This window comes from Canis lupus, chromosome 9 (assembly GCF_003254725.2).
Source record: "Canis lupus dingo isolate Sandy chromosome 9, ASM325472v2, whole genome shotgun sequence".
Lineage (NCBI taxonomy): Eukaryota > Metazoa > Chordata > Mammalia > Carnivora > Canidae > Canis > Canis lupus.
Window position 1 is genome coordinate 32,253,752 of NC_064251.1, and position 571,271 is coordinate 32,825,022.

General features: G+C 42.9%; 3 protein-coding genes, 2 long non-coding RNA genes and 1 pseudogene across 11 annotated transcripts; 3 read left to right on the forward strand and 3 right to left on the reverse strand.

Annotated features, from left to right (window-relative positions):
• Positions 1 to 19,571: 19,571 nt before the first annotated feature.
• On the reverse strand, positions 19,572 to 19,850 carry LOC112655682 (60S ribosomal protein L37a-like). The gene has a single exon (XM_025440903.2). The coding sequence runs from the start codon at positions 19,848 to 19,850 to the stop codon at positions 19,572 to 19,574; it is 279 nt and encodes a 92-aa protein (XP_025296688.1).
• Positions 19,851 to 29,723: 9,873 nt separating this feature from the next.
• Positions 29,724 to 328,473, forward strand: ANKFN1 (ankyrin repeat and fibronectin type III domain containing 1). 2 transcript variants are annotated; one of them, XM_035720842.2, is made up of 20 exons: positions 29,724 to 29,892; positions 86,555 to 86,595; positions 173,508 to 173,642; positions 188,366 to 188,567; positions 191,716 to 191,926; positions 204,942 to 205,136; positions 207,311 to 207,424; positions 251,018 to 251,115; positions 253,471 to 253,561; positions 261,063 to 261,170; positions 268,409 to 268,508; positions 268,931 to 269,063; positions 269,542 to 269,658; positions 276,318 to 276,533; positions 285,742 to 285,908; positions 288,620 to 288,770; positions 290,298 to 290,466; positions 299,787 to 299,953; positions 306,261 to 306,474; positions 321,853 to 328,473. In XM_035720842.2, exons 1-20 carry the CDS (start codon positions 29,872 to 29,874, stop codon positions 322,647 to 322,649), a joined length of 3,447 nt encoding a protein of 1,148 aa, XP_035576735.2. In that variant the 5' UTR covers positions 29,724 to 29,871; the 3' UTR covers positions 322,650 to 328,473. The 2 variants fall into 2 exon arrangements, with proteins under 2 accessions (XP_035576735.2, XP_035576734.1); XM_035720841.2 differs by lacking the exon at positions 321,853 to 328,473 and adding an exon at positions 310,088 to 310,261 and having other exon boundaries at positions 29,731 to 29,892.
• Positions 220,104 to 286,014, reverse strand: LOC125755741 (uncharacterized; annotated as a pseudogene).
• Positions 299,738 to 322,195, reverse strand: LOC118355717 (uncharacterized). 6 transcript variants are annotated; one of them, XR_004818756.2, is made up of 7 exons: positions 321,963 to 322,195; positions 320,723 to 320,803; positions 319,687 to 319,802; positions 318,467 to 318,580; positions 313,294 to 313,507; positions 300,541 to 300,704; positions 299,738 to 299,970 (listed from the first exon to the last, which is right to left on the reverse strand). It is a non-coding gene; the product is annotated as an uncharacterized LOC118355717 (long non-coding RNA). The 6 variants fall into 6 exon arrangements; XR_004818758.1 differs by lacking the exon at positions 321,963 to 322,195 and adding an exon at positions 321,788 to 321,956 and having other exon boundaries at positions 320,723 to 320,807; XR_004818755.2 differs by lacking the exon at positions 320,723 to 320,803 and having other exon boundaries at positions 299,738 to 299,912; positions 321,963 to 322,193.
• Positions 328,474 to 390,856: 62,383 nt separating the features above from the next.
• On the forward strand, positions 390,857 to 392,052 carry NOG (noggin). The gene is given in 2 exon segments (XM_025440587.3): positions 390,857 to 391,448; positions 391,450 to 392,052. Coding segments are annotated over 2 exon segments (717 nt in total). The 5' UTR covers positions 390,857 to 391,172; the 3' UTR covers positions 391,891 to 392,052.
• An 84,486-nt stretch (positions 392,053 to 476,538) lies between these two features.
• LOC125755742 (uncharacterized) lies at positions 476,539 to 482,946 on the forward strand. The gene is made up of 2 exons (XR_007412954.1): positions 476,539 to 476,915; positions 481,663 to 482,946. It is a non-coding gene; the product is annotated as an uncharacterized LOC125755742 (long non-coding RNA).
• The last annotated feature ends 88,325 nt before the right edge of the window (positions 482,947 to 571,271 follow it).

Consider the following 571,271-nt stretch of genomic DNA (forward strand, 5'->3'; position numbering starts at 1 on the left):
TCCTGGACACAATTGCCTGGAGGAAGAGTTTTAAAAAGTGATATGAGAAGACCTTCTAGGACTGCACCTTGAGGAACTTCAACATTAAAGGCAAAATAAAGAGAGATGAGACAGCAAAGAAGCAGCCAAATAAGTAAGAAGAATACCAGGAGTTTGTAAGGTTTCTGAAGCCAAAGGAAGAGTGCATTTCAAGGATGGGAGCAGGCAGTCAGCAGTTTTGAATGTCACTCAGAGGTCAAAGAGGGTGAAGTCGCTTTGGATTGAGAGTCTTGGTGGTCATTGGTGACCTTCCAGAAAGCTCTGTGGTGCAGTGGTGTGGGGAAGTGCACTAGGCCAGTGGAAAATAATGGAACGGAGGCAGAAGGGTTCAACTCTTTTGAGAAACTTAGTAGAGAAGAGTCCAGAGGTAGGGCATTAACCAGCTGGGGAAGGACATGTAGGATGTGTTTTTTAGTCTTTGACGGAGAACGTTAAAGCCTATTTGAGAGACGTTGATGTGAATTCAGTAAAATACAAGAGTAAGGACTTAATGCTCTAAGTTCAGCCACACTTTATGCTTAAAGGGTGTGGGCTAAGTTATTAGATTTGAACAAATGAGCATTTCACTAAACATGGAGGAACAGAAAAACCTGAACTACATCCAGACCTGTGACTTAGAGTTGAGTTTTTTCATTGCTTTCAGCTTCAGTGTCCTCATCTTCCTTTTCAAGATTATTGCAATGATGAAAACTAAGAGATGAAAAGGCATCATCAAAAAAAAAAAAAAAAAAAAAAAAGGCATCATCATCACACTTGGCAGTTAGCTCCCGATAAATGGTAGCATTTCCTATGTCACTGCACACAGCTGAGCAGTTTGTAGTAGTCAGATCCTTCTTCATCATGTCTTCACTGCTGGAAGGGATGTTGTGACCATGAGCTGACACTTCAAATAGCCACCTAGGTTTCCTGTGCCCAAGCCTAATGTGCAAATAATGCTGCATCCTTCCATCAACAACACACATTCATTCTTGCAACACAGGTTTACCATTTCTATCCCCTTTCTCACCTGTGTTTATTATCACCTACAGTTGTCATCATTGCCATTATCATTCATAAAAAGGAATTCTCCAGCATCAGCGTGCCATTCACAGATGGCCTTGGGCTTACACCACTCGATTTAATCTGTTTCTATGTCTCCCTCTATTCTGCTCTTCCACAAAGTCAGACTTTCTCCACCCTCTTTTTTTTTTTTTTTTTACTTGATTCATGGCATTTTCTTCCTGGTGTTGACCTTGATTCCTATCAGAGTGTTTCTAATGGCCTTTGACAGTCTTGAGATCTGCCATTTACAATTGAATCCAATCCTTGAGACCACCCCTTGCCAACTCAGGAAATACTTCCACTTGCTTATCCCAGCCCTGTCAGGTAACACTTGGTCAAGCATGAAAATAAAATCGGAAGTCTAATTTATAAAATTAATAATTTACTCTGATAGGCAACTTTCTAGAATGTACTACTTGTTTCATAATTCTAGCTGTCTTCTTGATGCCTCCATAGGGAATTGTACCATTACGTGGAATTCAGGAGATTTGTGTATTAACTTGCCATTAGCAGCCTCCCTTTCGTGAATGTCCTGTCCCTCCTCGTGTGCTATTTATTCTTCAGGTCCCTCACACTCAAATATATAGTATTTTCTTTATTCCTCCAACCCTTGCCCCACTTGCTCCCTCTACTATAATCTATTTGGTCATCCATCACACTTACTCTAACTTTTTCATGCTTTTCGAATGTATCTCTTTCTTTCCTAATCCCCTAACATTTTAACCTGTATCCCTGCCTCTCTGGTTCCTTTGTCATAACATTAAGTGATTATTCTTCTAGAACTGCACTATGACTTGTCCAGCTAAAATTTTCTGTGACTCCATATTACTTGCAAATGAACATCCAGACCCACAACCCCACCAGATCCCTCCACTTTTCCCATTTCTCCCTCCTTCCTTTAGGAAGATCTTATTCCAAACTGTTCTATTCCCTTTTCCTCAGTGCTACCCTTTCTCTCCTTTGCTGATGTAGTTGTTCCCACTTGTAACTACCTTCCTCTGCTCCTCTTCAAGACTTTCAAATTAAACATCCTCCAAAGAATCAGCACTTTAGCTGTTAACGATCTCTACTCCCATGAGCTGAGGGCACTTAGTAGCCTAATCCTGAACTGGACATTTGTCTTGTAATGTCTTACGTTTGTCTTTGTCTTTGGTATCTTAGAATTATATGTGATAAGCCTCTTGGAGATGACACTATCTATGGCTATATAGCCAGAGGTAAAGTATACATTGCAAGGGCAGTGGGACTTCTCCATTCTGTATGGTTCAGCCTTCACCAAGAATGTCACCCCAAGGAGGGATAGTAGCCAATTGGAACACATTCAGGTGGAAAGTGACAAGAAAGAGGAATATTCAGTTACTAAGTTAGACGGTTATCTCCAAACATTTATAGAAAGATATTTAGGTTTAATACATTTGGCCCAGAGAATAATGATATTACAGGGATGATGTGAAAATACTGGTAATCAGTTTAGTGCAAGCAAGGACCAGTCAGAGGGATATTAGCTGTAGGGCCCTCCTAAAGCCCTAGAGGACCTCCTTGCTGTACTAGGCATCAAGCCTTTGGTTTCTGGATCATGGGAAGGTTAAGGAAATTTGGGGGAAGATACCAAGATATTGGGGTCATAGTGGAGACTCAAGGAGGCTTTAAGTTGAGCAGTGGTTGTCCATCACTGATAAAAAAACTGCACTAACAACTGACACAGCCTTTCTGGACCCTGCCAGCTGAAGATCAGGCCTGGACATTTAACACACTGGCTTTCTGCAAATTGGCATAGAAGGCATCCACCATTAGGAGAATTGGCCACTCTGAGTACTGGCTGAGAATTGGCCAACTTTCAGAAATAATACCAATGTGAGGAGGTTACAGGGAGATAGAGTTTCAACAAAATATAAATATGATTATGAGCTATTTCTTGATAGTGAGAGCCCTGTCTCTGGAGGTGTGTCAGATTCTGATAGGCCATTATTTTATGAAAGAAAATAATTTTGGCACAGAAGACCACCATTGTTCCTTTCAACCTTGGAAGTCTGTTATTGTACTATAGTTGAAATTCTTCATTTGATGCATGAAGGAACAAACTCCGAGAGGAAATGTGAATGAGATCTGCTTTATTATTGCGGTTTTACTTCCATATCATCGATTTGGTTTTCTGTGTATATTTGTTGTCATCCCCAAATGTACCTTGCTTCTTCTACCCCCTACCATGACTAGAAGCATACTGTGCATGCAGCAGGGGTTTAATAAACATGTGATGTGTGCATGGATAATTGCTCATCCCTATCCGCATTTCAAACTCAGGATCCCAAAGAGAAAACTTAATTCATCCTCTGCTCCTTTCTCCTGCTTCAGACTATTGGAACTGACCACTGCTTCTTCCTTCCCTGACCAAATGCTAATGGAGGTGCTAATGAGGCCCTCTGGCCATCAGAAAGAAAGAGAAAGAAAATCAAATAGTCTAATTAATCCACAAATTATAGTTGCTGAAAAAAAGTGGTCATATTTCCTATAGAAAGCCAGACGAGGACTAATGGGCACTAAAGCATTGGTCTTGGCTCCTTTGGGTGTGTAGTTTGGAGGTTACCTGTTGTTTTTTCAGGGATTATGAGGCACCACTTGGCTTCCATTTGGGTGGAGCTCACCAGAACTCTGTTCCAAGTCTGAGCTGTCTGTTTGCTTATTAAATGGGAAAAGGAGGGCAGAGAGTAACCTCTTTGTATAAGGTGAGCCTAATATTAATAGCAAACATTTATGGAGTACTCATTATGTGCCAGGAACTATACTAAGCATTTTACATGGATGATATCATTGAATCATGTACAATTATTCCCCCACTTTATACACAAGGAAACTGAGGCTTGGGTAGGCTAAGTAACTTACTCAAGGTCACACAGTAAGTGGCTACATATGTGGTCCAAGACCTTTTAGCTTGTACTAAATCTGCCAGCAGCATTCTATAGCCCATGTTTTAATTCTTTCAACCTATCCTGTATGGCTTGGGGGGACTGCCCCTTCAGTCAATGAACTCTGGGAATGTAGCACAGGGAGTTTGGAGCCAATACTACACAAAATGGGATTTTAATGGATTGGTTTGAGGATTATGGTATGGGGGGAGGGGTGTGAGGCCATGATATGCCAGAACCACCTGGTGGGCCAGAGCTGAAAAGGGGGAGGAGGATGTCCGGTGACCTGTTTTCTTCTGGTTTAGAGCAAAGCCTCTCCCAGGCTTCCCAACAGGACACAGAGGATTTTCACTGTAGCAGGAAGTATGGGCCTTTATCCAGTGAGAATCAAGACAGCCGTGTTTAATAGCTACCAGTACAGTGAGTGGAAAGCAAATTTATAAGTGTGAAATTGCAAGGTGTGCTAGGTTGGAAACCAAAGGAATGAGGCAAGAAGCGAGGAGTAATTAGGCATAAAGAGAGAGACCTCACTGCTCATGGATTAACAAATTCATGTTTGGCTTTTCCAGAAAGCTTGGTGCGCATAATGTGTGAGCGTGCGTGTCGCATGGGGCACTGTGCGAATCACTCTGAATCTACAAGAATTTATGAGAGGTATTCCCTGGCGGGGTCGTCCCCACTCAGACCTTTAACCAGTAAGAACCCCTCTGGAAACATCTCTACTGCCCTGAATCTAGGCTGCAATTAGTCACATCTAGTGACCAGCAGCCCAGGAATCCACAGAGCCATGAAAACAACAGCAGGCATGCCCACTTGGAGCATCTACCTTAGTCATCTATTCTTGTCATCTGATGTTTAACAATCTCTGAGGGATGTGTGAATCACCTGGGGGTCCAGTTAAAATTCAGATTCTGACTCAGCAGTTCTGGAATGGGACCTGAGACTCTGCATTTCTAACAGGTTCCCAATTGATGTCAGTATGGCTGGTCTGTGAACCACACTCTCAACTCTTTACATAGTCCTCTCTTTTGACCCTGATGTATTATGTATGAATTGCCACATTTGACGAAATGAAAGCAACACAGCTGAGAATACTGAATGATTTGCTCAGGCACAGAGCTAATGAGCTCAGTCCAGGTCTGATGATTCCAAAAATCCATGCTTCTGTTATACACCACTATAATCCACACACACATTCAAGCTGCAGCTTCCCTGAGACTTAACATGGTAGCCTACAAATCCGACCCTAGCACCAGGGCACAGTAGAGGGCCAGGCATCCCTGCCTGCAAGGAGCTAGTTTACTCAGCCCACTACTTCCAGGGTTCCTGGGATGCATTCTGAGTGTAGAGTTCTAAGCCCACCCTACCTGTCTTGTCCAAAACCTCTGCCAGCTTCTGACCCAGGGTGGAGCCCACCTTCTCTTTCAAGCAGAAGCTCAGGAAAACTCTCTTCACTTCTGTTGAAGTGAGTAGATTAGCACTCAAGAATATGTCCTTACTGTGCCCCTTGGATTGGACTACATGTGTTAGAACACCACCTGGAATGTTCTAGAGTACCAAATCTCCCACTGAGATTAATGGGTTGCCCTTCCCAGTCCCATCCTCCAGGAGCTATCCCTTTTCTTCTCATCTTGTCAGGTCTCCCTAGCATTTACCCCATGCTACTCTCGTTTCCCTTTCCCAACCTATGACTTCTTAACATGCCTAATGGCAAGGTGGCGCAGTTTCTGGAATAGTTTCTGGTTTCTTGGGACTAACACCGTACTTGGAGTGACAGATGCGAATAATCACTTGTCTCACTACTTTTGCCCTTCCCTACCTCCTTCCCCTTCTTTAAACATTCAAAGCCTGAAGGATCCACTGCAAACACCATCTTTTCCATAAAGCATTTCCTGATCACCTCAACTTACAATTGACTTCACTTTCCTCCATACCCCTCCCTAACCAAAGGCATCCTTTTTTGCATGTGCCTCATAGCACTCAGCACTTTCAACCTCACACCAAAGTCAGCCTTGGCCATGATATCCCTTGTATCATTGTCTCCTTGGAAGGACATCCTGTGTTTGGTCAATCGTTGTATCTCTAGCAATGTGCTGTGCACATTACATTGTGTGTGTTTCATAAATGGCTACTAACTGAATGAAATTATTTCAAGTCGGACTAATAAATAGTGTAATAAAGGAATGAAAACCTAGGAGATAGAACAATTGAATAAAAGGAGACTGGAAAGGGAAACTCCCTGGGGGGGTTCATGGAGGAAATGAGGTTGATGTGTCTCTTGAACAGTGAGTGGGATTTCCATAGTGGGGTTAATAATAATTATAATAATAACTGAAGGTTACACAGTGCTTTGTGTACTGTGCCAGATATTGGCTGAATCATCTGCTCATTTTATCCTCAATAGTCCTATAAAGCGAGTTGGTCCTGTATAGTGTTCATTTTACATATGAAGAAACACACCGGGAGGTACTAGGAGGCCAGTTCACTTTATCCAGAACATATAGGTGGTAAATAATGAAGTCAGGGTTTGAATCCATCACTTGAACTCCACAGCACATGTTTTAAAATCAATGCAATTGGTAGAGATAGGGAAGCGGCAGATAGAGGTGATCGCACAGCAGAAGTGAAAGCAGGACAAGGGGGCAAGCATCACTTAATCCCACATGACAGGGGCAGAATGAGCCCACAGTGGGGCCACTACAGTGTCAGACAAGGCTGGGAAGGTGGTCTGGGGACAGACTGGGGTCATGTTTTCCCTCCATGAGCATGAAGAGTACGAGCCATGGAGAAGAAATACCGAGTCAAACTTGCACTGAGAAGCATTATTTATGTGCTGTCTCTGGCCTGGCCCCCGCGGCTGCTGTTGCGAGGGGAGTGAGGAGCCGAGCCAGCGCCCCTGGACAGCTCTGTGGGCCATGGAGCTCACTGCAAAGTCACACTTTGGAGAATAAAGCCGCTGGTGATGCCCAGAGTGGCCCAAATAAAAGTCAAATACCACATTCAGTCCTCCAGGGGTGTTTTTGCTATTAAATTAAGTCTGGAAAATAAATAATTGTCTTTGGATTTGATTTGAAAGATTTTTGGTAGTTGAACACTCAAGTCAGGGAAAAAAAGAAAAGCTATTTCTTGAAAGATTCTTTGACTGGCTCCCCCTGCCAGAGGACAGCAGATCACAATGAAGGCTTGCTGTCTGCAAAGAGCTGCTTCCCCCCATCCCTTGACACAATTATCCCAGAAAAATAGAGGGGGGGAGGGGAGGCTCTGTCATATGTTCCAATTTTTATTGCCACATTCCTTGGATGGCTCCATATGTTTACCTTTAGCTGACTTTAGACTTGGTGTTCTCTGTGGCTGCTGGCGTCAGCCACAGAATTCTTTCATGTCTATTACTTTATTAAGGAATGTAAAAGCCACATACAGACCGGCTGGGGGACACAACAGTATGAGACACAAATAACCCTGAATGCGCTTGCAAAGAGCCTAAGGACGCTTCACACCTAATTCTCCCAGATGGGCGTAAGGCTTTCAAGGACCAAAAGGGGGCACTCTTAGCACTCGCTCCCAAGGCCAGTCAATAATACCATTCTGATGAATAAATAGTGCAGAAACAGTGCAGGGCTTTAAGATCGGTCTTGATGGCAGCAGAATGGAGTGAAAGAAACCACTCTCATCACCAGGGATTTATTTTTTTTAAATCTTTGACTTTCATTACTAGAAATGGAATCTCCAAATCTTAGGGAGGTTGTTAAGATTAAATAGGATAAACGAACAAAAAAAAAAACCCTGCTTTGCACAAAGCCTTGGCACATCTATTATAAATACTCAGAAAGACCAGCTACTATTTAAGCATATGCTCAGGGATTTCTCTACCTATTTCTACCTAGGTCTAGACTGGCTCAGAGCACTGGAGTGTAATTGTAGAATGAGTCTCTGTATTGGGCAGCATTAGACAGGGGGGTGAGGGATAACCATTATTTACTCAGCTGCTCCTGTGTGCTGGGTGCTTTACATGCACTATCTTGTTATCATGACTTTATAGATAAGGAACTTGAGGCTCAGGGAGGCCAGTTATACTGCCCTGGTATGTGGCAGAGGCAGGATTTGAACCTGCGTCTGTCTGATTGATTCTAAATCTGAGCCTTTTCCACTAGACAAGGGAACATAACTCAAGACCAACTTATCACAGTATTTTCTCATGTAGTCTCAGACTCCCGCAAACACTTTATGAAAACTTGAAGCCCAGCATTGAAGACTTCCAGTCACCTATAGATATAATTCCAATCTTAAAGACACCAAGTAAAATTCTTAGAAATTTCAGCAAAATGTGTTTGTGGAGAGATGCAGAGGCACTACTGAGGAACTAGATAATGGAGATCATTCCCATGCCACCAGCCCTCAAGCATATCTGTTGGTACCTGCAGGATCCATATTTATTCTCCCTGGGTCTCTCCAGGCTCGTACACCAACCTTCAAGCCAGCAGACTTCACAGAACCGAGTCTGGAGCTTCTTTGAACACCACTGTTCTTCCATTTCCCCTTCCAGGATCTTCACTCAATGTGCTGATTTCTGTTTTCATAGGAGTTTGTAGTCTGGGTTCTAGCCACTCAGTATACCGGGACGTGAACAGAGAGAGAGCTCTTGCTCAGAAGAGCAATCCTCATACATCAAGCCAGGCTGTGAGGATGGTCTGAGCTAGAAAGACTGTGTGGAATGAGGTGTCTTTTAACCTCCCTCATGAAGGCTTATTGACCATCCACCTGCTCCTTCCTCATAGGTTCTTAGTGATCAAAGAGTAGAAATGCTTTAATTTAACATGGAAAAGAAAGATTCTTTGCTGGGATGATGAAGCATGTTTGCCTTGTGACTTTCCTGCAGAACCTGGAGTGGGTGAGTGGATTGCAGCTGAAGGGTGTTTTGATTATCAAAAGAATAATTCCTTAGCCAAACCAGGAAAGCCCTTGGCCCCACTTAGGATTAGGTGTTCTCTAGTTGAATTTAGAGAGTTCTGTCCTTTTACTGGCAGGACAGATTTGCTGGAGACTATCCCTCAGCCCACCAGGTCCTTCAGGGAGTCTTCAGAATCGACATCTCTTTTCATCTCTCTGCATCATTGGGAAACTTTTTGTAACACTGGATACTCTTTCCAATGAGGACTGGCTATGTGTACCTAACGTTTACACTGAGCCAGTATTTCCCAAGGCGGCAGTAAAGGCTCTGAGAAGTCCTGTAGTAAAGAAACCTATGTCACTTTACTTAATCCAGAGATTCTCATATATATCTGACCACAGAACCTCTTTAGCATAACATCTATTACTATCCCATGGAACCAATTTAGGTATAAACACATAAGCTCTTGAAACTGCTTAGACAGGATAACCTCAACTTATTGATGGGTTTGGATAGACTATTTAAAGCAGAACTATTGGTCACATATTTGGGATAAAATCTGAAGCTGCCTTAGCGGTCTGTCTGGATTATTTTTAGATCTGTGTAAGTATGTGTGCGTGTGTTTATATATACTACATATAAATATGCATTTTAACTGTGAGGTTAGAAGATGAGGGGAGGAAAAAAAGAAAGAATATTACCTTTTATAAAAAAGCAGTTGGTGTCCTGCAAGACAAGGGGAAGGTCTGTAAATTCGAAAGCATTATTGCCATCTCCTTATGCTGGCAGTGTCTGTTCACAGCTTTCTGTAATGGTGGAAACACCTGGGCTCCTCTTCTCACTGAACACCCTGATGATTAGAGAGGACACCCCTTCTCAGAACCCTCCCAGCGCCCAGCCAATCCAACACCCAAAACACTTCTTCCCCAGTCATTGATACCCATTAGCTGTGCTCATGTACATCCTTTCGGATGATGGATTAGTTCAAAAATTAATGGTTTTTTTTTTCCTGTGTTGTGATTTAATTTTCATTTGCAGAGCGTCTTTGAAGCCTTCTAAAGAAAATTCTCAGAAAACAGCTTCGTAAAAAATCGTTCAATTATATACATTTTAATTGTTGCAAAGTTACCGGGGTTGTTTTTAAATTATTTTAAATAAAATATAAACGTCGTTTTCTGAAATAGAACTTCAGCCGTGGTTTTTTTTTTTTTTTTTCTTTTTTAATTGTCACATATAGGGTGATTTTAAAGTAAATAAGAGCACAAGGTTCATATTATTTTAAATGTATATTGTATTTGTCTTCTCAACGCTGTGGTTTTTAGGTCTGTGAATAGCATCATAGTATGGAGCCAGTCTATTAAGCAGCCTGTTTGGGTAAGGAAACCCTTTAGACCAGCACAATGTTGTATTACTCACTGTGTCCTTCCAATATGGTTAGAATCCCACAACCTAAATGATCATTTGTTGAACAAATTCATGCTTTTATTAGTCAAAATACAGAGAAAACAGAGCCTCCCTGTTTCAAGATATTTGCTAATGCATGGTTAATTATCACATATAGCTTACTATAATTCATTTTACAGGGGAGACCTCCTGCAGGTAACATACTAGCAGTTTATGAACCGAAATAACCCCACTATAGATTAGAGCTGTTCCAGGGCCGGTCAGACAGTTGGTGCTTCTAGACCTTCTCACTTCACATTGCTAATTCGAACAAGGCTTTATTTTTATATTTGTCAGCAGCAAGACTGTAGGATGGTTGTTAAACTTCTCCCAGGCCTAATTAGAGCGGCAATGCTCGCATTCATAATGAAGCTCGTGTCTTGCTCCGGAGTTAGTGAGCAGGACTGTTACAGTAGCTTCCTGGCAGGCCGTAGCTGGCAGTTTTAAGGTAGCTAGTGGCTGCAATATTAAGTGACTGTTGAAATTCATTGACTCCACCACGGCTAATGTGTCTAGATGACAACAAGTTTACACGGTTCTTTTATAGTTACAGCAAATGGGTCCATTTAAATATTTATTAGGTGATTATGGTGATGTGAAATGAAGAAAAAAAAAAGGCAAAGTGCGATCTCACAAGTATGGCTGTTTTTAACTGTTTATGTGGGGCCAAGATCATGGTATCACTCAAAATCGCCGCATCTTTCCCTTATAAATATTTATACTAGATCAGCAGCGATGAATGCTAATTTATTTGCATTTTGTTTCTTTATTGACTTCTCTCTGGGCAGAGGATAGCTGTGAAAAAGGTGTGCAGCCTTACTGGGTTGGAGGATATTTCAGTCAGCCAAGCAAGTGGCATTTTGATTAGCTGGGGAAAAGTTCATTTCACCAAAACTGAAGAGGTCTGTTTGCTCTTGGAGATGCAGCCTGAGTGAGTCTGTAGGCAGCTGGTGTTCTGTCCTCTTCCAAAGTGGATGTGCGTGCTGGCAAGCAGTGTCGCCTCCCAAAGACTGCTTTTCTGTACAGCGACTTGTCAAACCTTGGATTGAATCGGGTGAGCCTGGCCGATCTGGGTGTTTGTCAGACTTTTAACTCCATTTTTTTTTTTCTTATTCTGTGAGCCACTTAGAGGACTGCATATTCACAGAAGCAGGAAGGCATCTATCTGAAATTGAAATTGAATGTAGCATCTGAGATGGGGGGCAGTTTAAAACGAATCCAGCTCTGTTCTCTAAAGGTTAAATCTACACAGTACCAGAGAACTCAAGGAACCAGAGGGAACTGTCAAAAAATTCAGACAGGTAAAGGACAGAAGGAAGTTTTCACTTTGCATTTGACTATTTTGACTGTGTACATAGCTTAGAGCATAAGATACTGATTCCCAATTCATCATCCACAATGCTATTTGTTAGTTTGTTCCCCCTGTCTTGAAATAAGCAGCATCTGCATGGACTTGGCATGTAGAATTTTCAGGAGGTTTCTAGAAGTATCTTTTGAAATAGTCCATTACTACATTTAGGATGCCCTGGAGGTCTGAGGACTGTCCAAATAAAAATTTGCATGGAACACATAGGCCCCTGAATCAGAAGTCTCCTCTCAAGTTATTATAGTTGCTTCAGTTAGTAAAAAAACAAAACAAAACAAAACAAAAAGCCCTCAATCTCTGACTCTAGCTGTCTATCTCCCCTCCCCAACCTGTTATAAAATGCACTAGTGTCTCTTTAGAACTAGACCTGTTTCAGTGGATTCTAGTCTTGGACCTGTCTCAAGGGCATTAGTTACTAAAGAGTTTAGAACTGCCTCATTATATGATCAATAATATGTTCCTCTAGGACAGGGATATAAGAAGAGTCAACGACAGTAGTGGTTCTACAAATGCAGGTGATTTAGAGATAGAAAGTTAGGTGGGAAACTCTGTTAAGGAAATGCTATGTGAAGTTTCCTCTGATACAAATTATTATACTCAAATCTACTGATCTGTATTCTAACTTTTAGGAATCTAAGTATGTGATTCCTCAGACTCAAAATGTAACCGTGGATCCATGTTGACGCAGATCTGTGTCTTCATTTACCATCCATAGTCAGAGCTCTTTGCAGGAGACCCATAATGGGTAGTTTGTCATTACTTTTTAGTTTGAGTCTTCTGAGCTGTGGGGATAGTGTGCAAGAAGTTGCTCATTCTCTGTAAACGAAAACCTGTATCTCTGTCCAGTCTTGTTTTGCCCAGTTAATTAAAAGATATATTTTAATCCTCTCACCTCAGTGGGAAAACATTTGCTCTCCCCATTTGATGAATCAGAAAACATGGAATTAGAGAAACTTTAGGGTTTTCTGGAGATCTCAGGGTGGGCTACCACCCTCTGCCACTCCATACTGAGGTCTTGCTGAGGATGTGTCCTGGCAATGGGGGATGCTCTTCTGCAGGGTCCTCTGTGGCCCTGCACTCAAGGGTACACCTCTGACAACCAGAAAAGCTCCACTGTAATGAGTTTCCTAGTGCACTTCATAAAAGATTCAGTCAATCAATATTTACTCAGAAGTTTTCAATTTTATGAAGCAATTTTATAAAGCAAGGCCCCCCTCTAATGGGGTTTCCTAAAATCAGAATACATCAATATACCATAGGTGGAGGAGGTCACTGGGAAAGGTAATATTTGTGGCAATATTTGTTCTCGGCCCTGATGCTATTTTGGATATGTACACCTTTGTGTGTGTGTGTGTGTGTGTGTGTACGGGTGTATGCACACACATATCTGCGTTGCCTCCTTTGTGTTCACAGATTTGGGCTCTGGGTTCCATTGCATTGCTATGTATCCTAACGTAACGTACCTCTACCCATCAATGATCTTCTCTCTTGACTCTCAAGCTTTGTCAGTGTGGATGGTGATTAAATCTACAGTCCTGGCTGAATTGTGTAATAGAAAAAATTGTAGGTAGAAAAATCAATTAATTAATAAGTGCTGGTATGGCTTTCCAGAGTTCTAAGCTGAACATATATTAGGTTCTACTTCAAGTTATTCTATACCCTATTATAAAATACTAGAGTATCAAATTGTACACCCTAGTGTAAAATATCCTAGTGTAAGGAAATGTCAACTCCTCCTACCCCCACCTCAGTCAACTGTTATGTAAGGTGTGTCTTGCCTAGGTATTAGTGTTACTGTTTTGTCTTCTAATATGTTGTCTGGATGCACTTGTAGGGTAAGTAGTGAGCTGAAAAGTGGATAGGGGTGCTTTGCTACCTGAAGAGTGAATCTTCCTGGTATCATTCTTTAGGGAAAGAGGTGGAGCCTTGGGCCAGAAGCAAAACTTTCTGGAGGAAGGCCAGGGAGTCTCATCATTCCTATTTCATATAATGGGGAATTTCTCAAACAGCTTGAATGATTTGCTCAATTTCATATAGCCAGCTCTGCTACAAAAATTAGAGTCTAGGATTGTTCATTCTAGCTTGTTCCTTTTTTATAAGGGTTCCAGGATGCCATGCTAACTTCAAAATGCAATGATAATTACCTAAAGTGTAATATTTGTGGAGCAGTATGTGGTTTGCAAAACATGTATGTATTTATACATGTATACATACATGTATGTATGTGTGCATACCTGACCTCTACAAATACCCAGTGAAAAGCAGGAACTGTTTTCTACATCAGTTTAATAGATCAGGAAACAAGATTCAGAGTTCAGATGAATGGCCTAAAACCACACAATGATGGAGTTTGAATTAGAACCCAGTTCTCTGGATTCCTTGCCTAGTTTTTTTTCTATATCACAAAGCTATTATTAGGCTTCTGAGATCTCAGTATCATCTACTGGGAAGGTAGCTGGAGATTCTCAAATAAATAGGTTATTTTTAAGAGAAAATAAATGAGCAGGAGATTAACTTGTTTTAGTTAGCAAGACTTGAAAGCGGTTGTTCCCTGCGACCCACAGATGCTTTTGTTCTGGAGTCTGGGAAGTGACTCACACTGATTAGAAGAATATTTTGACCTTCTGAATCTATTTTGTGTTTCTCTTTCCCTAAGGTTATTGATGAAGAGTTCTATTTGCTCTATTTTCAAGCTTCAGTGATTGCTGAAAGTGAAGGAAAAAGTTTGGGGATCACTTTGTTACATTCCAGTTTATTAAACAAGGGACATAATAGAAAGTACAAAAATAATTCAGGAAGAAAGCAACCAGGTAGAAAAATAAGCTGAGTTTATGAATGGAAATAGGTGTCAAAGTTATATGAATGAGAAGAAAAGGGGAACCCCCCCAAAGAGATTCTTGTGGTGAAGCATGCTATAAGACATTCTGATAAAGAGGCATTACCTTACACTGGCTCTAAGAGCAATGCAGGAGATTTGTAGGAACCATTGCATAGAAGAACCCTATTACTACCCTCAGAAGAAATGATCTGTCAGGTAAAGTTTGGACTTTGCCCTTTAGAGGCACCTACAGCTGGTCAAGAGACCACAGTGGAGAGCATAAGCCACTCTTGAACCCCATTGTCCTCTTCTCCTGGCTCCTATAAGAATTAATGGCACCCAGGGGATGCCTGGGTGGCTCAGCGGTTGAGAGTCTGCCTTTGGCTCAGGGCGTGATCCCATGGTCCAGGGATTGAGTCCCACATCGGGCTCCCTGCATGGAGCCTACTTCTCCCTCTGCCTATGTCTCTGCCTGCCTCTCTCTGTGTGTGTGTCTCTCATGAGTAAGTAAATAAAATTAAAAAAAAAAAAAAAAGAATGAGTGGTCAGATGGGTCCCTAGAGACACTCAGGGATTTGGATAAAGAATCATAGAGGGACTCTCAAGACACAAGTGATGCTTTCATCTCTTCTTCCAGCTGGAGGTCTTTGGAAAAAGAAAGATGAATAAGGAATGTGAAGGCCAAAGATGGTGTGGAAGAGATGTTAGTTTCCTGGGCTGTGGCCTGTAATACTAGAAAAAAGGACCTGGCTAGATTCTGGGTATACTGCACAGAGACTCGGAAGTATGTATTTGGCACAATTCTAAGCTGACCAACAGAGTTGAAATAGGATTTTTGTTAGACAGAGGAAAAGAAAGTGCAAATAAACTGCAAAACAGATTATATGGACAATGTCATGTCTGACATGGCAAGAAACAACAGAACAAGGAGACGGGCCCCTAGTATTTCTTAGGTGATGACAAGTGGCATTTATATGCCAAATCTACAGTAGCAGGAACAAGCAGTTCAATCTAAGATGCTAAGAGATACAAAAGGCATATATCCAATTTCCTAGATATTTATTTACTTGCATAGTGAAGCCTATGGATAGATTGAACAATAAATTAACCTTTGGAGAAAGGCAAAATAACAATATTAACCCTATCTGATTGTCAGATCCTTATGACCAGAATTCTTGCCCTGGTTAAAGCACCAAATATTATCATTCTGTTGCTCTGAAAGAGTAGCATCACTCTTGATAAGTCCAGACACCTTTACCGGGCATCTCCCACAACTGTGCCCACAAAAGAAACCAGACCATTTATTCAAGAAGCATCAATAATGTGGTGGGTGATGGAACTATATAGATAAATCAGGCACAGTCTGCCCTCTAAGAGGTTACAGTCTGATGGGGAAGACAGATATAAAAATTAAATATTTAAGATCCAGCCAGCTGGATATATCTGTAGGTATCGTGGAGGTAAAAAAAGAAAATCTGGGGGGACCCCTGGGTGGCTCAATGGGTTGAGTGTCCAACTCCTGGTTTTAGCTCAGGTCATGATCTCAGGGTCATGAGATTCAAGCTCTGCATTGGGCTCTGAGCTCAGTGGCAATTCTGCTTGAGGTGGCAATTCCCTTTCCTTCTACCTGCAGCCCCACCCCCGTAAAATCAATAAATATTAAAAAAAAAAATTCTGGAGCGTTGAGAAGGGAGTGGGTTTCGTAGCAGAAGAAATGGCCCTCTCTTTGAATACATAGCATAGAGGTTTGTGGCTGGATTTATTCCTTTAGGGGATTGGGCTCTAGAAGACACAATACCTTAAGAACATAGGTGGCTGTATGCAGAATCCATTTCAGCACTGTGGAAGTTCCTTGTTAGGCAAATGCCTTTCCAGAGCTTGTCTTCTGTTACTACAGCTGTGATGAGCACTTGCAGAAACCTCCTATCTATCCATTTCAAGCTTTTCTTGCTTGATGCTGGCTTGTAGTTAGTTTCACCTACATGTTGTGAGTCTTTTTTTTTTTTTTTTTTAATTCTGACTAGAGGAAATGGGTGGCATGTTGCCTTCAAGGGTAGGAAAAGGAGAGGAATTTATGCCTGTATATAGTGGAGTTACAGGCTTGTACAAAAACTTACAGATTTGAGAGGGGAAGTAAAGTAAAAAGCATTTCAGTTGCGATAAAGGAAAAGAATCCAAAGTTCTATTTTGGTGCCATTATACTATAGGCTAGCTAGCCAGATAGTGTTTGAAGATGATATTTTCTTAATACAGATTATATTAAACATTATTTTCTAAAAAAGAACTGTAACAAAGAGTACAGAAGTGATCTCAGTACAATGAGGGACTTTATCTCCTCATAAATTCACTGGAAGTCTGATTCTATTAAAACTAGAATATCTCATAATCCTTTACCTCATTGACTATATCATTTTTTAGAAAGTAGAAGGAAAAAGATAATATTGCCGTTCTACTTCATATTGGCCTTCAAAGTGATGTTGAATTAGCAGGAATTTTGAGAGAACTGTCTCAGAAAGGTTAAAGGTACAATGAGGGTTTCTGGACATGTACCCAAGGCTTCAAGAAATTAAGAAAATTAATAGAAATAACTCTGTATTTAGAGGATTCCTAAAGTGAAGGGGGATTTCTAAGTTTGAGGAATGCCAGTAGTTGACATTTGTGATTCAGTTTGGAATGATCCCAATGAAAACAAAAGAGGATGAGCAGCTCATAAAACCTGTGTGGATCCATGGGGAGGGAGGGAGAAGTTTCAGTGGTTAGGGGGGCTTTTTGCATTTGGATCTCCAAAGATTCAATTCAGAAAATGGATTTGGATCAGAAGATGCATTATTAGTACCATTTACTTTCTGATTGCTGGGAAAGCTGAAAACCAGAATGGAGTAAGTCTTGGATAAGATCTTCACGTCACCAAAGCCTGCCATAGAAGCCATACAGAGTAGGCATTTAACAGTTGTCAAAATGAACCACAGTGCTGGGTAACAGAAAAGGAAAACCTCCCAACTCGTATTAGGTATTCAGATTTTCTAGCAAGAATTATCTTCACATCAAAAAGAACAGATTAAACAGTATAAAGAAGGGAATTCAGGCCAGGATTGAGAGAGAATTATTAGGCATCTGTAAGTTCAAGTTCAAGTTTTCAGGCCTTGAGAAGTTTTATTTTGCAAAGTTTTTTTATTTTGCTGAAAATACAAATCCACATATCCTCTTAGCAATCTTATTGTTTACCTGTGAGATGCTATATAATGAATGAGAGTGTCCTCAGAAGAGTAGTGATCAGAAGATATCCAAGTTCACCAAAACTTAATTCCTTAAACTTATATCTTTATTAAAATTCTTGGCAAAATTCTGGAAAAGATGATTAAATTGTAGGTACCAACACTTTGAAAAAATAAAGTGATCACCAAAACCCCACATTTATTCATCAAGAACAAATCACAACATGGTAACTTCATTCACCTTTAAGCTAAAATTTACTGTGTTGGCAAGTTAAGACCACTCCCAAACAGAGTACTTACTAATTTCAGCCAGACATTCAACAGTCTCCATAGTGGATTCACAATGGGTTAAAAACTGTGCTCAAAGACTGTGACATCCTGGAGGAAATTTTGTACCATGAGAAACCAGGGCTCTACCCTTGGCTATGACCTGCTCTATTCACTGCCAACTTTGTGTTTATCAGCAGAGCCTTTGAATTTGAGTCCATGCCATCTTCTTCTCATTATGCTGTGTTGCTGAGGATGAAAGGTTTAAAATCATCCTGTATCAGGAAATGTTGACAGAACAGGCAACACTCAGCCCAGAGAAGGAAGAAACGGACCACCCCATTTATACTGGCTGCTCAGAAGTCACCATGTTTTTTTTTTCTTGTCTCACTCTCCATTCTCCATTACCTCATCGCAACATTACACATTACTATCGCCTCTCTTACGATGTTCTTCTCTTGATTTCCACAGTGGTAACTTTTGTAACTTTCTTCTTTAATCCTCTTTATCCATTTCATTATTAATTAATTCGTTTCCTCCAGCAACTAGATTGGGACAAAGTTCAGTCCTTCACTTCTGCTCTTGTATTCTTCCCTTGGAGTACTTTTATGCACCCATCTCTGCATTAATGGTTCCTTGGTTGATAAACGCAAGCCTGACCACTTTCCTAAGCTCAAGTCCCACTTGAGCAATTGCTCAATAGATGCATGTGTTTAGGAATCCTGCAATCATCTCAAAACAAAATGTCTAAAACATAACTGGTCTTTTAAACCCCAAGCTTCATCTCGACTTCCTTATTCTATTAATGGTACCATCATTTTTTAGGTTAACATTTGAGAGAATTCTTTGACTTCCCACGTTTTTTTTCTCATATCTACTTGATTATCAATTTGTGTTAATTCATCATTTATAGATTCTTTTTAATTCATCCATTCATTTCCATTTTTCACAGCCACAACTAAGCCAGGTATTGACCAAATCATTGCACTTTCAGTTTATTTCTAAGCCTCCTTTTCTAACATCTCCTGCATTTTACTGTAAGACCAACCATCCCAGAGTGAGGAAGATGAATCTTTCATCATACCACTCCCTTCCTGGAATGGCCTGCCATTTCCATCCAACAGGAAGGCCTTCTTAACTTCTTGCTTTCCTAACCTACTTCAAAGTCCAATCTAAGTTCTTTTTCCTCCTGTGATGGAGGTTTTGAATCCCAGCTCTGCTACTTACTAGCTGTATGACCTTGGGGAAGCAACTTAACTTTTCTGTGCTGGTTTCCTCATCTAAAAAGAGAATGCTAATAGTATTTACATCATGGGACAACGAAGGAGGATTAAATGAGTTAGTATCATTCAAGCACTCAGAACTAATAAATGCTATACACAACAATAAATAAATTAAAATTTGTATTTTCTCTAGCTATTCCATTTTGGAAATGATCTCTTCCCTTATTCTCATCATTAATATATTACAATTATATATATACATATATATATAGACAATTATAACCCTTTATCTGCCCTATTTTTAAAATTTTTATTATATAAATTAACCCATTTATTATAGGCTAGCAATGTCTCAAATGGTAGAGCTTCTACTGGTCTTTCAACTCCTTCAATCTTCTGATGGCCGACTTTACTGTGACAGCAGAAGTGGTGTTGTAGGTCCAGGTGCCACCGGTTATGGTCTTCATGCAGGAGCCACAGTGACAGATGCCCACTGCTTGCCTTTTCATCTTGGTTTTGCCACAGAAGGAGCAGGTGTACTTGACATGCTGGCTAATCTCAATCTTCTTCACCATCTTCCTGAGGGAGGCCCCATAATGGGTCCCATATTTACCCACGATTCTGACCTTCTTGGTGCATTTGGCCATGTCCCCACCAACCAGGTCCAAGCCCAGAGAGCTCTGCCCTATTTTTAAACCATATTTTCACTTTATGATCCTCCATATGATGTCCGTTAGCTCCCCACATCAACTGAAAGTTTGAGGGCAAAGGCCACATAATATATCTTTTCATATCTCCACAATCCCTAGTATTAGCTTACCTGTTGTGTTTTGTGCAAGTAATGATCACAGACTGATATGCCCCTGATTTTCCAAAGTGATCCTCTTGATTCTCCAATTCTCAATCCATCTTTGCTTTATTTCTAGATCTGGCCTCACTGATCTTCTCCAGAGTTCTGGTTTGAATGGTACAATCTACCTCTCTTGTAGGCCATCTCTGAGTGCTACATTTATCAGGGACATTGGGGCTTGGCAGGCAGACAAGAAACACAATCTGTAGACAGAGCTACCGCAAGCCAAACTTGCCAGTACAATTCCTGCAGTTTGCTGACAGTTGTGTGGTTGTTTTCCAAGCCTCTAATATGGAATACCATAGGGTCTTTAAGGAGGAATAGTTGAAGATTGGGGCTGCTGGCTATTTTATCTCCACTTTTTTTCTTTGGGAGATCATATGCCTGATGTTTTACTCTAAAATGACCTGGGATGCCAAGGCTATCACAGAAAGAATGGTCCAGCAAAAGAGTGAAGTTTTGGATTGAATTGGTGTGAATGCTTCAGCAAATCTTCTGAAGACCATCCAAAGCCACACATAAATAATGAGCTTGGAATGGCAACAAGAATGCATGGGATGTGGCCTCCTGAGTCAGCCATATAGTGTTCTTGGAGTGGTGGGCTATTTCGGATAAAGGACCATTTGAAAAACATTTATCAGGGTGTGGTGGGGAAAAGCTTTCTTTCAGTAAATACTTCCAATGCACTTTGTGTTTCTACATCATGTCCCCACTGCTGTGCTGTGATAATCATTTAAGCACAGTACTTGAGGGTAGAGGTAGTTAATGTCCACAGATTCATGAACTGCTTCATACCAAAGAAAGCTCTGATATCCTTATCCAAAAAGCATTACCAATCCCATGTCTTCCCACTTCTTTATAACCAGGGTGCTGCTGGGTCTAATTTCATGGTACAGGCAATTTAATAGGAATTAAAAAAAAAAAAGCTACACAGATGCAGCTCTGATAATTCCATTGACTGGATGGAAATGACATGTTGAAAATATCCTTACCAGGTTTCCCCTTATAGCTTACATCAAAGGTTAACTGTTGACCAAGTTCACTCTGTGAAGAGTAAATCATTCCTCTGGCCAGATGGGAGGTGCTTTTGGAAGCACATAACCTTTATAAACCAGTAATGGACTCAAAGGACACTGCATAAGAACCCTACTCATTTCTGCCTTATGTCTGAAAGCTGAATCCACCTGCAGACAGCTTTCCAGAATAAAATTCACACCCTGGAAAACTTTGCCTTTAATGACAGCCAGCCACACCTCAGGAAGGCTCTCTGTCCTTCTGGTTTTCCATTTGTCCATCCATCCTTACCTATTTTTCTGATACTGACATCTTAACTCCTTGTGAGTCAAAATGGTCCCCAAACAGCACATTCTTCCTGGTTTTCACCAATGGACAAGAGATGTTTGATTTTGACATACTTTATTCAGTTTGTGTTTCACTGTAGCACATCTGCTTTCTCAGACTCTCTGTGATCTGTCTCCTGCCTATCTCTCCAGCATGAAGCCACTTCCCCTCCACCCTGCTCATACTCCACATACCCCATTCATACAAACTCCGCATGACTCCCCATTCCCACCATCTCTTCTGTTTGATCAGCCTGCCCAGAGGCAGGCTGTGATCACCTACCCTGGAATGCATCTAGGTGTTTAAACAGACGACACCCACCAACGAGTATGAATGAATGTTTACTTAGTACAACAATCTGGGATTCCCAGGAAGAGAATAAGACACACAAGAGTCTGAAGATGAGAAGGAGAGCAAAAGAGGCTAAGGCAGAGGTGGCTTTGGGCTGTTGTTTTTCTGTGTGTTGTTTGGTTGTGGGGCCAAAATGAGGAGCTCTCTGCATGGTGGTCTAGAGGCTGTACTATTTGAAATTACAGCCAATGCACCTCTGCACGCTGATCTTCCTTATTGGGTCACATAGATAGTGATGGAGAGGAGGGATAAGCAGCAAAGGGATTCGAGGAGCCCACTGACATTCAAATGTCAAACATAGGGTCACCTTCATGACACTTTGAAACCTCCAAGGCTTCACACAAGTAGGTCTTCCGGTAGGTAGATTCCAACCTATCCTTGAAACTCCCCTTGGGAATCACCTCCTCCAGAAAGTCTCCCTGATGCCCCCTACAGCTGCATTAGACCATGATACTTTCTGTTGTAGTCATAGCCCATGCTTGTCTCTATATTTATAGCACTTATCACATAGGATCTTTGTAGCAAATTGAAGTGCATCCCCCAAAATATATGGTTAAGTCCTAACTCCCAGCACTTATGAACATGACTTTATTTGGAAATAGGGTCTTTGCAGATGTAATTTAGTGAAGGATCTCAGGATGAGGTCATCCTGGTTTTAGAGTGGGCCCCAAATCCAGTGGATTTAGAAAGGAGAGGAAACATGACACAGAGATGCATCAGGAGGGCCATGTGAAGATGCAGACAGAGAATGGAGCTCTGCAGCTACGAACTGAGGACCATCACACATTTCCAGTGGCCACCAGAAGCTAGGAGAAGGGCAAGGGATGGATGCTTCTTCAAAGCCCTGCAAGAAACCAACTTTATTGCCACCTACCTTTCAGACTTCTGGCCTCCAGAACCGTGAGAAAAAAATTCTGTTGTTTTAAATACCCCGTTTCTGATAATTTGCTATAATAACCCTAGGAAACTATTATTTTAATAATTGTATATCTGGGTTTTTTATCTTCATTATAAGAGCTGTGAGCTGGAGGGCAGAGGTTGTGTTTTGTGCATCTTTAGAACCCTGCAGCCTGGCACAGTGTCTGGCACAAATAGAGGAACACCTAAAATGTTTTCTGGGGAAATAAAAAACTACTGAGCTTACACCAAATGAATGCAAGAGGAAAAGAGCCCTTGAAATTAGCTCTAAGCAGGAATATCTCCACTGAATCTGCTAGCTATGGAGAAATCACAAGGGTCTCAATCTTTATGTCCAGTCAAGGATGCGGTATTGTTTCCCCTTTAGGTTAGACTGTTTCTTTATGTTTTGCCTGCAGGTGGATTTCTAGAATTACTGGGTGGTGGTGAGAGTCCCCGAGCCAATCTGTATAGGCACTAAAGTGCTCTGGCACACATCCCAGCTTTTTCTCCAGGTCCATGTCAACCAGGTTCATCTAGAAGATGGACAAGTAGCCCGGACACTCTGAATTAAACCACATGCCCTCCCGGGAGTCCCTGGAATGAGGGTTCCAATGGTGCAAATAATCTGCTGTTTGGTTTGGGTGCTTTCTTCTCTAGCTGAGCAAAGAGTTGATTTTTTTTCCTCAGGAGGAGGTGAGTGAGGATGAAAATATTTACTTAGAGACCACCTAGGCCAGGTCTGAAAACTCCTGAGCCAGGTGGGAACTTCAGCCCAGTGAGAATTCTCTGTTTTTGTTAAAGAAAAAGAAATTGCAGATGGGCAGCCCGGGAGCATTGGAGCAGACGTCTGAGGCACGAATCCCTGAAGCAGACCCAGTGACCACTGCCCTTCCGTGCTTTTCCATCGCCTCATTTTACAGATGACAAACAGCCCGGCCACTTGTTTAAAGCTCAGCGTTTTCTTTTTCCTCCTTCTCCTTTCTTACTCTCTCTTTTTTTTTTTTTCTAAAAGCCACAAGGGTGTTAGGTGATTTTTCCCTCCCTGCCTGGAGAACATTTATTACAGATGCTTAATCTTTCCTCTCTCCTTGGGGCAGCTCAGGCCTTCAGACCTAGAAGCTGAATCTTTGCCTTGGCAGGAGTGCTGCCGACACATAAGGGGTAGGTGGTTTTATGTGAGCATGGTCTACAAGGCAGGCATGGGTGAGGAACAAGCCCTAACTGGACAGTGAGCAGGCAACAGAATTAAATTAGAAACCATGGAATGGGTGCAAAAGAAGTAGAAGATTCCTCCCTACTTTTGAGGAGCTTCCAGACAGACACACACACAAGGTTGACAACAAATACCTTTTCAGCCAACAGATGTGTAAAACTTGTGTTTTTCACTTTTCAAAGAATCTTCAGATCTGTGACATTATTTCATCTTTATGAAATTCCTGGGATATAAGGCAAATGGTATGACTTTCATTTTATATATATGGAAACAGAGAGGTTATATGAATGGACCAAAATCATATATTTTGGTCAAGATAGGACCCAAATGCCATCCTGCTTGTTTACACTTCTGGTAGTTTCCACCTTAATAAGAACAGCTAACCTCTTTTGGATGTCTTCTCTTGGTTAGGTCCTCTTCTGAACATTGTCTCATTAAATCTTTATAAGATCCTCTAAAGGAAGGACAATTATTTCTGTCTTAACAGAAAAAGAAACTGAGACTTATCCTGGTAACAGAGCTAGCTAATAGTAAAACCAGAATTAAAAAACAAGTCTGTCTCACTCAAAAACTCATCTTTGTAACTATACAAATTTTAAGATTCCATTTGCTGAGAGGATACAGCAAAAGCAGTAAGCATCAGAAGGACTTGATCAAGGGAATTTCTTAAAGGATGTGAACATTGGGTCTATTCAAGAGAATAAGAAGAATTATATCTCAAACAGTTAAAATAGGTGAGGACCTTTGGAAGAGCTATTCATGTCATTAGCTCCCAACACAGACAGCATGGTTCTCCTAATCTTAGGGGTAAAGGACTGAGGCTTGGAGAGATCAGGTATTCTGCTCACGGTTCCACAGCTAGGACCTTGACAGAGTCAGGATTCACATTCTGGTTTGTCTGACCCCCAATGACTTGCAGGTATCCCCTGTGCTTAATGGCACTGTGAAGGCAGGTGGCGACCACAGGCCATGCACACCGCATGTGGAATCCATAAGGTTGGGTACAATCCATTTGTTTCCAGGGGACCCACAGGGGCTTTCCTGGACGGAAGCCACATATTTGTGTTAGAGAACGTAGGAGATGTAGCAAGGATGTTCAGGGCACAAAATTCCTGGGACTTAGTGGCACTAGCTTTCCGTTTTCCTTCTTGATAGTTTTTTTTTTTTTAATTGTCTTCTGCACTATACAGAGCTGTATGCATTTCCATTATTTATTTAGTTCAATTCACATTCTTTTAACATATCTGTCATCTTTCTGACAGATGCAAATACCCTCCTACTTTCCCTCTCTAATTCCCTCTATTATTCGTGGAGAATAATACTAATGGTCTCTACCATTTTTTAACTCCATATACAAGAGATAGCCTACGTTAGCTTATATAATTCTCACAACTGTGCAAGGTAGGTATTGTTTATTCCGATTTTGAGATGAGGAAACTGAAGGCAGGAGAGTTTACATAATTTGTTCAGATCCCACAGGGAGCAAAGCCAGAATGTGAACTTGGGTCTGTGTGATTCCAAAATTCATGCTCTTTCCATTGCCTGAAGGTAATTGGATAGGCTCTACGTGGAGGCAGTGGGGGAAAAGTCTTTTAAGGTCATGTTTGTGTATTTTAATTTAAGATAATAAATAATAGGGAAGGGGATGACATGATGGAAATGATGCTTAGGGCAGGTGAGGGGAGTTGGAGGCAAGAAAAACCTTCCTCAGAAGCCATGAATAGCAACAGGAGTTTGGAATGTTGAGCAGCACCTGGATAAGGTTGCTGGCCAAAGAAATAGGAGATGGTATCTCAGGACCAGCAGACTTTATAGAAAAATAATTGGTGAGATTTGAATCATAACCAAAGGGAAGGGAAGAGCTAAAATGGATACAGAAGGCAAATTTTTGAGAAGGAGGGGCATGTTATTATGGCCCTGAGAAAGAAGACTGGTGGTGATGTAAAAGGATTTGAAGTGCAGGAGTGGTTTCCTCCTCAAGGTTAAGCAGAAGGAACAAGAAGCAGGGCAGCCATTGTAAATAATTGGACCACATGGTCATACCAGTGCCTCTACAGGTATTCAAAGGTGAAGAAAGATCTTCCCAAAGAGGGGGATCTCCCCATTGCCAGACTCTCCCCAGATGTGATGCCTTGAGTTTATGCTGGCTAAGAGCTGGAAAAAGGATGCTTAAGGCCAGTGAGAAAAAGGACTTGCATTGAGCCATGCATATGTCTACACCTGGCATGGCATTCTGTTTGCCACAATGATACACATACACCCCCACCCTTTTTCCACCGATGTGTGAGCCTAGCCTTCCTGGGCCATGGGAAGACTGGGGAGGACCACCTCTGGAGCTGTCCAGCTCCCAGAGTTGGATGGGAGTGCTAACTAATCCCATCGCCACTTCAAACAAAGCCACAACTCCTGAGAAAGAGGTAGGTTTTCCATGATTTTATCTCACTATTTTATATCCAATCATGGTAGTACCCTCTACTTCATGAAGTATCATGTTGAAATCATTTATGTCTCTACCTTATTACCTCCTGGATGTTTTCACATTAGTTTTGTGATCTGGATTATTGACAATAACTATCCATCCCTGACGCCTGTACTTAACTCTGGCAAGTTCCATATAGGGCAAACAAAGGTCACAAAGTGGCAGCACACGAGCCAGATATATTTTGTTTGTCCTACACAGTGTTTGTTAACATTTTGAATCAACATTTTTAAATTAGGAAATTTCACATATTTTCCCATTTTCAGCTTTTCTTTAAGAAGTGAAAAACTCTGGCAATCCTGGGCTGTAATCCTTCCCGTTAGGAAGTGGCTGGAGTTACTATTGCTCCCTTTACATATAGCATTTGGTCTCTGTTTTACCACAATCTCCACCACTCCCTATTATCTGACACAAAGCCCACTGCCCTCATTTACCTCACTTACTTGGCCCCTGGAGGCATTTAACTTTGAGATTATACTGTAAGATAATGGTATTAGTTCAAACAGAAGTTAGTTGGTGAGCAGACACTATGAATGCACTTGAGTGGTAAGCACGGCTGAATTCTAATTCCTTCCCCCCTCCATCTCCTTCCTCCACTCTCTCCCCAAAATGCACAGCACCTCATGATGAGTGCTGAGTATAAGACACTGCTCCTTTCTCCTGGTGAATCATAGCATAATTCCAAGTGAGCATCCTTCCACCAAAACCCTCCTTCCATGGCACCTTACTCACAGCTCCCTGGCACAGGCAGAGAGGTCTGGCAAGTTGATTTGGGGGTGCCATCTGTGACATTGCCTTTGGTTGCATTACATTTCCAGCAGACTAAAATGCAAGAGAAATAATGTGGTGAAAGGAGACGACCTGAGTATTTCAGAGAAGATGTAAGACACTGGGTGAGGGAGTGGAGTCTCTGAGGCAGAGCTGGGAAGGGCAGATGACAGAAAGCTTGAGATACTGGACTTGGTCAGAGGGCAGTGGATAGATGCAGCAGCATCTTATGCTGAAGAGTGACATGACCCAAAAGGAGGGTCAGGGTGGGAGGCATGCTGCCTGCAGGAGGGGCCCTGAGGTCAGAGGCCACTTGAAGAGATGTGAGGGGGTATTTCCAGGCATGGAGTCAAGTCCAACCTCTCCTCACTCAGTATGTAACTCTGGACCTCAGTCTTCATCTGTGATCTTCAGATGACCTGAAAGCATTTAGTCTTTTTGGCAGAGATCTGGCACCTAACACTTTCTACCTGCTGTTTCCATCATAAAGGTGCAATGAGGACAGGACCCTGATCCCTTTGGCTGGAATCTTCCTCTGGTTGATAATGTAGTGCTGTTAGCTATGCAAAATATGCCTTGTGTCAGTGTCCCCTAGAGAAGATGAAAGGGAAATATGGTTCCCAGATATCTCACCCGATAAGAAGGTCCAGAATGCTATTCTCTTCTGGCTATGCATGAATTGGAACTTGTGTATTTTGGTAGTAGGTTTTGGTAGTAGGTTTTTATCTTTTTGTAAAGGAGAAGTAACATCATAGAATACAGAAAGTGCCATGATGGAGCTATCTTCAGCCCTTCTACTAGGTCATCTGCTTTACCCAGGGTTTCTTTGAGCTGGCAGGCTGAAAAAGCCAAGGGTATTGACAAGAAGAAAGAAGCATGGACTCTGAAAGCCTAACTGGGCCTGTTGCAGCCCAAGCGCTCCTGGGATTTTATAGCCACAGCCTGACAGACAAAACCACCGAGAGAGCTGGTTTTCATCCATTATATAAATGCATTACTTCTATTACTCTCAGCTATACTTACTGCAATCGGCTTAAGTAATATTTAAGGACCACGTCCTTCATTTTACATAAATCTTAAATTTCACAGGCAGATACTATACCGTCAACATCTTTTGAGTCCTCCCTGGGGCCTAATGTAGTTGACACTCAATAAAACATTCACAAATGGACTCCTTGCTCTTCAGTTCTTGAGTATATATGTCATGCACCTGCTATGCAATAGGCATATTACTAGAATTTAAGAGGCAAAAAAAAAAAAAAAAAGGAGGAGGAGGAATGAAGCACAGTGCTTTCCTTCAGAGAGATTATATTTTGGTAGGGGAAGTCCCTATGATCATATACACAGCACCAATGAGTACATCAGTATGGTAAGTATTATGAGGAGAATCTTTAAAAAGTGCTACGGAAGCTGAGCTTGGGGTTAGTGATGGAAAGTTCCCAGAATAACTGTTGCCAGAGCTGAGACTTAGAAAATGAGTAATATAAGACTCTGACCATCTTGCAGGGAAACATGTATATGCATATGTTGTATGTGCACGTGTGTGTGTGTGTGTGTGTGTGTGTGTATAAATTTTTCTTGGTACTTCATTGTAGCTCAGTGTGAATAACTTCACCCCATGTTCAGCTCAGATCAGATGCAGAGGTATTCAGTTTCTGTTTTTCTTTATTCATTTGCCTTTTTTGCTTAAAGTTATTCAGCAACATTTGGATAGAGAATTCCTTCAAGTTCTCTATTAAAAAAAAAAAAGGCAATTACACATCATGATCAGAGGTAATGGGCCCTCAGTCTGAGTCTCTCCCCTACTACCATTCATTCGTGGGTCCTCAGGTAAGCCACATCCTTGAGCCTTGGCTGCTCCATGTGGTAAGAATTCATCCTCCTACCTTGCTAGAAAGACAAGGTGCTGGAAAGTTGTCCTTCAACGACTATTCAGGCAGCTGATGTTTTATTGAGCACCTGCCCTGTGCCACGCACTAGGACTTCTATTTGAGGTCGATCCAAACTTTCCAAACTACTGTTAAGTCTAGTCTTCCCTTTGACAAATGGGTTTCAAAATAAGCATGTACAAAATGTTCCTCCTTTGGCATCTTTCCTAAGAGTATTCTGAAAAGGAAAGCCAACCCTGGTCCCTAAAATGCAGGGCAAGTAAGAATGTGCTTCACCATCAAAATGACACTACTGTCTCCAGGCCAGGCCCCATCAGGCTTCTAGAAAATGGGCAGATAGCGCCTCCGACCAACCCAGGAGCCAAAATAATCCAGCCCAAAGCTTCAGCTAAACGTTTTAACGAATAAATTGTGTATCTGATCAATGTTCGGCATCTGCCAAAGTAGACTGGGATATACCCTTTGCAACCTTCCCGTCCCTGTCTCCCTGTCTCTGTCCTACCTACCCTGTCTCCTCTTTGATACAATTTTGAATCCTTCTTTTAGGGGTACAAAAGCCAACTCAAATGTGATCACAGAGCTATAGATAAACTTACTCCCTCCCACCGGGTGCCTCCTAAAACCATATTTTCGCCATTTCTTTCATTCTTTGAAAGTGCTTTGTGAGAAGTATGTGCAGGACTTCCCCTCCCTCTGCTCTTGACCCTGTGCAGCGATTTGGCCACTCCTGGAGCCAGGCCGTGGGAGAGGCAGCCATTCTTAGCCTCCCCGACAAAGAGGGTTCCCTTGGCAACGGGAACTGTGTGGAGGTTCGAGAAGGGGTTTCCCTCCACCCCACAGGTTCTCTTTCAACTCAAGAGCTCACCCCGGGTCTCTCATGGAGGCGTCTCTAACCAGGGTAGGAAAACAGCAATTTTGAATATCAGTAATTGGCGTTTGGAGACAATTGCTTTGCATGCAACAGGCAGGAAAATGTGGGGAGAGTGGGTGAGTGAACTCGGCGGGCGGGGGAGCATCCTGGGTCAGACGGAGGGAAAGCTGGTTTCATTTCTGTACGCTGGCAAGTCTTGATCCCAAGTAGTTTGGGGCTGTAATAATCTCTTTATCTTTTGGGAGGCGGGAGAATGGGGAAGGATGGGAGGAGGGAAGCTTCTAGAGGAAAGTATGTACCTTGGTCTCTGGTTTCTCTTTTATCTTTGGCTTTTTATTTACATAAACACAAGGCAATCAGGAATGGTGCGTTCCCATGTCAACGTCAACTCTTGCCCATTATTTCTGCCAGTGCACTTGTGGCTCGCCCTCCCCACCCCTCCCGCCCCTGCTTTTCATTCTCTTTGGACTTTATTGTTAGGGTGACGGAGAAGAAAGATTTGTTCTAAAGTCAAGGGTGAATTTTTCTCATAGAAAGTCATCTCTGAACCTGAACGGCTGGGCCGGGGATTGGCACAGTTAAGACTCCCTGCTCTAAAGTCCCCCCTACTGATCTTGCAGGTTGTATGAATACTTGAATCCCTGTCACCAACCCATGTTGTTTCAGAAGACCTCGAATGTGTCATTGATTGAAGGAGGGAATGTCAGTTATTGACTGGGTTAATAGTAAGCAAAAGTTTCTTCACTCTCTTATCAAAAGTTGCTACAATAATGTAGAAGTCTGGGCTGAGGGCTGGGTAGAAGACACTGAGTGGGAGAAATAATTCAGCTCTTCCGTGTACTCCAGGACTTCATAGTGGGTGAGAACCGTGCTCAAAGAACTTCTGGAGAGTGAGCCCCCCCCACACACACACCCAGCTTAAGGTCTTTGAGAGAAGCAGAGATATGCCTAAGTGAGGGATCGAAGGAAGCAGGCAGAGCACCATTCAACCTTCCTTTCCTTTCCTTTTCCCTTCCTCCTGTCCCTTCTCTCTCTCACTGTCTTTCCCTTCCCCCCCTCCCTCCCTACCTCCCTCCCTCTCTCTTGCTCTCTTTTTAAAAATCATATGAGGCCTAAGCATAACTGTTTGAGGAAGCTCTGGAAGGTTTTCAAGACACATTAGAGGTCTTCTGGAACAACATGGGTTGGTGACAGGGATTCAAGTCCTATTTCTTTCATTCTGTGTTCAAACTTCCAGTAAACTCTTTTGAGACAGGGACTCTACTGTTTTCATTGTTGCCCTCCAGATTCTAACAATTATAAGACCAGCCACATTTTGGATGCTCAATCATTGAATGGATTCTTGAATGAGCAACCTGGGATCTGGTTGGTTGTTTACTTCTACCATTTGGCATGGAGTGTGGAGCAAGGGCCAGTCTCCTGATCAAGAAACACAGCCTATAGACTCGCATGTGACATTAATAAGCAGTAGGACCGTGGTCAAGCTATTTCAGTTCTCTAACTCTTGGTTTCTCCATCCATCAAGTGATGGTGTTTGGGTAAGAATAGTGTTTTTCCACCAAAAGTAATTAGCTGAAGTTTTCCAACTGCCCTCCTGCCTGTGGAGAAGAGGATTTGTCAGAGAGGGCAATTCTGGTCAGGGATAGCTCCTGCAGAAAAGAATGGTTAAGACAGTGGAGGAGGTAGAGCAACAAGTGGCTCAGAGGTTGGTGGCCAGAAAACTCTGGGCCCTAGATAATCTCTGACATTCAGTTATGAGACTAATCTTTCCCAGTTTTGCAGCACGTCTCTTGCATTAGATACTTTCCAAAGATGAGTTGAAGTAGTACCCTGATTTTTTTCTGGTAAAGGCAAGCAACCCATCCTTCCTACAGGGGACCTAGGGGACAAGGTTTCACATGGCTGATAGGTTTGAATCATTGCCTCCAGTTAGTGATCAACTAGTCCTGAACCAGTCACATTCTTTTTCCTCATTCCAATATATTCTCTCATTTATTCAACAATCAACAGATAGTCATTGAAAGCCTATGAGACTAGACACCATTTATCAATGAACAAGAGAGAATAATAAGAAAAAAGATTCATGTGATTATTGCCTCTGTGCCACAAAAAAACCAAAAACAATGTCTGGAGACAGAGTGATGGGTGGTATTTGTAGGGGTAGAGTGGTCAAGAAAGTTCTCTTTGAGGTGACATTTAATGGTGAAAATCTTGATGTGGGAGTCTGTTCAACATGTGTAAGGCAAAGCAAAGTGTCTGGGACTAGAACAGAGGAAGTGAAGCAGAGAAGAGACATCAGAGGGGTAGAGTGAGATCACAGAGACTATAGGTGCCCCAAAAGCCGTCAAAAGGATTTGGGATCTTCGCCATTCTGCCCACTTAATTGGAATGGTTTTATTCTATCCAAAGTGCAATGGTAAGCCACTGGGCAGATTTTCACATGGAAGTGACAATATCTGATCACTCCAGCAATTGTGGTGAGCATAGTATATCAGAGACAGTATCTGAAAAAATGGTTAGAGTGAAGGGATTGAAAACTAAACAGCCTACATAGGAGGCCACATGATGGATCAGAAATTTGGGTGTAGCTGGATGGACCTGGATTTGAATCCTGACCTTGTTGTAACTTAGTCGCCCTGCCATTTGGCCAAGTTGTTTAACATCCCTGGTTTCTGTTTCTTCATCTATTAAAGAGGGATCATATTACTTACTTTGATGAGCTGAGACGATGAAAGGAGAGTCTGTATTTGTTATCTCATAGCAGATGCTCAAAATGAGAGCCATTACTGTAACCTTTGCTTTGTTAGCTGTCAACAACTCCATGGATGAGCAGGACAACTGAAGATGTCAGGTTCATGGCCAGTCTCACAAGTTACCCTCTCTACTCCATGCTTCCTTTGGGAGGAATGAGAGGTGAGAAAGGAAGTGACCTGCCTAAAGTCATGCAGCTGGGTAAGGTCAGGGCTGTGACAGGGCCAGGTCTTTATTCCCATGTAGTATTCTTTCTTCTATGCCAGGGTTCATCAAACTAAGGTCCCATAGGCTGGATCCAACTCGTCCCATTTTTATAAAGAACATTTAATTGGAACACAGCCATACTCATTCCTTTATGTACTGACTATGGCTGTTTTAGCACCAGGACAGCAGACATAAGTAGTTGCAGCAAAGCCCACATGGTCTACAAAGGCTAAAATATTTACTTACTGGCTCTTTATAAAGTTTGTCCATTCCCATTCTACACTATTCTGTTCCCTTAATTGAAATGGCTTTATTGTAGTAGCTTATGTATTATCAACTAGAAAGGGAACACCTTCTCCAGGTCTTCAAAACAGCATGACTGAGAGATTTTCTTGGGGAAGGCGTGGTCCTGGTGGAGTACACAGCAAGTGATGTTGGGCCCCTAGGAGCCGGAAAAGGAGCACTGGTCACCTAGGGAGGGTGGCAAAGGGAAAGGATGAGGACTCTGGCCAAAGGGGCATGGGTGAGGAGATAAGGCACACTAAATCCTTGCTCTTAGCAATTTCAGACCAAAAAGGCCGCTCTCTATACCAGAGGTAAGAGGAAGCTTGAAGGCTCAGGAAATAGGCTGATGCAGCAGATTTATTTGACCACCTCAGCATCAATGTACACAGATCTGGGCCTGTCTGGGAGACGTATTTGTGGACCTCAGGGCACATCCCCTTATACCACAGATGACCATCACTAGCATTGAAAGCTGTGCTTGCTTATTCTCAGATACCACAGCTCAGAATCTTATGGGCCTACGTGGAGAGTCCTCTTTTCTTCTCAAGACTTTAGGACTATGTAGGGACTATGTTGTCTTGTCAGGGACTCATTCCTTGCCTGGCCCTCAGGAAAGCCATAGATTGGCTTCATTCTCTTTGGCCTCCATGTTTCCACTGATGCACTTAGTTAGGTAGACCTTTCTGCTATGACTCTGCATTCAATCCCAACACGTGATTATTTACTCACTCCAAGGTAGGTACCCTCTGTTTGAGGGTACATTTATAGGTGTGGACCTATTGGTCAGAAAGCATTGATGGCTTCACTTGGTTAGATGTGTGGAATCCAAGTTTGACCTTCATCCTTAGGGATTCCTCTTGACTCCTGGTTTCAGACTTCAGCTGTTGCCGTAAGCAGTGGAAACTGAGTTACACAGTTCTTCAACTTCAGGTAATATAAATACAGTACCATGTATTTCTTGGCACTTTAAACTTTCCAACCAGCCTACATGGAGAACACCCCAGCTTTTTGGAATGCTAAATAATTCACCAGACCCATCGGGCATGGTGTTTCAGAACTCAGTAGGCTCCTTCCACTGATCCAATGAGCAGATGTGCTCATTTTTTTGCTTGCTCAAAATGCGTCAGTCGTTTGAACATCATGGACTCAGGACTTAGACCAGCCATGCAGTGCCTTGACATCCTCACTAATTCACTGACCGAGCAACTCCCCTCACATACACCTCAAGGGCATTCTTACCTAAATCCTAGAAGCAGGTCAATAGTTATGAGAGATCAAGTGGCATGATGGCTCAGTTCCAGCATGGGCCCTCCCCATCCAAGACCTTTTAAAAAGAAGAGGAAGAAAGAAAACTTTGTTGGGTTCAATCAACTATTCCCTTCCTGGGTCTTCTTCCACCCTGGTGCTTACATGAGGTTAGGGTCATCGTAGAAATGGTTAACAACACCTCAGATTTCCCCAGCTATCAGAAAGCACAGCATTCCCACACAATCTTTTGTGAGCCTAAGTGGCATAAACCAAAGAAGCAAATACAATTCACTTATAGGGGAAAATTTTTGCACATTCCCAGGCCCCCCAAATAATTTTTCTTAAGCTTTTCTGATACCTTGGGGCACATCTTGCTAACAGATTACAACCAAACAAATGGGAGTAAAGCACAGATGCTCACAGACACAGTTCAAAGCTATGGCACTTGATGTTGCGATGCTGAGTGTAGTTCTCAGGGAAGGAACTGGGGAACTGGGCAGTGCTGCTCCCCGGCTGCCCCAGGGTGTGTGCAGCCTCCAGGATGGCTTGCAGCAAAACAAATGCTAAGTGCTATTTTTGCTTTTCAGCATTTTTTTGGTAAAGGCAAAATTCCTTTTTGGATTTCCTTAGTTAGTGAAACAGGTACTAATGTAGATCTTTGGTAAAAGGGAACTTGTGTAACACAAACTTTGGAAAAGTGGCTGGTGGCTGTATAACACAAAGTCCAGCAAATCCAGAACCCTGTAGGCTGTTAGCAGAGCTGGTAGCCTTCCCGAAGCCCCCGGGGGCTCCCTGCGAAGCAGGTGAGACTGGAACAGCCCCTACGTTCTTGGGGCTTGCCATCAAAATGAGAAACTGCCGAAATGACATGAGCAGGCCAATTCAAGGGGGGTGAAGACAGACAACTAAACGGTATGTAGAAAGGAAGTGAATGCTACAGAAGGAGCCCACGCTAAAAATAAATGATTTTTTACAAGCGTGGTTAGCTTTACTGAGACTTAAAATTACGAAACACAGCATGCATTTTCCCCCTAAAATAAAAGCTTTGAGAAAGTTTGATCTGCTTCACATAAAAAGCTACTGAAAAAGGAAAGTATCTGTGAAAGCTTTTAAAATTATGACCATATTTCAAGTATGATAATCACCAAGAATATGTAATGCTATCAGAATTAGATCGACGTGGAATCACTTTGTTTGAACCAATTTAGTCATTTGTGTTACCCCACTGAAAAGACTCCCTAGCACTCTTATTTATGGAAAATATCTATCTACCATCATCTAGGAGCAGTCCAGGCCAGGAAAAAAAAAAGAAAAAGAAAAAAGAAAAGAAAAGAAGAAAAAATGGGCCAGTTTCATTGAATTCTATCTAGTGTGACAATTTTCCTGTCTCCCAAGTGAAAGTAATCATTCATTTTGTATTTAATCTGTAGCCAGAAGAATGATATTCAATGCTAAGCATGACATTTTGTGTTGTGTTTAGTTGGGACTGGACCCATCTGATTGACTGAACCAGTTAAGATGGTGCCCTTATGAATCAGCCTGTGCAGTGTAACCACCTAATGTCCATAATTTGGAACTGGGCATCTATCACACAGCCCTGCCCTGTCTTTAGTTCATTTTTTATTTCAGTGCATCACCGTTGGCCTGAGCGGATGGTGCTTCTGTGAGTTTTCAGCCTTTCTCCAGCAACACGAGATTTATAGCGTTATCTTTGTCCAGCCAGCATTTATTTCCCCAGATTTAATTGTGTTCCCGTTTTATATGATGTTGACAAGTAGTAACTGCTGAGTGTTTCAGTGCCATGTGATTAAAGCTAGTAGTGCGTGAGAGTGTCCTCCGGCCTGAGTTCTCTCTAATCCTCCTCTTTCCAAGACACACACATTAATAATTCTTTAGCACTGGTAGTTACAGTTTTTCTTGAACATTGTCGGTTTTGCAATCTGATGAAAAGCTTTTGTGTTTGAGGTTTGGGTTGTATTTGTGTTTATTGTACAGAAAGGTGGAAGGGCGGAGAGAAATGGGGGATTGTCAACTCTGCAAGTTGTCAGTGCGGGGATGTTAATGGAAAGAGAATTTTTAAATTATGGGATATCAAGTGGGGACCAGAGGGGAGGAGTAATTAGAGGACTTGGCCAGCGGAGGTGGGGGCGGGGCGGAGGGCAGGGCAAGGAAATGGGAGGGGTAGGCCATCTGGTGTTAATCTCCTGCTGTGTGTTTGCAGGGCAAAATAGTCAGGGTACTTTGTCAAGGTACAGTCTGCTTTTGCAGACACAGATGGAGCAAAAGGGAGATTAATACATGTGGTTCTAACCACCTTTCATATCTTTACAGCTAAACATTATTTATAGAAATCAATTAGTCCTCTGTCTCTGCAATTTTATTATGAGGCTCTGTCCAAGTTTCTGGCAAGCTCTTTAAGAGGATGATTGATGGTAAACTTTCAGAATGAATAAAAAATGAACCCTCCCTTAGGAATTGGTGTAGTGGAGAGAAAGGTAAATGATAAAAATTATAAACTCTGCAAGTCACTAGAAAACTGATGTAGGATCAGTGTGGTCCTTGTTATATGATTTTTGTCCTTATAGGTTTCATTTTATTTCTTTTTTCTTTTCTTTTTTCTTTTCTTTTCTTTTCTCTTTTCTTTTCTCTTATCTTTTCTTTTCTCTTTTCTTTTCTTTTCCTTTCCTTTCCTTTCCTTTCCTTTCCTTTCCTTTCCTTTCCTTTCCTTTCCTTTCCTTTCCTTTCCTTTCCATTCCTTCCCTTCCTCTTTCTCTTCCTCTCTCCCTCTTTTCTCTTCTTCCTCTTTCTTTTTTTTTTTCTCTTTCTCTCTCGCTCTTTCTTGAGCGCTCTCTCTCTCTCTCTTTCTTTACACACTCAACTGACTAACTGCTATGGAAACTTTAGGAGAGCCTAATGCCTACAACTGAGCTTGTGGGAAAGTAAAGATTTATTCATTTGCCAAGCTAGTAAATGCCACTTTGATTACTGATGCTCATATAAGATAAAGAATCCCAGGAAAAAATGGACTTGAGCTTTCATGTTTTGTCTTCTGGAAACTTTTACAAGTGATGGGAGCTGCCAATTGGCCTCTGTTAAATGAGTCTAGGAGCCAAGTAATGATAAATATAAAATCCCATCGCAGTGAATTCCATAGAAGATGCATGCTGATATATTTTGAAATTCTAGTCTTGGTAGTCTGCTACTATAGCTTACACCTCCAAGCTTAGAAATGAACTTGGGGCAAAGCTCATATCCCCAGGGTTTAGACCTGAAATAGTTGTGATGGCCTGGATGTGAGGATGGAATTATTAAATAAAACAAAGTTCTGAATCCAGGAGAGAACAGGAGACAGTGGCAAGGTTGTACAGGTTCTAACTCCAGCTCCTTGAATGTTGGGGTGGTAAATTGTTCTGTTTTGTTAACTATTTTAAGAGGAAAAAGGGGGATGTCTGGGTGGCTCAGTGGTTGAACGTCTGCTTTTGGCTCAGGCAGGGCGTGATCCCGGAGTCCCGGATCAAGATCAAGCAGGATCAAGTCCTACATCAGATTTCCTGCATGGAGCTTGCTTCTCCCTCTGCCTATGTCTCTGCCTTTCTCTCTCTGTGTGTGTCTCATGAATAAAAAAAAAAAAAGGATTCCTTTGGCCTCTAGAATTAGAGATTTGTGTGCAATTTAAAAAATTACAAATGATGCAAGGAGGCTTCAAGCATTTATTCTGTTTCTGTCTCTGTGAAATGGGATGATAATAGTACCTACCTCACAGGTTTGCTATGAATATTAAATGAAATCAGACATTAAAATATGTAACATGATGTAAACCCAACAAATTCTCCCATGGTAGTGTTATCAGAGGATTCAGATTGACTTTTTTCATTTTTTCATAAGGTTTGGTGTTTAATATAGAACTTGTTCCTATTTGTTAATGATAAATGTATCTGAGGAGGCCCCAGTAAGTGCCTTTAGGGTGGACAACCTTTACCCTTTCTTTTATACCCCACCCTGTATTACTTGATATGGATCTTTGTATACAGTAGGTGCTAACCTCTTTCTGATATAAGATTCCCTAAGTTTATTTTTTTATTTTTTTTAATAAATTTATTTTTTATTGGTGTTCAATTTACCAACATACAGAATAACACCCAGTGCTCATCCCGTCAAGTGACCCCCTCAGTGCCCGTCACCCATTCTCCCCCACCCCCCACTCTCCTCCCCTTCCACCACCCCCAGTTCGTTTCCCAGAGTTAGGAGTCTTTATGTTCTGTCTCCCTTTCTGATATTTCCCACACATTTCTTCTCCCTTCCCCTATATTCCCTTTCACTATTATTTATATTCCCCAAATTAATGAGAACATACAATGTCCTTCTCCGATTGACTTGCTTCACTCAGCATAATACCCTCCAGTTCCATCCACGCTGAAGCAAATGGTGGGTATTTGTCGTTTCTAATGGCTGAGTAATATTCCATTGTATACATAAACCACATCTTCTTTATCCATTCATCTTTCGATGGACACCGAGGATCCTTCCACAGTTTGGCTATTGTGGACATTGCTGCTATAAACATCGGGGTGCAGGTGTCCCGGTGTTTCATTGCATCTGAGATCCCCTAAGCTTAGATGGGGTTTTCCACCTCTGCAATTTAAGCTGTTGATAAAAATGTATACAGGCTCCGCATAAGTGCAGTTTCAAAATATGTAAAATATCTAACTTCTAAATATTTGATGATACCCCACATCATACAGAATATTTTCTAGCTCCCAGTTTGATGAAAACACCTAAGGCAATATCTGCCACATAATATGTGCTTGGCAAACCATTTATGAGATGATGAATGAATGCATGAAACCTACATAGGAGAATAAAAGAGAACCACGTGTGGAAAGGGTTTTAAGTAAATTAGATTTCAATAAAAAAAATGGCACAAACTAAAATAATTGCTTGTAAGCTATGAAAAATATGTCTTTGTAATCTAGGATAAAACAATTTATTAGAACATTTGGAGCAGCTCTTAGAATCCATGAGACTGCCGTATAGCCATGCTTATAGGAAAACCAGGATGCTGGCAACAACATGATTTGTGGAGCCGACACTATTTAGCAGGCTGTTGGCAGCGCCACGAATAAGCCCCTGTCATTATTTTCATCCTGATTTCTTGTAAGAGTCAACGTCCCAGGAGAGTCTTATTGGCCTAACGTGGGTCACATGTCTACCCTATCCCCAAATGTCTTATTTATACTCCCATCAAAAATGCATAAAATGAGGAGAGGTGATTCTCCTAAAAGAGTGCTGCAGCCAAATTAAAAAGGAACAGATGGCAAAAAATAAACGTTCATAATATAAACTTACTAATATCTAGATAGAATAAATATGCATGTTGAATTAAGTTTCCTAGGGCTGCTATAATGGAGCACCATAGACTGGCTGGCATCAACAAACAGAAATTTATTGTCTCTCAGTTCTGGAAGCTGGAAGTCCAAGATGTAGGCAGGGTTGGTTCCTTCTGAAGGCCATGGGGGAAGCTGCTGTTCCAGGTCTGTCTCCTTGGCTTCTAGATAGTCATCTTCCCCAATGTCTTCACATTGTCTTCCCTCTGTACATGTCTATATCCAAATTTCCTCTTCTTATAAGGATACCAGTCCTATTGGATTAGGGCCCGCCCTAGTGACTTCATTTTAATTACCTCTTTAAAGACCCTATCTCCAAATCCAATTACATTCTAAAGTACGGGGGTTAGGGAGTTAAGACTTTATCACTTGAATTTGGTGGAGTGGGGATGGGGTGACTAATTCAGCCCATAACTGCATGCTATTAAACACACTAATTTATTGAATTAAATGAATGGATATGTCTGTGGACAAACACCCATTGTGTTGTCTGTAGCAATTTTTAGTGAAAATGGAGTAATGGTTTAGCAAAGTCTACAAAGATCTTTGATGTTCTGGATTTTCTGACTGAGCTAATTAGAACAGAGATAAATAGTTTTATCCCATCCATTATTTTTCTTTTAAAAACATATTTGATCCTCAACTACAGAGTTGCTATTGAGCACTACTATAATGGGGGAGGGGGTATTGGGAAAGAATTGAAGAATTATTTATGTGGGAAAGAAATAAAAGTAGTAATAATAAAGCTTAGCTTTCTGACCTTGAAAAAATTAAAATTGAAATAAAGACACTTTTGAATCTTGAAAACAAGAACTGGTAACCACTTTATATCTGAGATGCCAATTTTGCCTATAAAATTTTTCAGAGATTTTTCTGAGAGCAGAGCCAAGCAGAAATGACTCATATTACCTCCACTACACATACAGATTTTCTCTTCGACTCTGGCCACTGTTCAGACTTGACTCTGTCCAGCCTGGAGCAATACATCAAGTAAACAATATTCATGTAGCGATGCAGAAAGCCCTGGCTGGATCCTGGGCTATTTAACTTGCTTCCTAAAACTCCCAGCTCTCAGAGTTTATGGTCCTGTGATTCATATTTTCTCAACACCCGCATTTGTGGTCTTCTCCCATGACCAATGTCTACTTTTTCTAGACCCCTCATCCTCCATACCCATATTTCCTTGGAAAGATGTACTCCATTAATCCAGGAACTGAGAGATGGAACTAAAAGTTTAGAGGTGGTTTGTATTATTTATGTCTGTGTAGGGGTGAGGTGGCATCTGAGTGCCATCAGGACTTGGACCTCAATAGGACTTTGTCCAGTGAACTTTGCCAGATAGTGTCTACCTTCCTCCTCCTTCACTTCTAGGGTCTGTGAATAGTAGTTCACTGGATTTAGATGGCAAGCCAAATAAGCTATGTAATTGAAAGTTCCAACTCCATCTCTGAGGAAGAGATCATCTAGAAACTTAAAACAGCTCTGTTTATTATTGTCCTTCAGCATATTGGCATAATGGGATATATTTTGTGGAATGTATGTGTATTGGTGTTTATACCCATAATCACAGAATTTGGGTGTAATTCACCAGCAGTAGCTGGGATGACTTTGGTATAAAAAGTACCCCCGTGTATATTAAACAGTAAACATTTGAACTCTGAGGCCTCATAATTTGTCCCACACACACATCATTTTATTCTCCTTAGTTATGGGTACACATTCCGTTTACCATGCTTTCCCACCCTTCTGCTGGCAAAGACCTCCATCATGTCTCATGCACTTCTAATCCTGATAACTTCTGAAGGCCTTTTACATCCCAGCCCAAACAGTAGATCCTCTGGGAATCCTTCCCTCCCCACTTCCCTGCTTCTTCATCTCAGTCAGATGTCCCTCCTCAACATCTCATAGCACATTCTCCATATACTTATCTGTTCTCATCCTGTATCATGTAACACATTGTTATTGTGTCTGTTTCTACCCAAATTGCAAGCTTCATGAGGTGGGGACTGTGTAGACTTCTTAATCTCCATCCCTTAGCACTGTCCCTGGTGCTCAATAAATGCTTAATGGGTAGACAAATGAATGAATGAATAAATGAACAAATTAATTAAAATGAAAAAATAAATGAACAATTGGAGAGACAACTTTCTTAACATCAACAATCTGGACTTTCTGAAAGCATCTTTATTTGAAAGTAATACCAAACTTCCTTTAATATGGACTCGGGGGGCAGCCCCGGTGGTGCAGCGGTTTGGTGCTGCCTGCAGCCCGGGTGGAGATCCAGGATCCAGTCCCACGTCAGGTTCCCTGCGTGGAGCCTGCTTCTCTCTCTGCCTGTGTCTCTGCCTCTTTCTCTCTCTCTGTGTCTCAATAAATAAATAAAAAATTAAAAAAAATAATAATAATATGAACTAGTGTCCCTCAGATTCCAAGTTGAAAATAGCCTGTGATCCCCACATTATTCTTGGGGCATTATGTTACAGAGTTCAGCCCATTTCTCAGGATAATGCATAAATTTGTTTCTCAATAGAAATCTGTTCTGTCAGTTAAAAATACTCAGTGGTGGTAACTATTGCACAAGCCACAGTGGAAAATAAAACCCAGTATGGACTGCCAAAATTATAGCCTGCTAAGAAGAAATGGTAATATACATAATATGTTCATTATTATGCTGTAGTGAAAAGTACACTGGATTTCGAGCCAAAAGGCATAGACTCAAGCCTGGTCCTCGGCATTTGCTAGTTGGGTGGCACTGGGCAAAGTCTGTTCGTGTTTCAAGGCCCACCTAACTTGATTTTCATCAAATGAAATGGGGTTCACTTGAATTGTCTTATGAAGTTTAAATTCTCTGTCAATGGAATGGAATGAAAATTTATATTGCTTAAGTACCTACTGTGTTCCTGTCACCTTGTTAAGCATTTTAAAGATGAATAAATGCAAATACAGATTTTCCTCCAAGTCGGATGGGATCTGTTTCTTTCTGTTCCATCACAGAGCTTAACAGTTACAAATATATTTTTTTAAGATTTTACTTATTTATTGAGACACACACAGAGAGAGAAAGAGAGGCAGAGACACAGGCAGAGGGAGAAGCAGGCTCCACGCAGAGAACCCGACATGGGACTCGATCCCGGATCTCCAGGATCACACCCCGGGCTGCAAGCGGCACCAAACTGCTGCGCCACCGGGGCTGCCCTATTTTTTAGAAAATATTTCAAAATTACCCAGAGAGTGAGCATTCAAATACAAATGCCGTTGTAATTTGTATCTTCTAGACTATTGTCTTGTAGTATATAGGCCAATATTATATAGACCACTCTCACTAAGCAGGAGTTTATTGGCATGAGATCGGGTATTCCCTATGTCTCATCTCCTTGTCAAGTGAAGTAGATCTGCCAAGAAAATACAAATGAGTGCTGTCTGGATAATGTGTTCTACATACCCAAACTTTTCAGAGTCCTAGTGGAATCTATAAAATGCCCGTGCCAGCAGTCAGCACCACATGCCCTCCTGTTGCCTCTGAATCAGCTGTGTGGGACGCTTGGCGTCATATAGCCCAAACATTCAGATGTTGGACTCATTTTTTTAATTTCATATGGGTATTTGGCACTCAGAGAAACAGCTCACTTCAGCCTGGAATACAACATCCAAGGATTGTTTAAACATGGGATTAGTCTGGGCTTTCTCGGGGGAAATGTCCTTTTCAACATCACTTTCTAGAACAGTGACCTGATCCTGTTTATGAACAGCATTGTCAGCATTGTTAATACCAACGAGAATTCTTTCTCCTCTGTTATAATCACACTCCTCCATCCTTTTTCCTTTCCATTGCCCTAATTCAGGTGTGTTTACAGGACTCCTTATTCCACCCTGGAACTCACCTAACCCTTTCCCTGCCACTGCCTTCCACATATGCCTCTGCATGGTACACTCTCACTCTCATTTCAGTGCAATCTACCTGCTGAAAAACATGCAGAGCCTCCCTTTCACCTACATAATAGTTAAATGCATTAAGGTCTTCCAGAATCTGATGCCTAGTGTGGAGAAGAAAAAAGCACAAGGGAAGAAATCAGGTGGTCTTTGTTTCAGTCCCAGCTGTGCCACAGTGGAGTCTTGTGACGTTGGAAGGGCTTTCCCTCTTAGATCATATTTCCTTTGACGATGAAATCAAGTGATTGGACAAGAACCGAGATGCTTTATGAGTGGCACTCAGGAACCATTCCTTTCCTATAGTGCCCTTGGAATTCATGTTCCTCAGTCCTTGGCTTTTTCCCACTGAGCCCCAGGGAGCTTCAGAATCATCCATGTAGTCACACTTAGCAGACCAGAGTTAACTCTTAAGATCAGAACCCTTTGACCTCCCTGAAGGCTTTGATCTCTGAGGTTGCTTCCTGTGCTAACTTTCCACAGTCCTACCCCCTTCTTTTGATCTCATCCATCCACTGCCAAAATGCAGAGCCTACACCATGACCAACAGCACTCTGAACATTTCCTCTGAATGTGTTTGCAGCATTTAGGTCACTGGAAAGCCCTTGATTTCAAGTCACAGTCCTTAGTCAGAATCTTACCCATTCTACAAAGCTCAGGTGAGCCTCATGAAAACTTTGTTAGTAACCCCAGCTGGGAGTGATCATGCCCTCCATACCTGAGTCCCCACAGTAGGTTTTCACTTGATCATGAGAACACTATACCACCTCACTGGCCTTCTTGAGTACCATATTTAATGATACTTATGTAGCTTTCTTGGCCCTCTACTAGAAATAAACTCATTTTAAGATAAGCTGTGTTTATTTTTATTTATTTATTCATAAGAGACACAGAGAGAGAGGCAGAGACATAGGCAGATAGGCAGAGAGAGAAGCAGGCTCCCTGTAGGGAACCTGATGTGGGACTCGATCCCAGGACTCCAGTATCACGACTTGAACCGAAGGCAGATGCTCAACCACTGAGCCACCCAGGTGCTCCTAGATAAGCTGTGTTTAAATTCTAGTTCTTTCTATTAGTTGCAAGTCCACACACAAGTCATTGAATCTAATTCTTGGATAGCATCTACTGGACATCCAGCAACTAACAGATTGCTAGGTCATCCTACAAAATCAATAATTATTTGCTTAGCAGGAGGAAGAGACAGAAATTTACTAAGACCTACCTGATGAGCTTAGTGTAAGGGTTAAATGAGAAAAAAAAAAGAAATATATATATATGTATATATATATGCATATATATATACACACACACACATATATATGTTTCAAAACCTTGGTTCAAATATTAAACACATATAAAAACATACAAGCTATCATTAACAATAATGAAAACATATATTGAGTGCCAATTTTGTGACAAGAACTATACATAATTTAGAAGCTGGCATGGTGTGGGTAGAGCAGTATAAGCTTCGGAACCAACTAAGCCTGTTTTCTCATAGCCCTGTTTTTCTACTTTGGATAACTTAGAGTGAGTTATCTAACTCCTCTATACCTTCATTTTTCTATATTAGGGTACACTGTCTGTGAGGACTAACTATCCTGCACTGTGATTCAGTTGACACCTCCAGAATCTCTCCATGGTAGTACCTGACAAAAGTGTCTCACTCGTGCTACACATTCATTGCAGACAAATGGGAGGCTGTGCTTCTGCTAGTTATTCAGAGACTTGGGGGTGGAAGCTGGCTTCTGCATCTTACGACTGTGTCAGCCTGGACATGTGGAACTCCAGGTGTTGTAGCAGTGGAGGAGAGGGGAAGTTTTCACACCAGCAATTAATGCCCAGCACAGAAGTAACCTACGTGACTTCTAGTCACAGAGTCAACCTCAGTGGGCCTTGGAAGTACAGCCTTTCATGAACTCAGAAGGAGAAGTGAACCAGACACTGATGACCATTAGAAATGTCTGGTGAGGATAATAATGACTACTATGTGGGCCTCTTGGGAGAATTAAATGTAATGACCTCACCAAGTGGGTCCAGGTCTCCAGCAACTGTTGGCGCCTTTCCTCTTTTCCTCCTGATGAACTGGGACGAGTTGTATATATGTTTGTATTCCTTTTCTGTTTCTAACTCAAGTCTTTGCACATAGTGCTCAAGAAATATTTACTAAATCACTTTAATAAGCAATTTGAAGTTATTTTTCATAAGCTATCTTAAATTCATAGGAAATGTGGTTTGTGGTTATAGAGTGATAATTACAAGACTCATTTAACATTTTGAATGATTGTTATATCTAGAATATCCATAAACATAAAAGCACTTGCCTTTGTTTTTTTTTTTAACAAACACTTTCAGAATTCACATAACTTCCTCCTAAGTCTATGTTTCATTATTATTATAAGGCATTTTGTTAGCATGACAACACTGGTGTCATACGGGTGCCAATTTCCCCTCTTCTTCCTTTTCAACAAAATCCAGACTTGATTCAGGTCTCCTCCTAACCATATTACAGCCAGGTGCCGGGGCAGATAGGCCCAACCCCAGCTTCCAAGGAGGGCCTGAGTGACTTAAACGTGCTTCCTTTTCTCTGACTAGCTCGGGAAGGAGGTTGTGCCCCAATTTGCCGTATAAAAACAAGAGAGGTAGTGTGCTGGATGGCTTGTGGGGAAAGTTTTCTCACTCATGAGACAGAGGGTTGGGGGGCAGAGAGAGAGGGAGAAACTGCCTCTTTCTCCTATGGTTGGGTTGGATGGGACCCTGAAAACTGCCACACACCAACCTGGGGCTGAGGCTGAGGTCCACAGAGCAGAAAGATGCAGGGATGAATCAGTCAGGCCCAGAACTTGCTCTCCCTGTTAGGTGAGGTGATAAACTGTTTATTTTTTTAAGCTAATTGGAAACAAGGTTTTCCATTACTTCCAGCTGAAAATATCCTAATTGAAACTAATACTATTGTATATTCAGACTTATTCATTAAATAAGTAAGAGCCCACTGGGTTGGGTGTTTGGGAAATAGTGGTAAATATATGAGAAACAGCAGCCACCTTCACAGAGTTTATGGTACTGAAGGGACAGAATCATGTGCCGTCTGTCGTCAGCCTCGTCTTAGTAAGAGGCAGCATCGTCTTCCATTTGAGCTGCCTAGAAACCCTGGAGTGATCGTGGACTCCTCTTTTTCTTACATTATGTATTGAGTCTTTCAATACCTGCATTTTGCCACACTCTCAAAATTTATTCAGACTTAATCCGCTTCACATGTCTCATACTGTAACTCATCCTGGTGCTAGTTTCCATCATTCTCCAGTGGTTAACTGCAGACTGCTTTTCTGTTTGTGTAGAAATGACTCTTACTTGCCACAGTAGCCAGAGTTGCTGCTTTCAGGGGATGGAGGACTATCTGCAGAAGTTGAGGAGTGAATGGATAAGTGGACACAGCAGGCTTTAGAGAACTGTTTCTAGAATTTTTACTATGAAGAAAAATAAAGGTAGACCTTCCACTCTACTAGAGTAGTGGTCTCAAGGGAGGTGTCTTGTTTTGTTTTTTGTCTTAATAGGGTGATAAAAGAACCTCTTTGAATATGGGGAATGTTATCCAGGAGAAAGGGATGGGGGTTCTGGAGATGCAAGAGAAAGTGGAAACAAAGTAATGATTCCTGAAGACAGGCAAAGGGAGGACATCCAGAATCTATGTGGGGGACCAGCTATGCTCTCCTCTGGAACTAAAAGAAAGGAGCAGAAGAAGAGTACAGAGGTCAGGAGTTGTGGGACCCTCTGTCAGTTCCTAATTTCTTTTTGAAGTGTGAGGCGGGGTATCCACAAAGAGTAAGAAGGAAAACAAGGGGGAGATTGTAGGGTGAACGAGAGATGAGAGGAGAGCAGACAGGTAAAATAATCATTAGCTGGAGTTGCAGAGCAGGCTTCTCCTGGAGGTTCCTGGGGACGATGCCAAGCCATGCTGAGGGCATAGCTTGAAGGTAATGATAACAAATCAACAGCTGCCCTGTTGTCCCTGCTGCAGTGGTGAGTGTGCCCTGCTGGCAGCCTTGGTGGTGATTCCTGAAGATGCTTAAGCTGGGAGGCAGCAGGGGAGGTAGCCCAGGATAATTCTGATGGTGTCACTCACTGATTTTTGGCCCATCTAATGATCTATCAGGAAGCTTAGACTGCAGGGATTGTGTTAATAAGGAGAGAGGGCCCAATCAGACCAATCTGGAAAATCCACATACATCAGTGTCAGCCATTCAGAGGTGAAGAAACTTTTCAGGTCCCCATTCTGGGTTCCGAGAGTTTGCTTCTGTTCTAAGACTCAGGGATTACATAAAATAAAAAATAAAAATGGAAGTATCTTCAAAAAATGATCTTGTAGATCAAAGGAAATAATGACTAGTGAAAGCACCCATCCATTCATTCAGCTGACATCTGTAGAGCTCCTCCTATATCCTAGGTGCCGCCAGGTATTCAAACCCTGTCCTATAGGGTTACCTACGCAGAGTGGGAGATAGATACCTAAGCAAATAGCCACCAAAGCAAATACAGGAATAGTTGTAAGAGTTATAAGAACCTAGAGAAGCAAGTGACAAAATCTGCAGGAGGCTGATAGGAGTGTGTGTGAGTGGGTAGGTCATTGGGAGGTACAAGGATTGTACAAGGCCAGTCTCATGAAATGTCCTCCAGTCGTCATAACATCCCCTTATTTATGTCTCTTCTTACCTGCCCCTACTACCACCACACATGTCTCTGTTTTTCCATTTGTTATAAGTCCCTTTGGAAATAACAATCACTTCTAAACTTACCTTCTGCACCTGGAAGGAAATGGAGAGCAGGAGGAGTTCCTGAGAACCAAGCAGTATAGGGTCTGGACCCCAAGGAAGAGATTGACAGAAGTGAGAAACTCAGTCAGAGTCCCTGAAGGAAGCAGGACTGGCACTAGGAAACCCACTAGATGGGGAACGGGCTCCGGGGCCTCCCTGTGGGACCTCCACTGGAAAGTAGAAATAGCCCAAGACATTGTCTTATGTCCTCCCCAGGCCTTTGTACTTGTTCTCTCCTTTGGCGGAGGTGAGGGACTGGAACTGGAGAGTCTGGAGTGAGTGGTTCTGCTCTGTGCCAGGGAAGGAGCCATGTGCAGACAGGAATCCTGTCTCCAACATTAATTAGCCCAGTGGACGGGCCAGGAGCCTGTTTTTCCCTCTGACCTAAGCAGCACCTTCTACCCCAGGAGGTTCTCTACAAACCAGAGTTTGCAGCAATGGTTATAACAGCAGTGTGATGAGCATCCAGGGCATTCCAGGAAGTTGTGTTGTTTATCCCCAAACTACCTCTCCATTTGTGTGTAAATGAGTCGCATGATTCATTTTCCATAAACAGGGTGGGTGAACAGAAGGGGGAAAAAATCTGAAGGCTAGGGACTGGCATTTCACTTTGTGGAAACTGGCAAGGAAAAGTTATTTTCTTCATTTTGGCAACCTTCTGAAAAGAGGGCAAGTCTTTGAAACAAGAGGTTGTCCCCAGCTGGGTCACATCACTCCCAGTCTGGGTCTTCACACGGACCTATTAAGACTGTCCAGGCACACAGATGTCCTCGCAGAGGAGAAGACAGGAAACAGCAGGGGAACATGTGATTGAAATGCAGACTCGACCCAGTCCAGCACTGAGGTCCTGAGGAGGACACATGGAGGAAGCAGAGCTAGCAGAGGAACGGACGGGGGAGGGTCTTTGCCTGGCTTTGTTTTTTATCATCCTAAAATTGAATCTCCTTGATCAAGACCTTCCAGAATTTGACCCCCCAGCATCCTTTTATACTAGTTAGTACCAGGAATAATCATAACAGTTGTCTTAGTCCGTCTGGACTGCTGGAACAAAGTACAACAGATGAGTGACTTACAAACAACAGAAATTTATTTCTCACAGTTCTGGAGGGTGGGGAAGTCTGAGATCAAGGACTTGGCAGATTTGGCGTTTGGTGAGGACCCCTTCTGGGTTCATAGACAGCTGTCTTTTCGCTGTGTCCTCACAGGGCAGAAGGGGGTGGCCAGAGAGCTCCCTGGGTCCTCCTTTATAAGGGCACTAATTTAAAAAAAAAATTAAAAAATAAAAAAAATAAAAATAAATAAAAAAAAGGCACTAATTCCATTCATGAGGGCTCCGCCCTTATGACCAAATCACCCCTCAATTCTCAGTCTCCAAACACTGTCACACTGGGTGTGTTAGGGTTTAACAGACAAAGTTCGGGAGAAGCTGAACATTCAGTCTATGGCAGTAACAAAATTAAAATGACTCTGGTTTTAATTGCATGCTTACTGTGTTCTTGTCAAATCCATGGTATTTTATATTGATTATCTATTTTATCTCCACTATTCTAAAAAAGTGAACATCATTATCCTTATTTTACAAGTGAGAAGAATAACTAAATGTGATTAAGTACCTCTTAGCTCCTGAGCAGATACCTCAACAGAGCAGAACTGGGATTCAAAACCATGTCGATCTGACTTGAAAGAACGGATGCTGCCGAAGATGTCACAATACACCATTCCTTTATTTACTTTTTAACTTTAGGGAGAGTGGTGTACTCCTCACTCCCCCAAAACTCCTCCAGCTTTCTTCCTCTGCATCCTTGATAGTAAGCAGTATCTTCCGCCCACCTTTCACTTACCTGAGTCTTAGTTATCATGCCAAATGAAATGTCAAGATATCACACTGGGAAGAACTGTATCCAGCAGGTTCTGGTCCAGGAAGCAACAACCAGGTGACCAGCTTGGTCAGATACAAAGCGTAGGGCCGTGGAAGCCTCCAAGGTCGGTGCTAGGAGGTGGTAGTGAGAACCCAAGAGCAGGACATGGCAGGTGCCAACTGAGAGTCCAGAATCCAAGCCCGGAATTAGGAACCAGGGGAGCTGCCACAGAATTAGAGGCAGGACCGTATGGGCATATTTGCTGGAAAAATTAGCCAGGCTGGTCCATCTGGGGTTTCGGGAGAGTAAGTGAGAGGGAGCATTTTCTCCACTGGCCCCTGTCCTGTGCTATCTTACCGGCACCACCTGACACCTGATACTACTGGTCAGGCAAGGCCCATTTCAGGAAGTGGTCTATAGCCAGGCCAACCAAGAGGGACACGTCCTTCCTCTCTCTGAGCGCTCATAGCATCTGTTGTCTGTACCACACATTTAGCTCTTGACCAACAGGGTGCTGCGTGGTTAGTTTTCAGCCCCTGCCACTATGATAAAAGGTCCTAGAGGGCAGGAGCTGCCTCACTGGGGTTTCTATAACCAGCATCTAGCCCATAGCCTAGAATTCCAATTACAAATGTTGATCAGCTTACTCCACCAATTTCCCAAGGCCTCTGTCCAACCACGAATAAAATCAGTGAAACTGGATTCTTAAACAGGCTGGGAATTCGTCAATGTTTTATCAGCTACTCTCAGAATCCCAGTTTTAGAATAGTTTCTTCAGAAGTCCCTGTGCCAGTGAATCTGGCGCTGTGCTACCTCCGGGTTCCCACCTGTGACCCTCCTTGGGGCTCCTGGGCCCTGCCATATTGTCACCTGGCTGTGACTCATGCATGCTCCTGCCTTCATTCAGCCTTTGCTCTGCTTGTTCCCTCTGCACAGAATGTATTTCCCCCAGATGCTGGCATGGCTCATTTTCTCACCATTTTCAAGTCTCTGCTTAACTGTCACCTTGTCAATGAGGCTTTCCATGACTTCCTACCACCCTATTTTATGCTGCACGGATATCTGCACTTCCTGCCACTTTGTAATTCCCTGTGGAACTCAGCCCGTTCCATCTTGCCACACACTTCACTGTCTCCCCCACTAGAATGTCAATCCCAGGAGGGCAATCTTTGTCTGTTTTCCTTACTGCTGTATCTCAGGCACCTAGAACGATGCCTAGGAGAAAGTACTCAAGCAATATTTAGTGAATGAACAAATATACAAAAATCAACTGGGGCTTGTAGAAATAACAGATTTCTGGGACCCACTATAGAGATTCTCATCCTGAAGATGAATTACCTGTCTGACACCCTCCACAAACTGTCTGAATGCTTCTTCTTGGTCACAGTGGACTCCCCCCCTCTTTTCTCTTGGTATGCCTGAGTCTGGGGGAAGAGGAGGTGAGCTGCTATCTCTCGGTGCTGCCTGCTAGGTTCCTCCATGCTTGCATTCCAAGAATCCTTGGGTCCTTCTGACATTGTGGGCGGTGCATTTGGGAGGGAAGCGACTGCATTCTTTTCCTGGACACTGTCATCTCTGCCCTCCCTCGTTCATTTCCGGGGCTGGCCAGAAAAGGCAGAAGCTCACAGGGCAGCCACCCCTTGCCAGCACTATTTCAAAGGCGTGCGTGCCCCCTTGGCCCTCTAGTGACATTTGTCTGAAATCTTCTGGAGCTCAGCCAGGGACGCTGGAGCTGACAGTGCTTGGAATGCCCAGCAAGTGTACAGTGCAGTCATGTTCTGGGACAGCTGGATTAGAGGAGGGAGGAGAGACTGAGTTTGGCTTGCCTCCCTAGTAAGTGATCTTTTTAGTGAATTACTTGAAGCCTCTTTGGCTAGACCTGATACAATTATTTGCATTACCCCTAGTGGTCTTTCTGTGCCCTTGGGCAGCCTTTACCCCTTCTCACCATCATCTTTGGTGATTCATGGTTGATTTCTACCCTTCTGATCTGCTGTTCGTTCCTGGTAAGGGCCCTGTAATTAGACAAAACACAAGACTTGCAGCTCCTTGCTTGTGTTTTGCCCAAAGAAGCCTCCAGAAACACTCAGACCCCTGCCTACCCCCTCTCAAATGTATTCATTTATCCCAAATGAGAGAACAAAGATGAACAAAGATTGATCTCCCCCATCAACACCCCCTACTTCATCCTTCCCCTCCCTCAAACTGAATGTCTATGTTCGAAAGACAAGCTTAACCTTGGGGACTTAAGTATGTTGGTAGCATGGGTGGGTTTTACCCAGGTCAGAATGAGTCTATAAAGCACATACACTTAAATGGATTTTCTTCATTTTTTTAGTAAGTGGGATGGAGTCCATTACCTCTTTCTGTGCCATTATTTCTTCTCTTGTACCCTGATCACCCGCCTCCATCCAGATTTCAAGGTGAAAAGTAATAAGAGAAAGCAAATCCATATAAAAGTTATTTTCCAATTTTGACACCCAGGCTACATTCTACTGCTATTCTCTTAGGAAAAACTGGGGTCTTCTGATGTCTGCAGGATTATAGCCAGATATCAAAATACGAATATTCTATCATTTTTTGCCCTTTGTGTTGTCATTTTTAGTCTAGAAAAAAGGTGGTGAAGATATGACAGGCTAGAAACTCTGCGCTCCAGTCAATTAAGACTTTTTATAAGGAGAGACTTAAGAAAAAAAACCCTGGTTATAACTTGTCGGGTGTTAAGACACTGCCTCTTGCAGCTATTAGTACATTTAAATTCCCTGCTGAGGGGCAGCCCAAGTGGCTCAGCCGTTAAGCGCTGCCTTCAGCCCAGGGCGTGATCCTAGAGACCCAGGATGGAGTCCCACATCGGGCTCCCTGCATGCAGCCTGCTTCTCCCTCTGCCTATGTCTCTGCCTCTCTCTCTCTCTCTCTCTGTCTCTCTCTCTGTCTCTCATGAATAAGTAAATAAAATCTTAAAAATAAATAGATTCCCTGCTGAAACTTTATGGTGTCAAGAAGATAATGCTTCTGTGACATTGGTGCTGAGCACTCAGGAGTTGAGCTGTTTGGGGAATTTGCTACACATGTTGCAGAGCGACGTGGCTGTCATCAGGGACAGGCAACTCAGCTCATGACACCAGAGCCAGCCAGGCTGGTAGGCAAGAGTGAAACAGTGAAGCCCAGACCCCCGCCTACTCTCACTGGATAAAACACTCTGTCAGCGTCCATTTCCACCTTTCCCCACCCTTCAGGCACCAGCCCCAAACTCTCCCTCCCTCCCTCTGATCCCTCAGCTATGCCTGCTCCGCAGCCCCAGCTGTACAAGTTTCCAGCTCATGCATTCAGTTATCAATCAATGCAGATCTCAGCTGCAGTTGGGCTGGAGCGCACAAACCAGCCTTTCTTTATGCCAACAGGGAATGCTTGAAATAACTAGACACACATCTCTGATTGATGCAGCCACGGTTTACACACCACACTTTAGACAGTCTAAAATGGCTGGAATTAATAGCCTATTATTAGATGGTGTGGGGGGGAGGGGAAGGAGAGACAAGAAAATATCTTTTTATGATCTCATTTAAATCTATGTATTTGATTTTGCGGAGTGTGAAGTGACGTGTGTGTGTGTGTGTGTGTGTGTGTGTGCGTGTGCAAGAAGGGGTGTTCTTACCACCCTGCTGCATCCCCTGAGGGACTTCAGCCAGCCTGGCACCAACTCACCCACTGCATTTTTTTTGCAAATGATGCAAATCCGTGTGGCTGAGCAGGGAGGGGTTAAAGAGACCAGGGAGTCCTGGACTAAGGAAAGGAGAGTGAGGGTTGCTTGGATCACTTGCTTTCATGCCAGGCTCTGCTAGCCAGCTGCAGAGAGGGGAAATGGAGTTTAAAACCCCTGGTAAGAAATTTTTCCTTGGTCTGAACATTGTTTAAATTCCTGAAGTGGGTGATCCCTGTAATAAATACCTTGGACTTTGTAAGACAGATATATTTACTCAAGTTTAAAGTTTGGATTTTGATGGATATGCGCTTGGGAATGCATGGGACTGGAGTGTTTGTTATATGTTGGAACCCGTTCAATGCGCACAAGGAGTTAAGAGAACTCCATTTATAGCAAAGCAGAATGTCTTAACCATTCCTTGTGGTTACTGTGTCAAAGTCTGTGCTTCATCGCATATTTTGAACATCGTTGGCCTTCACAAAACATTGGATGACAGGGATGAAGGGGGACATTTGGGTACTTTGTGCCCGAAGTACTTTCTCAAAACTTGCATGTAAATGGAGCCTTGAACTACATCACCTGCCCGATTTGCTGGAAAATCTTCCCTGAGGAGAGAGAAGGAGCTCTACAGTAAAGAGCAGAGGCAGGAATAGAGCTGGGAAAATCTGTGTGCTCAAACTCATGTCCTATTTTCCTGTAAGGTTACCAGCTTGGCTGTGATTATATATCGTAGGAGAAAAGATTCATCTTATTGCTTGACATATGGTTCTCTCAGGACACAATCACTATTGCCCAAGTCAGAACACTTCATGTTCCCCTACATACTACCACCCCAACCCTCCCCTACCTTGAGCAAAACAAGCAAGCCAGGTAATTCCAAGAAGGCTCTATTAGAATTTCCAGGAACTCAGGCCACCCTTGTCTTCTTTGTAGAAAAGGCCACATTTCCTCTCAGCCCCCAGGTGACATGCCCCGCATGCCCCTCTCTCCTTGGTGAATAACAGCGTTATTCCAGACTGACTGGCAGAAGGAACAGCTGACTGGCCATCACGAATCCCACTTTAATGGTTTGGTCTGGTTTTCCTGAGGAGGTCCCCATCCAACCACAAACCTGTGCTGGAGCTCCATGACCTTTTCAAACATGGGCCCATATTCAAGGGGGCATGACCATGAGCCACCGTTTGCACACTCTGCTGCTGTTGTTCCACAATGCAGCTGGAGTTTTGGTTTCCCAGCATGAGAATGAGCTCCCATCTTTTCATGATGGTATGTGTAATGTGGAAAACCATCCCACCTTGGGCTTGACTAGCTGCTTAGTAGCATAAGCCAAGAGTAAGTTGGAGACTCCTGGCCCATCTTCCCTGGAAAAGGAGATTGCAGGAGGGTTTCTTTCGTAATCCACCTACAATTAATTTCTCTCTTTTGGCTGATGCTCAAGCCCATGATGGGCGACTCCAATATTCTGTCTGGACCTATTTGCTACAATCAGAAACTGCCTCAAAAGATAAAAGACCAATATAACATTTGTTTAAGAAAACAAATGCCTTTTATAGGCTGCAGCACATGATGTTTATAACAACAGGAATAAAGTTGTGAAAATACTATTTTCTATGATGTTGGTGTTATTTTTTTTTAAACTGTCTAAGCTCCTAATTTTACCAGGGCTGCCAGCACAGGTTTTGTTTTTGGTTTCAAGCTGCTGGGAATTTTTTTTTAGCACATTATTAATATTAAAGTTCCAAGGCAGTATTTTCCAGTTAAGTTCATGATTTAGTTGGGATTTCATTGTTGCTTAGGGGAAATCACAACAGAATTGATTGTAAACAATAGAACAACTACTAAAGAAATTCCTGTTTACAGACTTTTTTCCTATATGTTAATGTAACCAGGCCTTGACATTAGTTGATAACTGGTCTCTTGGGGGTGGCCAGATGACATTCACTGGTCCTTGCAGGTCCTCACCAACTTTTTGTAACCAAGTAAAAAGATCCGAAAAAGTTATGAGAGTCTTCAAAGGGAAAGATGAAGACTTAAGTAAAGTAGGCTTGGGATACATTCTCATGAGACCCAGGACCATCTGACCCAGTAGTTTGCACTTTGGGGCTGCTTCCAATATTATTAAGGGCATGGAGAGAACCAGCAGAACTTCTTCAAAATTTTTAAACATGTCCCACTATATATAAAGTTATCAATATAAATAATTGACAACATAAGCTAAGTTTGCTGGTGTGAACACATTTCAGCCCCTGGATTCCTGAATAGAGTGCAAAACTAGATTGAAATTTGAGGTTTTGTCTGTGAATTCAGTGGTTGGTTCTTAGAATTACCTACAGAGTTGTTTAAAATATGTATTTTAGAAGGTGCTTAAAATTCTCTGGACTTCTCCCAAATCAGGCTTGCTGAGGGGGGCGCTGCAAAACTATATATTTTTCAAATCCAGCCTTGGAGGATGAGTAGGGTTTTTATCCTCAGAACCGAGAGGAAGGGCATTCCAAGGAGCATAATGGTTTTGTTGCAAGGCATGGCCTAAAGAAAGAGAATGTGTTTTGTTTGTTTGCTTGCTGCAGAACTTCTCAGAATCTTTTATATGCTGATGAGCATCCTGAATCATCACAGTAGTATAACATACCCAAACCTGTTTGAATTATGTTCCTCGGTCATAAAACAAGTGTCCCTTCAAACATAGTTTAGGAAACTCTAAGCTATGGAAATGAGAAGCTGAAATGGAGAGATTTCTCTGTTAACACTTTAGCTCTTAGTAGTATAGGGGAATGGAAAGCAAACCCCCAGTGTTTCCTTACCCAGAAGCAACAGGCCAGACATATGCCAGGTCACCCTTGTTCCCTGGGTGCTGAATGAGGAGTCCCTGGCCTATGTGAAATGCTGCATTTTCAGTGGTCCTGACAACTTTATGAAGAGAATACATTTTCCAAATTGCCAAGAAAAAAGCAAAAATTGGGGCAAGAGCCATTTATTGGGATAATAGAACGGGCTTTGGGTTTTTCTGCCACTAGACCAGCCTGGGAAAACACAGAGACCTGGAGGCTGACTCTTAAGACGAAAGGCCATCTGAGACTCCGATCTGTTCTGTTTCACACAAGCTGTGCGATCTTTGGCAAGTCACTTTGCCACTCTAAATCTCAAAATTGAGTTACCTACCTACACAAGGAGTCTCTGAGGGGAGAAAAAAAATGAAATCATGTTTGTAAGGTACCCAGTTCAGAGCTCAGGGCTTAGTAGAGACAGACTTAGCAGAATAAAACATTCCTTCCTCCTTCCTGCAGATCTGAAGATGAAAGCAACTTCCTTTCACCTGATTTCAATTCAAGAAGCATTCCTTGTGTACTCCAACATATGAAAGCCAGTAGACTGAGCTCAGCCCGTGGCATGATACCTGACCAGAGAAGGTGTTCAATAAATATTTTTGTGTGACCGAATAGTTGTGTGTGAATGAAAAAATAAAGAACCATAGATCCACAGAGGAAGAAGTGATTAACAGGTAGTCCTCTATTTTTCTCATACATGGAGTGTCGGTGGAAATTCTTTTGGTCTTTCCAACTCTTAATTGATCTTCCCCAAGAAGGATAGTCCCTCTAATAGTTTTCTGGATAACATTTTTGTAGAGGGCAGTCACTCCCCACCTCCGACCATCTGAGAACAGACAGAGCTGACTTCAGCAACTGCCATTCTGTGTACTGCCTGCGAGTAGGTGAGGGAGCTTGCCTGTGGTCCTCTCCGTGCTTTCAAGTGGGTAAAGAGGAATCAGAGTCTCCTCTGTAACCCCACTCATATCTTTCACATCACCCAAATGTGCAGATCCCATGATTCAGGGTCAAAAGCTTGATCTCAGACCCAGACCTACACCTGCAACTAAGTACTTAAAGAGAACTTTACTACAGAGATGAGACTTTTGAAAATAGCCAGAGAAAAGTAGTTAGCATCTAATTTATGAAATGAAATCATAGGTTCTCCTCATATTTGGTGTTTTCGTTGGTAAAACAATTATACTGTTTTCAATCCTTATTAACTCTCCTACAGGCAACATTTATCGGTATCCCCCATGACAACATAATTAGTATTCTAAGGATATTTTTCACCAGCTGCTTATGTCTTCAAGTTAAAAGTCAACAGCTAAATATATAGCATGGCAAGAGCATAAACAGTGAAATTGATTTTAGTACTCAAAACGACTTGATTATCTATATTTATAGCTGTAATTAGAGAAAGGCTTAATGCCTTATATAATCGGTTCTTTATTGAAAGTTTCACGACAGAGGACTTGATGCTAATTTACCTTGTAGCATCAAGGAACGAGCACTGATTTTAAGCAACACCATTGGCTTTAGCTTCTGGGTTCATTAACTACAAAATATGTTGCCCTACATTATATATAGTACATTAAGGGCTCTTTATTGAGCAGCTTTCAAAGGAGTTTCTATTCCAATTTGCTAACATAATATATGCCTTTTCCCATTGCCTGGTTGGCTATTTTAGTCTAGGGAATGAGTGACGCTTTTTTATATTATTAGAAAAATAATGCTAATTCTGTATAATGTCGATAGCATCTCTAGCATAACACAGCAAGGAATTTTCATCTTTTCTACGTAAATGTCTTTTTATCTGGAAGGTTTTAGAACCATACTACCCATCTTTATAGTATCTTTTTTTGTATCCTGGTCTCTGAAATTGGAGAATTTTTCCCCCAAAGTTTTATGTTAAAAAAGTAAAATTTCATAGTAATAATACTAGCCAGGAGTTACTGAGCACTTACTGTGTGCCAGACTTTTTACAAAATATACATATTATGTGATCTCATCTTTGTAAAAAACCTAATGAGGCCACCCAATTATATATTTCCCAGATGATGAAATTGAGATGGGTGCAGTGACTTACCCAGGATGACACAGCCATAAGTGGTAGCTCAGGCAGCCAGCCTTCTGATAATGAATTCCTAACCATCTATTTCAGCCACACACTAGGCAAAGTGAACTTCCAGTGCTTGGACCATTGCCTGTTCCTTTCCCATGGTTTTCTTTCTCTTCTTAGCTTCAACAAACACATATTATATATATATATGTGTGTGTGTGTGTCATAGGTATGCATGTCTATAGTTATATGCATTCATATACACTACATGGAAAGAACGTAACAGTAAATTTGATTTAGCTATTTGAAACTACTTCATTAGATTTTTCATAATCCTCTATACTTCAGTGGCATTTTAGATACTTTCATACACATTTTCATATAACTCATTGTTCTCATGATCTCATTTGATCCGTAGATCCTTAGATCGATCAGTCCTGAGAGATTGACAGATCCTGTGTTGTTTGGTTTAGGTTAGCAATGAAGTGACTGATCCCAAGTGAGTTCACTACTTGCAGCAGAACTCAAACTAGAACCTCACTCCAGCTGTTAAGAATATCAAGGTGCTTTGATGCCTTTCATAGACCATCAGACAAACATTAGCTCTCTGGACTATGCAGAAGCTTAACAGATGGAAATAAAATAACAACCTGTGAGTCAGAAATGCAACATGAATCTCAGGCACAGTGTTTGTAGAGTTTCACTCTAGTGAGGAATCTACCATCATTGTTTTCCTCAATTTCTGACCATGTTGCTAACTATGTCTCCTTGGCACCTGGCCAAAATTCTAAACCCAATTGTCACCCCAGAGGGCTGCATGGCACATGTATATTGATGTCATTTCCCCCACCATTAGATTATAAATTTGCCTCCATAATGCAGTGTTCAGCACAGAGCCTGGCAATAGAAGGTACTCAAATATTTATCCATTCATTTATTTGTTTTACGTAAATGTTTGCTGAATTTGTCTTTAGAATTGGAAAAGATATAGAGAAAGACAAAGACGGAAGAAATTGGAGACATAAATGCCAATTTTAATTACCTTTCCATAGGACAAGGTCTCCATGACCTTTCTGATCCCCCTGCCTAAAATACCAAACTTTGGAAAAATTCCTAGGACTTCTACCTTCCAAGAACAGGCCAGGGCAGGGCTGGTAGTCCCAGAAATGCCCTACAAAAAACTTCTTTGGGGACTTAATGTGCCCTCCAGGACAGTGAAGCCTATAAAACTTATAGGAGGGAGTTCTAGGGAGGAGACCAGTGTGGCAAAGCAAACTGCTTCTTCTCACCGCAGAGTTAAAAAACAATATCCAGCCTTTAGGTTGTGGGAAAGAGAATGGTGAAATCATTCTCTGTCTGGCACAGTTGCAGACTATTAAGTCGTTTGGGAAATGTGGACTTGTACCAATCTACAAGATTGGCCATGGCCATTTTAATATGTTTTTGAAAATCAGCGAGTGCTTAAAAACTTGTAGTAAAAGCCCTAATAAACTAAATTAGACCGGGACTCTGCCAGAATTGTATTTACCTCTTGAAGTGGAAGGTTAGGAAACCAAGTTAAAAATTAAAGTGAAAAGAGAGAGAGAGAGAGAGAGAGAGAAGAAAGAGCAATAGATCCATGTTTTTAGGGAGTCGCTTAGTTAAAAGAATGAACTGTCCACTATCAAAAGCAGCTCATTTGCAAAGTGACAGGTGAGTGCTTTCAATGACACACAGTTCTCATGAATGATGCCACCCGCCATGCCCCTTTTTTGCTTTTGTTTTGTTTTATGAGTCTTATTTGTTTTTACAAGGGTAAATTTGGAGGGAGAGGGGCGTAGTTATTGCAGCCAGAAGAAGAATAAATGCTTTGTGCATTGTGTATACCCATGTAGTATACTGAACAAGTACTAATAAGAATAAAATTATTGGAGCAAATAAAATCACATATGCTTTTTAGTCACCTGGGAGAGGGGCTGTGCCAGCCCTTTTGAGCACATAAAAATAATAATTCTTCACATCTGAATAGCATTATAGAATTTATAAAGCTCTTTCACATGTATTATCACGCTTGATCCTCAATGGCCCAGTGAGTCAGGAATGATCTGTGTGATTATACCATTTTACAGTTCAGGAGAGGTTAAGTGGTTTGTCCAAATCATGGAGCTACTAGGAATCAGTCAACACTTCCAACAGTGTTGTGGCTCTGGAGCATTCTACTTTGTCCACTCTCACACACACAGGCAGAGCTATGAATCTGAGCAAAGATCTATGAGGTTACTTTCTGTAGAAGAAAAATAATTGACACAGGAGATGGGCATATCATCTGTCTCCCTAGACCATGAAGAAATAGTCTACAGCAGGAGAAAAGCATGGAACTAAGGTTTCATACAACCCAGTTCTGACATAGGCCAGCTGTGTGTCCCCTTAAGACACACATGCACAGCATGACCTTCTACTTCCAGAGTGTGTCATTAAACATCACATGAAACCAATGTAAATTTTTCTATCTGTTGAAACTTCCCAAGAACCTACTGGCTTTGAGGCCACTTTTCTGTCCATATTCATGAGGAGCCTGGTGTATTAGTTTCGTATTATGGCTGTCACATAATACCACAGACTTAGTGATTTAAAACAGCACACGTTTATTCTGTTATAGTTCTGAAGGTCATAAGTCTAAACTCAAGGTGTCAGGCAGGGCTGCATTCCTTCTGGGGGCTTATCTTTTTCAGCTTCTAGAGGTACCAGCATGAGGCTTGTGGCCTCTTCCTCATCCCATTATCACATCTCCTACCGTACCTTCCTGCGTCCCTCTGACAAGGACCCTTATGATCACATAGGACCCACTTGCACAATACAGCATAATCAAGCCATCTCAAGCTCCTTAAGTTAATCCCATCTGCAGAGTCCCTTTTACCATGTATGGGAATACATTCACAGGTTCCAGGGATTAGAGCCTGGACATGTTTGGGAAGCCATTACTCAGCCTACCACAGCTGGGGCTAACAACATTTGAGACTGGATCTGTATCTTATAGATATCATTCTGTCATTCATGAATAGAATGATAAAGCTCAGCAGTATAAACTAGTCGTCCTTCCCCCTCTTCCCCACTGTCCACCTTTGTCCTCTGTGAACAAGCATCATGCAGACAGTGGAAGACATTTCACAATGAGAAAGAGGGAAGAGACAGACGGCAGCTTGGAAGCTGAGGAGAAGTTGCATAAACTGCATCACTTAGCCTCTCCTGTTGTACAGGAAAGAATATTTCATCAGCACGTATTGACAGCTCACCCTGAGGGTGCTAATATTCCCTTGGCCTCCAAACTCTGCCCCCTAGATTGGTATCTTCCTCGGCTCTCCTGGGAAGTTGAATGCCCTCTCCCGTGCTTCTGGGTGCTTGGAACACAGCATTGATTTGTAATCTGGAAATCGCATGCTTCTCTTTCTTTGGCCTCTGTGCTTTTTGAAGGCTGTGTCTAGTTTATCTCTGTGTATTCAAGGATCTACCTAGCTCCTGGAGGTCAGCGCTTGATAAGCCTTTGTGGGATGAGTTGTTTTAGAGAATTTTATTGCACATAGTCAAGGTACCAGAGGAGAAACTCAGCTCCTCCCTGACCGCCCCCTCCAACCTCCCCTTTCCTAGACTTCATCTCCAGGTCCCTCACTTTTGCTGTGCCATTATCTATGATGCTTGTCTCTTGTCAAACACCCAGTCTTTACTTAATCAACTAGTTCTGTATGAAAACCCAGGACCAAGAGGAAGCAGATGCTTCTGCGCTCAAAGCAAAAAAGGATAATTCTGAGCCAATTTCTTTCTTCTGAAGTAGACTATAGGGTCTGTGGCAGAGCCAGACTCAGAGAGAGTGACCCACTCAGCATACTATTCTCTTTGCTTTGTGAGTGCCTGTAGCTTGATCACCTCCCATTCAGTAATGGGGCATATGTCTCCATTCCTATGGATCTTTCCATGCATATCTTACTAAAATGAAGAGAAGAAACAAATGCATGAACATTACCTACCAATAGTATGTAGATATATCATATTAGATTTTAATTAGTTCCACCTTCACTATTTTAACACTACCTCTTATTAAAATAAAAGTGGATACTTAACAGAAAGTCTATGGTATTGAGTAGGGAATTCAAAATTTGTAATTATGACTCCATTTGGAGAGCATGTAAATGCAAGAAATGATTATTTCCTCTCTATATCCACTCAAGGAATTGCACTAGGGAGTGAAGTGTGGGATCTTAAGGTTTAATCAAAATCAGATCCAGTCAGACTGGATCAAGTGCCTTTCAACCCTGAGGTGGAGATCCCTGATGCCTGTTTTCTTTTTGAGCCACCAAGAGCTATTCTGGTGCCTAGTAGAATATTAAATATTTAGAGAAAAAGTTGTGGTTAATCAGCAGGGCCATGAACATTGTGTCATACAAATTTCTCTTTCTCACCTGACAGCTGGACATTATTTTGGGAGCAGGTCAAAGTGTGGCTTGATTAGAATTGTATTGGTGGAAGTTATGCAAGTTGCCGGCCAGCAATTCATACTTCTCCCACCCAACTTTACTGCTGGGTATTTCCTAGTACTCCATAAAAAACACTTGTGTGTGTTTGTTCAAATGAAAGAAGATTTGTCTCCCAGGAAAACCATTTAAACATGGAGAGACTGCAATCTCATTTTCAAATATTAGCTTTCATTTTATGACAGATCATGCTGTTTCGTACAGCATATCTATATTAAAAAGCATGAACAAGTCTGCCTTGTTCTGTCCCATTCCTGTCCCTCTCTAATGTGCATTTATAAAAACACAGACATATCTGATTCCACACACACTGTACAATATTTTATCGATTACAGTGAAACGTAGTTATATCATATTTCCAGAGACTGAGAAAAGAAAACATAGAAAGTGGGAAACACTGAATTTGATTATGCTAGGCAGGGAGTTTAAAAGACCTGAATTGTGGGGAGGTCTTGTATGTGGGAATAATAAAAATAGGTTTTACTTAAAAAACTGCCCCTTTATGGACCATCTGACATATCCCCAGCATAGTCCTTTGTGTCTAGATGTATAGTACACCAGGGCAGGCTACTTTTCATTTCCATATCCTTCTGGTCTCTTTCCCTACTGCCAACCTTGAGTCCTGAAGTCTCTGGTCCAGATTACTCCAGTGGTTTTCTAATTTGCTTTCAGGTACCCCTTTTCTCTGCAATCAGCACACACTCTGCAAAGGACAAATCTACATTTAAAAAAACCGTGAAGTCTCCTGATTGGCTGGATTTACGTAGTATTCACTGTCCCTTAAACCACATGGAAAATAATTTAAGCCCCAAGAACAGATAAATATTTGCCCTTATTTTCTTCTGTTTGGTTGAGTTTTCACATCTAACTGTTTAGTGCATCTTGCAATTTGTTTTTCCTATGATATGAAAAAAAAATAGTTTTTTGCCAAATAGATATCCAACTCTCTAGCACCCTGTCTATATCAATCCTTCTTTTACCCTTCTAATCTGTGTTTTCTCTCATGGTGTGTAAATAAGTGTTTTAGACACTGAGGTATCTTTTCTGGGCTCTCAGCTCTACTCTGTTGTCTTCTCTGTTTCTTTCTTCCCAAACACAATTCTGATGGAAGGAAAGTAGTTTTTGCAGTGTTTTAATGTCAGGTAGATTTAGCAATCCCCTTCATTAATACCTTCTCTTAAATTTTTTCTAGCTGCTTTTATTAGTTTTTTCTTCCAAGTAAATGTTAAAATCATTTTTGATGATTATGTATATATCCTGCAGAGATCTTAGTTATAATTTCACTAAAAATAAACTTTGAGAAAATTTACATTGTTCCAATATTTGGTCTTTTCGTGTAGAAATATGGCATGATTCCTCAGACTTTAATCTCCTTTTATGTCTCTGATAGTGTTAAATTTGTTTTTCATGTAAACCCAACACCTTTCATGGTTTTGTAGTTTATTCACAGTTGCTTTATATTTTTGAGGGTTTTCCAGATGCAATCTTTTCCCATTATATTTTCTAACTGGTTATTTCTGTTACAAAAGAAAACTACTGACTTTCTAATGTTTATTTCATACTTAATGACCTTACTGAACTCCCCTCTATTCCAGTATTTTTTTGGCTGATTCTCATGGGTTTCTTAAGAGGATATTTCTGAAAATAGCGATATTTTTTTTCCAATAGGCAAAGGTCATACACCTCACTTCTGTTCTGGTTCTCATTACATTGGCTTGATCTTCCAGAACAATGTGAAATCACAAACTCAACTTTGATCCCCCAACTTTGGTGCACTCTCTCCCCACCTCTACCCTCAGATATCCTCACTTTTTCTGGCATTTTCATTTGACTCTCCTTAGTGAATTTCAACATCCCTTGATGTCTTGGTAACTTTCCCATGCTGACCCCATGGAACTTCATCTACTAGTCAGCTCAGCTGCTCTACCTAAGATGGCCAAATAAAACACAGACACTCAGTTAAATTTGAATTTTAGATAAACAACAAATACAGTTTTAGTGTAAGCACATCCCATGCAATATATGGGATAACTTATAGTAAGAAAATTACTTGTTATTTATCTGAAATTCAGATTTAACTGGAAGTCCTGTGTTTTTATTTGGTAAATATGGAAACCCTAGTGCCAGTTTCAGTTGCTCAGCCAATTAAGCCAAGTTCACCTCTGTGATCCCATGGCTCTGGGCTCATATGTGTAGGTGTCTATGATCATTTCTTTAATATCCTACTATAACGATATGCTCACGTGGTACTTCATATCCCTAGAACCTAGTAGTAGCTCACATATCCTAGCATTTAATGTATGTTTGTTAAATGAGTTTTAAAAATGTATGAATGATGATAAGCAGATCATTCAAACATTTAGTGAGCTTACTGGAACATGTGGAGTATAAAAAGTTTTAATTTTAGAGGAACAAACAGGTGTGAGGTTCTACTCAGTGTCAAAGAATCCAAGGAAGAGAAAAAAGTACAGCCACTTTTCCGTATTTCCAGAACTGAATTTTTTTTTTTTTTTTTGTGAGAGAGAGAGTGAGAGAAAGAGAAAGTGTGTATGAGTGCAAGCAGGGGTTGAGGGAAAGAGGGCTAGGAAGAAAGAATCCTAAGGAGGCTCTATGCCTAGTGCAGAGCCTGATGAGGGGCTGGATCTCCTGACCCTGAGATCATGACCTGAGCTGATATCAAGAGTTGGATGCTCAGCTGACTCAGCCCCCCAGGTTCCCCTGGAATTTTTTTAATCCAGAAGATAAGTAAATATATCACTTTCCTTTTGATATCAGAAAGAGCCTATGAGCACTGGCATAGAGTCAGGAGATTCTGGATCTAATTATGACCCTACCACAAATTGACTATTTGACCACAGGCAAGTCACTTCACTTTCCTGGGCCTCAGTTTCTCTATTCTAAGAATAAAAGAATAGAAATGACTATCAGATTATTTATTTAGTGGTGAAGTCACTTAAAAATGAAATAATACACAGAACTCCAATATCTGATGCAAGTAAAGGTTGTATTAGATATTGAGGTTCAACTCTTCTGGTTGAAGACATAGCTGGTCCAGTATCTTCAGTTCAACTCCTCTTGCCCTTCTGAGTAGTCTTGTGAGCAACTCTATTACTGGATACCATTGGGTTGGAGAGACTTGGAGGCCAGCATACCATCCTGCTCTAATGTATGTATATGTTACTATAGTATAGTATCCAAGTACCTGAGAATGAATAAGTATACATATATATGGATAGTAATATAGAAAGTAACCAATGGTTGATTTCTATATTCTTTGATGAAAAGAAGGAATACTACAAGTCTGAAGGCATCCCAATTTTCTATAGTTATACTCTTATCTAGTGAGGATAGTTATAATGGTGATCTGAGATCATAAGAAGATTCTGATGCATTGCAAAAAGATTAACTTCTGTTGTATATGCTGTCCTTCCCCTTGTGTCTCTCCAGCGTAGCCCCCAGTCTGTGGGAGGGGCTGCTGCAATCACCTGATAATGGGTCTGTTTATCCACTGTGGGATCCCATAAATTAACTTCTCTGCGTCCTCCAGAATGACCTTTCCTAAATGTACCCAGGTCGTGTCACACTCATTACAGCCTTTCCATCACTACTGTTGCCTAAATGCCTTCAATAACTTGACTCTCCATTGCTCTTAAAGTATATAGTCCTCAATGAAATCTACCATGTCCTGCATCCCTTTCAGCACTTTCTCTGCTCCTCAAACCCACATCCCCTCTACCATAAGGCCTTTACATATGTTGTTCCTTTGCCTAGAAAACTGTCCTCTTCTTTTTGTAGTCAACACATGCTCATCCTTCAAAGCTCTGCTTCCTGATCTTTGAAGAAAGCATCCTACCATAAGCTGGCATAAGGTTCCATATCCTCTCCATAGCTTGTTTGTGTACTTATGTGATCAGTGTCTGCCCTCCCTAGCAAACTGTAAACTCCATGAAAAGTCGGCACAGTGTCTGACATGTAATATACCTTTAATAAATATTTGTTGATTAACTTACAAATGAGCTAGGAAAAATTATTCATACCTTTTACAAAGATGTGCCCCAAGCATTAAGAGTTAATGAGTGCTTTGGTTAGTCAAAAGTTATTTGTGAAAAACAAAAATTTAGCTAACCAGAATATCTAATTCTCTATTCATCTCTGGTAGTTGTGACTTAATGTTTTATTCGTACCAGCCAAGAGTAGGGAAAAACCAGTCTAGGATTTTTAACACAGGGAATTTAATCGAGGGGATTGGTCTCACAGGGATAAAACTGCTGAAATTAGTACTAGTCATATGACCTCATTCATTCACAAAGGAGCCAAGAAAGCCAATTCTCAAAGTGCTTAGAAGGTGGAGAGTTAGAAATACTTGGCAAAGTGTATGAATGAGTACTGTGGGACACAACAAAAGCTATTGGGTAAAATAAATAATAAAGTTAAATATATTGGTTTAGAATATAAGACAGACACAATCTATCCAGGTATATCTATTTTTTTAAGTGGAACTATATAACTTGCAAAGATATAAGATATGAGATATAAATTGGGAGGGAGGGGAGCAAGAAATGGATGAGCTTTCAGCCTATGCCTGATTTCTCCTCTGAAATGATACCTAAGTTATCCCTCTCAGAAAACCAGGCACTGTTTATGATCATCCATAACTTTTTGGAAACCACTGTCATGACATAGACGTTTCAAAGCCCCTGTCTAATACCTCCTGTGAGTTTTGTCCCTCTCTTGCCTTCCTACTCACAATCCCAACACCACTAGTTTTGACATTTAATATTACACCCTTTCTGGCTCCATTCTCTTGGACAAAGATGTTTTTGGCTGCAGAAGGAGGCTCACAGACCACTGTATTTTCATGACAGAGTGAAGAGTTTATTTCTCCAACATACAAAGAGGTGATTACCCAGAGACTTGTCCCCAAAAGCACTCTTAAGATCAAAGACTAGCTGAGCTACTGAAGTGTTAATTGGCCAAATACAATTGTCAAAAATTTGTTTCTATGTGAACCAATTAAAACAAGATAATTGGGAGTTGTCAGCACTTCTAAATATTTATACCAGTTGATGCAAATATTTATTTACATATCATCTGTTTGCAATTTTTATCACTTCTGCTCTCTGCAAAGCTGCTCATAAACCATTAGATCATGTCCCTTGATGCTTAAATTAAAATCTAAACTTATTCTAGTCAACTGACAGAAAGCTAAAATATTTTTGTTCAAATTCTTTTGACAATGTGTATTTTTGACAATGTGTTTATATTCCTCATTTGTAATGGAAAGTGATACTGTAGCCATCCTTTCAAAGGGAGATTTCTAATTTTTTTCATAGCCAATTCATTCTGTTTTCCCATGTGGAATTCATTAAAGCAATTCCTAACTTTGTTGATTTTCATTATTATCTACAGTGTTAAAACTTTCCTTCACACTTCGGCAGTCCGTTAGCAATATCACCCCAGCTTTTGGACTTTTTTTTTTAAATGACTGTATATCAAATATATGCTAGTCCTAAAATGTCAAGAATAACCTATTAGAGGAGTATTCCTCCTCCCCGCCAACCTCGCCATAAATCCTTTCTCTAGTCACATGCCTTTCAACCACCTCAAAGCACATCTTCACTCACACCTTCCTTATCATTTTGAAATTTATTTACTTATCTTCTTCGCTTGTCTTAAAAAATAAATAAATAAATAAAGTTCCCAGGGCACCTGGGTGGCTCAGTCAGTTAAGCATCTCCCTTCTGTTCAGGTCATGGTCTCGAGATCCTGGGATCGAGCACTGTATCTGGTATCTGCTCAATGGGTAGTCTCCTTTTCCCTATCCCTCTGCCCCTACATGCCCCACTTATGTTCGTGTGTGCTCTCTCTCAAATAAATAAATCTTAAGAAAAAAAATAAAGTTCTCTGTGACTTTCTAAGGCTAGCACTGGCATTAAAATACTTAAAATTGATAAAGTTTATTATTACTGTTATATGTGACACTCAAATGAATATAATGAAAAACTTTAAAAAGAAAAAAAAGAAAAAAAAAGAAAAACTTTGAAAAAAAATCCTACCGCTTAAGAATGGTTTCAGTATGCTTTCTGATATAGTTTCATCTAGTTTCCTCAGTGAATAGTATGTTATTTGCTTTCATGTGTTCATATAATTATGATATTATATATTCAATTCTGTTATTATATTATAATAATTCTGTTATTATATTATATGATATTTTATTTATTGTTATACCATAAATATTTCCTTGATGCAGTTATAAGTCTTCATGAAGTTGGAGTGTTTTTGTTGATGGTACATGATAGTCTCTTACTAGACAGATATATTCTGGTTTAATTGAACCATCAATTAGAGAAGCTTAGGAATGAGCTTGATGCCTGAATCTGATTATTTGGTCCCTCTTCCTGCAGAAAGAAAATATGCACAGAGAGCAATGGGATACAAAGTACAGGATCCACATTGTGGTTATCAGCCGTGGATCATAGCAGAATGCTAAGTGTTATCTAGGGAGAAGGGTTTGCAGAAAAGTTTGGAGAAAAAGGAAATGTTTCTGGTTTCAGCTTTGTAAGAATGCCCATCTAGCATTCATGACCTGGGAGCATAAACAGTTGAGTATAGAAATTTTGTGCCAAGAGATGGGAAGAAATTCTTTGTAACAAACACCGTGCTTCTTGTGTCCTTGGAGGCAAGGAAAGAGAAGGACTCTGCTTATATACCCTGTTTCCTCTCTCAGAGGCATTTGAGACACTCCTATAATCATAAAATCAACAAATTACAGTGATGGCCCTCATCTCCAGGTCTTCTTGTGTCTCTCTTCTATGGTGTGTGTCCTTTTAATTTTCAGTCTGTGTTTGAGCCCCACACTTGGCCCTTCTCCCCATTGCTGAATACTGGGTGGGCTCCTTAGAATGACTCAGCATCTTCTCCCTCATGGAACAAGGTGTTTAAACAAGGGCTAATGCCTTCCCCAGGACCTCAATGTTTTGTTCTACTTTTTGTATTTCTCCCTCTTTGCAGGAACCCAGGAAGCAGTGTCTGCTGTCTTTGCTTCCTACACTGGAATTCTGTACACCACTGGTTATCTAAATGTGGCAGCATCGGTGCATCACTTAGGAGCTTCTTAGAAATGAAGATTCTCAAGCTCCACCCAGATCTGTTATATCAGCATTTCTGGGAGTGGGACACAGAAATCTGGTTTTGACAAGCTCTCCAGGTGATTCTAATGCATGCCAGGTTTAAGAACCACTGCTGCTGACCTATCTCTGAATGATACAGCTTTCTTGCTTGCCTATTTCTCTTAGTAGGCACTTATCCTCAATAGTTCTCCTAAGACTTGATGATACAGCTGCAGTTTGCATGCTCAAGTGGGAAGCACATCTTTTACCATGTGCTCTTCCCCCAAAACTTGCTTTTTCTTAATTTTTAAACCTCCAGACTTTGAGTGATTTATGCTACTTCGTTGGTAACAAGAACATTCATCTCTGTCACCTTATGCCTCTTGCAGTAGCAAATGCTTCTAATGTTTCATTTGCCTTTCTCTTTCTCCACTCTTTTCAAACAAACTCAGCTGTTTTAAAAAGAGTAATATGCTTCCTAACTTGGCTTCCTACCTTTTCCATATGTGGTACTAATACCCTTGGCTGGAGCACGGCGCCTTCCCTCCATTCTCCTTCTGTACGCTTTCAGCCCCATTAATTTGTTTTCTTCATGATATTATTCTAGATTTTGCCCTTTGAGATCCTCCTTAATAAGAGATGTGAAGTCAGTGATTTCAGAAGCTGCCAAAACATCCATAGTTCAAACAAATCTTGTTCGTGGCTAGTTCTCCAAGTTGGATAATTCTTCCCATTGGCCCAACATCTGACACCATCCAGACTCAAATGTTGTAGCCCAGCCTGGCTTTCTTTAAGGCAGTTTCTCAATCTCAGCTCTACTGAAGCTTTGGACAGGGTAGTTCTTTGCTATGGGGGCTGTTCTGTGTATTGTAAGAAGTCTAGTGGCCGGTAGCTCCTCCTCCCCAAATCATGATAATCAAAAATATCTCCAGGCATTGCCAGATGTTTCCCTGGAGGTCAGGGTTCAGTTCCCTTAAGGCTGGATCTCTCCTTCTCCCTAAACCATCCATTAAGGACTGATGCACTCTATTTCTAATGGCAATCCACTGTACTTGCTTCATCACTTCAACAACTGTGTTAACTTGGCAATACTGAAATAATCCCTACAGGATTCCATCCTGCTGATCCTAGTCATCTCTCATAGTCCTGTACAGATGGCATGTAACCACATCTAGCATGGCTCGCCCATCCTTCCATTCAAGCAGCTTCTAATAGTCCTCCACATCTGGATATCTTCTGGGGCATTTGTCCTCCTTTGTTCTCTTTCTTTAATTTTTTGTTGGATTTTTAAAGCTTCAGTCCTACCGCTTTTCTAACTTCCAATTTTAAGAGCATTTAGAATGTTTTAGGTTCATATTTGTCCAACCCAGCCTCTAAAATCTCTTATTTTCCCCTAAAGAAATAAGTCTTTTCCTTCCACTCAGTCATTGCATCTTCCTTCATTTTCTTTCATTTCCAGCAGCTTGTGTTCTGAATGCAAGATCAAAGCCTGTACTTTAACCCAATTCCATTCTTCCTTACACCTCATCTATCCCAGACACAGATGGTTCAAGAAAAAGTTTAAATAACTTTCTAGGGATGCCTGGGTTGCTCAGTGGTTGAACACCTCCCTTCGGCCCAGGGTGTGATTCTGGAGTCCTGGGATCGAGTCCCCCATTGGGCTCCCTGCATGGAGCCTGCTTCTCTCTCTGCCTGTGTCTCTGCCTCTCTCTCTCTCTGTATGTCTTTCATGAATAAATAAATTTTTTTTAATCTTTTAAAAAATTAAAAATAAATGAATAAACTTTCTAGCCAGATACCTGGAAAAATGAACCAGGGGCCATACACTTTTAACCATCATCTGGGCCTAGGTCTTTTAAATCCATATCACAGTCAGGTATGGATTTAAGAAATCATATCTTGTTTAAGACATAAGCTTTATGGGAAAAAAAATTCAATTTGAGACCATTGGTAGAGAGTTGTAGGAGGCTGTGGACAAACTATATAAATCAGGAAACCAGTCTTTCCGTGGTCCCCCCTTGGGCCTGTGCAATTCCAAACAAGATAAAAAGGATAAAAAGGATTCATTCACCTGAGCAGTCTTCCTAGTATCTGGCACTAAACCTGAAAGCCAGAGCACACGCTCTCATTCTCTCTACCCTGGATGGAATCTAGCTGGATTTATTTTTATTTTATTTTATTCTATTTGTTTAGTTTTGGATACTTAAAGTCTAAATCATCCAATATTGGCCTCAGCAGCAATTTACTGCAAGCCAGTGCCACCAAAACAAGTCAGAAACAAAGGCTGGAACTGCCCATTCATACAGCCTACCACAATAGCTGTACCAAGATCTATAGTCTCGTGTCTAAGCCCTTTGCTCTCTAGATGTTTGTATTTCATCTTTTGGTTTCCAGATAGTGCACTAATGTGCTAGGGGTCAGGATTCTAGCCCTTTGCTTCCTCTTTCTCACTAAATGAGTATCAAAGTATCACCTTCATTGAGAGTTGGGTAATATCCAATAAATCTAAAATAGGGCAAGTAGAAAACTTTACTGGAGAAGCCAAACCATGGCTTCCCACTATCCTTCACTGAACTGAAGAGATTGGCACCCAGTGTCAGATTTATGTAATTCACCTGTCCAGTCATAGCTGGCCCTGAGAGAGCACACATCTGCCTTGCAGCGTTAACGGAGGACCCCAGAACTCTGTGTATACATGGCCTGTAGACTTCTAGCTTCCCGCTGTCTAATAAGTCAACCTGTCCCTCACAGAGAAGAAAGAGAGTGAAGAGAAACTAGATGTGCTTACTCCAATATCTGTCACTTATGGATATGGGGATAGAAGTCTCCTCTAGGAGAACATGGAGGGTCAGAATAGACATTTCTCCTTCTCCACATTGACTAGTCTGTCTAGACTAATCATCTGATTTAAGAAACCTTTACTATGTGTCAGGTGCTATTTTAAGTATTTTCCAGATAGGAACACATTTAATCTTAGGGAAAGGCTAATACAATTTCTGGTTAATTTTTTTTTAAGATTTTATTTATTTATTCATGAGAGACTCAGAGAGAGAGAAAGAGAGAGAGAGGCAGAGACATAGGCAGAGGGAGAAGCAGGCTCCCTGCAGGGAGCCCGAGGTGGGACTCAATCCAGGGACTCCAGGATCACGCTCTGGGCCAAAGGCAGATGCTCAGCTGCTGAGCCACCCGGGCATCCCGATTTCTGGTTTATAGAGAAAAAAAATTGAGGCTGAAGTAAATAATTTGGAATTTGAACCCAGGTAATCCATCTCACCCTGTTCTTATGTGGCTTTCTTTTAGGTCCTCAAACAAGACATGCCGTTTTCTACCTCAAGACCTTTGTATAAGCAGTGCCCTGCCTACAATGATCTTCCATTTCCTCCCCCTCAATAAACAGCTCCATCCCAACTTCCAGATTTCAACTTCAATAGACCTTCCTAACAGCCCTAATCTGGCACCCCAGATGAGATCAACATCCTCTATTTTTGTAGACAAGACTTATCACAACTCTTACACTTGCAATTTTTTATGCATAGAAAAGACTGGTGTTGAGGGATTCTAAAATTCTAACAGGGAATGCCTTTGAATGATAGAACTGTGGTTGTTTTTTATTTGGTTGATTGGTTTTGATATTATTTGTTTTTCCTTTTTACATTCTGTATTTTTCAAGTTATCCTGTGATTAGCACAGACATCTTACAAGCAAAGTAGTTCCAGGTAATAATGAAGTTTGAGATATGCCAGTGAGTACCTGGAAAGATCAGCAGCCTTGTGGAATTCATTAAACTCAGGTCAGGGAGCCAGGTGGGGCATTCATGAACACCTTACAAACACTGAGGAAGGTGGGAAGCAAGGGAAAGCTGGGGATCCATGTTGGAGTCTGGGCTACACAGAAATGAGACATGGGGAGCAGCCAAGGTAAAGGGCAGGATGGGAAAGCAGAGTGTAAGCAGTTATATAGAGCAAGAGAAGCATAACACATGGTCTGGAAGAGCCACTAGACCCCAAGGGCAGATAGAAAAAAATTTGCTTTGGAAGTAGAAGCAACAGTGGCCCCTATTGAAGGCGAGTGTGGAGGTGGGAAAACCTAGTCTCCACTCGGGGGCAGATGGACGGAGAAAGCAAAGACAGAAGTGGGTTTTCTCACCTTACAATAGACCTCCAGGAAAGGGATAAGATAGGGAGGGTAGAGGGCATAGGCCCGAAAGAGGGGTCTGACAGGATAGAAGAGGCTCAGAAGCTCAAGTGCAGGTTTTTACTTGGCCTGGGAGGTACGATTACAGGTATGGAGGCATCAGAGAGCCAAGAAGCTGGTTGGGCTTAGACTGGACCAGGTCCATGGGCCCGCACCTGCTACAGTAGCACAGAGCCTCATGCTTAGCATAGTGCCCCCTCACCACTGTCTTGAAGTCCTTAATCATTTTAAAATAAGGAGCCCCACCTTTTCGTTTTGGCACTGAGCCCCACACATAATGGAACTTGTCCTGGGCACAGGTTTGGGAGACAGAGGCAGCGTGGGTGTGAGAGACTGCTTGGTCAGACAGGGAAAAGCCTGGCGGGGAAAGCCTGGGGGTTTATCCCTTTAACCACTAACTACTGAAGAACCACCGTGTGTCAAATATTCTGCTAGACACTGTATAGGATAAAAAGATGAATAAGAAATTGCTTGGGTTCGTGCTCCAGTTCACAGGAATTTGAGCCCTGGCTCTCCTGTTGGAAGAGTTTTATTTAGATCAATATCAATTGAGGTCACTTTTATAAGAAAGAACTTCAGAGTGATTTTTAGATTTTATGTGTGTGGACTTCACAATGTTTTGTAAGTGACTTCAAAGAAAATGTTTCATTATAATTGATGACTAGATATGTAAACACTGGCCATTGATCAGCTTTCATATTCTCTACGGCAGGTTTGAAAGATATTTCATTCCTCACCAAGAAATCATCTCTTTGACATTTGAATAATTAATCCTTAGAAATTCATTATATGATTATGAGGTTGTACAGTAGCCTATGAGACATGAAAGGGCTCTATGAGTCTGTATTGTCAGCTGGCAGAAAATCAAAATTTGAGAAGAAATGTTTAGAAGTAGAAAATATTCCAAGCCAGATAATATTTTAATGATGTCATGGAGAAAAGATCTGAGTGTAACTGGAATTTTAAGACATTCTTGGAGTGAAATAGCTTGTTTTCTGCTTTTTTATTCTGGCAGGTTTATTACCTTGAAGTCACCAGCACAGAAATCGGGGACCTTTCTAGAGACTAGTGTCAGCTAATCAAAGAGAAATGACTTCTTAGACAGTGTGCTCTGCTGGAAAAAGAAGAACCAAGAGCCAAAAGATCTAAGTTAGCTCTGTTCCTAAAAACAAAATACTGCAGCCCTCCAGACCTCAGTTTACCCATTCTGTAAAGAGAGATACCAGGCAAGAGGATCTCTATGCTGACCTCTATGCAGTCCAGCCTGCCTGGTCTAGCTGCCTGCACTTAAGGAATCCAGCATCCTACATGGAAATTAAGCTCACTGGTAATTCCAGTCAAAGAAATTAACCTCAAAGAGTGGAAGATTTTGCTGTAGCATGTGGTGAAAGAAGAGGAGGGAAAAAAGGAAAATATAAGAAGAAAGGGTAGGAGGTAACAATGTGAGGACAGTGATGTAAGGCCAATGCTGTAAATATCTGCTATGCTCTGGGAGAGGACATTCACAGAGCCACATCTGGCTTGGGGTCCCACTTGAAGACTTTGGGACAGTGGAGGAATCTCACACCCCTGCAGAACAGGGACTAGTTTAGGACTGAGTAGTAAGCATCCCTGTCACTCAAGGTCCTCCGTCTTCCTAGCCTGCAGGAATTTCTCACTGTTGTCTTTTCTGTAAATCAGCCCCCCTGCAGCTTCACAAGGTGCCCTCATTTCACTTAGGAATTCCGTTCTCCTCCCTTTCTTCTATAGCAGAGTGTAACTACTACACCATCTACTCAGGATCTAGGCCAGCTTTGCATTTGCAAACTCAGTAATATATTCTGTGGAACAAAAGACCGGCTCCCCTGGGTTTCGCCCTCCAGGGGCATAAAGGATTTAGAAGAGTTCTTCCAAACTCTGCCACATTGCATCAAAGGAAGAACAGAGAACAGTGCTTCTCGCCTGGGAGGCAGAGGGATGGAGAGGGATCGCAGCCCTGTCCTGTGGGGCCCTGTGCCAATGTTTGCAGAGGTTTCTGTTGTCACAACCAGGGGAAAGAAGTGCCAGCATCTAGTGGGTGGAGACCAGGGACACTGCTAAACAAACATGCTGTAATGCACAGGACAGTTACCACAACAATTATATGACCGTAAATGTTAATAGTACCAACGTTGAGAAACCCTGAAATAGAGATTTATTTTTCTACCATATGAGCAAGTTCACCCCCTTATTGAAGGCAGAAGCAGCTGGTCAGTTGGGGTTTAAAAAAATTTTGACCATATTTTTGTTTAAAAACAATTCATACCTATCTTTTTGCAATTGAGGAGTTTGAGGTATAGAACTCCTAAATGAGATCTGTGTTTCCCAAGGAATAATTACTTGACCTGTGGGTTTCTAACATCTCTATCTCTAATAGATTTACCTCTTAGGATCTTAACAGTTACATGTGCCAATGGCTTTTCAGTTTCAACACGTCTAAATATTGGTGACAGCTTTGGCTCAGGCCTTGGTCCACCTGAATTCGACCTCCTGGTGAGTCAGTAGGTTCAGTCCAAACCTGTTCTTCCTCCGATATTCCCCATCTCTGTATGACTGTATCACCCACTCAGTTCCCCAGAAGTCCCCTGACCCTTACCTGCTATTCACCAGACATCCTACTGGCCACCGGGTCCTGCAGATACTGCTTCCTTAAAGCCCCTCTTCTCCCTCCCTCTCTGCCTCCCTTCCTTCCTATTTATCCATCCACCTGTCTATCTATCCATCTTTCTCCCCTACCTCATTCTCTCAACACTGACATGTGGGTTAGTTCAAGAACTCCTTGACTCTTTTTTTCCTTTCTCCAGACTGACTTCGCTGGAGTATACAGCTATCATGCTACCAGAGTGATGGTTTTGACAAAGCAAATCCATTCATACTTCTCCCCTGTGTCCAAACTTTTAAATACATCTTTTGCTTTCAGGATAAAGTTCTACCCTTTACCTGGATGGAATGATCTGGCTGACTCTTGTTTATCTCCCTACCCACTTTGAGTCACTTTTTCTTTTTTTTTTTTTTTTAAGATTTTATTTATTTATTCATAGACACAGAGAGAGAGGCAGAGACACAGACAGAGGGAGAAGCAGGCTCCATGCAGGGAGCCCGACGTAGGACTCAATCCCTTGTCTCCAGGATCACACACCAGGCTGCAGGCTGCGCCAAACCGCTGCAGCCACCAGGGCTGCCCCAAGTCACTTTTTCATATAAAATTCTTTGGCTTAGCTATTTTGAGCTACTTAGTGTTACACGGCCCATACCCTGTCTCTGAGCCTTTGTACAGGCTGTTCTTCTGCCAAAAGTGACCTTTCTGGCCTCTCTGGCTCACACCAGCTCATCTTGGAGTCTCAACTCTAACCTTCCTCCTCTTGGAAGATTCCCTTGGATCACCTAAGCCAAGTGTGTCCCTCAGAATGCTTGGAAGAAGGGTTCTTTAGCCCCTATACTGTTGGGACATTGCCACTACCTGGAATTTATAATAAATATTTATTAAAGGCCATGAAAAAGACCACATCAGAAAGACATACTTAATTATCTTTAACCCAGTGTTTTCCAAACTTAATTAACATTTAACTTTATCACAAGCCCCTTTCGACGCTTCTTTGGAAAAATCTGCCTTAATCTGACTTAGAAAGAATCTCCTTTGCTCATATTGTACCCCAGGCCTAGGTCTATCATAGTAGTTACCCCATGTCACTATAATTATAGAGTCATTTTCTGATAGGTCTTTCATGTAACAGACTGTGAATGGCTTGGTGATAAAATAATCACTTTGTTTTATCAGTGTTTTATATCTAATACCTAGAATACATTTTAAATCATCTGGTATATATTTGATAAACAAGTACATTGTTAACTAAAAACAGGACCACCTACTTTATTGCTATTGATAATTAACATATATTATTTTAATCGTGCATGTAATACAATTATTTTGCCAAAATATGCCCATATGCAAGACAAACTATAATTCATAATATTATTGGCATGCTTTCTGCAAGTACCATGTTTATATGAGTCTCTTAATGTCCTTATACTAAAGATGAAAGTGTGCACTTGGTCTGACGTGTCAACTTGGCTTCAATATAGAAATTTCTTTATTATTTGGAAGTCATTTTTTGATTTATTATTGTTGCTTTGTGTTTTGTTTTTCAAGAAGACCATAACTAAAGATTACATCAATTGTACATAACTTGAAGAAAACTTTTTTCTTTTTTTTTAATCGTTTGAGAGAGAGAGAGAGAGCAAGAGTGTGAGCAAGGTGAGGGGTCAGAGGGAGAGGGACTAGTGGGCTCTCCACTGAGCAGGGAGCTTGCCGCAGGGCTCAATCCCAGGACCCTGGGGTCATGACCCAAGCTGAAGGCAGATGCCTAACCACCTGAGCCACACAGGCACCCCTTGAAGAGAACTCTTACATTCTCTATTTGCCAGAAGGATCTTGAGGACTCAGAGATCTCCCCATACCGCTCAGCCGAGGGGTCCTAACCTACCACCTGTTCACCAAGATTCTTCCTTAACCTGCTACCACTTGCAGAGCCTCTACTACTTAGGAGACCCCCCACAGTTTACCTGCATGTGTGCTGAGGGCCCTCTTCCCTTATGGGTCAGAAGGCCTGGGTGTGCAGACAAGTAGCAGATCTTGTGGGGTTGAGAAAATATGCAAAACATTAAAAGTGACTCAGCATTTGAAGGGGAAAAGAACAACATAATCAGAATAGGTAGCTCTCTGTGAGGTGTCCTTAAAAGAAGAAATAAGAACTCTAAAAGACAGTAATGTAAATTCCTAGGGAGACTAGGGAAATTATTACAAAGGAGCAATCTGAGAAAAAGAAAGAGTTCTTGGAACTCAAAAACGTTGCTGAAAATGGAATTAAGTATCTTGAAGCTCAGATGGAAAAATTACCACGTGGAGAAGAAAAACTCAAAGAAATAGAAATTAAGAGTGCAAAGTGAAAGATATGTATGATGGATACATCTTATTGTTGGTACAGGGTGAATAAGTTCAACCTTCTTGAAAAGTAATCTGGGATTTTCCATCTAATATCAAGCTGCATATACCCTATTATAAAGTACTTACAGTTCTAAGAACTACCCTACGGTATCAGAGTATGAACCTAAAAACCAATGTTCAAAATATTTTCTCATTGCAAGCTCATCGTCACTGCAAAAATCACAAGAAATCTAGGTGTTCATCTGTCACTATGTGATCGGTTAAATAAGTTAGGGCATGTCCATAAACGGATTCCTATTTAGCCACTAAAAAAATGAGATCTATGTATACTGATTGGGAATATTATCTCCACAAAAATACTAGTGAGAGAACCAAAAGGATAGTATAAAGAGTTACACAGCATGACCTTGCTTTGTTGAAAACATTTTAACAACATGTGTGTATAAAGATTTATGTGTGTATGCTTTCATAAGCCTAAAAAACAGTTTAGAATGATACCCTTACACACTACTGACAGTAATTATCTCTGGGAAATGGGGCTGGAGAGTCAGGCATGATGTTCACTTCTTTCTGTACTGCATAATAAATATGTGAGGTTGTGAACTCTTTCACTTCATTTTAGTAATCTTGTGTATTTTCCAAATTTTCTGAAATAAAAATTGCTTCTCTAAATTTTTTAACTGTTGAAAAGCTAGAAAAAAATCAAAACACCAGAAGCCATTTGTAAGTAAATACAGCAAGCCTGTGGAAGAGTTTGCTGAGGTCTTGGCAAAGGCAGAATCAAGACTAGAAACAGAAAAAAAAAAAAAAAATTCCACAACCAGTGGAATTCCAATACTATAAGAGAGACAGAAATGTTTACAAAATTCTTAAAACACTAGTGGGAAAAAAATTTTAAAACTGCTGTTAGCAAAGTTACAAAGAATCATGAAAACTGGGGCATTTGGATGGCTTAGTTGGTTAAGCGTTCAATTCTTAATTTTGGATCAGGTCATGATCTTGGGATCATGAGATCGAGCCCCACATCAGGCTCCATGTTCAGTAGGGAGTCTGCTTGAGATTCTCTCTCCCTCTTCTTCCACTGCTCCCCACCACACACTCTCTCTTTCAAATAAATAAATAAATCTTTTAAAAAAAAAGAATCATAAAAAAACAACTATGATGTTTTATTTATTTATTTATTTATAAAAGTTTTATTTATTTGTGAGAGACACAGACTGAGAGGCAGAGACACAGCAGAGGGAGAAGCAGGCTTCCTGTGGGGAGCCTGATATGGGACTCGATCCTGGGACCCTGAGATCACCCCTGAGCTGAAGGTAGAAGCTTAACTGCTGAGCCACCCAGGGATCCCAACTATGACGTTTTAAAGAGAAGCCCACTTTAAGTCCGACAAAAGTTGGAGGTGACATGATCTTATAAACCATTTAAGGAAAGAGTACAGAATATTTTAATCCAGATGGAAAGTGCAATTCTTGGTACTGTAATTTTTCAATTTGGACTCAATAAAGATAATCATAACTGTCATATGTGAAACAGTTAACATGGGCAAAATCTCTGCCAAGTACATTATATGAATATTCCTCTAAAAAGCACACCAATCTCAGAGGAGGTGCAGGTGCTACTTTATTTGCATTTTGTAGACAAAAGCATTGAGATACACAAACGTTGGTGTTTGTATATGTGCTTTATAAGCCTAAGAAACGTAACATTAAGTCACTGGCTGCATGTCACTGGAAATCAGTGGAAGAACCAAGACTCTAACTCATGGCCATCTGATACCATTGCCTCCACCTCCAGAGTGGCAGCCATGGGCAGAGGCTCTCAACCTCAGCATCAGATCCCTGTGCTATATATATGTATATGCTATAGCATATAGTCTCAAATTTTAAAGAACATTTGATCAAAGTGAGGAGGAGATCCACTGTTTATATTATTATTACCTGATAATTGGTATATACAAGCTTACATAAAACCTGCATCAGTTCATTCCTTTTTTTTTTTTTTGCACTATTACAATATCATTGACTACATTCCCCAAGCTGTAACATTTATCCTCACGACTTACTTATTCTGTAACTAGAAGCCTGTACCTCCTGCTCCCCTTCACCCATTTTGTCTGTCCCCCCAAACCCTCTCCCCTCTAGCAACCATCAGAATGTTCTGTGTATTTAAGGGTCTCTTTCTAGTTTTTTATTTTGTTCATTTCTTTTCTTTTTTAGATTCCACATATAAATGAAATCATATGGTATTTGTTTTTCTCTGACTTATTTCACTTAGCATAATACCCCTAGGTCCATCTATGTTGTTGCAAATGGCAAGACTGCATCTTTTTTATGGCTGAGTAATATTCCTGTGTGTGTGTATGTGTGTGTGCCACTTCTCTATCCATTCATCTGCTGATGGATACTTTCTCTGACTTATTACATGTACTGTAGTGCCCTTAAGGTCTTACTCAGTCCATGTTGTCACAAATCACAAGTAGTAGGATTTCCTTCTTTCTCAGGCTAAAAAATGTTTATAAATATATTGTGTGTGTATATATACACACACACATATATATATACACACATACATATATATCTATATATATACACATCTATATTTATTTATAAACATATATATACACATATCTATATAAAGATGTGTATATATAGATATATGTGTGTATATATGTTTATAAATATATTGTATACAATATACAATATATACAATACACAATACAATATATACAATATACAATATATTGTATATACACATGTAGGGTCCATATATCTTTTTGAACTAGTATTTTTGTTTTCTTTGGTAAATACCCCATCGTTGAATTATGGGCTTTTTATGATCATGTGGTATTTCTATTTTTCATTTTTTGAGGATCCTCCATACTGTTTTCCACAATGGCCATACCAATTTACATTCCCAAGAACAGCACACGAGGGTCCCTTTTTCTCTACATCCTTGCCAACACTTGGCAAATAAGAAATAGATAACTATTTCTTATCTTTTTGATTCTAGGTATTCTGACAAATGTAAGGTAATATCTCCTTGTTTTGATTTGCATTACCCTGATGATGAGTGGTGTTGAACATTGTTTCATGTGTTTGTTGGCCAACACTATGTCTTCTTGGGAAAAATATCTCTTCAGGGCTGCTACCCATTATTTAATCAGGTTATTTGTTTTTTTGGTGTCAAGTTGTATAAGTTCTTTATATATTTTGGGTATGAACTGCTTATCAGATATTCATTTGCAAGTGTCTTCTCCCATTCAGTAGATTGCCTTTTCATTTTGTTGACGATTTCTTTTGTTGTGCAAAAGCTTTTTATTTTGATGCAGTTCCAATAATTTAATTTTACTCTTATTTCCCTTGCCCAAGAAAACATATTTATAAGAATGTTGGTACTGGTATCTGTTCATTCTTAAATGAACTTCCCAGATAATTTTTAAAAATATTGGTTCCCAGCACTCCTGGGAATGTGAAATAGAGAATAGGTATTCCTACCTTAGCAATAAGCAAATAGGAAAAATTAACATAAAATAGAATTTGCTCAATATCAGAATAACAAAGTGGTAGCCACTTCATCTCAATTTATATAATCTTGGACATGTAGGAACTATTTTATTTTTATCATGCATTATAGAGAGAAATAGATATATAGGAGATTTAATTCTATATGTTATATTATTTAAAAAGTTATACTTGCATTGATGTAATTTTTGGCTTGTAAAAACTTTAAATAACAGGCAACTCAAACCAGATTCTTCAATCGGCATAGAATATTCTGAAATTACTACATAGTCTGTTTTTTAGTAAAGTGTCAGTTGTAGGTTACAAATCATAACCAGATGGGATCAGCCACAGGAACCAGGGTAAGAAGTTGAATCCCTTGGTTGAACACTTTGGCCTAGAGATTAGTTGCTCCAAGACCATCAGTTGACAGATTTCAGTGATCATCAGAGCCTAGGAATCTAGATTCCTAACAAGGGGGTCCAAGAGCTTTGGACAAGGTCCCTTCCATGTGGACTTGACTACTGAATCAGTAGTGTGACCCAGGGATGCTGGCCTAGCACTATGTGGGTGTGGTTCAGTGCAGAGAGCCCAGATGGACCTTGCATCTCCCTGAGGTGGGAGCACAGAAGCAAGGTTTCTGTGATTTAAGTTATCTGGTATTGCTATCAAAAGAACCCCATCTATGATTCTTTAAGGACTCCTACATGGTAGAAGAATGGATTTTGCTAAAGAGTGTGCAAAATAAGGCAAATGGTGTTGTTGGTCTGCCAATCCTTCAAGGGAGCCAATTTATCCGGTCCAGGGCCTGTGCCCTTAATGAAGTCTCTCAGGCTGGTGTGCTCCACAACCCCCATCGGGGTTTTTAACTCTTACAGTGAGGTGGGACTAGTTCCTTCCTAGGGTGGTTAGGAGTAACAGATGAATCAGAAACACCTAGGACAATTCCTGACCAAGACTCAGTGATGTTAGCAGTTTTTATTTTTATTAAATATGAATTTTTCTTCAGATATTATCCCGACACTCCCCCAGTTAGACTTCCCTGATTTCTCTTTCTGGACTGGATCATCAAAGACCACCTCCTCTCCTGGCCGACCACTCTGTAATTTTGCATTACATCATCATGCAGCCCCTCCAAAATGTCTAGTTGTCTCCCCTACCAGGCAGGCATTATTGTAATGGTGGGCAGTGTATTCTTAGAGCTGGCACAGTGTGCTGCATATACCCAGGCACTGATACACACTTAGCAAATGAGATAATTAACAATTTTAAGGGCTCTCTTTCTTCTTAAGAATTCAGGTTTTTCTTTTTCTAATGTGGAAATAAGCTTGGAAAAGCTAAAGCAAGTTTTTGTGTTCCTTACCACCACCCACACTGTTCTTGACGGCTTTATTTATTTTGTACCCCAAGAAAACTGATCAGTACCATTGCATTAGATAGCTTCATAATATAATCTCAAGGACAGCTCTGAATAGTTTTCAAAGTAATCAATGATATCGCTGTGAAATTGTTGCCCAAATGAAGAGCTCTTCTCCAATGAACAGTGAAGTAACAGACAGTTTTCTTTGTTAATACTTCTGTGCCTAAAGAAGAACCTGTTATCTGAAGCAGTAGTAAAAACTTTTCTCAGCAGGTGAGAGCTGTCTAAATTTGTTTCCTAGCAACAAGTTCCTCAAAGGAACTGAAGGGCACACAATTTCAGGAGAATTTTCAGTACACTTTTTCGTTTGGAGGAGAGGTAAGGGTGGGTGTTACATGTCAGAGCAGTGTTCCTAACTTCTGGCAGTCAGTGACACATAGCACATCTTGTTGAGTCACACTATGGGATCTATCTAAAAACGTCAACTCAATAAAAATGCATCAAGCCCCTATCTTGTATAAAGAACTGTGAAACAAGAATTATGCCAAATCTTTCTGGGCCCAGTAGTTCAATAATTTAACAATGTGTCACTCTAAGACCATCACCCCCAACCATCTCCATGAACAGGAAATAAGGGATTAGGTGGCTCACCAGGAACATTTAGGGATTTTCCAGTGTGGATGTTGATCTAACTTGCATTGTACTCAGCAGTTGGAGAAGTGAAGAGTGGAGGGAGACAATGTGAGAGAGAGCTATGGGGCAATGGTATGGTGCAGATTACCAAGAGAGGAGACATTTTACCCAAGCAAAACTCTCTCCATAGCCACCTTTCTAGCTCCAATTCCATGGACTAATTATATCTTCTTACTCTGGTTTTCCAAAATGGACTTCTGTTAATAACAATACCCGTAAAACACTAGATAGGCCAGCCTTATGTTACTATTTTACATGTATTACCTTATTTAATTCTTACAACAACCCTTTGAATTAGCCACATTATTATTTCTATCAATCCCGGAGCATTGAGTCAATTTGCCAAAGTCACACTATTACTAAAAAATGGCAGAGCTTGGAAAAATATTTCTCAAGAAAGTGAGTAATCTGACTTATCCAGATCCATGTGGGTGGCATGGCAAGATCTTTCTGTAGGTCTGAGGACACCATAACTTGACTGTTCAGTCTTAGAGATGACCCAGAATCATGTGAATCTCAGCATGTAAATTGTTCATATCAATCACCAGGACTTACGTGCCATTCCCAATTAAATCTACTACCCTGAAAAGGACTTCTTTGGATATAACCACAATACATCCCCTCCCCCCCAAAAAAAAAAAACCCAAAAAAGGATTTGGAAGCAAGCTGAATTGTCTGGTGGGCTGCCACACTGAACAAATTGCCTGCACAATTGGCACACTCCTTCCCAGCATAGGCACAGTCTAATTGTTTCTTCTTTTACAGCCATCTTGAATAAGGAAAAACCTGGCACTGATTTCAAGTCCCCCACCCCAATACTCCCCAGAAAAGCTTTTTACTTCTTGGAAAAGAAAACTTATCCACTTACCCAAATAAGCACGAATTGAGAAGATCATAGTTTTTAGGAGGAGTTTAATTTAATGGAACAATGTGTCAGAACTGGGCCTACGAGAATGAGGTGCAGTGTCAGTATGAACCAGAAGCAAGAGAATGATGAGTCTCAGCCATTGACCTAGGTGACTAGACCCCTCATATTTCTCTGTCCCCAGGATCAGGCACAGAATACCAAGAGAGCATCAAGACCCACAAAACTCTAGGACGTCCTGGGGCCGATTGCTGATCATGCAGTGAGAGGTGGCAGTTGACTTCCATGTTTGATTTGTGGGCTACTTCTCCCCAGACCTCCAAGAAGCATGTCCCAATAACAGTGTTTTCAGTCACCTGGCTGTACCTTCAAAGGCAATCTCAATGCCTTTCTCAGTGGGAACAGGTCACTCTACATTTCTTTAACACACTTGTTTTGTTCTCTTTGTTTCAGAGGCTGCCCTTTAAAGACAGGCATTTTACTTGCAGCAAAATGTAAGTACATTTCCTCCTTGAAATGGTATCTATTTCTCAGCTGTGATTTCTAAAACCTCCTCATATTTACGGCTCCCATCTCACATTACTGCCTTTTTAAAGTCTGGCTCAGCAAATGAATCTGCCATTTCACACACTGCTGGGTTGTCTAGCATCGTGCAGCATTTCACCAATCGTTTCGGTGCATCCCGATCAGGGCTGCTACTCCATTGCATCTGAAAAGCTAGAAAAAAAGAAGTGAGGAGGAGAAATGAGATAGTCTTCTAGATGGGACGATCATGTGGCACCAAACATTTGAATATTCAGCTTCTCTCACATGACTAATTTATTACTCTTTGCCCAGTTGTTCTTCACAGTCACAGACTGTTTCACATTTAATAGTGTGGTAGTTATCTTAATAATGCCTTCCTGTGTGTACTGCGTTGCAGCCCCTCTGTAAACTCGGGTTCTTTTTAAAATGAATCTCCCATGTATTATGTTTCTTCACTCTTGGTACTTTTAGTGTCCACAGCCAAATTACAGACCCCCCTCTCGTTTAAAAGACCAAATAAAATTACACCAGGTCCGAACCGGGAGTTCAAGATAGGAATGTTCCATCTGTCTCTGAAATAATTTGGTAATACCTGAGTTCGAAAAAACGGGATAGATGTGAATTCAATATAAAAGTAGTTCAAAAGAAAAAAAAAAAAGTAGTTCAAAAGTATTTGAACTACTAGCTATTCAAAAGTCGTTTATATGGTAGTGAGTTGCTTGACACTGCAGGTAAGTAAGCAGGAGATCAACAACCATAAAGTAGAAGGTCAAGCCAGAATTAGACAGTCTTGGGCCCAGAAAAATCTAAAGGTTTCACACTAATTACACATATTATATGGGCTCTGATAAATTCTCTTTTGAATCATTCAGTCCCTAAGAAAACTATGTATTGCAGCTGAACTGCAAGAAAAACTTACTTTTTTGCTGATTTCCCTGGATGATCTCTTTTGTTTGCTCTCTAGAATAAATTGATCCCATTGCTATATACCAAATACTCAAACACCAGCACAAGCAACATTCACCCTTAAAACTGTTCAGATTTCATGTTGAAGTATTTATTATGCATTCACTGGAATTTTTTAAAATGTCAATTTCTGGATTATATTGCTTTGGTCTTTATTGCATTATCAAGACACCTGCATGTTATGAATGTTTTAAGCAGCTCTTACCTATAAAGTCATGTTAGATTTTATGAGCTGTCTCCCTTTTCATGTGCTATCCTGAGGATTTTATTTATACAAATGTTAACTTTTGACTGTATTCTTTCTGCTGAACATACCAATTGTTTGGGAGAACAGTCTGTATTTACCTTCTTGCATATTCATATTCAGGAGCTCTTTCTCACAACTGTATCTGTCCATTTAGGTTTATCACTGATTTTAAAATGATTTAATGTTGTATACTAAAAGATATTCGGTTTCTATTCATGGTGAAAATTGGATGAAAGGCAATTCAAGATAGCGTTTTCAGTCATTAACTGCAAGTATGCAACTATAAACACATACGTGACTATTACTTTCAGATCTCTTTATCAAGATGTTGCTTGAGAGCACCATGTATCTCCCATGTGAGGGGGAAAATGGATAGCGGTTTCATGTTAGGAGGTTAATTTGTGATTGCTTTAGTTTCACAATTTTTTTTCTCTCAAGGACAAAGTTCTTGGTGACCTATTTTATTAAATACTCTGAGAAGTAACCTTGCCCTGGGTTTAACACCATCCAGACAAAAAGAGGTCTCCACACCTCTCCATGTCATCTCTGAGCAACTGGTGGAAAGTTGGTCTGACCCACGGAGTCATGGAAACGCATTAAAATCACTAAGCAATTGTGACTTGGGTTCGTTTTGGCAGCCAGGCTCGCATCAGCCCCTCTGGAGTTGGCATTGCGTCCTAATGATGATTGTATTATACAACCAATACAAACGTAAAACGACCTAATCAGCACACATTCAGACAAGGCTTGATCTGTAGTGAATGGCAGGAGGCTTTCCAAGTCAAGGGCCTGGAAATGTGTATGGGCCACATAAAATCCCAGCTCTGCTGAAGGAGGGCAACCGTAGCCAAGTTGGGAAGATTTGCCCCATGGAGAAAGGGGGTGGGTGATGGAAGGAACTCAGGACAAAAACTCAGAAGGTTTATGTCTGAGTCCCACATCACTCCCTTAGAAGTGGTACGATTTTGAGAATGTTAGTTAGCCCCTTAGTTTCTAAATATCTTTATTATGAGTAGGAGAAAGAAAAAGGAAAGCCCTTTTTTTCTACCTCTGTCAAAGGATTGTTGGGATAAGCACATAAAGTAACATTTCAGAGTCTGTCATCTAAAAATGCTTTGTATCTTTAAGGGATTGTTGTTCTGTCCTTACTGGAGGCCCTCTTTGTCTCAGTGGGAATCCCAGGGATTCTGGGGGGGGGGGGGGGCACACTTTGGGCCTTAAAATCAATACCACACAATAGAATAAAATAGAACCATATTGGGCCGAAACAGGCCACTGGAAAGGCTTGCACCCACATTTTTTGTTTCTTTTTAACTACAAATATTCTTTGGGACCACTGCCTCTGGTGGAAGAGAATTGTCTTCTGGGTGGTATGGGTGAGAAAGTTGCCAAACAAACCTGAATTATCCAGAGGCCTGTAAAATGCGCAATTGCTTTTTAAGAGGCATGGTGATATTGTGTGTTCCTTTCGATTTTTGGCAGTAACGATTTTCTGCAATTTGTGGTTTTGCAATTTCTCTTTACACAGACAACACTCTGGCTCTCATTCAATGCCCCACTGGTTGGGGGGAAGGGGGAGGGGAGAGAGAGAAAGAGATTCCCTGGGGCTCTGACCACTCCAGAAAAAGAAGGGAAATGTTAATGAAATAAGTCAGAAAGAATGCTCGAGACTAGTGGAAGCTGGTTGGTTAGCAGGGAAGAAACAACTTTTACTAAATTGCATGGTGTAGTTGGGATTTTATCTGAGGCTTTTGTCGGCTGGGCACAGGTCTGTTCCCTTTAACTCTTCTTGACTCTCCACTGAGCCTTGTCTGATTGCAATCTCAGCCTCTTCTCTTTGTTTCCTGTATTCTACTAGCCTGGAACAGGCCCTTCTACGGGTTCCCTTTGGCTTCCCCTGTCCTTGGTGGGATTCACTTGAAATACTCCATCCCTAGGTGTCCTAGATGTTATTAATTGCATTAATAACTTGGTCTGTGTAAATTACCTGAAGATCCATGCGCCAGGATTTTTGCCCTCATTCCAATTGCATTTTCTTCTTCTTCCCCAAGGCTGAAACACTCTTCACAGAGAATGGTCTGTGGCCCACACTGCAGACGCAGCATGCATAGGTAGCGTTTATCTAGACCAGAGGGCTATGTTCTATTTCTGTTCATCACCTGTGGAAAGGCTTTGCTGACTTTGCTTTTTTATGACTGCTAGGCTCTGTGCTGAAGGATTTAGAGCTGCATCCAGTAAACCTCCCATTCCTTCTCTGTTCACTTTGTATCAAACCAGCCCCCCCACCGCTGCTTCCCCCCAAGCAGATTCTCTGGGCTTCTGCTCCTAGTTCCCAGGCTTTCTCTGCACAGAGGCAATTGCACAGGCCATCTATTTCCTCTCTCTTCATGACCCTAATGTCACCACTTCTTTTGCTCCTAGAAGGAATATAAAGATAATTGCTACTCATATGTTAATTGTGGTTTTCGTGTATTTGGGGGAAAAGATGATTTTCCCGTGTATGTATTCTAAAAATTTAGGGAATTGTTTGTGCTGTGCCATTATAAATATAGGGATTTTCATTTTGAAAGATGGTTCAACAGGATGCAGTTCAACAGCCCACCACAAGCCATCCCCCAGGACATCCTTTCTAGGACCCCACTCCCTAGCCCATGGAAGTCCAGCCCATTTTTAATAGCTCGACGCTTCCAACTTTCTTTTACTAACCTGAGATAACCTTCAGGTGGTTTGTGCTAGTTTTGCCTTCTGGAGCAGCTCAGAAGTTGACTCCTTCTTCCACATGACAACCCTCCAAATATTTTGGAATCTGATCCCATATACTTTCTGAGCCTTCCTTGTCCAGGCTAAACATCCCCAGTTGCTTCAGCCATCCTTCATATGACTTGGTTTAGTTACCCTTTCCATTTGCCCTAGTCACATTTTTCAATGTCCCTCTTCAAATGTTACAGCCTGAAATAAAAAAAAAAAAAAAAAAAATACTGCCAAGATGGCTGCCCATTGCAGAGCTCCAAGAAAATAAAAGTTCTCGTTCTGAACATGTTATTCCTATTATTATAACCTAAGAGTACATCACAAATTTTAATAGCACTTTAGTCCTGAGGTTAATCCTGAAGCCTCTAGATGTGCTATATAAAAGCTGCCATAAAAACAGATTTTTTCCAGTCCTATATTTATGCACTCGGTTTTGAATACTACACAAACCTGTACATTTATTCTTTTGACACTAGTTTCAGAATACTAGTGGAAACTGTTAGGGGCCTTTTGAATTTAAATTATTTAAACCTAACTGTTTCAGTTTTGGGACATACTAGATTTGCCTCTTGACTTCATTCCAGAGATTGATAAAAACAGTGACTATCTGGGTTTTAAGCTTTTCAGAGATGGAATCATGTTTTATTCATCTTCATCTTCGTCTCTCCTGAAATGTCTGTGACATTCTGTTAAACAACCAGATGCTCAATAAATGCTTTAATGAAATCACTCAACAAAATCTGATGCAGGCAGCTTTCCAACATCCTGACATAGAGCTATCTTTAGATTGATATCAGTGCCCTTTGAAAACTAAGAATAAGATAAATTTTACATTACTTTGCTAATGTTGGGTAATCTTGTAGCATTATATAGTTCACTAACAGTATGATCTTCAGGGCTAGATTGCCTAGATTCTAATCTTACTAGATTTTGCTAGCTATGTGCTTTGGAGCAAGTTACTCTACCTTTCCAGGTCTGTGTCCTGATATGTAAAATGATGATATTAAATTATTTGTATCTGCCTCATAAGGCTATTGTGATGTTTAAGCAAATCAATCCATATAAAGAATGTAGAACAGCTATCAGTAATATAAAACAATAATTAGTGGTAGTAATAGTTGTATTGTTACTTTTATTGTTATTGTCAAGCTATGCTAGTATAATTACACTATCATAAGAGGAACAAAGGCAACTTGACATGATTTAGTGAACCCATATTGACTCCAAATAATAATTTTATGATCAAAATGTTTATGTAACCTAAATATAACTCAACTGCTTCATGGCCCTCTAAGTTTAGGTATATATTTAAAGGAAACACAAAAATCTAAACAAATGAAGACAATGTAAATTTTTATTAAAGTCCCTCAAAGGGGAATTGTATTACATTCCACAGTGAAATATTCTAAAGACCTTTAGCCAAATTTCTCGTAGTAGCTGCTCAAAAGTCTTGCTTTTTTCTCTCCTTTCTGCTCTTTATAACAAAATGCTGGCAGGATACCTTGCTGGCTCAGTTGGAAGATCATGTGACTCTTGACCTCAGGGTCATGAGTTTGAGCCCACATTGAGTGTAGGGATTACTTAAATAAATAAAACTTGAAAAAAAATTTTAATCCTTTGCTCGTGTTGCTTCTTTCCTCTTACATCTCTCTTTCAAATATGCCCAGTTCCCAGGATTAATAAATTGCTAGTCTATTTTCTGTCTCTAACAATTCCATCTTTTTTTTTTTTAAGATTCTACTTATTTATTCATGAGAGAAACAGAAAGAGGGGCAGAGACACAGGCAGAGGGAGAAGCAAGCTCCATGCAGGGAGCCCAATGCAGGACTCGATCCCGGGACTCTAGGATTACGCCCTGGGCTGAAGGCAGGTGCTAAACCGCTGAGCCACCCAGGGATCCCCGAGTTTGTACTTTTTGATTCCCTTTCCCTTTTCCCCCCACCAGCCCCAGTCCCTGTCTCTGTATCTATGAATGCTTTGTTGGTTTCTGTTTGTTTGGGGTTTTTTTATTCAACAAGTTTCTGAGGTTTTTTTTTTTCCACATGTAAATATGATCATACAGTATTTGTCTCTCTGTCTGGCTTATTTCACTTAGCATAATGCTTTCAGGTCCCATCTATGTTGTTACAAATGACAAGACTTCATATTTTTTCATGGCTGAGTAATATTCCAGATAGATAGATAGATAGATAGATAGATAGATAGATAGATGATAGATAGACATCTTACATGTTCTTTATCCATCCATCAGTGGACACTTAGGTTGTTTTCATATGTTGGCTATTATAAATAATGCTGCAATGAATGTGAGGATACATATATCTTTTCAAGTTAGATCTTTATTTTCTTTGAATAAATACCCTGAAGTAGAATTACTGGGTCATGTGGTGGTTCTATTTTTTAATTTTCTAAAGAACCTCCATACTGTTTTACACAATGGCTACACCCATTTACATTCCCACTAATAGTGCACTGTGGTTTCAATGTGCATTTCCCTGATATTTAGTGATGTTGAGTAGCTTGTCATGTACCTGTTAGCCATCAGACATAGAAAAATGTCTATTCAGATCCTCTGCCCATTTTTCCATTATTTGGGGTTTTTTGTTTATTGTTGCTGTTGAGTTGCAGGAGTTCTTTGTATATTTTGGATATTAACCCCTTTTCAGTCATATGATTTGCAACTATTTTCTCCCATTCAGTAAGTTGCCTTTTTATTTTGTTGGTGGTTTCCTTTGCTGTGCAGAAGCTTACTAGTTTGATGTATTACCTTTGTTTTAATACAAATTATTTTATTATAAGTTTTTATAATTCAGTTTTTAAGAATGGTGATGTTTAACAAATAGCTCACAAATTCCTCAAAGTCTAACTGCCACTTGTAAACTGGTACAAGCCATTTCTAATACACTGGCCCTTTCTCTTTAGACAGAAGTGGGAGGTAGGAAATGACAGAAATGATGAGGTATAGTTGTGAATATTGACAGGTAAAATTTTTCCCAACTGATAAATTATTCTTTTTTAAAAAATCTATTTCAGAGTTTTACCAAAGATCAGAAATTGTTTCCTATGTATTCAGAAGTCACTTTCTAGGGATGCCTGGTTGGTTCAGCAGTTGAGCTTCTGCATTTGGCTCAGGACATGATTCCGGGATCCAGGATTGAGTCCCACATCAGGCTCCCTCCAAGGAACCTGCTTCTCCCTCTGCCTGTGCCTCTGCCTCTCTTTCTCTGTGTCTCTCATGAATAAAGAAATAAAAATCTTAAAAAAAAAAAAAAAAAAAGAAGTCACTTTCTACCTCCCTCACCATTAAAATATGTTTTCGCCTTTAGTATTGATTATTGACTTCAAGATTCTATTATTCTGGCTTTTCTAAACAATTTTTGTAGACTACAAATCAGAAGCTAAAGTTAAAAGTGAGTAAGGAGGAGATAATTGTCGGAAGATAGATATTTAATGAAATCCACAAACAGAAAACAAAGTTTAATTGGACTTTACACTAACTTGAATTGGAGAGGTCCATAAAAAATGAAGAGCTATCAAGAGCCAAGGCTTCTTTTCATGGTATTGCTTACTTCTGTATACCATGTTCATTTTACTCCTCAGATTGGCATATGGCCCAAAATGGCAGGCACAGATATCAAAGAGAGGACGTTTTAGCTCTGCTTCCCACTCGGAAATCCACATCAATTCCAAACATCAAGAAATCTATGTGGTTCAGATCTTTGTTCCTCGGTAGGCCACTGGCCAGCATAAATGGGATTTGTCAGTTGAAAACATCTCTAGTTCCTTTAGCGATGGCTCCAGCAGGGTTGTGAGAAGGAACAGGGTAAGATAAGGAGTATGGGCAAGGATAGCACCCACAGCATAAAGCTATGAACAGACAGACACAGTTGGCATTTTTAGTGAAATATCTATAAATCCCTTCATTAAAAAGAGAAAGTGGTATTTCAAACAAATAGGAAATAAATGTAAGGACCATCCTCATACTATCTCTCACATTTAATTAATTTTAACATTTTCCAATATTTGGTCCTGGTTTTTATGGATATCATTACATTTTCATATACCCCCCTTTCTTGATCCTATTATGGTCTATCATTCTTCAGAAAAAAAAAACACAATCCTGGGTATTTATCCATGTTTTGTTTATTGATGAGTGATATCCACAGTCTTTTAAGTTTTCATAAATGATGTGCCATTCTGCACATTTTTTCCAGTCAACATTATGCTTTTGAGTTTTATCCAAGTGGACACATGGCTCCAATTAGTTGCTCAAACACTAGATAATATTCCATTGTATAATTATAATACTACTTGTTAATTCATTCTCCTATTGATAAACAATTAGGTTGTTGCCAATTTTTGCTATTAAAAAAGTGCTTCAGTGATTATGCTGGTAGCCCTTAGACACCTGAGTAGATTTTTCTCCAGGGTACCTAGAAATGAAATTGTTGGGTTATAAGGTATGTACCTCATAAACATTGCTAGATAATGCCAAGTTGCTCTCCTAATGGTTTGCATTCATATGAACAGTTTCTGTGAGTTTCTGCTTCCCAAATCTTTGCAAACATGTTATTTTCAAACTTCATATTTTTCCAATCTGATAGGTATAAAATGATGTCTAATTTTTCTAATATTCAATTTCTTAATTTCTAGTGAAGCTAAATATATTTCATTCAGTTATCCTCTTTTATGAATTGCCTGTTCACATCCTTCATTATTTTTAAGCTAGTTGCTATTCTATTTTTATGGATTTGTAGAAATTATTTATTCTGATGGTAAATTTTGGGGTGTTATATATAAATGTCTTTCCCAAGCACTGGCCTATCTTTTTACTTATGTGTACTAATTTTTATTATGGAGATATTTATATTTTAATGGCATCTAAATTATTGAACATTTCACTTAGGGTTTATTTCCTCCCTATTGTAACATTGTACACATATTCTTCTGCATTTTGCTTTAAAAGTTATAAAAATTTATGTTTTTGATTCATATGGAATTTATATTATATATGGTTTGAGGTGGGGATCTAAATTCAAATTTTTCTCTATGGAAAACCAGTTTTACTCTCATAAATAGTCCTGATTTTCCCCCATTGAATTGTTATACCATCTCTGTCATAAACTTGGTTTCCATGTATATCTAGATCTGTTTCTGGGAAATCCAACTCTGCCCAGTAGTCCATTGATCTAACCTTGCACCTAAGACACATTATCTTAAATACTCCAGCTTTCTGTTAACTTTTAGTATCTGATAGGGCAAGATTTTATACCTTCATCTTTTTCTTCAATATTATGTAGCCTAGGGCAGCCCCGGTGGTGCAGCGGGTTAGCGTCGCCTTCAGCCTGGGGTGTGATCCTGGAGACCCAGGGTCAAGTCCCACCTTGGGCTCCCTGCATGGAGCCTGCTTCTCCCTCTGCCTGTGTCTCTGCCTCTCTCTCTCTGTGTCTCTCATGAATAAATAAATAAAACTTTTAAAAAAATATATCATGTAGTCTATTTTTTGCCTTTTACTTTTTTAAGTGATTTTTTAGTTCACTTTATCAGTTTCCCCAAAAATTTCTATAAGAAGTTTTATTGCCAGGCAGCCCGGGTGGCTCAGCGGTTTAGCGCCACCTTCAGCCCAGGGCGTGATCATGGAGACCCAGAATCGAGTCCCACGTCAGGCTCCCTGCATGGAGCCTGCTTCTCCCTCTGCCTGTGTCTCTGTCTCTGTCTCTCTCTCTCATGAATAAATAAATAAAATCTTAAAAAAAAAAAAAAGAAATGTTGCATGCTTTAAAAAAAAAGTTTTATTGCAGTTGCATTGAATTTATGAATTAATCAGGAAAGTTGACATCTTTGTTATTATTACCATATTTTCCCATCCATGAGTATGATATAATGTGCAGAATATTTGATGTTTTTATGAGCCTCAAAAATATTTTGTTTTTCCTATAAAATGTTTACATATCTTTTGGTATACTTATTACTAAAGTTCATTTCTGTGTGACTTATCTTTTTTCTATTTTATTTTAATGCTTTGTTTTTAATCCAGCAACCCTACTAATCTCTCCAAAAGTTGTAATGATACCTCTGTGGATTATCCAAGGATTTTCTACAAAGACAATCATATACTCTTCAAATAAGAGTAATTTGGTATCATTCTTTCCAAATTTTGTGTATTTGATTTTTTGTTTGTTTGTTTTATCTTATTTTTGTGGGCTTCCAATTATGTTGAATACCAAGGATGTTTCCCATCCTTGGCTTGTTTCTGACCTTAATTAGAAAATATTTGAAATTATACTATTAAGAAAAATATTTGCTATATGTTTTGGCTAGATGATTTCTATTAGGTTAAGAAAGACCTTTTTCCCATCCTGTTTACAAAAAAAGAAAAGTTGAAATTTATCAAGTATTTTCCAGCATCTATTGAAATAGCAATATAGTTTTTTTCCTTTTAATTGATTCATGTGTTATGTTATATTCATAGATTTTCTGATGTTCAACTATCATTGCATTCCAGGCATATTCTACTCAGTAGTGGTCTTTAAAAATATATGGATATGCAATTTAGAAGTGTTCTATTTGAATATTTTCATTTAAAAATAAATAAATATTTTCATTTATGTTCACTCATGAGAATGCCTATAGTTTTGTTTCCTTCCTTCCTTTCGTTGTTATTTACATTTACCTAGCATTTCGTTTCTTTGTGCTTTGGAAATGTTATATATATCTTACTTTTCTTAAGACTTTCCTCTCTCTCCCTTCCTCCATCCTATATTCCTCACTCCTTCTTGTCTAAAAGTTTTGCTGTTATCTCTACTCAGCCCCCACTCAGGACCCCCAGTCCAAATAAATCTTTAATAGATGTTTATGCTCCTACCCCATGGTGATACTGGGGATATCCAAGACCCAAGCCCCCAAACTAGTAAAATTTGGCTCAGTTATTGTTTATAAAGCTGAGTCTATGTTATACAACCTCCCTAGGCCTCCAGTCCCAAGCAACAGGAGACATCAACCTTTTTCTTTCTCCTTTGACAAATAGGGAAGACCTACATTACCTCCTGGTTTCAGGCAGTAAGCCTAGCTCTAGATTCCCACTTGACATCAAGCATTTGTAAATCCCAGTAAACTATAGGTACTGAGTTCCTAGTCCTCCCTGATTTTAGTCCTTCCTCCTCCTGATCCCAGATTGAAGCTCAGCCAGAGAACTTCACTCCTGTACTTGTTTTTTCATTTTTCTATTTTGTTATCTACAGAGTTATTGATTTTGCTTGTGAACCAGGCTATATCTTTTTACTTTTTACTTTGATTTACTTCATTAAACTGAGTCCCATAAACTTATATAGTTTTCTGGGGGGAGGGAGTGGAATGAATTGAGATAATTATGATTTTTTTAAGTGCAAAGGATAATAGCAGTAATAGGAAACAGTAGTGTAAAACTGGTGCATGGTCTCTGCCTGGAAAAGCCTGTCTTTTCCTTTTTGCCTACCTAAATCTGAATCATCTTTCCCTGGTTACTTATTCTAAATTCTGTATTATATTACTTTAATGTAATCCCATAAACATTTATTGGGTGCTGTAATATATTAGGCATTATATTAGCACTAAGAATGCGGTAATAAAGGATATGGGCATGTCCCTGTCTTCATGGAACTTATATCTAGTATGGAAATAAAAATTTACAATATAGTACAATAAGAATACTAATGCTATAGTACTTACAATTAGAGCATCCTTTTTAACAATTGACTACATACTGATTTTTATTCTATTATATGTGGGTTAATCATGTTTTTTTGGTCTGAAAGACCAATGAAGATACCGAATATATAGTCTATATTTCTCTTATTTCTGTCCATGATTTCACACACAGAAGCAGAGATCCGCCAGTGGAGTTACAGCAGATTTCAAGGCACCAAAGACCATAGAGAGGTTGTTTTAAGTTTAGTTATTATTGCTTTTCATCAGTGGGCATTATAGAAGTTACAGAACAATTTGTTGATGCAGTATAATCTTAAAGTCTGAGAGTTAGAAAATGGCTTGGAATAAAACTGTTTATTCTAGTTAACTTCCAAAAACAGTCACCACATTATCATGTCTCCATGTTAAGTTAATTTGATGGCTAAAGTAACTTCATTACTTATTTATAAAGCACTTTATCTTTTAAAAGGAAAGAGACAGACCATAGAGAATCTCAATGCTACATCTTAAGACATTGTAAAATCTAGCAACCCAGATCATGAATAGATACCAGTTTAAAGTAACTCCAAGGAACTTCTAGCATATAATCTAGATTTTACTAACATAAGCTAACATTCAACAAATAGTTATAGTAGGAGACAGAAAACACCAAGGGCTGGTGAGGAATTAAAACAACTGGCAGTTCTCATACACTGCTGGTAGATGAGGCATTTGGTACAACCACTGTGGAAAATTGGCATTATCTTCTAAAGATGGACATATGCATACCCTATAATTTTTTTAAGATTTATTTATTTATTTATTTATTTATTTATTTATTTATTATAGACATAGAGAGAGAGAGAGGCAGAGACACAGGAGGAGGGAGAAGTAGGCTCTATGCCGGAGACCGACGTGGGACTCGATCCTGGGACTCCAGGATCGCGCCCTGGGCCAAAGGCAGGCGCTAAACTGCTGAGCCACCCAGGGATCCCTGTATACCCTATAATTTAATGATTCCATCCTGACATATAAATCCAACAGAAATGCATTGTGGCATATTAATACAGTGAAATACTGTATAGCAATGAGAATATACAGTCTACTGCTACATCCAACTACATGAATAAATCTCACAAATAATGTTAAATGAGAGAAGCCAAACAATGGAAAGTGCTAATGTAATTGTTAGTCATTATGAGCTCATAATGGGAGTTTTGCAGATAGACCTAATCTAAATTTCATAGATTTTTGCCTACTTGAAACTTGTCCATTTTATCTTTTCTTCCCCCAAATGCTACCATGTCAGCACCAGATGGGCGCAGTTTCAAGTGACCATCTTACAGAATCTAAGTGATTGGAAAGACTATAAGATAGAGATTCAAAGCTGAGAGGTTTATGAGCTAGGACAGGACATGAATGCCAAATGTTCAATGAATGAGGCCAAGTCTTAGCCAGATACTTTGTGCCAATGGGAATGAGTCAAACAAGAAGTAAAGCTTGAGCAAAGACGCTAAGGGCCTATAAGAAAATCCAAATCAGAAGGGATCCTACAGCAAGTTAATGTCATCATTTGAATACTCAACCAACCAAAGACAGGAAAGAAAGATCATTTCATACTTGTGAGAAGGACCACAACAGTGGCAAAATAGGGGCAACATCTAGATCTGAAGCCAAACATTAGAAGATGTGGTGTTATAGGGAACCAAAAATGGAACTAGCTTACATAAAACTCTACAGATAGCCCAAGAAACTCTCAGGTAGATATACTGGCTATTATATTTAAGGAATTAGGATGGTCATGAACCACCTTCTCACCATGAGAACCAACTCATGAGAAATGTTTAAAGGGCTGCATCTATTAGAATTGTACATAAATATATGCACCTTAAACCTGGAATTAGACTTTCAACCTCCAATTACATTAAGGGTATTTGAAGAATGTTTCTTATATTACAATTTAAAACATAATTATCATGTTCTGTAATTCTTGTCTTTGAATACATTTCCAGTTAAATGAAACTTCATTGTACCATGGCAGAGAAGCCAGTTAGTCTCTAAGTTCAGCCATAGATCATTCCGAAATATCAGGGATCATAAGCAGAAGGGGGAGCGAGATGCTGCTTGGAGGGAAGTTCTGAGTGGCATACCTAGAATGTGGCAGTGAGACAAGAAGGGGGAGTTGACTTAAAACAGTGGTGATGGGCTCTTCTCTACTCATAACCTGTAAAATTTAACACGTTAATTTTTAAAACGTTAATCAAGTATGTACTATTTAGCAGACACTGTGCTAGGTATGCTAAGTGAAGATATGATATATGAATAAAGACAGTACCTGTGTGTTAGGATCTTATATTCTATTGGAGACATCAAAGTGAAGATAGAGCAGAATGACTCTAAAGGACTAGCTTCTTCTACAACATTTGCCCCAAATGGAGGAGAGACCACTTTTTATCATTTTTCCTGAACTGATAGGATTCAAGATTCCTTAGTAGACTCCTTCCCTGTGTAACTGGTACCCAAAGTCACTTGCCCAGAATCAACTCTCTCAGTTACTCATAAGTTACTGTATTACAGTAGATCCTGAACCTCAGCCTTCAGAGTTCAGCCGCCTAAGGGCAAGCTCTGAGAGGCTTTCTCAATACCAGGTCATGAGAAAGCTGGAGGAGTGAGTGATATTACCACTTATCTTTAATGTGTTTTGAATTTGTATGCCTGAAGTTAGATACCGACTCCTTTCATGAATGCAGGCAGACTACATGCAGCCAGCAGCATTGGGCTAAGCATGGCTGGATCTAGAGGACCTTAGCAGAATGGTTATACCTGTGATTCTAACATGAGTATTGGGGTGAGGAGAGGGCTAATAAAGAGATCAAATTTCCTAGGATCCCCACCTTGTCCCTCTGAAGCTTTTCCCAACTTATTCCTCGGTACAAGAAACATTTAAGCCACAGCTTTGCTTTGGGGAAGGTTTTTTATTTAGAGAAGGATCAAATAGCTAACTTTTTATTCCATTAAAATTCCAATATACTTCCTTAGTCATAACAATTACAGTTTTTCTAATTACAATTTTTTTTAAAAAAAGGCTTTAATAATATGAATATTTGAATTACCAAACACTTGCTGATTGTTTACTTGTCAGAGCCTCTTAAAATTTGCTGGATAGAGTTCCAAATGTCCCTATTTATATTTTAAATTTTGATATTCAATGGTCCCTTTTTTTGGTAATCTGCAAATTTAACTACATAATATTTATCACAAAGAAAAAGATTAAGAACACTTGAATTGAGTGAGAAATGTTGTCTAGCCTCCAGGAAACTTGGTGGCCCTTTGCCAGGCACAAGTCTTAGTGAAGATTTCACCAAATGGAGAGTGATTCTAGTATTTCAAGATGCTTTTTTAAAAAAACATCTTGGCATCTCAACACAAGATAACAACTTGACCTGGTGCCCAAGAGTGGTGTTTCCTGCTGCACTGGACTTATTGAAGGATGGTCCCATGGTGTAGTTTATGGGTGACCATAAATTTTCACTGGTAACTTTGACAGTTGGCAGCTTTTACATGTCAATTTTAAAATCCAAATCCCACATGTCCTGTGACTCCACTGTGATTCTTAAATTTTATCAGTTAACATTTTAAAGCTGATATCAAATCCTTAAAGTAACACTAATTTATCTATATATGAGAGAGAATTTTACTTAGCAATGTTTTAAAGGAGAACACATTCAAGTACCTTTTAATTATATCATTAAAATGAAGACTAAATAGAAGTGGGGGTGAAGGGACACTATCAAGAGAAAAACAATGCTCTTAGGAAACTGAGGGACCCTACTTTTATTCTGAAATTTCAACACAAAACTGCAGGAGCTGTGCTAGTAATTGATTTCTGTAGTTTTGCTATAGCACTAAGTCATGTTTTATGGATTCTTTGAATAGGTGAGCTGTGTTGCAATTTATTAAGAGAAGACAGGCAGCACAAACCTACTAAAAGGTCAGAGAGAAAAAAAGCAGATGGTTATTTCCTCCCCAGAATCAGGTTAAAATGGTCCTGCCTATCAAGATAGCATCTCTTTGCAGAAGAATATATTATTCAGCCAAAAAGACGCATCTATAATCAGCGTTACTCTTTTTCTATATTCTACACTGCCACCACCTTCTCTAATCAGATAAGGGAAAAAGCCACTAGTGGTTGCAAGGTGATTTCAAATTTCACTGGTAATATAACTTGAGATATAGACTGACTACCCAGATAGGGGTCTGCTTCCTAATGTGTATATTTGGAGCAAACGTACCACATTCATAGCATCATGGGCAGAGGCTTCAGTGAGGACTGAACCAAGACTTTTTATCTGTTCTGTCTCCAAGAAACCAATCTCAACAAGATTAAGTCCCTCCAGAGACATACCATCTGTCAGCCTCTGACCCATCTCTGTAGCTCGATGGCTGCAGCTCAAGTTACAAAAACACACAGCTATGTTTGTTGGATCCATTTGGTTTCCATCCTTTTCTATTATTTTCTTTATAAGCCTCTTTCATATTTGTTCCCTAATAAAGCTTGTGCTTTGAAGAACTTAGCCTACTAAACAAATAATTAATAATAAATGTTGCCATTTTTATGAATCAAAATGGGAAATTGCCAGTCCGAACTTTGATTTAGTTGACACAATCAGTGTTACTGTATGAGTTGTTAAAATTTCATAAGGAAACAAAAACTTCCCATTTTCCATTAGACTTTTTAGAAATATAGGCTGTTTCCTATTGGTATATATCACTAAAAATTATGCTAAAGTCTAATATATGAGTGTTAAGGGATAGCCATGCATTTTATAAGGGAGCTTCCATTCAGAGAACTTAAAGGATATTTAAAATCCCTACCTCTATCTTCCCATTTAGGTACAAGCTTCAAGCATCGGTTACTTATTCTAGAGTTGTGTTTAATTTTCTTCACCTTAAAACACACAGTTAATCTGCTTAAGTCAATAGAACATCAAACCAAAGTTAAAGGTCTGCTGTTTCAGGATGTAGAATGGTTCCCTTCTTAAATCTATGCTTATCACTAAAATCGTATCTATCATTTTCCCATTTTCCATTCATGTTTATAAAATAATAAGAGAAAATACAATAAACCACTCAGACAACTGACAAATGTTGCTTTGCAGACCATGATGGCATTGCAGCAGACACCAGGCAAGCAGTACCACACAAAGAAAATTTGACGTGTCTCTTTGACGAACTGAAGTACAAGTGTGAATTTGCTACAGGGAAGACATTTAAGAATTTTTAAATGTATGATACACAAAAATGCAGGTCATTTGAAAGTTTAATTTGTAAAAGTTAAGCATGGCAGGTATTGGAAGACACAGGTTTCCCACAAATATTCCATATGGTAGACCAGCAACCATAGGTAAGAAAACACTAAACTAAGTATTTCAGAGTTAAACACCACAATTATTACCACTTACTCTGACTGAGCTTTCATTATGTGCCAGGTACCAACAGAGTATTTTATACATGTAAGGCTGTTTTCCCTAATTACCTGATTTAATCCTGTTAATGCAAAATGGGATTGTATCAGCATTTCACTGAAGAAACTGAAGGTCAGATATGAAGTATTCTACTCAAGGTCACATGTAACTAGAAAATGGCAGAACTAGAATTAAAATTAAGTCCACATGATTCTAAAACCCATGATATTTTTATCGCTCTTAATTGTTCTATTCTTTTTTTTTTAATTTTTTTATTTATTTGTGATAGTCACAGAGAGAGAGAGAGAGGCAGAGACACAGGCAGAGGGAGAAGCAGGCTCCATGCACCGGGAGCCCAACATGGGATTCGATCCCGGGTCTCCAGGATCGCACCCTGGGCCAAAGGCAGGCGCCAAACCGCTGCGCCACCCAGGGATCCCTTAATTGTTCTATTCTTAAGGTTGCTCACTAAGGCTGAATAAAGTCATTACATTCCTCTTTGCCTTCCAACTTGGGCTCAGTATGTTTTCTCTCAAGCTGCATTCTAGAAAACTCCATAGATTATGGATGACAGGGTCCTGTTTGTTGCCTATAGTAAATGTATAGAAAGCAATATTCTGTTTTAACTGCTGTTAAGTTTGGAGAGTTGGACAGAACAGTGTCCACTGATTGAACTTGTTGGAATGCCTTTGGATGTGACATGTTATGTCAGGAGAAGGTGATGCCATGTATTCCATAGGCAGCAACTAGGAGATCTTTGTAAAGAGAGATTAAGAAGCATACGCTTGCGGATGGCCTGACCTTTATGTCCATTTTCTCATTGGTTCCGCATCATGGCTTTTTAGGTATACTATGCATCATGATCCCCATTGCAGAGACCCAGGGAAGTTTACAAGGGCATTCAGCTAATACACTGGGTATTTGAACCCTAGTCTATGTGCCTTCAGTGGTTCACCCAATGATACAGAGCGTAAGGAGCCCTGGTGTATAATACCTATGAAAGATTCAGGCCCCTACTATCAAATATCACTGTTTGTCACAAGCTCAAAATTTGCTTTGCCATTCAGTTGTCAGGGTACAGCAATAACCACAGTTTCCATTAACTGTACACGCAGTCTGTGCCAGCTACTTAAGTATGCTCCTTCCATAAGTTATGCCTGAAGAAATATTTGTTGAATGTATGTAAGATTTAATAATCAGAACAGTATTATGAGACCTAAGTTACTATTTTCGTGTAGCTGAAAGACAGAGGTTTATTGAGGCCATACAGTAAAAAAATTAAGAAGCTGAAATTCAACCAACTGTCAGGTCCCAAAGCTCATGCTCTTCCCCTAAATGACTCTATCAGGAGCTTATCATGGGTGGTGTTTTGGGGGGATTTGCTTTTTGGGGTGGTTTTTGTTTGTTTCTTCTTTAGGTTCCAAGAATTAGATTTTATTACATTTGGCATGGAAATGTATTTAATACTTGTCAAGGATTCCCCAGAAGCAGACCCTGAGGCAAGGATGCAAATACATGGTTATCAGGAGGCAATTGCAGGAAACATGAGTAACAGAGATGAGGAAGTAAGTCACAGAAGGGAAGGCAAAAAGGTGCCTTCAAGCAGGTTAATGCTGTGGACAATGGGAACTTAAACCCACTGGGGAGATAAGGACCAAGAGAGAAAGGCTGACAGTGCGTAGAGCATGCCCATGTGGGAACAACATGGAATGGGGCTGAAAATTCCCAAGTCATGTTCCAGTCTTGCTAGAATGGCTCAGGGTATCATTAAGCAAGTAACTTACCTATAGCTAAAATCATCCTAACCTTTGAGATTTTCATAAGCAAAAGTTGTTGGAAGACATAAGATTAGATCTGATAAATGGTCAGATATATAATGTTCATGCACGGAAAGCCTCAACTTTATAAAAATGTAAAATTATAAAGATGTAAATTCTCTTCTGATTTGTAAATCCAAAAGAAATCTGATCAAAATACCGACAAAATTATTCACAGAACTTGATGAATTGATTCTAAATTCTGTATAGAAGAACAATAGCCCCAGAATATGCAAGACAATTCTAGAAAGGGACAAATGTTAAGCAAACTTGTCATGAATGGATAGCTAGACTTCTAAAGTTGTAGTCATTAAGATAGTATGTATTGTCATAGGGATAGACAAATAGATACTAGAATAGAATAGACGCAGGGGGTGGGAGTGAATGGGTGACGGGCACTGGGGGTTATTCTGTATGTTAGTAAATTGAACACCAATAAAAATAAATTAAAAAAAAAAAGAATAGACATCCCCCCACAAAGGACTTATAGAAGGCCCTGATCAATAAAAAAAAAAAAAAAAGAGATCATGAAACATCAGTGGAGAAGGGTAGACTGTTTAGTAAGTGCTGTGGGTCTGTTGGCTTTCATATGGGAATAAATTAGAAGAGGAATTTTACTTTTTTCCATATGGAAAGCCAATAGTCCCATAGCACTTTTTGAGATTTAATCACTGGGGCAGCTTCCAGTGCTTCTGGATTTTGTGCTACACCATTGTTAGCATTTTTTCTAAGGAGAAAAAAGCTTCTGTGAAATAGTTTTATTGTATACATTTATACAGTGGTTGAAACAAAGTTAGGACATTGGAGCCCCACTTGCTTGGCATCCCCTCAACAATCCCCACTCTCAATCTCAGCACCTCCACAATAACAGGAGGCTCAGTTTCTCATTAAAAAAAAAAAATGGAGCAGAAAAGACAACATAACCCAAGGATCCTCCATTCTCTGCTTCCTTTGAAAATTTAGGGTTCAAAAACCCCAGTTTTACTCTTTATTTAGAATCCTAGGCAGTGCTGTGATATACCCATTTACAACATTTCATAATTCTCTCATGTATTTTGCCTGCTTCAATATGCAAGGCAAATAAGTTTCGTCTTTCAGTGAAGTACAGTCTATTGAAACTGTCGTTCCAGTGGTCTTCATCTAAGTCCCAACTCATAAGAAATAATGGCAAAGTTGATTAGTAATGTCTGCCAAGGGCACAATATAGGATAATGATAACATGCTGACAAAAAAAATGTATCATTATTTAACATGTTTCTACCCAGAAATATAAACAAAATTTTTATATCATTAAACTAAGGAGCTTGGCATTATTATTCAAATAAATAAATACCAATTCTGACCACAAAATATTTTTTCTTAAAGCATCTGGTTGGGATATGCCACACAAACTAGATCTATGCATCATATTTTACAGCTCTTTTGAAGGGAAAGGGGAAGGCATACTGTCAAGAGTTAAGTTACTTGGCTTCATTAAGCCAGCAATTGATTAGGGAATATGGTATGCAGCCAGGGTTTCCCTCCTAAATACAATAGATAATTATATCTGATCATGTATCTAAAATAGTATAGCATTACTTGAAACCTTATTACTTTAAAAACAAACAAACCTTACTACTTTTGAACAATTTTAACAAACTTTCTCATGCAGGGAGGTTGGAGGGCAAGCTAAACCCAATGCATCATTTTCTATACTGAATGTATTTATACTTCACTTCTTTCCAAAAAATTCTTGAAGCTGCCTAAAACAAGAGCCATATACAATCATGCTAATAAAAACAAATAGTCTTGTTAATGAAACCGAAACAATTAGTCATTTTTTTCCCAAAGAAATCCAGATACTTAGTATTTTTTCATTGGTCTCCTTTAACATGGGACCTTTGGTTAACTGCAATGGTGTGAGATAATGTTTCAATTGTAATGTAGAAGAGGTGCTCCCCAAAGCATGATCTGTGATTCAGGGATAAAGTAATAAATGGAATCTCATGAAAGTGTGTGTGGTGGTGTGTAAAAAATGAAGTTTCTGTTTCTAGAGCAGTTTTCATCCTAATTAAGCCAGAATTTGACTTAGTTGCATTTATATCAGGAAAGACTTTTGTAATGGAATTAGCAGAGTATAAATCTCCTCCTGCCCAAAATCTCTTCTGAGGTCCAAATTTTCAGATGAGACATCCATCCCACTACCACACAGTTCATTTCCACTTACTGTTTCGATGCTAAAGACCACCCACTTGACCTCATCTCACTTGTTTTGACTCCCACCCCAGATGAAGCTTGAACATGAACATGAAAATGTATGTTTCATCAGGAGAATTAAAAGGGGGAAAAAGAAAGAAAGTAACCAGGACTCCTAACTTCTGTAGGAAGAGATCTGTGAGTCCATACAAAAAGTTCCTGAAATATGAGCATTAAGAGACTAAAAAGAGAAAAATGAAGCAAAGGGTGAGGGTAGCTTCTAAAATGAATGCCAGGAAGTCCTGTTCAGATGCTGGATTAGAGTTATAAACCTTTTTCTGAATCAGTAGTCTGTATTTTTTTGTATGGAGCTGCGGACCCCTTTGAAGATGTGATAAAGAATCTGAAGCATTCCCTCAGAAACAAAAAAAGAATGATTTATCAAAAAGCTGCTATCAGTAAAAATAACGGATGATTTTACACCATAACATTTCCATAACAACTTAATTTTAATTATAATAACACAAGTTAATAGATGTTTAGGTGCTGATTAGGAAAAAATAACTAAATAAATTTCTTTCCAAGGTATCTACATGGTTACCAACAATGGGTCATTGATTAATGTTGAAGTTCCTAGCCGCAGTTCATGGTAGGCATCAGGTAAAAACAATCTAAATCTGAAAAGATTACAGACCCAGTGATTCCAACTATATCACATTCTGGAAAAGGCAAAGAGGTGGAGACAGTATAAAGATCAGTGGTTTCAAGGAGCTAGGAAAAATGGAAGGGTTTCAACTATTGTTGAAGCACAGAGGGTTTAGGGTAGTAAAAGTACTTTGTATGATAGTATAATGATGGATACATGTCACTATACATTTGTCCAAACCCAGGAAATGTACTCTACCAAGAAGGAATCTAATATAAATTGTGGACTTTTGGTGATGGTGATGTGTCAGTCCATGTAGGTTCACTGATTGTAACCAGTGTACCACTCTGCTGGGGGATGTTGGTAATGGGGGAGTGTAGATACATATTGGGGGCAGGGTAGTATGGGAAATCTCTGGCACTCCCTCTCAATTTTGCAAAGAACCTAAAGCTATTCTTTTTTTAAAAGATTTATTTATTTATTTTTGAGAGACAGAGTGTGTGTGTACAGGTGGGGAGGGGCAGAGAGAGAAAGAGTCTCAAGCAGACCGCTCTGAGCATGGAGCCCAATGTGGAGCTCGACCTCAGGACCTTGAGATTATGACTTGAGCCAAAACCAAGATTTAGAGGCTTAACAGACTATGCCACCTAGGTGCTCCAAACCTTATAATAGTTTTATTAAAATAAAAAAAAATCTAGATTCTCAGGAGAAACACCACTGCTTTTGGCCTTGAGGCCTCAGTGACATTTCTCCTGTGGGTTCTCAGAAAATGCACCTGCCTCTATCAATTCAATGGTAAATTTCAACAGGCTGATTCTTGAACCATGCTTCATAGAGGCCAGGAGAAATACAATGCCCAGGACAGTGGAAGCATCTGGATAAGACACAAGAATGCTGCAGCCTGGCCATGTAGATCATGGAGGGTCTGGCTTCATCCAGGGATAGTACTTAGAGCACCTAGAAGGACAGAAGTTCACCTTGCTTGGTTCCCACTAAGTGCCCAGACTATTCTGGCATTTATGTGCTATCTTCAGCTCTTCTGGCAAACCCTATGGAATATTATTTCTTAAAACTGAATTTTTAATAAGGATTGAGCAATGGAACATTCAAGGTTGGAAAGGTCAAATTTTCTGTCAAGTACTTGGAGAATAGATGTTCACAGTTGCTGATAATTTTTCTCATGCTGAACCAGTAGTCTTCTACGAAAACTAAAGCATTTCACTAGAACATGTACCAAAAGATGTCCAGGGGAATGAAAACAAAACAAAACAATTTTCAGCATATTGGGATTCCTGAACCACTGCCTCATCTCCATCATGAGCACAGGTAATTAGTAATTTATTAGTGTTTAAAGCATTCTAGAACCTGAGAGAATGCAAGGTACAAATGTTTTCACTAATCTCAAAGTTAAGGCTGTGAGACAACACTATGTGACCTGAGCATCAACAGACCAAAGTTAGTGTTTTTATCAAATGAAAATTAAACCAAAGTTTCTCTCACTACATTCTATATGTACCAGTATGCTAAGGGTAGTTAGTTGAGCCTGTTACTTTGCTCACATGAGTGACTATACTCCTTCTCCATAGCCAGAACTCTTAGGTAATTCTTTTACCTCGGTTATAGCTCTAAAATCTGCTTTCCTCTAGGTTGCATGCCTGGTTTTCTCCACAGCAGAGCTTTTCCACCCCTGCTACACATCAGAATTGCCAGGGGAGCTCTGAAAACGCCCCACATCCAGGCTGAACCCCAAACCACCGATCTCAGAGCCTCTGGGGTAGAACCCACATAAGACAGAGATAAAGAGGGTACAGTGAGAACATGAGCCCTGGATCCTGGGTATTCAGGAAGTGGGGAGAAGAGGTGGTGAGGAAGGAGGCCAATAAAGGAGCTGGGGACCTGTGCTCTGGTTGGGAGGGGGTCCAATTCTGTGGCTCTGGCTGCAAATGTCTGGTATCTCTTAGATGCAAAGGACCCTGCTCCATTACCACTTTCTGGACATGTTGCCACCAGACTTGAAATCCACTAACATTAAGGCTGAAGTGACCACTGTCTGAGAGGGCCAAGGAGAGGAGGAACGAACAGTAAAAGGCAGTGAACACTTAGAGGAGGGTGTGAAAATAGGGAAGAAAGGCAGTAAGGAAAGTGACTCCTGGGTTCTAACCTATCTTTGACTATGGCCATTTGATTCAATGATTGTCTTCTGTGCCAAACCCTCACTGATGTTGTTTTACTGGAGACAGCTGGTTATAGCTGATAGTTTGTGTCACCTAAATTCTTGAGATTGGAGCTATGGATCATACTAGGAAGAGCATTTGTGCCTTGGGTACAGAGAGGGTAGAGAAGGTAGGAATCAAATCCAGCTGTTCTCAGACTTCCTGCTTTGGGGTCACAGCACAGCTCCAAACTCCTGGGATGTAGCATTCAGCTCTCTCTGCCAGTGCTGTCAACCAGACATAGATATTAGCCCCAGAAAAAGACACACACTGTGCCCTTTAGGTTCAGGCAGTGTGGAAGGGGATACTCCTTTTGACTTGTAAAAAGAAAAGAGTACATTTCCACCATTTCCTTGGTCCCCCAAAGAAGTCAAAACTAATCATATAAATTTAGAAGTGGCTAATTTGTAATGGAAACATAATCTCTATGTTATCCCAGTGAAAAAGTAGTCTGTTTACAAACCAAAAAGGTCAGTGTGGTAAGTGTAACCCAATCATGATTTGTAATGGGTCAACTTTTCACTGGACTGTTGTATATCACATAGCTTTTACGCAAGCTTGTTAAATGTTAGACATTCAAGACAATGAAGTCTAAAATATTTGAGTACTTTGGTTATATGTTCTCATTACTGGTTAAGCCACTATGCTCTAATAATAGGAATCTATGTAAGAACTGTAAATTCACTATGGAGAAAAATTAGGAGATGATAATTCTGCCTGAAGAAAGAATGTGTCATGAGCTGAGACCTGCCCAAAGAGTAGCTATTCCCATCCTGAATTCCTTCATTGTCCAGCTATGTAAATCACCAGAGCCAGGGTTAGTCTGGGAACATCCTGGTAGGGCTTAGAAAAGATTAATGAAAGCATTTCCAAAGACTCAAATCAAGCCATTTTATTGGGGAGCAGAGAAGTATTGATTTTAATCCGTTATTTGTGAGTTGAAAAGAAATACTATTTGCAAATGACAAAATAAGAAAAATGTGCTATTTCTCTTAGTCTCTCAAAATCTGGGCATTTTTCTATTAGCAGACTCAAGCCTTTCCTCCCTATAGTTCTCTCACCTTATTAAAGGTGAGTTTAATGAGGTTTGCTTTTTCATGGTGGAGAGGCATTTGTGGCTGAGAACTTGGAGTTAAAAGTAGAAGCCAAGGAAGTGCACTTTCTGAAGGTTTAAGAATGGTAGGAAGAAGAGAGCAGAAAATGCAGCCAGCCTCCCTTGACTGCCACTTGCCCACACTTTGCTTTTCTTGATGGATAGTTTTAGGTGACATGCAATTATCAATTAATATAAACATTGTAATTGTTTAAAAATAATATGTAACACATATCAAGGATCAACTATGAATCAGACACATTATATATTATACATAAAAACTTGAATAATAACTCTACAGAGTATTTGATATCATCCCTACTTTACAGATACAAAATTAAGCTCAAAGACATAATTAGCTACCTAAGACCACATGTGTAGAAAGTGACAAATCAAGGATTCAATCCTAAAACTAGTTCTTTTGCCAAACCAATATTTTCTTCTAAGATTATGAAGAGTCACTAAAGTGAGTCAAGTCAGAATGTGTTTTTGTAATCATTTGTTCACTCACTCACTCACTCATTCATTCATTCATTCATTCATTCAAGTGAGGCCCATATTACCCAACCACATACTGATTAACATTGTAGACTTTGAGGTCAAGTACCAGATATGCCACTTGCTATCTTGGTGGCTTGGTCAACTCACTTAACCTTGGGTTCCTGATTTATGAATAGGAGATTGTGATGGGTTATTCAAAGGGCTCTTGTAGGTTGAATAACTTCCAGCCCTTGGTTTGGTGCCTGCATATTTTAAACACCCACTAGCTTTATGTTGATGGATGGTAATGATGAGGATGATGATAATGTGGTGGTTCTGGAGGTAGAGATGCCATTTCTGTGCTAGGGACAGTTGACACTAAAAGGCTGTGATAAGCCCTTTGAGTCCTGGAGCAAATAAAGACCTTCAGGATTCATCTGTTCCCTCCTTCTGGCTGCAGATGGAGCTGCAAACCCCAGGGCTATATTAATATGACATGCTACACAACTAATTTATTCACTGGCCCTTAAACATTAACAGTTTGTCTCTTGTTCATGACTCTGGAAAAAGAGGGTAAATCCCACAGCTCAGGGCCTGCAGACACCCAGATGACATGGTGGGAGCATTTTCCAACAGTGTGTAAAACCCTCCACTTCGACTCTGAGCTTCTCTCCCGAGAAGCATTCATCTGATGCCCTCTTGAGAAATCTTGCCAATTACTCACAGTCACCAACCCTCCAGGCCATAAGCAAATGAGGACATGAGGACTATCCAGGGGACTCCCTCCCTACCAACCTTCATCCAGATGTTTGGCACTGTGGAAACAGACACAGCCACAGTTTCCTTTAGACAATTTAAGGAATTAATATTGAAGGATGTGTCACCCTGGACCTAGAAAACAGGTTGCCATAGGTTTTCTCAGGCAGCATTTGGAGCTCCAGGAGAGGACTTTGGAATCAAAAGGGAAAGAAACATGTACAGGTTATCCCACCTGTCTTTTTGCCTCCCAACACACCCCCACCCCTTCCAAGACCACTTTGTCAGCTGCTTGCCCTGTCCCTCTTCTAATGCCATCCTGGAAAACTCACCACAATTCCTGAACCTAAGATGTGAGAAAATCTTGACACTACCACCAGCTTCTGTAGCACATTGATGCTGCTGCTGCTAAAGTTCTCTTCTGGAAGTCTAGAATTTTAGCCAGAGTAAGAAGAGCCATGGGAGGGCTTACAAATTTAACTCTTTCTTGCCTCTGTATTCATTTGGGCATGATGATTTTATTAAAAATGATACAGTGTGTTTATTTTCCATGAAACCTGCAACTCACAGTTCAAATGGGATTTAGATGGCTTTATCTGACAGGTGAACTTTGAGGAACTTTCATGACCCATGGTCCAAACTAGAAACAATAATGCCCTTCTATGGCTTAAATATATTTTAAAGATAATATTAGGCTGTAGACATTAAAATAATAACATTAATAAATGATTATCATCATGCTATTTTTCCCCTCTAAATTGGCTCCATTTTGCTTTCACATTCCCACAGCGTGTAAGGATTTTGTTTAGAGTTCCATGTCAAGAAGAACCCCATGTGCTTTCTATGTGGAGCCTGCCCACCATGGGGCAGAATCTGGAATAAACAGCTGGTGGAGAGAGAGGACCTCAGAATGTACACAAATGATCTGGTCCACCACAGCTACTACTGGTCTCTTTATTCATAAAATGGTAGGCACGTTCCTTTGCCTGATGAAAGTTCCAAAGTATTAGAGATACGGTCACTGCACAGAGAAGTAGAAAGAATATCATCTATGATTTGTTGGGCGCTTATTAAATCTAGACACAATTATGTGGAGTTTCTTATGTAAGCTTCCACGACAGCTCTGTAGTGTCATTTCTATTATCACCCACCATTTCTGAGGGGATAAAGATACAGCCAGGTTCAGAAACAGGCCTAAAATCCCCACTCCCGAGTGGTGGAGTCAGTATCCTGATGCACATCACGGAGCCTCATTTTTAATCACTGTTGAGCCACAGCGGGACTCGAGGAGTCAGATGTTTTCTATCCTTGTTCCAGTTCTGCCACCAACTCTTGGACTTTTGTTTCTTCCTCTGTTAAATGAGAAGGTTGAGTAAGTAAGTATTCCCAGTATAATTTATACCATTGAGAAGGCTGCAGTAAGTATTCCAGGTATAATTTATACCATTGAGATTCAGGGAAGGAAGACAAAAAGGATTAAAAAAAAAAAAAGAGTGAAGTCCCCTGACATCTGTTATTATAGACAAGAGAGAAAAAGAGATGGTAATAATTTGCCCCTCTAGTTTGTCAATGAGCATGATGACACTGGTTCAATGACCTTAACTAGACTTTAAGTCGGACTAGCTAAAGAAGACTGTATCCTGTGTGTTCCTGGTTAATGCTTGTGGCAGATACATACACTGTTTGATTCTCTCCTTTTTCTCAGCTTGTGAATCCTTTTTTAGTGCCATCCTGCCAGGTATACTTATAAAGATCCAAAAGATTTGTGTGTGCTCACATACATACACACACACACACCGTTCAAATTACTTAAAGGAAGTAACTTACTCACAGATGCAATTTAGCTGATTATGTGCAATTATGAGCATACATCTGCCATCCAAACAGAGCACTGCACTGGGTTTTGTGTGAGGATTGCCAAAAATAGATTCGTCTAAACCATGGTGGCCCAAGAATTATCATACCAAATTTTAACTTTTGAGTATTCAACTTCCCCAGTGTGACTTCCTGTTTTGCAGAAAAGAGCTTGAAGAAATAATTTTAAGAGAAGGTTCATACTCATTTCTGTTCACCAAGTGGCTCGTTCAAAACAACATTTTAATGATTTAAGTGTAAATGAATCAGAAGCATATGGATTAGATTTCCCTTAAAATACACAAGGATTTTTAAATGAGGGAGAGTGGAATGAAGAAATTTCCCCAAATTTAGTGCTCTTTGGAATTGCCTTTTCTAATGTTATTAAAAATTGGTGGTGGTGGTGGTAGGGTGGGGCTAGGGTGCTGATTCACTTTGAACTACATTTGGCAAATGCAGGGGGTGGGGTGGGGGGAAGGTTCCTAACATCCTCTTTAAAAGGGGACCATACTTCTCCTTGGGCATGGACTAATTCATCCCAACCAGCATTTTTGATGAGTTAAGTGTAAATGAATCAGTAACATACGGATTGCATTTGAAATACACATGGGATTAAAAAACGAAGGAAAAAGTGCTTGGTAAAGTATGTCTGGGGTTTTGCCAAACCCATAATGTTTAAAAAAAAGAAATAAGTTTGAAACAATTGATGAATCCCTCCCAGGCTTTGCCAACCTCACCGGGAGAAGTCGGTGCAGGACTGTTTGTATGACTTCTCCAGCCCCCTCCCTCCTAAACAATACTATGGAATAGCCAAGATCCAGCCTCACCTGTCTGGTGCCTGGGTCACTTCCTAATTGTAAGCCTCCATCCTAAAGAGGATTTCTCCCTGAGTAGGAGAGAAAGCAAACTCATTCCCTTCTTGTGAGAGCATGCGGATACAGTACATTTGGCTCTTCAGAGAATATGTACATTTGGCTTTCCTAGGTAAACATAAAAGATAATTGGACAGATATTGGAATCCGTCCCTAACTGGGATCTGCATTTTGTGTTTACTTTTCGGCACCTGAATAAATGTGGTGACCTGGTACTCCGTATCCTGCACAGAGCCCCCCTAAACCAGTGCTTCCCCGCTTTTCACCTCCAGGGAACTTGTAATCTTCTTCCCTCCCAGATTCCGTATTTTGAATGATAAGGTCTATATACCGGATACAATTATTGAGAAATAACTTTCTTCTTCTGTTATTAAACAAAAACTGCCATTGTAAGAAAACCAACATAAACATATTGAGCTGATAGAATTTGAGTTAAAAGAAATACATTTTAGTTCTCCCTTGCGTCCAAACCCAGTTAGCTCTACAACTCCAGTGAGTGTTTCCAACATGTTGGGAATATCTCAGAGAAGCTCATTTCTCTCCCTGTTTGGGTTGCCAAGGGACCAGGATCCAAGATAGGGAATTATTAGTCTAATGAATCTGACAGGCATTTCAAGGTGGTGAGATTTCCAAAACAGCTCCAGTGGAACACTCTAGATCTAAGTCCTCCCAAGAACCCTACTATTATATTAATACATCTTTCCCTAATACTAGGCAGGTCAAAAGACTTGGTAGTTCTGAGAATTGCTTCAGAGAGAGGCTGATGAGGTCTGGTGGAGCCACTGTCTCCCCAACAGAGTTTGATTTCTTAGGGTGGCCACAAGCCTCTCCCCTTTGCTCTGGAGGCATTCTGCTCCTCATTTGGGGCCTGAAGTCATCCGGCCGGCCCCATTTAAGACCTCTGCAGAGACTGCAATGGTTTCAGTATGTCGAAGCCACCCAAACACCTATTTTATTTTCAAAAAAATTAAGTGTGTGTCGTCAGCGATCGTTGAAGAGCTTAAGGGAAAATTGATTTTATTATTTCCCTGCTCTGTTTTTGAGGGTGGGATGGGGGAGTAGAGTGGGAGGGAGTGATTATTTGAAGATCTATGTAAAAATTCAAAAGTTAAATCTTTTCTCTTCGGGACTTGGGCAAACATATTCCTGCGTTGTTTTTATTGGAGTAGGTGGGAAGGCAGTTCTTTTTTGTAACATTTGAAATTAAGCTTGATCTCCCGATTCCCATGAAGCAGACATAGCCTTGGCAGATGCCTCAGGAGACCAATCATCTTGAGACAGCCGTGGAAACAGTTTGACATTAATGAAAATGTGCAAATGAGATCATAAGCTAGGATGGAAGAACCATTTCAAAACAACCTGCGACCTTTTTTGTTTTCTTCCTGACACACCCCCACATGGAACAGTAACACAGATTGTTCAGAGAAAGGAGCTGCCATGGATTAGCTGTTGTAGGAAAAAGGAGATTGCCCCCTTTTGCCCAGGATTCTTTCCTGTTGTCAAGCACCAGAGTTAAGGTGCCGTTGTAACAATAAGCTGCTCTAAGAAATGAATCATATCTGTGCTTATGTACATTTAGTGCTCAAATGACCAAACCTCAGCAGAAAGGCCGAGTCATGGGAACACGCACATATACTTAATTTTATTTCAGGAAAGCAATCAAAGCCAGCACTGAGGCCTCACAGTGGGGCCCACTCAGAAACAAGACGGACAGGTTCACAGGCCATTGCCCAGGAGCCTCTGAAGGGCTGACATAAGATCGATTGGCCATCCTGGGCCATTTACCAAACAGTTTACATAGACGGCCCAGGCAGTGGATTTAAATTAAATGAAAACTATTGGGAGAATTCCCTATAAAGTGGACTTGATCTATATTAGGGAACAGGCTAATTATAGGGATTGGCATATATGGAATCAAAGTGAAACACTATATGGGACTAGAGAGTGGTGGTCTTTTATACCAGGGTGGTCTGAAACCGGGATTTAATGTATGTACAATATACAAACATTTTTGACAGACCATTAACACCTATAATCTTGTAAATATTTGCAATTTTCTAGATCATAAATATAGCTGCATAAGCAGTTCTTTCAGAACATCATTTATACACCATTAAAGGTTAATTTACAAGTTAGTACCTTATAGAAAGAAGATATGTGGGCTTTATGCTAACTTTCTGTAAAGGGAGACTGGTGTCTCCAAAAGCAATTTGTAGCTCTCCTGTGGGTCTGACTGGGGTCCTATTCAAAGCACTATTTGAATTCTTTTCATCAGCTCATGTTCACAGCAAACTTAATCTTCTGTTTTGGGGGGAAAAAAAACAGAGGGGAGAGAAAGATCTGAGGTCTTCAGGCTGTACTTCCAAGCATCCAACTGTTTATTTGAATAGTCTCTCTTGACACCATTCTCATTTGTCACAGTCCCTCTGATACCTGCTGTTGTACCTTAGCCTCCATCCTGAAGGGCTGCCAGCGGTTCTAAACTTAAAGACTCCTCGGTGGGACCAACCAACAATGCAAGTCTGACCTCTGAGGCTGCCATTGTGTGACATTTCACTTTGTCAAAAGATCAAAGAGGAGAGAAGGAAGAAAGGAGGAGGGGAAATGGTTTGTGAGGACTTCCCCGACCCTGCATCCAGCCCAGGCAATACTGGAGTCTCACTAAAGATGGTGAGAGGGACCTAGGCTCCTCCAGGAGCGAGCCACAAATTATAGCAATGGAAAGAGGCCAGGGCACGCCAGGAGAAGAGCATCTCCTCTGTGGGAGGGTTGGTACATGTAGGTCAGATCCATGAGGAGAAAGCCACAGAGTGAGGTCAAGTGACCACAGTGGATTTGTGTTGTCTGTAAGGAAGCTGAGCTGTGTAACTTATTCAGTGTGTGGAAACTCTTTCCCTCTGCAGAAGGATTCCATCGGTATCACTGCCCTTTTCCTGAAACTTGAATAGCTGGGGCTGCTGGCTGCACACCTGCCTGGCCTGGCTCAGGTATTTTTCAGAGCCTCTTCTGCCCCTCAGACCTCCCAAATTTAGAGGAATCTTGGTATTTTCCTATAACTCTGGTTGTCAGGAGCACATTAAGACACCAGAAGTAAATTTTTAAAGTTTTCAGTCTAGGGGTATCTGGGCAGCTCAGTCTGTTAAGCATCCGACTCTTGGTTTTGGCTCAGGTTGTGATCTCGGGGCTGTGAGACCAATCCCTGAGTCTGGCTCCATGCTTAATGGGAAGTTGATATTCTTTCCCCCTCCCCCTCTGCCCTTCCACTCCTGCACTCAATCTCTCTCTCTCTCTCTTTCTCAAATACATTTTTTAAATAAATAAAAAATAAAAGTTTACAGTCTACATACACACTCCTCCATTCTTTTTCTGTTGATTTGGGGAAATTTCCCAAGCATGTCCAATCTCTCTTGCATGCTCCTGCCACAATGAAGTCAACCCATTGTCAAGATAGCAAGACAGCTCTCTCCCACACTTGCAACCCTCAGCATAGTGTGACAAAAAGAACTTGGGACTGGGTGTCTCAAGGTTCAGACCCTAATCTTTGCCATGCCACTCTCTGACCTTAGAGAAATGACAGTCCACTTGGGCTTCAGTTGTCTCATTTGTAAGTGACTACACTGGGCACGTAACGAGATAGCCTCAAAATTCCTTTCCATGACTCAGAGTCTGTTTTCGTGGTTCCTCTTGTTTGGAACCCGTCAAATGTACTTAGTACCCTCCTCTCCCCACTGCAAAGACATTGTCTCTAGGAGTAAACAGCATTGCCTTCCTCAGAGCCCTCCCTCTAGTCTTCAAGCTCTGGCCTTCTCATCAAGTACTTCTGAGCACTTTTTCTATGATGCTCCCATCAAACTGTAGGTGCTCTGAGCAGCTTCTTTTGCCTCTTTCTCTGCTCTGCATCTACATTTCCATGCTAGTTTAATATTACCTTAAAAAAAAAAAGGATTTATTTATTTGAGGGGGGGAAGGGCAGCAAGAGAGGGAGAATCCCAAGCAGACTCCCTTCTGAGCATGGAGCCCAATACAGGCCTCAACCTTACACCACAGAGATCATGACCTGAGCCAAAACCAAGAGTCAGAAGCTCAACCAAGTGAGCCACCCAGGCTAGGCACTCCTAATATTATTTTTTTAATAATAAATGTTGATGTAGCTCATGGGTTTTATGGGAATTAAATATTTCCTGAAATTTTTAGAAGAAACCTAAGATTTGAGCAAATGGAGCAAATGGTGCAATACGTAATAAAGTGGGAGGTTTTAAAGGCTGTGGCCAGGGGTTTAGAGAACCTGACTTAGGACCATCACAGCCTGGAGGCCAAATGTAGGACTGTATACAAAAAGTAACCAATCAAAGTACATAGTATGTGATGAGGGAGGGACACTCAAAAATAGGTGTGACCATGAGGAGTGTCAAGTTATTGGCTTTTCTCTATGGAACCCTTAAAATCAGTAATTTGGTTTTCTTGACATTTTTCAGTTGTGCTTGAGGCATTTGTAAATAACACTAGTTATCTGAGTGTTGGGGTTCTCTTCCATTTGGAAGTATAATAATTTTGAACCTCGGACTATGTATTCCTTCAGTTTTTGATTTGGGGCTTCAGAGCTAGGTCTCATTATACCAGCACTATCTTAGGCCATCTACTCTGGGAGAATTTTACCCACATTTGAATCTAATTCTGTGGTCTCTAAAGTACCTGCTTGCTGATCATCATGAGTCTGAAAGCTTCTTTCACCTGAGCACTCCCCACCCCATCTTCAAAATAGCCCTGCTCTATGTAGATACCTTCCAATCAGAACCCAATTCTCAACTTTCTCCATTAGTTAACTAAGCCAATAATCTACTCTGTGCACACTGGTGGCATCCATTGGATTGATTTGTTAGCTGCTCTATCCATATCCTAAAGCCCTATCTATCCCGTATGAATTGAGATCACTAAGTAATGTATCAGACTGCATGCCCTTGGTTCACTGTAGATATTCCTACAAACAACTGATTATCCTTGGTTTTTGTTGAATGTTAATAGAAGAAATGGCCGTATGGGGGATAATCCTGCATCTTTGGCAAATTTGCTGTTGAAGACCATCCATTATGTTATTCAATACTCCCTATATAAAGAGCTGTGTGATGAATTTGTTCTGAGATTTCAGTACTAAAAAAAAAAATTTTTCTGTGCCCCTCCCAGTTAACTATTTTGCTTGCATTTTAGAGGTAATTAAAGCCATGAAACTCAAGAGTATTAGAGGGATGTTCCTTAATTTAGGAAAGGGATTCATGATTCCCTCTACTTTCTGCTTTGCTTATAAAGGAGTTCAGAGGCTTGCCTTCCATGAAGTTGTCATCACTTCCCTTGTCCTGGTTTCTGAGCTGGTCCAACACTCTCCTTTTCCTCTCCTCTTTTCAACACCCAGTTCTTGGTCTCCTAGCCATGTAGTCCTTGCTCTGGTCACCTCTATCTCCAATGCTTTGTGGAAGGAAGAGAGGTTAAAATAATATGTTACTTTCTCCAAACAATATGTTGCTTTGCAGGGGACCTCTGGAGAAAGGACACTTTAACCCAAGGCCTATCGAAAAATGTTCTTATAAGAGTCTCCTCCAAACAAAAGAAAACAAAACAAAGAGTTCTTTGAACCAAAAGGTTAAGAAATATTATATGCTCTGACTGCCTCTTGGGGGTCCTCAAAGAATATTAGCAGAATTAAATCTGAAAAGTCCTAAAGTAAAGAAAATAAATATATTTGAATACACAGTCTATTTACATGTGGAACTCAAAAGAACACATTTTAAGAACAATTCACTTAATCTAAAGAGTGGATTCTGCTGATGGATCTTTTAGGGACTGGGGCCAGTGAGTAGAGGTGATATGGGGTCAACTGGAGGGATGACTTGTTCTGCTTCCTGGAGAAGACCAGAGATAACTGCCCACTCTCCTTCATGACTCAGTACCCAAGCCTAGCCTCCTTCCCAGATACTGAGGCCTTTCAAACACCACTGGCTTCCACAAATGATCCACTTATCTCCATCAACCCACATAGCTTCCCCACCCAATGTTCACAGACCTTTAGAGCTCCTTACCAGCTGTATTCAACTTTTTTGAATAAAAGCAACAGGAACCCTTTTGGAGAAAAAGAATTTATTGGCTCCTGTAACTGGAAGTCCAAAGGTAGACATAAAGCATGGCTGAATCCAGGGACTTCAATTAAGTCACCATGTCTGCTTCTTTCTCCTTCTCTTGGCTCTTCTCATGACTGCTCATTGACATCATTCTTAGTATCTCTCCACATGCTGGGAAAGAAAGCCGCTGACCACTCCAAGTGTGAGGGCTGTGAACTAACAATCCAAAAAGAAAAGAGATCTCCTCTCGCTATTGTTCATATACCAATCTGCATGGAAATGCTGTGGCTGGCCCCATGTTCATGGCCCCATTCTCATCCCTGTAGCGAGGACTGAAGTCAGAGGGTTGCCATGAAGCAACTGCCTATCTTGAGTTATGGGCCCACTTACAGGAGGGCATAACCACAGAGAAAAACTGCCTGTTTACTACGTGAATACCAACATTTTATGTCTTGCTTGTTTTACGGGCATGAATTATTTTGTTTAAAAATATCTTTTGCTTAAGAAAAAGAACCCCCATTTCACTCTTCTTACAATTACTTACACTGCATCCCTTTGCTCTCACTTGTAGTGTTTCAAGGTTTTTTCATGGACACCTTGTCTCCCCAGCTGGCCTCTAAGCTCCTCCAGGACAGAAGTCAGGCTTTCTTTTGGTTTCCTCCTTCTCCTACCTAGTCCTCTTTCCTCATTCTTCACAATTCCATTGAATGTCTATTACACACCGGGAACTGTACTAAGCCCTAGAAATTAAAATTAAATAAAAATGCAAGAAACTCAGAAAATACTTCATGAATAACTAAACCCCATTTCTTATGACATCCTCACTGCTAAGATGGACCTTATTTTCTTGACCACTGGCATCGTAGCATTTTTGATGAGGTAATTATGTGACCTTGGGCAAATCATTTCCCCCTTTCTGCTTCAGATTCCTCTTGTGAAACAAACAGATAGCAAGGTGCTCTCCAAGCTCTAAAATTCTAGGGTTCTAAGCCATAGATAGCCATAGAACAGGGGCAGGAAGAGACACTGCTTTTGAGCTCATCCCTAATTGTCTCATTCCAGCTTAGATTGCATCCCAACCCACCCTTAGCACAAAAGATAGGGGAACACATGTTTGTTTCACTGACCCTCTGCCAAATATCACTTCCAGATAAATTGGATGTACCGTTTTATTTTTTTATTTTTTATTTTTTTGGATGTACCGTTTTAGACCATTTCACAACCTTCTGGCACATTGACTGTAACTAGCTGTTGTATTGATATGCACTCTGCAATTTAGGCAGCCCTCCCAAACAGGTCTTGTAGGCAGATAAGGTGTTGCCCCCATTTTATAGCTTTGAGAAAGCTAAGGTTGAGATATAACTACCATCTTGTTTGAGGTCATGGAGTTGGTATGGGTTTCTAAATGATGCCAAGACAGTGCCCTCTCTCTTCTATGCAAGACCGTGGCACAGTGTAAAACAGAGTTAGTTCTTGCCATCCAAAGCCTGGATCCCATGAGAACAATGTCTGTGAACTTCTTAAGACATTTAAGTCAAAAAGGCTTTGGTGAAGCATAGTTTTAACCCACAACATAATAAGGCCTTTGGCAAGGAGACAAGGAACACCAGGAACATAGTGTCTGCAAGGAAAATGCAGCAGAATGCCACATATATCAAGCAGCTCTCACAGCCTGGGATAAAAAAAATTAGAACAGGGGGAAATCTGACCATGTTTGAGGTCCTCTATTCTGTGAAGTTCTCATTCAGGTCCTTGAAAAGTCAGATGTACTTCTGACATTCTCCTAAACCCTGCCTTTCATTTTTAAACCAAGGTGCCTGCTTAGAGAAATCCAATGCACATGTTTCTGATTCATTTAGAGTTATCAAGCTCTATTATGAAAGAGCTATCTGGTGTCCAGAAGTCTTTCTCTCTCTTTTTAATAAGTCATTGAAAGCTTCTGGTAAGCTGTTGGGCCATGCTCGAGTTGGGCACATGTAAATGACAAAGGGAGCCCAAAGAGCCCAGTGGGCATGCAGGTGCCTGTCTGCTTAGAGACCAAGATGAACAACACTAGTGAGCAGAATCTCCCAGGCTCCATAGAAATTGGACTCCACTAAGAGAGCCCAGAGAAGCTAAAAGCAGGGCTATTTGCCTAGAGCCAGGCCCAGGTAGTTGCCATGAGGACCAGCAACAGGGCTATAGACTTGGGGTAGAAGGTTTTCCTGTCCTGTCCATTCTCCAGAGATAGAAGGACAGAAGAACTACAGAATTGCTAGCTCAGGAGGAGATGGTCACTCCAGGGAAAGAGAGTCCAGTTCACCAAGCACGCAGTCCTAGCCCATCATCCCTTCCCTAGATGACTTCCCCAACAGCCTCCTGGCTCATGGCTCTGCTTCTACTCCTGACCCTGTACAGCTCAGATTTTACCCCGGAGAAACCAAAGTAATCATTTAAAATAGAAAATCAGAGCTCACCCCTATTTGGTTTAGAAATTTCAGATGGCTTCCTGGAGCCCTTTGAATACAATCCAGATTCCTTGCCATACCCAGAATATTCCTCAGGACCAGCTTCACCTGCCCCCCAACCTCAGTCCCTACCCTTTCGTCCTCATTCACTCCATTCCAGCCAAATGGTTGCTGTTCTCCAACTTGAACATGTGAGGCTCATTTCAACCCCAGGATCTTTGCATTTGCTGTTCCCTAGCCTGGGTGGTTCTTTCTTCAGGTCATCATACCACTGGTTCCGTCTCATTGTTTGTCTCTTCTTTTAGTCCTCTCTTCACTCATCACTCCCGCTGCAGTGATGCTTCCACCTTAGCTTGCTCTTTAATGTTTCATTTTTTTCATTGTACTTACCACCACCCAAAATTGTCTTAATTGCATCTTTGTTTATATGATTAGTCCTGCTGACTCCCACCAGAGTGTAAGCTCTGGACCAGAGATCATTCTTCCTAACTCACATAGGGTAGTATCTCAATAATTATTTGTTGAATGAATGAATGCTCTTAACAAATATTTTAACTCAGAGTCACATATAACCTCAAGAATCCTCCCAGTCCCTGAGCAGCAGAAGGAAGCTCTTGGAGGAAGGACCTACAAGAGCCTTGCCTCTCTTGGATAAGGTGGTATCAATCCATTGCTCTTGGGATGCCTGGATGGCTCAGCGATTAAGCTCTGCTTTCTGCTCAGGGCGTGATCCTGGAATTCAGGGATCAAATCCCACATCGGACTCCCTTAAGGGAGCCTGCTTCTCCCTCTGCCTATGTCTCTGCCTCTCTCTGTGTGTATCTCTCATGAATAAATAAATAAACTCTTTAAAAAATATTTATTGCTCTCAGACAAATACCCTGGGGAAAATGCTATGACAGTGACCAGGAAAGGCAGCAGAGCCTAAAATAGATGACCATAGGAGCAACTGCTGGCTCAAACCTCTAGAGTGTTGTTGGAAGGCTTGATGCTGTAGAGACCAAGTTGAACCCTGGTATCTGCAAGAGACCTGAGCAGCTCATGGAGATGCAGCCAGAACAGATGAAGCACAGCTAAGATCCCACCACTGACATTCATGGCCAAAAGTCTTTGGGCAGGTATTTACCCTTTTTGAGCCCGTTTCCTCTTTTGAAAAACTAGGGTAATATCTAACTCAGAGACTCCTGTTTTACATAAAATATATAAAGTAACAACACTGAATTTGGTATTAAAAGCCTATTCAAGACGTGGTAGTAGTTAAATGGAGGAGCAGAAGTAAAAGAGTTCCTATGATGAACTAGAGAAGCATGGTTTTGTTATGATATTAGGACAGGTGCTTCTCCAGACTGGAGTGACCTGGGGAATGTTTCCACCCACCAACCCAACAGCTACATTTCTAACTGGAGGCTGAAGGAGGGAAATGCCAGGCCTGAGTGCAGTATCTTGCAGAAAGGATCCTGATTCCACATTTAACTCCCAACTGTCTGGGAAAATGTTCTTTGGTTTGTTTCCTTTAAATCCCTGCCAGGAAAAACTGATAGATGATGCCTGGATTGGGCCCCTGGTTTAACAAATATTTTTTTCTAGATATAGCTGTTAATGTATCTTACCAGCCTGAGTTGTCACTTTCACACAAAAGACAGCAAGTTCTAACTCCTACAGAACATGGTGCACAAGTTTGGCACTCTGAATCTCTCTGACGAATTCCTTGGTATTCTCCTTCATTTTTTCCTCATATGATACAATACACATAAAATATTTTACGTGACTGAATTCTTAGTATGTGTATATTTCAGTATCCCTTTTTCGTTTAATACTATAACATGTTCAGTCACCTTGTTATGAACAACTCTCTGTAAATATATTTATTTAATGGGTATGTGATATTCATTTCTATGACTGGCTCATACCTTTCTGAGACTTTCCTCTGTTGTTCAGTGTTTAGGCTTTTCCTTTCAGTTTTTCACTATCATTTATAATATTGTGATACATAAATTTTTACCTGAATTTTATGTAGTTCTCATAAGAGTGGCAGAAATGAATTTTTTGATCAAAAACAATGGACATTTTAAGGGCTTTTATAGTATTGCTAAATTGATTTCAAGAATACAACTAAGGGTGCCATTGGTTAGGTGTTAGATTCTTGATTTCAGTTCAGGGCATGATCTGAGGGTCATGAGATAGAGCGCCACCCTTCCCTCCCGCAGGCTCTGCCCTCAGTGGGAAGTCTGCTTGAGATTCTTTCTCTCCCTCTCTGCCCCTCTCCCCACACTCACATGCATGTCTCTCTCTCTCTCTGAAATAAATAAATCTTTTTTTAAAAAAAAGAATACAATTATATACTATACCCAAATATATGTTATTTTCATTCACATATGTGATTGATTATAAGTTAGACTGGGTTGTTTCATGTTTGTTAGCTGGAACTAGATTGATAAATAAAGAATATTACTAAAATCTGAAGGAAGTCAAAAAATATATAAAGGAAAAAACTAAAAGTATAAAAATAATTAAGTTCCCAAAGTATAGGCTTAGACTCAGAAAAATTAAAGTACCTAATATTGTATATTTAACATGTATCAGAAACTTTGTTGTTTATGTGAAACTATCTTTTATCCTCATGACAAATGTATAGTATGGTTAGAACATTTTCCAACTATAATACCCCAAGCAACTGACTCATTTAACTGAAAAACACTGATAAGTCTGGCTTTGGGTAGAGCCTAATTCAAGGTCCCAAATGATGCTTTTTCTATTTGTTACTCTGACTTCTTCTGTGTCTGCTACATTCTTAGCAATGAATGGTTCCCAAGAGCTGGGGCCAAAGTCTTACTGCATTTCACTGACTCTCACCAGGTCACATTTCTAGAACTGTGGTGATGCAACTTCTTATTGGGCAGATTTTACTCACACATAGTAGCATCTAAAACACATGAGCTATGAATAGGGTAGTGGGCCACACCATAAAGAAAACTGGGGACTCTGGTCAGGAGAAGTGTCAGTGGACATTGTGCAGCAAGTAACTCTACTACAGGCACAGACTCTTACTAAACACAGTTTTATAGATAACAAATTGAGGCTAGGAGAGCTTATTTGGCTGCTCCAAGATCACACAGTTAGTATGCCATCAAGAGTGATCCAAATGCACTCTCCCATTTATCTGACCCAAGGAGAAACACTGAAGAGCTTGACAGAGCCCCCAAGTCTCTGACCCAAACATAACCTCATTCTAGTCCTTTTAGGGCTGGTAGTTTGCCTGGATTCCTCCTTCAGCTCTGGGTCTCCACATAATTGCATTCATTCAGACTGAGTGCATTTATTCATTCAGCCCCAAGAGGAGACTTCCACTCATTCTAGCTTCTGGTTTAATGAAGTCACAGTTATTATTATAGGATTTGAAGGGCAGACAGGCTTGAGTTCAATCTTGTCTCTGAAAAATGTACCTTGAGAATATTTACATGGAGTAAATAATAGTCCCTACTTCATGTGATGGTTGTGAGAATTAAGTGCACTCATGCATGCAAAGCTGTTGAGAGACATGTCTGCTCCTCATTGGTACCCATCGACGATTGGCCATTTTGGGGCATGAAAGGCATTGTCACCACCTCCTTCTGTGCTATTACTACCCATCCTCAGGAAAGATCACTTACAATTTCAAATCCATCATCTAAAGTTGAGTGTAATGCATGATAGAGAGAAAACTAAACCAAGGATCATTCTTTCATAGCAGAGGATTTAATCCCTCCTTCAGATTGAAATTTTTCTGATTAACAAAGAGGTGAATGTTATGAAGGGGAGTCTATACTTATTTCTTGACTCATGAAATTTTTATTCCACTTATTCTTAATAGCTTATCTCCCCACTCTGAATTCTTTCTTACTCATTAGATATTTTGACTTACCAGAGGCTATATTTACATGCTTTAGATGAACACATTTTTTTGCTAACAGAGCCCCCAGCTTCACTCACATTTTTCTTGAATCATAGTGAGTTCATTTTCAAGTTTATTTGAGGGGAAGGAGGCTACTCTGTGCACCATGCCAGTAATGTTTGTGGGTTACTCCTAGTGCTAGTCAGGGTTCTGTAGAGAAATAAAACTAATGGGATGGAAAGAGAGATTGAAAGAAGTATGAGGAGTGACTCTCATGACTATGAAGGCTGAGAAGTCCCACAATCTGCTGTCTTCAAGCAGGAGGCCAAGGAAAGCTGGTGATACACTTTTTTTTAATAATAAATTTATTTTTTATTGGTGTTCAATTTGCCAACATACAGAATAACACCCAGTGCTCATCCCGTCAAGTGCCCCCCTCAGTGCCCGCCACCCAGTCACCCCCACCCCCCGCCCACCTCCCCTTCCACCCCCCCCAGTTCGTTTCCCAGAGTTACGAGTTTCTCGTGTTCTGTCTCCCTTTCTGATATTTCCTACTCATTTTTCTCCTTTCCCCTTTATTCCCTTTCACTATTTTTTATATTCACCAAATGAATGAGACTATATAATGTTTGTCCTTCTCCGATTGACTTATTTCACTCAGCATAATACCCTCCAGTTCCATCCACGTCGAAGCAAATGGTGGGTATTTGTCATTTCTAGTGGCTGAGTAATATTCCATTGTATACATAAACCACATCTTCTTTATCCATTCATCTTTCGATGGACACCGAGGCTCCTTCCACAGTTTGGCTATTGTGGCCATTGTTGCTATAAACATCGGGGTGCAGGTGAGCCGGCGTTTCATTGCATCTGTATCTTTGGGGTAAATCCCCAGCAGTGCAATTGCTGGGTCGTAGGGCAGGTCTATTTTTAACTCTTTGAGGAACCTCCACACAGTTTTCCAGAGTGGCTGCACCAGTTCACATTCCCACCAACAGTGTAAGAGGGTTCCCTTTTCTCCGCATCCTCTCCAACATTTGTGGTTTCCTGCCTTGTTAATTTTCCCCATTCTCACTGGTGTGAGGTGGTATCTCATTGTGGTTTTGATTTGTATTTCCCTGATGGCAAGTGGTGCAGAGCATTTTCTCATGTGCATGTTGGCCATGTCTATGTCCTCCTCTGTGAGATTTCTCTTCATGTCTTTTGCCCATTTCATGATTGGATTGTTTGTTTCTTTGGTGTTGAGTTTAAGAAGTTCTTTATAGATCTTGGAAACTAGCCCTTTATCTGATATGTCATTTGCAAATATCTTCTCCCATTCTGTAGGTTGTCTTTGAGTTTTGTTGACTGTATCCTTTGCTGTGCAAAAGCTTCTTATCTTGATGAAGTCCCAATAGTTCATTTTTGCTTTTGTTTCTTTTGCCTTCGTGGATTTATCTTGCAAGAAGTTACTGTGGTCGAGTTCAAAAAGGGTGTTGCCTGTGTTGTCCTCTAGGATTTTGATGGAATCTTGTCTCACATTTAGATCTTTCATCCATTTTGAGTTTATCTTTGTGTATGGTGCAAGAGAGTGGTCTAGTTTCATTCTTCTGCATGTGGATGTCCAGTTTTCCCAGCACCATTTACTGAAGAGACTGTCTTTCTTCCAGTGGATAGTCTTTCCTCTTTTATCGAATATTAGTTGACCATAAAGTTCAGGGTCCACTTCTGGGTTCTCTATTCTGTTCCATTGATCTATGTGTCTGTTTTTGTGCCAGTACCACACTGTCTTGATGACCACAGCTTTGTAGTACAACCTGAAATCTGGCATTGTGATGCCCCCAGCTATGGTTTTCTTTTTTAAAATTCCCCTGGCTATTCGGGGTCTTTTCTGATTCCACACAAATCTTAAAATAATTTGTTCTAACTCTCTGAAGAAAGTCCATGGTATTTTGATAGGGATTGCATTAAACGTGTAAATTGCCCTGGGTAATATTGACATTTTCACAATATTAATTCTGCCAATCCATGAGCATGGAATATTTTTCCATCTCTTTGTGTCTTCCTCAATTTCTTTCAGAAGTGTTCTATAGTTTTTAGGGTATAGATCCTTTACCTCTTTGGTTAGGCTCATTCCTAGGTATCTTATGCTTTTGGGTGCAACTGTGATACACTTTAATCCAAAACAGAAGGCCTGAAAACCAGGGGAGCCAACGGCGGTGTAATTCCCAGTCTGAGTCCAAAGATCCAAGAACCAGGAATGTCAGTGTCCTAGGGTAGGAGAAGATAAACGTTCCAGCTAAAGCAGAGAGCAAATTCACTCTGCTTCCCTCTTTCTGTTCTATTCAAACCCTCAAAAATTGGATGATGCCCACCCACACTGGTAAGGATGATCTTCCTTACTCAGTCTGCTATTTCAAATGCTAAATCTCTTCCAAAAGCATGCTCACAGACACACTCAGAAATAATGTTCTACCAGCAATCTGGGCACTCCTTAAGGCCCAAATAAATTGACATGTAAAATGAACCATCACACCTGAACTCCTGAAATCCCAGCTGTAGAAATAATCTAGAATATAAGAGCCATCCAGGTCAGTCTCCACTGCTACATAAGGGAATGACCACCAACTGGTAGCTGTTTGATATGTCCACTTTTTATTTAAATATTTGTTTATAAACAGCCATCCGTTCTCTTATTGAAATTCTCCAGGAACAAATCTGAATTCAGGAGTCAATTCCAGGAATTTTTTTTTATTCTTAAAAATCAAAAGGTCATATTCTTTTACTTAATTGATTACTGATTGTCACACAGTGTTGAATTGCATACTGTCATACAATATTCAGTAATAAAATGCCTATTCGAGTATTAATCATTAAAGTAATTTTCATTTTATTCTTAAGTGATAACGAAGCACTTTGTAGACACACTTTGGTGATGAAAAATATAGGAATTTACAATTCCAAACTTTACAGATTTGACTTGTAAGATGTCAATCTTGTAAATCCTTTGTTTTTACTAAAGATCATTTCTTTGTCGGGGCACCTGGGTGGCTCAGTCAGTTAAGCATCTGACTCTTGATTTCAGCTCAGGTAATGATCTCAGGGTCATAAGATCAAGCCCTGCATCAGGCTTTGTGCTCACCAGGGAGTCTACTTGAGATTCTTCTCTCTTTCCCTCTCTCTCTGCCCCTCTGCCCCCCACACTTGCACAAGTATGTGCATGCTCTCTCTCATTCTCTCTCACTCAAAAATAACCTTTTTTTAAGACCATTTTTTTCATTTATTGACTTACAGAGTTATCCTGTGGTAGTATAATAATCATGGTGATTATAATGATGATATACTAGTAATAGTAGTAGTTCTTGTGTATTGAAGACCTACTATGTGCCAGGCACTGTCCTGTGTGTTACACATAATTTCCTTATGCAATCCTCACAGTAACCCTGAGAATTAAGTATTCATATCTCCATTTTACAGAGGGTAACAGCAGATTTCAAAGAATTGTGTTCAGAGTCTTATGATAGTAAGTAACAGTACCAGAATTAAAACCAAATATGGCTAACTCCAAAGCCTAGCTGTTTTAGAACTGAGTTTGCAATCCTTCAGAGTTTGAGTTTTAGAAATCTGGCTCTGTGCCATAGAATCGTATTTTTTAGCCTGAATGGTAGATCCAAGGAAGTGACAGAGTGATTTGATTAAAGCCTGAAAGCTAGCAATGTAGGTAATTTTTTATGGAAGACAACACTGAGTCATGTGATCTGCAGTTTCCAGTAACTGAGACAATGGTGTTGCTATCATGATAATCCTCACACGCTTCAGTATACCACTCTGCCAGCAAGAGCAAAGGACGATACCCACTCTGTGTGTCAGCATGTCTGATAAGATGTGTTTGAAAACTTGCTCCCTTAAGAAAGTAATCATTTATCAAGGAAACATCAAGAGATAAACCAGTCTTTTATTACTGATCAATGACTTTTTAAAAGCAACTCCCTACAAAAACCACTTTGGATTACCCATCCATCGCAGTATCAAAATGATCAAAGCAGCTTATGTCTCATGCTAAAGCCTTTTCTTATCTAAATGTTTCTTTGCCAACCTCTCTAGAATTCTCAAAGGCAATAGCAGTAGAATACAATCTGGGTCCTCGCAAGATGGCTCCCAAGGAACTTTTCCTTCCCTGCCATCCCATCCCCCTTCCTTGCTCCCCCTTCCCTCAGTCATCCCCTTGGATCTAAGTTTTCTAAAATCCCCAAATTAGGTATTAAGTACATGTTTATTCCATCACAATTTTCTCCTCTAATCTGGGAGATAAAAATAACGGAAAGAAATGTCTGTTTGTAGTCTCATTTTATCCTCTACCGTCCCCAAAGTAAACTTCAGAATGCTGCTGGTCTCATGCCTCCTCTTTCTTCCTTGGGCCCAGTCCAAACAGGACAGCTTCGAGGGCGGACCCCACATATAGCTCCAGTTTAGAAAAATTACTATCACTTCAGGAATATGCAGACTGATTCTTTTTTTTTATTTTTTTTATGCAGACTGATTCTGAATGCACTTCTGGCATATCACCAGTATTTTTTTTAACCACTTCTATTTTAAAAACTAGAGAATGAAAAAAAAAACAAAACAAAAACAAAAACAAACAAACAAAAAAACAAACAAAAAAACTAAAGAATGGGTTATTTATTGGCAAAAGTAATTCTGAGAATCGATGACCAACAGGCAGCTTGAGAGACAGCTTGAAAGATGCCTTCTGACAAAATGCAAATAATCACAAACAACCTATAAGAGCCCAGAATTCCTCACTGAATAGGTACACTAGAACTGCCTTCATTTGTCTTGAACTGCCTCGAAATGAGGAAAACTGTGGAATTGTGACATTTGTTTTAAAAGATGTTCAACATGAAACTCAAAGGTGAAAGATCCATTTAGGGTGGATTGTTTTAAGCTTTGGAATGAGCAGTGTCTGATTGTTAAGTCATTCTGTAGGACTTTGGTTAGAGATGTAATGTGGGTCTTAGTTTTTCCTTCCTTAGGAAGGTGGTTCCGTGTAACATTCAATGACCACCCTCTATGTGCCATGCCCTATGCTAATGAGAGAAAACCAAGTAAGACAAGCATGGCTTCTGTCTTCAAGGAGCTTAAAAAAACTTTATGCTGGAGAAAGTGGCACTACAGATTCTAATATACTCAAATTAAAGAACTCATGATTGCATACAATCAGTTTTTCTATTGTCCTGTCATTTTTCCTTTCCAAAGAGAAGGATGTTGAATCCCGGAGAGAGAGAATAAATATGCATGCTGAGCAATGTTCTTTTTCCTGTGATGTTTAAAAGCAATTTTCTTTAAATGAAATTTAGATAGAAATTGCTAATATTGAAGCTAGTAATATTATCAGATATTCTGTGTTTTTACCCAAGAAGCATAAGAACTTCAAGCTTCATAGTGTTTCTTCAAATAGTCTTTTGTTTTTATAGCTTGAACCTTGACAACATGAAGACAGCTATTGACTTGGTATCCAGGGGTAGAATAACACACCTGGTCCCAATGCATATGTTATTTCTTTCAATCTTCCCCCTCTCTCTATTCCTTCTCTTTGTGACTTCCCAGAGGAAATTCATATTTAGAATTTAGCTCAGTAAGACACAAAGAGCTAGATAACATTCTCTGCTGGCAAGAAAGTGGCAGCTATTTCACTGGGTTGGGAGCTACAGTGGTGGGTGTTTTTGTAAGATTGACATCAATTTTTATAGTGTGCATCCATACAATGTTGTATGAAGAACAGCAGGTTTAGAGTGAGTCAGTTTGTAAGTTTTGTAAATTCAGACAACTCATTTATAACTTCTGAGCCTCAATTTCCACATCTATAAATGTGGTACTAAACTAGTGGTTCCCAAACTTTGCTATACATTAGAATCATCAGGAGAGCTTTTAAAAATCCTGATAACCAGGTTGCACATCAGACCAATTAAATCAGAATATCTCAGGGTGGGAGCATATGTGTGTGGTTCAAAGATCTCCAGGTGGTTCTAGTGTAGAGCAAAGTTAAAGAACCACTACAGAAAACTGTGATTTATCCAGTCTTTTCCAACTCTAATATTCTAAATTCCATGACTCTCTGAGCTTTAGTTTTTTCATCTCTATCATGAGGCTCAGGTTACTAGCAACTTACCTATAGCTTCAATAAGTCATAATCAAAATCTCAGTGGACTATTTTTTTGGAATTTGGCAAACATTCTAAAATTTTTATGGAAATGCAAAGTATCTAAAATAGTCAAGGAAATCTTGCAAAAAAATAATTGAGGGCTCAAGATTGTCAAACTATAGTAATTCAGACATGTGGTATTAGTGTGAGGATAGACAAATAGATCAATAGAACAGAATAGAAGATCCAACACTTGACCCTCACTTACACCATCAATTGATTTTCAACAAAGGTGCCAAAAAGGAAAAGAAATTTTTTCAATGCATAGCACTGCAATGACCAGATAATAATTTGTAAAAGAAATGAATCTCAATCCCTACCTCACATCAAATATAAATATAAATTTTACATGAATCACAGACCTAAATGTACAAGCTAAAACTACAGTATAAAGTTTCTAAAAATATATATAAAATAAAATATTTGTGTTGAGATGCCTGGGTGGCTCAGTAGTGGAGTGTCTGCCTTTGGCTCAGGTCATGATCCTGGGATCCAGGATCAAGTCCCGAATCAGGCTCCCCACAGGGAACCTGCTTCTCCCTCTGCCTGTGTCTCTGCCTCTCTCTCTCTGTGTCTCTCATGAATAAGTAAATTTTAAAAATATTTTTTAAAAAATTTGTGAAGACTTCCTAAACAGGACAACAAAAGTACTTGCCATTAAAAATGATAAATTAGGAGCATCTGGGTGGTTCAGTTGGTTGAGTGGCTGATTCTTGATCGTGGCTCAAGTTATGGGATTGAGCCCTGCCCCTACCCTGTCAGGCTCCACACCCAGTGGAGAGTCTGCTTGAGGATTTGCTCTCTCCTTGTCCTTCTGACCCTCTCCCCACTCACGTGCACTCACCCACTGTTTCTCCAAAATAACAAATATTTTTTAAATGATAAATTAAAAATTCAGAAGATTCTATTAAAAAATATGAATAGACAAGCCACAGACTGGGAAAAAATACTCACATTAAGTAGGACTTAAATTCAGAATATACAAAGAGTTCTAAAACTCAATAACAAAAAGGAAAACAACCCAATTTAAAAATGGGCAAAATACATGAATAGAATAAACACTTTACAAAAGACATAAAAATAACCATTAAGCACATAGAAAAACATACAAACTCATTAGACATCAAGATGATGCAAATGGAACTTAGAAGGAAATTGAAATGGAAACTCCTTGTATACATTAGAATGACTAAAATTAGAAACTGACAATGCCAAATGTTGCCAAGGATGTAAACTCAAATTCACATATATTGGTCATAGGAAAGTAAAATGGTATAATTACATTGGAAAATTGGTGATTGCCTATAAGGTTAAGCATATGTCTACTCTTTGACCCAACAATCCCATCTCCTGTTAACCTAAGAGAAATGAAAGTAGATGGCCATACAAAAACTTTTACATGAATGTTCATAGGATCATTATTCATAATAGCCCCAAACTGCAGATGACACAAATGTCCACCAAAAGGATGCTTGGATAAACAAATTGTTTCTATTCATACTCAGCATGTAAAGTAGTAAAGAATAAACTACTTATACAAAAGCAGCATGGATGAATCTCAAAACTTCATTGAGTGAAAGAAGCCAGAGACAAAAGAATATACACAGTATAATTGCATTTTTTAAAGATTTTATTTATTTATTTATTCATTCATTCATTCATTCATTCATTCATTCATTATTTTAGAGAGAAAGCACACCCATGAGTAAGGAGAGGGGCAGAGGGAGAGGGAGAGGCAGAGGGAGAGAGAGAGAGAGAAAGACTCAACACTGAGCACAGAGCCTGACATGGGGCTCGATCTCAGGACCCTGAGATCATAACCTAAGCCAAAACCAAGAGTCAGAGGCTTAACCAGCTAAGCCACCCAGGCGGCCCATGATTACATTTATATAACAATAAAATAAAAATAGTGGTTGTCTTTATGTGTGTGAGGAGGGAGGGTATGCAATAGACTCGAATTCTCTGGAGTTTTGGAAATGTTATATCTTGATTGCAGCATGGGTTACATGGGTATATATGTTTGTCAAACATTTACTAAAACTCATCAGACCGTATACCTAAGATCTATATGTAAATTATACCTCAAAAATTAAAATAAAAGAAAATCACTTTTGTAAACTATAAACTGTTTTACAAGTACTAGGAAGAGTTTTAATTTTTAAAAATTTCAAGAAAAAGAGGAGTTTGAGATGGTTTGAGTGACAAACAGATGCTCAACAATCATATGATACAGCGTATCCTATTTTCATCTGGATATTTGATGTGATTTGCTCCAATATGATGAGTGTGATTTATAACTTAGAAAATGAGTGCAGTGCCTTCTAACCACTCTTACTATCAATTAAAAAAAAAAAAGGGACCTAGTAACAAGTACCATAAATGTATACAGTCTTGAAGCTTGAAAGAGTGTTGGCACATTCACTTAGATATTGCAATTGCTGGTAATTTTAGTGATTTATTTAGTGAATTTTTATAGATTTAATAATTTTACCTTTACATTGAAGTAAAAAAAAAAAAAAGAAGTTTAAGACATGTGACACTAGAAATCACATTATCTAAAGCGAGTTCTATTGATAACCAAACCACAAAATGAAAGTATGTGCATGATGCTAAAAGTTGAAAACTGATTAATATTTTATAGCAAAATCTCAACTGAGAAATTTCCAAGAGCAAAGCCCCCTCACCTCATTTTTAAACACTGACACATACCCCTATACACCTTCCATAAAGCACCAGGAGTGGCATTCATCTCTAGACAGGTCCCAAGAGCAGTGGGAACACTGAACCACAAGGACAGGTACCCAGGACAAAACCCCTCACTGCCCTCCTTCTTCCTAAGCATCTGTATATTCAGGTATAAAGAGCTGTTCCAGACAACGTTGTGAAGCTGACAGGGCTTGCTCTGATACCAGCCTTCTTTAGGAGCTTTAAAAATAGGTGAAGATCTCCCCTATGCAAGATGTTAGGCCTAGAGTGCTTCCCACATGCTCCTTCCCATCCCCAAAATCATTCTGTCAGGAAAGGCCCAACCTAGCATCATGTCAGCCATTAGATGGTCTGATACACAAAACAAGGAGCCTCTCATTCAAAGCTTTTAACTTGGCATAAAGGTGCATCTCTTGGTAGAGGGGAAGCTCATTAAGGGCTTTGCTCACTATTAATTACAGTACCTAAAATATAGTAGGTGCCATATGCATTTTGTAGACCATGCATCTTAATGAATGAATGCTGATCTCATGCCCCCATTGTAACGAATCAATGAAGTTATATATTTGAAGTGTTAGCTGAGCACCTGACACATAGGTTGAATTTCTATTCCTTTTCCCCTTTCTCTTTATAAAGATTTTTCCTCCTTAAAGGAACTCTTTCCTCTTATTTGATGACTAGATCTTATTCATTTTAACCACCACAACCCAACTCTTTGAAAAACAGGAAGTAATTATTTACAGCTATCAAAAGATTGGTGACATCTTACCATGACTATGTTATGGTTTCTGTTTCCTCACCCAGCAGTAGACTTTTAGACACTGATTGAGAAACTAAACACCCTAAACTCTGATATTTGACAAAAGTCCCCAGAGAAATCTGGAAATGTTGTGTGTGTTTTTCTGTGTGGGGGGTGATTGAATGTACATGCGTGTGTTTGTGTATGAGAGAGAGGACTGATTTGTGAAACTCTAGCAGTGGACTTAAATGGTATAAACTACCCCAGAATACAAAAAAAATTATAAAATTTCCAATTATAATTCACCTTTTAAATTTGTCTTAGAAAGTATAATGTCAAAAATACTCATAAGATCCTTTATTTTCCCTTTTTCTTCACAAATAAACACACTGTCCATCTTCTTAAGTCTAAAAAGAATCCAGTTAGGGGGTGTCTGGGTGGCTTAGTCAGCTAAGCGTCTTGACTCTTGGTTTCAGCTCAGGTCATGATCTCGCAGTCATCGGATCAAGCCCCACATTGGGCTCTGTGCACAGTGTGCAGTTTGCTTCAGATTCTTTCTCCCTCCTCATTTTCCCCTCCCCACTCGCATGCTCTCTCTCCATCTCTCTAATAAATAAAAAGCTTAAAAAAATAAAATAAAAATAAAAGGAATCCAATCAGGGCTAATGATTTCCCATTTAACTTGATCCGAGTTTCACTTCATCTTATGGAATAGCCCAGCATAGGAAAGCACACCTCAGAACAGAAAGGGATGGAATCCAGCAGAGTATAAAAAGCAGGATACTTTGGGAGGATTAACATTTTGTGAGATTTTTGTTTCAGTTTTATATACGCAATGTGTGTGTGTGTTTACAATGTCACAGTGTAAAAAAAGTTTTTCCTTAAGAGTCTTTTTTTTTAAAGATTTTATTTATTTATTCATGAGAGATACAGAGAAAGAGGCAGAGACATAGGCAGAGAGAGAAGCAGGCTCCCTCTGGGGAGCCTGATGTGGGACTTGATCCCAGGATCCTGGGATCATGACCTAAGCCAAAGGCAGACACTGAGCCACTGAGCCACCCAGTCGTCCCTAAAAAAAGTGTTTCTTAATGGAAGTCACAGTCAAAGAAATTTGAAGGCCACTGCTCTGGGTTAACAGCATAGAGTGAGGCAACAACCAAGATGAGAGAGTCCAAATCTGGTAAAAGAACAGGATTTAGGTGTGCCAATGTATAGAAGTGCAAGAGGTTCCAACACAAACAGGGAACTTCCAGGCAACCTAAAGACAGACTTTGTTTAGTTCATTGAGACAAGCTTAGCGAGGTGAGTGAAGAGAGGCAGGCAAATTCCTCTCAACTTCCCAAAAGAGGAACAATTGCCATAATTGTCAGAAACATGTCAGAAAGAACCCAAATTACCTAGAATGAGCTATGTAAAGTATGAAGCACAAGTCAGGATTCTGTTTATTCTGTGACTATATAAATATTGCACTATTTTTTGATAGAAAGGAATCTGTGACTACTTCAGTAAGTCATCTCATGGAGAAATCTACAACTACGATGTCCTTATAATCTGTTCCCTTCTCACAAAATTTTAATTGAGCCATGCCAGTGTCATTTAGGGTGACAGCAGGGGTGTGGTTGGGGACTGTGTGTGGTCTTTCCCTTGCAAACAAATTCCTATTCTTTAGAGTATGAGGCAGAGACTGGACAGGCTGCTAAAGGCTTATTCTTTCGAGCTGCTGGGCTGAAGGTGGCATCCCATCCTCACCAAAGTCTGTAGGATCTTCTGGTCAGAAGCTACCAGCATCCCAGCCCAAGTCTGCCCCAAAACATCCTTCCTCCAGAACCTTCTTCTGCCTCCTTCCTTATTGCCCTGTCTTTTCTCCCTCCACTTGCATGCGCACACTCTGGATGACTCCTGTATGCCTCTCCCTCTGTCTTTAGTCCATCTAGCATTAGGAGTTTCTCAAAACAAAATGAATAGATGAAATTCACCCTCTTGGTTAAGAGAGGTCTCAGAGTTGGAGCAGTACAATGCTGGTATGTTTTTCTTCCTAGCTTTTCCATCATTAAGACTGAGTCTCGGGGCACCTGGGTGGCTCAGTCAGTTAAGCGTCTGCCTTCAGCTCAGGTCCTGAAATGGAACCCCAAGTTGGTCTCCCTGCTCAGCGGGGAGTCTGCTACTCCCCCTGCCCTTCCTTCTCCCACCCTGTCCACCCCACTCATGCACATGCACTATCTCTCAAATAAATAAAATCTTTCCAAAAAAAAAAAAAAGACTGGGCCTCTCTCTCCCCACTCAGGGAAAAAAGATTGGGCCTCTCTCTCCTCACTCCCCATTTGGGTCCCCACTCAGGACCCAAATCCTGCCTCTGCACCTGGCCTTATGACTTGGCATATAACTGCTGCAAACAGAGACTTCCAGTCCAGGTCATAAAACTGTTCTTTCTAAACCTCCCCTTGCTGTGGTCAACCAGCTGATTACAACCCTCGTCACCTCCTACCGATTGGCTGGTGTCACACTAATCTCTAAGTCCAGTGTGTCTAGGACATCCCCACCCACAGCTGGTGATCCAGGGAAACTTAGTAACACCTTCTTTCATTTTCAAAAGCATTTCAGTGTGGAAAGTCACTTACCTAACCCTGTGCTGGGCCTGCTAGGTTAGCTGTCTTTCCTTGGCTACCCTTGGTCCATCCCTTCAGTCTACAGTTACAGGTTGGCCCAAATGACATCTCCTGACTCCCAGCATGATCTTGAACTCCCAGAAAGGAAAGCTCCCCTAGCCAGATAGAGAAAACTGCAATGTTATCTTGGGGTCTCTGCGATCCTATTTTAACATTTCCAAATCCTTTCCTGCTTAACAACCTTCTCCAACTTAGTGACTTAAAACAATAATTATCATTTATTACCCCTCATGGTTTCTATGGTTCAAGAATTCAGATGTACATATTTTGGGCAGATTGTCTCTGCTCCATCATGTCTGGGGCCTCAACTGGCACGTTCAGAGGTTGAGGGCTGAAATTATCCAGAGGCACATTCATTCACTCATTGATGCCGGCTGTCATTTGAGGCCAAGTAGTGTCTGTTGTCTGGAATACCACCCATGGCCTCTCCATGGGACCAGGGCTTCCGCCCCACATAGTGGCAGGGTTGAAGAACAAGTACCTGAGCCAGGTGGAAGCTGATCCTTATTATGATATAGGCTCACTTAACATCAATTCACATGGCATCCCTCCACTGTGCTCCACTGATCAAGGAGGTTGCAAACCACTGCCAAGATTCAAAGGAAAAGGACTTTAGACCCCCACTCTTCTTAGCAGGATAAATGTAGTCACATTGTAAGAAAATCATCTGGATGGCAGATGATGGATGGATGGATGGATGGATGGATAGGTAGGTAGGTAGGCAGGTAGAGATAGATAGATGAGAGAGAGAGAGAGAGAGAGAGAGATCTAACTTTGGAAAGTAACCAACCACTTCATCCAAGCACCTCACCAACCATAGGCAAAATGTCACCATCTTTGTTAACTCTCTTCAACCAAAAACTTCCAAGGATAAGTCCTTTGATATTATGATATGGGGTGATAATTTCCTCAGCAGGAATACTATTCAAATCCCTTATACTTGTGAGGCTTGTTACAGTTTCCCAAGACTTTCCATCTGCTCTTCACAGCCCTGTGAGGCAGAGAAGGCAGGGCTCACACTCCCCACTTTTCAAGCAAGAAGGGAAGCCAGGTAGATAATTTGCCCAGGGTCATAGCTGGGTCTCAGTGCAATCAGTCTAATGTGGAATTCTATTCCTTTCCAATACCAACTCTAATATCTGCTAATGAGAAAGCAGCAGAGCCCTGGGGTCTGAAACTGGGCTTTACACCAGATGAGCCTGAATTGGAATCCCGGTTCTACACATTGGTGGCTTAGAACAAAGAGCTTACCCACTCTGAGTTTCCATTTTCCTACCCTTTGAATGAAGGCAGTATGATCACCTCATGTGTTTAGTTCCTGCTGTGGAACTAAACGATGTTTGTAAAGCACCTAGGACAGTGCCCCACACTTCTTTGGCTGTAGAAGAGAAGTTAATTTTAACAACAATGTCTGACATAACCTATTTAGAGCCCGCCCTCAGGGAAGTAAGCACCAATCTTGGCCACGACAGACAGGAGATGCTCTACATCTGAGTGTAGATGGGACACCATCCTGAAATCACTCCTGTAAAAACAGTTTTATAGCCATTGGAAGAAGAAAACTTACAGAGGGCAACCATGCAAATATTACCAAACAGGATAGAGGCTAATAATGAAATCTCCAGCTCAAATGGCTACTGAGGACAGGGAGAGTTGCTTTGTCATGCAGAGCAAGTGGCTGGTAGATAACCCTGAACAGCCAACCTCCAGTCGCTGAGCACAGGGTGAACACAGTGGAGAGGCTGTCAGCAAAGTAACCTTTGGCTGTTGTTGCCATGTAACTCTGTATCATATCCACGTCTGTGAAGGTGGACCCTAAGCCATTAAAAGGCCCTGAGTTTCGCTCTTACTGTTTCAAGAGGACAGTGTTCTACTGGCAAAAGTTCCCATATAGTTGTCATTAATGGGAGACAAGGACCAAATTCATCAGCCTTTACAGTACTGAGATTTACACCATACAGGCAGGGGACAGTCCTAGAAGATGCCTCAGAGACCCGCAGGAAAAGGCATTCTGTTAGAGCTCAGAAGTAGTTTTTCTGTCTCTTCCATCCCACCACTTGGGCCTGGCTTTGAGGCCTTAGTTCTTCTTTCGGAGCCAACAGGACACAGACTGGCTTATCAGTAAGCTCAGGGGATCCTTAGAAATTACGAGCCAGTCCTCAGCTCCTTACTGTGTATAGTTCTCATTCCTGTCAGTGGGAAGCCTGTCTATAGGGCAGAGCATCTCAATCGAGTTCTTTCTCTGCTTCACTGGTTCCCCATCAAACTTGCCCTGTGGCTGCTTTAAGTGTTGATGTCTTGGCATCAGAAAGCAGAGAGACAGCTCCATTTCTTCTGGCGCCTGAAGCACGGACTCCAGGGCAGCTCACCCTCCTCCCTGTGGGGTTGCTTTGGAATCCTCACTGTTTATGAAGGAAGCCCACACTGGCCCCGTTGTCACTCAGTAGCAATGGGGAGTTGAAACGTCTTACGTGACCCTCCAGGGTAACCAAACCCCTGAATTCCCTACTGGAGTAACTGACTTTCTGCCACTGTGCCACCTTGGAGTTGAACAGGACTCTGTTTTCCAAAGCTCCTTCATGTGCTTGGTCTCCTGTGGTCTGACAGACCCTGTGAGGTAGACACCGCAGAGGTAGCTGGTGCCATTTCACAGACGAGAAGACTGAGATGCAGATAGTTCCATCATGCAGCCAGTGAGTTGCGGGGCTGGGACCTAAACTCCCCACCCTTTGCACAGCCTTCCCAGGATGGCTGAGTGTTTTCCTTTCCCTCTTGCCCCCTTTTCTGCTTATTTCCCCCTCTCACTCCCTCTTCCTTTCCCACTCCCTTCGTCCCCCTCTCTCAGTCTGTCAACCTCCTTCCTCAACAAAGATTTCAGGCAGGATGATGAACGCTGTAGAATTTTAGCAGCAATGTCCCTGGTAGCCTCACAATTGAAACAGGCACTTGTAAGATTTCAGGAGAAATCGCTTTGCCTCCCTGGGACTCCTTTTCTCTGCCTGTGAAATCGGAGGCTATATGGATAACTACAAGATGACAGAGTTGAAAAGGTTCTTAAAAGCCAGAAGAGCCCGAATGAATATTGATGTAGTAGCCACACACCACTAGTATCTCTTTTGATCAAATTCGTGTACACCTCTATGTAGCGCTTTTTACTTGCTCTTTTTAGAATTATGTTTGATTGGCACATTTGAGTTTCAGTCAGACCTGGAGCTCTCTCCCCACACCACCCTCTCTTCTTGGGGAGACATGCAAACCACGTATTCCAAAGGTGCAGGGGAGAGTTGAGTCTATCTGGTCCTCTAAATAAGGATATCTCAGCAATTCAAAGCAGAAGTATGAGATGGTCTCTCTGCAGTCCAGCCTAGGCAGATGGTGTAGTCTCATTAGTCATTGCACCAGTGCCCCCAGTAGCCTCTCTCATCCTCAGTCTCTATCAATTTGGAGATGTTTGGAGGAATATCTGATCAAAATTCCTCTCTGAATGGTGTCTGATCTCATTTCCTCCCTCCTGTGAAAAGTAATGACATGAAAACAAGCTTTCATGAGTGCCTATCTCCAGTGTCCAAACTATAAGGTCTACAATGCTTGGAGAACACTGACTTAATAGAAAGACTTAAATACCTCCAACCTAATTAGAGAGGCAAAGAAAGGTCATTTTTCAAAACTGTGCCCCTGCCTCTTAAAAGCAGTATTTCCAGTTTGCAAATATGAGTCTGGGTCATTTCAGACCATCCCATCCTAAGAAATAACCAGAACCAAGAAATCAGTATTGAGACTGTCAATAATTTCTGAGGGGAAAAATGTCTCTAGAAGAATGTCACTGGAGCATCTCAAGGATCGGTGTGTAATTTGGTCCCATGTATGTCTCTTCAGAATCTGTTCTTGGTCTTCCTAAACTGCTTGTCTGATTTTCCCTCTCTAAAGGGCCTTGGATGGATGTTTTAACTCATTAATTGACTGAACATATGGGATTCTCCTATTTTGAGTGTATTCATTCTCACAACACCAGAGGAAACTCCTATGATTGGGGAGTGTCTGCTTGACATGACCAGTAATGTCCAAGTAAGGCAGATCAATTCAGGTCAAGACCATGTCAATGGACATGGGCTATCCTACTGTATAGAACTGACCTCCTGATGCCTGGATATGTACTAGTCCAAAGCACATTCTCCCCAAAGCCTGATGTTATTCCAGCTAACTGAAGCTTGGCTTCATCTAGCTGGGCTGACCTGGACATTGGACAGCTGCCTGTTACAGTGGCCTTGGGTAGCCTTCTTGCCCAACTTGGCCTATAATCCTTTGCTGCAGGGCTTGGAACTCAATAGCAGGGCCAGCAGACAGCCTTGCCACCCAGCATGCTACTGGCTCTTCCCGCAGACCATCCAGAAGTTCTCCAGTGCTCTTTCGAAGCAAGCATGGGCTATAGCTTCTGACTCTTGGTTCAGAGGCAATGGTTGAACTTTGCTAGCCTGTTTACCTATTTCTCTGAAATGTCTTTTAGTGCCAAATACTTGCCTTGAAAATTAATTGGCAAATGATCCTAATTTAACAAAGAATTAGCAGGAAATTGGCTTAAGAGAAGGGCACTTAATCCACTAAACTACTGGAATTCTCCTACAGTGTGTGACAAATTCTTTATCTCCTTTAGAGCTGCTGCCAGTACTTTTTGCTTCATTTCACTAGGATGCAGGAGAGCCAACCAGGTGGCATCTCAGAAGGAGCGTGTTGCGGAGAACGTACGTTGCTAAGTAGTGGGCATCATTTGTACCTCCCTGGTTTTCCTTTTCATCACTGGCATGGAAATCACAGTGCCTTCCAAAGAGGCAGAGGCTGAGTCAGATTCCTGCAAGGACAAAGTAAAACTTGGTTTCCTGGGGAGTACAGCTGAACTGACTCAGAGGCTGAGGATCTAATAATCACAGGAGGAAAAACAAACCAAATTTCAGTACTCTTGATCTTGTACCATCTTAGGGCTGCCTTCCAGGGAACAGAGGTAATGTGATCAAAAGCAACATGTGGTCTCATCTATATAGAGTGTGGCTCTGAGAAGCTAAGGACCATGCCTGGGGGAAATAGACTTGCTCTGCCAGGGTGTGCCAGGTTCAGAAGGAGATCTTTCTGGGAGAAGTGGAGTGGCCACTTTTATTCTGTGTTTCCAGTGGGTTGCTAGGTGGTCCTGGGGAGGACAAGGGTGCAGACATCAGTATGTGCTGTTTATGTTTTCCAGACCTTTCTTTTCCCTGTTCACCAAACCAGACAGTTTCTTGGTTAGCATCTGTAACCATTTCTAGCTAACATCCATATTCCCTTAAGCAACTGGAAAGCAAACCAAATAAATGTGGAATCTCTAAGCAAAGCAGAGTTTGATTAAAAAACAAAACAGAACAAAACAAAATCTCACCTAGCTAACCCTAGCGTGTTAGAAGAGACCACAGGAGGAAGGCACACTGCCTGGCCTGCTGAGTCAACCGTAGGAAAGAGCTTCTCATGCTGAGAAGGCACCAACAGCCCCATTAAACAGGGTCATACTTTTCTCACCTACTCACTATAACTGTGATGGCCTCCAGGAGCAGCAGAATGACTGTCCCTAGGGAAGCATCACTCCTTGGTTTGTACCTTCATTCATGCATATGCCACCACCAGATGCAAAAACAAACCCAACAACGTTTTAGGTTTGAGATGTGTGGATTTGCGTGTGTGATTATTTTGGGGGGGGGGGGGTAAGTGGGCTTTAGGTGGGCAGGCAAGGGTCAGTGAGTTCTACAGTATTCTTCCAAGTAGACATTGGTCTTGTATGGGCAGGTAACAATAAGGTAGGTAACAAATTCAGTATAGCACAGAGTGAGCCTCTGAGCCATGGTGACCGGGGAGCAGTGGGACAAGCAGCCACAAAGTGGTAGCCTCCCACCCCAAGGCGAGGTCAGAGGTCAGACGGCAATCTGCCAAGGACAGCACAGAAGAGATGCTCCCACCCAGAAGACTTCTGATCCCTTATCTTGAGTCTCTCCCTACTCTGAGATTTCATTACCATAACTACCTCCCTGGCACATTCTCAATGTTTAGTAAGTACTCAGCAGATGAATGAGTGAATTTGTTGGACCTTGAGCTCCTTGAGGGTAAGAGCTGGGCCTTATTCACCCCTTGTAGTCCTAGGGCCTTCAGCCGTCTCCAGGGCTCCAGGAAACAATCTGAAAGCCTTTGTACTGGAAGCCCCCAAGCTCCCTTTTTAACATTCCAGGCAAAAACATCTTTTGGTGGTTTAGCCACCCAGCAGGTTCTCTCAGCAAGGGGAGCATCATAGGCGTACTCAGTTGTCTTTTTCTTAAACTCTGGGCTTTGTTTTCTTCTTTAATTAGCAAATTGCTGGTCCTCCTCCCCACCATGAGACCTTATGTACTCAGGGAACAAAAATTTGTTTTGTTATCAGCTCAAAAGGCAAAATAGCTGTATAGAGAAACCAAATAATGCCTTCCCAAAGCAAACAGAAGAATTGGCTTCTGGGTCAGCTGTGTTTGGGGTTATCTGTGGCTGTTTCCCTTCCTCTGGTGGCACCCATAATCATAAAGAGAATGCCTGATTGCCTCTGGAAACCGAGTGATTGATCTACAGCACTGTGGGCCAGACACCACTGCCTGAAGGGAGGCTAGAGACAGGGGAAGCCAGAAGCCGACTTCAAGATTCTTGGGCCACAGGCCACACCGTAATTCAGGTCATCACACTTTGCCAAGGAAGCTTATCAAAGAAGAAAGCAGGCTGACATTTTCTGGCCCTCTGGTCTGCTCACAGAATGTGAGGTTGGAAGTTAGCCTGGCTTTCTCCATCCTAGGGAGAGATAGAAGAAGTCTGAGAATTTGATTCTTTGACAGTACAGAATATGCAGCCTAGTACAGCATTATGTATGCTGTTTTGCTAAAGCAAGACACAAAGCAAGACCCAAAGAATTGCAAACTGGAGCGAGGGCCTGACATGGTTATATTATGACTGTGTCATTCAGGGACAGCCCAAGTCTGGCAGAAATATTCGGCCACAGAGCTCAACCCATTAATTTAAATGAAAATATTACTGAGCGAACACTGATTCTAAACTCCCTCTACTCCAATATGCTAAGAAACTTCCGGAAGCAGTGCACACTGCACAAGCCTGAGCCATCAGGGGGCTGGGTAATTTTTCACAGGGCATTTTGGTGGGTGAATCTGGGAAAGCAATCACAGTTTTAGCAAGGGCATATAATCTTTCCAGCCGCAGGAGTGAAGCCCAATTCCTAGGACGGCTGCAGAAAATGACTAAGCTTGTTTGCAACTATCTCTAAAATTACATCAAATAACAAAGAAGCCAATATCTCTTCCTGTTATTGATAGAGAGGAGATGATCGGAAAACATCGGACTTCCTCTGGCTTTTATCTGTTAACGAACAATCACCCCTGGGACTTCAAATGCCACAGCCATTCCTTGGGAAACCCCCCTGTGTCATGATACGGAAGACCCAGTTTGAAATGGGCCCGTTCTCCAGGTGACCTTTTCTCTGGTCACATCACCAATCCATCATTTCAGCAGAAAGGCAGCATGGCATGGAATTCTCTTTACAATAACATGGCAGAGGCTTCTCTCTCCGTAGGGTAAAGCTGTGGCAGAGCCTCTTCCCCAGCTGTGTTCAGAGCCGCTCCCAGACCGGCAGTATCACCATCACCTGGGATGGGTCAGTAGCTCCAGTAGTTCCAGACTACTTGCTCCTTGTTAGAAATGCAGATCCTTGCCCCTACCCAGAATTCCTGACCTGAAAGCTGGGGTAGGGACCTGGTGGTCTGTTTTAACAAATGCTTCATTCCAATGCAGACTGGAATGCTCTACTCTATGCTCCATTAAGAAATGTGGGTCCCACCATGATATAAAGAAATCTCTCCTTATATATTTAGTATTATATATACACATTATATATTTAAGTAATGTCTATATAGTAACATATCCATATATATTTAGTAATATATACACATATTTTGTATATTTAGTTGTATGTATACATATATGTGTATAAGTATATATGTGTGTATATTAGTACTTAGTACCCCCCCCCACACACACACACACACATTTAAAATCAGTACTTAAATTATGGATTTTAAAAATTCCATTTAATAGGATAGAAACTTTTATTGAAACCTCTGGCTAATTGATGTGATAACTCAGAGTGACTCATGGACTCCCTCCATGTGCTTGTGATCTCAGTACTATGGGTGATAAAACAATAACCCAGGAAATCGGGGTTTTCTTTTGGCTGATTTAAAATAAGCTATTATGGATCTGCTACCCTGGAAGATTCTCTAAAAAACGTGAAATGTTTGGTCTTCTTTGGCAGTTCTGTGAATCTGATGAAGACAAGTTTAAATAAATATGAGATATCTTTCTAAAAGAAGCTGATTAGAGCAGTGATAAAGAACAGGCTTTGGAATCCAATAGATTTGGGTTTAAGTCCACCTCCATCCCTATTCACTAAGTGACATTGGGCAAGTGGTTTAACCTCTCTGATCCTCCATTTCTTTCTTCATTGGTAAAATGGGAAGAGTATAGTGCTGAACTCCTAGGGCCAATGTGAGGATTAGATAATGCAATATCTCTAGCATGTTTGGCAAATATCACTGTTCAAGGAACATTTGATCTCATTATTACTATTATTTTACTGCATTCACCCCCAGTGAAGAGTACCAAAGTGCCCAGAGAGTCCTCACTAAGAAACGTAGCCTCACTGGATCTGTTTAAAATTCTTCTTCAGGGACAGTCTAAGACGATGAATGAGCACAAGAACCTCAATTTCTGTGAATGTTTGGGGAAAGTTCCGGGACGAGAAGCAAGGCGCAGGCATGGGGTGAGGGGAATTTGTTGGCAGGGTGGAGGCTGCAGTGGATCATTGGCCTCTGAAGCTGTGTGGTGGCCGCAGTTTTCCTTTCTCATTGTTATGGCGTCTGGGCAGAGAGGAGCTCCGGAGCCAGACCTCTGAGGCTGTGTGTGGTGAGCCTGCAGGGGCTGGCAGTCGCTAAGGGTGGAAACCACTGTTTGGGAGCTGCTGGCGGTTTAACTGTTTCTGTTGCTCATTGCTGAGGATGAGAAAAAGGCAGGAGGGCCAGAGCATTCCACATTATGATGCTGTTCATGCTTAGAGCCTAGAGTGTCCATCAGAGGTTTCTTTGGAACCATGAGCTTATCAAGCAGGTTCTGGAATTAGATTTTTAGCTGGTTGCATATCAGACATCAGTCTCATGGACTCCTGTCTCGGTTCTCCTCTCCTCCTAAGAGCCATTTGGCCGATCTCAGATGTCAGTGATAACTGCCTTATGAGAAGCATGGCTTCCCAAGGCTTATGAGGTCCTTGCTGCACACCTGAATTGACTTACTGAGGACGTTCCTTTCAGTGGTGTGGGCAGTATGATCCTCTAAAACCCAAAGGAACGTTAGGACTGTAAATGGTTCCTTTTTGTCTCACAGCCTTAGATGTGCTCCCATCTAAGTGTCAAAGCTAGAAGTACATCTTACTCACCTTAGCATTGTTTTCTTAAAAATATGACACCCTCCAATCGGTGGGTATGGGAGGAACTGTTCAACAACGGGGCATGGTTGATAAATCATGTAATAAAATATTATGCAGCCCTGAGAAAATATATTTTCCAATAACTGTAATTAATACTACTGATGGAATAAGAAGTGATCAAAACCTCACAGAGTTGTGGATCCCAGAGTGTGGTGCTGGGTTTAGAGTAGCAGCACCTTTAAACTTGGTAGAGATGCATATTCCCGGGCCCCACCCAGATCTGCTGAATCAGAGACTCAGGAATTAAGCCCACAGCAATGCATGTTTTAAAAGCCAGATGACTCTGGTATAAGTTAAAGTTTGAGAATCACTGATACAGAGCAGGAATTCACATAAATATGTAAAATATACACATGTGGAAGAAAACACATAAAAAGATAGAAAGGTTTTCTCTGTGATAGGATTATGGATGCTTTTTGCTTTTCCTTCTTTATCTGTTGTTTTTCATATATTCTACTTTTTCTAAAATGAGCCTATCTTGCTTTTGCATTTAGAGAAGAAAGTAGGAGTGAAGTTATCAGATATTTGTCATACGTGTATCATGTCAACTCACATCATATTAACATTTTCTTGAAGACTTACCTATTCATGTACTTTCATGATTTCTTATTCTGACAAATCAACCTCCTGTATTTTCTCTGATAAATCTCCTCAGCCCTGCTACTTGTTACTGCCTTTCCCGCCCTTTAAATCTTGAAGCTCCTGCTATTAATAATAAACAGCATTTTGCAAACTGTCAAAAGTCTCTATGCTTGGTTTGTCATAAGTGAGCAAATAGTTTTTTAAGCAGGATGTTTCTTCTCTATATTTAGAGGTTAATGTATTTTCATGCATTAGTAACAATTTTAGTTCTACATATATTTGTATGCACAGTTTACATTTTTTTTAACAACTTGACCCTTCTAATCTCAGGGGTTCATTTAGAATTTACAAAGGAAGCAGATACAGTGGATTTGCACTTATAGTGGGGGGTTTAAGTTCTAAAATCAGCAAATAAAATAAATATCACGTATGGCCAAAGTTGCTCCATCTCGTTAACACCAGCATAGACTGTTACTCCTCTAGCCCTAGAACTAGCTAATTACCTGAGTACTAGCTAAGATGGTTAGGGTCTGTGTTATGCAAAACTGTGCACCTTTCGTCTCTAAAATCCCTTTGCACTGTGAGATGCTCACATCATGAGAGGTTTTTAGAGTCAGAACTAACTGGAATAACAGGCTCCTCCTACCTTATACTCAGTTTCTAGGCAATGGTAGATGAAATGGCATGAGCAATCTATTTGGGAGAGTTTGTTTGCTTTTGTTTCAGTTGATTGTTCATGACTGCACTTGCCTGAGTCGAGGGTGCATTTGGCATGATTTCCATGCATCTCTGCAATGCCTCCTGTTGTGCCTGAGGCTTCCTTCTCTCATCCCTGTCTCTCTCAGATGTGCTCCAGACAGGAATGACTGACCTCTCCCCTGGTATTCCTATCTTTCCCAGCCTTTGAAATCTTATGCAAAAGCTGCCTTCTACACAAAGCTTTCCTAATCTCAGTAGAAAGTAATCCCTCCATGCTCTGAGCATCTCTGGGACATTTATCACTCTTTATTATGTTTACATTCAAATATGTCTTAGCTTGCCCAGGAGACTCTAGGGTTCTTGAAGGCAGAATCCAAGTGTCTTTAACACCAATCTTGGCTTTGCATCCTAGATCTGCCCTTTCTAGCCAGTCTTAGGTAAATTACTAAATCCCTCTGTGCCTCCCTCCTCCTCTGTAAAATGGAGATAGTCATAGTACTGACCTCTGAAAGTTCAAGTGAGCATGAAGTGAGGCACTGCTCGGTGAGTGACTATCACAGTATCAAGCATAGTGTAAACCCCAATACATGTTAGCTGCTTTTTATTTCTGTTCTCCATTGTGATCGCAAAAGTACATTTGTGTTCCATAAGCATGTTTATTGAATATATGAGCATGTGAATACTATACAAATCCATACACATCCTTCTGAATTCTCAGTGTTCCACTGGGAGTTTATACTTGCCATCTGTCTATAAATCCATTATAGAACTTAATGAACCAATGATTCTCTTTTATTCTCAAGGCAGGTGTAGGGTGTTTATGGGTAAATTTTGTCTTCAGAAAGCTGCCACCAACCATCTCGTTTAAACCCCATGGAGCTCTGTGTTTTCATCCATGAAATGGGAATTATAATGCTGATCTGTGATTTTGCCTGGATATAAGGAGAACCCGAGGAGGACTAGGCCTTTAGGGAGAAATTTTATAAACAGGGACTGTTTTGGGTAATTTGAAGAATCAGAGCATGAGTTTGTAAATTAGCATATTTCAGTTACAGAGCTTCCAATCACATGGGACTCTAGATGTCGCTCAATGAGGGCATAGGGCAAACCCAGCTGCTTTTTGGGTTTGTCAAGCATCTCAAGTTATTTCTCAGGAGTTGGGGTTTGGCAAAGCCTGAAATCCACATTGCCAAGTCCTTCTTTCCCCCTTAATTTTTAAGCCCATGTGTATTTTAAGGGAAATTTAATCCGTATGTTTCTGTTTCCTTTACACTTAACTCATAAAAATGGTTTGTCAGAGCAATTTGATGTCCCAAAAATCTTTGGAGCCTTTATAATGATATTTTTTAACCTTTCCCCCCTCCTTAGACACAGGAAATTGCGTTTTTTAAAAGAAAATGAATCAAACTGAAAGTCTCAGGGTCAGTATTGATGGGTCAGACACAAGCTCAAGGAGCTATGCGTTTGCAAAAATGGCATCTTCTCTTCTGCTTCTCTTGCTGCTCCTGCAGGGCTCAGAGGGCGAGAGAAAGATCAGTTTCAGAGGCAGATGCCAATATTGGCAGTGCATTGTGATAGAGTCCTCAGATATTTGATTGTTTGCCTGTCAGGCTGAGCGTCTCTCACTTAGCTGTACTCCTGAATTGGGAGGTCTGCTCCTTCGAATTTGGGTCCCTCCATCTGAGTCAAACCCCAGAGTTCAGCACCAGAAGTTCATGCACACAAGCAGTCTGAAAGAATTGAAACCACTAATCCTAAAACATGGTAATTGTTTTCTAATCTAGTTTTCTGCATCATCCCTAGAGAGAGAAAACAGGAGTCGGCATGTGTTAACAGCTATAGGAAGTGTTCTCACAAAGCTTTGTTGGGATGGCATTCCTCCAGAGCTACTGAGTTTGCTGTCTTGGAGAAGGTTCACATAATCGCCAGATATCCACAACTCAGGCAGAAATTGGTGCTGCACCTTAGCCGTAAGAGGGACTATCTAGAGTTGTTTGACCTGCATCAGATCCAACTCTGTAGACATGCCACCTCTTCTACCATCAGTTGGAGTTAACCCTGGTCAGGCTCCTTTCTGGCAGCTGAATTGAATTGCCTCTTTCTAAATACTAGGAATCACAGAATCTCACCATGCATGGCATATAATAGTATAGGACAGACCAACCATAATGGCTCAGTTTAATTCAAAATGCCCTAAAATGCTGGCTTATCCCATCCCGCTTTCACTATGTGGCATTAGAATTTGGTAATATAATGGCCCAAGTAGAGGCTTTCTTAAGTGGACTTTTCCCATCTCTCAAAACAAAGTTACAGATAAGAAGTCCCATCTGAGAATGCCCTGGTGGTTCTGCCATTTTTAAATGGGGATAGATAGGGGCACCTGGGTGGCTCAGTGGTTGAGCATCTACTTTTAGTTCAGGGAGTGATGCCAGGGTCCTAGGATTGAGTCCTGCATCAGTCTCCCCGTGAGGATCCTTTTTCTCCCTCTGCCTATGTCTCTGCCTCTCATGAATAAATATATTAAATATTAGATAAACAAACAAGCAAGCAAGTAAATAAATAAATAAGGTCAAGTGCAGAAGCTGAACTCCTTAGATGATGAAGATTCAGAGCTTTGAAGGACCATTCTCTACACTAAACTAGCTTATGATAGAGGTGGAACAGTGAAATTCCAGCCCTGGGGGGGCTAAATGGAGGGCATGGCTACAGAACACCAACAGCAAACCAGGGTATTGAAACTAGATGTTGCTTTTATTTTGGACTTTGGATGAGAATAGGAAACAACTGACAGGAAATGGCCAGTCGTAGAAATTCAGTGAGTCAGTGGGGACCGATGACTCTGAAGGTTTTATGTGATCAATTGAGAAATTGTAGGCAAGTGTGAGAGTCAGAAATCTAGCACTCTCCCACAGCCTAGGCAGTGGCAAATGCGTATAAATGTACTCTATAAACTGACTGCTTTGAGCCAGGCCCCAGGTCAAATGTTTATTTTACTCCATTGAATTTGCATGATAACTTTATAAGCAGCAGTATCATTATTCCCATTTTACAGATGAGGAAACCGGGCTCCTAAATGTACTTAGGGGAGGGATTAAGTAAGTTGTCCAAATTTGTGATCAATAGAAGTGCTGAGTTTCAAACAAAAATCCATCATATTCCAAAGACATGCTCCTTCTTTGAAAGAAAAACACCTTGTCTGATTACAAAAGTTATTGACATTAATAATAACCTGTTCACACATATAGAAAGAGAACAGAGTTAAAGTCCCTTATAATCCTACTTTCTCCCAAGATGACCATGTTAATAGCACAGAACATATATTTTTTCTATTTTTATGTATATATTACCAAACATATTTTCTATACACACACAAAAAAATAGAACTGTTCTAGAACTTGGTTCTAAATTTTTTTCTCGAATATCTTTCTGTGCCAACATACATTCTACAAGATCCTGTTTAATAGTTGCATAGTATTCCATTATAAGGATCATTATGGTACATTTAAATCTGTTGAATATTTTTATTCTGACTGTCGGCAAACAGAAGCACTACTGCAAGGAGGTGTGCACTGCTCACTATGTGATTGCGCATTTGCAGACTGGTAACTGTAGGATGTCTCAAGAATGGATTTGTTGTTGGGCAGCCCAGGTGGCTCAGTGGTCTAGCACCACCTTCAGCCCAGGGCGTGATCCTGGAGACCCGGGATCGAGTCCCACATCAGGCTCCCTGCATGGAGCCTGCTTCTCCCTCTGCCTGTCTCTGCCTCTCTCTTTCTCTGTCTGTGTCTCTCATGAATAAATAAATAAAATCTTTAAGAAAAAAAAAAGAATGGATTTCTTGGGTGAAAGAATTCACAACCCATACTCTGTCTACTATACAAGGCAACTTCTGGGATGCCTGGGTGGCTCAGCGATTGAGCATCTGCCTTTGGCTCAGGGCGTGATCCTGGAGTCCTCTCGCATCAGGGTCTCTCCATGGAGCCTGCTTCTCTGCCCCCTTCCTATGTCTCTGCCTCTCTGTGTGTGTCTCTCATGAATAAATAAATAAAATCTTTTTTTTTTTTAAAGGCCACTTCCTTTGCTTTCTAGGTCCTTTGATTTCTGAGCAAGTTGGATACCAAATTTTCAGACAAGTAACTTTATATTCCCCTTGTATTTCATTGCTGGGGAATCTGAGAGCCAACAATTCCATTAGATTTGAGGAAACATCAACACAGTCCGACTCTGAGGTGAAATAGTTAGCAGATCTCTGCAAGTGTCCTCTTCTCCAGTATTACATTCAGGAGATTGATTTTTAATTTTGTGCAGAGCCCTGCACTAGATCCTGGTGAAGCAGTAAATCAGGTAGCATGCCCTCAGGCCACTATAAAACTGGCTTGTACAAAATCTGTCTGCTGCCCTGTACCAGATTGCTGCCATGCAGGTAGACCTAGCCATGGTGTGACCAGAACCACTCCTCCGGGCTCACTTCCACTTCCATGCCACGGAATCACTAAGGGAGGCACTCTGAAAGGAGATTAAAGACCAGGCTACCAAATGAGGCAGGCTATTTTCACAGTTGATCAACTTTTTTAAAAAATTTTTTAAAGACTTTATTTTATTGAGACACACACAGAGAGAGAGGCAGAGACACAGGCAGAGAGAGAAGCAGGCACCATGCAGAGAGCCTGACATGGGACTCGATCCAGGGTCTCCAGGATCATGCCCTGGGCTGCAGGCGGCGCTGAACCGGGTAATTAATTAATTTTTAATTAATTTTTATTAATTGTAATTAATTTAATTAATTTTAATTAATTTTTAATTAATTAATTTTAATTCAATTCCCACTACCAAAATCCCAGCAAGACTTTTTGTAGATATAGAAAAGATTTTTCTAAAATATAGGTAGGAGGCGAAGGAGCTCGGTTACCTCAACTTTTTAATTAGACTTTTAATTTTGAAATAACTGTAGATTCAAATGCTGTTATAAGAAATACCAGAATGAGATTCCATGTGCCCTTCACCCAGTTTCCCCCGATGATTCATCTTGTAACAAGAGTATCAACACCAGGTTATTGATACTAATACAGTACAGAAACAGAACATTTCTGTCACCACAAAGATCCTTCCTGTTGTCCTTTTGCAACCACACCCACTCCTTCCTTAACCCCTGACAACTGCTAATCTCTTCTCCATTTTTTATATTTTTGCATATAAATGGAATAATACATTATGTAACCAAAAGATTGACTTTCTTACTTAGCAAAAAATTCCCTAGAAATTTATCCATGTCATTGTGTGTATCCGGAGTCTGTTCTGTATTATTGCTGAGTAGCATTCCATGTTGTGGATGTTTGTTTAACCATTCATCCATTGAAGGATATCTAGTTTGTTCCCAGTTTGGGGCTATTATAAATGAAGCTGCTATTAACATTCAAGTACATGGGCCAAGACTTGTTTCTCTGAGATGAATGTCTCATGGTGCAATTGCTGGAACATAGGCCAGTTGCATGTTGTTTTTTAAGAAACTCCCAGTTTTCCAGAGTGACTACTATTTTATATTCCCACTGGCAATATGAGTTACCACTTTCGATGCATCCTCATCAGTACTCAATGTTGTCACTGTTTTTTTAGCCATTCTGGTAGGTTCATAGTGACATCTCATTGTGGTTTTAATATGCATGCCCCTGATGGCTAATGATGGTGAATATAATTTCATGTGCTTATGGCATATTTGCCATCTGTCTATCCTCTTTGGTTAAATCTCTCTTTCTAATCTCTTGCCCGTTTGAGAATTCTCTGTATACTTTAGATACCAGTTCTTTGTCAGATGTACAGTTTGCAAATATCTTTCCCCATTCTTCAGCTTGTCTTTTTATCCTTTCGCAAAGCAAAAGTTCATTTTGATGAAGTCCAGCTTATCAATTTTTCATTTCATGGAATGTGCTTTTGGCATTAAGTCTGAGAACTCTTGGCCTAGTCCTAGATCCTGAAGACTTTCTCCTGTGTGTTTTCTAGAAATGTTATAGTTTTTCATTTTACATTTAAGTTTATGATTCATTTTGAATTCATGTTTGTATCAGACGTGAGGCTTAAGATGTTTCTTTTCTTCTTTTTCTTTTTTGCTTATGGATGTTTAATTGCTTCAGCACTATTTGTTGAAAGGCTGTCTTTCCTCCATTGGATTATTTTCCACCTTTGTCAAAGGAATCCAGTTGGGCATATTTGTGTGGGTTAATTTCTAAATAATTTATTCTGTCCCATCAGTGTTTCTCTCCCTGTGCCAATTCCACATGGTGTGATCACTGCAGCTATATGATGAGTCTTGAAATAGAGTAGACTGGTCCTTCTACCTTAGTTTTCTTTTTCAGAATTGGAGGTAACCGAGCTCCTTTGCCTCCTACCTATATTTTAGAAAAATCTTTTCTATATCTACAAAAAGTCTTGCTGGGATTTTGGTAGTGGGAATTGAATTAAAACTAGATGTCCAGGGGGGATCCCTCGGTGGCTCAGCGGTTTAGTGCCTGCCTTTGGCCCAGGGCGTGATCCTGGAGTCCCGGGATCGAGTCCCACATCAGGCTCCCTGCATGGAGCCTGCTTCTCTCTCTGCCTGAGTCTCTGCCTCTCTCTGTGTGTCTCTCATGAATAAATAAATAAAATCTTTAAAAAAAAAAAAACAACTAGATGTCCATTTGGGGAGAACTGACATCTTTACTATGTTGCATCTTCTAATCCATGAACACAGTATGTCTCTCCATTTCTTAAGGGCTTTGATTTTTATAATCAATGTTTTATATAGTCAGCATACAAATCTTATGCATGTTTTTTAGACTTATATCTAAGATTTCATTTTTGGAGCAAATTGTAAATGGTATTGCATTTTTAATTGCTAGTATACAGAAATACAATTAACTTTTGTAACTTCATTTTGTTTCCTGTGTCCTTGTTGAATTCACTTATGTGTGCTAGGAGTCTTCTGTAGATTCCTTGGTATTTTCTGTGTAGAAAATCATTTTGTCTGTGAAAAGGGACAGTTTCAGTTCGTCCTTGCATCTGTATCTTTTATTTCCTTTCCTTGCTCTACTATACTATAAGAACTCCCAGTACTGTGATGAATAAGAGTGGTGAGAGTTGACATCCATGACTTACCCTGATCTTAGGAGGAAAGCTTTCAGTCTTTCAACATTTACTACAATGTTAGACACAGATCTCTTGGTAGATGTTCTTTATCAACCTAATGATTCCCTCTTACTATCTTTCTGAGAGTCATTATCATGAATGAGTGTTGAATTTTGTCTAATATTTTTCCTCTAATCAATTGATATGATCACATGAAGCTTTTTTCCTTTAGTCTGTTAATATGATGAATTAAATTAATTGACTTTCAAATATTGAACTAGCCTTACATGTATTGAATAAATGCCACTTGGTCATGGTGTATAATTCTTTTATATATTGTTGGTTTCTATTGCTGATATTTGCTTAATGATTTTTACACCAGTATTCATGAGGAGTTGTGCTATGTGGTTTTATTTTTTGGTACTGTCTTTGTCTGGTTTTGTTATCGGCGTAATATTAGTTTCATAAGATGAATTGGAATGTGTTCTTCCCTCTTCTGTCTTCTACAAGAGATTGTGTAAAATTGGTATTAATCCTTCTTTAAACATTTGATACAGCTCTCCAGTGAAGATACAGAAATCTCCATCTGGGCCTGGAGATTTCTTTTTTGTATGTTTTAAAATTATGAATTTAATTTCTCTAATAGTTAAAAGACTATTCAAGTGATCTGTTTCATATTGGCTGAGTTGTGGTAGTCTGTGTTTTTTGAAAAAGGGGTCTACTTCATCTAAGGTGTCAAATTTATGTTTATAGAATTATTTGTCGTATTTCCTTATTATCCTTTTAATATTTGTAATGATAGCCCCACCCTTAGTTCCTTCTATGACCTACACAAGTTACAGGAAGTGTCAGAGGAAATATTAAAAGGCCACTCAATACATTTACATTCAAAATTGAATTTAGATTTATGCAAAATTAACTTGTAGAAAGAGCTAAATCCTCAGAAAAATGATTCTGCAAGAAGCATCAGCCAGAGGTGTACTGAAAGGGGTATTTCAAAATTATCAAAAATTTATCTAATTATTACTATTACATGTAAAATACTCTTAGGTCCAATAATAATTGCATCAACAGAAAGATCCTTTGAAAATTAAAAATTATCAGAAAGTATCTATGATTTTGCATTTTCCAAGAATAATTAAGTAACTGGTTTGCTTTCAACTATATTAGCTGAGAATGAATTTACTAAAATTATAAATTCTGATGACCAAAAAAAAAAAAAAAAATGAATTTCCAGAGAAGCAAGCTAGAAAAATGTTAAGGCCAATCAAGATCACATTAGTAAAATGTTATTATATTAGATAAGAATTTGCTACCAAAATATTGTATTTTTGCACATTGATGTTGTCACACATTCTTGGTATCTTACTCCTAATCCCAACTGCCCTAGCTGCCAGGTCTCCGGCCTCCTGTGGCCCTCTCTGGACCTTTGTTGTATAGCTTTTGCTACCTGATCTTTTACTGGGAAATCACTAGCTTTCAACTTCATACCTCCCCAGATTTCTATCTAATTTTGTTACTTAACAAACATTTGTAGAGCACCTGCTCTGTGCTCAGCACTATGCTACCTTGGGGTATAATGGTGAACAAGAGGTAGACTCCCTGCCCTATGGAACTCATAGTCTAGATGGAAGAGACTGATAAAGACCCCATAAGGAAATATTAAATGCAGATTATTACTGCTTGTAGCACAACAGGTGTTGAGATAGAGATTCATGGGGATGAGGGCAGCATATTACCTCCATGAGGAAATGGCATTCATATCAAGATCTGAAGGATAAAAGAAAGCCAGTCCTGTGAAAACAGGGACAAATGTTTTGGGCAGATGGAATAGTATGTATGAATTGAAGAGAGCCCTCATGTAGAGCTATGAAGGTTGCTCCTGGCACAAACAAGCCTGACCCAAAGGGTAAGAAATTGGTAATATTCAGCCAGTCTCTGCTCCCTAGGCAGTGTCCCACAGTGAGGGGAAGGGAAGAGGTTTACTCTTCTTATTCTCACAAAGGTACCACATGGGCCAGTAGCAGTCCTGGCCTTCAGGTAGAAAAAGGATGGTTCTTAGTCTTTGGGCTGCAGCCTGGGTTCACATCCTGGGATCTGTACTCGGCTTCCAGATGCATATCTCTATATGCCTGCCCATAACCCAGCCTGTGTTTGGTTTTATCTATCAAATGACAACAATGCAGATTTACATGGCATTTTCCATTTGCTTTGTTTCTCATTGTTTTCCAACATCTCTATAAGGGAGCTAGAGCAGACTTTTTTTTCCTTTAAATTTACATACAATAAAATGAGTATATATTAAGTGTTTGGTTAGATATGTTTTAATAATTGAATACATTCACCTAACACCTCAATCAAATATAGAACATTTCCAATGTGCCTGGTGGTTTTCTTCTACCACTGTCCAATCAGATATCCCCACACCCTAGTCCTAGGCAACCACTGTTTTGATTTCTATCCCTATTGTGATCAGTTTGCCAAGTTTCTTCATAGAAATGCAATCATGTAGTAAGTATTCTATTGTGTCTGGCTTCTTTTGCTCAATGTAATGTCATGTGGTGGTGGTTGTTTTTGAGATTCATTCAATCACAGTGTTATGTGGCTACATAGTTCATTCCTTTTTTTAAAAGATTTTATTTATTTATTTATTCATGAGAGACACAGAGAGAGACGCAGAGGCACAGGCAGAGGGAGAAGCAGGCTCCCTGAGGGGAGCCCTTTGAGGAACTTGATCCCAGAATTCTGAGATCATGACATGAACTGAAGGCAGATGCTCAACCACTGAGCCTTCCAGGTGCCCCTCTTCCTTTTTATTATCAAGTAATATTCCATGTGACTACACTACAATTTGCCAATCTGTTATCCTATTGATGACATTTGAATTGTTTCCAGATTGACTATTTTGAACAAAGCTGCTATAAATATTCTTACCAGTCTTTTTGTGGGTATTTATTTTCCTCTCTTTTGGGTAAAACCTAAGGAAGAATTGCTAAATCATAAGGTACATTATATTGAATTGTATAAAAAAGTGCCAAGCCATTCTCTAAAGTTATTATACCATTTCACACTCCCAGGCATTCCAATTGTTCCACATCCTCACCAACATTTGATGTTAGACATTCCAGTGGGCGTACACTGGTATCTCATTGTGGTTTTCTTTTGCAATTCTCTGATGACTAATTAAGTTCAGCACCTTTTCATGTGCTTATTGGGCCTTTTATTTTATTTTATTTTATTTATTTGAGAGAGAGAGAGAGAGAGAGATCACAAGCAGGGGAGAAGAGAAGAGGGAGAAGCACACTCCCTGCTCAGCAGGGGGCCCAATGAGAGGCTTGATCCCAGGACTCTGGGATCATGACCTGTGCCAAAGGCAGACACTTAACTGACTGAGCCACCCAGGTGCCCCTATTGGGACCATTTTGCAATCTTCTGTTGTAATGTATCTATTTAGGTCTTTGGCAGGGGTGACTACTTTTTTTTTTAATATTTTATTTATTTATTCATGAGAGAGAGAGAGGCAGAGATGCAGAGATGCAGGCAGAGGGAGAAGCAGGCTCCATGCAGGGAACCTGACATGGGACTCGATCCCGGGTCTCCAGGACCAGGCCCTGGGTTGAAGGCGGCGCTAAACCGCTGAGCCACCTGGGCTGCCCAGGCAGGGTGACTACTATTAATTCCATTATATAGATGAGAAAATTGAGACACAGAAGTCAAGTGCCTGCCAAAGACTCCACCACTAACAAATGGCAAACCCAAGCCTATTATACACATCTCCTGACCCTAATTGGCATTTCATTGCCAATATCCTAGACTTTTTCCTACAGTGGATCCCAGACCAAAGGGATTCACTAAGAAGGGGTCCTAAAAAGGAATTCAGGTTCTGGGACAGAGTGAAGAAAAGTAGTAGGATGGAAAAGTGGAGCAAAAGAACATGTAGGTGTGAAGAAGGGAAGAGGTGAATGGTTCTAAGGTAGCTGAAAGTGGCTATGGCTCTTTTCAAACAGAACTCAGAATCCTCTCACTGTAAGCCTGGGGTCTTTGTGTGACACCTAATGCCATCTCAGGCAGAAATCTACTCCATATCAACTGCACAGTGCTGCCGAGCTCAAAATAAACTCTTCTTGTTCCAGGGCAACTGTGTTTCACTAGGCTACACATAACTCTCCTCAGCCTACGTGGTTTTGATTTAATCAGTTTAAATAGCCACAATTTCTCCTGCCCATATGTCACATTGCACTAAATTAATATTTGGTCGATGAAGTGTAAATGCTTCTAAACACTTGATTTTCTCACTTACAAATCTGGAGAAGATGGTGAATCTGTAGTGTGTGTGTGTGTGTGTGTGTGTGTGTGTGTTTTAATTTGAGAAGGAAATGTATTTTGGAGTTGGACTCTCAGGGAAATCCCTACTTTCCTTGATGTTTCAGGTAAATCACTTAGGAATAACTAGATCTGGCTGTATTTGATACACTGAATTTGAATTTTGAGTAATGAAGAAATAAGTGAGACTCTGTGACCGCCTTTCAAACCAAAAGGAGTCTGACCTAGCTAGATTGGCAGCCCTGATGGAAGGCGCCTGTTGTAGTCCTTTTAATCCTCTCTGAGCCAAGTCTTGGATTTTCCCTCAAGTAATGAATGAAGTGAATGAGCCATTGAGCCTTTAATTCCATTCAGTGCCTTGCTCTCCTGCGAGGTGCATCCGGTAGGTCTGACAATGCCATAGAAGAGTTACTTTGAGTACTTGGCATATGCAGTCCTTGAAAAAGCTCCACTGAGCAATCTTACAAAGTGGCCAGAGCACCCCATTCAACTGCTCATGGGTCTGCTCTCATGGGGGTTCAGATTCTGGTACAGAGGCTGAAGACAGAAGAACTAGGCCGGAAATAAAGGGGCTGCGCCAATGTCTATAAGGTGCAGCCCCTTATTGGCTGGAACAAGAAAGATAAGGCTAAAAGTTAACCAGATGAATTTTTAAAGCTTTCTTTAAAACACAACTATGACCTCTTTAACTTTCCTTTTATTGCTTTCTCTGTTTTTCTTTTTTCTCCAATCATTAAATGCCTTTTTTGGTGCTGTGTGCTTTAGGTCAGATGCTCCTGATACTTGTATGGCAAACCTGACCTGGCATTTTTAGGAGAAAGAGGAAGAAGTTTTCCCTTTCAGCAGAGAGCAATTCGAATAGGTAAAGTGGCATTTGCAGTCCAGTTTTTAAGTGTAGACTCCCTTTATAATTGCTGGGTCTTATCACACAGGAAGACCACAGGTCTTCCTACGGTATGTTTGGAGGTACAAATAAGATGAATGTCCTCACTTCTTTACCTCAGCATTTTTAATTCTCTCTGTGATTAATTACAAAGAATTCTCTCTTCTCTACTAAGATTTGGTGTCATGAATTCGTGGACATAAACCATTTGTCAAATGGGTGAGGTATTTCTTGTGGAGATGGGCAGGTAAGCAGATTGGCAGGATCCTAAGCCAGCCACACAGGGCTTATCTGAGGGACTCTCAGGCTGCAAAGTAAATAGAGAAGAAAAATCTGAAAAAGAGGGAAGACCTCTTGAGATTTATTTATTAGTTAACCAAGGGTCAGGGGACCCTCTCTGAAATTTGAGCATAGGGATCTAGAATACAACTTAAACCTGGACTTATCTCCAAGCAGAAGTATCCCCAAATTTTTGGAAACCCATTGTGATTGGTGCTCAGGAGACAAAAAAAATGAGGGTGAAGAAAGGAGAATTTGCTCTGTGGCTTTCCTCACTCACCACCAAAACTACCCAGGTTACTCATGCAAATCACTACCCACTGCATGGGGCCACCTAAGGTAATCAAAGGATATCCAATGCTCCTGTGTAATATGGTAAGCACTTAAAGAGCACCATCCCCTCCAACATAGACATCTTGTTGGTTTTATCCAAAGAAAACATGAATAGATGCAGTGTTCTATTAATGAGTGAGATACATTACATTCTTTTTCATTTTTAAAGCAAGCATTCCTGATAAATAACACATGCTTAAAGTGGATTTCACTGCACTATAGGGAAAGAAAGTTCATGTCTGTTGATTCTGAAGTACCAGAACTATTTCCTGTACAAACCAGCCGTCACTGGGTAGAAATAAAGCATTTTGTCTTTGTGGCAAATATTCTTTTATGTGCTAAGTGCTCTAGTAGCCTCTTAATATCAGAGCATGTTAGAGCTGGGAGTTGCTTTGAAGTCATCTAGTTTAACCTACTTAATTAGGAGAGGAGAAAACTTCAGGTTGTTTGACTTTTGTTTTTGGGTTTTTGTGGGTTTTTTGGGCTTGGGGTTTAAAAAAAAAAAAGAATCCTTGAGAAGATTCCAGTTGATGTCAAAAGATATTACCTATCAACCTGCTCAAGCAGACCTTTCTACAGAAAGGAACAACTCAGCCTGCCCCCATCTTTGACTCACAAGAGAGGTGTAAATCCCACCCACGTAGTTAAAGCTTTCTTGCTGGACTGCTGTTTATTTTGAGGTTAACAAAGACTAAGGAAGCCCATTGTGAAATGTTTGTTTGGAAGACCAGAATCTAAACTTACACTCCTTGTCATGGTCATTTTTTTAAAGAAGATGACAGATTGGAGCCACAGGAAGAGAGTGACTCCAGCCATGCCAGGAATAAGAGGATGCTCTCTGTGGTTTGTTGCTGTTATTGTTTTCCATGTGCTTCTAGGGATATCAGGTTTATTACCATGGCTGGGGACAGAGCTGAGAATGTGGTGGACAATATGACAACTATTTCCTTCCCGGTGTGTCCCTGAATGGCCAGCACAGTCAACATGTAATCAGACAATCTACGGCTGCACTGTTGCTGCTGACAACTTCATTAGCCTGTGATATTCAGCTGGGTAATTCATTTCCCGAGCATGGCAATAGCTCCTGATACACCTAATGGGTTGAATGTAATTTTGTAAGCTTTTGAAGATGAATGTCTCCCCTTGTGCTTAGCTATGCCCTAATATGGGAAACAATGATAGCTACCATTAGGAAACAGCATTGTAGTGTTGGGCTTTTCAGTGCAGGTTGGGTCTCTAAACCACAAAAGCAGGAAACATTAGCGATTAGAATGATCCACTAGATGTGGGTCACTTAACATACCTTGTGAGGGCTTTTTTTGCCTATCTTTGCATTTAATCTTCATGAGGCCAGGGCATCCTACAAAATAAGGTAGTCTTGCCAGGGATATAAAATTAGTTAATTAATGGTTCCAGGGGGTGGGGTGGGCTTTGGCATGATACTCCTATGGTCACTTACCAATGCTATCCTAAAATGGGAGAACCATATGACAAACAAGAAATGTGACCCATGTATAGTTTCCAAAACCCAAGCTGTAATTTTTCTTTAAACCTATGGACAGAAGTGTAAAATACATTCATATAGATTCTCCTTAATTCAGTTCAACTAGATATACATGCGTTGAACTTCATCTACCATACACAGGGTCCAAGTCCTTGAGCTGAGAGGCAATTGAAAAGTTAGAGAGGCCTGGATTCTGCTGTCCTGGAGATCTTAGTCCAGTAAGGGCAGTGGGGCCCCAAGTAACTAACTCGAGCAAAGGTAGACTGTGCACAGCAGGCTAACATAATTATGAATGCTTACAGAGGGAGGAGAGAAAGACACTCATTCCGTTTGGGAACATAAAAGAGAAGTTAATATGCCATCTGTGAAGACTACCACCTTCATCCACCAGCCAATCTGAACTCTTTTGAGAGAATTTGGTCTCCTGAAAATCTTACTTGAGTCAAGTTCGTAATTTTTAAGAGTCAGGACTCCTCATCTTACCTAATTTCTTAGTGCTTCTTGGTCGTCGTTTATGACCATCAGTTCCAGGTATCCAAAATGAAAATGGGGAAGTCAACATAAAAATAGGTCTAAGAGGGGTGCCTGGGTGGCTCAGCAGTTGAGTGTCTGTCTTCAGCTCAAGGCATGATCCTGGAGTCCCAGGATGGAGTCCCACATTGGGCTCCCTGCATGGAGTCTGCTTCTCCCTCTGCCTGCGTCTCTGCGTCTCTCTTATTTATTTATTTATGAATAAATAAATAAAATCTTTTTTTAAAAAATAGGCCTAAGAATCTCTCAGCTTATCCTATTATTGACCACTGTACCTGTTTTCTTGACTTTGTAAAACCAAATCCTACCAGGCAGACTCTTATTAGCAGTTGGAAAATAGAGACAGATTCTATGCTACTACTTTTAACTAAAGATGATATGAAGATTTCCCTTACAGAAAAAAGAGAAGAAAGAATAAGAGGATATGTAGGAATAGGAGGAAGAGGAAGAGTCTGCCTGAAACCCAGTAATCATTTAGGCTTTGGTACTCTAACTCATCAACTTGACCACTTTGACTTGTGCATTGAGCACTTACTTTATAGACTCTGGTTTTCATACATCCTGGTGAAGATTCATATGGTTTGACAGGTAGGTGTACACGTACATAGGTTTTGAAACCTTGTCGAAACTATGAGGTCTGCCAGTTGCTTTATTGTCCTTATCTGAGCAAACTTTCTTTGAATTATGAACATCTGAATTACCAAATCCTAGTGCATTAATAATTTCATTTTTAAATTACTCAAAAATTCGGCATAACATTCTTAAAGTAAATGAAGACACACAAATCATCTTTGGCTTCCAGTTGCAGATAAAAGACCTCCCCCAAAGAAATGGCCAAAATGAATGTTGTGAATGGAGAGGGGTCCCAAAGTCTCTGTGATGGCACATTGCCCTCCCAGACAACTCACTACAGTCCAGATCTCACTCTCCAAAGGCATGATGAAGATCCTGTTAACAGCCCAATTATTGTAAATGCTATTCTTTATGATAAAATCCAGTGTATCAAAGAATGCAGATGGCCTTGGGGATGGTTGTAAAGAGAAGTGACCTGTGCTAATTCCTCTTGGAAAGATTTGGGTGAATACTGCCACCTATTGATAGGTGAACCATATGCCACAAATTCCTACTCTGACCTGACACGGTGCTAATACTTATCACAACAGATCTCGTTATTCAGTTGGCCAAAACCTTTTAGCAGTCCTAAGTTCAAAATCCTTCACGTATTTGTGATGAAAAATAGCTGTGTTATACTAATTTAAAGCGATTCACAAATTGCATTTCTGGTGAGAGGCAAAGGAGCCAGGTACAAATGCCATGAGCTTTGCAGTCAGAGATCTGGGTTTGAGTCTCCCCTCAGCCCCTGAATGCACAGAAACAAGTTAATTAATCTCTCTGAGCCATAGTTTCCTCACCAATAAAAAGTGGATAATCCTCTTTACAGTGTGAGAATTCAGTGATGTTGCTGCAGGCCACACGGAAGGTGTTTGATAAATGGCAGCGTTTGTTACTCTGTTTCCACAACACTATTAAAATTAAGTATTGGTGATGCAATGATTGCAATATGACAAACCACGTCACGCATTAGACTCTGGTGAACTCTCCTGTGAGGTTCAATTATCCTTTGGCAATGCTACTTGTCTCGTGTAGTATCTTTGACATTCAAAATTAGGACAGTGTGAACATAAATATTAGAACTTTAAGTGTGCCAATTGAGAAAATGAGGATAAATGGGCTTCATTACCAAACGTCTCCTGACTGCCCGAGAGGATATATGGGGCTGAGCAGATAAAGAATTATGATAAAACTTTGGAGCTGAGTATCAATGGGGCTTTGTGACCTGCTGGACAGGGTTGAGGCTTAGGACCAGACCTAGGAGGTTCACATTCCTTCCTCGGCATGGTGTGGGGGATCCCGGGCTCACACAGACAATAGGGGATTCATAGTTTAAGAATTCTTATGATGACTGAGAGGAGGGTGGCTGCCAGAACAAGAAGACTTTTCAGAAGCTCGGACTCTGATTATCACATCGGTGCTACAGCCCGGCGAGAGGCTGCTGAGAGGCGGCATGAAGCCATTCTTGGAAAGCTTTCAGTGAAGTGTTTGTAACCTCCTTAAGAGAATCCCATTTCTCAAAAATGCAACCATGGAAAATCTCAATTGATTAGTTCAGATAAACACTCTGTCATCAAATCACAGCAGAAGTCACACAGCCCATCTCTTTTTGAAGAGTCTTTCTGAATGTCATAGAGTCTAGTCTCTCCAAGACTTGGGTGGGGGAACCCCAAGAGAGAGTTTCTCAGGATATTTTGGGACCTTTACTTTTAGTCTGAAAGGTCAGCTGGTGCTTAAAACAAAATAATCAAGAAATAGCTTGCCTATGAACAGGCTGCACCTTTAGAAAAGGTCTGCTTTGGACTGAATAGCCACTGCCCTCCCCCACCCCGTTTCCTTTTTTCTTTGGGGCTTAGTAATTGAGAGGGAGGAGGAGGAAGAGTTTTACATTCATTACTAACAACTTCGCACATAATAAGCATGTTCAGATACACCCTGGGGTGTTAGTTTTCTTTTCCTATTTTTTTGTCTCCTTTTTAGCAGCTTTTGATAAGTAGCACATTTTATTTTTGAAAAAAGAATTGGAGCCGTTACTGAGTGGCCGCGCCCTGAGGAAGGTCAGGAGATTAGGGAGCGGAAGTAGGCTGGCCAGACTCTTTGCTGACCACAGTAAGGGACTGCTGCTTTCTTCCCATAATTTAATTTGAGACTCTGATGAAAAGGCACCCCTAAAAAAATCTTTGCTGAAAAAAAGAGTGAAAAATTGTTAGAAAAAGGTCATCAAAAAGTGATCAATTTAAATTTATGTCTTACAAACAAACCACATGGAACTAACCACAAGGCAGACATGCATTTGCAGTGATATATGGACATTCTCAAAATATAGGCATGATTTCGCAGGAGAGGGTGGATGTTGCTAGCCTCTGATGTTGGTGGGCTTTGGCCTAGTTTCACAAGTATTCTGAAATTCTCAACGTGGCACTTCACAAGTCAGAGAAGAGTATACTAAAACAGACCTTTGAAGTTAACTGGCTCTCCTCCCTCACTTGCCAAGTGGGGGAGCTCAGAGCCGGTAGGCAGAAAGTAACTTGCCCAAGGTCACTTAGCCAGGGGGAGTCCATCTCATCCCCAGCTGGACTCCCCTCTACCAAGCTCAACAGCTGTGAGATGGGAAGCACGTCACCTGGAAGTCCTCTTCCCGGGGTGACTCTGCCCCCACACCCCTGCCAGTGGCCCTGTGTGTTGCCAGGGTGGTTCATCCGCCACCACCTGAACTGACCTCTTTCACAGCTGTTGAATGGCTTCTTCAGAGCAGCCCAGGCGCATTCCACATGGCTGCAAGGACTCAGCCTCCTGCTCTTTTCTCTGCCTTCATGGCATGTGATGATCGATGGATGCTGCCATCATCTGCCATCACAGAGGTTCAAAGTCATCTTAGGCTTCTTCCTCCCACTCATGTCTTCACTCACTCACAGGTGCGCCATGGACAGGTCCTCCTCCGGAGTGTGCCCCACCTTCAGCTCCTGATTTCCATTTCCACAGGCCCTCGCCATCGTCATCTTCCTGCTTCCCGGCTCTCAGGCTCTCACTGCCTCAGTTCACAGGCTACAGTGGCTAAACCAGAGGGATCTTAATGCACGGCCCTGCCATTGTCCTGCCCAAATCCCTGTCACCTTCAGGAACAAGTTCAAACCCTAACAGGGCATCCACGCACATCTCAATCCCACCCCAGCCTATTTCTGTAGCCTGAATTCCATTAGATCTTCCGTCCACGTTCACTCCAGCCCAGCTGGATTATTTGTCATTCCCTAAACATTCTAGGAATTCTGTGCATCGACCCATTTCCTTCTCTTCTGTTCAACCTCAAGAGATCTTCACACTTGCAGATCCAGTGCAACTGCAGACTTCCCTGTGAATCTTGCCTAAGCATTCTGGAAGAGAGTACTAGTTCTCTCTCCCTACAAAGAGCCCTTTTATCTCTGAAAAGATACCTCCTCATCTTTGTTCCCCTCCCCACATCACGCTAGTGCTTTATCCACCACTTTGCATAAATAAGATGTTTTTCTTTCTTAATACTGATTTAATAACTTAACTATTTCAAGACACCAGGCCTGGCCAGAGCAGGGGCTGGAGAAGGAAGATACAAATTAACTAAAATGTAATCCCTGTCTTCAAAGGAGCTTGAAGCAGTGAGACATGTTCACAAATAACCTAAGCAAGTGAGCTAACTGTGGGGGTGGAATTGGGTGGAGGGGAAGTGCTGAGTATGGAACAAACATTCTCAGTGTTCCAGATGAGAACATGGGTGTTATGATATGGGAGTGGGGGGAGGGAAAGAAAGCGCAGAGCTGTTTTTAAGTTCTATCTCTGTGCTGTGGTCATTGTTAGAGTCCTGTCTAGGTCTGGCCAATGCAATACATCCTTCCCCCAATACAGAGTAATCTTCCTAAAGCAAGTAACTCCCTGCTCAAATGTTTGTTATTGAATGAATCAAGCATCAAATAATTATAGGCTTATGCTAGGCGTTATGGAGAATACTAGTCTGTAGAGAGGAAGCAAAGTCTTAGGAAAGAGCTGGAGAACAAAAAGCAGGAACATCCTGTAAAAGTGCCGGGGGACGGGGGACAAAGTAAGTGTGTGATTACTCTGGGCTGAGATTAATGGAGAAGGAATAATCCGAGGAGGTGAGACCTCAGTGGATGGCCACTTGGCAAGAAAAATTAGATATAGTAACTTAACTTTAGGGTTCCTTTTCATTCTCAGACCCCTATTATTCTTTGAAATGCTTTATTTATTCACTCAACACATACATGCTATGCACTTCAACAAAACATTCACTAAATATTTATTGATTGCCTTCTATGTGCCAGGAATTATGCTAGACTGGAAATTGAGGAGTGAATAGATGTCTTTGCCATTAAACTCATAGCAAAATAGGGATGGCTGATGTAAAACAAGTAAGTGTAAGAAAATGTGATGGATGTCACAAAGGGCAAGGTGAAGGTGCTCTAGACTGCGGAGTGGGGACCCTAACAGGGCTAGAAAAGGATCTCAGAGAGATGATGCTTAAGCCAAGACTCTAGCGCTGCACGTGAGTTCACCAGACAACAGGGACCGAGTGTAGGGGCAGAAGAATATAATCTGCAGGATTCTGGAATTGAGAGGCAGTATGGCATGTCCAAGGAACTGAAAGATGTTTTAAAGGCTGCAGCATGAAGGGAAAGTAGGAAGAGGGCAAGAAATGAGACCACAGAGGTAGGCAGAGCTGGATTACAGAGAATTTTGCTGAGGTATGTGAAGGAGTTTATAACTTCATTGATAAGCTTTTTGGTAACATTAAAGTATTTGGCACAATGTGGCACACCAACTAAGGACTTAATAAATTTAAATCCTATTTGTTAAGAGCAGATTAAAGAATGAGTAGATTAATGAATGAATGCAATGGACAGAGGATGCATGACATGACTGAGTCTTAGGCATTTGCTCCTGGAAGCGATGCCACTATTACTAAGACTTCATCCCCTTAGGTTTGCACAGCAGATTGAATCATGACCCCTCGGAGGTGGCCCCTAACCTTAGTAGAATGACTCAGTCACCTGGCTATCCCCAGCAGATGGAATTTAAGTAAATCTGTGTTAAAGTCAAAGTTTGTTTAGAGATAAGGGTAAAGTTTTACCTGGCAATCGTTTAGGCTTAAGCTGCAAAAGGGTAGCTTGACTCTTTCTTAATCCTTGATGAAAAAAATAGCCTTCTGAACCTCAAGGGCACGAATATTGCCAAATTAGATTATTCATGCAATGCTTCCATGGACAAATAAGTCTAAGGAGAGGGAGAGGGGAAAAAATATTCCAAAGAGAGATTTTGCCTTTTGAACGAGAAAAGAAAAAGTCAGACAATTGTTTAAAGCTAACCTACGCCCCTCCTTTGGAAGGTTTTATGAGTCATTGAGCCTCGCCTCAGATCCCAACTCCAGAGTAGTCACTTGTCAGGGACGAGTCAGCCACCACAGTGAAATGTTCTCTAGAAAGGAGGAGAGTTTCAGGAACACAAGATGCCATTCCCAGGATTCTAATTAATTACCAGGCCAAAGAATAACACTCTGCCCTCTTGTTTATAACCAAGAGACTTTCTCCTGATTTGCTGCAGAGTCACATTCAAAATTTGGGAGTTGATTTGGCTCCAGGTATAAATAACACACCAGAGTCAGTACCTAGTAGAAAGGTCCAAAACTATTTCTGAAGTCATCATAGCAGCTAAGCTTTCATTTGGCAGAGAGAGAATCTGAAGAGATCTTTAGAAAGATTCTTAATGCTGTTGCTAGGGACGTCTGTGTGTATGTGTGTGTGTGTGTGTATCTGTGTGCTGGGGGGAGGGGGTGGCGCAGGGTTTAACACGTGCTCTCAATCAACAATGTCTCCTTAACATAAAGCAGCCTATGAAGGTCATTTGCCATTTTATTTTAGAGAGAAACATGAAAAATGCCTAAATAAGCGGCTTTCTAGGAAATTTATTCTGTGTGTTTCATTAGTCATGTAAAGCGTAACGTCATGAAAGGAGCCAGGTGCACCCATACAGAGCCGGCATGAAAGAAGCACTGGAATCTTCCTCCTAAGATCGAGCCTCTTGGTGTCCTAAGTCCCAGATCCACTGACTACTTCCCCAGAACCTGCTCAGACAAAAACTCCAGCAATGCCTGAGCAGCCCTGACTGGATTGGAGCTTTCTTTGCTCTTGTTGGGAGCTTGTAAAGGATTGCACAGGTGCCTTAGGTGAGGGGATGTGGTGGCCACCTGTGTGCTTCTCATCCCCGTGAGCTGTGGGAGTAAGGGGGTGTCTGGTCCCAGGAGAGCTGTAGATCACTTGCAGTCACAGATTTCTGGATGGGCTCTTGCATGCCAGACGATATTCCTTTGCCTGCAGTTGATATAGTGCAAAGCTAACTGGCTGCCTTGCTGCCCCTTTGCTCATCCTTGAATGACAGCCCGTTCTGATTCAGGCTTGTTTGCCATGAAGCTTGTTGTCCCTGCATGCCGTTCCTAATGGACCTCACAGATACAAAAGGCTAAAGACACACTGAAGTCATGGCATCCCTTTACTACAGCGCACAAGAGAAATCGAGCCTTTTCAGGGCTATAGTCCTGAGAATACACCTAGATTCTGAGCCAAGCTGTTTCCCTCTCCCCTTCTCTCCCTGTGCATCATTTGCTCTTTTATTTTGCATTAAGAGTAGCTTAGTGATCATGGACTTCAGCTCTTGCCTGTAGTGATCCTGTTCGCATTTTATTCTTTACACAGAATAGGAAGGAGGTTCGCTTGCTTTGCGCAGAGGCTGAGCCACAGGAGAAAGCAAAGCCAGTGTGATTTATTGAATGAGAGCACTGGACAATTACCAACAACTTGTTCCTCTGCTGCCTCGAACAACCTGAACTGGTAAGTAAAATTCATTGTTGTCTTTCTTCATATGAATGTGGGGCTTTCTAATTCACTGATTATTTTTTAAATGTGTATGTGTTGCTGCAGTTTAAATGATACCAAAAAATCTGCATCTTCCAAAGTTAGCTGCAGGCAGCCCATGAAGGATGCACACCAGCACATATAGAGTGGTCTGCAGTAGCATGTAGGCGTCCATGTGGGGAGTCAAGAGTGGGGGCGGGGAAGCCCCCATGTCCGATAATTAGACATTTTGTTTGTAGCAAGCCTGAGGACATTATGTGCTTGCCTAACTGATTAGCAATAGCTATGAAAAAGTAAAATATTCTTTTGTTGTATAAGATCATTTTCTAATCCGGTTCCTGAGTACCTATAAGATACCTGTTGGATTAGATAAAGATGGATCCCATCATGCTGATAATCCTAAATATAAACCCAGACATATTGCCTTTAATCCAGCTGGACATGCAGGGTGGGATACCAGTATTCTGTGCATCCTGGGTGAGCATGCCCATAAATAGCATCATGACTGTGATATCAAGGATAGCTGCTAAGGGCACACAGTAGACATCCATGTAAACTCTTGCTTGATCCAGTGCTACTTTTGTACCCATATGCCTTATATCCTTTTCTTATTCTGTGAAGATATATGGTTGGTAGGGAATATTAGGTTCAAAGTGGAACACTCTAAGCGTCTTGTTACCCATGCTGGTCTTGGGCCCCGCCAAGGCCACTGGAAGTACCATTGATAATCCAGTCTGATTTTGCTTCTATGCTGGAACACAAAATCCCTGTACTTACTTGATTTCTTCATTTCCTAATAAAATGCAAGCCAGCCTCTGCAGAGGGGGAACGTGAATGGCAAAAGCGATTGCTTTTCCAACCACTGCTACCACTACCATGTCTTCTTGGTCTTTTCTTTGCCTGGTTACTGCAAGGCTTTATGGCAGCACCAAATCCTTTTCTAGTTGGTTCAGAATCCATATAAAGGTCATACAGAGTTTACTATCTTTGTTGCACACTATCTGCAACGTATCACTGGCCATTCAGATGGAGTTGTGGCCTTGGGTGCTGACAAAGATGGATGATGGCAGAAGAGTGAGCAGCATGCTTCCCTAAATCAAAACCGAAGTTAGGAAATCTGAGAGATGGGCAAAGTTTTGCAGAGTGGAAAGTATCCCAGGCCACTCAATCACAAGAGCAGCATCATTCTCCCATGTGATTTGACTCTTTCAGAACTGATGGCATTCTAATAGGAAGGAGATGGAATTGACTAATGATTAGAGATATCAGGATAGTAGGGCACTTTTGCTCATTCCCAGACTATGTGTCTTTAGGAAATTCCCTCACTCTACCTGGATCTCCATTCTTCCTTTTTTTTTTTTTTTCTATTCCTGATTATTTTAAAGAAGACATGCTAAGCTCAACTAATCTATCCATGAGATACTACTTAAAGCTTTCCAATTAAAGATGCAGTAGGTAATCAAGGTTGTTGTTTACGTTAATCCAGAGACCATGCATCAGAAACCTATGGATGAGGGTTTATGTGGGAATGAGGAGATATATACACCTTCCCCATCAAAGGGATACAGGGTACTCTAAAGGAAGCATGATCACACTCAGGGGACTAGAAGGGGAGAATAGAGTGGAAAATGGCATTTTAAAAGCACAACTTTAAATAAATAGATCATGTAAATAATTTTTATCAATATTAATCAGTAATAAGTGACTTCCCTATACTTATGATGCTGAGATACTGAAGATCTTAAATGTTTTGAAATGAACATTTTGGAGGAGTTAGTTCAAGGATGAGTAGAACCCATTATAGAATTTACATTCAAATTACCCCCATACCCATGCACATGGAATTCACAGCTGTAAATGTACTGTGATTTATTTAAGGAGTTCTAGAAAACTCATCTGCCAAAAGAATTATCCCGTCTCTAGGATTAAGGTACCTGAAATTCTTTCATCAGAGATTCAATTAAATATTGCTGTCTTTTACAAAAGAAATCTTCTTAGGGGGAATAATAAATTGAGACCCTCATAGCTTATCATAAATGAATGTATTCAGTATTTTCTTCCTCACGGGAAACCCAAAGGATGTTGCATTAATACTGTATTAATTCTTCTGCTTTCTATCTATTTCACACCTATCTCCAAGAACTTCTCTTGTAATAATCATTTCACTCTTTTTTTTTTTTAAGATTTACTTATTTATTTGAGAGAGAGTGTGCATGTGCAAGCCAGAGGGCAGAGGGAGGGGCAGAGGGAGAGAAAGAGACTCTCAAGCAGATCCCCACTGAGTGCAGAGCCTGTGGAGCCTGATCTCACCACCCTGAGATCATGACCTGAGCTGAAACCAATAGTTGGATGCTTAACCAACCAACCCTTTATCACTTAACTCTTAATCAGAAAGCTAAGTAGGCTTTAGGACAAGCCATTTCCTTCTTTTTATGGGATGTTTGGATTAAAAGATACCATCTATTTTTCCTCTAGGCCATTGAAAGTCACATGTGGAAAGCTGAACTCACTACCTTTCCCCTTTTAAATCCAGTTTTCCTCTTACATTCCTCTCTTTTTAAAAAAATTATTGGTAAGCCATTCTGCACCTAGTCAACCAAGCAGAGCTAACAAAAGTTATCCTCAGGTTCCTAACTCCTGAAGTCCCTCCATCTAATCACTAACTACATTTGGTCCATCTTCCTTCCTCTCTCTTTTTAATCTGCCCAGCCTTCTCCATCCCCATTGTGACATCTTGGAGTGGAAGTCACCAGCTCTCATTGTGATTTTCAACAGCCTTATACTTGGCTGTCCCCTGCCACTGGTCCCACTATAGCCCTCTTCCCTTCAAACCACCCTCTGGATACTACCAGAGTGATTCTCTAAAAATGCAAATCTCAGGCTTTCTCTAGTGCTTCTCCATTGTGAAAAGTGAAATCTATTGTCACTCATCATGGTATGCAAAGCCCTTGCTGGTCTGGTCCTGCTATCTCTCAAGGCTCCTTTCCAAAGGTCTTTGTGTGGCAGATGAAAGGCCCTTTGGAAATGTCAGAGCCCAGAAGAATTCTATTAGGGCACCTGTGGGCACTGACCAACCAGCAACACTATCACATGTCCTAACCTGAGTTATTATACCTGGAATGCCCTTTCCTTTCCTTCCTGCTGGTTGATTCTTCATTCACTGTTCAAAATCTTGCTCGGTCATCACCATTTCTAACCCATTCTCCCATACCCTCTTCTCCCATGACACCTACTGTCACTCACTCCTCTATGCTATTTCTTGCCTTAAACATTTGAGAGCAGTGTTGAGAGGCTTAGCTCTCAGATCAACTCTCAGATCCATATTGCCTGTGTTTGAATCCCAGATCTGCCCCCTTAGTAGTACCTCAATTCCTTTCTATGTAAAATGGGGATAATAGTCCTTACTTCACAAGACTGTTATGGGATACAGAGAGCTGATACACATAAAGGCATTATTCTAAATAGTGCCTGACTTAGAAAGTGCTATAGAAGTAAAAGCCATTATCACTATTTCATAATTTCACGTATCACACTATTTCATACAAACACACACTTGCATAACTGTCTTCTTCATTAGCCTATCACCATGTTGGGGTACAGGTAGGGTAATCAACTTGTTTCAATTTGCCTGGGACTTCCCTAGTTTTAGCACTGAAAGTCCTGCCTCCCAGGAATCCGCTTAGTCCTAGGCAAACTAATACTGTCAGTCACCTTCTGAGGGTGTCTTATTCACCTTTGAATTCCCAGGATCTATCACAGCATATATAGACTACCAAAGTAGGTCACCCAAAGGGTTTATTAAACTATAGAATCAAAATTAATTGTCTTTTCACCTGCTTCCTCATAAACATCCTTTTAAACTTCAAAAATCAATCTTCTTCCTGCTGTGAAGTAACCACTGACTTTTCAAAACTTATCACTGAATAACTGAAAATATGTTTTTAGATGCACAGGAACTTGAAAGGTTGCTTCCATACCGTTATATATTATCAGTGTAATAGAATTGGCCACTCTTTAGCAATCAGAGACATACCTGTCATGGTAACAGCAGGTGGGGAATAGGAGAAGGGTCACACTTTCTTTTCTGTCTAGTGACAGGCAGGTTGAAGTGTGAAGGTCCCTAGTTCACATCACAGCCTGAAGAGCAATCTTGTCCCAGTCAGAAATGTTCCCTTCACTGAATGTATCTGTCTACCCAGCTGTCAAGAATGGCTAGAGTTCCTGTTTCTAATATGCTTTGTCTTACAACTGCTCCTCATCCAAACTGGCTCAGGTCTTTTTTCACAGTACAAATATGATGAGAAAGTCCCAGAAGCAAGCTCCTGTGAATCAGGGACTCTGGACGTGCCAGAACTCATAACGAGGTCAAGATCTTCTCTTTAGAATCAAGGTCTAGAAAGAAGCTGACAGGCAGCCAGACCAAGCTCCCTCAGGCAGAATAATAGTAGATTTGCTAAGACCATGGACTTTGGAGTCAGAATAAATCCTGCCTCCTCCATTTACTGGTTATTTGGATCTTGGAGAAGTTACCCAAATTCTATGGGCCTCAGTTTCTTTGTTTGCAAAATAATAATATAATAATGGTGCCAACTTTCTCCGAAGGCTATTATTACATTTTTTCTTACCCTGTGAAAGCAAAACCTGAGGCAAAACCAATCATGAATGTTCTGTTGGGTATTGGGAGACACAGCCTCAGGACACCAAGAGTCAAGCCATCAAGGAAAAAGGGAACTGAGTCAAGGAGGAAACATGAAAATAGATCATTTGTTACTGAACTAGCCATGGCTTCACAAGAAAACACATCTAGTGGTTTGTGTGTGATTGCTTCCAAGAAGCCCTCAAAACAGTCCACAAGGGAAGAACGGAGAAGAAATTATCTGAGAGCTCCTTCCAATCTCCTACCTCTCATTGGTCCAGTTTCTCACATTTCCAGATAGTGTGACCCAGTCCCTTGGGGTGGCCATGAGTAAAATTGGAGCCTCCCTCTGTGAGTCTGACTGGGTCAGAGCTGCTGCAGCCAATGCCACAGCAAGCACAGTGGGGGCCATGCCAGACCCGCCCTTCACTTGACACAGCTGGTATTTGGGGACAGGATGAAGGTGGCAGCCAGAGCTCTCTACGGGAGCAAGCAGCCAGAACCCAGGGAACAGGTGGTTTTAAAGTAAACCTGGGGAAACTCCTCTCTCTCTCTCCACAGACTGTTTTTGCCATTTTGGATATGGATTCTCCAGGAAACTTTCACTCTTTCCTTAAAGCTTGCCTCCAGGTGTATTAAAAGTGTAGCTGGTATTAGGGTGTAATAAAGAGCAGAAGTTTTTAATTTTCATAAAGTGCAATTCATCAATTTATTTTATGGTTTCTGCTCTCAGTGCCTCTTTTAATAAATCATTTTCTTATTCAAGTTCACAAAGATTTTCTCCTATGTTTTCTTCTAGAAGAAGTTGTATAGTGTGAGCTTTTGCAGTTAGGTCTATATTTCAATTCCAGTTAATTTTTTATATAGGAGATGAAGTAGTGGCTGAGGTTTTATTTTTGCATATGGACATCTCATTGTTCTGATGCTCTCTGTTGGAAAATTTCAGTTTTCCAAAAATCAGTTGTCAAAAATCAGTTGATCATATATGAGCATGCTATTTCTGGGCTCTCTGTTTGGTTTCATTAAATCTATGTACCTATCTTTATGTCACAGTCTTTATCTGAAGAGCTGTCCTGATACCAATACCACAGATCATGATTACTATGACTTTATAGCAGGTCTTTAAATCAGGTAGTGTAAGCCTTCCAACTTTGTTCTTTCTCAAAGTTGTTTTGGCTATTTTAGATCCTTTCCATTTTTATAAAAATTTCAGAATCAGCTTTTTGATTTCTAAAAAAACAAAAACAAAAACAAAAAAACCACCCTGCATTGAATCTAGAGTTCAGTTTGGAAGAATTGACATCTTAATAATATCAGTTCTGATTTGATCCATGAAGAAAGTATACATCTCTATTTATTTAGGTTTTCTTTAATTTTACTCATTAGTGTCATGGAGTTCCGAGTATACAAGTTTTGCATACATTTCGTTACATTTATTGCTGAGTAGATTTTTGTAGATTTATTAGACCGTTCTACAAAATGTTCATGTTATCTGCAAAAGAAGACTGTTATGCTTCTTTCCTTCCAGTCTTTATACCTTTTCTTGCCTTGCTACACTAGCTAGAATGTCCGGTATAATAGGAGAGAGAGGAATGGACATCCATGCATTGCTTCTGATCCTAGGAGGAAGCATTTGGTCTTTAACCATTAAGTATAAGTCTATAGATTTTTGTAGATTCTCTTCATCTGGTTGACAAGTTCCCTTATATTCCTGAAAGGTTTTTTTTGTTTTGTTTTGTTTCATTTTGTTCTTGTTTTTGGTTCAGTAAACAGATATCGAATCATGTCAAATTCTTCTTATTCTGCATCTATGAAGATGACCATATGATTTTTCTTCTTTTATTCTGTTAATGAAGTGAATTACATTGATGAGTGGTTGAATGTTATACTAACCCTGCTTTCCTGGAATAAACCCTACCTGATCATGAAACATCATGTATCCTTTATGTATATTGCTGGATCTTACTTGCTAACACTTTGCTGAGCTTTTTTGTGTCTATGTTTGTGAGAGACATTGAGCAATAGCTTTGTTTTCTTGTAATGCCTGTTTTCTGGTTTTCGTATCAGGGCAATGTTAGCCTTAAAATGAAACCAAAGTTTTGGAAGAGTTTTGTATAGAATTGGTATTTTTTTCCCTTAAATATCTGGCAGGCTGTAACATTTAACATAACCTTTATTAAATATTGTGGGAGAAAAGAAACTATTAGGATGGAAAACAAAAGTATAAAACTAGAGACTAGCTTTCCCATATAGCGTGTCTTCCTATCTCCTAAATTCTGGTCCTATAGCTGTGTTGCAGAGACCAGCCCAACTTCAATCAACAGATCTGTTTGCCCTTCTCTTTGCCTCTCAGGGCCCCTAGAGCCTCTTTGAAGGAAGAAAACAAAAGATATATTTATTTTCTTAGAGAAACTCTCAAGAGTTTTTTCTTATTAAAATGATGGCTAAAATTTTATTAATAGTGGTTATACCCATCCAACATAATACTACTCAGCAATAAAAAGTGAAGAACTACTTACTGATAGATATAACAATGTGGGTGAATCTCAAAATAATTAAGCTGAGTTAAAGAAGGCAGATTTTTAAAAAGTGCATAGTGATTATTCCATTTGTATGAAATTCAGAAAGGAAACCTAATCTGTAGTGTCAAAAAACAGCCCAGTAGTTGCCTGAGAACAGTAGGCCTGAAATGAATTTTTTTTTGAACATCTATTTATTTCAGGCACTCTGCTAAACATTTAAAACTCTACTATTCGGGATCCCTGGGTGGCGCAGCGGTTTGGCGCCTGCCTTTGGCCCAGGGCGCGATTCTGGAGACCCGGGATCGAATCCCACATCGGGCTCCCGGTGCATGGAGCCTGCTTCTCCCTCTGCCTGTGTCTCTGCCTCTCTCTCTCTGTGACTATCATAAATATATATATAAAAAAAAAAACTCTACTATTCTTTTTAGACATGACTTTTATAATTCAGATACAGAATACTGTTAAGGAAATTGAAGCTTAGGGATGGTAAATAATTTGCCCAATGTCATGCAGTTAATAGGTAGAAGAGCCAGATCCAAAGTTAGATCAGACTTGACATCAAAGCCCCTACCTTTTTAAAAGATTTATTTATTTATCTGAGAGAAAAAGAGATTGAGAACATAAGCAAGAGGGGCAGAGGGAGAGGAAGAAAGACTCTCAAGAAGACTTCATGCTGAGTGCAGAGCTTGACTTGTGGTTCGATTTCATGACCCTGAGATCATGACCTGAGTTGAGATCATGACCTGACTCAAAAATCAAGAGTCACTGGCCCAATCATATGAGCCACCCAAGCACCCCAAAGTCCCTACTTTTAATACTGTGCTTAAAACCAAAATGATTATCTTGAAGTTGAAGAATGGAATAAAACAGAGCTATAGATCTCATTCTGTTTCAGTAAAAATGGCTAACAAGGAATCCCCTCTAAAGAGTAATATTCCAGATGTAACATAATGAAAATAATTTCCTTACTAGTTCTCCTCTTAGGATTCTGTATCTATTTTACCCATCAGATATTTCATTCAACAAGTGAGTCTCTTTTTTTCTCCCAGGTCAATTTAATACAAAAATGCAGAGAGTACTGTTGTCATTTTTAAGACACTTTTCTGGACGCTCTAGGGATTACACAATATGTTAGTAAAGTCCCCAAAAGGAATCATATAGCACAGGAAAACAGGAACTGAGGAAAGGTTAATATATTTTGTACTTCTTTTGTTAAATTTATTCCTCAGGATTTAAATCTTTTTAATGTCATGCTATAATAAATAGAATTGTTTTAATTTCATTTTCATTTCATTGTCTTAAATCAGAAAGGAGAATAAAAGGGTTATAAACAAAAGATAGACTTATATTGTTTTATATTACCTTTTATGTTTACCTTCATGGTTTCCTTACCAATGTTCTTTCTTTCCTTGTGTGGATTTGAGTCACTGTCTAGTATCCTTTCATTTCAGCCTGAAGGATTCCCTTTAATATTTCTCTTTTTTAAAAACGTTTTATTTATATATATTTTAGAGAGGAGAAGAGGGGCAGAGGGAGAAAGAGAATCTCAAGCAGACTCTCTGCTGATCAGGGAGCCCAACATAGGACTTGATCTCACAATTGTGAGATCATGACCTGAGCTGAAATCAAGAATTGGACACTTAACTGACAGAGCCACCCATGCGTCCTTCCCTTTAATATTTTTGTAAGGAAGGCCTGCTGTCAAATTCTCTTAGTATTTGTTTATCCCTGAATGTCTTAATATCATCTTCATTTTTGAAGAGTTGTTTTACTGTATAGAGAAATTCTTATTTGACGATCTTTCTTTGGCATTTTGAATATGTCATCCCACTTCCCTCTGGCCTCTATGGTTTTCTGGTGAAAAATCAGCTGTAAATCTTCCTAAGGATTCCTTGTATGTAATTAGTTATTTCTTGTTTCCAGGATTTTCTCTTTGTTTTTAGCCTTTAGTGGCTTAATTATGATGTTATGTAGGTGTGAATCTCTTTGAGTGTATTCTATTGGTGTTCATTGAGCTTCTTGAATGTGTAGGTTAATGCTTCTCATCAATTTGGGGAAGTTTTTGACCATTATTTCTTCAAATATTCTCTCTCCCCCTCCTCCCTCTCTTTCTTAGACTCCTATTATGTGTATGGTACACTTGGTGGTGTTTGACACTTGTCTGAGACTCTGCTCATTTTTCTTCACATTTTTCTCTTTTTGCTCCTAAAACTGGATAATCCCAATTGACCTATCATAAAGTTTCATGATTCTTCCTTCTTCCTGTTCAGATCTAATGCTGAGCACCTCTAGTGAATTTTTCATTTATTATGTATTTCAACTTCACAATATCTATTTGGTTCTGGATTTGTTTTATAAGTTGTCTTTATTGATATTCTCTATTTTGTGAGATATTCTCACAATTTTCTTTATTTCTTTAGATATGGTTTCCTTAAGTTCCTTGAACATATTTAAGATAATCATATTTAAAGTTTTTGTCAAAAAAAATAAAAAAAATAAAGTTTTTGTCTAATAAGTAACATATTCAGGGCAATGTTTATTGACTGCTTTATTTCCTATGACTGAGACATATTTTTGTTTGTTTGTTTTGTGCATGGCTCATATTTTTCTTGTTAAAAACTAGGAATCTTGGGGCACCTGGATGGCTCAGCAGTTGAGCATCTGCCTTCAGCTCAGGTCATGATCCTGGAGTCCTGGGATCGAGTCCTGCATCAGGCTCCTCATGGGGAGCCTGCTTCTCCCTCTGCCTCTCTCTGTGTCTCTCATGAATAAGTAAATAAAATCCTAAAAAAAATAAAAATAAAATAAAAATAAAAATAAAAATAAAAATAAAAAAAACTAGACATCTGAATATAATGTGGCAACTCTACAAATCAAATTATCCCACTCTCTCAGGGTTTATTGTTTAGCAACTTTTCAGAATTAAGTCTGTAAAGTCTGTATTCTTTGTCAATTCCTTATCATTTTGATGGCCACTGAAGTCTCTGCTTGGTTAGCTTAATTTCCTTAAATGCCTGAAACCAGTGGGTCTTCTGATCTTTACAGAAGGGCTCTGTGCACATGTTGAGGCACACATTCCATGCTATCCAACCAGGCATTTGTCAGCTCTGCCTTACCCTTCACTTCCTGCTTTTCATGTAGCCTTAACATTAGACAGAGACAAGAGCTTAGGACCTTCTCAGGTATTTTATGAGAATGCTCCCAGCATACATGTGGTCAGCTAGATCCTGACACTGTGTCAGAGCTTTTCAAAGTCCTCTATGGGCATCTCATATCCCTTTTAAGCTTTTTGATTAGTCTATTGTTAGTCTACTTTTATCTAGCACCTCAGGCAGCTGTGATGATTAAACAATTGCTGATGTTTGTTTTTGACAAGATGCCTTAAGGGAAAAGGTTATTTGCACTTTGTGAACTCTGAGGTCAGCATCAAATAAAGAAAAATCTTATGGGTGGGGTCTTCCAGGGAACCACCAGCCAGGTCAAATGATGATGATTCTCTCAAAATGGGATTGTGAAGGAGCTCTGTCACCATTCTGCACCATTCAGTGGCTGCCAGATTATTGTTTTTTTAATCATGAATATATACATTGATGGTCTTCAAGGCTACCATAGAGCTGGGAAAGATAGGAACTGAGCAAGTTAAAAATGCCACAAAGCTCACTGATCTTACCAAATTAGCCACTTGTCTCAAATAGAAATGGATTCTGCAAAACTTTGGTTAATTTCCAGAGTTCTGAGAAAATTAATTCTGATAATTCCTGCTAGTATCCTTATTGCTTTTATGAAAGAGAAGATTTTTGGAAGTCATTACTTTGCCATTCCCGCTGTCATACTATTATTTTTAATCTTTCTGTGAAACGTTTATTTAGGTGCACCACTTATAATCTCAGAGGGGTTCCTGGATGGCTCAGTCAGTTAAGTGTCCAACTCTTGATTTCAGCTCAGGTCTTGATCTCAGGGTTGTGAGTTCAAGCCCCATGTTGGGCTCCATGCTGGGCCTGAAGCCTACTTTGGAAAAAAAAATCTCAGTTGGAAAGTTTTGTCTTTTATTAGGAAATTAAACCATTTGGGTATATTGTGCTCACAGGTATATTAAATCTTAGCCTTACTACTTCATTTTACATTTCTATTTATTTTATTTATTTTATTTTTTAATTTTTCTATAGACTTATCTTTATTCCTCTCTTTCCACTGTTTGAAGTTCAACTTTCTGTTTTACTGTTACTGTAAACATCCATATAAAAATATATACTTATATTTTTCTATCAAAATCAAGCTAAATAGTATAATAAGTACATAAAGTCATGTTTTAAAACAATGTTTAAAACTAATAAGAAAACTATGTAAATTATTACAATGTACTTTGGTGTCTCTGATTTGAGAAGAAGATTGATGTAATCTTAATAATTGCTGCTATTTATTGAGTGGCTGTAGTAAGCATTAAATAGGATGCATGCTTTCATTTGTTAATTCATTTAATCTTCACAACTCTATAAGAATTCTCTTTATATACGGTGAAACAAACTCTGAGAATTTAAATAAAGTTCCTAGAGTCACATATAGATAACAACAAGCTTGGGTCTGCCAAATTCCAGAGCCAAAAAGCAACACTATTTCTCAAAGGCTTGCCCCTTTCTATAAGGGTAAAAATTTAAGAGTACAGTTATTTGGGAGGGGTGTGCATGTTTATGAGAACAAATAATACAAAGCGCCTTTTTCAATGTCTTTCATCAGACAAAATTTTAAATATGGTGGGGGGAGAAAATATAATGATAGATGAAATCTAGAAGAATAGAAACATGCTGAATGATGGCCAGGAAGGAAGGGACAGCTGGGGCAGTATGAGAAGGAAGTCAGACAGGGAAAGTCAACCTATTTTGACTGAAGGGAACAGATGGGAGATGAGCAAAGACAAAGGGGGCCATGTGGGTAGGTGTCATCAGTTAGAGGGCAAGTAACTGGAATTTGATCAATCGACAAGAATTTATTTACTGGACTCCTGGGCACTGTGTGAGATACAAAAGAATGTAAAGTTATTTTGGGAATGATAATGATGTAGACAAGACAGATGGCTTGAACTGGGGCATTAGCGCTGAAGGAAAAGTCTAGAGACAGAAGGCAGAAAGAAAGAGGTTAAGGCAATCTCCATGTGAGCCAGCTTGCTATCAATCTGGAATTTTCGTGGGAACAGCAAGATATAGAGGAAACGCTTAATTGCTACTGAAGCAAAGTTAAAGGATCTGTAGATAGAATGAGAAAGATGCCAAATCACCTACTTTTTCTATTTTTGCTTTTGCGTAAGTGAAAAGATTATTAAAGATGAAAACACACCCGTATGTACATACACACTACAAATAGTGCTTTAAATCATCCTCCCAAATGTAAATATGACCATTTAGCTAAGATTGGGTGGGCCCGATACAAGTGACTAAAACTGAATAGGTCTGACCAAATTGAAAGGCATTAGGAAGTCTTTTTTTGTGTTGCAAGAAATTGTAAGCAAGACTTAAAAGGTGCCTAACAACATTCAGCAATGTAACCAGGATAGCTCTCCATTTGTTAAAGTACAAGTAAGTCAATGTCAGTTGGTGCCAGTGGACATGGAACCCAATTCAGAAGCATGAGGAAGAAATGAGCTTTCTGAGTAGTTCCTTAATATATTACTTGTCATAGACTCTCATGTGAGCATTCATTTATTCTAAAGTATTTACTGAACATCTTCTATAACAAGATGATAAGTGTTATGAGTTTTCCTATATTCTAAGCTCTTTATGTGCATTATCTCATCAAATCCTTATAACTGTAATGTGATATTAAGTATTATCCCTATTTTATAAATGAGAAAAATAAGATTTAGATATTTAAGTAACTCACCTGATGTCACATAGTCAGTAGCTGGAATAGGCTTCCTAATCTGAACTATGTTTCTTGTACTTCGAGGCAGGCATATTTTAGGTATAAAAATTAGTACTTGGCAGTCTTTGTTCTTGAGAAGCATACAGACCAGCTAGGAGACAGCCAAATAGCTGTAATATAATAAAATATTTTCTGTAAGAGGCATATCCTAAGTAAATCAGTAAAGAAATACACAAATTTACCTGGGGCTGTCAGAGACCACTTGAGCATAGACTTTAAGGATCAGCAGTCATTTCCTAGGTGATGAAGGCATAGATGGAGTTCCAGTACAGGCAAAAGCAGTGCAAACAAGCTTTATTTAAATAAAGTTCCTAGAGTCACATAGATTATAGATAACAATACCATGATCCAAGCTTGGGTCTGCCAAATTCCAGAGCCAAAGCAACACTATTTCAGAGGTAGAAAAGAGCTTGAACTATTTCAGAAACTCTAAGGAGATCAGAAAGACTGAAACATAAAACATAGAAGAACAGTATGAATGAGGCTGGAGAGGCAAACACTTGTGTGTGAGGCAAAAGAACTTAGAATTTATCCTATAGAAATGGAGAAGCTCTGAAGTCAGTCCTATGAAGAGTGGGGTTAGCAAAAGAGATTCTCCATGATACTTATATCACGGGATCCATAAGACTATGAAAATTCAAGGACAGGAGATGACCTCTGAGAGCCGCAGCTTAGCAGCGATGGCAGCATTACAAATGGAAGACTCCACTGGAGATTGGGAACTGACCAATCTCTATGTGGTGGGAAGGTAACCACATGCTCCAGAGAGACCTGGTCCCAGTGTAGCAGAGGCTCCCCTGGGGTGGAACACTTGGCACATAACTGCCTCGGCCAGTTATTTCATTTGTGCATTTGCTTATCCAATACACAGATGCATGCCAGGCAGCCAGAGCCTCAGTAGCATCAATATTTAAGTAGCAATACCCAGCTTAATGGTGGATGGCTTTTGAAATGGCAAGGCTGATTTCCTGGAAACTGACTGCAAGCATGACATTGGTGAGGACCTGTTTAGAGATTTGTGGAACAGCAGTCAAGCACAACTTGGAGAATGGCAGTAGTGACAGCCCTGGAGGATACTCTCTGGGGTATCTGGGGTGAGCAGGGATGGACCTATGCATACAAATCCCCCAAACTTCTGGGCACTGAGGTAACTCACCAAGGCTTAGACAAGAGGCACAATTTAACACCTCAAGGAAAGGGGTATCTGCAGGGAACATCCACACCCAACAGAGGGCAGCATCTAAAAGGAGGTAGGTAGAAAGATCCCAATTACATATACCCAAGAGGAACTGAACAGAACCCCTGGGTTATAGATTTGAGACACTTCCTCCCAGTGGGATAGAGACCAAAAGGCTTGAGACTCAAGTCATACATATGTTTGTATGTAAATGTGTATGTTTAAATGGTAAATAGATGTTGTCATATCATTCTTGCCCCCAATTAGCTATGTGGCTGTGGGTTTCAGCTTTCTAGTCTATAACATGAAAAAACTGGGCCTCCTCTCCAAGGTCCCTTCCAGCTACAGCATTTTATTAGGATTCCAGATGGTTACTGGTGATAAAATTCTTTGTCAACTTATAATTATCTTGTGTAAATGATACCACATCAGATTTTCCTCCTCTTAGGAACTGCTGTGTGAAAATGACCCAACAAATGCAGAATCTACATCTTTCTCAGTCAAAGAAACACAGTGCCCCATCGTCTCCCAATGCCGCCAAACGCCTGTACAGAAACCTCTCTGAGAAACTGAAGGGGAGCCACTCTTCCTTCGACGAGGCCTATTTTCGAACAAGAACAGAACGACTGAGCCTCAGAAAGACCTCAGTGGTAATAACACTCTTTATTCTTTTCTCTGCTTAATTTGTGCAGCCATGTTTGGGTTGAAGGAGATTCTAAGATGCTCTACATGTACTTCTGCACCTGCATTTGCAGTTTTACAAATGCTGAGAATCAGGTAAGGCAGGAATGGCACACATCTGTACTGTGAGCCGGAGCTTCAGTGGGAGAGTTTCCCTTTCATTTTCATAATGTCTTGCCCTTTCTTTTCTCTTAGTTTTTCTTTCTCTAATGAATCAAAGAAACAACAACAACAAAATGGCAGTTTGACAAATACAGAGCATGAATTAAATAGCCTTTCTGAGAGCTCCAGTGTTCATTCAGATAGCAAATGAACAATGAACATTTCATTTATTTATTTATAATGTATGGCCCATACGCTTTTCCAAGGTATTCAAAACCAAATCTAGGCCAAAAATATGTATGTATTATATAATGGGAAATAAATAAAGTGATAGAAAGAGAAAGAGAGTGAGTGGGGAAGGGAGGGAGGAAGGAGTGAAAAAGAAAAAGCTAGAAAATAATGGGGATGGAAAGAGAAATAAATATACTAAAATCTCAGATAAATATAGTATCTAAAGTTTGCCGTGACATTTCTCTCTGAGTTCCCAGTCAGTCAAAGCAGAAAATGAAGCCCGGTTGGGTATAGCATCCAATTAGCTGATAACTGAAAGTATTTTAGTCTATCAGAAGAAACTAATGTTTTCCTGTTGCTGAGTCCCCTGGCCTAATTTATAAGATGCCACAGTGAATTATGTGATAGGAAAAGGAAGGTCAATGTTGGTGACATTACAGACATCATAGAGCAGTTTCTTTTTTTTTTTTTTTCAAGTTTTTATTTATTTATTCATGAGAGACACACAGGGAGAGGCAGAGACTTGGGCAGAGAGAGAAGCAGGCTCCTTGCAGGGAGCTCAATGTGGGATTCAATGCCCGGACCCAGGATCACGACCTGAGCCCAAGGCAGGCACTCAACTACTGAGCCACTCAGGTGTCCCAGAGAGCAGTTTCTGATAACCCTCAGTAAAAGCAGAGGGCATGATATTACCATGCTCGGCAAGGGCATTTCTGCAGGGGGTAATGGCACCACTTTGAGTTTAACACAGAAATGATCCCTCGCCTTCCCAGAGAGAAGCATGCTAGGGTTTGCCAACAAAAGCATGGAGGAGGAAATGACTCAAGAGTAAGAGCAAATATGGCGCATGAGAAATTAGGCATACGAGGAATCACAGACAAATACACAACTGCGGACAGGGCAGCATGCTAACATTGTTCTTTCTCTTTTGTCATCTAGTGTCTCATTTCAAGCTCATCTTCTGGGAGGGCTCGGTGGTGGCCAAGTTATGGCCTCAGCGGCAGAGGCTCTTCGGTTTGGCAGACTGTAGACAAAACACTTCTCCATTCAACAGCCAGTCCTGAAGCAAAGAGAGCTGAATACCAAAAATAGTTGTATCCCTTGGGACCCCATTGTCAAAACATATATTTGCATAATAGCGTTGTATTTCCCTCAATTTCAATCATGCATCATGTGCTCAGTTACACTGACCTACAGCCTTTGATGGAGAGAATTGATTTTTGATGATACTAAAAATAAACCCTGCCAAGCTAAATATTTGGTCACTGAAGATCAGTTTAATCAGGAAAACGCTGTGCTCTGTCAGGACCAATGGTATTTCAACATTTTTAAAGAGCAGACAACTCCTGGAGAAGATACCAGATAGATGTATAAATAGCATATGTGTTACTCTTCTCCCATTAGCTGCAGAAATATATATTTGAGAGAATTCAGAGCTTTACTCCTTTACTATTAACCTCTGATAGAACTTTTCAATGTAACCCTATTGTCATCAGCTATTATTTTTCTATAGGTGACTTGTATCCTCTGAATATTCAACTTTTGGCCCATTTAGCACAGTTGGCCACCCAGCCACTGAAACCCTCCTTGAACACCACCTCTTCAGCTCTTCCCTTGAGGACTCAGAAATGCCAGGTGCTTAGTGGCTGGGGCTTTGGGTCGAGAAGGTGCTAAGGTTAGTTCAGAGGAGTCTAGGAGCTGGGGAGTTGGCCTGCAGGCAGTGAGAGCTATTCAAGAGTTGTAGAAAGGAAGGGATATGTAACATCATCAACTTTAGACAGATTATTCTTGTGTCAGTACGGAGCACGGAATGTCAGTGGAGGACACTAGGACCAGCAATGGGCAGGTCACTGCCATCGTCCAGGTGAGGGATGGCAATGGTCTGGGTCTGAGTGATAGTAGGGACATGGGGATGGGGAAGGAGGGGATGAGAGGGAGGAAAAGTGTGATCTTAATTCCAAGCCAGTTGTCATTTCAGCGACCTATGCTGCATTATCTATGCCAGACTTTCCCAAACTGTGTTCTATAGAATACTATTCCAGGGGCAGTTAAAACAAATGCAATTAAAAAAAAATGTTCTCTGAACAAATATTTAACACAGGTCATATTTCCCATCTATTGGAGAGTCATAACTGCGTGTTAGAATTATTAAAGGCTCTGAGAGGTCTTTTTTTTTTTTTTCTGAGAGGTCTTACAGTAAAATAATGCAATAACCCAACTTAATCCAGTATGCACCAAATTTATATGACTGCATGCTACATTCCTCATAAGACACCTAGAAACGGCCTATCAGACAGTATTGCAGAGAAGACTGGTTTGAGGAAAGCTGGTATTTGCTCTTATCTATAGACCAGCCATGCCATACGACGTGGTCTCAGTGCATCTAAATGTCCAGATCCAATCAGTGCCCATTAGAAAGATGGAGGGAGGGTCCAACTGTGTTTAACAAGTTGTGTGGGGCAGCCCGGTGGCTCAGCAGTTTAGCGCCACCTTCAGCTTAGGGCGTGATCCTGGAGACCCAGCATCGAGTCCCACATGAGGCTCCCTGCATGAAGCCTGCTTCCCCCTCTGCCTGTGTCTCTGCCTCTGTGTGTGTGTGTGTGTGTGTGTGTGTGTGTGTGTGTGTGTCTTTCATGAATAAATAAATAAAATCTTAAAAAAAAAACATCGTGTATGTTGGGATAAATTGAATGTGGATACAGTCACTGACATCAAAGCAGCTAAGCTGCCAAGGCAAGCCAGTGTGTGAAAGTGTGCTAACCTCCCAGTATTCTTGCTCCCCAGAACTTCCAGGGCAATGAAGCAATGTTCGAGGCAGTTGAACAACAGGACATGGATGCTGTGCAGATCCTCCTGTATCAGTACACACCAGAAGAACTAGATCTCAACACACCTAACAGTGAGGGGTTGACACCTCTGGATATTGCCATCATGACCAACAATGTGCCCATTGCTCGGATTCTTCTGAGGACAGGGGCCCGAGAAAGTCCACACTGTAAGTAAACTTCAGAATAAAAATAAAAACATGTACTGTTAAGGCTAGACCCAGCTTCATGCCACCAAAGTGGCCATTGCTGACATTTAGAGCAGGAACAGTTGAAAAAGGATAGGCCCCGAATTCCTTTACATGTTTTCATGGACTTTCACGCAAATAGCAATAGTGGTTTAACCAGTCTAGGCATCAAGTTACACCCTAAATGGAATATACTGAGTGGAATTGAAAAGGAACCTGGAAAGAACTTCCTCCTAAAAATTTAACCCAAGTTTTAAAATATGTGAAGAACACCAAGTGAAGCTATAAAATAGGAAGGGAAGTATACATAGAAAAAGTTGTTCATGTGTTAGTGTCTTGTGTCCACAGTCATGTGGTGGTTTCATTCAGTCACTCATTCATTCAACAAACACTGAGGATAGGGCACCAGGAATGCCATGGTGAGCAAGATAAAATTCCTATTGTCATAGAACTTACATGATAGTGGAGGAGACTTCCAATAGACAACTAAACAGATCAATTAAGTTGTAAACTCAAATAGTGATGAATGCTATGAAGAAAATAAAATAAGTGAGTGGCTAGAGATTGATGGAGTGGGGACTATTCCCAATAGGTTTGGGCAAGAAAAGCCTCCCTGATGCGGTGATATTTGAGCCTGGTCCTACATGGTACCAGGGAATGAGCCATGATGAGATGTGGGGTCAAATTCTAGGCTGTGAGCAGCACACAGAAAGGTGTGGAGGCAGACAGAAATGAGACTGTGTTTGAAAAAACCAGCCCAGTGTGGCCATAACACATAAATCGGGGGGGACAGTGATCACCAAGGAAGATTGTTCGGGCTCTTGCAGGCCTTGGTAAGATGCTCACTTTGATTATAAATGTGATGGGGAGACAGGAGAGCAGTTAAAGCAGATGAATGACATATTTTGCTTTACATTTGAAGAGATCACTACCGTGCTCCACAGGGAATAGACAATGGTGGGACAACTGTGGAATTAGGAAGACCAGTTAGGAGGCTGTTTTAGGGGTTCAGGAGACAGATGCAGTGGCTTGGACTGGCATAGTAGTGACATTGATGGTGAGCAGGGGTGGAATTCTGGATGTATCTTTGAACAGCTTTATTGAGATATAATTCCCTGTACACCCATTTCACGTGTACAGTTCGATGGTTTTTGGTATATGCACCATGTGCAACCATGACCACAATCAGTTTTAGACCATTTTCATCATTCATACCCTCTCACTCTCCAACACCCCTCCACTCTTCCTGCCCTAGGCAGACACTAATCTACTTCCTCTTTCTATAGATTTGCCCATTCAGGACAATCAGTGGAATCATACAATGTGTAGTCTTTCAGGACTGGCTTCCTTCTGGATGTATTCTGAAGTAGAGCTGATAATACTTGCCAAAGGGAGCTGCCCTGGGGCCAGCAGCAGAGCTGACCCAGGAGAGGACAGGACAAAGTCGCATAGCCCTCAGCACATGCTGGGCACTATTCTGAGCACTTTACATGCATTCACTCCTTTAAGCCTCACGGCAACATTCTGAGGTAGGCACTCGCATTCCCCTTGGTGCAAACTCTCTGACCCAATGACCACAGTGGCTTTCAGCCATAGTTTTTATGTTTCCTAAAAGAAAAAAGTAAACTCATCAAACTGTTACTTTCACTAATACTGATTCTCTTACTTCCAAGTGGTGAGACCCAGAAGGCTGAAAGAGAAGCAAGCAAATATATAATTAGAGGCCACATCTCTGTTCCTAAATTTCATAAACCCCCACCACCCAAAGACTAGGTACAGAGGCAGCTCCTTGTATCAGAAAACTCTTTCTTTTAAAAATGCTGAGTTCACCACATCCATGTCAGACAGAGTGAGGATTTGGGTTCATAGAGTTGGGGCTTTTCAGTAAGCGTTCCGTCGTCAAAGTGCCGCTGCTCTCTAGTGGAATGGGAGGCGCAAAGGAGTGGGCAAATATGGATGGAAGAAATCGAACAGTCGTCTTTGCTACCTTCCAACTTCCGTTGCAAATAACGTCTGTTCCAAAGATCCAGTGAGAGAGGTGGAGCGAGAATCAGAGGGTCTGAACACAGAGAATGCAGACTGAGCCCCATTCTATAGGAACAAGGAAACCATTCATCCAGATGTTGCCTGCACTGGGCTGGATGAAACATTAGTCCCACTTACCTGAGACGCTACAAAAAATTCTGCATTTTCTGTGAAACCAATGAGACTCCCAATCTCCCCAAGTCCCCTCGTGCATAATTAAATCTCCACAAAAGAGCCCAGATACTAAATATCTCGTTAAACCAAAAGCAAACTCATTCCAAACGTCCCTGGTTTTTCTCATTCCCTCTGGGATAATAACGAGAATCATCATCACAAAGTTGTGAAGGAAGGTGAGAGATAAACCCAGGTTTCAGCCTCCAGGGACTAGGATACCGAAGTCACCTTGGCCACCCAAGAAGTCAGAGATTGTACCCGGTACCGACTCCCACTTGTGTAAAGGTGGCAAAGGAATATTGATTGAGTAGCTGTGAAGACTTATCTCTGATTTTCACAGTAGCATAGATTCTGAAAGGTTAAGTGACTGACCAAAAGTCACACATCTGGTGAGTGAATAGGGATGTCAAGGACTCAAACCCAGGTCTGTGGGACACCCATGCCTGTGATCCTTCTATGCAAACTTACTGCTTCTCCAAATAATCACTATAGAGGGCTGTGGCTGCTGGGCCCCTGCATCTTTCCCTTTGTGCCATTTGCTAAAATTCCTATGGTAGATTTCTTCGTTCTGTTCTATACTCTCAGGTGCCATTCCTATTAAAGAGAGGCTTGATAGAAAAGCACAATCTGTTTTCAGGGATTTTTAATTCATTTGATATATCAAGTACAAAAGGAATAGAATTGCTTCTGTGCATGAGTGTGAGCCAGCCTGTGAGAAAAACCATGGTCCACCAGCCAGAAGCAGATAAGCAAACACCTGCTGCAAATTGTTCCCCAGAAGCTGCAGAGGCAGGATATAACAGAAGAAAAATAACAATGGGGTCTTAGGTTCTTAGAGTGTTTCACACATTGTAAAAATCCTTTCACCTGCGTCACCTCATTGGGTCCTCAAACTGGCTTGTGAGATGGGAGTTCATTTCCTCATTTTGATCAATGAGGAAACTGGAATAAGGAAATTCAAATAATTCACCCAATGCTACAAAGCCAGTAAGTGGTAGAACTATGATTTGAACCCAGATCCTCTATATTAATTAAATACTTTGGTAATTGTGTAAAAAGCATTAGCACACTCACTGTCACACTCCAATTCTTTCCTTCCCTGACTCTCCTTCCCTTCTTCTTCTAATGCCCATCAAGTATTTCAAAGCAGAGTGCAGAGTTTCTAATAGGGTTTATTTTCTGTCTTTCCCTCTCCTGTGTGTTCCCTTCTGAAAAGCAGCCCAATACTTTTTCCACTCTGCCAACCAAGAATCCCAGCACAACTCAGAAGCAAGTCCTCTGTGAATTGCCCTGGTTCATTGCAGGAATCACAAAGGCACAAGATGAGTTTCAGGACTTAACTCTCAACCATTGGTCAGCAGTGTCTTCCAGTCTTTAGCCTCTGAACCATGATGCTATATCAAGGTGTTCTTTAATAACATGGCTTGAAACTCAACCATGTACTCATTCCTTATTCATAGGGAAAGTCCCAGAAGTGGTCACTCGAACTTGCACACTGCCCCAAGGTTAAATACACATAGAACCCCGCCTGCTCATTAGATCAATCTGCTATCGTTATCCAGGGACTTTTTTCTGTTCTTGCCACCTTAGGCAAGCAGCAAAGTATCTCATTCCTTCTAGAAGACAGCATTAGCCATTATGAAAGTAGAATCCCAAGTACTTCCACTTGGACTGGTATGCTGAGCTCAAGAAGCCTGCACAGACTCCAAAAGGACAAGAGCTAAGACAGCTAATGTAGACAGGCACCTCGGGACACCCAGGGGCTCTGCCTTTGAATGTTCCATCCATTCAGTATCCCAGTTGCCATGGCTCCTGCTCAATTGAACAAATGCTATCTGAGAAAGAGTTATCTCCGTTGGTGAATGCCCCCAGTTATAAACCCTTCCCTTACTCTGACTGATTCATATCCTGCCCCTTCCCCTCAAATCCCGGTTCAGCAGTCTCTGGGAAGAATTGCTGAATCATCAGTAAGCTCCTTGCCTTTCTGAGACTGCTGTTTATTTGGCATCATCTAGGGTCTATAAACAGTGATCATAAAGAAACTAGTTCTTTTGTATACTTATCATGTGCAAATCTGGTCACTTACATGGATTTTGTCTGTCTCTTTGACCACAGTACCTGACATACAGTAGGTGTTCAGAAATTTTCAGTGGAAATTTTGAACCCCCTGTCTTAGGCTGCTGGGAATTAAAGGTGTTGAATTTAGACACATAGACACACACATGAGTCATATATGCAGTACATACACAATGTATGGGAAATACCTGTAAACCTTTCAGTAATTTATACCTGGGAGTACCTTTTGCTATTGTTGCGTTGTTATTTTCCAGGTACTGTTGTAGAACTTGGTTGTGGATGTAGCCAGTTTTCAGTTTTACACTGTTGGATAATGTGGACCAGTGAGAATGGTGGACTGCTCCTCATCTTTAGTCTCTCTGCCCTTCTCTACAGCTGTGTCCTCCCTTCTCTACAGACCCTCTCTGCTTTTCTCTGTGAACTCACTTCCTTTCTCTCAGATATTGCCTCTGGAACTAGATGTCACCCAGAATTAGTTATGTGCAGTTACTTCATAAAATGCAATTGCCGAGTGGCTGTCATGTGTGTGTGGTGCAGACACCGGTGTTACAATTTTGGCAGACTTGTCAGGATGCACCGCTGGTTTCTGCAGTAGTCCAGGGATTGTGTTGGTGCTGGGACCGGTTCAGGGCACGTCTAAGAGGTGTGACTATAAACTAATGAGGCTGGCTTTATGTAAACAAACACACCAGAAAGTCTACAATCCAAACAAATGTTATCCTTTAACATGGTCCTCATGGGAGACCCCACACTTGCTCCAACAGAGCTGCCATTGCTCTAAACACTTTTGGATTTGTCCTCTGAGTCAGTTTATGAGAAAATCTGACTCGTTGCTTAGAGTCACACCTGATTTTTGTTCCAAAACAGCATTGCCCAGCGTCATCACCCTGCATGTTACCAGACTTGGCTTCAAATGATTTAGAGAGGTTTCCTGAAATCAAATCCACCCTCAAAGGACAAAGATTTGCAACCATTAAGAATATGTAAAGAACAAGTTTGAGGCAGGTCTCTAGAATGAGTCCCTGGGTGTTTTTATTTGCTTCATTAAAATAGGTGTACAAATCCTTACCCTGACTTACAGACCTGCTACTCGTGCCTCATCTCATAGTGTTCACCCCTCATCCATGGTACACCAGCCCCACCGACCTCCCTCCCATCTCCTGAACACTCTGCACTTTCCTCCCAGAGGGCTTCTGCCCTAGCTATTCCCGCTGCAGGTAGTGCTTGAATGCTTTTGGTTATGATAATTACCCGGCCAACTCCTTCCTAACATTTCTACTTAGATGTCATATCTTCACATGAAGCTTTCTTTGGCCACCAAGTCCAAAGTCAAAAGTCACTTTCTAATCACATTACTTTATTTTAATTTTCTATGTAGTACTTATCACTACATGTTTTTTTCTTTTTATTTGCTTATTCTCTGTCTCTCCTGTATTAGAATGTAAACTCCACTGAGCAGAACCTTTCTTATTCATTATGGTATACCCAGCAAACTGTGAGCCCTCAATAAATATTTGTTGAATTGAACTGAATGAATCCTAAGGTTACTTCTTTTGAAGGGTGGGAATACATTATTTATTTTGAAGGGACTGATTTTACTAAATGCTGAGTGAATTGATCTTTTTTTATATTTCCAGATAGTTATTTAGACTCAGGCCGACACAGCCTAAGTTCTATTCACCTCATCTCCAAGAGTTAATTGTCCTTTCATTCTCTTGTTTTTAATTTTTAAATAGTCTTGCAACACAAAATACACTCTCCTTGTAAAACATGAAAACATTATAGGTAAAGTTAAAAGATACCTCTGACAACTCACTCAACCCTTCTGTATGCATATGCTCACAGTCTACACCCCATCCCTAAATTCCCCAAACATAACTGTTGCTATCAGTTATGCCTGAGCTGGGGGATCCACTTCCAACTTTACTCAGAGTGACCATTGGCAAGAAACTTACATTCCTTCCTGCATGGGCCTCTCTATAGCTCTACGCCCTGACATGACAGTTAGCTTCCCCAGTGCAAATGATATGAGAGAGAGAAACCAAGGTAGAAGCAACAGTGTCTTTTATGACCTAATCTCAGGAATGACATATTATCATTTCCTGCTGAATGTTGTTGATCACACAGACCAACTCTGGTACAGTGTAGCATGGTGTGAATACTAGGAGACAGAGATCATTGGGAGCCTTCTTGGAGGCTGGCTGCCCCACTATCTATCTGGAGTTGTTGAGGATTAAGTGTAATAACAGCTTTAAACTATTTCCCTGGAACACTGTACATGATAAAAAAAAAATTGCTAGCCAATATAAATATCAAAAACAGTATAAAACAATCCAGGAGTTTCCAGTAAAAAATCTAAATATTTTGCCCATCTGTTGTATAGTTTGTATTTTGAAAAACACTGCACAATACGAGCACTTTTTAATGTTTGTGGAGTTTTATGTTCTACAACTACACTGTTCCAACCCAGGAGCCACCAGCCACATATGACAACTGAGTATTTGAAATGCATTTAGTCCAAATTAAAATGTGTTCTTAATGTAAAATTTATACTGAATTTTAAGGCTTAAGTACAATAAAATATATTTTATTATATATATTACATGTATTTATTTGTATATATTTATTATACATATAAATGATATGCTATCTCATTTATAATTTTATATTGATTACATGTTGAGATAATAATATTTGGGATCTACCTAGTTAACTAAAATAGATTATTAAAGTTAATATCACTTTTTTTAACTTTTTTATTTTACTTTATTTTATTTTCAATTTTTATTTATATTCTAGTTAGTTAAACAGACTATAATGTTGGTTTCAGGAGTAGAGTTTAGTGATCCATTACTTACATATAGCACCCAGTTATCAACACAACAAGCGCCCTCCCTAATACCCGTCACCTGTTTAACCCATCCTCATCTACTCCCCTCAACCCACCTCCCTCCAACAATGCTCAGTACTTTTTTTTCTTTTTTAATGCCACTGCTAGGAAATTATAAATGATGTGGCTTACACTATATTTCTATTAGACAGCAATGAAAGTATCAGCAGAAGATATGGTTATCTTCTTTCATACTGAAACTGTGACATCATTCAATGATCTGCTTTGGATTTTCTAAATAATTTCATCAAGCGTTTTGTTTGCTTGTTTGTTTGTTTGTTTGTTTGTTTTTATGCTTGTTTTAGAGATATCCATTTGCCCTTTGGAGTTTGGGAGGCTTAGGTTGGAAGTCTCCCCCTGTGTCATTGGCTCTGGCTTCCTAGAGAACCACAATTACAACTTAAACTATATAATATGGGCTTTCTGAATCCACATTCTGCTGGAAAATAGCAGGGAAGAACATTCCAGAGCCTTATGTCCAGGGTGTAATGAGTTCTAGGAGGAGAAAGCTCCACAGTAATTAAAATGAAACATTTAATCTCCAAATCTCTAAAACTCTTTGGAACCACATTCTCAAAGTCCTTCGGAAAATCTAAAACTAAGACAACAGGTTGAGACCTGAATGAAGCCAAAGTGAATTCTGACTCCCGAATCTCAGTGGGACAGGTAAATTAAAACTGAGGTTTTGAGTTTTTCTGGTATGAGAGTTTTTGAATTAAAAAATATTTAATTTTTGGACTCCTCTATAGTATTTCCTTTAATATTCCTACCTGCAAACAAGTCAGTTGTGAGGTTGTTAGAAGGTTGTCACTTATGATCAGCAAAGATAAAATTTATTTACTGCTATTCTTGGTTGCCCTGAAGACATTGGCTTACAATTCAAGATTTATACCTAAGTGACCCTGTTTTCTCTTTGAAATAACAGATAAAGTTGAAATGGACACCATTTAGTATCTAATATATTTCTGAATGGTAGTTGGAACAGAAAATTTTTATCTGCAACAAGAGGTTTCTTTTTTGTTTGTTTTTGTGTTTTGTTGTTTTGTTTTGTTTTTGATGGAAGAACATAGAGCTATTTTAGAAAACAAGTATTTATTTTTGTGTGCCCCTAAAACTATAACACAGACCAATGAGTGTGATAATGATAATACAAAACTCCATTGAGAGTCATTTATGTAAAGATTATCAATTACTTATTGCAGCTTATGAGACAGCTTATTATGCCACTTTACAAAGGAGACACTTGGGCTCAAGATGGCAGCATAACTGGTGAGGATCACACATTCATAACAGGCAGTGCTTAACCTAGATCGATCACCTACAGTCCTTTACCACTTTGCCTCCAGTTTGGAAATAATAGGAAAGCGGATTTCAGCTCAGGATAAGCAAACTCTTTAAAATTAAATTAAACTCTTGAAAATTAAAACTGATAGAATGGACAGGGCCAACTTGGTGAGCAGCAAGTTCCTCTCCTGCAGAAAATCACACAGGGCCAAGGGTGTCATAAGAAGAGTCATCTAGTGCTGGTTCTAAGGCTCCTTCAGACATTGAGACTAAATGATTGTCTTGTGTCTCCTTTTCTCATCAAAAGAGAGAGAGAGAAATGCTAGTAACAACAGCAAAGTTGTTGCTAAGTTGCAAAATGCCATATCATTAGTAATAGGCAAATATGTTTATTTTTTTCAGGCAAATCAAATAAATTATTCCCTAAAGCTTTCAGTTAAGAATTAAAATTAGTTAACATTTTACCCTAGTTATATTTTCAGTCTCTAAGCAATTATCGACCAGGCCTAAACTCATCATTTGCAGGGCAAGACGAAATTAAGAAATAGTATATAGTAGGCAATCCATAGGTTAGAGTCTGATGGTGAGGGAAAAACATTCAGTGTGATCATTATTTATCTCAGGATTTAAACAGTAACTGTAATTGTATTCTTTGAACACCAAGTTCCCACCCCACCCCCACCCCCACCTCGTAGTTAATTAGCTGGGCAGGTCTTAGAACAAATACCCACTCAGACACTGGGTGGTAGAAATGCTGTTGATAATTAAACACCACAATAGCATGGGGCCTATTTCAGGAGCAGCCGAGTGGTCTTGCCCCAGCCGGACGGCTCACCACACACTCACAGACCCTCTATTGTGCTGGCTATGGCTGCTCAGAGGGATAGTTGCTTGGCTGGAGAAGGAACCAAATGCAATAAGAGAGAGAAGACCAAACCTCGCAAACAGATCGGGAATTCTGCACTGGAGAGGAAAATACCCAGAGTGTGGAAGTAAAGGGGAAAGGATCCAAGAAAAAGAGATGTGGATGGGCAGGAGAAACAATCATACAACAGATGTAGCCTTTCTAGTTTCTATGTCCAACCAGCCACCCAAAATAAGCTCACCAGCCTCATGCCAAATCGATAGCAATTAGAAAATTGCAATACATAAACACTAGGTTAATTTGCATTCCATTTGGTTTAGAGGAAGTTCACTTTATTTAAGGTTATTAAGAAAATCTTGGATCTTAGATAATCATCTCACCTGGGTGGGTCTCGGTTTCTTCATCTTTAAAACAGAGGAGTTAAAAAAATAATAAAATAAGGGGGTTAAAATGTTCTCATTCTGGGGTGGCAAAAATAGGAAAGCGGCTCTCAGAATAGTTTGTAAGGTGTTGAAAAGCCTAAACTTCACACCATTACTCAGGATAAAACTACACAGTCTAATATAATTATCATATTGCTTCTGCTTAAAATATATTCACCCACTTTGCTAGATTGATTATCTCATACTGAACAGATGCTTCTATTGGCAGTTATATAGGTCATTAATAATAGGGAGAAAAATTATTACTTTCTAAGTCAGCTGATTTGGTACTCAATACAGAAAATCTTTCAGAAGAGAACATTTTAATAAGCTATTACAAAATCCATAGGAAAAAAAATAATAAAAGTTTTATCGGGTGGAATGGTTGGAAACCACTGGCTCAGCTACTGCCTCTTCTACTCGTCCATGGAATTACCTCTAACAACAGAGGCAAGTGAGTGTGTCCTCAGGGGTACCTGGGGACTTAGCCTGGAAAAAAAAAGGGGAGTGGAGAGATTTCTATACAGTTCCTGTTTAAAAATACAACAACAACTTTCAATTTGGGGGAAATTTTTCCATTCTCCTCCAGAAGTGTTTGGTTTGATTTCTAAATAATACGCTTTCACCAAAATCTGTATGGAGAAACTGATGCCCCAGGAAGATGCACATATTCATCTTGTGGCTCCAGAGATACCCACTGCACCCCCCCCTAACACCACCACCTTACTGTGTCAGTGTTTAGGTATCTTAATTTGAGAAGCACAGTGATCTAGATGATCTTGTAAAATTTACCTGGCTATAAAATTAAATGGGTTTCCCTTTAGCCTATGAAGAGGCAAAAATGCTCTACCTTAAAGATATAGAATCCCTTCACCATTACAACTCAAATAGTGTCAAGGCCACAGCCTAGGAGGAAAGGGAAAGTGTAGAAACAAAGTGTGTTGTGCTAAGAAAAGCAGGAAAAATTTCAGGGGGAGCCAAGCATAGCTCAAGAGAAGCTGTCCATCTGAAATGCCACCTGGAATTCACACCAGTAATAACTGTTGTGGATATAAAAATTAATAGGGGGGATTTCATAGTATTAGAAAAATTTATTTTTATAAATCATGTGTCTATCACCCAAGTGTTGACGCATGCATGCAATTCAAACATCAGGCTTACAATAAAAAGCTCACTGAATGACTTAGCAAGGACAATTCCCCCATTTTCTCTATAATTTGGAGTGGAAGAAGGAGGGGGCCGTGGGTAGAGGGTGCAGTTACTGGGTCAATTAATCAACCTGAAAACTGTGACACAAACCCTGACGCCTAACCTATGTCTAAAAATACACAAATGTATACGAATTTGTTTTAAACTGTCAATGCCTATATTTAGGACCTTCCCAGCAAGGCTATAATGAGACTGTGTTTGAGGCCTCCAGTCATAGCAGACTCTACCATTAATCTGAAGTTAGTTAAATTAACAGCATTTAGTACTGACTTGTCAATCTCACTGCTCCAGGAAATTGCACCTTGAGGCTACTAATATTGCCAATTTTTCCACTGGAGTATGCGCCCGCGTGTGTGGATGTGTATTTTTTTTCTCCAGAGCCTCCGCGTTCATACACCATCATTGCTTCCCTACGTCCACAGCACTTATATTATCATTTATTCTGGCCTCCTTTAGCCTTCCCGGGGGATTCTGCATAGTGTAGCTGCTCAGTGAAAGAGTTTTTTAGCTTTATATTTATTTGTTTATTTTTCTGTCATGGCTCATGACTGAGGCTTTAAAAAAAGTGTGACGGTATTCAGAGTACATGATTGACTGCTACAGCAACATTCATTAACCATGAGAAATCTGCAGCAAAACACAGTCCTGAGTGTTCTAAACAGCAACTTTAAAAAGAAAGAAGAAAGAAAGAAAAAGAAAAAATAAGACTCGACTAATTTTTCATTGACCTCATCTGTAAATAAATCTAGACTGATGGTGAGCAGGGGCAATAATAAATTAGTATTCATTTCCTGTAATTAATACAAACATGCCTATGAACACAGAGAATATGAATATATAACCACCTAATTTCCATTTCAAAATACACCTAACAAATTTTCACTTGAGTTATCTTCATAATATTTTCCCCCCTTAATTAGAAGAATGAAGTGTTTGGATTTCTTTCCCTCCCACCAGGGGGAAATATTGTTTTGGTCACACACAGTGTCAAACATATGTTGGCGACGAGCAGCAGAGCCTAATACTGGCCTGTTTCGTTCTCTGCATGGTTCCCTTCCACACACCCATGCTGAGGCTGTCGCCTCCATACCACTAACCAGGGAGGGCTCCTCCCAAGTGACTGAGGGACTGCCAAGGCATGGGAAACCCCAAGAAGCAGCTTCCCAACTTGACACAAGAATGTGAAGCGTTCTGTCGCTGTCACCAATGTTCATTCACTCAAGGGAGGGTCGGGTGAACGGCATAATGTGAATTTTGTGGAGATAACATGTATTGAGTAAAACAGAAATATCGAACTGTATCATCTTTCAGCAAGAAGAGTAGTAGAGCTTGCTGTCAAGCCTGGCATCTCAGGAGACCATTCCCTCCCTGAGATCACGATCAGAGATGGAATTGATAGAAGATCATTGTCTAATCACACCCAAGAATCGTCACAACTCAATAGCGCTACTGTGGCAGTGGTAGTGTAGCGGAACACTTTGTTAGCAATAAATAAATTGGTTAATAACAGAATTACGCCACTAAGACGTAGATACAAAAATGTCTATGAGCTGGACAGAATGGGATAAGAACAGAACATTCGAATCAGGTTCTACCAAAAAAAAAAAAAAAAAAAAAGACCAAACAACTTTCACAGAATGCAGCTTGCCTCGTGGCTTTTCCAAGGACCTTCCTAGCCCTGTAGAGTTTTTTGGTCCTGAGTGTTTGTCTTTGTAAAGATCATGGAAGCAATTATGTGCCATCTGGGTTAGAAGTGGTCCTCATGGGTACTTGATAGTGGAATTCTAATGAACTGTGCTAGGCAGCTATTCGAGGTGCATGTGACAAGAGGGCCACAGGGCAATGAGAATATCTTAAATTGATGGACTTGCCATTGAATCTAGTTGTAAATGTCACTACTTACACTTTGTTGGGATAATTCAGGTGATAAGGAACATAGATCCCACTTACCCCAGGGCATTTTTTCAAACTCCTAGTCAACTCTAATTCTCCTGCCAACAAAGCAGCATTCCCCCAGAAAGAGAAAGGAGTCACCCATGTCTTTCCCTTCAGTTGTCAGCCTGGAAAGCCGAGCAATGCACCTCGCTTCACTGGTACAGGAAGCCCAGCAGAGGGTGAGTGAGCTGTCTGCCCAGGTGGAAAATGAAGGACCCGGTCTGGACAACACAGAGAAAGAGAAACAGCTGAAAGCTTGGGAGTGGAGGTGTCGGCTCTATAGACGCATGAGAACGGGCTTCGAGCATGCCAGTGAGTATAAGCAGAGGACTTCTGTGTTTAACTAGAAACCAGGTTGGTTGGAGACAGCCAGGCCTTCTTTCACTGAATTTTTTTTTTTTTTTTTTTTTTTTGCCACTCTGCTACAGGGTCATGGATGGCCGTTGTCAGCCTATTTGGAGCGAGGGCTCTGGGAGGCTGTAAAAGGATCTTTTGTCTTGCTTGATTTTCTGGCTCCTGATAGGTTCTCTGACCACAGCCATGAGGCTTCAGTGCTGCTGGCCTCTCTCCACCATGTCACACTCATCTAGCACTTTCCACCCGATACGCCTTAATGCCTAATAACCTGGATGGTCTGATACCCTAAGTGGCTATATTTTGGGATGTGGAGGTGGAAAATATTTGTTTGCCTATTTGTCCAGTTTCTGCCTCCAACCCAAGTTTAAGTTGTTTTCAACTCTTTACTGCATTTTTTATAAAGCACTTACACAAACCGACCTTCGGTTAATACAGGCCACAGAGGATAGTCAGCTCCTGAATTATGTTTTGTCTGCACTTCCATTCTCTTCATCAGTTCTTTTTGTTAGTTTTAAGAAAAGCCTTTTTTCTGGATAATGCTCATTAGCACTGGAAGGTACTGCTTATAGCAGCCCATAATATAAGAAAAATCAAAATTCAAACACTTAAGAAATACTAAAATCTTGTTTCAAAAGTAGATCTTAACAACAATATAACAAATGAGACTTGAGAATTGAAATGTAAGGGAAAAATGAGCTCATCAGTTTGGAAATATGTGCCACTGGTTTGTGCTATAGATAAAGACCAAAGGCAGTGAAAATCTTGTTCTCTAAAGTAGTACTGTGTACTAAGGACTGAATCTAAGCCTAATCCTTTCTCTTAAAGCAAACAGCTTAAGCAACATCAATGAAAGTGTGCTTTCAAAATTAACAATCTGGGACACCTGGGTGGCTCATTTGGTTGAGCATCTGCCTTCGGCTCAGGGTGTGATCCTAGAGTCCTAGGCTTGAGTCCCGCATTGGGCTCCCTGTAAGGAGCCTGCTTTTCCCTTCTGCCTGTGTCTCTGCCTCTCTCTGTGTCTCTCATGAATAAATAAAATCTTAAAAAAAAAAAAATCTCAGCAATGCTGAAACGTTTTAAAATTTATTTTATTTATTTTTAAAGATTTTATTTATTCATAAGAGACAGAGAGAGAGACAAAGAAGCAGAGACACAGGCAGAGGGAAAAGCTGGCTCCATGCAGGGAGCCCAATGTGGGACTCGATTCCGGGACTCCAGGATCACGCCGTAGGCCGAAGGCAGCGCTAAATCGCTGAGCCACCCAGGGTTGCCCCTGTTTTTTTATTTTTTATTTTTTTTAAAAGAGAGACAATCAGCCATTGTTTTAATAAATGCATTTGCTGTTGTGCCTCATTTAGGACAGATTACTATTAGAAGCAGTCATAGTTTTAAACTTATTGCCATTTGGGGGGTAATTTTCTAACTCACAAAACATCTTCTGGGTATTAAGAAACACCTGAAACTATCGAGAGTCCTCTGAAACCCGAGGTTAACAGGCAGGACTCCCATCCATGAATTCTTTCTCAGAAAGTGTTACTTGATGTCACAGGAGGCAGCATGAGAGCAAGGCAGGTTGGCTCTTCCTGGGAAGAGCCCAGAATCCGGCATCTGAAGCCATGGGTTTTCGTCCTGTGTGTCTTTGCTGTGTCCTTGAATGAGTAGTGTGGCCTCTCTGGGCTGCAGGTTTATCATCCTAAACAGGCACATGCTTTACTTGCCTTTTCTACCCCAGAGGGTTGCACAAAGGCTCCAATGAAATGATTTATAGGAAGATACTTTATGAAATGTAACAGTCTCTATCTATCAATAGCCAGTTCGTGCTAACGCTTTCTGGCCTCCTTTCCACTGGTCCAGGCCAAACTCCTGTTGTGTTTCCAGGATACTTTGGGAAGGCTTAACTGGTATTATTTACCCCTTCAGAAGATGTTCTAATGCTCAAATAAGACCACGATGGCAACAAATAAAGGCCATTGAGACTTCTAATGAAAATGTTCAAAAGCAAAAGCTATTAGGCTCTACAAACAAATGTTTCCATAGTGTGTGTTTCAGGGTATCCTTTGAAGAGGCAGGAACATTGTTTAAAAAGGATTTGTGATGTTAAGATCCTTATGTTTTTCCTTCTGTCTTAGGAGCCCCCGAGGTGCCAACCAATGCCTGTCTCATGGTAACCAGCAGTACATCACTCACTGTCAGCTTTCAAGAGCCTCTTAGCGTCAACGCAGCTGTAGTAACCAGATATAAAGGTATTGGACTCTTGATTTTTTTTTTCATTGCTTCTTCCTAAAAAACAATCTATTGTTTGGGGATCAGTTGTGCATTTTGTATGTTTGCTTTTCCTGCTGATAGGATTTTTTTTTATACCATGTACTTTTTGAGTTGAAATATTTCCATAGGCACTCATGTACAAAGCGAAAGGTGAATGAGAATAAGCCACAGACTCTGCCTCTCTGTGTCTCAAATAAATAAATAAATAAATAAATAAATAATAATAAAAATAGAAAAAGTCACAGGGTGAACTATAGGCTCAGGCTGTCATTATTCCAAGCCCCTCCAAAATATCAATAATTCCATTCTTATTTGCAGAGGGCCTATTTCATGCATAGCATAGGGTTGGAGACAGGACTACACAGAAGAATTGGCCTCAATCCCAGGAGCGCAGAGGGTGAAATACGGAACACACTAAGAGAGTATAGGAATTGATACCTGTAATAGCAGGTATCTAGAGTTGAGGATTAAAACACAGGACACAAAGGACATTGGGGGTCAGAAAAGAAAGAGGGAGGTAACATGATAGGATCAGAAAAGCCCCAAGGTGCAAGTGGTATTTGGCTTTCAAGAATGGTTAGGATTTGGACTAGAAGACACTGGGGGGAAGTAACCTCCAAGTGGAGAGAAGGGTGAGCACAAGCTTACACCTGCAAAGCAAGGACAGGCCAAAGAGGGGGAGGGGACAAGTCGTGGCTCCAGGGGAGATGAGGTTCATGAGAAGCCTCAGTGAAATGTAAGAGAAAAGAGACTAGGGCAGAGGGCAGGGGCAGGGGTACACTGAGACTCAAATTCAGGATTCAGGAGTTTCAACATTATGTGATGCACTCTGCAGAACACCAAGTAAGATGGGGACAGGATCGGAAGTAGCTAGCAAGATTTGGGGCACAGTACTGTGTATGATGTACTGGAAGAGGTGTGGACCTGGAACAGGGAAGTGAGTTAGGCAGATCTCTGGGAGAAATCACAACAGCCTGACGTGGCTGCTGGAGCAGTGCTGCCAAAGGAGAGAGGGAGCCCGGAGCAGACAGCAGAGAGACACTGTGATGGGAACAGCCAAGGCTACACAGAACCTACTATATACCAAGGCACAGTGTAAAGCTATCACATGTCCTAACTCCATGTGATCTTCCCAACAACTTTAGCGGTGGGCGGGCACAGTTAAGATATCCACTTTGCAGACTGGAAGACTGAGACACTGAGATTGAAGAATTTGCCTAAAGACACAAAGCAGAGCCAGAAGTATCACATTATGTGGATTCTTGAATATGGTGGACAAAAGAGAGAGAAATCTATTTTCCTGACTCAGGACGACACATGGAAATAGCCTGACCAGTCCTAAAGCCTGATAAAGTCCTCTATGCATGTATTCCAAGATGCCAGCCCACAAGGCAAAATTCCTATGTCCAAGCATATATGTGCCTCCTCTCTCCTTCCTGGGGCCCATTCCCAGGAGGATCCTCAAGGTCTACAAAAATTACTTGCCTACACCCTGTAGCTTTTGTGGTACTTGGGATTTTCCAGATAACTCCACTCTCTTCATACTATCTTAGGGAAGACAGCATAGAACTGGTTACCACTCTGGGTTTTCTGTCTTAAAGAGAAGGCAGCCTGGGGGTACTAGTGACAAAAGACAAGTGAAGCCACCCAGGATGGCCTCCCACAGCCATCCTGTGATACAGTCCTGATACTTTCTCCTGGTTGTCTGCTCTGCCAAGACTTCCTGAAATTCAGAGCCAGTGTTTGCAGGCAGTGTCAGACTCGGACATTCTCCTCTCTCTACATCTCTCCAGCTCAGTGTTTCATCAGTGCTGCCAAACTTGACATTTTTCTCCCTACATTTGATTAGTGAGCTATCGGGAGCTAATTTATCCAGACCCTCAGCTATTTAATACTTGACCAGAATGCCAGCAAATTCTATCAGCATCCACATATGAACACGTCTCATCTCAGGAGACTTATGTTTGGGTGAAGTTGAAATGAAAGCCACAAGTGGGTTCTGGTAATGACTGGAGGGGATTAATTAAGCATTATAAATAGAATTGTCTGTTGCATTATGGAGTAGGTTTCCTTGTGTTAATTTATAAGGTCATAAATTGAGTCCTTAACCTGACCACTCTCAAGGGTTATTTAAAACAGCTGGCAGCTTACTGTACCCAGAGAGCAGGACAGTTTTTAATTCAGAGCTGAAGTAATTATTTAATTATGGAAATATTAGCAAAATTACTCTGAAACAAGGCTAATTATTTTGTTTGCTTTAAAAAAGAAGAAACAATCAAAAAATCCACAGAATGAAATGTCAATTATCTAATTGCTTAGAGGAAAGGCTTAACTCTACAGTTAGGGCTTTGGAAAACATCTCATACTGCTCTCCAGAATTTCTGGGTTCACAAAACCTCAAGCCTATTTTGACAACTGGATGTTCTCCCCCTTCACACTGAGGCCTGTGTTTGACAGAAAATCTGAATCTATCTTTGTCACGTGTGTACACTCAACTCATCAACATGTTCCAGTATTTTTTTTTTTAAGAGTTTGTTGATATCCGGAAATTTTTTAAAGAGCATCTCTTTATAAGCCCTCTTCAGGCCCAGGGGCCATGCACCAGGCTGATTGCCATCACAGCTTGGACATTAAAAGCATACATTTCACTTTAAAACCCAGAAACAGTTTTGAGTAAGACTCACTGGAGTTTTCTGTTTGCATCTCCCCTAAATGTGGGAAAACGAGGCTAAGAGAGCAACTGTCTGATTCTAGGTGTTTCCTCCTTTGATTCAAAGAGCACTTGTGTCTTTTGGTCCCATTTCATCAATTTCCATGGCTTACAGAACCAAACCAGACTTATTTCAAGTGCTTTGATGCTTTGGACAATTGCCAGAATTTTATTCCGCATTTTCTCCTCCCCGCCTTGGGTAACCTGCCTGAAGCACCCATGTTGCAGAGGATGTTATTTCTCTGCAGTCCTAAAGCAGAGAACATTTTCAAAAGTGATTTTGCTGCTCTTTTCCAGGCTGAGAATGGAAAGGAAAATGTCCTCTGACAGATGCAGTGCAGCATCCATTTTCCATCCACACAGTGGATTCTTTTCTTTTTTTAAAAAAGCAGGGCTTGACATCATCATCTTTTGGTTTGCCAATGATGAGATGATATAGTAGCTGCTCCAGAGGGTGTGGGCAGTATGCTGGTTTGGATGGTGCCTTCCCCATCTCTTCTCACCTTGTTCTCTAACAGATTAGAAACCATCACCCTAATTCCTTCCTAGAAAGGCTTGTAATAGCAAACTAACTGCTCATTTGATGGCATTCTCAAAAAAAAAAAAAAAAATCGAAAAGCATTTCTTTGCCAGGACCTTTCATCAGGAGCTGGTAGTGTATCTGCTCCTGCAAAGGCCAGGCGGTACTTCTGCCAACCACCACCTCCAACTTCTTTCCCAGAAAGAAAGGAAGCCAAAGAATTCCAGAGAGATGTCAGGGGGCACCACAGCTTCTAGGAAGGAGAGTCCACTATTTGTCCATGAAAACCCTCGGGGTTGATAACTGACAATAATAATAGTGTAAACTTGACCATGACTTGATAATTTGGACCAGCTTTTCACAAGACTTAAGAAAACTTGACTTCATGGGGCTTGGTGCACACTGCTTCATATTGATATTACTTTTTTCCTTCCTACACCTTATAATTGGAAAGAGAAAAAAGTACATTGCATTAGAAACTATAATTATTTTCCATGTTTAATTAATTGAAGAATTAGTATGATCCTATAAGCATGTGGTAGCTACCTTCATCACTAAATTGAAGTTATTCAATTTCATAAAACAGAAGGATTTATAACTTTAGTTAGCTTGTTTGAGCAGGAGTGAAGCCAGAAATTTACAGATGAGAAGCAACTAGGAGAGGCAGAAGATATGTCCAGGGGACAGGAAACTCAGTGGATTAACATTTTTTGCCTGCAAGTAAAAATAAAAATATGGAAATAAGTTCAGCAGCTAAATATATTATGAGGAAAAACAGCAGGTCCAGTGAGAGCAAGAGAATGGCAACACTACTCGTGTTCTTTCTTCTAAGCTGCCACAGGCTTTATAGATAAATCCATTCTCAATTCCTCCACTGGTTGCTGAGCTGTCAGGATCCAGCCAGTTTACTCTTTTACCATCTTATGAACCACCTCTAAACCTTTCTCCAGTACAGTATGTTGTAAGTCAGAGCCTTTTTGCATTTTCTTCATTTAGGAAGTTTTTTAACTCTCAAATGATACAGTACAGGTTATATAAAAGACAAAGATTTACCCTTCCCCCAATATCCCATCCCTGTCACTAAGTTAATCTGTTATGTGTTCAATGTATGTTCTTACAAATCCTTTCCTGATGCATGTATCCACATGTATAAGCACACAGATGTATAGGTTTGTGTACTCCACTATAAAACTTTCACACTGCCTAATCCTACAACTAGATTTATTTTTAATTCAGCAATATATCGGATAAATCAAATGTATCTATGTCAGTATGTTTGGATCGTCTTTCTTTTTAATAGCTGTACAGTATTCCTATTACCTAGCTAGAGGTGCCATAATTTATCTAACTGTTCTCCCACTGATAGACATAGGTTGTCTCCATTTTTTTGCCTATTGTTTAATATTGCAATCCTTGTATGTGTCTCTGTTTTACTTGGGACAGTATTTTCTTTTGACATTGTTAACTAGAAGTGGAAAAATTTATGCCTTCCCATTTCTTTGTCTCACCTGTCTACATCCAATGTTAACCTTAAATATAAAACCACCAAAAAAATAGCAAAGAACCCTTACTAGTGAAATGACTAGTAAAAATGAGTTTATTTAACAACAGTAGAGAGCTGCAAATTGGAATAAGCAAGCTACAAGTCCAGAGAACAAAGAACACCTTTCACAGAGGAAAGGGGGGCAATTGGGTGGGGCTATTACAAACAAAAGTCCACTGGAGGAAACTGGGAGTTTGAAGTGTAGTGGTTTTTCATTGGCTGAGTTGTGACATCTCTGATTGGCTGCGCTGTTGCTGAGGCAAGAGAAAAACCTTCCTTCTGCTGGGGTAGGAAAGTAGCTCAAGTACTATGGACTTTCAAGGTAAATCTCTTCGTGGGGGGCAGTGTGTGTGTGTGTGTGTGTGTGTGTGTGTGCGCGCGCGCGCGCGCGCGCGCGCGCCCGCTCACAATATTGACAAGGAATGATAGGGTGTAAGAGCTCCCCCTGCTGGCCTCCCCAATCCATATTAAATGGTGTTTTCTTTTATTAATTTTCACACCATATAGTACCTCTATAGTATATATATATTTTTTTAAGATTTGCTTAGATTATTTTTTTAATTTTTATTTATTTATTTTATATTTATATAGTGAGAGAGAGAGAGAGAGAGAGAGAGAGAGAGAGGCAGAGACATAGGCAGAGGGAGAAGCAGGCTCCATGCACCGGGAGCCCGATGTGGGATTCGATCCCGGGTCTCCAGGATCGCGCCCTGGGCCAAAGGCAGGCGCTAAACCGCTGTGCCACCCAGGGTTCCCTTTATAGTATATTTTAACATCTGGTAGGGCAAGTCCCTCCCAATGGTAATCTTTTTCAAAATGTCTCAGTTGTTTGCACACATGTTCTCTTCCAAGTGAATTTTAGAATGGGTTTGTCAAGTAATTTTCAAAGGTGTATTAGTGCATCAAATTCCTAAATAAATTTGGAGAACCTTTCCATCCAAGACATGTCTTCCTTTTTTTTTTTTGTTTTTTTATTTTTATTTTTTTTTATTTTTTTATTTTTTTTAATTTATTTTTTATTGGTGTTCAATTTACTAACATACAGAATAACCCCCAGTGCCCGTCACCCATTCACTCCCACCCCCCACCCTCCTCCCCTTCTACCACCCCTAGTTCGTTTCCCAGAGTTAGCAGTCTTTACGTTCTGTCTCCCTTTCTGATATTTCCCACACATTTCTTCTCCCTTCTCTTATATTCCCTTTCACTATTATTTATATTCCCCAAATGAATGAGAACATATAATGTTTGTCCTTCTCCGACTGACTTACTTCACTCAGCATAATACCCTCCAGTTCCATCCACGTTGAAGCAAATGGTGGGTATTTGTCATTTCTAATAGCTGAGTAATATTCCATTGTATACATAAACCACATCTTCTTTATCCATTCATCTTTCGTTGGACACCGAGGCTCCTTCCACAGTTTGGCTATCGTGGCCATTGCTGCTAGAAACATCGGGGTGCAGGTGTCCCGGCGTTTCATTGCATTTGTATCTTTGGGGTAAATCCCCAACAGTGCAATTGCTGGGTCGTAGGGCAGGTATATTTTTAACTGTTTGAGGAACCTCCACACAGTTTTCCAGAGTGGCTGCACCAGTTCACATTCCCACCAACAGTGTATGAGGGTTCCCTTTTCTCCGCATCCTCTCCAACATTTGTTGTTTCCTGCCTTGTTAATTTGCCCCATTCTCACTGGTGTGAGGTGGTATCTCATTGTGGTTTTGATTTGTATTTCCCTGATGGCAAGTGATGCAGAGCATTTTCTCATATGCATGTTGGCCATGTCTATGTCTTCCTCTGTGAGATTTCTGTTCATGTCTTTTGCCCATTTCATGATTGGATTGTTTGTTTCTTTGGTGTTGAGTTTAATAAGTTCTTTATAGATCTTGGAAACTAGCCCTTTATCTGATATGTCATTTGCAAATATCTTCTCCCATTCTGTAGGTTGTCTTTGAGTTTTGTTGACTGTATCCTTTGCTGTGCAAAAGCTTCTTATCTTGATGAAGTCCCAATAGTTCATTTTTGCTTTTGTTTCTTTTGCCTTCGTGGATGTATCTTGCAAGAAGTTACTATGGCCGAGTTCAAAAAGGGTGTTGCCTGTGTTCTTCTCTAGGATTTTGATGGAATCTTGTCTCACATTTAGATCTTTCATCCATTTTGAGTTTATCTTTGTGTATGGTGAAAGAGAGAAGACATGTCTTCCTAATCAACTTGAATCTTATGTATTCAGGAAAGTTTCATAATTTTCTCTATGTGGGTCTTCTACATCTACTGATAAGTTTCATGTGAGATATATTTTACAAGTTTTATGGCTATCATGAATGAACTCTCATGTGGATTATGACAAATTATATAGCATTGAACATAGTTTTTAAATCTCCGGTGACCTTGGTCCCTTTAGTATTTCAAAAGCCATGTTATTCGTGCCCTTTTAGCATTGTTGAACATTTGTCTATTTTACTGGTTTGTTTGAAGAATTAACTTTTTTCATTCATAAAACCTACTTCCTGTGTATCTTCTATTTTATTGATTTCTAGCTTTAGCGTTGCCAATTCCTGCTACTTTCTGTTGGTTTACTTTACTCTTTCTTTCCCAGTTTTTTTTAACTTGAAAACTTACGTTTTTATTCCTTTATTTTTCTTGTTTTCTAATCCATATATTTAAGGCTATAAATTTTTCCCTATCATTTTGTCCATATCCAAAAAGTCTAAAGCAAGATGCTATAATCATTGTTTATTTATAAATTATTTATCATTTCCACTTTAAATGGAGTTTTTAGGCAAGCCATTTTAAATTTCTGACCATATTTTTAATGTTATTTTCTAATTTTACCATAGTAAAAAAAAAATTTAATGTACTTTGTATGCTGTTGAGCCATTTTAAAACTCTTATTTGTAGCTAACCAGTAAATCAGTGTATAGGTACCATCGTTAGTGTTTGAAAAGAATGTGTAAACTCCACTGAGTATAAAGTGTGAATGTGTATGTGTTGTTTAAATCCCTGCCTTTTACTATAGTGTTTGTCCCTTTGATCTTTGATCTCTGAGAAGCTGCTTTATTTGTCTTGCTTAATGCTGTTTCCTTCAACTTCTATTTTGTCTGTAATCAACAGTACCTTCTTGGTTTTCATTTGCCTGTTGCCTTTCTATCTTCCTATTTGCATCCTTCCCATGATATTTGAGACACATCTCTTATGAAGAGTATATAGTAAACTTACACTGCACGTGTCTTTTTTATATACACCTTTTATTTTTATTTTTGTCCAAAGTGATCTAAGAATGGGATTAAAAAACAAATTTGTACCAAAGGCTTATAATAAAAAAAAATTATTTGCTCCATTCTTCCCACTCTTCTCTTCAGAGCCAGCCGGTTTTAATTCCTCTAGTTCTTATAATTACCGGTCTACTATAATTAATATGCTTCTATGGCTCTTTCTTGATACAGCAATTGTAGGTCTTAGGTATGCAATTATAGCAAAAAAGAATTCAATTCTCTCATAATATGACACTCATCTGCAGTTCCTTATTCTCTCTACATAATTATTTCCATTTTTAGTTAAGTCAACAATGTTTATATTATTATGTGTATACATTTCTAGTTGTTGTTGTTATTGTTAACTAAAATCCTTACTTTATTCAAATAACCTTGGTTTGTACCTGATGTCTTTTTTATAAGATGTTATTTATTTATTTGAGAAGGAGCATGATAGAGTGTGTGTATGAGCAGAGGGGCAGAAGGGGAGAGAGAGAGACAATGACCCAAGCCGAAATCAAGAGTTGGATATTCAACTGACTGAGCCATCCAGGTGCCCCTAATGTCTTTTTTGTCTCAGGACCCCATCCAAAACCCCACATGACATTTAGTTACTATGTCTCCTTGGGTTCTTCTGGCTGACAGTTTCTCAGACTTTCCTTGTTTTTGATGACCCTGACAATTTTGAAGGAAGACTATGCAGCTATTTGTAGAGTGTCCCTCTATTGGGTGTGACTGATGTTTTTCTTCATGATCACACTGGGGGGGACAGAAGACACAAAACTTTACACAGACGTAAAATTTTAGCCATTTCCATCCCATCATATCAAGAGTACATCTTCCCAAAATGACTCATCACTGTTGATATTGACCTTGTTCACCTAGCTGAGGTGGGTTTGTCTGGTTTCTCCACTGTGAAGCTATGCTTTAACCCCTTCCTTCCTATATTCTTTGGGAGGAGTCATTATGTGTGGCCACTGTGTGTCTTCCTAATCAACTTGAATCTTAGTTCTGAGTGAAAATGCCAATCCATAAAGGCTACATAGCATATTATTCCATTTACATAACACTCCCAAAATAACAAAATTATAGAACTAGAGAACAGATTAGTGGCTGCTAGGGATTAAGGAGCAAATGAGAAGGAAAATGGGTATATATCGCTCACTTTTTTGTTTTCTCGCTATACTGAGTGTATAAGTTCTGACATTATAAAGTCAAATAGTATACTATGATTGCATCTTCTTACCTATATACTTTCCTCAAATCTGATTGCCTCTTTTTTCTACCCTACTTGCCCTTAACATAGTCAAACTTTGTTTCAAATAATCCTTTTAGAGTAGTACCTATTTTTCCAAGAGTAGTACCTAACTTTTCTCAACTACTATCTACTCATGTTCCACTATATAATAATAACTCACCGGGTTTGCATTAAGCAAATGTAAATTAAAACCACAATGAAAGAGGTGCCTAGATGGCTCAGTTAAGCCTCTGATTCTTGGTTTCAGTTCAGGTCATGGGATTGAGCCCTGAGTTGGACTCCTTGCTCAGTGGGGACTCTGCTTGAGATTTTGTCTCTCCCTCTCCCTCTGCCTCTCCCTACTCTTTCCTCTCTCTCTCTAAAATAAAGAAGTCTTTTAAAAACACACACACACACAATGAAATATTGCTACATGCCTATCAGAGTAGCAAAAAAACTGAAAATAGTGACAATACCAAAAGGAAAGGATGCAGACACATCAGATCACTCATACATTGCTGGTGGGACCGGCACTCTGAAAAACAGTTTAACAATTTATTTTAAAAAGAAACATGCAAGAACCATATGTCCTACCAACTGGTGGGCATTTATCCCAGAAAAATGAAAACTCATGTTCATATAAAAATCTGTTCAAAACTGTTTATAGCAGCTTTATCTATTACTAACCAAAAACTGGAAACAAGTCAGGTGACCTCCAATTTGGTGAATGGTTAAGCCAACTGTAATATATTCATACCATGGAATAATACTCAGCAATGAAAAGGAAAACTTATCAATACACACAACAGCCTGGATGAATCTCTAAAGAATTATGCTGAGTGAAAATGCCAATCCATAAAGGCTACATAGCATATTATTCCATTTATATAACACTCCTGAAATAACTAAATTATAGAAATAGAGAACAGATTAGTGGTTGCTAGGGATTAAGGAGCAAATGAGAAGGAAAATGGGTATATATATATATGGCTCACTTTTTTGTTTTCTTGATAATAGATATATTTTTAAACACTATACTTTGTTTTCCTTTTAAAGGATTTGGAGAGAAAAATGGTAGACAGGCATGTCTGTCAGTTTGGCATTTTAATTCAATATCCAAGTCACTTCTCCCTTCCTACCCAGCCTGAATGCTCAGTAAACATGACCTAATACTAATATTACCCCAAGCCAACATACTTATGAAAGCATTTATGCTGTTTCAAAAAGTTATGTATGTTACCTAGGGACAAACATGAAACTGGGTTTTTATATCAGCTAGTGAAGGATTATTACTGACAGTGATTTCTTCTTCCTGTTATATTTGGAAAATCATAGATCCATAGAGTAATAGAGGAGTTTTTGGAATATGTGAGTTTTTCCGTAAGGTACAAGTTCTTGAAGGCAAAAATGTTGTCTTTTTTTTTTTTTTTTTTTTTTTTTTTTGCTTCACCTCCTACATTGCAGTAGCATTAACCACCTTTCTCTTCTAAAAGCATTGATCCCATCACAGAACCTTTGAACATGCTGATCCCTCTGCCTAGAACACTGCACCTCCTATTCTCTGTCCATTGATCAGTTCTTTATTAAAAGTCATTTCTTCAGAGAAGCATTTCTAAGTACTTAATATAAATAATGCCTAATAATTTCTATCATGCCTTTCCAAAAACTATTCACAAATTACAAACATCTATTTTTGTGGTATATTTTTAAAATATGTTTATTATAGAACTTGGAGTTTATTATAACTTTTTAGTCTCTAATATATCTAGTAAATTATTTTCTAAGTTTTATTTGACTCTCATTGCATGTTTCATGGGAATAATGTTTAATGGAATCATGAGCATATTTAGAATTCTCAAAGCTGATCACTAGAATCACCTTTAGGATCCCTGCCAGGGCCCCTTCCAAGGCCAACAAATCTGAGTCTTTGTATGGTAGAGACCCAACCATAGATAATTTTCAAGAGCTGCTAGCCCATTCTTACTTGCAGCTAGGCTGTGAATGTGTGGTCATGTTTTTAATATGGGTCCCTCCCATCAGACTGTAAACCTTATGTGAGCAGGGATGTTTTGTTCATCTCTGTAGCCCTGGAACTTGGAAAAGTGCTATATATATGTGTGTATATATGTGTATATATAAATAAATATATATTTATAAATATATAAACATATATATGTTTATATATTTATATATTTATATATGTATGTTTAAGTATTCAGTGAATTCATTTTGAGTCACATGAACACATAAACACAGACCCTCTTTTTATGAGGCTTAGAAGTTATGGAGGAAAGAGGGCTCACCAACATAAGAATTCACTTCAGAGTATAAAGAGAGTAAAACCCAAAGTGTTAAAAAAAAAAAAAAAAAAAAGACCCAAAGTGTTGAGGCTTTGTCCAACATCATCTTTTACTGAGCCTCACCTCTCATCCCTTTCCTTTATAAGTTATCCATGGTTCTCTTCTTGGATCCACACCCCCCCTGCCCCAACCCCCACCTTCAGTTTCATCCTTCTGTACCCTGCTGGCCCCCGCAAGCTCACTGTCTTCAACATACTTGCCATTGGAAAGTTTCTACAAAGGTGATCACATCAGTACTGAGTAGGGTGGCTTATTTCTCCTCCTCCCCTTCACACACCCCTCTGGAACTTTGGAGCCACGAAGCTTCTTGGCGAAGAAGGAGGCCCACCAGGCAGCTCTTTATTGCCATGCAACTGTGAGATTCCTCCCCACACTTTCTCCTGGGGAAAGTCAGCCTGCCAATCGAGATTTAACAGTGGAGCAGTGCATGGTGACGAGCCAAGCCCCCTTCCCAACCCCCCCAACCAGCCCCATCACCACCTCGTGCTGCCATCCACACCCCCGGACTGAACAAACTGTATCACTTACCCCCTGGGAGCCTGGCAGTTGCTGAGCCCAGACGCCACAGGGGCTGGTGAGTTTCCAGTGGCCACAGAGGCAGGTCTTTACTCAAGGCACAGCTCTGTCCATGACTGCTCAACTGGGAGCACAGCTGGCACTGCAGGTGATGAGCCACTTCCGGGCCACCTTCTCCCCTTGGAGATTTTCCTCTTGATTCCTTTTTGGCCAGATCCCTTTGCAGCATTATAGTTTGTCAATAGCCCGCGACTGCTTTCTAGAATTTCTCTCTAAGAGAAAGTGTGTTTTTCTAAGAAATAGGTGTTCTAGCCTGAAGCCTAATTTCATGTGAGGGCTGAAAAATGAAACAAAAATAATCACCCTCAAGTCTGGAAGCTAAGGGGCCTCTCCACTCCGTGAGGAGTACTTCCTTTTGGGAGGTAGGAGGAGGGGTGGCCATTTGTGCTTCTTAAATGAAGTTTCCCCAATTATAAAAATAATGTGTGCTTCTTGTACCAGCCGGAGTCCTGGCAGGAAAAAAAAAAAAAAAAAGGATACTCAGCTTGAATTTTGAAGCAATGTTAATGAAGGGATTATTTACAGAGAGGTGAGCAGGGTTCATGAATGGACAAGGGATAGCAAGGCACCCAAGGCTAGCTAAAATGGAAAGCTCTTATCACCCCTACACTTGAAGGGAGAGAGGTAAAAGCTGGGGTGGGGGCACTGGTCAGGAGTTGCTATGTGAAAGGATACACCCATCACCAGCTCCAGGCACTGGCTGAACTCCACTAGAAGGCCATGGGCTAGAGGTCCTGGGTAATGCAGTCCATAGGGATCAGTCTCCTGGAGACACAGAGCAGGTCAGTAATGGTCAAAGTTTTTACTGGTGAAAAGAGGGTGAGGGGCAAATGGAAAGGACATATAATAATTATAGGACATTGCAAAGAAAAGAAATTATAAATAAAGAAACAAATCACTCACCCTCAACCCTGGAGCCCAAAGAAATCTAGTCTTCAAAGGAACTTTTGGTATTTTTTGACCCCATAATAAGTTGAGACCATATATTTAATAACAGTGAACATATGTCAAGCCCATAGCACATGCCAGGCTTTGGGTCAAGGCTTTACAAGTATTGTTTCTTCTAAACCTCACACAGCTCTTTGGAATAGGTACAGTTTATCCTCTCCTCATGAATGAGGAACTGAAGGTAAACAGAGGAACTTGCTGAGGTCCTCCAGCCATGCAAAAGTCCAATTTAACCTCAGGCAGCATCCTGGAGCCCCTACTCATAGTGACTATGCTGTACTGCCATCTCTTCTACTTCACATCCCCGTTATGACCTTTGCTTTGAAGTGTTGTTTTAATCCATTCATGTTGCATGGAATACGTCAGTATGCATTTTACCTTTTTTTTTTTTTTTTTTTTTTTTTGCCTATTCAAGTTGCTCCCAGTTGTTTCACTGTTGTAAATACTGCTTCTATGAACATCTCTGTATTTAGGGCATTTCCTGCATTCTGGAATGTTTCTTTAAAGGAGAGTTCTACTAAATTCCAACCCCGACCCCGTTTTAAAACCAGTATTGACTGTTCTATCATTTCCAGTCACATAGTTGTAAATAGCTAAATGTGGACATGGAAAATAATGTCAAAATTCTCCAATTCTATCACTCCACTCATCCCCAAATTAAAGAAAAATAAAATTGAGGGGAAGCATAATGAGTCAATGAGTCAAGGTACCCTAATTTTAATGAGAAACAGCACTTAAGTGAGTTAAGACCAATCACCCCTAACTAATTCCGCTGTCCTAGGTGTTAAATGGGGACACACCCATGAACTGTGAGCACGTAACACCCAGGAAGTACTGACTGCATACACATTAACCAAATCTAAACACATGGGGTTGTAGCTCTTCTAATCAGCCACTTCTACATCTTTTATTTATTTATTTACTTATTTATTTTCACAAACCAATCTAAGTTATTTATAAGCCATCTCCTGCCACAAGCAAAGGGATGGAAAATCAGCATACTGGTCACCAGTATGATACAAGTAAGGAAGGCGAGCTTAAGTTCCTATATACTTTTCTGGTCTGTGTGCAGAGTCAAGGTCCAAACCTGTGCTATGATCTCCACTGGGTAGTGGTCCAGACTCTCTTTATTCATTTTCATAGCTGGTTGGAAGTGGATTCACATGAGAGCTATGGAATAAACTATGATTATCATCTCCCCAGGGAAAGGGCTTGAACCTGATGTGGAAATAGGGGTAAGCAATGAACTTGATGTTCTCCATGATGTGACTTCAGAAAGACGTTCAGCATGCTCACTCCCACGCCAGGACGTGCTATGAAGTAGGTGAGGGCCTTCCACATGCGAGCTGAGCCCTCCTTGCTGTGGACACCACTCGACATGGACCATCCCAGCTGTGTCCCACACCAACCTAGCAGCCCAGACAGCTGGGACACAGCCAGTGCTACCATTTTCCATGTGGACCAATCACTTCTACTTCTGACATGTGTGCTGAGGATTACACTGGTGGATAGAAACAATTTATCGAAAGAACTTAGGTCAAACCGTTCATTGCCAAAGAAAAGTTGCCCTTTGACAAAGAGAATTTAGGCTATCCTACAAAGTAGTTTAAATTCTAAAAATGTGCTCTCAGTTTAGGCCAGTTCAGCTTATTCTTCAGTACAATAACTGATGAACCACTCAAGAAAAATTAAACTATTTTCTAGAAAATACTTAGATTCATTGGAAGTGTCTGTCAAATCTTGATTTGTCTGTTCAATGCAGTGTGCTGATTATGGCATGGTCTAAACTAAGTCAAAGTGCTACAGTCTTCTGGGAGTCTGTGACTTATGAAGAGTGGTATCACTGCAAACTTTGGTAGTAGAGTATGGGTCTGCATTAAGAGGACATTTATTTATACAGTGGAAGGAGCCCTAGCCAGAAAATCAGGAGGTTGTTATCCTTTGGTTCTGCTCTAACTAGCTAGGTGACCTTTTTGGGTAAGTCACATCTCCTCTTTGAACCTCAGTTCTATTCTCTGAAGAAATGAGGGAATAGGACAGGATCATTGATTTTCAAACTGATCCATGGAATCTTAGAGGTCTCCACAGACATGCTGCAGGGACCGCATGGCAGGCTGGAGTTGGGGGTATAGAGAGCAATGGGAAGTTTCCCAGACTCTGAAGACAAAATAATTATATCTTCCTGTTGCATTCTTTCAGAGCACCATGTATGTTTCCCTTATAAGTCGTTTTCCTAGTTTGTAATTACATCTTTACCCATAAATTACTTGCTTGGTGTCTGTTTCTCTTTCTAGACTATATTTTCCATGAAGGCAGGGACCATGCCTATTTGGTTCACCATCATAAACCCAATGACAAGCATAGTGCCTGACACATGGCACATAATTATTTGTTGAATGAATTGAATGGATGAATGAATTCAGTCTCATTTCTGGCCCTGGAGGTACTTATAAACATAGAGATGATTCGTTTCAGTAAAGTACATATAACATTTCCCTCTTTCTCTTCGTTATTAAACCATATGGGAAGAACTATCTTTGAGTTCTGACTTAGCCCTGATTTCTTAGAAACTGTATAATCTTGGACACAAAGGTCACAACTTCTCTGAGCTTTGGAGTTTTTTGTTTTTTGGGTTTGTTTGTTTTTTTGTTTTCCATAAGATGACTAGGCTAGTCTATGATCTCTCTCGGGTCTACTTCTGCTCTGGCATTCTATGATTTCATAATTTTGTCCCTTCCTTAATCCACAGAAGGTTAGATGAAGCTGAAGGTCCTGCATAGGACTTAGAACTCTGTAGCACAGAGATAATCTCTGGGAATGAATGAGCTCTCTGAGTAAGAAACATTCAGAGAATATCTTAGACATTCTGAAAAGCAGAATCCTGGATTAGGAAAGACAGAAGAGGCAAGTCATCACTCTGCCACCTACTAGTTTTGTTGGTGATCTTGGGCAAACAGTTCATCTCCCCTGGGCTTCAGATGTTGGGCAAACACTTCATATCCTCTGGGCTCTATGTATGAAATGAGGACAGAAGTACCAGTCTCAGCTGCTGCATGTGACATCATAGGGATCAAAACAAATGAGGTAGTGTAAGTGAAAATGCTTTGTAAATTACAGTGTGCTATATATATATTTAAGATGATGCTATCACCATTATTACTAGGTCACCATAAAGGTCATGATCCTAATATATTATAAAGCCAGAATAACTCAACAGTGCCATACTGGTACATGATAAGCCAATGGATTAGAAGGGAAGCTTCTACTATAGGTAGCTGTAAATGCAGGAATTTAGTGTAAGATAAAAGTAGTATCACATATAAGCAGGGGAAAGATGTAAAGTTCAATAAGAAGACTACTGGACAGGAAAAGAAAATGTAATTGGACTCACGTCTCATGGTTTACTGCAACACAAATTATAAAGGGATCAGATTTCAATGTAAAAATGAAATAATAAAAGTTCTGGAAAAAAACTGGAAGAAATCCTTTCTGACTAGAGTAGGAAAGGCCTTCATCACAATTCAAGAACTAGAGTAAATTCAACTTCATTTGTAAAAGCATCTTCAGCAGAAACAACCATAAGCAACATAAAAAAGACACCATTTTATACAATAGGCATAGACTCATCTTTCTAATATATAAATAGCTTTTGAAATCTATAAGAAAAAAAATGAGGGAAGGATGGTTCTTAAAGAAACAGATGGCTCCTAAGCATATAAAGAGAAGTTCAAATTCTCCCATTATAAAAGAATGCAACTTAAAACAAACCTGAGATATCAATCTTGACCTTTCAGAAGGGCAAAAATTCAAAAGTTTTAATATACACTCTGTAGATTAGAGTTGAGGACACTGTTACTTTCATATAATGCTGATAGAAGAAAACATTTTTAGGATCATTATGGAAAGCAGTTTGGCAGTATCTATCATAAATACAAATGCAAATAACCTTTGACCCAGCAATTCTTATTAGGAGTATTTATCCTACAGATATGCTTAGGGATTTATAAAATGAATTATTATGCACAAGGTTATTCATACCAGCATAGTTTGTCAGAGTAAACTGCATCACATGAGGTTTATAAGGGCAAAATACAGAAAATCTATCAATAGAAGACTGGTTAAATAAATTATCACACACATCCATATACAGAAGCCAGAGGACAGAACGTGGAATCTTATTATGTATTTATATGGAAAGATCTCCAAGATAAAGTAAGTTTTAAAAAAACATTTGGGGGGCAGCCCCGGTGGCACAGCAGTTTAGCGCCGCCTGCGGCCCCGGGTTGTGATCCTGGAGACCCGGGATCGAGTCCCACGTCGGGCTCCCTGCATGGAGCCTGCTTCTCCCTCTGCCTGTGTCTCTGCCTCTCTCTCGCTCTCTCTGAATGAATAAATAAATAAATCTTAAAAAAAAAACATTTGGAAGAGTACATATAATGTGCTTCCTGTTATGTAAAATGGTGTGTGTGGGGGGGCCTATATTCATGTCTGATTGCGTGTGAATAAAGAAACCTGGAAAGATACATAAAACACCAAGAACAGTGGATGCCTGGTGGGGGGAGCAAATCTGGGAACTGGGAACACACAGAGGGGCCTGAGAGAGATTTACTGCTGAATCACCGATTATACCTTTTGATTTTTGAACCATGTGGACCTATTCAAAACATTAAATTTAATAACAAGATCAAAATAAAAAATACAAATTTCATGGGATACAGGGAGAACAGAATGGGTCAAGAGAAGAAAAAGCAAAGGAAAGAGACTTGTAAGAAGAGTCCTTAGGAAGGAATGCTCTTTATAGAAACAGGCCAGGTCGAGAGACACTTTGTATCCCATGTGCAGGAGTAGAGAGATTCAAGAATACACCTAAGAGAAAGAGAACAGAATTTTTCTGTCAATGTCCACAGTGGTTTTTCCAATATTGACAAATAGGAGAGAATAATGCAGTCAGCCAAAGTGGGAAAATTACTTCAGATCTTTCAGGGAGCCAGAAAAAAATATCTTTGGCCATCATTTCTGTGACCATAGTGGGTGAATTTCATGCAGCAGGCTCCCAAACTCCATGAAATAAATTTCTCCAAAGGAGTCTTTTGTAGTGCTTATTTAAGCTATCAGGAAAGTAAGGAGTCTTATATGACAAGAGTGTTTACATATTTAATTTTTGTGTAACATTAGAACCAGAAAAGCTCTCTCTTTAAGATGGGGAATATGTGACACATGCAGTTAATTTCCACATTAAATTACTGAATGAAAAATACACACATTATCCATTGTGACTCCAGGATTAGGTCAGGTCAAATTTTATTGCTTTTGGCCAATGGCTTTTGTAAGACTTACAAGGCTAAGAGCAGGTACAGTGTGATCTTTGGTATAAGTTATAGAGGTAAAATGAGGTTCTGAGTGAGAAAATACTTAGCATTTCAGAGGTAAGTTCATGAAAGTCATCATGAGACTAGCACATCCCCATGTTGATTTAGCTAGAACTTTATAAGATCACTTTAGCTCTGGTTTCTGAAACTGCCAAGGTTCATGTATCCGCCTAACAATAAATAACCAACCTTTTCTAGATTGATCTGTAATGGATGCTAATTTGAATTACCCCCAAGAAGTTTGCATAAAACCAAATAAACATGGCAAGGGAAAAAAAGGGGGGAGGAAATGTGGATGATTCCCTAGCTATGGTTCCAAAAATAAACATTTGTTGGATTAAAAGTGTCTAATAGTATCTGCCTTTAAATCTGGTCATGGGCTTGAAATCTAGAACGGGTTTAATTATTCTATTAGAGTAATAAAAATTTGTATCTGATAAAAACAATCTACCAAACATGACATTTTGAACAAAGTGCTATTCTTAGATTGGTTTATGTGAGAAATGTAGTAAAAGAGGTAGCAAAGTAACAATTGGAAATATTTATTGAGCTCTTACTATGGCCAAGCTAGTGTATGTTTATATGCATTATCCCATTTAATGCTTTCAACAATCTTATGAGGCAGGATCGATCCATTTCATTTTTTAGAATTTATTTTTTTAATTTTTTATTTATTTATGATAGTCACACAGAGAGAGAGAGAGAATGGCAGAGACACAGGCAGAGGGAGAAGCAGGCTCCATGCACCGGGGGCCGACGTGGGACTCGATCCAGGGTCTCCAGGATCACGCGCTGGGCCAAAGGCAGGCACTAAACCGCTGTGCCACCCAGGGATCCCCACTTCATTTTTTAGATGAGGAAAATTAAGAAGTGGCCCAAGCTAGTCAGTGATGAAGCCAGGATACATATTCCTCTAAAGGCATACCCATAACATCATTACTAAACTTCCATTTATATTAACACATGTTCAGGCTTTTATCGTCCTAGTCATGGGTCAGAGCTTGCTTATGATCAATAGATCCTTTGTATTTGATGGTGGCTTCTAAACCATAAACTTGACTTAAGGAGAATCCAGTCTGTCGCAGTTCAGAACTGCCAAAGTATCAGAGGACTAAATGTAAAACAGGAAATAATACAGAACACTCTTATGAAAAACTATTGGCTATAGTAACTGTAAACCATTTTGACTCCCTGTGCCTGTATCAGACATAATTTAGGCTGGAATAATCTTCAAGCCAGAGTTCAGCAAAATATCCAGATGCTTTCCTCAGTGACTGTGATGAGAGTTACTATTTTCAATATGAACTTTCTAGAAGAGCATTTTATAAAGCGTAAATAGTACATAATTTAAATTCCACATATTGGTTGGCCCATTGCAACATTCTGGATGTCTTTCTGAAAATTATCGTAACATTTTTATGAGTTTTATCTCCCCACGCATGTATGTTTGTTAACTATATTCCCTCCATTTATTTTCTTCAAGACATCTGGTTAAACCTGGGTTCCTATTATGCATTATCATAGATGTAAATTGCTAGTGGATTAGATAAAGGCACCTGTGAAAATTATGGGAGCCTTTATGTGGACCCATCAGGAATACTCTCATATTTTCCTAGTGGTGGAAGAAGACAGCAATCAATCAAATTCTTTATCTCCAAAACTACATTCAACTCACAGATCTTATGAAAAAGAAACAGAAGAGAGGATCAGAGATACCAAGGCTAGATTACTGGGTTAGCAAAAGGTTTCATTTCTGTTATCTACTTCAAAAATACTTATACCAGGGAAAAATAAAGAGGGAGCTAAATTTTGAGGTAGTGTATCATATTGGCAACCTTCCTGGTTATAAAAGTAACCAGGCCCTGAATGATCAGCATAGTGGATTCTGTGGAGTCCTCGCCTTTCAGACTGGGTTTGACCACAGGCATGAAAAATGACTAATAGCTGGGGGATGGGAGGAAGTCATGAGATCATGTTACTTAGAAATACAAAAAGGTAAACGCTCTTGGTAAACGCTCTTAAGAGGTTTTTTTTTTAAGTCCACATCTTAGAATTTGTGTCTCCATCCTATGAGATTCTAGAGAAACAGCTGGATTTCAATAATCTTAAAATCTCACTCAGAGACACAAGAATTTATAAGATGGAAGAGATCTAACTTTCCCTATTCTTCCCATTAAAAACAGCTAAAAACACTGGAGTGATTTTTCTGAAAAGCCAGCTCAAACAGACATTTTAAAAGACAGAACGGGTCTCATAAAATATGAAAATGTCCGGCTTTCAGTTGAAAATCATTCACAAGAGCAAGAACCAGGATAGTCTCAAACTGGGTGAAAGAAGACAATCAGCAGAGGCCAACCATAGGGAAAGAGGTGTTAGAATTTTCTGACCCAGTCAACAGACATGATAAAGACATTTCAACAGGCAATTTTACATGCAAGCTTGGAACACATGAAGAAATAAAATGCCTAAGCAAAGTAACGAAGTCATAGCAAGGAGAGAGAAAGCATGAAGAAAAACTAAATGTAAATGGTACGACTGAAAAACACAATAGCTGAAACACCAAGTCTCAGTGGATATGTCTAACAGTGGCATGGAGGGGGGAGAGGGGAGAAAATCAGTGAGCTAGAAGACAGAACAGTAAAAATTACCCAGTGTGAATAATAGAGAGAAAACAGGCTTAAAAAAAAAAAATATATATATATATATATATATATATATATATATCGAGCATTAAGGACAAGAGGGATGATAACAAAAGATCTAACATTCCTGTCAGAGGAGTAGCAGGATGAGAGGAGGAAAAGGGTGGTACTGGAAAAGTACTTAAAGAAATGATGGCTGAAAAACGTCCCGATTGTTGAAAATGGCAGAAACCAATAGATTCAAATAGCTAGGCAAACCCCAAACAGGATCAACCAAAAGAACACCAAAACACAAAATCATCAAATGTGTAAAAACTAAAGACAAAGAAAAAAATTTTGGAATGCAACAAGAGAAAAACAACACCTGACCCACAGAAGAAAAACAATTCAAATGATAGCAGATTTCTCATCAGAAACTGTGGAGTTCAGCCAAAGTGGCACAATATTTTCCAAGAGTTGAAAGAAGAGAATTGTCAGCCCAGAATGCTACAGCCTGCAAAGTAACCTATCAAAGTGCAAGCATGATTTTTTTGTAGACATAGACAAGGCTTTTTTGAGTGTATATTGAAAGGCAAAGGAATTAAAACAGCTATAGTAATTCTAAAAAAGCAGAATATGGTGGAGGGAATTGGTCTACCCAATTCCAAGACTTTATTGCAGAGCTGTGATAATCAAGACCGTGTGGTATTGATGGAAGGATAGACACAAAGATCAGTGCAACAGGAGAGATCCCAGAATTTGAGCCACACAAATATGTCCAACTGATTTTTGACAAAAGCAATCCAGTTGCCAACACCTTTTTAACAAATGGTGTTGCAGCAATCAGATATATAGAGGCTAAACAAAACAAAACAAAACAAAAAAAAAACCTTTACCCTAAGTTTCAAAACTTATATAAAAATTGATACAAAGTGGATCATGGACTTAACTGTGGAAGGGAAAAGAAAAAATAAAAAAATATTTAATTTGTTAGTATTGGTGATCACTAGCAAGTTTCTCATTTTTTGTCTCTTAGTGTTATGTTCCTTATTTTAAAAACAAATATTTTCTTCAAATTTATGCAAAAAGCTTTATCCCTTTTATATGGGATGATTTCCATAAGTAATTATTATAAAACTACTGTGGGAATGTTGAAAATTTTAGAGGTTTCCATGGGGAAGAATAATTCATTTTTAAAAATATTTTTTTAATTCCAGTATAGTTACCATACAGTGTTATATTAGTTTCAGATGTACAATATAGTGATTCAACACTTCATACATCACCTGGTGCTCATCTCCAAAAGTGCACTCCTTCATCCCCATCCCCTATCTCCCCCAACTCGCCACCCACCTCCCCTATGGTAATCATCAGTGTGTTCCCTATAGTTGAGACTATTTCTTGCTTGGTCTCTCTTGTTTTTTTTTTTTCTTTTGCTCATTTGTTTTGTTTAGAATTCATTTTAAAGTCTTATGTACTTAAAAGCTTTTTCCTCATGGCATCTGAATAAATCCTGATCACTAACTGCTCCATGATGAGGAGAGCCTTACACAAGTTCATCAGCATCTCTTTTAAAAATGAAACTCACATAAGCCTTCATGACCCTGTTCCTCCTTGTTAAGCCAAGTTATCCCCACTTAACAAAATCATGACATTATTATGCCTATTTTTTTTCTAAAACTTGAGTTTAACAAGGGAAGAAAAGAACTATTTTTGAAATGCAAGCAATCACAATTCCCTTCCTCATTCATTTGAATTTTTTCACACGTCCCTCTACTTGTTAGCTGTGTGAACTTGAGCAAGTACTTACCCCCTGTGGCCTCAGTTTCTTCCTAAAATAGGAAGACAGTGTTTCTGCTGTTTTCAGAGTCATAAAATGGAGCCACAGTTACTTAAATAATATATAATTTAAAAATAAGAACGGACAGTACAATAAGCAGGAGAAAAGCCAGCCCAGTTTTGAGAGTTGAAGCCCCAAATGACAGACTTCCCATTTTCTTTGCCCTGAGAATAACATCTTCTTGTTATTACAGGGAATCTACTAGAATTCTCCAAAGTCTATATTATTTTCTTTCTCCAAGAAGTAGATCTTAACATGGTTTTGTTCCTGTAGGAGAAAGAGAACTTCATGGAGACTTCATCTTTCCTAGTGACTATTTCTGTGAATCGGAGTCTGTTCTTTTTGCTTTGTCAAAAGTTGGGAAGAGGGACTCTCATTTCTTTCAAATTCTATTTGAGTTGTTTTCACTTGGATAGTTCTAGCTACTTAACAGAAACAGTTTGCCAAAGCTTCCCCAGAATTTCCAAGTGAATTTATTTGGTTATTATTAAATGGTTTCTAGCAGTATCGTTTTAAATCTACCTTCTTTCCTGATCATTTTATTCTTCCATCTTTAAATAGTTAAATCTATTTGACACTGTGGTGGTAAATTCTTTGTTATTTGGTAAGGAATTAACGAAGATAAAGAATGTGTTTGTGTTGGTTTGATGTTCTTTGAGATCAGAGGATAAAGGTTTGGTTTTATGGATCTTTTGGTCATGTTGTCCAAGGAAAAGCATAGTTCATCTGGCCCAACCTATTCTTCTAGAACTGAAGAAACTGAGTCCCAGAAAGTTAAATGGACTTGCTCAAGGTCACAGAGCCAAGATGAAAATCCTAGGTTCACTATTAGTTCACTATTATATCCCCAGTAGCATATACTCCCCCAAGCAACACTCACCAGACAGACCTAAAGCCCAGGGAGGGGATTTCACAGGTTAATGAGTCTAGCCCATTATCTGAGCAATTTATAGAACTATGGTTCTATGATATAACTATGAGGGAATATAATATGAGGAGCCCTAGAAAACCCTGCCATCTTAAAGTAGCTCTAGCTCCCATTCAGCAACTGAACATTCAGCCTCTGCTGTGTGAGTGGCCTCACACCAGTGCTCAGAGGGAGAAGCAGGCTCCATGCAGGGAGCCTGACATGGGACTCGATCCCGGGTCTCCAGGATCAGGCCATGGGCTGAAGGCGGCGCTAAACCACTGAGCCACCCGGGCTGCCCCAGTATCTTTCATTTTTTTTTTTTTTTTTTTTAGTATCTTTAATTTTTAATTAGAAGTTCAGCTCTCCCTAATTTTGAGTTTTGGTAATGGGAGAATGGAGGGGGCAATTTTAGAAGGCTGACATTGTGGGGCAAGTGAGTAGGTTTATTTAGAGGAATGGGATGGCTCATTAAGAGCATGTAGACAGTGCTCCGGGGTGAAGGCCATAACAGGAGAGAGAACCAAACAGAGACAGTTAGAAAGCCTGCAGGACAACTGTATTGCTTCACAATCTTTATCCTCTCCTTCATGTGATGCATGTTCAATGAATAGGGCACAACACCGAGAAAATGGCACTCGGGCTCTAGAATGCTGGTCCTAAACCGCTTTGGTATCATTCTCCTTTTGAAAAGTTTGTAGCCACAGTGGCTCTGCCTGCCCAAGGAAAACACAAGTTTAAATTTCAAGGTCTTTGTAAACACTGTGAAGCTAAGCCTTAGATTTTGCAGAGGTCCGTGAACTCCAGGTTAAGGATCCCACGGTCAGTTAATATTAGCAGACCCTTCTAAAGTCTGCAAAGTATTTTCCATGTCGTAGTTTTAACGAACCAATTAGCTAGGTACTCTCTCATTTTACCCATGAAGAAACAGAATGTCCTCCTGGGAGGTCAGAGTATATTCTCTATTTTGTCCATATGGAAAATATCTGGAAGAAGAGTCAAAAACAGGTATCAGTAGTGGCCTGTGGGAAGCAAGCTAAGAGGGACTATAACCTTTTAAAGGATTAGATTTTTTTTTTTCCATGCTGTAATGCCACTTGTTTTTTTTAAAAGAAAGGTATTAGATGTGCTACATTTTTTTTCTTTTTAAGATTTTATTTATTTATTCATTAGAAACACAGAGAGAGAGAGAGAGAGAGAGAGAGACATAGGTAGAGGGAGAAGCAGGCTCCCCCCAGGGAACCTGATGCAGGACTCAATCCGAGGATCTCAGGATCACGCCCTGAGACGAAGTAAGATGCTCAACCACTGAGCCACCCAGGCATCCCCAGATCTGCTACTTTCAAACACATTTTTTCCATCCCTTTATATGGGTGAAATGACTGGTACATGTAGAAAAGTCAGAGATTTCCAATGTCTTCCGAAAAGGAAATCTTTTTATGCATATTTCTAGGTCAGTTATCTCCTAATACTAGTCAGATAATTTATGGATAAATTATACATTTTAAACATAAGTTTTGGGATGCCTGGGTGGCTCAGTGGTTTGGCACCTGCCTTCCGCCCAGGGCGTGATCCCAGAGTTCCGGGATCGAGTCTCACATCGGGCTCCCTGTGTGGAGCCTGCTTCTCCCTCTGCCTGTGTCTCTGGCTCTCTCTCTCTGTGTCTGTGTCTCTCATGAATAAATAAATAAAATCTTTTTTAAAAAGTAAGTTTTGGGGGGCACCTGGGTTCTCAGTTAGTTAAGCAACCCACTCTTGATTTTGGTTAGAGTCGTAATTTCAGATCATGGGATCGAGCCCCACCTCATCTCTCTCACCCCCTCCCCCACACTCATTCTTTCTCTTGCTCTCTCTAAAAATAAACATATCAATCTTTTAAAAAAATAATAATACTGAAATAAACTTTCACGTCTCAATTTCCAGTGCCAGGCAGCATTTAGCCTCTTCCCTGACATACACACACATTTTCAACATCTTGTATGAGACTAAAATTTTTAGGTAATTACCTAATCAGTATCTAACATTTACAAATGCTTTTTTAAAAAACTGAAGTATAATTAACACACAGTGTAAGTAAGATTAATTTCAGGGGCACATAGTTTCAGTGATCCAATGATCCTATACATTTCTCAGTGTTCATCACCAGAAGTGTGCTCTTTATCCCCTTCACCCACTTCCCCCATCCCCCATCCACCTCCCCACTGGCAACCATCAGCTTGTTCTCTGTAGTTAGGAGTCTGTTTTTTATTTGTCTCCTTTTTATTTTGTTTGTTTTAAAAATCAAAACCCTGAAGCCTGAGGTGTGCTCATCACTTTTCTATTTTGAGGCTTAATGAAATAAAAAAAATGGTAAGGGCATTTATAAACAGGTGAAGCTGATACACCTTGATGTGAGAACTTAACCATTCAAAATAATTTGAAATCAGTTACTGAGTAGTGACCCCTGAGATGCTAGAAACCCTCCATTTCAGCCATGACCACCTCCAGTAGGTTTTTTTTTTTAGTTTCTGTTATAAATGGAAGAATCTATTTCCATAAGAGGGTCAGCCAAAGCCTGTAATTATTTTTAGCTTCTGCCTGAACTCTAGCTTTTGCTTTCATTTACTGCCGGAGCTCAGTGGCATGTCTGGTGTTACAAAAATGAACTTCAAAGCAGAGCCCTCCACCAGGTTTTCTGCGATGGAAGAGACTGTGCTCTGGGTCTGGAACTTCAGCTGACGGGTCCCCAAAGTCCCGGATCTGACCTAGCAGGGTGGAAGCCACAGTGGCTCATGTGGCACAGCTCTGAGGGTCTGCTGTCAGCATGGCTGCTGTCCGATGATGAGATTCAAGGATTTGTCAACACTATCTAGCAATTACTCTGAGGAGATTCATCTTGATAACTGAGTTGAAGTTAAAAAAGAAGAAAGAATCATGTGGAAAGGTCACTGTTCTCAGGTATGGCAGACCTACACAGGAAATCTAAGTTACTATGTACAATGTTGGTGGTGAATGAGCTGGGCAGACCACCCCAGATATTATAAAATCATAGGCTCTATAGAAAACAAAAAGGTTTAGGGCCATTTGTCACACAGGCATGTGGTATCTATAGGAATGGAAGTCCAAAATTGCACAGGTGGGTTGTGATACCTGTGCCTACCAGCCATCAGGAAGTCACCAGAACACTTTAAAGAATCAGCTCCCTTACTTGAAATAGAAGAGTAAGAACTAACCTAACAGAGCTTGTAAGGTTTAAATGTTTTTCGTGACCTTTCTTACATCAACACTGGTCACAGATTAAATCATGAAGTGATCGTGTCATTCTTCTGCTCATGAATCTTCACTGGATCCCATGAGATAAAAACCAATTCTCAGCACTGCATTAAAGACTTTCACATGTGAAAGTGAGGCCCATCCCTCAGCCCCTGGGGGCATGCCACGTTCCTCTGCTTCAAACCATCCCTTCTTTACCCTATCATGCCCACTCTCTCAACCCTCAGTCTCCCTCCCTGGAATGCTCTCCTCACTGTGGTAAAATCCTACCCAATCTTTGAAACCCAGACCAGGGGCACCTGGGTGGCTCAGTGATTGAGCATCTGCCTTTGGCTCAGGTCATGATCCTGGGGGTCCCATGATTGAGTCCTGCACTGGGTTCTCGGCATGGAGTCTGCTTCTCCCTCTGCCTGTGTCTCTCATGAGTAAATAAATAAAATCTTTAAAAAAAAAAAAGAAAAAAAAAATGAAACCCAGACCAGACATCACCTTCCCTTGTCCTATCCCTTTCCCAATTGTGTTAGTCCTTAGAGCCTGAATACCACCTTGCTCACCTGCCTGTGACAGGGAGCATCTTGTCCTACTATAACCACCTATATCTTTATCCATTTGCCTGAGGGTCTGAGTCCCAATGCAGGGAAGATGTCTTATTCATGCTCACATACCTGTCACCCACCAGCATATGCCTTCCAGTCTTAAAGATGCACAGAAAAGTGTTGGCTCCTGTGTGGAAATGTGACTGCATGAAGGTGTTTTGAAGTTGTAAAGTGTCACTAAAGTGCAGTATGCTCATGAAGGTCAAGAACCTGAGCCACCTAAGAAATGGTCCCAGAGATTTGCACTTGAAGGAGTATCAAAACCCTTCAAAATCTAAATGCTACATGTTTTTCCAGGGCCCTACAGGGAAGTGGGTGAGTGTGCTGGGGGCGAGCCCCTTGGAGTGCCAAAGGCACAATGCCCTACCTCTAACTGTGGAATGAAGCTAGTCTGTGGAACTGTACCTTCATCTGACAGCTAACTGAAGATTCAGAAGGATCACCTGTCAGACTTTCTCAAAATCCAAACTTAGGAACTGGGGCACCTCTGTAATTCCTTCTTGGCAGCCACTGTTTTCCTTACCTTGCGGACATGTGGAAACACTGAACTGGGAGGGAAAAAGGCACTGGATTTTGAGCCCAGACAGACCTGGATTCAAAATGTCCCCCTCCCCTTCATTCTTAGTGTGTGGCCTTGGATAGGACACGCAACCTTGCAGAGCTGATGACCTGGTCTCTACAAGGAGAAAAATGTGAAGGAAAGTATCGCAAACTGAGAATGCTATGAAACTATAAGATGTTCTTCCTGTGATGAGAAGTAGACAAGTACCAGCCACAACTGACTTTCCTGTGTTCCTTCTTCCTCTCTTTCTCTCACCTGGACTCCTCAGAGAGGAACACCATGTGAACAAACATCTCACTGGGCTTGGGTCTGATTTTGCGTAGAAGAGTGTTTGCTCCAGTCACTAATAAGGCTGACTGAAGGGACACCTTTGTGGGGGAAAAGCAGCCCCTGTGGTAATAGCATTTCTTTGATCTCTTGCCACCAAGTGTTGTTTTGAAAGTTATTTAAGGATGAAAGCCTCCTCCCAAAAATCTACTGTCAGAGGGGATTCCTGCTCATCTCAAAACCAATCGACTCTGTTTTGCATGTGTAAACTGAGATGATGACCGCTTCATAAATACAAAATGAGCAATGAGAGGTCAGTGTTTTTATTACTGTTTGCAGTGGAGCTCTGAGTAAAGCTGAGACCAGTTACATACACCTGCCAAGGGAACATGATTTCTGATATGTCCATGATATTTGATTTGGACATTTAAAAATATACACTGTTGTTAATAGCTCTTAGTTAAAAATAGCTGAACTCCAGTATTCATGATTCCTATAAGAGCTGGAGATGCCAAGTCTTTGGGTTTACATAAAAATTTAGCTCACAGATGCCTCAATGAATAGGAAAAGGTGTCTCTTGGTGGCTAACAGGAAGTCAAGCAGTTTCTTCCTCTTCACAAAGCATGAAAATAGCACCAACCCTGAGCTGGCATTCCATTTACATGGATCATGGCATGATCCATGGCATAATCTTTCTGGTCTTCCTAGTTATAGCCTTACCCACTCCAGTTTTTCTCCCACAGGCTACAAGAATGATCTTTCTAAAATGCTTTCTATCCATGGCTCCACAATACCTTCAAGATATGTTAGTATGATGAGTTCTTGCCTCTCTGTCAAATCTCTTCTCTGATTAAGGTCACAATCCTCTCCCACTTCACCTCTTCTCCTGTTCCCTGTAATTGCCCTGCAATCCCCTGACCACACTATGAATCTGTGCCTTTGCTCACACTGCAACCTCTACCTGGAATGCCTCTGACCACTCTCTTCCCTCGGCAGACCTATACTCTCAGGAGCCAGCTTGTCCAGTAAGCCGTCCCTAGCCACCCTGTCCCCAGATTGCCGAGGGAGATCCCACTCTGAGCCTGCCTCTCTCCTAATACTCATCACATTGCATTAGAACCTTGTAGTGACTCATGCATCACTCCCATTGGAATGCCACTGCCTTAAGGGCTAGGATCAAACTTTACTCATAATCCCATCCCCATTACTTTACATCAGCTGGTTCCTACTAGGGAGTCAGTAAAAGTGTGATAAATGAATCCACCAAACAGCACTAAATGAAAAGTTGGATTTGATTTCATATCTCAAATATGCCAGCAATGAGCTTGGTGTTGGATACTGGGCCAACAGATAGAAAATGCAATAAATTCAGCTATATTTACTAAACCCTACTATGTGTATTTTACTCTAGTGAGTCTACATAATTCTTTTTCTCAGTTTATGGGCCAGTACCTTGCTCCTAAGATTTAAATATTGCCAGTGACTTCCCTGCCCCATCTTGTTACCTTAGAATAAGAAAAAAGACTTTTCAAAATCTGAAACTCTAAGAACTCCTTACTTTCATCTTCCCCACAGTGGATGACCTCTGTTGAATGTTTGCAAAATAGCTGTCTTGTTCTTCCTTTGTAACTGTGAATGTGACAAGAGTCTTCTTTATTAAATCAATTATTGCATTTATTCATTTAAGACATCTTTATTAGGAATCTACTATGTGCCAGTTGCTCCCGTGGACCAAGATAAAAGGCATGGGTAAATCTCCCCAATATACAGATGAGCTGGAAAATATTCAACAGTATACATTTTAGGTTCAGACTACTGACTCAAATATGTTTTGTAAATGCTAAAAATTTAGGTATGTCCCATATAAGTAGAAATGTAGAACCAAAACGCAACATACAAAACTAAGACAACTATAGAACTACCCCCAAGAAAAGTAATTAGGCCCTTTAAATAGCTCAAGCTAGGATATACATTGTGCATAATGATATGTAATGTTTTCATAGGGATCTTGGGAGAAAAATAGATCTATGTTGCTTACAATATGAAGGGTTTTCTTTGACTCCCTGAAGCCCATTTGGAATTCCTGGTCCCCAAGTAAAGAACCCCCAAATGAGCATACTGAAGTTTGTACCCTCAACATCAGCCATTCTGGTCATCTACACAGAAAGAGAAGCTGAGAATGGGAATGGAATACAGGGCTCTTTGTCTCTCTGGGAAACTCTGGAAGGCTTATGACTGGCTTGATGGGGAAAAAAAAATCTAATGATTGGATTTTTCAGGGTCAATAAGACACCTTGTTGAGTAATCTACTGTAGAATGTCAAAACAAATACAGAAGTGAAGCACCCCAAACAGTACATTCCCCTTGGTGAGACAAAGGGAGGAAGACTGTGGCTGACTGTTCCCAAGGTGGTCTTGTCCATTCTTATTTATTTCTGTTCTCCCACAAATTCCTTTGGATCCTGGAGAACCACTCCTGTTCTGCATTTGATTTGTTCCAAGGTCATCCATCTTCTCTCTCACCTTGGCCTAAGTGTCTCTAGCCAGAAGAGAAGCAGGATTGGGGTGGGCGGAAAAGGCTAACATAGAGAAGAGATGGAGGAAGATTTGGCACCAGTGAAGTTAAATAACATGAACCAGGCTCAAATTATATGCCAGCAATTTATATGGGTCTTCTGAGACTGTTTACGCTGCTGTTGGCGTGTGTGTATGTGTGTGTGTGTGTGTTTTAATCAGTACCTATCTTGGCCACCACAGCCACATGTAACTGACATGAAAATACAGAACACCTTCATGAGATTCACAATCCCCAGCCTCAGTATAATCCTGTTCTGCTCAGTGGTTACTGGCCCCAACTCTCTCGCCCCCTTGAAACCACAACAAGGAAATCAGAGTATGAGAGACAATGCTGGCCCTTGGGAAAAGGAAACACAGGCACCAACCAGGAGCCTGTCTCAGGTTCCTTCAATAGAAGTCAAATATTCCAAATACTTTCTGCAAGCTTTTCACAGTTGGTACTTTCTCTTGCCGAAAAGACCTCAACATAGCTGTTAGTCCATTCATCCCTTTGTCTTATGGGCTTGGGAAGCAGACAAGACAGGGTGTTCAAGTCCAGACTCTGCACTGACAAGTTGTGTGGTCCTGAGCCAGTTGTTTAAAAGTTCAAGTTCCTCAGCTGTACAATGAGAAAATCATTACCTACCATGTGGGATAGCTAAGAGGATAAAGTGAAATATTTAGGAGTGAAGCACAGTTCCCCAATAGATATTAACAGATGGTCTTCACAGGATCCTCTAAAGATCCCTAAGCTTTAGCTTCCTATAAACCATTACCTGTTTTTGTTTAATTCAGGATTTCCTTCTTATCTTTTTTGGGGTCACATTTTACACACACCATATTTTAAAGGTAACCTATTACCTTAAAAAAATAATAGTAATTAGGCAATTTTCTTAGGAAAAACTGCCAGCCTCACTCTTGGTCAATGGTTCTTTCCCATCATCAGAAAACACCTACCCTAACTCTGCATCAGCTGAAAACATCCTCTCCTGGACACTTGATATAATTATAGCCTGAGGAATATTCTGGAATCCACGGCCCCTCCTTAAAATGTGCTATCAAACAGTGCAGTGTGGATGAAGTGAAAAAGATGCTACACATGTTTTATTGTTTCTTGGGGTCCTGCTGACAGCAAGTGTTTTGTCACTTCATCCCAGGAGGAAGAGAAAGTGACTGGCATTTTATTCGGTCAGTAGCTATTTTTGGAACTGTTACTCCATACAAGGCACAAAGTGGGCCACTGTGGGGGATGCAGAAATGAGTCAGACACAGTGTCTTCCTTGAAGAATTTACAGGGAAGATAAAATGTTCATTTCACATTTTTTTTTGGGGGGGGCAATGCCTACAATGTGCATATCCTTTTGTAGGCCCAGGGGATACGGTGAGGAAAAGCCGACCAGCTTATGTAGCTCACATTTTCTTGGGTAAGCAGGTAAGCTAATAAATACTTTCAAATTAAGATAATGTGATAAATGCTAAAACCAAAAGAACAGAGGATAATGTATGAGAGTGAGGTGCAGGATGAACTTGGTAGAAATAACTTGGGAAGAGTGTGTGGACTAAGGAAAATGTATAAAATAACAGGTCAGGGAGTTTCACAGAAGCTGACAGGAGTCAGATCATGACTCTTGTGGACTAGCGGTCTGTACATTCTTCCTACAAAGTGTCAGAGCAGTAAACATGTTAGGCTTTATGGGCCACGTGGTCTGTATTGCAACTGTTCAATTCTACCATTGAGACGATATGCAAAATAATGAGTTGGGGTGTGTTCCAATACACTTTTATTTATGGTCAGTAAGACATGAATTTCACATTATTTTCAAGTTACAAAATATTTCAATTTTTTTTTTTCTCAGCACAGAAACTATTCTTAGGTCACAGGCTGTACAGAAACAGGCAGGAGACTGGATTTGGCCTGCAGGTCTGTTTGCCCATCCCTGTTACAGATTCCATTAAGGAGTTAGGATTTTATTCCAAGTGCACTTATGATGTTCAAGTGAAGCAAAGTATTGTGATATGTTCATGCTTTGAAAAGACTGTTCTGGCTTCCGTGGATTAATAAGGGGTATGCACAGAGACAGAGAAACCAGTTGAGCTCTCAAACTGTCTCAAACAGAGTGCCAATGTGACAAGAGTTCCAATATTGGAGTTAAAAGAAATTAAAAGGCCAACTTGAAATATGTTGTACAGGCAGAGTTGAAAATACATGAAATCATTATAATACAAAATAGAGAGTATTCATGCCAGGAAGAATGATAGATACAATTACTGTTGGAAATCAGACAGAGTGAGCTCATGTTGAAGGAGCCTGAGCCTCTCACTTGGGTAGTTTTTTGACAAGAGGAGATGGGAGAGACATCAGGCTGGAAAGATGACTTTGTTTCCTGAGAGAGCATGGTGATGGGAAAGGAACTTTGGTCTGAGACAGACCCAAACACTCCAAACCTCCTGTCTTCATCTGTAAACTCATTTTAAATAGTAAACTCCGGGATCCCTGGGTGGCGCAGCGGTTTGGCGCCTGCCTTTGGCCCAGGGCGCGATCCTGGAGACCCGGGATCGAATCCCACATCGGGCTCCCGGTGCATGGAGCCTGCTTCTCCCTCTGCCTGTGTCTCTGTGCCTCTCTCTCTCTCTGTGACTATCATAAATAAATAAAAATTAAAAAAAAAAAAATAAAATAAATAGTAAACTCCTTGAGGCCAGGGACCATGTCACTTACCTCTCCGTATCCCTGTAACCTAGCTGGTCCGTAATCTAACATGGATTCAGTAAGTATGTACTGTCCTACACTATACTACAATATATGCTGGCTGTTTATATACACAATTAATGTCCTCCTCGAGCCAACAGTATCAAAGATAATAGCACTAATAGTGCTCCACAGGGACAGTGTTTGGTGGTGCAAGAGATGAAACAGAGACTTCATGTTACCTTGGGATCAGAGAAGGCTTACACACAGGAGTGACATTTATACTGATTTGCTCAGGGTAAAGGAAGGGATAATGAATGCAATCAAAGTCAGAAAGAAGGAAGAACATTTCCGGCAAAATTAAGTCTGTGTGAGAGGAAGAAGCCTGACATGTTTGAGGATCCAAAAATCAGAGAGGAGAGAAGTGGGCGTGATGGAGCCGGCGCTGGAAGATGGAGAAGACTCAGGCCCCCAGGACCTTGCTGGCAAGGGTGAGGGCAGGGGTCTGACCACAGGTACAAGAGGAAGCTGTAGGTGAGCTCAAGATTCACACAGACTGGCTTTAATACCTAGCTCTGCCACTAGTTAAATTGATAGAACGTTTCAATGAGTGACTTAGTCTATCTCAGAGGACTATTATAAGAAAGAAATGATGAAATTATCTGTAAAACAATGTGGTAGATTTTCATTAAGTGTTAGTTTTCCTTCCTTGGAGCACAAGGCAAATGCAGGGAGTAGTGCAAAGGAAAAACACTCAGAAATTAGGTTAAATGCCCAGTGAAGGAGTCTGTATTTTGTAGTTCACAGGAACCAAATGGAACTACAAGGACTGTCCACAACCTATCAGTGTCCACACAGAAGTCAAACCTGCTTCATCTGAGCTCCTACTCCATGCTTATACAAGAGAATGGAGTGGGTGTCCAGAGATCAATATGGCATGATAAAGAGGAACATGGGATGGTGAAATGGGCACAGCCAGAAAATGAAAGAACAGCCAAATAGCTAAGAGTACCAATCTCTGAATAAAGACTCCTTGCCTGGTGGGAGAGTTGGAATGTTGTTGCTTTTGCCCCTATGGATGGTTATTTTAATTCCATGGGAGCCCAGAAGGATTCAGAAAGCTGTGAACTGGCCACATGTCTTGGACCTTTTTTTTTTTTTTTTTTACATTTCCTTTTTTTTTTTTATTGGTGTTGAATTTACCAACATACAGAATAACCCCCAGTGCCCGTCACCCAATCACTCCCACCCTCCGCCCTCCTCCCCTTCTACCACCCCTAGTTCGTTTCCCAGAGTTAGCAGTCTTTACGTTATGTCTCCCTTTCTGATATTTCCCACACATTTCTTCTTGGACCTTATGTGTGTAAATCAGACAGCTGATGCTGCACTTCCCTTTGTGCCCTTGAGAAACATAAAGTAGCTTGCCAGAGCCCTCCCTGCAGGTGAGAAGGGCAGCTCTCTGCTGGGAACACAACAAACAAAACTCGCAGAATCCTAGGAAGCTCATCCAGGAGAAGGGCTCTTCCCAGGTGGAAGAGGTTCCTGTTCTCAGAGGAAGGCTGGAGGGGCTACAGTCCGGGCCTTCAGCTCTCTGCCACTTGGTTTTGAGTCCTTGCTAACATTCAGTTGTATCTGCTACCATCAGTTGTATCTGCTAACAATCAGTTGTATCTGAAACCTTTGAAAGGCTTATGCTTCTTTAATAAACAAAGATTTATTATCTGGACAATTTCTATGAAAAAGTAGTTTAAAACCAGTGAAAATCTGGACTTCCTATAACTCAAGAATATGGCACTATGCCAGGAAAAAAAGAAAGAGTCAAAAGTCTGTCTCAATTAATGACCTGTGTGCCTATTTTCCATCCATAGTGCCTCAAAAGTACCCATACATAGAGTCCAGGTAACCATGAAATAAAATATAATGCTAATGTATAATAATATAATAATAGTGAAGCTAAGATAATCTGGTTGAGGAATGGAGCTCTTCCACACCATCAGAAGTACTGGACTGGTATGTCTTGTCAAACCTACTGTTGACATGCAGGTTTCTGCTGGGCAGTCCCTAAATCCACCACCCTGGTTGCAGTCAAGTCCAAGGATGTGGACTGTGCCAGTTTCTGGGGCAGCCCTGGCTTGGGCTGGAAGAACTGACACAGGAAGCCCGGACACCTGCACTGCCCAGCGCCTGACGCCTGGCCACTGGGCAGACCTTCCAGATGATGACTGCTTGGTAACTAAACTTTTGCCCCAGATTCCCTCATTGTGCCACTCCTGCCTCCTAAAGGGGTTTGCACACTTCATTCTTGCCTCCTGGTAAAAATGTTACCTAAATTATGCCTAAGAAATCTACTCCCCCTGACATTATACCCTGCTAGTCAGGATATATCCACCCTTAAGAGTCTTTCCGAGCAATCATTTATCATTTATTCAGTGGTAGGAATGGTAAATGTTTAACAACTGGCTCTCAGTGGGGGTGGGGGTGGGGGAGCTATCTCTGTGTATACTTACATTAAGTCTACTATAAATTTTACTGATAGGATATGTGGTATACAATTTATAAATCGTAATAATAAAATATACAATACCCTTTTTTGTAAGTTTCTTATATATAACCTGTTGAATCACCCAAAATGCTTTCATTTATTTTTATCAAACTCTTGCATCTGTGAGCCAACCTGTAGCTGCAGTTAATGGGTGAGTATAGATGCCATTTAAGTGTTGGTTGATGTTTTCATTTACTTTAAGGAGGTAAAACAAGGAGAAATAACCAAGGCTTATGGTGGAACCCCACTCATTCATCAATGGGACAAAGCAACTTCTTTGTCCAATCAAGTAATTTTTGAGTACTGAAAGAATATTTCCTCAGGTTTTTTGTGCTAAATCATAATGAAACAGCCAGAGAAACTTTTAACCTGCATTACTGACATTTTCTTGATCACTTTCTTAAGTCTAAACTGATGATCAGCATATTTCTCCTGTTAAGGACCTAAATATTATTAGGCTTTTTGGGCCATATATGGTCTCTGTCACATATTCTTGTGTGTGTGTGTGTGTGTGTGTGTTATGTTTCACAATCCTTTAGAAGTGTAGAAACTAAAACTATCCCTTAGTCCCTGGGCCATACAATACCAGACCTAGGCTGGATTTTGCTCATGAACTATAGTTTGCCAATACCTGATCTAGACAGTTCACAAAATAAAAAAATCAAGACCTGATTTCTGATTTTTTTATGGTGTAAATACTCTAAGCCACAACGTAATGTCACTAAAATGATTGGGAAGAGATGTGCACCATCATCTATTATTTCCACTATTCAGATACAACAGATATCAATAACCACCAGAGCATAAATAATAGCAAAATGTGGTAAAACAGGGAATAATGGGTTTTAAATATTTACTGTGATTTTGTGATCGAACTCCAATAAAAAAATATCAAAAAAAAATCTGACCATAAATAAATGAATATAGCCCTCTGATTACAACCTTGCTTTTAATCTTCCAGAAGTTGTGGGTGCAGGAAGGCTTTACTAGTGTCAAAAAAAAAAAAAAAAAAAAAAAGCCTTTTGCCCTTAATTTAAATCATTGTTTTTCTAGGGAAATTTAATTTGGGGGAAAAAAAATGTTTTTCTAATTAACTGGAAGACTGTGTGCTATGCAAACAATAAAGATTCTTGTTTGAAAGTAATGCATGCCCCTGCTCCTAGGACTACCAAGGGAATTAAAAATAAAAAATGCAAGCAGCTCCGACCTCGTATTTTGCCAGAGCTAAACAGAATTCCCAGATCCAGAGTTTTTCACGTCAGTTCCCAATTTAAAACCCACAAGTGTTGAGCGGGTTCATGCTTCGGCAAGACACATCTTCTCATCTCTAGCAAAGACTGTATTTGATCTCCTTCTGGGTTTCTCGGCACGTCCCTCATTCCCTCTTTCTTCCTCTTGTGCTATGGTTGGCCTCAAAGGTTAGAAACTACACAATTAGATGGATCGGGGAGGATTTCATAATGCTCTGGTACTGGGCTGGGCAGTCTAGCCAAATTCCGTTCATTAGCTAAGGCGCCGGGGTGAGTGTGGCCAGTAAGAATGCCGTTTTGGTTCCACTGAAGTGCTGATAGGGAACAGGAAATAAGCTTTTTTTTTTTTTTTTTTTTTTTTTTTTTGGTTCCTGAGTGGCAGTATGGACAAGTGAAGAGTCTGAGATGCTGGGAATCTGGAGGCCAGGAATTAATCTCCATCTCAACCACTTGCTGCGCAGCTCAAGCAACTTCTGTTCTCTTTCTCTCTTCTATTCTGACACTGTTTTCTTATTCTTTATATACCAGCATCAGATTTCTGTCTACCTTAGACTTTAAGCATTCCATAGTTAAGAATCAAGTAATCAATTCATGCACCATTTACTGAGTACCTATGCTATGGTAGGTGCCAAGATAGGTGCTTTGTAAACTGATCAAATCCAACATAGTCCCTGATCTCAGAACTCATTCATGACCGAGGAGGCAGATCTCTTAGAAAACAAATACAAAACAATAAAGTGTAGTGTGACCAATATATTAAAGTTGCTATGGGAAAATTGGCCAAGGAGCTTCCCTTAGAGAGCCAGGGCAAGCTGTGGAAAGGAAGGGACTTTGAACCACTCCTGTTTGAATGAAGGGGAAGATAATTTGGGGGAAGAGGAGAGCATACCAAAAGAGAAAAAACAATAGGTCTGAGGTCAAGTGACATAAGGCTAAAAGTGGAAGGTTTGAGCAGGGCAAAAAGCAAGAGTACACTTCTTACAGTATGCTTCTCCTGACATGTGCACAGAATAAAGCAGGTCTAGGTTTTGAGAGAGAACTTGGATACTAGCAGGTTTTAGATGTTTTTTTATCAACTAAGTAGAAATTAGACATTGCTATAATGTTATCTCTCTTTTAAAGGATTTTATTTATTTAAAGAGAAAGAGAGCATGAGTTGGGAGAGGGAGAGGGAGAGAAAGAATCTTAAGCATACTCCACACTCTTCACGAAGCCCAACATGGGGCTCGATCTCAGGACCCTGAGAGATCAATGACCTGAGCTAAAATCAAGAGTCAGACATTTATCTGACTGAGTCACCCAGGAACCCCTGTTATCTCTTTACGCTTTTTTTTTTTTTTTTTTTTTTTGCAGAGTCTTTACCTCTCAAGAAACTGGCCTGAAAACTTACAAGTATTATTGGCCAAAGCAGCGTTTCACACAATTCATACCATGAGGCTGAAAATTTACCTAAGTGTAGACTTTGTCCTGCTTGTGCATCCTAATGCTTCCAGTCATGAATTTTCTATTCTAGCACTGATTCTGTGACTTTTCTTCTCACATAATAGGCTTCAGGTGACAAAGCTAGACTTTCAGGAGCTCTTTGTCTTCTTAAGCTTTTGGCCTATGTTTTTTTTACATAGCTGCCATCCAGTAAATAGAGGTGTTCAGCTAGAACTCTCCCTCCCAAAAGACTCTACTTGCTAAAGCTTAGATAAAATCGAAATATTTGTTAAAATAATAATGCGTCATATTTAAAATATTCATAGTTATTTGATATAAATATAGTGAATCACAGCTTGAGCCAGAGCCAAATTTTAAGAAATACTAACACCTAGGTTTTGTCTGGTCTCTTTCTCACTAATGTTCAACTGCTATAAGCCATTGCATGATTAAACCCTGCTTCGATTTCCCAGACCTAAGTAGAAACAGTTGCCCTGATCTTTATCTTAAAATTATAAGTCTTATATAGTTTTAAACTTCATATACATGGCTCCAGTCCTTCAGGGATTTAGAGCAGGCTTATAAGTGATTTTCTCATGGCTTTAATATTAAGTCTTTAAACTACCTACACATAACTTTCCAGAGAGACCATGCTAAGTTGCTTCTTAGAATTCCCAGTGGGCTCTCAAAGTGATTCCTGCTCACTGTTTCCCTCCCTCAGTTTTTAAATGACCAGAAGCTCCTTTCCTCATGTCAAAAGAGTCCACCAACCCAATGAAGTACATAGAGGGAAAAGACCGTTGTTGCCCCAGAACAGCTTGTCCATTCCAACATGGAGGATTTTTTCCTTCCACGTGAATGTTCTCTTTCACATTACGAGATCTAATTAAATACTTAAAACTTTTTATTAACTTCCAAAGCAGAACCGTATCTCCTTACAAAGCCACTTATTTGTTTTTTGTTTTGTTTTTCAAGAAGCTAGGTCCCGGGATCCCTGGGTGGCGCAGCGGTTTAGCGCCTGCCTTTGGCCCAGGGCACGATCCTGGAGACTCAGGATCGAATCCCACGTCGGGCTCCTGGTGCATGGAGCCTGCTTCTCCCTCTGCCTGTGTCTCTGCCTCTCTCTCTCTCTCTGTGACTATCATAAATAAATAAAAAATTAAAAAAAAAAAAGAAGCTAGGTCCCCTTTTCCACCTGAAACATGTTTTGTAAAACATTGCCATAGAACATGAACAGTTGTTACTCAAAAATAAATCGTTCCTTTCAAATTTTAAAGATTGTATCTGTGAGGAACTTGTCATTAACCATTTGGAGGTATTCCTAGCAATCTCTAGCTCTTCTTTTAGGAAATCACCTTGAATCCTTGGCCTGGAATCAGAAACTATGGATTCTGAGCTCCTCTTGGGAGCTCCTCAACATTAGCCAATTACATATGTCTCTGTGGCAACCAAGGATATTTCTGTTTCCAGAATTTTTCTGTATCCCTTGTTTTCTATATATCCTTTCAAATTTGCTACTGATTTTCATTTTGTTTTGTTTGTGATAATTTCTTCAGTGATCGCCTTTTTCTTTAGCTAGTTATATGCAACATTACAAACCCTCTCCAAGTCGACTTCCAGAGACTTGGCTTCTTCAGAGCTAGTAGCTCATGAGCATAATAAAACATTTTGGAAAAAAATACATACATAGATCTATATATATAACATATATATTAAATGTTTTAGAATACATATTTGTAAGGAAGTGTAGGCCTGCTTTAAGATTCAACATATAATCTTAATCATTTGATTCAAATTACATTTTACAACATGCCTGAGAGCTTCAAAGGGCAAGGGACTAGAGAAGGAGAAGATTCACAGGAAGAAAAATATCTCCTTGCTGGAAAAAAAAGTCTATTCTGAGCATGTGTATGTGCCCGCACACATATGCATGTGTGTATATCTATGCATATAATCAAATTGTATATATTTTATTTGTAAAATATTTAGGAAGCACATTCTATGCACCAGAGGCATAAATCCATGTACTAGAGAGGAAGAAGGGAAGGGTACTTCTCCTATTCTCAAATTTGTCACAATCTAACAAGAAAAAGAGATACATGCAATAAAGCATAATATATATGTAATAAATCTTGTTTTCATATGAATAAAGGGCTTTGGGAACACAGAAACAGGTGTATTTAATTATTGCTGAGGAATTTAGAGTTAACTTTGCTAGGTCTTAATGGATTAGTAGAGTTTTACCAAGCAGCAGTTGGAAGATGAGCAAAAGACACAGAGGCAAAAAAGTATACAGAATAACCAGGTAACAGAGACTTACAGAGCAAGGACTTTACTGTGAGACATGGCAGGAGATGAGACTAGTAGAGTAAGGCTGTGGGACCAGATTATGAAGGTCCTTGAATGCCTTGTTAACATTTAAGTTTTTACTTATTTATTTGAGAGAGAGTGCACAAGCAGGGGGCAGAGGCAGAGGGAGAGGGAGAAGCAGGCTCCCCACTGAGCAGGAAGCCTGATGTGGAGCTCAATCCCAGGACCCTAAAATCACCTGAGCTGAAGGCAGGCACTTATGCAACTAAGCCCCCAAGGTGCCCCAACATTTCATTTTATTTTGAAAGCAACTGGACAGTATGAAAAGATTTTAAGCAGAGATCTGCATTTTTAAACTATAATTCAGGCTGTCATAAAAAGATCATGTATAAGGATAAAATAAACAGAAAAAATCAGTTGGAAGAGTTCATCAGTTAATTAATCAGGCCTACACCTCCTTGCACACACACACACACACACACAAAAAAAAAAAAAAAAAAAAAAACAACTGCAGACTGATGCACATGATTATAAAGTTTTGCTCTAGAATAAGTTCAGTATAGGAGGGAGAGGAAAACTTGTGAGAGACATTTTAAAGCAGAACCTACTGGGTTTAGTAATCAACTGATCATGAGGAATTGGGGAAAATGAAGAGGCAGGGATGCTCTGGGATTTGGGGTTGGGTGATTGGGTATATGGCAATGCCATGACATAAAGCTGAGAAAACAAGAAGAGAAACCTATTTTGGCAAAGAGAAGTACTATCAGGCACTCATGTGGAGACTTGCAGGACAAAGTTAGAATCCTAAGAGAGGTGGACCTAGAACTACAGTTTTGAGAGCCATTGTTGGAGCCATATCAGTGAATAAGGTCACCACTTATTCAAGCATGGGACAAACATGTGAAGCGAGAAAAGAGCCAAAAGCAAACCCACAAGGCACATCATAGCAAAGGGAGAAGGAAAGGAGGAACCAGGAAGAGCCCAGAAAGAGGGGTCATGATGGGGGTAGGAAGAAAGGGTGCAATCAAAACTGAGGGGAAAGAAGGCTGCAAAAAGTAGGGGAGGCGGCCAGAATGGCAGGCTTTCCCAGGAAGAGGCTATTGTAGACAATCAGAGCACTAGGAACTTTAGGAAAATAATTTCTAGAGAATGAGAATGAGCTACATTCCTAAGAACATAGGGAGGAGCTGAGGTTACAGGAGCAGCAGCCCTAAAGCAGGGGGACTGTGTGACTCAAAAGAAACAGAAGGCTATAGGGATGGTTTGCCTTAATTCTGAAGTACTCAAGTATCCTAGGGAATATAACTTAAATCTTAAAACCTATACAGCTTGTCATCATGAGGCTTAGAATGTGCAAGACTTATCTTCCATATGCCTTGAGCTCCTGCTTCATTCAGGATTGCCTTAAACCCTGCTATGAGTAAACTGTCACTTAAAACGCTTTATACTGATGAGGCACACTTTATCTTTCCTCAGCACAGTTTTTTCAACCAGTGGAAAATGTTATGAAAGAAAATGGCCTCACAGTAAAGTGTGGGGCATTAGAATTTGGGTATTAGGTTGAATTGTGAATGAACACCCATTTCAGGGATGTCAGGTGTGGGGGGAGCAGTAAAGAGGACAGCCACAAACCCTAAATCCTCAGGCTGAAGGGAAGCCAATGAAAAAGCCTGGAAGACAAGACCAGGGAGGAGGAGGAGAACCTGGGGAGCAGCGTGTTGGGCCACTACAAGAAAAGAATGCTTCCAGAAGAAGAAGGTGTTCAATGACACAGAAAGAAATAAAAGGAGACTTCTTTATTTGGAAAAAAAAATGTCCCTGAGACCTTGAAATAGCACTTTCAGTAGCATGGTGAAGCCCAAACCAGACTTGGGCAGCTAACAGAAGGGAATGTCCTTCACTTCTTTCATGCAATTAATAACCTACCTTCTACACACAATGAACTGTTATATATAATGTGTCTGAGCACGTGTATGTCTATATACATATGTACACAGATACATACACATATGTATATTTAAGGTATATTAATCACCGTTCAATGATTAAATATTTTTCTCTCACTTAAAAAAAATAATTGCAAACTTAGAAACTGACTTGTTATCCCAAGGAAAATTGTGAGATGTGCCAATACAGGGAAAAGAAGGCAAACTTAACAGTTTTTGAGAGACACTTTTGTTAGAGTTTCTGAGATGCTTCATTCATTCTCTGAGTGAATTTCATTCTTTGTCTTTCTCTCCTTGCAGTGGAATGGAGCATATCTAAAGACTTTTGTCCTTTGGCTGGAGAAATCATCATGGAAAACCTGCAGACCCTGAGATGCACAATCATGGGACTTAAAACGGTAAAGGCCAAATGTTCCCATTAGGCTTCCCATTTCCCTGCCCCTGATGTTTGTGCTGGGATTTGGGTAGCAAATGCCTACTCTGGAAGCAACTGCCAACACCCAGTCCTCTGGCAACAACTGCCACTCGTTAAGTGTGATATGTCTGGTATCCATAATCTGAACCCCACAAAGGGGTAAGCAGACAGCATGAACCACTTTGTAAGTTGCCATGTTCTACAGACATCAGAAAAAAACTGGCCTCATACAAGCCTTGAAAGCTGCTGCTTTCTGGATCACAGTCTAATCTTCAGGGGGGATCAAAGGCTCTGAGAGATCCAATTTTGACTCTCTGTCTGATGGTAAAAATAACAGCCTCCACTAACCCTCACCCCCATAGTCTCAGTTGAGATCAGTCATCTATTGGAGTCATACAATTTCCTGAGAGAAATCCTTTTCCCTTGATTAAAAAAAAAAATCTGTCTAAATCTGCTTTCACAGAAAAGAAACTATATATGGTGGCACTACATTTCTCAGTAATCTGAACCAATTTAAACTGTGAATGAAAAACTGGAAGAAACTGTGTTTATTTGTTTAACAAATTTAAACTCAAACATTAATTATTTATAGAACTATAAACCATATGAGCATATGAAATGTAAAAAATAAAAACAGCTAGCAAATCAGTTCATCCTGGAACAAATCCTGTATCTCCTCAAATAATTAAAATGCAACAAAACAATCATCAAAATCTTTTTAATAAAAACTGTTTAAGGTATACTTAAATCTGTATTTTTTTGCTCCAATTTAAATAATATCTGAGGACCTTTCTATTTAAAAGTGAGAATTTTCTTGCTTTTGCTGTCATTCTTCTAAAAGATTTGACCTTTAAAATGGTTATCTGCAAAGTGTGATCCTGAAACCTAGCATTAAAAAGCTGCATTAGGTTGCATCTCTTCAAGTCTGAACCAGCTTATTCTAATAGAAGTCTTGGTGATTGGGTCACCACCACGGAATCTGGACTTTTAGTCCTAATCACATGTCTACACCAGGGGCCAACAGTGTGGATTACCAGAGCAAACAAACCCCTGAGTGGGTGGCCCCCAGAGATGCTATCGGCAGGAGACTGCTTCCCAACCCTATAGCTCACATGATGGAAGAGGGCCAGAAGAGAACCCTAGGGAATTTCCTTTGCTTAAAAGAAAAAGTGATATTGTGATAAAAATGGAAAACTCTCCACAGAGAGTTTCTCTAATATTTGAACTAATTTTTATAGGGATTAGTTTTTCCACTTGGTCATCCAATGAGAGCAATTCAGACACTATCCTAATCACATAAAAGCCTAGAAGTAGACTGACACTTATGCAGAATCGCCATAACCCTGAAGTCCAAGGAAACCTATTTCTAATGTTAAAAAAATTAGCTTTATAATATGGTAAGGCCAAAATTATTAAAACTTCTAGCAAAAAAAAGGCACTATAAAGATGCGGTGATTTTATTTTTTGTTTTCTGAGGTTTTTTTGTTTTGTTTTTTTTACTTCAAACGCTGTTTTACAATTTTCACAAGCAATGTTTTATCAAATGCTGGCTTCAAAAATGCCTCTTTGGGTTCACTGGGGGAAAAAATGAGCTTCTCAAAGCAAAAATATAAAACCATATAAAACATTTAAAAGATTATAAGTAAGCAAACAACTCGTAAATTTTTAGTGTCATAAGACATTAAAGAATATAAGCCATTGTTTTAAAAGATGGTTTTAAAACTGAAGTGAAATCAAAGAATTTTAAAGTTTTAATAGCTAAGTAAATATATTTATTGTAGCATTATTTATTGTGGCATAAAATGTGGAAACAATCTGAATGTTCACCAGTGGGGGGTATTGGTTAAATAAATGACAGTATTTGCCCACAGTGAAGTACTATGCAGACACTAAATGAATGAACCAGATCTTTGATTTACTAATCTGAAAAGATATTCATTGTAACTTGTTAATTTTAAAAGAAGTCGATCAGCTAATAAAAGTGATGGTGACTGCCTCTAGGGAGGGGTAAACAAGGAGAAGGAGGTGAGAAATTGCTGTTTTGGGTAAACCTTGCAGAATTGTGTGTGACTTTTAATAATTAGTATATAATTCAGGGGAAGGAAAAAAGTAATTATGACATTCCAATTTTGAAAAAAGAAAGCTCACAGAAACTGAGGGCACCCCAAAGATATGTATTAACTACACATAAACGTAATAGGAAAAGCTAGAGAGCTAAAGCATGGCTAGTGGATTTCCCAATGGATCAATGAGTTAATAAGACACAGGAATCTGCTTCTAAAGTAAAACTGATTCAATACAATCCCTAATGCATACATTCTATTTCGATACTTTTCAGGGCCAACGGTATTTTGTTCAAGTCTCGGCTTATAACATGAAAGGATGGGGACCTGCTCAGACCACAGTACCAGCATGTGCCTCGCCTTCTAGTAGGTGGTGAACTCTCTCAAGCCTGGCCACAGGCTCCAACTCCCCCTTCATCCATCCTCAGGATACCATTGACATTCCCTCTCCCCACTGCTTGGGACTACTAACAAGACCTCCTCAGAGTAGCAACTGGTTCACATAATGAATGATTCCTCTACAGAAATGTTCCCCTTGGGAGGCAACTAGATAGAATGAAAAGAGAGGGAATTTGGAACCAGCAAGATTGAATTCAATACCCATGATACCATTTATTCGCTGCGTGGCCTTCAAAAGTTCCTTAAACTCTCTGCATCTATAGAATCCAATCCTACCTTTCCCAAGGCTTTCATGGGGATGTGGTGAATCACACGGAGTGGCTGGCCCATTCTAGCTCTCCTCTCTCCTCCTGACCTCCTTACCCCCATCAAATTGATAAGAGAATGAGATACAGCAAATCTTAATTACCTGACATTCCATCAGAAGAAAAAGCTTTTAACAGGCACTCTGCTATACTCTGCTTTAAATATATGACATTTGTAATGGTGGCTGAAAACCCCCAGCAAAAGCCTCTTCTAATCACTTGAAGATTAATAATTTATGTATAGTATTTTGGTAGCTACTAACCACAAAATTTAATTAACCAGAAGAAATGTCTCTAGATATACCATGATAGATTTTTCTGTATAATTGAGCCTATTACTCTGAATTTGTTTTCATTTTTAAAAAACCTTCACGACTGTGATAGTTCAAAATGATATCATATGCTTCTTGTAAGAGTGCAAACTTCTACTTCCTTTGTGTGACAATTTGCCACAATAAGAACAGCCATTTCTTGTACCCCATAATTATTTATCTAGGAATCTAGAGTAAAGTAACAAACGTAGACAAACAATTATGAACAAATATGCACACTACAGCAGTGTATCAATATAGTGAGATACCGTGTATGGTAGGGAGAACAAATATCCAATATTAATTCAGTGGTTAAATAAAGTATGATATATACATATCCACATTATAGAACAAAATACAACCACTAAAAATGGTGTTTAAAAAAATCATTGTGTAGAAAACTCCTACTTTATAAGTTTTATGTAAAAACATAACACAAAAATATTTTTAACATATTTAAGCTGTGAGTTTGATTATTATTAGGTAGGCCTGTATGCACATAACTATCAATATTTGACAGTGGATATTTGGGTTATAAGATCATGGGCTCTTTAATTGTCTTTTTTATATATTTACGTACTTTTCATGTTTTGTAACAACTCTTTACCTAAGATCAACCAAGAATCAGGTGGCATGTTATGGGCTTTCATCAGTGTCTCACTGAATCCTCACCCAAGTCCTTCATCATGTTTCTGTTTTGTGGATAAGTACCATCATCTTCATCATCTGCATCACTCTGAACATCAGAGCCAACTTCTATATGTTGTAAGACTTCTTATATGCTGGGCATTAATCTAAGAACTTTACATGGATCAACTCATTTAATCTCCATAACAGACCTATTAAGGTGGTTTTTTAAAAAAAAAAAGATTTTTTTTTATTATTTATTCATGAGAGACACACAGAGAGAGAGAGAGAGAGAGAGAGGCAGAGACACAGGCAGAGGGGAAGCAGGGTTCATGCAGGGAGCCTAACATGGGACTAGATCCTGGGTCTCCAGGATCAAACCCTGGACTGAAGGCGGCGCTAAACCGCTGAGCCACCCAGGCTGCCCTAAGGTGGTTTTTATTAATAGTCCCAGTTTACTGGTAAGGGAACTATTTACATAGAGGCACATGCATACATAGAGCCCAACATCACAAAATTAACAAGCACTGAAGTCAGGCCCAAACCCTATGGCCCTTGTTCTTAACCACTATGCTGTCCTCCACTATTAAAAAGGAAATTGGGGCTCAGAGAGGATGCTGCTTTGCCCAAAGTCACAACTCTTGTATGTGGCTGAGCCAGGATTCAAGCCTGAACTGATCAAGCCCATTCCATGTCTCCTCTGCTGTGGGAACTAGTGCCCTGCTATCAGGCAGACAAGGAGACTAAGAGCCAGCCAGCCAACCATTCCTGACTACTGTTTCTAGTGGATTCACATACCTACACCAGGTGATACAGGGCTTTAAACCACAGACACCAGAGATCTTGAAGGCCCCTGAGTCCGATAGGCATTGAATGATTTAATTATTCCAGTCTTGTTTGGACATCTTTCTTATTAAAGACACCAGAAACACAAACTGAAAATAGTGCAAGATTAAGATACTAAGGGGAAAAATCTAGAATTCTTGGCGGGGGTGGGGGTGGGGGTGGAGAAGAGTATATATTATTGTAGATGAAGGGATAGAAGGGACAGAAAAAAGAAAAAAAAAGTGTCAGTTGACCTGAGAGTGGGACAGGGGAAAACTACCCACTCCAAATGCAAATTCTGATCTGCATATGGATACATTTACTTATAAGCATCAGACATTCTATAAACTTCAAATTCTTTTTTTTTTAATTTATTTTTTATTGGTGTTCAATTTACTAACATACAGAATAACACCCAGTGCCCGTCACCCATTCACTCCCACCCCCCGCCCTCCTCCCCTTCTACCACCCCTAGTTCGTTTCCCAGAGTTAGCAGTCTTTACGTTCTGTCTCCCTTTCTGATATTTCCCACACATTTCTTCTCCCTTCTCTTATATTCCCTTTCACTATTATTTATATTCCCCAAATGAATGAGAACATATAATGTTTGTCCTTCTCCGACTGACTTACTTCACTCAGCATAATACCCTCCAGTTCCATCCACGTTGAAGCAAATGGTGGGTATTTGTCATTTCTAATAGCTGAGTAATATTCCATTGTATACATAAACCACATCTTCTTTATCCGTTCATCTTTCGTTGGACACCGAGGCTCCTTCCACAGTTTGGCTATCGTGGCCATCGCTGCTATAAACATCGGGGTGCAGGTGTCCCGGCGTTTCATTGCATTTGTATCTTTGGGGTAAATCCCCAACAGTGCAATTGCTGGGTCGTAGGGCAGGTCTATTTTTAACTGTTTGAGGAACCTCCACACAGTTTTCCAGAGTGGCTGCACCAGTTCACATTCCCACCAACAGTGTAAGAGGGTTCCCTTTTCTCCGCATCCTCTCCAACATTTGTTGTTTCCTGCCTTGTTAATTTTCCCCATTCTCACTGGTGTGAGGTGGTATCTCATTGTAGTTTTGATTTGTATTTCCCTGATGGCAAGTGATGCAGAGCATTTTCTCATATGCATGTTGGCCATGTCTATGTCTTCCTCTGTGAGATTTCTGTTCATGTCTTTTGCCCATTTCATGATTGGATTGTTTGTTTCTTTGGTGTTGAGTTTAATAAGTTCTTTATAGATCTTGGAAACTAGCCCTTTATCTGATATGTCATTTGCAAATATCTTCTCCCATTCTGTAGGTTGTCTTTGAGTTTTGTTGACTGTATCCTTTGCTGTGCAAAAGCTTCTTATCTTGATGAAGTCCCAATAGTTCATTTTTGCTTTTGTTTCTTTTGCCTTCGTGGATGTATCTTGCAAGAAGTTACTATGGCCGAGTTCAAAAAGGGTGTTGCCTGTGTTCTTCTCTAGGATTTTGATGGAATCTTGTCTCACATTTAGATCTTTCATCCATTTTGAGTTTATCTTTGTGTATGGTGAAAGAGAGTGGTCTAGTTTCATTCTTCTGCATGTGGATGTCCAATTTTCCCAGCACCATTTATTGAAGAGACTGTCTTTCTTCCAATGGATAGTCTTTCCTCCTTTATCGAATATTAGTTGCCCATAAAGTTCAGGGTCCACTTCTGGATTCTCTATTCTGTTCCACTGATCTATGTGTCTGTTTTTGTGCCAGTACCACACTGTCTTGATGACCACAGCTTTGTAGTACAACCTGAAATCTGGCATTGTGATGCCCCCAGATATGGTTTTCTTTTTTAAAATTCCCCTGGCTATTCAGGGTCTTTTCTGATTCCACACAAATCTTAAAATAATTTGTTCTAACTCTCTGAAGAAAGTCCATGGTATTTTGATAGGGATTGCATTAAACGTGTATATTGCCCTGGGTAACATTGACATTTTCACAATATTAATTCTGCCAATCCATGAGCATGGAATATTTTTCCATCTCTTTGTGTCTTCCTCAATTTCTTTCAGAAGTGTTCTATTAAACTTCAAATTCTAATCAGACACTCTCCTTCACAGCCTATTTGAAAGGGCTTTCTCCAGAATGACAAGAATAGTTGTCCAGGACTGGGAAGAGTCACTTATTACTTGCTAATTAACAGAGCAAATGGCAATGCTTTCTAAAATGGCCCATTTGACTAGTAGGGATGTCTGGCAAAGCACTAAAATCCAAATGTCATTATAGGTGCTGCAGACATGCCATATCACTTGGAAAAGAACAATATAAAAACACTCTGGCTCTATTTATAAACAGAGTATGACATTGTGATGCAACATATATCAGTATTCAGATATTTACTAGAGGACAATGTATTCTAACATGACAGAGTAATTGGAAATTTGGTAATATGTTCCAGTAAGCTATAAAACTTTTTTTTAATATTTTTTACAAAAGGCCTTAATGTGTTTTTATAGACTTATGTTATATGGTATGGTACATAATAAGAGAAAAGGACCCAGACAGGCTTGTCTGAGTTACGATCAGGAAAGCCCTGATATCGCCAGTGAATGTGAGCTCTGCATTGTGTTGCAATTGAAGTGTCTCATTACCAGAACAGTGAACTGTATTATGTGGCACAATCTGCTCTTTTCCTACCACACTAAGTTTATTCCTGTCAGGTTCCTGATTTCTTAATATATTTTCAATTTTCTCCCTCATCCCTAAAGTCTCCTATTTTATGTAGTCGTCAGAACCTTCCAAACATCTATGAGAAAAACTCATTCTTTCCAAAAACCTTGGCATCATGTCCAGTGCTCACTTGGGCTGCAATTTAGCATTAGTAATTTTCAAATGTATCATAAAGTCATCAGCTTGAGCTTGCCTCTGATGTAATAGGGCTTAGCCTGCAAGAGCCAGCTCCATTTCACCTCCCCTTGCATTGATGGCAGTATTAACACTCATTAGAATGTATTAGCATGTGCAGGGCCACATAATAACTCAGCCACCCAGAAGTCTTATTCAAGCAAACGTATCTCCTTTTATCATGAGCACTAAAGATGCACTCACCCAACTGAGGGAACAAAACCATAATGGCCTTTGGGACTCCATACTAGCAGCATTTATGATCACTGTGCCCAGATACCAGGGAAACTGCAGGTAAGACCAAGGGTCACTTGGAGTTTGATTCCTCAGACATTTCCAAATTTCCTGGTAAAAGCACCTTTCCTAGCCCAGTTTACCTGAACACCACCCTTCTATTCACAATGCCTCACCAACATTTAATGAGTGTCCCTGCTGTGCCCAGAATGGTGCTTTACTTACACTATTTTTTTAAACTTCAAATCACCTTAAAAAAAAAAGATTTATTTATTCATAAGAGACACAAAAAGAGAGGCAGAGACATAGCAGAGGCAGAAGCAGAAGCAGACTCCCTGCGGGGAGTCCAATGTGGGACTCCATCCTAGGACCCTGAGATCACGCCTTGAGCTGAAGGCAGACGCTCAACCACTGAGCCACCCAGGCATCCCTTAAACAACCTTTTAAAAAATACTTGAAAACTCACTTTACAAAGAAGAAACCTGAGGCAAAGAGAAATTAAGTCACGGTTTCTGCCCACAAGGAACAGAGTCTACAGAAGGCACCTATGCCAATTCTCTGTCTCCAGAGTTGACCACAACTAAGCCACACCACCACACTCCAACCAAGCTCTGACCCTCCTTCCCAAAAGAAACAAAAAAAAAAAAAAAAAAAAAAACCCAAAACAAAACAAACGTGTTCACGGTATAAGGAAATGAGCGCTATATGGGGGAAGGGGGGGCATGAGACTACATTATGGTCCTGGCTCTGCCTTAGACAAGCTAAGTAACATAGAACTGGAATGGTTCTCTCTGGGCCTCAGTCTTCTGAGAGGTAAAATGGAGCCGGGTAACTGGATGAGGGTAGAAAGGAGGAAGGGTTCGAAAATCTCTGAGGCCTCCTCCTTCATAGGGAATCATCTGACAGGGTAAGAAATGTTTCCATACTCACTACACTACACTCTTCATCAGTGAATTCCCTCCTTTTTTAACTTATGATTTACATCATGCCATATACAGGCATTGCGCTGGATATCTAATAAACCTCTCATTTAATCCTCACAAAAAATCCTGCAAGGTAGATACTGTGTTCAGTTTTCAGAGTACAGAGCAAAGGCCCCATCAGCATAAGTTTAGTGCCTTACAGACACTGAGCCAGGATTCACACCCAGGCTTATCTGACTCCTGAACCTGTGTTCTTTCTAACTGTGCCATACTATTAGGCATTGGATGGACCCATGAGTGATGTTTTTACCTAACTTTCACCATCAGGACAGCTGCATTAAGTTTCTGAACAACGGAGACTCCATATATTAAAATAAATCTGTGGGGAGGGAATGTGAAACTGCTTCAATTAGAATTTAAGCCTCATATATACTCATGAACTAACCAGCTTTACTAGAAAAGAATGACTAGCATTTTTAGAGAAAGCATTTCAACCAAGAAGCACTTTTAAAAGGTTCAGAGAGTAAAAGTGAGGTAGGGGCAGATAGAAGAAAGGATGGACTATGAAGTGACAGATCCACTGAAAAAAAATAACCCAGAGTTGGAGACAGCAGAATTACCATCTTGACATTAGTCCCATATGGGTTATTACTCTTGATATCATTATAGCCAAATGGAATGAAAATAGAAGGGGGAGAAAAATCTCAGTGGGTATTGCAATTTAAATTTGCCATGTAAGCTAATACTGTATATTTAGAGACTGAGCAGACAGGGTGGTTGGTGGCTCGGAGTATGTGCAGGGGTTGCTGTGCCAGCTAACCAAAGCAGACATTCATTAGAGCAAAATGTAGATTTCCATTTCTTGGCATCTGACGTGGGCTCTTTCCTTGGAAAGAAATGTCAATTTGGCCAAAAGTGTGAAACCTACAATAAAAGCATTGGGACTGTGGATTTCATCTAGTCTGCACATTCCCACCCCTTTCTTTCCTACTGTGGAAATCCAGTTGTGATTTGGGGTGCTCAGTGGAGAGGTAGCAGGGGAGATGATTAGGACCTGGGATGCTGAAAAGGAGGCTAAGGAGCTGAGGAGGGGAAACGACTCCCAGAGTCCCTGATTTCTTTTGGCCTTCAGTTACCACTTTCTCTTCCCCTAAAACTGCCCAACACAAAAAAACCAACCATAATTGCTGTTTTGCACAGGGCCCTGAACTATGGCAGCCCCAAACCTTTGGCACTGCCTGCCAGCCGTGCAAGTGCTGGGTGCTTATCTGGAGTCCAAGGGAGTGTGAGTAGAACCCAGCTCCTGATGCAGTGCCTCAGGGGAGAGGCCTCTTCCCACATTAAAATTTCACTGTTTGTTTCTTTTGTTCATAGACTGGAAAGACTATGACGACAGAGAGCCCAGACACAGGGGACAGAGTGAAGTTTTGGAAGGTCTGCTGCAGCAGGTCCGAGCCCTTCATCAGCATTATAGCTGCCGGGGTAAGGATAAAAATCTGTGCTGGGCCATGGACTGAGGTCTCCGTGGCGCCGGTAATGTTAGCAGTTTCCTAACTGGGTCATACCTTCTCATTCATCAGGGAAAGAGAGATATTAATATTTGTACATCTGGAATCACTTTACAGCACTATCTTGCTTTAACCCTTCAGAAGAGACTTCCCTCTCCTTCATTCCCTTGGTCTCTTATTCTCTCACACCCTCTCTCCACACAAACAGTTTGAAAAAAAGCTCAAGAAAAACAGCAGCTGCTATTATTCCCTTCCCTTTGAATTTTCCCTTCATAAAACTCTCACAAAACTCAGTGTGCTGGGTCTTTGGGATATTCACCCTCAAACTTTTCAGCCCCAAAGAAAACTCCATGAGCATCCCTGAGGAAGTTTAGCCAATTTTAACCACAAGAAACCTTCATGCATATTTGCAATAAAGTTTGCAATGCAATTTGACACCCACTATCTCTTTCTCATCTTTGTTTTGGCAACTAATGCTAAAGCTAAGTGACTTGACCAAGGTCACAAAGCCAGGAAAAGACAGAATCAGGATCACTGTCTCTAAGTGCAGTCTCCCGCCCTTAACATAAGGACTGGGCACTAGATATGGATCTCACCCTGAATTTTAACCTGCCCTGTACTACTGCTTAGGAGAAAGTGGAGCACACATCTCTAGACCTAGCCAACTATACCCAGAGAATCTCTGAGAAGCTTTTAAAAACTTCCTTTCTATTTGGGCTATTCAAATGGGACAGGGTCAGGTTTCTGATCTGTGTAATGATTCGTGGAACAGGCACTTAGTTTTATTTGGAGAATGAAAGCCTCCATAAAGTTTTCGTTTTCCATGCTCCTTCACCCATCAGATCCCAACTGCATTGCACTCTCTAGATTCAGGGCACAGCTGGGCCAGCTAGGTAAGAAATCCATGGCTGAAACCTAAGAGATGCTAACTGAGTCTGAACCAGGTATAAAAAATCATACTTGGCATTAGCAAACAGTTGGTCCCAATTACTGTATAGCTATAACAACAGGGCTCTTCAGAAATATTGGCCATAGCTAGAAATGAGGACAAGAGTTTGCAAGAAAATAATATTCTTTTAATGAGTGGCTCATTAGAAAATGTAAATGTGCATGGAAGAAGCTGAGAAGGAAATCCAAGTGGGTTTTATTCACAAATCTGTAAAAAACTTTACCCAGACCATGGCCTTAACGATTCCACACTGACCAAAGTACACCCAAGTTCTCTGTTACCAGGACTCCTTTAACCAGGCCAGTCATTATTGAGGCTCTGTTCTCTCCACTACCTCTCCATCATCCCCCTGCCAGTTGGTTCTTATATGGCAGGGAAAGGTAATAAAGCAAATGACTAGATGATTCCTTGCAATTCACAAGCCACTTCACTTCATGCTTGGTCCTTACCAGAGGAAGAAAGCTAAAACTACTCATGAAAATGAGGGGTTTTCATATTATCTGAGGATTTAGATACTCTCCCCATTACTACTAGGTTACTATCTAATAAACAAGAAACAATTATCTAGAGAGCCCAATTATTTCAATAGCTCCCATTCAACTTTTATCATGTATATGCTATTCACTGACAGAGATGTAAATATGCAATGTCAGAAAATATTTAAGTAAGGCATAAGTAGAACTTCCCAAAAAGGAAAATTATTTTTTATACTGAAATGTACTCTGGACACATAAACAAGTACCCAAAATGTTTTTTTGATTTTTAAAATGCCCAGCTGAAAAAAGGGTCTCTGGTCAGTAAGTTTGGAAAATTTGGCATTATATATCCCTTTCCTAGAAATTTAAAATCAGCATTACAATATTAAAGAGTCTAATAAAGAAACATTTTGACTTTGGTTAACCAAGCATTTTCCAAATTTATTTGTAAAGCCATTGTAAAACTTTTTTCACAGAGTTAGTGTTCCCAGGTACAGACTTTGGGAAATGCTGACCTGTAATATGCCAACTTAAAGGAAATGACCTCATATCAAAAAAAAAAAAAAAAAGAACAACTTTAAGATAATTTAACATTACATTACTCTAAGTCTAAAATGATAAATCAAGGATAATTAAGTATTACATACAGAAAAACCACAAAATTGATATTTGAAATACTCAACTACAAGAGGGAGGCAAACCAGAAAATAGACTCTTACCTACAGAGAACAAACTGAGGGTTACTGGTGGGAGAGGAGGAGGGGCTAGATGGGGGTGCGGAGGGCGGGATGGATATTAAGGAGGGCATGTGTTGTGAGAAGCACTCGGTGTTGCATGTTAAGAATCACTGATTTCTACTCCTGAAACCAATATTACACTGTACTGATAAATCCTAGAATTAAAGTGTAATCATTGACTCCATTGTAATGAGCCTGGAGTGCTCAGTAAATACACAGCATATTCCAAATGCAGAAATAATAATAAAACAGCCCTTCTACTACCAAAGCCCTACATGGGAGATAACAAAACCGACATTAATTTCTGTATTTTGGCTAAAGAAGTGGCCACAGTTAACCTGCATGTTCAGTACTGGGATACAAATTCAACGGAGATGTGGAGCAGCCTTTATTATTCAGTTTATGCCCTGACATGCATAATGAGTAATAAAGAAGCCAGTTGTGTTCATCATGGCAGTGCCCTGTGGGAATGAATTTCAATTATCATCCAATTTTTCAGCTGGCAAACATTAACTGAAACACAGCCTACTATGTGTCAGGTGCTAAACATATCAATATGAATAAAATAAACTCTGTATGTGCCAAGCACTTAAAAGCTAAAGAATTACTGCATTCGGAGTCCAGAAAACCGACCACTGTTCCAGAGCCCTGAGCTACATAGAGACATAAGTCAGAAGCCACTGTATCAATGGCTCAGTGTGTCAGTATAGACCTTGAATCAGTCAAGATGAGCTATATATCATGCTGCAGTAACCAAATGACTCCTTAAATATTTATTTCTTCCACAAGCTATAGGTCTACCACTGTCAGCTGAAAGCTGTCCTTTTGTGTTATCATCCTTTCTCTAGAAATATTTATCAGCACTCATGGAAGAAGGAAAAGAAACTCTTGAATATCTCATATGGACATTCAAAATTCATTGGCCAGAACTGGGCACATGGCTACACCCAACCACAGGGTTTCAAAAAATGAAATTCTTTCATGTGCCCAGAATGGAGAAGACTCAGAATATTTAACATTTACACGGGCCCCTTTCCCAGCTAGTAGTAGTATTTCTCAATTTTCTTTTTTTTTTTCAGTTTAATCTTTAATTGATGTTATATATGATTATAATGTGAGAGTTGTCTTAGCATAAGCAGCTAAGATCATAGATTAGCTGGGTTCAAATTCAGACTGGACATTTACTAGCTGTGTGACCTTGTGCAATTACCTACTCTGGCTATAACTCAGTTTTGCTCACCTGTAAAATGCAGAGCAGAGTCTGCTTCAGATTTTCTCTCCCTTTTCCTCCCACTTGTGATGTCTCTCTCTCTCTCTCTCGAAATCTTTAAAAAAAAATTATACTTATCAGCCATTCTTTAAGGACTGAGTGACTTTAAATAAGTAAAGCACTTAAGAGCTTTATTATTTAGAAAAAGCAATTCCTCCCATTCTCCATTTTTTATTTCCCAAAGACAATCAATTCTTTTAGCCAATTCTTTTGATATTTTACTCATCTCTCTAAATAACATGTTTCTACTGCTAATCTTTCATTTTTTTAAAATTTGAGGCATTACAATCACTAAGATGATTTTTCCCCTCTGCTCTCTTAACTTGCACAATCCCTACCCTTTGTCCTCCTAATAATGTATTTGTATCATAATTTTAGTAAGATCAATATTTATTGCTTACATTATAATGGTCACTTAATTCTATGATTATTTTCCTTTCCTGGATAACTTTTTGTTCTCCCTGTATTTAAAAATCATATTTTATTGTATGTTTTATTGTTTTTCTATGTGGTTATAACTAATTCATCCCCACACTATTCTGCAATTCTGTCAATCTTCTCTCAATCAATCAAATATAATAGTACTGTTTCAACTGCATCTTCTTGAAGAAACCTCTCCAAGCCCTGTGACCTGCTCCAACCTAGACTGGTTGCTGGCTGCCTGTGTCTGGTGCACAGCTGGCATCTTAGGACTACTCTGGCACCCTCCAACACTGGATTGTTTATTTTTGTATTATAGGTCTTACTTTTTTTGGTTAGTCCTTCATTGTGGTGGAATCCTTACTCTAGTCATTTCCTGAGAGGATTCTTAGGAGCTAACTTTTGGATACACTGTCCAAAAATGCATTTGTTCTACCTACCATTTATTTAAGGTTTCAGATAAGTACAGAATCCTTGGTTGAAATAATTGTCAGGTTTTGAAGGAGTTGCTTTGTTCTTTTCTAGCATTCAGTGCTGAGAAGTCTGATGTCATTCTGATTCCAGAGGTTTTATAGGATACCTTTTTTTTTCGTTCTCTGGAAGGTTTTTAAGTTTCTTTTTAATTAACATCAATACTCTAAACTCTGCTTTGATATTTTCTTCATGTCGCTGAATAACATGTTTTATTGCTAATTCTTGATTTTTTTTTTAAGTTTGAGGCATTATCTAAGGAAGGATGATTTTCCTTTTTTCCCCTCCCCCCCCCTTACATGCACATTACCATTCCAACCCCTTATCCTCTTAATATATTGAATAATACAAAAAAAGGAATGCCGTAGTGTGGGTGTATTGTTTGTTGTGCTAAGGACCTGGCAAACCCTTTCAATATGGGAAGCTATACCCTTCAACTATGGGATATATTCCTGTATGTTAATTATTTAAGTATGTCTCTCCCTCTTTTTTCTATGCTCTCTCCTACCAGATCTCATAGTTTGATGTGGAACCTCCTAGATTAGCCAGTTAATTTCTCTTCTATTTTCCATCCCTATGTCCTTATGCTCTCTCTCAGAGATTTCTGCAACCTTATTTTCTAAGCTTTCTACTGAGTTTTTCAGTTTTTGATACTATATTTTTTAATTTCCAGTACTCTCTTTTATTCTCTGAGTATTTCTCTTAGATTTCTATTCTTTTTACAAGGATACAGTGCCTTTGTTTCTCTCTCAGGCTATTAATGATAGGCTTCATTTCTTTTTATAGTTTCTTCTCTCAGCATTGTCTCCTCTCTAAATTGCTCTTTTATTTTTTATTTTGGCCTCTGTCTTTCCTATTAGATGCTTTTCACATCTGCCTGGTGATCTTTGGATGTTCACTGAGAATTAAGAAAGAGAGTCAATAGCTGTTGGGGAGCTCTGGGTACATGGATAGGGCTCTTTATCTATATAGATATAGCCTATCACTGTAAGCATGATCTGGCATGGCCTTTTCTTTAAGAAACCAAGGAAAGCAATGTCAGAAGCTTTGGGTGAATTCTCTTAGTCTAGTCAGAGTCTCCAGAAAGGTTTTTTCCAATGTCCTTAATGGAGGGTGTAAGTTTGAGTATCAATGTTCTGAGAGCCTGGTGGGGAAATAACCTATAGTGGAAATTTTCATTTAATCCACCTGTTTTGGGTACAGTACTACCATCCCACCCCCACTTTTAACTGTACTCCATGTCTGCCACTCTAGAAACCCATTTTTATGTTTTTCAGAGAATAAGCCACTAGAGCTTTTTTTCTAGAGTGGAGAAGGGGCATTTGTTCAGCTATACAGGTTAGAGGAGAAGATCCAGAAGTCCAACTGCTTTTTAAACATCCCTCTTATTTTAGCTCCATACTCATCCCCCACTTTCAGCAGTATGTGGTACCCAAGGGGTGAATCGGGTTACTTCTCAGTCTTCTCCACCGCTGGCTTAGGATTCATCTTTCTCAAGTCTGCTAAATCCATCTGTTCATCTGCTTTCCAACTACCAAAGTTCACTTGCTTTTGTTTCCTTTCCCATCTCTTTGTCTTTATAGATTTATGTAGTTTCCTTCTTTTTTTTAAATTCTTTTTACTCTGGTTTGAGTGAGATTTAGGAAGTATGTAATAGAATATGTTCAATATGCTGCCTTTAACCGGAAGTCTCAGCAGCATCATTTTCAAGCACAGTATGACCAGCCAAATTCATGTTCAAGTCAGAAAAAAATGTTTTTGTTTTGTTCTGCCAGGAATAACCATTCCCAGCACTAGCTTGAAGCTGGCATGAAAGTTTGTGTCAGCTTATTCCCAACTGGTCCTATAGGATCATAGGCAGAGCCATACTAGGCCTCAGCCACAGGCTATTGCCCAGCTTTCCACACCAAAAAGCAGTGACACAAACCATATTCTCACCCCAGTGACATCTGTCTGAAGTTTGGTGATGACCCCCAACAACCTCAGCTTCTCTTGATTATACAGAATATGAGAATTGAAATCAGTGATCATTTAGCTCAGCTCCATGGAGTACTATTTTAAAAACTATCTGGGGAAGCCTGCAAGTTTTATCAGTGAAATCTCTAGGTTGTAAATAGAAGGGATAAACAGAAGCAATGAATGATCTGCTCACCAATGTAGCCACCGAACCTTGCACATAGTAGTGTACAGAAAAATATTTGTTTAGCAAACTAATGTCTCCATTTTTCTGGTACTGGCTTTTTATTCTTGAGCAATCCATTTTAACCTCTCAATCTCAGTTTCTTCTTCTGAATAATAACAATCATACCTATGCGTACAACTATTTTTGTAAGCCAACATATACACTGGAAAAAATTGCCCCAGAATGCTAGCAGCAGTTGAACTAAAGTGGCAAGATGATATGGGTGGAGTTTTGTTCTTTTTATCTATTTTCCAGACTTTCTGTAATGTGCCTATATCAACTGTATAATGAAAAAAAAATTAATGGAATATGTAGACAAACGAGAAGAGCTTTGCCAGCACTGAGAAATGTGTGAATATTAAAGGCAATGGGAGGAGGGCAAAGATTTTATTCCATTTCTTTTTATCCTACATTATAATAAATCACTCATCTGGAAAATATAAACAAAATGCCTAAGTAGTTTCCCTTGGAGTTATAAATGTTACTAATCTCCAACATTTTTGAGGAACTGATCATTAATTGAAGTAACCACTGGCAACTCAAGAGATGAACTTTTTGTAGTAATGAATGAGCTGAAATCCTACATGAACTGAGGATAAGTGACACCAATGGCATGGGGAAGAGGAAGGCAGGAAGGTGGGAAGAAGGTACTAGGAGTGTTATACTGCCAATGGAATTTACACTGTATTTTTTTTTCTGTGTTTCAGAAACTTCAAAATTACAAACCACAGGCCGCAAGCAGTCAGTCTCAAGGAGCCTGAAACACCTATTCCATTCCTCAAATAAGTTTGTGAAGACTTTAAAACGGTGGGTCCTATGAAGCTTTTCCAGTAGGTCTTCATTTCTCAGGAATCAGCTGGTTTGGATTCTTAGTAGAAAGTTGGTGACTGGGTGATGATGGGCACTGAGGGGGGCACTTGACGGGATGAGCACTGGGTGTTATGCTATATGTTGGCAAATTGAACTCCAATAAAAAAAAAATACCAAAAAAAAAAAAAAAAGAAAGTTGGTACAAATTTTTCCTTTTTGTTATTAAAAGAGTAGAAATTCACTTTTCTCTGAGAATTTGGGCAAGATAATAATTTCACTGAGTTCTAGCCTGTGAACATGTGGCTCATAGGTATATTTTAAATGATCTTTTATCATCACCAAAAATATATTTTTCCATGATTCAAGCTTGGCAGAGGTGACACATGGAGACAATTTTTTATTTTACTTTTGTTTTTTAGGGGACTCTACATAGCCGTTATATTTTATTACAAAGACAATATGTTAGTCACCAACGAAGATCAAATACCGATTGTTGAAATTGATGACTCTCACACCAGTTCCATTACACAAGATTTTCTGTGGTTCACAAAGGTATACTACTCGGTTCTGATTTCATTTTCCCCCAGTTTGCACCAATGTTTCTTTGCATAAATCTCAGAAACCTTTGTTGAGGAGTCTTCAGTGATCAAAGTATTGGGGTGGGAGTAAATTATCTCAAAGGTCTTCTTTCAGCCCTGATATGCCCTGTGCCATAAAAAAAATGCCAAAGTAGCATCTACACTACATTTTCAAAGCAAAGAAGCTTGCGCCCTGTCAGATTGTGTCTCCACTATTCTGAGTTATGGGATCATTTGGCAAAGACTAAAATGTGGATCTGACTATTTCATTAACATTCAGATCTTTTTCCAATTGGATAGAGATCAAAAAGTTGTTTTGCATGTATCTGAAAATGGACTGGAGAACAAACATCAGGGGTCAGGTTTCCTTTTCCCTGCTTTTTGCTTTGATGCCACAACCTAAATCATGTACTGGCTTGGATGATGATATGACCTCGTGACTTTTTTTGCAGCTGTCTTGTATGTGGGAAGATATAAGGTGGTTAAGACAAAGCGTACCTATTTCCATGTCCTCATCCACAGTGCTGCAAACTCGGCAGAAGATGCTCACAGCAACAGCCCAGCTACAGGTGAGGGGCCAGGCTTCAATCCAGATTCCCACAGAAATCTTAAAAAGCTTGGTCAGCTTGGTTACCAAGTCCACCTGGAAAGGAAAAGGATGGTCTTCCTTCTCTTTCAGATCCCTAAGAATATAAAGGCTTCTTAGGCAGTCTGAGCTGCACATCTGTTCACGTAGGGAAACTGTGCCTTTGGCAATTTCCTGGACAAGGAGCAAGGGTCTCTCTTCAAGAGTCTAGGAGTGACCCCCTAAACAAGAGGTGAGACTTGAGTTCTGGATTTGATATTAATCAGTCAACTCATTTCTCATTTCTGGGCCTCAGTTTCATCACTTGTAAAATAAGAGGAGTTTGACTCAATCACAGGACAAACCCTTGCTGCTCTGGTATCCTGTGCATCTATGAGCACATAGAGATGGAAAGAGAGACCAGCAGATATTTTGAATAATTTCTTCACTTGATCTTTTGTTAAAGCACAGGAATTCGCATATATTTTTGCTTACTTTATGGAAAAAAAGAAAAGGAAAAGAAAAGAAGACAAATGGCAAAAAAAAAAAAAAAGACAAGCTAGCTCTTAGAAGCTTACCTTTAATCCCAAATTTATTCATCCTTCCTTCTATATTATTAACCTAATCAGATCAGGTTCCCAAGTCCAACAAGAACATTTGTAGGTTACAAAGCCCCTCTCATAAATGACACTGAATTTTAACCAAGTTCTTCTGGGTTTTCCTTTCACTGTTTTCTATTATCTGAATTTGTGGTTCTAGCTATACAGAATTGGAAGTTTTTAAGAGATCACTGAACTTTTATCAGTGATGGGTATTTACCTACAAAGCTGTCAGTTACATAAACCCCAGAAATACACATAACAGGAATCTATGTAAGCTATGTTTGGCCAGGCCATACCAGCCAAGGCATAAAAATAGGATCATAACAAAAAAAAAAAAAAAATTCTGTGGCTCCACCCCCACCAGCAATTACAGGAACTTCATTTCTTGACCCACACAATAATAACAATTCAACCACCTGAAATAGTAACAATTATTGTGCTGCTATTATAATTCTGAAAGGCAACTCTTACTCCTTCTGTGCTACACTTCATTGCATAAACAGGTTACTGCCTGTGTGCTGAGCTGCCTCAGAGATTTTAGCAAACAGTGGGCTCTATTTCAACTCACTCTTGGCTACAAAATTTTCTTCAACTCAAGGAAAAGTTCTTGGAGCTGGGCCATGATGACTGTACTGAATTCAAAGTGTCCCTTCCTTTCATCACTAATCAGCCTTAGGTGGAAAAAGCCACTGCACCTCAAACTGCTCTTTCCCTAGGATAAAGCCACCTCATTCTCAGGAGGCTCTTTGGTACCTTAGATAAGTTCTTTCTCAAGAGACTCAGGCACCTTAGCGGATTCTTCATTAACCCACCATAGAGCCCAGACATGCTTGGATCACACTGAACAAGCTTAGAATTTCAAATGGGCCTCTTTATTTCTAGAACACATCCATTTCATATCAGTAACATGAGAAGGGTCTGGCTGTCATAGCCAGTGAAGCTAGATGCTGAGGTGGTAGAGAGAAGTCATGATGGTCAGTATCCCCCTACTCAACTACTCCCATTGCAATAGTTCTTGGATTTCCCTGGCCCCCAATGTATTGACCCCACCACTTTTCATAATTTATCAACCCCCTTCTGATGCCATTTCCTTCTTTGTCCAGCTTAGATTCCTTGGCCCATTCTAATCACTCCCTTGAAAATATTCTAAATGTCTGGCTGCTGTCTCCCCCCATATTATTAAAGAAAAATTCCAAGCCTGGATGAATCCAACATGTCTACACTGGATTATTTGCACACTACTGCATAAAAGTCACCAAAAAAGGAGGCTGGTTTTGTTGTTGTTGTTGTTGTTGTTGTTAAATTTATGGCTATAATTCTCACATATGTTACCTAGTGATCACATTCCATCTCTCTACTAACTTCACTTTCCCAAACTATAAGGCAACTATTTAAAACTTTCTCTTACACCTCTATCCCTTCCCCACACTCTCCATCCCCATATCAGGTGATGACTTCACTGTATAATTCATTAAGAAAATAAATTGGAATTCTTTTCCCATTACCAACTTACAAAGCCTCCTGGCATTGATCTTTCTCTTTCATTGCTCTTATTACAATAGTATTCGTTGGATAAATCAATCTATTTGTCCAACCCCTGCACCCTAAAGATCACACTTGGGGGTACTCTTATTAAAAAAAAAAAAGGATCACAGAAATGTACCCTCATGCCATAGTCACCACCTGAATAGTTCACCAGCCCTGCATGGTGACCAGCACCTCACAGTGCTCAGTAAATAGTTACCCTTTACAGTGCCCATCAAAGGCCAGAGCACTGCTATGCATTCCCTTCCCTACTTCACATTTCTGTTCACCTGCTTAAATAACAGGAGTCAAAAAAAAAAAAAATAACAGGAGTCATTGTCAAATTTATTTATTTATTTATTTATTTATTTATTTATTTATTTATTTATTTATATCCTATTGCCCAAACTATTTGCTGATCTTTAGGATGAAAATGTCTGAAAATTGTGAACCCACCTTTGATGTTTAGGTAGTGAGAGGGAAATAAATGACAAGGCACAGAAACACACCTCACAAGAGGAAGAAAACTGAATTTGGGAAAATTGCTACTTAATATTTCAGGTCTCTTTGCTAAACTAACATTTTTTACAATGTTATGAGGAAAATAAAAGTGCATTCTTAAATAGCTTGATTAGCATCAGCCATACATAAATCCTGTGGACCTACCTCTGGTATATTTCACTGTACTGTCCTCTCCTTTCCAGTATCACTACCACTGCCTGATTACCCCAATTACATCAAAAGCCTCCAAAGTCATGCTCCTGCTTCCAGTATTCTATATATTGTGTATATACACACACACACACACACACACACACACACACACACTCTAATCCATTCTCCACACTTCTGCCAGAGTAGCCAAAAAAGATTCTGACCACATCATGCCCTGACTCATGCTCTTTCAAGAGCGGCTCTTTATCCCCACCATCACCATCTTTCTCCTCCTCCTGTTTCCACAGCACACTGACTTGCCTTCATTACAGTGCATACCAACCACTGAGCACCAGGTGCCTTATATTCCAATTTCTGCTCTGTAGTGAAGTCCTTTAATACATAATAATAAGTAATAATTACAAAACAACTTTTATTTCACAGAATACATTCCAGGCACTGTGATAAGTGCTTTACAAACTATATCTCACTTAATCTCCACCCACTACACCCTAATGAGAAATTTTTTTTAAAGATTTTATTTATTTATTCATGAGAGACACAGAGAACAAAAGAGAGAGAGAGAGAGAGGCAGAGATACAGGCAGAGACGCAGGCAGAGGGAGAAGCAGGCTCTATGCAGGGAGCCCGATGCAGGACTCCCATCTCGGGGCTCCAGGATCACGCCCTGGGCTGAAGGCAGGCACTAAACTGCTGAGGCACCCAGGGATCCCCAGGAAGTAGTATTATTGATAATCATTTAACAAATGGTAAAACTGAGGACTAGAAAGGTTATATAATTTGCCCAAGGTCATATTAATAGGAAGTAGCACAATCTGGATACAAATCAAGATCTATATAACTCTAAAGCCTACATTCTTTCCAATACTTTTATCATCTTATTATGTGTTCATTTACAAAAAGCATACAAAAAATTTAAATAGAAGAAATTATCCACATAGTTTGAAAAGTCAAAATAGTCTATCCTGAATCATTTGAAGCTGATTTACGAGAAGTGGACTTAGATTTATTTGAAAGAAAGTAAAGTATGAATTAATTAATTGATTAATATGACCTAAGGAGGAAGAAAAACAATTATCTGCCATCATTTGGATTAAAAATAATAAGATGAGAAAACCTGTACCCCACACTGTTTTTTCCACCCTTAGGAAAATGACAGAGTCCCCAACGGGCAGAAGTGTACACTGCTTTCACATTGAGGGTTATCTGAAATACTTATCCTCAAAATAAGTAATTATCTCACACTGAGGATTGGTTACATTAAACTTTCTTTCTCCATTACCTTCAGAAATTAGTGCTAGTGAGTAAAATCCAGGTAACAACTTATGAATACCATGTCTTTTTCATTTTTCAGAAGAGGGATAAAGGTTTCCCCATAATTTAACTGTCCTTTTCTAGGCCTTAATATCTCTACTCTGGATTTCCTTCAACTTCCCATGTCCCCCAAGCTGCTTAAATAGTGTGCTTATCTGTCTAAGGCTTATTGATAGTCCTGTGATTTGTTCTGATTACAACTTAGATGCATTCCTGTGAGCCATCAGGTAGCTTTTATTCTTCTTTAACTTGTAGGATCCTCGGGGTTCCCAGATTTCCCAATCTTGATTGCATAGCATGACAGGCATCAAGATGGTTTGGTTTTCCTTTAGGTCCTAAAGAATCTCAAATTTGCCCTCTTGGAACATGGTTGCAGTTTATTTTCACAAGGATATTCTGCTTTGAAATTGGACTCTGTCCAGAGCTAGCTATCCAACCCAATTTGATGTCAATAAAGAATTTCAGGGAGACTTTTAGTGCCTTCTTATTCAAACTATTGGTCAACATATCCAAAGCTGATGGTGAACCACTGATGAAAACTCTGCTTAAATGAAATGACCACCACATTCAATGTCTCCTCATCAGCTTTGGTCCAAAATAAATCATATTTTCCAATGTCCTAATGATAAAATGTTAATTCAGTCAACAAAGACTTATTGAGCTATTAATATGTGCCAGGCACTATGCAAGTAACCCAGAGACACAGAAATAAAACAACCATGAGCTCATGACATGTACATCAATCTGCAGGAAAGCCAGATATAAATTTGTACAGGGAGCAATTCTGGACAAAAGAAGGGATGGTAAATTCTGAGAGAGTTGGGAAAGTCTTCCCAGAAAGGATGAAACCTAGGCGGAGTCTTGAAAAGGAGCAAGTGTAAGCCAAGGTGGGATTCCAATTAGAATATGCAGAAAGGCCATACCCCAGTTATGTGAAGCTTGAGAGTTTACAAAATACTTTCTCAAGCATTGTTTCACTGAATCTCCCAAACACTCTGTAACGTAAGGATTACATAAGGGCTGACCCCTTAATTTTAGATGATGAAACTCAGGGCTAGAAAGGGTAAATGATTTTTCAGAAGTCTAAGAGTTAATGAACAGCAGCCCGTCCTGAAACTCAACACCAGTATAACTAAAGGCTCAGCATCAGTGGTGTGCTGGCGCCAACTTGTACTGACTCAGGAGAGCCAACTATTAAATACTCAGGAATTTTGAAAGCCTGTTGTCAAACTCTTGGTACCTTGGTAGCTTTAAATCAGCCAGCATAAGTGGGAGCATTTACACCACAGAAATTGGCCTATGTTCTAAAGCAGGTCTTCTTTTCTTTGATAGCCAGTTTACTTATCAGTATTTATCAGTATTACTTGGCAGCAAACTGCCTTTAGTTAAAACTGTCTTACTACAGAGGGCTGGATGAAAAGCTTTACTCAATTAACTTCTCTATGGTTTAGAAGTCAATTATTGAAAAGGAATAATCTGACTGAATAATTAAATTATTTTTAAAAATAATGATCCCACCAAATGTTTATATGTCAATAATTATTTATGAAATAAATTTCTTACTTATGTGTCCAGTGCTAATGAGGAAAAATAAAAGATATAAGACACAGTCTCTACCACGAAGGAACATTCCAGTGTTTTCATAGCTGCAGATATGACCAGCTGGTGCATTCATTTTTAGGTCATCCATGTCACTTTTCCAAGTTCCAGTTCTACTTTCGCTCTCCTGCTAACAGGTCATCAACATTTACCTGAGCTCACAAATGGCAACTGAGATGATTTATGTGATTTTTGAAAAATCACAGATATTCAAAGTAAAAGGGTATTTTATCCTATTCGTCCAGTGTTCTAGGTTAGAAATCTTCAAACCCTGCATATTTTTAAAACTCTATTTTAGAACATCTGCCTGACCCCCTCCACATTTGATGTGGTGTCTTTCTCCTCCTATCTTACTAAAAGTATTGTCTGCCTCAATTGACCTAGCTCACAAACAATTTTAATGTAATTTTAAATAAATAGAACCCCCTGAAATGCAGATAAGTCAAACCAGGCCAATCTCCCAATTAAAGTATCTTGAAAGGAATGTGCTCATTTAGGGACCTGTACAATGTGCTACATTGTCAATTCACTTCTTCATTTTAAACAACCCCAGTTCATACCAGCTTACTGTAGATCTCTTGAAAACTCCACAAGTGGCATACTTGAAATATCAGGCATTTTTCTTTAAAACATCTGGGATTCTCTTCAAGTGCTGGTAACTGAGGTCTATGTACTGGTGTGTCTATGTGGGTAAGAGATATTTACAGATATTGAATTTGCTTAAAAAAACATAATTTTGTGCCTCTTGCTATAATCTTTGCAGGCTTATGGTGAAGAGATTTTCTTTGAGCCTCTGTTAAGTACATTTCTGCGGTGCCACATATTCTAGGTTTAAGTTTGCTTGAAAAAAAACTTTTCAGAAATATCAGTTAATTATGCAGTGTCTTTTGTTGCAATTATGTTACTTTGTACAATATCATCCCAGCTACCAGAAATCTATTTGTTTCTAGAATTTACTTGGAACACACAACTTGGGAAGAGTTTACTATGAACCCATTAAAGACCGGCATGGAAACATCCTCATAGTCACCATCAGAGAAGTGGAGATGCTCTATTCATTTTTTAATGGCAAATGGATGCAGATCTCAAAGCTACAAAGCCAGAGGAAGTCTTTGTCAACACCTGAGGAGCCAACAGCCTTAGACATTTTACTGATAACCATCCAGGTATGTAGTCTTTTCAGTTTTCTAATACTGTATATTTAAAGTTTCAAACACACTTATTGAGGCTCTAGTGAAATATACCAAGAGCCATTTACAAATGTAGTGATGGAGTCGAGAGGGCCCAGAGGTATTTCATTGCTTGTATTCCACACATAGGAAAGATTCAGAAGCTTATTTTTTATTTATCACTCTCCAGATCTGGAATTCATCAAGCAGTACAAGTACAAGTGGTGAGCATTCTGAAAATACCCCTGGCCAATGAACCAATGAGAAACATTGAGACAAATGTTTGAGTAGGGGTCTACAGGTAATATAATCAAAACATTAAACCAATATCTGAAGGAACTATAATAATAATAATACATTTCTGGACTCTGTATGTGTGTATGTATGTGTATAAAACATTCTGAATAAAAACACTCTTTAACACATATTTACTCATTTGTTCCTTATAATGCTCCCCTGGGTCAGACAGGCATGATGAAGTGCATTTTAGGAAATGAAATGACTGAGATTCAGAGATTGTATGACATATGGCCACAGAAAGAGGCAGAGTTAGTGAAGCTAATGAAGCTCCAGCACATTCAGCTCTTCACTTGCACAAGCCCCTTCCAATGCCCTGGCAGAGACCTTTACAATTTTGTATTCTTCTCCTTAAAGAAGGCTCCCAAAATTGTATTCACTTCAGTTCCTGCAAAACTTGCATTTGTCCCGGGGCACACACCTAGACAATGACAGAGCTGAAACCTAAATTCAGTTCTTCTGACTGGAATCATGCTTCTTTCTGCCATGTCACATCACATTTCCAGGCAGGAGTTAGGATTTCAGTCATGAGGGATTGAAATGAAATAAATGATGGAAGACTCATATGAGAACAGAACAGCGACCAAAATTCAAAATTTAGCCAGCTTAGATCAAGATTCAGGCAGGCTGGCATAACCAGGATACAAAGTATATCTTCTGTTCCTGAGTCCAGCACTTTCTCCACACAACACCCCTCACATGTTCTTATGGGAATTCTTTTTCTTTCTTTCATTCTTTTTCTTTCACACGGTTTCTTTTTCTTTCTTTCATTCTTTTTTTATTTTATTTTTATTTTTTTAAAGATTTTATTTATTTATTCATGAGACACAGAGAGAGAGAGAGAGAGAGAGAGAGAGAGAATGGCAGAGACACAGGCAGAGGGAGAAGCAGGCTCCATGCAGGGAGCCTGACGTGGGACTCGATCCCAGATCTCCAGGACCACGCCCTGGGCTGAAGGCGGCACTAAACCTCTGAGCCACCTGGGCTGCCTTCATTATTTTTTTAAACCCAGTCATGGGGATGAGTTCTATAGTACTCTCCAGTTAGATGGTAAAGCTGGCAGAAACACCTACCTTGATGGAGCCCTGTGCAACCAATGGAATATATGTACAAGACAGCCAGTCCAGAGTAATGGGAAAGAAAGGGCTCTGTCCCATATAAATAAGTCAAACCCGAGCCTTGGTGCCTGTGGCCTTTCATGATCACCCTAAAAAGCTAAGCCACCAGCCCACTGTCTTATTTTCATTCCCCACTGAGGAGTTATTGATATAATAGTCTCACCTTTCCAACCTTTGCACTAGCCCAAACCAGAATAGAGTCCAGTGTTGCAAAGGTAAGCTAATTGGTCAAAGCCAATACCTCTGGCTTTGATTTTATGGAATCTGGGTTCATATGAAATTGATAGGGGGTGCGTGTGTAGGAGGTGGGGGCAGGGAACACAGACACATTCGTGGCTCCCCTCTTCACCCTTTATAAGCAAGTGCTAAAAGAAACATTTAAAAAATCATAATAAATTGAGCTTTTACAGGGTGACTAATACACTAATCCCCTATAGGGATAAACTGGGGTCTGGGCTACCTTTGCTCCTAGAAACACAGCACAGGCCCCAGCATGATATAATACCTGGTTTCTCCTAGACTTATTACATTAAAAATGTGTTACAGGTGCAGAAAAATTCCAATCTGGCGAAAGGTTGTTAGAGAAGGGGACCAAAAATAGAGGCAAGATCAGGTTTCCACACAGATTCAAGTGGAAAATTTACCCCCTCTGACTGGCATATTTCTGCTTGATGTCATTCCCACCAACCCCCACTCTCCTTCTTCTCCTCCTATTTCTTCTCTCTCCCCTCCTTCCTACAGGTCTTATACTGGAGAGGAAATGGGGGATAAAACTACTGGGGCTGGTATCCAATCACTCCTGGACTTTAATTATGTCAGGAGTTGGCCCCACCAACTCAACATGGAAGTTGTCACAAGTCTTGGTCTTTGCCCAAAGCAGGCTGGGTAACTTCCCACAATTCTAGGCCACAAACCACTCTCGTCTCTCATGGTCAGTAAAGTGATGACCATCGGGCCTTCAGACTGGAAGCTTAGACTTCTTCCTGCCATATCGCAACACATACTGAGGCACCACTTTGGAATCCGACTGACTGGATATGATTCCTGACTCCACCTTGTCTAGTTATGAGAGTTGGGCAATTTACTTAATTTCTGATCCCTCATATTTCCTCTTCTGCAAGAAACTCTACTTCATAGGGTTCTAACAATACATAAAGCATTGTAAGAGTAGCATAAAGTGAGCACTCAATAAGTATTAGTGATTATTATTTCTCTACTCAGAAAAATCCAAATAATGCTTGGTCATCCTCAGAGCATACCTAGGCCATCTCCTCTCATCCCTACCTTCCCAAAGACCCTGGAATTGCCTTAATCATCCCTTGGGGTATTGCACCACTCCCTCTACCTTTCCATAAGAGCGAAGGAAAAGATGTATAAAATTGTATGGTTTGCAATGGGGTTTTCAAAACAGAAAAGGGCTCTAACAAAATCTGAGCTCCAGGGAAGCTCCATGGTCTAACCCTCTCAAATTCCTGACCCTCTCAAGTCCCAGACCTTCATTACTGCCCTTTCTCATATCTAGAAGAAAGAAATTCTTCCCATACTTGCCTGGGAAGGAGAAGAGAATTATTATGAACAAATTATAGTCCCTCTGAGCAAACTAATTAGCAATGAGAATATTTCCAATAGGGATGCTCCTCTCAGTGCTGAATTACTCAGTGATCTTCAGAGTCACCTTAATAACGGGAAACTTCACAGGTGAACTCTGAAGATTAATCTTTCACATTCATACTCTATTTTCAAGTTTATAACATGCTGTCACATCTATAATATCATCTGATTTTTATGAAAACCCAGTGAGATTGGGTGGGCAATTTTATTATGTCCTGTTCACAGATGAAACTATAGATTTCAGAGAAATAACTCTTCAAGGTCATTATCAGCCAAAAAGCAGTATAAGAGAAACTAGGACCCAAATCTCCTGACTCCTAGCCAAATCCCCCTCCCATTCTGCTAAGCCACTTTACAGCCCTCCCCCTCCTTTTCTCTGAATACTTGGGAAAAAAAAGTGTCATCCTAGAGAGAAGCCCGTGAAACTTGCCTTCTGTCCCCTCCCAGCTCTGTTCTTCTCCTTAGGCATTCCTTGTCACCCAGTGTCCCCTTACACCTGCAATGTCTGGGACCTACTATCTCTTCTGCCCTTTCCTGTTTTTTTTTTTCTAGCATAATCCTGCTCTTTCTACCTTCAAACAGCCCCTAACATGGGGATCAAAAACTACAGGAATCAGGAAGATGAATGAAAATGAGCCCATCTAGCTGGACATGAGAAACAATTGGATTCACACAAAAACTCATTTAGCAATGTTCAAAGCAGAATTATTCAAGTAGCCAAAGAGTGGAAACAACCAAATGTCCAACAACTAATGAATGGATAAACAAAAATGGTATATCCATATAATGGAATATTATTCAGCCATAAAAATTAGTGAAGTACTGATCCATGCTTCAAAGTAGATGAACCTTTAGAACATTATGCTAAATGAAAGAAGCCAGGCACAAAATGCCACAAATTATACAATTCCATTTATACAAAATATCCAGACTATGCAAATCCACGGAGATGAGTAGTTCCAGGGGCAGAGGGAGGAGGGACTGGGGCATGACAGCTAATAAATACAAGGTTTCTTTGCAGAGTGATGAAGATGATCTGGAATTAGGTAGTGCTGATAGTCACACAAGCTTATGAACACAGGGGAAAAAAACCCACAGAATTTCACACTTTAAAAGGGTGAATATTATAGTATGTGAATTATATCTCAATTTAAAAAAAAAAAAAGAAAAGAAATAAGCAGAAGCAACAGAGACTAGAGTAATCCAGAGGGCCCTTGTCTCATCTAAAGAACAGCCCATTCAGCCTCATCTAACTGCAGTGGAAGAAAGTGGTCCTAATGTTGAAATGTTCCCCAATTTAATTTAAAGAGAAGTTGGAAATCTAGAGTTTTAAATTAAATCTCTTTATTTTTAAAGGTTAGAAAATAATTTAGAAAACTTAAATTCTTTGTAGTGAATATCATCTTGGGCCCACAAAGACTTTTGCTCTCCCTGGACAATTCAGTTTCCGTCCCCTCTGCAACAAAACAAAAGCCCTGTAGTTACTAGAAAAGCATCTATCATTCCTCTAGCAAGCTCTTAGGGATACCTGATCAATGGAGATTGGTTGGATATACCCTTCCTGGTCACTGCACCAGCATAGCAATTCTCTCCTAGAGGCCCAGCCCGACTCCACTACCTCTGGGCCTCTCACTTCATATTTAATAAACATTTTTTTCAGCACCAACTAGGTGCCAGGAACTCTTCTAGGTGCTATAGGAAAAACAAATGAATAAGTCAAGGTCCCTGCTCTCAAGGAGTTCAGTCAAGGGAGGGAGACAGACTTGTAAACAAATCAAGGTAATACAAGGCAGAATTAAACCAGAGCCTGATAGCAGTACAAACAGTGTACTATGGGAACACAGACAAAGCAGCTATTAATTCTCCCTGGAAATATCAGGGAAGGCGTTGTAGAAGAGGTGACATTTGGCTGAGCCATGAAGGGTAAATTAAGTTCACCAGGTGGAGAAAAAAGAGGGAGAAAGAGAGTGTAGAGAAGGAGGAGGAGAGAGGGAAGGAAGGAGAAAAGAGAAAGGAGAAGAGAAGGAGGGAGGGAGAAGGAGATGGAGAAAGAGAGGGAAAAAGAGAGGAAGGAAGTGAAGGAAGGAAGGAATTAAAGAGAATTAAATTAAATAGAGGGCATGGTAAAGTAACGAGGCATAAGGTGGAAAAGTAGATCTAACCCTCCTTTGGGTCCACAATGGACCTTACATAATCCTTATTACAGAGTTAGAAAAACTTGCTACATGTGTCTCTCACACACACTGAAATTTCAGTTCCATGAAAGGGAGGATCACATCTCATTCATCTTGATGTCATTAATATTTTAGCATGACACTTGATACATAGTAGGTGCCCAGTAAAAGTTAGTAGAATCAATGAATTCAAGACCAACAAAGAACTAAAGAAGAGATTAGGACATGTCTGAAGAAGGAAAAAGCATCCATTTCAGCTGGAGATGAGACACAAAAGGACAATAATGGAAATAAAAGCTAGAAAAACAGATCAGAAGTCCAATCAGGCAATATATAAGCCCACAGACACTGGATTTGGTTTAGGAGGCCTTCCTAGTATACCCTAGATTAGGTGAATGGGACAGTGTCTTTCTCTTCCCATACATTTCTCAGGCTCCAAAAACATTCTAGTGAAGGATAAATGACTATTAAAGGCAGGAAAACACAGGCAGATGCTGAGAGTCTTTAAAAAAAAAAAAAATGAATGAAAGAGTAAATTACTCCATCTAAGAATGGTGTTGGTTTTTACATAACCACAGTGTGTTCCTAACTCTCATTCTATTTGTGGTTAGTTCTAACCCCCACATGTTTTTCTCTTAATCCCATCCTATACTTGTATTCCTGGATTTGGGTCTTTATAAACACATTTTCTTACTAAGTTTCAACTCTAAATATGATAGGTTTATTTTTCTAATGCATAAGATCATACAGAGCTTTATTACTATTTTCTAGAAAATCAAAACCACAACAAATTGGGGACCCGCAATTTTGATACACACATTCTTCATTTCTTTGTCTGGAACATCAATAAATAAGCTAAAGAGACAGGCCCTCAGGACAAGTCCCTACTGGGCCATCACTCAATATGTCAACTGTTCCCACACCATCTCCATTATCCACAAATCTTCCAGATAGTCAGCTTATTAAAGTAATGTGGTCAAGATTCTACTTTTCCTAGATTATCTAGTGAAACAGATCTCACTGGAGATTTCTCTCTGGTCTATGGATTCTGATCTTTTGCTATTGGAAATTAAAGCTGTCTGTATGATTTGCCCTTAAAAAAACCATTTTGACTCCTATTTAGTGTCTCAGGATTCCTAGGTGACTGCAAATTGATTATTTGATGGTTCTTTCTCATTTTCCCCAAAGATCAATAAGTTGGTGGTCTTTAATTACTAGGGTCATCCTGTGTTTCTCCCCTTCCTGTTTCAAAGATAGGCATATTTGCCCTTTTCTAGTCTCTTGGGACTTTTCCAGCTCCCCATCACTTCTCAAAAATAATGACCCTTGGGTTTGTGGCCGCATCTGCTTGTACAGCAAGTACCCCTTGGGTGCATATCATCCAATTCTGCTGATCTGAATACTTCTATTTTCCCCTCTCTCATTAACTTCTCTCATTTCCTTCTCTCATTTGTTTCTCTTGTATTACCTGTTCATTTCTATAATTTTCACATTTTTAAAGTTTTTTTTAAAGATTTTGAGAGAGAGAGAGAGCAAAAGGGAACATGAGCTGAAGGAGAGGCAGAGGGAGAGGCAGGCTCCCTGCAGAGCAGGGCTAGATCCCAGCACTCTAGGATCATGACTGGAGTCGAAGGCAGATGCTAACCAACTGAGCCACCCAGGCACCCCTCAAAATTTCACTTTGACAGAACTTCCTCTAGTCTGTTATTTACCTGTGATCTTTTCTAAAGAGATAAGACAGAAGATATCAGAAAGTTCTGCCTTATCCATCTCCTGACATTAATAAGAATTCCTTCCTTCTTCATCACAAAATCCAATTTTTTTCTAGGTTTATTTGTTTTGCCAAATAGCACAAAAGTTATTTAGCCTTGCTTTTCTGTACCTGCTAGTTGCGCCTTCCTCCCAATTGTGACATTCTTATTTTGTCCCTCTCATGCTATTCTCCTATGTTCTGGCTAGGGGAGCTGTTCTGAATTCCACATGTTGTGTATCTATCATATACAGAAATAGCCCTGGTTACTAAGGACATAAAGCAATAGAAAACACAGTGCTGCCATTAATTTCATAGTCTGGTTCAAGAAAAGAATATAAAAGAGGAAAAATAATAAGTACTCTTTCTTCTGTATGCCTCCATTGCCTCTATTGTAAAACAAATCTCAGAATATTGTGGTCATTTGTTTACTCATCTGTCTTTCTCAACCTCTTCAAAAGTAAGCATCATATCATGTCCAACTGAAAACCCAGTGTCTCCTGTAGTGCCTGGAACTCAGTATGTTTGATAAAGGATGGAACAGAGGAGATGATACACAAGCATATGTTAGATGCTGCAGATGATGAATTCTACAAAGGAGGGATCACTCCTTCAGAGTATACAGGTCAAGGAAGGCTTCATATCTCTCTGTTCCATAGAGAATTCTGTACAAGTATAAATGTTTGGTTTTCTCTTCTTTTTTAATCTTCTCTGCATTTCAGGGTAGGGTTGTTTCCTTCTTTTCACTCCCTGGAAAAAGCAGGCTACATTCTGGCCTATAGGAATTTCTCCCTGACTCATCACTCCTAACTCTGTGTTTCAGTTCCCCCACTGCCCAAATGTGGGCATTACCTACTGACACATATTTCTAATTATTCATTATCTGAGTTCCTGCAGTTGTACAGGAAGGCAAAAGGCACAACCGAAGTAGTTCACTAGAGAGCTGACCACATATAAAACAAGACTCCACTCAAACATCCTTCTGTGCTTAACTTAGGTTGGCACTTCCTGTTGCACCAATAACTTCATTCAGTTTCTGCTGCCTATGGAATATTATAATGTGAAAATACAATGCAAATTCAGGGCAAATCTATTACAAAGCAAATTTTAAAATCTTATAAAAGATACAGAATTTCATGAAGCTGATGAAAATGATGTGGAGACCTAATCAAATCATAGGCAAAGCTATTGACAATTAAGAATCTAGCAGTGGAAGGCCAGTTAACAACTGAAGAACACAAAATGAACAAGAATCTTAAGAGAATGACTTGAATATCAACATTTTTTAAAACCCAGGGGAAAAAATATGAAGATTTCAATTACTCCTTCAAAAATATCCTCTTCAGGCAACCCCGGTGGCTGAGCAGTTTAGCGCCGCCTTCAGCCCAGGGCGTGATCCTGGAGACCCAGAATCGAGTCCCACGTCAGGCTCCCTGCATGGAGCCTGCTTCTCCCTCTGCCTGTGTCTGCCTCTCTCTCTCTCATTCTGTGTCTCTCATGAATAAATAAATAAAATCTTTAAAAACAAAAACAAAAATATCCTCTTCATGATCACACTGTGAAAGTTAAATGTGAGGAACAGCATTTCAGCTATCATACAATTTAGTCTGAAAAAGGCCAGAAAAAAAAAAGGAATCAATACTTGATTCTTTCTTCATCCTCAGAATTAATGAATAACTACAACTCAAATGTTAATAATGAAAGATAAATAAATCTATTGCTATTACTGTTTCATTTTTCAAGATAAAGAATCAACCACAACTTCATTTTTCCACTTACTATAAAATTTTGATCCAATTTTAAATGATATCATTTAAAATAAGACTTTCCTACATACCAATTATTCTGAAATAATGAGGCTTCTTGTACTGCTTTGTCAGCTTTTACACTTGCAAATTTCTGTTTCCCCGCAGCTAAACAATAAGCCTTGCAAGGACAGAAATCATAAATTCTAGTTTTCTACTTTCCTGTTCCAATCACAACCCACACACCTCCCCCCAGCTCTAAAAACTGAGGGAAACAGGATATATGGAGGCTATATTAATGACTGATTACCTGACTTGGAGGATAATTCTCCTGAAGGTAAGACTGGCCGTACCACCAACACATCCCCAGCATTCATGGTGGTATCCAAGGCTTCTCACCTAACTACTTAGCTACAACTCCTTTATGACATGGTGTACCCAAGAAAGGAAAAGATTTTGAGATTACTTTTTCAAGGTGTTTTATGTGTTGTTTTGTTTTTCACCCTACAGGATATTCTCTCTTACCACAAAAGGAGTTATCAGCGTCTCTCTCCTGGATTATATCTGGGTTACTTAAAGCTATGCAGCTCTGTGGATCAGATCAAAGTTCTAGTTACCCAAAAGTTGCCAAACATTCTCTGCCACGTGAAGATCCGTGAAAACAATAACATTTCCAAGTAAGTTATGAGGAGTCCAGATTTTCCTTGTGATGAAACAATGGCTCAAGTGACGGTTTGATGTGTCAGAAGAAAACTGACATGGCATAGTTTCTGTGGTGAAATGTCCCCCAAGTGCCAGCACAGCAGGACAGAGGCTTAGCTGCATTTTAACATTAGGATTTGTAGTGTTGGTTGGTGGAGGGAATGAGCCCATGAAGGAGGGGCATGCTCCTTCCATTTTCCTCTCTATGATATTCATGGTACAACCACTGATACTCAACTGGTTAATGCATAGATGCCCTTTTCTTTCAACATTTCTATTTTCAGTATCTTTTTCTTCACAACTTAGTAAGTCATTTAATATATATATGCCATATATATATATACTTATGCTATAAGTATATATATATATATTATATATATTATATATATATAATCATTTGTGGAAATGGGTTTTGGTAGAGCAATTGATTTCCCCTTAAAGAATCCCCCTACTCTCATTCTCCCCATCCCTAACCCTCCGGCCTGAGGACTTTGTATGTTTCCTGTACTCTTTATGGTTCTCTAAAGAAGAAAAGAAGTAACCAGGCCTGTGCTTCTGGAAACTGCTCTATGGTTTGGCATTATGGTGAATTATCCTGTTAGCTTAGGGAAAGTTGCCCAATCTTGGTAATCTGGCTCAGGTTTACAACTAGCCCTCTAGCAGGCCTCTGAAAGTCTACGACAGTGAACTGAATTGTGCTCAACCTGAGAAAAAAAAGTCAGAATGCTAAGAAAAAGAACTCTCCAGGCTTCACCAGGCTTTAGAGTACAAATTAGATCCCCAAACTCTAGTTAAACCTACGGATTTACCTAACCAAAAGAGATTCTGACTTGGTAGTTTAAAATTTGGTCCATAAAGTGCAAGAGCTTATTAATTATAGTGTCTCACAATGTTTATTAAATACTATTTGATGACAACAAAGGAAATGATGATGGTCTCTTCCAAGAACTCACTAGCTGCCATATTCTCATCTTCCACTAATCAACTACACCTAGACCTTAAGTCTGCCATCTGGTGGTCACTTCTACAATCAACTTTGGTTATCTTATCAATCCTTCCCAAGAGGTTAGGTTACATGGCTCATTTGTGGGTTGACTTAGCAATGGTTACTTTCATCCATTTTCTAGATTTGTGTCTTAAAGGTTTAGACTCTTTCAGTGGTTATACCAACTAATTTCCCCTTGACAAGGATCCAAGTTTCATTTTTTACAAAAGACTCCAGTAACCTTCATTCTTGCCAGTTCCATCTCCCTCATCCTTATAGACTAAACTGCTTAGTTAGTGGTAGATGTTTCACTGTATTCCTACTAGTAATTTATTCTCTAATTCAATTACAGATGCTATTTTAGCAATGTACTCCTTTAGGTTTTGTGAATGCTTGTGCTAATCAGAACCCCCTCATTTAGTTCAACATCAGTGGTGGGAGAATAGAAATTATCGCTAAGCAGGTTCTCAAAGGTTTCAATTATTTGTGAAGCCAACAACATGCCCAGATTGAAATAGGATTTAATTTTTATTTTGTTTCTCATTGGGACAATAGAATAGATTTTCCATAGTATTTTCCAGTGTGGGAACTGAAAGCAAACAGATATCTTGAACACAGAAACTTTTCTAAGAGGGTAGTTGGTTAAAAGAGATTGTTTTCTGGTGAAAAGCTCATGTCACAATTGATTTCATTTTCTGACACACAGACTGGAGCCCAGGCTGGTATATCCCACTGGGGAGAGCCCTCAGAGGGTTTTTACACCAGTGGGAACATATGTTAGCACCTCCTCTCTTTCTGTGCCCAGAGAGGAAGGCTTTCTTCTTCCCTCTCTAGCCTGCTCCTGAAAGCATATTGCTGCTCCCTGCAGAGTTGGAAAGAGGAGAAACTGAGCCAAAGTAATGTATTTAGAGACTTATGCTAGCATACCTGTGGAAACAATGTTCCCAAGAGGCATTTACCTTGATCTTTTCAAGCTCCTTTTGAAGAGTGGCCTATGGGGGACAAACCAGATGTGTTTTCTCCCACCATCATTCTTTTCCCCTCCCTTCTGCATGACATTTGGAAAAGTTCATCAGGAAGGATTACAGAGCACGCAGAATAAAGACACAGATGATTGGTTAGAAAGGAGGATGGAAGCAGTGATGTGTGTCCCCTGGTTCCTTTTATTGGAATTGCCTGGTGTTCCTGTTTGTGATTCTCCTCAAGCTCTTGGAAGGGGAAAGAAACCAAAATAGTCCCCACGATTACAACAGGCCAGGGTTGAAATGTGCCATGTGGTTTGTTGCCTGAGTTGGACCAGAGTCCTGTGGTTACCCAACTGCTGAATTAACCAGCAGATGCCCCTGTGGTAAAATGTAGGGTCCTAGAACTTACAGAGGATCTTCAGGGAAGAAAAATGAAGACAGTTAGGAAATTTCTACCAAGTATTTCAAAGCTCCAATCTCAGAAACTGATTGATACAAATTAGACCTGCTGTTCTGAGGTATATGTGGTTTGATAGGTGAACTAAGCTTAAATTAGCAAAAGCCCATTTTAAACTCCATTTGGGTGGCAAAAAGTTCAAATTTCATGAATTGTATTTGTTTTTTTTAACCACTAAAAAACTGGTTATCCAGGTTCTGGACATATACACTAAAAATGTTCTGAGCTGTGTTCTGAACTTTTGTTATATTTCTAATTTTAACTTGACTCAACATACAGAGAGGAATGGGAATGGGTCCAAAAGCTTTCTGGCTCTGAATCTATGGAAAGTGTGGATCATACTCCTGACTGCCCCATGCAATTGTTCTTCTACGAGCTCCAGATGGCAGTGAAAGCTCTCCTTAAGCAGATCAATATACCTCTACACCAGGTACTAGTCTTTACCATTTTTATCTTCTTTTTATGGCTAATGGAAACTGCATTGTGCATAAAACTTAAGAGGTAAAAAAAAATAGATATGAGTTTATTTTCATTGATTTAAATACCACTTTGCAAATGCTACACACTTTGAATTTGACACCTACAAGTGAACACAGACTGCCCTTTTGCCCCTTTTCTGTATCTCCTCCATGTTGACCTCCTCCAAGGCTCCTGGACCTGGCTTTATTGTGGTATGATCAAGCAAGGAAATATTACTGGCTAGCCCACCTTTAAAAGACACTAAGTCTCAGCTGCAGGATAGCACAAATCAAGGAGAATAAATAACTTAAGTGTATAATTAGATGTACAAATGACTTATCTAAGAACAGCAGACTACTGGTAGTATAATCTATATCAATGGCAAGATTATGCCATGCCATCTTTTCACAAACAGAATTTACTGTCAAAATTATTGTCTTATCTAAATCAAAATGTGCAAATCTAACCTCTGCTAATAAGCAACTTCAAGAAAAACTATTGGCACAGAAGAGAACAGTAAAAGTTTATTAGGCTCTGTCTAGTAAGTTAACATGATGTAGCATTAGGTTGAATTCTTTTTTTTTCTTTTTGGCCTAGGTTCACCATCTCCTCCAACCCAGCACACATATGCATGCACATGCACAAAATCAACAAAGTTTAGCCTATAAAAGAGGAAGACCATCACAGATCACAGGAGTGACTGGCTCTCTTAAATAAGAGAGCAACAACCCAGAACTGGCCCCTGACCCATGGACACAGGGACATATATTAAGAGACTCCAAGAGTGTTCTTCCCCTGGGATACTGCTCCAATTATAAGTCAGTACTGCAAGATTAGTACAAAACAACCAACACTGATGAAGAATAAATTACATAAAATGGCATAAAGGCACTAGGGGAGCAACTGGATTATTCCAAGGGTGGCCGTGTACTCAGGAGGAGAAAAAAACATACCAGCTCTACTTGTGACAGTAGATACTATTAAAGGGTTTCTTGAGCTTAGCAGGTTTGAAGCAGCTCATATTTCATTGGTGACTCTTGGGCTACATACACATGTTGGGAGAGGGCTGCCTAACTGCCTAAGAGTGCATACAACTTTTTTTTTGGATACTTGTAAAATTTTTTCAGTCCTTGGCCAGAAACTACATTTTTCCCCCTTAACCAACTTAAATTGAAACTAGTAGATTTTTAATTCAATCCATTTTTGTTGCTTCATGTAATTATATTCATCATTTTGAAAAAGCCACAGAATGCAATCATTTTCTGCTTTTATAAGAAGCATAAATGTTGTTTTCAGAGTTTATGTGGAACATTACTGCCTTAAATCTTGATTTTATATAGCATTATTAAATGGACTGAACCCTAATATTTATGTTGTATAAAAATTCCAAGCTTGAAGTCGTGTAATTTTGTTAGATGTTTTATGCCAGTTTGGTGTTGTTTATGTAAGTGCCATGTTGTAACTCTCCTATTTTTCCTCCGCGCGTGTCCCTCTGCAGGCAAGGAACTTCCGCCTCTACACACAGGAGGTGTTGGAAATGGGTCACAATGTGTCCTTTCTTCTCCTGCTCCCTGCCTCAGACGACGTCTGTACAGCCCCAGGACAGAATAATCCTTACACCCCACACTCAGGGTTTCTTAACCTCCCTCTTCAGATGTTTGAACTTGGTATAGTAGCTTGTTTCACCTAGAAATATTAACCCAGCCTCCTTATAATAAAATCACAAAGTTATATCTGTTCCCCCTTGTCCCAGTGGAGGGTCAATAAATCACATGATGGCTTTGGCAACAACCCTTCCTAGAACTGTGTACAAGTCCGAGAGAAAGCAAAGCTCCAAGACTATGTGCCTGAGCAATAATTATTGAAACCTAGCTAAGGTCCAATGGAGAGGAGGGAATTCTAAACAGAGTGTTCAGTTATCAGGCTGCAGTTCTTGCCTTCTCTTTGCTTTCTTAAAACATAAATACAAGAACTGATGTTTTCATGAAAAGCACTGCCCCTTCCTTCTCTTTCTTTTTTCTCTCCCTCACCTCCAAATGGGAAAAAAAAAATAGTGAAATTAAAATGTAAAGTATGTATCACTATGGGAGGAAAAAAGTCAATGAGTAGTGATTTATAAAATACTCTAATATTAAATAGGCTCTAAATTTCTAGCAGACCATTTGAGAAAATTGACAGGGTCTCCCAGGACGCAATATTGTGATTATAATGTGGAATTCTGAATGGTGGAAGATCTTGTCCTGGCTTTCAAAAATGAATAGCCTGGGCCCCAGTTTCTCTATTTCTGCAGAGACCCCTGCTGCCCACTGAGAATGTGAATAGGGAAGCTTTGTCTCTTCCCCATGCTTCGTCTTATAACAGGCCAATAAGAGGCAATTAGCAAGAGTTCAAATGAATTGTAGGATTTGTGGGAGGGTGAGTGCTGGATGGAATGAAGGCAGAGTCTCTTTGGATTGCTCCCCAGCCACCAGATTTAGAAGCAGACAAGGCAAATGCCATTTTGAGACCTGGGCATCTGAATCTGAATTTATCCCATGAGGATAAATGGATTAAGCCTTTCAGTTTCCCTTGCTCCGAGCAGGTCAGATGCCAAAAAGCAAAGAATAGCAATTATCATTTTCCAAAAGAGGAAGAGTTATTAAGAGAAGCCTGAATCAGACCTGCAGACTAGGTCTTGAGAGTCCTGGGTCCCCTATTGTGTCACACCGGCAATCACTTAACCTTTGTACACCTTTTCTGTGTCAAATGATTAATAACTTTGGCCATACCACTCCCAAGGCCTGGATGTGAATATGACCCCATCCAATGAGTTCCTCATCCAAAAAACATTATTAGTCCATGATATGACTGCATGGCTATTACAAAATATAGTTTGGGTCATGGTATTTCATTTAAAGTCAATAAATATATATCAGATATCTACTGTGGAGATTCAGAGATAAGTAAGACAAAGGCTCTGCTTGTAAGGGGCTTTCAGTATAGCAGCAGGAGTAAAATAAGGATACAAATTATTAAATGAGGTAGTTTTTTGCCAAAATCAAAGTATTAAGTGATATTGAAAAAAGAAAAGGAAACACATTTTTCTCAAAGAAGACTCCAGAAAGCCACCTTGAAGGAAAGGGTATTTGATGTGGATATTAAAGAATGGACAAGATGTTAATAAACATGAATGATAAGAAAAGCTTTCTTGTCAGGGGGAGCAGAATGAGCAAAGACATGGAACAGGAGATCTCAGAAAGAATCAGGAAAAGAACAAGTGGTACAGTTTGGCTAGATCTGAGAAATGATAGAGGAAATAGTGGACAAAAAAGGGTATGGACAAGTCATGGCCATAGTGGGCAGTATCTTAAAAGTCAGGCTGAGGGATCTATTTAAGATGGATTGAGAGCATGGTTCAGGGGTTATTATAATAGACCAGTATTAGGGCAGAAACAAAACCCCCCAAACAGATGTAAGGAACATTGGGAGTAATATGCAAGATTGAGCAACTATTTGAATGAGAAAAGGTAAAGTCTAGACACGTCTACAGTACTCCTATGGTTTTCAGCCTCAAAGACTGTGAGGGTATTGCTGCCATTTCCAAAAGTAAGGAAATCACAAAGGAATATGGCTTAGGGAAGAAAATGATACTTTTAGTTCTATATTGAAGCTAAAGGTGAAAATTCAACATCCAAGCTGACATGTCCATTTGGCAGTAGAAATACAGGAAAGAAAGTTGGGTACTAAACACAGAAATTTAGTCAATATCCCTTAATAAGAGCTGAAGCCATGAATGTGAATGATTTCCCAAGGGTAGATAACTGACAGGGAAAAGAATTAAGGAAAATACTTCATTAGAGAGAGCTACCCAGGAGTCCATTCTGTGTGAAATGGTCATTACTGTTCCATGATTATAGACAAAAATACATGAAGTTCATTTCTCCATGTCTCAGTGGTCTTCATGGTAACAATAAATGATTTGGGATCAATCATGATAGTGTAGGACTCCAAAGGCCCTGGAAAACCAAGCTCTACAAGTGTCCTCTCTATCCTGCTTTCTGGGAGGCTCATGAACTTTTCCTGGGTAGCCATACTTTGTCTTACTGTTGTTACTCTGTATCTACAATTCCTCCCTCCACTCATTTGTTCATTAATTCAATAAATATTTATTAAGTAACCTATTATATGTCGGTCACTAGTCTAGGTACTAAAGAATCTGTAATGCACGAACTCCTCACGAAGCTTATATTCTTAGGTGGGGAGACAGTAAAATAATCAACAAAAAATACTGTTGAGTGTCAGACAGTAGTGAAGACTGTGATGAAAAATAAATTAGGGTAAGGAACTGAAGTGAAGTAACAGGAGCTGCAATTTTATATAGGATGACCTGGGAAGGTCTCTCTAAAGAATAAACATGTCAGCAGAGACTTGAGATTTCCATGCAGTGAGAATGACAAGTGCAAAAGCTTTAAAGCAAGAGTGTGCTTGGTTAAAAGACCAGTGTAGGTGAGGTGTAGTAAGCAAGAGCAACAAAGATAGGAAATGAGATCAGAGTCAATGGCCAGATCATGTAGGGCCTCACAGGCCAATATAAGGACTCTGGATTTTACTTTAAGCATGTTGGGAGTCCAAAAGAAAATTTTGAGCAGCAGAGTAACATATTAAGAAGATCTGCAAAATCTGGTACCCCCCCCACACACACACACACAGAAAAATAAAAACTAAGAAGTTTAACTTTATATAACCCAGCATTTTCAGAATTCACTTGACCATAACTGGAAGCATTTTTGATGTGGCACTTACTAAAAAAATAAGAAAAAACATTTTAGGAGATGAGACGATGCCCTAGAACACTGCTTCCCAAACTTTAATGTGCATTAAGAATCACTTGGAGAGCATGCTAAAAAGAGACTCTGGAGCCCCACCCCAGAGATGCTGAGTTAGCAGGTCTGGGATAGGGACTGGAGAATTTGCTTAGCTCTCAGATGATACTGTGCTGTCAATCCATGGACCACATTTGAAGTAGTACTGCCTAGAACACAGAGAAAAAGACATTTTAGGAACTTAAAAAACTAGGGATATAGTAGTTATCATAGTAATAGAATCCAACAGTGCCTGTCTCTTTGACCCATCTTACCTCTTCTTAATATTAAAAGCAATATAAGACTGTCAGATACTATCCTTCATCTATGAAAGTCAACCCATAGCAAAGCCCAGGTCTTAATAGTTTCTGACCTTGAGATGTTTTTTTCTTAGAATAAAATATACATTCATATTCTGATTCTCCTTCATTACCATATTACAGGTGATCCAACTGATTAATCAGAACCATGTTAAGGTTTCAGAAAAGATCACCTGATTGGGCTTGGTTCCAATGACATACACAATTCTATTAGTCTTTTCTAGAGATCAGGAGGAAATGTTACCAGTAGGAGGAAATTAGTACACTCTAGTACAATGTTTATTATAGTTCAGCACCACCAGCAACAATTTTTAAAATACTGCTGGGCCTTAGTAAGAATCATAACAGACTCTACCTGATCCATAAGCAATCAGAGCTTTTTCCAAGAAGCAGACTTTCATACTGATGATTATACTTCTTCCATTAGGCTTCAGCTCACTAAGCATTTAATAACAATTTCCATAGGAACTTCAAAGAGCTTACTATAGTGGGTCTAAGCCCCTCAAGAAAGATGCTAAGCAATTTTTACTAGTTTTTGTAACTAGGGACTTCTGTCTTCCATAGACAGGTCCATAGTAAAAGGCCAACAGATACCCTAAGCATTTCTGAGAAAGAAAACATTACTGGAAATTCAATCACAACTTAGAAAATCGTGAGAACACAGGAATTTTCATGAAACTTGAAAAGGTCCAAATTATGGGAACATGTAAATTATAAAAAGTTTACAGTATATTTCGATTTGACTTGTACAAGTCATCCCCATCCTAATGAAAGGATTTGAGACTTGGCAAACTGACCATGTTCCTGCCAGTGGCCTGAGTGATCATAAATAACTTGCTAACTAGCGATGGAAAACTGCATCTGTGCCTATTCTAGTACTAAATAGATCTAGCAAGGACAAAATGATAAAGGAGCTTAGCCCTCTATCTCCTGGAGTAAAGAGTAGGCTGGGGCAAACCCACAGGCTATTCCCTCACAGGATTACTTACAGGGGAGAGGACTACAATATAGATGTGAGATCTCCATGAGCAGGGTTGAGTTGAGGCAAAGTGGTGCAATTTCAAACCCACTCCCCCTTCATAGCCTGAGGGCTAATACTCCCCCTACCCCATCCTTTGGATAGGAGCAGGACAGTATTCCACTGCAGTAATACTTCAAGCATGTGCCTGGGGACCGACAAGGGTCACTATTTAAACTGTTCCCAGAAACAAAAAGAAAAGCAGTATCATGAGCCTTTAGAAACTCTGTCCAGTGATACGGCCTCTTGAGGATTTGCCTAGCCTGCACTAAGGGGCTGCCCTGTCCTGATCCTAAGGGCAGTAACAGTTGACAGTAGGCCTATGATAAGAAAAGTTGATTCTACGGATTTCCTTGGCTCTATGTTTCATAGTGATTGGAGAAGCAAAGATTTTAAAACTGGGGGATTTTTTAAAAACAATTTGAAGCCTGGTATATATTTTATACTTAAGCGTTTGGCTGCATATTTCATTCAACAAACATTTGCTGAATTGCCACTGTATGCCAAGTACTGTGCTAGGGCTGGACATACAGATGTTAAGAAGACAAAATCTGCCCACCAGAAGCCTAGAATCCATCAGAGGATATAGAAATCTATACCAAAAGTCTCAATATAATGAAAGCCTTGCTGTAATAGGTAGGCTGTTGAATTTCAAAGGAAAGACACCCAACCCTTCCTTAAAGAGCTAATATTGGGGCTAGATCTTGATTAGAAACTTTCAGAAAAGGAAAGAAAAGACAGAGCTAAAAAGGAAAATCACTTTAAGCGAAGGAACAGCATGCACAAAGGCTTGGAGACCTGAGGAACTGCAGCCCAATTAAGCATGCTCATAGTAGCTCATTGTTACAGATGCTTAAGGTATCTGAGAAAAGCGACAGAAAAGAGAAGATGATAAGAATTGGATCCAAGACTGCCACCATAGGGGTGTAGAAGAGAAAGCACAGGCAAGAGCAACTGAGGAGTTAAAATCAATATGACTTTGTAATGGATTTAATGTGGTTGAAGAGCAAGGAGGAGGAGCCAGACAGTCTGAATAGGGTGCTGAGATGGATAATGTTGCCATCTACCAAAAGAGGAAGGATGAGGGGAGGAACAGGTTTGGGGGAGGGGAGAGATGATGAGTTCAGTTTGACAAATGATGAGTTTTGAGGTGCCTGTGGGATATCCAGGCATTGAGCCTAATGGAATCCAGGCCACAGGCTTACAAGAAATGGCACAGTCTCAACTCTCATTCCTCAGGCCCATTTTTCATGATTTAGGATACCACTCCTGAATTCCAACTGTCAACTCATTCACTACCAGGAATCTTTAGAGGGGCATCTTTTGCCCAGGTTCTTTCTGACACACTAGCAAAGAATCCTGCTACCAAACTGGCCACAGGGGGTGACCTTATTGATATTTTTAGCTTTCAAACTAGGCTCCATGACCCAGACTGATTAGGATTTATTGAGTTAAAGATCTTAGTCTGAATACTCTAATCTCAACCCTGTTCCAATTTCCTAACTCTAAATGCCTCATTCTTTCTGAGGGATTGGAGTAAGGGTGTGAAAAAAAAATGGTATTTTGTTTCTGATAGAGGCTACATGCTGTGCTGGGCACTGTATATATATGATTTAATCCTAAATAGGCATTACTATTCATCTTAGATGTGGGAAAATTGAGGTCCCAGAGGTTATATGCCCAGTGCCACACAGGTAGTAACTGGCAGAACTATGATTCAAACCCAATTCTGTCTGACCTAAACCCAAATACTTTCTACTCTACTCTACTCCTAATCCAATTTCTAGTGTTGGCCAAATGCATTTCGGTCTGTCACTATCTTATATTGAAAAAAGAGGGAGGAAAAAACACTGCAGAAAATTAGCCTTAGTATGTAAATTACTAACAAATCATGTGGTTCAGATAATGCATTGTTGTACCCTTATACCATTTTGTCTGTTAAATGCATGTGATTCACATTAGAAAAAAATTAGAAGCTTCCAGTCTATCCTCCCCTCCTCTGTGATGGCTACCAAATGTATCATTGCTAAACCACAAAAGACTATGTTAAAGTAACATTTGTTAAAGTAACATTAAAGGCTCTGGATAAAAACCACTAGCATGGGAAAGTGAAGCGCTGTAGTTGAAAGGTCCTTCTAGCTCACTGTGGTGAGTGGCACGGGGGGTGTGGGCACTGTGAGACCACCCACTGATCCAAGGCTCCTACCACAAGGAGACACAACAAGAGAAAGTTGTGGACACCCAGGCGTTTTAGAATTCAGATGGGAATGATAGAGTTTCTTTTTAAGAAACTCTTTAGTGCCTCTTCCTAATCTCTCTTCATATTTTAGAAAGAAATAAAAAGGCTAATTTTTTTCTTTTCTCTCTTTCATTCTTTCTTTCTTTCTTTTCCCTCAACTTGGTTTGTAAAGGCAGACTGTAAGACACTTCACTCTCCTCACTCTCCAGCCAAGAGAGGACATCTGTCAAGTGCTAACAGGATATAATCCCTCCTTGAAAGGCATAAAGACACATTCAGGGAGTTACAAGGGTCAAGAGTAAGCTACAAAGTAATGGTGACTCTTTCCTGTAGAGCTGCCAGTAAATATCACAGACCTGAAATACACCTTTCAAAACAGGAAAATCAAGAGCACAGAGAGAAAAGAGAGAACGAAGGGAAAGAGGAGACTTTGAAGAAGGATCTGCCTTCTTCAGACCCGGGCATGCATTTTTGTTTGTTTGTTTGGTCAATAAACATTAACTTAGAAGCTATAATGATCCAGGTTTTTAGGAAATAAAAATAGGAGACATGGTTCTTGCCCTTAGAGAAATCACAGCCTAATACTAAGGTAGTCAAACAAACTCGTAATTATAATAAAGCAGAGTTAAGTGTCCTTATACATTTAGAAACAAGTGCTCTGGGAGCACAAAAGAGAGAGAAACTAATTCTGCCTGCAGAGGAAGAGGTGTCAGTGAAGATTTCACTGAGAAAGCAGCAGTTAAGCTGAATCTTCAAGTATCAAAAGAAGCTAACCTGAAGACATTGGTGGACCTGAAGATATTGGTAGAGAAGGGTGTTTGAGGACAAGAAAAAGGCAGGTGTAAAGGCATGAAAGTGTAACATGACTTATAATAAGATCAGCCTGACCAAAGTTTAGGATTAATTTGAGTGGAGGGTGAAGGGTGGTTGCATGATGGATGATATGATTGAAGATATATTCAAATTCTAAATCACAAGACACTTTCTTTATGGTGATAAGAGGTTTGACTTTGTCCTGAAGTCAAGAAGTTTTGTAGAGGTCTTTAAGCAGGAAAACAGCATGCAAAGTAGATGGTTTGGGAGGCACTTAATAGTTTGTTGTTTACTGAGAGGCTATATGAAATCACTTCTTCTGCGTGTCAGGCAAAGAAGTGCTAGAGTAGAAGTGGGAAGAAAGGATCTGACACCAGAGAGAAAAATCAATCCTAGAATTGAGAAACACCTCCTTGAAATGGTGTACAACTGGAACAAGGATGAGCCACAGAAGCCCTCACCTCACTCTTCTCTTCCACTTCCATGTGAGGAAACACAAACAGAGCAGGTTACCCACACACACACCAAAGATTCACCTTAGGAGGAAATCAAGCAAGGAACTAGGCAGTGGTAAGATTGGAACTGCAAGGTGCCCAGAAACTTCTCAATATGCAGAGAAGTGGGGCTTCCTTACTGAGATGTAGATAACAAGATGCCCCATTTTAAGGCAGTGTGGTTTTAGCTTCCTAAATGGCCAGGTCTGGGTCTCAGGAATCAATATCAAAGAGGCCCAAGGGCAGTAATTAGATATTCTCCCTAGAATTTTTCACTAAAGAAGCCAGAATAAAAATGCTTCCACAGATTTGTGGAGTTATAACAGCCCTGTTTCCAAAGCATGGGACACACTGGTACAGTCCGAGACACCCAGAGTAAATGAAGTTCCTGGAAAGTGAGTCTGCAAATTCAAGAGACTGGTACTACACTAGTCTGATTCAGGATGCTTTCCTCATCTCACTGGAATCTGATGTTATATGATCAGAGCCAGATAGACAATTACAGGAAATCTGATCACCTCAGAGTACCTGCATGGAGGCTTAGTCCCACACCCCTCTCTCCCCCTTTCATGATGGAGATGGAGGTTAGACTGTTCCCTCTGGCCTCCAGCCCATCATCTTTTGAGGGCAGAAGGGCTAAGTCTGATGAAGACAAAAAATTATCTGTCAAGGTATCAGATCCACCATCCCTCTAGAGCAGCTGAGCAGCTGAGGAGTAGAGGCAGGACAAGGATCAAAACCCATCCTACCAGGTCCTGAGGGAAGTTTTCCATCCAGAGGAAAAGACATCCAGAGAAAAGTATGTCTTGTATCTTCTGGGCCTTTGGCCTTGAAAAGAAACACTTAAGATACACACTAGAAATAAGACATGAAAATCAGAGCTAGGTTTCAAATTGCTACTTGACTTTTTTCTTCTTTAAAGTGATAAGCACACTTATTTTCTCAGGATACACACACACACACACACACACACACACACACACAGTCTCAACTTTAGGAGCTGAACAGAAACTGCAGCTTGAGCCAAGCCCACTTCCCCATACCTTACCAGGACTTGGTAAACCTTAAAAGGGAATACTGTCTGACTAAAGCCAGACAACTGGCCCCTAAAGAGCACATTTATAATTTATTTATGGCTTAATATTTTCCACTGATAGGATTAATAAATCATGTTTTCATTCAACTTGTTTTCTCTGAGGTATGAATTTCTCTATTTTGATACCAGATCTTAACATGTTTTATTTTGCTTGTCCATTTTCCAGTTCATTTTTGCAGCTACAGAGAGAAATTTATTAGTCTGTATTGCCGCCTTTCTGCTGTTGTGGAGCTGGATTCTCTGAATACCCAACAGTCCCTGAGGGAAGCGATCTCAGACAGCGAGGTTGCAGCTGCCAAACAAAGACACCAGCAAGTTTTAGATTTCATTCAGGTAATAGTCTGTTTCATCTGGAGAAGGAAGAAGGGGTAGAGGGGAGGGGGTAAGAAACAAGCATGAGAAAGAACAACAATCTGGGTTTATTTAAAGACCACAGTATGCAAGTAGCCTGTTGATTAGGTTAAAATGTGGAGTTCAGGAGAACACAAGTTTTTAAACAAAGGCTTAAGATAAACCTACATATAAATCACAGCATTACTAAGACCTGCATCAGTCACTATGGTAGGCAGCAGTAGCTTCCCATATTGAAGAGAAAAATCACTGCCAGAAAAAGTAGTAATCAGAATATTATTACAACCTGATAGCCCGCTGATAATTCTAATAGAAAGAAAATTGTATTAATTAACTTAATATCCTAGGATAAAAAGAGAAGATGAGGACCCACCAGTTTATGTTAACTCAAATCCTAAGATTCCTCATGCTTCAGACTCTTTTCTGGCAGAGCTGACACTTTAGTCTGTGGCCACAGGGACTAGAAAATGTGTTCACAATCTAGGGTCTTATCTAGAAAAGCCTTAAGATGATACCTCAGGTTCTTGTGACAGGGCACTGACTAGTCATCAAAACAATTTGGATCTCACCTGAAATTGCCTCTAAGTCCCTTGGACAAATCTTATGATCTTTCTGGCTATATTACCCATCTCACAAAATGAGTATAATAGCAATAGCCCATGATAAATTTCACTATGTTATACATATTCAGTTCAATTTGGTAAACATTTGATGAACATCCAGATGTCAGGCACTGCAAGAAAAACAAAGTTGAATTACAGACAGTCTCTGACCATAAAGAGTTTAAAATCCAGTAGGATAGGCAAAAAATGTGTATAAATACTATTTGTAAAATGAGTTAGGTGCCAAAAGAGAAGTACCAAAAAAAATTTGTGTCAATACAAAGAAGTAAAAGTTTACTTACATTTGTGGGTATTAAGAAAAGTTGCCATAGAGTATGTAACTGATATCTAAGCTCAGTCTAGAGGGATAGGTTAGACTATATTAGTAAGGAGAAATAAATTGAGAGGCATTCAAAGAAAAAGTATAAACAGTTAAGGCAGAAAGAGCAGAAAAACAGTACTTGGGGAATGATGAGTAGTCAAACTTGGTTGGAGCATAAATTACGTGAATGTAGTGAGAAAGTAGGCAAGAATGAAAGAGCAATGAGATCAGGTCACATGGGCTTTATTAAAGGCTATGGTAAGAACTTTGTACTTCAGTGTGTAGGCAACAGGGACCTACCTTGCCAAAGTCTTGAAGAAAGTAAGTTATAGGCCCTCATAGCTATTTAGCATAAATTCAAGCTGGGGAATAGTCCTTTGCAGTGGTATAGCCATTCTGGCTGTTTATAGTAAGCACTCATTCTCACTGGCTGTGTTCACTAGAAAATTTGTATATCATTCTCAGATTTAAGAAGACCAAAAGCAGGAAATTAAATATGAAGCTATTAAAATTACCTAGGCAAGGAATGCTGTGAGCTTCGAGCAAATAAATTTCTCTAAATCCCAACCTTCTGATCCGTAAAATAAGGAAGGTAGTAATACTACTAGCTCATAGTGTTACTGAGAATTCAACATGATAATGCATGTAAAGCACCAAGCACACTGCCTGTGCATAGTAAGTATGCAATAAATTTAATATTCATTTATTCATTCATTAACAAGAAGGAAAAATGCTCTGAAACATGGGTATGCAATATTTGGAATTTACTCTTTACTCAGGAAGAAGATATTATAATATACTTGCAAAGTGGTAAGCAGACAAATCTTATACTACTTCTCCCATTCTGTAAATGAGATATCTTAGATGACCCCTCAGACTAAAAAAATAAGACTTTTAAGAAATTACTTGCTCTCTTGACCTGAGAATGTGGTATCTAAAAATTCAGACATTTACGGCATTTATTTCATTTCCAGTAAAAGTGGAACATCAATGTGAGGAAGGGGTAAGGAAGGGAAGAATGAGGCATGAGAATTTGAAAGATTGGCTTATCTTTTGAACCCAATATAATGGGCAGTGGAGCATTAGAAAAAGAACAATGACCACAAATCAATTAGCATACATTTTTAGTCCTGAGTTCTACCAATAGACCTTGGAGTAATGGACAATTCATTTGATGTCCAGGGCTCCAATTTTCTCATATATAAAATGAAAGGGTTGGACTAGATGACTTTGAAGGACCTGGTTGCCTCTAATATTTCACAACATCTTTAACATCCATAAATACTTTTAGAGAAGCACTTCTCTACCCGTGCCTTAGGTTCTGTTTTTGCTTTACTCCACTTATGCCTTCCCCTGAATCCAGTATGTTCACCCAACAAGGAAGCTAACTTTTTTCAGTCTTTCAGTCTCAGACTCCTCAGAATTCCTAGCTCCGTTCTTACTCCCTTACTCCCATTCTTACTCCTTGCCCCCTAGCCTAGGGTTCTACTGCCTTTTTCTCTTTTCCCTTTCTTCACACCATTAAGTGGGATGGATAAAGGCAAGTCAGGCTAGCAATTCCTCAAAGTTCCAGCCTGCTCTGGTCTCCCAAAGCAGGTAACTTGAGAGCCCCCTCTACATACTCTCCTTCCAGCCAGGTACATGTAGACTTGGATAAAAGCCAATTCCCAAAGGGTTCAAAAAATCACTTCTTGGCCAGGGTAAACCCTGATGGTTTCCTTGTACCCACAGCCTTCAGTGAACTGCTTTGCTCCATCGACATGATAACTTCACTGACTAGAGATAATGCAGTATCATCTCTCCTCTTATCTATGTTGGGCTTCTCAATCTCTCTCACTCAGAATGAAAACCAGCTGCAGCCACTCACCCATTGGCATTCACAGCTCAGCCCACCACACTCCATAACCTGCAGAGGCAACTGCCAGCCATGAGAGCATTTGTATGATTCCAGATCTAAGACAGTGTTGAAGTCACTACACAAACCAAACATTGTAAAGAGTAAGAGAGTCTATGTAAATACAGTGAGGAAAAGAAGCCAAGGAGTGCAGCCAGAAAAGGGGAGGGCCTGGACCAGGGAGGTGCAGAAAATCATAGATAAGGTATACAAGTTTTATAGACAGCACACACAGCAGAAATGTCAAAGTGTAGAGACTTGGAGCTTGGCATATTTTGAGCTGCTAAAGCCTAAAGGGCAATTAGGCTATAATTTATATACTGTAATGCTTCAAATGCTCCTAAGCTGTAATAGAAACACAGCTCATTAAATATAGCCAATCTATCATCCCCTCAAGCACCTTGTAACTGTGCTGTGAGAAAACCAATCACCTTTACATTTTAATAAAAATATTATCTTGCCTGAGTACAGAGAAAGGGTGTAATTTATGGGATGAAAACCAAAAATTTTAAAGGGCAGGGTGAGAAATGGATGCAGAACTTTTAACCAAAAGACCTAGGGAGTTCATGGTCTTTCTTTTTAAAAACGTGTCAGCAAGTCTTTAGAAGCTGAATTTTGACCTTAAAATCAGGGGGATTATGTTGTCAGTTATTTTTAGATCAACAGTATAAGGTAAAATGGGTGAAAATTGTACTTCTTTAAGGGCTACTTAGCTAAGTCTGTTAAACTCAGTCCACAGGCCTCACTGTACAAATGTTTTAAATTTTTATTCAGCTAATACTTCACTTCATCACTGAGAAAAAATAAGTAAACATTGTTTATACAAATAATTTAAAAATATATACACTAAATCTCACTATCCATCCTTAGCAGTAAAGCTGAAATAATCTTATCCAAAGAGAATATGTATATTATTATTAATAACTGTATCAGTTTCTTATGACTGCTGAAACAAATTACCACAAACTGGGTGACTTAAAACAACAGAAATGTATTCTTTCACAGTTCTGGAGACTGAAAATCTGAAATCAAGGTGTTGGGTCAGGCCATACTCCCTCTGGAGGCTCCAGGGGAGAATCTGCTCTCTTGTTCTGCCAGTTTTTGGTGGCTATTGGCATTCCTTGACTTGTGGCCACATCACTTCAGTCTCTGCCTCTGTGGTCACATCGCCTCCTTCTCTTCTGTCTGCCAATCTTCCTCTGCCTCTCTTATACAGTGCACTCATCTACTCACAATAATACTCATAATAACTCTTGGACGGTAGAGATCTAGAGAATTAGTCACCCTAAAAACTGTCCACAGTCATTTTAAATAACTTTGTCCACACTGCCTTTAAAGTAAGTTCGAGACAAGAGTACTACATGAGGTAGGACCAGTAAAAGCCAGCTGAGAGAGCAACAATCCCATCAAGAAAATTTGCCTGAGTCTCCTCTTAGATTCACACTTTGGCTTTACCCCTTGAACTTTAGATCTCTCCCTCTACAATGCTCACTGCATCCTCACAACCTTTTCACTGAGATCGTCTTGCCCAACTCACTGCCAACAAAGGCTAAAGCTCACTGAGATGCTTTCATTACCAGCCCTGAATACTCTGCCAAACCCAGAACTCGAAAGCAATGGAAAATGGCTCTTGACCACAGTAGTTCACTCTAGCTTGCCTGTCACTCTAAACATGGCAGACTGTCAGTTTCAGACTCTATTCTATGTGTGTTGGGAGTACCTGGTTTGTGAATATTCATTAAAGACTATTATTTAAGTCCAGGTAAGGCCTTAAAAAGGTATTTTGAAAACAAAATAGAACACTGGGCAGTCCTTTATCTTTAAAACTTCTATAATCAGGGATCCCTGGGTGGCGCAGCGGTTTGGCGCCTGCCTTTGGCCCAGGGCGCGATCCTGGAGACCCGGGATCGAGTCCCACGTCGGGCTCCCGGTGCATGGAGCCTGCTTCTCCCTCTGCCTGTGTCTCTGCCTCTCTCTCTCTCTCTCTGTGACTATCATAAATAAATAAGGATTAAAAAATAAAAATAAAAAAATAAAAAAATAAAAAAAAAATAAAAATAAAACTTCTATAATCAAATCTTAACCTTGCAGTATTCATACAATGAACACCTTCTACCTAGAAGCTGAGTGCCACCAACTTTCCAAATGTTCTTCAGAAATAAACCATGAAGTGTCAGAGCTGAAAGGGAACTTAGGCATCATCTTGTCCAACCACTTCTTTTTTACCGTTGAGTTCCAAGAAGTTAATGACTTGCCAAAGGCGCTTAGTGAAAAAAAAAATGCAAAGCCTATCACAAGCTCCACTGTCCCAAGAAAAAAAATATATATAGTATAACTAACAGCCCCTCCTTAGAGAGTCGAAATAGTACTAGCCAGTATCTATTAAGATCTGGGAGAGTATCTGTCATCCACAGAGACAGACACAAAAATATGAGTGACTTTTATAATAATACACTTCAGAGAAATGACTATTTCTTTATAATGAAAAAACTATTAAAATCACTTTGGTAGCCCAGAAACCAAACTGATAAAAATATAGAACGGGATACCCTAAACGTGTAAGGATATGATATTTTAATTACATAGGAATAAGCTATTAAGCTATTTTGTACTTTAGAAGCACTTATTTTATATGTTAAGAAAGTAATAAATGTAATATATAAAGTTCTCTTTTCTATTAAAATAGGTCCAAGAATCTCTGCTCAGCAAAATATTCCAGTAATGCTTTGCTTCTCTAGTTCATGTAGAAGAACTACAGTTACATTTCTTCCTGCAAGTATTCTGAAATGTACACTTTATCATATCTCTTCCTCACAATATCCTGAGGAATATTTCATCTTATGCTGAGAATTAATAACACTTCACATATGTGAGAAATGTACCCTGCAGTTTTACAAAGCACTGTCAAATTCATCATTTCACCCAATCATCATAGCAGTCCTGTAAGGTATAAAAGGGGAGGGTTTTGTCCACATTCACAAACTGAGGCGCAAAGAGGCCAAATGACTTGCCAAAGGTTATTACGGAGCTAAAAGTGGAGGGGTCCCAGCTGGAATTCAGATCTTCTACTATTCTCACTAAATGATATAGCCTCCTGGATAAAAATATGCAAGACACAAGAGATTATAAGAAGTATTTTCTGCCTTAGCAAGCCTATGATGAAAATATTTTACTCAAAACCAGTACTGTGGAAAATACATCATCTTGGACTCACAAGGAAACTTACCCATTTTTTTAAAGATTTTATTTATTTATTCATAGAGATGCAGAGAGAGAGAGGCAGAGACACAGGCAGAGGGAGAAGCAGGCTCCATGCAGAGAGTCTGACATGGGACTCGATCCCGGGACTCCAGGATCATGCCCTGGGCTGCAGGCGGCGCTAAACCACTGCGCCACTGGGGCTGCCCAAACTTACCCATTTTTAACACTTGTTTAATAAACTTAAAAGTCTTCTATCATTTCATTCCAAAGCAAATAGATGAAGTTTGGCGTGAAATGAGATGGATCATGGATGCTCTACAGTATGCAAGATACAAACAACCAGTTTGTGGCTTACTCATCACCAAGCTGATAGACCCTTCAGATGAGCAGAACCTGAAGAAGATCAACTCTACATCATCACATATAGACTGTCTTCCATCCCCATCCCCATCCCCAGAGACGCACAGAAGAAAGGCAGTGAGTGGTAAGCAATAAGATCTAAAGATCTATATTTCAGTCACTAGATTCTTGGTCCGGTCTCCACTGATGAGGCTCTTTTACACTGAGGAGGAAATGCTGCACAATGCTAAAAGTCTAAAAGCATAGAGGGAATAAAATCAGAACAGCAGAGGGACAGGTAACTAGAGCAATAACGTGAAATCAACTCTAAGACTGGAGAAGCTTTAGTTCAAGTCTAGTCTGAGTTTCCAAGATACAAAAGGACACAGAGCAGGGATGGGGCTTCAGAAATGCAGAATGGGGACTGATGTAGTGCCAAGTGAGGGCCAAGTCAGCTAAGGGACTCTGACCAAGACCAAGTAAGGAAGGAGAATAGACCCAGAATATAGACTGACAGGAAAGAGGCAGGAAATAGGTCCTAGCCTGGGTAAGAGTTCAGGGCAAATTTCTCACCTGACAAAGCACCATTGTCCTGGGGTGAAAAATGGGAGAGCAAGAAACCTTGGATAAACTAGAATCTTGACCCTGAGACTAAATAAGTAGGTTGGACTCATCATGGATACAACAAGGAGACAACTTACAGACAAGCTGTAGGAGATGCCCTTCTCTACTCTGGGGAATTGAGTTTGAGTTTATACAGAAATGCTAAGAACAAAAATATGGCTCCGTTAACACAGAGTTCTACAAACTACCTTTTGGCTTATAAGTTGAGAGAAAGCATGACACTCAAAAACAATGTAACACTCTAAGGACATGTTGAGACTAGTGCCCATTTACTAGTCAATTAAATTAATAGCATTCAAAACATCTTTCTTAATTTTTTTTTTTATTTATGATAGTCACACAGAGAGAGAGAGAGAGAGAGGCAGAGACACAGGCAGAGGGAGAAGCAGGCTCCATGCACCGGGAGCCCAACGTGGGATTCGATCCCGGGTCTCCAGGATCGTGCCCTGGGCCAAAGGCAGGCGCCAAACCGCTGCGCCACCCAGGGATTCCCCAAAACATCTTTCTTGACTCTATAGCTAATAAGAGCTCCAATTCTGAAAGGTTTACAATAATAATAATTAATATTTTTAATAAACAGCTCTGAAATATGGGCTTGTCCCATAGGGGGCAGCATGGTGTAACAGAAAGAGCTTGGGCTAAGAAATCAGAGACCTGGATTCAAATCACAGCTTTCTTGAACAGCTTACTACATTTGAATCTCAGTTTCCATGTACAGAAAATGGAATTAATAATATCTAAACCTTGAAAACTTTTGTTGAAGATTTTTATTTATTTATTCATGAGAGACATGGAGAGCGGAGACATAAGCACAGACACAGGCAGAGGGAGAAGCAGGCTCCCTAAGGAGAGCCTGACGTGTGACTCGTTCCCAGGACCTGAGGATCACGATCTGAGCCAAAGGCAGATGCTCAACCACTGAGCCATCCAGGTGACCCTAAACTTTGAAAAGTTACTTGTGGTTAAGACAGTATATGTCAGAGATGCAGGGCCTATAATAGACAATAAACTATAGGTACCATACATATTTAATGTTATTACTCTTATAAAAAATTTTAGCAGGGGAGGTGCCTGGGTGGCTCAGTTAGTTAAGCGTCTGCCTTCAGCTCAGGTCATGATCTCAGGGTCTTGGGATAGGGCCCTGCGATTGACCCCCTGCTCCGCAGGGAGCCTGCTTCTCCCTCTCCCTCTGCTCCTCACCACCCTCACCCCCTCCCCCGCCGTTTATGCACTTGCACGCTTATGCACTCTATCTCTCTCAAGTAAATAAATTAGGTATTTTTTTTAAAAGAAAACTTTAGTGGGGATATAAACCTTTTCTATAAGTAAGCTTATCATTCTCTTATATTTCAAAAACCTCAAATATCTAAAAATCAAAGCATGGCAAATAGAAAACTTGAGAGAAAACTAATGTTACCAAAGTATTCTATGATTTGCCAAATAATTTTTTAAAGAATTCTTTGAGTAGAACTTCTCAAGTGTATTTTTGTAGACTGCCACTGAGCTGGGCATACAAATAAAATACCATCCCAGCCATAAGCTAGTCTAGTGGGGGAGACAGATATATTAACAAAATTTCATGGTAATTGCAGATGTGCTATGGTGAGGATATGCATAGGGTGCTAATGGAGTCTTCTGGATGTGTTAACCGTAAACTCTAAGATCAAAGAGAGCTTCCTGGAGGGGGTGACAAAGTACAAAAGGATAAGCAGGAGTTGAGCCAAAAAAGAAAGGAAAGCATTATAGCAAAGGAAGCAGATTGTGCAGTTGTACTGTAGTTCAGGGAACTCTAAGCAGCCTGGCTGAACTCAGGATCCAAGGACACTGTTCAGCCTTTTTCTTTTCATTAAAAAAATATATATATATTTATATATTTATTGGTTATCCACTGTGTTCCAGGCACTCCCTGAGGGAACAGGGTAGCGATAAACAAAACAAAGTTTCCACTTCCACAGAGCTTACATTCTAGAAAAAGTAACATTGAAAACAAACAAGATAATTTCAGATAGTAAATATTCTAATGTATAATACAAAACAGGAATCAAGATGAACAGGGAGAGTGCTGAATTCACTAGAATGATCACAAGAGACTTATCTGTGAAGGTTACATTTGAACCAACCACAGAAAAAGGAGCCTGTAATGCAAAGATCTGGAGTTAGAATATTCCAAGCAATAAAACAATAGGCCCTTAAGTGGGTGAGGGATGAAAAGAAAGCCAAAGTCATTGGAGCAGAGTGAATAAGGGGCTAGAGGTGAGAGAGGGTAGAGAGAAAGGCAGGGGCCAGATCAGGCAAGGCTAAGGTAAGTAGTTTGAACTTTATTCTATTTGTGATGGAAAGCCATTAGAAACTTTTATGCAAGGATTGATATGATCTGAAAATCAAATCTGGCTGTTGTATGAAGAGACCATAGTAGGACAATACTGGAAGCAGGGAGATCCATTATGAAGTTAGTCATAGAGGGATACCAAGTTTTCTGGCTTGAATGTCTCTGGATGTCATGATGCCATTTACCAAAAAAAGGTTAGACCAGAGAACAGACAAGCTTGGATGGCTGGGCATGTTGAATTTGAATTAGTTTTAGGACATTCCTCACAAAAACATCCAGGAGAAAAAAAGGATTATGGGGTCTGGAGCTCAGGAAACAGAACTGGACTAATAATACAGATTTAAGAATTACTGACACATGGGGATGCCTGGGTGGCTCAGCGGTTGGGCGTCTGCCTTCGGCTCAGGGTATGATCCTGAGTCTAGGGATCGTGTCCCACATCAGGCTCCCCACAGGGAGCCTGCTTCTCCTGCTGTCTGTGTCTCTGCCTCTCTCTGTGTCTCTCATGAATGAATAAATAAAATCTTTAAAAAAAAATTATTGACATATGAAATGATACAGCTACAAAAATGCTTGACATTGGGCAGCCCAGGTGGCTCAGCAGTTTAGCACCGCCTTCAGCCCAGGGCGTGATCCTGGAGTCCCGGGATGGAGTCCCACGTCAGGCTCCCTGCGCGGAGCCTGCTTCTCCCTCTGCCTGTGTCTCTGCCTCTCTCTCTGTCTCTCGTGAAATAAATAAATAAATAAATAATAAATAAATAAATAAATAAATAATCTTAAATAAAAAATGCTTGACATTCCCTAGAGAGAGCAGTTAAAGTAAGGAGAGAAGAATCTGGAAAGATCCCCATGGGATGGACAGCAAGACTGCTTAGACCAAGAAGGAACAACCAGAGGAAGAAGATAAAAAACAAGAGTAGTGTCACAGAAATTAAAGCATGTCAAATGATGGTGAGAGGTTAAATAAAACTGAAAAGTTGCTATTGGGTTGTTTTGTTTATTTTCAACAAGGAAGTGATCCATAATCTAAATGATAGTTTATGAAGGCAAAGGAGATAGAAACTGAACAGAAGTAGATCAAGGAGTAAATGGGAGGTAAAGGAATAGAACTAGTAAGGATATACTCTTCAAAATCTTGGCTATGAAAGAGTGAAGGGAGGGCAGTAGCTAGAGAGGTCAAGGGTTGAAAGAACATTTTTTAAAAGCAGGATAGACATTCCCTCTGTTGTTCCACAATTTACATAAGTCTACAACAACTCTTCGATTCTACTTCCACCTTCATAGCCCTTGCCTACCCTCTCTGCTCACAGAACTTTCCCAGTGTTTAATGTTCTCTTGGCTACAGGGTCCTAAGGAAGTCCCCCTTGGCTGTATGAGGGTGGCCTCTCCTGTGCCACAGAAATGCCAAACTCTCATATTGGCCGGATGACGGGTTATACACACTCTCTACTGGGAGGATCTGGCCAATTACATTTGGATTTTATTATTAATCTAAAATGTGAGCGATCATCATTCTGTTCCTTAAAATATAACTCTCTCTTGGGTCCATTTATTTCTCTGAAGCCAAGATTCCATGAGCTGTGAAACACAAAGACGTGAAGGGAAGCAAATGAAAAATGGAACCCAGTGACAGGGAAATTGCTGAGACCTGAGAGAAACATTGAGTGGTCCAATCCCCTCACAAAAGCAAAAGCATTTCAGAGCAATGAAATCTGCTCCTGCATACTCTGTCCTCTGTACAGTGTGGCTACTTTTATTTGGAAACCATTTATGCAGAGGAAAAAAAATCCAATTTAGAGGAACATCCCCAGTGAGTTGCTCACAGAGCAGTTTGCCATACAAATCCATTCTGTGTGGGTAGGGTTCACCTAACTTCTGAGAAGCCTGCTTTAAGTCCAGAGTCTATCACAAACCTGCCAGCCCAAGATTCTGTTTTAAGGCTGTTGAGTACCTTGGATTTGTCTGTGTGTATGTGCGCGTGTGTTGGGGGGCAGAGGAGGGGGAGTGGAACTCTTTAACTTAACTTCCCATTTCCGTATGGTTTTCAAACACAAAGTAGAACTCCTCTGAGTCAATTAAAATTAAGCATCTCCCAAGGACCCAAGGGGGGAAAGTTGGCTCCTAGAAAAGGCAACTCAAGGCAGGGGGTGGAACGATTTGGTCCATCACATGGGTATTTTCTCTCCCACTCCTTTTCTGTGGGTATAGTGGTCACAGGCAGCAGCAATTTTTTTTTCCGATACTGCTATTTCTCCTAGTGACGCATGGGTGAGGCAACAGAGGGGAGGGGGATGTTGTTTCCTTCAGATGCATCTGAAGATTATTCTGATCTTCCAAATGTAAATCTTCCTGGTAACCTTTTCCCAGATGATATTAAAAACACTATAGTGTAAACTAAACAGTTCAAAAATCAACAGGAATCTGAAGATGTTATTTCTCTTGGGAAATCAGAAGGTGAACAAACCGATGAGGTTCTACCGAAGGCCTGATGAGAGATTTATTTAAATTCTTCATTTATAAATTATTTAAATTCTACTCAAACACACTGGAAACAGATTCAGTGAAACACACAAAAAAATACAAATTTGGGCAGTGATACATTAAAAAGGTGAAGGTAGATTTTTTTTTTTTAGGGCAAATACTGCTTTTTATTTCTTTCTGTCCTGCCATGCCCCCTGCCTTTAAGAGAAAAGCAATAGCTTTAAATTAATTATTCTTTCCTGAAATGTCATCTCCACATAACAACCTCAAAATCCACATCAACTCTATTCTGCTGTTGTTGGCCTGATCCACAGAGGCCAGGAGTTGCAACACCCATTACAATGGCAAGAAAGCCAAGCTTCCTAAGCCAGCACTAATACTATGGGCAGAACTTTCATCAAACAACTCCTGGGTCAGTCAGAGGGGAAATGCAAGGTTCTACCAATGCCTGCCCAGTGGGCCCTCTAAGGGAAATTGAGGAGCACAACCAGGTTTATTAAAATAACAACTGGGCAAGGTGCCTACAATGCTTAATGGAGCATATGGCCTGGATCTGGGGATGGAAGCTGCACTTTGCATTCTTTTCCAGGAAGGGAGGGAGTGGCAGTGGCCTAAGTCCCTGGAAACTCTCCTCAGTGCCCTGGCTGGCATCCTGGAGATTTTCCCAGCTTGTTCTGGGAGGGGTATCCCACTCTAAGCAATAGGTTCCACTAATCTTATAATAAATAATACAACCACCATGGAAGTCAAGTATTTAAATTCCCACTAGAACAGTGTTTCCCAATTGTGGGTCCCTGAACCTACAACATTAATATTTACCACGCCATACCCAGCGTATTTTCCTCTCCTTGGGTTATGACAGTTATAACTAGCTCTTCTTTTAATTTGTCTCCTATCTCCCTTGCTCCTAGGAGCTATGGTAAAGAAATTATATCGTTTACTAATTCATTGCTAATCTAGGTTGGGAAATACAGACTGAACTAGAACATCACCAGCACGAGCCACCACAGAAGAGATTATTGTTCTCCTTTTTTATCAATAGTATTCTCACAGCAAAATCTTGAAGTCCATCTGATTACTGGTTTGTATTTTAATGAGTCACCTCTCAATATGTTTTCTAATTATTCTCTAAATATTTAAGGGCAGAATAGCACTTAAGTATTTCTAACAACGTAATTTAAATATCACAGCACCTATGGAGATAGGCAATATAATTACCTATAGGCCATAGAGGAAGAATGGTTCAGAGGGGCTAAGTGATTTGCTCAAGATCATATATACAGTAAGAAGCAAGACAGGACTTCAGCCCAGGTTTGTTTTCCTTTCTGCTACAATTAGGCTGACTCTTATATCACCAGATATAAAGCAAAATGATTTAGGTGATTGTTTTTAGGAATTTCTAAGGCAGATTAAGTAAATTAGCTCCTTCGAGGCTGCCTTCCCTATTGTTTTTAAGAAGCAATCAAATCTCATAATTCTTTATGCTCCCAGATTTCAGTATTTGTTTTAGTTTCAATCAATTCAACATACTTTACTGAGAGCTTTGTATGCAACAGAGAAACAGCACAAGAGGCTAACAACACAATGATGATTAAGTCACAGTCTTGTTAGGAGGTCCTCATGGTCCACTCATATATCCATGTTCAGATTAGATGATCTGGAAAATACAGAAGATTCTCCATGTCCCATTGCTTGACTCCATTGCTTGGTTCATTCCTTCACTGACTTACTTCTTCAACATTTACTGAGCAAAGATAAACAAGACATAGTGCATGCCCTTTAGAGTTCATAGTCCAATAATGGAGATAAACATGAAAATGAACAGTTTATAATAAACCTTGATGAATTCAGTAACAGAGATATAAATAAAATGCCGTAAGAAGCAAGAGAACTAAGCAACTAAGTTTACCTGGGGAAACTTAGTACCTGTGCTAAGGTACTTCCTGAGAGTCTTAAAATATGATTCCCCTTTGAAATTAGGAGGTCAGACCTTTGAAAGCACACTTTCATATACTCCTTAGTCTCCTGCAAATAATAAATGCTCACTATTTGTATGCTGAGAGGTCAAAGTACAAACTGCTCTTGCAAAGTGCTTGATCTGACTGTGGGATGGAAAGAGGAAGAAAGTATCACAAACTCCTCAGCAGTTGCTTGTAGTTAGTCATTTTTACTGTCAGACTTCTAAGGGATTGAATGCTAACCCTAAAACGGTATGTCCATGTCCTACCCCCCATGACCGTGATGTGACCTTATTTGGAAAAAGGGTCTTTGCAGATATAATTAAGGATCTTGAGATGAGATCATTCTGGATTATCAGGGTGAGCCCTAAATCCAATGACAAATGTCCTTATCAGATACAGAAGAGAGTCCATGTGAAGACAAAAGCAGATACTTGAGTGATGCCACCACAGACAATGCTGACAGCCACCAGAAGCTGGAAGTGGCAAGAAAGTACTCCTCCACAGAGCTTCCAGAAGGTGTGCAGCCCTACTGACACCTTTATTTCAGACTTCTGGCTTCCAGAGCTATGAGAAAATACATTTCTGTAATTTTATTTTTATTTTTTAATAGTTTTATTTATTTTTTAATTATTTATTCATTCATTCATGAGACACACACAGAGAGAGAGAGAGAGAGAGAGAGAGAGAGAGAGGCAGAGACACAGGCAGAGGGAGAAGCAGGCTTCATGCAGGGAGCCCGACATGGGACTTGATCCAAGGTCTCCAGGATCACACCCTGGGCTGCAGGCAGCGCTAAACCCCTGAGCCACCCGGGCTGCCCACATTTCTGTAATTTTAAACCACCCAGGGTAGCCCCGGTGGCGCAGCGGTTTAGTGCCGCCTGCAGCCTGGGGCGTGATCCTGGAGACCCTGGATCAAGTCCCACGTCGGGCTCTCTGCATGGAGCCTGCTTCTCCCTCTGCCTGTGTCTCTGCCTCTCTCTCTCTCTGTCTCTGAATAAATAAATAAAGTCTTTAAAAAATAAATAAATAAATAAACCACCCAGTGTGTGGTGATTTGCTATAGCAGCCACAATAAATTCATATAAAACCTAACATGTTTCTCTAGCAGCACCAACATCTATTACTATTACTAATAGTTTAGTTAATATAACTCTGTGTGGGTTCTGCACAAAGTACAGTAGATGAACCAGGTCCCAGACCACAGGAAGCTTCCATGGAAAGCCATGAAAATGCTGAAGTGAATAGCAGTATGGCAGGTCTTTGAAGTGAGACAAATCTGCATGTGAGCTCCTATCCTGCTACTTACCAGCTATATATGAATTAGAAAACTTAGTAAGAGTAAGCTTTAATAGTCTTATCTGCAAAATGGGAATTGTTATAAGCATTAAATAGGATAAAGGACCTAGACTACTTAGCATAATGACTGGCCCACAGTAAGGACTAAGAAATATCAGGTATTGTTATTTCTAGTGTGGACGCAAAGGAATACATGTGGACAGTGAATAGACAACACTGATCAGATAGGAAGGAAGCTCAAATAAAGTCAATTCTTTGGATCTTATAACAACCCGATTTCAAATCTTTAACCTCTCTTCCTCATCACACCGATGGCAGCTATTGCTGCCATCACCAAAATAACCCATAGTTCTGAGATCCTATTATTGGCAACGCCCAATTTTTCTCACAAAAGATGAGGAAAAGTGCTAAAACTTGTTTTAAGATTATTAAAGTCATTCACCCCAGCCTTTATCCAATTCTCTCCTAACCTAAAAATCTTTTTATATCTTCTTCCCTACTTCATGCCCTTCCCATCTTTTTTTACTAAAAACTAATGCCAGCCTGGTGTCCATAAGTAATCACCCCTTCCTGTTATGCCCATCAGCCTACCACTCTTTATCTTCAACAGTTCCCTCTCCAGTGGTTCCTCCTCTGCCCATAAACATCTTCCTTCAGCCTTACAACCCACCAGGCTCTCATTCCATCTCCTCCAGGATATTTTGGTCAATCCCTCAAGCTCAATCCATCCCAAACTAACTTTACCACCTCTTCCACTGCCCAACCCAGCCCAAATCCACTGCCTAACCCTGCTGCATTTAACTCCTCTAGTTTAATGCAGATACCACCATTCAGATACTAAACCTTGAAACCTGGAAGTCACTTCAGGACCTTTATACTCCAAGTTGTCTGTAACACTTTTCCCTCAAACTTTCACATAGCTGGTTCCTTCTGACCAACAAGGTCTCACCTAGACTCCCTTCTCTACAGGGATTCCTCCCCTGGCTATGTTAGCAAAAGAACCTTCCTCCCAAGTCACTCTTTAGCTGAAGCCCAATTTCATTTTCTTCATAGAACTTTGCACTACCTGAAATTAATCTTATGTATTTTTTTACTTATTTGTTTTAATCCATTCTCTATGAGCTACTTAAAAGCAGATGCCATATCTGCCTAGCATGAAACACGTGCTTAATAAACATCTTTGAATGAGAAACATTCCTGGATTTCTATTTTCCTCCACATTAACCATCACTCTTGCACAGCCCTACAACCTGAAAAAGATAAATATTTAAAAGAAACACAGCGTGGACCTTAGCCTCCTGGTTGGCCTCCCTGCTGTCTGTTTCCTCCTCATCCAGTTCATCTTATATCCTACCTGCTACAGAATTATTCTAAATCACAGCTCTCAATTCATCAATTACTTCTTCAAAATTTTGAAGACACTACCTATTGGGTACAAAATTAGGCACAAACTCCTTATCTAGAATTCACTATTCTCTTCTGGCTCCACCCTACCTTTTAAAAAATCAAATTCCCTCTTTAACCATTTATTTTAAAATAATTAGAGAAATAGTAAGTTGCAAAGAAATGTACAGGAATTTACATGTATCCTTCCCCCAACCTCCCCAATGTCAACAACTTACACAGCTCTTATACAATATCACAACTGAGAAGCTGGTACAATCCACAGAGCTTATCCAGATTTCCCTCGTTACATACATTCTTGTGCATGCATGTGTGTATGTGTGCATACACAAGCACTCAGGCTTACCTGTATAGCTCTATGCAGTTGTATCATATGTGTAGCCTTGGGTAATCACCACCATAACCAAAATACTCAACTGTACCACCACCACAAAACTCTGTTTTCCCTTTATTGCCTCATTCATCTCCCCCATCACTACCCCTGCTACCACCATCTACTCTTCATGTCTATATAAATGGAACTCTTTTTATTGGTAAGTAGTATTCCATAGTATGGACGTACCAGAGTTTAACAATTCATCCACTGAATGACATCTGGATAGTTTCCTGTTTGGGGCTAATACAAATAAAATTGCTATGAACATTCATGTACAAGTCCTGCATGAAAATAGTCTTAATTTTCCTAGGATAAATTCTTTAGAGTGCAATCAATGACATCTTACTTTTGTAGCCTCATTTTCCCAAGATTCTTTCCTGTTCCCATAGTATAGTCAAATAAGACCACTGGTACTGTTTCTACTTCCTCTCTGATTCCTAATCCTCTCATCATTTGCATATTTATTATTAATAACTGCCTAAATCTCTTTTTTAAAGTGGATGCAGAAATAAATTAACATAGAGTACAGGGGCACCTGGATGGCTCAGTGGTTGAGCATCTGCCTTTGGCTCAAGTTGTGATCCCAAGGTCCTGGGATGGAGTCCTACATCGGGCTCCCCTCAGGGAGCCTGCTTCTCCCTCTGCCTGTGTCTCTGTGTCTATCATGAATAAATAAATAAAATCTTTAAAAAACCTTAGAGAGAGAACAGAGATGAATGAGGGAACAAATAAATAAGAGATAATATTTTATCAGTCCTGTATCAATGAAAGGTGATCTCTTTCCTATAAACCTGCATCATATTTGCTAAACTCCTCTTACAAAATCTATGTTCTTCCAGTCTCATAGATGTATACATGCCCTATACTTCCATTAGTACAGTAAACTTCCTGGAGACAGATCACTTCTTATTAATTTTATATTTACTTGGACATCAAGTACAGTGGTTCTGTTAGAGCAGGAACTCAAGCAAAACAGAATCTTCATTATTGAAATGAATGGATGAATTAAATATATTTTCCCTAAGAGGGCTCTGATATAACCAGGAATCCAGGATGTTATGTTTGCATTAAAAAAGACAACTAATGATACAAGTCTATACAGACTAAGTGCCAAAGGATAATAGAAGCAAGAAGTGTTAGAAAAGTACAGACAAGTGAGTGATTTTTTTCTGGAACAGTTGGGGAATTTTTCCTTAAGGCTACGTTTGAGGGAAACTCTGAACAGATGAGTAGAACCCAGAAAAGTAGAAAAGGGAGTCCTTTTCGATAGACATTAAAGAACAATATATGGGTTGATCTCATTCTTTGTAGCTGCTGGACAATGTTCCATAATACAGATGTGTCCAGATTCTTAAACCATTCTCCTAATAACAGACATTTAGGTGTGCATCTGTTAGGATTAAGTTTGGATCCGTGTCACAAAAGACACAAAAAAAAGAGTATCGTGAAAAAGATACTTTATTTCTCTCACATGAAGGAAGCCCAGAGGTAGACAATTCATTATTAGTATGTGGATTCCATGGTCCTCACACTCCCTGCTCCATTTTTCAGCTCCACCACTCTAGCTTATGGCTTTTTTCCCCAAGGTTGCCTCATGAGCCTAGCCAACACATCCTGTTATAGGCAACTGAAAAGGAAAGAGAAACAAACAAAAGCTGGCCTACCTCCAAGATAAGCCAGATCCCTTTATGCAGTCTTCCAGAAGTTTCATACAATACTTTCAGTTCTAACTCGCTGGCCAGAACTTAGTTATATGAGCATCCTAGCTGCAAGGGAAGCTGAAAAAATGTAATCTTTTACATGAGTGCATTGTTGTCTCAAAGAAAATTTAAGATTCATAACCAAAAAAGGATAATAAATACTGAGTAGCAACCAGAAGTGAGAGAACAAAACTGAAATCATGCCCTGCCAATTAGTAAGCACACACATCATCTTCCATAGTCAGGAAAAAGAGAAAGAAAAGAAGCACTTCACGCCGACCCTGAAATAAACAAACAAGCAAAAAATAAGGGTGGGGGGAGGTACAGTGGGGAGAATTACATCTGGTTCTACTTCCTAAAATAGAAGAAATCTTAATCCTGTTTGTGTAAATTACTGACTCCTTACAAAACAAAAGTTTTCCCTTAAGTCTGCAATATTCTTATGATAATCATGTCTGATTTTCCACCATGAACAAATAACTATAACCTTGTAATCCTGTCGGTTTTTACTTTAAATACCTGTTATATTTTTCAATCAGCAAGCCAGTCCTGAATTTGGACTCGCTTGCAGAACTTTGCAAGTAAAGTATTTTTCTTTTCTCAAGAGATTTCTCTTTTCTTATTACTTTGGTGCCTCTAAGTCTTCCTTTCACACGTCTCAGCCACAGGATTCTTTCTTGTTTTCACTATTATAAATCATATTGCAGTAAACAACTTGTAAACGCCTCCGTACACAGAGTGGCAATTTTTCAAACACAGATATCTAAAAAAGGACTTGCTGGGACAAATGAAATATGCGTTTCTAATACAGTCTACCAAAACACTATCTGAAGAGCTGTGCTAGTTTATATTCCCACCATCATTCTATGAACGTTCCTGATTCCCCACACATCACCAACACATGAGATTATCACTCTTTTTATTTTTAGCAAATCTGATGGGCGAAAACATATCTTGTTATTTCAATATGCATTTCCCAATTACCACCTAATTAGTGATTATAGTCTATGTTGAACATCTTTATTATGTTTATTAGCCATTTGTCTTAATTATTCTTTGAAGACCTGATTATCATCTTCTCATTTGCTTGTCTTCTTATGGATTTACAGAAGTTCTTTATATATTCTGGTTATTAATCTTTTGTTATACATAGTATTACTGTTTTCTTCCAATCTATCACTTACCTTTTTGCTTCGTTTATAGTATCATTTGATTTACAAAGTATTAAACTGTGATGCAGTCAAATTTGTCACTTCTCTGACTTCTAGGATTTTGTCTTGCTCACAAAGACAATGCCACCCTAAAATCACAAACATAATGTCTTCTGTTACTTGTAGGGTTTGTCTGTTACATTTAAACTACACAAAATTTATTTTTACATATGCCATGAGGTAGGATTTTCTCTAATTATTTTGCTAAAGGGATAACTAATTGTCCCAATACTATATCCTAATCTATTCATTTCCCTACTTTGAAATGTTATCTTTGGAGCACCTGAGTGGCTCAGTGGTTAAATGTCTGCCTTTGGCTCAGATCGTGATCCCAGGGTCCTGGGATCAAGTTCCACATCAGGCTCCCTATAGGGAGTGTGCTTCTCCCTCTGCCTATGTCTCTGCCTCTCTCTGTCTGTGTGTCTCATGAATAAATAACATCTTTAAAAGAAAAATTGTTATCTAAATGACCACACAGAATTAGCACTATTTGTGGACCTTACTTTTCTGTTCTACAGATCCATCTGTCCATTTCAATACTACAAAGTTTTAGTTATCAAAACTCTGAAGTATTTTTTGATATCTGGTAAATGAGGCCCCTCCCTATTGTATCTTTTAAAAAAAAATGTTGGCTGTTGTCATGAATTTTTTTCTTCCAGATGACTTTAAGCTTCACTTTACTAAATCCCATTTAAAAGTCTTATGGAGATTTTTTTTTTTTTGTATTGAGATTGCCTGATTTGTAGATTAGCAATTCTTCTTTTTCTTTTTAAATTTCATTTATTTGAGAGAGAAAGAGAGCAGGACTGGGAGGAGCAGAGGGAGAGACTCTTGAGCAGACTTAGTGCTAAGCACGGACTCCAACTCGGAGCTCCACCTCACAAGCCTGTTATCACTGCTTCAGGAGAAACCAAGATCCATTGCTTGACAGACTCTGCCACCTAGGCACTCCTAGCTGTTTTTCCTTTTTAAGAGTACTTGCATGTTTTCAAAATTAGCAAATACTTACCAAATATGTACTTTGGGCTTGAGTTCTGTGGGAAATTCAAAAGATTTTTAAGACAGTCCTTGCCCTACAGAAATGTACAACCTGACTGAGAGGGAGAAAAATATATAAACAACTGCATTAAATGACTAATATCTATAGAACTAAACTTGTGACTCACTTATGGTCACTACAGTATGCACTTTAGGCTTATTTTTGCCTCTCATTTTACTACTGTCTTTGTTTTTCCTTTGGCTTTTTTTCTTCTTCTTTTTAAACACCTGACAACTGGGGTAAATGTTTATCAACATAATCGATTTCTATTTTACAGTCATCCCGGGTAAGAAGTTCTATTATCATCCCCAGTTTACAGAGAAGAAAACTAAAGCTCAAAGAATTTAAGTCACTTTCTCAAGATCACAGAACAAGTAGATGGAGGATAGCTAGGATATGAAACCCAGTTAACGGGACTTCAGTCCCCATAGTGATACTCTTCTCCCTTCCCCCTTTTACGGTCCTGCTACTTTTATCAAATGCAAAAAAAAAAAAAAAATCATCTCTAAAATAAGGATAGGGAATGAATAAATGAGTTAACATTCAGCTTTCCTATTTAATCCTCTCTACACATGCCCAGCCAATAATAAAAGTGCATATGGGGAACTAGGACACACTCCCCTCTGCCACTGTCCAGGTTGGACCCTTCCTATCTCTTAGGCTCAGCAAAGGACAGGACCCACTACAGAATTTAGAGAGCCCAGACAGCCCAGGTGGCTCAACGGTTTGGCTCCGCCTTCGGCCCAGGGTGTGATCCTGGAGACCCGGGATCGAGTCCCACGTCAGGCTTCCTGCATGGAGCCTGCTTCTCCCTCTGCCTGTGTCTCTGCCTCTGTCTCTGTGTGTGTGTGTGTGTGTGTGTGTGTGTCTCATGAATGAATGAATGAATGAATGAATAAAAATCTTAAAAAAAAATTTACAGAGCCCTGTGCAAAACCAAAATGTGTGGCCTCTTGTTCGAAAATGAGGACTACCTTCCGGAGGTGGAGAGACCGTGACCTGAAGCGCAGGGCCCTTCTAGGCACAGGATCCTACCTCCACGAAGCAGGCCCCGACTAAGAGTTTTCTCTCTTTTCTAACCGGGGTGTCTGGCTTTGCAGATTCACAGCCCTGCTCTGATGAAGAAGGCTGCTCAGAGGTCTTCCTCCCCACCGACAGCGACTACGACTCCAGTGACGCTCTGAGCCCCAGAGACCTGGACCTGGTGTACCTGTCCTCACACGACATCGCCCAGCAAGCGCTAAGCGGCCTAAGTGGCAGCGCCCCCGACGTCCTGCAGGTGCACGACGTGAAGAGTCCCCAGGGGCCGGGCCAGGAGCCCCAGGCCCGGGTCCCGGGGCCGGATCCCGACCACTCGTGCGCCGAGGTCCTCCACAGCCTGAGCCTCTCAGGCTTCCCGTCCAAGAACCACGCCAAAATGGCGCCGGGCTCGCGGCCGCCGCTGGGTTTCCTGGGAAAGCGGAAGCCGCCCAAGCACCAGCACTGCGGAGGCTTCAGCCGCCACCATCGCTGGCTGCGCATGCGCAGCGAGACGCAGTCGCTGTCGCTGTGCGAGGGCGTTTACACTCAGCATCCATCCCGGGCCTGCGGCCTGACCCGGGAGCCCCCGGAGGCCGAGCGTCTGGGACCTGCCCCCGACGGGCCCCGCAGCCTGGTTCTGGCCCACACCGCAAGCCTCCCGGAGGACGGGAAGAGCCGCCTCCAGGACCCGAGGCCCGCCGTGCGCCGCATCTACGTGGAGCCCTACCCCGCCGCCCTGGTGGACGCAAAGCCCTGGGCCGCCTTGAGCCCGCCCCCCGGAGGCCCCTCGGGCCTGCCCAGCCCCACGGGCCGCGACATGAGCCCCGAGGGTCCGACCACCTCGCCGGTGTCGGAGATACTCAGCAGCATGCTTTAGGGACAGCCTCCGTTCCTTCGCCCGCCCCCATTGTGTCCCCATCCCTTTTCAAATAGTTTGAATGTTAAAACTCCAAAAGTTACAGGTTCAAGGTACCCCCCCCCCACCTTTTTTTTTTTTTTTCTTTTTTTTTTTCTTAGGATAGAGTTGGTCGGAGGTGAGAGTTGGCCAGTGTTCTTCCCCGTTCAGGGCATAGAAGAGCTTTTGTGTCAACACGGAGTCGTAGACACAAGGGTTCAAACCCGCCAACCTGCTGTGGGTTGGGCACAACTCACGTGTGGCTGAGGCAGGGCAACCTGAAGAGCCACCCCCAGTTCCGCAGCTGGCTCTGTAACTTGACCTTTGGGTTCAGGGCTGTTTCATGAATTTGTGATGGATGAGGAGGAGTTCTAGAGAGGAAAATAAGATTAGCCTTGTTTTTTCCTTCCGTTACAAACCCCTAAAAGAGTTTAAGGGAAAGAAGCCCAGGTTGTGTCTTCGGGACACAAGGTCAAGGGGACTTGTTCTAGGTTCCCAGTCAGCTACGCCAAGGCATTCCAAAGTGCAGGGTTCTCAGCTGGTCACCAAATCCAATTCATTCATCAGCACCCATAAGACGAAGTAGGCAGGACCTTTCTTCACTTAGTGCTGTGTGGAAACCACCAGAAGCAAAAGTAGAGGATGCTTTGCTTCCGGCTTTGTCCTGCAAAGGTGAAACAGGACCCAAAGCAGCCCTTCCTTCACACTCAGCTCCCATTCAAGCGTGAAAAATGGGTCTTCTATTATTCAGAGTGCAAGGAGATAGCTGAATTACATGAAAACCTGGATTAAAGACAAAACAAGGAGCAAAGAGAGAGAGATGGGCAAAAATGCATTTCCTCTACAATCCTAAGTAAAGTCCATGGGGCTTTGTCTCTGAAAATGATAGTGGATCTGCTTGGATTCTTTGGTGATGGAATGTCATTGATCCAGACGGTGCCCTGCAGATATGGCCAGCAGTTGATGAAGTCCTTACAGCCTCACTGGCACATCTACTCACTCCTACAACACAAGTTACAGCACAGATTATCCTTTTCAATTCCCGCCTTCCAAAGTCCGGTTTTGCCCTTGGATCAGCTAGACCACTGGCCTCAAGGAAAATCTTTCCTTAGAAGTCCCTGTCGATGGTTCCAAGACTGTGCCTTGTGACACCTGAAAATCATGCTTTGGTCTCAGTGCCTCCCACCTGACTTTCTCACAAATGAGAAACCCAAATCAAAGAGAAATCACACTGCATATTCAAAAAAGGTCTGAGCCTTCTCTCATTTCCTGGAGCCAGGACTCATTCAGTTTACTGATATTCTAAATGGTCCTTTTCTGCTTCACAGGCATTTTGGTTAAATATTGCTCTTTATGGGCCCTACCCCTGTCCTCACAGTTCTACCATTCCTCCTCATGGGAGTTCATACAAAGTCCCCTGTTCACAATGTTATTCCGATCCCTTCCATTTTTAAAACATTTGATTTAAACATAAATAATTACCCTGGCGGAAAGGTAGAGATTTGGCCCATGGCCTATGGTCATTAGAAAACTAAGGCCCAGAGCTCAATCTTTATTTTTTTAAGAGATTTTATACTCAGTAACCACCACCTTCACCATCACCCCCAACCCCAAACAAAGAATCTTGAGCAGAATCACTGTGGCTGCTTTTCTATGATTGCAAGAATTTTAAAATGCAGTTTTCTTCTGTTCTGAGTGAACCCTATGTAAACGGAGTGTTAGAGCTAGAAAGGACCATAAAATTAGTCTAAGTCCTTGTATTTACAGATGAGGCAGTTAAAGCCTAGAGAGGTTAAGTAATTTGCTCAAGGTCACAGAGCTAGTTTAGTCTCAGAGTTAGGGTCACAACCCACAACCATTCCCTTTACAGTAGCCTGGCCCATTGGGAATCGATGCATACCTAGCCAACTTTTGGTTGCCTATAGGCTACTTACCTAGTTTGTAAAATATCTTTTAATTCCAAATTCAACTTCTTTTTTCAACCTTTACCTAACAGATTTCCATTATCACAGAGCTCCTTGTTGCCAGGAAATACAAATTTCACGTAATCAACATGTAAGCTAAGTTAATTAAAAAGCAAATTTGAAAGAAATGTCATTTAAAATTACATACCACATGACTCCCCTACAATAACAAAAATGACTTAGTCTTCTGCACTCAGTCTCTACTTATTTCTGATCATGGGACAGATTATATATGTTGAAAGCTGGAATTGTGAAAACCTAAGAAACCAAGTGATTCTCTGATTCTGACCTTTCTGGTGGCATGGAAGGACATTTGTGACTGTGAATTACATGGGAGGCATTCAATGGGCAGCAAAAGCAGGGACTGACCCACCCTTTTGGTCCCTCATTTGGTCAGCAAGTTCTGGCACATTGACTAAATAATGACTCATGAAGTAAAATTGCATTAAATCCAAACCCGCTAATTTATATTGAGAGCACGGCTTATTTTTTCACCTTCTATGAGGAAAAGAGATGCATGCCCATGAAATGAATATTGCACATTCGATTTCAATGGGATGACAATGAGTCAACTTGAAAATGCATTTTCCTAGCAATATTCCTATATAGAAATGGATGTTACATTCTCAGTAATTATCCATTTGTTCAAGTAGGTTCCCTTCACCTGTACCTCCACTTTGCAACAAACATCTCGTGAGCCTAGTTTAATAGATTCCTGTGAGAAACAATTATGTTCTCTAATTCACAATCCTTTATTCATTTGTCCAGACCTCTCATTACAGAGACTTTACAACTTCTGAGCATTTTTTGTTTGCTTGTTTGTTTTCTTTTATCCTGATGTTTTTGTTTTGTTTTGTTTTGGATATGATGGACTTTTTTCTTTTTCTTTTTCTTTTTAAATCCAGTCTGGGAGCCTCTGGAGGAAACTTTGCTGGCCCATAATTTTTGTACCATGCTTAACTCTCACTGGTATTATCCAGCTCTCATCATTTGTGAAAACCTCCAAAAAATCAATGACCAAGTCCCTCCCATATGTCTGTCTCTATTCTGAGTCCCATGGAAAACAAAGAATCAAGAACAAAACACATTCCTGGGCCACAAGGAGCTCACAGTCTGATAGGAGTGCAGCCATCATCACCATACATCTTCTCACTGATGTTTTAGAGGAGGCAAAAGCTTGTCTCCTCAACCAGACCATCATAGGACAAGGTACGTTGGGCTAAACATCATTGATTTCACTCTTTCCAGCTCTTCATAAAGGAAGACAAGCCTGGAAATACAAGTCACCAATGTATATGCTTGGCAACCATTTACAAGGCTATCACATCCTCTTAATTGGTGAGGGGAACTGGGAGACAGTAATTAAAAACATTTACTCTAGGGAATGGGTATTTTAAGAAGTGGGGACTTAAAGATGAGACCCACTCCATTTTAAGAACATTCACTAATGTTCAAAGCAATAATTACACTGGATAAAATGGTTCCATTTGGATTGAAAGTTGAAGCCAGTAGTAATAATATTCCTCCAGCCCCCATTCCTGAAGGATCCCAAAGCACTTTATGAAAAGCAATGACTGAAGCCTTGTTGTACTCCCCTAAAAAGACCTTGTCTGGGAGCCACCTGGCAAACACCTACCCTGTCCTTGCCAGGAGATCGTGCCAGACAAGTGGGAAAGAGGACTGGCCTCTCATTCATTGTTATCCTGCCACACAAAGGTGCACTCTGGCGGGCATTCAGCTCTTCCCTTGAAGACAGCAATTTTAGACAAAGAGGCACACCAGAAAATCCCAACTTCTTGGCCTCCCCCTTATTCTTCATGCTCTACCCAAGATGTACTCGCTTTCTCTTGGAGAACTATCAATTCAAGCTATTAAGGGGTCTGCAGTGGATTTAGGTTCCCCTAGTTCTGTCAATGGCACACAGAAGTCACTGGCTTCTTAAAATTGATACTTTTGGAAAGATGATGGCATTCCCTTACAGTACTCTCAAGTTTGTATGCAGCAGAACTACAGCAGAGAGTGTGCATCTCTTGGTATATTTGTTTATTGAATTATAACATACCATTTAGAGAGGGTAGTTACAGGTTAACAAGAGAACACTCCCAGAGAATTACAAGTCACTTTATAAAAGTGAAATATTTTCCCAGATGATTCAGTGACGCAAACCTGAGCGTTTTTTTTTTTTTTTTTTTTTTTCCTGCTCATACCTTTAAGGAAAAATTTAAGGGAGCTATTTGGAAAGCAATGATACTTCTTCACAGGTAGTAGAGTGAACAGGGAAAAACTTGTTTCTTTGCAGGTCACCTCTCATAAGATGTTCAAACACATGGCTTACGACTGTTAAGCTCAACTTCAATGCGGCCTTACAAACAACAAGGGTAGTGTATTTGAAACTATGTTGCACAGCTTGGAAACTTATTCTAAGATCCTAATTCAGAGTTTTTCTGAGGTGTTGAACTTTGCCATTAGCAAAAAGTATTTTTAGAAAAATCCATTGACTGTTTATGAAGCACTGATTTCGCCATATTTCAGGTCTCTGATTTTTCCACCACATCTGCACCCAGTGAGCTATATTTGTTGTTTTCAAGTATTTCTTCTATTTCCATTATTAATGAATTTGTAAAATGGTTATTCAAAAAGACAGTTGGTTTTGTTTAACAACCAAATAGGTAGATAGATGGTGAAAATATTCTATTTTGATAAGGGAAGGAAGAGGTTTATTGTGGTTGTTTTAAATATTACCCTAGGGTCCTTCCACTCCAGATACATACTTTTTTTTTTTTTTTTTTAGCGAAAGCCAATATTTAACTTAGTGGCAAATGTTATCAAGCTATTATTAGCTAATGCTCTTTGGTCCTCTTCCTTCAGTCCATGATATGAAGGTCTGAATATGCTTTCACAGTAACCACTATCCGGTAGTTGATTTATAAAAACCAAGTCTGGCAAATTGTTGTGTTAAGTCAGCCTGAGTTGCTGTGTTGCTTCTTGCCCTGTGACCAACCAGATTTGGGGGAATATTCCGTGTGCATGGTCACAAGCATCAGTTTAGTGTTTGTGATGGAAAAAAATTAAAGATGTGTGTGTGTGTGTGTGTGTGTGTGTGTAGTGGGAGAGAGATATTTCATAGAAAAAGTAATTTAAGTGACATTCTATTAGGCAGTGTTTAATTGCTTCCTGCCTGATGTGTACATAGTGATTTGGCTTATTATTGGTTATTTGTTCAAAACTTAATGTATCTTGTTGCTATGTATGCAACTGAGTGTATGTAAAAGTTTAGACTTCGGTACATTATCCGCACAATTTTGTGTGCTTTAAACCTCTGTAAATGTACAGATGAATCATGTATGGTGTATTAAATGTGACCTCCTCTCTTGAAACAATAATATTTTGTAGTATGTACTTTTGCAAACTATTTGAACATTTTAAATGGATATTGTAAATGGCCAGTACACTCAATCATAAACAACACTGGTAAAACGCATGCCTCTTCAACCTCCCAGTTTATAAGAAGAGGTCAGGGGTTAACAAGAATTAAGATAATTTTTCTAATGGCAAGTATTTTTGATAATTTCCTACCTGCTTAATTGTATTTGAAAGAAAAATTGTCAACAGAAGAAATCTTAGCTAGCAGAGGGAATGACTTTATTTCATAAGCATTAAATAATGCTCATATACTTTATATCTAACTTGATGATGTTGAAATATAGTTCATGGGAGAAGAAGTGAAAAGTATTTTTGATCCTTCATAAGATCTTTTGCTGTTTCAAAGACACTTTCCAAGCCCTCTGTCTTCAGTGTGGAGAAATGTCAATTAAATAATAAACTAATAGAATTGTCAGTAATTGGCTCACCTGCTGGTTTTTCCAAGTCTCAATGAAGACACACATTTTTCAGCCTCACCTTTTAAGATCTTCTCACTGAAACTGTGGATGAGATTATTTGGGGCATTGTTTTAACAATGATCAGAAATATCTGGCCAATTGGCCCTTGATTGATCCATAGCATTTGGATTATTTCTCTCGCATAGTTGGTTATTGCCAAGCATTGAAAATACAGCAGCAGGCTGCCATGGCAAATATTCTCACCAAGTTGCACCCAGAAACTTGGACACCTTAACCTTGCTCCTTCCTCCACTGCCTGCATGTTTACATGTCTTCAGTGCATTTCTGCTGTGCTGTCCTGTTTCCCTATTCCTTTATCTCCACACTCACAAAGCTCCTCCCTTACCCCTGCTCCGTCTGGCTGAGATCTGAGGTTTCTTCTGTTTTTGAGAACACTACAAAGAGATTACTTCAGTCCCAGGAACCTGCACGAAGGTTCTCCTGAATTCCCAAGGACAGAAAATATGCTGCTTTGGACCATGTTTTTGTCTCATGCTGTTTTACAGAATTCTTTTAGATAGCACGCACGCACGCGCAAAGACACACCCACACAAATTCAACTCTTTATTGGCATGTTTGTGGTCGGCTTTCCTGACAGCCTCAGAGGGCTGTTTTGTTGTCCTGGCCAAACGTGCTGTGTTCCCTATGTAAATTGAGATCTTTCTAAGCAAACCATTACTTTCTTTTCCTAATTCTGTCTTTGAATAAAAGTTTACCTTCTTTTTCAAACCAAACAGATAACATTGTTCTTTAATATCCTCTTTCTTCTATGAACACTCCTGGGGAGGTACTGGGGGAGGGACAGAAGAGGGAGGCCTTTCAGACTCAAGCTGCTGGGTAAGAAGCATGCCTTCTCTGAATGCTTTGCCTTTTGATAAGCTACACCAGCCAACAATACCCAGTATTTCCATCTGCCACGGAGAAATAACTACTCTCTCCCTATAATAATCATTTTAAAAATTATGTTAGGGAAGTAGGCAAGTTTAAACCAAGAGTTTCTTATCAATTTACAGTGAAAAGAAAAAAAAAACCCTCATTAGGAAATTCTCTTGCCCGGTATCATCTGTCAAGTAAGTGAGATCTTCGTAATAATTTCTTGACTGTATAAATTCATTTCCTCTTCAAAGAGCCTGTGGCATTCTCACATTTGCATAATGCTCCTTGTTCTGTCAAATAACAACAGCAATAATAATAGTGCTTCTTATTCTGTCATTGTTCTGGCAATTACTGAATTAAGTTATAGACCACAGAAGGGCCTAACACTGTATTAGATACAGACTAGAGGAAGTTAAGCACCAGGTATACACTCTTCCAGATCAGATGCTCTAAGTCAAAAGCAACTGCCTCTTTTTTTTTTTTTTTTTTTTGGCCATCACGTCCTCAAAACATTTCACAGCTCCTAGCACAAATGCCCATGAAAGGGTGATAAACTGATGAAGAGATCACATAACATCATGTTAACTCCCACAAATTGTTTAATTTCTCGATAAAGAGATGGACTCGAGGACTCGATGGCCTTTCCAAATGCCTGCCAGCCTGAGGCTCCTCTCTAAAATGGCTCAGATGAAGCTCAGTTTGTCCCTTTGGAGTGCCTCAAAAGTATTCCTTTACACTTCATGAGAAGTTTCACCAGCAACCCCACACACTGTCTTCAGAATGCTCTGATTGAAGTCAGCCCCCCACCAGAAGGAAGCAAAGAGCCTGGGGAGAAACCCACTCTACCTCATGGGGCAGCCTGCGCTTCCAGACAGCCAGCACTTATGTGTGTGTCGCCATAGCACGCCCCATGACTGAGCAACACAGACACTGATGTGTACATCACCTATCCCAGCTGCACCCTCTGAGTCTTCTGGACCCAGAAACCCTTCAAAAGTCTTGTCCCAGTGCCCAATAAGGCCAATTTTTGTACACATCATTTTCCCCATCAAGCTTTTGATAACTGCAATGTCCTGTATGTTTATAAAACACTTTCACAAGCACCATCCTATTTGAGCTTGACAAACAGCCCTGTGAAGTGATCAGAGCAAGCACGTTTATCTCTGTTTTACAAATAAGAGGCTTGAGTCTCAGTAAAGGGAGCTCTAGGGCCCAGGAATCCTGACTTTCCAGGATGCGATATGCCATTGACTTAAGAATTATGGGAAAGGAAAAACGATGTCCAAATTGTCCAGTGGAAGCTCACTCTCTGGAACAGGCCCCCTGTGGAGATAGACATGCAAGGGATATACACAGATAATGACAATAAAGCACAGAGACCCTTTCCCATGAGGCCCATGTTCTAGCTTAGAGTCACTCCGTGCTGCTGCAAGAAACTTTTTCTCTCTGAACTTAGAAATGAAGACATCTATCAAATGTGTAGGATCTTTTCCAGCTTTGAAATTCCAAGAATCTAAAATAGTCACGCTGAGTACCTGTCATATATGAGTAGAGATTCTTCTCAGAGTGTTTCTGGCTTGTGATGTGTCTTGTGCTATCCTTGGTCTTCTCGGAGGGTGAGTGGTGGTAGATAAGTGGCATGTAGGCTACCATAGCTACAGGAAAGTGGAGAAAGAAAGTAACTGAGGAATCTGTGCCCAGCATCCCTTCCCAATGCCATTACCCCCAACCATTCCTCCTTCTGCCTCACTCTGACCGCAGTCTCTCCCAGAAATGAGTCCCATCTATCTCAATTCCTGTGTCCTTGGCTGTCGTGGAATCACAGTGGATGGGGTGTGGAATATCTCTTGGCCCTTCCCTGGCACCCTGACTTGGCACCAGCACTGCTCTCCAACTGTTCTCTCAGGTCCTGCCCAATCACTACCCTAAGATCCCTTCCCTAGAGTGGCCTGGAATTAGCCAAAGCATTGCACAACTCCAGGGGCACCATTATTAAGTATGGGATGTACTCTATTAGCCATTTCCCAGAATCCAGGAGTGAAGCAAGCAGACATTTCACCAGACAGCAAGCCTCCAATGGGCATCTCTTCTGGGGTATAAGGGAAGTTGAGAGATGGGCAGAGGACAGAATATGGGGCCTCCACTTATATAGGATATTTATCACACCGCTGTGGGCCCTACCTTGAAGAATGGTACTGGACACTCATTTTACTCTTTCAAGTTTGGGGCCACTTGAGCACCAGCTGGACCTCACTTGGGCCATGTTGGTCTGGCTGGAGCCAAGTGCCAGGCATTGTCTTCCCTGTGCTCTCAGTGAAGCCTGTGGAATCAGGGCAGCATCATTCCCTGACAAACGTTCAGTACATTTCCTTGGGTCCCAGGAGGCCTGATACTGAAATGTTTTCCTCCCCATAGTTATATTTTCCTTGGTTGAAAAAGTTTTGTTTTGGAAGTTGCTACCCTGTCGAGGTAATGAGTCAGTTTGGGAGGCCGTGCAGAGGGGAAAATGCACATCACTGGCAGTGGCTGAGAGGTTGGGGGTGAGAGAAAATGGGAGATTCCGGGTGGGAGACATAAGTCCACACCCTCTCCCATCTCTCGCCCTCTCAGAACAAACTCAGCCCCTCCTTCTCAGCTGGGGGTTTCTTTACGGAGGGCAGGGGCCAAGTCCATGACTTGCTCCTGGGGAAGGATACATAGGCAGGAAGGAAGCTAACATCAGGGGTCACCTTTAAAAAAAAAAAAAGATTTTATTTATTTATTCATGAGAGAGACAGAGAGAAAGACAGAGACATAGGCAGAGGGAGATGCAGTCTCCCCACGGAAAGCCCCATGCGGGACTTGATTCCAGGACCCCAGGATCATGACCTGAGCCGAAGGCAGAAGCTCAACTGCTGAGCCACTCAGGTGTCCCAAAGGGTCACCTTTTGAGTGCGTTTTAACCTTCCACTTTCTGTGGAAGTTGGTAGCATTATCATCCACATTTCATAGACTGGAAAACTGAGACTCAAAATCAAGGGACACATCCCCAATATCCCACAACCAGCAAGCAGCAGAGCTGGGATTGGAATTCAGAGTCTCGTGCTTATTATGCCATATGGTCTCTCTAAAAGACTCATTCCTTTCCAAAGAATCAGACCCAGGTGACTCAAGGAAGGGACAAGAAGACCCAGCTGGAGAGACAACTGAAATTATCTGGCTCAGAGCCAGGGGTGTAATGTTGGAAGAGGGAGGAGAGGAGGCTTAGGGACTGGGACCACCCTCACCTTTCCTTTCCATCCTCTCCCCGCAATTTCTCTACCCTATACATTTTCTTCACGTGGAGAGAAAAGTCCTAGAGATACAAAAAACACATAGAGACACACCAACACACTCAGATTCCCTCACACACACACAGTCACACACACAATACAAACACCCCAGTCCGCACCAGCACAGAGGCACACACATCTGGAGGTAAATCTCAGGATTCAAGGGTTGGCCTCACGCCAGCTCTGAGCCCCAAGTAGCCCACTGAGGAGCCCTGGTCTGCTTCACTTTGGGAGGTCAAATCAATGAAAGAGCCTGGTAGTTTAAAAAAGAGAAAGGGAGAAAAAAAGAACACCAGCACCTCTCATGATGGGAGGTCAGAGCAAATGAAACCAGGAGGAGGGGGTCGCGGTATGGGGGCTGGGGCGAGAGCATGGGGGTGGGGAGCCTGGTGCTGGCAGCTGAATTCCTACCCTGGCCCAGCTCCAAAAGATTAAAATAGAGCTCTTAGAGTGTCCCCTCCACAGACCAGCCTGCCAGGGGCCAGACAATACGTGGGTTTGTGCTCCAGCACAGGCCTCCAGAGAGGTGATGTTTTTACCCGGACAGCTAAAGGCACAGAGGCAGGTCTAAGCAATTCCAAGGCTCCTTTGGCCAGCAGTCCCAGAACAGGCCACAGCGGAGGGGAGAACAGCCGGCTGCTAGGACGCACACAGATCTGCTCTTTTCTCTCCTCACCCCAGGGCAGGCCACTGTACTCACACTTCTCCATTTTAGCCACCCTCCAAACGCCCAACTGGCAGGGCTGTGTGGGACGAAGTCTTAGCAAATTTGTTATACTTTAATTGGAAAAAAAAAAAAAAGTCTCAGCATGCCTGTAAACAGGCAGCTCTACTAATAAGTGACAGACAGGACATCCCTTGGGGTTATCTGAAATAGTCAGATGAGTACAGATACCTCATTTTCCTACCCAAGGAACATAATTTCCCCAGAAGGAGGCCCCACCGGCTACTTCCTTGGAATTTTCGAAGACATTTGACGGCCGGGAATCAAATCCAATATCTCAGACCACTAACACGGAAGGATGAAGACAGGTATATGTCAGCTAAGTACACAGGCTTAGTTGTGGAGTTTGTCAGACGTGGGTTCTAATCCTGACCCTATCACCTAGCAGCTTATTGAACGTGGGCAGATTCATCTTTCTGGGACTTAAGTTCTTTATTTCTTAATAGCATCTACTGATGTTCATAAGGGTTAAATGAGAAAATGCATAGAAAGCAGTCAAACCCATGCCTGGCATATATCTAGCAAATGTTAGCCAAAAACAAAACAAAACAAAACAAATTCCTTCCTACCAGGTCGCCCATAACTAGGATGAAAATATAATTTATCACTCAAACCACAACACTTTTGATGGTGAGACTAGGCACTAAATGGACTCTCGGCACACTAGCCAACCAGGAGCTATCCAGAGAAAAACTGAGACATGTGACCCCCCCCCCCGCTCCCCCACACACACACTTTGTATAACTTTCCGAAGGGTCTGTCTGTACATAACATTCCATCAAATTAATCCCTTTAAAAATGGCTCTAAGGTTTACTCTATACAATGAAGTCCACTGGGAGTCACACCCCTTTAGAGTATGCCTATGATACTCATATATAAAATTACCACTTAAAATATTAAAATATAATTGTATTATATATCTGAAAATCATAAAGTTGTAATCAAGTGATAAGAGGTAAGAATCAATTTGATTTGGACGGAGGTCTGAAAATTGATAAAATTCTATTGCCATCTTAATTGTTTCTCTTCTGCCAACTGGGCAAAGTAGTTGCTATTCAATTTTAATGGAAACACTCCTCCTTCCAGTTCACAGAACAGCAACAGCAATATTCCAAAACAGCGAAGTTCAAGAGCCACAACCTTAAAGAATCAATATCCCTTAGCGGGATGGGCAAAAGAGGCACAGGGGAGCGGGAGATCACAGGGAATGAATAAGTCACAGGAATAAAGAGCATAGAATAGGGAATATAGTCAATGATATTGGAAAGCATTGTATGGAGACAGACACTAGCTACACCTGTGGTGAGCATGGCAATGTATAATGTATAAACTTGTCGGATCATCGTTGTATACCTGCAACTGATGTAATATTGTGTGTCAACTATAATCAAATTTAAAAAAAAAAGAAGCAGCACCCCCAGAAAGCAAGGATGGGGGGCAACTATCATGGTCATGACATACCCTCTTTAAACAGCTTTAGCCATTCGAGGACAACCATCACGATGTAGGAAACCTGAGTTTCTCACCCCGTATCTCTCCATGGAGCTGCTTGAGTGTCCTCAGGGCATGGCAGCTGGCTTCTCCCAGATCAAGTCATGAGAGAGAGAAAGAGAGAGAGAGAGAACAAGCTATCCAGTGTGCCCAGGATTAAGGACACTGGACTTCCTTTTTTGAAACCAAGATAGTGCCAGGCACACCACCAAGCGGATTGCCTTGAGGAAAGAAGAAAGCACCCGAGAAGTATCCAAGGGCTCCTCAGCAAAAGACTGCATCCAACAGCTTCAGTCTATCAAAAAGAATCTTTACACCCAGTGCCAAAACCAGACAGTTCTCCAAAAGAAAGTAATCCTCATCAATCAGAGGATATTTGGGTCTTCAATGCAGAAAATTCCTGAGCATCTTTTTGTGTGCGGCTGTTTTAAAGTACACCCTTGATTGTAAACCTCTGGAATCTTCCACTCAACCCAGCCAGCCCTTCTCTAGTGGGTGCCATTGGGATTTGCCCTCCTGGGTTTCTGGAGACCCCTCCAATATAAAGTCCTAAGTCATCTCTTTCTGGCTGTGTGTATTTGTTTGTTTGCTCTTTGATAAAAAGAACAGTGTCTTCCTCTAAAGTGTTTTTCTTGCATTACATACATTTAAAGCATATTTGGAAAGCTGTGTGGTTTACAATGTAATTTCCTCTTTTAATTATCTCAAACTGTGTGGTGGGCACTGCGATGGTGCCCATTTTCCTTCTGAAGACACCCAGTCTCAAAGAATATAGTCAGTTGGTAAAGAACTAAGAAATTCAGACTCAGGTCTTCTGGCTTTATATACTATGCTCTCTATACTGTGTCATGCCTCAGCAGTGCAATCCATTTATTTGATTTAATGAGGAGTGGTAATCTAGACATGGTAACTCTTCGCATTTCAGCCAAGTCAATTAAAACACACAGACACACATTTACACACATACTCACCAAAACACATAGACCAACTTCCATACCAGGTCTCTATAGAGTAGCCCACCCTACACCACCATCCTAATAGTGAATGGATGTATTTTCTGGGTTTTACTTCAGCCACATTGCCACCTTAGGAAATCAGCTACTGTGTAAACAAAATAGAATAATGGCTTAGAGGGGCACCTGGATTGCTCAGTGGTTGAGTGTCTGCCTTTGGCTTAGGTCATGATCCGAGGGTTCTGGGATCGAGTCCCACATCAGGCTCCTGGCAAGGAGCCTGCTTCTCCCTCTGCCTATGTCTCTGCCTCTCTCTGTGTGTCTCTCATGAATAAATAAATAAAATCCTTTTTTAAAAAAAGAATAATGGCTTAGAGAGTTGGTTTAAGGGAAAGAGGACAGTACATGGTTTATCACACCATTAACCAGCATAAAAGAATGTAAAGCATGCTACCAAGTAATCAAAATCCCACTTTGGGAAATCTATCTAATAGAGACAAAAGCACAAGTAGATATGGATATTTGTACAAGATGCTTTATTGCAGCTTTGCCAGTTATGGCAAAACTACTTGGAAACAGCCTGAGTGTCCACAAATAGAGAAACATTTGGACCAATTATGCTGCCTCTATAGCACTATTATCAAGGATGAGCAAGAGCCACTTATACTGACCTAGAAAGCTCCATGATGGGTTGAGAAGGAAGGAAAGAAGAAACGGGGAAAGTGGATAAAATGATAACATGCATTTTATGATCCAGTCTGCTATAAGTGATTTTTTTTTACATCCTATCCATGCATACATCTACTGTTACAGATACTCATAGAAATAAATATGGAAAGAAACATAGATTGTGGCTTCAGAGTTTGGACTTGAGCAAGGAAAGGGGGAGATTATTCACATTTTTGCACACCTCTGAATTATTTGACTTGATAAAAAGAGCACATATTATTTCTGTAATTTAAGACAATAATAAAGTAGATCAGGATACAAATAAACTAAGGCCAGAATTTCGCCATGTATGATTGGAGCAAAGAGAACTCAGATCCCTTCTCTTACTTCTTTGAGTTCATCCGAATGCACTCTTTTACTGGGCCCCAGACACGGACATCTGTTTGGAGCAACTTCACTCTCCACTCTCTACATTGGTTTTTAAAACGGCCACCTCTGTGGGATGTTCCAACTTTAGTTGAGACCCATCCTCCCCACCCCCACATCTCCCTCCACCCACTCATACCCAAAAAAGACTTCAGTCCCTGCCTAAAAGGCCAAGAATAAATCCTTTCCACCCCAATTATTCTGCCGATACATCATTCTCCCCACTCTTTTCTCTCTAACCTCCAGATGGTGGCCTCTGGAAATGGGGGACTGTGGGAGCAGTGGAATCTCCCTTTCTAAAGGTCTTTACCAAGAGAGAGAGCCACATCTGTGGAGGATGGCTTGGATTTAAGTGCAGTTAGAACAAGTTAGTTATGGGTGGTTTGCCATTTGGAGAGTACTGATTGCATGCAGAGCTCAGTGAGAGGGAGAGACAGGAAATCAGGAGCCCTGGCGGCAGAGCAGATAAACACAGATGAAATAACTTGGTAGCCTGATGGAGCAATAATTAATCAACTACATGTATGTACAACTCCTAGATTACATTTTTGCACCACAAATCTAGAAGAGAGAAATCTAGGTGAGATAACACACCAAGGGATGGACTCATGATTCAGAAGGATCTTGATCAGCAGATGTCATTTCATAGAGAATTCAAGTTTCACATCGAAGTTAAAAAAAATCCAAGAAACAGAATGGGAGAAGCTTAGCTGGGCAAAAGACTATAAAAAATTTGACTTAAGCATTTCACTTAAAAAGCTCAAATAGACAAAAGTATAAAAAGCTGCTTAAAAACAAAAAGGCCAGGGGCACCTAGGAGGCTCAGTGAGTTGAGCATCCGACTCTTGATTTCTGCTTGGGTCATGGTCTCAGAGTGGTGGGATCAAGTCCCGTGTCAGGCTCCAAGCTCAATGAGGAGCCTGCTTGAGGATTCTCTCTCTCTCTCCCTCTCTGCCCCTTCCAGCATGTTCTCTCTCTCTCTTTCTCTCTATCAAACAAATATATATACTAAAAAAAAAAAAAAAAGTGAACTAATGCAGCCTCCAGGTATTTGAATAGTAATAAATCTATCCATCTAGTCATCCACTTGTTCATTCTTTCAACAGCCAACATTAATGGAATATTTACTATGTACCAGGCACTGTACAAGCATGGGTTAATGAGCTCTAACGATTAGATTGTCTTTTGTATTCATATTTTGAATCTTATGATCAATCCAAGGTGCCATTTTTCAGTTCATTTTCATTAGCACACTATACACAGATAGTAGAAAGATCTATACCAAGACATGGATGGAATAGTCAAAGGAATTGAGAATATCTAACCAGGAGGGTTAAGATATCCCTGCAGTCAAATATTTGGAGGACTATGGTAATAATTAAATAGGCTGACTTTCTACAGTATCATTTAGAAGAACTATGACTCTGGTTGTTTTTAAATATTCCATAAATGCTTCTAAATACTCTTCCCTTCAAAAGGTGGAGCCTAATCTCCCTTACCTGGAATGTAGGCTGGGCACAGAGACTCACTTCTAATAGAATGTGGCAGAAATTACAATGTGTGACTTCTGAGACTAGGTCATGAAAGGCATTGTGGGTTCTACCTTGCTCTCTCGGATCACTCGTTGTGGGGGGAGCCAGCTGCCATGTCCTGAGGACACTCAAGCAGCCCTATGGATAGGTCTACCTGGCAACAGCCAGCAAAGAAGGCCTTCTGCCAAGAGCCATGTGATCGAGCCATCTTGCAAGCAGACCTTCCAAGCCCCCGTTAACTCAGAGCACTGCAGCCCTGCCTGCAGGCTTGACTTCAGCTTCATGGAATACTCTGAGCCAGAAACACCCAGCTAAGCTGTTGCCAAATTTCTGACCCTCAAAAACTGTAAGATAATAAATGTCTGCTGTCTTTCAACTGCTACATTTTGGAATAATTTGTTATGCAGCAATAGATAACTAATATAAAGACCAAAAAACAATCTGGCAAGATCAACTTAATCTTAACAGAAAGAAAATTCAAATTATGACTATTGTCTAACGGGAAATGAATGTGCCACCTGAAGTTGAAACAGTGAGTTTCCTGTCAAACTGGAGGGACCACCACCTCTCAGGGATACTGTAAAGGTGATGTTTACAGTGGGTGCCTGAGAATGAGCTTAGGACTCAAATTCTTCCTTTTTCATCTTTATTCTTCATATTCCAGCCAGCCATCATTGATTTTCTGACCTTTACTCCCCTCGCTGGCTAAGAAAGGAAGGTCACCTTCATACTATGTCAAGGCAACTCTGGGATGATTTTCCTCTGGGTCTTATTGGGGTCCCAACTGGCTTGTCCCCATCAAGAAGAAACCCTTGCTTTGTTTTTACAGTGCCATCTCTGCCATGATGTAGAGACCCACCAAGTGGAAATTGGATTTGAGACATCATGGGTCCTGGATTGCACCAAAAGCACAGTAATCTCTTCAAAGCCCAGTTGCAGCAGCCAACATTCCCCCTGCTGCTACTGATAATTTGTACCATATTGACTAGGTCACTTAGCATTTGCAACTAGAATTCCATAGCGGCTGGACGTCAAATACACGGAATAGCTCTTCATCAACCTGGAGCCTGAAGCCCACCCTCTCCGCCCACCCTTTAGCCACCAGAATGTTGGGCAGCCCAGGCTGTCCTGACCACCCACACACCCAGCTCACTGCCCAGGTTCCCGCCAAGGGCAGAGACCACGCGTGCAGCTTCTGCGGGGAAGGAGGAGAGGACAAGACTGCCGGGGCCCAGGGAGTCCCCAAGCACAAACACAAGGCAGGTGAAACGTGCTCAGGTCCTGAAGGATCCAATGAAGCCCAATTCATTGGGACCCAGGGTTTTCCTACCAAATTCCTGAGGAAACCAAATCGAATAATGTGTGGCTTATTCAGAAACACACATCCCGGTGTTGTCGGCCGAGGCAGGGGCAGTGTGGTGGGGGGCTTAGGCTCCGGGTGCAGGTGCACCAAAATGAAAACAACAGACTAAAACAACAAGCTCCCGGCCTGTAAAGAACGGCTCCGTGTTTCGCTGGAGTCCGGTCAGAGTGTGCGCGTGTATATAGGTGGGTTCTTGTGTGTGCGTGCAGCTGGGCCTGGGGGTGGGGGGTAGGGGGCCTTCCCGGGAGGGAGCAGGAACGCGTCTACATATTTTAAATGGCAATTGCAGAGAAAACCATCAGAGGTGCTCTAACACACATTTGGCACTGCCTTTTGCCAGCTCCTACAATAACTTCTGAATCTCCTCCCTCATTTCATAAACATTTTATATACGTTTTTAAGTGGGAATATTTTTGCTCACTTGGGAAGAGAGTGCCTTTATGCAGTTGAGTCAGGCAATTTGTGCCTTACACAGTTTTTTTTCAGGGATGGGAAGGCAGGAGTAGCTAGGATTGCTGAGATGCGCGGTGGGGGACAGGGTGGGTTGAGACAGGGAGAGAGTGTGGGGACTGGCAAGAGGAAGATGATTCTATGCAAAAGGAAATTTTGTCATTGTCCTGCTTTGGGTCTGTTCCACACCTTTCCATGGAAAACCTGTTCAGCCTGCTTAAAAAAAATTAAAAAAAAAAAAAACACTTGCAGCAATTGGAAGTTATGAGTAAGGGTTGTGTTGCCTTTCTGTTTGCCCTCCACTCCTGCAGAACTGAACAATTCAATCTCTCTTTCCCTAGCTTACCTGTGGCATGTGGGGCCTGCTCGGCTTGAATAAATGGCTGTTTATGGATGATAGCATCTGGTATGCCCCTGATGAGGTCACCTTGTTATGTTAAATATTTCTACCTCCTGGTGGAGAAACCGAAGCTGACTGCTCTCAGGACCACCTCTGCCCAGCACAGAAAACACAGCACCCCGGGGAAGGAGCTATACCTTTGAAAGGCCAGTTAAGCCCTCTGCCAACTTGAAGTACTCCTCTCTGGCTCTAGGACCAAAGCAAAGGCTTGCAGCTCTGGCCCAATAATGCCAATATTCATCTCCCCGAGGCTAACCTATTCCTACAGAGCTCTGAACACTCTGTCTAGCGTCACTCTCACTACGACCCTGGTGATGTTGTTATTGTGGCTTTGCTCTATGTGCAACCAATGAACAAAAACTGAGGCATGAACTGGCCCAAGGCCTCACCTGACATAAGTAGACATGTAACTGGAACTCAGGTCTTTCTGGTTTCCATGTTTATGATTCTCATACTCTAGATTCTGGGAAAAGCAACCCAGAGAAATAGAAGAATCAGAAATGCTGTATGGTCCAATTATTCAACAGCACTGTGCCTCAGTTTCCTTGGCCATTAAAAGTGAGAGGTGACCACCCTTAATAGGACTGTCATGGGTCAGCTGGGGTCTTAGAGATGACTTGCACATTCAATCACTGAGTACCTCATGGCCAGTTTGTTGACTAAAAGAATGAACCAATGAATTAATACATGGATAAACATTTCTGAGCTTCACGTCTCAAATGAATGCCACTCACTCAGAAGAAGAGACTAATGAGGCCTGCTGCTAGTCCCTGGGTTCTTGGACAGAAATGGCAACTTTGGGGCTATAAGCCCACAATCTCCTGTAGGAGGCAGAGCACTGAAGCCTTCTCCTCCCCAGAATTGTTGACCAACGTAACTCCAAAAAGACATGTTTTTCCAATGTTCTTTCGGTAGCTATCCTAGGATGTGGAGGAACATGTGAAAAAAACAGATTTGTTTTTTAATAAGGTCGGGAAGGCATACCAAATATTTCAGAGCTCCAAGGTGTCTACTTCCCGCCAGCTGTCCACGGTTTTCAGCTGGGGCTCAGAATGGAGTTCAGGACACCCAGACAAGTAATTCTAACCAGCAGTGCCAGGAAAATATTAGAGTTAAAAAAAATAAAGGAAAGATTCGTTTACTTTTTAAATATATACATGCCTTCCTATAACGTTCCTCTCACCAAAGAACGCTGGACAAGCCTGCCTTCACCTGACCAGAATTAGCAATTTCAGAGCTAAATCTATTCATGTCTTGCTCAATGCAACCTTACAAGCGTCACCCTCAACCTCTTTTTTCCTCTTAACACTCATTTTCTAGAGTTCATTTCCCTGTGGGATGAATTGGTTCTATTCCGAAGATGGTGGGGGCGTTCCGCTGTGATGACGCCTGTTGTGGTAAGCAAAGCCTCCAGAACTACTGGGTCTGAAATCCTCTCCAACCCTGGCCCTTAGACAGCCAGTTCCCCAGATGGGGCAGCCATGGCCTGCTGCCTCTCGCCTTGAGAATCAGCCCAGGGGTTGCAGAAGGAGACCCCAGAGAGCTGTAGGGTTAATCAACCAACCATAAACATTACCTTCTCTGTTGGTCTTCAAAGGCTTGGGGAAAGCAAACAAATCACATAAATCTTTATCAGGGCTCCTTACAACTGCCCCAGGAGGTGGCTCCAAGAAGAGCCAAGTAGTGATTCTGTATAGAGGATAAAAATTATTTCAGTCAGCAGGGCCAGAGCCAGAAATGGATTTATATTTTTTTTCTTTTCTCCTTTTTCTTTTCTTTTCCTCCATCACTCCTCCTATGGGAATGACTTTTCTCTGTTATTGGCCACCCAGCAGCTCCATAGTGAGAATCCTCGGTCCTCTACTAGCTTCATAGTTTCCATTCTAAGTAATTCCCTGATAATTCATAAGAAAGGGAAGACTTTAGAACAAGAGCTACTATATTTGGAAACCAAGGAAGGTGGTGGTCATGTCTATTCTAGAGGTTGTCCAGGTAAGTAATGGGGTTACAGAGTAGGAACTATGAGGTAGCCACCCTCTGCTGAAACTCTTTCAGTGATACACCCTTCCACCCAGGAAAAACTCTCCAAACCCATTCCAAATTCCCAAGCAGATATAGTAGGTGGTATAGCCTGTCCCCATGAACACAGCATCCAAATCCTATTTCTGATACTCTCTGTGAACCTGGGCAAGTCATTCATTCTCTCTGGCTTAATCTTGTTGTGATGATAGCCATAGGTAACATTTAGAAGCCCACTAAGTAACCCCAACTTAACATGTTGCTTAGTACCTTACATATGTTTTTAAGCATGTAATCCCCACAACAAGTCTCTGAGGTTTTACAAATCCCATTTTACAGATGAGGAAATTGAGTCTTAGAGAAGTGAAGTAATTCACGAGGTCACACAAAAATAGGGATTATAGCACTTACTTCATAAATCAGTGAGGAGTGAATGAGATAATGTCTGCAACGTGCTTAGCATGATTCCTGGCACCTTGTAAGCTCTCATTCAGAGAGTGTTCCGCCTCTGGAAATCTTCCCTGAACCCCTGACCTTCTCCCTCTCCCACACTCATACACCTCTCTACCAGATCTCTGCTCCCAGGCCCTTGGTAGTCTCTGTGTTCCAAGAGAAGCGCAGGGGCAAAAGCCTGTCTTGTGTCTGCAGTGCCTGGCACACAGTAGGAGCAGAGTATATGTGAGAGTCAAAACAACGAATGAACCAAAGAATCAGTGAAACATTATGAACAAATACCTAGTTAGCAGACAGCTTATGCAAAAAAAAAAAAAAAGTGAGAACATATAATAATAAAATGACTTGTTATAAAGATGGTTGAAGATCCAAAATTTCCTGGAGGAGCTTGTATGCTAGTGGAAAAATGTACAAAAGGGAACGAGGAACGAAGTCATCCTCTTTTTTTAAATATCAGCTTTCACCACAGTTTAAGGACTTCATAGACTTCCCCAGAATGCCCATGAATCATAGGAAGAGAACTCAAGAGTCCTGAGTCCCAGCCACTCTGACTAACTTCAGCAAACATCCTCCAGCTCCACGGAAGGCAGGCTGGTATGGAAACCACACCCATGTCCACCTGCACGCGCACACACACACACATGCACGCGTGAGGCACACACATGCATGCACAAAGAAACCAACACATCAACAAGTCAATCTCTTGGCATTGACCGAACACCTACTCCATGCAATGCCACTTGCAAAATTCAGAAGAAAGAAATATCCTAAAGGACACAGAGTGTAAAGAATGCACAGTCTAGTTATTGAACTGAGGCCACAGGGAAGAGAGCAAGTTTACTGTGATAATAATAATACTTTCTACCATTTTCTGGGTATGGCCAGAAAATCAGAGTCCCTAGGGACATGTGGGTAGTTTGAAGAACTCTATTCATTATCCACAAATGTGTCCTGAGCCCCTACTATGTGCCAGGCACTATTCTAGGTGAAGAGAATATAATGGTGAATAAGACAAAGCCCTTGGTCTCGTGAAGCTTACCTTCTAGTAAAGAAATTAAGAAATTAAAAATTTGTTCGGAAATGACAACAAAAGATCAAAGAAACTACAGAAAGTTAAGCATGACACACGGTTCGTGGGAATAAACAGAAGATGGTCATTCTATGTAGGGAAAGGGTGAGTGACCTTGGCAGGATCTCTGAGGACGGGAGGAGGGGGTCAGGGTTATGTGTTTCTCAAAAGACAGGAGTTAAAAGGCCTCCAGAAAGGTTTTTTTTTTTTTTTTTTTTTTTTTTTTTGCCTCCAGAAAGTTAAGACATTTATCTGACACCCCCAATTTACAACTCAAGTATGTTTCCACCAATAAAATCCTAACTTGTTCACATCCTGAACCCTGTCAGCAGGATGTGGTGGGGCAGAGTCCACTGGTCTGGAAGCCAGAGTGCAATCTCAGGACAATAACGCACCTCCCAAGGTGGTTATGTGATGGGGAGCCTAAGCGCAGAACTTCACAAATATCAGAATTTATTATTGTTGCTGTTGTGATTGGCATGGCCTTCTAACTGACCCTTTCCTCAGTCTGTCTCCACGTCACTCTATCCTCTGCCTCAAGGCTTCAGATAAATAATGTAAGACACTTTAGGCACCATGCACATGTGATTTCATTTCATCTTTGCAGTACACTGTGAGGTACCTATGCCTGGCACGAGGTCCCACATCTGGGAAATGGTTGAATTGGGCTTTGACCCCAAGAGTCCAAGCACCATACCACTGAGCCATACTGGCCCCTGGGCTTTTAAAAGCACTGCCTTGCTCATGCTCCCCACCAACTCCAGCACCTCCACCAGCCCAGGTTATGATGGTCAGCTGTACCAAGTTCAAGTGCTCTCTTTGGTTGACCAGATCTCCCTGTAAGTACCTGCCACACTATTTTCCCTCCTACCTCTGTGCTTGGCCTGTGTGATTTTCCTACTCTGAGCATCCTTTCTTCAGCCCTCTCTCTATTGAAATTTTCAAGATCTACTTCACTTCTTTCCTCTTCCACAGACCATCCTCCAGCCTCTCTGTACCCTCACTGTGCTCCATCTACTCTGAATGTCCACTTCACCTTTATAGTCACCACCCAATGTAACATCTACCTGTTCTCAGCGCAACAAGTATTTATTGAGCTCCTTCTGTGTGCCAGGCACAGCATGCAGGCCCATGGGGAATGCTGAAGTGGAAAGATCCTCAAAGATCCTATAGTCTGTCAGGGGATGATGCGACAGCAGCAAATAAGAGGCCAACATCATGGCAGGCCCATTGGGGACACTCACGCAGTTCCACACAGGCTTGTTCAGAAGTTATCAGCTAAGTGCATCTTACACAAAATGAGGCAGCACAAGGTGGGAATTAAGAGTGTAGGTCTGCAAACCAGGATGTTGGGGTTCAGACCACCAACTGTGTGACTTTAGGTAAGTTACTGAACTTCTCTGTACCTTAGTTTCCCCATCTGTGAAAATAAGGATAAAAATACTACCTAGAGGGTACTGATAATAGAGAGATTATGTATGTGTTGGGGCAAAGCATATGTGGGAAATCTCTGTACCTCCTCTCAATTTTGCTATGAACCTACAACTGCTCTTTTAAAAAAAAGGTCAGGAAGGGATTAAGAGATCCAAACTTCCAGTTGTAAAATACATAAGTCACAGGGATGAAAAGTATAGCACAGGAAATAGTCAATAATACTGTAATCATGTTGTATGGCGACTACACTTACCCTGGTGTACATGTAGAGAATTGTCAAAACACTGTGTGTTACACCTAAAACTAATATATGTTATCTATACCTCAATTAAAATTTTTCTTCATTGTGTTAAGTCAGAAAGAAAGAAGGAAAGGTGAGGAAAGAAGGGAAAAAGAGTGGGAGAGAAGAAGAAAGAAAGAAAAGCAAACAAGCAAGCAAGCAGGGTGCCTGGGTGGCTCAGTGGTTGGATGTTTGCCTTTGGCTCAGGGCATAATCCCAGGATCCTGGGATTGAGTCCCGAGCCTGCTTCTCCCTCTGCCTGTGTCTCTGCCTCTCTCTCTGTGTCTCTCATGAATAAATAAATAAAATCTTAAAAAAAAAAAAAAGAAAAGAAAAGACAGGCAGACAGGTTGGTTATGAGGATTAAATTATTTCATGTGTATAAAACTCCCACTTAGCTCTGTGCCTAGTACATAATAAGTGCTCAATAAATGTCTTTTATCAGCATCAAATTTATTACCCAGACAAAGGGAAATTCCTCAGCTCCACTATTGTTGGTTGTCGTTATTTTTGGTGTGGGAAGTTTGTTGCAGTCTTATCCACACACTACCATCTTCAGACTCTGTCCTCCAAAGCCCCAACAGCATTCTCCAGCTGGCAGCTGAATGGGGCTCTTACAGATTTCAACCTTTCGAGGTGTCGCTTTCTTGCCCTCCACCATTTGAACCAATTGCTCTTGTTTTCCCTGTCTGTGGAAGGAAAAGCAGAGAGCAAGTTTCCAAGCGAGACCAGTGCATGAAGCAAGGAGCCCGGCTTCTTCCCACAGACGCGGCCCTGCCAGCTGCTGCACGTCCCTCGTTCACACGGGCAGCCCCTCCGGTTTATGCCTCCCAGCGGGACGGTAATTTTCAGTTCAGGCCAAAAGGCTTTGTTTAAATGTGGCGCTTATGTGGTAATAGAGCATATTGCAGGAGTTGTTTTTTTCTGAAGGTCAATGTTGAATTTAGTCTCAAAATAAACAACTCTATCCTCTTCCATCCCCTCAGAGTTGTGGGTGGGATTGAAAAGGGGGCTGAGAAAGAAGGAAGGAAAAGAGGAGACAGGGCAGAGTCCAAGGCCGTTCAGAGAAGGGGAAGAAGAAGAGACACCAGTGTCCTCCACAGGCAAGACAAACCACCTCCTGTCGGCCTGAATGATTTCTGAACTAACAAGAGCAGCGATGTGCTGAGAGTCTGTGGCATCCCAGTGCACTAAGCGTACCACTGATGTGATCCCATTTAATTTTTGCTAAAAAAGCATATTATATGTGGTTGTGCCCATTTTACAGATAGGGAAGCTGAGGCTCAGGGAGTTAAAGTAACTTGCCTCAATTGCACAGCTAGGGAGATTGTCCAGCTGAGATAGGAACGTAAGTCTCTTTGCCCGCACTAACCATGTTCTGTCTGCTATCCCACGGGGCAGCAACTGAGGACTGTTCACTGACAGGTTTGATAGGGGGAGCACTCTGCAACCACACATTGCAAACCAAGAAGTGGTATAGAGCTTGACACAATGTATAGCAAAGCTGTGTAACATCTGGTGTTAGGTCTGCCTCAAAATATATAAAGTAAGGGGTTGCCCTAAGGGAGTACAAGGCTCAGGTGGGAGGCAATGAGACAGGCAGGAGATGATATGTGTCAGGTAAAATGGAACTTGGGGAAACATGAACCATTGGAGAGTAAGAGGAGGGAGATCTGGGTGCTGAGGAGACAGGGGAGCGGATGGAATCTTCCAGACATGAGCCTAGAACTAAAGGAATACTGCACAAAGAGATCAAGAAGCCTTGAATCTTGCTGTGTTTGGAGCTGAAACAAGGGGGTGTCACAGGAGCTTTACGGCCATAGACTGTCACAGCCACCACCCAGGTGTCCCCGAATGGTGGTGTTAGACTCCTAGCACAGAAGGGTCTACAGATTTCCCAGCACTCCTGTAAGAAAATTTTTCAAGAGTTTAAGTTTTCTTTCCAAGAACCTAGCTCAAAACCACCTCTCTGCCAGAAGTGCTCTCCAGGAATTCTTCTTGCCCTGTTATTTTATGATGTGAACACCCTCATCTTGAAACAAATTGAACTGGGGAAAATTGGAAGTCTGGGCCACCTACCTCTCCAGTCTGTTTCCAGACTGATGAAGAATGATAGAGACACAAAGAACTCAGACCAAATTAGACAATATGGACACTATGCTTCCGCACCTGGAATTTTGTAAGGACATAAAACCAGTCCTTTGTCACTTCAGGCCATTGACATAGCTTTGGGCTTGTTGACATATTACTCATGTTCTTGCTCACCCCACCAAAGTAGTGATATAAGAGCTAAATATCAATTCACAAGAAGAAGGAGGGCTGGCAATTTAGTGTTTGCGCAGCCTAACAACCATGATGCATGCTAAAGATTCAATTCTTATTAAAGCACCAAAATCCACATTAATATGACAGATCAGAATAACTATGAAGGAGCCATTATTGTCCATTATGAAAATAATATCCATTTGCAAAATGAAGAACATACCAAAATGCAACTTGTCCCAGTTCTTTTGGCTAAATTATACATTAACCAAGCAGACTTCCTCTTCCAACATTTTGAAATGGTGTAATACACACTTGGGTTGGCCAAAGTTGGATTTTCTAAGACTGTCCCAAAGGTGAAGAAGCCTGGAAAGGAGCCTGGAAAAAAGGAGACTAATTGCCAAGGAGACATTCAGCCCTGCTGGGGTGTTAATCAGGTGGGCATGATTGTGCTCTGGAACTTCTTCTAGGAGGGCAGGACTGACCCCACCAAGAAGCTGTGAATCCCAGCTGGCTTCATCCAAGAGCTTACTGGCTACTGACCTCCAGTGGTTTGTTGGTTAGAACTTGGGAATGAAGTATAGTGGACGTTTGTTGCTTTTGCCTTTCAAGCATTCATTCATACCCTCTTCTGGTAACAGTTTTGTGAATTTCCTTTGGGAGCCATCACTTCCTTATTCTTGGTTCTCGCAATAATAGTGAAGAATGACAACAAACATGCTTTAAAATCTCACCATGTGCCAGATACTGGTCTAAGCATTTTGCATACACTTAACTTTTTTAATCCTTATGTGAACTCTGTGATGGAGGTACTAATACTATCCCCATTTCAGAGATGGGTCATCTAAGATAGAGATAAATATGTACTTTTCTCTTAACTGGCTTAGAAGCAAGATTCACAAATCCAAGCAGTCTGCATGCAATGCCATGGTCCTAACTACAAGTAGTCGCAGGAGGGCTGGCTGCCACCCCAATTCCACGGACAGGACCATGAAGTAGGCTTGGCCAGTCCAAGCAGAATATAGCTTTCCTTCCATCAGTGATTGATTCCAAGAGGGACATTTCGGCCATGCTAGGCCAAGCCTGTCAAATCACTGCAAAACCAAGGAGTTATGCCTCAAGAACCAGAAAGAGTTTCATGTTTGTTTTTTCTGAACATGAACCTAAGACAGGGAAGCCTTGAATGTCTGGGAACCACCATGTGGGCAGAAGCTAAATGAAACTAATGCAGATGAGATCAAGGGGAATGTCTTGATCATAACACTAGAACCCCTGAAGTTATTATACTCCCTGGCCTTTTCCGTTATAAGCCTATCAGTTGTCTTCTCATTGAAGCCAGTTTGACTTGGATTTTCCGATGTTTACAGCATAAAGAGCCCTAACTAATACAGAAACCAAGTGTTAGTCTAAGAATAATACTTTCCATTTATGTAGTACTCTACAATTAACGAGCTTTTTCGTATACGTTGCCTCAACATTACGTTTATTTATTCATCCATTCCATCAATAAACATTTACTGTTTATCTAATTACAGCCAGTGACATAAATCAAGGGGATCCCCATCTCCTCCCCCTTCTAGATATAGTTAGTTTCCATAATTTTGTGCCTATCATTCTTGCAGCACTCACCTCTAATTACTGTATTTGCTTATACATAACTTAGTAAAATATAAGCTCCCCTAAATTAATTTATTTATCCAGGAATCCCTGGTGTCCTCCTGGGTCCCTGGCACATACTCATTCATTCCTTTACTAGTACTTACTAAATACCGTTTGTGCCTTCGTTACCATCCTGGGTAGAATGTAAACTGGTCAACATTTTTGGTAGCACCCAACAAAAAAGCAATTCTAGCTAACTTACACAAAATAAAATTTCTGAAGGGATATCAAATAGCTCAGAGAATTGCCAGCAAATTTGGAAAACTAACCTGTAAAATGGATGAGCAGGAACAAAGGGAAACAGGGCAGCCAAAGCAGAGTCTAAGTTATACCTGAGAAGAGTTGGTCAGGGAGTCCAGGCTGCCACCACTGGACACTAAATGCTCCTAACAGAGCCACTTGGATGAATTCTAAGCCCTCCCTGCTGCCCCGAGTTATTAGCTGCAGATTCAAAGACCCAGGCAGGAGTATCCAATTGGCTGGACTGAGGGCACTACTGTGCCCTAGCTGTCAGAAAGAGACAGGGAGTATTTGACTTTCCAGCTTTCTTGTCAAGAGGCAAACCTGCAAACCTCGCACCATGGCTGTTTCCCCCAATATTTTTTTTTTTTTTGTGGCCATGAAGTACCAATTGTCCACTACAATGGTGATCCAAAAAAGATAAAACAAACATACAAAAAAAGACATGGTAAAAAAAAAAAAAAAAAGACATGGTCAAGATGGTTTTTGCCCTCATAAAGCTTATAGACAGTTACTAAGGAAAAGAATCATTATTTTTTAAAAAGATTTTATTTATTTATTCATGAGAGAGAGGCAGAGACACAGGCAGAGGAAGAAGCAAGCCGCCTGAAGGGAGCCCGATGTGGGACTCGATCCCAGGACCCCCGGATCACACTCTGAGCCGAAGGCACACGCTCAATCACTGAGCCACCCAGATGCCTGAGAATCATTAATTAAGTAATGATTCAGGCAAGAAATGCAATCACAGCTATGATGAGTACAATGAAGGAGAGGAATGACATGCCAAAAGGAATATAATGATAGAATTATGTTTCAGTTATCTGTTGCTGTGTAACAAACAACCCAAAACTTGAGAGCTTAACACAAACATTTATTTTTATGTTTCATAGTTCTGTGGCCTGACTGGACTCAGTGAAGGAGTTCTGATTTGAATGCTATCATACCATACCTAGGTGGAGTCACATGAAGTCTCAACTGGGCTAGACATCCAAGGTAACTCATTCATGTGATTGTCAGCTGATGATGACGGTCAGTGTGGCCTTATGACAAGAGCACCTACCCACTGCCTTTCTGTGTAGCCTGGGCGGCTCACAGCATAGCCTGGATTCTGAGAAAGAGTAGTGTCTTCAAAGCAAGTAATTCAAGAGGCCAAGATGGAAGACACAAGGTTTCTTATGATGTAGCCTCAGAAACTGTACGTTACTTCCGCCACATTCCATTTATGGAAAAGTGAGTCATGGGGCCAGAGTAGATTCAAAGAGAGAAAACAAGAAAGAGAGAAAGAAAGAAAGAAAAAGAAGAAAGAAAGAAAGAAAGAAAGAAAGAAAGAAAGAAAGAAAGAAAGAAAGAAAGAAAGAAAGAAAGAAAGAAAGAAAATGCTAGGAGGTGTGGTTCATTGGGGACCATCTTTGGAGACTTGGTCCCACACACAGTACGTAATTGAAGAACCTGACCTAGTACAAGGGGTCAGGAAAAGTTTCCAAGGAAGTGCCATTGATCTAAGAGCTGAGAGAGGAGGAGAAGTTGATGAGATAAAGAAGTTTGCCTGACTTCCTGAGCTGAGGAAACAGTACGTGCAAATGCCCTGTGGCAGTAAGAAGTATGGCACGTTTAAGTACCTAAAGAAAGGGAGTATGGCTGAAATGCAGAGACTAAGGCATGATGTGAATTGACATAAGACAGGAGAGATTGAGTAGATACAAATTCTGGAAGCCCTACTATAGGTTACGTTAAATATTTTGTTCTTTATCTTAAGTACAATGGGAATATTTTAAAGGGCCCTCAGAAAATATGAGTAGGTTAAATGAATGAGTGAATTACTTCATTCAGTCATTCTACAAATATCTATTGAACATTGTGGGCAGGAATAATAAGTGCTATGAATAACATCATCTTGATAAAAGTGGCTGAAAGCAGAGGATGTTTGACTTCTTTAGGGCAGGTCATCAGAGATGACCTCTCTGAGCATTTGATATTTGAACTGAGACAAATAAGAAGGCACCAGTCATGACAACTTCTGAGGGAAAGCATTCCCAGTAGAAGAACATAGCAGATGCAAAGGCCCTGTGGTAGAAGTGAGTGTGGTATGCTCTAGGAACAGAAAAAAGGATCAGCATGTCTAGAGCACTATTGCCCTTATAGGGAAGAATTCAAAACTGGCTTTCTAAAAATGGCAGGGCCACCAGTAATGCTTTCATATCAGGACAGCATATCACCAGGGTTGCAGCTTCGGTGACTCTGGAATGTCTCTTCCTGCTAGAATGTTTGGAATGCTCTTTCTCTCTGGCCTGGCCCTGCTTGTCCTCGCCTATGAGACTCATCTTTCATCATGTACTTCCAAAGCTCAACAACCCCCAAGGAAGCAATTTGGCAGAACGTTCAAAGAAGCTTAAAGATGTTCATGCCCTTTGATTCAGTGATTCCCCATCTAGGGATCTAGCCAAAGGAAATAATCATAAATATGGAAGAAGATTATTACATGAAGAAGCTCATCCCAGCATGATTTATAATAATGAAAAATGATAGTAAATCAAATATTCAACCATAGGGGAAAGATTAAGTAAATTAATGTACCTCTCCTAGATGTGAGCATTAAAAATTATGTTCTTGAAGCACAAAATGACATCAGGAAATGCCTGTGTTGCAATGGCAAGATTAAAAAGCAGGATATAAAATAGTATTTTTGTGATTTTTCTCTTCCACAACAATTGTAAAAATTACATGCAAGAAGAAATATTGACAGTAATCTGTTCTTTAAGGGGAGATTACAGGTAATTTATTTTTCTTCTTTTCCATAATCTTTCTACTTCCTATAATAAGTACCATTACTTCTAAGATGGAAAATAGATTTTTATCTCCTTAAGGGAAAAAAAAACAAACACAGCACTAGTTCCCTATTGCCTTTAGGATTATATACAAACACCCTAACAGATACTCAAGGTTTCTACAATCTGGCTACAAATTACATGTTCTACATAAAAAAATTAGGGCACCTGGGTGGCTCAGTGGTTGAGTGTCTGCCTTTGGCTCAGGTCATGATCCCAGCATTCTGGGATCGGGTCCCGCATGGGGCTACCCACAGGGAATCTGCTTCTCGCTCTGCCTGTGTCTCTGCCTCTCTCTCTGTATCTCTCATGAATGGATAAATAAAATCCTTTTTTTAATTACATATCTATTTCTTTTCTTCTTAAGATTTATTTATTAATTCAGAGAGAGCGAGAGAGAGGCAGAGACACAGGCAGAGGGAGAAGCAGGCTCCATGCAGAAAGCCGGATGTGGGACTGGATCCCGGGTCTCCAGGATCACACCCTGGGCTGCAGGCGGCACTAAACCGCTGCGCCACCGAGGCTGCCCTACATATCTTTTTTTGTGTCCAAAGTTTTGTTTTGTTTCCCAGAATTAATTATACCAACTATGCAAGTTTTCCCTCTTTGCCAGAGGCCAATCCTGGATGGTAGACATTTGGGCATGTTATCCTCTTCCAACTCGGGCATGCGGAAGAGAGTGAGAGAAACTGGGAGACCTACCCAGCCTCTCTTTGCTCTCATCTAGCTAAATCCTACCCATCTTTCAATACACACCTAAAGCCACTTATTCTTCAGAAAGACTTTCCTGACTACACACTCACTGACCCCTTTTTCTAACTACCTATACAGCATTACCATGTCTGTCTACATGGTTCACACTGTGGCCTGACCACCCCTGCCTCAACCTGCTCCCCAGAGTCAAGGTCTGTGTCATCGTCCTCCATATGACTAATCACCTCCTGAGAGTCTTCTTGCCTTCATATACCATTCCACCTTGACCGCCAGCCCAGAATTATCTTGTTCATCTCACAAGAGTAAATCAGCATCCCATAAATGGAGAAATGAATGACCGCATTTGAAACAAGTCTGAGATAAAACAGCATCTTTGGGAAATCTGCCTACACATCCAGCTCAGGCCCAGTTCTTTTTGGTGGGGACATCTTTTCTCTGGCTCTCTCCCTCCACTCCACCAGGCTCTCCCCACCCATCCACTACCAACACTTACCATCTCCAGCTCAAAAGGATTCAGAAGGCAGCGTCATAGAAAACTCTGCACACCCATACCAGCCTACTCAAGAAAGGGCCCTTTTGTTTTCTTCCCCATGGGCCCCCATAAATTATGAGCCACAGCCCTTTCTTTTTTTAAGTGAGCCTAAGGTTAGTGTAGAGAAATCCTAGCTCACCCTGCAGAAGCGCTTTCTGTGGAAGCAGATTTTCCCTGGTTTTGAGGACATCCATGGTTTGGGGCATGTGGCACTGCTTTAGCAAACAGCTCGGCTCATCTAACTGTGAAAACACAGCCTGCCTGGCTTTGTGCTCTCACAGTGCACACCTCCGAGGGCCTTCTCACTCCATGGGGTGGTTCCTGCTTTGCCTGCATCTGCAAGCTCCCTGTGCGCACGGGCGCTGGGCTGAGTCTTGCTTGCTTTGCTTTACTCAGCACCAAGAACAGTGCCCAGCACACAGTGGCCCTGAATTGTGTGTTTGTGGAGGAAGTGAAAGAATGAATGAAAGGCCTCCAAAAGCTCGAATAAGCTGGTTTCCAACTATGGGTTTCCAGAATAAAATTACTAGCCTATGCCCTGTATTCATTTCCTAGGACTAACGTAACAAATTACCACAACTTGGTGGCTTAAAACAACAGAAAAAAAAAAAATTTTAACAGTTCTGGAGGCCTGAAATCTAAAGGCAAGGGGTCAGCAGGGTCATCCTCCTTCCAAAGGCACTAAGGGAGAATCCTTATTTGTCTCTTCCACCTTATGGTGGCCACGGGATTCCTCTGTTTGTGGCCCTGGCTGAGAGCTCTGTTCCCTGCCTCATTATCCTGTGTCCTTTTCCTGTTCTGTGGGTGTGTCTCTCATAAGGACACTTGTCATTGGACTTAGGCCCCACTCAGATAATCCAGAATGATCTCATCTTGAGATCCTCAACCCAATTACTTATGCAAAGATTCCTTCTCCAAATGTGGTCCTATTCACAGGTCCTGGGGATCAGGACATGTCTATATCTTTTGGGGGTTACTATTCAACCCAGTAAATGCCCTTTTTATGGTACAGACATCTCGTATTTCCATTCACTCCAACACTTAGCATTTAGTCAATCTTTAAAATGGGATGGATGATGGACAGATGGATGGACAGAGAGATGGATGCATGTTCTTCCACTACCCACACCCCCTAGCACGCTGAGTTAGTGCTTGCTAGCACAGGGTGGCTGGGCACCGTTTCTCCAAGCTGTAATGCCACCTCCTGGGAACTTTTCTCCAACTGCGAAAGACCAAAGCTCATGGGATGGCACACATACTGTCCCTTCAGCATCTCCCTGCTAACATAAAACACTGAAGCATCCATTTGAAGAGAGGATAGATTATTTTATGCAGATATCTTGGTGTACAAAGTACACCAGAGGGTTTAGTCGATGTTTACTGAATTAAGTCATGCCAATTCAACTCAATCCAGAAGCCTCAATCATGCACCTGAATTCTGCCCACAGATTTTCCCAAAGTAAAATATTACTTTTCTCAGGCAAACATCCTTAGATCTGTGACGCTGAGTTGTCCTCTACTGTATCTTGAGTTTTCCTTAGAGTCAGCCTTCAAGCCTAGCACCCTGTCCACGTCCACTTTCTAATTTGGCTGGCGCATAATCCAAATCAAACCCCATTTGTATTATTGTTGACTTATGCCAAGTGAGGTGATTTTCAGCCCACATTTTACTGTTGTGAGAGTGGAAGAGAGAAGGAGTGTTATGCTATTCCTTATAAATGCACTATTCTGGGGCAAGCCTCCCAATGAGCAGCACTTGTGTAGAACCTAAGGACATAGGTACCCACAAAGCCTGTGTGTCACTTGTAAGTGTGTGAACAATGGGCATTTTAGGCTTGGCCTGACACACCCTGTGAATGCAGCTATTTTGGCAACTTGAATCTTGGTGTCGGTAGAGGACAGAACAAACTCAAGTTAACCCTAGTTACTTCCTTGGGCTCTGTTCTGTGGGAAGGAGTCAGCCAGGCAGACAGCTGCCACTTCAAATGCCGCTCCCGGGGAACAATGCACTTTATTTTTGGAAAGAGGATAAAACAAAGGAGAGGAGCTCAATGCCGACAAATATACATTTGCTCTTCTATTTATGCAAAGCCTCTGCCCCTTCAGCATCTCAGTTACCAGTTGTTAGAGCAGCCATAGAATATATAGACAGGCCTGCATCCCTGCAGAAAACCACCCAGGTCAGCTTTCAAGATGGCACATCCCACTGTTGTACAGAGCTATGTAGACAACAGGATGGTTTCCATGACAGGCTGTTGGCCCACATGGTTGCAATTAGCACTTCTATACATCAAATACCCTCTCTGGATACTTCCTATGGAAGAGCCGCTCTCTATAGCAATAGTATCCTAATTATGGCTCTTTATCTCAGAGAAAAAAAGAGTAGAAAAAACTGCCCTCCCATTACGTTGACATCACTTTCTGTGTCTCTATGTTCACTATTTCCCCTACAATTTCAAACATCACCTTAATCATGTTAACTTACTATAGAGCAAGATCCCACACGAAAAGCCCACTAATGGAAAAAGAAGCAGAGAGAAAGAGAAAGAGAGAAGAGGAAGGAAGACAGAAAGGAAGGAGGGGAGGGTGGACAAAGAAGGAAGGTAAGAAGAAAAGAAGGAGGGAGAGAAGGGGGGTACAGAAGGTAAGAAAGAATGGAAGGAGAAAGGAAGAAAACGAAGCCAAAGACAGAAAAATTTACAAACAGCTCCATAGAAGCAATAACTATATTTGCCCCCACTTACCACCATACTCCCACCAGCACAGTGAATAGCCCTGGCACACAGTAAGCCCTTAATTATTCAATGAATAATTGTAATGAGAGGGAAATTTATCTAATGACTGAATGAAGCAACAGGCTTAGGTCAAAAGTGTCTGAGTTTCCTTCTTCCATGATTTGGTTCAGGATCCATCTTGTCTCTTACTTACTTACTCTTATGGAAGAGATTGAAAATTGATCTTTAATCAACACGTAAAATGTGCCACATGGTTTGACTTGTTATCTCCTGTAAAGCCAGATAAGAAGCCTAACTCTTTGATAAGTGATAGATATATGCTGGGAAGAATTTGAGTAACTTGCCCATGGTAACACAGCTAATAAGCAGAGGTCCGACTGGCTACAGAACCAAGCAAATCCAACTATATCCTGCTGCTTCTCTGGAGATTACCGAAGCTGCATGAGAGCATCAGCCTCTAAGATGGGACTGGTTTACTAGTCTCACCATAACTGAATTTGACTGTGATAAACCAATTGGTGTATGTGAAGTAATTCCTCAACAATGAGATCTCAGTTGTAATGTATAACACTAAGAAGCAGTTTTTTAGAAAAGATACCACCCATTTGATTTACTCCACATGAAATTTCTAAAGAAAAACTGAATCTAGTATTTTATTGCTGGCTTATTGACTGTTTTTCCTTCCTTGACTGTCAGCAGTTGGCAAGAAGGAACCACATCTTTTTTGCTCACTATTACAAGCCGAGGAACTAGAACTATCTGGTGGCACTCACTGTTTAAGGGACACAAGTGATGGTGATGGATACTCCATTGAGTAGACTTTTGCATCCCTGGACTGGGGCTCCAGGCAGGCTAAGATGATGTGTGTGAAACTGTGGGGCGTTGATGAATCAAAACCATGGTCCTGGGAAACAGCTGGAGAAAATAAATCCAGGTTATGGAGAATTATTTTCTCCCACTCAGTTTTATTTCACATTCCTCCCACATGAAAGGCCCCAAATCAGATGGAAAGTAGCATTTACTAAATTTCAAGCCCTTTTTAACTGCAACCCAACATCCTCCAGTTTCCCAAACACTGCATATGGTGGCTCTACCATCAGGAGACTATAAAAGAGCCTTGATCTACTCTGAAAGACTGAGTCTTCAGAGGTTTGGAACCCTGAGCCAACACTAATTAGCTTTCAGAACTGGAGGGAAGCTGAAAGAACCCATGCTTTCTTTGGGGCATGGCCTTTCAAGACTGAAAGAAGCTTACGTATCTTTCTCATTTGTCACTTGAAAAAACTGGCCTAAAGCCACCCATCTCGTTGTTAGCAGAAACAAGACTTGAACTGAGGTCTTCTGATAGCCTCTAACCCAAAATTATTTTTTACTATCCCAGAGGTAGATACGTGGCACAGGGCCAACACAACATGAAGAGGGGAGCAGATAGCACAGGCTCACCAGCCTCATGAACTAGATGGTCACTGGGATCCTGAGCTAAGTAAAGGACAAAGAGAGGTATGCACACATGCTCTGTGGACCCTGAAGAAGCCTCTGTGCCAGGCTAAGGAGGGCAGAGAGGAGAGTGTTTTGAGTGCTGTCTGAGCCAGGGATAAGTGGAGTTCAGGAAGGACATGGGAAGTAGGATGTTGAAAAAGAAATGGTACAGACATGGAGTCAAAAATATAGGTTTGAACACAGAGCCAGCTACTTGCTAGTTCTTGACCTCTGGCAAGTTACTTAACCTCTCTGTGGCTCAGCTTTGTCACCTGTGTAAAAAAAAAAAAAAAAAAAAAAGGACCATAGCTACATCCCAGAGTTTTGTCCTCATCAAATGAAATAATAAATGCAGATTATCTGACAGAATTCTTGGCATATGGTGTGGACTTGGTAAACCTTACATCTATCCCTCCTCCGTTACTCTGGGAATTAGGGTGAGTTTATATGAAAAAGACTGAGATATCAGCAGGTGGATGTCAACACTGTATTCACCATGTCTGTGATGCAGAATGAGAATAAGATTTTTCAACTGTTATGTCTTCAACAATGAAGTCATGGTTCTCTCCTAAGAGAAAGGTTTGCATTGATTGCCTCAGGAGAAGAGAAAGCCTTGGGAACAAATGCAGAATCATATGAAATCCACCCAACCTTCCTAGTTACCTAGACCACAGTTGGACTTCTGAGCAAGGGCCCCCCAATCCAGCACCAGTAACTATGGACTGTCAAAAAAGAACACCAGCACCAACCAGATTTTTTCTCTTTAGAATTTGAACTGAGATATACCAAGAGGGTGAAGGATTTAGCAGCAGAAGACAGTCTATATGACAGAAATAAACCAAAGAGACCATGCTGTATCATGACCAAGGTGAAGTTATGAGGGTCGGAAACTAGGAAGTCAAGAAACTATAAACAACAGAGGTTGAGGAAATCAGTCAGTAGGAAGAGGAAAATAAGCCATGGAGAAGAGATGAGTCATGAAAACGGTGGAACACCAGAGTCAAGGTCCATAAGCTCCAGAGGCCAACATTCCTGGAACCACATAGGATTCCAGATGACCTTCCAATTCCACTTTCAGTCTCTGTGTGGCCCAGATTCTGGCTCTTCCCAAGACCAGCTGAATAGCTTTTCCTGAACTCCCATGCACATGTAATCTTATGACAAATTTATGAATAATTTGAACGAATCTCTGTTTTTGCACCCAAACAAGTCTGATGTCAGCCTGCTTGCTATATTCAACCCATATCATGGATTTCCTGGGATACGTCCAAATTTCATGAATTTGCCCTCTAATTTGAAAAGAGATTCATTAAAATCATAATGAAATGTGATTTAACTTTCACTCTTTCTTATGACTTTTTCTGCCGATAAATTCACAAAGAAGAGTGATTCGATTTGGGGTTTAAGAAATATTGTCATCTTAATGCTGCATCAGACAATTGGTGTCTCTCTGTGGGGGGAAGGGAGTGGAAAGAGTGGGCACAAAGCTTGATTAAGTCTCCCTCCCTCCACTCAAAAGTGCTTTTGGTTGAGTTCATTCAACAAAATCCTACCAAAAAAAATCATAAAGAAGAATATAAAAGAAAAATAAAAAAATAAAAATAAAATAAAAATAAAAAAATAAGAAAAATTAAAAAAAAATAAAAAAAGAAGAATAAATAATGAAGTTCCATAAGGGTAGATAATATATATGTCTATCTTATTTACTCTGTTTCACCAGTACCTGGCACCAAGACTGGAGCCCAAACAGCACTCCAAAAATCTTAACTGAAAAAGGTAAAGAAGGAAAAAGGGGAGAAAAAGGAAGGAAGGAGGGCAGAAGCCATGAAATATGGCTCTCAGATCTCCTGCTACCAAATGCATAATTGACAGATCACTCCAGCTGCTGAGCTCTGAATGCATCACTGTGCATGCACCGAAACCATGCATCCCACGGCTACTCTCAAAGAGTTAGCTTGGCAGGAGTACTAAGGCAGATGGTTCCTACAAAATGTGGGACTCTTCTTATGGGGACTTCTCAAGGACTCCCCATTGAGCCTGGCTGATAGTTTTTTTATTTTTTTAATTTTTTTATTTTTATTTAAAAGATTTTATTTATTTATTATTTTTTCATGAGAGACACAGAGAGAGAAAGAGAGAGAGAGGCAGAGACACAGGCAGAGGGAGAAGCAGGCCCCATGCAGAGAGCCCGACGTGGGACTCAATCCCTGGTCTCCAGGATCAGGCCCTGGGCCGAAGGCGGCCCTAAACCGCTGAGCCCCCCAGGCTGCCCTGGCTGATAGTTTTTTAGAACTGCACTGCTGTCTAAGACGCTACCTATCTGGGACACCAGGGTGGCTCAGCAGTGGGGCGTCTGCCTTCGGCCCAGGGTGTGGTCCTGGGGTCCTGGGGTCCTGGGATCGGGTCCGGCATTGGGCTCCCCGTGTGGGGCCTGCTTCTCCCTCTGCCTGTGACTCTGCCTCTCTCTCTCTCCCTGTCTCTCTCTCTGGTCTCTCATGAATAAATAAATAAAATCTTAAAAAAAAAGACGCTACCTATCCAACGTTCCTTCCTCTCTCCTTCACAGATGTGAGACCTGTGTCATGCATGGTCTCACATCTCTCCCAAGTTCTTCTGGCCTCCTCTCCTTTGTTTCCTCACAGGTATTTCTCTCATAAACTGTCTTAGCATCTACATCTCAGAGAACCTAACCAAAGCAGAGAGGGAGGGAGGATGCTGAGCATGGCCATGTTTGGAACTGGCTTACCCAGAGTTCCTATGCTTGGAATCCTGAGGCAGTTTTCTCAGTTCTGTCCCCAGTGGTATGGCTGAAGTTAAAATGAGCTGTTTGACACACATGCCCACATCCACTCTCTGCTCTGTTCTCCCTTACTCTGTTGTCCAGGGACACTGGCCCCTATGGACTTTGTCTTTCCCTGGCTGGCTTCAGGTTGGGTTTGGCCATTGGGAGGCATCAGGAGGAGAATGCAGGTCAGGGACTGAGAGTGAGCAGGACATTTCTGCACTGCTCTTCTGCTTCAGTTCTGCTAGGGACTGTCTTCCCCATAACTACAGCTCCTACCAAGTGACTGCCTTTCTGTTGTTCCAACTCACATTTCAGCAGCCATTTGATAAGAAAATAGTCTGGCTTATTGTTAGGTTGATTTCATTAATGGCCAATTAATAGCCTCCCTGTGTCCATCTTTTGCTGTGCAACTTCCTGGTTGCCTCCCACTCTGATGCTGGTCATGGCCATGTAGTTGCTTTGGCTAGTAGAAAAGCAAAAGCTTAAATAAAAACACTAGAATGATTCTCCTTCCTCTTTTGCTTGTGTGCTTTTACCACGAGATGGTGACAGCCTCACACCATGACCAGCTTAGCCCACTGGAGGATTACAAGGAGAGTCCAGTCTTCCCAGCCAAGGCTTCCTGTACCAGCCTACTGCCAGCCAACCCCCAAACATACAAAAATACTTGACCAAGATCAGCAGAGTCACCTACCAGATCCACAGCTGACTGCAGAACATGAGTGAGCCCAGCTGAGACTGCAAGAACCATCTGGTAAACCCTGGATTCATGAGCAATCATAAATATTTATTCTTTTAATCCAGTGAGCTTCGGGGTGGCTATTTACACAACATCATTAAGGCAATAGGTAACTGATACAGTGTCTTAACTGGTTTTAACTGGAGGAAGTAAAGGTGCCCAGCCAGACTGGCTTTGGGTTGAGGAGGAAGGGAACCCGGGGAAGGAGGAGTTGGCGAGGACTTCTTGCAGGGGATAATTTGCTGCTCCCTCAAGAAAGGAACAACAATCCAAGGATCCAGTCCTGACTGACCTTCCTTAGCCCAAACCAGATCTAAGTCCAATGTTAGGAGCCTAAGGAAATCACTCTGGAGGGAGGAGACAAGAACATAACTTTCAGGCTGTAGGACAGAGATGCATGGAAGGCCAAGTTCCAAGTGAGGATAGAATTCCATCAATTCCAGAGAATCTCATCAATGCTAGAGCAGGATCCAGGGGACCGAGGACCGGTAAGAAAAAACAGACTGGGTCCACCGACTGAGGACCTCAGAAAAACCTCCACATAGTCAGCACCCTAAGGAGGAGACAAAGCAAAGTCTTGAGACTGAGAATCGCCAGGCAGTCTCAGACCTAGAAGAGGGGCTATAAGGCTGATCCAGCCTTAAGCATGGCTATGGCAGAGTGATCTTACCTCCGTGTGTATCTGAGAGATCCAAAGAGTTGCTGGTGATGCCCTCTCCCCCCAGACAGGGCCACCATAAATGTCACTGCGAAGTATATTCAGTTTAAAATGAAGCTAGGAAGAAATTCATCATGGAAAGCCAAGAGGTACTACATAGTCATCTAGCTGAAAAGGTGACATCCCGCATCTAGGTTCTCTGTGGCTTTGTAACAAACAACCTCAAAATTCGATGTCTGAAAACAATACCATCTAATTATATCTCGCATGTTTGTGGTCAAGATTTGGGGCAAGGCACAGCTGGCTGGTTATTCTGTTTTATGTGACATCAACAAGGGCCACTCCGTGGTATTTATGTGGTAGACAGACAGAAGGCAGCTTCACTTCCACATCTAACACCTGCACCGGGATTGCCAGCAGGTGAGGCTCGGCGTGGCAGTACCAGGGTAACCAAACATCTAACATGGCAGCTCAGGGCTCCCAGAGAGTGTATCCCGAGAGGCCTAACCCAAAGCCTTGAGTCTTCATATGTATCAGCTTTCAAGAAGCAATTTGCAGCCACCTTTAATTTACCTCACCAAATAGTCTCCAAAGTTCATTTTCATATTCCAAAATATGCAGACAATAATCCCCAGGATTGAAAGAAAATATTAGTATTTCAATGCATGTTTATTTTCTCTTAAAACATAAATTAATTTTTCTGATTATTTAATACCTACATTGTCACTGGCAGTATTCCTTGGTCCACATGTCACATGTACCATAGCACAAACAGCACAACAAGGCACTGAGGTTGTGTGGGACTCCCACACTAAGGAGCTGACAGTGATACCCTCATTGGTTTGCTTGATTTCAGAGCATTTCTGTGTATTACAATTTACACATGTCTATATAAGTAGACTAATGTTTTGTATTACTGGACTAGGCTGAGTATTTGTACCCACCCTCCAATTTCATATATTGAAATCTTAATCCCCAATGTGATGGTATTTGGAGGTGGGGCCTTGAGAGGCAATATGTCATAAGGGCAGATAAGGGGCCCCAGAGCTCTCCCCTCCTACTATGTGAGGACACAGCAAGAAGTCAACAGTGTGCAACTTGGAGAAAGCTGTCACCAAAACCCGACCATGCCAGCACCCTCATCTCGGACTTGCAGCTAAAGGTGAGAGAGAAGTGCTATCATCTATAAACCACCCAGTCTGTGTGGTATTTTGTTATAGCAGCCTGAACAGGCTAAAAGAATTCTTTGATTTTAGCCAAACTCATCTCCACAAAATGGACAAATGGCTTAAAAGAATTCTTGCAAAAACCTATAGATGAAGGGCCAGTCTGACAGGGCATGTGAACAATCAGAACACCAGACATGATCCCACTTTTCCTACTTCTAGTATGAGCTCTCCATAAGTTGTATCATCAAATATGAGGAAACTGTCAAAAAAATCAAATTACTAAGAAGACTATATGCAAAATGAATGGTTGTAAATCCACCTTTGTTAACAATTAACTTCATCTCAAGGACATATTGGCTAATGTATATTTAGCTAGCACTGTTAGCAAGACACTTAAAACACTATTAATTTTATTTTTATTTTTAAATTTCCTACTTCTGAATACATTTTAAAATTGTGTAATACATTTGCACAGCATCTATATATACATATGCACATGTATAATTTTAAAATATATAATACACAAATATGGTGATATACACAATTACAAAATTATTTTACTGATAAAAGGATGATCAAAAATATTTGAAAACCACTACTGAAAAGAAAAGACAGGTAGCAAAGTCAGTGGCCAAAAGGAGTGGAAAGAATGTGGGGAAGAATAAGGATGGAACAAGTGAATGTCAATGGGCCTAGAAAGATCATCAGCTTATAGGAATATTTGAACCTCCTTATGAACATCTCTAGCTCTTGATTGGACATCAGTTATGGCTCCCATAGTCTCACCACCTAGTCATGTGTTATCATGATTTCTTTGCAGGCCTAATCCCCAGTCCCTTCCAGTTCAACCCCAGAATAAGAGCCCCAGGGGTTACCTACTGCTTACTCCCACTCTAGCAGAATCTGTTTCCAGCTTAGGCACCACTTCATTTGGGAAGTCTGTCCTGATCTCCCTTCACTCCCAGGTTGGCTGGCTTCCTCCATGTTCCCAGAGCACGAATCTTCCATCCCCGCACTGTATTCCAATCCCAGTACTGTACAAACTCGCACAGTACCTTCATTGCCTACTTATGTCTTTCCAATTAGACTACAAGCTCCTTGAGGGCAGAGATCTCAACTTGTTCATTTTCATAGCCCCATGCCTAGCACACAATTGGTGTTCAGTAAATGTATGTTGAATAAACAAATGAGAATGAACTGAAGACCACTGTTATGCATGATGTTCACGAACCCATTGTCCCTAATTCCCTTCCTTCTTTCCATCTTCCAGTTCCCTCTCAGAAACACACTTTTAGTTGTCCAAGGCTGAGCCCCAAGCCACCACCTTTGTTTTAGGCAGGACTCTTTTAGTAACAGCTCAACCTAGTTTAGGATTTAAAAAGAAGGGACAAGGGGGCTTTTTTGATTCATTTAACCAGGGAATCTAGAGATGAACCTGGCTTCAAGCATACCTAGGAATTCTGGTGTGAAATGCAGGTCCTCTCTCCTGCTCTCTTCCCCCTTACCTGGTACTGACACTGTCTGTGTGTCACCTTCATTCTCTCTTATTCTATAAGACTTATTATTTATTATATAAATAAGTCTTCCCCCAAAATGTAAAGAAGATGTCTACCAGCCATCCTCAATTCATATCCTTTTAGACGTCTGACCTAATGGCAAGCCACCTTCTCCACCAAATCCAAAGTCTCAGGGAGAAAGAAAAAAAAAAGTAATAGGGAAGGATCCTGATGGGTCCAGCTTGGGTCAAGGTCCATTTCTGAGAAGGAAATTGAGTTCTGTGATTGACAGATAAGACTATGTCCTGCCCCTGCCTCTAAGGGCAGGAGAGGCTGTGATAGGCAGCACCACTGAATCACGTGATTGAGAAATGGGAGCAATGTCTTAAAGGATAGGCTGGGCATCAGGCAGGGGTGGGGCAGGGGTGGGGCAGGGGTGGGGCCAGTGGGTGCTGCTGGACAAGACAGAAAAACATACCTTCTCTGAAACTCCCTGGAAATTGACCTGCATAAGAGTCCCCACTGTTCCCTGGAAAATTCAGGCCCAATCTTTGGGCTAAGGGGGGGAAAAATTCTTGTGACAAATCACTTTCTCCCTGCGCCTGCCCATAGCCTTCTTCAAAGGGGATTTTGTTTCTCTCTTAAGTTACTACTAAAATGACGCTGGGTGGTCAAGCTTTCAAGCCCCTCTCACAGCCTGCAGCCAGCCCCCCACAAGCAAGCCCAGCCCCACCCTCAGCCCAAGAAGCCTCTTACCACAGGGCTTCAGTGAGCTGCAGGCTGTGCTGTGCCAGGCCTGAGGGCCCTTCTGAATGCCAGCACCACACTGCTCCAAGGGGGCCGTCTCCTGCCAAAGTGTGATCGGCAGGCCTCTGCTCCCAAACGCTTCACGGCTGGAAGACGGGTCTCAGCCTGGCTTTGACAGCCGGGCCCCTGGCCTGGCTGGGGGCTGCGGATCAACGGCACTTTGTCAGTCCCGGCAGGCACACCTTCTAGAAGCTGAAGTGCATAGTGAATGGAGGCGTCTGCAGAACTCCTGGCCCCGGCAGGCCCTCTGCGTGTTTGGGTAAAGAAATATGCAGCTTGAGCCTAGCCATTGCTGCCTGAGCCGCCGAGCTGCAATCAACATCAACACCGCAAGGACACAATATTTTCTCCCAATTTACAACACGTTCATTTATTTTGGAATTTCTGTGCTAGCTGAGGCTACAGGGCGGGTGACAGTGGAAAAGTTGTCCTGGGGCCAAGCAAAAGAGAGAGTTGCGACTGAGCTCCTGTTCTGAAAAAGGGTGCTCGAAAGCAGCAAAAAGCAAGCAAGGCTAAGAGGATGACCTTCACCAGACAGCAGCCCGCAGGTCATGGTATGCAGGGGTGGTGGACACTGTCAATCAGGAGGGCCACTGTTGCTCCTCCTTCTCAAGAGGGTCTGCAGAGAGGTCACTGGAACCTGGGGTTCCCAAGAAATTACTGACACCTTGGGGGTTTTCATTATACAATGTGATCTGCTCTCTCTCTCTCTCTCTCTCTCTCTCTCGATGTTCTCTGGGGAGTCAGAGATCATGCGATTTCAAAGGCCAGCCCCTACCCTCCAAAAGCAGGCTTTGCTGGAAAATAGCATGGGAAAATCTTGAGTTTGAACTGTTCAAACTGCTCCTTAGTTACTGAGCATCTTTGGCCAAATGTTTTACCTCTCGTAGCTTCCATTCCACATCTGTTTTTAAATGGACATAGTAATATCTAACCAGCAAAGTTGTCATGGGAAGTAGGGTTATTTATTGAGGACACAGTTCAACACCCAACTTTCTGTGGGCACTCAGCACATGATGCATCGTTCTGACCCCTTGTCTTCCTGTTTTTTATTGACTCATTCGAGATGCTCCCCACTTGGCTTTATAGTGTACCTGTAAAACAGATCAAGATGTTCCCAGGATGGAAGCCCTGTTTGCAGGACTCCCTGTGCCTGAGAACTTCTCCAAATTGGTGGATTCTCCATAGAAGGAGGCAGTGGTGGGGAAGGGGATGGATTTCACTGTGGTGAGCAATGACTGCCCCCCTCAACAAAGCATCCCTAGGGAAGGCCCTCTCCAATTATTGTCACAAGAGTCCTCAACAAAAAGGTCAGTCTGAGACACAGGAAGGCACCTGCAGCTGTCATCTGGGGCTGCCTTCCTCAGAGAACCTCTCCAAGCAAGTAACCTTCCTCCTCAACTCAAGGCAAAGGGGAAGGGTGACTCAAAAGCACCATTCTCATCCTACTGAGAAGACTGATCCTGCCAAGGGGAAGTGATTACTTAATGTGTCGTATCTAGTAAGAAGCAAGGACAACCAAATGCAGTTTATTCTTATTATTCATGGTAGTTGTGATCTAGAAAGACACAAATTAGCAAAGACTGAATCATCATCACTCTAGAGGAAATGAGGGCAGGTCCCTGTGAACCTCTTTTCTGTGAACCAATCAATCCCTAACTCTGTTTTATGTGTGCTTCTATTTAGCATCTTATGTAATATATGTTGCCGGTTCATTAAGACTGAACTCATGCCCAATAGCACCATAACTCATACTGGAACAAGGCTTATCCAATACATGCAGTTTTTCCATATGGCACCTCACAGCCTTCATGTGCTTGGGAGCACAAGAGAGCACTTGAGCACTACACTTAAGGGCTATTTTAAACAGCACAATCACCAAGGAAAGGCAGGGGTGCAAAATGCAGCACTACATAGACCATGGAAAGGACAGTCATGAGGGCTAAAACAAGAAGGCAAAGGATCATCTTGTTTGACCTCAGCTAAAACATGCACATTGGGCAGCTCAATCTTCTCCTGCTCTCCTGTGTATGTTCATGAATGACCACCAAAGTACTGGAGTACTGACTTGGGAGTTAGAAATAAACTTTAGCAAGCAGGCAAATTTGCAAACACAGAACCTGCACATAATGAGAATCAACTGTAACTTATTATCCACACCAAGACATTTTTACGAGCAAAAAGAGCTGCTATTAACAATTACACCAGGACAACCAGTGTAAACTGGAAGTGTCCCAAGCAAATCAGGATGTATGATCACCCTAATTTTAGCCTTTGAGAGCCCTTTGAGAATCTGATGAAAGCCATGATCACACACATTCTTTGCAGAGAATCTCAAAGAAATCACAGACCTCAGGGTTCCTCAGGTTACATCTCAGCCTGAAAGAGCAATTAAAAAAGAATAATATACAAACTGCAGTATGGTAAAGGTATGCCCAAAACTTGAGGCCAAAGTAAGAATGAGATGAGCTTAAGTACGGGACCTCCCTTGTTGGAACCTAGGCATTCATAGACAAAATCACTATTGACATACATTTGTCTATCAGGGCCACAGTCTCTGTCTTAGATACAAATTAATTCTAAATTTGAATTTGGACACTAAGAATCCAGACAGGGAAGGAAACGAAAACGAGCCTTGGGGAATCCTGAAAGTTCAACAGAGGTGTGCTCAAAGCTGCCAAAGGCTTCATCCTCTGCACTAATGCAGAGGGTCAGGCATGGCAAGTGTCTGCAGCAGAAGGGGGAGCAGCCAGGAACTAGTTTGGACTTAGCAAAGCACACAAAGTCAATGCCCCCCATCACCTGGAACTAGGAACCAAGAGCCACCAAAATGTTAACCAACACCCTACCCACCCCCCATACCTCACCTCCAGGGAGGAAAAAAAAGGGAGCCATAGATAACACTGCAAATCACTCTGAAAACTGACAATTCCCATGTGTTGGGTTAGATCCCTATGAGTTGATGGGGTCTGAGGGCTGCTATCTTTAATCCCTGACCACACTCCTGCCCCCTTTGCTCACCTCCTCGCTTGGGAGAGCACAGCTGCCCAGATGTGTGTTTCCCATTAACTCTGCTGGCTCTAGCCTGGGATGAAGGAGACATTTTCATGCCAAATTAAAAACGACTTGGAAATGTGCATTGTGTTGGGAGAATTGGCCTTTTCAAAGGGGTATAAAAACGAGGGAAGCTGATTTCATCACCCTGCCTGCAGACAGGCCATCAAAGCATCCTGCCCCTATGAAGCAGGCAGGCCACCTCTGCTCTTTCCCCTTTACAGACTGTGTTAGCATCTCTATTATTTACCCCCAGGGTGGGATAAAGGCGCCATGCAAAGGCTAAGATCTTTAAACTGCCTTGAGTGCCCATTAAGCACATTAATAACATCCACCATCACGAGTCTTACCAATATAATTTCCGACTTCAAGCCGGGCGTGAAAAAAAGAGGAAGTCAGCTGAGTTTATCAACCGAGGAGACCACCTTAAATTAGAAGAGATTACATGGCAATGGGGAAAGGAGAGAGGTAGCTGAGAAGACAGGGAACATTCTTGGCCATTATTTGGCTACTAGTTACCCTTCCCCCGACCCTCCTACTCCCTACCCTCTCCTCCCACTCCACACCCATCCCTTGTCTTTGGAGGGAATGGACTGAGCATTTCCTAAGAGCATTTCATCAGTGAAGCTAAGGTTGCCATGCAGTTGGGAAGGGCAGTGTCCTCACACTATGGGAAGTCATGGAAGAATTGATTAAAAAAAAAAAAAAAAGGAGTGAATGCATGTTGGGTGTGTGTCAGCCCTGGAATTGCCCGTTCTCATATGTATGTGTTGGTCAGGTAGGTCAAGGGAAGGAGACTTTGAAAATAATAAAAGATACCACTTCCTGAAGGACTAGGTTCCAGGCAAGTCACAGGTCAAACTCACCTCTCTTTCATAGCCCTCCAAGCCAGGTGTCAGTGTGTCCATTCCACAGATGAGAGGACGGATGCTCATAGAGGTCAAGTGGTCCATCCTGAGACCCATGGCTCTCTGTGGACAAGCTAGAGTGGAAACTAAGATCTCTGCAGCTCTGAAGGATGCATTCTTAGCCTCTCCTTCATTCCATTTGACCTAATGTGGGAAAGTGTGTGTATGGAATTGAGGGATGGAGGTTGAAGAGAAATCTGTTTATTTACTGCCTTGGAGCAGATAAAGTTTTAGATAAGTCTGATCCACAGGCCCAGGGCATGAGGCCTTGGGCTTCAGAACTGTAAGGGGTCAGAGGAGGGTCTAGCTAGCCGCCTCCTTCTCCCCTCCTCTCAAAGCCCAAAGCCACAGGACACGGCCTGCCAGACTCCTCTCTTGCCTTCCTCATTAGCTGGGATTGGGACCAATTTGTGGATGCCTTTGGTGCCCTAAGGCAGTGTTTGAGTCATCTTCCCTGATGCTAAAGAAAAAAGAAAGGAGGAGACAGCCATCCCCCAGGAGACTGGAGACGCCGGGAAAGAGGAGCAATGATGGATGGAGGCCAGAAGGGAGAGGCCAGTGTCCAGAGGTCATCCTTAGTCTGGCTTTCTTTAACCTCACTCTTCCCTGGGGACCTGCTCCCCATGAGATCATCTCCCACCTAGACTTCAAAAAGATAGACTCACTCGGGGATAGGCCCTATTTTTAAGGCTTATTAACTTAAGGACTCCACACCCTTCTAGCTCCCTGGTCCTCCTAGGGCTCTAAGGAAAAAATGCAGGTGGAACTCAGCAGGATTAGAGCCAGTAAGGAGGATAGATCTCCACATACTAACCCAGATGGTGGGTTCCATTTGCTTCAGAACTTGACAAATGCCTGTGGGCCTATGAAGCTGGAACAGGAGCCAAGTCAGGAAAGCACTACAGAATTAGCCTTAGGGATGTAGCCTGGTGCAGAAATGTAGCTCCACCACTTCTCGCAGTGGGAGTTTGGGGAAGCTACTTCTCCTCTCTGAGACATAGTTTCATGACATCTTATAAGAACAAAATTAAAGTGGTTATGGGGTTTTGTAAGTTGGAATGTGCCAAATGTTACTTGTTGCTTTCATTAGCATTCAACTAAAATGATGTGAAGGATGACCATCTAAAGCATCTCATTGTGTTGGATCATAAACACTGAAATAGCACCCTGCACCACCATCTCATCTAAACCTCCCAAGAATCCTAAGACAGTTGGTACTCGGTCTCTTCTACAGGTGAGGAAACCAATGCTGAGCTAGGTTAAGCACTCTGTCCAATATCACACAACAAAGTAGGTGGCAAAGGTGAAATCAGAGCACAGTTGTGTCTGCCTGCAATGATGATACATGATTACCTCCTGTGCCACACACACCCCCAAAAAAATGGGGGAGAGGAGGGGAATCAATATGAACTGTGCCACAAAGGGAGGGTCCAGACACAGAGGGTAGAGGGTAGAGGGTAGAGGGAACAAAACAGAGTATTGACTGCGGATTTCCCTTAAGTCAGGCACAAGGTGCTAAGCATTTGCATGCATCATGTCATGAAAACAGAGAACGAAATATAGGGGACTGGCATGTGGTATCCAACTCAAGGTCCAAGGGGCACTCATGCTGTTGGGTTGTAAGTGAGCACTGTTCGTGCATCCACTCCATATGTCTTAAGGGTCTACTCTGTATCAAGATCAGTAGATGCAACTGTTAACCCAACAGTCTTGGGAAATTATACACCATTCTGTCATTCTCCCCTCAACTGCCTTACATCATTATAAAGCAGCCCCAGAAGCTCCTTGCTACTCATCACATTCTCTGAAGCTTGAAGAAACATGATTTAGAAACTCAACCCAGGGGCAGCCCAGGTGGCTCAGCGGTTTAGTGCTGCCTTCGGCCCAGGGCCTGATCCTGGAGACCCGGGATCGAGTCCCACATCAGGCTCCCTGCATGGAGCCTGCTTCTCCCTCTGCCTGTATCTCTGCCTCTGTGTGTGTGTGTGTCTCTCATGAATAAATAAACAAAATCTTTAAAAAAAGAAAAGAAATTCAACCCAGGACTCTCTCCCAAAACACTCAGACACCAGAGCCTCTTTCTATGGCCATTCCATATCCATGCATAGACTTAAATACTATCCATTTTGCTCTCTGTATCTGTATGTAAACAGTAATCCTCCCTACAGAACACTTTACAGAGGGCATGTTATCTTCACAGCAACCCTATGAAGTTTGAAGAGTTCACGATATGATCCTGCTCAGCATGTTAGGGAACTGGGGTTCTTGGATGTCCAGGTAGTGACCTGCTCCAGGTGATACAGCTAGTTAGTGGCAGACCCCAGGTGGGAGCTGGCCTTCTAATCTCTCATTCTAGTCTAATTTTGCTGGGAATGGTTGTTTTAAGGGAGACACTTAACAAAAGCTGAATTCTTAGGACAGTCTTGATCTGACTTTCCTACCCCACTGGTAGATCTGTCATTGATCCTGTCCCACTGGCCAACTCCTGCAGCTACCTTCATGAACAGCAAAAATGCCCATTTTTTAAAAAGATTTTATTTATTTATTCATGAGAGACACAGAGAGAGAGAGAGAGAGAGAGACAGAGACAGAGACAGAGACATAGGCAGAGAGAGAAGCAGACTCCATGCAGGGAGCCCAATGTAGGACTCCATCCCGGGACTCCAGGACCACACCCTGGGCCTAAGGCAGGCACTAAACCACTGAGCCATCCAGGGATCCCAAAAAATGCCCATTTTAATATGTGTGGGTGAAGGTCACTCTTCTGTTTGGTGTCCAAACTGGTATGTGTTTTGAGGGAAATTGGCAGTATCAAGATCGTAAATGCACAAACCCTTAGATTCAACAATTCATTTCTATGAATCTACCCTAAAGAAATATTTACATGAATAAAGCAGAAGACATATGTCAAAGCTGTTCCATTGCAGTTTTGTCTATAATAACAAAAAAAGAAGTGGAGAAAATCAAAATGTTCCTTATTAGTAAAACATAATTCTAATCATGATACCTCATGCCATGGAAGAGCATGTAGCCATTAAGAAGAACAAGCTCTTCTGTTTGTGGTATCATGGACAGATATCCATGTTGCTAACTAAATATATCCATTTTGCAAAATAACATGAATAACAGGATCAAACACTTTTGTTTACAAAAAGAAAAAATGGAAAAGAAGGGGGAAGTGGATTCAAATTGAGGCCCATCCTTTGGGCCTCAAGTGGAGACCTGGGCTGTCCTGGGCCTGTGATTTCAGGTAAGGTTAGGCAAGGAGAAAAGGGTGTGTGATGTGCCTTGGACTCTTCTTTTCTGAACACTATTAAAATTCTATTTTGAAATTTCTGGTCTTTATGATATCCTAAGAGGCCTATAAAAGATGTCAGCAGCACAGATTTCAAAACTACAGTTGTGATCCTCCTGCCCAATGATCGATCAATCATACCTCCACTTGAATATATGAGTATACACTACGTATTATATGACTGTTGTGCACACATACCATGGGGAAAGAATATACACCATCAAATCATCAAACACGCTGGGCACTTGAGGAACAGATGGGGGGAGACTTTTATGTTTCTACTTTTTATACTTCTGCATTATTTTATTTTCTTACACGGTACTGTCTTGTAGTTTTTAAATTTAAAAAAATTAAGGTTAAAAAATTCATTTAGGCATAATAGAAGAAAATAAGAAAACAAAGAAACAAATGATGCAATAATCACCTCCAAGTTGGAAAAACTCAACTGGGCCTCTCGTAGTCCAAACCCCACCAAAATAGCAATATGGCACAGCAATGCCTAACAAAGCAGGTCAATGGGGAGGAGGGTAGGGACTTGGTCTATTTTGTTTATAATCTGGAACAGCGCCTGACCCAGATGAGGCACTCTATAAAAAATTACTGAATGTGAAATGAATGGAGACAAACTCAGGTAAACTCAGAAAGGTGATTTTATTGGATTTAAGCTATTGAGATTAGCAGACTGAACTGTGACCAGATTACAACACTCCTGAGCGCAGGTAACATTGGTCTGCAATTAGTATATCAAATGTTTACCCACCTGTAACCACTGGTAAATTGCTTTTACACCTTCAGTCATCAAATATCTATTAAGCCCCTAGAATCAGTCCTTGCCCTAAGGGGCTTCAATCAAGCTGCACTGGCGGACCTATAAATCCAGTGCTAGGTAATTCTACTTATTGGCAGAAATAGTCCCAGTCAGGGATGTGATCCTGGTTGTGACTTCATCTGCCATTAGCTGTGTGCCCTTCTTGGGTGTTTCACCTTGCTGAGCTATAGATGGTGGAGCTGGAAGCATTGTCATTATGCTTCCGAGAATAGGTTCTCAAAGCCCAGGAGCCCTGGACCCTAGTTTGAGATACCCTCCACTAAACGTCACTCTCAGATTCCATCAGCCCCAAACCACTAATTCTGAGCCTGTTGAACTTTTTCTTCGCAGTATCACCAGGATCCTAAGACCAGCAGGTCTTTAGACTTTAGATAGTCTTTAGACTTCCACCCATTTCCAACCCCACAGCTTCCCCACTTACCCACCAAGTGACCTTGAGCAAGTTACAGAAAATCTGTCTCAGACTCCGTTTCCTCTTTCTTAAAGATTGTATTTATTTATTCATTAGAGACACACAGAGAGAGGCAGAGACACAGGCAGAGGGAGAAGCAGGCTCCCTGCAGGGAGCCCGATATGGGACTTGATCCCAGGACCCAGGATCACACCCTGAGCCGAAGGCAGACGCTCAACCACTGAGCCACCCAGGAGTCCCAGCCTCCGTTTCCTCTTACATAATCTAGGCACAGTAAAGCATCTACCACTCATTGGGCACATGAGAAGCCCTCCAGGGTGCCAGGAGCAGGGTAGGTGCTGTGGAAACAGCGGTTCTTCTTAATAAGTGAGAGAGGATAAAGAGACAAAGATTACAGTTGTAAGTGGGGGGGGGGGGGGGTTGTCACTGAAATTGAGGTCCAGCAAAGTAAGGGTGACTTTGAGAGCATCCTCTCAGGAACTGTAGTCACTGTTTCTTCCCTGGGCTGGGGGCCAGGAGAGGGCAGGATGCCGGAAGGTGCTTCCCCCAGCCTGACTTCTCAGCTTACCTTGTATTCCTCTCTTGTGCCCATCCCCATGCATAGCACCTCTTGAATCCATTCCCCTGAACTCTTGTGTTGCAACAGTGAATCAAAATCAATACCCCTCTTGTTAGGAATTCCCATCTGCATAAGGCAGTCTGAGGCCCTCCCAAATCCCAAACCAAAGGCTGACTGTGAAGGAAGGTCACCGGAGAATAGGCCAAAAAAAAAAAAAGACTATTTCCCAAGAGTTCTATAACCGTGGGGTCCTAGGCTAGGAAAGCAAGCTGACAACAGAAAGTGTGCAGAGGTGTGATGACCAAGTCACCAGCTCTAAGCTCTGGGAACCCCCACACCTGCTTTAGAGCGTTTCCCCTCCCACCCATGCATCTACCCTCACAACTTCCTAATGCATCTAGCTTACCTTGCAAGGAAATGGGTGCATTGGGACTCAGGTGGCCTGACAGCATTTGTAAAGACAAGATCTTTTTTGCTGTGTGTTTGTTTGAAATTCCCGGGGCTGTTCAGACCTAACCTGAAAAGTGTAAATAAACCGGGAGTATCAGTGTTGGCTGAAAATATCACTTCACAAGTGAAAATATATCCAAACAGCCAGTTGTAGTTTGAGAGGCTCACCCTCCTCAAAAATGCAGCTGTCACCAAAAATATATTGGAAATCTCCCTCTCTCTCTTCTCTCTCTGTCCCTCCCTCTCTCTCAATCTCTCTCTCTCTCCTTCCCTTCTTCTTCTTCTAGCTCTCCCTCTGTCTTGCAATTTAGCTTTAATTGCCCTGTCAGCTCTAAAGGCTGCTAATTGACGCCTTTTATTCCGCGTTACAACTCCGGGGAAGAAAGGAGCTCGCGGGCCCCCGGAGCTGCGAGCTGGGCCGATTTGGCACGCCTGTCTCCCTGCGGATTGAAGCTGGGTGCTTCCAGCGCTGGGGGCAGGCGTGGGGGGGTCGCGGGGGCGGGGAGGGGGCTGGGCCGGGGTTGGAGCGTCTATTTTTAGTGAGGGTTTTATAGAGTGGATCCCTGTGGCTTGGCTCCACACTGAAATATTGTCCTCGTCTCAATGACATAAACACAGGGCAACTTGGAGCCCTTGGCGCCAGCCCTGGCCGGAGCCTGTGAATGGGCAGAAGGCGATGGGAGCGAGAAGCTTACTGTAATTACAAATAAATCCGCCCCCCCCGCCCCTCCCCGGGCTCTCCCGGCGCACTTAATACCGCAAAAAGCCTCCGCTTTTGTGTAAATAAGATGAACTGAAGTTACTGAAAGATCTACCAAGAGGCAGCTAATGGAATAATGACTTGGGTAAGCTCGGGTTAAAAAGACGGGGCATCCGAGAATTAATTAAAGAGCCGTGGTCATCAGTGTAAAAACCAAGCAGAGGGTGGAAGGCTCCTTGGGCTCCTGGAGCGAATCCAGCCCCTGGTCCCCCCCCCACTCCCCCCCCCCCCAGAGCCTCTAGCATTGCAGACCTGGCCCTGCTACGTGAGAAATTGGAACTGATAAATTGGAACCAATTAGCACGAGGTCTCAAAAATGATTCTTTGGAACGTCCCAGGCCAGGCTGGATGAAGCTGTCGCTCTGGACTGCCTCAGACACGGAGCCACACTTTCCAAAGCATATTTAAATATAGCCTTGCTTCCCTCCAAATGTAATCCCAACCCTCATTTTTATCCCTGGAAGCTGGGGGGGGGGGGGGAGCCATTGAGGGGGGAGCACAAGGTGAGGTGGGATTTTCATAACCCCCATCCCCCACTCCCACAACCCTGTAAATAAATAAAAGATTACACCAAATTCCATTTGAAGTTGTCAGTCCCGGAATGGAACTTTTATCTCATTATGAATTTCATGGGTGAGACCGGTCCGGCTTTGAATGTGGCTGACACCTCCATTGAAAGGCCCTAATTGCAGTTGTAGGAATTGCCTGCAGACACCACACTGTACACACCATCGCATTCCTATGAAGAAAGAGCATCCTATGAGAGCAGCCCCAGGCCTCCCCTCAAGTCCGTAGGACTGTCAAGGTTTCACTTAAACTTTAAACCAAAGTTGCCCTATCGAAGGGCCAGGTGCTAATTTGGGATTTTGAGGTCGGGCAGATTTGCCTTGGCTGACAGGGCTGTTACTATACTCAGGGGGCTGGCTGCAGTCAAGCTTCTGCCTCAGAGTCCACCAGGAAGGGAGGTTTTCAATCCATATGGACCCCTGAAGGACTGCTTTTATTTTCAGATGAACTTCCTCTGAGCCTGAAAGTGTCCAGTGCTTGGCTGAGCTGATCCAAGAGGGAATGGAGAAATGTGCTTTGCACCAAACTACTGGCCCACCAGAGTTGAGAAGGCTGTCTGCTGATGGTACTCCTGGGGAGCGGGCTTCTCATTTCAATCGGTGTCTGATGTCCCCTGATGGGGACCACGCCAAGGAGAGATTGCACACAACGGAGACTGTTTATAAAGCTCTTCTACTCTTCTCAAGCTAGACACCAAAGATTTTTTTGTTGTTGCTATGGTGAAATACACATAATGTAAAAATTCCCATTTTGAGCATTCATAAATGCGCAATTCAGTGGCATTAGGTACATTCCCATTGTTGTGCCACCATCACCGCCACCCATCTCCAGAACTTTCTCATCTTCCCAAACTGAAATTCCATAGCCATCAAACGCTCCCCAATTCCCCAGCCGCCAGCACTTGGCAGCCAGCATTCTACTCCCTGATTCTATGAGCTTGATTATTTTGAGTACCTCATGTTAAGTGGAATCCTTAATATTTATCCTTTTGTGATTGGCTTATTTCACTAAGCGTGATGTCTTCAAGGTTCATCCATTCTGTCACATGTGTCAGGATTTCCTTCCTTCTGAAGGCTGCGTAATATTCCATGGTCCATATCTACCACATCTTGCTTATCCATTCATCTGCCAAACATACTTAAATTGTTTCTCCACAAATATTTCTGCTTGGCTATTGTGAATAATGCTTTTGTGAGCATGAGTGTACAAGTATCCGTTCACGTCCCTGCTTTCTGTTCCTTTAGGTATGGACCTTAGTGAAATCATTGGGTCATACAGTAGGTCTATATTTTATTTTTTTACCACTATGTTTTTTACAGTGGCTGCATTGTTTCCAACCAGCAGTACACAAGGGTTCCTTCCAATTTTTCCACATCCTCATCAGCACTTGTTTTTTGTTTTTTTTTTAATAACAACCATTCTAATGGGTATGATGTGATATCTAACTGTGCTTTTGGACACCAAAAATTTTGTTTTATGTTTACTTCGACAGATCTCTTGTTAGAAAGAAAAGAAAAGAGATAAACAAGGAAATAGACTCTTAAATACAGAGAACAAACTGATGGTTGGGAGGGGGCAAGGAAATGGGTAAAATAAGTGAAGGTGATTAAGAGTACACATATCACGATGAAGCACTGAGTAATGTATAGGATTGTTGATTCATTGTATTATACATCTGAAGTAGTATAGCATTGTATGTTAATTGTATTGGAATTTTAAAAAATAAACAAAAATGTTTAAAACGAAATGTTCTAAAGACACATAACTATCCACCAAGTACTTTACCCTCTCTTTTCCCCAGAGGTAACCACTGTCCCCCACTTGGTGTGGATGATTCCCATTCATTATAAGCTTTACCACATATATTTGCACCCACTGATAATTTATACATTTTGTGGGTCACCTTGAATTCCAACTTTGTATCTCTCCCCACTCCCACTACCACCTTCCCCCATTTGTTAGTTATATAAGGAACATCAGATACAGAATCCCAGATGAAACAGACAGAGCCCATAAAGAATAGACCACAAGCTTTGGGGTTAGGCCGAGAATTACACTAAGCTATGCCACTTTCTATTTGGAGTGACCTTGGTCAAGTCACCTGATCTCCCGGAGTTTTAGCGTCCTTGCTTATAAACAGAGATGGTTTGAGAGCCAAATGATAGAACAAATATAATGCACTATACCGGGCACATAGCAAGAGATCATTGGTCAGAAGCAGGAGGTGATTGGGGAAAAGGAGGAGGAAGAGAAGAAAGAGGTCAACATCATTTTTCCTGTGGAGCCGCTGGCTGTCCCCAACTGTCCTCATCTTGCACTCAGTCCTTGTACAGTGGGTCCTCACCCGCAGTACCCATGGCTATTCTTGCCCAACCCTTCATGTCGCCGTCGGGTAGGACAGAACATGTACAGGATCCTAAAAGAAGAAACTTGGCTCCATTCACTCTTTGCTAAAACGTTGACTTAAGTCATGGGGAGGGAGGGTCCCCCTTAGGCCCTCCCTCTGGCCTGAGGGCGGTGGAGACCTGAGGAAAGCAAGGAAGGAGGGAGGGAGGCCTAAAGTGTTCTGCCAAGTGACCCTACGTGGGGGGAGGACATTCAGCTCAGGCCCTGAGCCTGGCTACAGAAACTGTAATCCAATACCTTAATCCATTTCTTCTTCAAAGCGCTGCCCTTTGTGCCAGGTGGACAGAACCCGAGTGATGTTGAGCTGCCCCTGAGGAGCGCTCGCACTAGGGCTGGGTCATTCAGACTGAGAAAAGAATACCCAGAGGGACATCTTTGACTTGGTTATCTGGACAATTATGACTAAAGAATGGCAGCTTAGAGCCCCTAGGGATGTTTATGGATTTGTACGTAGTCAGTGTTGCCAGCAAACCCAGTTTTTGATCCAATCACCCCGAGCGAGCAGTGTGCCAGACAGTGTGCAAGGCTCTTTGACTCCGCAAAGAGAAATCGTGCACCGAAGGGAGCCTAGGCTTCGGAGAGATTGGTGCTCTTCTGCCCTTTTGGAAATGGTTTCTGAATCTACCTCTCCAAGAAGACAACGGGGCCTGGGAGCTGGAGGGTGGAAGGGAGAGAAAATAATTCTGACAAGGACTGGGTTCTGCGGTGTCAGGGAGGAGGGTATGGGATCCCACCATTTTCCTTTCCAAATGCAGGGGCTGAGTTTACCCTGACGTGTCACAGCAGCTGGGCCTCCCCAGAATGAGCTGGGATTGTTCAACTACTCACCGACACCCACCCCAAGCTGCAGCTTCCTGGGATGCCAACCCCTCTTCACTACCCCCAACCCCTTGCCCTGGCTTGCTTCTGCTGCCGGAGTCAGCAGTCAGCGGACCTCAAGGTACAGAGCTGCTAATTTGTGAGGATTTGGGCTGCTGACACTGGTGGTATATAACAACCAGGCCGCCTTCAGTTCAGAATGGGTAAGTCACTTGTGCGTACCAGTTAAATTGTAAAGCATCTCCTTTGGTCAAACTGGTATCTTTATTTTCTAGATACCTCCGAGGGAATCTGGTTTCTAAGAAAAGATCAAATGTTGTAAGCTATCCCTGACTGGATTTGCTGCATCAATTAAGAGGTGGGCATAGTTTTAACCACCATGGATTCCCTCCACTACCTACATCCATAACAGCCCCCAAAAGCAATTAAACAAGCCCAGGGATTCCTTCATTCACTAGGCACCTACTGTATACACTACTGGGCACTGTATGCTATGCAAACATACTGGAAATGTAGAGATGGATTCCTCAGAGAGCTTGCTGTCTAGCGGTCAAGAGAGACAATGGCCCATAATGTGGCCACCAGTCAGGCAGAGGGAGGTACAGAATGCAGTAGAATTTGAGAAGAGGGAGCAACTAATTCCACCCAGATGGAATCCAGAATGGAAGAGGCTATGTTTAGGCGGAATTTAGAAAGTTGCAAATGATTTTGCAGAAGGGAGAGAGTGAGGAGATAAAACACACCACACTGAGGAAGAGCAGGCTTAGAGACCTCCAACCAGTTTGAGACAAGCTAAATATAAGGTGAAAAGCCAAGAGCAGAAGAGGTAATGGAGGAAGGTAGATGGGAGTCACATTGGCAAAGGCATCCAATATCATAACTTCATCTTGAGAGTGACCAAGGAGACTCACTGAACAATTGTAAGTAATTCCCTTTCTATATACAAGTTTATTTTAGCCTGTTTCTCCCTCAGGAATACTACAATTTGGGGAGAAATTGAGGACACTTCAGGGCACTTCAGCAGGAGCTCTCTTGCCTTGGGCAGGCCAGTACTACCTGCAAGCCCTATTTCTCAGTGGCAAATTTAGTTCCCTTTGGTGAGAGATGAGGGGGTCACCTAGGACCCCAATAGCTGTGGGATGAAGAAGAGCTGCTATCAGGGGTGAGGCAGAGACCACGCCAAACCCCCACCCCACAACCAATGACAGCCCCGTAGTCCTTAAGACCATGGACAAGTGCCTCAAGGCTTGCCTGGCTGTCAAAATATTTAGAAGCATATTGAAATCACCCACCGGTAATAAGACAACCTTAGAAGTCGACATTGAAGAGGCCAAAGCCCTGAAGAGACCTAAGCCATGCACATTTAGTCTCAAACGGAGCTGCCTATCCTCCTGAGCTAGAGCCTTGAAAGAAAAGCAGAGTTCTGTAAAATGTGATCTGCCAGGATTTTCTTACCCCCATGACATGATAATTACGATGCCTCTTATTACATTTAAAGACTCATCTGTGGTGACTCAAATCCTGAAGGAGGTGAGGGAGGCAGCTTTGCATTTTTCTCAATGTATTTTGCTGAACCACTGCAATCATTCACTCTTGAAACAATGCAAAGTGAAAATGAGTTTGGAACCACCACCTAGCCTCATTACCGGCCCACCCCCTCCCTGCCACCTCCAGGCACTTCAAGGGCCCGTCTCCCAGCATTTTAGGGATTATCTTTGCGAGTTTAATCAAGCTTTACATTAACTAGTTAACATGGCTAAGCCTTTGTGTGAGGAAAGAGACACTTGTCTGAAATTGTAGTGCACTGGATTCATTTTGTGGGGAGAGGGCCAAGGGGCTTCTGGTCTCTCACCTTACCCATTCTCTCTACCATGAGTGGACAAAAAAAAAAAAAAAAAAAAACTTTAGAAAATTTATACATATACAAGTACACATAAAACTAATTCTGAAAATCCTACAAATAATAAATCATACCTTAGAAAAATCCTGTGGTGAAACATGACTATACCCGCCACCCGTGCTGGTAAAGAATTAATCGCTGTCATATTCACTTGTATTTGTATTTTAACTAAGACATTTCCTTATGAACTTAATTTACTATGCAAAAGAAAAGATCGGAAAATCATTGTGGCCGGACAGCGGAGGATGCCTGATGGGTTAGAGGGACGGTAAGGGACCCCTTCTAGAAATTTAAGGTGGTTGTGTATCTAGCATTGAAGCCACTTTCATTTTCTGAAAGTATGTTTTGTGAATTACAAAAACGAAATGCCATGATTTTTTTTTTCCTCAATGGAAGACATTTTTTAAATGAAGCTGGGTAAAGACACTAAGGTGAAACCTTAGATATAAGAAAAATAAAAGCAGTTGGGGGTTTCTGAGACCTTGTTTGTCTTGAAAGTGATGTGGAGAAGCTTGATCAAAAGCCTCGTTTTACTACAGTCATGCTCCATTATGGAGGGTGGGACCATGGGCAGGGTGGGGGAGGGGAAGATGAAACGAGCCCTTGCCCAGACTTGACCAGGTTGCCAAAAGTCACTGCCCAAAGTAAATCTCCCTAGCCTGCTGGTGCCCACGACCTCTGAAGTAAGTCAAATATGGACTCAGATCAAGAGAACAGTAATAGGCCAACAAAGAGCAGTCCCTTTAGAAACCCCCTGTGTCCACACCTCTGAGCAAAAATGCCTCTCCCTGCCTTCTTAGATCATCCTTGAGTCAAAGAATGCGGCCCTGTGAAGCTTCCTCCCCTCTCCGGACCTCAATTTCCCTATCTATAAAATGGGGAGATAATGATCCCTTCTCCAGAAGCTCCCATCTGATGTAAATAAGGTTAATGCTTTCAGGGCAGGTGGTAAATTCCACGTGTGAAACTTGTATCCTCCTTTCTAAGACTGGCGACAGGGAGGGAAAGCCCCTTGTGCACTTGTTTGGCCACCCTATCCGCCAGCCAAACCCTCGACTTCCACTTCCCAGCCCCCACCCCAGACTCATTCCAGACTGCAGAGTTTTGATCCAGCATGAGATTGGTTTTTGACGCATTTTAGATTTTGTTTTCTTTCTCAGCCCAGTGGTGGGTTTTGACGTGGGTATCACTTTATTTTGAAAGCAATCTGGTTTCTCTGTAGCTGCCTAAGACAGGAGATTAAGGTGTCATGAAACAGTGCTTGTCACATATTTCTATGTGTGCACACCAACACACTCCCCTGCACACAAAAGCTCCTCAAGTGGGCTTCTCCCTCACCCTACAATCCTACAGGAGTGCTGAACCGGTTAATAAACCTGAAACAAAGATGAACTAAGAATACAGGCGGGCCCCGCCCTGCCGCCTGGTGCTGGCTTCAAAACTTTCTGCAACATAAAGAACTTTAAACACCATCTCCAGCTTCATGTGTACTTGGGGGCAAGTAATCTTCTCTAAATGCGCAGGTTTTCGATACGAAAATAATGAGTGCTCTACCCTTTTTTAAAAAACATTTACATAAAGATAATGTAAAGCTAAAAATGATTTTCTTTCCCCTCTTTACCCTATATCCACTTATCTTATTCTCTAAGGCTGGTCATTACAAGGAATAATTTATAATCATATTTTTAGGACTTTCTCCATGCACATAAAATAATCCCTGCATGGAGATTAAAAGAAATGATTCCAGGGCTGAACAGCCTAGACTTCAGTCAGAATCAAGTTTTGTTTTTGTTTTTAATAGGGGCTGTCTTAAAACATGTAGGACCTATAATCACCATGTTATTATGCTTGCCCAGGTTTCTTTCGAGGATTTCTAAATGTAAGTTTAATTTTGAATTAGATTTCAAAGTGCTTAAGACCCTCAAGGGCCCACCGTACAAGACCCCTGTTCTTCCGGCCTCTAGACCTCAAGCTCTAACACAGCACTGCCAACTCGTCTACAGAATTCGAATTATGTCATCTGCCTCCTCCGTTGCCCCAAATGTGATGTGGCCAGTGCCCCTTCCTTCGGCCCCCCAGCCTGTGACCTCCTATTGGATGTATCAGATTTCCTGGGAAGCCTTTTTGGATTCCCCGACCCCACTCCAACATTCCTATGCTTCATCACGGCAATTGACATCCTAAATTGTAATCGTTGGCTTGTTTTTCCTCTTTTCCCCAGTAGTTACTGGGCTCCTCAAGAGAAGGGACTCCGTGTATTCCTTGGCAGTGTCTGGGATCAGCGAACATGGTTGGTGAATAGATGGATGCATGACCGATGGATACCAGGAGTTGGTTGCAGTGAGTCATTTTCTTTTTTTTTTAAGAATTTATTTATTTATTCATTCATTCATTCATTCATAGAGACACAGAGAGAGAGAGGCAGAGACACAGGCCGAGGGAGAAGCAGGCCCCTTGCGCATGGGAGCACGAGGCGGGACTCCATCCCAGGTCTCTGAGATCACACCCTGGGCTGATGACGGCGCTAAACTGCTGAGCCACCCAGGCTGCCCCGCAGTGAGTCATTTTCAAGGCTGCACCACAGTTGGATGGTGAAGAGACAGAGTCAGGGGCTGGGGAAAAGATTCAAAGATATGATAATGTCGCATTAGGTGGATTCAGTAGCTGGAATCTTTGAGTCATATCCCACCTACCTGAAACGGGGTAGGGTGGTTTTATCACTTTATTTTTGACTCTAGTGAGCTCCCGTCTCCTTGTTATCTTGAGTCTTTGAGGGGATAAGGGAGACTAGACTATATTATCTCAATAAGCATCTATTTGAGGCAGCAGGATGAGAAGATGCAGGGGAAATGTGAGCCTAGGCTGCAATGGGTGCTTGTGTTTGGGAGAAGGATGGGGGCTGTGTGTAAAGTCCTCATGGCAGGTGGCTAAGGAGGACCGTCTTCAGAAACCTTTACTGCACTCAAGTGGCAAAGGGGAGGGGCCGCTAGAGGGTGCGTGTGGTGTGTGGTATATGTATGGAGGAGGGGGTGTGCCTTTACCATTCCTCAATGTGTCATTGAGGTTGGGAGAGGGGGAAGTATGCTCCTCAACAAATGCATCAGTAATCAGTATCTGTAACAAGCGTGCATCCACCAGGGTGAGTGGTGGGAAGTGGGAACAGGTCCCCAAGCACGTAGAGTTTAAATTTCTAGTAACTTGGTGACAGTTGTCTTTTCATGGGACAGCCCCTCCGTCACTTTGGAGAATCTTTTCCCACGCTAGTAATATGGCTGTGGCATTCCGTTCATCTTCCTTTTGAGATACTGGGTCACACATGGTAAAGTCCACAAGTCAGAACCAAGTCTTGTTTAAATTTATTGAGAGAGTGCGTGTGTGCGTGAGTGTGTGCACGAGCACTTGCTGAAGATGGTTGGCTTCTTCAGAGAGAGAAGGCTTGCAGAAAACTTTCCTTTCCAGAAGAAAACCACAAGCCCACCCTCACCCCAGCCTCCAGCCAAGGAAACGCAGCGGGAAGCAGCAGGAGAGCCCAGGGCCAAGCGCAAGAGCAGCTGTGGGCCTCCACGAAAGGAAGATTGGCCTGCCTGGGTCGCTCCCCCCCACCCCCAGGCCCCCCACATCAGGGCCGGCTAAACATGAGGAGGCTTCTGTCTCCACGGCTGGAAGAGAGGCGCCCTCGTTAAAACTCAGATAAACAGTTTATCAGGAGATGAATGAGCCACTGGGCTCCAGAGTCGTCTCCCCTTCCCCAGCGTGGAGCCGGCTGGGGAGGGGGCTGCAGGCGCGTGGGAGCCAGACCCGGGAAGGGAAGGGAAGGGGCTGTCTGCGATGGAATGAGCTAGCCAAGTGCCTTTCCTCCTCTGGCCTGTGGCTTTGTCTCTCTTTCTGGAAATTCATTCCACGTTTATTTACCCATTTTCCCACTCCAGCCTGTGACGTGGAGTTCCCCCCCTCTTTCTCTCCTCCTTTCCCCACCCAGCGCCACCCCCACCCCCCGGGTACCCATGCTGTGCCAGTGAGAACTTCACTGTCAGAATCCCATCACCAACTGGACATGCCAAAAATTGGAAGAATGTCCTGTGAGGCTGAACAGGTCCCACCCTGGCTGTGAGTCCTGAACTGGTCAGGTCTCCCCCAGCCCCTGGGAGGCGATGGGGAGTCCACCACCCTGGCCTTGGGAGCCCCCATTCTTCAGGCAGTCAGAAGAGGAAAGTGACAAGGCTTGTGGCTGACTTTTCCTCACTTTGCTAGGTTGGGTCAACTCCAAAAATGCCATTTTGGGTCTCACTAAGAAAAAGCCCATCAAATTTGACATTTATGGGACCCATGAGACAGAATCAGAGGGTGATGATTTTCATATGCCTGGGATGAGGCCAGGCCTAAAAACTGGCAGCTCTCCTGTCTTCTTTATGATACCTCATGGTCCCCTGGCCTCTCCATGTCAAGGAGCCCCAGAGAGGTAAAATGACTTGCCCAAGGTCACAAAGCCAGTAGGTTGCAGGTTTTTTGACCTTAAGCCCCCTGTCGTTTGCAAATCTGCAAATCGCCTGCAGCTGCCTCAGGCCTGTGTTTCTAGGGCCAAAGAAGTAAGATTGTTGAACGGTTCAGACCTTGCTTAGAATCAGCTGGAAATAGGAAAGATGCATAAAAGCACCCTCGGGGGCCTCTTGCCCTGACCTGGAAATGCTGAAGCTATTGTTCAGAGGAGCACTTCTGTTTTCCTCGCCCAGAGCGTTTTCTGCAGACACAGACATCATGGGATGCAAATAGCCAAAAATGGACCTATGCTCTGGATTCAGTAGACTCTTCCTATGCGGCTGCCTGAGTCCCTAGGCAATCCCCACAAAAGTGCAAACGCCTTCCAGGGCTAGGGCCTGATCAGAAAGCTGAGCTCGTAGCCATCCCTCTGCCCACCGCTCCCTTTTGTCCAGCTTGTCAAGCTCCTCTTTCAGTAGAGCCTCAAAAGCATTGAACTGGGTCAGCTGTTGAGTCCTCCACGAATTTCCAGTCTCCACCCCATCCCAAACTCCCAAAGACCTGCAGCCACTGAGGATGGCTTCAGTTGCACGTGCCACGTGGACAGAAAGCAGGCCCAAAGGTGCCGGAGTTATTTCCAAGGCATCCCCAATAGCTTCCCGCCTCTCGGGCCCAAACCTGGGACGGTTGGTCAACTGAGTGTTCTCCGATGAGCTAACATTTGTTGAAGGACTATTACTCACTGTACACTCCACCCCAGGTGCTGTGCTAAGCTAGACGTTCTTTACCTCCTCTACATAGCACAAGTCTGAGAGGCACACATCATCCCCACTAGACAGATGAGGAAATGAAACTTTGGAGGTAAGATGCCTATGTTAAGAAGGTACCACAGCTGGTGAAAGGCAGGGCCAGAATTTCAACCAAGACGCACCTGTCCAGAGGTTGTCTTTATGTTGAGTTTCTGGGTTTATGACATTCCCGCTTCTGCTCCCCACACCCCAGACCCCCTGTCTGTGCCAGGATCAGTGTGCTTCCCCTCTTCCTGCAGATTCAAATTCTATGTCTCAAAATCTCCTCCTCTTGCTACTCAGATAAATATATCCTATTTCTTTGTCAAGCCCAGAGACAGCTCAGCTCTACCACTAAAGTTTTAGACTGCTAAGTCTCTGAAAACTGCATCCCCCAGATCATTCAGTATCTAAGGGCACGGGTTACCCCGGAGTGGCGGAGAGTGCGGGACCGCTGGGCATTTCAGAACCCCATGGTGAAGGAGGCTAAGTGTAGCTTGAAAACACTATAGTTTGTATTCTAATTCTTTTGGCTTTTTTATTACAAAATTTCAAACAGCTAAGGACAGCATGAAATTGGAATATTCATCCAAAAATAGGCTTGGATTTTAAAAGTTATGAAACACTGGTCTACAGTCCTATGGAGATTTATAGATTTTTCCCCCCCACACTTTTTTTTTTTTTCCTTCTTCCTATGCTTGTCATACCCCGCTTAACTGGACTGCAAAAGTCTAGGAGGGTGGCGATCAACCATGAGTTTCTCTCTTTTGTGTTTCTCCCTGCAGTCTTCACCCAGTGGACACACTATAACCAGGTCATCCAACCTATTGTCTGGCACGGTTTGTTTTTTCATTCCTGAGGGAACTTTTTTGCTGTTCAGTCAAACCCACACAACCTAGATAAAGGACTAAAGGAAACGAGTTGCTTTTCATAGAAAAATAGGTGATCTGAAAGGGAGGAGATGAATGAAATGGGAAGCAGCACAATCCCTGCATTGGAACCTACCGTCTCAGGGAGACTGACCTAGAACTTAGCTTTTGAGCTCTTCACTGAAAAATTATTTAACCGCTTAAAATTCACAGCAGTGAGAAAATTGCTCTGGAGACCATTTCATCTTCCTAAGGAAACAAACCAGCATCACGCCCCCATATCGCACAGCAGAAAGAAAGGGATGTGGCGTGAGAGCCTCCTGTGTGCTGGGTTCTAATCGCACATCATTTCCCAATCAAATCAATTTGGGTTGTTATTGTGTCCAGTATCCCCATGTCATTGTGTGTGTGTGTGTGTGTGTGTGTGTGTGTGTGTGTTTGCAGGCTTGAAAATTTGAGAATGTTTAAGAAAATGTTTTCAGCTGAGACTGGCCCATCCCTCCCAACAGCTGAGGTTTTTTGGAAAGACTCTCCTGTGAAACACAGTGTGTTTACTTCCTTAGGCAGATGATAAATTCATGGGCAGGGTGGGGGGGGGCACAGACAACACAGGTTAAAAGGAAGAAACAGATCTCTGGGGAAAGAAAGTAGAGTGATTTAGGCTGTCACTAGAAGTGAGACCTCCTAAGCCCACTCCATGGAGTGCTGCTGGTGATTACTGGCTTCCTCTTCTCCAACTCCTTCTTCTCCAGCTTTCTCCAGACTCCAATCGCATCCACCACAAAGGAAACCAAGTTTGAGTTTCAAAGCTTAGATTCAGGTCCTCATCCAAGGGGAAATTAACTAGAAGTGTCATTTCAACATCCCTCTCCCATCAAAGAGACACCCCTTTGCAAACAGAAAGCACCATGCAAGTTTATTTAGGATCATGGAAAGGTAGGGCTGGAAGAGGAATGTAGTGGTGTCACTAAATGCAGAAAGTAAAGGAACATGGTGCCACAAAAGGGGCTTGTCCGAGGTTAACATAGGGGGGCAGACCGCAGCCAGGACTCAGATCCCCCTGCTGCCAGGTCACCTTTCTTAAGTTTTAGGTCTCCGCTCTCGCCCACTGAGGCCGATTTAGCGGCCGCAGACAGAGGGTGCCCTATAGTCTTGTGACATTTGAGGGGCGTCTGGAGGAATCTCAGGAAGTTCGTTTACACCGAGGGCCTGGAAAGCTTGAGAGCACAGACCCGAGCAGTCCAGGCCCCCGCAGCGCGCGCGCGCACGCACACACTATGACACGGACACGCGAGCAGAAGCGGAGCTGGGCCGGGCGGACCGCAGGCGAACCCACCTCGCGGGGCCGCCCCCGCCAGCGCCAGGTGCAGGACTCGCCGGGCGCCAGCAGAGGGCGCGCCGCCCCCAGGGAGCCGAGCAGCGGCGGCGCGGAACCCGGCCGGCTAGGGGAGCCGCAGGCGAGCCGGACGCGCCCCTGCAGCTCGGCCACTCAGGGTGCAGGACCCGGCCAAGGAGGAGGAGGAGGAGGAGGAGAAGGAGGAGGAGGAGGAGGAGGAGGGCGAGGAGCGGACCCCCCTCGTGGGCCCGAGTAACAGACGGGCAGGAGTGCTTCCTAGGAATTACATCACGCTGCGCAACGCTGCGGCTCTCGGAGTCCTGCTCAAAGTGTGTGTGTGTGTGTGTGTGTGTGTGTGTGTGTGTGTGTGTGTGTACGCGCTGGGGGGAGGGGACTCAGAGCCAGCTCCGGAGAGAGGAAGGCGAGACGCGCCCGGGGAAAAAGCTCCGTGCACATGGAGAAATTCCTTGCGCCGGACTCTGCACCGAGGAACGAGCCCCCGGCACCGCCCCGCGGCTGCCCTCCCAGTGCAAAGCACCCAGCTAGCGGGACCCCTCACAGCCCCACCTCGAGCACCCCCCACAACCGGCCCTGCACCCTCCAGCCCGGCTCCAGCGCCGCCGCGAGCTTTCCCCAGGACTGGCCCTGGCGGGGCGCCTAGAGCCCCAGTTGCATTGCTCCAGGAGAAAGGAGGGGGGCGGTGCATTTTGCAGGAGGAGGAGAAGGGGGGTGGGTGGTGGGGGAGAGAGAAAATTGCGCGGAGACCTGCCAAGCGCCACCGCCGCCGCCACCGCCGCTGCCGCCGCCGCCGCCGCCGCCGCCGCCGCCGCCGCCGCCGCCGCCGCCGCCGCCTGTGAGCTCCGGCGGGCAGCCGGGCTGTCGGCCTCCCGGGGCATCTGGGTCCGGCGGGGCACGGCCCTGGGCGCTGCCGAAGCCGCCGCCGCGGCGAGTGCAGGCGGCTTCCCCCGGAGCCTGTGCCGCTCCGGCTCCTCGGGGGTGGAGAAGTGGGGGGTGGGGTTGTTGTTTGGGGGGAAGGAGGGGGAGGGGGCAACGCCGAGAGAGTCAGTGGTTTCCATGGTGATGGAGCTGAAAGTGCAGGAAATTTAAAGGCTTGGACCCTGCGAGACAGACAAACCGGTGCCAACGTGCGCGGACGCCGCCGCCGCCGCCGCCGCTGGAGTCCGCCGGGCAGAGCCGGCCGCGGAGCCCCGAGCAGGCGGAGGGACGCGCCCCGGACCCGCTGCGCCAGCCGCGCTGCCCCGGGCGGCGGGACGACCGCGGCGAGCGGAGGAGGAGGAGGAGGGGAGGGCGGCTCGGCCCCGCGCCCCGCGCCCCGCGCCCGCGCCCGCGCCCGCGCCCCGCGCCCGCGCCCCGCGCCCCGCGCCGCCGCCCGGGAGCAGCGAGGAGCCGGCGCCCCCCGCGCCCGCCGGCGCCCTGGAGTCCCCGCGGACGCCCCGCCGCGGCCGCCGGCCCCAGTAGACCCGGCGGAGCAGCCGCGGCCGACCCGTGCGCCGCCTCCCGCCCGCCCCGGTGGGAGCCGGCGCCGCGCGAAGGGCTCTCCCGGCGCCTCATGCTGCCGGCCCTGCGCCCGCCCAGCCGCGGGTGAGCCGCCTCCGGAGGGCCGGGGAGTGCTCTCCTCGGGGGACGCGGACGCGGCGGCAGCCCCGGGCGCGCCGGAGGCATGGAGCGCTGCCCCAGCCTGGGGGTCACCCTCTACGCCCTGGTGGTGGTCCTGGGGCTGCGGGCGGCACCGGCCGGCGGCCAGCACTACCTCCACATCCGCCCGGCCCCCAGCGACAACCTGCCCCTGGTGGACCTCATCGAGCACCCGGACCCTATCTTTGACCCCAAGGAGAAGGATCTGAACGAGACGCTGCTGCGCTCGCTGCTCGGGGGCCACTACGACCCGGGCTTCATGGCCACCTCGCCCCCCGAGGAGCGGCCCGGCGGGGGCGGGGGCGCGGGCGCGGGCGCGGGGCGCGGCCGGGGGCGCCGAGGACCTGGCCGAGCTGGACCAGCTGCTGCGGCAGCGGCCGTCGGGGGCCATGCCGAGCGAGATCAAAGGGCTGGAGTTCTCCGAGGGCTTGGCCCCGGGCAAGAAGCAGCGCCTGAGCAAGAAGCTGCGGAGGAAGTTACAGATGTGGCTGTGGTCGCAGACCTTCTGCCCGGTGTTGTACGCGTGGAACGACCTGGGCAGCCGCTTCTGGCCGCGCTACGTGAAGGTGGGCAGCTGCTTCAGCAAGCGCTCGTGCTCGGTGCCCGAGGGCATGGTGTGCAAGCCGTCCAAGTCCGTGCACCTCACGGTGCTGCGGTGGCGCTGTCAGCGGCGCGGGGGCCAGCGCTGCGGCTGGATTCCCATCCAGTACCCCATCATTTCCGAGTGCAAGTGCTCGTGCTAGAACTCGGGGCCCCCTCCCCGCACCCGGACAATGGATGGAACCCCACCGACGCCCCCCCCCCCCCACCGCCCGCCTCCGCACCGTCTCCAACCAGTTCCACCACCCTCTCGCGAGGCGGGGAGGGGGGGGATTCAATGAACTTTTTTTTTTTTTTTTTTTTTTTTTCTGGCTACAGAGACCTAGCTTTCTGGTTCATGTAATGCACTGTTTAACTGTGTAGGAATGTATATGTGTGTGTATATACGGTCCCAGTTTTAATTTACTTATTAAAAGGTCAGTATTATACGTTAAAAGTTACCGGCTTCTACTGTATTTTTAAAAAAAAAATAAGCAAAAGGAAAAAAAAAAAGAACAGAGCAAAGAGAGACTTATTCTGGTTGTCGCTAATAATGTTAACCTGCTATTTATATTCCAGTGCCCTTCGCATGGCGAAGCAGGGGGGAAAAGTTATTTTTTCTTAAAGTACAAAAAGAGAGGGGAGAACTTTTGTAGAAGGACTTTTAAAAAGCTATTTTCCATTCTTCGGAAAGTGTTTTGGTTTTCCTTGGACCTCGAAGAAGCTATAGAGTTCAATGTTATTTTACAGTTATTGTAAATATAGAGAACAAATGGAATGACTAATCATTGTAAATTAAGAGTATCTGCTATTTATTCTTTATAATATCCCGTGTAGTAAATGAGAAAGAAGTGCAGAGCAGGATTAAAGAAAACCACTAAAATCGACTGCGCTCTCGACACTGCGATTCTCTGTGTTGGTGATTGATGGGGGGTGTGGGGGCTGGAGGGGGTGGGTAGGGGTGCCGCTGTGCTTACTACGCCTGTTGGGAGAAGGGGCTCATCCCCTCTTGGGGTGTGATGGAGATGACCGCTCAGTTTTTCCTTCTGGGGGTGGGTGGGAGGGGGGGGGAGAGGGTTATTCTCAAACCCCTCACTTGAGCATCACGTGGCCTCTGCCCAGTGTCCCAGCTTTTTCTCCCTGTGTCACCAAAGCTCGGGCCCGTCCTGACCTCGACACCCAGCCGGCCCCCTGGAGCTGACCCCAGGCTGGGCTGAGGGGCGGGGGGGGGAGGGTGGGCGGCCGCTTTGTCCTGCCTGACAGGCCCTTCACAATGGGGACACGTGTCTTTCACACCTACCCTGGGGGCGGAGTGCCGCTGAAACTTGACCCCCGAGGAATGGGGGGGGGGGGGTTGGTGGTGGGAGAGATCAGAGCGCGCCCACCCAGATCCCGTCACCCCTCCCGCCTCGCACCGCTCCCCCCCCCCACCCCATCAATAACCAGCCGGTGTTAACCCTTTGCACGCCCGGAAGCTGCGGTGATGCTAGCTATGGGATCCAGTCCTTTGGAATCCACACACTCAGGCTCCGGAATCTTGCAGGTCGGAGCCCCCAAAACCCCAGGCCCTCGGCCGGAATTGCTGGCATAGCTGGGTGATTTGACATTCGCCTCCCCCACCCCCACCCCTACCCCGCCCCGGGAACCTAAGGAGGACACTGAGGGTCAAGATTTCGGGGAAGGGGGGGCAATCCGCATTTGGGAATGGGGTGCGCCCCCCGCTCCGGACACTGACTCCACTTGGGGGTGGGGAGGAGGGAGGAGAACTCAGAATCGGGACCCTTGAGCTGGGGGGCTAGAGAGGGGCAGGAGGTGGGCTGCCGCCCGAAGGGACGTGCAAAACATCGCCGTCACCCCACCCCTGGAAGAGCCAACTTCTCGGGGCGGGCGCTCGACTCGCGTGCGCCCCTCGGCCGCAGTGCGCGGCGGCGCCCCTCCGCGCGGCTCCACGTGGGCCGGCTTCCTGACACTGCTCCGCGCTCCCTTTATTTATCTTGGACTCCGCGGTCGCTCTCCCTCGCTCCCTCCCCACCCCCCGCCACCTCCTCCCCGCGCCTCCCTCGCGGCATCCCTCCCCCCACCCCCACCCCGGGGCCGGAGTCCCGGCGAATCTATGCTAATCATTTCAAACCTGCGCCGGGTCCCCAGCGCAGTCTCGGTGCCCCCGGCCCCGCCCGCCCCGTCCCTCCAGCCCGGCGCTTTCTTCCCTCCCGACGCAGCCTCGGTGGCTCCTCATTTCAATAGCCTGGCCCGGGAGCCGGAGCCCCCTCCCCGGCGCTGCCTCCGTCAGCCGTGGGACAGACGTTAGGGTATTCATTAACTGAGAGCCGAGGAATAACGGCATTATTCCCCCCAGAGAGGGCACCCTGCCCCCGCGACTATCTGAGGCTTCATTGTAAAAGGATTAAAAGTTAAAGACCTCCATCTTATGATTCTTTCATTTAATCTTCCTGGCGCCTGGGAGACATGCTCGATGGATGATGGCTTTTAAAATATTCCTAATGTCGGCTACCTTAAGACTCCAAGCCCGGCAAACAAACGTAATTTATTTCCAGAAGAAAGGGGATATTGAGATGTTTAAGTTTATGAACCGCCGCCCCCATGTATATTTGTTAAGTTCTGACAAATACCCAAATAACGTTAAAATCAGCCATTCATCACTTATGAATTTATGCAAAACTTTCTGTGCCCCGGGCCAATATTTTTTTAGACAGAGTTTCGCTCGCGGAGGGCGGAGGCGGTGGGGAGGGGGAAGGGGAGGGGGCTTACGGCGGGGCGGGGGGGGGCGGGGGTGGGGGGAGCCGAAAGCAAGAATTTTCATGCCTGGTAAACACGCGAATTATGCGAAGAGAGTTATTCCCAGCTGGGCGGGCAGCCAAAACTCGGAGAGCGCGCCGAGGCCAGCGCCCCCACCCCCACGTTGGCAATGTCATTGGATTACAATGCGAGGTCTTCCCCTCCGCGACGCCCCCTCCTCCCTCCGCCCGCCCGCCCGCCCGCCCGCCCGCGCCCCTCCTCCCCACCCCTGCCCGCTTGGAAAACCCGCTCGCAGCCGGCGAGCTTCTCGGCTTTCAGAGCCGGAGCCGGTGTGAGCTAGGAGGACCCGGGCTGCTGCAGACGTGACGGCCGGTAGACAGACCACCGCGCAGACAGACCAAAGGGCAGGCCCCAAGCCCCTCCGGACGCGGACAAGAGGACCCGGCAGCACCCAGGCAGGCCCAGGAGAGAAGGAAGGAGGTGCTGGCTCCTGGAACCTTGTGACTAATGCACAGCCGGTTACGTCTCCATTATTATTAATGCTGATAATCCTAATAATAGCATCGACGCGGAAGGGAGGAGAGGGAGAGAGCTCTGGGCAGAGAGGCAAGAAAACTGTCCTCTGCGGTCACCTAGTGTCTATCTCCTGGAAGGAGGAAAATTGATCTTGGTGTCTTCTGTGGCTTTGACAGCCTGTGCTCATGAATTTATGCAGCTGCTGGGGAACCGTGCCTCCCCCCCAGGATGGAGGTTGGTTTAGAACCATTATTACAGATAACAGACACATCCACTTTTTTCAAAATCCTGGAAGAGAATGGCAAGGTTTCCACCGCTCCAGCCCTCCTGCCACGATTGCAGGAAATCAATCATCAACCTTCTATTTTCAACTCTTCCCTTTATTCCTTCCTTCCGCTCTTCCAACACTCCCCACACTTCATGCACAAGTATACCAGAGCCAAATGTCCACGGAAAGCCAGCACCCTCAGGGGAGGGCCCTCTGGTCCCCTAGAGTCTGGGAACAGGATCTGGTTCCCTGTTGAGATGGAGAAGGCCAGGGGTCCATTATCAGTCTTGCTTCTGAGACCCCTGGGAAAGGGGGTTGAAGTTTGGTGGCAGCTGCAGGAGGAAGCTGGCTGTGTATTAAGAGCTCTTAGCTGTGTTGGATGGGGACAGCAGGGGGAGGGCCCAGCCCCTATTGGTATTTTGAAGGGGTGATTCATCCTTTTTCTTTAATGCTCTTGGAATGTCAGCGCTGGAGGGGAGCTTAGATTCCAGTGCCCACCGCTCAATTTACAGATGAGAAGACTGAGACCCCAGCAGGGCAGGCTGATCACGCGGATTAATGTAGTTGGGGCTGGCCAGGTGGTCTCTGCTGTGCCTTTTCACTCTTCTCTTGTTCTTTGTTCTTTGCTCCTTTTTAATTTTTTTTTTGAACTTTAAAAAATTTATTTATTTTTGATGAGGGAGAGTTCTCTCCAAAATTGACATAATGACAATTGAGCATCAGGAAGCAGACCCATCAACTGTTCTGCTGTGTCTACTCAGCAAGCAGTTGTTAATGGCCTGTGAGGAGCCAAGCATGGGACTGGGCCTTTATACACATTCTCAATTAAGTCTCTAGTTTCCAAATAAGGAAACTGAGCTCAGAAAGTTTATGCATCTTGCCCAAAGCCACACAGTAAGTGACACAATTATGATCTAAAATCTGAGCTGACACCAAAGCCTGTGCTTCTTCTAAATACCCTTCCTCCCTTCAAGCACTTGAACACCTGGCATGGGAGACAAAATGTGCCAGATTATGTGCTGGCAAGTCCCAACTCAAGCTCTGTAGGGATTCATGCCTGGTAGGCCACACACAACATGCTTGTATGCCTCCTTATGTGCCTGGGCCCCACTGCCTTCCCTCCACCTACACACACACACACACACACACACACACACACACAGAGGAGGTAAAAAATGAAGAACAGGGTAATTGAAGGAAGAAGAGTTAGAAAAACATCAAACAAACTAGGGACAGAAAGGCTCACTGCTAGACTAGGCAGCCAGAGAAGGTATCTGACTAAAGTCTCAAAGGACAAATTAAATGTTGACATCCTGAAGTGGGAATGTGGGTAGAAGGGACATTTGGATGGAAAGCAGTATAGATAAGTAAAGACATGGTGTTGGAAAAGTATCTGGGAAGGTCTGAGAAGCAAGTTGATGCCAAATTATGGAGGACCTTGAATACCAACTAAAGGCACCAAACATTATTTTTCCAGCAATAGGGAGCCACTAAGAGCTCCTGAAGAGGGCAGTGACACCATCAACACCCTACTGCCAATGAATCCTTCATTCATTCAATGATTTTGATCACGTTTTAGTTATCTATCAGTGCATTTGTTATTTGCTATACCAAAACTAACAATCTTAGAACAACCATTTTATTTTGCTCGTGATTCTGTGTCGGAATTTGGAAAGGGCTCAGCTGGGCAGTTCATCTCTGATTCTCACGAGGTCAGCTGAGCACTGGAGATTTCCAATTCGCAAAATGGCTTCTGGCCATTTGGGGAGCTCAGCTGACCTACTGACTAGAGCACTTGCAAGTGGCTTTTCCATGCAGCTTAGGTTTTCCCATAGCCTGATGGTTTTAGAATAGTCAGGCTTCCTACATGGTAGCTCATGACTCTACGAGAAAGTATTCCAAGAGGCCTGGATAGAAGCTTCAAGGCTTCTAATGACATTGTCTTAAAAGTCCCATAACCTTGTTTCCATACAGTCCGTTGGTTAGCAAGTCTCTAAAACCAGCCCAGATTGAAGAGAAAGGGAATTAGACATCACCGCTCAATGGGAGCAGGAGCAAAGAATCGGGGGCCATCTTGATTCTACTGCCAGCACTTTCTATAGGCATTGGCTCTATATTATATGCTCAGGACACAAAAATGGGAAGGTACAGTAACTTTCCATTTCAGTTCGGTGCCAGTATCTAGGATGGATTACAAAGAAGATAGTGGCCGCTGAGAGGTTAGTTAATAAGGACCTTGCTGCGAACCGGAAGAATCAATAATGGTGGATACTTGAGGAGGGTCAATGCCAATGAACACAAAAATCATTTGCCAAAAGACCGGAGAGGACTTGGTGACTGACTGGTTGGGGGGCCGACCGAGAAGTCAGAAAGACCTCTGGTGTTTCAGGCCTGCGAGGGTCTGTACACAGAAGAGGACGCTCAGATGAAAGATCTTCTTTGGCTACTACCCTCAGACAGGTACAGAGAGGTTCCAGGCTTGTCCAGAAGGGGGAGGAATCTGAGGAGCCTGGGAAAAACTTTGGTTCATAATGGAGTTGAATGAACAAATACATGGATGGATGGGTGGATGGCAGGGAGAGAGCCAGAGAGGGAGGGAGGGGATAAACAAGCTCTCTAAGCTTGGGGAGCAGTAAGATTCTCTCCAGCGGATCAGAAGGATACTGATGAACTTGGATTTGGGGACTGCATGAAGAAAGGCATACAGGGAGATGTGGGAGAGAGACCAAGGCAAAGAAAGGCACCAAGGCTCCTTGAGTGACACTATCAGCCTGGTTCTTCATATTTGTCATCTCATTTTACCCTCCCTGAGAACTGAATGTCATTGCTACTATACAGGTGAGAAAAATGGGGCTCAGAGAAGTTGAATGACTGACCCAAAGATACACATCTGCTAAAGGGAAGCACTTGGATTCAAATGCAGGCCTGTGTGATTTCAAAGTGACATCAGATCATCTCCATAAAGGCTCCCCCTGGCTGGACTGAGCCACCCCCTCTTCTGTGCTCCTCATCACATGAAGACCTAAGTGTTGCACCTTCTTGAGGAAGAAGATTCGCAACCTGCCAGGCTTAACGAAGAGTCAAGGCTGGCTCTGCTGTGTGCAGAAAATGTGTTTTCATGCTCTTTATCTGGGAAGAGTATGCCATTCTTACCAGAGAATGTGGTCTGTAAAACAAAGGTTAAACTCTGTCCTGGGCTATGAGAATTTTTAAGTGACATAATTGTTTTTTAAAGATTTTACTTATTTGAGAGAGAGAGAGAATAAGCAGGGGAAGGAGCAGGTTCCCCAATGAGCAGGGGGCCCAATGAGGGGCTTGATCCCAGGACCTCCTGGATCGTGACCTGAGCTGAAGACAAACACTTAAAGGATTGAACCATACAGGTGCCCCAAGTGACAGATTTTTTTTAACCATATCGCTATTATTATTATTATTATTATTATTATTATTTTAGTCTCCATAGCATACAGTGCCATGCTTGCCATAGTAAGTGTACTCAATCAATGTTAGGTAAAAGGAAATGGACAGGCGTAGGTGTCAACAGGGAGCCATTGTAGGTTCTTGAATTAAAAATGAGGTGGGACGATTCTTCCGGATTAGAGTTGTGTAAAAAAAAAAAAAAAAAAAAAAAGCTGTTTTTTTTTTACACAATACTATGACAAATAAATAAATCTTCTTCTCCCAGAAGGCCACAGAGGAGACTGCTACTGCCATCTAGTTCCAGAGGACAGTGTGACCAGGACGGAGGGAGAGAGGAGGACAAAACCCAGAGATGTGTTCAAGGAAAACAGAAGTTAGATCCAGCCTGCATTCCTCTATAAAGCAATCATTTGGGAAGCAGAAAAGCAACTGTCTTCTTTAAATGGAACACACCTCCTTTGTTTTGCCAAGGTCCTCACCTCTCCCTATTGCCCGCTCCACTCTTTCTATCACCCACCAGAACTGTTGTGGCCATCTGTGGTTGGAACACCTGGGTTAGCTATGAGAAGGGGACTGAAATTAAAAAGTCAAGTTTGATTCTTTGAAATAAAAAAAAAAAAAAAAAGGAAGTCCCAAAGGAAAGCATATCCAGAATTTGGGAAGAGGATACAGATTTTGAGGGAAAGATGATAGAATTACAACATTTAAAATAAGATGGTCTGAAACTTCTTTACTGTTTCATTTGACTGCAGAAACTAAAGCTCATCAACATCAATTGACTTGTCTCTGTTCTAGTTACTTTGGAACAGAACTGGTACCAGAAGCAGCTTTTCTGGATTTCTATTAACCATCCCTTTACAGTTGTTATAAGTATAAACAATGTGAGAATTTTACTTTTTTAAAAGATTTTATTTATTTATTTTCTTTTTAGATTTTATTTACATATTCATCACACACACACACACACACACACACACACACACACAGAGGCAGAGACACAGGCAGAGGGAGAAGCAGGCTCTATGCAGGGAGTCTGATGCGGGACTCGATCCCAGGTTTCCAGGATCATGCCCTGGGCTAAAGGCAGCGCTAAACCGCTGAGCCACCCGGGCTGCCCAAGATTTTATTTATTTATTCATGAGAGACACAGACAGAGAGGCAAAGAGACACAGGAAGAGGGAGGACCAGACTCCCTACAAGGAGCCCAATGTGGGACTCCATCCCAGGACCCCGGGATCACACTTTGAGCCAAAGGCAGACTGAGCCACCGAGGCATCCCAGTGTCAGAATTTTAAAAGCATTTTCATGTACATAATTTTAAGTATGATAAGATATGAAAACCAAAGGGCAGGAAGGAGGTCAGCCTTACGTCCCCAGAAACTAGCACAGTAAGCACAGTGCATGAGCCATAGTGTTACTTAACAAATGTTGACCGGAGTGATAACCGTATATAGGCTTGCTTTACAGATAGGAAAAGTGAAGCTCACAGAAACTGAAGAAACGATGGATGCTCACTGAGCTCATTCCAGATGGTAGAGGCAGGAGTAGCTGGTGCCATCAGTAATGGGATATCCAGCTGCTGCTATTTCTCTATGGTTAGGATTGGGCTCAGGAAGCCAACCGCACATCTGCCGACCGCTCAGTGAGTGCATCCAGTAAGAATAGGGAAGATAGTGCTAGTCTGCACCTGCCAAGTGAAACAGGCCCCGCAGTCACTGGTTTTGGCAGCCTCTTCCCAGCCTGTGTTGTGAAGGACTCCTGACTGGTGTCTAATTTATTCGATTAAGGGAACAAAATTAGTCAAGCTAGGCAGATAGTACTTCCCGATTTTACAGATGTAGAAACTGATAAAAGCAGGAAGTCTGAGTGACTCGCCCAAGATCGCACAGCTAGTTGGTGGTAGAGCCGAGATTCAAACAGCACTAGCTCTCTGGCAGGCTGTTGGGAGAAGCAGAAGGGTTTTGTGCTCCCTGAATTTATAATCCCAACCAGTCTCCCTGATTCCATGCTCGCCCAGCTCCAATCCATTCTCCACGCTGCAGCCTGAGTGACCTTAAGACACACATGTGGTCTTGTCACTCCCCTGCATAAAACTTCTCAATGGCTTCCCATGGCTCTGAGGATAAAGGCCAGAATCCTTACCAGACTAAGGCCTCTCTCTGCCTGCCTCCAGGTTCAAGCCACACAGTCTCACCCAGGTTCTCTCATATACCAAACTCCCCACCTGCTCCAGGGCCTTTGCACATACTGTCCCTTCTGGCTGGGATGCCTTCTCTGCTACCAGCACACCCAGGGCCACACTGGCTTCATGTCTCCTTTCATAGGGAAAGCAGGAAATTCCCTCTGACCCATGCTCTCTGGGCTCTCAGGACTTTTTCTCCACAGTTTGTAATTGATATTTATAATTTTCAGATATTTGTGTCCTCTGTCTCTTCCACTGGACTGTCACCTCTCTCCATTTTATTCACCATGGTATCTGTGGGCACTGATGCAGTTTGGGACACATTTAGACAATATGTATAGGGTGGATGACTGACATAGTGAAGAAATGAAGAAATATTAATTGATCAGATTCCCAGTATAAACCAGATTCTCTCTGGGGCTCTGAGGATAGTGAAGAACAGAGAACAACTCTTGTGAAATAGTAATCTAGGGAACGTTTAAGAATATACCCAAATGTGAGGGGCACCCAGGTGGCTTAGGCTGTTAAGCATCCAACTCTTGATTTCAGCTTGGGTTATGATTTCAGGGTCTTGAGATGGAGCCCCAGATCAGGCTTGGTGCTCAACAGGAGTCCGCTTGAGATTCTCTCTCCCTCTCTCTCTCTGCCATCCTCCCTTACCTTCCCCTCCTCCCGCACCGTAGGCAGGCTCACTTGCTCTCTCCCTTTCTGTCTCTCTCTCAAATAAATAAGTCTTAAAAAAAAAAAAAAGAAAGAAAGAAAGAAAAGAAAAAAAAAGTACCCAACTGTGGATACAGAGCAGGGAGCCAGGGCTATTCAGATGACCCTACAGTGACTATCATTCTGGGAATTACAGTGACTCCCAGTTTCCTAACTCCAAAGATCCCTGTTCACTTAAGTAAACGGGGAAGGGTGGCTGAGTTGCAGATAAACTCTTTTAGCAAATTAAGGAAACTCCCAGTAAAAGAGAATCCACCACCCAGAGAAGCCTTCCCATCAGAGGCTAGATAGCATTGACTCACTCCATGGAGAAAATTCCGAAAAGACTCTCCAAGGCTGGGTAGAAGATTCACCTTTCCCCACATCTGAAATCCTTAAAAATGGGAGAGATTACCTTATCTGCCGAACTGTTAAAACTTGATCCTTCCTGCCTCGGGAATAATAAAATTAAACAATGACTAACTCATGTCTAATGCTTTCCAGTTTAAAACCCACTTTCACATTCATGATCTCTTTCAAACCCACGCAAGAGCTCAGAGCCAGAATTTTGATTATAATTTTAAAGATAAGAAAACTGAGGCTTGAAGAATAATTTGCTCTGGAGGAAAAAAACCTTTCTCTGGTAAAGGGGAATTTGATATTTGGGAGGTGGGGTGGGGAATAGACACCCTGGACCAGCCTGGGATTGAACCCTGGCTCTACAGCCATTAGCTGTGGCCTCCCTGAGATTTCGTTTCCACAAACTTAAAATGGACATAATGATAATCTACTTTACCAGCCTGCTGGGATGTTTCAATGTGTTCCATATGGTGGGATATAGGAGCCCAGCCTACCATGCTTTCTTCTTCCCAGTTCCGAGGCCTATCCTATACCCCCAAGGTCGAGATGAAACTGGATGTCTCACTACCCAAAGGCAGTGACCTGCCATTTCCTCAGGTCCTCATCCCTGCATGGTCTACAGCTGGAGGAAAATATCCAGTGGATTCTTCTTTTTTTCTCCACTAATGAAAAGCCTTTGTATTGAGTGCCAGTTGATTTCTGGGTTTTGGCTGTCATTGTTGTTGTTTAAATTATAGGCCCAAGGGTTGACGGAAGTGGGAACACCAATGATCAAAGGCAAAGCTGAGAGAAAAAAAAAAGTTAAATAAGGATGGAAGGAAATTGGAAAACCAGGGAGTTTGTTTTACATAAACAGAGGCAAGAATCCAGCCCAGGTAAATTAGCTCTAATTTGTTCTAATTCTAGAAATTCCTCAATCTTAGTTATTGGCCCTTAACCAGGAATCACCTAGAAGTCACTATCTCCCAGAAACAATCTTCACTGGTGTCATTCTCACATTCTCACCTCACTTCAAGGGCAGAGACCTGGCGATGAGAGAGGCATACTCAAGTGGGGTCAAAGTCCCCAAGAGAGTCAATAGGTAATGTCAGCAGTGAAGGTCCTTAAAGGGCATCCACCCCACTCATGACCACCACCACAAAGAATGAAAAAATTGAGACCCAGAGAGGATAAGCCACCCAGTCAATACCAAATCTCAGGTTAGAGACCAAGACTAATGGAGAAATTTTGATGGGTGTATGGGGCAGCTGGTAACTAATCTGTGGGCCCAAGTGCCTGTCACTCCCAAGGTTAGACAACTTCCCCCAAATGCCACATTCCAAGGCAGATTTCCCAAGGGCCCAGGCTTCTGCTGATTTTTTCCTTCTTCCCACACTGTGGCTCCAGACTCCTAGAATCCCCAGGGGACATGCTCAGTATGATTCCTCTCTCTGGTTGGACCTTTAGAGATTGATGCTACCCAGGATTCTGGTCAGGTCCCCTCTCCTGCCATGTCCTCTGCCTCAGAGGACAGTCTGGGATTCCCATAATGGGATATATCACACCTGTATGGCCAGCACCCAGATCTTTGCCCTGGGCCAGATGTCTCTCCTATTTCCTCCTCACTTCCAGTATCTCCCCTTTGCTATAGAACCGTGGTTACTTTCCTTAGCATGGCACCCAAGGTCCTTTATAGCCTATGACCCCATTACCTTCTACTGTAATCTGCCACCATTTTCTGCTCCACCCCACATGCACCAACCAGCCACACCAACTTACTCATGGCTACCGAAACTGCTAGACCTTTGATGCTTTTGCCTATACCATTTGCTCTGCCTGAAATACCCCCTTCCCCACTCTTACCCCAATACCCCAAGCCAGGATTCCACCTAGGGAAGACCTACTCATACTCCAGCATGCAGCTCCCATGGTACCTCCTCAGCCCTTGGCCAGGGTGGAATTAATCAAGCCATACTTTGTCCTCCCACAGTGCTGATGATTAATAATAATAATAAATAATAAATAATAGATATCAAGTTCTCATATGTGGCAGGCATTGTCCCGGGTCCTTTATATGCATTGTATTATGTCGACTTCCACAGTAATCCTATATGGTATTACTACTGCTATGTGATAAATTCAGAGAGATTTGCTGAATTACCCGAGGACTCTTAATTAGTTCATGGCAGAGCCAGGACTCAAAACCAGGATTCAAACCCCCAAACCCATGTGCTTTCTGATTTGCATTCAGCAGCTCATCACATTAGGCCAGTGTCACAACATTGCACTCACTGCTACGGACCCACATCTGGCTACCTCCAGATTTTAAAGCCCCTCAGGGGCATCCATGGTGTTTGAGTCTAATTTCCAACCATATTATTCAAAATAGTGCTTTATGCATAGTAAGCATTTCATAAATATGTGGTGAATGAGTAATTGAGTGACAGGATATGAGAAGGGGCTCTGTTTTTGTTTTTTTCTTTTTTTCATTTTAAATCAAATCCAAAAAAAAAAATCAAATCCAAATAGAACTTGTTGGTTTGTTTAATGAATGTTGGTTAATTCCAACTTCAACTTACGTAGATCTTTTGAAAACATAGGTAACACAGGGTTGTTAAAAGTGTAGACTTTGAAGTTGAACCTAAGCTCTTTCTTTGCTCTACCCCATCCCAGCTTTGTGACTGATAATATTAATGCCTGTGCAAGCTCTCAAGCCCTGAGCAAACACAAGTTACTATCATTAATAATATGTGCTTCTCCAAAGGACACTCAGGCTATCCTCACCCAGACAAAGAGGAAAAGCAGAGAAAGGTAGCCCTAAATGATAGATCATGGGAGCCTCATAGGAAAGCCCTGTGAAAAGCAGTAGGGATAGTCTTCTGTAGATACTGCTGTCTTGTGAGGAGCTGGTTTGATGAAGGATGGAACAATGAGGAATTGTGGCCTGTTGAAAACTAGGAGAAACTGGGGATAAAGTCATAGAAGACCAGCATGGAAGGGACATTATTAGAGCAACACGACTGCCATTAGTTCCAGCCCTCTCACATTAGAGGCAGGGACACAAGGGCCCAGAGAAGTGCGGAGACTTGCCCAAAGTCACAAAGCACTGACTGGGGCTGGGACTAGATTCTAGTGACACCTATGACATGCCAGGTTACCATCCTCCCAAGATTAAAATCATGTTTAAAAACATTTTCTGTGTGCTCCTAAACGAAGCATTTAATTTTAAAATGTACCAATTAGACCCATTACCCCACTATGTTAGAGAAACACTTCTGTAGTCTCCAAAACCCTTGGAGAGGGGGCATTGAAAGGGCCATGTTCACAGGATCAGCCACTCCTCCCTGCTAGGCCAGAGTCCAATCTGGCTCTCAGAGACAGGCCACTGCCACTCCTACCCCTAAGTATCTCCAGAGGCACGACCTCCTCAGGCTGGGAAAGTCAAACCAGCATCTGAGTCAGATGAACATAGCAAGTGAAAAGAGGTCAAGTTATGGAGGGAGAGAGGTCTGGAGTGGCAGCCCCTCTGAGACCCTAGCCATAATCTGTCCAGTCTTTCCCTGCTGCCATTTGACAGTGGCAACCCAGTCATGCTATCCTTCCGTTTGGTGTCGAGCAATTATCCCATGGCAGCTTCGTGGAGTAACAAAGACTTTAAAAGCTCCTTCCATGTGGTCTATGTATACAATGGAATATTACTCAGCCATTAGAAATGACAAATACCCACCATTTGCTTCGACGTGGATGGAACTGGATGGAGCGTATTATGCTGAGTGAAATAAGTCAATCAGAGAAGGACAAAAATTATATGGTCTCATTCATTTGGGGAATATAAAAAGTAGTGAAAGGGAATAAAGGGGAAAGGAGAAAAAATGAGTGGGAAATATCAGAGAGGGAGACAGAACATGAGAGACTCCTAACTGGGAAACGAACAAAGGGTGGTGGAAAGGGAGGTGGGTGGGGGGTGGGGGTGACTGGGTGACGGGCACTGAAGGGGGCACTTGATGGGATGAGCACTGGGTGTTATGCTATATGTTGGCAAATTGAACTCCAATAAAAAAATAAATAAATAAAACATGTCAAACAATGTCAAAAAAATAAAAATTAAAAAATGCAAAAAAAAAATGCTCCTTCCTTTTCAACTGTTTTGGGAAAAATCAGTGATAGGTGCAATCATTCATGGGGCACTTACGTGTGCCGAGCACTGCACTGAGCATTCCGTGAGCCTCAGCTGACCCCTCACAGGGCCCAGAGGAGGTCCTGCCATTTACATGTGAGGGCGCTGAGACACATGGCACCATAGGAAAGGGAGGTCTGGGGTTCACTCAGGCATTCTGACTTCTCTCTCTCTCTCTCTCTTTTTTTCTAAAGATTTTATTTAGTTATTTGATGGAGAAAGAGAAAGAATACAAGCTGAGGGAGTGGCAGGCAGAGAGAGAGGGAGAGGGAGAAGCAGACACCCCACTGAGCAGGGAGCCCAACATGGGGCTCGGTCCCACGACCCTGCGATCATGACCTGAGCCGAAGGCAGATGCTTAACCGACTGAGCCCCCTGGCATCCCACATTCTGACTTCTCAACCTGTACCTTCAACCTCTGTAACTACCCCGCCTTCCACATCTGTATAATAGGAGTAGCATCATCTGCCCTGCAGGGTTATTGCCAGAATAAAAGCAAGAAAAGAGTGTAGGAGGCTAGCACGGTGCCTGCCGCATAGGGCACTTCAGAGACGCATTCTCTGTCGCCTCTGGGGGGTCGAGGCAAACGTAAGACATGAGAAGAGAGACAGAGGCTAAGATTCTGAGGCCTGTTCTGACTATGTAGCATCATGTAGGCGGCCACCTAATACGGTGAATGGAAGTGTTAATCTACCTTGGACAATTTCAATCCAATCGTTAAAATGTCAGGCCTCCTCAGAAATGACCACCTTTCCTTCTCCTCTGGCTGTCATATAGGAGAGCACAGGCATATACATGCCACACACGAACACATAAATATACACATACTTCAGCTTTTATTTTTCTTCTGCTTCTTCTGCTTCCCTGCATTTAGTATCCATGGCAACACATCCCAGCAGCAATGAAGAGGTGGCACCGTTGCTCTTTCCCCCACCCCACTATCCTGCCGATCAAGACTGTCCATCTAACTCAAAGCTATCATTTGGAGGGCCAGGCTAGCCTTGCCCAATAGACAATAGACATGTTCCCAACGGAGAAGACAAAGGGGAATTGGGTAGAAAACCTCCACTTTGAAACAAACAAAACAACCCTCTGCCCAGCATGGAGACAGAACAAAGGAACCCAAGCACCTGGCTGTGCCAGACAGGCCTTCCCCAAGCATGGCCCCTGGTAAGGCTAGTTTGGGATTGCAGCCCCTGTGGTATCTATGGGCAGCTAGCTATTTCTAGCCTTCTGGGCTGGAGGGCTCCCTAGATGGAAAATTCAAGCCCAGTCACTATAAGTCTGGGATAGCAGAATCCATACCTTGTACCACCTATTAGATGTTGGGGCTTACAGCTCATTTGAGTCCCTCTTATGGGAGACAGGTCACTAATACCCATTCTTTCCAGTTACCCTGAGCATGAGGGTTCACAACCATATCAACACAGCACCCCACTTGATCCTCCCATCAGCCCCAAAACAGCCTTATTATTACTGCCATTTTTTGAGTAGAAAAAACTGATTCTGTAAGAAAATCACCAATCAGTTGTTCACAACCTCTTCATCAGATGTCAAGTCTAGTTTCTTAACCACCATGCTACAACTGAACCTGCCCCAAAGCTGCCATTTTACTCACTACACCATATTACAATGGTGTAATATTATGCCAGTGGAATTGATGTGGGAACTATGTCATTTAGGATTTAAGGAGACCTCAAAAACTATGTAACTTCCTCCTTCTAATGTTCCTCCTCCATTTCACAGTAGAGGAAATTAAACCTTATATCATGTCTACACATAGTAGTTACACAACATATATCTACTGAAGTCTGAAGGAGGAAAATGATACATCCAAGACCACACAGCTAGTAAGATTAAAACTCCTCTTTTAACTCCAGATACATATGCTAAGCACCTGTTAAGCCGAGTGTTGGAGCTATATAGATGCAGCAGAACTGGTTTCTGACATTGAAGTAGGCAAATATTGCTATGTGAGCCCTTGGTCCAGCCCAGGATGGGCCCAGTTGAAGGATAAGAGTGCATCAGGCAAAATGGAGAGGCAGAGGAGAAGAGAAGAAGCATTCCTGGTAGGGGGAGTGGCATGACCACATGCACGAGACCTGAAATAGCTTGGTGCAAACTGGCAACTCTGTAAGGTTCAGGATTACTGTAATAGAACATGAGCCTGGGAAAGGTGGGAAAATAACAACTGTGGTGGAAGTCAAGGGCTATGAAATGAAGACCTTGTAATCCAAGTTCAGGAATTTAGACTCTATCTCCAAGGCCATTAGAAGTCATTGAAAGATTCATGTGAAGCCATTGAAGGGTTATGTATACTACATAGAGGATACATCAGAAGAAGGGATCAATCAGTGAAATTTTGCAATGTCTGGGCTCAGGATTGAGTGGTCTTTTGTCATGGAATGATTATGGATGGAGAGGAAGGAATTGATGCAAGAACTTCTTGTGAGGTAAAAGTGACAGGTTTTGGCGACTGATTGGATATAGAGGGTAAAGAAGAAAGAAGTCAGGGTAGCTGCAATATTCTTTCCATTACATCATCTTGACTACCGTCTGGAGTATTCCCAGTCCAAGACTAAGGTACCTATATATCTAACATCATTCTGAAATTGCATGGAGACCACAGACTTAGAACAAACAAAAAGAACAGTATTGAACCAATCAAAAGGCTGTGTCCAGTATGGCTCTGCAGGCAATAGGCAGATGCCCTCAGGACTGTTATCGAATTCTTAGACTTTGGTTCCATCATCTGAGAGGAAGAGTTGGCTTGGACCACCTCTCAGATGCCTTCCAGCTCTTCCTCATTCAATTGTTATTAAGGTCAAGTCCATCCAATCACTCATACGGCAATATCCTTTGAACACTATCCATGTGCCTAACCCTGTTCTAGGCTCTGGGAGTCCAAAGATGAACAAGAGCCAACATTCAGTCTCATAGAAGGAGAATGGGAAAGTACAGACGCATAATGGGCAATTACAACATGAAGTACGGGATGAAAAAACATTCAGACAGCCTCTTTACCCAAGGTGGAAATAGAATGGGTCAGGAATTATTTCTCTGAGAATGAGATATCTACAATGATACTGAAGGATAGACAGTTGGTCTGGCAAAGAGAGGGAAGAGATGTTCCAGGCAGCAGTAACGACATTGTACAAAGCTCAGAAACTAAGGGAGTGCATGATCAATTCAGTGAATTGAAAATAAGAACCATATGTGGAAGTGTGCTGTAAACAGCAAAGTACCATGGTGCCATCCTCATCATCATCATCACCGTCACCACGTTCATAAGGTAGAACCTGGTGAAACATACCACAGGCAGGACACACTGCACTTTTCTACTGACCAGGTTGTCTGATCATCAGAGTCTGTATTTCTCTCCTCTGAGTTGTGCTGGTGATGCAGAGAAATATTCTCACTCACCAATTCTTTTTACTATTCTCCAAGGCTTTTCCTTAGAGAGAAAATCAGAGATATCGTACAATAGAGTTTAATCATCCATTATGTCTTTAGAGTCTCAAACAATCCTGTGGTAGGAAAGAAAGAAGAAAGAAAGAAGAAAGAAAGAAAGAAAGAAAGAAAGAAAGAAAGAAAGAAAGAAAGAAAGAAAGAAGAAGAAGAAAGAAAGAAAGAAAGAAGAAAGAAGAAGAAAGAAGAAAGAAAGAAAGAAAGAAAGAAGAAAGAAAGAAAGAAAGAAAGAAAGAAAGAAAGAAGAAAGAAAGAAAGAAAGAAGAAAGAAAAAAGAAAGAAAGAAAGAAAGAGAAAGAAAGAAAGAAAGAAAAGAAAGAAAGAAAGAAAGAAAGAAAGAAAGAAAGAAAGAAAGAAAGAAAGAAAAAGTTATTGTCCTCAATTTACAGATGAGGGAGGTTAGACACAAAGAAGTTCGATGATTCAGCCAACAGTGTAGAAACCAAGACTTAAATCCTATTTCTCCAGCTCCAGGTCACCCTCTCTTTTCCAGAATCCATGTAGACCCTCTGATTACACTTATCATAAAACCACACCCATCATTCTCCCAGACTTTTGTGGTAGACTGCACTTGCCAAAGTCAGTGATCCCTTTCCATTGATTATCTTGTAGGTGGGTCTGCTTCTTAAATCTCTTTAGTTAAGCCACCTCCAAACTATGGCTAGAAGATAGGATCAGTTTATGTCTGAGAAGGTTTCCTGTAGACAGCAAATCTTATCCATAATGGGAAGATTTCCCACGTTTAATCAAGGAAGGCGATATTTCCTGCCTCCAGGGTCCTGGCTTTTTAACCTTTTATATAAGTCAATGCTTGCTTAGAATTTGGAATCCAACTCACTTGAAGACTTAACCCACATGGTGGGGTGGCAGAGGACTGGATCTGTTCCTGGAAGGCTGTGGTTGGAGCCTTCCTTGGCTGTGCCCCTTACTGTCTTGTGGCCATGGGGCAAATCACTCCACCATGGGCATGTCTAGGATCCACACATACCTCGGTTTATATCCCAGTGCTGCTTATGACTGGCTCTATGACCATGTGCAAGTTACATAGTTTTCTGGAGCCACAGTTCCTCATTCAGAAAAATGAAGATAATCCTTCTACCCCTCAAGATAATGTGATACTGGAATAGCACAGCTGCTTAGCTGATATTTGTTGAATCAATGGGGAATTCAAAATACTTCCCTTCACTCTTCTTTCCCTCTCTGGCTCACTTTTCCTCATCTATTGAAGGGAGATAAAAATCTCTCTTCTGTATACCTCATTGGGCCTCTGAGCAAATCCCATATAGTCATGTTTGCAAAAGCTCTTTAAACTGCAAAGAGCCCATAATGGTCAAAGGTATAACTTACTCTATCTACGGAACCATGCAAAATTCCAGGGAACCATGTGGATGGTGTTTGTCATTCTATGAGGGTCCTACAGGGTGAATATTATCATCATTTCCAGTTCCCAGATAAGGAAACCAAAGCTCCGGAGGGGAAATGGATTTCCCAGGTCCATAAGAAAGTATGTCCATAAGATAGAGATCAGAAGCCAGGTTGGTCTGACTTTAAATTTAATGTGCTTCCCATGATAGCCAGTGACCCCACTGAGTCTAGGGGTTACAATCCTGGTCTCTGGAGCCAGGATACCTTTAGTACCATTTGAGGTTCACTGCTGATAAATAATGGGTCACTGGAAGAGAGTTATCTTCTCTATGCCTGTTTCCTCGTTTGTGTAAAGAACATATAAGTAGTATCTAATGGGCAATTAGACTCTTCCTTTCACTTATTTCCAATTTCTTTAACTCAAAAGTCAAAAAATAACCACAATCATGCTATGCCAGACTAGAGGCAAGAGGTGGATCTCCATTATGGTCTTGATTCTAGCTCTAAAATCTAGGATGCTCTTTACTTGAGATTTGTCTCACCTTCTCTGGGGAGCCTTCCAGGATTATTCACGGACTGTGTTTAGAGTCCTCAGCACACATTGATGTTAAAACTCATTTGTATGTTGCCAAATAAATTTATTTAGATATTTTTTATGCCTTGACTGATACAGTGAGATTCACAGCTTTAGAGGTTCTAATAATAACTATCATTTCCTGAGTACCTATCATGTGCCTGAAACAGGTCACTCAATCCTATGAAGTGAGTTTTATTATTCCTGTTAAACAGAACAAAAAACTGGCGCTCGCAGAGGTTAATGTGCCCAGGTGGCACACAGCTATTTGCATGGAAGACACTAAAAAAACTTTTGTAGGATGAAGGAAGGAAGGAATGAACGAATGAGTGGAATGGTATGTCCTGAAAACCATTGATAATTTGGAAAACAAAGCTCTTATCATCTTTGCTCCACCCCCACAGCATCTAGACTAGAACAGACTGCATAATGATGTCGTACTCAGACTTGGACCTCGTTACGGCCGAGATGTCTGATGAGTTTTCACAAGCCTCCATCCAGTGGACACACATCATGAGTGGCACAGCAGGGAGCTCACGCTGGGCCAGATGCGAATTTTGTCATGTGCAAGTGTGGAGGCCGGGAGCTACCATATCTGCCAAGTGCCCATCTAAATTTTCATCTCTTTGGGGACATTTAAGTCTTTGGCAATTTGAAGAACCAGAGCAGAAATTTATTTACAAGTGGAAATTTCATCCAGGGTTCCTATTTGTTATGTAAATGGATTCTCAAAGGCCAATTCCCTTTGGATACCAATGATCCTCAGTTCTCCATAAACCATGCTTTAAAAAATAAGATGAGGGACACCTGGGTGGTTCAGCGGTTGAACACCTGCCTTTGGCTCAGGGTGTGATCCCTGGGTCCTGGGATCGAGTCCCACATTGGGCTCCCTGCATGGAGCCTGCTTCTCCTTTTACCTATGTCTCTGCTTCTCTTTCTCTGTGTCTCGCATGAATAAATAAATAAAATCTTAAAAAAAAAAAAAAAAGATGAAATCTTCAGGGTTCAATGAGGTTTCTCCCATTCTCCACAAATCTTTTGTCTTCTCTGCCATTTGGTACCCAAATGTGACATCAAGTGAGCAGGAGGAAGGATGAAGGGGGGTACCCCACAGAGGCCAGGAGCACAAGAGGAAGTCACCCTTTTTATTTCTTCCAAGTGTTCCACAAACTTTTAAGGGAAGTCCACCTGATGAGGTAGGAGCCACTGTTCTTATTTTCTGGAAAAGAAACCCACAGCTCAAAGAGGCCTGTCAAGATGATTAAGATATGATCCCTACTCTCAAAGAACCCCCAATTCAATAGAGGTGACAGACATGGAGGCCACGACCTGTGACCCAAGAAGAGTGGGTACAAAGTACTCAAGGTGTGTGGAGGATAGCACGATTATCTTAAGAAGGAAGGCCTCCCTTTGGGAAGTATTTACAGATGTAGTGAAGTCATGTCTGACTTCACTGTCATTTGGCAATGACATTTGATTTTTCCTCAAACCCATTGTTTCATGGTAATATGATACATGCATCCTGACTCCTTCACCAAGTATAAGAAGTACCCAACTCATGGAGGCCTTTACTGTGTGATATTAGACAAATAACCTTATATTTTTTCAGCCCCCATTTCTTTATCAGCAGCATAAGAATAACAACAATCCTAACCCTTTATAGGGTTATGGGAAGTACTATTGTTATTTCCCTGGCTGCCCCCAGAGATTGCCGAGGGGCTCTTAGAGAACTACCTTCCACAGCACTGAAGCCACCGCAGCCTCCTGTTCATGTGTGAGCAATTATATTCTTGTTTCTGCTGAAGACCAGACCCTTGATTCCTGAGTTACGAGATACTCTGTACTGACTCGTCAGTAAATTAAGTCTCATCCCAAAGACCCATCAGCCCCCAGACAGTCTCTCTTCCCTTTATGCATCTCAGTGCAAGTCCACTGTTCAAGGTTTGCAAACATGACACTAGTGACATTTGGAATCAGACGGCTCTTTGTTGCAGAGAGCTGCCCTGTGCCTCGTAGGATGGTTAGTATCCTCCCTGGCTTCTTAACTTTAGACACCGGTACCCCATCCCCACCCCACCCCTGCCCCAGGTTGTAACAACCAACATGTGTCAGACATTGCCAAATGTCCACGGGGCTGGAGGGCAAAACCTCTCCCATTAAGAATCATGTGTGACAACACACCCCTAGGAGGTAGCCCAGGCTGGGGTTTCTGCCCCTATGTCACAGGTGAAAAGTTACCTGAGACCCAGAACTGGAAGGAACCCATTCAAGCTCAAAAAGGAGCAGAAGAGCCAAGGGTCCCGACATTACTTTCTAGAACCTCTCATACACAGAGCTGAAGTGCCTTCCACAAAGGATTTGCAGAGAGGGAATAAGTCCCAGGGACTGGTGACTGCGTCTCTTGTTTCTGGCGATGGGACCCCACCACTGAGCAGCAGCGTGTGGGAATGCCTTTTCCTCCCTGCCTTCTGCTCTGCCCTCACCTCTTCCACTTGAATTGTGGGAGGGGGTCACCCATAGGATGCCAGATAGGCATGAGGCCATCATTACAGGAAGGGTGACAAGATGACAGCAAGGATAAAGCCCAGACTTAGCCCTGCCCCAAATGCCAAACTGCAAGGGGGTGTACTGTCACCAAGAAGCAAATGTTAAAAAAAAAAAAAAAAAATCCACCTCCAATGAGATCCCTCCAGTGCCATGGAAGGGGAAGCCTTGGCCAGCTCTGTGCTACCTGGGAGGGTGGGGTGGGGGTAAGCAGCACAGAGAAGTGTATTCTGGTTCAGCCCGAGTCCCCGCCCCTTGGGCCCCCTCCCCCTTTGCATCCCTCTTGGAAGGGCCCCTTAGAATGCACCAAAATAACCCCTCCCTCCTCCTTCACCTCCCGTCCCAGTCCCATTTGCCTCGCTGTCCCCCCTGCAGAAGGCCGGCATGCAGCCTGGTGCACGGGTTAGGGGTGTGTAACATTTTGTCTGAATAGGCCCCTATGTTCCCATAATTTATAGTGGTAAGTAATCTTATTTGCAAAGCAAGCCCTTACAGTTATAAAAAACAAGTTAATTGACTTGCATAAAAATCAAACATGTAAAAGTTTTCCATCTTAACACAAACAGCACACTGAGCCCATTTGTACAATAGCTATGATGCAGGGCGGCCGCGTCTGGACTACCTAGGACCCGGCCCCTTTCATAACCCAAAATGGAATCTTAAACCCTGACAAGGCCACATACCGATGGGAGTTACTGAATTTAGAGTCAGTCACTCAACTAATTATACGACGTTTTATTTTTTTCCTTGTGTCAATAAACAAACTTGGGTCTGACTTCTGACACTGAGTCCTAGAAGCCAATTAAGAGGCGTTCCCAATATATTACAGGGTCTACAAACAAGGATGGCTTTTCTTGGAAAAGTGAACATCATGTTTCTTTTAATGAGTGTGAAAATATATGAGTTTCTTAATCACTGGCAACTTCGATGGAATCCAAGACAGGGAAATCACTGCCTCCCGGCTCAGGAGTGAACAGGGGCCAGATTCTTGATGGGGTTTTTATGATGGGATCCTCCGGTGGGAGACCCTTGGGAAAGCGGCGCTCAAGAAATGCTGCGTTTAGTTGTCACGTGACATGGAGTTGGTGGCAACGACTGCTCCATCACCCCCAGAAAGGCATGGAAAGGAGTCCCCCTGTGGTGAGGGGCTTCTGCAGAAAAGCAGTGAGACCCCCAACTTTGGTGGAATGGAGGAAAAATCACATTCTCAGAGCCATGCATTGTAAAGGGCTGTTTGTGTGCTTTCCCGATTATCCCCATCCTCTGCTATCCTGAGAACCCATTTCCCAGGTAAGGGGAAAGGAGAGAGGTACTCATATTCATTAAATACTCATTGCTGGGTGCCTTAGCTTCTATACCATGTTTAACTCTCTGAACAACCCTGTCAAGCAGATATAATTGTTCCTGTGTTATATACAGAAAACCCCAAGGCCCAGAGAAGTAGAGTCACTCGGCCAAGATCACACAGCAAGTCAATGGCAGAGCCCAAGTCAGTTCCACTCAGTCTTCTTACTTGCACACTGCTCTGATGGGTCAGGAATAATGATGTCTGGAGCCCCAGGGGGCCCAAGATCAGGTATGATCTGAGTGTCTACCTTTCTCAGAAAATTACTCCACCCACCCACCCACCCACCCACCAATATCAACTCAGACCCAAAAAGCAACAAGATTAAGAGGGTAATATGTGTTCTCGTGGAGGTACTCACAGAAGGACACCCAATGCATCTGATGGTAGAGTGGGGTGGGGGTGATGGTTGGGAGGTATTCGTAAGAGTGAATAACCCTTCATCTGTGACTTAAAAATACATTGATATTTTAAAATTACCTAGGGGGGACCAGAGGGGAAAGAGCATCCGGGCGGTCAGGCCAACATGAGCAAAGGCATGAAGTTGTGAGACCAGAGTAAGCATGGCCCTCGGGGTGCCAGCATATGCGGCTGGGAGGAAGCATAGGGCCCACAGCTGGAGAGAGGCCAGGAGGCCCCACTGAGCAAGAGGGAGCAGGCAGGGAGGACTTACCCAGGTAGGGTCCTCTGGCCCAGATCGAGCTGGTCAGGCCTTGAGCTGCGACACACTATTGCCAGTAATCAGACCTGAGAAGACGGGGTGGCACCTGGTACCGGGGTTCAGATCCCATGCTCTGATGCAGCACGGCAAGGGGTTAAGAGGAGGGGCTCCGGAGCCAGCCTGCCTGGGCCCAAATGCCAACTCTGGGCAAGAGACTTAACTTCTCTGTGCTTCAATTTTTCCCCTACAAAGTAGGATGATAAGAGGACCGACTTCATAGGTTTGTTGGGAGACTTGAATCGGCTCATTCATGTCTCACTGTTAGAATAGTACCCAGGGTAGAATGAAGGCCTAATGAATACAAGAGGCTAAAGAATTGTCATCTGGGGCCCCCTAACTTCCAGACTCTGTCACCCTGATAGGTCTTCCAAATTCCCCAAAATATGAGGTTTGTTGGCTCTTGGCACATAGTAGGTGCTCAATGAAGAGACACCATCATCATTGTTGTTTGTGCTCTCACAGTATGGGCTCCAGAATGGCCGGGGGATCCCCTGCTTTTCCCAGTGAAGTCACGGCCACCATTCCCCTGTGCGACCTGTCCAGGCAGGCTGACATGCCACCCAGGCAGGCAAGACAAATGGCCTTGCCACCTAGGCTGAGCGCGCGTGCGCACCAGGGGCAGGTAGCCCGGCCGGCCGCCACAACAGGGCTCCCTTCTTCTCCGCGCTGCCTCTCTGCTCTGCATGTGCTCAGCACTGAGTGGAGGTCCCCGTTATTTATGTTTGGAAAATGCATTCAGGGCAGTTCCCAGAAGCACTTACAGAGCTCTTATTTAATTGCTACTTTATAAACTCACTGCTCCGAAGAGTGAGGGATTGATGGCCTGGCCTGGCACCTGGAGTGGCCTCGCTGCAAATGCTTTTCCGAGAACGGCCTGGGAGCCGAAGTCCCAGGAGCCCATGGCCCCGTGCGGCTCTGGCCTGCAGCCAGCTCCAGAGGGCCCTGTGGGCCTCGTCACCCTAATCCCCAGCTTTGGGAGGGCAGCAGCTGCCGGGCTGGTCACACACACACACACACACACACACATGCACCAAGACCCTTCATCAGCTCAGAGCCAAGGGCTGTGGGGCGTGCAGGGAAGGAGAGGCCCCGTTGCTCCCTGTTCACCCTCCCCTTGTCACCACGCTGCAAAATCCAATGCTGAGGACATCCTAGGTCCCAGATAGGGATGAGAGGGACATGGCTCAGGTCCTGCTAAGCCTGTCTCTGACTTGCCTCACTGCCATCCACCTGGCTCAGGCAGGCCTGGGCTTGCTTCCTTAGATCCCTCATTTTCCAGGTAAGCTATGTAACCCCAATGAGCCTCAGTTTCCTCTCTTTCTGAAAAGTGCAGTTTTGGGATCCCATTTCCCAGCATCACTGAGAGAATGAAATGAAATTATAATAGTGCCACTCCCGACATGTGGAAGTGGTAGCAGCAGATCACTACAAGTTATTTGTTGGACTTCTGCAGCCACAGAAATAAGGGGCAAGTGTCTCTCACACAGTCTTTCTAGACTTCCATCCAGATGCAACACACAACTTCACAATGATGGCTTCTGTTAATGCCGTCACTTCACACAGCATCAGACATAACCAACAGATTCTGTGGAAATAGTAGGCCAAGGCTAGGCCCTCAAAGACATTGCCACATCCACCTTTCCCCCTCAGATCACTAACTGTGGGGGAGCCAGTCGCCAGACGTGAAGACACTTGAGTAGTCCTATGGAGTGGTCCTCTTGGTAAGGAACTGAGGCCTCCTGCCAAAAGCCAGCATTGACTTGCCAGCCAGATAAGTGCACTGTCTCCGTGTCAGGATCCCCAGCCCCCATCAAGACTTCCACATCATCCTGGCTGCAAACTCATGAGACAGCCAGAGCTGAAACCACCCAGCCAAGCTATTCTCAAACTCCTGACCCACAGATGTGGTGAGAAAATAAATGTGCTTCACACTGCTGATTCCAGGGCTAATTTGTTACCCAGCAACAGATAGCTAATACACTGTTCACCTAGCCCCTACCCCAGCTGCACCTCATTCTTACCTTCTCTGCCTGCTGCCATCGTACACAACTCATCCTACACAACTTATTGTACACATGACTGGTACTACCGCTGTTTTATGCATTTATTCCTTTTTTGGAGACTTTTATTCTGCTAGTCTGCAGTGTGTGTATGTGTGTGTACACATGTGTGCACATACATGCACACACTCCCCAGATAAAGGCCATGCTTTGCTATTGTGTGCATACAATCTCTTCAAGTGAAGATCCTAAGGACCAAGCTGTTTAAAACTCAGGTAGTTAGTGCATATTTTAACATTTCAAGACTGAGACGTCTTGGTCTTTCGGCTCACTTTTCACCTCCCGCATTTGTGTCCCCAGCTTAGCCCCTCGTTACTTCCCACCCAGATGATAGCAATAGTCCTAGTTCCGCCACTTCCAGTTGTGCCTCACTCCATTTCCTCCGCACTGTTGTCATGAGAATAGTGTCTCATAAAAAAAAAAAAAATCTGCTTAAAAACCCCTTTGCCATATTTCTATGGTTTCCTAGAAGAAAGCCAAGTTCCACAGCATGCCCTACGAGATCCTCCCTGATTAGCCTCCACTTGCCATTCCTCCCAGTGAATTGTTGATAGGTCTGTAATGTTCTTGCCCTGGGTCCTGGCACTAACTGTTCCTTCTGCCTAGCAGCCCTTCCTGCCCTGTCTATTCATCCTTCAAGACCCAGCTCAGTCATTGCTCTCTTGAAATCCTCTTCCACAAATCCAGAATTAGGTCCCCCCCTTGCATTTCTGATTGTATCTCTCTGATGACACTGAGCATGTGGCTAAAATTACAAATGCATCTCTCTCCCCTGCTAGGCTGGGGACCCTAGAGTCCCATTCATTTTTGTTCTCTTGACATCTACTTCAAGGGCTTGGCTCATGATAACTGCTCAATAAAAATGTGTTGAATCGGAAAGTTTTGAGAGGAAGGAGGTAGTCTTCATTCTGTGAGCTGGCGTATGTGAAGCTCCGATCGTGTAGTTTATCCGTTCTGTTATGCATACGGAAGATACACCATGAATGTTAAGGTTGATGCTTTTTGTTGTTGTTGTCCTTTGCCCAACATGCAGAAGGGCAGGCTTTGTTTGTTTACCTACCATCCTGCAACTTCTTTGAGCACTTTCAGGAATTCATAGGACGGTCTGGTTTTTCCCTTTCTTTAAACTCTACCTGAACTCTGTGGGCTATTGCTACCCCACAGCCTCCACCCATGCCAGGTCCCTGGAATCTTTGTGCTTCTCTTTTGTAAATCCTACTCATGGGTCTCATAAGGTCACACAGCATTTGCCTTTCCTGTCTTCAGTTCATAGAATCTCACTGAATTCATTCACTCATTCGTTCGTTCATTCACTCACTCACTGTTGGTGTGGGAGTTGGGGCTGGAACTCTAGAGGCTTAATTGCCAGGTTCAAATCCTGGCAAGCTCTCTCAAGGAGTCCCTTGGGCATGTCACTTCTCTAATGCCCTTGGTTGCCACATCTGTAAGTGGGGATATATCAGTGCCTATGCCACAAGGCTGTTGTGAGGATTACAAGAGATACTATCGATATAGAGCAAGAGCTCAATGACTACTAGTGTTTATTCATTCAACAAACATACCTTTAGAACCTGTGTGGGTCAGGCCCTGGTAGATGCTGAGGAGAGTGAGACAAGCCCCCTGCATGCTGGAGTTCACAGATGGGGGTAGGGGAAGGGCAAGGAAAGACACACATAATTACAAATGGTGCCTTGTGCATGCTGCACTGGAAGCATGCCCTGAGTGCTTTACTGGGAGCAAAGAGGAAGAAGTAAATATCTTTGCTAACAAGGGAGTCAAAAATGCGTGTGTGAAGAGGTGGCAGTTTTTCGGGTGCACAAGAAGGAACCGCCTGGGCCAGGAGACCAGCATGGGTAAAGGGTAAAGGGGTGGGACAGTGAGTACCATGCTTAGGAAACTCAGTAGTCTATAGGGACTAAAATACCAGGGAGATGTTCTTTGTTCCATTTTCCTCATGAACTGGTATTTGGGTATTTGTGGGGCACACAAGTCGATGAGAGTGGAGAGATGGCTGCAAACAGCCGGTGGACTCAGAGAGCACCTGAGACAGCAAGCCACTCCCATGGCAGGCACTCGGAGGTATGGAAGCATTTGAAGGCCTACTGCAATTATGTCTGCATTAAAGAAAGCTCACTCCGACTGTGACCAACTTGCTGGCTACTACAGTGGTCCAGGTAAGACAAGATGAACTAACAGGGAAGAAGAGAAGAAAACTCAAAAGACATCTAGAGCAGAAGTCAGCACACTTTGCCTGTAAAAGGCAGACAATAAATATTTCAAGTTTTGTGCACCATACAATCTGTCCCCACTACTATAGTTGCAAAAGCAGCCATAGACAATCTCCAAATGATCATGACTGCGTTCCAGTAAAACTTTATTACAAAAGGAGGTTGCAGGCCAGATTTCACCTATGGGCGAAAGTTTTCCAGCTCCTGCTTTAGAAGGTGGATGGACAGGAATTGACATCCAAAGTTGTAGGGAAAGTGCTGAGGAGGAAATAGGAGGAGGACTTCAAGGATTTCAAATGGCCACCAAGTCTAGCATCCTGCTTCTCTGCCACGGTGGCTTAGCTCTATTCCACATCAAGTTATTTGCTTCCAAAATATACAGATCGAGATTTAACAAGGTCCTCTGTAGCCAAGAAGTTGCACCTTCCTACAGCTGTCACCTGTTAATACCCCATAAGATTCATGATCTTGTGCCAGTTTTTGGAGAGGCTGGAGAGAAATGGTGAAATAATGACCCATAGGATAGCATTGGAGTCCCCAGCTCCCTGATGCCAGCACAGACCCACTCCAAGGCTGTAGTAGGGAAGGCTGGAGCCAACACTGCCCCACTGAGCTCCACAACACGGAAAGGACTGACCCACAGGCTAGTACCCATGCTCCAGCCAGCCTGTCCGCCTCTGGCCAGTGAACTGACTGCCGGGAAGTGGCACATGAATCTCATGTGGGGAAATCACACGTATAAAGAAAGCTGGCTCTTTAAAGAATTCCTGCAGATAGTTCTAAAGGAAAGTATCTCCCACTGTGTCCTTCAGCACTGTTGGTGAGAATACGAACTGGTGCAAAACTTTTGAAGATGCTTTGGTTATACCTTTCAAAATGTAAAATATGGGCACCTGGGTGGCTCAGTGGTTGAGCATCTCCCTTTGACTCAGGTTGTGATCCCGGGGTCATGGGATCAAGTCCCACATTGGGCTCCCCGCAGGGAGCCTGCTTCTCCCCTACCTATGTCTCTGCTTTTCTGTGTCTCTCATGAATAAATAAATAAAATCTTTTTTAAAAATGTAAAATACCCCTTTCCCCAGTGTTTGCACTTGTAGGACTCTAACAGCAGGACACACTTGCAAGTCATTTTGCCCTGGGTTATTTATTTCAGAGCATTCTTTGTTGTGGACTAAATGTGCCCAAAATTCATGTGTTGAAACCCTAACCTTCAATGTATTGGTAATTGAAGGTGAGATCTTTGGAAAGTAATTAGGTATAGATGAGGTCACGAGGGTAGGGCACCCGTGATGGGATTGGTGTGCTTTTAGAAAAAGGAAGAGACGTGAAGCTCTTGCTCTCTCCATAAGCACACACCGAGGAAAGACTTGTGAGCACACAGGGAGGGGGTGGCTACCAGCTAGGAAGAGAGCCCACACCAAGAACCCAATTTCCCAGCACCTCGATCTTGGATTTCTCAGCCTCCAGAGCTGAGAAAGTATTTGTTTATTTAAGCCACCCAGTCTAAGCTATTATGTTCTAGAAGCCCAAACTGACGAAGACACAGGTAATAGCAAAATTAAATATAAATGTTCATCATTAGGGAAGCGGCTAAACTATGATTCATTCCTACCATAGAACACCACACAACCGCTGAAAGTTTGAGGTAGATTTATGAGAATTGACCCAAATGGATCTTGATTCATTGAGTGAAAAATAAAGTCACAATAAAATAGAAGTTATTTTGAGTTTTGAAAAATAACTGTATAAGTACCTTCATAAATATATGTGGCACGTAGCAGGACCAGGGTGAGAGTGGACTCAAGTAAGATATGCAGGAAGTGAAATTTAAGCATGTGCTCCCCCCCAGGGCATGGAGGTGTCCACCCTACACTTGCACAAATCTAAGAGAGAACACCTCCTTAAATTTTCCACCTTAGGCACTTCTTTGTCTCATGCTAATCCCAACCCCATGCATACAAAGAAATTTAGGGCTGATATACAGGTTATCTCTGGAGAGCAGTATTGAGGGGATTGCCACAAGAAATCTTCATTTTTTTTTACTTTATACCCTTTAGTGTTGTCTATTTTTTTCTATAAAAATGCATGAATTAACTGGGTTACTAACAAAGTGGAATTTTCTTTTTAAAATATTCCATCAATTTATTTCATTAATAAATATAGATTTGGGGCAGCCCAGATGGCTCAGTGGTTTAGCGCTGCCTTCAGCCCGGGGTGTGATTCTGGAGACCCAGGATCGAGTCCCATGTCAGGCCCTCTGCAGGGAGGCTGCTTCTCCCTCTGCCTCTCTCTCTCTCTCTCTATCTCTGTGCCTCTCATGAATAAATAAATAAAATCTTTGAAAAATAATAATAAATAAATAAATATAGATTTGAATAAGTTGAATGTTTCTTAAAATATGCATCTGTATGCTACCCTAATAATCACTACCATTTATTTATTAAGTGCAAGTTTATTAAGTACCTTTTATGTAAGTACTTTTCACTCTATTAGATAGAATTATTATAGCCATACGCATTATATAATAGCAGCTTAACCAAATATGAATTTCTTTTTCTCATGGAGTAAGAATTCTGTCTGGAGTAAGACATGTCAATTAATTTTGGTACCAGCTAGCAGCAAAAACCATCCCCCCTCCCAAAAAACATTCCTGAAACTATAGAAAGACCAGGTAAAGAGGTGCAGAGGTAGAGTAGAAAATGTAAAAAACCTAAGTATGAGTCCCAGCTCTGCCTCCAGCCAGTTACTTAAAAACAAACTCATCTATATCTCTAAATCACTCCTCTGTGTTTTCATCTGAAAAATGGGAATTATAGTGTAGACCTCCAAGTATTGCTGGAAAGATTCAATGAAATAATGCAAGTGCAATTAGCTGCACAGGTAAGTTCTCCCCAGAAGTTAGTTTTCTCCCTTCGTGAGACTTCCTGAGACTTCATTAAAATATCTTGTGAATCAGGGGCACCTGGGAAGCTCAGTGGGTTAAGCATCTGCCTTTGGCTTAAGTCATGATCTCAGGGCGCTGGAATCAAGCCCCGCATCAGGCTCCCTGATCAGCGGGGAGTCTGCTTTTCCCTCTCCCTTTGCCCCTCCCCCTGCTTGTGCTCTCTGTCTCTCTGTCTCTCTCAAATAAATAAAATCTTAAAAAAAAAATCTTGTAAATCAAACCCATTTCCCATTAACATGCAAGCTCATCTCAGGGCAGTTGTTCCTTTATTCCTCGTGGCTTGTCTGTTGGCAGAAACCCTCAGCATTCTTGTTTTGCCAGCCCAAGAATATGTCAGATGGATCAAGTTTTCATAAGACAGTGCAGATACCAAGCCTTGGAAAACCAAGAATACCATGAACATCATTGGATTATCTGATGCTCTGACCTGATTACTATTTGGGGAGAAGCCACCCTAGCTGTCTCTTCATTCATTTTATAGATTTATACCAAGAGTCTCCTTCAGTGGAGACCCTTACCAGTGAAGAAGGGCCTTCCCAAGCAGACCTATAAACAGCAGAGTGTGTGGCACATCTGGAGCATAGGCTTGAAGCTAAGTTTGAGGTCTATTTTGAAGACTGATTTACAGGCTGAACACTGTTCTAGATGCCAATGAGAAAACCATTGAGTCATAGCTTGGGCCGCAAGTGCCCATAGTCCTTTGAAGGAGATATTTGTGGTGTATGAGTAGAGATATAAATGCATTTGTTTACTATCCCTTTACTGAGAGAGGAATTAGGTGGGGAAATTCAATATATTGTGGCCAGAATGAGATGGAGAAGAGCTAAGGCGGAGAGAGGCTCTGATTGCTTTATTGATAATGACGGAGGACTTTGTGCCTGTTGAGAAGGCAGTGGTTACTCAGCCTGCATGCCACTTGCTGTTGTTAAATCCTGATTATATTCTGAGGAAGTACATCTCCCTCTTGGAAATAGTCGAGCTTCCCAACAATTGCTACGAATCGGTCCAGGTGTGCTGAGATGTTGCGTCCCTCAGTGCCATCGGGGAAGTGATGCACAGCAGGAGCTAACATTCATAGCCTCACCCACCACCACCCCCATTTATGTCTTACAAATATATTTTTTTCTGTGTGTTGGGATGTGAAAAAAACTTGAAAAACAATGCAATGGAGCCTTGGGAGATCATTAATGAAGGTCTTCTGTCCTCACCTGATCAGTAGGGTGCTACAGGACCCTATCAAAACCAATTAGCAAGTTCCTTCCTGGAATTTGATTCAGAAGCAGAATGTCAGAGACCAAAAAATGATAGAACAGTCTTTTTCAGTGGCAACACTGTCTTTTCCAAACTTGGGTTTTCAGCCTTTCCTCTTATAAGCTACCCTTACTTCTTCCAATGAGGAATCTGTTGCTTGCAACCAAGGAATGCCACCCAATACCATGGTGGCTACATACCACACCATGCATCTGTGTGCATGCATGTGCATCTGTGTGTAATGGTGTTTTGTGGAACCTAAGGTTCCAACACCTGTGAAAGCTGACCTTCTTTGCCCTGAACCCTGATCCGCACCTCAAAGGTCATCAGGCTGGCTTCTGAGTGCTGAGGAAGGCAGGAGCAGGGCCCGGGAGCCAAGGGGAAACAGGAATACATTTTCAGGGCCTGGGGGCTTTGCTACACAGCAGCACAAATCCCACACAAAGATCTTAAGCAAGTCTGCCCTTGGGGTGGAAGGAGCACTTTTCTTCACCAGGGCCCAAGTCCTCTCTGCTCTTGGCTCCATGGTGGGAGGTCAGGAAGGGGTTCCCACCCATCCTCCGAGAAGCCACTCAGCTCAGAGCAACCAGGGGCAGGCAGGCCCAGTCAGGGTGATATAAGGAGATGAGCAATATAGCTGGTATTTACTATTGAAAACACATAAGGGCAAATATTTGGCTAAGTGTTTATTTGCTAGTGGAACTTTTTAAATGGTTGAATGGAACCCAAGTGTCAGCATGGGGAGTTTGATTAAAAACAAACTGGATAAGTGTTTCTCCACAGTTGTGAACTTGGAGAGTTTCTGTTTCTTTGGCTCTGGAATGCCAGTGGGTTCTGTCCCTCAATTCCAGACAGCGGGCGGGGAGCCTCAGCCTGGCTGCTCTTCCTGCCCCTGCAGCCGGAGAGGCTGGGGCCTCACGTCTCCTCATCAAAACTGGGTCCCATCACCCCTCAGGCCCAGTGCGGGACCCAGGGTGACAGGAGGAACAAATTCTGTGCTCTGGGCATGATTTGTTACTGAGCCTTAATCCCCTTACCCGGAAGCCAGTTCATGAGGATGGATGGCTCTGAGCATCACTCTGGTGATGACTAAGTGTTTGCAGATCTGTCTTTCTTTTTCCCTTTCTTGTTTTTTCTCTCTCCAAGTGACGTTTAGTGCTTATGAAATGTATGTCTCTTGCTATTAACTCTGAACAGCTGGGGGCAGAGAAGGGTGGAACGGTACTTTGCTGCGGGGTCTCCAGAGCACACATCTTCTCTCCCACATGGAAAACCTCTGAGTTTTCTACATCTCCTCAGTTCCTACACTGTGCTGGATTTCTACCCCAGGCTCTTCCTCCCTTCCTCGTTTCAGCTCATCCAATGTCTAGGAGATTTATCATCCCCATTTTATAGGTGAGTAAACTGAGGCTCAAAGATGTGCCATATTTTATCTGAAGCCACATTGTCAGGAGGTGGTGGAACATGATTTTAGCCTGGATGTATCAGACTCCAAAAACCCACACTCTTGTTTATTTCCTCCTCCTCACATCATCTCACTTTGCCCCATAGCCATTGTGTCGGATGTCCCAGAACATGGGAGGAAGTAAGGCCTGGGAAAGTCAAGAAACAAGACCCACAAAGACAAATCCTCTTCTCCAAACCCTTGGTTCTTAGGAGGAAAGGCCATCCATAGAGGGAGGGGACCCTGTGGCTGGCTCCCTGAATGGCAAGCCCCTGAAATCCCAAGCCACTCGATGGGTACAATAAGGAGTCAGGCCACTGTCGTCATCCCCTTCTCAAATGTATTCTGCTCAAGGAAACAGGTGAACAGGAAGGAGAAATATTAGACTTTCAGAAATCTGCCTTGTTATCTCCTGACACGTTTCTGCTCCCTTCCCCATTCCCACCTGTGCCTCGGAGGCCACCAATCTATGTGCAGGTCCTGCTGGGTACGTGACCAAGAACAATTCTATTTCCTCTCTGAGCCTTACTGGCTCCATCTGCAACATGGGGATGGTCATGCATCCACACAGCATGATTAAATATTGAGTAAGAGGATGTTGACCAAGATAGCAACTAGCACTACATAGTCACTCCCGAAAATATTACACTCCCTCCCCTCGCCCCACCCCACTCACACACATTTCCACTGAATCCCATAGGTGAACGGCCTGATTCCTAAAAGAGAGGGAAAAGTCACACCTCTGGCCTAAGGCAGCTCCCCACCCCCACCCAACTGATTGAATAGTCAAAGCCAGTCCTTTACCCTCACAACTCTGCAAACTCAAGCAAACAAGACCGCTCATGATAGGCGGCCCTGGAGTTTGGCCAGATTCCTGAGGGTGAGAAAAAATATCACACTAAATCTCCAGGAGACAGTCCCCAGAGAGAAGCTGTTCTCACCAAGGGGACCCTTGCCTTGCACTGTGGGTCTGAGCTGAGCCTTGTGGCAGGAAACTCCTTTGGGATGAGGGATGCTTCTCTCTGGGGACCTCAGCTCCTCATTACAGGCCCTGTGAGTGCCAAGGAGACATCACCGACTTGTACAACACACAAAAGGAGAAACCGAGACTTAGGAAAGGTAGCTAAGTGAGCCAAGGTCATACAACAATTTCGGATAAATTCTCTATCCCCCAAGGCCGGGGCAGATCCACATTTCAGGAGGGGGAGTTTGAGGAAGCATACTGGATATTGCAAAATAATATTATACTTAGAAAAAAAGAGAAATCAGTTTTGTTTTAATTATACAAATTACTAAAAGTTAGACAAATGTTCAGTTGGGCATGAGTTAAAAGAAAATTAAGAAATATTCCCTTAGACAGTGAGGATGAGCAATCCAACTGGCATTATGTAAAACCCATCCTCCTTTTTTAAAAGGCGAACACTTCCCCCCCACACACTCTCCTCTCTCCCTGCTCCCCCTCAGATACACATTAAGTGTTCTGCAGTTGTTTCAAATAAGAGAGTGGGGGTGAACAAAAACATATAAGTAAATTAATGGCTCACATTTGTATTTCTTCTACTACTCTTCTCTTAGTTGAGAGTCACTACATCCCTATGTAGTAGTGTAGGCTTTATTTTCCACATGAAGAAACAGAGAGATAAGATCATTTTCCCAGGGTCACACAGCAACTTAGTATCAGAAAGAAGATATTAGCCCAAGTGATCTCTAACACCAAATAGTCCTGCTTTTGTGGAGTTGTATTTTCCCCACGCATTCTGCTGCCAGCCCTTGAACTTCCCAATGGAGCCATGGCCAGACTTTGACTCCAGACCTTCTGGATATCCTACATTCTAAGCATAAGGACATATTTAGAAGTGCAATTACACTGGTTTTATGTATGGATGTGTGTGTTTGTATACATCCACATATGTATATAAATATGCATGTATTTATATGTACATAAACATATATACACACATAACACATAAAGTAATTTTATGTCATATGCAATATCTACATATATGTGTTTATATGTGTGTGTGTGTGTGTAGAAGACAACTCCTTGGAAATCCATGAGGAGGAAAAACCAACAGAGAATGACTAAGAGGAGAAGGAATTTGAGGTGGTTGGGTGGCTCAATGGGTTGAGTGTCTGACTCTTGGTTTCAGCACAGGCCATGATTTCATGGGTTGCGGGATCATGTCCCACATGGGACTCCACACTCAGTGGGGAGTATGCTTGGGATTCCCTCTCTCTCTGCCTCTCCCTCTGCTCTCTCTCTTTCTCTCTCTCTGGAATAAATAAATATTGAAAAAAAAGGGAGGAGGAATAGAATATGAAGGAGGAAGAAAAGAATAAGGAAGTAGAAAAAGAGGAATCAGAAGAGAAAGAGGAGAAGGATGGCTGGATGAAAGAACCCCCAGAGGAGCAAACACAAAGTAGAGATGAAGACATCTCTTCTCAACAAAATAAATAGCCATAGCACTCCAAGGCCATTCATTTGCCAGAAATTCACAGGAGGCTCCTCAGCCCCAAGAAGCGTGTGTTGAGCAGGGAAGGACCCCTCAGAGCCTGCCCTGCCTTAGGGGCCACACTCCGAGACCCTTACAGGCCTGAGGGATATGAGGGAAGGGCAGGTGGGCATGGGGTTGATGGAGGAAGGGGTGCACCAGGTCCAGCCCTGGGAACACTGGACAATTTCCTGCTCTTATCCTTCTTCCTGAAGCCAATCAGAGCACCCTCCAACCTGGGCTCCTGGTGGCCTTACATGCAGGGGCCCTCCCAGAATCAGGTCCTCCCTGGAGCCTGGCCTGAGTTTCGCTTTCCCCTCCCACTTGTGTGCCTGGAGATGGAGACTGGCAACTGCACTATGCCTTGGTTTCTTCATCTGTAGGTTGGCACAGGAAGAACATCCACCTCATCAGGAGTCACGGGGATTAAATGAACATGCAAAAACTTCTTGGCCTCAACAGCTCCCAGCCATGGCGGTTTTTTTTTTTGGGGGGGGGGGTATTTTTTAAGATTTTATTTATTTATTCATGAGAGACACAGAGAGAGAAGCAGAGACAGGCAGAGGGAGAAGCAGGCTCCCTGTGGGGGGCCCAATGCAGGACTGGATCTCAGGACCCCGGGATCACTCCTTGAGCCGAAGGCAGATGCTCAACCACTGAGCCATCCAGGCATCCTGCCACAGTGGGTTTTTTGTGACCCTGGCTGAGCCCACCAACTCTGGCTCACACTGCTAAAGTTTTTATTATGGAGTGTGGCTCCTGGACTGTCAACCCAAGAACTGACCATGCACTGGAGATGCGATGTGTTAAATTCAGGGAAACCAGCAGTGGGATCTCCAGCATTTGGGAAACACCTATGGGAGAGAGAGGTTGTATTCATTCAGATGACATTTGCTGCGTACCTGCTATGTGTGTAAGGTCCCCTGCACGTGCTTGGCAGTGTGATTATAGCCAAGGGACAAAAGAGAAGCACTCAGCACACATTCTCAAACAGTTCCTCTTTCTTCTTTTTGAAAAATTGCCCATCTGTCTGCCTCCTAAATGAACTGTCAGTATCTTGAGGATGGGGGCTCCACCTGGCTCCTTACTTCACACAGTGTTTGGCATGGAGTAGATGCTTAATAACCATGTGAGGAATAAGCCAACCACAAAACAATGAGAGTCTGGAAGCCCAAGCCTTCAAGTGGAGACAGGGAGGACACCCAGTATTCTCTGGTCACCATCAGAAACAATGAGTGGCATCTTCATCATGTGGAAAGAAGTTGAAATGTGGAGGCTAAGAGACTGGAACTAGTTACCGTGTGACCCAAGACAAGTGGCTCAGAATATCTGAGTTTGTCTCCTCTTCTTGTAAACAAAATATGCTCCCTACCTCCTTGAGTCACTGGAGGGATGAAACCAGAGCATTAAATAGTAGCACTTGGCCCAAAGAATGGCTCAAGCACCCCTCTTGTCTGTACCTTTTCTCTAGGTAGCAAAAGATTTGCAACAAACTCATCACCATCTGAGGACCTAGGTCACCCAAGCATTAACCACCTTCATCCTACAAGAAATATAGCGGTATAATGCAATATTGTGTGTCAACTATACTTCAATTAAAAATGTATGTATATAAATTACATATATATAATTATGAAATACATATATATTTTATATACGTATATACCTGTTCAGAATTCTTTGGGAATTTTTTGGAAGCATATTGTTTTAGATCAATGGCATTGTCACAAAACAATAATAGTACTCTGGTGGTTGCTTTACATATATATACATTTTATCTCATTTGACCTTTATATCGGCTTTCTAGGGGAGATGTCCACAGCCCCATTTCACAGATGAGGAGAGGGAACTTTTAAACACTCGCCCAAATTTGCCTGGATCACGAGGAAGGAGCCAAGCTGTCAACCTCCCTCTAGGGATCTGTATGAATCCAAAGTGTATTCTCTGTCCTTCACCCCATGGCCTCTGATTATATATATCGAAAGAACTTGGTTTCCAACTTGTTGCAGGCAGAAGAGGAGAGAAGGAAAGCAAGTGTTGGGTGGGAGGCAGTGTGAGGGGAAGGAGGCCGAGAATCCATCTCCCTTCTGATCTGAGTAGAAACATTCCAATACCATTTTTCACTGTCTATCGCATCCTAAGAATACAAAGGCCTCAGCCAAACCCCTAAATATTTAAAGAGTAACAGAACTCCAGATTAAATGAATATCCACGTTCAAACAGTAGCTGCAATGGGGCAATTGCCAAGTTATTTCTACCCTCATGAGAAAGGACAGAAAGCAAATATTAACCAGGACCTCCGTCTGGAGCCCTGAAATCAGATCCCACCAGGGTAGTGCCATGCTGGGGAGCTTGAACACAATCAAATCTTTCATGTTTCCACCCAAATCTGCCCCCTTTTCACCGGGCTCTTGCCTAACGGCTTCCCTCCAGCAACAATGAATTGGTACCAAAGTGATCCGAACTGTTTTGACACCGAGCATCAATTCCAACAGCCTTGGTTTTTATCGACAAATCAATTATTCTAGCTCATTACAGGGCCCGAGGGAGTTTCCCAGCAGAAGGGAAACTTTCATTCACTCTGCCTTTCATTCACGCAGGAAGGAAAGACAAAGAAAGGAAGGCAGGAGGGAGCTAGGCCTGAGTCCCTAGAGAATGCCCACGTTTCCTCCCTGGGACAGAACCCGGAGAGGTGGAGTGTCACCGGGCCTGGGGTGCGGAGCGCCAGCAGCAGGGTTTGGACTTCCTGAGAGCAGCGATGAGTCTGCATCATCCCCATCGCAGAGGCAACTGAAAGGTGCCCCCACGAAGCCCTATGACAGGCAGGCAGAGAGGAGCAGGCTGGGTTTGCAGGAGGTGAAGTCAAGCCACAGGTAACAGGAAGCGACCAGAGATCATCAGTCCTTCCCCTGAAACGCTCTGTGAAGCCCATTGGAGAGAGCACCTCCTGCGTGCTGGGCGAGGCAGGTGCATTACATTCTCCCCTGCGCCTTCTGCACACATCCTAATGCAACGAAGAGCTGCTGTCTGCTTATTCCCACTGTGCCGATCCTTTAAAAGGACCCCTGGGAAAAACAACTGTGGCTTCAGTGCCGAGGAAAGCTGCTCTCCTGAGCAACCATTTCTTTTAAATACACAAAATGAATTTTATAAATGATAATATCTGCTTTAGTTTGGCCAACCAGAAGCTCAGAGACAAATTTACCAACCAATTTTAATAATAAAAAAGACTCCATGCTGTGCATCTTTGTGTACTAACACTGCCCTAGCTTCATATTTCTATTCAGGTCTTATTTTCTTTTTGCCGTGATTTCTTTAATGTACTGTATTTCTTTTTTTAATATTTTATTTATTCATTCATGAGGCAGAGACATAGGCAGAGGGAGAAGCAGGCTCCATGGAGGGAGCCTGGTGCCGGACTCGATCCTGGCACTCCAGGATCACACCCTGAGCCAAAGGCAGACGCTCAACCGCTGAGCCACCCAGGCGTCCCATGTACTGTATTTCTTTTAGGGAGTGAGCTATCTTATATCCTTTCTGGAAAGAAAAGAAGTATATAGGACCCAATCAGTCAGTCATTAAATAAATAAAACGCAAAATTCGGTTTCATCCTCACAAAAGCCTGTTGGGATGGCAATCATGGTCCTCATGTTTGGAATAAGGAAATTCGGGCACAGAGAGCTTAAGTAACTTACCAAAGTCGCACAGCTAGTGAGGAACATAGTCAGGATGCCAACCAAGTCTGCCTGACTTGAAAACTCATGCTCTTTCCACTGCCCGGTGCTGTCAGATACTCACCACCCCTATGAAGAAAGCTCCCCCTATTCTAGGAGGTCTCCAGACCTTTCAGAGTCCAAGAGTAGAGCCATAGATGCAGCCACTGCTCCCATCTTCTCCCCTTTCACCCAGGATAGGATGAGAGGACACAGGTGCAGGCTCTGTCTCCGTGTCATCCTCTCCATCCCAAGCCTAGCCAGTCCTGAGCCAGCATATTAAGGACTCAGGGCCCTCATTCCAGAGCCGCATGTGCTGGGAGGGAAGCCTCATGCATGTGTTTCTGATTTGCATGCATCCCCTCTGGTCTCCACAGAGCCATTCCAAGTCCGAGAAGCCGTGGGAGCCTTTTTTCTTTTTCTTTTCTTTTTTTTTTTTTCACTCCCCGCCTCTTCTCTCTTTCTCTCTCTCTTTCTACCCACCCCCCTTTCTTCCCCCCTTCCCCTGACAGATTTTCTCTTTGCATCTGAGAACTAACTCTGCCAAGTGAAAATGTAACTCAAACCTCAAAGAGCTCAGCGGCTAGAACTCACAAGGCACCATGGGCCCAGAGATGCGGGCCCTGCTACAGGACTCCCGCTGGGTGCGGCTCTCAGCCTGCCAGGAGGGGAGGTGCTGCTGGGGGTCTGGGTATTTTTAGCTGGTGAGGAAGCAAAGCTCTGAGTCAAGAAGACCCTTTCATTTATTTGGTGCCTACTGTATGCCCGTGCCTTCCATCAGCAGCTCACTCTGCCCTCCCAGCCACCCAGGGAAGCAGGTGGGAGGCAGGCACCCGAGAGCTCCAGAGGTTGCCACCTTCCTTTCATCACTCAGCTTCTAAGAAGTGAAATGGAAAACTCAAACCCAGGACTGTGTGATCCCAAAGCCATTTTTCCTGCCATGCAGAGGGGCAGAGTTGAAAGGGAGAGAAACCTCTAGAGGTGCGAGCAGGGAAATGGGTACCCGCGCTTGAAGCCACCCGACTTCCCTGAGCGCCGTCAACATGTAAAAGATCTGCCAAGCAGAGCCTGCTGTCTGCAGACATGCCTGGGTGGAGTTGAGTGATCCTGGCAGGTGGGCTTGTTCAGAAATGGCTTTCTCAAGGAGGCCAGTCCTGAGCTGGATCGTGAAAGATGGGGAGCAGCAGCAGCTGAGGCAAGCTTCTACAGCCAGCAGTGTTTGTCTTCAGGTCCCTTTCTCTGAATCCTACCTCCCCACCAAGACCAGCTACGTAATTTGCCAACCCAGCACAAAAGGAAAATGCAGGGTGCCATGGTCAAAAAACTATTCTTCGTAAGATGACAACAGGAGAGCATTAAACCAAACACAAGGCCCTATGCAGCTGCTCAGGTCACATGCCCACAGAGCCAGCCTTCAGTGACTCCCTTCTGTGCCCACTTCAGATCATCTAGTTCCAGAAGGCCAGAGTGGGAGCTGCCTGTGCAAGGCTCAGGAGCCCATACGTGGCCCAGCAGAACTATCACCAGTCTCCTGATTCCCCATCCAGGAAACACATGCCACTGCCACAAGCAGTTCCCACCCCCAATCTGATCTGGAGCAGTCTTCATGAATACCTGTTGGCTTCCATTAAAAAAATAAGGGACATTCATTCACAACCAAGTGTAAATAATTAGTACTTGTTTAAACTGTGACCCTCCCACAGAGATTTTCATTTTCACAGGGATCAGAGCCTTAAGCTCAAGAAAGAAACTTCTTTTGGTGGTCATCCAGGCATCCAAGAATAGATGGGAAGGAGGTCCTGGAGACGGAAGGGAGAAAGCATTTACCTGCCCACCGATGGGTCAGGCCAATCCCAGAGGAGCAATGCATAGAGAGACTTGGTCCTGGATCTTAGGGACTCCTCCTAGCCTTTAACAGAGGCTCAAACAAGTACTTAATTTTCATCACATGGAGCTCACTGGGTCAATTGACTACTGTACTTTCTATCAAGGTCAAAGGTCTGGTCTCTCTGTAGGAAACTGGGTCTACTACAACTTGGTGTTTTTCCCCTAAACTCATGGTGGTGTCAATTCTTCCCCAAAATGGGACCTGAAGAAGGAATGAGAGGAAGAGAAAACAGGATGAAGGGCAGATGGGGGGGCGGGAGGAAGGAAAGAAAAAGGAAAAGAAAAACACTGAATTATTTTTAATTGATCATAAGTTTTTGAGAACAGGGACTGTATTGGTCCCTTGGAGCCTAGGCAACCAAAGCAGCCAGTACAGTGCCTGGTATACTATAGGGGCTCAATAGCTGTTACAGATGGATGGATAGAATATATGTGTAGATGGATGTACATGTAGCTGGGTGGGTTAATGGATAGAAGGAAGTGTGGATGGATGGATGGATGGATGGATGGATGGATGGATGGATGATTGGTAGATGGATGAATAGTTAAATCCATGTGTAAGTGGATAAACCTATAGCTGGGTAGGTAAATGGTTAGTGGATATATAGAAGGATGGATGGATGGATGGATGGATAAATGGATGCAGGGTGGATGAAAAGTTGGATGCATGAATATATGCTTAAATGGACATGTAGCTAGGTGGGTTAATGGATGGATGGATGGATGGATGGATGATAGGTGGGTGAATAAATAGTTGGATCCATGTGTAAGTGGTTGGACATGTAACTGGGTGGGTAAATGGATGGTGAATGGATGGATGGAGGGTGGATGCATAAACACATGAGTAGGTGGACAGACATGTAACTGAGTGGGTGAATGGATGATTGGATGGATGAACTGATGGAGAGTGGATAGCTGGATGGATGAAAGACTGGTGAACAGCTGGAGAGATAGGTGGGTTAGTGGATGGATGGGTAAGTAGATGGTTGGGAGGGGAGGAAGAAATGTTAGTCCTCGTAGTGGATGCTTTTGTAATTGTATCTTTTTTTATTCTCCAAACGCTACCTTGAATTTTCTTTGAACAAAATGGAGGTCTAAACAAGCAAACTGTATCCGGATAGCTCTGTGAATTAAATTTTGTGCAAGGTCACCTCCCCTCTAGCTGGGAATGGGCCCAGCTGGGATCCAAATCTCAGTCGACCTGAGTCAACCCAAAGCTCTCTCCACAGCACTAGCATGCTAAAGAGGCTGAGCATTTGCCCAGTGGACACCCTGCAATATTCTCTGCTCACACTTAGCCTTAAGCCCCTGGGCCCTATCTATTCTGCCCCAAGGACACAGACACATTCAGCATCATTTCTAACAATATTCACTCAGGCAACTTGACTCAGCACTTGTTTCTTTTCTGGAATATTCCAACCAACACCTCCTGTCTCTCAGAGATGAACTGATCAGATTGGGTTAGGCAGGGCATGAGGTCCCTCTGACATGAAACCAAACCACACAAGGGCAATGTTCCAATGAGCTGTCAGCTTAGCTGTCTGTAGCCTGATTTTGCATTTGCAATTAGAGTCTTAACATCTCCCCTACCCTGCTCTACTCCACTCTTTATTTTAACTCTCTAGAGGAGTGCTCTTTTGGAGGTCAGGAAACCTTAAGAGAATTTTATGAAAGCTAATATTTTCCCCCACACCCCAAATGCATATAAAGACAAAATTATATATACACAGATCCCCACTGAAGAATACCTGATCTAATTCATGCATTATGGGGTTCAATGGACTGTGTGTCAATTCTTCATAGACCCGGTATGTAGCATGTGAATGATCCAATATGGGTAATGTTCCCATTTCTTTTTATCATTGTCAAAGAATTAAACAAGGCTTCACAAAGTTACACAAACCAACTTTTTCCTCTGTGAGTGTGATAGGTAGCTTCTGAGATAGCTCCCGATGGTCCCCACTTCTTGATATTCATACCCTGGGAAATTCCCTCCCCTTGAATGTGAGCTGGACATTAGGTTACAAAGACCCTGGCTTCTGTCTTGTTCACTCTCTTGTGCTTGGCTGCTTACTCTTATGGAGTTCAGCTGCCATGTTATCAATTGCTCTAAGGGCAGCCTCTGGCCATCAGCCAGTGAGGAACTGAATCCTGCCAGCAACCTCTTGAGTGAGACTGGAAGTAGAGCCTCCCCTGTTGAGCTTTGAGGTGACAGTGGCTCCGGCTCTACTCCCAGCACCAGAGATGGTGGGCCAGAAGACTCAGCTAAGCCACACTTAGATCCGTGCTCCACAGAAACCATGAGATAATAATTGCGTCTTGCTTTGACCACTAAGTTTAGGAATAATTTACACCTGCATAGATAAGTAATACAGTTATCTGACATCCTATTGAACATTTGCTCTTTGCCAATGGTTCTATGGGGAAATAGATAAGATCCACTCCATATCCTCTAGATAGTCTCAATCTGTGAGTCAGCTAGTAAAAACATATCATCATAATTCACCTAAATAAATATCATAACAAAGTTATTATATATTGACAGAGTAAACAAATAATAAAAACCCATTGGCTAAGACAAGTCCCATGGTCAAACCCAAAAGGGTTGTGGGAATATACTCCACCCCCTCCTTTAGTGGGAGGAACTGCAAAGTCACATGACAAAAGATGTAGATACAGGAAAGGATTAGGAATTAAGGCCAAAAATGCAATCTACTGCCAGGAGAAAACATGGAGGAATCTTTTTTTTTTTTTTTAAGCAATTTCTATACCTAATGTGGGGCTCAAACCTACCACCCCAAGATCAAGAGTCACATGCTCTTCTGGCTGAACCAGCCAGGTGCTCCAAGACACGGAGGCATCTTAAATGCATATTACTATGTGAAAAGAGCCAATCTGAGAAAGCTACATCCAGTCCAATTCCAACTATATGACATTCTGGAAAAAGCAAATACAGTGAAAAGATCAGTGGTGGCCAGGGGGTGGGGGAGAAAGGGATGAGTAGATAGAGCACAGAGGATTTTGAGGACAGGGGAATAACTTGGTATGATACTGTAATAATGGATACATGTCATTATGCGCTAGTCCAAACCCACAGGATGTACTTCTCCCAGAGTAAACCCTAATGTACACTACAGACTTCAGGTGATTATTGTGTGTCAGTGTAGGCTCATCATAACAAATGTCCCACTCTGGTGCAGGATGTTGACAATGGTAGATACTGGGGGGCGGGAGGCATATAGGAAATCTGTACCTTCTGTTCAATTTTACAGTGAGCCCAAAATTGCTCTAAAAAGTAAAACCTATTTTAAAAATACAGCCTGCTATAAAGAACCTTGGCAGTTTAGAAAAAAATACATTTGGTGCACCAGGGGGGCTCAGTTGGTTAAGCAGCCGACTCTTGATTTTGGCTCAGGTCATGATCTTGGGGTCCTGGGATTGAGCCCTGTCTTCTCAGTGGGGAGTTTGCTTTTTTGCTCTCTCTCTCAAAAAAAAGATTCTCTCTCTCTTCCTCTGCCCCTCCCCCCACTCACATGCACTTGCACTCTCTCTCTCTCTGATAAATAAGCAAATAATAAAAAGAAAAAAATACATTTAATGTATGCAAAAAGAAGAGACAGAAGAAAATATATCAGATGTTAACAGTGGATGATGGTGTATTGCACACGATGTTTTTTTTTATTTCCCTCTTTACATTTTTTCCATCTCCAAAAACTCTATAATGGGCATTTTTAAAAGATTTTATTTATTGTTTTATTTTATAGAGAGAGATAGAGAGAGAGCACAAGCAGAGAGAAGCAGACTCCCTACTAAGCAGGGAACCCGATGCAGGGCTCGAGCCTAAGACCCAGGGATCATGACCTGAGCCAAAGGCAGACACTTAACTGACTGAGCCACCCAGGTGCCCTACAATGGACATTTAAAATAAGGGGAAAACATGTTACAAAAAAATATGAAAAGGGTTCATGGAGCGTGAAGGAAGGAGAAATTATTTCTGGCTGAGAGAGCCCAAGGAAATACCTAAGGCAGGTAATATGGAGCGGAAAAGCACGGAGGAAGTATACTAAGAGCATTTTTTTTTTTAAATAAGAACATTTTAGGTCCAGAAAACAGAATAATCCCAGAGTAGGACTTGCCCTAAAGCTGTGATGACAGTAAGGACATCTTATTTACATGTGCCAGACCACAGTGCACAGTGACAAGTAGTAGAAAACCCACGGTGCAGAGGACGGAGTCCAGAGGAGGTGGGCACTATTTAGGGAGTCTAAAATGTGAGAGATCAAAGCGAGTTTGGTTTTTTTTTTCCCCAAAGGGACTTTTGAAAGCAGATCAGCCCCTTCATTTTAATGACCTAAAAAAAATCATGATAATAATTTCCTATGGTTCAACCTAACACCAGGAGGGGACCTAACCCAAAGATGAAGAATGCTTTTCCCACGTTAACAGAGACAGTGAGTGGCAAACCCGGCGGAGGTCCAGCACCACTTCGAGAGCAAAGACGGGCTAGATGCAGCAAGTCTAAGCCTCCGCCGTGAGTAGTTCAGATCTGGGTGGATCTATCGAGGAGCCCTTTGGAAATGGCCAACCTTGGCGGTTCTGACTGTGTGCACGCTGTCAGGCTCATAGAAAGAAAGTACTTAGCATCAGCTGGCATGATCATTAAAGCAAGCCATCTGACTTAGTCTCCAATGACCTTCCACCGGTAGGCATGAGGTGAACAGCCTTGGAAAGTCTTCGTGGGCGGAGATGGCATCTCATTCTTATCTGCAGTGCCCACAGGTTGTGACACAATTGTGGGTACACGGTCACTGTTCAGTAATGTTTGCCAGATCCCGGGCCCGCTGTCTCTTCACTTCCACCTTCCCAGGCTGTGGGTCTTCAGCCAGCGGTCACCCCATTGTCTCCCACTCTCCCAGTGTCTCCCCAGCCCTGTTCTGTAACTTTTAGGTTTGAGTTAAAGAGCTTTGGGTGGCAGGAGGTGGGGCAGAGGGGAGTTGGGGGGTGGGGATTAGGTAGTCATCAAGGAGCCCTGAAGCTCAGGGTGGCACCACTGAACCACTTTTTGTATTGCACTCAGAAAACAGGTTTTTATAAGAAAAAAAGGGGCAAATCCATCCCTATGCAGGGGGGATTTGGGAGCAAGCTTTAGCCTCCTAAGAGGGTTCACAAGGTTATACTTAGTCTCTCTCTCTCTCTCTCTCTCTCTCTCACACACACACACACACACACACACACGCATGCACGCACGCACACACACACATCCCATACTCATTTCGTATCAAGCACCAGGTTGAGTAGGTCAGAAAGGAATGGTCCCATTGTTCCCTGTTTATGCCTGTTTTTCAAGAGCCTGCCCCAGAAAGTCACTTCTCTACCCTTCCCCTACCTGAAAATGAGATTAGAACTTGCCCTTGATTTTCCCCAGGACCAGTCCAGCTCAGAATGCTCACAGCGGGGCCATTCAATGCGCACTAATCATTTCTTCCTATCTCCCCATGAGATTAGAATACTCTGGGCTCTGGCTCCTGGTACAGCCTGACTGTGTTAGGCCCCGACACTCCCCGGCCACTGAGAAATACCCTGGAAAAAACAGGCCCTGGAAGAAAAGATCTCCTTATGGAGCTACAGCCTCAAACTCTCCGCTCTCCCCAAAGTGCTTGGCAGAGGTGGGGGCAGGGAATGTGGGGACTGAGTCTCCCTGGAAGGAGGAGAAACTGCACATTTCAGGACGCCTCTGCCCCAGTGGATGAGGCCCTTCTTTTACTTTTTCTTTTCCTCCTTGGTAGGTCCCCAGGCTGGGGCCCAACAATGTCCCAATCCCTCAGGAGCCTCAATGACCAAGTCTCCAGGCTTCCTCCTGAAGATGAGTTGCTCAGTTTCACCTCCTGATCACCCAGGAAGAGCGGACTGCCCACCTGGAGTTACCTCCAGCCAAGCTCCAGGCTTGGGACCCACTTGCCTCTCTCTCTTCCCGGCTCTTGTTTCCACCAAACAGATCTCCTCCTGAATGTGGCCTGTAGCGCAAAAGCCTCAGAGGAGACGCTGCTTCTCTGACTCTTTCCAGCTGTCAAAGAGGCCAGCTAAGAATAACCACACCCAAAATAGCACTCGGGATGATTTAGGTGTGGCTCAGCTCAGAGGCAGGTGGATGCACTAGACGACCTTTGGGAGTTCCTTCTACTCCTTGAACACCCCATTCATTCAACAAAACTTATACAGAACACCTACTGTGTGCCAGGTGCTATGATAGGTACTAGGGAGGCAGTGATGAACAGAATGCCTGACTCTCATCCTCATAGAGGTCTGAGCTTAGACAATTCACCGCAGCCCCACCTTTGACTCCACCACCTTTCCTGCCCCAGGTGGGGTCAGTGGATTCTGCCTCTGTGCGGTGGCACCATGTTCAGATCTCTGGCCTAGCTTGGAACACACTGTACTATATTTACCCATCTCTTCTGTTGCTTCCTTACTAAATTCTGAATTCTAGAGACAAACATCTCTATTTCCCCAAAACTTAGCATGTTGCTTGGACCACTGTAAATGTAGAATAAAGATTAGTTGAATGGATCAATGATTCAATGAAGTGGATGTATGTATGGATGCAGAGATGGGTGGATGGACCTAGATCGATGTATCAAATACTTTATGGAGATATTGGCTAGCAAGTATTTTCTTCTATCTGCTTCTTTCTTTAAACCTCAGTTAGTTTGGCCCTACCATATCAATGTGGGCCATACTAAAATTAAATAGAAGACATAGAAAGTGAACATTGGAGGGAGAACAAGGACGGCAAGTATATGACATACATGCTGATGCTTCATATTCTCACACCAATGGCCTCTCTCCTGCTAAGTCCAGGCACACCCTCAGGGTCTTTCTCAAAACAGTTCCTAGGAAATTTGCAGCTAGCCATTGGAAATATTAGATATGTCAAAGTGATTTGCCATCCATGAGCTGGAAGATCAAGCTTGGCAAGGAGAAGCAGAGGTTCTGATAGATGATTGAGAACAAATGTGAATCAAGAGTAAAGCTTCTCAAAGTCTCATGATGAACAGGCCTGTCCTATTTTACCTCCTACCCATAGGTACTTACAGAGCCCATTAAGATTTTCATTTAGATGCTAGTTATTGAGTTTGTTCTTTCTATCAATTGCTGAATTGTTTACTCATCTACACAAGAGACCCCTGAAATTCCCAAGTGTCCCTGGGAATCTCAGAATTTCCAGAGCCAGATCTAGAGAGGATCAAACTCTACTCATGCCACCATCTTGCCCAGAACCTTGAGTGGCTCTCCATCACCTCCTTGAGCAAACCCCAGCTTCTTCACAGAGCATTCCAGGCCCTCCATAAAATCCAAGGAGCAGCCACAGTGGACTCATTGTCCACATGCTGCTTCCCATTGTGGGGACTTCACCTTCACTCTCTCTTTCCCTGAGAATGTGCATTCCCCTACCTCCACCTGGTTTACATCTGCACATCCTTGTGACAACATGGAAGAATGCTTCCAACCGATTTGTGTTTAACAATGAATGCAAGAATGTATGCTTACTATGCTAACATAATATGACAACTACAGCTATGGAGAAACTGTACCCAAGGGAAAGGCTCTCAAGGAATGCAGCAAAATGCCAATAATGCTTACCTTGGTGGTATGAAACTGTGAGTGATACCTTTCTTTCTTCCTCTAAAGGGTACCTAGTGTAGACTTGCTGCTTTTTTAATGAGATTAACCAACACTTAACCAACATCTACTATTGGGGGGAATTGAGTTACTTTTAGCCCATACACCTCTGTGATAGCCTTTTCAAATGCTATCATCTCCTAGGGAAGATGCCTTCCCTAACTACCCACCTGCCTGTCAGGAGAAGACACTGTATCCTCCCCTCTGTGTTCCATAGTCTTTAGCTATCGCCTCTTTCAAAGGACTTAGCAGAACCTCTGTTGAATCATAGGTGATTGTATACATGTCTGTCTCCAGCTTTATGATAGAAGGACATTCTTTCTGAATCGGTAAATGAAAGAATGGAAATGTTTTCAGTCTGCTCCAGAGAGAACAGACAGTATTATAATATAATAAGACATGAGATGATATAACATGGAATAAACTATTACATCCTCATTACTACTTGCGACCTCTTCTGTGACCCTTTTGAATAGCCGCCTCCCTCCAAAGGATTCTAAATCCCAGGCAATTATTTCCAAACATTTATGAAACCAAAAGGTAGAACCTTCAAGGTGAGATCTTCTAACATACACTGGCCTTTAAAACAAGTACAATCAACCGCTTGGGTAATTACTTTGCGGGAAATATGAAAACCAACTCTTGGTTGCAAGCCGCACGCTTATCTGTGGGATTTAAGCATTCAGCAAGTTGGATGAAGAATCAGGTGTGCCAGGGCTACCGACAGCAGTAAGGGAATGGGCCTTCGCTCCCAGCCGAGACCGTGCAGAATTACCCAGCAGACTCCCACAGGTACAGCATAATTGGTGGAGGATTATTTGTTTGAACTTGCAAAATGGATTTCTTAAATGTTTGAGCTGGTGCTAGAAGTGTTTTCAAAGTGCCTGCATACTCATCTTAAACACACACATTATTAAGGGATTTTATTTGACATTTAACAATTTTGTATATTAATATTCCCCTCTTTCCCCTAAATGGCCTAATCCATCTAAATCCACAGCATCAAAAGTCATTACACAAAAAGAACAAGATGTTGCCAGAGCCACTGTGGCCCGGCACTGATTTGCGTGAGCTGAGATGATTCAGGCAGATTTATATCCTGTTATTTCCTGAACTCGGAGCAAAACCTCACAGGTTCAAGACTTTGAAAGCATTTGTCTGAGCAATCTCACTTCATCACTTTGAAAGGGATGGAGTTTCTGCCATCTGCTCAAGCAGCAATGCCTTCCTGAGAAGAAGCTCAATCTCTCTCTCTCTCTCTCTCTCTCTCTCTCTCTCTCTCTCTCTCTCTCCACCTGGACACCTGGATATGTGAACTAACTCCAGCGTGAATTCCAAGGCCCATGGCCATGGGGAAAAGGGGATCTTTACTTAATCTTTCTTTCCCTGGTAAATTTTCTTTTACCTCTTCCCTGGGTTCCTATGACATAGAAAGATACTTGGAGGAGTATAGGTGGCACTTCAGATTCTGAAATTATTACTTCGTTCTTCTCACTAGCAAATGACATCAAGGGTTGGGCTGAAGTAGTGGTTTTTAATCATTTTTGAGTCACACATACCTTTAAGAATCTGATGAAAGCTATGCACTCTCTCCCTGGAGAAAATCAGGTATGTGCACACAAGCAACATTCCGTTTGCAAATGTGGGCAGTTCACATGGTGAGTTACTCATCCGAGGGTTTCCCAAGGGCCTATGAACCCCAGCTTAATGATGAACCCTAACAAACACTTGTACAGCCTCTTGGTTTACAAAGCACTGTTACATTTTTGTCTCCTTAGACAATTTAGTGGGGCAGGTACCCATTCCACTCACACAGAACGGTAATGTCAACACGGCTTCTAAGAAACATAGTTTGACCTTTTGCTCTCGTCTTAATTTGCACTCACTCCTAAGAGAGAAAACTTCACTTTCAAAATTCAGATTCTATTTTCTTTATGTTTTTAAAACTAATCTGTTAACACTAATTTCTTTCTTTTCTATAAATATGGGAAGATCACAGGTGGGATTCAAAAGGCCTCCCTGAAATCAACACGCTGCCTCCTCTGGATGTTACTAACCCGTGTTTCTGAGCCTTGGCTTCTTCATCTGAAGAAGGGACATGACAACATCCAACTCACACTGGTCCAGAGAGTTCACGAGTCACCCCAGGCTCCTCATCTGAGCCACACCTCCCAGTGGGACATGTCAATATCTCTGAATACATTTCAGGTAACCTATTGTTTCCCTACCACAAACTACAAAGGGTCCATCCTACAGAATCTCCTAGACTGGCGGCGCTAAGCAAAAGACAGACAGAATGACAAAGTGTTGCAGGTAGCAGATCTTAAAAAAAAAAAAAAAAAAAAGGTTTGTTAACTTCTGAGATAACGATGTGGTGCCTATCCCGAAGTTAGTTTCCCGGCCATCTACCTCTGGGGGGAGGGGGAGACTATGAGACCACAGAAACCCAGCTGTTTTCTCCGAACAGAAGCATGGGTGCTGTTTGTATGCTAAGCACGAACCTAGCCAGAATCCAGGCCTCTGGCCACTTAGAGGAACCTACCAGACCACCACTTAGATATTGCCTGACACCTTTGCTCAAAGTAGTTACCCATTCCTTGCTCACTGCATCCCTGCCTTCTGCCCAGTTGGGCCGTCGGCAGCTGTGGCCAGGGCTAAATGGCAAGTTGGCATGGCAGACGGCATGAGCTCCTCCTGGCATCTCTGTCTCCAGCCTAAGAGGGGGGCAGACAGAGCCACGGCTAGCCTATAAGCGGTGCTGTGTGACTTAGAATAAGACACCCCCTCTGGGAAGATTGATTGGAAGAGGCGGTTCCCCGAGGCTGGCACAGCCCTGTGGGCACAAGACTTGGCAATCAGAAGAAGGTCTGGGCTTGGGCCCTTGCTCTGCCCCAGACTGGGTGCTTTTGATCAGTAAATAGACTGAATATTCCTGGAGCAAGCCTCCCCTCAGGTCTCAGAGCTCCTTGTTGCCAAGGACTGAGGTCTAAGAACACAGAAGTAAGCAACCCCGCACAGGGAGGAGGGCAGATGGCACTGCTCTTACTGACTGCCAAACATTTAATTAACAATTAACTGAAAGAGTCCATTCTATAGGCCAGCTAGACGCATAAGGTGCATTCCATAGGTCTTCATGATTTCTTATAAAATCGCAATGAGGTAGCAATTATTATTCCCATTTTACAGGGAAGGAACCCGGGGCTCAGAGAGACTAAGTTATTTGCTGAACGTGACACAGCTAATGAATGGCAGGACTAGGATTTGGACGCTCCTGTGTCTGAACCCAAGTGTCAGCGGGCCCATCCAGAGCTGTGGGCCAGTGGTTGTCAAATCTGGATGCATGTTAGAACCTCCCACCGAGTTTTAAAATCACACCAATACCCAGGCCGCATCCCAGAGATTCAGAACTGAATTGGTCTAGGGTGGGGCTTGTCGGTGCTGTTTAAATCTTTCCTGTTGATCCTAATCTGCACCCAGGTGAAGAACCACAGACTTAGGTGGATTACTCATCCTGGTCAGACTCAACCCATTTCCATCCAAATATCTGAAAAGACAGATGGTCAACCAGAGAGTGAGATTTGATATGGTATCAGACAATATGGTATCAGATAATTTCCCAAATGTAACTCCACTCCCTGCCACTCCTTCAGAGGCTGAACTTTTCCAGTGTTCCCCTTCTTTTTTTTTCAAAAATGTTTTTATTTATTTATTTGAGAGAGAAAGATAGGGAGAGAAAGCATGAGCAGGGGGAGAGGCAGAGGGAGAGGGAGAAGCAGATTCCCCACTGAGCAGGAAAGCTGACACAGGGGGCTCAGTACGAGGACCCTGAGATCAGGACTTGAGCTGAAGGCAGCCGCTTAACGGACTGAGCCCCCTAGGTGCTCTAGTGTTCCCCTTCTTAATATTAGCTAATACTTGTTATCTTGTTGCATTGTAGTGGGGACTAGTTGTAACTAACCAATATCAAGAATGGGGTGTTGGGAAGGGAGCAAGTAGGATGGGAAGACCCAGGAATTGGGAAAATCATGGTGGAGAAGTTAGACTAAATAATTAGTAGGAGTAAGAGCAGGAGTATCAAGCCTGTGCTGAGTGCTTACTACATTCCCGGTCCTGTTCTAAACACTTCCCAATTATTAACTCAACAGACCTATGAGGTAAGCGTGCCTACCTCCCCTATTTTACAAATGAGGCAGAGAAAGGCTGCTAGATAACCTGCCCAGGATTACCCAGACAGACAACCTGGCTCCACGGCACATGCCCTTAACTTTGTCCACTTGACAGTTTTCTTCAAGGCTGGGTCTGACTGCGGCTTCCCCGCCCCACTCAGAGTCATGTTGCAGAGGGTCCCTACGACACTGCTTCAGCCTCCTCTATGTGCAGCTGCTTCCTCTGCTCTGCCCAGCCCAGTGTGGCCAGGGCACATTCGAAGTGTAGGGTTAGGCAAAGAACCGCACCTTGCTGGTTATAAGGTCCGGGATCTCAATGCAGGCTACAAAGTAGCTATAAATCCTGGTCAACTTATGTTCCTGTCTGGGCTTCAGTACCCTTCTTCTAAAGTGAAGGCTTTAGATTAAATCATCTGTAAAGCCTCTGAGGAGTCCTGCAATGAAGAAACCAGATCCACTGGGGTTTTCTAAATTAATGTGATTGCTGTGATACATTGCATTGTGCCCCCAATTCTTCACCCCTCTTTGTATCCACACTCTTTACTGTGACTTTGCAATTCTGGCCACTAGAGGAGGCATAAATCCTTGCCTCATTAACATTGGGCTTGGCCATGCGACTTGGTCTGGCCAATGGGATATTAGTAGCCATGATGCAAGAAAGGGCTCAAAATACACTTACGGAGGTAAACTTGCCCTCTAATCCTTCCATCTCCAAGAGAAGACCATGCCCTGAATCACCTTCTGATCCTAGAAGAATCAAAGGCTTGTGGAGCAGAAGCGCCCCAGTTACCCTGCATGCCTGCGACCAAAATAAAGAACTAATAATGCGCATTATTGTTAATGCTTAGGTTGAATTTTGGGTGGTTTGTTACTCAGCATTAGTGCAGCCGTAACTGACTAATACAACTACCAAATCATTTTTAGTTAACATTCATTAAATCTCCAGTTGAATTAATGTTCCCAGAAATTATGTATTTTAAAAAGTGCTCCTCTAGGAACAGCTGAGGTGAGCCAGTTTTCCCAACTTTAGGTCCCTTCCTTAGCTTCCCTTCACAGAGGGCCCAGTCTTTGATAAGTGGTCTCTATATAGGCATTGTGTCTCCCTGCACAGACTAAAAGCTCCCTGAAGGCAGAGACTTTTCACCATTATCTCTGTCCCCTGTACCAAGCACAGAGCCCAGCACCACTACAGATGTGCAGCCAATGTTGGTTAAATGAACACATGGAAGCAGAGGCCTTATCATAGTTATAATTGCTCAGGCCTCTATTTTTTCCAAGGAATGTAGACAAGATGACCTCTAAATATCCTTCCATCTTGAACATCTTGGAGCCAATAAACTCTGTGGGGACTGGGAGCCACTGCCATACTCTGTACGATCTTCCCCATCCCCCCTCTTGATATCTCATCCCATTTCATCTCTTAATTCAGCCATCATGTACTGCGTTCTTATTAAGTGCCAGCTATTGTGCAAGGTATACTGTCTCCACTGGTGGACCTCAGCGCTGCTGCCAGCCTGATTGATACTGAGATTTGAGGGTCAAAGTCCCTAGACAGAGACATGCAGGGAAGGGTCTGTCACCCAAGGTTTCCAAGTAGGAGGTGGCATGGCCAACCAAAAAGTCTCGGGCGCTGTTTACAACTCTCTTCTGAGTCCAGATCACAAACCATCCTGCCCCCAATGCAAATCCAAAACAGTTAGTCCCTAGAGGCATTGAGCTTCTAATTAAGTGTCCCCCTCCCTCCCTCCCAGGCAACTCTGAAGGCTCCTCAAGCATATTTAGAGATTTCCTAGAGGGGGTCAGGTTCTTGTCACTTGAGCAATAGCCTTTCCCGCCCTCTAGTGGCTACAGGGCAGCCTGACACCCTGGAGGAGCAAGGGAACTCCCCTGGGCCTATAAAGTGAGCTGGTTTCGCTAAACACAGTCCTCCGGGAAAGCAATTTGGCAATAAGTATCAAAAGCCATAAACACAGTCCTACCCTTTAACCCAGTAATTCCACTTCTGGGACTCTATTCCAAGGTGATAATCCAAAAATAGGGGGAGAGTCTGTTAGCACAGTGATGTTCATTGCCTCATTGTTTATAATACCCAAAATTAGTAAATATCTTAAATGACCCAAAATAGCAGAATGATGAAGCAAATTATAACAAAAGAGTAAGAATGGTAAGACCACTTCAAATGATGGGAAGCTACATGGTAAAAAAAAAAAAAAAAGAAAGAAAGAAGAAAGAAAGAAAGAAAAGAAAAGAAAAAAGAGGAAACAAAGAGAGAAAAAGAAAAAGCAGGAATATGGATATTGAAATGAGAGGGACCAATCTGGTGTCTATCAGCCGGTTACCGCTGACAAGCTGCTTAATCTCCCCTGAGCCTCAGTTTCTCAGTCTATAACAGACAGCTGATGACGACCACTTGGCCATTTGGAAAGATGAGGCAAGAGACTGTGTGTAGAGCCCCAGGCACATGCCTGGCACCCAGCAGGATGCACAATAAATGGAGTTATTGTTATTTTTGTTATTATGACTAAGGTTTGAGATTATGTTACAACCAGGAAAGTGCATCTGAAAGCGTGGTAAGCAAAAACCAAAAACCAAAAACCAAAAAACACAGCAGAACACAAAATTGTGTGTTCCCTATCACTGCAGTTATGAAATGGGGTCTGGGAGGGGGAGGGAAGAAGAAAGAAACACCAGGAGAATGTTTTTTTGGAAGATACACATCAGATGCTGACAGTGGGTTTCTTTCCATTCAGAAGTGGTACCTGAACTGACTCTTGAGGACAGGTGTACACTTTTCCCCACCTTCCAAGAGCAGTGGCATCTTACTTCATTTCATAACCTTTGCCCTGCTCCACTCCAAGTGATACATTTGGAAGTGACTGAGGAGGAGAGCTAAGGGGGTGGTCAATGGAGATAAAGGGCACTGGTGTCTGCAGGTGCACCTGAGCTAACTCTGCACAACCCTCTGTCCTTCCTAGAGAGGGAAGTACCCAGCCTAAACGATGCGTATCAGCACCACAAGTTGGTTAAGGCCAATTTCTTTTCTCTTGCTATACTAGCTACTTAGAATGTTCCAGAGAGAATAACAAGTACCAACTAAAGTTTTACATGGTTAGCAAGGCTAGGCCCCCGGCAATAAGGAAAGGGCCCTGCAAGCCCCTTTGACTCTTCCCTAAATAGAATAGAGGCAACTGGGGTGTGCGACATCTCTGGCCTGGAATATCCTAGGGTCGTGAAGCCAAGATGCTGTCCCTGGCTCTTGCTCATGAGGGAGGTAAGTGAGACTGTAGCCTCATTCAACTGCCCTCCCTAGGCCAAGAGGTTAGGGTCATAATGCTCTCACAAATTACTCTCATTTTCTTCTATCCCCAAAAGACCCCTAGGCTTCTAAGTCTTATGCGAGGGTAGAACTCAGTTGATTGGGGAGCTCAGAGAATCCAGACATCACTGAAACCGTGGATCTCATTCCTTGGAGAGCTCCCTCAAGACCCCCTGAATCCTTTCTGTCCACCTCAGAGAAGTAGTTCTCTATTCCAGTTACTATTGCTGCTTAACCAAGCCTAGTGATATTTTAAAAACCCAGTGGTTTTATTACACCCGTAGATTCTCCCAATCAGAAATTTAAAATGACCAGAGTCAGCTGCTCCATTATGTCTAGAGTCCTGGCTGGGAGGATTTATGCTGGACCTGATTTGCAGGCAGGGGCTGCAACCATCTGGAGGCTCCCTCATTCACATGTCTCATACTTGATGCCAGCTGCAGGCTAGGACCTCAGCAGCGACCACTAGCAGAAACACCCCCTGACCCCACACAGCCTCTCTGTGTGGTGGCTTGTGCTTCCTTGAGTCATGGAGGTTGGATTCCAAAAGTGAGCCTTCCCAAAGAACCAAGACTTGAAATTCACATACCATAACATCTGCAATGGTCACAACCCTCCCAGGTTCAAGAGAAGGAAACACAGACTCCTCCTCTTGGTGGGAGAAGCATCAGTCATATATACAAGACAAGCATGTGGAATGGGAGATGCAACTATTTTTGAAAAAATGCAGTTTATCATACTCTCCTTCCATCGGGATTAGTGAGAAGATGTACCTTTTCCAGCCTTACATTTTATGCAGGGTCACAAGACAAGAGCTATCTTGAGGCTACTATTACCATGGAGAGGGAACCACTCTTACTTTCTTCCTTCTTCTTTCAGTTCCCATCCCCAGAAGATTCTGGAACTTGTTCCAAGGGAACCAAGGCAGAAGCCTGAATATCATAGGCATCACCCCAAACTGGCCCAAGAATCATCCACACAGTAAGTTCTTTAAGGAGAATCCGACTGTTCTCCTTTGCCACATCCAGTACAATGTCTTATAAGGACAAAGTGACCTTTTTAAAAAAAAAAAAAAATTTTTATTTACTTATCCACAAGAGACACACAGAGAGAGAGAGAGAGAGTTCCATGCAGGGAGCCCGACATGGGACTCGATCCCGGGTCTCCAGGATCACACCCTGAGCTGAAGGCAGCACTAAACCACTGAGCCACCCAGGCTGCCCCAAAGTGGCCTTTTTTATCAATAGCCAAGAAGTGAATAATCAGTTCCAAAATGTTTAGTCATGCAAGCTTTTTCTGTCAAGACAAAGCAACACTCTCTAGTAACTCACCTGGCCAACCCCCTGATGTACACCAGGCATATAGGAGTTTTCTGAAGCCTAAGCCTGCACGATAGGAGTTAATGGAGAAGAGAAACTCTCAGAGGGTGTGCTGCCATGAGCCCTAATGATGCTTTTGGTATGTATGACTCTGGAATCCCAAATCGGGAAGAAGTTATTTGACATATACAAGCAGGCCCCATTTGAAGACAGCTCTGTTTGCAATAATCCAAGGCTTAACAATAAATTTTTAAAATGCAAGAGTACTTCCTCATTTTCTATCAGATGATGCTTTTATTAAAGGAATTTCCTCAATGGATTTAAGTGTTGGCTTATAGATTGGCAGCAACAAAGAGGCAGAAAAATATAAGATGAAGGATGGGCCCACAGCCAATCACAAATCAAGACAAACTTCTAAAGCCATAACATACAGCATGATGGAAGCAGGATTCACCTTTCACACACGCACAGACACTTCAAATGACAACCAGGAATCCCTTCACTGCACACAGTCAAGTATTCCTATGACGTGGACTGGAGGCTGCATTCCAGGATCAAGGAGTAACGTGGACAAATGCACAGAGACAACAAAATAAGGATGGCGTGTTTATGAGACATGGAGGAGACAGACATGCCTGGAGAAGAGGGTGTACGTCAGGCAGCAGAAGAAAATAAAATTGCCCTGGCAGAGCGGGGCCGTTTTAGCAAGCTTTGAAAGCTAAGCTGAGGCTTTTGAACTTGCATTTTGGGGCAACAAAGAGCTTCCAACGGTTCTTCCTCAAACCATGGCATGATCAGAGAGGATTTTTAGGAAGATTAACCTGGCGGGGTGGGGGGGGCTCTGAGGATGGAGTGGTGACTGGACAGTAGCTGGGGGGTTGTCATATCCATGAAGCAGTGAGGGAAAGGGCCTGAACTAGAGGGAGGAAGGAGGGCCTGGTGGTCCATTGCCATAAGAAGGACGTCTCTAAAGGAAGACAGCACACATCCATCAAGGCTCAGATTCTACCCCGGTAGCCCCATCTTTGGAGCAGTGGCACTTCCAATCGATTTCTTCAGAACCATCCCTTCCTGGATCTGAAGTCCTTCAGTTTTCCACCTCCTACAAATCCATGTTCTCAGACTAGGAAGTGGAGTGAGTTTGATCCAAGGTTGCTCAAGGTGTAATCAAAGGTTAATGGGGATAAGTCATTTTTTAAAAACAAACCTATGGGTCCTTAAGCCTCCAAGAGCGGGGTCATCTTTCACACTTGGCCCCTAAGGAGACCAGGTACCAATGACACACCAAATAATCAAGTTCCCATACTTCTTCGGAGATTGTCTTCAGAGATTGCAACGTACCTCTTTTAAACTCAACATATCTTCTTTTGACGATAAAAGTAAATGTTTTTTTTTTAAAGCCACAGGTCAAGTCTGGTAGAGAATGAGATGATCACTCAAGCTAGGCAATGGCTTTTTGGTTTAAAAAAGGCAACACAGGTGAGACTTCAAAGAAATGTAATGAGATAAAGTAAATGAATGTTTTCTTATTATTTTTACAATCTCTGCATACCTATAGTGATGCCCCACTCTTTATTCATCTTATTTATCTTTGGTCAGGTTGCTTCCTGGAAAACTCTAAAAGAGGTCATTGATTCTCTTTGCCTATCTCTGGGTGCAGTAAGTCTGTTCTCTCAGGAGAACAGAGAAAGTGAGCCTTTGCTCACTTTGCCTTAATCAATATCACCAGCTTGTCTTACTCTGAAGTCTTTCCAAAGATCTAACGTGGAGGTGTAGGGAATAAAGAAGAAAAGAGAAGAAATGCAACTGATCTCCTTGTGCAATTTGTGAACTGGAGAATAAGAAATTTCCAGAAAGATGTTTCACAAAAAGATTTTAAGGAAGGATAGTAGCTTAATTTGGTTAACATTAAGTAGCCATATCTGCAAAGGCAGGCTGTTGTTTCATTCAACAGGTCTGGGACGCAGGTAAAAATTAACAAGAGGATTCCCACCCTCGAGGAAACTGTGAGCTACTGAACAGTCTCCTGTGTTGGCTACTTTTACAGAGGATAGCATTTGCTTAAGTACCTAGCTCATATATAGATTTTTTGTTGTCTCCCCTTCTCACAGAGATGTTAAATTCTCGCTACACAGCCATGCACTCCCCAACCTTTTCCAGATTCCCTTGCAGTTAGTCTGGAGCCGCGTGACTGGTTCTGAGTAATGGGATAGTGGGAGAAAGTGATGTTTGCATTTCCAGCCCTAGAGATATAAGCCCCCGTGTGGCCCTCCAGTTTTCTCTTTCCAGATTGTGGTGATCACAGAAGACATGCAATGTCACAGTGTAGCCACAAGACAAGAACATCCTGGACCTTGAATCACCATCTGGAAGAGAGGTGCCCTGAAGATTCACTCCACTCACATTGGGAATGTTGGGAGGAGAGGAGAGATAAATCTTAGTAAGATCAAGCCACTGAGTTTTGGAGTTTTACTTGTTACCATCGTTGAGACTTCTTGCCTAAAATTCAGAAATAACCACACAGAGGATAATCAGTGTAAGAGGCAACATGGCACAGTGGAAAGATAGAGGATTTAGTGGCCCCTTCCTGAGTGAAGCTAGTGACAGGCTTGCAGACAGCTTCTCGGGGTCTTTTGCAGCCTCCAAATCTCAGAAGAGACCAATTCTCCTGAGAGAACAGACTTACTGCACCCAGAGACAGGCAAAGAGAATCAATGACCTCTTTTAGAGTTTTCCAGGAAGCAACACGACCACAGACTGCTTGAGTTTTTGTACAGTAGAAGGGGTGTACCCATCCACCCTGTCTGTTCTATCACATCCAGAAAGGACTTCCAAGAAAGTTCATTATACTATTTTTTCCTTTAAAAAACAGATATAAGTAACCAAGATGTCCTTCTCTGTAGGTGAATGGATAAACAAACTGTGTGTACATCAGACAAAGGAATACTATTCAGCACACGCGCGTGCACGCACACACACACACACACACACACACACACACACACACACATGATCTACCAAGCCATGAAGACAGGGAGGGATCTTAAATGCATATCACTATGTGAGAGAAGCCAGTCTGAGGAGGCTATGACTGTGTGATTCAAACTATATGACATTCTGGAAAATGCAAAATTATGGAGATACTAAAAAGATCAGTGGTTGTCTTGCCTGAGGTGGGGAGAGGGAAGAGATGTGTAGGCAGAGCACAGAGGATTTTTAGGGCAGTAAAATACTCCGTATCTGATACAATGATGGGTACATGTCATTAGACACTGTCCAAACCTGTAGAATGTGCAACACAACACCAAGAGCAAACCCTAAGGTAAACTATGCATGTAGGGTGATTATGATGTGTCAGTGTAGGTTCATCTTTAGTTTAAAAAATAAAGTGCCATTCTGGGTAGTGGTGTTGATAATGGGGGAGATTGTGTATAATGGGGTGGGGGAGGGAGTATATTGGAAATCACTGCACCTTCTTAATTTTGATGTAAACCTGAAACTGTTCTTAAAAATAACTTTAAAAAATGTTTTTAAAAGATAAAATAGATGAATATTACCATCTTGTTTTATATACATCTATATCCATGTTTTTCTTAATCAAACCAAAAAGTCAAAGAAAAAGGCTCTTGAAACTCCTTCTCAGTGGTGCCTGGGTGGCTCAGTAGGTTAAGTGTCTGACTTGGGATCAGGTCGTGATCTCAGGGTCCTAGGATCGAGCCCCATGACAGGTGCTGTGCTCAGTGGGGAGTCTGCTTGAGATTTTCTCTCTTTCCCTCTCCCTCTGCCCCTCCCCTCGCTTATGCCCTCTCTCTCTCTCTCAAATAAATAAATAAAACCTTAAAAAAAAAAAGAATTCTAAGAAACTCCTTCTCATTGATCATACCAACCAGATCATACTCAACCACACTAAACCATCTTTTAGTACCCTTCCAGATTGTTCTTTGCATTTATACACATATAAAGGAACACAGTTTTGCTTTGGTCTTTGATGTATTTTTGGTCTTAAAATACAAATGGGCCAAACAACAGGTATTATTCTGTCTTGTTTTGTTTTAATTTTTGGCTTTTCTCATAATTGATTTTTAGTATTTTTCAGCATGTTGGACCAGCTTAATGCCTTTCCACTTTTGCTACATGGCCCTCCAGAGAATAAACATACCGTAACTTTTATCATCATTTCCCTATTGATGGATACACGAGGTATTTTGCAGCTATCATGAACATACCTGAAATGTTCCTCTGTGCACAGAAGGCAGTGTTTCTCGAGGATTGATACCTAGAAGGGGATGACCTGGGTCAAAGGGTACACATATTTTGTTTTAATAGACATTGTCAAATTGCTCTCCAAAGCCATGCTAACTTATATTCATATAAATACCACATGAGTTTCTCCCATTTCTTCACTTTTTATCTGATGAGTGTGGGTAACATATATATTTTAAAGATTTTATTTATTTACTCATGAGAGACACAGAGAGAGAGGCAGAGACACAGGCAAAGGGAGAAGCAAGCTGCATGCTGGAGCCTGATGCGGGACTCGATCCCAGGACTCCAGGATTCCAGGATCACGCCCTGGGCCGAAGGCAGGCGCTAAACAGCTGAGCCACCCAGGAATACTCAAGTGTGGATAACTTATAGATGGGAGCATTTTTGTTAGTAAACATGCAATATTTACTTATTCTAAGGTCACCTCCATGTAATTGCCTGACTGCAGAGGATAAGCCTCTAAGTCCACCAGCAGCTTTCGCTGGCAGGTCCTGGACCCACCCGGGGAAAGCCTCTTTCAATAGTGACAGAGGGGCTTTTTACTTCTTTATTGAGTAGTGACCACTAGCTCTGCAAAGCACCTGTGAGAGACACACTGCCCAGGTTACTTCAACATCTCCAGGGTTTTCAACAACCACAACGTTGGTATGGGGGCCAGGGGAGGAGAGTGAGACCTCACCTCAGGGACACAAAACACTCCGAAATCAAGATAAATAGGATCAAATGCAATATTTTCAAAAATCAGGATCAATGCAAAAAATTCATGAGGAGCAGTGGCTCAGTCAGTTAAGCAGCCGACTCTTGATTTCGGCTCAAGTCATGATCTCAGGGTCCTGGGATCGAGCCCTGTGTCAGGCCTGTGTTCAGCGAGGAGTCTTCTTGGGATTCTCTCTATGTCTCCCTCTGCCCCTCCTCATGCTCACATGCATGCTCTCTCTCACTCTCTCTCTCTCTCTGTCTCAAATAAATAAATAAATAAATAAATAAATAAATAAATAAATAAATCTTTAAAAATTCATGAGGAGCAGAATATAAAAATTTCAGATAAAGGTAAGATCAGTATTCCTGATTTTTCTATCTGCCTCAGCTTCAATGTGTTTCAGCACAGCACAGAGCAGTAGTCATTTGTCATTTTAAACAGATCTGGGAGATTTTTAGACATGCACACATTAAAATCCCTGCCTGTGTGACTTCAGGAAAGTTTCTGAACCTCTACGAGACTCAGTCACATCATTTGTGAGTTGTCGAGAATTTTAAGGAAATAAAATATGTCCAATAGTGGATTTTCAATACACACCTACCATCGCTGGTACTAACAGTAGTACTAGTGCCGTTATTAGGCGCCAAGGCAATCTTGCTGATTGCTGGCTGCTGGTTCTGCTCTCGTCCTTGAGCCTGGTTTGGTCTCTTACATTTATCCTGATGACCAAGGGACCTTTGTATAGACTCAACATTGCTAACAGAGGGAATGAACATTTTCCCAGATACTTATTTTGAGCTATTTTTCGGGGATGAGCAAGTTCATGCATTATCTCAGTGAAACCTTTGATATACATTGTTGGGAAAACTGAAGCCCAGAGAGGATAAATGACCTGCCCAAGGTCACAGAGCAAGTTCGTGGCTAAGCTGAGCTTTGGACCCAGATCTCTTCACAAATATATGATCCAATGTTTATGTGTCTCTGAGCAGTGTCAATAGGAAAAAGGAAACAGCTTACTTCTTCTGATTACAGATCCCAGGGGCAAATTTTCCCTCAAATTCCCTACCTATCATCCAAACTAAAAATTGCATATTTTGTTCCTGACTCAGGCCAGACCTGTTGCCTTCAGAGGGGTATTAGTTTCTCTTGCCTGAGCCCAGAACCCCCATGATTCCCTCTCCTGAAAGCAGATGCTCACCGCCTTTCCCATTCCCCACACCATTCGCCCCCACTTGAGTGACATCCCTTCAGGCTCCCTGATATCAAGGTAGACAACAAAATGGCATGACTCCCTTCACCTTCACCCTGGCCTGCCTCTGGGTCAGTCACCCTTTCTCTGGGTCTTTCTGCCCAGCCTCTGTGGGCTGGTACGCACACGAAAGAAGGCTGGAGGTGGGTCGGTCATGCAAAACGGGGAGTTTTCAGAAGCATTCTTGGCTCCTACACTTAGAACCTTTGGAGACCTCCAGAGGCTCCATAACCACAGTCAGCTCTGCTTAGTCAAGGGGGATTGGCTGCCTCACCACACCAGGCCAAGCCACAGGAGCAAGTGGGCTCTCGGGGAGGACAGAGGGGGGAAGGGCAGGAGCTCCTTTCCCAGAGGGTCACACCATTGTCAGATTCCATCCCTGGAGCTGCCCCTGCCGTCCTGTCCTCCTGGCTGAACTTCCCAAACAGTGTCTGTCATCGCGGGGAGGATCACGGCTGGCTGTCTCCACGAATTCACAAATCACCTTCCTGTCATCACCTGGCAGGGGTAGGGGAGTGTAGGGAGGGACAGGAATCAATAACCCCATTTTCTATCACCCATCTCCTTCTTGCCCCCCTCACCACCCAGGACCAGGAGTCTTTGCAGGCTAAGTTCACACAAAATGTCATTTGTCCAACCTGCCAGAAGATCTTAGCATTGATATGCCCTCTAGTGGATTTTTTAAAACAACCAAAGCATGCATGAACAGAGTCTTACCCACACCCAACAATCATCGGTTACCTGTGGCCCCAAGCCAAAGCATTGACATCCAGGGAAGCCAGTCACCTTCTGTGTCTTGACCAATTGTCTGGGTGTTTGGGGACAGTCATTGCCATTAACTTCCCGAGGAACTGATTATGTTGGCCCAAGCTGGAAGTGGAGACCCTCCCCACCCCACGTGCCAAGCCTTCTCAGACTGTAATGCTCAAGATTCAGCCCCACTCTCTTGTTTCCATCACTGCCTCTCCTGGCCACGCCCAGCCCTTTGCCTGGCAGAAATGATCCTTCCTTGTGCTCAGTCCTCTTCCCTTCTACCCCATGTCACTTTGTATTGGCTCCTAGAGGAGTTTCTATGCGCCTACAAGTGAGCTCCCTTCTACTGTATATCTCAGGGTTTCTTACCCTGCACATTTTGGTCTAGATAATTCTTTATTGCAGGGGGACCATCCTTCACATTGTAGAATGTTTAGCGGAATCCTTGGCCTCTACTCACTAAATAAATACTAGTAACACTTCTCCATCTGTGACAACAAAAATGTGTTCAGATATTGCCAGATGTACCGTGGAGATGGGGGAGTTGACACCAAAATCACCTCTGGTGAGATCTGTTGGTCTATATGTACAACTTTTGGTGGATCTAGGGTAGGATCTAAGGGTGCAGGAAGCCTTTCTGCCCACGTATGAGACCAGGGAGTAGCTGTTCACATCTTTAGGGCAGGAGGGCCATTTAGCCTCCAGAGTGTCCTATGAAGGTGAACCCTCCCCAGGCAGGATCAATGCCATACGCTGCTGCCTTCCATCCGCTGGGAGACACAAGGCCAGGCAGGTGGTGTGTGAGGCTGAGGGTGTAGAGGGGGGCAGGGCAGGAAGTGGGGTGCTGGGAAAAGAGGGGAGTAAAGGAAGGAAGGAGGGCTGGTGTACTGAGGTCCAGACCCTCTCAGGTACTTTACCTATCTTATATTCCATTTCACCCTTAGAGGATCCCAATAATAAATACCAACATCATCTTGGTGACCCTGCTCTACACCAGGCATATCACCAGGCTCTTGACACCAATTACCCCTGATTGGAGAAATGCATTCCCTCACTTTACAGATGAAGAAAGAAAGGCTTGGTGAAGGCTGCTCACTTGCCTGAAGAGCCAGTGCCAAGGCCCCACATGTCCTACAACTCCCCAAATTGTGTCACCAGAACATTAAATGTGCAGAGGGTCAGCATTCCTAACAGGTGTAAAATCAGGTAAGTCCTTGGCTTGATTTCAGCATTTGCTTCAGGGCTGACCCAACTAGGGGTCTGAATGCAGGTGGCCTAGATTAATTATTTCTTATTATTCAGGTGCTTGGTAAATGCTTTGTGGCTGTTTCTTCCACACAGATCCCATCAGCCCTAGAGGGCAGGGACTCCCTCATTTCTCCGGCATGTCCCCAGAACACCCAGCTCCTGGCTCCTCCATGGAGCCTGACAGATGGGCCTGGAGGCCAAGGAGAACACAGGAGGCCCAGCCCCACTGTCCTCCTCTTGATAGCAGGTGCTGTGTCTTCAGCCAAGCCCAGCAGGCAACAGGGGGGTGCAGCAAGGGTGTGTGTGTCGAACACTGAGCCAGGCACCAGAAGGCCTGGGTGTTGTCCTCAGTCTGCAGAATGAACTTAGCCAAGTCATTTCCTCTCTGGATCTCAGCTGCTCCATCTGCCCAACAAAGCCAGGTCCTGCCCTCTGACCTCCAGAAATGTACAGGGCAAATGGTCACCCAGGACTGCTCTCCTCCTCTGGCCAGTAGGACATGAACCAGGCACCATAGAGTTCCTGAGAGGCTCTGACCAGCCAGGCACCTGTGTTGCCACTCTCAGCATCTGCTCTCTTCTAGGCCAGCTTCAGATGTTAAGCTTCCTTCTTCTTGAACCTTGACCAAAAATAGGTGGAAACAGAGACCAGTTGTGAGCAGACCCAGGAGTGAAGGTTCTCCATCTTTCCAGGATACCTGCCCCGTATTGGAGAAATCAACATGGCATGTGACTGATAGCCCAGCTTGACTCCAGTAAAAATACACTGGCTTCCAAATAAGAGGATGGACACCAGATTGTGAGGAGTCTCACCCTCCAACCTCCATCTTGGCTTCACATCCTACAGCCTCAATTTGACCCAGGAAAATAAGCATCAAGAGGTGGGGGAGGGAGGGGACAGGTAGGCCACGGGAGAGTGGAAAGGGGAGGGAACAGGAAAGACCCAAGGATATGCGTGAGCAGGTTCTGGGACTAGGGACACAGATGGGGCTCAATCTTCTCTCCTATGTACACTTTGACAACCAGGCCATGGGACTGGGTGAGCAGGGCCTGGCCCAGGCCCAGGAGAAAGGTAGCAAGGGAAACCAGGTACGTATTGTTACTTTGCAGAGGTATGAGTATGGTGTTCCATCTCCTCCAGGTACAGATGAAGCCTGGAGCACTGTATCTTCTACATCCCTCCTCCACCACCACCCACCCAGGTCCAACTGTGGGTACCTGTGCCATGTCCGATGCCCCATCAGTCTTCAGTCAAGGGCTTAGGACAAAGGGGTGGGAATCACCTTGGCGTGAATGCAGGCTCCTGCTCCTAATGGATCCAGGTAGATACAGACACACCTGATAGGATTTGGAGCATGTGATTTAACATCCTTCAGCCCCCTCTATAAAAATCCTGCTTGGAGCATTTGATGGGCTCATATATGTAAAAGGCAGGGTAGCCAGCACAGGGCTAAGACATGTTGCCTTCCCTGCCAGCCAGACATCTCTTCTCTGGGCTGCATCCAGACCCCATAAAGGCAACAGAGGCAGCTGAGGAAAGAGACGGGGGGAGAGGCTGAGGGGCCAGTGAGCCCCAATATCACAGCCTAATATCCTGGAGGGAGAAAAATGATCACTGTAGGAAATGAGGTAGGACCTATCCAAAGTAGGTGAAATTCATGGCGCTTTTGATGCTGCACTGGTTATAATCACAAATCCCCAGTCAAGAGAACATATGAAAATAACAAGAGACTGTTAAATAAGAAGTGAGAGCAACAGCAAGACCTATCACTCACAAGGCCGGATCATCTTGGGCCCATCTCACCCCTGACAATTTTTTTCCTTTTTTGCCTACATGCTGGCAAGACACAGATTTGTCTAAATAAGCCCTGAGCTCTGGGAAACGTGGAGGTGATTCCCAGTATCCTAACCCTGCTAAGGCAGCAAATACAGAGCCTGCCTCCCCCCAGCAACCCACCTTCCATATGCAGAGGCCTAACCTGGGGCCAGGGGACAGAGACTTCCTGACAAAGGAATTGGGCTGTGGCAGAGAAAGAATTTAAGCAAACACACACACACACACACACACACACACACACACCACACACAGCATTTGTACCACCTGACTTTCTGCTCCCAGCTCTGTACAGTCCTTGCCATCTGGACTGTGGGGAGAGAGTGGCCAGGAAAGGTTATTCCTGGCTAGGAGATTCTGAGAACTACTCTGTAAAATGATCCTGGGGCTCAGCCTTTGGTAGCAGGAGGGGAGTCGTCTCAAGGCAAGGCAACATGGTAGGGGGACCGACCAATGCCATTTGGACAGCACATCCCAGCCCCTATTAGGCCCGTGGGCTGTGGGGGTTGTACACATGAGCAAGACATCACCCTGCCCTCCAGGAACCTCACTCACTCCAGTGAGAAACACCTAGAGTTTAAGTTTAGTGTTGTCTGGGGAAAAAAAAAAAAAAAAAAGGCAGGGAGGAGTGGGGAACAGTGATATTTAAGGACTGGGAGACCAGACAGACCCTCCCAGCCCTGATCTGTGTAGAACGAGGTCTTGCTCCACATAATTAAGGTATGCACAAGGATATATCTCATATTCATTTGTCTTACTTTATTTTGTTTTTCCAATTAATAACTCAAGCATCCAATGTCTCAATAAGAGAGGCCCGGTATCTCTTTCTCCAGACAGCAGTTTGAGGGCCCAGAGTGCTCAGAGGGCCCAGGCCTCACCTACACTTGCCAGCAGAAGAACCCCAGAATTTGGCCAGCCCGCTGTCACTGTTAGTTTCCTCTGCCCTGTGGTGTGATCATTGAGGATGGGTCCATGGGGTAGGATGTCCTTGCTGGTCCACGTCCCTGTCCACACCATTGTGATATGCAGAGTGACCTCCAAGATAATTCTTTGCAGTTCACACTCCCTCCCCAGCCCACATTTCCCAAAGCGAACCCCTGTGTGAGGGAAAAGTGGGTCACTGGAGGCTCTAGGGGTGCCAACCATAAGCTTTGCTGGATCAGCCCTCCTCAAGGACCCTGAAGTCATGTGGTGACCCAGGGCCTCAGGACAGACTCAAACTGTCTTGTTGGCCACTAGAACTTGGTTGGGACCACTTTATTTTGAACTTGGGGGAACAGGGGATGACAAAACTGTCCTTCCAAGAAGGCCATGGACTTCTTAAGAAATTGATCCTTCTTCTCCCAGCAATCAGATCTGCTTACAAAGAAGTCCCAAGTCCTATTATCCCTCCTCACCCCCTGGAACAACAAATGTCCTACTTGCTAATATTTGTGTTGATGGGAGGGAGGGGAATTTCAAGTGCCTGTCCCCGAATAGTGATGGGCTGAGCCAAGGTGATTTGCAGAACCTAGGAAGAGATTTTGGGCAGCCTGGCATGTTTCTAAACATCCCCACCACTACTTTAATGGGATTACACAATAGGGTTATGTAATACCTTGATTTTCAATACCCCTAATTCTGTAGACCACCCCATCCCCCACCTCCTGGCTAACTTCCCCAGCCCTGCTCTCACCCAAGCCTACTATCTCCAGATCTGCCCTCTTAAAACCAACTCAAATGCCACCTCCACCATTGTCCTGGGAGAAGTAGCCCTGACCCATGATAAACTTCTTCAGCAATCTTATTTTGCTAGGGAGGCCACTACAAAGTACCAGAGTCAGGGCGGCCTAAACAAAAGAAATCTACTTCCTCACAGTTCCAGAAACTACAAGTCCAAGGTCAAGGTGTCAACGGGCTGGTTTCCTCTGATGGCCATTGTCTTCCTATGTCTTCATGTGGTCTTCCCTCTGAGCATGTCTGTGTCCTACTCTCCTCTTATTATACAGATACCAGTCATATTGGCTTAGGAGCAACCCTTATGACCTCATTTTACCTCAATTACCCCTTTAGGGGTCCTAATTCCAAAAATAGTCACGTTCTAAGGTACTAGGGGTTAGAGCTTCCACATTCTGTTCCTAACTCTTACCTATCTATCTTTCATTGGAATGAAAATCCAGAAGGGCAGGGATTTATACCTGGTACATGATAGGAACTCAGTAACTACCATTGCAATTAATGAATTCAGCTCTTGGGACACCTATCACGTTGTACCTCACAGTGTGGTGTAGTCACTTCTGAGCATAACCCACCTTCACCATCTGGAAGATGCTTTCATGCCGGGTCATCCTTGCCTGATGCATCTCGGTGGCCTTCACAGGCCCTAGTATGGGCTTGGTTGGCTGCTGAGAATGCGCGTTCACTGGGCTCCTTTTCTGGTAACCAGCTATGGGCCCCTGAGCCATTCGCTCAGTCTCACCCAGCCTAGCTCCCTGTCTGTGAAACTGGCCACACCAGCCTCACAGGGCTCTTTGGAGGCCTGGCTGAGATCACTGTGTGAATTTTGTAAATTCAGCCTTTTGTAAACTCCAGGGTGCTTTTACAAATGTTAGCTGTTATTCTCAGGCATTTTATAGCAGTTACTGTGGCTACATAATAAATTACTCCCCAAACTTAGTATCTCCAAACAATAATGACATTTATTTTGCTCCTAAACCTGCAATGGGTCAGGACATGGCAAGGATAACTCCTCTCGTCTCCCCTCAATGTCCAGTGGGCAGCTCCAAAGCCTGTGCCTCACAGCATCTGAAAGCTCACTCGCCCGCAGTTCTGCCAGCTGATGCTGGCAGTCAGCTAAGGTTACAGAGGGGCTGTCAGCCACAACACACCCCCGCATGGCCTGGGCTTCCTTGCAGCCTGGTAGCTGGATGGTGGAGCTCCATCATGCTCCACCATGGTGGAGCATCCCAAACCAGAGCTAGGTGAAGCCACACTCTCTTTTATGACCTAGCCTACAGCATCACTTCCTCTGGAGTCTATTCATTAAGCACTCACAAAGGTTCAAGGGTAGGGGAAACAGACTGTGCTTTTTGATGGTAAAGGACAAGGGTCTGGAAGAATGGGTGGGCCTGAAAAATCCATTGTGGCCATTTTTGGAGAATCCCATCTGCCACAGTATTTGATATATTGTTCTGATGAGCAGAACAATATACTGCCTTCAGCATTGCCCAAGGCTCCCGTTGCAAGACTCCAGCGGCACAACATCATGCTATAGATTGTCCCTAACTTCCTTCCGTGATTATGAGTTCCCCACTCCCACCTCATCTGTCACAGCCTTACCTTTTGTGAGCAAAGAGTGGGATAATAGACCAATAGATAAACTAATCCCTGACACTGGCTTAGCTAGGGAACTCCTCTTAGGTTGTAGAAGGCCACCCTTCTTCCAGGGCTAACATACCCAGAAGGGCCACTCCTGGGAACCTCAGAGAGAGAAGTAACCCACGTTTGTAGCTGGAGGTCAGGACCACCTTGTGGGTGGTTGGTAAGCTCTTTGCTTCAGCATCACCGCCCAGGCAGCCACCTGACCTGCAGAGGGGAAATCCTCACCCCACATGCATCCACTCCTTCCTGCGCTCTGTCCCCTGCTGCTCTCCTCTACTGAACATCCAGTGATGGGAGAGCCCTCTGGGCTGAGGAGGCAATGCTCTGGTCTGAATTAGTTGGTTACAGACCTGGCATCATGAGCCCATATTTCTTCACCCTACCATGGTCCCAAAGACTGGCGAGGGGGACCTGGGCAATTCTGAGGAGTCCCCAGATACCACATCATGTTGAAATGCTCAATAAGTAATCCAGTTCACAGCAGGAACCATCCAAAAAACATTAACCCTCTTGCCCCAAACCATGAAATTTTCCACACATCCCTTCTGATTCATCTGCATTTGTTCTCTGAGTCATTAGGTCTGTGTTGTCCTTAATTGCATCCTGCAATGATGATGAAATCATTTTCATAATGGTCTTACTGGTCGGGCGGCTCCAGCTCACGCCACAGAGCTCAAGGGGCAGCCACTGGGAGGCACCACTCTGCTATCACACTCTCAGAATCACACACAAACATGCATGTGTGCGCACACTCCCTCTGGTGACTTCTTGCCTCAGGATGAGGCCCAAACTCTTTCACCTGACTTAGGAAGAGCTCGGCCGTCTGGCCTGCCTGGGGATCCAGCTTCATCCCTGGCCACCCTCTCTTTCATAGCAAGACAGGCTGAGCTTCCTGCAGTTCTAAATGGCCCGTGCTCTCTCTTATACAGCCCTCATTCATCCCATTCCCTCTACCCAGAACATTCTTCCCTTTTTCTCCTCAACCTTCAGCTCTCTGTATAGAAAGCACTTTCCAGGGCAGCCTTCCTCAACTCTTCAGTGATGCTATCTCTTTGCTCCCTGTACCTTCCTCTCACTCTCTGCTGATGTGACTGTATTTACTGACCCACAGCTGTTTACACTCTGTCCCCATCAGTGGATCCTCAATGAGGGCAGGACTCATCTGACTTCTTCATCATGGCGTGCCCAGGGCCAGCATCGTGCTTGGCACACGGAGCCCAGCATGAATGAAGGATGCTGGAGGAGGGATGCCTCTCCTGAGTGGGGTTGGTGACTTCCCTCTTCAGCCCTCAAACCCTCCAGTACAATGCAATATCCCTCATGCTGCCAGGGACAGAGGGGGATGAACAGGAACAATCGAGGGAAAAGAAGGAGGAAGTGGAGACAGAAAGCGGAGCAGAAAAAAGGCTGCGTGCGGGGCACCCTGCTTCTCAGACTGGGATGCATATGGCCCCGGGGTACATTCCAGGATGCCAAGAGCATTTGAAACCACAGAATAAACAGGGCACATCTTAGAGGGTCAATTTTACTAGATGGTGTGTCATTCAAAAACTATTCTTCTATTAGAAGATATTTATTATGGAGTCATATAAAAAAAAACCCACATTAATTTTTAAGGAAATAAATGAAACATCAAAGAGACTTTATGTGTTTGCGGTGAGATCTTTCCACCACTCCCCTCCCACCTCCCTCCAGGGAGAGTCCACATTTCAAGCTCTTGCCTTCTGGTTCTTTGGTTAAAAAGTCTGAGAAGGGGCTTCCACACAATATAGTTACTGGACTCATTTCAAGAGAGAGCCAGGCAAAGCCATATTGACTTTTATGACCTGGCCTTGCAACATTGCTTCCTCTGTATTTTATTGATGAGGAATGTCCAAGGCCCTTTCAGGGTCCCTTGAAAGGCAGATATTTGCAAAAGATAGAATCAGGAAAAACCATTCTACTTTCAGATCTTATGCCATGTTTCTTGACAACTTGAGGACCTCATTGAACTCATCTGAAGACTAGGTATAATGACAATTTTTTTGTGAAAAGCTCATGCCTCCCTTCAGCTATGCCAAGATTCTAGCAGCCAGCATGTATGGATGCTAGATACGGGGGCACACAAAATGGATTATCTCATTTAATACTCAGTGGCAATCCCATGATTCCCACCATTTTATAGATGAGGACAAATTGAGGTTTAGAGATATTAAGTAACTTGCTCAAGATCACACAGAGATTAAATGATGACACAGTTCATCAGGGAATCAGTTCCAGAAAATGGCCCCAGGACCTGTACTCTCTGCTCTCAAACTCTACCACCCAGGAGCTTGGAGGGGTCAACTTGATGAATGGCTCCTCTATATCCAACCACTTGGGGCTTTCACCCCCACACCCATGCAAACCACTCCATCCAGGAGAAACCTGTAGAAACTGCCATCAAATCTCACCTTTGCCTGCAAACCCTGAAAGAGAGACAGTAAGACAATTTCATGGCCTTTTGGCTCATGAGTAAACATGCACACTTTCCTTTCCCTTGGGGCTACTACAGATCACAAGAACATTCGGGGATCACATGTCACAGGTAACAAAGGAAAAGTAGAAACTAAATTCCTCCTCCAGATGGTGACATGTTTCTTATAGTAAGATCATGGGATACTGCAGGCTGTGCCAGGAACAGAAACTATGCCCTTTCTTCTCCTCCAGAGACAGATAGTCTCTCTCTCTCTCTCTCTCATCTACCAGCATCTTCCTTCTCTGCTTGGTTGACCAGAATAAGTTACAACTGAAAAACTAAAGGTTTTAGTAATAATAGACCAAGTCTATTAGTCTAGACCACTATTAACACTTGAAGGAGAAAATTCTTTGATGTAGGGGGCCATCTTATGCATCTGTGGGATGTTAGCAGCATCTTTGCTTCTGTACACTAAGGTGCCAGTAACACCCCTACCCTCTACTTTCCACAAGTCCTGACAGTTAAAAATGTCTCCAGGAATTGCCCAATGTTCCCTGGAAGACAAGATCCTTGGATAGGAACCACTGGTCTAAATGAATGGGCCATTTACATCAAGGAGCTCTCAAGGAAAGTCAAGTCCAAGAATATTTATTGTCAATGACAGTGAAAATTTCTCACCCCTGGAAAGGATTTTAGCTTTTTCCCTCTCATCAACATGTTCCTTTCCTTCATGGCATGTATGACAGTTTCTAACTGTAGCAGAAGCTGTTAGTGTTCCCAGCAGTATCCCTCAGGCTTGGAACATCATTCTGACTGTGTGTAGGGCATAGAATTTAATTAACTTGCCCCCTCAGCCCGGGTGGCCCAGCGGTTTAGCGCCGCCTTCAGCCCAGGGCATGATCCTGGAGACCCAGATCGAGTCCCACGTCGGGCTCCCTGCATGGAGCCTGCTTCTCCCTTTGCCTGTGTCTCTGCCTCTCTCTCTCTCTCTCTCTCTCTCTCTCTCTCTCTCTCTCTCTCTGTGTGTGTGTCTCATGAATAAATAAATAAAATCTTTAAAAAAAATTAACTTGCCCCCTATAATACCGCCCCCAACAGCTCTCAAGCAATGACTGACAGGAGCCGACATAGTTATATGCCAACCACTGAATAAATACCTCAGCTCCCTCCCACCTTAGGCAGGTTAACCATGGGGCATATGTTTTAGAGTCTCCCCAGATTCCCCCCCGCCATGGGATTAAGTTCCAGTCACCCTACACTGGTAGCCAGCTTGTGGGAACTACCAAATATTTATTGAATATCAAATGAATGAATCTAATCTGAGAGGCTTCTGCCAACTAGGTAATAATCTCCCACGGGCTCAGAGAGAGGAAGTGACTTGCTTAAAGCCACACAGCAGGTCACTGTCAGAGCTCAAAGTAGTAGCCAGCCCTCCTGGAGCTTTCCACTACTGTGCACTGCCTCCTGGCCAACATGGCTGCAAGGCAGGCACAAGAAGTAGGAGCTTCCAATTCTTTGGATGAGTCAGGGCACAGAACATCCCAACTCCTCCTCAACCAGGATACAGCTCGGGATTTCTGCACTGGTAAGCCACCTCTGGCCTATTCCAGCAGGCTGCTCACTCTTGGTGTCCCCACAATTGCCACATAGATGTCCATCACAGCAGCTACTACAGGACATTGCATCTCTTTGCTCATCTGCCTCCCCTTCTGAAACTTGAGTTGCTTCAGAGCAAGAGGTGATGTGCTTTAGGGTTTTCCCTCCTTTGTATCCCCATTATGAGAGCTTGAGTAGGTACTTAATAAATGTTTGTAGAATTACTGTGCATTATGGAACTCAATTATGTAGTATCATTTCTAAGTGCTATAAGAATTACAAGAATCTTGGTGCCTTTCCAAGATGCCTTTCCAATCTTCACTTCTGAAATCATCCCTGTAATGTCTGATAGCAGAGAAACTTTGGAGGCACTGCAAAAGAGGCATTGAGGGAACAGAGAGATATTTGCTAACATTTATTTAGCATTTATGGCACACTAGGTATCTTTTGTGCATTATCCTATTTAATGCTCACATCAACCCTTTGATGGGGGTTTGAAGAGGGCATAATTATTAGCCCCCATTTACGAAGGAACCAAGGCTCATAGAGATGAACGTGTATTGCTCAAGCTCAGGTAGCAGCAGGAGGTGATGTTGGGCTATGAACCCAGAGAGCCTGACTTTAGAACCACCCCTCTCCACTCCCCTCAGCGCTATCAATCCTGCAGCAACTTCCAAATGCCATGCAACAAATAACATGCAAATGTGTCGAAGATCCTGCTTATCTGTTGATGTAACTGCCTCATTACTGGGTCTGTGGGTTTGACCTTTTTTTTTTTTTTTTTTTTTTTTTTTTATTTATGATAGTCACACAGAGAGAGGGAGAGAGAGGCAGAGACACAGGCAGAGGAAGAAGCAGGCTCCATGTACCGGGAGCCCGATGTGGGATTCAATCCCGGGTCTCCAGGATTGCGCCCTGGGCCAAAGGCAGGCGCCAAACCGCTGCGCCACCCAGGGATCCCCGGGTCTGTGGGTTTGTACAGGACAGAGACCACATCTTTCTCATCCCTGTTTCCTCCGTGGCCAACATTGTGCCTGGCCTATCGTAGGTGCTAACTAAATGTTAGAGGACTACATGAATGGATTCTTTACACTCTAAGGGGAGAGAAATGAAGTCAGACCAGGTGAGGGCTGCTCATGATGACTCATGGTCAGCATATCTGTCAGTAAAGGCTCTGAGTGGATCTGGCTGGCCACACCCTCACAAGATGCTGCCCCGGCTGGCCCCGGCCAGGATGCTTTCAATTAGGACACAGGTCAGCGCTCACTTCCTCCATGAACACTGCCCTGATGGACCCCTCCCTTGGCAGAAGAGAAGACTGAGATTCTGAGATTCAGAATAACTGGATCGAGGTGAGGCAGATGAGGGTGAACTTGAGCATGAGCACAGAACTCGTCATTCCCTGGGCAGTCCTGTGTGCAGTTATACAGGAGCACACCCCGGTGTCCACGCCTTCATTCTCTTGTTCATGCATTCAGCACACGCTCAAGATGGGACCAGCCAGAGGCCTGAGAGATGGAACAGACAGAGCAGTTAGTCTTTCTGTTGACACTCAATTGGAGTGACACTCCAACTGAGTGTCAGGGAAACACTGACCCTGTTCTCTCTCAGGGATATCTGTGAATCAGGCTTTCTAGCTAATCCAGCACCCAGTGGTGTATGTCCTGGTGTTGCCTTTCAAGAACCAAAGTCACTTTGGGATTTGGCTAACAAAAAACCCCAAGAGTCTGCAGAGAATGCAGACAAGTCCTATGTTACCAGGGCATTTGGGTTTCCAGCGTCTGTCCAGTCAGCACAATTTTCCAGGCAGGATGCCTTTCTGTGCTTGAACACTGAATCAGACCTATCCTAGGCCTTCCTGGAGGGCAACCAGGGCTCTCAAAATGGATCAGTCCTTTGTTTGAGACCCCACTGTGGCTAGTGCATAAGCACTTTTGGACTTAAACACACTGCAATGTAGCAGTGTCCTTGTCTGGTCCCCTGATAGCTCTCATCCCACTTTACCCTCGAGTGTGAATTCTCTGGAGTTAGGCAGTGATTTTAATAATCTTTATAACCCGAGCACATAGCACAGTGCCAACATAACAGATGCTCAATAAATGATCCACAAATTAAATTACAATTATAGAGCAATCCGAGCCAAGGTAGTAGAATTTGCTTTCCTTTGCATGTGAAGAGGCAAGTACTTACTAAATCTGGTACCAGGTACGGTCCCGGGCTTTCACAGTGAACAGGAGCCACACAGCCCCTGCCGCCTGCAGAGTTTACAGTCCAGTGGGGGCGTCGGACAAGTGAACAGACCAATATACAACACAGAGCAGAGGCATCTAGCCCAACTGGGGTATTAGAAACATGGAGTGGAACATTTGTTCTACCTTTAGGAGTTATGGCGTCTTTGTTTTTTACTGGTCACAGGGCAGATCGCCTCAACTCCCCCAACTCTCTCCCTTCGTCCCCACCCTGGTCACTAGCATGTGGACCACCTAAAGGGTGAAAAAGCCAGGAAACACAGCTCTTCCTCACCAGAATAAAACAGCCCCAATGAATGCCCAACATAGAATCAACACCCAGGAATGTTTGTTTGTAGAATTAATCTGGAGCCAACCCCCACAAGCGTGGCTGGGACGATGCGCCGGACTGTCCATGCATCCTGGTGACTAAGGATGTGCAGTTTGTGCTTTGCACAGACACCGGGCGGGAGGGTCAAGCAAGGGAAAAAATTCAACCTGTGTTTTAACTGACAAGCTGAGTGTGAGCTCAAAGCTGTATCTGGTCAAAAGAAAGCACCCCGCATCTGGCCAAGCTCTGCCTTTATCTGCAGGGGGGCACCTCGCCCTTAAAGATGTCCTAGAGGCTAGCAGAGGCCCTGCCCCTGCACCAGCAAGTCAGCTGGTTGGCTAAGGCGGTGAGGTTCAAGGAAAGAGCATAAAGCACACAAACGGCAGCCTCGTAAGTTTGAGAGCTTGGCGGGAGGCCTAAGTGGAGCACCCATACCGAACGCACGCAGCCGCAGTGTCCCCAACCCGAAAGCGCGTGTGCCCGGGGGCGTGGGGTGTCAACCGCATCTCATCTCATCATCCCTGGTACAACCCCCCCCCCCCCCCCATCACCTCTAGGTGCTCGAGAATGGACGCCTCCGGCCCCGGACAAACCTGAACCTGACCCCACACCACCCGGACCCCTTCAGGCGTCTGGAGACCTTCCCCCCTTTTAAGAAAATACCCCCCCAGCAAGCGGCCCACGTGCGGCCGGCCTGAGCGCCAGCGCGGCCACTAAATCACCGCCCGCATCCCCATTTCAAAGCGGAGCCGGAGGAGTGCCGGTGATTTCTGGGTGCCACACATATCACTCCCGAGCTCTGATCTATGGGTTGTTTTGATTTCCTCCTTTGAACTCTTCCCATCCCGCTCCAGCGGCAGACAGAGATACTGAATTAAGCGACAGACAAGTTGGAGACAATGAACGCCGGGGGCCCCCGCCCTGCCCCGGCCCCCTCCCTCTCCTCCCCGAAATCTGCAGACATCTGCTAGCTGGAGCCCAGCGCTGGAGCCATAAAGAAGAGCTGGCAGGAGAGTGATGTACAGCCCCGGCCCTCCCGGGTGACTGGCGTTAGCCTCCAACGGAGAGGGGCTCACCCCGTTTACGACGGGGCCCTTTGTTTTGCACCACTCAGCAGAGGTGCCTTGGCCATGCCGAAGATTTAACCAAATTATAATGAATGATCCTCAGCAGCGCTGTGCCCCTAATTAGAACAAGTCGCACAGACATATTGTCTCCTTGATTTCCTCTGTTCCATTTCTCGCACTCTCTTTCTCTGCTCAGGACACATGGGCCCCATTAAACATTCTAGTATTTAATGTGGTTCCCTTAAATTACTTCTCAAGTTTTCGAGTTCCATTTAGAATTGGATTTTACTCTTTGGACTGTGTTTTTGATTTGGGGCTTTTGTACATTTCGCAACGCTCTTTTCCTCCACCTAGTGGAGACGGCGGACACCACGCAGCAGGACACCCGGCTGGGAGCCGGGCAGCGAAGCCGGAGCTGGTCCAGCCCAAGGGGGTGACCTGGGTGGGACCCTCCACGCACCGGAGCCTCCGTCTGCACTTTTCTCAGAGGACAGAGAGCTGAACACGGACGGATATTGGATGTTGTGCGTTTCATCGCCCTCAACCCACTCACCTAACGCCCATCCCCGTTAAAGGGGGTGAGGACCTTCTGGGCGGATCATAATTTATGCTGAAATGAAGAGGATGAACGCTTCCCTTGGTCCATCCTGGGCATCCATATAGAAAGAGCCCATATTTGGATTCATCTCAGGCTGATCACGGGCCTCCATTTCTGCAAATTCTCATCCTGCAGGCAAGGACTCTCATCCCTTCCTGAAGCAGCAAAGAAGACTCACGCTTTTTAAAGAGGTTGGCAACAAGGACAGAACTCGAAAGCATACCTCAGGCAGTGCAGTGAGCTGAAATTCCATCGTCTCCGAGCCTTTGTATGGGTAAATTTTACCCTGGGTGTCTGGATATAGAAGCACTGGATATACACAGCCGCGCCCAAGATAGAGATCTATAGGGAGAGCCGCTAAAAGGGTTCCGGGGGAAGATAGCATCAACCGCGGGGCTGCTGGATGTGTGTGAAGACATTCCACGCCCTGCATGTGTTCTCCAGCAGCAAGTTAGTGCTCTTTGAATGTTAGGAATATTCTGCATGAAACCTCTGAATTGGAAGGGGTTTTGAGGTCCTTGGCCCTACCCCCACCCCTGTCGCCCCATGCCAGAAAGCCCTCTAATACATACCAGCCAATGTTCACGTGCTCTTTGCTGACAAGAGCACTTCGACCTCCCAAGGCATCCTCTGGCATCTGCGAGTTGCTCCAAGGCATGTCATGGAGTCAGGAATCCATCTGTGTGTCTTCAGGAAAGGACTCACTCATTCAACAAATATTTGCCAGGGAACATTCTAGGCACTGGGGATAGGTCAGTATACAATTCCTGGACCGTTTCAGACAATGACCTTATCTATGATATGGAAACAATAGCTCATTTCACCAATGAGCTCATGTTTTTGAAACTTGGGTTATACAACGATCATTATTTCTCTTGATTATATTAATTGAGAAAGGTTTCTTAACCTGAAAGTAAATGGGCTTTCCCCTGTCTTCCACTCTTTGGCTTTAGTCCAACCTCGGAGAATGGACCGAATTCTTCCTCAGTGACATGCATCTCTCACAGGTCCTCTTGTTTTTGCTTCTCTAGGCAGAATGTTCTCTGATCCTTCAACCTCTCCTCACATCAAATAATTTCTGCAACTTTCCCCATCTTAACCCATCTTTGAGTACACTCTAATTTGTCAATGCCCTTCTCAACATCTCATGCCCAAAAGTGAACATGATAACCCAATTGTCAACTGACCAAGAATGTAATGAGAGCACTCCTTCCCAAGAGTACTGGGTTTCTATTCATTCTTCTAGCTCACATTGTGTTGGATTGTTAGCAATCACATCACACTGTTGGCTTATTCTGAGCTGGTGGTCATTTAAAAGCCTCAGATATTTTTCACATGATTTCCTGCCAAGGCAATCTCCCCCACTCTATGTTTTTGCCATTTGTTTTTTGCACGTAAATGCCAGACTTTACATACAGGCCTGTTAAATTGTGTCTTATTGTTTTTGACCCAGCATTCCAACCTGTCAGGATCATTCTGGGTCCTCATTCTGTCACCTCTGGTATTAACTCTCCCTCCCAGATTTGTGACATCTACACCTTTGATCAGTATGCCTCCTGAGTTTTCATCTAGTGATAAATCAGACAGGATCAAGGATAGAGCCCTTGGCATTCCATAAGGAACCTCTCTGGAGGTTGACATCCATTGTCATGACTTGCACAGGGCCCTTCCAAGAATGAGGACATGGAGCATGGAGCAAAGATCTATACACGTGCACCCATGGGACTGCCTTACTCTCCCTCTGCCTCAGAACCTGCTCTTGCCTTCTCGTTCCACCCTCCCGAAACTGGCCTCTTTGCATACATCCCCCTCTCTAGGTCTTCCTGACGACCCTTCTTTTCATTTCTGCCTTGTCCAGATTCCACCTGATCCTCTCCGCTTCACCCAGGGTCCCTGGGGAACAGGCTCAGTCTTTGCTGGCATTTGTCCTGCCCTTCCCAGGGCTCTCGCACCCAGAGTGTCAGACTTCCGCTCCCAGACAAGCTCAGGCCAATGCGTGACTTCTCTCCCTACCACCCCAACCGAATTTAGCACATGGGCTGTGACATCCATCCAATACTCAACACTCTTTGGATTCAGCTGTTGAGCCAGCTGCAAATACATAAAACCACGATTCCCATCCAACCCACATGTCACCATGTTAGCCACAAGGAAACCATGAGAGGAACTGTTAACCCTAAGCTGAAATCAAGACCTGCAATGTTTATGGCATACACCTGATTCACAAACATAGTAACCTTATCAAGAGAGGAAATGAGGTTAGTTTGGAATAACTTGTGCTCAGTGAAGTCATTTTGCTTTTAACTGACCACCGCATTCCTTCCTAAATGCTCACCCACCATCTGCTTCTTAATCCATCCTGCTTCCCTGTTGTCAAGGATCTACCTCAAACTTACTTGTCTAGAGTCTCCAGAAACAATCTTTCTTCCTCTTTATAAAAATCAGGATAATCTCTGCCCAGTTCCTGAAGCTGGCACCACCTTCTATTTTCCACAAAATTACTTAAAAGTTATTGACAGTGGCCCCCGAGCCCCACTGGAAAGTTCTTTCCACACCTCAGCATATGAGTCACTGGGTCAGATACTTAGACCCATTTGAATCAGCTCCTTGCCCCCTTCCTATCTAATCTTCTCATCTTTCTTGAGCTCTGAGCCAGTCAGGACGCCTTGGGCGGGCAGGAGCAGAAAACCCAGGTTTAACTGGCTTAACCAATAAGGAAAATTTGATTATCTCATAAAATGAGAATTGCTAAGTAGAGGGCCTTCGGGATGGGTTACTTCAGTAGTTTGATTACTTACTTCTTCAAGGATACGTCTTTAACCTTCTACTCTGCCAGTATCAGAATCTCCATTTAATTCCCTCATGGTCACAAGGGGATTTTTGCATTTCCAACAATCCTATGCAAACACAACAATGCCCAATAGTGAAAGAAGGACTGTTTGTTCCATGTCTCTTTTTAGAAGCAAGGACACATTTTCAGAAACCCTAACAGACAGTCCTCATCTCTCATTGGTCAGAATTAAACCTCTTGCCTGTCATTAAACCAGTGTTGAGGGGAATGGAACCACAGGGATTGTTTTGGACTACTCCGAATTTTCCCTCAGACGTGGTGGGGGATACCCACACTTAAAAAATCATCCATCTGCCAACAAGGCAGAGAATTTGACCATTGAACCAGATTATCACCATCTCTCCATGGGCTTCAAATCTCTATATATTGTTTATTCTACCTTTTGTGGTTGACAAACTTGATAGAAAAATTATGTTTTCAACTTCCATTATACTTTGCCTTTTTATATAACATCATTTCCTTTTACCCAAACAGTGGATCTACACTTGCACTGTTTTTCTTTTACAGAGTCCAAAGGCCTTTTATTGATCTTAGAATATTTCCCTCTATTATTTTTTCAAGATTGATTTATTTATTTGAGAGAGAGAGAAAGAGAGCAGGAGGAGGGGCAGAGAGATAAAGAATCTCAAGCAGACTCCCCACTGAGTGTGGAGCCCAGCTTGGGGCTCCCTCTCATGACACTGAGATCATGACCTGAGCCAAAACCAAGAGTCAGGTGCCCCTGAATGTCAACCTCTTTAAATCCAAGCTTATTCTGAACCTTAGCCTCACTGTCACTCTTCCCTCAGACCCATTCTACTCTTTGGTGCTCATCCTCAGGGTCCTGCCGGTCATACATCTTTTTAAAGCCAGACCCCACCACAGAGCAACCTGCATGTATCCGGTATGGCTTTGGTCACTCCCCCATGCCGCCTTGCCTTTTCTCCTCATTGGGATCAGTTCTGACTGTCATGCCATAATGGTTTTTCTAGGAAAATTCCTCCTTTCTTCATGACATCATTGGCTGCGGGACCCGACTTTTCTAGGAACATTTAAAACATGTTGTGATGGACATCACTACTGTGGTCCCATGGACCCTATTTCCTTTGTGGAACTGCTCCTCACACACCATACCCAACCCAAACTCCACCTCTAGGTAAAAGAGCAAGCGGGGCTGGGTCAGCCATAGTATGTGATCCACCTTGCAACAGTGATTAGTCTGGAAGTGGGCATGAGGCTCAGCAAGGTCAATTAGAAATCTTGCTTCGGTTGAAGAAGAGATTGAGAAAGATAAAAGGTACTTTTCCATCTGGATAACTAAACTAGGAAGGTATAAATCCAAACTTATGGATAGTTACCTTCCCACCTGTCTGCAGATGCAAAAATAAAAAAAAAAGGAACTAAAGGATGAGGCAAGAGAGAGAAAGTCATCCTAATTGCCTTGTTTGAGATCCTGACTGGAGCCAGCAGCTTCCCAGTCGCAAGGGCCAATTTACTCTCTTGCTTCAACTGCCAGCAAAAGCCCTCTGACTAATATGTTTACCCTCCTAACGTCTGGGGCACATGTTTAACTGTGGCCAACGCCCTCCTCCTTCATTATCACAGCCTCCAGGATGACATAAGTTCTTTTCCCAAGGTTTCCAGAATACTCATAAGATCAGCAAGTTCATCCCCCTGTGCACAAAATGCAAAGGGACAGTTTTCTTCCTTATCTCCATAATCTTTCCAGAGATGATGTTATTTGCTCTGCAAAGTAAAAGGGGTCTGTCAAACATCGGACATTTAGGATAATAAGACTGGATTTCCAGCAAATGACTGGTAAGTTGGCAGCCCTCATGATTTCTTTGCCTTGTGTCGGTACTAGATAGGAAGTCAGAATTCTTTTGTAAAACACCTATATCTTCTGTTCGCCCAGGTAGTCACATCTCCACAAGAATGTAGATTCTGCAGACTTTTCAAGTCTGGATTCTCCCTCCATTCTCTCTGTGGGTGGCCTTGGACAATTTCCTTGACCTTTCTGATCATTGGTTTTTCCATCTATAATATGGAAAAATAATAGACTTTCCTTTTAAGATTGTAATGAAACTTAAATGAGACATTGCATGTGAAATGCTTTGATTTTTTTCTACCAATAGAAAAAATACCACCACAAATGTTAAGAGAAACCATTATCATTTTTATTTTTTCATCACCCAGATTTTCTACTCTGACCACCCTCAAGTTAATCCGTTTTCCCACTCCTTGCATATACTTGTCTTTATTAGAATTTCTATTTCTTTTAAGCCAGTAGCACCCTTTCACTGCCAGACAAGCACCATCCCACCAGATGGGACACCAGGTGGTGTCGTCTCTGAAATCATTTTTGCCTCTTCCTGTTATGTGTCAAATTTGCTTTGTTTCTCTACTCTATGTGTTGGAGCACAGGCTCCTAAGTATCTGCTTCCCTGTCTGCACCTCTGCTTCCTCTTATTTCTGCCTAAAAGTCTGGCTCTGAGCCTTTGCTCTTCTCTTGTGCATCCAATTTATAGATCATCCTGTCTTCCTCTCTGCATCTTTCTTTCCCTTGCCATGTCACATTGACCCAAGAGTAAAGCCAAGTTCTTATCTTTGATTTCTACACGACAGCACTCACACAGGGCATTTGTGAACACAGCAGAAACACAACTCCAAATGAGCATGGAGTATCCCTCCTTCATCACCCTGCCATGATGCTTTACCTCATATTCTCTACTTTCTACTCTCTTCCCAGCTGTCTCCCACTTGCTGCCAATCTGTATTCTTTCCTAACAGCTTTAGCTCATTCTTTTTATTTCCTTGACTCATGCCATATTGTCTCTATGAGGTCTTACCTTCAATCCCAAACTGCTTATCTAGGCATTTTCCTAAATAAAACAATACCTTTCCTTTTTTAAGATTTTATTTATTTATTTATTTATTTATTTATTTATTTATTTATTTATTTGAAAGAGGAGGCTCGATCATGAGTGGGGGAACAGACAGAGACAGAGGGAAAAGGAGGATCCTAAAAAAAAAAAAAAAAAAAGGAGGATCCTCACTAAGCAGGGAGCCCAATGCAGGGCTTGATCCCAGAACCCCAAGATCATGATCTGAGCTGAAGGCAAACACTTAACCAACTGAGCCACCCAGGAGCACCCAAGATAATACCTTTCTTAAGAGGACTTCTGGTTCAAGACATAAGAATTTTTTTCATTCATTCATTCATTCATTCATTCATATCAGTTACAAAATTTTATCTGAGATTTTTTTCTTCCTCTAATTTAAAATATTTCGGGTAGAAAAGTCTCCTTCACACATGTGCTTTTTGGGTTTTATGACAGACACTCCACAACCAGGTCATTCTTTTGCGATCATGAACTGTGGGCCCAGGCAACAAACCCTGCTTTATTTCACTAATCCTGATTCCTTCTAGTCAAAAGCCCTACTTTCAGGAGAGGAAGGAAATGAGAGAACTAGAGACGAGTATGCTTCCTATGCCTTCAGGTTACTCAGTCTCTTACCTACAGTACTAAAAATCCAAATAGGGCAGCCCTGGTGGCTCAGCGGTTTAGCGCAGCCTTCGGCCTGGGGTGTGATCCTGGAGACCTGGGATCGAGTCCCACGTCGGGCTCCCTGCATGGGGCCTGCTTCTCCCTCTGCCTGTGTCTCTGCCTCTCTCTCTCTCTGTCTCTGTCTCTCATAAATAAATAAATAAAATCTTTAAAAAATAATAAATAAAAGTAAAAATCCAAATAGTTTTGGTGGCCAGGACATCTCCTCACTCCTTCAGTAAATTCCAGGGGACTCAGTACAAGCAGGCAGTGACTGGTAGTTCTGATGACTACTAGCAGGTTCTTCATCACATCTGATATACATGTGCTAGACAGAAGGGTTTCCAATTAAGTCACGTCAGCTCTACTCAGAAAATTCAGTATCCATTCTCAGGAGAACAGTGCTCATCTCTCCAAGGAGGGAGAGATCAGCAGATTCCTTCTCCTTGCTTATACCTACCTGTTCGTGTGCTGGTGGGTGAATTTTGAGTGGGGATTTCTTCAGAACATCCAGAATTACCCCTTTTTAGCCTACATAGTTGGCGGTAGAGAGGCAATCTGAAGCCAAAACTAGTAGAATATAATCCGGTTTCATCACGGTATATAGTAAAATTGGGTCAAGGTCCGAAAAACAGCACCAAGGGCACCTGGGTGGCTCAAGTGGTTAAGCGTCTGCCTTTGGCTCAGGTCATGATCTCGGGATCCTGGGATCAAGTCCCATATCGGGCTCTCTGCTTCTTCCTTTCACTCTCCCTCTGTGCTCTCTCTCGCTCTCTCGCTAGCTCTCTCTCTCTCTCTCTCTCTGTTTTCTCTCTCAAATAAATAAATAAAATCTTTAAAAATAAAAACAGTACCAAAAGTAGGCCACAAGGTCTTTAAGAGGCATATTCATTCACAAAGAATACCTAGGATTATTTCATAAAGAAATGACTGAGCTGAGAAAGAAATCAGAAACCTTAAGTCTGAGAAAGGAGGTCACAAAGGTATGAGGACCCGAGGAATGGATTCAGGTGCAGGGGATGAGATTAGGGCAGCCCAGAGAATCTTACCACAATTTTTGCCGCAGCCAGAGTTGATTCTTATTGGCTAACTACGGATGTCATGGCTTCTGTACCCACAGGTACCCAGAGCGCCTGTCAGAGCCCCATCACGGGTCTGGATTTCTAGGACAGTGTCTGCCTCTCTTTCATTCCTAGGTCACCTTACACTATCCTAATTCTTGACTTTTTTAGTAATGTCCCACTCCAAGCCTAGGCTATATGTGTTAGCTAGGGACTTAGATATGTCTCCAAGATGTTCTGGAGTCCCACCAAGAGTTTACTTATTTACATGAGAAGCTGAGGGGGACTCCTAAGAAATAACTCACCCTAAGAGCACAGGGAGTTGGACAGAGGAGCAGAGCCTAAACAAATCCTCATGTTCAGAAGAAGGGTGGTTCTGACTAGCATAGCATCTGCCTCTTGGATTTGTCTCCAGGCCAGCCCCCCTCATAGTCTCATGCCTAGTTCTCAGGAAATGACAGATTATTTGAGTAAAAATAAAAAGAACTAATGTTGCTGAAATTGTATACGAAATTAGGGCTTCTGTCACAAAGCATAACAAAAATAGAAGTCCCTCCCCTTCTCATAGTGCAACACACAGCAATATTTTGCTTACCCAGAGAGATGATTCAACAGAGGTACGCGGTAGCCAGCTGCAAGATGGTTCCCAATGATACCCACTTCCTGGTATTCACACCTTTGAGTAGTCCCTTCCCACATTGTAGCAGGGTTGGTCTGTGTGACTAATAGAATGTGGCAGAAGTATGGCATGTCACTTCTAAGGCACTGCAGTTTCCTCTCTGCTTTCTCTCTCTCTGAATCGCTCAGTTCAGGGGAAGCCAGCTGCCATGTTATGAGGACACTTTAGAAAATCTGTAGAGAAGTCCTTGTGGTGAGGAACTGATGCCTCCACCCAACGTCCATGTGAATGAGCCATCCTAGGAGTGGTTGCTCCATCCCTGAGAGCCCCTCAAGAACCTCACTAGAGGCCTTGGGACAGAAGCATTGAGCCAAGCTGTTTCTGGATTCCTGGCCCTTAGACACTAGTGAGATAAAAATGTTTTAAACTGTGAAGTTTGGGGGTAATTTTTTATATAGCAAAAGATAACCACTGCAGAATTTAGTACCAGAAGTGAGATGTTGCCATAACAAAAATGCAGGAGAGGTTTAGAATCAAGCAGCAAGGTTGGAAAGATTCTGAGGAGAGTTTTAGTGCAAGCCTGAAGAGCTTTGACAAAACTATTTGCAGAGGCATGATGACTTTTGAGGAGTCTGCAGGTGAGGGCAAGCAAGAGAGTGAGAAAAATCTTATCAGAAGGTGGAAGAACGGGGGATCCTTGTTGTATAGTGGTGGAAAGTTTAGCAACACTGTCACCCACAGGTATGGGAAAGAAAACGTACCTTAATGAACTGGATCTGGCTAAGGAGATTTCTAAGCTATGTGTCAATTCGCGACCTTGTTTCTTCTTGTTGTTTATAATAAGATGTGAGAGGAGACAGACAAGGCTAACGGAAAAACCACTAAGCATTAAAAGAGCCAGGGCTCAGTAGTCTTGAAATTTTTCAACCTCTCAGGATGGCAAACAATGCTAAAATTAAGAAATGTCCTCCAGGGATGCCTGGGTGGCTCAGTTGGTACAGCATATGACTGTTGATCTCAGGATCATGAGTCGGAGCCCCTCATTGGGCATGGAGCCTACTTTAAAAAAAAAAGAGAGAGGGAGAAGATAAAATGAAATGTCTTCCATACAATGATCAATTCCAGGGAACTGCAAGAAAAACGTGCAGAAGATGAAGCCAAGGGAGTAGCAATAAAGCCCTTCATAAAGCCCTCAGGAAGCTCTAAGGTGGTAGTTCAGACAGCTATTGACTCAGTCAAAAATGCCCCTAAAAAGTAAAAGTGTGTGCCTCAGAGATACTCTCCTTTAAACAATAGAGCTTCTAAGAAGCTTAAGGATGTTGTCTTTGCCATTTCAGCAGAAACCCACAGGCTTCTCTCAAAGAGATTTCTGGGTGCGGCCTTTGTATAATGGGATGAGCCCAGTATCATTCACCAGAGCTTCAGAAAGTTGTTCAGAAGATGGTATTTGTAGAAACACAGACGGCCTGGACTGAAAAGGGCAGAAACTGCAAAATGAAAATGGTCCGTGAACCTCTCCCTCCAGATTCTGGCAGGAAACAGTCTAAGAAAATGACATAGCTGCAAACAAGACTACTTTTCATGGAAAAGCAAGGATGACTCAGAGGAAGAACCAAGACCCCAGAGGGAAGGGCAAAGAGCCAGGGAGAATTATTCCCAGTCAGACGAAAGACCAAGTCTTAGTTAAAGAACTTGCAAATATCCAGCTGTGTTTCAGACTTGCCATGGACTGGTCAGTCCTGGGTGCCTCCCATGTCCCCCCATGTTTTGGATAGACGTGTCTATAATGGTTATCTTTTGCCTGCCGCATCATTATGTGTTGAATGTCTGTATTCATGGATCTTTACATTTGAGAGGAACTATACTTAAGGAACTGAATTTAAGGAATTACACCTGAGGATCCTCATCAACTCCGGGTTTAGATGACACAGTTCTGGAATTCAAACTGATGCTCCGGTGGCATGATACCTTAGGGGCCTTGGGAAAGAGTGAGTGTATTTTGCATGTGGGAAAAATAGAAATAGTTTGTGCCCAGAAGGTGAACTGTGCTGTTCTGTAAATGTCCACAGTTTCTTTTATATTCTTCCCCTCAAGAACTGGAAACCAATTTCCCTCCCCTTGAGTAGAAGCTAGACTTAGTGACTCAATTTTAATGAACAGAAGAAAGTAGTAGAAGTAATGGTGGACAAGTTTGAACACCAGATCATGAAAAGCACCTGCTTGCTCATTCCCCTTTAGATCCTTTGCTCTGAGAAAAGCCAGATAAGATGTCCTGGGGACACTCAGGCCACCCATCAAGATGCCCACCCTGCCAACACCCATGTGAGTGGGCCATGTCAGAAATGTATACTCCAAAAAAAATAATAAATAAAAATAAAAAATAAAAAAAAAAGAAATATATACTCCAGCATCAGCCAAGCACTCAGATGACTGTCCCTCCTGCTGGTATATCCTGACTGCACCCAACACCAGAATCACCCACCTAAGTCATTCCTGAATTCCTCACCCACAGAAACTGAGATAATAAATGATAAGTGCAGCTCCCCATCTCTCATCCACACAGACCCAAGCCAGAATGTAGTATGAGAAAGAAATAAATCTTTCTTGTTTTAAACAACTGATATTTGGGGGAGGCCTTGTAACTGTAGCATGATCTAGTGTTGGTGAACTGAAACTCTAGACTTCATGTTAAAGCACACAAAAAGCCCATATCCAGAAAACTACTGCAAAATATCTACATTTCAAAATATCTACATTGGTATCTCAGTGAGATCATAATAATGCTCAGCTCCCTGCTGGACACTTCCTCCACACCCTGAATCTCAGAGGCTCATGGAAAAGGCCATCTAATGAAAGACCTATTTATTCCCTAGTTGAGCACTTCTCAAACCTTAATGGGCCTAAGGTTCACTGGAGATTTTGATACTATACATCATCAGGTTATACTCCCCAGAGAATCAGCTTCAGGAGGTCGGGAGAGGCTTAGAAATCTGTAGTTTTAATAAAATGCCAGTAGCTTCTGAGGCACTTCATCACAGACCACACTTGGAAAAACTCTGGGCGATTACATGGTAGACAACCTGCAGAGACATATTCACTGTCCGCAGGCAAAGCAGAAGCAACGTAACCCAGAGATTAAGAGTGTGGTTGCTTCAGCATGTCCACTGCTCGTTGCTGGACGTGTTGCAAGTCCTCCGTAACTGCTGATTCTCCTAGTGGCCACCCCGACAACACTGTGATAGTTCTTACACACAGATTGCACCTCATAGACTCTTTCCATGTTTCTGAGTTTCCAAACTGCATGAAATGAACAGCATGCCAGATGTTCTGCTCCTGATTCCATGTACGTCTCTGCCATTTCTACATTAAATACCATCACAAACACATACTATAGCAAATTAGGGATCAAAGGGATCCTGAAGTCCATTTAGTCCAACAGCCCCCTACACCCATTTCATAGAAGAGAACACTGAGGTCTTGAAAGACTAGGGGAGATGTGAGAATACCCCACAACTAGCAAGTGGCATTGAACTCTGTTCTCTCGATACCCAGCCTTTGGTTCTTCCATCCTTAGCAGTAGAGTCCTATATTTGGGATTTTCTCACACATTTGGAAACACCAGGCATTGAGAAAGGGATCGCTTTAATTAACACAGAGGAGGCATGGGCTGGGAAGGGAGGGTGAGGAGAGAGTTCCAGACCATTGCCTACACCAGGCTCTAAATTCCAGATGCTGTTTGTCATCGGGACCCATCCACATGACATCTGGCACCACAACATTGGCTGGAGACCATACCTTGCTTGGCTAACATCTTAGGGGTTGGGAGAGGGGTGGAAACTTCCTGGAGAGAGACAGTTCTGTGCCCAGATCCACTGGGCATTCATGCCCAGTGAACGGCAGGATGGTGTCATGGGAAACCCACCAGACTGAGACTCAGTTCAGGCTTTGGTTCTGCTACTGACTCACTGTGTGATCTTGAGCCTCTTCCTTAACCTCTCTGAGCCTCAGTTTAAAAATAATACACTTAAAAATATAAATAAAAATAATACACTTGCTATTCTACTAGCCAACATTAGAAGAAGCCTCCAAAAGAATCTACTCTAATCCCCTAATTCAATAGACAGGGAACCCACAAATTCATTTGCATGAAATCCTAGATACATGTGAGAAAATAGTGATAAAAGCTCGAACAGCCTGGTGTCTAAGAATCAAGTTGCATGAAGTGAGCCAACCGTACACTGCTTTACTAAGAGTCTAGAGGGCGGAGACATTTTAGTAGCATCCGTCTTAGGGTCAGTCAGACTCTTGAAGGGTGAAAATGCTCTCAACAACTTTGTCAAAAGAGTTACATCAACAGATGTAGGGGGAACCCCAGAATGCAGAATGAGAGCGTGCCCATGCAGAACAGAGGCCTTGAGCGCCCTGGGAGTACTCAGGCCCGGATCTGCACCCCAAGCTCCAGGGAGAGGCCAGGAGGAAGGCTGTGTCCAGGGCAGGAGCCAGTGCAGGGAGGAAAGGCAGATTAGCAGGCTCTGGAGATACCTCCCAAACATCCGGAACCCATTGCTCCAGCAGGGCATGGGGCTCCAGAGACATACTGAGCAGAAGATGGGGCGGGGTGGGGGGGTGGGGGGGTGGGGGGGTGGGGGATTTGTTTTATTTTTGGATTTGGCCAAATCAAAAGAATTTGGGAAATTGTGGAGACTGTTGTGTTAAACACAGCCTCTGCAAGATTGGCGCTAGCCTGTTTATAAGTAATTCAATCTGAGGCAGGGAGGAGCTGTAAGTGTGCATGCACGCACATACTCGCACATGAATGCATGCACACACGTGCACACACACACACACACACACTGCCTGCACGGGCCAGTGGTGCCAGGAGGCCTGATCTTCCCATGTTGCTTCCTGAGAGAGTGGCCAAGGCACATGGGCTCGGGACCAGGATCCATTCATCCATTCACTCTGGTATTTACTGAGCGCCTACAATGTGTCAGGCATATGGTAAGCTCTGGGGATAAGGTGGGGAGCCCAGGAGAGAGGCGCCCTTGCCTTCACAGTACTCACATTCTGGGGGGCTACCCAGCTGATAGGAATGCAGCTTCTGCACCATCTTTTCCCGAGCCGAAGCAAGTGGAGAAGAGTGCAGGTGCATAAAGGCAGAGATGGTTGGGGGAGAAGAGGAAGGAGTAGGGAGTCATGTAGCAGACACTGCCTACTGCTTCCCCAACAGCCATCCATCCTTCCCACTTTTGTTCTTGTTCAGGCAGCACTCAGGGCTTGATCTCGGGGAGGAGGGAGACCTTCTCCAGCCCCAGGAGACACACCACATTAGAGGTGTATGCCAGCCATGGTCAGCTCATCACCCTTGGCCAGAAATGGGCCTAAGTGTATAGACATGTCATCCAATTTTGGCTTCATAGGTGTGAGAACTCTCCTCCTGGGGAGGGCTTCCTTACCCAAATAAAAAGTCAGAGCCCCTCCCCCTTTTTACAAGAACATGAAGGAAGTGCCTGGAGGCGTCATAGATACTATTTGAAAACCCAAAGGCCACATGTCAACAAGCTAAGATGGCAGGACGGGGAGAAGAGCTGAGTGGCTCACATCATGAGCCACCGCCAGAGCCGTCCTCTAGACCCTATCTCATAGGGCAGAGACTGAAAAAAAACAAAAACAAAAACAAAAAACAAACAAACAAAAAAAACAAAGCCCTATTTGGTGAAGTTTTTTAGTTGGGTTTTCTGTTGCTAGCAGCTCAGGCCATTCCAAAAGGGTCTGAGAGGCCACGTTACTAGTACCATCGTGAGAAAGCCAGCTCAGGAAGGGTAGGTGGATCCGAGGCTCAGTGACGCTATTGGAAAGGGCCAGGAAGAAGAGCTCAGCCAGATTTCTTAGTTAAGATCTCCTGGGCAGCCTGGGCGCGCTCTGGTAGTCCGACAGGTGTGCATGGTGGAGGACTACTCCTCCTCGGTGGGCTTGCGCACCAAGACCCCTTTCTGAAGAGGGCTTACCGGGTCATCTCAACCCCAATTTCTTAATCTTCGATGTAAATTGGTATTCTAATTGCATTTGAAGGAACCAGCAGAGGACTCTCAAATCCCATGGGTGTGGTTATGGAAGAGAGAGACAGAGACACGAAATTCCTATGTTAAGTTTCTATTGCTTCCTGTCTGGTAAGAGGGGCATTCAACTGCCTAAGCTTGAATCCGGCTACTCCCTAACTGCGCCATTAAAGCTATGGAACCAGCATGTGCTTCACTTTTCTCATCTGTAAAGTGGGATTATTAAAGTAGCCTCTATTTCATAGGGCTGTTTTGAATATTAAATAAATCAGTTCATTCAAAACTCTTAAAGTTTGGGGTGCCTGAGTGTCTCAGTCAGTTAAGTGTCTGCCTTCAGCTCAGATCAGGATCCCTCGGTTCTGGGATGGAGTTTCACATCACGCTCCCTGCTCAACGGGGGGGTCCGCTTCACCCCCCTCCCTCCTGCTTGTGCTCTCTCTCTGCTATCTCTGTCACTATCGCTGTCTCTCTCTCAAATAAATAAATAAAATCTTTAAAAAATAATAAAAAAACTAAAACCCTTAGGACAAGTGCTAAGCGCATGGTAAATCCTCAAGGAGCATTAGCTAATATTTTAACAATGTGACTGATTCTGAGATGCACATGATTCCACATTTTTAACGTCTCTGGAATCACAATGGGTCTTTCAGAGGATGGTGTGTCATAAGTGATTGGAAGCATTTTTTCTTGTGATTCATTGACTAATGATTTTTCTTTTACAATCTGAAACATCTTACATTCAATGAAATGTGCAATTATCATTGTTAGTGGAGCAGATCTCTCTGTTGTAAAATTTTTTTTTTTTTTTTTTTAATTTTTATTTATTTACTTATGATAGTCACAGAGAGAGAGAGAGGCAGAGACACAGGCAGAGGGAGAAGCAGGCTCCATGCATCGGGAGCCTGATATGGGATTCGATCCCGGGTCTCCAGGATCGCGCCCTGGGCCAAAGGCAGGCGCCAAACCGCTGCGCCACCCAGGGATCCCAGATCTCTCTGTTGTAAAAAGGACCTCTTGAGTAGTCCCATCGCATAAAGATACAAAAAGCAAGTAGGCATTTCACTGTCACGGGGAGGGACTTTTGGAGGGAGTCCCAGGCCACCTTCCCCAATATCTTTTTTGTTGGTGGAACTCAAGTCTTCCAGTGAAGGGATGGGCAGATCTGCACAGGGGACCAGATCCAGATGGAGACTGATGAAGTTTTTGGGATTCAACGTTATTCCAACATCTGAAGAATTAGGATTGTACAGTGATGTCATCTAAACAGAAAAGACATGAAGGGCCTATCAAGAAGGAGTTCTCCAATGAAAGGGGACAGGAGGGTTGTGACCCCAACTAGAGCCAGCGCTGAGACTGTCAGGGAGGGCAAGCTGTTCTAGGGCCTTATTTGGCAGAGGTGGCTTTAGGGTAGCCAAGGTCTTCCCCACCTTCTGCCTCCAGGAGGCACAGGTGCACCTGATAAATCCCCAGTGGGACCGGATCTGATACTCGGGAACCGTAGCTTCTTGTGGGAGGGTAGATACAGGAAAGAGAGAAGGCCATTCCTCTAATGGAGACACGGTGGCTACAGTCAGTTTCAATTCAAATAATAAGACAAGCACAGCCTGATTTTTAGCATAAACAGGTGAAGCAAATCATATGAGCAAATTTATTAGTAGATAGTAATTATACATGACATTATTACTAAGGGCAGCCAACTGGTATCCAGTGCCTGCTGTGTGTGAAGCGCTGGACTATGCACCATGTACACGTTACCACGTTTACCCAGCTGGCAAGTGGCAGCATGGATTCATTTGACAGGCAAGGAAATGAGACGAGAGAGGTCAGTTAACTTCTCTACGGTCACAGAGCTGGCACACAACAGAGTTCAGGTTCGAACTCAACTTGTCTGACTTCAGAGGCTGGGTTAACCGCTGTTCAGCGTGGGAAGTGGCATTTCTTATTTTAATGCAGGTCGACTCCTGCCTGCGAGGTCCGAGAGGGTGCGGCTTCTCCCTCTGCCCACAGAAACTCCATCATCGATCTTTTTAGCTCAATAAACATTAGCGAGGGCTTGTGCGGAGCAGGAGCTCTGCCTCAGTGCCCCTCTCCCAGGGGGTCCTCCTTCAGCAGCATTTCAGCCAGCTCAGATGGCCCCACTGGTGGTGAGCGCCACACACCAGGGAACGACCCAACAGCCAAGTATTTTCTTACAGTTGAGGAGGACGGGAAGTCCAAGACCAAGGGGGTCCACAGGGTTGTTTCTGATGAGGACTCTCTTCCTGGCTTGCGGAGGGCTGCCTTCTCATTGTTTCCTCGTATGACAGAGAAGGAGGGAGGGAGAGAGAGAGAGAGAAAGAGAGAGATCGTGAGAGAGGGATCTTCCTCTACTTATAAGGCTACAGTCCTATCAGATTACATACACCATCTTACTAACCTTCACAATAGCCAGTACAACGGACATGACAGAGGAGTAAATGAGGCTCAGAGCTGAGGTTCCCTACTCAAGCTCGCACGGCTAGATGGTGGGAAGTGCCAGAGTTTAGACCCAAGTTTGGATCCCAAGTCCATGCTCCTTTGTTTTCACTATGCTCTATTCCCACTGAGCAATTGGGTACCCTAGTGGGGCCCAAGGTAGTAGCTCTATGACTCTGAGCCGAGGTTTGGGGCTAAACCAAGGTCACATACTCAGGAGCAGCCCTAAGGACCAAGAGGCTGTCAGGACAGACAGAATGGAGAAAGGAAGAAGAGAACCAGGGTGTAAATCTTGATGGCTTCCCAGCATTGCCACTGTCAGACTGGAGGAGTTCCAGTTCCACCTGTCTTACCCAGGGGGCCAAGTCTCTTTTTTACCCCCTTTACCTTCAAGCTCTACATCTCTTTACAGGTAAACTAGTCTTGCAGACAAGTACCAACCATGCCAGCCCACCCTCCCCTCCGGCAGCAAAGGAAATGAACTTGGAGTTCTCCAGTCCTCCCCTGGCGGGATTCAGGGGTTCACACCGCAGCAGCCCTGAGGGACTGGCCTGGGTGTCGGGCTGGGGCTGATAGGGTATTGTCTGGAGCCTTGAGGGCGGCAAAACAAACCCAAGCAGCAGCCGCAGCAGCAGCCAGCCTGCAGGAGCAAGGTGAGCAGGCTGGCCCGGGCCCAAGAATGACGGAGGCCCCTTGCTCGGGCCGCCCCATCTCGGCTTCCCTGGCCCGGGAACAATAAGGAGGCGCTGTCAGGAAGTGACACTGAAGCCGTTCCCCTTATACCTCCTTCAGCCGCTGGCAAAAGGAGGTTCCCGGAGGGAATATTTTTAGTTTGACAAATGAAAGCCTGGGACCGAGGACAGGAGGGATTAAGGGAGCTCTTCTCTGACACTCCTGGAGACGGGGAGATGATGAGTCAGATACAGAGGGCTTAGGCACGACTTCTCAAGACATTCCTCAAGCATGAGCACAAGCCAGGCGCTCGGATTCCTCGCCCGGCAGCCCCAGCCCCAGCCCCGCAGCCCCAGCCCCAGCCCCGCAGCCCCAGCCCCGCAGCCCCAGCCCCAGCCCCGCAGCCCCAGCCCCGCAGCCCCAGCCCCAGCCCCAGCCCCGCAGCCCCAGCCCCAGCCCCGCAGCCCCAGCCCCGCAGCCCCAGCCCCAGCCCCGCAGCCCTAGCCCCAGCCCCGCAGCCCCAGCCCCAGCCCCGCAGCCCCAGCCCCGCAGCCGCAGCCCCAGCCCCAGCCCCGCAGCCCCAGCCGCCCGCACCGGAGGAGGGGCCGCAGGGAGCCGCGCTCGACCTGGGCCAGCCGCGTTGGACAGCAGCTCCCGGAGATCAAAGCCGCCGCCGCTGCTTTCCCGAACCTGGAGTCAGGAGACGCGGGTTCGAATCCAGCGTCCCCGCTCGCTGGCTGGGATACGGGCTGTCCCCATTCCTCCCTCTATGCCTCAGTTTCCTGACCTGTGAATCAGAAGGGTTGTAATGCCCCAAGGCGGGGACCTTTGGGAAAAAGCACTGAGAGTGCGTGGCTCTGGAGAGACCTGGTTTTTCCGTATTACTCCCCGCACCTCACACAGAGATGCGCTCAAAATCCCACATGGCAGGGGCACCTGCGCGGCTCCGCGGTTGAGGGTCTGCCTTTGGCCCAGGGGGTGATCCCGGGGTTCCGGATCGAGTCCCCCATAGGTCTCCCTACAAGGAAGCCTGCTACTCCGTCCGCCTATGTCTCTGGCTCTCTCTGTATGTCTCTCATGAATAAATAGATAAAATATTTTTGAAAAATATAAAAGAAATCTCACGTGGCAAAACAAACCCGCATTCATCAAATACTTCCCATGAGCCAGCCTTGCACTAACTCCCCCTCCTTTAACCCCCTTAATACCTCGGGGAGGTAGAGCTCATCACTGCATTTTATAGGTAAGGAAACTGAGGCTCAGAAAGGTGGCCTGACTTCCTCAGCTCACAGAGCTAGCCAGCAGTAGGCTGGCATTAAAACGCCTGGACTCTGAAGCCCAACATCCCAAATCCCTGCTCCAGTGACTCCCTGGCTGGGCTTGTATCTGGCGGGAGAACGTCTCTTATCAGAAGCCACAAGTGACGGTAAGATCAAGGCAGTGCTCAGGGCCGGGTGCCAATCAGGGAGCCAGAAGCCGAGGACCGGGCTGCCAGCAGGAGAGGGGCCAGAGGAGAGAGAGACCGGAGCCCAGAGCTAGGACTCAGACACCAAGTGCAGGTTGGAGGGGCAGGGCGGCCACCCGGCTAGAGCCTGGGCCCCTGGCACCTATCCACAGTTGGCTCCACCGCAAGTGCATTTGCAGCCATGCACTGGGAGGTTAAGCACGCTTAAAAGTCAGAATCTGTTCATTTAGTTGGCTTATTTCTCACTTTCCAGACAGCGGGGTTGGGTGGGTGCTCCCGGGATTCAGCACCCAGTCACTAAGTGAATTCCTCTTCAAGTATGTAAAGCCATGATGAGCAACCCACGGGCAGACCCCACATTGCCTGTGCACTTGAATTTCATTGGCCCACAATGGAATTTCAGGATGAATAGTAAAAGGCCATCATCGATGAGTGCTGCTTCTCAAAAATGCCAAGAGTGATCATTCTGTTGCTAAAACTAGTATTTTTTCAGTCATTAGCATATTTCTCCAGAGTAGGGGGGTCTAAGTCCTAGAAATTCACTTTTTATCCACTCCTGGAATATAATAGAGCTATTTTGTTTTAAATAGCAAACAAAAGATGGCCTATCAGTTTGGGTTTTTTTCTTTAATTTGCCCCCAACAATAAAGGAAGGAGAGAACGAGGAAGGAAGAAAGGAGGGACAGGCCCCTGCCTACACCACAAGCTCTGCTTTCTGTGTATTCATGGGAAGTATGCCCCACTGCCACTGCCACCAAGCTAACATCCAAGAGACTGATGGTAGCACCTCTCCCGGTGGCCAGGATGATACAAACAGGTAATCGACCACATCTTCATTTTTGCATTGACCACTAATAATGCTCAGAGCTGATTTTACATCTTTCCTTCAAACCACAGGATCTTTGGCACGTCACTTAAACTCTATGAGCCTGAATTTCCTCATCTATAAAATGAGGTTAATTGCCACCTGTCTCATATGGTAGTTATGGAAATAAAATGAGAGAATATGGGATCCCTGGGTGGCGCAGCGGTTTGGCGCCTGCCTTTGGCTCAGGGCGCGATCCTGGAGACCCAGGATTGAATCCCATGTCGGGCTCCCGGTGCATGGAGCCTGCTTCTCCCTCTGCCTATGTCTCTGCCTCTCTCTCTGTGTGACTATCATAAATAAATAAAAATTTTTAAAAAAGAGAGAATATAATATAATATGATATAATATAAGTTACTAAGTATATATATTATTTATTGAGTACCTATTATGTGCCAGGCACAAGCCTTATTTATTTAATATATTTATAAATATTTTATATTCATATATGCTTTACAAATATATATTTATGTAATTGTAACATTCCATATATATTTATATGTATATATATGCCATATGGATATGTGTGTCTGAGTTTTTTAAGGGAAGGAGGTGTAATTCATCTCATCATGGAGCAGAGCTAGAAATAAATAAATAAGATAATGAAATGAAGACTTAATTTGCTCTTCCCAGACTTCACAGCTAGGCTGCTGTGTGTTTTAGGTAAACTTCTTTGGCTGCAGGATGAGAAAACCTCTTAAATATTAGGAATGCAAGGGATGGGTGAAGGAGAAGTGGGTGCTGGCAGGATGCCAGTGGGGACAGAGGGGTGCAATCATGAGGCTTCCCGGACTGGGAGGGGGAACCATGCTGAAGCCAGAGCACTTGCTGGAACTGATAGCTTTGCCCACCTTGCAGAGCCCTGACCGGTTTTCTCGCAGGGGTGTGCAGTGCCACAGGCACATGCTTCTCTCTAGCTCCCAGCTGGCCTGCCCTCACTGGGATTCTATGTGCTTCTTCTCCTTCCAATAGCTTTTGCTGCTAGAAGGCTCTGTACACTTTGCCACCTTCCGTGGATGTCACAAGCTTTCATCTTCAACCTCCTGTGCCAGCTGCCTCATTCTCTCACCATTTCCAAGGTCAAATTCCCCACGGGGTAAATCTGATTGAGCCAACTCATCAACTTTCTCTAAGATGGACTCTATATTGGATGCCCCTGAGTTCCAGCTCTGGTAGATCCTGTGGGGGACAGGGCACAGAATACATCAGCGACCTACTTAGCTGTCCCTGGAGCAGGAAGATGGTTGATGTGTGGGGACACTGACACTTCCCAGTCAGCTTCTTCTTGTGATCTCAGTCTATAATTACTTTTTACCCACAGTCTCTAGAGCAAAGAAGACTGGGACTCGAATCCCAGCCCTACCACCAACCAGCTGCTCTATTGTGGTTTTTGAAGATTTATTTATTTGAGAGAGAGAGAGAGAGAGAGAGAGCGCCCGCATGTATGAGTGGGGGAGGGGCAGAGAGAAAGAGAGAATCTCAAGCCGACTCCTCGCTGAGCACAGAGCCCAACTCAAGGCTTGATCTCATGACCCTGAGATCACAACCTGAGCCAAAATCAAGAGTCAGACTCTTAACTGACTGAGCCACCCAAGCACGCCCCAGCTGCTCTATTTTGAACAAGGATCCTTTCAGACCCTTTGGTTCTTTTTCTATAAATGATGATCTTAATAGTACCATAGGGTTGTGATGTGGAATAAATAAGATGATTAGGACAGGGCCTGAAACATAGTAAACACTTAGCACCTGCAGTTGGTCTTATGGCTACTGCTGCCATTGGTATTTAGAGTTGGATAGAATTGGCTTATATCTCATTTCTTTCACTTGAGAAGGCTTCTTTACTCTCCAAGCCCCAATCTCTCCATCTACATCACGGGGCATCTAACCCTTGCCTCACAGAGCTAGTGCAAAGACTCTGTATGTCAGGAATGTAGAAATCTCAAGCTAGATATCAACAAATGCTTGCTTTCTTTCTCTCTCTCATTCATTGGTGAGTGTTCCTTGAGCGTTGTCCTAAGAAGCCAGTGTCCTCCTCACACCATACCTCCAGAAGTATCCTATAAAAGCCTGAGCCCTTAGGGTCTAGACCCAATCAGTGGTTAAAACTCATCCTCAAAAAGCCATAAGACAGTAGAGCAGATGAGAATCGTGGAGACCAGCCGGCTTCATAGTTTACAGAGGCCCAAGGACAAGTGGTGATAGACCCATGCTAAAGAGTGGCCAACCCAGAAAGAAGACTCTGCCTTTCCTGGCTTCCTGCCCAGTGCTTATGCCACACTTTCTTTGCCCTCAGTAGATTTTTTTCACATGGGGTTCCCTTCTTCCTAGTCGTCAAGCGTGTCTGTCCCCCCAGAACCATCTCTGTGGAGAATTAAAGGCAAGAGCCTTGAGACAAGCGGGAAGGGGAAAAGACAGCACAGCATGCCAGACTCCGCAGGAGAGAGGCAACAGCAGCCCCACAGCATGGCCCCTGGCCGAGCCCAGCCCCTGGCTTATTAGGCAGAGCAAGAGTGCCTCGGGGGTTATTAGGGAAGGGAGCCCCGGAGGCATGATGTCATGTGAATGGCGGGTGTCTGTGGGCCTTGAGAGTGAAAGAGGATTAGGCCCGTGCTCTGGGGCTGGGCCATCCTGCCCTGAGGGCCCGCAAGCAGACCACCTGCTCTGCCTGAGAAATGTTCACCAAAGCACCAACATGAGAAATGAATTTTAAAGTTTGACATTATTGAAAACAATCAGCTCTGATTTCAAAGGCTGGCAAGCTTGTCCCTGCGCCCGCGCCCACCCTGTCCCAGCCCACCCCACCAACACAGCGGACCCGTGACATCAGAGCCTGCCCCAGGGAGAATGTGTGGTGAATAGCCCTATCCTCAGAAGAGGAGGATGGAGTTGCAACCTCAAGAACTGAAGGAGAATTCGGGAATCTTCCTGGCTTAGCTCACATTCCCGATTGCTTGTCAAAACACACATGCTCGGGACTGCCAGATTGTGACAGCAAACCTCTTGCCTCCTGAATCAGTGTGGGATCCCAAGCCCCAGAGATGAAGCCAATGGCTCCCCAGGGGGAAAGACAGGTCCATTCCCAGCCAAGACCATCACCTCTGTGCCCCTCTGTCTGTCTCGGTCTCTGTCTGTACCCTGCTCTTCTGGTTCAGGCTATATCACCCCCTGAACTGCATTAAGACATTGTTACAGCCTCCAGCCACTCTTCCCCCATATTGCAGGGATCCCTCAACTTGAGCCAAAGATATGGGTTCTGTCCGAGTCCCAACCCATCCTATTTACTTGATCAGGAGCAGAATGTTGACACTGGTGTTTGTTAAAGCTCTCCAGTAGAGGTAAATGAGTAGTGGGGATAAAGCACTCTTGCTGCAAGCCATCCGTCCCATCCTGCCCTACTGCTGTCCCCAAAACACAGATCTGCTATCACCTCCAAGAGGAGGGATCCCAGCCCCTTCCCTCAGGGTACCACTCAATCACCAGCCGAGCCAGCCCATCCTCCTTCATGCTCCTCTCACACTCCAGTCACTGGCACAGAGCTTTGCACTCTAGTCAAACCACCTTTTGATTTTCTGGCTCCCACTCTTCCCCTTGCCTATGCCCACCCACTCAGCCATAGCTGGAAATTTTTTTCCTAACCTTCAAAGGCCAACATCGATGTCACCCCTCCTCAGAAGACATCCGTCATGCCCCACACGGTATTAACTGCTTGCCAGTGATAGTGGAAGCCGACACTTCACTAGCACTAACCATGGGGCAGGCAGCACCACACATTGGCCTCACATATCCTAATTCATTCCCTCCTTACCCCAACCCTTCAAGGTAGGTATTATTATCATTCACATTTCACAGGTGAGAAAACAGAGGCGAGGAGACATGAAGAACTTCCCCAGGATCACACAGCTACTGACAAGGAGGGATCAAACCCAGGCCATGTCTGGCTCCAGATCCACTGTGCTAGCCATTGCCACTTGGCACTTCCTTCTGCTTCCCTACTTATCAGCCAGTCTCACCCACTTCACACTGAGCTCCTTGAGTGCAGGAATTGGGTCTTATTATAATAAATATTGTAGTATCACAAGTGTTGTTATTAAGCATCACTAGTAGATTACTATATTGGTAGAATTTAACAGTAGCTCTAATGTATGGCATATTCTCTCTATGGCCTGAACTTTCCATGCATTATCTTCTCCCAGGCCCAGCAGTCATATTGAGAGGTGTACCATCTTCCCTTTGTAGATAAATCATCTGATTTATCCATGAGGCTCTGTGAGGTTAAAGTCCAGGGTCACTCCTTCTGCCTCTGCTCTTGATCTACTCCCCTCACCTGGTACATCGCCAAGACACAAAGTCAAGACTCAGCGATCTGGTGAGCGAAACTGCGTGTGTCCTTTGTAGACCTCTACCTTTGAGTTCTAAGACCACAGCTTCCTCCTGTGACCGACAGCGGTCTCATCCTACTGTGTGCCAGAGGCTCCACAGACATCATTTCACTTATCCCCCAAACCCCAAGAGGCAGGACCCATTATTTGTCCCATTTTTAGATGCCTCTTGGGAGACTCAGAGAGGCCATGTGGCCTGCACGAAGTCACAGAGCTGGTCAGGAGCGGATCCAGTGGGGAGGCTAGGGGGTGGGGGGGTGGGGCAAGGCTGGCTCAAAGCTCTGTGCTCCCAAGCCCTGTTCTTCCCTGCCTCTTGGGAACTGGAGCTGACAGTGCAGTGGGAGAAGCTGTGGGGTGCGCTCCACCACATGCAGTTTCCTCAGACATTTGAGCAGATTCCTCGCTCTCTGTAGGACCAGATTGACTCTGAGGCAGATGATGAAACAGACTGTCCAGTTGCTCCCGGTGACATCTTATTTCTGCTCCTTCCGGGCCCCTGCACAGGCCCCTGTGCATTCCTAGTGACGTCACCCAGCTGTGCTCCCTCATCTCCCTGAGGAAGCTCTGTCACCGGAAGGGGGAGGGCTGGGCGGGGGTGCCGAGGGATGACACGGAGACAGGCCGCCTCTCGGCGCCTGAAGGAATGCGTCCCTGGCATGGCCCCACAGCCAAATTTGGGGAGGGTCCCCAAGCGGGGTCACTTCCCCATGATCGGAAAGTGGACGCCAAGGCCTGAAGTGCCCAGGCTAGAGATGAAAAGTAATCCAACTGAATAAATAAATCACCAAAGAGAGCAGCAACCAGCGTCTGCCAAGAAATTTAATCCTAAATGTGGAGAGAGTTGGTAGGGGGTGGGGGTGGGGTAGGGGACAGGGAGGACTGTGGCTCTGAAAAGATTTAATTGGTGATAGGGCCCTAAGAATATGTAAATAGTCTCTTGGTTTCTGTCCTAAAAGGAGAAACAGATGCCAAGGACTCCAAGCTGAGTTTTCATATGAAAATCGCTAAGACCCGAGAATGCCATTTAAAATGTATATAATTCGATTGTTATCTCCTGTGGGGGAGGGCTGCCCTTTTGAGGTTTTCATTTACTTCAGCCCCCCACCCCGCTTGTAAGACCCATTTGGGGTACCCCTTCCCCTCCTCCAGAGCCAAGCCCATGGTTAGTCGGCCAAAATGGATGAGAGAGAACTGGGGAGTTCAGTGTGGGGTTTTGTGCTCTTAGAGTCTTGAAAGCCTGTGGCTAAACCTTTAACTCAAAGATTATCTAAATGAGGTTAACCATTTCCAAGTCCAGCCTCTGCTAAGAACCGTCCAGTGACAAGGAATCGGCTCCCCGTTCCTCCTTAGGCAGCCAATCCAATCAGTCTGGACAATACTGAATGCCTCCCCACCCCCCACATGTTGAACTCAAGTTTGGTCTCTGTAGAGCTTTTTTACTTGTGCGCCTCAGCACTTCACGGAACAGGACAGATTATTCCTCCCTGTAGGAAGCCCTTCCAGAAGGGCTCTGGGAATTCAGATACTTTGGACCCTTACAAATAAAGAGAAGCTGGGGGAACTTAATGGAAGGAGTTTGGGGTGAGGAGAAGTCAGAACACTTGTGCTCTCCGTCTGCTTTTCCTCTCTGACTTTCAACACCTTAGCTTCCTCATCTGTAAAATGGGAAGGCTGACACCTGTCACTTACTAAAAGGACTACAGATAAAAAGAGCAAAGGGAACCATACGTTTTGAAAGTAAAACAATCCTATAAAAGTAAGTTATGGTTAAGGTCAAATGAAGCCATAGAAGGGAAGGGGTGGGGTTGCTTTCCTCCACTGCCAACTGAGGGGACAGGATCTGTCCCCTCTAAAGTCCCGCTGCCCTGCATGAGAAGTCTCACAAGATCAGGAACAGAACAGGGTTGGAGTTTCCCAGTCCCAGGGAGTCAACATGTGCTGGCCCATCTCTGACCAAGGTGCCTCCTGTGAGCAGATGTATTTCCAGAGGAGCAGAGAAAGAGGAGTAGAGGGGCAGGAGGAAGTAAGGAAGGGGGGGCTCTTCCCGTTTGTTTAACCCTTCAGCAAATGTAATTGGGCTCCCAGTGCCCACAGGACGTTGGGCAAAATGCTGTGCAAGTGAACTCACCAATGGCCCATGCACAAGGGTTTGCCATGGTGTGACTAGGCTAAAGAAGATACCCCCTGCCCTGTGATGTCCATGTCCTAACCCCCAGAACCTGTGAATACGTTACCTTACACAGCAAAAGGGACTTTGTAGATGGGGTTAAATTCCATGACCAGTTGCCCTGGATTTTCCTGGTGGGCCCAATGTAACCACGAGGGTCCTTATGAGAAGGAGGTTGGAGGGTCAGAGTCAGGGGATGGAGTGATGTGGCCAAGGCCCCGAGGCAAAGAATGTGGGCAGCCTCTAGAAGCTGGAAGAGGCAAGGAAATGGATGTCCCTGAGAGCCTCCAGACGGAACACAGCCCAGTCACCCCATTCTGGACTTTTGACCTGCATAACTGTAAGAGAATAATCTGCGTTGTTTTAAGCTACTAAATTTGTGGTGATTTGTTACTAAAGCAATAGGAAACTAATGTATGAGTTCACAAAGGAAATTTTCTATGTCAATTCTTACGTAATTATTTTCATCTGTATTAGAATACATGGACCATGTGAAATACGCACCACACACATGCGCGCACACACACACAGCACAAGCACACGGAATCTAAATTTAATCCACCTCAAGGTCTTTGCACTTGTTCCCTCTACCAGGAATACTCTCCCTTTTATTTATTGATTTATTTTTTACTCTTCCTTTTAGATCTTCACATAGCTCCCTCCTTCTCAGCTCTGTTTCTGAGAAGCTCAAGCTCCATCTATGGCTATCCTTTCTAAAGTAATGTCAGATATCCTTCTACTTATCCATTGGTTTTCCAACACAGAACTGCAATCCATTAGTCCCTCAGTCTTTAGTGGCTCACAGACAGCATATTTAGAAATAAAATGGAAAAAAAGAGAAAGTATCACAGCACATCAGATGAGTAAAGGTTAAGTTCTGTTTCTCAACAATTTTGTGCTGTCTGTGTGTGTAATGTACATTAGACTGCACAGTAAAATCACTTCCTCACTATGGATCAAAAAATTTTACCTAATACATACATTTTACCTAAAATGCATGCAAGTTTCCTCCAGAGTTGTTACCATTACCTGAAATTTTTTTGCATGTGTATTTATTCTCCAGCTCCTCCAGGGGATGTAATCTCCATGAGGTAAAGACTTTGCCTGTTTGTTCTTTGCTATTTCCACAGCATCTAGAGGAGCTGACCACCCCATAGGCATTCGACCAAGACTTGTTGAAGGAATGAATAAATTAATTGAGCCTATGATTTCATAAATATTATTTTTTAGGACAGGAGGCACTTTTATGAAAAATTAAGTTAATTGCAAGGTTCATATTCAGTACATAGGAATACAAGTGGTACCCACTGAGGCAGAAATCTTGAAGGGGATACTGAAATAATAAATTTGGGTACATAAAATGAAAGACTTATTCCCTGCTCCGGAGGGGCCTCCAAGCTAGCTGGGGTGATGAGCTGCAGGAGGGCCAAGGAACAGATAAATCCTGTCCTGGAATGTTGGAGGTCACGTCCACCTCCTCGCGTTTCCCAGGCCACAGAGTGCCCGCTGCACAAGCCATGGGAGAACCACATACCACCCTCCCAGGTCCTTGTTCTCTCCCCTTTCGGCCTGAATAAAGGCTCTGGGCATGCTGACCTCCCAGTCTGTTTCCTTTTAGTCCAACCACACTAAGGCTCCAGAGTCCAAAAATTCTGGATGAAAAGCTTCATCTCAACTCCAGCCCAACCCTCCTCCCCTACCCCCATCCAGTGTTTTTCTCCCTTTTCTGCGACAGGCTGTCCAGGAATTTGGGGGCAATGCCATGCAATGGAAAGATACCCAGGAGAATCAGATAGAACTGGCTTCCAATAGACCTGTATCCATTGCATATTAACTATTAAAATCTTGGGCAACTTTCTTCTCTGAGCTTCACATTTCTAATCTGTAAAATGTGAATATAAAATAACTGTAAAGTGCCTGAAGAATGTATGTTTTCAGAAAACGTGGGTCCCCTTCCCTTCTATCCCAAGGAATTTATGCATTGTTATTATTATTTCATTATGGTTTAACCTTTAACAAATGCTCACAAAATATGGGCACTGTTCAGATACCATCAGTGACAAGCTTCCAGGGGGACAGTCTCAAGTGTCTGCTCCAAGTGATCTAGAGCAGGTACCCTTGCAAGAGGGCTTTGTCCACTGAGGTAGAGGGTCCTCATTCCTGGGTGATGAGACCCCAAAGTAAATAAGTACTAGAGCATGGATGATGGTGCTAGGGAATGGTGACACAAAGTAAATAAGTACTAGAGCATGGATGATGGTGCTAGGGAATGGTGACAGCCCCCTTTCAGCACTCAGGGTCCCCTCTCCCCATTGCTTCTCCACTAAGTTGTAGTCTAGCCAGGGCCACATGATGACTTTCATGGGCTCTAGGTACTTTTGCTTTCATGGGCCGGGCCCCTTCAGCCACCAAACAAATATTAAAAGCCACGTTTCTGACACAAACAAATGGAAAGACATTCTATGTTCATGTATTGGCAGAACAAATATTGTTAAAATGTCCCTATTACCCAAATCACTCTATATATTTAATGCAATCCCTATCAAAGTAGTACCAGCATTTTTCACAGAACTAGAACAAATAATCCTGAAATTTGTATCCTAAAATCTGCAAAAGACCTGAAAGAGCCAAAACAATCTTGGAAAAGTAAAACAAAGCTGGAGGTACCATAATTCCAGATTTCAAGTTATACTACAAAGCTGTAGTAATCAAAACAGTATGATACTGGCACAAAAATAAATCAGTGGAGCTTGATAGAAAGCCCAGAAACAAACCCACAATCATATGGCCAATTAATTTTCAATAAAAAAGGCAAGAGGGGCACTTGGGTGGCTCAGTTGGTTAAGCAGCCCAACTCTTGAGTTCGGCTCAGGTCATGATATCAGAGTCCTGGTATTGAGCCCTGCCTTGGACTCTGCAGTGAGCAGGGAGTCTGCTCAAGCATTCTCTCTCTCTCTCTCTCTCTCTCTCTCTCAGAAATAAATATATCTTTTTAAAAAAATAAATAAAAATAAATTTTTAAAAAGAGGGCAAGAAAATACAATGGGAAAAAGTCTCTTCAACAAATGGTGTTGGGAAAACTGGACAGCTAAAAGAATGAAATTGGAGCACTTTCTTACTCCATACACAAAAATAAAGTGGATTAAAAACCAAAATGTGAGACCTGAAAACTTAAAAATCCTAGAAGAAAGCACAGATAGTAATTTCTCTGACATCAGCCATAGCAACATTTTTCTAGGTATTTCTCCTGAGGAAAGGCAAATAAAAGCAAAAATAAACTATTGGGAGTACATCAAAATAAAAATCTTCTGCACAGAGAAGAAAACAAACAACAAAAGTAAAGGACAACTTATGGAATGGGAGAAGATAATGACATATCCGATAAAAGGTTAGTATCCAAAACATATAAAGAACTTATACAACTCAACACTCAAAAATGAATAATCCTGGAGTGTCTGTCTTCAGCTCAGGTCATGAGCTCAGGATCCTGGGATCAAGCCCTGTGTCAGGCTCTCTGCTCAGTGGGGTAGGCGCTAAACCGCTGAGCCATCCAGGGATCCCTATATAAATAAAATCTTTTTAAAAAATGAACAATCCATGGGGCAGTCTCAGTGGCTCAGCAGTTTAGCGCAGCCTTCAGTCCAGGGCGTGATCCTGGAGACTTGGGATTGAATCCCACGTCAGGCTCCCTGCATGGAGCCTGCTTCTCCCTCTTCCTGTGTCTCTGTCTCTGCCTCTCTCTCTCTCTCTCTGTCTCTCATGAATAAATAAATAATCTTTTTAAAAAATGAATAATCCAATTAGAAATGAGCAGAAGGTGTAAACAGATATTTCTCCAAAGACATATAGATGGCCAACAGATACATGAAAAGATGCTCAACATCACTCATCTTCAGGGAAATGCAAATCAAAACTACAATGAGCTATCATCTGACACCTGTCAGAATGATTAAAATAAAACACACACACACACAAAAAAAAAAAAAAAACACACAAGAAAAAACAAGTGTTGGTGGAGATGTGGAGAAAAAGTAATCCTCATGCACTACTGGTGGGCATGCAAAATGGTACAGCCACTATGGAAAATAGTGTGGAAATTCCTAAAAGAATTAAGAACAGAACTACCCAGAACAGAACTACCCTACGATCTAGTAATCACACTACTGCGCATTTACTCAAAGAATACAAAAACACGAATTCAAAAGGATATGTGCAACCTTATATTTACTGCAGCCTTATTTACAATCGCCAGATTATAGAAGCAGCACAAGTATCCATCAATGGATGAATAAAGAAGATGTGGTATAGATATACAATGGAATATTATTCAGCCATCAAAAGGAATGAAATCTTGCCATTTGCAACAATGTGGATGGAGCTAGAAAGTATAATGCTAAGCAAAATAAGCCAGTCAGAGAAAGACAAACACCATATGATTTCACTTAGATGTGGAAATTAAGAAAGGAAACCAACAAACAAAGGGAAAAAAGAGAGAGAGGGAGAGAAATCAAGAAACACTCTTCACTATAGAAAACAAACTGATGGTTATCAGAGAGGAGGTGAGTGGAGAGATGGGGGAAAGAGGTGATGGAGATTAAGGATTGCACCTGTCATGATGAGCAGTGGGTCATGTATGGAAGTGTTGAATCACTATATTGTACACCTGAAACCAGCATGACACTGTATGACATCTACACTGGAATTAAAATTTAAAACTTTTGAAAGTTAAAATAAAATAGTGTTTAAGCCATATATTACCACTGCATTGATATAGAGACTAATACATGAAAATTATATAATATTTTCTTCAACTAAAAGTTCCTTTTTTATGATTTTATTTTATTTTTTAAAATATTTTATTTTATTTATTCATGAGAGACCCAGAGAGAGAGGCAGAGACATAGCAGAGGGAGAAGCAGGCTCCATGCAGGGAGCCCAATGCAGGACTCGATCCTGGGACTCCAGGATCACGTGATCTAGCTGCCTTGCAGGTCATTGTGAGGATCAAAAATGAAAACTAGTGAATGCTCAGCTCACACTTAACCACACAGGGAGTCATCAATTTCTCTTGGGCCCCAGTGATGACCACAGAACCACGGGCCACTCCCTGGCTCAGATTCCTGAGCAGACTGGTCAAGGCACTCATGGAGAAGATAGGAGGCCTGGAGTTCTCTGAAGAGAGGAGAAGGAGGCAACTGGGAGGCAGTGTTTGGCTTGGCCAGAAGGCCTGGAGAATCCAGCTTAGTTCTTACACTTTTGAAAAAACTTGGGGTCCACTCTCTTCAAGAAAACATTTGATTCATTCAAGATATTTCCTACTTGGTTATTTAGGAGAATGTGGGAGGATGAATGGAGAAGGAAGAAGGGCATCTTCATGAATATGAATAAGTCCTAGCAGAAAATCTGGGTTCACAAGGAGACCATGGGATGTGCACAATGATGTGAAATACCTCTTACTGAGGACCAGGGAAGGGCATAAAGAGTAAGGCACTTTACTCTTTACTGGAATGGGGGCATTCCAGGTGACTGGATAAAGGACTTGGGGATCATCTGTTTTGGCCAGACATAGTAAGGGAAAGGACTGAAGGGCCCTGAGAGATGGGAAATGTGAAGGATATAAGCAGGCAGCCAAATGTCTCAGATCCCACAGGTACCCTAAAACACTCTGCTCAAGTCTGATCTTTGCACTCTTGACCACCCCCTTGATGCAGCCCTCCCCTTCCCAGTACTATCCTCAAGGCCACTGTGAATCCCAGGAAGGCTGTCCCAAAGTAGGAGGCAAAGTGGGCACCTGCAAGTACATAGGTGTGTCTGGTAGACCCAGGCCTGAAGCTCAGTGAAAGAGGTAGGTCTTAATCTAGGAACCCCCACACTGGAGCCCACACTTTGAGCCATACTGCTATGGGTTCCTCCTTCTCTATAAAATAAGGACAATAATATCCTCCCCATAGACAGTCTTGGGAGTTAGATATAAGGCACTCATCATCCCTAGCACATCCCAGACCATACATGGAAGCTCACATCATGGCCAACGTGACTTCTCCTGGGACAGATTCTCATCAGTCTCCTGGGACATGAGTAGCTGAGCAATCATTTTGTTAATGAAATACTAATATTCTTATTTTGATAAATGATATATGCCTCCCCTGTATTATCCCCTTGTCCCAAGCAGCCCTGTTCTTTATTGAATTTGTTTCTGTTTATACAATTACAACTGTCAATCTAGATCAACGTGTATCTTCTTGAAAAATGAGGAAAAGAAAAGAAAAGCTAACTTGTAGGCTCAGAAATGAGAAGATGCAAGATGGTATTTTCATGATCCAGGGGATCCAGAAGGTCCTGGGAATTGTCCATAACTCTATGGTGAACTGAACTTGCAGTTTCCACCAAGAGAATGAGCTCACTAAGATGTGAAAAGGCCAATGAATAACATCATTTCTCAAGAAAAGAAATGGTACGGTGTTCTACCGGGGTGCAAAGTTGTCTACATTTCCCCCCACCAAGAATCCCTGGTGGGTCCTGGTTCTTTAAACTTGGCCAGGGGTCTGACATGATGCAGCCATTTCCCAGATAATCCGCTTCCAGTTATGCCAGATAAAACAGAGGCTGGAAGGTTGCTGTGAAATTCAAGGGTCTGACCCTTACATCCCAAGAATCTGGAGATTTGGAATCTAACAGACCCAGTTTCAAATCCTGACTCTTCGATTTGTAACTCTGGGGATTTCACTCCAATTATTCAAATTCTCTGAGGCTCCACAGAAAGGAGATGCCAACACCCTTGGCAGTTTGGGGGCGCAAATGAGGCAACTTACGGAAACACTGTCAAGGACCAGTGGCTCTTCAGACAACGTAGTAAGTAAGCCTCGTTCTCAAGGCACATTAGCACTCCCTGAAAGGCCAGTGTTGTAGGATCGTATGTTGGGCCAACAGCACCACCTGGTGGTCATCTATAAGATCTGGCCTACGTCGCCTCCGTCTTCTGACATCCTCAGCCTGGTCCTAAGGAGGCTCACATCACCAAAAAAAAAAAAAAAAAAAAAACCTGCCTTCAAAAAGCCACCTGGTTGAAAGAGGCCCTGCCATCAGCAAGGGAGCATAATCTGATCTATTTGTAATTCCCCTCTGAGGGAAGAAAAACCTAGTGGTCAAGAAGGTGTCCATGGACACTGGGTTCAGTATACCTTGCAAGACAAGACAGGCAAGACATTTCCCTTCTCTGAACCTCTGTGTCTTCATCTGTGTGATGAAAACAATGATACCTTATTTGTAGGTATCCCCCAAAAATGAAATAAATGTAGGTCCAGTGACTGGTATCTAGCAGACACTCAAGGTAATTGTTTATGTTTAGAAAGCTACTACATGCGTCTTATTTCCCCCAGAGCTGCCCCTGGTCTTCAGACAATGAGAGCACCTAAAATATAAACCCTGAGGAGCTTTCCAAGTCCAATCAGCCAGCGGCCAGCCCTCTCCTGGGCCAGGCTCTCCACTCCCCACTTGTTCTTTCACCTCCCCGCCTCTGGGAGGTACTGCTAGGGAAGCACCAGAGAAGGCTGGGATTCTTGAGCACTGGAGGAAGATCATCCATTCGTTCATTCATTCATTCATTCAGTTAACATAAGTACTGAACATCAGAAATACAGAAATGACTTGGGCATGGCTCCGGGCTCCAAGGAGCTCCAATTCTAACTGGGGAGGCAGGAGAATAAATAAATAACTTAAGTGCAATGGGTCAGCTACCATGATGGAGGTGTGTACTCTTTAGGACAATAACACAGAAGACAAAGTAGCCAACTCAACCTGGAGGAATTGAAGGAATTCATCAGTTTAATAAACACAAGAAACAACCTGCTAAATGCCAAACACAGTATGAGGACCTGGGGGTACAGGGTGAATAAATCCCAATCCTTGCCCCCAATGAGGGTATGGGAAGAATGCAGAGAGGACACCACATGTGGTTTGGGGCTGCAGGGGATGTGGGTTAGGGGAAACTGATGCCAAGGGAACTGCCTGAGCAAAGAAAGGCTTAGTTAGAGGTAGGACAAAGCAGGATCAGCCAGTGGCTTCTCCACACCCACCCACTGCTCCCTACTTTGGGATGCAGGAAATGTAAATATTATTTTTTCATTCGATGCCATTTTTAAAACTGGCTTATCCTCCACCACGGTCCCTTCTCCCAAGGGTCCCCAGTCGGTGAGCTCTGCACCACATCGACCACAACATGCCCGGGCAAGCCTCCTCCCTGCCCCTGCTGCCTTAAGACTGAGGATGGCCTCCTTTCTGGGGCATCCTTCTCAACAACAGCCTGGCCCATTTTCCTTGGTGACTTGAAGCTCTAGATCTCCCCCAACACTCACCCTTCCTGAGGCTCCAGAGTCCCTGTGGCCTACCAGCTAAGAAGGAAGGGTACTGTGGAGGGTCAGTGGGCCAGGGTGGGGGATGCCCCCATGTTCAGTGCTCCAATCCCCTTTGATCTCAAGAGAAGTAAGTGAAAACCACCACCCCGCAGCCCCATTTCCTGAGAACCGACTGTGTCCATGCACTCTTGAGCGGCAGCAGAGCAAGGACATTAAGAGCTTAGGGCCTGAGGTTCACATCCAAGTTCCGCCACTTCCTAGCTGGGTGGCTTTGGACAAGTTCCTTCAACTCTCTGTGCCTCCAGGTCTTTACGTCTAAAGTGGAGAATAGTACGTACCTCCTAGGGCTCTCGTAGGAGAGACTAAAACAATCCAGCAAAGTGCTTGGAAGACTGCCTGGCACATAGTAAGAGCTCATGCACTATTAGCTGTTATTCCACAGTGACTATTTATTGAGCTTCTACTGTGTGCCAGGGTTGGAGCTGCAGGTGTGAGCCAAAGACACCTGGTCCTCCACTCACAGAGTTTACGGTCCGCTGGGGAGGCAAACCGCTAATACTAAGCAAGAACACAATTATATAATCACCCACTGTGATGAGTGCTGGGAAGAAGATGGATAGCGCGGGTGGGGAGAATAACAGAAATAGGAGGAGGCATTGGAATTAGATTGGCGGTAGTAACACTTAAGCCGGGACCGAGAGGAGATCAGGAATGAGGTGACGAGGCGAGAATTGCGTGCCAAGGCTCCAAGGTGGCCGTGAACACTGTGCCATCAGAAATTGGAAGGAGAGGGCCAGCGTGGCTGCAATGAGTGAGCTTGACGGAAAGGGCCGGGGGAGGGGGGGCTGGGAGGGGGAGAAAGCAGAAGCCAGCTCCTGCTGAGCCCCGAGCACAGCCTGAGGGATGGAGCACTTCACTCCAAGGCAATGGGAAGCCAGCGAAGTGTTCTGGAAATGGGCATATAGTTTAGACATTGTTCAGTTTGCTTTCTCAAAAGATCGCTGCACTGATAACCTGGCGGGTAGAATGGAGGACATCCGAAAGGAAGTGATTATAAGCAGGGAGGAGGCCAGTATGGGGACTTCAGAGATACACCAGCAAATAGAATCAATGGGACTTGGTGATGAAATGGATGTGGGAAGTGAGAGAGAGGGAAGATAAAGATGACAGTTCACTGAGATGTGGAATGACGGAAGGGGGAACAGGTGTCGGGCAAGAGAAGAGCCGTCTTTGGAGATGTAAGGCAGGCAGTTCCCTATGGAAATCTAGGATTCCAAAGAAATAAACACTTCGGAGCTATCCATTTGGGAATGAGAACACATAGATGTCATACCAAGTCATGAGAATGAGTAAAATCACTTGGGAAAGATTGTAGAGAGAAAAGAGAGGAGGGATCAGGACCAGGGACCCCAACATTTGGAAGGAAGGAAGAGAAACAAGAGCTGGAAAAAGAGATTGACAAGGAACTGCCCAAGAGAAAGGAGGAAGAACTGATGTTTTAAAAAAAAAAAAAAAGAAAAAGAGTGGTCCACAAGGATCCATAGCTATTTCACTATTAAGTAGTAGGATGAAGACAGAGAAGAAGACCTTGTGTATGGCATCATGGTGGCGGTTGGTGACCTCGACAAGAGCAGCCTCGTGAAGTAGTGGAGTGGGTGCCATCTTCGATTAGGTGGGTGCAAGGGCAGGGTGTGCAGGCAGTTCTTTTCCGTGCTCGAATCTGGGGTGGGTGGGGTGTAGAAGAAAGGTAGGACTGGAGCAAGATGAGGGGGTGGTGTTCAAGGGATGTTTTTCATCCCTTTAAAAAGGTGAACAATTTGGGCAGTTGTTAGAGCCCTGCTTGGAATGATCCAGAGCATGTGTGGGAGAATGAGCCTTTAAGAAGACAAAGGAGAAAATGGGGACAAATAGAAGAGGATCTATACATTGGCTACAGAGAAGTGAGGACCCAGCTCTGAGCAAGACCCTTCCACATTTGATCCTCAACACAAAACCTGAAAAGTTGGTTTTCTTTTCCCCGCTTTAGAAATGAGGGGATGGAGCCCAGGGAATTTAAGTCCCTTTGCCCCTCACCCTCTTCTTGAGCAGCCAAGCCAGAATGCAGACTTTAATTTATCCAAACCAAAGATTATGTTCTCTTCAGCATGTCACCCTGGAAAGCTCACAAAACAGTGCCCGTTACAGAAGGGGGTGCTGCATAAGTGTTTGCTGAATGAAGTGTTGATTGTAAACCACAACCCAGCTTGGATACTGATTTGAATCTCTAGAGCATGGAGCCCTGGGGAACAGGAGGTGTTGATAAAGTGGGCAGGGGGTGGGGGTCACTTAGAAAGTAGCAGGGAGGGGGGATCCCTGGGTGGCTCAGCAGTTTGGCGCCTGCCTTTGGCCCAGGGTGTGATCCTGGAGACCCGGGATCGAGGCCCACATCGGGTTCCCTGCATGGAGCCTGCTTCTCTCTCTGCCTGTGTCTCTGCCCCTCTCTCTCTGTGTCTCTCTTGAATAAATAAATAAAATCTTGAAAAAGAAGAAAGAAGAAAGAAAGAAAGAAAGAAAGAAAGAAAGAAAGAAAGAAAGAAAGAAAGAAAGAAAGAAGAAAGAAAGAAAGAAAGAAAGAAAGAAAGAAAGAAAGAAAGAAAGAAAGAAAGAAAGAAAGAAAGGAAGAAAGGAAGGAAGGAAGAAAGGAAGAAAGGAAGGAAGGAGTAGGGAGAGCTCAGGTGAAATTGGGGTAGAACAGGCAAGTAAGAAAGAAAAAGGAGGAAAGATGTGATCAACATAAATTCACTGGGATGCAGATCCCCACCCAGACTTCTGGGAGTTCTCAGGCCTCTGAGCTCACCTGTTCCATCCCTATTGACATCCCTGAGTATGCCCAAGCATCTTTTTTTCTTTTTAAGATTTTATTTATTTATTCATGAGAGACACAGCGAGACAGAGAGAGAGAGAGAGAGAGAGAGAGAGGCAGAGACACAGGCAGAGGGAGAAGCAGGCTCCACGCAGGGATCCCAATATGGGACTCGATCCCGGGACTCCAGGATCACACCCAGAGCCGAAGGCAGATACTTAACCACTGAGCCATCCAGGCTTCCCATGCCAAATGATCTTTGGTCCAGACACCACACACTAGAATATGGATGAACTGGGGATCTCCTGGATTCTTCTACCAGAGGATACGGTTTGGGGATCCCCAACAAAGAGGTTGAGGCTTTCGATTCTGAATCAAGTCCCCAGCCCCAACACTTATGAGCTGGGAAGTTGCCAACAAGTCACTTTACCTCTTAAAGATTGTGAAATATTTGCCAAGTGTGTTTTTCTCTGGTGCTTCCTCTTTCTAGCATATATCTGTTTTCCTTATCCCTTTAGGCAAATACACTTCACAGCATCTACTTCTTCAGGGAAGAAAAACAAATTCAGAAGCAAAAAATTGCTCTTGGGTTTCAAAAATAGAGACTCCAGGGGTCTCAGGACACAGCAATTATATCATGAACTAGAATTAAGTTGCTTGATCCAAGATTGATTAAAAGATACCCTCCGGGGACACCTGGGTGGCTCAGCGGTTGAGCGTCTGCCTTTGGCCCAGGCCGTGATCCCGGAGTCCCAGGATCGAGTCCCACATCCGGCTCTCTGCATGGAGCCTGCTTCTTCCTCTGCCTATATCTCTGCTTCCCTCTTTCTCTCTGTATGTCTTTCATGAATAATCTTTAAAAAAAAAATACACCCCCCCACACCCCCGCACACCCCCTGCATATAAGGGACAGAGACAGGTGAGCTGTTTACCAAGCCCCTCACCCCTTGGTCCTGGGCATACAGGGAGACATTTGCCAGATGCCCCAGCAGGTATGCATAGCCATGTAATAGGGTCCTAGCAAACAGAATGTGATTGGCAATATTATGTGGCACTTCTAGGCCTGGCCCAGAAACACCTTCTAAGCTCAATCCTTTGACGCTCTTCCTTTGTTCCCTGGCCCAATGCCAGCACACCCTGTAACTTTGGAAGCGATGAGTGAGCCACAGGAGGAAGGTGCCTAGAGAACCATCTATTGATGAGGAACACCCATTTGTCAGGTGACTGACAAACTTCTATAGTGTTTGAACTCTCCTACCTTTGTGGGACTAGTAACTGGTGAAGCAGCTAGTGATGAATAAAGCTTTAGTTAGTTCGTTAGTTGTGGTGGGAGTGGCATTGATCCCATTGATGGCAAATCCACAGCAGAGGGGCTGTGTGACATGTCCAGAAAAGGAGGAGCAGTGGAGCCTTGCTGAGTTAAACATCACCCGAGTGGCAAGGGAGCAATGACCATTCCCAGTGTACCTGAGAGAGGCCCACACGTTATCTGAGAGACAGCCAGACCTCTTGAAATTGGGAATAAAGAAAGAATGGCAGACACCATGGTGACCTCACTGACCAAGAGCCAGATAGGACAAGGGACATGTCATTGGAGACCTGAGAAGACTAGGCTGCCTCTTGGAACTTAGACAAAACTCCCAGGGAAATGCTGCATGGCACAGGTGAAAGAATTGACCAAGAATTAATTGTATCCCCTCAACAAGATGGGAGCTTGAAACCGAAATTCCAGTTGAATCTTTGCACATCAGAGTTTATGAACTGAGATTTTTACTTGCTACTTCTCCAATAACGAGGCTAAAATTCCTGTCTTGCCTTCCTCCAAGGAGAGCTGTGAGAACTCAAATCAAATAACGTGTTTCACAGAAACTGCACATTGCTCTGAACTAAAGCTTATCATTAGTGTCATCATCATTGTTGTCATCAGCTCTTGCCAAGGCTGATGGGGAAGGTGCCTCAAGCATCCTTGAGGAACTCAGGAAGTTTTTAAAGCACAAGAGCTGGGACACCTGGGTGGCTCAGTGGTTGAGCATCTACCTTCAGCTCAGGGCATGATCCCGGGGTCCTGGGATTAAGTCTCGCATCGGGCTCCCCACAGGGAGCCTGCTTCTCCCTCTGCCTATGTCTCTGCTTCTCTCTCTGTGTCTCTCATGAATGAATAAAGAAAATCGTTTTTTTAAATAAATAAAAAATAAAGTGCAAGAGTGGTGCCTTTCTGGCTGGCAATCCAGGGGAGAAAGAGGAGCATCCTCTCCAAGGCTCATGCCCATAATCTCAATCCTGTGGGCCCCTAGCCTACAGGCCTTAATTCAAAACAATGGCTCCTTCTCTGTCCCCCAAACCTCAGCTTCTATTTCAAGTGAAATAAATCCTATTTCCTAGATGGCAATGGCAATTCTACTCACTCTGCACAGATGACAAGACAGAGAAGGGGCTTTCAATGAAGGAAGAGAACTCAAGAATGCTGAAGAGTGTCATCACTTCACCCAGGTGACACCGTTGAGCCCAGGGCTGCCTGGACCCCTGCCCTCTGCTTGTCCCCGTGTAGGGACAAGATGACCCTCCAATCTGAGAAGACTCCCTGCAAATGGGCCTTACATCTTCTCACAGCCACTCATATCTTCCCTATGTTTGGCCTTTAATGGAGACATTGCGTTATGGAAACAAACATTATTTCACATTCAAACTAATGGTTAATAATAATGATGCGTTTATTGAGCACTTGCCAGGTACAGACACTGTACTAAAAAGGTTAATAACCCATTTCATGTCCCTCTCGCAAAAATGATTATCCCTGTTGCAAAGATGAATCACTGAAGCTCAGAGAGGCTAAGTAAATTGTCCAAGTCCCAAAGGATGAATGTGGCCATGTCAGAATTCACATCTAAGGCTACCTGACTTCAGAGGCCAAGCTCTTAGGTAGTAAGCTCTATGGCATCCCACTTTCTCTGTTGTCATAGGCTCCCGGTGTTCCCCTAGGTTCTGGTGTTGGGGAGTTGATGCTTTTTAAAAAGGAAATATTCACTATGATAAAGAATAGAAAACATCCATAAAATGTGAACAATTGAGACACACTTGAGCTCTTCATCGAACATTTTGGGAGAATAGCTCAAGGAAATGCCACACTCTGGTGGCTGAGGAGTGAATGGATATTGATTCTATTGCAAGAATCCTGATGGCAAAGAGGAGGAAATCAAGAATTTACAGGACAGTTTTTCCTTATTTACTCGTTATTTCTTTTCCTTTAAAATAAAGTTTAAGAGCAAAGAAAAAGGATGTAATAGAAGGACAATCCTCTCTGATAAGAGAAAGAGAAGGAGATAAGGTCCCTTAGTTTGAGAGGAATGTGGTGACAAGTTGGGAAAGTTTCCATCCCAATGGCCTCTGTTTTCTCAGGAACACAGATGGGTAGGTCATCCAGTATGACCAAGGGATTAGATGAGAATTTAAGGTGTGCTATGATCTGAATGTTTGTATCTTCCCAAAATTCATGTTGAAATCCTACTGCCCAAGGAGATGGTATGCCCATGGGGCCTTTGGGGATTGATTCAGTCATGATGGTGAAGCCCCCAGTAAAGGGATTAATGCCCTTATAAGAGACCCCACTGAGGTGTCAGGCTCCTTCTGCCTTGTGAGCACACAAAGGGAAGTCTGTGACCTGGAAGAGAGCCCACCCCCCACTCCATGCTGGCAAGCCTGATCATGGACTTCCAGCCTCCACAGCTGTGAGGAATAAGTTTCTGCTGTTAATTCTTTTTTAAAAAAGAAATGTATTATTAATGCCTATAGGCCATCCTCACTTTGCATGGTACCATATTAACACATGGGCATCGCAATCTGGGCTGCTGTGGGACTGGGCAGTCAGGACTGCCTCTGTCATCCTTACTGTCAGGGTGTCAGACTGCAATAATGCTGCATGACAAAACTCCCCGCGACTCAATGATCTGCAACAACAAGCATTTGTGTCACCGTCAGTTCTGTTGCCTTTGTTAAACTGGGGCAGCTCTGGGACAGGCTGCAGATCAGCTGTGCTTGGCTCCAGGCTCCCAGGAGGGTGGCATGCAGGTCCATCCACATAGCCACACATTCTTCTTAGACCAGCTTTACTGGTACATGTTTTTTTTTTTTTTCATGGCAGATCTTAGAAGCGCAAGAGGCCAAATTGCACAAGCACTTTTAAGGCCTCTGAATGCCTCTTTAGCATCCCATTGGCCAAAACAAGTCAGGATGGGCCAAGCCAACACCAATGGGGTGAGGAAGTGACCTCCAGCCACAGTGGGAGAGCACTATAAAGTCACATGGCAGAGAGTGGGGATGTACAACCTTTTTCCAGGGGGCAAAAAATCAAAAGCCAGAGCCAGATGGCCACAGTCAGCATCTTTATCATCAAGACCAGCAGGCTTCTGGCTTGGTTAAAAGAACAGACTGGCAGAAAGCAGTCCCGAGATCCTCTGGAGCCTTGCATGGACACATCAGCCTGGCTGGTGGCCACTGGTTCCCCTTCCCTTCTGCCTCCTCCTAACTCCCAGAGGCATCCTGGCTCCTCCCACTGCATCCAGGCGCCACCCTCCTCAAATCTTTCTGTTTCCCTGGCTTTTGCAAAGACAGATCTCTCGGCAAAACTCCATTGAGCCAAGACAGGGCTTAGGCAAAAACCAGAATCAAATTGATCTTGATAATCAAAATCCCTCAACTTCACAGCCATTTCCTACTAGAACTTGACAACTCTTTGAAGTCCACAGGGCTGAGAGGATTATCCAGGTTGCCACTGCATAGATGAGGAAACTGAGACTCAGAGAAGTTATGCAGTTTGCTAAACGTCTCATGGTAGCATAACAGTGGCCCTGCTGGGACCTGAAAACAAGTCTGTCTCTGGGCTCTGGTCATGGCAGGGAGGGAAAGTCATCACACTCGGATCCTGAAAACAGCTCTGCTTTGGGAAAGTCAGACTGGGTTGGGAAAAATGTCTGGGGGAAATGTGTGTCCACAGATTCCCTGCACACACTTCCCTCCGGAAGCTTGGTCTGCACGGCTGTACACACAGCCTAGCTCCCAGCCATCTTCCATTTGGACGTGGCCAGAGATGTCCAGGCCACAAGTATTCAGTGTCCTCCTGAGCGCCTGAAGAAGAGCAGATTTTCATCTAATTCTAGGAAGTGTATGAGTTATTCATACCCATCACTGAGCACCGAAGAGACATCATTTTCTCCAGGGATTTTTCCTCTTAACCACTCTACCCTCCCTGTTTTCTCCACCCACCTCATTCCCACCCCCACTTTCTCTAGGCACAGAGATCATCTCCTGGTTCCATTGGTTTAGAAAGGGGATAAGTTTAAACAAAATCCCTTCTGCAGTCTTTTTAGCCACAAAGTGATGTTACAATGTTTGGGGGATGATAGTAAAATAAGGAATTTTTTTTTTAAGTTAATGAATTGGCTGACATTATGATGTCAGAAGGACTGGAGCCAAAGGTGTTTTGCTACAGGGAGTCTCTCCACCGCCCCCCTCCAGACGACACGGCACCCCTGGAGCCCAGAGTACTTGTGACTGTTCACGCTGTTTACACACCCAGCTCCCCTGACTGCCTCTTTGTGGGAAGTTGTTTACATGAATTTATTTTGGGAAAATTCCATTAGACGGGACCAGGATTTCTGCACAAATCATTGCCTCTCACTTGTGTCTTGATCAGATCTGGGCAGGCACTCTTTCTTCAGAGCCCGGACCCCTTGTGTTTCTGTGAGGGGGTGTGGAGGGGACATGTGGAGGGGACGTGAAAGATAGGGAAGTGGCCAGGGACGGGCTTAGGAAAAAAAAAAAAAAAAAAGAGGTCCATCTGGTGGGATTAGAAGCAACAGCACTGGGAGAACAAAGGGGTTCCCCCTGGGTTGGGGGACTACAGTCTCACAAGGGCAATTTTCCAAACTACAGCTATCTATGGACTCACCCATCTGTGCCTGGTTCTGTGCAAAGCTACCCAGGCACAGAGTCACACTGGTGATGCACCCTGACCTCGAGAAGCTCAAATCTAAAGGAAGAGAAAGCAACAAAAACAAACAACTCAATCAAATGGTCTTGGGGTCCTTGCAGGGGCAGGGGGGTGCTCCACACCCTTATCCCTCCCAGCCCTCAGTTAGTCATTGAACACATTGATTTCTTCTGTCAAGTCACTCTTGCCATTCACTCCGTTGAAGGAGAATCCCCAATATTAGATGCACCCCAGTTTGTTACCATTGGTTTGCCCTCACATTGGCATCACACATGCCTAGACCACACAGTTGCTTCTTTAGTGCCAAAGCAACCCCTTCTGCTTTCACAAAGAGGAACTTACTGGATACCTACAAGGTGCCAGCCCTTGTGGGTCAGAGATGCTGAGCCATCATCCTGGCTCTGCAGCAGCTCATCTTTGGTCCAGTGGAAAGGGGAAGAGAATGGGGACCACAGATAAGCCACAAAGAGGACACCTGCTCCTGCACAGTGGGAGCTGGCTGTCATTCCAGGTGCACTCCAAGAGCTAGAAGGAAGAAAAGAGCTCCTGGCAGTGACTCAGCACCACCCATGGGTCAAGGTACCCTCTGCCATCATCTGCCCGGCAAGCCTGGCTTCCCTCTCAAGAAGCACTTCTAACATGGAGACTGACAAGGCCCATGCTCATAGAGCTCACTGAGCAAGCCTGGGCAGAGTCTGCTTCCCTGGATAGATTTCCTCATCTCCAGTAGGACGGGGCTACAGCATCAGTTTTGCAGGTATGTTAGCCATGGAAAGCTGTATGGAAACAAATGGCTGGGCAGTGTTTATGGCTCATGTTTATTGGGCACTTACACATACCACACATGTCTAAATGTTTCAAATGCATCAATCCACTTAGTCCTCACAGCAACCCTATAAATTAAGTACTTACTGTAGATTAGCAAACTTACAAAATATTAAGTACAGTAATTTGCTTAAATATCCAATATGTGACCCAGATAAAAATAAGTCTCCTTTTGCTAGTGAGAAGGTGGGTTTGCTTTACCCCTACAGATGTGACCATAGACTCTTGAGGTTGGAAATAAAAAGGCCTTGCTTTGGAGACACTAACCCATGCCCTCTAGGGATTTAAAAGCCACCAAGCCCCAGGTGAGAGGCAGTGGGGGCAGCGAACAGTGAGCATCCACTTCAGACTCAAAGCTAAGGTCATATTGCAGTTCCATTTCTCATCAGTACGGCAAGTCACTTCAGCAAACTCCTTAAACATCCCAGATCTTGCCCCTCTCATAGGGTTGATATGTGCCCTACATGAGAGCACATGTTCCAAGCACCCAGTGCAGCATCTGTGGCAGATATGAAAAATACAGACACTGTCATTCTTCTCCAGATGGGTACAAGAGGCAGGATGTTAAAGGGTATTGATGTGAGATGTGGTACCATTATAGGCTATTCCTTGAGCCCCAGACTAGCTATATTGGGGGGATAGAGACCAGAGAAAGACTGGCCTTATTTTACCTGATATCCCCTACTGCTCTCAGCAAATTTCCATGCACACTGTAAGTGCCGTTGAATGAATGAATGGTTTAGTGGATGGATGGATAGATGGATGGATGCTTGGATGGATGGATGGTCCAAACTGGTCAGTTCTCTATAAAAAGCTCCCGCATACCCCAATACATGTCTCATTTCAACACCTCAGGGAAACACTCCAGTGTTTGACCCCTCCCCACTCTTCCCAAACCTTGGCTCATCTTGCCAGATATTTGCGTGCTGCCTTTCTGCCTAGCCCTTTCACAATAAAGCATTGTTCCGCTATCTGCTAGTTAGTGACTCTGGCTTCAGCTCAGAACAGTGTCTTTTGAAGCCACACTCCTTGGCCCATGGGCCAGCTTCATCCCAGTTCCCAGTTATGCCCTCCCCAAGCCCAGCCTGTGCACAGCGCTTTCAGGTTTCTGGGGAGGAGGTAGTGTGCAGGCATTCATTCCCTGGAGCCCCCGTCCCTGGGGACCCGGGCTGGAACAGTGGTGGCTGTGTATCTTGGCATTCCATGGCCAGACTCCAGCCACGCACTGAGGTTGTTTCATGCACAGCCTTAAGTGCTCTGCGCTCTGCCCACTCAGGAGCCAGGAGCAAGCCCAGCCTGAGGCTCTGTCGCCCTCCCTTGGTAGTGGCTAGAGGTGAAGAGACAGCCCAGCCTCCAGCAGAGTTCAGGAGCCACAAGCCTGGTACCGCTTCCCCGTATGGGGGATGGGAGGATGGAGCAGAGCCGCCCTCCTGCTGCTGGTCCAGGTGCAGCTGGCTCCCCAAGGTCAGGTTTGCCAGCCCAGCACACCCGTGCACCCGCCAAGGCCACCGCAGCTCCTGTTCTTACCACTACCAGTCCCAGAAAGATCCCCTGCTGCCTTGGAGAGTCTGTCCCTTCCCCTTACAGATGCAGCAGTACCAGGAGAAGCTCAGGCCCAGGGTCTCGTGCATAATGCATGTCCTTCTCCCCGCGGGGTCCTCACACAGCGCCAACCTGGAGAGGACCAGAGAGAGGGGAGGCGTCCTGAAAGGCACAGCAGGCCAGGTACCTGACCCATCCAAGCTGAAGGTTGGTTAGTTCCCAAAGAGACTGTCAGCTACTGGCTTGGAATAGTTACCTGATTGAACCGAACTTTAAGAATGTTTTTCCTTTGCACTGTCTCTCTCTCTCTCTCTCTCTCTCTCTCTCTCTTTTTTTTTTTTTTACCATATCATTATTTTTAATGTCCAATGTTTATAATATGAGGGCCAGGGCTTTCTCCTCAACTCAAGTTTATAAATTTTTGATTGGCTTGTGAGGCCAATAGGGATACTTCTTGTCTAATCTGGTTTCTTGGAAGACTTTATTCAGGTGCTCAATGGTCATCTGATCAAATGGAATTATGTTCTTCTTCTTCTCCAGCTCTTTTTCATATCCTTCATCCTGGCCTTTGAGAGGGACAAAAACTCAGCACAGCTTTTCACATCTTCTTTTTCCTCAGCATCTACCTGGACAGTGTATTTATCCTCTGGCACAGGAAACTTCAGGGCATTAGACTTCTTCTCAAAGTCATCTACCAAGCCAGCCTTTGCCACACTGGCCTTGTAGTAAGCCCAGTCGATAGCAGGTGGTTTCTAGGAAGAGTAGCCAACCTGGAGGTGAGCATCTCATTCCAGGATTTCAGGGAGTTGGCAATGGCCTTCTGGTTTCTTTTTTTTTTTTTTTTTTTTTTTTTAATTTTTATTTATTTATGATAGTCAGAGAGAGAGAGAGAGAGAGAGAGAGGCGCAGAGACATAGGCAGAGGGAGAAGCAGGCTCCATGCACCAGGAGCCCGATATGGGATTCGATCCCGGGTCTCCAGGATCGCGCCCTGGGCCAAAGGCAGGCGCTAAACCACTGCGCCACCCAGGGATCCCGGCCTTCTGGTTTCGAGGTATGATCTCCCCAAAAGCTACCCAGTCAATGGTTTTTAGAGCAAGTTTTCACCCAGCCATCTTGAGATCCTTCACCGACCCCGGCGGCCCACAGTCCACAGCAGCAAGGAAGAGATGGGAGTCCAGAGAATTTGGAGAATTTGGAGCATAAGAGACGGCTGCACCATCTCTTATAAGGAAGAAAGAATACACGAGAGAGAATTGTCGTTGACCTATAATTTCACTGCATGAGGAATTAGAGTGTGAGGAAGTTTTGGGCCCAGTGAAAACAGACAGGTGGCCGCTGCCACAGAGGGCAGTTGGGAGGCTCCAAGGTGGTGATGGGCATGCTCATCCTGGAGCATGGAGTGAGTGCTCACTTAGTAACTGCGATTACTACTTTCGTCACAACAAAGTTTATAATTCTTGTGCTTCAAACATCATACAGATCGAAAAAGGCTCTGACTGACTTCACTCAAGCAGGGTCTGCAGTTACAGAGACCTGGACTGACATCCACAGGCCACCTGGTTCCATGAGGAAGCCAGAGCCCCTCACCCCTGAGCAGAGGAAGTTTCTTGTTGGTGGCTTGCCCACAGGCCCAGGCTGCACGAGTTGTAGGAGGGCGAGGACAGCGAAGGAGGGTATAGGGTAGGAGCGGGGGTGACTCCCATTCATGACTGCTGGCCCTGCCCAGACCTCTGGGATAGGATTTTGGGCTTTAACCCAGGCCAGGCTTACTGAGAGCAAAACCAATAGCAGGGAACCCAGGGCCACCCAGAGGAAGGAAAGCCAAGGGCTCTTGGCCTTCAGCCAGCACAGGAGAGGAGGTCACCACCATGTCCATCAAAGAGCCAGGTTCCAGGGCACTGACAATGTTCTGTTCTTGATCTAGGTGCTGGTTGCAAGGTGTGATGACACTCCCCCAGGCTGAATGCTTAGCGGAGATGCAGTTTTCTGCATTTCAGTTATATTTTGATCAAAAGTTTGGGGTTTGGGGACACCTGGGTGGGTCAGTTGTTGAGCATCTGCCTTTGGCTCCAGTCATGATCCCAGGGTCCTGGGATTGAGACCCTCATTGGGCTCCCCGTGGGGAGACTGCTTCTCTCTGCCTAGGTCTCTGCCTCTCTCTGTGTGTGTCTCATGAATAAATAAAAATCTTTTTTTTTTTTATAAAAATCTTTTTAAAAAAAATTTTTTAATTAAAGTTGGGGTTTTTTTTAAGTTTATTTTTAGAAGTCAGCCCCCGACCAAAACCAAAGGCAAAAATACCTTTCCCTACAATCTCTGGGTTCTGCACAGCACCTACCTGGCCGGTCAGGAGGGAGCATCCTTGCAGCTGTTGCTGTAAATTGTCTATTTTAATCTAAGTCATTGGGAGATTAGTCGGGCCAGGGGGGATTTGACTCTGACCACAAAACTCAGAGTCTGGCATTGATTCATTCATTCATTAACACGTTTACATGCACCACACATCAATGCTCAGCATGTCCTAAACTTACCCCAAAACCTATCTGAGCTGCACCAACCCATGCATCACCGTTTAGCCATTGACCCCAGAAATTATGCTGCTGCCTCGAGATCCCCCACCTTCCTGGCTTAGAACAATTGATCAGGTGCACTGCAAATTCTCTGGACTCCCATCTCTTCCCTTTCTCCACAAGGTCAGTCCCCGCTCTGTCTCTTCATCCTCTCACACCCGAGCCACGGTGACTTCCTATCTTGTATCCTTGTTGCCCTTGAAGCCGATCTTAAAGCTTGCTTTGAACCCTCATTGCCCTTGAAGTTGACCTCCTAGGCTGTCATCAGAGACAGTGTCACTCATTACCAAAAACCTTCAATGGCTCCCTACTGTCTACAGGAAAAGGTTGTAAAGCCCTCAACTTCCCTGGCCAGGCCCTCCGCCACCCAGGCCCACCTCCCATGGCACTTGTCTCACTCCCACAGACTACAGTAGACCACCCTCCACTCCCCGGGTTCACCAAGTATACGTTTACTACCATGACTCCTCTCACATTATTGTCTCGATCCCAAACACTCTCCCACTTCTCCATCTTCTGATGTGCTTGAAGCCCCTGCAGGGCTCTACTTGGAGGTGACCTGCTCTGAGAAGCCTTCCCTAATCCCCTGGTCAGCCTTCATCACTTCTTCTCTTGGCAACTCCTCCATGTTGTAGGTACCTTCCTACCATTCTATCTCATCTCATCATGATCATTATGCAATCAGAAAAGCCAGTCAACTCTCCCTTCAAACTGTTTCCAGAATCTGGACATTTCCCACCACCACTAACGTTACACCCTGGTGTAAGCCGGGATCTTTGTCAGGATTTCTGCAATTGCTTCCTGACTCTTCCTCCTGCTTCTACTCTGGTCTCCTCCCACACAAGATCTGTTCTGCACAGAGTGATGCTCTCAAATGTACCACAGGTTATACTGCCCTTTGGTTCAAAGTCTTCCTCAGAATAAAGTCCAAAGTCCTTGCCACAGCCTGCCAGGTCCTACAGGACAGGGTCCATCCACCTCTCCAAGGTCCTGCAGGACAGGGTCCCTAGCCACCACTCTGCAGGGCCTAAAGGACAGGGTCCCCCAAGCCACCCCTCTCCAAGATCCACATGACAGGATCCCCAGGATAGCCTACAGGGTCCCACAGGATGGTATTCCCAGCTACTGCTCTGCCAGGTTCTACAGGACAGGGTCCTACCACAACCTGTCAGGGTCCTACAGGACAGGGGACCCCAGCCACCTCTCTGCCAAGTCTTGATACTTTTCTCAATTATTTAAAGGCATACAAACCATGCTTGCCTCACAGGCCATAGAAAATCAGGCAGCAGGTCAGACTGGGCTGCCATTTGCTTACCTGTCTTAAAAGCTGAATTGCCAAACCCCTGGGGAAGCCAAAGGGATGGGTTAGGGTAAGAGTAGGATGGCTCCACAGTGTAAGTCTTCTGATACCCTGAGAATGCTCAAAGATAGTCTCTATTTGGTATATGGAAAGAGGTGTGATATATGAGGGCGAAAGCTGGAACCCGAGGTCTGGGTTGAAACTGGGGAGGTCAGCAGGGTCAGATGAGGAAGGGCTTTTCAAATTACAGAATTCATGGTAGCTTCAAACTGGGTAAAGACACAGTCAAGTTTGTCATTTAGGAACAACGCAGGAGCGGAGAGAGACTGGCGATGGTCGGGCGGCTAAGAGATAGTGGCTTTGGGACAGGCCGTGTCCTCGGGGTCCTGCAGATATGCCTGTGAAATCTGGTTGTTAAATATTCCAGAATCTTTCTAAGCCAGCTGTTGAATGCTGTCATTATTTCACAATTAGATTTTATAAAATTACAATGGGATAGATTACATTTAAAACAAATGCAGTAAGTACTCAAAAACTCATCACTTTCTCGTGATTTTATGACCTTTGACGATTGGCTTTGCCCTTCAGAGTCCTCACCCGCAGCGCGTCTGAATGCTGGAGCTGCTGCATGATGCCATGCCCCTGTGCACCCCTCCCCAGCGCTGCACTCAGTGACCTCATGCTGGTGGCTTGAAATTGGCCGTGTTGGGACTATCCCCACCGCAGAAATGGACGAATGCTACAAATCAGGACTTTTCTTGCCCCATCCCCCCACCCAAAGAATCTATCGTTAAACATTCATCAGCACACCACTGAGCACCGGTGAAGGAAGATGGGCCAGATCTAGGGCCATGGTGGCACTAAGTGGAGAGAAGGGGATAGCTAGGCTACAATCTGCCCAACCAGGTAGTTTTACAGAGACGAGAGAGGCAGAGGAGGAAGAGAAAATGCTTTATTTATAAAGAAGCACTTCCAACCCAAGACTCGGCTGTGCCCTTCCTCCGGGTGCCTTCTGACCAGAGTCCTGGGGTAAGAGCCTGTGCACCCCCAGCCCTGTCAGCCCCATGCGGGAGGAGGAAGGAAGCCCTTGCCTGATTTCACCCGGGGAGGTCGGCGAGCACCCAGGCCCACTCTGTGTGTTTACGTCTCATATATAGCTGCGTGCAGAGCTATGTGGGCACCCACAGGGCTGCACGAGCGGGTCTGTGTGTATTTATAACCACACAGCCATGTGTGGACAGTCCCACATATAGATCTCACCTACATCATTCACACGTCCCTGCTTCCTGACCTCACGTTGGGGGCGGGCCCGGTAATTGAGTCTGATGGGAACCCTGCTCTCCCAGCCAAAGGCACGCAGCCCACCTCCCACAGCCAGCGCCTGCCTCCCTCCCACGGACCTGGGGGGCCGGCCCTTCCTGGTAAAGCTCTGGAGAGGAGAGGCAGCTATAAACATGCCGCAGGCTGACCCGCATATGGAAATGAGGCTCGAGGTTGGGCCTGGCGCCCAGCCACAGGCCTGTGGCCTCCCTGCTGCCAAGTATCTTTAGCATGAGCTTCATTAACATCACCCCCCATGGCCCCCCTCCAATCTCTTTCTCCTCCCCTGCCCTGTCTTACGCTCAGTTTGTGGTGTCTCTTTCAAGGCTGCACAGAGGTCTGGGCTCCATTGTCCCCCTCTCTGACAATAATAATATAATCACAGCTTCCACTTAACTGTGCTGGGAGCTTCTATCTGCCATCTCACTGAATCTATGTGGAAACCCTATTTTACAAATGAGGAACCCAAGGCTGTCAGGAGCAGGTCACTCAGTGAAGAGGTCCCTGGCCGAAGAGGTCAAGGTTGGCATGAGTGTCCCGGGCTCTGGCATACAGCCAGTCCCTGAGGGACATACATCAAGGTGGAAGCACCGCTGTGCACAGGGGAAAGATCAGCTGGCCCAAGGGCAAGGATGGCTCAGGAGAAGAGGGTCGGGTTGGGATGGAATGAGAATCAGACAGGTTGCTTGGGAGAAATGAAGCACAAAGTAGTGAAGGATGCCTCTTTCTAGAAGACCTGCCCTTGCAGGTTGCTCCTGGTTGGGTGGGGCTCTCGTCCCTTGCAGACAGTGCTAGATTTCCTAAGGGGTCTATTCAGACTGGAAGCCCTCCTTGAACACACAGGTCCAACGTCAACCTGGAACCACCCTTCCAGAATGTCAAGACCTCATTTCTTCACTGACTTTGCAGGCCAGCTTTGGGGAGGGGTCCAATCACCATGGGGAGAGGAGAGGGAAAAGACTTCCCTGTTCTCAGTGACTCAAACCTTCAGAAGCTTCCCTGTTCTTTGCTCTCTCTGATACCCCAACACAGACAAGGGTTAAGCCCCTGCTGAGGCTGTGCTCACCTCCTGCCTCCATCAGGTTTCTCATTGTCCTTTACAGATTTGTCCACTACAGTCCAAGTATGTGAGTGAGCACCTCCCTGCCTCCCTGCCTCCCCTCTTGGCCGCCCCTCCCCCTTCTTCTTATTCCTTTTCTCTGCAGTTCTAACAAGACGGTTCTTTCTGGAGTCAAACCATTATCAGCCTCCCTGCAATTTCCACCCATTGCTCCTGCTTCTGCCCTCTGGGGCCACACGGAGCACATCAATAATAAAAAGGATGCCTGAATGGCTCAGTGGTTGAGCGCCTGCCTTTGGCTCAGGACATGATCCCGTGACTCCGGAATCGAGTCCCGCGTCCGACCCCCAACAGGGAGCCTGCTTCTCCCTGTGCCTGTGTCTCTGCCTGTGTCCGTGTCTCATGAATCAATAACTAAAATCTTTAAAAAAAAACAAAAACAAAAACGACCACCCTGAGGATACTGTCCACACCACCGAGGGCGATGGCAAATGTCATTCAGCTCTTTTTTTGCACTAGGAGCTCTGCATGCATTACTCCACCCAGCCCTCAGGGCAGCTCTGCCAAACAGGTCCTTCTACTCCCCCCCCCCCCCCATTTCAAAGACGGAGAAATTGAGCCGTGGAGGATCCCAGGTCACATAGCCCACAGATGGCAGAATTAGGATCCGGACCCAGGCAATCCAATTCCAAAGCCAGGTCTCTCAACCACCAGGATGCACTGTTTTCTTTCTGTCTTTCCTTTGCAAAGTTCACATCTTCACAGGGCAAGAAGGTTTGCTGCACAGTGACACACCACCCCGGGGTTGGGGGGGCAGTCATCCAGTCTGGTTGCCCAGGCTGGGGTGACACCCTAGCTTCTTGATCCGAACTTTCTAGAGCTGAGGATACGCCTTCAGCCACGTGCCCTCATCCTTCCCAGAGGCCTCACCCCGCCTGCCGCTTTGAAAGGCACGCGTTAGCCCTGCAGATCCAGCCCGTGTCTTCCAGAGACCTGCAAAATCAACCACAAAACAGATAATGGGACCAACTGGGCTGCCGCGGCCAGCAGGAACCATGACCGCCACCTCCATGAAGTCACTTGCGGTGACCCATTTGGGAATCATCCCGAAATCAACCGCCTCCCCCCCCACTGCTCCTTCAACACGTCTGCCCTGGTTCTGTGCGGTGGGTCCTCACGGCATCACTCAGGTTAGAAGTGTCCTCCGCCTGCTGCTCCCGGGGTCCGGCCCCTAATAGACCCGGCTGAAATGCAAGTCCAAGCCCAGCCCATTGTCATCGCAGTAAACAGCCTGGACACGAAGCCCGCCTCCCTCACTCCCCAGAAGATTAATAAATCAGATTCAGACGCCTATTGTTCTGGACACAGTCAGAATCAATTGCAGGATTTTAAATCTCTCAGCACAGAGCAGCTGGCTGGCTACGAGAGGCCCCGCTATGTCTCTGGGAAAGCTGGCTGGGGATGGAAATAAGAGAGAAGAAAAGACCAAATAATCAATAGTTACCATGAGCTCTTGGCCATCTCCACCCGGTCTCCTTCAGGAGGCAGGTCCCCAACCTTGCCATGATTCTCACTTAGGGTGGGAAGGGGGAAGGGCAGAAAGTCAGGCTGGGAGGGAGGGGGCCAGAAAGAGGCAGGACTGCAGCTCTCAGCTGGGCGAGGTTGCTCCCCACCCACCTCCTAACCCCACCAATGCCTAATTCCGTCTGCAAATGTTCTCTTTGAAAAGCAAGTGATCACTGCCTGAAGCCACAGGGTGACTTCTAGTTTATTATCCTAGAATTCCCAAGAAGAATTCATAGAAATCCTTGTATCTTAAACTAGTTACCACTCCCTTGCCACCCCTACCCCCTAGGCATTGGTCTTGTTGTTGTTGGGTTTTTTCTTTTTAATTCCTTACTCTCATGGGAGACATAGTGTGCCTGCCACTGCCGCCTGAGTGGCTGCTAGCATTTTCCCTAGCTGTTTATGTGGAAAATCATAAAAATATTTGGTGGCCAAAAAAAGAGAGGGGAAATGCTTTGGTGGTCTGATGCAACAGAAATGCTTTAAAAAAAAAAAAAGAAGTGGGATGTCTTATTCTAATCCAAAAGTATGCATAAACGCCGTATTGATTGAGAAGTACTAGGTGGAAGGCACATTTTTCTTGGGAAATCTGCCCCACCCCACCCCCTCCAAGCAGACAAAAGCACTGTTGGCAGCTGGCAGAGGGTAAGTCACTTATAATCCAGCCACAGGGTTTGGGAAGAGCTGAAAGCAAAAATTCTTGTGGGCTATGTTTTACCCCGGGTCTGGTATTATGCTCCTGCCCCGGTGGCCTGATTCTCTTGGCTGAAAGACAAGGCAATCCTGACGGTGATGATGGTGATGGTGGTGGTGCTGATGTAGATAGTTGCTCAAAACATACTCATCTGCGTTTCAGTCATGAAGCCTCCTCACATACATTCTCACCTTTGATGCTCATAGACATTTCCAGGTGGGCTAGGAATCATTATCACATCATGGCCCATTTCACAGAGGAGGAAAGTGAAGCCCAAAGAGGCACAGTGTCTTGCCCAAAAGCATATAATTTGTCAGTGGCAAAACCAACACTCAAACCCTTCAGATAAGCTTTTTATACCATGTTACTCTGGACTCTCAACAGCACAGCCCCAGGTTAAAGGTCATCTAGCTACATATGTCCTTTGAAGTCTAGTAGCCACATTTTTAAGAAATAAAAAGACACAGGTGAAATTGAGTTTAATAATAAACTTTTGATAACTCTGTATATCCAAAATGTTTTAACACGCCATCAATGCAAAAATTATTAATGTGGTATTTTTCATTCTTTGTTTTCATACTAAATGTCTGAAATCTGGTGTGTATTTTGCACTTTGAGCTCATTCTCATTTCACTGTGGCTAGTGTCTACATTATTGGCCAGCATCAGACTAGAAGGATTCAACATGGCTTTGACACTGAGTGTGGTCATAAGAGAATCTCAGGCAAAGGGAAGCATCATTGTTGTTTGACTCATCTTCACTTCTAAAGAGGAGAGCCTCTGCTCTCAATCTGATATTCCCATAATCAAGTAGGCAAAGTGCAAGAGATACTTCAGCTCCTGACTGTATTTTTCCCCCTATCTTCCTTCCTCTTCTTCCTGAACATCAGGAACTATCTAATCTTCTTGAGCACCAGGAACATCTAATCTAGATATTAGCACTGAGTGATTTGCTAGTCATCTACAAGCAGCAACACAGTCCCTGCTTTCTGAAGGTTTTCTGACCTTCATCCAAAATGTACATATGCTACACCAAGCACATGCAAGAACAATGACCCCTCTAAGCACACCAGGTGCTCAAATTGTTCTTCAGGAGGCAGATACAGATGGAAGGGGGAAAAAAGAGAAAGAGGGAGAGAGAAATGCAGGGAAGGTGGCAAGGAAGGACAGAAGGAAGGATGGAAGGAAGGAAGGGAGGGAGGGAGGAAAGTGTACTGGGTTGAAGAGTGTCCCCCAAATATTCATGTTCCCCTGGAACCTCAGAATGTAACCTTATCAAGAAGTAGAGTCTTTTCACATTTAATTAGTTAAGAAGAGGTCATAGTGGATTAGGGTGGGCCCTGATCCAATAACTGATATCCTTAGGAGAAGAGGGAGATGTGGATGAGACACACAGAGGACACAGGGAAGAGGATCCAGCAAAGACAGAGGTGGAGCCTGGGCGATGCATCTGCAAGCTAAAGAAAACCACGATTGCCACCACCATCAGATGCCAGGAAGGAGGCGTGGAACAGAAGGAACCAACCCTACCAACACCTTCTTTCAGACTGCCATAACTGCGAGAGAATAAATGTCTGTGGTTTTAAGCCACCGAGTTCGTGGTAATCTGTTATGGCAGCCCTACGAAGCTAATACAGAAGTGGGGGCAGGTGGCAGGCCAAACATGCTTTCTTGTGAAAATCAGTAAAGAGAGGCAAAGATCAAAAAGAACTTGCAGTTGAGACCGTGAACTTGATGCTGGCGTCCTTATCCACACTCATTCAATTTCCAAGGGAATCAAATCAGCTTCGCTCCCCCTCTCTCCGGTCACCCATTCTGGTAATTACCCCCCAGAGTCCCCCAAAGTTTGCTGTGATAAAACCTTAAAAAGAACAAACCCAGAGGGAAGGGGTGGAAAAAAGGGCAAAATGGGAAGTGGGAGGTACAGGCTTCCATTTTGAAATGAATAAGTCATGGGGACGAAAGCCACGGCATGGGGAATATAGTCACTGGCATTGTGATAGTGTTGTGTGGTGACAGGCGGTAGCTACACTTGTGGTGAGCATGGCATTAAAGCACAGACTTGTCCAATCACTCTGTTGTACACCTGAAATAATGTAACATCGTGCATCAACTGTACTCAAAAATTAAAGAGAGTTAAACCTTAAAATGAAGGATTCAAGTATTTCAAGTATTTTCTGCTAAAAGAATCATTTACTCGGCATGACTGAGGATAGGATAAAGACCAAAGAATAAAAGAGAGAGGGAAGCAAATTTCAGCTCTTCCTGCAGAACTGTTGAACGAGCAGAAGTGATAGGCAGCAAGTGTGCCACCTGATATGCGAGCCCTGATGAACTCTGGCCCAGCAGATATCTAAAAGAGGTGATGGAGATTTTATCTTTCTGACATCATCAAAGGAATTCCTGTCTGGATCAGAGAATAAACTGGATGATCTCAGGGCCTGCTTCCATCTTAAAGCTGACCACGCGATCCTGAGTAAGAAGAGTCTGCGGTAGTCTAGGGGCAATACCGCTCTGAAGGGGTGGAAGCCTGAGGCAACTTCTCATAGGCCAGACTCAGATAGGCCGTGGAAGCGGACACCGTAGATGAGGTTCTGGGGCTGCTGGGTGAGAATCTCCAAGAGCTGTGACCCATTCCCCATAAACGTGGCCCAGCCCCTGATCTTGGCTGATCAGATCCTCAAGTGTTTTGACTAATATGGAGACTCTGATCCCAGAGATGGAGGGGCTAGAGCAAAAACTTGGTAGGAGCACAGCAAGTCATAGCCATGTTCAGGTTAAATTTATAGGGGAGCAGGAAATATGAGTAAATAGGAAAAATCCATTGGTAGGAAAGCAGAAAGAAGCAGACTTCCAGTGTTCTGCTTTTTTATCTGCATATCAAACTACTCTGAAACTTAGTGGCCATTCTATTATATATCATAAATGTGTGGGTCAGGAATTCAGGCAGGGCTCCACTGGGTGAGCCTTGCATTCTGCATGGTATCAGCAGCAGCTACTGTAAGGTTACATGCTAGCAGATGGTCTGGTGCAAGAAGTCTCCACAATGGTCTCACTCATGTGTTTGGCACCTTGACAAGGCCAGCTGGAAGTCAGGCCCAGCTGGGGCTGTAAACCAGCATGCCTAACTCTGATGTCTCCAGCATGGCCTTTCAAGGTCATTGGACTTCTTGCAGGCAGATCAAGGCTCCAAGAGTATGTCAATGAACAAGCCAGAAGCCACATGGCTTCTTTCATGATGGAGCCTTAGAAGTCACATAGCATCGTTTCAGCTTGGTGGAAGAAGTCATAAACCCACCCAGATTCAAGAGGCTGGATATAGACCCTGTCTCTCTGGGGGTTGGAGGGTGGGGGTCAAAGAATTTATAATCATTATTTAAAACCACCACCTCGGGGATCCCTGGGTGGTGCAGCGATTTGACGCCTGCCTTTGGCCCAGGGCGCGATCCTGGAGACCGGGGATTGAATCCCACGTTGGGCTCCCGGTGCATGGAGCCTGCTTCTCCCTCTGCCTGTGTCTCTGCCTCTCTCTCTCTCTCTCTGTGTGACTATCATAAATAAATAAATTTTTTTTTAAAAAATCAGAATAATTTCTTAAAAAATAAAATAAAATAAAATAAAATAAAATAAAATAAAATAATAAAACCACCACCTCAGGGAAGAAAGAAATGGGAAGTATTGCTTTCTAGTTCATAGTCCTCACAAGTAGCCTCATCCTTAGCAATAAATCCTTTTTACTTGGTTAACTCGAATGGGGTTCTGTGCCTCGCAACCAAAATAGTCCTGTTTGGGGTTAAATTTTGCCCCTCAAAATTGAATGTTGAAGTCCTAACCTCCAGGACCTCAGAATGTAGCTATAATATGGAGGGAAAGTCTGTAAAGATGTGATTAAGTGGGGGGGGAGGAGCAAGATGGCGGAGGAGTAGGGTCTCCAAATCACCTGTCTCCACCAAACTACCTAGAAAACCTTCAAATTATCCTGAAAATCTATGAATTCGGGCTGAGATTCAAAGAGAGACCAGCTGGAATGCTACAGTGAGAAGAGTTCGCGCATCTATCAAGGTAGGAAGACGGGGAAAAAGAAATAAAGGAACAAAGGCCTCCAAGGGGGAGGGGCCCCGCGAGGAGCCGGGCTGAGGCCGGGGCGAGTGTCCCCAGGACAGGAGAGCCCCGTCCCGGAGGAGCAGGAGCTGCACCGACCTTCCCGGGGGAAAGGGGCTCGCAGGGAGTTGGAGCAGGACCCAGGAGGGCGGGGATGCCCTCGGGTTCCCGGGGACACTGACAGAGCAACTGCGCGCCCAGGAGAGTGCGCCGAGGTCCCTAAGGGCTGCAGCGCGCACGGCGGGACCCGGCGGGACCCGGAGCAGCTGAAGGGGCTCGGGCGGCGGCTCCGCGGAGGGGCTGCGCGGAGGGGGCTGCGCGGCCCCGGGAGCAGCTCGGAGGGGCTCGGGCAGAAGAAGAGGCTCCGTGCGGAGGGGGCTGCGCGGTTCCAGGAGCAGCTCGGAGGGGCTCGGGCGGCAGCTCCGCGGAGGGGGCTGCGCGGCCCGCGAGCGCGAATCCACCAGCGCAGGCTCCGGAGCACAGGGCGCCGGGACACAGCCCAGGATCCGGCCTCCCCGGGGACAGGCAGAGGCCGGGAGGGCCCAGGACAGCAAGGACGCTCCTGCCCCAGCTGAGCAGATCAGCGGCCCCGCCCCGGAGCCTCCAGGCCCTGCAGAAGGAGTTCCTGCCGGAGCTGAATCCAGGTTTCCAGAGCGGCCCCGCCACTGGGGCTGTTCCTCCTGCGGCCTCACGGGGTAAACAACCCCCACCGAGCCCTGCACCAGGCAGGGGCACAGCAGCTCCCCCAACTGCTAACACCTGAAAATCAGCACAACAGGCCCCTCCCCCAGAACACCAGCTAGACGGACAACTTCCAGGGGAAGTCAAGGGACTTAAAGAACACAGAATCAGAAGATACTCCCCGGTGGTTCTTTTTTTGTTTGTTTGTTTTTGTTTTTGTTTTTGTTTTTGTTTTGTTTTGCTTTTTGATTTGTTTCCTTCCCCCACCCCCTTTTTTCTCCTTTCTTTTTCTTTCTCTTTTTCTTCTTTTTTTTTTTTTTTTTTTCGTTTTTTTTTCTTTTTCTTCCCTTTTTTTTTCTCTTCTCTTTTCTTTCCTTCTTTCTCTCCTCTCTTTTTCTCTTTTTCCCAATACAACTTGCTTTTGGCCACTCTGCACTGAGCAAAATGACTAGAAGGAAAACCTCACCTCAAAAGAAAGAATCAGAAACAGTCCTCTCTCCCACAGAGTTACAAAATCTGGATTACAATTCAATGTCAGAAAGCCAATTCAGAAGCACTATTATACAGCTACTGGTGGCTCTAGAAAAAAGTATAAAGGACTCAAGAGACTTCATGACTGCAGAATTTAGAGCTAATCAGGCAGAAATTAAAAACCAATTGAATGAGATGCAATCCAAACTAGAAGTCCTAACGACGAGGGTTAACGAGGTGGAAGAACGAGTGAGTGACCTAGAAGACAAGTTGACAGCAAAGAGGGAAACTGAGGAAAAAAGAGACAAACAATTAAAAGACCATGAAGATAGATTAAGGGAAATAAACGACAGCCTGAGGAAGAAAAACCTACGTTTAATTGGGGTTCCCGAGGGCGCCGAAAGGGACAGAGGGCCAGAATATGTATTTGAACAAATTCTAGCTGAAAACTTTCCTAATCTGGGAAGGGAAACAGGCATTCAGATCCAGGAAATAGAGAGATCCCCCCCTAAAATCAATAAAAACCGTTCAACACCTCGACATTTAATTGTGAAGCTTGCAAATTCCAAAGATAAGGAGAAGATCCTTAAAGCAGCAAGAGACAAGAAATCCCTGACTTTTATGGGGAGGAGTATTAGGGTAACAGCAGACCTCTCCACAGAGACCTGGCAGGCCAGAAAGGGCTGGCAGGATATATTCAGGGTCCTAAATGAGAAGAACATGCAACCAAGAATACTTTATCCAGCAAGGCTCTCATTCAAAATGGAAGGAGAGATAAAGAGCTTCCAAGACAGGCAGCAACTAAAAGAATATGTGACCTCCAAACCAGCTCTGCAAGAAATTTTAAGGGGGCCTCTTAAAATTCCCCTTTAAGAAGAAGTTCAGTGGAACAGTCCACAAAAACAAAGACTGAATAGATATCATGATGACACTAAACTCATATCTCTCAATAGTAACTCTGAATGTGAACGGGCTTAATGACCCCATCAAAAGGCGCAGGGTTTCAGACTGGATAAAAAAGCAGGACCCATCTATTTGCTGTCTACAAGAGACTCATTTTAGACAGAAGGACACCTACAGCCTGAAAATAAAAGGTTGGAGAACCATTTACCATTCGAATGGTCCTCAAAAGAAAGCAGGGGTAGCCATCCTTATATCAGATAAACTAAAATTTACCCCAAAGACTGTAGTGAGAGATGAAGAGGGACACTATATCATACTTAAAGGATCTATTCAACAAGAGGACTTAACAATCCTCAATATATATGCTCCGAATGTGGGAGCTGCCAAATATATAAATCAATTATTAACCAAAGTGAAGAAATACTTAGATAATAATACACTTATACTTGGTGACTTCAATCTAGCTCTTTCTATACTCGATAGGTCTTCTAAGCAAAACATCTCCAAAGAAACGAGAGCTTTAAATGATACACTGGACCAGATGGATTTCACAGATATCTACAGAACTTTACATCCAAACTCAACTGAATACACATTCTTCTCAAGCGCACATGGAACTTTCTCCAGAATAGACCACATATTGGGTCACAAATCGGGTCTGAACCGATACCAAAAGATTGGGATTGTCCCCTGCATATTCTCGGACCATAATGCCTTGAAATTAGAACTAAATCACAACAAGAAGTTTGGAAGGACCTCAAACACATGGAGGTTAAGGACCATCCTGCTAAAAGATAAAAGGGTCAACCAGGAAATTAAGGAAGAATTAAAAAGATTCATGGAAACTAATGAGAATGAAGATACAACCGTTCAAAATCTTTGGGATGCAGCGAAAGCTGTCCTAAGGGGGAAATACATCGCAATACAAGCATCCATTCAAAAACTGGAAAGAACTCAAATACAAAAGCTAACCTTACACATAAAGGAGCTAGAGAAAAAACAGCAAATAGATCCTACACCCAAGAGAAGAAGGGAGCTAATAAAGATTCGAGCAGAACTCAACGAAATCGAGACCAGAAGAACTGTGGAACAGATCAACAGAACCAGGAGTTGGTTCTTTGAAAGAATTAATAAGATAGATAAACCATTAGCCAGCCTTATTAAAAAGAAGAGAGAGAAGACTCAAATTAATAAAATCATGAATGAGAAAGGAGAGATCACTACCAACACCAAGGAAATACAAACGATTTTAAAAACATATTATGAACAGCTATACGCCAATAAATTGGGCAATCTAGAAGAAATGGACGCATTCCTGGAAAGCCACAAACTACCAAAACTGGAACAGGAAGAAATAGAAAACCTGAACAGGCCAATAACCAGGGAGGAAATTGAAGCAGTCATCAAAAACCTCCCAAGACACAAGAGTCCAGGGCCAGATGGCTTCCCAGGAGAATTTTATCAAACGTTTAAAGAAGAAATCATACCTATTCTCCTAAAGCTGTTTGGAAAGATAGAAAGAGATGGAGTACTTCCAAATTCGTTCTATGAAGCCAGCATCACCTTAATTCCAAAGCCAGACAAAGACCCCGCCAAAAAGGAGAATTACAGACCAATATCCCTGATGAACATGGATGCAAAAATTCTCAACAAGATACTGGCCAATAGGATCCAACAGTACATTAAGAAAATTATTCACCATGACCAAGTAGGATTTATCCCAGGGACACAAGGCTGGTTCAACACCCGTAAAACAATCAATGTGATTCATCATATCAGCAAGAGAAAAACCAAGAACCATATGATCCTCTCATTGGATGCAGAGAAAGCATTTGACAAAATACAGCATCCATTCCTGATCAAAACTCTTCAGAGTGTAGGGATAGAGGGAACATTCCTCGACATCTTAAAAGCCATCTATGAAAAGCCCACAGCAAATATCATTCTCAATGGGGAAGCACTGGGAGCCTTTCCCCTAAGATCAGGAACAAGACAGGGATGTCCACTCTCACCACTGCTGTTCAACATAGTACTGGAAGTCCTAGCCTCAGCAATCAGACAACAAAAAGACATTAAAGGCATTCAAATTGGCAAAGAAGAAGTCAAACTCTCCCTCTTCGCCGATGACATGATACTCTACATAGAAAACCCAAAAGTCTCCACCCCAAGATTGCCAGAACTCATACAGCAATTCGGTAGCGTGGCAGGATACAAAATCAATGCCCAGAAGTCAGTGGCATTTCTATACACTAACAATGAGACTGAAGAAAGAGAAATTAAGGAGTCAATCCCATTTACAATTGCACCCAAAAGCATAAGATACCTAGGAATAAACCTCACCAAAGATGTAAAGGATCTATACCCTCAAAACTATAGAACACTTCTGAAAGAAATTGAGGAAGACACAAAGAGATGGAAAAATATTCCATGCTCATGGATTGGCAGAATTAATATTGTGAAAATGTCAATGTTACCCAGGGCAATATACACGTTTAATGCAATCCCTATCAAAATACCATGGACTTTCTTCAGAGAGTTAGAACAAATTATTTTAAGATTTGTGTGGAATCAGAAAAGACCCCGAATAGCCAGGGGAATTTTAAAAAAGAAAACCATATCTGGGGGCATCACAATGCCAGATTTCAGGTTGTACTACAAAGCTGTGGTCATCAAGACAGTGTGGTACTGGCACAAAAACAGACACATAGATCAGTGGAACAGAATAGAGAATCCAGAAGTGGACCCTGAACTTTATGGGCAACTAATATTCGATAAAGGAGGAAAGACTATCCATTGGAAGAAAGACAGTCTCTTCAATAAATGGTGCTGGGAAAATTGGACATCCACATGCAGAAGAATGAAACTAGACCACTCTCTTTCACCATACACAAAGATAAACTCAAAATGGATGAAAGATCTAAATGTGAGACAAGATTCCATCAAAATCCTAGAGAAGAACACAGGCAACACCCTTTTTGAACTCGGCCATAGTAACTTCTTGCAAGATACATCCACGAAGGCAAAAGAAACAAAAGCAAAAATGAACTATTGGGACTTCATCAAGATAAGAAGCTTTTGCACAGCAAAGGATACAGTCAACAAAACTCAAAGACAACCTACAGAATGGGAGAAGATATTTGCAAATGACATATCAGATAAAGGGCTAGTTTCCAAGATCTATAAAGAACTTATTAAACTCAACACCAAAGAAACAAACAATCCAATCATGAAATGGGCAAAAGACATGAACAGAAATCTCACAGAAGAAGACATAGACATGGCCAACATGCACATGAGAAAATGCTCTGCATCACTTGCCATCAGGGAAATACAAATCAAAACCACAATGAGATACCACCTCACACCAGTGAGAATGGGGAAAATTAACAAGGCAGGAAACAACAAATGTTGGAGAGGATGCGGAGAAAAGGGAACCCTCATACACTGTTGGTGGGAATGTGAACTGGTGCAGCCACTGTGGAAAACTGTGTGGAGGTTCCTCAAACAGTTAAAAATATACCTGCCCTACGACCCAGCAATTGCACTGTTGGGGATTTACCCCAAAGATACAAATGCAATGAAACGCTGGGACACCTGCACCCCGATGTTTCTAGCAGCAATGGCCACGATAGCCAAACTGTGGAAGGAGCCTCGGTGTCCAACGAAAGATGAATGGATAAAGAAGATGTGGTTTATGTATACAATGGAATATTACTCAGCTATTAGAAATGACAAATACCCACCATTTGCTTCAACGTGGATGGAACTGGAGGGTATTATGCTGAGTGAAGTAAGTCAGTCGGAGAAGGACAAACACTATATGTTCTCATTCATTTGGGGAATATAAATAATAGTGAAAAGGAAAATAAGGGAAGGGAGAAGAAATGTGTGGGAAATATCAGAAAGGGAGACAGAACATAAAGACTGCTAACTCTGGGAAACGAACTAGGGGTGGTAGAAGGGGAGGAGGGCGGGGGGTGGGAGTGAATGGGTGACGGGCACTGGGTGTTATTCTGTATGTTAGTAAATTGAACACCAATAAAAAAAAAAATAAATAAAAATAAAAAAATAAAATAAAAAAAAAAAAAAAAAAAAAGATGTGATTAAGTTAAAATGAAGTCACTAGGGTGGGCCCTGATCCAATAGGACTGGTGTCTTTATAAGGGAAGATTAGGACACAGACACGCACAGAGGAAGACCATATGAAGACACAGGGTGGGGCACCTACAAGCCAAGGAGAGAGGCCTCAGAAGAAAGCAACCCCACCCATACATTGGTCTCAAACTTCCAGCCTCCAGAACCGGGAGAAAGTAAGTTTCTGTTGTGCAAGCCACCCTGTCTGTGGTACTTTATTAGGGCTGCCCCAGCAGACAAGCCCTGACTAAACAAATGTGCTCAGCGTCTGTGTCCTGGTGCTGATACACGCAAGGGGGAGCGTGGGCCCGCAAGCCTGCTGGTTAGAGCAGGTATGGCCACGCCCAGGCAGCTCTGGTGGGCTGCAGATCATAAAGCGTACACCGAGCACAGGTCGCTGCCTCCCCAGTGTGCATCCCCTGGAATCAGGAGATACGGAATAGGTGACTCATTTCTCCCGTCGCCACTCCTGGCAAAGGAAAGCATTTACTGACACCCTTTACAAAGGCAGCCGCATGTTTTTCTTTGGAAAGAGAAACACAGTCTTGGTCCAGCTTTCTTACAAATACAGACATGTGAACGTGAATTCACACATGCATGCGTGCATGCTCACGCACCCCTACACATGCACACACTCTACCCTCTGCGTTCCCTTCCTGACCCCTCCTCTCCCCCGTCCCATCCCAAAGCCCAGCACAGACCAAGAGTCAGGAAACCTGCATCTGGTCCCAGTTACCCAAAGCTTCACTTAACTTTCCCAATTTTCTGTTTGCTCAGCTTTAGAACGTAAAGACTGGCCTACAGATGCCCTCTAGGATGACTTTCAACAGCAAAGGCTCATGGTTTTATAATCTCAGTACAGGAAGAAGCCCTAGCCTGGTGTTAGGGAACGTGGTCTCTGCTGCTAATTAGCCATGAGCATCTCACGTCTCCTCTCCCGTCTCAACTTCCTCCACTGTGAACTGGGCTTCATGGCCTCCAAGCTACCTGCTGACATTCTGGAACCCAGACCTGTTCTTTTTCCCATACTTCCACTTTCCCAAATATCTCTTTCTTGTCATCCTAGCTTCCCCATCGCTCCTCACTGCTGTGACCTCCCCACCACCCAGTCCTTCCCCACTCTGGCCTCCATCCAATGACTTTGACTCCTGTCCATTTCCGCCCCTTCCCCCATAATCACACGGGAACCTTCCATTGCCCAGTACCAGCCCCTCATCCCTGGTCACAGTAGCCCACTCTTTGTTCTCATTAAGACCTCTCTCTCAGGGCACCTGGGTGGTTCAGTGGTTGAGCATCTGGCTTTGGCTTAGGTCATGATCCTGGGGTCCTGGGATTGAGTCCTACATTAGGCTCCCCTGCAGGAAGCCTGCTTCTCCCTCTGCCTGTGTCTCTGCCTCTGTGTGTCTCTCATGAACAAATGAAATCTTAAAAAAAAAAAAAAAAAAAAGAAGAAGAAGAAGAAGAAGAAGACCTCTCTCTGAGGCACACTGAGTTCCCTCCTTTCCTAGTCAGCCCAAGGGTCATGATTCCTCATTTAACCCACTCTTGCTGTCACTGCCAACCCCTCCCCACTTTGTCCCTCCGTCACATGAGCCCATAGAGCCTTGCAGCCTTGTAGTTAACCCAACAACATGCCCTTTCCTTCCCTAACTCTGGACACCAGAATTCCACTAGGGAGAGTCATTTAACTGCATGGGCAAGGGCCAAATGAAAGGCTTCTAAGAGCAGCTGGCCTCAACAGAGATTGGCCATCCCTCCACTTGTCCCCACCAAGGGCCCCCACAGCGCTTCCAAACCTCCTCTGGCCCCACGAGCCCTCAGCCTGGGATGCTAACGGGCTAACTCTCACAGGATGAGTGTACCTCCTACTTTGCAAAGAAAATAGAGACAATCAGGAAAGGCCGCCCTCACCTTCCTGCCACCCCACCTACAAGCTCTGCACACTGGCACTGCCCTTCCTGCTGCATGGAAGGGGTGTTCCTCCACCTGTCCCTAGCTAATCCCGCCACCTGCGCTAAGGTTCCACCCCCACCCCCACCCCCACCTCCCTAAGTGCTTGTCCCACGAAGGAACACACCCCCTCTGCTCTCTGTGTTCTCGTCCCAGCCATGGGCATCCTTCACTCAGCCCAAATGCTTGATCACATCCCTCCTTTCCCGAAAAAAAAAAAAAAAAAAAAAGAATGCCCTGGACTTTTGTCATTGCCTTAAGGGGCAACTTGCTTCCCTGCTACGTTCCTGGCTGAGAAACCTGCAAGTAGGCACACACGAGTCTACAACGTCTTTTCTATTCTCCACTCGTGGATGTTTTGAAATGAAAATCCTCTAGGGGTTATCTTTCTGTGAATTAAAATGCATATGCTCACTGTTCATTTACAAGAGAGGCAAATCATGCAGGAACATTTGAAAATCGAAAGTGAGATCTCCGCCAGACAGCTAGGTTCGGTGTGTCGTTGCGCTGCTGCCAGGCGTCTGTCGGTCCACGGGGATGCACACGCGCCCCGCTCTGCACAGAGCTTCAGAGTCAACGTGCCGTCCTCCCACCCGCTTTCCTCACAATGTGTCAACAAGTGTGGATGCATCATTGATAGCTACTAGGATTCTGCTATATGGACTCACCACAAGGTACTCAGCCAGACTCTACTGACGGGGCATTTCATTTGCCATGTACCACCCGGCTCCCAACTCTGTACCTGGCTAACTAAAAGAGAAACCCCTCCCTAGTCCCTCCTTCCAAGTATAGCAGCTGTACCCTCACCTCAGGGAGGGGTTCCCTCAGCTGACCTGGAAAGACTCTAGGTCAAGACCCAGTATTTCCCTTACTGCACGTAGCAAAGGTCACATCAGCTCCAGGAGGCCCCAGGGAAGGTAGCTTGGGCGTGGGAGGAGGAGAGAACCCCCTAACACACACACACACACACACACACACACACACACACACCTGGCTGCTAGTACCAGCAGCATCCAGAGAGAAACTTTATTTTTTAAAAAATATTTTATTTATTTGTTCATGAGAGACACAGAGAGAGAGAGAGGCAGAGACACAGGCAGAGGGAGAAGCAGGCTCCATGCAGGGAGCCCGATGTGGGACTCAATCCCGGGTCTCCAGGATCAGGCCCTGGGCTGAAGGCGGTGCTAAACTGCTGAGCCACCCAGGCTGCCCTAGAGAGAAACTTTAAAAGAAAGTTCAGGAACATAAGCCAGCTTCCCTTCTGACTCATGAGAAATGTGGCTGTAGCAGCTCCTCCACAGCCCAGCACGGTGATGAGGACACCAGCCTTGGCATCTCACAAATCTAGGTTTGAATCTCCTTCCCACCCCCGCCGACCTCAGGCCTATGGCTACAGTGGCTCTGAGCCTGTCTCCCCATCTGTAAAATGGGCATAACAACCTCTGATTTGCAGGGTGCAGGCACTGTGTGGGTGACTGGCTGGCATCGGGGCTTAGGTGAGGAGATACAAATGGATGTGGAGGATCCCACCCGCATGGGCCAAGAGCCAAGGAGGAGTCCAAGGTTTGGAAAGCTGTGAGCTGGGTTGGACGACGTGAGTCTCGGCAACAACAGGGAGAGGCGAACACAGGGTGAGTGCTTAGGTGTCCAGTAACTTCAGTCTCACAGAAACCATGGGAAGCACCAATTAGGAAAAGAGAAATCATTTTGAGTCCTCAAAATAAAAAGGGTTTAGGGGCACCTGGGTAGCCCAGCGGTTGGGCAGCTGCCTCCAGCTCAGGTCGTGATCCCGGGATCCGGGATGGAGTCCCGCCTTGGGCTCCTGCGAGGAGCCTGCTTCTCCTACTGCCTGTGTCTCTTCCTCTCTCTCTCTCTCTCTCTCTCTCATGAATAAACAAATAAATCTCCTAGTTCCCTCTCCTCCTCTTCCTCCTTCTTCTCTCCATGCATTGTCAGTTCCTCTAACACAGTGTTATTCTAAGTGTGAGCCGCAGCCCCACACCAGCAGCACCAGCATCGCCTGCCTATTTATTAAAAAAAAAAAAAATAGAAAGGGTTTAATACAGAGAGCTGACTTTCTTGAGGATGGAAGTGCCTCAGTGTCCCCAGCTGGAAAGTGGGTTGAGGGAATAGTGCCCTGCTGCCTCCCAGCTCAGTTGATACAGGAATCCATCGGTTGGGCAGAGCGACCACATTTATTCTCTGCACAGGTCACTTATGTTGAAGACACATGGCCCGTCAGGCTGACCTCTCAGGCCACATAATCCCTCAGCCCCCATCATCCCCACCTAGAAGTTTGGTTCAGAAGCAGCAATCCAGCCATCCTGCTGGCTGGCCTCTCTGAGGTGGTGGATTTGGGAAGATCCTAAGCTTTGGGTCCTCCCTCTGCCGTCACAAACCCCATGGCCTTGACCAGATCTGTTATCCTGGGCCTTGGCCTCCTCCACTGCCCGAGGGGGGAAGAAGCACTTGCAGTGTCCAGGCAGGGGCTGCGGGGAACAGAAGGTATGCTCAGTGGAGAGATTTGAAGCGAACTTATCGAAGGAAGGAAGCTGTTACCTCCCCCAGGACAGAGGCCCAGGCGAGCTGGAGGCACAAGACGGGCCCAGGCCCATCACTAGGAGCTGTCACCACAGGGACAGAGAGCTGTGGCAGCAAGGGGGGGAGGAAATCCCCCAACCTCTTTCTTCTGGGCCTCTGATGTTCTGCTAATATCTCAGACAAGCCCAGGACTCCAGCCTCCCAGGCACAGAGAGCAGGGCCAAGAGGGTGTCTGGAGGACACAGCTGTCACACCAGCAGGGCCACTACTCCACTGGAGCACCAGACAGTGCCTTCCAGTTCTCCTTATCAGACTATCAACCGCATGAGCACTGTCCCCTGCTCTGTCCCATCCCTCCTCTCTCCAGGCCAGCACAAGGACCTGGTTTTCCCTTGTCTGTTAGGGAGGAAATTGTTGGTGAAGAGGACAGCAGTCAGCTCCATGCTGATGACCAGACTTCAGGTCTCATTTTACAAAACCTCCTTCTTTACCAAAGCTTTCAGACCCTCTGCTGGGCCTACCAACAGCCGACCAGCAAGCCTACCAGCCAGGGCTCCCATCTGTAACCACTTTTTTCTCCTGACAGTCAAGGAATCAGGGGCATAGATCAAATTGAGCCCGTACAGTGTATCTGGTACATTCTACTCACACACCCAACGTAGCTCAGTAGTATGATTAAGAGCATTCACTTGGGAGCCAGGCCAACCCTGGGCAGGCTGGTGAGCTTCCCTGGCCTCACCGTCCTCATTATAAAAACAATAATGCTACCCTTCTGCGGGTTGCCACGAAGAGAGGAGACCCAACACCAAGAAGACTTCTGTAACCTCTTCTTCCCCACATCAAGCCTGGGGTGCAGATGTGACGCAGGAAGAAACCAGGGTCATAACCAGGAAGGGGTTTCTTGCCGACCCACTCCAGCAAGTTCTTCTCCAAGCCAGGTCTGCGTTGGACCAAAGCCAGTGTCATTCTACCTCCCACTCCGCAACACCCCTCCCAGTTGACTTATCCCCATCAGGGTACCATCGCTATATTCTGAAGAAGCCAAAAATATTTTCTTTCTACCCAGTCTGAGAACACATTCTGTGGCTTTATTTTTCAGCAATTACAGTAGTTCCGCCTTATCCACCAGGGAGACGTTCCAAGACTTCCAGTGGATGCCTGAAACCATGGATGGTACCAAATCCTATATCCGCTAGGTTCTGTGCTGTGCATACGTGTCCAAGATAAAGTTTAACTTCTAAATGAGGCACACAGTAAGAGGTTCACAACACGAACTAAGAATAAAACAGAACAACTGTAACTACAGACTGTAGTAAAAAGTTATGTGAATCTCTCAAAAGATCTGATTGCACTGTCCCCACCCTTCTCGGGATGATGTGAGATGATAAGATGTCTATGTGATGAGACACAGTGAGGGGAATGGCGCAGGCATGTGACATAGCATCAGGCTCTGGTGGACTCTTTGATGATACCCCTGTTGACCGCAGAGAAAGCTAAAAGCACAGAAAGCAAAACCCCAGATAAGGGAGTCTGCTGTATTTCTCTATTGTCACTAGCAGATGGGAACATAGGCGCACAGCCTGATGGCAGCTGTGGGAGCAGCACACCCAGGTGAGGGTGGCAGGTGGGAAAAGCTCATGGCGGCAAGTCTCCTAGTAGAACATCCACACAGGGAAATAGTGGTGTTGACCGCATCTTGGGATTTTTCTCTTATTGACACCAGTGGCATTGGGTATTTGAGTCAGGACCCTGGGAACCTCAGCCCTATTCTCCACCCCATAGGATAACCCAGAGTAGCCCACTCTCCACATCTAGAACATGGTCCTTTCCCTCTCCTGCAAAGCTATGAGGTTAGGTCAAGTTATTCAAAGAGCTTGGATCCAAGAAGTCAACGTTGTTTGGAAATAAATTTTGGAACATATAGGCTTTGAGTCCTGATGTCAACTTTGACCTCAGGCAAATGCCTTTATACTCCCAGGCCTCCGTTTCCTCATCTGTGCAATGGGGGTAATAGTGCACACCTCTGGGCAGTCCTTAGGAGGGCGCAGGGAGGTCACATCAGAGCGGCCTTGGCAAAGGGCTGGAAGCGCTCACCAAATAGAAGGTGTGTTTAGGGGACAAAGCATGTGTGAGTGAAAGCCATCCTTTCCTGCCCCCTCAGGCCTGGGATGCTGAGAGCAGCCTCTGGGGTTCCCTAGGCCAAGACAAGGCTCCTGCCTGCAGGCCTCAGGCCTCCCGGCCCCTCTCAGGCAAGGTTTCCTGTCGTCCTCTTTGACTCTTTTAAAGAAAAGAAAAGAAGCATCCTTCCCCTGGAGACCTTTGTCCTGAAACTAGCTGGGGAATGCTAGAGACATTCACTCCATGCTGAGTACGTTGAGCCACTTTCTGGGCTTAAAAAAATATATTATTGTTTACCTAACGGTTCCTCTGTGAGAAACGGGTGTCTGTTCCTTTAAACAGAGCACAGCGTGGCAGACAGAGTGGCTCCGGGTTGTTTGCAGCCAGAGGAGGGGGAGAAGGAGGGCATCCTGTTGTTGAGTAGAAAGACAGAGTCAGACAGTCAGACAGACAGACAGGGAGGAGAAAGTCAGTACAGACCTAAGCAGGGGAACCCAGCTCTTTTTTTTTTTTTTTTTTGTCTTGCAAAGAATTTTCCTTTTGAAAAAGAAAATAATCCTTTTTTCTCTCTCTTTTGGCCTATAATTTACCAGTTTAACCCACGATACTGCTGGTTGACTTAAGACAAGGGAAATTTCTCTGAGCAGAGTGGCATTTCAAGATAAAGAAGGTCCCGACAGTCTCAGGTCCTCAAACTTGGTGCAGAAGATGGCATATTGTGAGCTCTCCCTAGGTCTGGGACTTGGGATTAGGAATTACGGAGAACACATCTCGTTGACTGAATGGCCCTGCTCCCTGGACACAGCCCTGCCTGCCAAGGGAGATTACACATCTCCATTTTACAGATGTGGAAACCAGGGCTCAGGCTGAGGAAGGGCGTGCCCAAGGTCAGGGAGATACACAGGCAGTGAGCTGAGGTTTCCCCTGCACCTTCAGGCTTCTCTTTCCAGCATACCACACTGCCTTCTTTTTTTTTTTTTTTTTTTTGTAAATGCAGCAGCAGATCTGAGGGTGGGACAGAGGGAAGATGAGAGACAGGGTGGGCTTCTGGCTGCGTGGTTTACCAGTTTCTACTTAGAACACCTCTAGCAATCCCTTGGTTCTTAGAGTTTTCCAGCATCAAAGAACAAGCCCAGCATTGTAAACCCCCAAGGGTGTGCCTGATTCAACCACTAGCATTTGCCGCACTGTCACAGAGCACTTACAAAATTTAAGGAGCATTTTATCGATCACCAAATCAGACTGTGTGAGTCTGCCGCTTGCATTTACAAGGTGGCTCATGAGACCCTGCGTGATCTGATCCCTGTCTAACTCTCCTAGTTCCCTCTCCTCCTCTTCCTCCTTCTCTCCATGCATTGTCAGTTCCTCTAACACAGTGTTATTCTAAGTGTGAGCCGCAGCCCCACACCAGCAGCACCAGCATTGCCTGGGAGCTGGGTGGGAATTCAGGAGTTTAGCCCCATCCCAGAACTCCTGAATCAGAATCTGCCTTTTAATGATATCCTCAGGTGCACCTTAAAGTATGAGATGCACCACTATTGCACATTCAGCTTTTCCACTTCAGGACCTTTGTACATGCTGCTCCTTCTGTCTAGACAACCCTCTTTTATCTTGACCTGGCTTGGCCCTATTCATCCTGAACTTAGACGTCACTCCCTCAGAAAGTTCTCCCTTCATCCTCCAATAAACTTATCCTCCCTTAACAGTCCAGTTCTTTTCTCTCATGCACTTTTTGCAGTGTGTAATTACATACAAATTCATTGCACATTAGTCTCCACGAAGGCTGTGGCCTTGTCTCACTGGCTGACCAGGAACATAGTAGGATCTGCACAAACATGTGTTGAATGAATAAACATGTCACTATTTCTGGTTCTGGATGAAGAGAAGTTCACAGACAGAACCTGCTGGGGGCATTTGGTCTCTCTAGGCATTTTCATTCCACTTCAGCAAATATTTACTGAGTGCTATTATGTGTCCAGAGCTGGGGTCACATGTGTAAGGAAACTACTTGTGACGAAGTGGATCCCAGAATTTTGGCACAGCAATTCTGTTTTCTTGTTCAGGGCATAAGGTCAGGGGCTGAATGAAACTAAGCCAAGAAGTGTTCATTCCTGGTGTTAACAACAAGGAACCCTCAGAAGGAAGGATAAGAAGTTAATATTTCCTAGCCCCCACTTCTGGGCCAGACATCTACATAGCTTGCAAGTATCAAAGCTGGATTTCAAATACACTAGGATAGCATATGAATTGCTTAAGACCCATGACTTTTGTCTTATTTTGTTTTTAAGTAAAATTAACAGTGTACATAGTTAAAAAATAAACTAGTACAGAAGGACCTCATTCCTCCTCACCCTTCATTCCATTCTACAAAGATAATTATTTTTTAACTCTTTCACCTAGTAGTTCTTGTAGTTAACTTGAAATCTCTAAATATACTTACTTGTTTCTTGATTTGCCGATTTTATATATTCACTATTGATCCCTTGCTATATCAAGATGTGAATTTAGCTGCTTTATATCACTCCCCTTTCTTTCTCTATTCTCTTCAAATATTTACATCACTGTTGATTAATTATACTTGTAACTTCAAATAATACATTTACATTATGTTAATCCTTCAACTATTGTTAGTATTTAACTTCCTACTTTATAAAAATATTAGGGCCTCTGTCTTTTCCTAGCTCTCATCCCCACACCTATCGTCTAACTTCTGACATATTTACTTGTACATTGTCAAGGTTGATAACATTTACATTCTGTTGTTTGGCAAGTGCAAATAAATCTTCAATTCTTTATCTATTGAAAAATTTAAAATATGAAAATGAATAGTATGTACATTATTATTATAAACAATATTCCTAAATAATGCATAATAATTGTGATTTCTTTATCCTAAGGTTTTTTCCTTGAGTTTCTGATTGCTTTTTATCCTACATTATTTATCTTTATTATACTTCTTTTTTTTTTTCCCAAATTCTCCATCAAGCAAAGTGTTCAGTTAGCAATACTGCCCAACAACCCTACCCTAACTTCCACATGTTTCCTTTTTAGCCCTCCTGAAAACTCTCAGGAAGTGCTCTCCTGCATCATTATTCTACAATATTCTGAAGGCTATGACTTCCTCTTTCTCAATTTACTCCCTCAATTTCACTGTAGCACAATCTCAAGTAACTTCCTAAGAAAGAATTTGTAAGAGATACCTTCTCTAAATCCTTGTATCTTTTGAAAATATCTCTCAATTGATAACTTTTCTGAATAGAGAAATTTGTTGAAAATTATTTGTCCTTGTAACTCTGAAGTCATTTGCTATATTACATATTCCAGGATCCCGCATCACTAAGAAATCTGATTCTTATTCCTTTGTAGATGACATGTTTTCTTTCTTTCCCTTTTTCTTCCTTCCTTCCTTTTGGATCTTTTCATTTCCCTTTATGCTCTGAAATTTCACATTAATATACTTTTTTTCAATCACTTTTTCACTCACCTTTCAATTTATAAACATGTCTAATCAGCTCTGGAAATTTTTAAATATTCCATTTACAAAATCTTTCCTATTTTATTCTCTTTCTGGAACCCCTGTAAGTTGAATATTATACCTTCTGGATTAAACTTTTGTCTTTTATTTTATCTTTCATAGTTTCTACCTCTGTCAACTTTCTGAGCTATCTCATTGTTCTTATCAAACAAGCCAACCATTGACTAATTTTTTCATATTACTTACGTTTTTCATCCCTAAGAGCTAGACCTTATTCTGTAGTTGTTAGTTTTAGGCCACACTGAATTATCATGGCATAGTATCTTCTCAAATCTCTGAGAATATTAATTAGAAAAAAGTTGTAGGGGCACCTGGGTGGCTCAATTGGTTGGGCACCTGCCTTTGGCTGGGGTCACAATCCCAGAATCCTGGAATCAAGTCCCACATCTGGCTCCTTGCTCAGCAGGGAGTCTGCTTCTCCCTCTCGCTCTGCCTGCTGCTCCCCCTGCTTGTGCTCTCTCTCTCTCTCTCTCTCTCTCGCTGTCAAATAAATAAATAAAATCTTTAAAAAAAAAATTGTAGTTCTTTACTCTCTAAATTATATCTCCCAAGGTATCTCTCATAGTCTTTCTCTCCACCTCTTCTCTTTCTCTTTCTTTCTCTCTCAATCTCTCCCCCACCCCATTACAAATGTTTCTCAAATATTAGGTGATCTTTAGTTAACTGTTCACATTTTAAAATAAGCAAAAGTAACGTAAAGATATTTTTCCTACTTTAATATATCAATATTTCAATGAGATTTTCCATATATATGGTGTTTTATATATATAATGCTTTACATATATGCACATACATACATGTACACACATACATATATATACATATACACACATATAGAGACTAAAAGACTAAATTAGCCAAGATAATTTGAAGGAGGACAAAAAGAGGAAAGATTCATGCTTTCGCATATTATGAATTTATAGTAATTAAGTCAGTATATTATTGGTGCAGAAACTGACCAATAGACCAGAATGGAGAGCCCAGAAAGAGACCCACAAATAAATAGAAACTAGCTACATGCATTGGTGACATTATAGATTAATGGTGAAAAGATGGGTTGTTCAATAATTGGTGCAGGGCCAACAGCTACTCATATGGAAAAATTAAAATAAGATTTCTGGCCCACTCTACAAATAGAAATAAATTCCAGATGGATTAAAAACTAGACTTTTATGTTTTAAGTGCTTTACGTTTTTTAAAGAAAATAGAGGAGACTATATTATACTGGCGTACAGAAAGCCTCAAAACAGAGTGGAAAAAATAATCCAAAAAGAAAAAAAAATGAGCACATTTGACTGAAGTAAAATTTAAAAGTTCTATACAACAAATGACTCCATAGACAAAAGTTAAACAGACAAGTAAGTCACAGAATAGATGTTCAGTTTATCTGACTGGTAATGAACTGATAACCAGAATGTATATGATAGTACCTACAAATCACTAAGAAATAAAACAAGCAAGAAAAAGAAAAAGGGGAAGAGCAAAGAATGTGAATAGTTTATCCCCCAAAACAAACAAACCATGGTATATATTTAACATGGGGTAGTGTACAGCATTTACCTTGCAGGACAAGAATCACAGGAAGAAAGAAAATCAGGCATGTGGCTTACGTGTCATTCCAACCCAGAAACCAGCCCATGCTCTTCCTAGCACCCACCTGACCCTCTAAAATAGTGAAATCTTTACTTCTACAAGATCTTTGGCTGCAGGTAACAAAAACTGACTTTGATTAAATAAAAGTAAATGGAACAATTTGGAAGGATCTTGGTATAGCCCACAGACTCAATAGAAGAGCATAGAGGGAGGCAGGAACGCAGTATCTCTGGATCTTCAGTGGGGGAGCACATAGACCATTCATTTAGAGCAAAGTTTCTCAGCCTCAGCACTATTGGTATTTTGGTCTGGATAATTCCTTGTTGTGAGGGCTGCCTTATGTACCATAAGATGTTTAGCAGAATCCCTGCCCACTAGATGCTAGCACCAGCCCTCCAGGTGTGAAAATCTAAAATGTCTTTGGAAGTTACCAAATGTCCCCTGGGAGGCAAAAGTATCCTGGTTGAGAACCTCTGTCCATAGTCCCCTGAACAGCAGCAGCAGCAGCACCTGGGAACTTGTTAGCAATGCAAATTCTCAGCTGCCATCCCAGACCTTCTGAACCAGACATTCTAAAGATGGGCCCAGCAATCTGTTCATCAAGAAGCCTTCTGGATGATTCTGGAGCTTACTCAAGCTTGAGAATCACTGTGCAAGTCTTGGCCTTGGGATGACCCAGCTACAAATTTCCTGCCATCCTTGTGTGTCACCTTTTAAGATTCAAATGCTTGGGAGCATATGTCTCCTTAGTCTAGATTAAATTGCCCTCACAGGTGTGAAGAAGCAGCTTTATAGGGAACGGTATTGAATAGAAAAGGAGGTGGTTTCCTAAAAGTTGGGGTGGAGGCTGTTTCCAGAAGATGAAGAGAAGAGATTCCAGCTGGTCCCCTCAAGAGCTCTGAGTCCTTCCTATCATTGACAGTGCTGTGGAACTACAGGTTGGCTCTGATGGCCCCAGGAGACTCCAAGTAGAAGACCTGAATCCACTCCCTAGCTCTGCTCCTTGCTGGCCATAAAACCATAGGCCCTGAGCCTGTCTCCTCAGCAGAAGATAGGAAGGACCCTTGTGAGCATCAGGTGAAATAATACAAAGGTGTGATACAAACATTTATTGACATGGGAAAGGCACAGGTTTGCCAACTGCCTGAGGAAGCAGCGCAAAGCCCTTTTTCCAGCATTTGGATAATTATCAAGTAGCCTGCTCCGTCTCTGCTTAAAACATCAATACCACGAACCCTCACGTTTCAGCAGCTGTGATACCTGGTGCTGACATGCTATGTCAGAGTTTGCAGAGCGCTTTCTCATGCATCATCTCACTGGACTTGACCCTCACAATATCCCTGGGATTCGATGGGTACAAGCATTCAAAGTCAGCATTAGAGATAAGGAAGTTGAGGGTCATATGACCAAAACTTGACCAAGATCACAGAGCTGGTACACTTCAGGACCAAGCTCTAGTAGAGGAGGAACAAATACAAACCCTACTGCCTGGTACTTTGATGCCCAGGAAGGACAGCCCACTGTGGCAAAACACAATTTAGGGTACTTTCATGAAGCAGCAGCCTATGTACGTGCAAAGGTTACTAAGAACAGCTAAATATACTCACAAGCTGCCTCCTGTACTTGGAGGAAGTAATCCAAAGGTGGATAGCTAGAGACCTGCTGGCTCAATTAGTATGCCAGTGAATTCTGTTTGACAACTCAGCGTTCTCCAAAGTGCTCTATCAATCACCAGTGAAATGCACTGAAACACAGCTAACGCCATCCCATGGAACCTCTCCATCTCTCTGCTACTGTCACTCACACAAGACTCCAGGCCCTGGGAATGAATATCTGATTGCCTGAACCTCAGAAGGGTACCTGTGCCCTGGCTGCCATCGACAGGGAGGAGTTCCACAATGTGAAGCAGGATATTGCATCCTGGGGCCACCCTGTATGATTCTGCACTACACAAAGGTAAGCTGAAGGGGGTGAGTGGGGAATGAAATCCAGCCCGCCTCTGCTCTCCAAGTCCTGTGTCCTGGCCCAGGGCATGTGAAGTGAAGCTTGGACTATATTTCAGTCTCCATTACCCTATGAGTTGAGCACTTTTGTGCAGTGTACAACCTGCACAAGCACCCATGGCAGCCCTACTTCTCAGAAAAACTCATTTGGCACCACTAGGCCCCATCCCCACATGGCAAAAATTGGAGGGAACCAACTCAGAGCTGCTTGCCTTGGACAGGGCACACACTCTCCCTATCACCACAAGTCCCCGCCCGGACTACTTCCCTTGTTTTTGTCACCTGCCTGACCCCTAAGGCATTTGAGTTTATGACCCCCTTCTCAAACAATAAATTTTTTTACATTGGTTTATCCAGGTAATTAGTTTCATGGTCTATTTGTGAATGGCATTTTTTTTTCTTTCCCACCCAACCCCCTTTCCCAGCACTTCTGGTTAATCTATTTATTTTTACTCTACCTCCTTCTAAAAATACATACAATACAACAAGATTAAAAAAAAAAGAAGTCAGACTCCTGGTAATCTCTGGAATGTGGGAAAAGCACTCTGACCACAAGGTTATATTAAGAAGTTTAATTATCAGAAAATGACTGTATAACAAATATATCAAACACTAACTATGTACACTGTATATATGCACTAAAATTCCTGGGCAGCCACAGTCTATAAACCCATTCGCCTCACCCACAACCTCAACCAACTCTTTATTCCTTTCCTTTGACCAGCATGGGAGACTTTGAGGTGCATTTGCTTCTGTACAGCATCCCGCTTTTGCCAGGACCCACCACTACTTATGCAGAGTTTTCAAAGCAGTTGGGAGAACTTTCTCAGCTCCTTTCAAGGATATAATCATTTCTCCTTTCTGTTGGCACTGACCCACTCCTTATTTGTGAGGCATTTATTCACTTCCTACATTTCAGGAAGCCCTAGGGCTCTGGGTTGCTATTGTGGGTTGTCTCAGTCAGGTACCACTGTGTAACAACCACAAATATAAATGGAGGCATGCAACAATAAGTGTTTCTCACCTGAATGCCTGAGGGTCAGCTGGGGTGACTTTGCATCAAGCTACACATCTGCAGGTCACCTGAGGCAGGACGGCTTCACATCTCTCTCATTCTCCAGGGCCTATGTCATGTTTTTCTTATGACAGGAGAGACGTGCAAGATAGCAAGCTCTTTGAAACAGCATAAGCATGTTTCAAGCCTCTGTTCATGTCGCATTCATTAATATCTCATTTGCCAAAACAAGTAAAATAACTAAGCCCAAAGTCAAAGTCAAGTATACTTACCCCATGGAGATGGACAAGAAGGGGAAGGAATGAACATTTACAGAAAATGCCCACCTTCTGTCCTTTTGGCCACAAATATCCTTTCCCACATGCAAAACACACTGACTCCAGCCCTAAGACACTCCAAAAAATTATATCCAATCTTGACACTGAGCTGGAAATCCAGAAACTCATGACCTACATCAGATCTCATTGAGGCTCCTCTTGACCAGGAACCTAAAAATCAAAAAGACAAGTTGCTTCCCCCATGTACACCCAACATACAATGGTGGGAACAAAGATAGAATCACTGCAAAAACATTCTCATCTGAAATGGGAGTGATCTGGGAGTAGAGAATGTTCCTTGATTTGGGCCCTGTTCTACATTCTCAGACCAGCTCCCTAGTCCTTTCTTTTCTGAAGCTCCTGGCTCTGCCCTCTGGAAGTCCTCCCTTTCCATCAGCCTGAGCACTTCTGAAGTGCTCACTGGGGAATACGTCCTTCTAAGTGGAGAGCAACACTGCCAGTCTGCTTCCTTCCTGAAGAAAGGCAGGGACCCAGAAGTTTGTTTACATCTCCAACAGTCTCATTTTCTCTTAAATCAGTCTGGTGGCAGTTTTGACAATAAGCTCTCTCAAAAACTTTGTAAGTTTTCTATGAATTTTATTCTATTCAATTTTTGCACCAAAGCCACATCCACATTCTTTTGGAGAGCTCTCTCTCTCTACCTCTATCTCTATCTCTATCTCTCTCTCTCTTTCCTTCTCTCTCTCTCTCTCTTTCCTCACACCTTCAATTTTTCTAGGAGTCTTCTTGTGCAGTTGAAAAGATGCACTAAATACTCTCTTTGCTCAGAAGAGCTCCAGCTTAGTGGAAGATACAGAGAGGATGGAAAGCACTCTCCAAGTGTGTGCAAAGTCAGAGGAGTGCTTAGGCTCGGTGTGAAAATCTCTACAGTGATTATTATTTCTGTGCCATCCCTTCTACTTCTAGAAGGAACTGACTAGACCACACCAACTCACGCCTGTTCCCACATAAATGGGCTTCCCTGACATATATGTTTCATTCATTTCAATGGCCCCCTATCATCCCAGCCCTTCTATATAAAATCACAACCCTCTCACTCCAGGGACCTCTCTTACCTTGTCTCCCCATAATGTATCTCATGTATTTGTGAAATGTAATGAATGTAAGCTCCATGAAGACAGAAAATTTTGTCAGATTTATTCACTATGTTTCCAGGGCCTAGCAAATATGTTGCATAGGATATGTTCTCAATAAATGGAACAATGGATGAATGGATGGATAATTAATAAATGAATCAATGTATGAACAAAATCCTGAATCTTCCACCTGAAAGGAATCTCATACCTTGGGCCCTACTCAGGCTCCAATCCCGCTGAAAGACTAAACATTGTCTCATCCTTCTGGCTCTGACTTGGCCTCCTGTCCTTTAGGACTCTGCCCAATACCACATGGCTTCTTTAAAGTGAGCCATTAAAAGACGCAGGCTGGTCTGAGAGGCAAATCAACCTCTTGCCCTCGGGACCATCAAGTGCAGTAAGGACGGTAAAATTCAGATGGAGAAAAAGTCCTACAGTGAAGAGAGCTTCCCACAGGCCTGAGAACTCAGTAATAAACTTGAGACCTAAAAAGAAGCCCTTCAGAGCTCATGTGAACTTCAAGAAAGGGTATCGCACCCTAAGAATGGCACCCTATCCCCCAGGAAAGAGAGGGAGTTGGGGTCAGGGACAAATGAAGGAGTTGAAAGCACCTTCCAAAAAAAATAATAAAAGTCCAGATTTACCTTACTGTATTTTATTTTGTTTCTCAGGCTGCAAAAAGCTGAGAACCATTAATTAATTAGCTCCCTTCACCAGAGAGCAAGTAGGAAGGAGTCCTAGTTCACTGGTTCCTTGACTTGTTCATCCGCTGAACTGTTTGTGCTCTGGTGACATTGGGGGTGTTATTTGGTCTGACCACAAGGGCTGATGTGGAGGTTTGCTTTCTTAGGGTGTTGGAGAACTGAGGTCCCCAGCGGTCCCAGGGAAGGCTCAGGAGAAGGTCGCCCACGCCAGGCCGTGGGCTTGGTGAGCAAGAGGCTGCGGTGTCCCTGTGGGTCTGGAGGAACCAGGTATGTGCCCAGGGAGGGAGAGTTATTATGCCTCTAACGGAAATATGAAAGAGACAAGCTTCTTTTGCTGAAATGCCCTTTCAGCTCACGGAGCAGGATTTGATTCCCAGGACAATCAGTTACCAAACTCATGGCTTATTCACAGCACAGCCTCTGTAAAACAGGGTCAACCCCTTCAGTCCAATAGTTTACAATATTACATTTGCTTCTAGAAGCCAGGTTTCCAAGCTCTGGGGGCTACCTTGTCCGGGGAGGACAGGGAGATGCAGACATAGTATTTACAGCATATCCCTCATTAGGAATTCCAGGAAAGGAAGCTGACCTCTCAGTTCAGAGCTCCTTGAACTTGACACTGCTCTCCTGTTTGGCTCCGTTAGGCCTGAGGCAGAGGTGGGGGCTCAGAGAAGGGTAGAAAGAAGAGTTTCCTGGATCTGGAAGGTGGAGTCGTAGAAGCACCTTGGAACAGATGCCACCAATACAAGAAGTGGTTTTGTCTCCTCGGCCTCTGTACCGCCTGGTTCATGGCTGAGTGCCGAAGCCAAAATTTGGTCAAACTCTTTCCCGGATTCCCAGCTGGGTCTTCCCTGTCCTGAGTTCCTGGCAAATTCTCTACTTACTAAATGTGCTTTGTGATCTCAGTTAGTGGGAGGCAAAAAAAAAAAAAAAAAAAAAAAAAAAAAAAACCCACTGCTAAACAGGGAAGCGACTGAAAACCCAAAATGCCAACATGTCTCGTCTGGTACACGGTAATGCACTATCCCATTCATTCATTAACACCTCCATTCACAAATATCTATTGCCCATCCACAACACACAGCTGCGTTGCGAGGGCTTTCGGGTCTAGAAGCTTCATTCAAAACTGGACGGGAGAACCAATGGTGGTTGGAATGTTAGGATAGGGGAAAGCGCCTTCAGTCTATGATGATACTGCCCAGTACAGCCCAGAGGCAGGGTCTCTATGGAGAGACCTGAGAGAGGTATCCCAGAGAGGGGCGTGAAGGACGGATGGAGCTGTGGGTTAGTAAAGCAATGACAAACTGAAGCTAAGGATACTCTCAGCACTGTCCCCCCACCCCCCGGAGGGGTGAGGACTGGAATACTGTGCATCAACCCTCCTCTGCACCTCACCTCAGAGACCATCCCCAGGACCCGACTCAACTCTGCAGATGCCGGGGCAGCCTCCCGCTGTGGGGCAGGCAGTTTGGAGAGCAAGGAAACCATCAAAGGCTCCAGCAGCAGGAACACTCCAGCCATTAGACAGTGGAAGACAGATTTCCTCTAAAATGTCCCTTTAAAGGCGGCTCATTTACCTTCATGGGCCCCAGGAAAGCCCGAGATAGGTGCCATCCAGGAAACCCGGAGTCTTTAAGATCAACACGGTTTAATGCAGCATAAGAGCCGTAGGTCAGACCAAGAAACGACTTCCTGACTGTAAGGGCTTATTGGACCATGAAAGAGGACTCCCAGAGAGACTGTGAAATCGCCTTCTCTCAAAGTGTTTAGATTCTTGTTTTGGGGCTGCGGTGGATTGAGGGCCAGCCCAGGGGCAGCACGGAGAGACCTGGCCAATTCTCAGGGCCCCTTCTTCTCACTCAGAAGGCACTTCCCAGCTGAAGAACCGAGCCTCCCCACTTCTCCGATTGGAGAGTTGGTCTGGAAAGCAGGTGAAAACAGTAGATATTATATTCAGCCTAAATTGCTCTTTATTTCTCATTGGCTTCCCCATATTTGTTTTTTTAATTGAGGTATAATTGACATATAACGTTATTTATATTAGCCTCAGGTGTGCAACGTAATGACTTGATATTTTTATATATTGCAAAATGATCAGCCTAATAAGTCTACTTAACATGTCTTCCTACGTCATTACAAAGTATTGTTTGTCTTGTGATGAGGACTTTTAAGATCTACTCTCTGAGCAATTTTCAAATATGCAATACAGCATTATTAGCTATAGTCACCATGCTGTACTTAAATTGCTCTTAAGTACTTGGGGGCAACCAGTGTAGGATGAAAACTTTCACTTTTTTTAAAAAAAGATTTTATTCATTTATTCATGACAGAGAGAGAGAGAGGCAGAGATACATGCAGAGGGAGAAGCAGGCTCCATGCAGGGACCTGAGGTGGGACTTGATCCTGGGTCTCCAGGATCAGGCCCTGGGCTGAAGGCGGCGCTAAACCGCTGAGCCACCCGTGCTGCCCACACGTTTTATTTTTTATTGTGTTTTTCAGAGATGGGCCAACCGAATTGTGGGCTCCAGATCTTCAAATGCTGAAGAAGAAATATTCTCAGCCTGGAAGCCATTTCACTATTTTAAATATGTGGGGTTTCTCCAGCTTTGCAACAGCTGTAGGATGTAAAATAAAATCTCTCCAGTTTCTCTCTAGTCCTTGGGCAACCCGAAAGTATCAAATGGTAAACCAGGATGGTGGGTGGTGGGTGGTGGGTGGTGGGAGGTGGGGAGGGGTTGTGGCAGGCAGGAGTAGAGCAGAGAGGACACTTCATGTTGTGGAGCATTTTCTAAAATATCACATGTAAACCATTGGAGCCCCTGGAGACTTTAGATTTTAACATCAGCAGAGCACCTGAGAGCTTTGGAAATGCCCCCAAATTTAAATACAAGCTTCCTGAGTGCAATGGTTGGATTCAAACGGGCTGTGCCTCCCGGCAGCTGAGCACTGACACTCTGGTTGAAGAGGGGGAAAGGGCAGGAGAGTCAGGGTAGGACATGCCCTTTCCTCTGAGTTGTTTTGGATTTGTGATCCTTCTTTAGAATAATTCTTACTGGGTTTGCAAGCACAATTGCCATACTGGCAGATGCCACAGCCGTTTGGGTTACATAAATTCCTATATTTAATGACTATTTGGGGGGCGTTTACTGACATTGTTTCAGGCTGGGCCAAGCTTCTGACGATGGAACCAAGTAGCCCTGATCTTGCCTGACCTTCCGTCTCTGCTATCTCCTCATCCTTGGTGCCTTAAAGAGCACAGAACTATTCACTCATTCTTTCACCCACTCATTCATCCAACCAATCCTCCAATGTATTCATAAGTACTCAAAGCACTCCTCCCAAGAGCTAAAAATGCAGCAATACACGAGATACCCAGTGCTTTATTTCCATGGGTCTGGTGACAGAGACTATGGACAAAACCACAGATAGATAAAATGTTTATATTTATTTAGAAAGATTGTAAGTTATATTTTATATGCAAATTGTATGTATAGCTATAGTGTATATATATATGCAATATATACATGTATAGATGTTATACACACACACACACACACACACACACAATTCAAATGGTGATGAGGTCTCTGCAGTAAACCAACCAGGCCCAGGTAACAGAGTGACTGGGCTAGAGCCCCATCATTTGCTCAAGTGGGTGGAAAAGGCCCCACTGTGACCTTAGCCCTAAACCGAAATCTGCATGCCAAGGAAGCAGCCAGCCCCCTGAAGATCAGAGGAAGGTACTCCAGGCAGAGGGCCTAGCCCATGCCAAAGCCATGGACAGGAAGGAGCTTCACACATTCAAAAAGCAGGAAGAAGTGCAGTGTGGCTGGGGCAGGGAAAAGGACGGATCTAGAAAGAACCATATAGATTCAGTTAGGACCTAACACAGAATTAGCTCCGTAAAGAAATGTAGTCATTGCGTGCAATTTCCAGCTTCACAATTAAAGCACGTGAGGCTCACATAGCAAACATGACTTGCTCAGAATGGCACAACTGTTAAGAGCCAGGACTGGCCCCTCTGCCTGTGAGTCTCTTGCCCGTGTTCATTCCATGTGTCACATATGTCACGGCTCACATGTGAGCAGCATAAGCCCTGCATGTGTACTGCCCACAAAGATCAACAAGGCACATCATTGGGAAAAGCAGGATTGGAAAAAACAAGAGGAATGAGAAGTGGTAAAAGAGCAAAGAAGAGCCCAGACTTCTGTGTGAGCCCGAGCTGGCCTCAAGTTCAGACTGTCTCTTAGGAGATCTACAACCTTGGGGATGTTGTAGAGGCTGAGAATATTTCTTCTTCAGCATTTGAAGATCTGGAGCCCACTATTTGGTTGGCCCATCTCTGAAAAAAATGCTAGTTTCCCATCATTTAACCTCCCTGAGCCTCAGTCTTGCCATCCATCAAGTGGGGCCATCCCATCTCGTGGATGGAATATGGGGATAGTATGAGATGGTATATTTGGAGGGTTTGGCACAATGCCTAGTGCATAAAGGAGCTCCTGCTACATGTTCATTGTTATATGATTACAATATAGTCCCAGGCCTAGGAGAGCTTCCCCCATGGTGCTGGAGAAAACACCCAGGCTCAAACACACAAACACTTGATGCTTCTTCATGCACTCACCACATATGTGTTGAACACCTTTTCTATGGCAAGCACTGCACTGCTCATGAGGAATGCCGCAGGGAACAAAACGAGTCTGATCCTGCTAGTGTGCAAGATGGGCACCTGTTGACGCCACCACACAAAGTGCAAAGCTGCAGTCTCAAGAAGTGCTAGGACAGCAAGGGAGATGCACACAGACCTCCATGAAAAAGTGAAGCTTGAGATGCAATGTAAGTGACAAGCTGGGAGTAAGCCAGCAATGGATGAGAGCAAAGAACAGTGTTCTAGACAGAGGGGAATAGCATGTGCCAAGGCCCTAGGGAGGTAGGGGTATGGTGGATGCAAGTGACGCAAAGGAAGCCAGAGAAGCTGCCAGAGGGTAGGGGTGTAACAGGAGAGAAGGACAGAGGAATAGGCAGGGGCCCAACCATTAAGGGCGTTGCACCAAGACACAGAGTTTGGGTCTTAACCCAAAATGAGTGATAGGGAGCCTTAAAGGAGATTTGAACAGGGATGCTTGGAACATGATCTTATTCCCTCAAATGTGCTAATTCATTCAACAAACATTTATTGGGCACCTGTATGTACAAAGCACCATTCAGGCACTGAGGATTGGGAAGATGTCCCCAGCACTAAAGCTCTTGGAGAACAGTGGAGCAGACAGGAATGTTAGCAAGAGTTGATTGTAGAAGAAAGAATGCTGGACTTGGATACTGTTAGCATAGGTTCAAGTCCCAGCTCTGCCCTTTATGGAAAAGCACAGAGTTCTTAAGGATGGCAACCAGGTTTAACCATCTTTAGGTCCCCAGCTCCTGGCCTACAGAGGGATCAGCAAACCTGGGATGATTGTTTCACTTCTAATAATATCCATAAGACCTTGCATTTAGCTAGTGCTTTATCATCTTTAAAGACCGTTCACATGCTAGATGTTATTTTATTTTCATATCATCCCTGTGAAATAGATTAGGGATCAGCTCCATAATTTGTGGGACCTGGTGCAAAATGAGAACATGGGGCTCTTTGTACAAAAATTAGTAAGAATTTCAAGATAGTCACAGCAGAGTGTTAAACCAAGGGCAGGACCGTTGGCAAGCACAGCATCCTGGGGACTGCACAAGTTGCACAACCATGAAGGCAGCCCTGGGTAAACTCTATTTTACTCACGTTCCAGGGAAAGATCCCAAGGTGCAAGGTGAGGGGCTCTGTCAATGTCCTCAGCCAGCAACTAAAAAGGCAAGCTGCAAATTAACCCCAGCCTTCTGATTCCAGGTCCAGAATACTTCCTGCTGAAGTAGGGTTGGCCTGGTTTCTGCTCTAAGGGGTTAAGGTGTCCCTAGCAGGGCCATTGTAAGCATCCATTTAAAAAGCAGTATAGACAAAGAAGCAGAATGTAAATGTGCAGGATGCTGCCCTGCAGGAAACCTTTCTCTCCAGGATAGAGTCCAAAGGTTTAGACTGAGGTATGGAGTCCTTTTGTGGTCTGACCCCTGATTGAAATTCTCCAGCTGCGCCACCCACCTCTGCCCCCTCCCCAAAAATGTGCTTTCCAACCACACACACCCACATGCCTTCTTGCAATTTCCCAGCTGGGCCTTGCTCTCTTAGGCTTTGTGGCCTTTTCTTACACTACTCCCTGTGCTTCAAATTTTCTGTTCTAAAGGGTGACTTCAAGTTAGCAGGCTGAGGAATGAGGAGGATGAGGAAAGGCGTCCGAGGCAGAGGAAAAAAAAAATCACAATTAATCTGTCTGCTTGCTTAGAATAGCCACCCACCCACCCATCCACCCATCTACTCATCCATCCTTTCTTCCATCCATCTACCCATCCATTCATTTATCCTTCCATCTATCTACTCATTCATCCATCCCTCCATCCTTCCTTCTTTCCACCCATCCATCTATCCATTCATCCAACAACTATTCACTGAGCTACTAAGCCCTGAGTGCCATGTGCCAGGTATTATGTTAGACACTGGGGATCCAGAAATGAATGAGCCATACTTTCTGCTCATAGTCCCAAGGAGTTCATAATCCAATGGCAAGACAAACAAGTGTTACCCATAGCTCAAATCCCCAATCTTATAACGTATGAGAATCCAGATCCCCTCTCCACAATTCATGCAAAGTCTTTCTTCCTCCTGACCTAGTCTCCACTCCTGTCAATAAGTGTCATCCCAACCCCAATATGGCCTTGAGCCATTTAGGATGAGGCCCTAGGCCCCTCTACCACTTTCCAGAAGAAATACAATTCCAGTGGTAATTTTGTAGATATAATGACTTTACTCAAGACCTGAGGAGTCCTGGTGAAGGATTACGTCCCACACTCTACAGCCTTCCCTCAGCTTGCTAGTTTCCCAATAACCCTCCTCTTTCCAAAAGCCCAAGCAATGAACCTGGGACCCTCCCCAGTGCACAGGCCCTGGGAGAGTCATCTAGTCCTCATTCCCTACTCTGACATATCCAGGACAGTTGGCTGTCCCCAGCATCTGGTGAATATAATGTGCTCCAACTTGGCACACACGTGACTACTAGAATATAGGCAGTGGCGAGCACTATGATAGGGTAAGTTCAGGATACCTGTGTGAGGTGGTACAGAAGAGGGCTGGGTTCTGTGAAGCACTCTTGGGTAAAGAGGGAGATGGGAAGAGGCTAGCAGAACAGATGACAAGGGCAGAGAAGCCAGAGAGGCATGGTGCTGTAGGGGGACACAAAAGCGGGTGAGCAGGGCTGGAGGACCAAGGATGCTAGGCAACAAGAGAAACCCTCAAGAAGATGGACAAGGGCAAGCCCAGAAAGGATGGGGTGGGCCATGCTAAGGACGGTAGACTTGAAGCTTAGAAGTGACACAATTAGAGAAGCTGGAAAGAGTGTATGGGGCCACTGGACTGTGGGAGCCTCAGGCTCGGGACCAAAACCCATGCATGGTGGCAGTGCCTTCCCCTCCCTGGGAGTAGGGACCACACAGGGTCAATCCAGGGGACAAAGCATCATGATAAAGACAGGCAGAGCCTCAGGGTGGCCCTCTTTCTTTTGGGGAGGCTTCGTGTCTGCTCTGTTCTCCAAAAATTCCCCCTGGGGATTGTTATCAGACCAAAACCAGAGTCTGCAAGATTCTTGGACTGTCAGGACCTGGCAGAGAGATTCAAACTCATTTTCAAACATCTTTGGGTCAGCAAAACCTCAAAAGCACTGTTTCCAGAGTTCTTTCCTACACTCCACACCCCCCACTACCACCGCGAGGCTGCTTAATTCGAAAAGCCACATGGAGCTTAAGGGGAAGGGAGTCAGGCTGGTCCTGGTTCATTCACAGCTGAATCCTCCACCAGGCTGTTTTGCAAGAGACAGAGGACTTCCAAGACACCTCTGCAGGCTCCCTTGGACAGCATCTTGTTTTGAATCAGGAAATTGTATTTTGCTAGAACTTTATGTTCAAGTTCAATATTAATCTCAGAACCCACGAAATGTGAGTGGGTTCTAAATTTGGAAAAACATGTTCTTCAATCTCTCCCCAAAGCATTCCTTCGGCTTATTGACTTTGGAGGCAACTTCTCTATACCGTGTGGTTATCCGACCTCTGCTCTGAATGACACACTGAGGCTTGGAACACTGGCGCTGCTCTCTCAGCAGATCAATATATCAGCAATCGGCTTTGGAGGAGCACTGCAGAGGAATCCAATACACAGCCAGCTTCCTTTCTTGGCAAAGCCACTGGGTTGGGTCTTGTTTCCATGCAAGACGTCTGCCCTGACTTAAACTTTGACTCCCTACCAGTGTCTTTCCTGAGCTATTTGCACTGTGAACATAGCGCCTAAAAAGATTTATTAAAAAAAAAAAAAAAAAAGAACTGAGTGTCATTTTTAGAAAGGCCAGACACCCAACACATCCTACTCTGAGTAGATTTCTTTGACGGCTTGTGATGTTGCCTGAATGGTAAATATGCCCTCAGACTCCGAGTAAATAGTCCATGGCATGTAACTAGGGTATAAAAGAGGAAATTTTACACAACGTGGCCACAGACGCCTTGTCATTTCCCAGAAAATTAGAGGGTCTTCCAGTGACCCTGTAAATTTATCACACAAGTATTCTCCCACAGTTTCAGGAACAGATGGGGCCTGTTCTGATAATGTTTTGCAATCCCCATAGATAACACGCTGGGGGGGGCGGGGCAGGGGAGCGTGTGCAAGGGGGAGGGGCGCTGCCCCAGGACCCTGCAACCAGCGCTCCCGCCCCGCCCCCGCGCTGCGCCTGAAAGACACCTTGTTAGCAGCACCCGGAGCATTTGGTGTTTGAAGGCAAGCAGCAAGGCATCTGTGGGAACGCTCGTCCCTGTATCTGGTAACCCCGCACGAAAGCTCCACGACTTAAGGGATTACCTGAACGAAGACACTCAACCCCGGAGGGAGGGCGGGCGGGCATCAAACACGGGCTGCTGCCAGGGGTCGTGAGAGGCAGCCCTCCGCCTCCAGGAAGGATGCCAGGGTTCGGCAAGCAGAGGGACACTTCACGACCTCCTTACCAACTCTTTGCAGCGTCTCGGTGGAGATGGAGCCATGCAAATCCGCATCTTCCCTGTGGCGACTGTCGGGTTCGCTTTTTAAAAAGGGCCTTTCAGGGCAGCCCTGGTTGCTCAGCGGGTTAGCGCTGCCTTCAGCCCAGGATGTGATCCTCGAGACCCGGGATCGAGTCCCACGTCGGGCTCCCTGCATGGAGCCTGCTCCTCCCTCTGCCTGTGTCTCTGCCTCTGTGTGTGTGTGTGTGTGTGTGTGTGTGTGTGTGTGTCTTCCATGAATAAATAAAATATTTTTAAAAAATAAAAATAAAAAGGGCCTTCCACCCCTAATCATAAGGACTAATGTTGACTGGGGGAGTTCCAGGGCCCCACAGAGTGCGCAGCCCTGGGTGCTGCTGTTTCATCTAATCCTCGCCTCCCTGAAGGCGAGAGGAGACCAATGAGGCTCCCCGCAGGTAAGGGCCGCGGGAGGACCCGCGGGCTGACCCCCACCTCCACCTCCACCTCCTCCACCTCCGCCCCCCAGCGCAGGTGCCTGGGGCCCTTCGCGTTCCCTCCGGTGGAGCTGGGCTCAGAACCAGGAACAGCAGCCTAGCACGGCCCGGCTGGTCTGGTCTGTGCGCCTCCCGTCACCTTAACCCCCATGCTTTGCTTCCCAGCTCTCAGGGTTCCTTCGGCCCAGCTGAGCACCTACTACCTAGGTCTGTGCCATACGGACTTTCAACCAGGGCCTTTCTGATGAGCGAACCCGCCGCCTCTTCACAGAGGGCTTGCCCACCATCATCACGCCTTTAACAAGCATGTCATCGGGCCACCGTCTGCTCTACAGAAGCTAAGCTTATCTGTTTTGTGCTTTGCTGTTCACAGTCTTCTCACACAGACTTACTCGTGTGGGATCCTTATGACAACTTAGCAGAGAAAAACGAATAGGATATTATGTATTATTTTCCCCCATTTTACACACAATTGAAGTGAGGCCCAGGCATATTAAATGAATGCTGGAGCCAGGATTCAAAGTCAGATCTCCTGATGGCTACACACCCAAAATCTTTCCACTGCAGCACACCACATCAACTGGGACATTGCCCTCTGGGAGGGTGCCATCTAACATAGGCAAGGTTGAGGGGCGCCTGGGTGGCTCAGTCAGTTGAGCATCTGACCCTTGATTTCAGCTCAGGTCATGATGGTAGGGTCATGAGATGGAGCCCTGTGTCTGGCTCCCTGCTCAGCAAGGAGTCTCCCTCTCTGCCCCTCCCCACTCACACACGCTTTCCAGCATTCTCTCTCTCTCTTTAAAATAAATAAATACAATCTTAAAAAAAAAAAAAATAGGCAAGGTTGGTAAAGCCCAAAGGAGCAGGGTAGCTTAGTGGTTAAGTGCATGGACTCTTGTGTCAGCCAGCCTGGGTTCTAAGTCTTGCCTCTGCCACTTCTTAGCTGATGGCCTTGGGCAAGTGACTTCAACTCTCTGATGCCTCATTTATTCATGAGTAATAAGGGGATGACAATACCTACTTCATAGGGTTGTGGTGAAGATCAATGATCAATATAGGGAAAGCTCTCAATGACAGTGTTTCACACTTAATAAATAAATGCCATCTAATTATTCATTGTGTCGACATTTTCATAGAGGCATCTGAAAGCCAACAGAGGTGATGGGGGGAAGGACAGTAGGACAAAGAGCTCTACCTGGAAATCCAGAGGAAGAAAGTTAACAGGAACTACCCACCAGGAGATGTGGTTCTGTTCTCCATTTGGCCACTTACTATCTGTGCCACCAATCAGTCACTTTATTATCTTCAATTTCTTCATTTATCTCGTGAGAGTTAAACCACATTGGGTAGAGGAGTCTTGATAAGACCCAGTGACTCCTTCATCTGACCCAGAGCCCCTGGGACTCTGATGAGTAAGTACACCAACCACCCCATTTTGATGAAGACTGACCGGCCGGGCTGACCAACTCACTCCGGTTGCCTGAGACTTTCCTGGTTCTAAAGCTGAAAGTCGAGGATCCCTGGGTGGCCCAGCGGTTTAGCGCCTGCCTTCGGCCCAAGGCACAATCCTGGAGTCGCGGGATCGAGTCCCGTCGGGCTCCCTGCATGGAGCCTGCTTCTCCCTCTGCCTGTGTCTCCACCTCTCTCTCTATGTGTCTATCACGAATAAATAAATAAATCTTTAAAAAAAAAAATAAAGCTGAAAGTCCCACATCCCAGAAACACAATCCCAGGAAAACGGGGATGGCTGATCACCCAAATTAGCTCACACACACACACCTTTTTTTTTTTTTAATTCTATGATCTCATCCATCATTCTCCAAACTTTGCCACTCGTGCTCTCACCCTTATATGTTTTGCCATAGCTGTGTTCCAAAGGTCAAATCACTTAAATACATTTATTTCAAAAGAATATGTTACATCATTGCTGCAGCAGTCAGGATAGGCCAGATTAGCTGAGGCAACAAAGAACCCCACAAAACAGAGCTGGAGCAATGCAGTGGACGGCACTACCAGCATCTCATGCTACACAGAGAAAAGAACATTAAAATCAATGAAAATAAAGCCATTGTCACTAGAGAGTGCGTGCAGCTGAAGCCTCCTTCTGGCCCCAGGAAACTGCTCATTCTTTGTCCAAAGGAAAGATGAGTAAAATTTGAAAATATCCTGGGATATCCATTCCATAAACAGGATTGAAAATGAAGTAAGTTCATCACTATGTGATTTGATGTTACTTAATGTCATGCCTTTCTACCAGTTAGAATCATCTCCCATGCCAGAAGACATTGTCTCCATTGGAAAAGAGACTCAGAGTGCAAAAGGTGAGAGGGCAAGGGTCAGGTCATGCATCTAAATGCTCAAATCTGTGAGGGCCACACAGTCTTCCCTCCATAGTAGCTCTTACTCCCAGCTAACACCAAATCAGACGCCCACCAGCTGCAAGCAGAACCCCACACACAAATGCTTTTCTTTTATCAGGAATCTCTCCCTACCTTGCCCAGTGGCTGCCTAGGAAGATTTAGAATGGATCGAGAAACAGAAAGTACCCAAAAGAGATCCTTGATCCAGCAAGGTCAGGTGGCAAGAAGTTCAACCACGCAAAGACAAGCAGCCAGCAAAGGACCTGTGACTTTTAGATCCCAACAAGGTTTAGGCAGCTCCCCCAAACAGACTAGGAAATGACTGTAAATTTTCATCCTGTAGCTGAAATTCCAAGGGCCCATGTCACTGCTGTTTCTTCCAAAGACAAAGAGTGCAAAAACTGGTTTGCCTCCAAAGCTGGGTTACCCAGACCTATGCTTAACTGGCTGCAGGGGAGCCCAACAGTGCTATCAACACTCGTCATTGCCACCTCTCCAATTCCTAAGAGCCATTCATATTCTCTGTTCCAGGACCAACCTGCTCACCTAGTCGGGCCACCTCATCCATTCTGGGCCTTTAAATGCCATCCATGGCCAACAGCTCCCCATCCAGCCTATCCTCACACTGCAGACCTTTCCTGTACCCCCACTTGGACATCTCACCAGGACCTCAAACTCAACATGTCCAAAATTAAACACCCAGTCTGCTCTACCCCAAACCTATTTCCCTTCCCATTCACTCCTTTACTCCAACTCAAAAACCTGGGAGTCACCTATGATTCCTCTCTCTCCCCTGCCCCTGCCTCCCATATCCAATCCTATCCATTTTATCACCTAAGTGTTTGTAGAATAGATCCACCTTCACTGCCACCACCCCTCCCACCCTCCCACAGATGGCCCATATCTCTCCCCAAGCCTAGGACAGAGGCTCCTAACTGGTCTTCCAGGGTCACCTTTGCTTCTCTCTAATCTTCTCCAATCCACATTGCAGCACAAGTAACTTTTTTTTTTTAAGATTTTATTTATTTATTCATGAGAGAGAGGCAGAGATATAGGCAGAGGGAGAAGCAGGTTCCCTGCAGGGAGCCCAATGTGAGACTCGGTTCCAGAGTTCCAAGATCACGACCTGAGCCAAAGGTAGATGCTCAACCACTGAGCCACCCAGGCATCCCGCAGCACAAGTAACTTTTAAAAATATATATGTATCTTATTACTTTATTTTCCTTTAACTATATCCTATTACCTTGTAATAAATCCTCAAATCCTTAGCGTGGCTATCAAGGCTCTGGATGAACCATCCTCCCTACTCTGTAGGTTTGCCATGACTCACTGTCCCTGCCCTGTTCTCATTCCAGCCCCACAGGGCTTCCTCCTCTTCTCACCTTAAGAGGCTTGCACAAGCTTGGAACAGGCCATCATCCCCGTCTGCCTAGCATCCTCCTGCTCCTTCCTCACTACTCAGCTTGGACAGCACCGTCCTGGGAAGCCTACCCTGATCTCTCTCACCCCCACATAAACTCCACAGCAGCCTGGCCTTCTCCTGCACAGGGCTCAGTGTCACAGCACCTCTTGTCTACTAGCCACTCCCCATCAGGCTGCCCCTCCATGGAGACGGGGACCGACCACCATCCCCACACCCAGCTCAGTGCCCAAGGGTATAGCAGCTGCTCCGTAAACCCTGGGAGCCAGCGTGATAACAATGAGAATCACCCCCAAGCACTCTGAGTATCCCTACCCACACTCCTGGTGCACCTTTTGAAGAAAACTCGATGGCATGCAATCCGGTCTTAGTGTCTGGTCATAGTGTCTGGTGACACCACTGGCGCATTGACAAAAATGTGGCCGGAGCGGGTTCACCCAGCTCTCAGGAAGGAGCAAGTACCGAGTCATGCTGCATCAGACACAGGAAGAGCCTGAGCTGGTGCCGCCGCCGGCGCGGGGTGTCCTGAACCTCTGGTCTTGGGTTTCTCTTCCTTAGAGTATTTATAGCCATCCGGAGAAGCTGGCTGGCTTCATTAATTGTAAGCGTATGTCCACCCGAAGCAGCCATACACTGAATGTATTGAATACCAGGCCTTATATGGGCATCCCTGGTTGCTTTCTATGTTGTTAACAAGTGACATGAAGTGGAGGCTAAGGCCGAATGCCAAGTGTTTGCCTTTCCCCTGTCATCTCAAAGGCGCAAGTATGTTGTTGGTTTGGCATATTGTTTGTTTTTAATGGGATGACTACGTTTTAAATGAAAAAGAGGGAGTCCTGAGGCCCTGAGACATTTCATGAACTCTATAGGGACCAACATAGAGCTCATAAGTGGCAGCAAAGAATGCAGATTCTGTACACAGTGTCTCAAACAAGCGGCCGGTACCTGTGCCAAGCACCATCACATGAACCCCATGTAATCCTCGCCACAGCTCCGTGATGCGGGTGCTACTACTATCCCCATTTTGCAAATGAGGAAACCAAGATGCGGGGAGGTTAAATGACTGGCCCAGCTGGTAAGCAGCAGAGGTGGAACTGGAACCCAGAGAGCCTGGCTCCAGAGTCCAGAAGGAGTGGGGCCCCCTGGGGACACATTCAGTACAAATTAAAGCCAAGCCCAGGTGCCCACTTCTGGAGGACTCAGACCCTGCCCTGCTTTGGTCTTTTCTCTCTTGAAGACTACAGAGTAGCCGGAAGCACAGCCCGGGCCTCAAGAAGCACCCCATTTTACAACAGCACAAGTTAGCAAGTGCACAGTGCCGTATGAGGGATCCATGCACCATGCCAAGGCGGGGGCCTCCCGGGCAGGCAGGGGGTCCTCCCACCCTCCAGTCTGTCTGGTCCATATCTCTGCTCTGGTTGCTAAGTTCTGTGGCTGTGGGCAGGTCAGTTTCTTCTTCTGAGGCTCACTCTCAAATCTCTCCCTACCTCTGTAGGTTTGCCACGACTCACTGTCCCTGCCCTGTTCTCATTCCAGCCCTTCCTCCTCTTCTCACCTTAAGAGGCTTGCACAAGCTTGGAAGAGGCCATCATTCCTGTCTGCCTGCCACGATGATGGTGGTGATGATGGCACACTACCTCCTGTCTCACAAGGATGGTGTAAGGACAAAATGAGAAAAAGCACACAAAGCATTTAGGACAGGGCACATGTTCCATCAACATTGGTCATTATTATTTGTAGCAGAGGACTTTGGGACACCACCATTATTCCTTCACAAACATATATCGAGCACCCTACTAACAATGTACAAGGCACGGCACCAGGTGCCAGGCATACCAAGGACAAGATAGCAGCCAGGCCTTCAAAGAGCACTTTGTTCAGAGAGGTTGTGTGATGCAAGGACAACAGGGAGGAGGCAAGGGGGGGTGGGGTCCTGGGTCCTTGCAGAAGGAATAAGAGAAGGTGCCATGGAGGAAGGTGACCAGGACACAGGAAACAGGGTGAGGCTGTTTGCATGTGCAAAACCAGAGTAAGGGGCCCCTTCAGGGCATCCCATCTGCAAGTCAGGGGGTTTGGGGATGGGTGGGTACCACTGGCAGACAGGAGCTGCGTCCCAGGCTGGTAGCTCTGATGTTACAAATTCTACGTCCAAGTCCCGAAGTCTTCTGTAGCTCCAGATTCAGCCCGAGACAAAGGAATACCCAAACATCCAAGTAGGAAGCTAAGTGAGGCTGGTTTTTTGTTTTTTTTTTTTCCTTTTTTCTTTTCGGTGCCCAATTATTTGCCTGTTAGCCAGCTCCAGGATGAGACTGAATTTATGTCTCAGCAGAGAGGCACCAGAAAGGGAAGAGGAGCGAGAGAAGGGGGAGGGGAAGATTATGCAGGGTGGTTGGTTGGTTTTTTTTTTTGTTTTTTTTTTTCTTCAAAGTGTCTCCTCTGTAGAATCCTGCCTGTCTCCGGGGAGCGGTTCGCCCTCCAGAAAATATGACACTTTATTTCCTGCCCCTGTTTGTTAACACACCCCATTACCATCCATCTCAGTTTCATGTAACTGCCAGCCGGCATTAACGCCCTCCTCCTCGCCCGGGCAGAAAATAGAAAAGGAAGAATTCAGCAGATTTTCCCCCGTGGCACCCTCGGAGGCACCAAGATAGCCAGAGGAGAAACCACAACTGGGTTCCTAATCCTTCAGCCCAGGAATGCGAGGGACGGGGCGGGTTAACCACCTTCTGCATTTTCCTGCAAAGAGAGTCGACTTGTTATTTCGGTTGTCTGGGCTCCCTTCTCTGCTACGGAGAAAGATACATTCATTAATTAATTTTTTTTTTTTTTAACCTTAGGCGGGAGATGTTGCAAACTGTCAGGCAGGGACTGTCAGCGGGCGCCTGCCCCATCAGGTGAGCGGCCCGCGGCGCCTGCGGCGGAGACACACTGACCCCTAGTGGCCGGCGCGGCCCTCGCAGGCCCTCGCAGCCCTGGCGCCCCGCCCCCGCCCCGCTCCCCGCCCCCGCCGGCCAGATCGCGGGGGCCTGCAGGCAGCCCCTCCCTGCGCCCTGGGGTTGGCGGTGCCCCAGCACGCCCACGCACTCGCAGACAGACGCACAGACACACGTGGACACCCAGACACAACACACAGACATACACCTGCACACAGACACACACATACGCACAGACACACATGGACAGACACATAGACACAGACATACACACGCACAGACACACACAGAGATAGGCACACACACAGACACACACAGATGCATGGACATACAACCCACACGCAGACACACACACACACACACACCCTCACGTCCAATTTCCAACTCCATGGAGCACAGATTTCCCTAAGAACCTCCAGGGTGCTGGCCCTGGGCTACAGATAAGGCCCGTGTCTCCGGCTTGGGGGTTGAGGGGAAAACAGACAGGGGCCCAACAGGACACAGGGCAGAAAGGGAGGAAGGGAGCCAGTGTGTGGAGACTCCCCAGGGCTGGGCGCTATGCACTGCTTATCCCACCGGAGCCTCACACTAGCTCCAATGTGCAGATTTGGAAAGTGAGGCTCTGGTGGTCCAACAGCGTGCCCAGGCCGCAAAGCTAGTGTGATTTGATTTGTCTTAAAGAGCAGATATTTGCACAGCACTTTCCTGCCAGGCGTTCTTCTAGTGCTTTCCCTGTATTCAAATTACCCGTGTTGAATCCTCATCACAGCCCTGGCAGGGTACGACGATTACCTCCATCTCACAGATGAGGGTACTGAGGCACAGAGAGGTGACACAAGGAGCAAGGGCTGGCTCCAGCATGAGGCCTAGGCAGTGTGGCCTCAGAGTGCTCTCAGCCATCACCTGGATGCTGCCTGGTAAGGAGACCCCGATTCCAAACCCTGGCCCTTCCCCATACTCCCTTTATCCCCTAAGAACAAAGTGCTGGTGCCACACAGGAAAGGGGGCGGTCATTCTAACTGCCTCCGAAGGAGGATCCTCATGGGGAAGAGGGGTGAGGCTCCTTGAAGTCACAGACCTTGTTGCTCACCTCCACAGCCTCGTGCCTAGCACATAGAGAGGTGCTCAGTAAAAAAGCCCAACCACACTGGACCTTGAAGGAAGGTTCAAGAAAGGTAGGAAGGCAGGAGGGAAGCTAGGAGGGCTGAGTGAACCACAGCGCCCCCCCACCCCACCCCCCCACACACACACAATAAAGTATTTTCCAAAACACCCACACTCTTTGTTGGCCAGGGCAGGGGGCTTAGCAGTGCTACTTTCCTGTTCCTGTGATTAATA

Excerpts from the sequence above, each read along its gene's own strand:
- ANKFN1 (XM_035720842.2), top strand. The coding sequence starts at position 29,872 with ATGGAGGCGTCTCTAACCAGG. Across the intron at positions 268,509-268,930 it reads TTTGTGAAGACTTTAAAACG|GGGACTCTACATAGCCGTTA; the intron begins GTGGGTCCTATG and ends TTTGTTTTTTAG. Across the intron at positions 299,954-306,260 it reads AAGTTTTAGATTTCATTCAG|CAAATAGATGAAGTTTGGCG; the intron begins GTAATAGTCTGT and ends TTCATTCCAAAG.
- LOC112655682 (XM_025440903.2), bottom strand. The coding sequence starts at position 19,850 with ATGGCCAAATGCACCAAGAAGGTCAGAATCGTGGGTAAATATGGGACC.